The following is a 576,716-nucleotide window of genomic DNA, read 5'->3' on the forward strand; positions in this document are numbered from 1 at the left end:
GTTTTCTGTCGTTTCATTTCCCCTGAGCGTCTACGGTAGTGAGCGTCCAATGCGGAGTGTGTACGCCTGAGGGTGGATTTCCTACATTTACAAGATCAAAGTTTCTAAACCGATAAGAGCTTCTGAACAAACCACACACACACACACACACACACACACAGGCACACACACACACACACACACACACACACACACACACACAGAGTTCAGTGCAGTCTATAAAATCAAACACAAAATACAGAACTAAAAATCTGACTGAGCGTCCCCTGACGGAGCACTGCGGCCCTTAATGCATCAAAAAGAGAACTTTTTAAGAATAATATAATTATTTACTCGATTTATTTCATTGTCTGAATCAAATACTGTCAGGAGTGTCACTTTGGAAAGAGTCGACTCTTTGAATCTTTTGAACTACTCTTCAAATTGTACTTAAGTAAATTAAATGTGAACATAACGAATGAGATACTTAATAATTTTATTACAACACAAAGATGTAAGACTTATATACGCTGATATATAATTTTTTACATTCTGATTTTTTTCTTTCATCATGAAGCTTTTGATCTGCAAATGCATTATTTTATTTATGACATCATCAATACATAAATGAACATTTCAAAGGGTCAGAATCGTAATAAATGTTGCCTCCTCGGACCACCTTCATTTTTCCATTTCATTCCATTCCTGGTCAACGCTTCCTCCATACTTTCCCCTATGTATCCTGGCATGTTTAATGGCCGTAAGTGTCACACACACACACAAAACCCTGCATGTCACTGTCTCCGGGTTTCTGATGGCATTCACTGAAGCGGATATGAAACCGAACAGAAGCCACGTTTCACTGAGTGACTAAATAAATAAATAAATCAAGGAGATAAATACAGCGATCCGTCTCTTTAAGCATGTCGTTAAGTGGACTTCCGCCAGCCCACTAAACCTACCAAGTGTCCATGTGTTTGTGTGTGTGTGTGTGTGTGAGCGAGAGCGTTAGGCGAGGAGTTATTAGGCCCGCTCTTTGTGCAACACACACCGGCTTTTATTTCCTTCCCCGATTTTTCCCCTGAATTTCCTCGTCTAATTACACTTCCCTTCCTCAGCGGTGATTAATAGGTGCTGCTGCCTCATTTTACTCTCCATTACGCTGCCTGATGCATGCTCTCATCATACACACACACACACACAGCCTGGACCACCGCGGCGGCTATTGTTAGACACAGTAATTACCCACAATCCCCCCTGTATGGCCGTGTGTCCTCCCTTCCTCCACCTCTTTACTAGGTTCAGAAAAAAGGACGGGGAAAAAAGAACACGAGTCCATGTTTGTAGGAAGAAACGGATGATGAGAGACGATCTTCAGTGCACAGCCAGCCGTTATCGATAAAAGTTTATGACAGTATTTATTACGGTATAGAATTGATACATCGTAAAAGTTGATTAAAATCAAGAATGTGAAGACGAGTGTTTCTGTACTGCATTTAGTGCTATCTGACTGCAGGTTGAGCTTGCTAATTTTCTTTTTAACAGAAGTTTATACATTTATCATAAGTGGGCGGAGCTACAGCAAAAAGGTGACTGTGAACCTTTCAGGCCCTTAAACTAGACGTTGTTATTTAAGATGAACTAAACGGCTCAGCCGCAACAGCGTAAGAAGATGTTCAGTGAACACGACCGAACACTTGCGTTAATTTGGGGACAAAACACAACCATGTTACGCTAAATTACACTAAGTCAAATACACACTGGCTCCGTGCAACTGTTCAAATCAGATTAAACACACACTAATGAAACCGGGATGTAAAAAACGGTTATAGTCCGGTAAAAAAAAGTATAGGAAAAACATTTAAATTATATTTTTATATGATAATAGTAATATTATATTCCGAATAGCATTATGGAAAAATTACTTATGCACATTTATGCAAAGTGCAAAAAAATCACATGGTCACCTTCTTTCAATATTTCAAAGCGCTGTCCTACGCGAACTCTACCTTGATTACAAAATTACGGTGGCCGAGAATTGCAAAACAAAACAACAATTAAACCAAAAACAATAACAAATTTTTTAAAACTAAATAACAAAATAAAAACTAAATAACAACACTTAAACCAAACTAACATAACCAAAAACAAAACAACAAAACCTAAAACAAAATACCAAATAAGAAAACACAACAACAATTCAGTCAAACCGGAAAAGCTAGGTATAGTTTGCGGATGAAATTCTTACCACTGATTGGATGAGACATCTGTCACTCAAAATATACAGGAAGTACTGCAGCCACACGGATGTGTGATTGATGTATGATGTATGATTGTAAGATGTATTTTCATTTAAGGATTCATTTCAGTATTTTAGAATTATACAGCACTTTGGTCGACTAAGTTGTGTTAAATGTGTTTTAAAAATGATTCTGACTTCACTTGATAGTACTTCTTGTATGTCTTAAGTGACAGATATCTCATCTAATCAGCGATAAGAATTTAATTTGCAAACTATACCTACCTTTTCCAGTTTGAGTGAATTGTTGTTGTGTTTTTTCATTTGGTATTTTGTTTCTGGATATTTCTTTCTGTTTTCTGATTTGTTATATTGTATTCAGTTTTGTTGTTTTGTTTTTGAATTTGTTATTTTGTTTTTTTATTTGTTATTTTGTGTTCAGTTTAGTTGTTTTGTTTTCCTTTTGTTTTTGTTTTTTTATTTGTTATTTTGTGTTCAGTTTAGTTGTTTTGTTTTCCTTTTGTTATTTTGTTTTTGAATTTGTTATTTTGTGTTCAGTTTTGTTGTTTTGTTTTCCTTTTGTTATTTTGTTTTTAAATTTGTTATTTTATTTTGCACTTCTCAGCCACCGTACAAAATGTTCAATGCTTCTCTGCACATCCCTTATTGTTCATTTACATCTCCTAATTTTTAACTCTATATCAGCCAAAGTTTCCTCATCAAATAATAATATCTGAGCCTTTCAAAAACATTCATGAAAGTTTTGCATAGTGAAATAATCTTTTTTTTTTTTCTTTCTTAAAACACATCTATTTGGATGAATTTGTCATGATATTCAAATAAATATTCATTAATTGTTCAGACATTTCATCATTAAAATGATTCAACATTTAATGGGAATCTTTGAGGTGAAACATAAGCCAGTTACATCTTTAACCTTTAGACATGAAAGAAGGAAAGCTGGCACATGGCTGGTACATTGTTGTTTTTAACATATTTAATGCTTATTAGAATGGCATGGATCATGCATGTCATCAAATGTGAAGTTTATTTGTGCACAATTATTTATTATTATTAATGTTTAATTATAGTGATACAGTTTAAGAATAATTATCACACAAGAGGGAGTGCTGACATGAATTGGTGGCTCAGTGGAAGGTTTCTCGGCTGCCATGCGGGAGGCCTGGGTTCGATTCCCACCTCCCAGACGGAACCTCCTCAACAACTGCCAATCACTGAGACAATATTAACACCAATGATGTGAAATGTAACCCAAAATAGTTTTGGTATATCTAAGCTAGCTAAGTGGCATTTCCTTTATCAGCTAGGAGCTCAATACTGTTTTGACAATGCTAATTTTATAAAAGTCTTATGATGCTTATGCAGACGAGTGGAAAAGTTTTTTAACCCAACTTTCAGGGAAAATAAATGCTCTTTTTACGTGTTTTGGTACTGTGAAACTGTTCAGCTGTGTTTAAGTAAGTGAAGCTTTTTTTTTCTTTTTGTAGTAGAAAAATATTTTATATAAATATAATAATTATGTATATTTGATTTGTTTTGCAAATTCTATCGTAAACATTCTACAAATAATAGAAATATACTATAAATAACTTTTCTTATTTCAAAAACCATCAGCTTCACTCAACTCCTACTTCTACTTCATCATCAACTTCTCCTCCTCCTCCTCCTCCTCCTCCTACTACTACTACTAATAATAATAAACTTTATTCCAATGATAACATTGGCAGTTATTCAAAAGTGAATTGTAGCAGTTTGAAGGTAGTTTGTAGACTTAATAGAGTCTAACCTCACACAGGGGGTGGATCAAATCTGATATAAGGACAAACCTTGTGCACTAAACTACCAAATAGAATGCTCTTATAGATACTACAATACATCTATGGTGATCTATGGGCTATGACTAAAAGTTCATAGCAAGTCTTGACAAATAGTAGGAGGTCAGAGAGAAATCCTTGACAATTTATAGCAATTCACGAGGTGCAGTGCGTACGTTGTTACACTTACCGTAGTAGGTAAATCTTGACAATTCTTAGACGGTTCTTAGACGGTTCTTAGACAGTTCAACAGAGTTTGGCATGATTCATAGATGAGTCTTGGGTAACTCATGAGCACAACTTAACATCTTAGTCTATTCTAATGTGTATTCAGTCGATAGATGATTAGGACATGTGATGTCACAAAGTTGAGAAATGGTCAAGAATTTTAATTTATTACAATTTAGCGTGCTGACACCAAAACCAACATCTCTGTATGTTTGAAACAATTTTATTTTCATTTAAACGATCTCATCTCTGTCTACAGTATGTGTGTAATCATCAGCACTAGTTTGATAAACTTGAGAATACTGTACATGAATATTATTACATATATAATGCTATATTTATAAAACATATCAATGTGTACTTTTTCACTTAGCATGCATGAATGAATAAATGAATGAATGAATGAAATCCATATTTGAAACAATTGCATATGCTATAATGAAGATCCTCAGGTTGTGATATGAATACACACTAATGCTTACTGGACTTTCAGCTTTCATGCCAGAGTGTGTGAGGTCTTTTGGGTAGGTGTGTGTATTTGACTTTGTAGAGTGTGTGGGATTCAGTGCTCTCTGTGAGGTCCTTGTTTAACTGTATGAGGTTTGATTGTGTGTGTGTGTGTGTGTGTGTGTGTGTGTGTGTGTGTGTGTGTGTGTGTGTGTTTGCTTGGTGTGTGTGATGAGAGACCAACAGCACAGGACAGATAAACCACAGCTGGGTGATTTTCTTAAAGTTTCACAAACAAACACACAAACACACACACACACACACACACATACAGTGATGCACATAGACACACATGCACGTGCACAAGTAGAGATCAGAAGAATGTGGGTCAGTCAGTGGGACTTACTTGGCTTTCAGCTGTATTTCATTCACTAAGAAGATTATACTCCCTTTTCGTATGAAAACTATAGACCACACACACACACACACACACACACACACACACACACACACCAAAGAGCTCTGGGCTTCACATTCACTTATCCAGAGGTCATTATAGCTCACTTTTCAGTAAAGGCAGTCTTCCAAAGCAGATCTCTAACCAGGTCAAAGGAGTGTTTTGTTTTCCCAGTCCTCTCCATCGAGAAAGAGTAATATTTAAAAGTATAAGTTGATATCAGATTACAGAATAATCTATTTCTATTTTAATCTGTCCTTGTCAGCTACGTTAAAAAAAAAAAAAATTTCTTGGGACGCATTTGACTAAAGAAAATTCTAGAATTCATAGATGTGCAAATTAAACCAGTTCTGAGAGCAGTTCTAGAACAGGAACCAGCTTGACTAAAGCCGTTCTGTGATTCTAGAACTGTTCTCAGGACAGTTGTTTTGGGAGGGGTTAAATTTTAGTTTAAAAATTTCTCCAACCAAATATGCCCTTAGACTTAAACTCATCACTGCGTGTGTGTGTGTGTGTGTGTGTCCTCCCTTGGATATATCCATCCATATTTCACCTTAACCTTGGTGACCAAATGAAACTTATTTACTATTATTATTATTATTATTATTATTATTATTATTATTAATAATAATAATAATAATAATAATAATAATAATGTCAGTTTTTTGTGGAGATCAGACACAGGGTCAAAACTGTCATAATCCAGTCTAAACCAAGATATAAAAAACAAGCCCCCACACCATGCCACCACCCCCCAACACACACACTCCTCTTTTCAAGCATTGAGTGTGTTGTGCTGTGTGAGCAGTTTGACAGTGTAAATAAAGCACTGACAGCACAGATGCACAGGAGGATGCTATGATGACTCTGTGTGTGTGTGTGTGTGTGTGTGATATTGTAGCAGGTATATCGTGAGCACTGGGGTAAGAAGCAATGTGTGTGTGTGTGTGTGTGTGTGTGGTTAATGAACAATCACATCAGAAAGATTAGTGTACTGTTGAATTCTAAGTAGATCTAAGTACAGTTGGTGATGATTGGCACATTTTTCTGCATTTGACAAACTAAGATCATTACTGTGGTATAAGAGAAATAAATCACTGTTAATGGGAAGTGATGACGTTCTGGATGTTAAGAGTTCCGCCGCTTCACAACCATCATTCTTTCCCTAAAACAGCATGTTTTATTCTATACATAAATTCCTCAGTATTTAAGAACTAAAAGTTTGAGCCCTGATACTTCCAGGTCACTGAAATATATTTTAACTTTAATCTCGCCTTTCCTACAGTAGGACCATAGATTAGGGTGATTCCTCTTCTTGTTTTTCTTCCCAGATTCCTGTTATGAGCTCTGTGCATGCTTTCTGTTCTGGATCATTTCAGTTTGCTGTTTAAAAAAATATAAATAAATAAAAAAAATATTTTTTTGCTTTGATACTTTTTATGATTTTAAACCCTTCTTCCTTTCTTCCTCTCTAGACTCCTTCCTTCCTTTCTTATTTATTAGTTTGTTACTTTCCTTCTTCTTTCCTTTCCCATTTCTTTTTGGCTCTTTTCTTTCATTCTTTCCTTATTTATGTCTTCCTTCCTTAGTTGCTGTTCTAAAATCTCTAGATAGATAGATATCGATTTGTATTGTTTTTTTAGTGAATGTTATACTTTCAGGAAGAAACTGTTTCTTCCTTCTTGTCCTTTTGTTCATCCCTCCTTTCCCTCCATTCTGCATTCATTCCTTCTCATTTTACTGGTTTCTTATTATCGTTTTTCTTTTTATCCATTGCTGTTTAAAAAAATATGACTTTTGATTTGCGGTTTTGTTTTCATATTTTTATACTTTTAAACCATCCATCCTTCCTTCCTCCCTCTTTAGCACACTTCCTTCCTGTCTTTTCTGTGCTTTATCCTTCCTTTCTTTCCTTCCTTCCTTCCTATGTGGCCCCTTCCTTACTTTTGGAATTCCCTTCAGGATCAATAAAATACCTTTTTTTAGTATTTATGTTTGCTTCCCTCCTTCTCTCTTCCCTTCCGTCATCTCTAGCCTCCATCTATTCTTACTCTGTAGCCGCATACCGTTCCTGCCTTGCTTCGCTGTACCCTTCTAAGCCCCAACGTAGTCTCAGAGAGAGAGGATAAAAACATATCGAGGTTATGATATATTTTTACTATAGTGGGCGATGTAAATGCAGTGTAAATGCTATTACTGTATGTGTGCATGAGATGCAATTGGTTCTAATATTTTTGGTTAATTCATGCACACAACCATGCAAAACCATTTCCATATATTAGAATAGATGTCTGCGTAAATATGTTTTATTACCTTTGCAGGGCATGAAGTACTTGGCATCTCATATAAAACAGGACATGTGGCCTATATGCATCTGTACATTTAGGATCAAATAAGAATCAGGACTGCTGAGTAGGATGTGGAAATACACCCTGGATAAGGCTCGTTCACACATTGAGGCAATTTAGAGTTAACCTACAAGGATGGAAACAAGAGCTCAGGACCAAAACCAGGATCATGGAGCCATGAGACAGCAACGCAACCTGCTAATCACTGTACTGCCTGTCATTATATGATATATGAAGAATTTATGCAAATGATCCACCGTGAAACACTAAACACACACACCCACACGTAAAGATTAGAAGAAGTCACGAATGTGGCCCTCGATGCAGAAAAAAACAAGCTTCTTTACTTTCGTGTGTGTTTCTTCTCAGTGGACATGACAAGTGTGAGCATCACGCACACATCTGCGTCTCTCTGTCACAGTGGCATGAATGTGGCACCACACACACGCGCCTCCTGACAGGCCATGGGTCCGGGCCGCGTGTGCAGATCAAGCCCCCCTGCATGCAGATTGTGTTTAAATTATGCGCGCCATGTCAGGTTGTTGTGCTGGCCGTGACACGTGTCACCGAACCGCCGCGTCTCGGCTCGTGCTAACGATGCGCGTGAGCGTCCTGCAGCCAGCCACCCCACCCCCGCCCCATCAGGCCCAGCATGTGTATGTGTATATATATATATATATATGTGTGTGTGTGTTTGTGCGTGTCATAGACGGAGTGTATCCCGAGTGTCTTCTGCATGAGAAAAGAGACGGACAGCTCTGTCTGTACCTGCTGGATAGGGGGTGGTGCTCTCACAAAAGGATAAAAAAAAAAAAAAACCTACACACACATTTTTATGACACATATACATACATACATATACTGTACACACATCATATTCATGAAAATACACTGTGTGAGAAGTGTGTGTCCGTGTGTATAGAATTCACAGTAAAACTTTTGTTTTGTACTGACATCATTGTGGATGGAAATACACACACGTCTGTAACACAATGTTCTAACATGTCGTCAAAGGTTCTTCGGTAGTTCTTTAAGAACGACACTACACTTATAAAGCCAGTGCTGAGAAAACATCATGTGGCCATCCAGTGTTGCAGCACCATAGGTACAGTACAGGTACAGTAGATAGAACTCCTTCCTATATAAGGTGCACCATGTGTAACAACCAGCTTCATTAAGATACTATCACACTTGTACACACAACATTATTATTATATTTATTTTCACATTTTGTTCCTTGTGTGAGGCTCCAAATTTTTTTACTAAAATTAAAGACACAAACAAGCGAAATTGTATGTAAGAATTTGTATCCAATTCTTTTAAAAAATCTCAGTCTACGAATGTCGATCAAACATAACATGCATGAATTTCATTTTTATAAGGCGCGTTTAAGTCAAACTGGGACAGATAACCTGTGGAAGTGACGCATCTGTATATGGGAACTGTACACACAATCATTCCTGAACACCGCTTCCACATTACAGGGCATTTTTGCCACATGCTCCAAGCCATTTTCACATGTCTGAGCCATCAAAGGAGTTCCTGGGAGGCCAGCGTTTTAGACGTGAATCAGGCAGCCTAATCATGGCTCTGGCATTCTGAGAAAAAAAAAAAGTTTTTGGTGTTCCAGTTTAACTCAAACACCCCCTATTTAATAATAATAAAAAAAAAAAAACTTCTATTGAAACATTGCCCAAATTGTACTGTCATGACTTAAGTCGTCCTCCATCACATGCACCGATTAGACAAATAGAATATAAAGACATTTAACATGACTTAAAAAGCCAAACTTTTTTTGTAAGAGATACAAACGAATGGGGTACAGCAGTTTTAGTTACATTTCATTTCAGTCATGATGGCTTGGTTCAGGAAGTGCAAACTACAGTATTAGTGATGTATTAGTATTTGATCTTAGTGCCACTAGACAAAATGAGATGGTGGTTGTTGCGGTGGTGCAGTAAAATATGTCCAGGCAATAATTTGAATTGGTCCATTACTGCATCATAACAAATTTGCATAAAATTGAGAAAATATGAATTAAATATAGTCATGCAAGTGGTGATCTATTGCTTTGTCAGTTTCATTTTTTGTCTTTCTTCACCTCGGAGACATCTTGGACATTTCCTTGAGACTAAACCCTAGGTGAGACTCCAGATGCTTAACATAAGCTGAAGAAGTCCTGAATTTAGAATCACACTCCCCACAAAGAAACAATGGATTCCTAGAGTCCAGATTCTTCAAAAACTTGGTCCCTCCTGTTCTCCTGAGCTGGTACTTCACGTTAGCGAGCCAGTGTGAGACCGTGGTCATTAAGAGACCTGTGAACTTGCAGATTTTTACACGTTCACGAGGACAGAGGTCCGTTACGATGTAGCGACCTTCCGGCGTCTGTCGCAGGCTTGAAGCGAACTCGGCTTGAAGAATGAGAAGGTGCTGAGGGTTCCAGTTGGATTGGCGACCTTTTTGCTTCTGCGCGAAAGAAAAGTTCTCAGTCAGATCTTCAAATGAACTTCCTTCTGTGTCAGATTTTGCTAAAAGGCATGGTGGAGATGAGGACATGGAAGTATGCTGGCTACTGAGGCTTTTTACCATTTTTGAGATGTCCATGAGGGCATTCTCCTGTGGGTTTACAGAATCTGAGGGTGAGAAGTGATGAGGCCTGCTTCCGTTAGCTTTGTTGATGGTGTTGATAATGCTTTCTTTATCAATGCTGCTGGTAATGCTTTTGCATTTTCGCAGATCTATAGGCTGGTCAGTGTCCTTGTCTGTGTCAAGCATCTCGTCTCTCCTATCAGATGATGAATAGTGGCCCGTTTTGTCTATTACTCTGTTGCTGATCTTGTACAACACTGAGAGTGGATCAGAGGACGAGCTGACCAATTTGGAGGCTTTGGGAAGGTGCGTGTTCACAACTAACTGTAGTGAACAAAGAGGGCTGATAAAAGGTCTCTCAGTTGAATGATCATAAACCATCCCTAAACTGTGCCCGTTTTTGATGGGTGATTTGCCTAATTCTAGACTAACGTTCTTACTCTGGCTTTCTACCAGGATCTCCACTGGTTCCACTTTACACATATATCCATTTGCCTTTGTATCAACACTTACTAGGTTTTCTTTCAGTAATGGCGATGTTGATTTGGCTGCAGCTGCATCCTCCATTCTTTCTTCCCTTTCTTTCTTCATCAAGATGTTTTCTGAGACATCCATGGTAGATACACTGTTCCTATGGGACTGTCTGGAATGAGTGTAAATCAGTGATCTGGGATCAGGTTCAAGTGATTGAAGGTTGCTGTTGATGGCTGTCTGAACACTTTGAACCACTGGAGGGAGGACAAATGGCTTTGCAGTTCCCTGAAGCTGATAAGCAGCATGGATGCTGGAGTATCCTCCCCAGGTGGGCGTACCTGTCTGAGCTTTACTGATGGCACTGGACACTGTGTTCTCCAAAGACTTCAGAATGTCCAGTCCTCCTTTAGCAGCCTCTTCAAGGTCCTCCTCTTTAAGATAGTTGAATAATATGGGGTCCAAACTCACCTCATCCATCTCCTCTTTGATTTTTCTCTCTGCAATTTCACTAACCTCCCCCGTCTCCTTCTTGGCCTCTGAACCAAAAGACAGCGCAGGTGACACTGACTGGAGTTTAAGAATGGTGTTTGTAGGAGGCAAGGGAATTGACTGGATGTTTTCTTCCACATTTTGGTCAAACACTAGCTGCTTTCCCTTCTTCAGTGCAGTGTGTGTGACTTTCAGGAAGTGACCTGTAACCATCATGTGTGCTGTGAGTTGCTGCAGGGTGTCATGGGAGCTCCCACACTCCATACACTTTAGAATCTGTGCTTTGCGTTCCTCAAACTGCCAAGCGTAGCTTGCACCATTCTGGTATCCGTACCGATTGTTAGGAGTAACAAAAGGATTAATAGTGCCCTTCATCTGAACCATCGAAGCCACTCTAGAGGAACATGTGATTGACTTTGGGGAACAAGGGGGAATTAGGGAGTCATGAAATAATCTTTTTTTGGCTGATGGCACCAGTTTGGTGGCCAAAGCCGTCACAGGCTCTTTAAGAGGCACTTTCTGGTAATGCTTAGTCTTAATCATGTGGACGCTCAAGTCCTGTAAAGACTCAAAGGAGTGACCACAGAACATGCACTTTAGCACTTTCTGGGCATCTTCTTTGCCCTCCATCTCCAACAAGGATCGCTTGCGGGGCTTCAACCAATGTTTGCCATTATTCTCTTCCTCTTTTTCATGGTTGTCATCATGGTAATGACCAGTATCGTTCATGTGAACTGTAAGACCTACTAGTGTGTCGTATGCAGCATTGCAGTCCTTGCACTTGAACTTGCTCGCACCAGTCAAAACGGAGCCGTAGAGTTTGTGGTTTTGCCGGTAGAGCTGGACCGTACTGAACAGGTTTGGCTCTAGTGATAAATGGTGATGAGTTTGTTGGAGTGTTTTAGCTACAGCAGCCTGATGCCAGTCATAAACTTCGCTGGCACCATTAGAAGCCTTAACGTTGCAGTTATTACCCGTGCAGCCATTTGAACTGCTGTCTGCTTTTCCATTAAAGATATTTCGATTGGCATTGCTTGGTCTGTTAATTAGGTAATTCCCATCGGTATTCGTGCTAGCTGTGCTGGATGTAGCTGACCCGCTTTCCATGATATTCATCACAACGTTGGACCAGGAGGCATTAGAGATCAGGCCTGCACAAACGGCTTTTGTCTGAGCTAGGGCATCCGGGACGCTGTTGTCCGATCTGCCATGCACTTCTTCCTCTTCGTGTCCTTCTTCCTTCGAAGAAACGCTGGTAAAATCAGGGATCTGATCACTAGAGTCGCTACGTGGGGAAAGATAACCAGTATCAGGGTTGGTACCATCACTGGTAGGGGAGTCCTGGAATCTCTGAGACCCTTTTGCATCCTCTTCCTCTTCAAATATGTATTCATCATTGTTGTCTTGAAGTTGCTTGTCTTCAAAAGTGGCTGCTTTGATCTTGACCGTTGGAAGGTACGCTGAGAAACAAAGAGATAGAGACAAAGAAATCAGTCTCAATTAAGAAAACCTATTAAAGCTAGTCCTTTCTGTTTTGTGGTGTTTTGTTATATCTGTAGCTTTAAGCTATGTTTCATTAATTTTTTTTCTCGCTACATTCATTTTCTTGCCTATAAAATAACCTCATATATAACATCCTGAGACTTGACAAGCGCAATAAGCAGAAACACAATTAGCGCACACGCTTTCAGTACTAATATGCATGCATAATCAATGACCATTGCTTCTGGTGCTTACACAAACAAACAGAATATATGAAAGCGGGAGAAAACAGGCTGAAGGAGGTCATGCTTCATTCCCTGTACTACTTGTCTCTATGGGGATGTATAGTGTGTGTGTGTGTGTGTGTGTGTCCTAGCATCAGTCTCTCTTGATGAAACAGATGTGCTGATGAAACTGTTAAGTGCACCTGATATACTGTAGGTTTACTAGAAACACAACTGACTCAAGCGACTCGAGTTGATTCACTGCGAAATACTGACTTATGCTTGCGAACTACACATAATATTGTATGAGTGTTTTTTATTTATTTTTTTATTATCAAGTTATGTTTACCCAAGCAGATTATAAGGCTCAATTTCAGGTGTCTTTGTATATTGGATCTTCCGAAATCTGTTATTTTCCCTATATTTTATTTATTATAACACAATATAGTATGCAGTTTAAACGAGCACGTTGTGTAATAAATACATTTTAAGGTGACGGCTGAAGCCAACAGAGCCATCTGTTACGGTCCAACAGCGTCTGTCACGTCACACACTGCTTATGCTCTCTCTCTCTCGCTCTCTCTCTTTCTCTTACACACACACACAATCTCACTCGCTCGCTCTCTCGCTCCTTTTTCCACACACAATGCTGTCTAAGCAAAATGTAATGTCTTATATCAACAATTTATGTCATTTCTTTTATTACTTCTCACCATTAGAGAAAAAAAAAACAGTGACGAAGAAACAAGTAGAAGAGGATGAGTGAGCTATGCAGCAGGTCAGAGAAAGACAGGAAGATTATGGTTGTGAATATATAACATTAACCGGATTATGATGATGATGATGATGATGTAGATGATGATGATGAAAGTGTGGATGAAACTCCACTGAGATGCTGAATTATCTGAAAGGATGGCTTTCACAATATGTTGTGTGTTACATCACTGTGGAAAGAGATAGGTATTATTTCACCTCCAAACCCAGAGGAGACATACAGAGAGAGAGAGAGAGACACACACACACACAGAGATACACAATTACACTGTCCCTAGCAAGCTTCTTAACTACACAATGTCCTGTTTGGATCTTCTTTTACACATTCCAAATCGCATCTAAATATACCGAAACCCATCCAAATCGAGCCGAAACCAAACCAAAGGCTTCGCAGGACATCCTAACCCGAGCCTAGAGTCATCTAATACCAGGCACACCCGTCCAACCAGAGCTTAAAGCAAATGGAAATCCCAAATAAACTCATTCAAATCCGGTTTACGGAAAGTCAACAACGTCATGTAGATGTTTAATGTTTAATCCCTTCATCTCGCCATCAAGAAATCTTTTCATCTCTGGTTACACAGAAGAAAAGAAAAGGAAAAAAAAGAAAAACGCCAGCCACAAATGTAAAAACACACACACACGTGCGCGCAAGATATGGCATTATAAGCTGTTTTGCATGCAGGTATAATTTTCCCAATTAAAAAAAACTAACAAAAAAAAACACCAAAGGCACAGAAAGAGAAACAGCGGGACAGATAACACCAAAGAGACAAAGAGACAGAGTGGGACTGAGGAAAAGAGACAATAAACAAAGGCAGTTCACATGCAGCAACAGTATCTGAAACATGTAATGCAAAATGCATGAGTTCTTATTCACACATAGGCACACACGCACACACACACATACACAAAGGTCTTTCTTTCTTTCGTGTAATTGTGTCGAGCAAACATCAGGAGCAGCCACAGATGTTTCAGTTAACATACGGTTCTGCCTCAGTGCTTAATACTAAATGCTAATTTTCCCGATCATTTAATGTTTCACACACACACACACACACACACACACACACACACACATCAAAAATGTGTAATTAAAAATAAATAAATAAATAAATAACCAAATAAATAAATAAATACATTAATTATTTTTATAATTATTTTTACATTTCAGTCCTTGAAATTATCTACTTATTATAAAATTTTATTTATATAAAATAAGTCAAGCCAAAAAGTATATATAGCCTCTTCAGGAAAAGAAAAATAGTATGATGTATATTATATCAATTTAATATTAATAATATTATCATATTATTATCATAATTAAATATAATATATAATATATATGTTTATATAGCCTTTATTTAAGATGGTGTAGTGAAGAGATGTATATACTACTAGCACAAAAAAACGACTCATTTTTAATCATAACTACTTTCCTGGAAATGATCTACTTAACAATAAATAAAGAAATAAAAAATATTCAGATTAGTCTGTATCTAAGATGGTGTAATAAAGAGATGTGGTATATAAGTCTCTTCATCACGTACTTTAACTTTCCTCATCCGAACCATCCTATCCAACCTCAGCAAACCCAAGCAAACCCACTAGCACCTGCTCTTAAGTAATGAGGTTCTTTAACACAAACGTTCTCACTTTTTTTTTGTTGCAGAAATCCATTTCCCTGATATTTCAATTTCACAGTTTCTACCTACTGGCCTGAAGAGCAGATTATTTTTGCCCGATATTCAGAATTATTTAAATATTAAATACATTATGGGCAGCGGTGGCTCCAACATTTAAGGCTCTGGGTTACTGCATGGAAGGTTGATGGTTCAAGCCCCAGCCCAGCCTCAGCACCACCAAGCTGCACCCTTAACCCTATCTGCTCCGGGGGGATGTATCACGTCTGACCCTGGGCTCTGACCCCAGCTCCCTTACAGGGATGTGTGAAAAAAATCTTTGCATTATGCTGTAAGGTGATGAATGCTTAAATCTTACATTACTTATAAACTGCGAAGCATTTTATAGACTCAAGCCAAGACCTAAAAACAAAAAACTGTTGTAAAGGAGAAATTGTTGATGAATAAAAATCATAATATAGGTTAGAACATAATTTGAATTAGATTTCATCCAAACCTCATGTAAAATTAGGCTTAATCCAATCTAGATCTATTTGGATTATTGCAAGAATAATGTCATTATAAAAGTAATAACTATAAACAATCTATTTATACATAATAATAATAACAATAATAATAACACAGTGGATACACTTTTTGCCAAGCTTCTTTATGCTTGTCTGGATACAAGTATAAAAAATGATGTGCAGATTTATCTGTATTAATAAGCACATTAGCTCTAAAGTTGGCATGTTAGAGGTGTATCTGAGAGACCTTTATATTGTGGAACGTATCATGTGATTACTACTTATGTGAGGTGTGAAAGCAAGTAATGCTACAGTAAAATGAAAAGAATTCTATTCTTTTGGTTCAAATACATTTTTTGCATGTGTGTGTTTGTGTGTTTGTAGCTAATCGAGACTCATTTTCAAAAAAATGGCACATCTGGTGCTACAAAAATGTCATTATTATAATATTTTGCTGAGCTGGACAAAAAAATGATGAGTGAAGAGTGTGTTTGTTTGAAAAGTTTTTATGTTTAAAAAAAGGATTGTCATTCTACTGTGCATAACAGTTCCCAGTATGAGAAACAACTCCTAATGCATGTTTTTTTCCTGTGCAATTACGGAGAAGTTAATTAGGGTTATTACATAACAAAAATAATAATAGTGACTTATAAGTGTATAATAGTAATCAATAGTGACATCAATTTGTCTAAAAGGTTTTAATATTTTTCACCCTGGTAAAAAAAACAAAAACAAGTACTCTGTGCATGTCCTTCGAGTCGGAGAGAGGAGTGTCAGGTCTTCCCTTCCTTAGAAACCTTAGACAGTTTCTGCTCATCACTGTCACTTTTATGTCAAATTTGTGTCACTAATTTTAAACATAGTATTTAATAATGAAATTAATGCCAGTAGAATTGTATCCACCTGCAGTACAAGTAGATTTTTAAAACATGGATTAAATTTTTATTAAATATTAAATTTAATGTTACGGTAAAGCTTGTTTATTGCTCCTACTTTTTTTTCTTTACTTGTTTATTTATGTGTATAACAACCACATTACCCTCATTTGTACAAATCTGTAGATTTGTACACCGGTTAAATATTATTATTAAAACGATGTACCGATGTCACTCCATTACAGTTTTACAGGTGTATTTACAGAATCACAATCTTTTTTTCACAAGTGATCATGGTCTCTGTATGAGTTTCTCTCTATACATAATTTTTTGTTTTTTTAACATTACACTATATAGAAAGGACCAAGCCGTTGCTGTTGTTGATGGAGATGCAGCTGTTTTCTTCCCCATGCAAAAGTTTTACAGATCATTCAGAAAAGTGGGATACCATTAAGGCTGAAAAGCTGAATTGAATAGCTATCCTATTCACACCTTCACACAAAAATGGCTTAAATATTTAACATAATTTAAACAATAAATCTGTTAAATATTTTATGCTATATGTTGCTTTACATTTAAGCTAAAAAAACATGGATGCCATTAGTTAGGGGAGAACAAGGCCCTTGGGATGATATATAAGCATAAATTGAAGCGTGCATAGATGGATGGATGGATAGATAGATAGATAGATAGATAGATAGATAGATAGAACCTACACCAAAAATACATCACATGTCAGTGCAAACCACAAAATATGTCTTTTCAAGTTCATGGCCAAGTAGTTTATGATCTACTTACTGTATATCTGTGTCAATTGTGCTTATTTTTGTAAAATCTCTCCTACTGGAAAAGCTTGTCACCTTTCAATCTTTGCACACTGATTGACTTACACATATAGTTTTCTGATATACTGTAAATATTACATCACATTGCAATATATTGTTTAAAAAATGTAGAGGTGTTTAGGTTTATATATATATATATATATATATATATATATATTTTTTATTATTTTTTTTTTTTAAATGGAGATCCACCTATCCAATAATAATAAGTAGGCTAGTAGTAATTATATATATATATATATATATATAGAGAGAGAGAGAGAGAGAGCACGCGGTGTTCCTGTACCTGCAGATTTCCTGGGTTCTCTCTGTTTTCTCCTCGCCATCCTCTTCTTCTCCCTGTACTGATCTTCTTATGCCGAACTCACGACACACACACACACAAACAAAAAAAAACTAAGCAAACAAACACACACACTCTCTCTCTCTCTCTCTCTTTTAACTCCAGGAAAGTTCACTTCGCTGTGCGTAATGCGCGGAGCGCGCGCGCTTTGCGCGGGTTTTCCTACTTATCCAAACTCGATCGGCGGTTTAACACAGAAATCTCAACTAAGCACCATGACAGATAAAAAGGCATGATAAAGAATCGTCTTTCTCATTATGACCGTCCTTGTTCTCATCACCGTCGGAGAGACAAAAATGAGACAACTCCACCGCCAAATAGAAAAAGGGTGGATAAAAACTTTTGGAGGTTTCGTTTATCCGCTTGTCGTGTCTGTCAAAAGATGCTGGAAGTCGGTGCCGGTAAATCAATAGTCTAGATTTCTGAGTACAAACAGAAAGTGTTAAATAAGTTGTAGAAATCCGTGTATATGTGGAATCCGCGCTAATGGCACTGGTGCACACGTGCGCACTCATACACTCACACACACACACCTCGAGCCTTTCCTTCAGCTTTACACTCCTCCTACTGCTTGCATATTTATGCATACTGACTGAATATATTCCTATATTTATATCTGCAAATTAGCCACAGATGGATCATTTGTTTTAAATTTAGGTTGTTGATTAATAATTCAACCTGTTAGCTTTAAAACATTGTGGTTTGTTTTCTAAAATGGTTTTAATTCATGCATGGTTTTTTTTTTTCAGTCCTTGATACAGTATGGGTGCATTACCCATTAATCAGTGGTGAAACCATAATTGCAGATCCAGAACATTAACCAAATAATGACCATGTTAATGCCAGTCTTGTTGACAGACAATCTACATGCCAAAAAAAAAAGGGGGGGGGGGGGGTCTTGGGGGGGATGGCTTAAAGGTTAGCACTGTTGATTTGCACCTCCAGGGTTAGGAGTTCTCTTTTGTCCTCCACACAGTCCAAAGACATGCGCTGCAGGTTCATTGGCATTTCCAACCTTGCCCATAATGTATAAATAGGGTGTGCTTGTGCTGTGCAATGGATTGGCACCCCATCTGCGTTCTATCCAAGTTCCTTAGAATTCTAGGCATCAACCACCCCCATGATCTCACACATATGAAACAGTATAGATAATGGATGGATGAATATTTGAGTTAGTAAGCTAGATGTGTGTAACTGGGTATATGAACTTTAGGCAAAATACTGTAGTTGGTGAGGATACTGTAACATGTAATGCAGTTTATTGCGGATGAATCACAATCTTTTTTTTTTCATAAGTGTTTATCTGATCATGGTCTGTCTCCATAAGTGTTTATCTGATCATGGTCTTCTCTCTATGCATCATGTTTTACTTTTTTGCATGATGTTTTACTTTCTACATAGTGTAATGTAGTTATTATATTACACTATGTAGGAACTATTAAGCTTTTTGTTGTTGCACTTGTTTTTTTATTCCCCCATGCAAATGTTTTGCAAATCATTCACAATAGATAAGCAATTTCTATCTTGTGTGTGAGGCTGAAAAGCTGCATCGAATAGCTATCCATCCCTTCACACACCAAAATATAGGGTGTATCCAAGTTCCCTAGGATAGGCTCCAAACAACTCCATTATCCTAAACATGAGAAGCGATATATAGATAATGGATGGGTGGATGGATGGATGGATGGATAGATAGATATTTGGGTTAGAAAGCTAGTCATGTGTGTAACTGGTTATATGAACTCCAGGAAAAACTGTGGGAGGTGAAGATACCTAACTGCACATATTTGAACATATGTCAAGCCTGCACCTAAGTCAAAAGTGACATGTGATACAGTATTTATAATAACTCCCACTTTCTTACAGCCATCTCTTACCTTATTGGAAAGTCGAACCCATGTACTACAAAGAATTATATTAACTTATATATTAAGCATTACATTTTACCTTCATCCAACTGTCAGGCAGTGAGAATCACCTGGATAACTTCACAGTGCAGACTTCTTGAAGCAGCATGCCTTGAAATTATGTCCATCAGGAGACATGTCAAAGTAGGTACTTGGGCCACCAAGAGAGCTGCTCAGTGACAGATGAACAGTTGGTGTGAGAATCAGATGGCCACCATCCAGTTTAAATAGTACCATAGGGCACAACAAGGAATGCTTTGCATGCTGGTTTTCATAGAACACTGCAAGGTAAATCTGTTGATGTACAACACTGGGTGATATGACCTTGGGCAGAAATCCTGAGTCCAACCGCAATGTCACTTAAAATTATTCTGGCTACCCACACAAGGTGAGCTTAAATGTGCTGCTACTTTTTAAATAAAATAGTTAATATTAGTATATGTTATTATTGAACAACATGGGTGTTCAAGTCAAACCAGGACATGTGAGGAAATTTCTTGTAAATGAAGTTGTAAACCAATTGACATTTACAGAAGATTTCAAGCACAATACAGTGACAAGATGATTTAGAGCACTGCAGTGGTTCCTAAAAACATTAAGAAAGAAATGTCCTCACCTTATTTCAAGGTCAATTAAAGGGACATTTAAAGGAGTTCCTGGGAAGCCAGTGTTTCAGACGTGAAGCAGGCGGTCCAGTCATGGGTTTGGCATTAACGCATTAAATACTGTGGCAGTAACACATGCCACAGTATCTTTCCCTGTATTTGCCTGGTCTACTATGGAGCCTACCATTGCACTGGTTTGGTAAGATAATTGAGTTGCTCGAGCTTCAGTGGAAGTAACATCAATAGTCGCTATCGTTTGAGTGGATCAGATAATAGACAATACAATCAAATTGATTTTGATTGATCCAATCAAAAAAAGATTTTACCAGTTGAATAAAAAAAAAAAACATTCAAATGAGTCTTTGCACTAAAAACTGATTGGATCAGTTGAATGCTAGCTGTGACTTATTTAAGAAATTCACAGATGAACAAAATTATTTTTTTTTAAACGCATGGGCGGAGTTGCCTGCCAATGCATCGTTAGTCAAAATAATGGGTTCTGCAGCTGAAAATAGAGAATATTTACACAGTTGTTATCTATGCCCTTTTTTAAAAGTCAAAGTGAATTATGGCAGCAATGTGTAATATTATGTATGTATTAATTGTATGTTCAATTTCCGACTCAGGTCTGTGTGCATGGAGCTTGGATGTTCTAACTGCCTCATACCCAAAGTTTCCTGGGAAAAGCTCCAGGCTGTCCACGACCCTGTAACAGTTTATATGTTTGCACTTTTTTCAAATGTGAAGAGTATTTTAAATCAAATTGATAATTTATTTATTTACAGAAACGTAATTCACTTCAATATGTGAAATATATATGCAATAGTATATTTATATTTTTTATTATTACTCATATTTGTTAATTTTCATTTGTTCCTTGTCTCCAAATGGAAGCAAAATGACAGGAAGAGGAAGTTAGCTAGTCATCGTAGTCAAGTACAGCACATTAACCTGCTAAAAAATAAGACCAAAATACATTTTAAACTCGGTTTTAATGAGGAACATTCTAGTCACAACGCTAAATAGGAGCTATTTTGTGCTTCTGACTTGTTCTTGTGATGTAATTAATTAACTGAGCCCACTGACACTGATACGGGCTAGCAGAGCAGTTATAAGCTAGTCATGCTAACATAAGCTAATAAAGTTAGCGCAGTCCTGGGGCTCTGTCCTAAACCGGTCTTACTGTTGCAGGTATCAGGGGGTTGTGTACTGTATAAACTGTTATAATAACAGGTCGACTATTTAGTGAGCTAGAATTCGGTTTTGGACGTGATTTGGACATATTCAGGGATTGAGAAAACTTGTTTAGTTTGCTTTTTCTTGGTGTAAACATGTCTGTTTCACTGATAAGTAAATCTGTGCGCCGGGCTTTTCAGACATATCCGAAGCGCTGTATTATCGACATGTCGTATTCACATCAGTTTATGGATTATAAACGCTCCTCAATACCGAGCAGCATGAAGAAGATGATGGTAACAAAACGGAGCCCTAACTTCAGAGAAGCCGTTTCTATACAGACATTTCCGGTTCCGACACCGAGCGACCGCGAGCTTCTCATCCGGAACCGGTCAGTTCACTGGGCTTCACTCGCGTGCACATAGAAAATCACACACTCTCTCTCACACACACACACACGTCACAAAATCACTGGTGGCACTAATGCACAGGACCAGAACTCACTGCCCTTGTTTGATTTTTAAATCTTTTGTTTGGAATTTTATTTTAATACATTTAAACATCTAATAATAATTAATCTAATCATTTAAACATCTTAATCCTTAGCCACTTTATCCTGATTCCTGGTCAGGTGAGTCCAGGAGCACTGAGCTTGTAAGACCTTGATAAGAAAAAACATGCATGCACACACACTTTCCTAATGAGTTCCTAATGAAAAGAGGGGTTAAATCTTTTTGGCCCATTCGACCCGTAGATCCAAGAGCTTCAATTCAAACCTATCGCCTCCTTCATCTGAACTATTTCATGTCAGCAGTGAAGTAAATCCATCCGTACCATCGTATTTATAACAACAGTTGTAGGACCTCCAGTCAACATTCACATGCGCATTAACAGACTACGGTGTAATTTGGGAACACCAATTAGTCTAATCGGCATGTCTTTGGACCGTGAGAGGAAACCCACCAAGCGTGGGGAGAACATGAAAACTCCATGCACATACAGTAGACCCAAGGCAAAAATCAAGGCAACAGTGCTAACCACTACTTACCTTAAAACTGGCATCACAACAAAAGAGTTCACCCATGTGATAAATTATCATCACTTTCTTCAGAACTATTTTTATCTGTTTTTCATATCAGTATTGCAGACTTTTTTCTTTCTCTCATTTCAAACACATCTACAAAGGTGGATGGGCATTTTGATTTAAACCTATTTATTTACATTTACATTTGGGCATTTGGCAGATGCTCTTATCCAGAGCGACTTACATTTTTATCTCATTACACATCTGAGCAGTTGAGGGTTAAGGGTGCTCTTCCGAACCGTAGTCCAATGCCTTATCCACTGAGCTACCCCCGGTTGCTGTTTAGTACCCTGACAAGATCTGTATTGGACCAGTCGAATATGGACATTAAGTTGTCATAAAAAAGTTTTTCATTAAAAAATAAAAAAATTAATACATATAAATAATTAATAAACTACAGCAAATATTTCTGGGATGTGGGTGGAAACTGGGGAAATGAATACAGTAACTGGGAGAAATCTACTGCCAGTGACCTTAGCTCAGGATCGAACTAAGGATGGTTTCATGTTTAGTATGCTTGTTGTTGTTGGTCTTTCGGCTGCTCCCGACAAGGGGTTGCCACAGCGGAATATCCAGTCCGCACTACAACTTGGCACAGGTTTTACACCGAATGCCCTTCCTGACGCAACCCTCCCATTTTATCCCATTTTGAGACCGGCGCTGCATCCAGTGTCTGGGGTTTTGGGCACTGGCTGGGATTTGAATCCGGGCCTGCCGCATGGCAGGCGAAACACCTACCACTGAGCCACCAGTGCCCTAGTATGCTCAAATTTAATATTAGGGTTTTTTTGATTTGTTTGAGTTTGTATTTAGATTCATGTTTTAATTATTGGGCGGGACAGGGGTCCCGGGGTGGCATTGCCGCTTCACATCTGCAGGGTTCCCCAGTTTAATCCAGAGCTCAGGTTTTATCCTATGTGGAGTTTCCTGGAGTTTTTTTTAGATTTCCTACAGGTTCTCCATTTTCTCTCTTTAGGTGTAAATGCATATGTCTTCTCATCTAGCATCCCACTGAATGTGTCTGAAAAATATCTTTAGATCCTAACCTGAATGTTAACTAACCTCTAGAGACCCGATGAAGCTGAAGATAAATGCAAAAGTTTTTGCTTTGTGTATTATCAATAGATGACAGTGAAAAGAAGGAAAATGACAAAGTCAATATACTTAAAAGTTAAACTTAAACATTTGTTTGTATTTGTATACAGTGTGCAATTTTTTAACCCAGAACCACAGTTAGAATCTCTTCCTATCTAATATACAGTATATGGCATATATGCACTGGATATCCATAAGTATTTGGATACCTGACCATTACACCCATTCCACAAAGTTGGGAGAATACACTTGTATAGAATGTGTTTGTAAGTCCACACAGTGACATTCCGAAATCCGTTGCAAAGTCTTCCCAGAAAAATAGAGGGTCACAGAGGAACTAACTGGTGGATGTGATGCCCAGGTGTCCATGTTTATAGAGTGTATTTATTACACATTACAGCTAGCATTGTGGATACTATGTAGTGTGCGCTATATGCACAGTTATTAATAGTACTAGTCTTAACAATGCCTAGAAGGCACATTAGTGTTGCACCATATATCAGTTGTTAGAAAGAACTGGATTATAAAACTCATGATTGCTTCCTGTCCTCTCTTTCAGATATGTTGGCATAAACGCATCTGATATTAACTACTCAGCCGGACGTTACAATCCCTCAGTGACCCCTCCATTCCCGGTAGGGTTTGAAGGTGTGGGAGAAGTGGTGGCATTGGGTTTAAGTGCCAGTTCCCAGTTTGCAGTGGGCGACACAGTGGCATATTTAAACGATGGTGCATTTGCAGAATACACTCTCGTTTCTGCAAAAAAAGTTATTCCATTAAAGGAGCCGCAGCCAGAAGCTTTAGCGGTGCTAGTGAGTGGAGCAACCGCGTCCATCGCTCTGCAGCGTCTCGGGGAAATTAAAAAGGGGGAAACAGTACTGGTGACAGCTGCAGCCGGAGGAACCGGCCACTTTGCTGTCCAGTTCGCCAAGATGGCCGGGTGTCATGTAATAGGCACATGCTCTTCCCGCGAGAAGGTGGACTTTCTAAAAAGCATCGGCTGTGACCGGCCAATCAACCACAAGGAAGAGGACTTGGCCCCAACCCTACGCAAGGAGTATCCTAAAGGTGTGGATGTGGTGTACGAGTCAGTAGGGGGCGCTGTGTTTGACCTGGCGATAAATAATCTGTCTCAACACGGGCGTCTGCTGGTAATAGGCTTCATCTCGGGTTATCAGAGTGAGTCAGGTTTACAGCCTGTCAGAGGAGCCACACTTCCTGCCAAACTCTTGCAGAAATCAGCCAGTGTGAGGGGCTTCTTCCTGCCTCACTTCCTGTCAGAGTACAGCGAGTGTGTACAGAAAACAATGCAGATGCAGGAGCAGGGAAAGCTCCTGTGCGCCATTGATGATGGACAAATGGACGAGGAAGGCCGATTTGTGGGGCTGGAATCGGTGTACAGAGCAGTAGATTATATGTATGCTGGCAAGAACCAAGGCAAAGTGGTGGTGGAGGTTAGTCCTCCTGACGTCTGAGAAGATGATCAAATCATTAACATTCGTAAAGTGCCATTTTTTCAATTAGTTTATAATGTGCTCAGACTAAACCCGGTTAACCCAATGAACAGCAAATTCTAATCAATGTATATGAATAAAAAAGTTGTCATTAATAATCGTGTCGTCTGTATTTAACATTTGATAGAAGCGTGACGTTTCTCTCTTTTTCTCTCTCAAGTTCCCGTAATGTGCAAGTGGTGTTCCTGAATGATTGTGAATACTGTTTCCACTGACAGATGAGTCTTTTCCACAAGTTGGTGACAAGTTATCCATCAATTTTCAATGATCCGGCATTTCACTCAGTAAAAATTCACAGGAACAAGTGCATTGGGCTCCGAGCCACCTCGGCCGGGATCGACATTCACAAACATATGGCCTTCTTTAAAGGGTTTGCGTCGTTTAAGTGTTTTACTAATAATCTCATCACCATACTCTGCATACTCTTCATTCATGCCATCACAGGACCCATTTTGACTTTAACACCCCTTAAGTATATTAAAATGAGTGGAGTTATAAGAACAGTTTTAAAAAGAAAGTAGGCAAGTAGGCAAAGTGATTGTGAAATCAACATGCATAAATTATTATTTATAACTCAATTTTATTAACTTATAACAGACCACAAAGGTAAATATTTACACAAATCCTGCGCTATAGTGCAGAATTAGGACTGTAGTCTGTAGATTTTATTGCAGATACAGAAGTTGCATTATGTTGAAATAGTATTAACATGATTGAACATCATCATTGCATCATCATAAATAAATAATACACTCGCTTTTACAAATTGAAAAAATTAAATGTTGCAAATAAGTTTTTTTTTTAACTGTGTTACAGGCATCCTATATTTTAGTGACTTCTATTTTTAAAAATTTTTTCAGGTTTGAGCTTGCTTGTTTGTCTGGAAAGTGTGTGTGTGTGTGTGTGTGTGTGTTGTTCCTCGACATGTTGTCACCTGTTTCCTGCTGCAGGTGTCACACACTTTACTCAGGTGAGGGTTCTGCAGATAACACGCCTCACACTTAAACAAACACACGCTGAAGTGTAATAGTTCCAAGACACTGAAACTGTTTTCTCATTTAGAGTATGTGCACTGTAGTTTATATTAACATCATATTTCATATCCTGATAAGTAACGGTGAGGGACATTAACGCTAAATCTAAGCTTACACCAGGCTTCAGTAATAGGAAAGGTAATTACTAGGGCGCATGTGAGGCAGCTGTGTGAGCCCTCCGCCCTCCCGATGCTCCTGGCTACCCAGAGACCACACAGGCCATTATTACCTCTATTTAAACGCCTGCTGGGTTACAAATTGTAATTTGCTCCACATTAGCTTTAGTGCTGATCCTTGCATGAAATTCCAACCTTATTCAGTGGCTCTTTTCTTCTTCTTCTTTTTCTTCTTCTTTTTTTTTTTTTTGGTAAAAGGAAAATAATTAATAATAATTGATAATTGGGGGAAAATAGCCCTAAATATTTTTATTTTTAGGACTATATGTCTGATGTATGCAATGTAGTGCAGTCCGAGATGCTTTTCTGCTGACCACAGTTGTAAAGAGTGTTATTTTACAAGGGGTGTTCAAGTCAAAACATAATTCTACCATCAAGGTAAAGAATTTTTCTCAGTACACTGGAGCCATGATCGGATGTGGAAATGGCTCGGACGGGGTCAGATCTGTACAGGAGGATGTACAGGATGAATGCAATTATCTAATCAGGGGTGTGGTCCTGGTCAAGACAATCTCCTGAACTCCAAACTGAATGTCAGAATGGGAAAGAAAGGTGATTTAAGCAGTTTTGAGCGTGGCATGGTTGTTGGTGCCAGACGGGCCGGTCTGCGTATTTCACAATCTGCTCAGTTACTGGGGTTTTCACGCACGACCATTTCTAGGGTTTACAAAGAATGGTGTGAAAAGGGAAAAACATCCAGGATGCGGCAGTCCTGTGGGCGAAAATGCCTTGTTGATGCGGAGGAGAATGGGCCGGCTGATTCAAGCTGATAGAAGAGCAACTTTGACTGAAGTTACCACTCGTTACAACTGAGGTATGCAGCAAAGCATTTGTGAAGCCACAACATGCACAACCTTGAGGCGGATGGGCTACAATAGCAGGAGACCCCACTGGGTACCACTCATCTCCACTACAAATAGGTAAAAGAGGCTACAATTTGTAGAAGGTAAAAGGGGCTACGAGCTCACCAAAATTGGACAGTTGAGGACTGGAAAAATGTTGCCTGGTCTGATGAGTTTCGATTTCTGTTGAAACATTCAAATAGTAGAGTCAGAATTTGGCGTAAACAGAATAAGAACATGGATCCATCATGCCTTGTTACCCCTATGCAGGCTGGTGGTGGTGGTGTAATGGTGTGGGGGATGTTTTCTTGGCACACTTTAGGCCCCTTAGTGCCAATTGGGCATTGTTTAAATGCCACGGGCTACCTGAGCACTGTTTCTGACCATGTCCATCCCTTTATGACCACCATGTACCCATCCTCTGATGGCTACTTCCAGCAGGATAATGCACCAAGTCACAAAGCTCAAATCATTTCAAAATGGTTTCTTGAACATGACAGTGAGTTCACTGTACTAAAATGGCCCCCACAGTCATCAAATCTCAACCTAATAGAGCGTCTTTGGGATGTGGTGGAACGGGAGCTTCGTGCCCTGGATGTGCATCCCACAAATCTTCATCAACTGCAATATCCTATCAATATGGGCCAACATTTCTAAAGAATGCTTTCAGCACCTTGTTGAATCAATGGCACGTAGAATTAAGGCAGTTCTGAAGGCGAAAGGGGGTCAAACACTTGGTGTTCCTAATAATCCTTTAGGTGAGTGTATATAATCATATACTGTATATCGTAATATAGTCATCCATGAAAAGGTAAAAAAAAAATTATCTGTACAGGCTCCCTGTGTTTAAAATCTATAAGACACCACAGCGTGTTAATGACGTTGTTACTGTGTGTCTCTCTGCAATTAGCAACTGTGTGTGTGTCTCTGTGGGTTTCATAAGACTCTCACATTACCGCACCTTCACACACCAATTAATGTTCCAGCAGCTCCACACACTAAACAGCACACACCCACACACATTTAATTGGGCTTTAGTTTCAGAGCACAGTTGGGAGGGAGTTGGATCACAGAACATTTCCCATGATGCATTGTGGCAAGGAGGCACAGTTAAGTCAAGTATTTTAAGTGCACCTGTGCTGTTGGATTTCCTCGATATATAGTGATACAATATATCACTATATAGTGTTGGTGAAGTATCATGTTATATCTGACACATTTGAGGCAGATCTGTAAAGTAAACCAGTTTGCGTGACCTCAAAATCAGGGAAAAGATACTGTGGTTCAGAGGACTTCTTCATGCTAGTCTTCACCTTCCACCCTTGGTAGTTGACATGTAATAGGGGAGCGCTAGTTGCTGGGTGGGAATTAGCAAGAGACCAATTTGTGGGAGTCATTGAGACAGGCTGGCGTTCCATATCAGAAAATACAGAGTACAGCGGTACATAAGCATACAATTTTAATCTGTTTCCGAGGTTTTTAAGATGAAATTTTGTATTGCAAAATGCTTTTTCCTATAGGAAATAATGTAAATGCAGATAATCCGTTCCAACCATCCAAAAACTAATCTGAAAGTGTCTCCATTATCTTCTTCCTACCATCCATGATATCTTTTTTAAACCCCATGGTGCTATGTTTTTTACTAAATCTATGTAGGCTAAAAACTAAAAATATGTAAGCTAGCTTCGCTTAACTTTTGATCGGCTCACAACCGAAAGCAAGCACAAACGGCTCGGTTGCTCGTATGCCGAAAATGCTTTGCATGCCGAAGCAAATTTCATGCAAAATTTTTATGTTTAAGAAGAAATTTTGCAAGGCTTGTATACTGTAGGTTTGTATACCGAGGTACCACTATATTAACCTACTGTAATCTCAGCTTCAGATTCCAGCCACATACATGATGAGGCTACATTCAACATTCAAAATCAGATTTTCTCACTCTAATGTACAACCTATTTGTTTTACTTTTTGCCTCTGTGCATGTGTAACGTCATCAGTCAGAATCGACAGCACAGGGATTTTATAGCAGTGCTTGCAATAGCTGCTAAAACAGCTAAAGTGAGGTGTTTGGCTTTCTTCCTTTTTCTGGACCTCAACAAATAGTTAACTATAGCTTGCTGTAGTTAGAGCAAAATCCTGGGCATATGTTTTCCCAAAGTATAAAATGGTCGCACAAATATGACTTGTTTTAATTCAGATGGTGCTGTCTACATTAGAGTCAGATAAAAGTCACTTGAGATTATGAATGTGAACATGCAGATGTCATGACAAGCAAATCCAACCTGACGTAAGAAATCTGAATTGATCAATTTGTGTTGTAATGTGAACATAGCAAGAAAGTTGAATTTGCTTTATACACCTTTCTGACATCAGGATATTCCAGCCTGCAAAACGACACTTGGCAACACTTCTCCAGACGGCTCGTGAGATATCAGGCTGATACAGTGTGAACTTCGAAAAGAGCAAAGACTGCTAGGAACTGTAGGGTTCATCACAGATGAGAAGGAACTTTGTATGTCTGATGGTTGAAGGTGGACGGCAAGCAGAAGGAGACAAAGTGTGAAGTGTCTGATCTCAGAAGGGGGGAGCTCTCTCTCTTTTTCTCTCTCTCTAACACACACATTATAATGTAACCAGTCTTTAATTTCACCTTGCTGTCACAATTTCTCCTTTTTCCTGTTTTCCCTCCAATTCGAGAGTTTTTAAAGGTCATGTGACCGAACAAGGTCAACAAACAAACAAACAAAAAAATTTGGACATAAAAACGGTGAGAGCATGTGTGTTTGTGTGTGTGTGTCTGTAAGTGCACATCTCATTTTGTCTTGTCCTCTCCCCCCTACTGACAGAGACACCTCCTTCTGAGCCACACACAAATTAGTGCTTCCACTGAAAAGAAATGATTTACATAAAAACCCTGACTTGCTCTGCACCGTTAATTATTAGATTATTTTATTATTAACACGATGGTGTCATTGTTGAACTTTGACTTCTAAATAAAGTCAGCATTAAAAAAAAGTTTGAAGGAGAAATACTTATCATTGCTATTTATTTATTTTTTAAATATGACATTGGACACAAGCTGTGTTTGTCCTGTAGCTCTCACACACACCTTATAAAATCTCAAATTTTAATTAAAATAACAGAAGGACTTAAGTCAGAATATTTTTATTTAAATTTATATTATTTTAAATTCTTCCCCCAAATTCCCTTTGGGTAAAGAACTCAACCCCTGTACTAGAGTAAAAGTGGAGATTCTGGATAAGGGCATCTGCCAACTGCCAGGAATCTGGAAAATATTACTCAAGTAAAAGTAGGAGTCCTCCATTTACTTGTGTAACTGAGTAAAAGTGCAGACATACTTGCATTCAAGTTTATTTAAGTGTCAAAACACAGGGCTTGTATTAGCTTTCAGGAGCCTTTTTCATAACCAAAAATCTCTCTCTCTCTCTCTTTCTCTCTTTCTCTCTCTCTCTTTCTCGCTTCCTGATTGCAAATGTATTATTTTCATTGTTGTCTGCAAAAAGGTCCGCTTCTGATTTTACGTCATTAAGCGTGCCTTGAAGAAAAGGCCAGTCACACAAGTGTGTATAATAATCAGCAGATGGCGAAATTCCAAGTCAGGTAGAAGTACAGATATTTGCGTATATTGAGTGGAGCAAAAAGTATACTCTAATAAAACTACTCAAGTAAAGTACAGATATGTGAAATGTGTAGTTAAGTAAGTAATGAATGGGAGTGGTTAGCACTGGAACCCAGGGTCTGGGATCAATCGTTGCCTCAGGGACTGCGTGCATGTTCTGAGTTTGCATGCTCTTCCAGTGCTTGATGGATTTCCTCCAGGTACACCAGTTTCCTCCCACAGTCCAAAAATATGCAGATTTGACGTTCCCATATTGCCGGTAGTGTGTGAATGTTGACTATTGGTCTTACCACGGTCAAAAAAAAATGGGAATAATTGATATGGTCACCACTGGCCTCTATGGTCCCTAGTTACAATACAGAGGTTCCTAGATGGAGGAAATGAATGGGTTCTATACAGAATACATACTGTATACATGTACATCTATTCATGAATTTATCTGTACTGTTTACAAAGATACAGTGGGGCAAAAAGTATTTAGGTTTTATAAAAACCTTGTGAAGACTTAGAGAACACGTTTGACCACTATAATTTCCAACAAAGGGTATATAACAAAGTATTGAGATGAAATTTTGTTATTGACCAAATACTTATTTTTCACCATAATTTGCAAATCAATTATTTAAAAATCCTACAATGTGATTTTCTGGATTTTTTTTTATTATTATTATTTTGTCTCTCATAGTTGAGGTATACCTATGATAAACATTACAGGCCTCTCTCATCCTTTTAAGTGGGAGAACTTCCACAATTGCTGGCTGACTAAATACTTTTTTGCCCCACTGTATATGAGGGAAGGTTCAGCTCATTGGTGGGATTGGACTATTGATTGGAAGGTAAAAATTGATTGGTTAAATATTTCATGACAGAAAATAGATTTTTAGGGATGGAACAGTCCCAGGTTCAAACCCCACCACCACCAAGTTGCCACTGTTGGGCCCTTAACCCTCAACTGCTCAGATAAAAAATGTAAGACATTCTGGATAAGAGCACCTGCCAACTGCCATAAATGTAAATGTAATATAATGTAAATATAGGTTACCATATCCAAATGATGTAGGTTCACTGGTACAGAGAGTGAGACAGGTATATTCAGACAGTGAGTTAGCCTTGTAACTTCCTCTCATTAGTGAACATAGGAAGTGTTCACCTCGTTAAATTAACACACACCAGTGAAGACAGAACACACACTGTCTCCAGAGAGAGAGAGCATACTTACTGCATTAAGTGAACTGGGTTTTAGCTTTATCTGTTAAGATTTAGCGCTAAAATTCCAACTCTTACTGTACATCTGCAGTGAGTCAGACACACAGAGAGACACGAGAAAGACAGTCGGTAAGACAGAAAATACAAAGAGCAGGTGGAGAGGGTGTGTGTGAATGTAATGCTGCAGTAAAAGTGGTCTTCATTGGAAACATGAATATTCATGATTTATGCTAATGAGAAGCATGTAACTGCACCAGTTGGCTCTCACAGGAACATTACAGTAATGACTTCATTAATTAGAAATGTGTCTTTTAGGGGCTAATTGAGAAGGTGAAACTCTAAACACACACACACCTTTTTTTGGGGTGGTTGCATTTGAGGTTTGGGATGAAGAGGCTTTGATGTCTCTCTGGTCGTCATGGTGATTCTAAGCAGCGAAAGTAAAGGGTTAATGAGACCAGTGATTAGCGGACACACACATTCACAGTGTCTGTGTTAAAGTAGTGAGAGCTGTAATTAGTCCATAGAGAGTCAAATTAAACCATACAGGATGGCTGTCTCTTTCTCTCTCTCTCTCTCTCTCTGCTGTGTTTGGTGTGTGTGGTAATGCTGATGAATGTCTCAATTACTTGTATGATGTAACCTTTGCGCGGTATTGATGTGATCACTTTGAGGTTTGTGTGATGTAAATGCTAGTTGGAAGTTAAAACTGGGTTTTAAACGTGGAGTGATGTAAAGTGAAGTAAGACACGGGTAAAACTGCCGTAAGAAAATCTTACCTGTATCTTGGAGCTAAGTCTAACATACAGTATATTAATATATTTCATTTTGCATTAATGAACTCACAACATTTACCTTTTCAGAAAGTGACAGAGACACATCGATACATAAATCAAGCAGGAAAATCAAGTCAAGGCAAGATCACCAACCAAAAGTTTACTCATTTAAGATGGAGGACGGGGCGTGGCTTCTAGAGGCACAGTTATTTATATTGGGGAGGTCAAAACACCTGCACAGCTGTCAGTCATTCTATATATTTCTATAGTGATTTGTTCAAATTGCCCTTTAATTGGGAGGGAAAAAGAAACACTTTTTATTGGAAGTTTTTAGCTTTAATGCAATTTCTAAGCAAAATTTAAACTTTTTTAATGACTGTGGTTGTAGTTTTTCAAGCTTTCCTTTGATGGAAAAAAGAAAATGTCACATTAACCCCTAAGCCATTCATCTCTATGATCAGATAATGATCATCTTGTTAGTATGTGTGCAAACATACAGTATGTACAGTAGGCAGCTTTTGTAATTAAAGCTGCTGTTCAAATCTCCCAATATTTCATCACTGTGGTTCCGTGATGCATTTAAAAACCGAAGTAAAACCACACACAAACACTATTTTTTTTATCGTTTCAGCAACTTTGTTTTATTGAAATTCACTCGCAACAAATGTGCATTTGTTTTAACCACTGCTATCGCTATCATGAATTTCAAAAATCTACAAAGCATAGCAGAAAAAATTAAATCTGATCTACATTCACATGGCATACATTCCTTTCCTGATTTAAAGCTCCTTACAATGCTGACTGTAAAAAAAGAAATAAAAAAAAATTGGTTTGGTGTGTGTTTTGACATCCGACTCCACTCCCTTGGACCTACTGGACTCTCTGGTGCTTTCATTATGACCCCGCCCTCTGGATTGCTGGATCTCTGGAGGCATCTTCGGCCCCAATCTGCAGCTCTAGGTCTTGCCCTCAGCTCTCAAGTGCTTTTCAGTCAATCACACCCACTCAGCTATGGGGGTTTAAAATCTGACCTAACTCCCTCCACATATTCCCACTTAATCCATGAGTTTAATAAAAGTATTTCTTTAATGATGCCAAATTGTGAAGTAATATATACATGTGTTTTTTAATTGCTGTTGCAAATTTACAAATCATCTTGCAGAAGTTTAACCTGGAAAAGTCGCATTTATATGCTTGCGTTTGCATTTATAGATTCCTTATGCTCCAGAAAGGAAAACATCTATGTACAACTTCACTGGCCAAACATTCCTCCGAAGCGATAATCAATTTAATAATAATAATAATACTTAGAAATAATAAAATAATCCTTTTTATCACACAGCAAAATCAGTAGCTTTACCTCTGGCTACATAATTAACTGGGTGGAGCCAGTAGTATCATATATAGCAAAAGGGGAGGAGCTAAACTCGTCATCCCTGCCACAATCATTCATTCCTGAGCTTCTTTTTTAATGCTGTCTGATTCATATGTGACTGGAGCGTCACCGGTCTGGCTTCCTGCATCATCCACAAGCCCAACTTCCTGTCCAGGCTCCGCCCCTTCGCTCTGTGTATATACGCTGCTGTCGGCCACTTCGGTCACAATGTAATGAGTTCCCTCATCGTTCACGATCACTTGAGTCAACCCTTCCTTAATCATCAGCTGTCTGGCAGCGAACTGTAAGACCTCATCATGGTCGTGGCCCAACACTTGGACCACCTCTCCGTAAACTTGCACTGCCTCCTGTCCTTCCCCCTGGGCGTGTGCTTGTTGGGCGGTTGTGGTTCTGATGTCGCGCTGTGCCGCACCGGACTGCTGATCGATTTCTGACACTGCGCACAGCAGAGCGTCTAGCGCTGTGGATGGGCCCGCCCCTTCCTGATTGGTTTCGTGCGATGCTTGCTCGACCCTCTGCAACGTTTGCTCCGCTCCCGAGCCTGACGACTCGACCAGGACGTAGTTTTTGTGTGTGTAGGGGATAAGGCACCCATCTTGTGTAACCTGCAGTAGCTCAGTGTTGACGGAGGACATGGCCAGCGTCTGAAGAGTAGCGGCTGCCGATTCCTCCAGCTCCGCCTCTTCCATCTCGGGGGCCTGGAGCTCCGCCTCCTCTTCGTATCCCTGGATGATGATGACTTGCTGCAGTGTTTCGGCTCCTAAGCGGCCCTCTTCTGGTGTGAAGGCGGCGTCGGCCTCCACGTACGACGACCCCTGTCCTTTCAGCCGACACTCAAACGACTTCGACACGATTCCTGAATACACACACACACACACACACACACAGAACATTACATCCAGCATATGCAACTGTACTCATATAACTGTAAAGCTACATTTTACTATATTTTTTATTATAATTTGTTACAAAACAAATCTTCAGCCTGTGTCAGAAGTAATTTAGAGGAGTTCACACCAACACCTGGGTACATCTACAGAATTCCCTTCAATTCCTCTCTACCACTTTTTTCCCCCTCTGTCTTTCTGTCAACTTCTACTTTGTGTGCGAAGGCAAACTCAGTGTCGCACTGGCAGCTGTCAATCACTAAGAGTGACACGTAGTTTAAGATAACAGCATCAACACAGAATGACAAACACACACCCCGAGGATTCACAGCTGTCAATCAACCAGAGCGACAGCATACACACATACACAGGTGCGTCAAAAGCAACAGGGTTCTCTTTCACGCTAATTTTTCCTTCTGTGTTAGATTTACACATAGCGTGTGTGCTAAGAATTAAAGATAAAAAAAATACAAACACACACACACACACACCCTTTTCAGACAAAGATTGTTAGATAAATGAAAGTGAAGGTAAACAAGTGCAAATAAACATGTGGTATGAAGGAGAGTGTGCTACCTGCATGGAGGTAAGCCAGGTCAGGGTTCTCGATGTCATGGTGTTTGTCCTTAAGGTGGTTCCGGAACTCGGACGGTGAATTGGTGCAGAAATCACAGCGAGGACAGTTGTACATCATCACACCCTCATGTTTCCCTGTGTGCAGGATGTGCTTACGGATATTCTCTGCACAGTTTGATCTGAGAGACAAGAGACAGAAGGTTAGGGTCAAGGGTGTAGGGTCAAGGGTGTAGGGTGTAGGGTGTAGGGAGTAGGGTGTAGAATGTTACCTGTAGTCACACCAGGGGCAGCGGTATGGTTTCTCTCCCGTGTGAACACGTTTGTGTCGGGTTAAATGAGACTGAGTGGTCGAGGCGAAACTGCAGAGATCACAACGGAACGGACGCTCACCTACACACACACACACGAAAACAAAAGGAGTCACACAGTTGTACAGTATATGTAAAGTGCTGCGAAAAAAAATATTTGCTGTTTTATTTTTTGCAAATTTGTCACAGTTCAGATCATCAAACTAATTTTACTTAAAGATAACTTAAGTAAATACAAAATGCAGTAAATACAAAAAAAGCTGTCTGGCCCTATGTGAAAAAGTAATTGCCCCTAATCCTAATAACCAGTCTTTTACATCGCGGGAGGAATTTTGGCAGAATTTTGACAGTAGTTTTGATTCAGCCACATGGAAGGGTTTTCGAGCATAAACGGCCTGTTTAAGGATTTAAGTCCAGATTTAGTTTGATCATCTAATTCATTTAAGTGTGACAAATATGCAAATAAATTAATAAATCAGGTAGGGGCAAATACTTTTCACAGCACTTTGTGAAAGAACATGTTGAGATTTGTGCATGGGTGTGTTACCTGTGTGTTGGCGCCGGTGTTTAGTTAGTGCGTGTCGAGTTCCACCAGCAAAACCACAGAGATCGCACAAAAATGACTTTTCACCTAAGAGAAAGAATATTAGTAATAATTTTATATTATATTCTTTTACATAATAACTTTTCAATACTACTTTTCAATAATAAGCTAAGCATTTACTATTAACCACACCCCCTCACAGATTAACCAAAACTACATTTAAATATAAACCCCACCCCTAAGAGGAAAACAAACAAAAAAAAAACCCACTAGAGATTAACCACACCCACTATTAATTAAACATGTTCTATACAAAAAAAATAATTTTTTATTTAATAATAATTCACTGACTTTGCACTCACATCATAAAGATGAAAGAGGCAGGGTGTGTATGTGTGTGTCAGTGTGATTGTGTTTACCTGTGTGCGTCCTGTAGTGGTCCTTCATGGCTGAGTGTGTGAGGAAGGCGTAGTGACAAGATGGCCAAGGGCACTTGAAAGGTTTGTCTCCAGTGTGAAGCTTCATGTGGTTATTAAGGGCCCACTTCTCACTAAAACTCCGCTCACACAATTCACAATCATATTTCCTACACACACACACACATATATATAAAAATAAATGGTCAAAAATAACAATAACGTAGTAAAATTATAATAAGTGCCAGAGTGATACACACACACACACACACACACAAAGTAACCACTGTGAGAGCGAGAGAGAGCGAGAGCGAGAGAGAAAGTCCGAGAAAATGCTAATTGGGTCAACGGTACTGATATGGCTATATAATAAAACAACAGTGAGTTATGATCTTAATATTACACTCACAAACACGCACACACACACTGCTGAATATGCAGCAAAATAATGCTCACTATGTTTAATCTGAGCAATAATCGCAATGTAATAAACACACTATGTAAAAAAGGGTTATTAATGTAAAATCATTAGTGTGTGATAACTTCCCAGCTCCCATAATACCTTACATTAAGGGTCAGGAATATAACTAGGTCTCGGTTCTGTCATATTTCAAACTGTATATATGTTTCTGAGTCTCTGGAAAAACTGTCAAGGACACAAACATAGATTCTTAGAAGTATAAAAATATCCATTGGTTTGGGCCAGTGCATGAATACATCTTCCAGGGATGAAAGTATGCCGTGTCTAAGATCTAATGATCTCTGGCACATACAAACAAAAAGCAGAAATCCTTCTCCTACACTCTTCCTCCTGAGTCTGTAGTTAACATTGCCAGTGACAGAAAGGAAGTACCACTGTTCCAATTGCTATTTGTTGATAGCACTGTGTGGGACAGGACCAGGCTGCTGTGTAAAAGCCGGTCCAAAGTATTTGTAGACTTAGATAGAGCTGTCGTCTTAGCTCACTCTTTAACACTGACTTATTACGAACCAAATACACCTGCTCGGTCAAGGGAATTCATGGTGACACCCAAGCAGGAGGAGGATATCGTTCTAACCATTGACCTGGCAAGTACGTTTGGTTAAGGACAATGGAAAAGACATGGTTGATCTCTAACCTGAGAGAACAGAAACCAATAATCCTATATCTAATTTATTGTATAATAGATATAAGCTAAAGAGGTTTTTAGATGGGAATAGCAAGTTGATAACAGCCTCAAACAATGCAGGTTTAGTGGAAAAGGTCTCGTTCAAGCACAACAACTTCTCTAAAAGAAGGATTTCTTGTAAATCTTCTTGTGCATTGAATGGTGCCAACTAATATTCGATACCTAGCTCAAAGACAGACACGGCCGTACCTGGTGCATACAACACTGGTGTACACAGCAACTCTTTCAAGACCATGGGATAGGTTCCACTGTTCATGCAATGATGCACAAATTTAGGCACCTTTATGCTGCAATGTCTGACAGAGGACCATACCCTATAAGTCCCCCAAAGTTCCCCTTTGTAGTGCTACTACATCATCATGGCGCCCCTTGATTACCTCAGCAAGGATCTGCTAATGCAGAAGTCTGACAAAGCAGGGGCCAGTGTGACTTTGGAGCAGGCAATTGAACGAATCCTAGTGATCATCGTCTACTTCACTGAGGAACCCTGGAGTACTCACACTACCCTAGAACAGATCCCACAAGCCTGTGGTTCAACCCATGGCCATGGTGCCAAAACAAAATATTTCCACACCCCCAGAACTTTTGGGCATTGAACAAGGTCTTGTAGTGACCTTCCATTCCCAGCTCCTGGATTTCCCCAGTCCTGCAGTCTCTGGGCACTGATCAAGGACCTAGAGTCATCTCTCCATTCCCTCTTCCTGGATTTCTCCAGTCCAGCAACAACTCTCAAAAACTGAACACAGACTAAAAGTGATCCCTTCATTCCCTGCTCCTGGATCTCTAGAGTCATGCAACAACTTTCAGGCAGTAAACAAGGTCCTGGGGTGATCCCAGAGAGTGATTTTCTGCTCTCCAATCCAACAACAAAAAGGTTCTCAGAAGTAAGTGTACTGGCAGTTACCCTGGCCCCCCCCAAAAAACAACCAACATTTACATTTGGGCATTTGGCAGACGCTCTTATCCAGAGCGACTTACATTTTTATCTCATTACACATCTGAGCAGTTGAGGGTTAAGGGCCTTGCTCAAGGGCCTGACAGTGGCAACTTGGTGGTTGTGGGGTTTGAACCTGGGATCTTTCGAACCGTAGTCCAATGCCTTAACCACTGAGCTACCCATGGACCGAAGATCATCAGTTTATAGTGGTACCAATCTCTTCTCTTTGGCCTCCACAAAGGACTTTAACCCTGTCACTCTGATTATGCTCTGAATATTCATTCAGGGACCTGGACCAAAACCTGGTCTAGAGGTACTGGGAGGGGATTAGCCGCCAACCCAAAGACATGTGACCTGAGCCTACTCAATGGGCTGCCAGGTTGGCTTTGACGTCCTAAAATGACAGAAAAAGTGATAAACTAGGGTTAACCACTAAGAACCAGGTTTGTGTCTTTCCAAAGTTAGTGGGATGTTCTTGTTATATTTACCCAGATAACAAATAGGACTGCAATTCACACATAAACCTATTGTATATCAAGGTGTGTGTGTGTTACCTCTCTTTGGGCTGGCCTAGTCCATGTTTTCCCAGCAAGTGTGTGTTCAGGTGTTTCTTCATCACAAATGCCCACCTACAACAAGATTAGAGTGTGTGAGAGTCTGTCGGAATGTGGTAGAGTATTGGTCTGTGCTTGTGAGCAATTTTCAAATTCGGTGAGTTTGCATCCATTACATTTATCTCATTTTGAAAAAAATTAACTTAAAAAAAAAAAAGTTTTTCTTGTCCACTGAGGGCATTTAAAAAGACAGACCAATACCACACTCTGACACACACACACATACACACCATGATATCCCTAATGAACCTAGGTTAATTGAGCAGTAGGCTTTTATTAAAGCAATAATGTGTGTTAAGACAAGCTCAGCAGTGCTGTGAAATTAATGTAAATGTAGCTAAACAAACTTCAAACCGCTCTACAGAAATACCTCTTAGTGCCTCTTTGGCCTAAGCCAGTCAGATTTGTAAGGCCTGGATATTACTTTTGTACCTAATTCCGAAGTTAAATGATCTCTTTTGGTTAATGAATTAGTGGTTAATTAAGAAACTATGCTGACTCACCCACAGAGGTGGCATTTGTACTCTCTCATGCCAAGATGTCTCTTTACATGATTCCTGGCATCTCCGAGTTGCGCAGTTGCAAAATTACAGATTTTACACATGAATGGCTTTGAACCTAAATGAAAAATCAAAATAAATTAAATAAAATAAACAAATAATTGAATTTGCCATAATAATTTATTCATTCATCATCATTAAGCATTTTATCCTGGTCATGGTGACAATGGACGTGGAGCCAATCCTTGGATTATGGCGGGAATACACCCTCATTCCTGAAAGGGACACATATATTCACACCTATGGGACAATTTAGCACAGCGGTATGTATTTGGACAGTGGGAGGAAACCGAAGAACTTGGATAAAATGTAAACAAACCCTGGGAGAACGTCCAGAACCCCAGGCAGACAGCAACCCAAGCTCAGAATCGAACCGGGGACCTTGGACCTAGGGAGCGGCGATGCTACCTGCTACTTCACCGTGCTGTACATGACACATTATTATTACTATATACTACTGTATGTGCTCGTGCTCTTAATAGGCAGAAGAAGAAAGAGTGTTTACCTGTGTGCGTGCGGACGTGAGCGAGGAATGCCATGGAGTTGCTGCTCTTGCACACCTTGCCACAGTGTTTGCACACGTTCCCAGGGTTCTCCTCTCTTTCCCGGTTGATCTTCTCCGTGTCCTCCATTACGTACTTATTCACCTCACGCAGCAGCTCCTCGTGCTTCTCCTTGATGTGAACGAAAAGCTCTTCTTCTGAGTTGCAGGGCTCGTTACAGCGCACACAGCGGAAGGCGGCGCCACCATCGGGTCGCTCGTCTACGCTGCCCCGCTCCGTGCGCAAGTGTGCCGAGCTGCTTAAGTGCTGCTGCAGGCTGCTGTCCGAGTGGAAGGACTTCCCACACAACAGGCAGTGAAAGTTCTTCGCCTTCGATGAGTGTTTCATGGTGATGTGGACATTCAGGCCGCTTAGACCCTCAGCCAAGAACCCGCAGTCGTCACACCGGATCCGTGTGCTCCCTTCATTTCCCTCTGACATTTTTAGCATTTTTGCAGCCTGATCGAGGGATTTATACGACTCCCCATCATCCTCATTGTCTGTTGGCCCTTTCAATGAAAAGACGCATTCGTCGAACGCAGCTGCTCTGAACACGCGCCTCTCAGAAGAACTAATTTCCGCAGTCGTCTCACACATATTTTCCTCTTCTTCTTCTTCCTCATCATTATCATCATCATCAGCGCCGTTGTATTCCTCCTCAGCGTTTGATGCATCAGGTAAGTCCTGAGAGCTATTTGTATCTTCACCGGATTTCAGCTGCGAGTTAATATTCAGCTCTTCCTCACCTTCACTTCCTTTTCCCGCTGCTCCATCATTTCCTTCATCATTATTCAAACCATTGTTTTCACCAGTGTCTGGTTCTGGATCAGTTTTCTGGTGCGAGTTTTGCTCCTTGTCATCACAGACTTGGGCTTCAGACTCAGGATTTTGGTGTGGGTTTTCTGTCGTTCCGTCTGTGCTGTGCAATTGTTGGTTCGCGAGGTTTTCATCAACCTGGCTTGTGTTATCACTATGTTCATCCACGTTCTTGTCATGTTGGTGTGTGCTGTGCCGTTTTTGTAAGTATCTCTGCCGTTTAAGTTTGTGTTTCTCGGTCGCAGTGTGGCGAGACATCTCTCTGCGCGTCACTGCGTAATAACTGCATGCCAAACACACAAACTCGAAATCCTGTGTGTGTTTGCGGCGCACGTGCAAGGCCAGAGAGAAAGCTGAATGCGCAACAAAGTAACAGTGATTGCACGAGTAAGCCAGGTCGCATTTGACCTTTTTGCAGGGAACGTCGCTTTCCGTTCCCTCTGCCTCTTCTTCCTGCCTTACGTTTGACGTTTCTTGCTGTGTAGAATTCGGTGCGTCGTTTGTTGTTTTCTTGGCTAATCCCGCCTCGCCGCTCTGTGGTGACTGCTCAGCATTTAGTATGACGACTGCCTCGTGTCCGTTGCTGCCGCTCTCCACTCGTTTAATGTGCTTTTTGGTTTCGCAGTGCCGGTCCATGTCTCCTTTGGTCACGCAGGAGTAGTTACAGAGTTTGCAGTGGAAGCTGTAGAGGCGACTGTGTTTGCGGCGGATGTGCACACTAAGGTTTGTGGAATTGGAGGCCACGAGGCCGCAGTGACTGCAGGTCATCACTTGCGACGACTTGGGCCTTCCGCGTTTGCGTTTGTGAGAAGAGCTACCCTCGACCAACTCTTCTAAAGTGCGTTCGGCCGATTCCGTCTCGCGGACATCGTCTCCGCCACCCTCATGGTCGCCCTCTTCATGTTCGCTCTGCTCGTCTCTATGGTTTTGTTTGTCTGATAGAATGACAAGCAATTTTTCAACACACTGCTCAAACAGCGGACCAATGTTCTTCTCGATCGCCAAGGCTTTGTGGGATTCGTCACTCAGGTGTGCGTTCATCTCCTCTGGAGTGCAAGTGTAAATACTGCAGCACCTGCAGTACAGACGCTCAAAACGCTGTGCTCCAGCGCTGAGCTGGTCCATGGGAAGTAGCCTTGAAGTGAGCTGGTCGATAGGGGGTGCTGTGGAGATGAGTTGTTCTACAGAGTGCGTATCTATGCTGAGCTGCTCTATAGGGGATGTGGTATTGCTGAGCTGGTCTACAGGGGGTGCATCACTGCTCAGTTCTTCTGTATGGGGCACTGTAGATTTCGTTTGGTCTGCTGGAAGCATATCCTCTGCAACGTTTTCCGTCGTGTGTGCTTCCTCAGCACCTGTCGTAGCCATCACCTTGGCCTGCGAGATGTTGTGTTTCCTCTTAAAATGGATTTTGAGAGCCGTTGCTGTCTTAGCCACGAAATCACACTCACGACATGTTCTACTGTTAATCTCCTCTAAAGTAGTTACGGAGACTGCTTCAATACTTTCACCATTATTTATAGCACTGGCACCATCAGGGAGCGTTTGTCCGGCTTTATTCTCAGGCCACTCCTCGCTCGTCTCCTTCCCTGATCTTAACTTCCTCCTCGAACAATCCATTTCTCCAGCTTTATTTAACCATTTCACAAAAACAGCTGTAAAAAGATTAGAAATTATCAACTCAGTTTGGTACAAATATAAATCGGCAAACAGATGAGATGAAACATGACTGATGCTTGCGATGGTGGTTACGCGTTTGTTATTTTAGGTTTGCTGCTATCTAGTGGTAAATTACCAAGCTTGCATTGTTGTATATATTGCATGTATATATTTCTTAAATGTCTGAATAACTATCATTTATCCATCCAGAAATCTGTGCAGGAAAAAAAATAGTTTACGTTCAGATGTATACTGTACAGTACATTTGTGTTTTTCATAAAAAATTTCAAATGAAATTGCAATTTTTAACTCTATGAATTGTTTCTCCACCTGGCACACATTTTCTCAATTATAATATAAATAACTTGACACAATAATATTATTATTATTATTATTATTATTATTATTATTGCAAGTGGTAACATGAACTAACATTTACAAATGTTTCACAAGAAAACAGATCCAAAAATTGTTGGCAATTAAGAACAACTCACTTCAGGACATGCTGTTATTGAAATACAATCAACGCCTGAGTGTCAGCGACACTATCTTTATTTCTTTTAGGTCAGAAAGTGGTTTATTATTTTACATAAAACTGTTTATCGCTCTGTGTGATCAAGAACCATCTCAAAAACAACCCTAGACTGAACACTATCGTATGTCTCCTGTGTGGCTGCTGGTAGTGTTTAACTGTAAAATACTACCACTACTACTACTACTACTACTACTAGTAATAATAATAATAATAATAATAATAATAATTTAAAAATCTGGACACAGACAGTCCGATAAATCAGATCTACATAGCCCAGGGTTCCTGAATTAAAATTTACGAAGGTCCGGTCAGTTTTTTTTTTTTTTTTTTTTTTTTAAAGTTCGAAATTAATTTTATTTCATTTCATAAAAGCATTAAAAGGAAGAGAAAATGTATTTAAAAAAAAGGGATTTCTGTAAAATCAAATTATTTTAACCTAGTATTATTTATTTTATAAGTTAATTATATTTTCACTCATTCATCATTAATACTGCTTATTCGGGGGGAGTGGTAACTCCGAGTTACTGGGCACCAAGTTACTGATCGGAAAGTCGGTGGTTCGAGCCCCAGCTTCACCAGGTTGCCATAGTTGGGCCCTTGAGCAAGGCCCTATCTGCTCCAGGGGCACTGTATTATGGCTGACCCTGTGTACACTGGAATATGTGAAAAATTAATTTATATGAGACAAATGCTGTACAGGTTTAAAGGTGCCTGGAGCCTATACCAGAAGACTTTGGGCACAAGGCGGGGAACACATGGATGGGTGATGTGGTCATGCACGTGGGCAGAATAGCATCAGTTGCACACAGGACAATGTCTTTTGGTACACGTAGTTAGGAAGGTCGGTGCTCCCTGTAACTGTGTGTGTGTGTATGTATGTGTACAGTATGTGTATGTGTGTGTGTAGCCTTGTGCTGCCATCTGTTGACGTGTTTAAAAACTAGTCTTAAAACTATTTGATTTGAATAGTAAAGCATCCTGAGACCATTCATATGTTTCTTCTCAGCCACAATTTTGCCTAAGAGCACAGCCAGGAATAAAGAATGGTAGAAAGATATCCTTTGAGAGCAACTTCTCCCAACCACCCAAAGAACAGTTTGGTGATGAACAATGCCTTTTCCAGCAGGATGGCACAGCTTGCCATAAGGCAGAAGTGATAACTAAGTTGGTGAACAAAAACATCAAAATTTTGGATGGAAACTCCCCAGACTTTAATCCTATTAAGAACTTGTGGGCAATCCTCAAGAGGCAGGTGGACAAACACAAATCTACAAATTCTGTCAAACTCCAAGCATTGGATATTAAAGAATGGGCTCCCATCAGTCAGGGCGTGGCCCAGAAGTTGATTGACAGAACGAAATGCAGGGGTCTTGAAAAATGACGTCAACACTGCAAATACTGACTTTTTACAGAAACTTAATGTAATTGTCAGTAAAAAGCCTTTGACACTCATGAAATGCTTGTAATTATACTTCTGTATACCATAGTAACATATGATTAAATATTCTAAAAACACTGAGGCAGCAGAATCTGTGAAAATTAATATTTGTATCAACGTTTGTCTGCTGCTGTATATGGCTGTGACGTCAGGGGTGCACATACATTTGGCCATACAGTGTATATTAATGGACACACACACACAATACAACTCAACAGCCTGTACATTGTGTATCTGGTAAGATTTTATATAAATTATAAATAAAGTTATTACTCATGCACACACAAAGAATGAGGTAAGTGTGTTTACGAGGCACTCCTCCCGCGTAAAACTCCCACCATTAAACTAGATATCAACCTCCAGTTTTCAGTATTTTTTTTACTATGTATTATGTTATTATAAAGATTATAAGTCGTTGATCTGAACCCAACACTACAGCAAACCCCCGCACTGCTCAAGCGTTTATATAAACTGCAACGGAATTCAGTTTAACTACCGTAGATACACTTCCTAGTGATGCAAACGCATGAACGACGTGACACCTGACCAATAGAAACGCTTAAAGGAGTCTCGCTATCCAATAGGACGCGTCGGAGGCGGGGATTACAGCTTCTCGGGCTGAAAACGACGGCAGCACAGAGGCCCAAAAAGGCCACGATTTGCGAGCTCCAAAAACACGCTATAAAACAGCACGAATGTGTTTACTAACAACCACCAACCGTGCAGAAATATCTAACGCAGTTAGAACTACCACCAAAACAACAGTTTCGATTTATTTACCTCAAATAATTCCGGTTTCACGCAGTCCGCGCTTTCTGAGCTCAGTCACCAGCGGCGTTCCGTAGTGCGGTCGTGACGTCCCACGTTGGCGTCCAAGTATTAGGGGCCGGAAATAAAATGGCGGAAATGTTCTGAGAGGAGCAGTGTTGCTTGTAGTGTCAGCATTTAGTGCCTTATGTGAATAACATGATAATAATAATGGTGAATAACAGCTTTACCACTGGCTAAACAGCCTAATTTCTGAAATATGGATTAACCACACTTAAAGGATGCCTACCCAACCCTTATCAGGTTGAAACCAAATAAACTAGTAATGCAGTCATTTTTTGAGAACTGGCACACAACATTTTAATTTGGAAAAAATACTTTATTTCTTAAAAAATTAATACATGTTGTTGAACAGTGTAAAATGTGTAAAATCAAATGCCGTTTCAGTGCATTGCAGTGTTTTGTCAACACAGTCAGACATTAAAAGATGTATTTAAAGTAATATTTATTTTTTGTAAAAGTTAGGTATTGTCTAATGAACAAGTCTTTTTTTTGTGTGTGTGTACACCGGTCATAATTATTTCATAATTTAAAGCAGCACTTTTTAATAGCACTAAATTAGGATAAAAGGGGATCAGTCTGTGGGACTGCTGAGGTGTTATAGAAGCCCAGCTCTGATAGCTTTTTTGCATTGTTGGGTCTGCTGTCTCGCCTTTTCACAATACCCCATCGGGCAAGTTTGCTGGCCAATCAAGCACAGGGATACCATGGTCCTTAAACCAGGTATTAGTACTTTTGGCAATGTGGGCAGGTTCCCAGTTCTGCAAAAAAATTAAGTCAGCATCTCCATAAAACTGGTCAGCAGAGGAAAGCATAAAGTGCTATAAAACTTCCTGGTTTTGACCCCTGCGCTGACCTTGGACCTGGTAAAAACACAGTGGATCAACACCAGCAGAAGACTTGGCTCCCCAAACCACCAGTGACTGGGCAAACTTTACACCAGACCTCAAGCAACTTGGATTCTGTGGATTCTGGGACCTTGATTTCCAAATAAAATGCAAAATCTACTTTCATCTAAAAAGAGGACTTTGGCCCACTGAGCAACAGTCCAGTCCTTTTTGTCCTTGGGCCAGGTCTAATGTGTAGAGCTGCAGTCCAGTCCTTGTGAAGCGCTCCCAAATTTTTGAATAGGCTGCGGTTATCCCTGTTGTTTATGCACATTTTTCTACAACATTTTTTCCATGCATCCCACTTTCCATTAATGTGCTTGGATAAAGCACTCTGTGAAAAAATAGCTTCTTTAGCAATGACCTTTTGTGTCTTATCCTCCACATGCAGGGTGTCAGTGATTGTACTTTGGACAACTGTCAAGTCAGCAGTCTTCCCCATGATTGTGTAGCCTACTGAACCAGCCTGAGAGACCATTTAAATACCCTTACAGGTGTTTTGAGTTAAATAGCTGATTAGAGTGTGACACCACGAGTCTCCAAAATTAACCTTTTTTTCAATATTCAAATTTTCTTAGATACTGAATATTGGGTTTTCATTAGCTTTGCTTCATAATCATTAAAATTTATTAAAATTGACACTTGAAATATATCAGTCTATGTGTAATGAATCTATATAAACACATTGTATGAGTTTTACTTTTTTAATTGAATTACCAAAATAACTTTTCAAAGATATTCTAATTTATTGAGATGTATCTGTATAAAAAGAAATTATTTTAGTTTGTTTGGGCAGCGGTCGGCTGGTGGGCGGTGCTGTTTGCACAGGTTGTCACATGATATTATAAGCTTTTATGTTATGCTGTGTGCATACCGCAGGCAATTATCAGCGTTTGTGTCATACTATGGATGTGTCACAGGCGTACCTTACCACTTGTAATCGTAGGCAGCGTCATCATCAATTTTTACATCATACTATGATTGTGTCATAGGCATTCCTCAGCGAGTTGACCACACACTCCATTCGCTGGTAATGGTAGCAATGGTTAACTTGTGTTTATTTTACTCAGCATGCAATAAATAATTTTTATTCATAATTTTAGTGATTTGAACATGTGATCCGTTGCTCTGGACAATAATTTTTTCAGGCCTAGTGGGGACACTTTTCACTTATCAAATAAAATAAACTATTTTGTTATGCTGAATTGATTTAGCTTTTAAAATTAATCATAATCAAAATATGAATTATTTTTGAATTTTACAGAAAAAACATGGGGTTTGCATGTCCTCCACGGGCTGGTGGGTTTCCTCCATGTACTCCAGTTTCCTCCCACAGTACAAAGAAACCTATGTCTCCTGGGATAGGCTCCAGGCCCCCTGCGGCCCTCTATACGGGGTAAAGCAGTATAAATTATGAAAAAGTGAGTACGTATGAATTTACTGGCTACTAAACTGAAAAAGGAAACACAAGAAATTAGAGTTACTGTTTCGTCATTAGTGTCTATTTCGTCACAGCCCAGCCGCTCAGCTGACTTTTATTTTGACAGGCTGCGCAGAGTTAACGCACAGGAAATGGAAGCAGCTGGGTTGGATGTCTCGTCTGACTTTCAGGCGATCTTTATAATTTTATGAGTGTGGAAAGACCTCACTGACAGTGTTTTTCGTGTCCGGTAATTACAAGATGTTAACTTATGAATTCTAAGTGTGTTTGTGGTGTCGGTTAGTGTATTGTTGTATTACTGAACCTAGCAGCTAGGCTGTTTCCTTTCTCTGTAGCTAAGTGTTCGCTTTAAGGGAAACATAATGATGTCGTGTTTCTGATTACAAATAATAATGTTAGGTGATTATATAACTTACGGTTTTAACTATTACTAAGATAGTGATAATTGTTTGTTGTTGTCACGTTAATATTATTATTGGTATGTTAATTGTTCCGATTCTGGATTGTTCAGAAGCGGCTGTGTTACAAATTAAGTCTTTATTACCTAGGCACTTCAGCTCACGCCGTCTGTTTATAACGGATGCAGGCACCCTTTTTGGTGCACTACATTTCGAATATGGACTGTATGGATTACGGCCAATGTCAAGTCCATGTAAAAAATTATTCTTTTATAAATGACATTTTTTTTTTTACACTTTTTGCTTTTTGATGTCGTTTAATTTAACGGCCTTTAATAGTGAGAGAAACATTAAAATGTATTACTAAAAGATTTTTACACGTCTACTCACAACTTCATCAGTAATTTAAGCCCAAATCAGTTTTACAGAGTTAAATTGACTCTGAGTCATTGAATCGATTCCTGATCTGACTCTGTGAGTCAAATACTTTCATGAAAGCTTAAATCATTGTGATGAATTATCTGATGCTAACTGTTTGCCATTCAATTTTATTTGCTGATTTTGTGCAATATTTTCTTGTTTTTATTTCAATATGACGATAAGTAACCGTCATACTGGCAATACCTATGATAATTAATTTGATATGTGACATTCTTCTTGTCCAAGTGTACCAAAATCTTGTTTTACCTTACACAGGTGGACGAAGGAGAATGGATTCAGGAAGCGAACGTCGAGGAATCTACGTGGATCAGGCGGCCTTGCTTTGCACGAAAGGCTGTGGATTTTATGGCAATTCAGCCTGGGGAGGTCTTTGTTCTAAATGTTGGCGTGAGGATCACCATAAGTCACAAGCCAAGCAGATTGAGGATGACCATGCACTTGCAGCAAGGTGAGAGTGAAAATGGGTAGTTAAATGTGGCCTTGCACCTACCAGCAGATGTTTTAATATAGCCGGAGTGCGGATAATTTTTGACTGTTGATTTTACACTGCGTTTTTATTTTGTGTATGTGTTTATCGTTGCTGTTGTTTGCACTGTTTCTGTTTTCTCATCCAGACTGCAACGAGAAGAAGAAGAGGCAGCCTATGCAAGTAGGAACCAGGGGGCAGACTCAGGAACCTCGCCCGCCCAGCTGAGCAAACCGGAAGAGAAGAGAAACAGTCAAAAATCTCGCACTGTCCCCTCAGGAAAGAAATTTTTCACCACGCTTGCAAAGACGACGCTAGGCAGAGGTAAGTCTGGGGGGTTTTCCCGACAAGATGATACACTGTGTTTATGTTAGGGGATGTTGTGGTTAAATAAAGATAAAGTCGAAATGTCATGAAATGTAAGATGCTGCTTTCACTCTAAAGATCAAGGCTCTGAGTCAGCTCAGTTCATGAGTAATGTCTGTAAATGGCTCACAGTATTATCGTTACAGGTTGTGACATTTCGTCCACTTGTGGTCATGAGAGGCTTGGTCATGCCTTTGTGTCAGTTGGATTATTGTAATTCTGCCTTATCTGTGTGATTCAAGAGCTTTAAAACTTGTGTACAAAGCATTTAAATAGCTGATTCCAGAATCCTCGTACATACGAATGAAGGACGTTTTTACCATGGTTCTAATTCAAGTTACATTTTTATTTGTCACATACACAACCATACACAGTATGATATGAAGTGAAATCCCTATACGAAGGCCCATGATCTAAAATAGAAGAGTTACACTACAAATGAAAATTCCATCTTAAATGTTCATTTTTAAAATTTAATTTTATTTGTGTTTAACAAAAATATTTTGATTTTATTTTTTGTTTTTATTTATTATTTGTTTATTTAATAAATTTTTATTTTATTTTATTAAAAAATCTGTCTTCTTTAATTGTACTCTTTTGGTTTTAGTTGTACAAGCATTTCAGCGCATATCATACTGTGTGTGGTTGTGTACATGACAGTAAAATTGGAATTTAATTCAATTTAAGAAGAAATTGAAAAAACATTGCACTAGAAAATAAAAGTAAACTAACGATAGAACTTGATCTACTTTAGCTTAAAATTGAAGTTCCAAAATAAAATAGAATTCAAATAAAAATAAATGACACAGGAACAGAATTTACAGAATGAAAGTGTAAACTGTAAATAATAAAAAATATGAAAGTATAAAAAGTGTAAAAAAAAAAAAAAAAAAAGTAAAAAAAAATGGTGTGTGGATGTGACATGACATGATATGAGATGTGTGTCAGCAGCAGAATGATTGCCACTGGTACTAACATCACATCATTATCTATTTTTAGAAATATGTCTAAGAGTTTGTTATGATCACTGGGTGCCAGTTCATTGCAGGGCACACACTCTCACACACTTGCGCACTACAGACAACACTACAGGGCAATTAACCTCTACCTCGCAATGTCTTTGCACTGTGAAGAACATGACGTAAAGATTAAACTTGTTGATTCAACTCCACCATCTGTTGAAGCCTGACCCTGGGAGGTGTGTGGCCACAGTGTTAAGCACTTTACCACCAAAAACAGAACATCCCAAAATCTTTTGATTCTTTTCAGCATTTTGGCGGGATTATTTTTATGTAATAGAGAATGACTTGTTTTTGAATGATTCTGGCACTTAGACAAACTAATCTAAAAAACGAACACAAAACCAGTGAACACAGCTGGATAACAAATCAATGTCAGGACAGAGACAGGACAAGATTAGAACACAAGACAGTGCTTAAGCACATGCTGGATATGTTCATGTATATGAAAGAAGTGATAACACTAGAAGTCAGTAAGCTGCTGTTCCCATAACTACACTGAAACTGGAAAGATAAAGTTGGACACGTGTTTTGCTTTTAAGGAAAGGGTGTGTACACAAAAAGGTCATATCCTTACACTGGCACTTTGTTTTTAAAGAATAGAGACAGGTGGATTCATCGAACGTGAGTTAATGGCTGTTTTTGGTCCGTTTTAACTAACATGTGTAATGCATCAGACATCCAGAGATGATTATTTTGGTAACGTCCACTCGTGTGGTTTCAGAACAAAAAAAGAGCTTGTTTGTTAATGCATTGTTGCCTAGTATTAAGTGGTAAAGGAAAATACAATACGTGATTCTTTTCTTTTTTGTTTTTTTGTTTTTTTTGCCCCATCAGATGTCAACACTCCCAGCCAGCCGCCTCCCACCACGTCCATCAGTCAGCAGTTACAGGCTACAGAACCTGACCAGGCCACAAGACAGTTCATCGATTTCCTGAAGACCATGCAAAAGCCTGGACGGGACATTTTTAAACAATGCCATTCGTTCTGTCACAGTGTAGCTTACAAAAAGGTATTTAGTCATCGTTTGACTTTAAATATGCAAGTACTTACAATGTATGGTAATAAAATGTAGTCAGCTGACCTGTTTTGGTTCCGGGAGTGTGACGGATAATTGTCACACATGAAATAGCCTAACACTAAACTCATTGTGATTTTGATTTAAAGACTTAATGGAGTGGTTCAACTCCATCATTAGTGCGAGATTCCTGCCAAAATAAGTGCTACTCCCGATGGAAAAATTAAACGTTGTTATCAAAGCTAAAATTTGTTCAATAAAATATTAGTGCTTGATTTTTTTTCTTGCGTAGTTTACAATGCAACTAGCTGTACTGTATGTGTTTAGTAGTGTAGTGCTCCAAATGGGCAAAAACCTAAAATGGCCCAAACAGGACATTTTTACAAAAACAAATATTTTTTGTACCTGCCAGCTGTATTTTCTTCTGAATTTAGTTGGGTCTGTATAAAAATTTTTTTAAAAAAATAAAAAAACGAAGAAAATAAGTAATCAAATTATCTCAATTTGAACAAGCATTCATGGAATGCACTGGACAAACAAGACTAAGCCGTAGAGGCCCCACCCCGCAATCCACAGCATTCAAAAGCTGGCAGATGCTACAGCACGCCCTCAGAGATCTTGCAAAGTCATGGCGTGAGGGACCAGATCCACCCAAGTGACAAAAAGGGGAACTACTATATTAAGGTTAATATTTATGTCGTAATGTTGTGGCTAATTGAGGTATAAAAGAAGTGCCAGACCTATTTATACCAGATTTAAGGTTACTAAGTATACTAAGGAATACAGTACAGGTAGTCCCCGACTTAGGAATGAGTTCTGTTCCTGGAGCACGTTCATAAGTCAGATTTGTTCTTATGTCTGACAAAGTAAATCTTGTACATCTTTGATACATTTGAATATACAATGTAAAGCATACCAATCCACTTGAATAAATCTGTCCCTTTTCCCATACTGCCATCATATGGCTTAAAACTACACGTCTAAGGAAATTAATTTGTTGTTTGCACATAAAGTCAAATGTGCCTTTTAAATCGCGAAAAGAATCCCGGATTGCCAATTTGTTTCAGAGCTGTTTTCCACTGTTTGTTGACATTAACATTTTATACATTCACTTAAACGCTGAAAATATCATATTGGCTTAATTGTAAATATTGGCATCTGGTGAACCGGAACCGGAAGTAGAACGCCAGTCCATTCGTGTCCGTAGAAATTCGTAACTTGTATGTTCGTAAGTCGGGGACTACCTGTACATTTAATACTCAGTTTATTACTCTTTTAGTAGCTAATGTGTTATCATTGATGCTAAATGGTGTTTTCTGATCTTTTTTCAGGATCTTGGCGCAGACGATCTCTCGGAGGCTGTGCAGGACTTTTACCAGAGCATGTCTGACCGGCTGCACAATATCTACAAAGGTATTAAGAATATATGGTTCCTTAAAGGCAAATGTTATTACAGGTTTATAGATAATTTGATTGAGTTTTTTTTTTATTTTTTCTAAACGTTGTTGGTGTTTATGTCTGTGTGTATGTCAGGGAATCCAGAGCGGGTAGAAGCAATAATGGATGAAGTGGAGAAGTACATAACGCTGCAGTTGTATGAACAGGTTTTCTGTCCTGAATCTGCAGAGGACGAGGCCAAAGACTTGGCCATCCAGAAGAGAATCAGGTGCGACATCGGTGGCCAGGCACACCGTGTGTTGTTAACATGTGTATTATTTGACAACATTGTTAATTACAGAAAGGTCTGTGTGTTTTATTTTCAAGTCTGATTAAAGGTTTTGTGTATCTTTAGGGCTTTGCACTGGGTTACGGTTCAGATGCTGTGTGCGCCACTAAAAGAGGAGATCCCTGCAGTGGCAGACAGTCTGGACAGGGCGATCACTGGTAAGGTTTTTTTGCGGTTATAGAAAAAAAAAATCAACAATAGAGTGGTGTAATGCAGGCTGTTGCCAATCGAAGTTACCTTTACCACCAGGTTGTATTTCTCTTAAGTTACCGTGATTTACGATGCAAAACGTGTTTTTTTTATTTATTTATTTTTTATTAATTTAACACCATCACTTCCACAATGTTGTGGAACACTCAAAAGCTACGCACACATTTTTTTCTGTTTAGAGAAAATCCACCACAATGTTTTTTATGCAGAACTCAGCTGACCATCAAACAAAATTTTATCTGACTGTAACTCTTTTACTCCTTTAAGGAACTTATTTTATTCTGTTGACACTTTAAAAAAAAGTTTTTAAACAAGTAAATCCAAATGTAGTTTTAAAGTTCTTAGAAAAAATAAATTTTAAACTCATTCTGGTTTAATATTGGATAAGAAATCTGACTCTCGCCATGAATATAGTCATAGAAGCTGATATGGCGTTAAAAAAGAAAGGTTTAATGTTGTGGAACGTTTGCAAAGCATGTTAGTTCCTATTATCACATGCATCCCGGCATTAGAAATTGAGAATAGTTCCCTCACCAGTCTGTATTTTTATTCCAGCCTGTATTTTTGACATTAAATACTGCAAAAAAATTATTCATAATGAGATAAACCTCATACTGACTCACACTGGAGACTCCTTCCAAAAAATCTCTCTATACAGTATTGTACACTTTTTACATTGATATATGTGGAGCATCTGGTGTACAATTTCCTAGCTATTATATATTTAAACAAGTACATTTATATATTTATATAAATCTGAGGTTTGGCTTGTGTTTTCAGTGTTTTTCCACCACAAACTTATTAGTAATGGACATATGTACAGGTGTATGTTTAAATTTTTTTTCTGATTTAATGCAAAGACCCACTAAACCGGTCATTTAAATGCTTTGTGTTACAGATATAATCGAGATGGATTCCAAGCGAGTGCCCAAGGATAAACTGGGTTACGTCACCAGGTGCAGCAAGCACATCTTCAGCGCCATTAAGCGCAGCAAGAGAGAGGCCGCGTCGGCTGACGACTTCCTCCCCGTGCTCATCTTCGTGGTGCTAAAGGCCAACCCGCCTCGGCTGCAGTCCAACATCCAGTACATCACCCGCTTCTGCAACCCCAGGCGCCTGATGAGCGGCGAAGACGGGTATTACTTCACCAACCTGGTGCGTGTTTATCCTGAACACTGCTCACTTTTAAACCGGAGATCGGCATATGAACTTGTCCTTGTTGTATAAAGTGAATGTTGAACACGCGTTGCCTTTATTTTTCCCATGCTCTAATATAATATTTGGTGATTGTGTTAAAAGTTTCCTTTGTTGGGAAACATGTCAAGATTGAATCTCTCTCTCCGTTTTTTTTTCCTTCCTCATTCAGTGTTGTGCAATAGCGTTCATAGAGAAGCTGGATGCCCGGTCTCTAAACCTGACTACAGAGGAGTTTGAACTCTATATGTCTGACCAGGCGTCCCCTGAGAGGCCACAGGCCCGTGGAATCTCTCTTCCCCCACCCTCTTCATCACGAAGCGGCCCGAGAGCCGACAGGCCGGAGAACGATCTCATCAATTGGAACGATGAGGTCGGAGTGGAGGCTCCTGTTCAGAATGTCCTGGAAGGGCTTCACCTGGACTCCGGCGCTGCGTCCACCTCTGCGATCGACTCGGACAATCTAGACAGCGAGGGCTTACCCCCTCCTCTACAGCCTCAGGTGTTTGCTGGGTAGCTCTGTACCAGATCACCAGTTCCATCAACCAAGTTCCTCTGTAAAGTTACTGTTGATATTTAACACACTCCAGCGTGTGGGCCCTACTGACTGCAGGCCAATGTGAAGTGGGAGATGGTGCCCTCACTTAATCAGCAATCTTTCACCTTGTCTTTCCGTTATTCGGGGAAAAGGATTTGCACATATTTATTTGGTTTCAGCTGAGCTCGACACTCCGCGATTTTGTTTGTGATGGAGTTAGCCAACACTCTACAGTGACAGCACACGAGAGGTTTTCTAACCTTTTTATTTAACACATTTGACAAGCGTTACCCATGTGAAGCAAAATATTAGGGAGGAAGAAATGGTATGTGTACTAGGGATAGGAATCAACAAGGTCTAGCCGATACGATGTCCGTATACATGGGTGCTGATTCGGTTTGTATTGCGAATCTTTTACTATCACGATTTTATGAATATCCTGATTCCATATAATTTTTTAAAAAATAATTTTTTGTTGCAATTTTAAACAAAAATAAATAAATCTTAAATCATAATTTGCACCTGTAACACACAATGATGTTCTGTCTGCTTGTATGTGAATAGTTTGGATCATTTAGTGCTACAGAGGAACTGCAATATTTTTCCACGTCAAAAACGAACATGTACAAATAAATAAATAAAAATAATTAAATTCTGGAGTCAGTGTGGCAATAAATGAATTTCCACACTAAAGAATCACATATTTTGCGTCCAAAGAGGCAGAATTTCTTATATTTTTAATATAGTTTTACTGAATAGCACTCCCAAGTTTTTTTTTGTTTTGTTTTGTTTAGGGTTTTTTTTTTTTTTCTTCAGTCCAGCCCTGTACCTGAGCAGTTCCACAGGAATGTTTTTTGTTCGTTAAGCCACACAATGACCTATGAATCATTCAAGCATTAAGAAAGGAAAAAAAACCCTGAAATTAGCTCTGCCCTCTGAGGCCATTTATTTAATTTATTCTTTGCTGTTGCAGTTCCTCTGTCAGCCAGACTTGGAGGCTTCACGTGTAACAAATTGCCCCTGTGAAGGTAGCAAAGAAAGCTTCAGTGTAGTTTATGATCTCGGAGTATAGGTTTGTGTAGTTAAGGCAGATTTCAAAACAGCGCCTGGATGGTTCAGGTTGCGATCTGATCAGCTAGTTCCTCCTTTTATAAACTGTAATGATGAGCCAATGGGACGCGGCAGGATCCCTCAGAGTGTTTAACTTTGCCAGCTTCTTTGTTTAAACAAATGCTCGTTTAAAAAATTTTGCTTCTGTACATTTTTACATTAAAGATGTGACTAGACAAATAGAGAGAAATAAGCATATGTAACTACAAAAAATAAATATTTTTAAATGAGGAAATGGATGACATGATAACATGATCTGAGATTGACCAAGCTAGGATTGACTTAACCTAATGTCCTATAAGATAAACGAATGGATATATTCTGAACCGTTTAATTCTTTATGATGAATGTGACCTCTCTGTGCGTTCACAGCTCACTGAACGGGTGTTGGCCAACTTTCTCAATACTCCTTTCTGCCAAGAACTTTCACTCAGTCTTCGGGTAGCTATGTGTATGCACTTTTAACCTTTTTTTTTTCCTTTTTTTTTTTTTCTGTGACAGTTTTTAAAGAGACTGTGTATAAAGCACTCGAAGCATAGTCGAAATTCATTTATTGTTTATCAAGTATGTAGAAGTATTATTCAGGGATATTCCTTAATCCTCTGTACAGGTGATCAGATTTATTTAGGGTTTTATCTTATTTACAGATTTCTTGTTATTTATTAGATTATTTAATGATTTCTTTTTCCTGTTGAATTGATTTTGGTGGCCTTTTAGTCTTACACTCGACTTATTTGAAAGATTCTAAACATCGAAAAGCTGTGCGAATGTCGTTTTAATCTTACATATCTCGTTTTAATCCGACTTGTCTAAAATGCACCCAGCGCATTGTGTTGTATGACTTGTGACGTTGACGATGCACTGTGAACGGGTTTAATTCAGCACCAACACCAGCTCATCCCCGAAGCGCATGTCTTTCCTGTTTCAGTAGACACTACGGTTTAAATTATGCTGCGTTCAGGATCCTGTTAAATACAGATGTCCGCCGGCAGTGCGATGTTAAACAACAATTTAAAGGACCAGGATTTGCTGCCATGGCAGTAGCAATGGCTTGAGTTTTCAGCAGTTCCTGATTCGAGTTTAAAAAAGGAATGCCATTAAATCTAGCTTATTCTGCAGTATGGGATAAAAAGCATTAGTTTTTAATACAAGTTAAAAGTCTTAAGTTAACATCAGTTATTGCAGTGATATTTATATATTTTTTACCATTCTAGGAAGCCCCAAATGAATGCCTCCTTTTGTATGCTTGAGGTCTGTGAACCGAAATGCTTCATGATGTATGACTTCATTATAGTTAATGGTCATAGGACAGGGCATGGTTATATATAATTGGTCATTATAGAGTTCATCAGAATTATGTATGTATGTATTTATGTATGTATGTACTGTATGGACGTATCCTAAAAGCAGATGATGTCATTTGCAAGATGTTTTCTGCCACATGCATCTACTGCATATATTTCTGCAATATTATTAGGTTATGTCCAAATGCAGATGCCGCAGTCCTCTGTAAGTTTATGCAGTGAAAACCTAACTTAAACAAAAAAACTGAGAAGTAAAGCCTGAGAATTAATAAATAAATTAGTGAATTGTCTTTTGTTGTTTGTCTTAGTTTGCATCTACACTTTTTACGCAGGCATTTCCTGTTATTATTTCACCCTGGTTGTGCAAATGACACTTTTTTTTTTTTTTGCTGAAGCCAACATTTTTTTTGTTACGGGAAAGGATCCTCTTTTCCTGTTTTCCTGGAATTGAAGCATACATGAGGGGAGTTTCTGGGTTTCTTACTTTAAAAACACAGTTTTGCTTTGAAACATCACAGATCCCAAGGCAGCGCGATCACCATGCACTTCTTTTACACATTCATTGGTGAGTTTGTGCAAAGATTGAAGTACTGTATTTGTATCCTGGCATGAAAAATTTTGAGGTTTAAATTATTTTTTTTTCTTTTAGTTTTTTCAACTTTGCTTGCGAGTGTCAAGCTGGATGGTATGTATTTCTTATTGCATGTAAATACAATAAAATAGTTAAAACAAGTTATAGTTACAGTATAAACCATCATGGGACCTCCGGAAAGAAATCTTAAGTGCTTGATTTTTGTCAAAATGTGGAAATGATCCTTAATTCATTCATATGGTTTATTGATACTACTAACCAATTTCCTTGGGCAACCAACTATTCCAGCATCTGAATGTTTTTTTTCTTTCTTTTAATTCATGCATGCAGACATAGATCCCACACCACCCCCAGTGAAAGCCAAGGCTACAGTGAGTTTTGGTGAGCCGCGGCTCTTTTCAGGGGAAAACGTGCAGATGACTTGCAGTGTCCCGGATGACCCTTTATCCGACTGGACGTATGAGTGGTTCCATAATGATTTAAAACTCTTTAGCTCGTCAGGGGTGTACAATTTAGAGAAGGCACAAATCCGGCAAAGTGGAAACTATACCTGTCGAGCAGAGAAGGCCATAGAAGCTTGGCCGTATTCAGTAACATCAACTCCAAGCGACCCTCTAGAAATAGATGTTGATGGTAAATGTTTCAGTGCTACTTATTGTGTGATTTAATAATCAAAATATATTTATATGGACAAAAGTATTTGGCCAGACATCATATTAATTATTGAAATCAGATGTTTGAATCAGGCCCTTTATTCCCAGTGATACGACATTTTGGACAATGCTATGCTTCCAACCTTGCGGCAACAGTTTGGGGAAGGCCCTTTTCTATTCAAACATGACTCTTCCTCAGTGCACAAAGCAATGACTATAAAGACATGATTTGATATGGAACAACTTGACTGGCCTGCATAGAACCCCCCCAACCCACTTTTGGAATAAACTGGATAGAAGATTCATAAATGCTTTGAAGCAAGAATTCTTACAGGACACTCAAGTCTTGTGGACAGCCTTCCAAGAAGAGTGGAAGCTGTAATAGAAGGGGGACCGACTCCATATTGAAGTATATCCATTTGGATACAATGTCATTGCAGGTTTGGCCAAATATTTTGATCCATATAGTGTATGTGTGTGTGTAAAATGTTATTTATTTTCTCCGCTAGGTGGTTGGGTTCTTCTACGAACGCCATTTGAGCCATTAATTGTTGAGGAAACGATGACTCTGACCTGTCGAGTCCGTGATAACCCCCGTCTGTTAGATGTGATCTTCTACAAGAACGGGGTGGAGGTCTTTCAAGGGCCAGACAAACATCTTCTCTATCCCAACCTCACCCTTAAGGATAATGATGTGTACTCCTGCAGGGCTACATGGTTTAAGAACCAGGAATATCAGTCTGGCCAGTCTGTGCCTTCTTCTGTGATTGTATTGGGTAAGACATTTTAAAGTGATGGATTCCAAGCTTAACAAAACACCTCAATGAAATAACAGACTTAAACTGCCCCATAGAAAGGAGGTATGATGACGCTGGTCAAGTTGCTAAGATTAAGCTAGTAGTGATGCATGATCTTGTGAACGCATGATCATGCATGCTAACTCGCCCAGCGTTTATCCACTGTTAACATCCAGTCCTTAATGTTGAATCATCTTTATGTGACTCCAGATAAGTTGGAGACTCCAAGGATCGAGTTTTCCACAGGTCGAGGCTTGGCGAGGAGTGGGGACTCTGTGGAATTGAGATGCATCACCAAACTAAATACTCGAGAACAGGATGTAAGTCTAGAGTACTACTTCTTTAAAGATGGCAGTAGGATGGCACCTGCTACTGCCACAAACACACACACCATCTTAGGTGTGAGCCAAGAGGATGCCGGTTTCTACTCCTGCAAAGTCCGTGTAAGGGCTCTGAACGTGGAGAGGTGGAGTAGCCAGAAGGTGCAGCTAAGGGTTCTGCGTCCTGTGCAACTTTAGGTGACAGAATGTATGTTTCTAAAGTTTTCCTTTCTTTTTTTTTTTTAACTAGTAGCACGTTTACTTAACATCTGATAATCATACCTCATCATTCGAGTTCATGTCGTAAGGACGTTTAAATTACTCAGCTCATTAACCTTATATTTAACCTTAATGAGGGACTGTGTATTAATTTCCACATTTAATCCGGAATCTGCAGTTTAATCATCTTAAAACAATAAATAAATAAAAACTCTTTTTGCCACCAACAGATGCAAGTTCCTGACCTGGAATGCACAAGGACAATGGACAATGGACAGCACAAGGACAATGGACAATGGACAGCCATTCAACAATTATCCAAGTTCTTCAGTTTTAGAATACTCTCACATACTGTAGTTCACTGGTTACTACTGATTACGTAAGGTGTACACTAGATTATGATTATGTGAATTATCGTTTCAATCTGACAATTTTTTATTTATGCAAAAACACAGAAAGAGCCTTAAATATCTTTTTTTTCTATTTGATTTTAATACATATGCATGATTGGCTGAATTATTCTGGTAAAGCATGACCTTTTCTCTTTGGAAATTGTGTGTAATACATGATTTTATTCTTACAGACTATCAATAAAAACATAGAACTGCTTCTACGTTTTATAACATGGGCTGCTAAAGGGAAATGCAATTTTTATAATAAGATATATAGTGTTCATCAAAGTTGATTAAAGGTGATCACTGACTTTGGGTTGGTCAAACAAATGTATGCATTTGTAGGATAACACGTTTGTGATTTGTTTTAATTAACACAGATTGCTTAAACATCGACATATTGCTCATAGTGTATGGTGTTTGTTCCCTAGGCTTTGTTGCATGAGACAAAAATGTTAGAAATTTATAGAAAGGCAAATACATTTTCATTATAAAACACAAAAATTATTATGGGAATACAGTAGTCAGGGTAACATGATGTAGGAATCCCATCCGACTAAAAACAACAGGAAATGTCGACGGATGATGGATCAGACACCAGGTTAAGGTTAAGTGTTTCAGTGGGATGCATCAGGACTGGGATCCTGCCAGACCCAACAAAAGCATGTCATTGGAGTGGGTGGTTTTTACTATTATGAGGGTCAGGAGCAGGCGGTCAGATATAAAAAGAAGCTGTGGTTGTACAGTTTAATGGTCTACTCACTGCACGATTTATTTACAGCTTTTATTCTTTTATCATCATTAACTGCTTCATCCTGGTTAGTTTATATGCGGTTTAAAGTACACTTTCTTTTACATTTGGTGAACCAGAATCAATTATGATTTCAGGAAGTATCATTGGTATGTGGAAACAAAAATAATTGATCCAGAGAGTCTGCGCGGGCGGCATGGATTGATCAGAACTCCTTTAAAAGTGGGAGGGAATAGGATTTTAAAAACACTCCCACACGCCTCTTCAATCTGTATCTCAATCCCACAGATGACGGTTGAGTAGATTTCAGTGCAATACCTGACCCTGGTTTGTCTTTGATGTCAGTCAGGATAGAGCAAAAAACCTGAAAAGGTGCTGTCATCCTCACTGCTTGAATAAGCACCATTCCAATCCCTCAGGGTCTCCACCCAGACCTGGTCTCCAGCAGCAAGCTTCAGAAGCACCAAGCTGGAGGCCTGGTCAATGTCCTGGCCCTGAAGTGCGTCCCGTGAGCGCAACTTACGAACCCCATTTACAACCAAGGATGCACGCAGTGGCTTGTTTCTCACTGTTATCTGATAAGAGAAGACATAAACCCCAGGGTAAGTACAGTTGAACTTGCTGATGGCGACATCATAATGGTTTTCTCCATTGTAGAATATCTTGTCAAAGCGCACTGGGAAGCCTGAGGGTGGAAATGACTTGCTCGGGTATAGACCTACACTGAAGGCAGACCGCACTTGGCCCACAGTGTCACCTGATGTCCCTTTCATACCTTGAGGTCCACGATCTCCACGCTTCCCCGGAAGACCCCTTTCACCCTTTGGTCCCCTGAGACCTCTCGTACCTTGAGGTCCTTCAAGACCTCGTGGTCCGGGTTCCCCCTTGATTCCCGGGTTCCCAGGTTCACCACGTTCTCCAGGTAAGCCAGGGTTTCCATGAATTCCATGTTGCCCTGAAGAGCCAGGATCGCCCCTTATACCTGGAGGCCCAGGCTCACCTGGTTCTCCTTTTTGTCCTCTATCTCCCAGAAGTCCACATTCTCCCCTTTCACCCTTTTCACCCTTGTCTCCAATCAGGCCAGTTGGTCCAGGTGGTCCATCTTTACCAGGCTCACCTCTGTCACCTTTAGTTACATTTTGACTAGGCTCTCCTTTTTCACCTTTAGCACCTTTGAGTCCTGGCATACCACCTGCACCTTTCTCACCTTTGAGTCCGGTATCACCTGTATGAAGTTAAAAATGCAAGTAATACCAAATATTTCATAATAATAAGCATGTTGTACACATCTCATTGTTAGATATTTAATGTACTGTGTACACACACCTTTCTGTCCAGCCTTCCCTGTATTGCCTGGAGAGCCTGCAAATCCACTGCTACCTTTCTCACCTTTTTCTCCTAATTTTTTGGAAATGAGAACATGTTTTGTCATATTATGAACTATAATATTAGGGTCATCTGCATTTGCCACAATTTCAACATTTCAGCTGTTTTATTATTTTTTTTATTCTCACCTTTGTCACCCTTTAATCCTGGCATCCCAGTTGCACCTATTGGTCCTGGAGCCCCTTTGAGTCCTGGGTCTCCTTTTTGACCAGGTTGTCCTACACACCAAAAAAATCGTATCGTATCATATTATATCGTATCTCAGTAGCTTCAGATCTACCTTGTAAAATCCATAAATTGTCTAATAAACTGGAAACACTTTGCCAGATCTGTATCCACTAACCTGGAAGTCCCATGTCTCCACTTGGTCCAGCAGGTCCACGTTCTGGAGGGCAGCACTCGCAGAAGTTGAGGTAACATTCTGTATAGTCCAGCGTATAGTTATCCTGCACACTGTTGGATGCGACTGTGGTATCTGGGTGGTAACCCGCATATCCGTTAGCAGGGACAGTGGTACTCTCAGTGATAACAGAAGAAACACGACCTTTTGCCTTGGTATAGTCCACTATCTTTGGTGTGACTGTGGGTTTACCAGCATGTGTGGTAGTGTGGGTCAACTCTCGAGGAGGTTTCTTGGTGTATTGGTACTTGGGCCGTGGAGTTATCTTAATGGCATCGCTCATCAAGAGCAGTACAGACACTGCCAAGAAGACTGATCGGATAGACATTGTGAATCTGCAGATAAAGAAGAAAAGTCTAAAAATGTAACATTTTATATGCCTAAACACTTAATGCTGTTTCTGAGCTAAGAGATGAGCAACCCATATTAAAATTAGTGCCGAATGAATCTTTAGGTAAATAATAGTTCTTGGCTTACAAAAATTCTGATATAATAACTTTAACAAATGTCCCAAAATGTTAATGAAACTATATCAGGCTGCGTCAGGAGCTCTATAGTTGCAAAGTACATAACTTAGATGTTGTTCTGTCCCTGTAGTGCATATAGTTGGGTCCAAAACTTTTGGAACAAAGATAAGTTTCCTTGGCACTTCCCCTCTGTACACCAAGACATTGAATTTCAATATTAAACACTCAAAATGTAACCAGTTTTTATTCAAGGGGTTTAACCAGACCTATTGATTATGCAGAATAACAGAACAGAATAACACTAAAAAACTACCAGACAGACTTTGAGAAGCTGGAGACAAGTTTTCCGTCAATTTTCAAGGATCAGACGTTTTACTCGATGATGTTCATGGGAACAACTGCAGTATTCGTCATTCACGGACGTGCAGCCTTCTTTAAAATGTTTGCACCATTCAAATGTTTTACTGCAACTAAGAGTCTCATCACTGTACTGTGCTTGGAGTCTTCTCCATTCATCACAAGTCCCTGTTTGACACGAACGCTCCTGCAGTTACAAGTAAGGCTAGACCAGGATACACAGTTGTAGTACTCCATTACTTGATGATATACATTTAGTCCTAGACAGATTCTAAGATTATAGTGTTGATTAATGATATTGTATATCCACTAATAAGGAGGCGATAATAAGGCCTCTCTAATCCTAATGCTCCAAGACTGGGTGATGTAGGGCTAGAGTGGCCAAGTTTCTTTACCTCTCATGTGTATCATGCTTTTGTGACATGGGATACAGCGCCCTCATGAATCACTTCATCTAGTAGACAGCCAAAAAAGGAAAAGAGAGAAAAAAAAAAACAAGAAAAAAAGGGATAGGTTGCCAGCTGGACTTGGGGCAATGGGACTAGTCATTTAATATGGGAAGAATTTCTTCAGCACTTTTTCTAACCCGAGTGAATGGACTGGAGCCAAGCTTTAGGGTTAAAGCAGCAAACCTAGGGGCTTGGGCACACAATGAATATCAATGTCATGTTACCGAAGCTGGATAAAGGAATAATGCTGTTTCACTCTATAATTGAACTTTTAGTTTCATTGTCCATAAGGATAAGGGATCACTGAATGTTCAAATCATATGCAACGTAGTTAAATGCCCTGTATCGTTATTTGAATGAATGGTGTTCATCAATCAATTAAAAAAAAATGCACTAAAGATTTGGTGGCTCATGGTGGTCCAACATTTGGGTCCACTATAACAGCATCAAGTAGGTACATGGTTACCTCTGGCATAATAATGTACTGTATGATGCTCTGTACACATACAGTATACTGTATCAAATGGAGTGGTATAACTGAGATCTTACATCTCAATGCCATTGTTATTACATGAATGGTCCACGAAATGATATCTGCTCAGCAGTGGTTCTACGGTGGTGCCTTCGTACTGAAGCACTGGTCAGTAATTGTACACCTACAAAGTCACTTAAGGTCTAATTTTAACTCTTGGCCATTTCTCCTGTCTGTTTTGGATCTCACATGTGTTAGCTCAGGGAATCAGAGTTTTATTCCAAGCTATTTGGTGTTACTCCAAAAAAGCTTTTGCCCAAAAGAGCACTGATAATCTCACCATAGCCTAAACCTGAGCTTTTTTTTTTTTTTTTTTTTTTTTAACAGAGGAAAGAGCTTATCTCAACCCTTTCACTTAGCAAAGTGCCCCCTGGCCACCCCATACCTGTGCACTTTTTAAACCTTAAGAGAGATGAGGCTGAGACAGGGAAGAGCCTCTATCACAAAACAACTTCAACAACCCACAATCAATCCTATCTGTCTATTTGACTGCCTTTGACTAAGAAATTGAAACTCGCTCAAGAATCCGTGCCCTTGATATAGGCGCACTCAGCATATGCCTGCATGTTTGGCCCCTTTTCCCCTTTTGTGAAGCGAGGGCATGTCTGCCATCTGAGCTCAGGGTGTGTTTAGCCTCTGGTAGAGTAACAGCTCAGGCTTTGCTCGAGTGGTAAGCCCTTAATGGGGTTCACTATGACCCTGTAAAGAAAGGAGTGGCTGTTGAAGCATTTGCCTAAAAAGCCTCATTCTGCTTCTTTATCTTTTTGCATCTGGCTTGTTCTGTTTCTCAGGCTCTCCATCCTGTCTGATTTTCATCCTTTCGTGAGAAGTTGTAAAAACACAAACATATATACTACATGATAAATAGAAATGTTAAAAAATGCAACAACAAAAAAAAAGAAGGGAAAAAACCTATACAATATAAACACTTTATAACCAGGTTGCACTTTTCCAGAGCCATATAAAATGTATATTTTATCATTAATCTAAGGTGTGAAGAAGGATCTTGATTTCTCTTGCAAGGGCATCAGACAACATTGTGTGTGCATGATGTATGGAACTAAGGCACTCTTAAAACACCTGTCTGAACTAAATGTATAACTTTTAGCTATATCAACTTAAAACCGTGTGTAATTTATGACTATAAGCAGAATGCATATATATATATATATATATATATATATATATATATATATATATATATATATATATATATACCTAATATATATATACATATAATATTTTTGTTAAATCTAAAAACATTGCCAGCAAGATAAATGAGTCTTACTAATAAAGATGAGTATAATCTTAATAATGATGTTAATCGTAATAATAATGATAATAATGGGTATTAAATAGCATCATGCACTAGAATATTTAACTTCAATATAAAAGTCTAGCATAATTATAAAACATGACACACATTTGAATTTCAACACTGTGCTTCCAAAACAACTAGTAGAATCACTGGATTTAGAAGAAAAAAAAAAAACTATTTACCAGGTGTCACGACGTGCTGCGTCCAGCTATTTCCGTCTGATTAAACACCAGAACTGTGAGAGGAAATGTTCTAATCAGGATTCGTGCACTGGATTTAAAGTTATACCTGCCAAAGGAGGAGTGTCACCCACTTTTCCCCTCTTTTCTTATAACACACACACACGCACACACACTCTTCCCAGAAGTGGGTGGACTATGTTGGTTCTGGCCCAGTGCTCTTCAGTCACCCAGACTGAATCTGAACAAAGTGCTGTTGCCGAGAGTGACCCAGAAACCTGACCCGGGCCTACCGAGCACTGTGCGCTTTATTCACCTCTCTCTTTCTTTCCTTTTCTTTTTCTCATTCTGTCTCTCTTATACTGTATAATGTACTTAAAGGGAAATGTTTATACAAGCATTTGGGGATCACGCAGTTTTTGTTACGCAATTTATCACACACACTGAGTACTTGTGAGCCTGGTTGTTCATGAAATTATCTAATCAGCCAATCATGTGGCAACGGCGCAATGCTTAAAATCATGCAGATTCGGGCAAGCAGCTTGGGACAATGCTCATACTGAATTAGATTATTGGGGGGGGGGGGGGGGTGGGTGACCTCAGTCATGTGTATTCGGTGATAGACAGCCTGGGTTTGAGCGTTTCTACTGATTATTCTCCGAAAACATTCTAAGGTGTTGGCTTAGAATGATGCAATAAAGTAAAAAAAGCCCAAAAACAATGAGCATCATTTCAATGGATGAAAACACTTTGAAGTCACACACACTGGATGAAGTCACACACATGGTAGAGTCAGAATTTACCACCAACAGCAGGGTTTCATGACTCCCAACATGCTTTGCGGTAACAGTCCAGCCTGGTGGAGGTGGTGTAATGGTGTGGGGAATGTTTTCCTGGCACATTAATATTTGAATGCCACAGCCGGTTTGAATGTTTTGATGGTGAAGAAGGCACTAGTAGGCACAAAGCAGCCACACACGGTTCGCAAGATATAAGCATTTATACTAGCTGTGAGTCCAGCGAGTGAGTGTGAGTTTAGGGGGCGTGGCTTAGCCCCATCGTCATACAACAGGCCTCATTGCACAGCTCACTTGCACAAAGACCATGTTACAAGATCCTTGAATTGACTTAAATAAGGAATTCGGAGCCAGATATCTCAGAAACCGTCAGTGCTGAAACACTGAGAGCAGAGATCTGGCTGACTTATGGTTTTTAAAAAGTTATGCAGGGGTTTGTGCAAGACTGCGCAGTAATCAGCAGTTTAGAGATGGAGGTAGTTTTTTACTGACTTACTGTCTGTACATTGTAAAAAGGCCGATTTTGAAGAAATTATCAATTGTTTTAATTGAATTATTTATGATCAACATAATCTTTTTTACAAGAAGTTTTGTAAATTTCGATCCCAGAAGACTTAGGGCATGAGGCTGGGTACATCCTGGATGGGGTACCTATCCATCGGGCAATTTGGGAACGCCAATTAGCCTAACCTGCATGTCTTTGGACTGTGGGAGGAAACCGGAGTACCCGGAGGAAACCCACCAAGCACAGGGAGAACATGGGAAACCCAAACCCTGGAAGTGCAAGGCGACAGTGCTAACCATTAAGCCACCAAAAGACATGCAGATTAGGCTAATTGGTGTTCCCAAATAAGCGATGGATTGGCACCCCATAAATGGCGTACCCCACCAAAGTCCCCTAAGTCTCCTGGTATAGACTCCAGGAACGCCAATCTTGCGACCCTGTATACAGATTAAACTGGTGTGATTCTCAAGCTAAATTTCAGCAAAGTATTTCCTTCTTTTCCCACTAGAGGGGGCTATTGGTTAGACTTTTGCAATGCTTCCAAAAGTACCCAGTCCACTTTATGGTCTTAGTACCACTCACAAAAGAAGTGTTTGTCTTAGAGAATTTAAAACAATCTGTAACAAATATTTTTAAGCAATCCAGTGGTTATGCTGTTTAGTGTCAAAAATTGACAGCCGAAAGAGTTCAAAACATTAATTTGTACACCTGATACTGGTCAGGGTATCAGACAGCACTGGGTAGTGTTCCATGGGGGCAACACTACCCTCCATGCTGGCATGAAGCACAGCGGTATTTACAAAACAAACTAAAGATAAGAATAGGAACGCTTGCTTAACAACATGATAACATTAAATCTGAAATAACAAACCTAATAAAAACCTGTTAAAATAAAAAAATGCTTAATTTCTGAAAACATTTTGAAAGTTGCATGGTTTTTTTTTTACCACTGACAATACCCATAAATATGAAGAAGACATGATGTTTATATTATTCCCAGGAAATCAGCATGTCCATCATTTATCATCCTTTTGGTGCACATTCGGAGCTTTTTTGAAGCCATCAATCCTTAAATGCGGCCGCAGTTTGCATCATGTATGCAGGTTTTTTGTTTCTGTTTACCATATGGTAATGTGTTTTAGATCCATGTCCTGTCTTCTGCCTGGTTCCTCTTAATGTTCTCACATCCTTGTCTATTGTTTGTTTTGTAAACTACATTCCAGAGAGGCTATGGACTTACATTATGGGATCCATGGTAATGTATAGAACTCAAAAGACAACCAAATCCTATATGAGATTCCTTTACAGTACAAACTGTACCTTTAATTGTCCTGTTGTTCCAGCAACAATAGAATGTATTAGGTTGCTGGTTAAAGCAAAGAAGAGGTAGCAAGTGGCGTGCATAGGAGTAATGATTTCTGCACCAATGTGTATATCAAAAACAAGTTTACATTAACCCCACGACTGTGGTTTCCATATCCAGTGCTTACTTTCACCATAATGAGATCATTCTAACTGTTATTCTAATATCAAATTACTGTTTAACATGCAGTGCATCTCAGTATTATTGTGTAACGTTAGACTCATTAGAATGGTATTTAATTGGAATATATTGTAAATTGGGTAAAATTGCAGGAACTGTCGTTACATGTTGAAATAAATTATAGAGATCTCTGTTCAGTAAAATACTTTTCTTCTAAAAGTGCTAATTGGTGTTCCCAAAAATTGGCCGTAGTGTGTGTGTGTGTGTGTGTGTGTGTGTGTGCGCCTTGTGATGGATTGGCACTTTGTCAAGTCTTCTGTGCCTAAGTCTTCTGGGATAGGCTCCAGTTCCCTGTGACCTATACAAAGGATACGCGGTCTAGAGGATGAATAAATAATTGACATTAGGTTGTAAAACCTTTTAATTCAACTCTCCTGTTTTCACTGTTAAGCCTTGAAGGAATGAAGAAGTTGTAGGTATTACAGTTTAAAGTAAAACCCCAGTTGCCTGTTACCTCAATCCTGCCCACGAGGGCTATTTATAAACTGACCGGAACAGCAGCTACGCTGCCTGCTTTACCGCTCCTGGAATATTGATCCTTTCCAAAGGATTTCTGGCTCTCCACCTTTCTAAAATGTCTTCAAAAGATATCCTGAATGCATCATACTTAAATTCAATCCGATCATTTCATTCATGTGAGGATAGACATCCATGAAGGTTTAAGGCCGGACCGAACCTCAATAAGGTTACAATTACTGCTAGATTCTGTATAAACCGTCACTTTATCCTATTTGTACTGACATAGGATGCAATATTTTGAACAATAGAGCCATGCCAGGAGACTTAGGCACAAGCCATAAACTCAATCATGCACTACAGAGTATTTGAGTATTATGCATTATGGTTATCAGACAACGGCCTGTGGGAGGAAACCCACCAAGCACAGGGAGAAACTCCATGCTACTGCACTAACAGCGCTAAAACCACTGGTAATGTGTATTATATAGTTGTGGTTTCTTACTGAAGTTGATTGTATGATCAGTTTTAAATGTGGGTTGTGGCACACAGCTGTTCTCCTAGCTTTCCAGTACTGCACTAAATCTTTTAAAGGTACCAGACTAGCCTACTTTCGCATATAGTACGAAGCCAAAAAAGGATTTTATTCCAGGGATACAAAGTCACAGCCATAGACTCATCCAAATTTCTTTTCCATATTTTTGTCCTTTTTTTTATAGGTTCATTTATGCATTAATTTATTGCGATTAGTTAGTTATTATTTATCAGTTGAGATTTGTAAAATGATTTTAATATAAAATAATAAGTACTGAGGCGGCATAGTGGTTTAGTGGTTAGCATTGTTGCCTTACACCTCCAGGGTCCAGGTTTGATTCTTGGTCAGGTTTAATTCCCACCTCTGTATGCACGGAGTTTGCATGCTTTTTGGGTTTTCTCAGGGTACTCCGGTTTCCTTCCAAGTCCAAAGATAAACTGGCATTCCCATATTACCCCTAGTGTGTGTTGTGTGTTCTGCAATGGATTGAGACCCTGTCCAGGGTGTACCCCTTTCTTTTTCTCGTGCCCTAAATCTACCTGGAATAGGCTCAAGGTCCCCAGCAACCGTGTACTGGATAAAGTGGTATAAACAATGCGTGAGTGAGAATAACTTGCTTTTCATCATTTACTTATTTTAGGGTCAAAAACAAATGAATGATCTTAAATGACCAGGATATATCAAGACTAATATTGTTTAGCTAGTCGCAAGATGAGTGTACAGTAGATCAAAGATTGCTATTGATTGTATAGTTGGTTTCTAGACACACAGTAACTCGTTACTGTTGTTACTGTTCTTATGTTCTGTACATATTACGAGTATCTGTACTTTACTTGAGTAGTTTTATTAGTGAATACACCACCGCATCCTACAACAAATATCTGTACTTTCTACTTTACTACAATTGTGTATGGCATTACACTACATAACCAGACTGATGTGAGGAATTTAAAGCAGGAATATTGCCACCTGCTAACTATATTACGTGATTTGCCTTCCCTCCGTTAAACGCTCACTATGTAGCAGGTGTTTTAAATCAAAAGCAGTACCTTCTTGAGTAAATTTGATGCCAACTACTTTTCTACTTTATTATAAGTAGAAATGTAGCTCCCTAACTCTTTTTCTTGCCTCCTGGAACTGAAGTTTACATTCACAGTCCTTTTTATCACAAGATCCAACAGATTTGTCCTTTTTCAACAGAAATTGGCAGCTCAAAAAACGTTGACGGTGCTCTTTCATAGTGGATATGATGGAGATCCTGACAACATTTGCGACATGAGATTAAAAAAAAAAAAATCTTTAAAAATCTTTATCTTACTTATAAGTAAGCTGAGAAACTAACTTTTGGAAATAAAATCTTGGATGCTCCAACAGTGCAAAGGTTGAAGGCTGTACTCTGTGCTCATTTCATCCCCCCAGTCATGAGAAGAATGGTCTTCATGTACTGTAGCTTTCAGTTCAGAGCATTCAGAAGAGGTGTCAGGTTGTTTCTTATTTACTTCAGATCAGTTGCTATTTTATTGGCCAAAACCTGTAACTTGTTCTAACTGGTTGCATCTCTTGCCAGTGATCTTTGCACTCAAAAATATGAGAGCGAGCAGGAAAGCTGAGCTCAAAAAAAGGGCCGCAAGTGCATCCAATCTCCGATATGTGAGAGCAGGGTACATGGACATGCATTTAAGAACAAATACGAACAAAATAACTTGGCATGACAGAAGACGCAATTGAGCTTTTTTTCAACCCCCAAGGAACCACGTTTTACCAACAATCGCAGAACGCTGGTCTTCTGATGGTCTCCAAGAGGTTAAGCTTATTCCCCAGCCATTTCTGCACCACAGCTCCAGTCACAGGCTTAGCCACTGTACTAGTACATTTAGGTTATCTCAAGGTTCATCTGTTCCTATTCACTTCTGTTTTTCCTTCTTGCTTTTACACAAACCCTACTGTACTCTCTAAGCAGCTCTCAGTGTACTCTCCTGTAGTTTCTGTTATGGTGGACACAATTCTAAACCAAGGTGTATAATTAAAGTTGCTGTCTGGATAGACACTGTACAGTATACCAGAAAGTTGTGAAAGAAACCACCAGATACTTGGTTTAGCCTTATTACAACTTAAAGGGATAGTTCACGTTTTTTTAAGTCTGGCAAACTTCAGGTGTATATGAGCACATTATGTACGCCTTGGTCGTGGTTATAAATTTTCCTGCTCCGCACACTGACTGTGAAATGTCACAGAAAACAATTAAAAAAATTGGGGCCAAATTCCACAACCCTTGTTCCGTGAAAACATGCATTCTAAAGTTCAACTGCGATTTATACAAAGCTTCTACGGTCCAACTGAACTAAATCAAGTGGGGGTCTTTCAAAGGTAAAATGGATTCAGTACAAATTTATCTTTCATTTCTTGGAATTAGATGTATGGATAGTTCCAGTTAGCCATGCGGTTATCTCTTTTTGAATCTTAGCTAAACTTTGGGATGCATTTTTGCAGGAAATGAGGGTTGTAGAATTTGGAGCCGATTACTTATTAAATAAAAAAAAAAAATTGGTGATTCTAAAGTCTGTTTAAGGTCCTCTGCAAAAATTTGCAGGGGACCCTCTAAGCAGGATTTATCGGCATTAATTTAAAAATAATAAATATTGGGTCAGCCCTCAGCGCCCCTACTTGTCTGGGCGTCAAGCAGCTGCCCGCATGGCCAGGCAACATGTAGTGCCTCTCTGTTTGAAAAAAACACAACCTATCAATTTAATGGTTATAAACTATCCCAAGCTTCTTCTTTTATCATCAGGCTTGAATAAAATCAAATTTATTGGAGATCTTGTTCTGGATAGAGATCTCGTTCTGGTTGGAGATCTCGTTGCATGGATGCCCCGTGTGGTCTGCTTGGGATGCATGTGGTAACTGGGGACTGTTCCACTTTTCCACGAAAATGTTCCTGGGCCTTGGCTGTTGCTTACAGCTGTTCTTGTGACTGCAATCGCTCGATAGTTCAGGACTGGAATTTCCTACAGTCAACCTGAGCCTTCAATAACAAACTTGACTCCATTACCATCAAACTTAAAGACATCAACTCTTAAATTTCATTTCCAGCGTTATCACCCAAATGAGGATGGGTTCCCTGTTGAGTCTGGGTTCTCTCCAAGGTTTCTTCCTATTGCCCTCTCAGGGAGTTTGCCACCTTCTATCATTTCTTTTGATTGTGTAAAGCTGATTTGCAGCATTAACAATTGTTAAAAGCACTATACAAATAAAATTTAATTGAACATAGTTCCCTTCGGTCTCTGATTATACCCCTTACTCAACTTAGGTTTTTGTGTTGATCCTTCGTATTCAACTTCAATCAGTCTGGTTCAGTTCCAACATAGCACGACTCTTAGCCTGAGGTCAACAGACTGCCTCTGAACTGAGCTCGCCTTCTGAACTTCTGCTGTGTCATGTTTAATCTTGGCACACGAGCTTTCCCCAATGTCACTGATCCCGCCCCAGGCTTAATGTACACTATACCAATGATGTGGCTCTGCCCTCAGGTCCAGATTCAGTTCAGTGTTTCTATCTTGTCACTGTCTCTATCCCTATCATGTTTCAGTCAATGGCAAAAGAACTGTTGCTGATGTTCATGTCTATGTCATATCCCTGCATCTGTTTCATGCTCATGCTTCACCACAGGTGCTGGAGTTTCACTACGTTTCAGCCACTGGTTTCCTGTTTTTGTCATTATTGTCTATTGATATTCTATTTCGACTCTTATACTTTTCCATATTCTTCCTTTCATTGACGAATAAGAGCTAGAACTCTCATCTTGCAGTTCTAAGTGCCACAGTCCATTCAGACTGATTAAACATGGATAGCCTAAGCAAAAGAATTTTTCTATGGCAAATCATGGAATTTGATGAGGAAGAACTGTACACAATGAATAACATTATTTAACTTACCCTACCTTTAGCTAAAATTCAAACCACTGGTTAGAATGATTCCTGATAACATAATCAGAGTTGTTATATCACACACCACACTTCGCTAAGGGTGCATTCAGGTTGTTTAATAAGGCATGGCCGCAAATTAACATGCTGCAGTTATGGGTGCAGTTATCTCGTGATCACTGTGGCCACATTAAAAGGCTAAGGCTTTCAAATATTCGCCCTGAGGCTACAAAACCGTTCCCACAGCATAACGAACAATCGCAGAGACAGAACTACCTTGTGGGAACGACGTTCCTATTTATGCTGCAGCGCAAAAGTATTTAAACTTTCTGGAAATTGTTGTATTTGTCTATATATCAAGTGATAAATGAACATACACTTCGTCTCATGTTTACTTTAAACTTATTTAAAGTACGTCAACCTATTTCGAAAATAATTACTGTTCAGTATAAAAACCTAAGGAATCCATGCCTAAGCATTTAACATGGAGGTTTTAAAGGCTGCAGATAAAGATATAGTCCTTATGAGGACACAGTTGAGTTATTACTGGCTTTTATTTGTGAAATATTAAACAGCCCCCATAGACTGTCAGTATGAAGGAAATGCGAAAAACAAAAACACACAAATAAGTTCTAAGAATGTTATAGAGTAATAGATTTTAAAAAATCATTATACTTATGAGGACATCCTTGTACTACAAGGTACTTGTGAATAAGTGGTGAGAAAGTGTACACTTTACGACAATACCCAAGCATTATGTAGACAGGACCATTTCTCAAACCCCAGTGCAAATACAAGACAGAGACTGGAAAGGGAACCCACATTGAGGCCATTACTTATTTTGTGACACAGACTATGCCAACAGTGAAACATGGTGATGGCAGCATCATGCACTGGGGGTGGTTTTCATCCTCAGAACCTGTTTTTTTTTTTAAAGAAAATTTCGGATTTACAGAAGAGCAACCTACATTTTATGTTATTTTACTTATCACAAAGGCTCTGAGTATCTGAGTCAGTGAACTGCCACTGCATTTAAAATTGTGAGAATACCTTTCACTTTAGAAAGAAGGCCCCAGTGAGGATTGAACTCACGACCCCTGGTTTACAAGACCAGTGCTCTAACCACTGAGCTATGGAGCCTGTCTGAGAAACACGTTAAGTTGTTAAATGTTGTCATTTGTATTTGTATATTGAGTTATTTTCTTTATTCTTCTTTATTCTTGTCAATCTGAAGAAAATGTGAAAATTAAGACTAATGAGTTCTAAAAATGTTACAGATATAGTAATATGCCATAAAAATATACTGTATATACATATGAGGACATCCTTGTAGGTACTTTTGGGTAAGTAATGAGAAAGTGGACACTTTACAACAATACACAAGCATTACGTAGACAAGACCATTTCTCAAACCATAGTGCAAATACAAGACAGAGACTGAAAAGGGAACCCACACTGAGGCTATAATTCATTCTGCAAGGTCAAAGTTAAGTAATGCATCAGACAACAAGATGAAATATAACAGGATAAGTGTCTCAGCAAAAAAAAATACTTTGTGTGTGTGTGAGAGAGAGAGAGAGAGAGAGAGAGAGAGAGAGTTGAGAGTAATTTTTGAAGATTTGAAAAGCTATTTGGAGTGCCTACTTAATACAGACCGTAACTGAATTGACACTATCCCTACAGTGAAACATGGTGATGGCAGCATCATGCTCGAGGTTTTCATGCTCGGAATCTGGGTTTTGAAGGGAAAATGGGTGGAGTAAAACATAGTAAGGATATTTCCATCTACAGAAGAGCAACTTACATTTATGTTCCTTATTACAAAGGCCAGTAGTAATCATGACTCCAGTATCTTAGTCAGTGTGCTGCCACTACACTTAAAATCAGGAGAATTCCTTTTAGTTTCAGAAAGAAGGCTCCAGTGAGGATTGAACTCACGACCCCTGGTTTACAAGACCAGTGCTCTAACCACTGAGCTATGAAGCCTGCACGCTACCTTGCTGGAACCGACACCCATAGGTGGTGTCTCGAAAAGTGAAGTTCTGCTGAGAAATAAATTTAGTTGTTAAATGTTATTTTTATTTGTTTTTTTTTAATTATTATTATTTATTTTTCTCCCTTTTTCCCCACTGTTGTGGGGGACGGAGTCTGGAGGTTACAGCTCTGGGTTGGTGCCTATAAATAATAATTAATTTAAATTTAAGATAATTCTGAGCTAACTGCTTTAAAGGTAAAAAAAAAAAAAAAAAAAACCTAGCCAAAGCAGGTTTGGCCTGACCAAGTGGAATTCAGATTCATCCATAACCGTAAAACTGTCCCTACACATCAGACGAAAACAACTATTCTATTGGTGCGTATCTGTTGGATTTTAATATTATAATACAGTATTATAATATTAGGAAATAAGGTTTATTAACTATACAAAGAGGTTAATAGCAGGTGATAATGCTGCATGGGTTCGAGAAAACAAGAAGGAATAAAAGAAAAGATGTAGGATAAGGTAGTATAAATTAACTTTGGCAATTACAGTAGGTAGGCAGTATCTTGTATTTTTTTCTAGAACCACTAAAGCATATTGTAATAATAAAAAAATGTATGTATATGAGATGTATGTACACATCGCTTCAGACTGTATTTTTATTGTAAACTAATAGGCTTGTTAAGTAATTTTATATAAGGTTATATAATTCATTATCTGTCAGCAAAGATTTAAAAATAAGTTAAAGTAAAAATATTACTTGCATATGTAATTGACCTCTTCAGACTAGTACTGGGGATTATTTTCACCCATTCTTTCTATCAGCTTTGTTCCAGCTTGTTCAGGGTTGTTGGGTGATTAATTTTTTTAACAGTGGCACTGATTCAAAATTTTTGACTGAGATCTATATGTTCACATTACCAGCCTATAGTGAGTTAAATCTATCATTCTTTTTTTTTTTTCCACTGTGACACAGATTGGATTTTTAGGACTGTCTGAATGCACAAGTCATATGTTTTTTGGATCAGGTCTGAATCATTTTCATATTGATTTGATTTTTCAGATTTGATACATATCCAATAGGTGTTTGTGTGACTTGTATCAGAATGGGGAGATCGGAATTCATGCAAATTTTGCCTCTAAAAATACATAGACCGCTGACATGGTCAGTCAGCACCGGCAGCGCTCTGAATTTTTAGCAGTGCTAGCAATAGCTTCTAAAACAGCTAAAGCGAGGGACCTGGCTTTTTTTCTTCTTCTGGACCTCAACAAATACCTCAATCTAACAGCTGGCTTTCCTAGAGAGCAAAAAGCCAAGCATAGGTTTTGCTAAAATCTTTAAATGAAATTAATGGCTACTTACACAAATAAGATGTGTTTTAACCCCGATGGTGTGACCAAAGATGCATGAGTGCATGCGTGCCGTTTCAGAGAACGTTAGATAAAGGTCACTTGTAATTATGAATGTGAACCGTCATTACATGCAAATTCGTTCTAACCAACACATTATAATTAAACAATGTGGCTCGTAATATGAATGTAGCCTTTGATGCCATAGTAGAACTCTCATTGTTCATACCCTCCCGTTTTGCTTTGATATTGCGCTTGGGATCACTATCCTGCTGAAAGGTGAAGATCCTCCCAGTTTTTAGTTTGTTAGCAGACTGAAGCAAGTTGTCTTGTAATGTTTCCATCACAGGACACGCAGACTAGCCTTCAGGTCACCAGTAACACAGACTAGACCTCAGGTTACCTGTAGAAGGTATTTAAACCATATGACTCCTTCAAGATGTCTTTAGTATATGAGGACTGGGGTGCTAATATTTTATGGCTTTAATGGGTTCTGAACACGTCTCCAATGGGTATCTAGTACTGAAAATCTCCTGCGGTCCATTTTGCACCATCCATCTGTCCTTCAGTTTTAACAAGATACCTAGGGTCTGGTAAGAAAAAGCATCCCCACATGATTATAGCAGGCTTCCACTTCCATGTTTTTACAGTGGTAATGGTAATTTGTTGAGGTGGGTATATACGCAACACACACAAAAAAAGCAAAGATTTTTTATCCCACAAAGCCACAAAGCTTTATCCCACATCTTTTTATTCATTAATGTTGTTGTAAGCCTCTCAGCTGCTCGTGTCGAGGGGTCGCTAGAGCAGTTTTACGATGCCCTTTCTGACGCAACACTCCCATTTTATCCAGGCTTGGGACCAGCACTGTATCCAGTGGTTGGGAATCAAACCAAGGCCAACGGCATGGCAGACGAACGAGAAACCTACCACTGAGCAACCAATGCTTATGCGTATGCTTATGTCAATACCTGACTGAATTGTTGTGTGCTCACATATAGGTACAGTACACGTTCTTCAAACACTTTTCACAGAAAGCTGAACCTCTTGAACAATGAGGAGGCGAGCGTGTTCACCTGTTCAGTGTCACTGGAGACAGAGTGCAGTCGCGTGGGGATGCAGTCCGTCATCATAACACTGGGCTGTAAAAATGTGCTTCTGCAGTTTGCCTCCCCCACTTTAATTACCGTATGACTATAAAACTATAAAAAATACGTTCTACGTTTAAAATATTTTAAATTAATGTAAAAATATGAAATATATATTAAGGATTTTACACATATATTTATAAATATATGAATTATAGAAATAAGTAAAAGTAAAACTTTATTTATAGATGAATTAAATCAACCAAACTATTTTAAAATATTTTTTATCAGTTTATGCCTCGTGTTTCTTATCCCTCTTTTTCCTTACTTTTCATCCTGACAAACTAGTCTTTCTGAAAATTGTTGTAGCCGGTCAAAATAAATAACACAGACACAGACATAGGATATTTCCACTTGCGGTCAGAAGTTTACATACACATAAAGAGAACATCATGGCAATGTTGGCAGCTTTTTTTATTTCGGGTTTTCTGACTAAATTATACATTATATGTTATAATCCTACTTATGCAGTACTATTTCTTCAGTGTTGTTGAAAGTATGAAATAATAATAATAATAATAATAATAATGTAATAATGGACACGCGACACGCGTTATGGAAAAGTGTGACGTCAGATGAGGACGACGGCGTCGAGTGCAGCAAAGATGCAATAATAAAAATGCAACGCTATGCAAAAGAGAGAGAGAGAGAGTGTGAGAGAGAGAGAGAGAGAGACGCAGCGCGCTGGGCTTCGGGTTTAGCGCCTCGGGTCGCCGATGACGTCACGCGCCGTACTGCGGCGGCGGCAGCATCATGACCGGAGGAAGGGCAGAGACTCTGCACCAAACTGGAGCGCGCGGAGAGAGTGATGCGCGAGGAAACCCAACCTCTGCATTAGCGCGTTGCGGCTCGTCTGTCGACCCGCGCGCACAGTCACCCCGTACACACACAGGTGAGAGGGAAAGGGAAAGGGCTAGGGTGTGGTGTCCGATCCAAACTATAGACAGGTGCAGCGTGTGCGTGCATGCGCGCGCGCGTGTGTGTGTGCGTGCATGTGTGTGTGTGCGCGCGCGCGCGCACTGGGCACCTGACATTCCCAGACCGGTGGAGCAGCTTCGCGTTTGGATGAAATAGTGTCCCGCGTCAACTTTATCCATCAGAGCGTGTATGTGTGTGTGTGCATGTGTTTGTGCGTGAAGGACTCGCAGAGGTGAGTGTTCCTTGTTTCTCTATCTGTTTATTGTGAATCCAAACTTCTGAGGAATCTGAGGATGGGGTTGAAAAGAAAAAAAAAACAAATCAGATCAGATCAGACATGTGTTAGTAGAAATGATGTAGAGCTAGAGAGATGTTATATCATGTATGTGATGTGAGTATGTGTGTATCATTAACATATATAGAAACAAAACTAACAAAATATCGCGGAAAGCCCAACATTGACATGATGAAGGTTGTAAAGAAGAATATATATACATATATATACAGTTCTTCTTTAGAACCTTTATCATGGCAATGTTGGGCTCTCCGCGATATTTTGTTTCTTGTACAACATACATTAAAACATTTTTAAAACATTAAAGTTCAATTAAACAGTTTTTTAATTCTTGTTTTGTCATCTGACTACAGTTGAGCATGCTCTAGCTGTTATAGGTTCGTTTACACTGTCACCGGCGGTCTCCGTTGGCGCAGGTGAACCGTGACACCTGCCCTTGGCTATAAATGGGACTCTAAATCATTAACACAAAATTATAAATCGACTTGTTAAAACACGGCCGGATGAAGGTTTCAACGAGCCTAGACTATAATTTAGCTGTGCCGTTCCATAAAATTCCATATGTCGTTAGTTGACTGAAAGTTTTTTGTTTTTTTTTAAGTTCAAATGAACTGTGGTGTGATCAGTGCAAGAGATTTTGCACTATTGTGCACACGGTGCCAAAAGAAAAAAAAAGCTCTCTGGATAGATTTCCCTCATGTCTCGAGTGTTGGCAGTCAGCAAGTGGGGAGAGAGATCTGATAAGAGCCTTGAGTCAGGAGTCAGGAGGCTTTCAGGCTTGCAGCATGTTAGGATAATGACCTGGTTATCAGCCTGCTAATACAGTAGGATCGGTGTTGATTTAAAGACGCTGCTGGGAGAGGACGGGTATTTAACTACAATTTCACTAAAGATTGGCCATTTCAATTGTTAATTGCCCCACAGGGAGATGTTAAGTTACACCACTAATTGCCTTTGATGGTTTCATGTTTCTTCATCTTTCTCTCTCTTCCTCCCACTCCTCTCTCTTCTTCTTACTTTCTCTTTAATACATTGCACATACCTCCGTCCAGGACCATGTTAAAAATATTTACAGAGATAGTTGCACTTTGTAAAGATTAAGTGCCTTCTTTCCTTGTTTCAGAGCTGGAGCCTTTGTATATCTCCATGATTGTTCCTTCTCACCCCTTGGGAAATTATGCCAATAGTTACAGGTTCCAGCCTAGGAAATATGTAATAGAATGCCCTTATGGGAAAAGAACAGGGAGAATGTTCTAGACGAACAACTTTGCAGCACTTCTGTAACATGAAGCTTACTGGGTTTTTTTTCTCTCTCTCTTTTTGGGAATTATGTGGTCCAGTGCCAAGCAGCACCTGGGAAGGACCAGGCTAGAATCATGGATGTGAAGAATATGCGAGAATACATTGGCTGGCTGTATTACCAGTATCTCCTCATCACAGGCATCTACGTCCTGGAACCGTGGGAAAAGTCCATCTTCAATACGGTCCTCTTCACCATGGTGGCCATGGTGGTCTACACGTCGTATGTCTTCGTGCCTGTCCATGTGCGCCTGGCACTGGAGTTTTTCTCAGGACTGTGTGGGGAGCAACCAGAGAGTACTATAGCACTTATGAACTAAAATCTGAGCTGACATGGAACTTTGGGTGTTTTGTTTTTTTTTTTTGAGGGGGGGGGGGCGTGGGGGGGGCGTTGAGTTGTCTGTTTTCTCAGGAAGATTCAGGAGTGATAGAAGAAGAAAATGCAACATGAAAAAAATCCATTTTTAAACTGTCTCATCTAGCCCTTACAGTCACGTCGTACATGATGGTGCGGAATGGGACCCTGAATGAGTGCTTGTGCTTTGCATGACAGGATCAATCCGTCACTTATGATTGTTTGCTTGTGGCTGCTTCGCCAGTGGTTTTACCTATTATACCTCTGTCCAACCTGGCAATGAGAACAAAGTGTGCATTACCTGCTATAATTTTTTTTTTTCAACACACCAATCTTGTTTAAATCTGCATTTCTGTTCACTCTCCCTATGCAATGATGCTGCCCTAAGAGCAAAAGTAAAAAATATTAGCTGTTGGCTGTAATATCAATCATCTTGTAGGATTCCTGCAGAAATGCATCTACTTGAGCAATAGTTTAATTTCCTCCTCTGTTCAAGCACGAATCATATTTTATACACTATGCTTAAATGATCTGGTATGAAAAGAAAGATCAGCAAACTGTCTTCCATTCTGTCCTGAACAGTGCATGCGTTCACGTTTATACTGAAAAATTATCATTATTACCACTTCAATAATCCGTTAATTTTGTCTGTATTTATATATTATGTGTCCACTTTTCTTTGCTCTTTTGGTCCATCTCCATCATATCCAGGAATGGATATTCCCCAGCCTGGAGATATAACCATCGTTTCTATGGCAGTTACGATGCTCAATCGTCATTCTTACACTACTTACTGTATGCAAATTAAGAACACCATTTAACCTTACCTGCATGTCTTTGGGAGGAAACCGAGGAACCTGAAGAAAATCCACCAAACATGGGGAGAACCTGCAGACTCCACTCACACACTCCCGAGGTGGGAAACGAACCCCAGCCCTGGAGGTGCGAGGCCACAGTGGTAACCTCTAATCCACCGTGCTGCGCTACACACAATACTGGAATACTGAATATTTGGCTGGTTACAATGTCAGTTTTCAAAAGTTTTTGCACACTTTTTTATGTTCTTTATGCCATACACGTATTAATTGTATGAATGTTCAATTTGGAACTTACAAACTGATTACTACAGTATGTATCGCTTATAAAGTCACAGCTTGTCATGACATTTTATATCACATTTCATAAATTCTGATATGTATATGCACATAATACATTTACTCAGTGAATGTTTCTTTTTTTTACATGAGATCGATTTTTCACAAATAAAGTAATTTTACAAGATATATGTGTTTTTTTATATGATACTAAAATGCTTCAGAACAGCTACAAAACTACATACAATCAACATATACAGTACAAATCAAATAACCTTGATAGTGCTTTGTAGAAGCTTGGTTGCATTAATAAGTTGAATGCGTTGTGAAGGAGTTCAACTTGGAAGTTTTTCCTCCTAGAAGCCTGTGTAGTAGAAGTGTATGTAGGTAATTACTAGAAATTCTTCAGTTATCATCTGTCCTCAGATATTTTTAAGTGAGACCGTTATCATGCCAAAGTGAAGCTCTAGCTAATGTTGTATGTTGTTGGGTTTTTGTATTTATGTTTTACTGTATTTATGGTTTACTGAATTTCAGACCAAACTCAAGTTTCCACAACATTATCCTAACCCTACATACTCTCCATAAGCAAACACATGCTGGGGTTTTTGGCTATCATTTGCATCTTAAGGTTTATCCTGGAGCTATAACAGTTGACTTCGCCCGTTTCCTATAACGACGAACAGGTGACAAATTAAAGGAAAAAATAAACAGAGACTATGTTGTACTTTGGGAGACACCATGCTGCAACAGTTCCTCTTAGAGGTTGAGCTTAGGTTGAGGTGTCAATGCAAATCAATACGATATACCTCTGACTGATCACCTTGTAAACCCCTGAGGAAACATTTTGATTTTGATGGGAGTGGTTCCTTTCTGGTTGACCCCGCCCCCAACTAGGTATGAAGGCTTGCTAAAAGATTATTGAGGTCATATATACAGTACATTAAATTGCGAGCATAATTTGTTCCCGCAAAGTATGCTTGTATATTACAACACTCGTATATTAAAGCGATTTTCCCTATAGGAAGTAATGGACACTAGTCAAAAATATTTATATAAAAATAATTAATACAAAATATAAAGTAAAAATAAAACCAATTAACCTGCACTTTACCTTTTAAAATCATAGAGCCGACAGTTCTGTAACTTATGCCTTTATTGACAACAACAGAAAGGCATGAAATAGTTATTATTCTCCTCTCTGTGTCCAAACAGATAGCACATGCATGCCTGCCACATGATACTCGATGATACATTGGAACCTTGGATTACGAGCATAATTCGTTCCGGAAGCGGGCTCGTATTCCAAAACACTCATAAACCAAATTTAATTTTCCCAGAAGAAATAATAGAAACGTAAATTATTCGGTCCACAGAGCAAAAAAATTAATACATAAAGATAATTAACACAAAATATAAAGTAAAAATAAAACAAATTAACCTGCACTTTACCTTAAAAAAAAGTAAAAATAAATCCCGACAGATAAGTGTATCTGTTTGTGTATATATGTGTGTGTGTGAATCTAAACTAAGCTTCCCTCTCCCCCTTCTCATTTTACACAGTTACCCTTCCTTCACTCTTTTTACACACACGCGCGCACAAATACTGTTTTATCGGAAAAATAAACAAGAGATCTCTCTAATGACACTTGATTGAGTGACACACAAACGGAATCAGTGCTGTAAAGTAAAAATAAGACAAATCAACCTGCACTTCAAGTGTATGTTGTGCACTTCAATCAAGACCCAGCAGTGGAGACGGTTACCCACAATTCCGCATTGCAAGAGAGAGAAAAACCGTGATCACGTGACGCTCAGCGTCAAAACAAGAAGCGCATGCGTGATACTCGGTATCGTAAACCAAGACTTGTTTGTTTTCCAAATCAAAATTTATTAAAAATCTTTGCTCGTCTTGTGGAATGCTCGCAAACCGGGTTACTCGCAGTCCGAGGTTCCAATGTATAAATAATAGAGAATCATATAATATCGCCTTTACAGTCACCAGATCTTGGAGGAACACGTTATCCAGTTGTTAGACAGTTCTTTCAAATACAATAAACGATGATCGTAACTTGAAGTACCTGGGAAATTTTTGTTATCTAGGATTCACACTCTCACACACACAATAGTCCTTATTAACATATTTAGGTTTAACGTAGAACTGGATTGTTCAAAATGGATTGCCTCATACCATTATAACATTCAGCCATACTGTGAACTTTGCTCTTATTTATAGTCCATGTTACTGTAAGTTACACTGTGTTGTCAGCCATGAACTTCATGCTATCGGAGGTAGATATTTATGTACAGGCATGCACTTCAGGCTTTCATTAACTTCAGTGTTGTAAAGAGAAACATTGACTTATCAAATACATTTTCTGTAAAGAGTCATTTCTTGTGTACATGCAGTATGGTGTTCTGCCAAAACCTACTATAACAAGGAAATGAGGACTTGAGGATCCGGAACACTTCAAAACACAAGTGAAAAAAAAGTATGGCCTCCTGGATTAAGGTCCACATTAGTCTCACAACATACACTAATCAGTCAGCATGCAAAACAGTTCTGACGTAATAATATAAGTACTTTAAAAGAAACAACAAATAAAGAGGAGCAACCAAACCAGTTTCACCAGGTCAGTGTTAAACGTACCCTGAGGGCCTGTCTTATGAATCCATTGGTGTACCACTTTCTTTTCTATACAGTTTCCTGAAAACAAACATAACATTTTCTACTTTGAAGTGCATGCAAGGAGATAACAGTGGGCTACACAAAAGGGTAATGTTCAGTCATGGTATTCCTGATTTAAAAAAACAAGCTAAATTTACCATCAAAAGCACAAAACCATCAACAGCCATGAATACTGAGACGTAATACATATATATATATATATATACTGTGTATATAGATGGATAGATAGATAGATAGATAGATAGATAGCAATTATAAAAAAAATATATATATTGTATTTCATAACTTGATTTATTATTAAGTCATTACAAAAACATTTCACATTTTCAAACATCAGTATTCCACCAGAACAATTTAAAGTTACAGAATAATATTTTCATGCAAGAAATAAAGTATGTTATGTAAGCGACCGAAAGCAGTTCATATAAAACTGCCAAATTGTGCCTGACACTAAAGACTTTGTTTTATTAATTATTGTTTACTGGGTTTTATAGGTTTTTTGTTTGTTTGTTTTTGAAGGCATTCTTCTTCAACATTTATTTGCATGTGCCTAACATTCTACAATTTAAAATAATACTATAGAAAGCAGAAAACAATAATTAATGAAACAAGGTCATAAAAAAATATAGTCTCGGGTACAATTAAAAGAAATGTAAAAAGACATTAGCTTCTTAGTTTTACTTCTTTTTTCATGCATTCAAAACCTAGAAGCTCCCTTTAGTTTTTTATTTTTCTAAAAAGTGGTCTTTTACATAAAATGCTTTCTTTTCTGTCCTACAAATATTTTCCTGCTTATATATACACTACCAGTCAAAACCTGAGAAATGAATACTGAAGGAATACAAACTGTTAAAAAGTGTTACATTTATTTAAATTTACCAAAATAATAAAATAAAAAATAAAAATAAATAAATAACTAACTAATAATAATAATAATAATAATAAAACAAAATAAAAATATACAAATAACAGTAACAATTAAATAAAGATAATACTGTAAAGCACCACAGGGTTATATATATATATATATATATATATATAAAACAGGGTTATAACAGGGTTTTATATATATATAACAGGGTTAGTTATACTGATCGGAAGATCGGCAGTTCGATCCCCAGCTCCACCAGGTTGCCACTGTTGGGCCCTTGAGCAAGGTCCTTAACCCTTACTGCTCCAGGGCGCTGTATCATGGCTGACCCTGGGATATGCGAAGAAGGAATTTCACTGTGCTGTAATGTATATGTGACAAATAAAGGCTTAACTTAACAAAAAAAAATTAAGGGTAGACAGGATCACAGTGTAAACATAAAAAATTAAATTCTCAAATATATCAACTTCACTATGATCTCCAGTCTATTTTTCATATGATGCATTCTCAATCACAGTTTAAGTGTAGGACATTAAGTATCTTTCCATAACCACAGTATCATAAGTACTGCTGTAACTATACCAACAGTTATGAGGGAGAATTTCTTATTAGTAGTATCTCCTAAAAGACATATCCTGGGTGAAAATGGAATATTTAATCCCAGACGTCCACCTAGATTATCTTAACAAAGATTTCTAAAAGGGTTTAATCTTTGTACATTCCCATAAAGCATGAAAGTATGTGCCAATCTCTTGTTCATATTTCCAGCATTTATTGTCATTCAAACATCCCATTCTAAAAAGTCGAACTGAAGTGTAATAATACCTATGTAGTACCTTATCCTGGATAAATTTACCTCTTGCTTATTTTATATATCTTCCATTATGGGAAAGAATCCTGTTCTAAGTTTCTTTATCTATATGTCTCTTTCCCAAATCAATCTCAAGTTTTCACAAGTTTTCACAGTCTTTGAACAGAGCTGATAAAATGTACTGTAGATGCCTTTTAAAGGTCTGTACAAGTATTTTAGGAAATGAAGGTCAGTCAATCCAAAAGATCTTAAGAACTTTGAATGTACACTTAAGTTCAGTAGCCAAAAACCATCAATCCCCATGATGAAACTTGTGAAGACCAAGAAGACCAAAAGAAGACCAAGAGCTACCTCTGCTGCAGAGGATAAGTTTATTAGAATGGTCAGCGATGTTTAAACATACACTGCTTAGATGAGTCAAGCCTTCATGGTCGATTTTTTGTCAAAGAAACCATTACTGTTCTTTGGTCAAAATAGTCCAAATTTAAGATTTTTGTTTTGCTTTGCTGGTGATACTGTTGGTGACTAAGTCAAAATTAATATTCAATTATTCATACCTTACAGCACAGTGAAATTATTATTTTTTGCATATCCCAGTTAGGAAGCTGGGGTCAGAGCGCAACATCAGCCAGGATACAGCATCCCTGGTGCAAATGGGGTTAAGGACCTTGCTCAAGGACTCAACAGTTCTCTCCAACCCCCAACCTTCTGATCAGTAACACAGTAACTAACTGTTTTAGCCTAAAAATTGAAGGCATACATCACCAGCATGGCTCCCACAACATTTTGCAGAGACATGCCATCCCATCTGGTTTCCACTACATTTCTGTTCCAACAAGGATAATTATCCAAAACACACATCAAGGTTATGTATAGTAAGAGCTGTTTGTCCAAGAAGAAGCATCTAAATCCAGTTAAGGTGGTTTGGGAGGAGTTGGAAGTCTTTTTATGCCAACCGGATTCCCCAATGACAGTCAGTTTCAATGACAATGGTGTCCTGGGTCATGACCTTTGAGGTTAGTAATATATACCTAGAAATCGTGATTGAACTAATATTATTAAAACATATGTGTAATCAGAAACTACCAGTACTACTACCGTGGCACTACCAGGGTGATACCGGTAGCCACCAGTCACTAGTAGAAGTTTGAAATAAAAGGGAGTAGATTTATCTTATTCAGCTCTTTGTTTAAAAACTTTTGTATGATGATTTTTTTTGTGGCACAATCATGTCTGAGTCTGAGAAAAAAAACACTGCTCGAGGCGAAGTGCATGCTTTACATTTTTGCAGTAAGGTTAACTCTGGGTCAGATCATAATGGATTTTAACGGCTGCTATATATTGGGTTGTCCATGGCATTGCTTGTAACTAAACACCCACACTGTGCGCTTTTTTTTTTTTTTTCAGGAACACAATACAACCATTCTCTAACAGTTGTGGCCAGAATCATATTTCCTACCAAGCCTACTTTCTGCTCAACTAAATCAGACTCTAAAACACAGTAAAGACAGTTGTAAAAATGTCACAGTGACGCCCCATCGCTGTGACCCCGGCCGCTTTTAACTCTTTCTTATCATTCTTTAAGAAAATCTATACACATGGAAAAATACTGCAGTTCAAATGCTGACCAAACAAACACACCCAAAACAGTCACGCAACCGCCGACTGTGGCTTAAGTAGTTAGAATTACATCCTGTTTAGCCAAATATTGCAGCAACACCTGCACATGCTCTATCAATGCAGATACCTGACTGCGAGAAATTTATTCAGAAATTATGTTTATAATCTACAATAATTACCTACAAGTACACAATGCATGGGAATGGTTAGAAGTAGCCTCAGTGTTGTGTCATAATGCAAAGTTGACATATATATATATATATATATATATATATATATATATATATATATATATATATATATATATATATATATACAAGATGACTTACATAATTAACGCATAAAATTGCATAATATATTCTACGGAATTATCGTAAATTATAGTCACTGGCCACTTTGGTATGTACACCAGTACTGGCTTGGACTTATTGTAGTCCTGACTTATTTCTCCATAGCATTTTGGTCCATATTGATATGACACAGTTACTGCAGATTTTCTTGGTTGCACATCCATGATGAGAACCTCCCGTTCCACTACATCCCAAAGCCTCTCTCTTAAGTTGAGATTTGGTGACTGCATGCACATTAAACGCACTGTCATGTCCATGAAACCATTTGAGATGATTTTTAGTTTTGTGAAATGGCACATTGCTTTTCAGCATATCTCAGTTATAATGAGATGTTAATTGGATTACTATGAGCTGGAACCCATTTGCGCATTCTCCTCTGACCTCTAGCATCACCAAGGCATTGTCATCCGGAGAACTGCTGCTCACTGGATACTGTATATTCTCTTTTTCAGACCAGCCTGTGTGGCACCAACAACCATGCTACATTCAAAGTCACTTAAATGTTCAGTTAAAGGTCTACATGATGAAATGCATTGAGTTGCTGCCATTGGAAAGTTATTAAGTCGTGGAAAAGGCGTAACTGATTCAGTTCAATTTTGTCCATCACTATTTGAAGTGTTGGCTTCAGCCTTTTATCTTTGTATTTTTATTTTAAAAAATTGTATATATTATAAAAGGAGAAAAAAAATCATTGTTATAAATCTGGTATGGTGGCTTAGTGGTTGGAACTGTGGCTTTACATCTCCAGGATCGAGAGTTTAATTCCCATCTCAGGTCTTTGGATGGACTCCTGGTGAGTTTCCTTCATTTATTCCAGTTTCTGCTCATAGTCTAAAAGACTATGCATTTGTCAGTGAGGGTATGAGTGTCTGTACTTGTGCCCTGCAATGGATTGGCCCCTTGTCCAGGAAGGTACCCTGCCTCGTGCCCAAGTCCACTTGGATTGGCCCTAGGCCTCCCATGACCCTGTTCAGTATAAGTGATATCAAGCATGAGTGAGAATGAGTGTTCAAGTTCAATCTCAACTTTTTCCCTTCTCTCACTGTTCACTTTTTACACCACGTTTTATCATTTAATAGGCATGATGCTGAAAAGAGGGTGAGGCCAGTCATGTCCAAGAGGGTATTTTATTAATTGACATTAGAGTATAGAGCATATTTAACACTATTTGAAATGTATCTAGCGTAAACATATTCAGGAAAAATAAATGCTGGATTATCAGAGAGAGAGAGAACGTGCCTGACGAGCGGATCGTGTTTAAATCACAATGTGTTAATAGATAAAGTTTAAACACAATGACCCCCTGAATTGCCACCTGACACCTGGCTCCAGTAGCACTGTAATTTTCCAGGCATCCATCACGCCCTGGGTAAACTCCAGCACATTTAACAATAGAATCAAAGACACGGCGGTGCAAACATGGACCTGCCCAGATATTAACCTTTACCAACATGGTTGGTTGGTAAAATCTGGTTCTGCTGTAAACACGGAAAAAGGTTAAAACAGGTGAAAAATTATGAAATCTCTAAGTTAAATGTTAAAAACAGCCCAGGTTTATTAGAGAATATCTATATTTCTAATTTAACGTAGTACGTATATGTACTATAGTGAACTTAGTTCTAGTCATCACATGGCATAGCAAATATACTCAGCAAAAAACTTTTTCAGGACTGTGTATTTCAACAATAATGTTGTAAAAATCCAAATAACTTTACAGATCTTCATTGTAAAGGGTTTAAACAATGTTTTCCATGCATGTTCAATTAACCATAATCAATTAATTAACATGCACCTGTGGAATGGTCGTTAAGACCTTATCAGCTTACAGAAAGTAGGCATTTAAGGTCACAGTTCTAAAAACGCAGGACACTAAAGAGACTTGTCTACCGACTGTGAAAAACACCCAAAGAAAGACACCCAGGGTCCCTGCTCATCTGTGTGAACGTGCATTAGGCATGCTGCAGGGAGGCATGAGGACTGCTGATGTGGCTAGGGCAATAAATTGCCATGTCCGCACTGTGAGACGCCTGAGACGGCGCTACAGGGAGACAGGAAGGACAGCTGATCATCCTCGCAGTGGAAGAAAACGTGTAACAACACCTGCACAGGATCGGTACATCCGAATATCACACCTGCGTGACAGGTACAGGATGGCCACAACAACTGCCCGAGTCACACCAGGAACACACAATCCCTCCATCAGTGCTCAGACTGTCCGCAATAGGCAGTCCATGAGGAGGAGATGCACTGCAGTACTTCAAGCAGCTGGTGGCCACACCAGATACTGACTGGTACTTTTGATTTTGAGCCTCCCTTCATTCAGGGACACATTGGGAAACATTTTTAGTTTATGTCTTATGGTGTTGACTCTTTTAGTGTTCATACAAATATTTACACATTAAGTTTACTGAAAGTAAAAACAGTTGAACGTCAGAGGACGTTTCTTTTTTTGCTGAGTGTACATACAGTCCCGAATACAGTCCCAAATTCGCAAGCGACTCCTCCCAAGATGACTCGCAGTATAGGAAACATTCGATTTTTTAGACCCGACTATGAACGCTGTCATGTAGATACTCAAAAACTCGAGAAGAACGAGACACATCCTTTTAACCCCAAATGTACACATTGTTTAAGTTTTGAATTGTAACGTCAATGTTGTGAACCCTGAGAAGATCCACACAGACATGGAGAAACATGCATAGAGCCTCCAGACAGACAGAAACCAGAGTGACCAAGTACCCAAGCCACAGCCCTGACCTACAACCTACATGACCTACATCCTACATCCAGATGCCCTAATAAGTGTGAAATACTGATGCGTATCTCACTAACTCATTGTCTATACCGCTTTATCCCAAGTAAAGGTCACCGGGGCCTGGAGCCTATCCCAGGAGACTTAGGGCACGAGGCGGGGGGTACACCCTGGACAGGGTAGATTGTTTTTTAAAATTAGGTATCTGCTCTTCATAACAGGGTATTTTATACTTTTTATTAAAAAAAACCTAAACCTAAAATTGTTTAAACTGTCTGGTCCCAGCAGGCTTGGATCTGTGTGAGCTTGACACAACAGCTCTTTTGAGCTTTTGGTCTTATCTGAGGGTTCTTGCCTAAAATGAAGTGGGGGGGGAAGAAAAGAGGAGGAAAAGAAAAAAAGCATTAGATATGGAGAACAGAAAGAGAGAGAGAGAGAGAGAGAGAGAGAGAGAATTAGGGGTCATTGTTTCGTTGTGTTGCAGAGACCCTGTGGTCACTTTCCCAAGTGGGTTTGGTTTCCCATAAAGGGGGAGGGGATCAAGTTCCTAAAACACAATCCTCCTGCTTGAAGCAATGCAAGAGTATCACAATAATGCTCCACACCTCCCTATCGGCCCCCCTTTATTAATGCGAAGCTGACAAATTACTTGTAGTGCTAATGAGCATCTTGCCCTTGAATTATAGTCGACTAGCATAAGTAAAAGTCTTTGATAGGAAAAGAGTTTGTAGAAATAGTTAAAAGGTTGAAGCTGAAAATAAGTTGATCAGCTTTAATGTAATGAGTGATATTATTGTTTCAGGTTAAAGCCCACGTACATGTCTCCGTCTGTCTTTCTGTACGGCAGGACTCTCTGTCTAACTTCTTAATGCAAAGAAACAAAAGTTTGTAGGGTTAAATATCTTATGAGGCGACACGCTGGCGTAGTGGTTAGCACTGTCACCCTGTGCCTCCAGGGTCTGGGTTTTATTCCCACATCTGGTCTGTGTGTGTGGCGTTTGCATGTGTTCTGCATACTCGGTGGGTTTCCTCCAAAGACTCTGGTTTCCTCCCACAGGACAAAGACAAGCAGATTAGGCTAATTGGCGTTCCCAAATTGCCCATAATGAGTAAATAAGCGTGTTAGTGTGTTTATGTGTGAGTGCCCTGCAATAGATTGGCACTTCATCCAAGTTACTTTTCTTTCGTTGTCAGCCAAATACACTCCCTGTTCGGTAATCGGTGTGTGAATCAAGGATAAGAAATCGGAAAAATTGATTAAACAGATTAAATTTTGTCTTAGAACAACTTCAGCGCTTTTATTTCAGCGGTAAAAATGTGAACTAATTTCAGTAAAAATATTCAGTTTAGGGTTTTTTTTACATGTAAATTGATATCTATTGCTGCAGGTGTTTATTTACATTGAACAAGTAGGTTATTTTAAAGTAGATTATTCAATCCGGCACATAATTGTTCATAACATTGCTTTTACTCAACATTTTAAATTCATTGATGGTGCAGGTCAAACATCCGGCAGATATCTAAGTGCATATTTTGAAAGTTTCATTCAATTCTGTCCAGCAGTCGATTTAAGACGCGCCCACAGTTTGATGGAGGCGCAGTACGCTGTCGAAACTTGCGGTTTAGAATCTGGCACAGAACTGCTCATAACTTCACTTCTACTCAATATTTTGATTTAATTTATGACGTAGGTTTAAGTTCAGGCAAATACCGAAGGACTGGCAAAGTTTCATTCAATTCTGTCTAGCCAGTTTTGCGTGATGCTGTGACGAAATCTGGGCAGACATACAGATATACAGACAGACAAAAAATTTTCTGAGCCTTTGGTTTCCGGTCCTCCAATGTATGAAACGTGAAGATATCATTGTAGAGCAAGTTCTGATCAATGTACAGACAAAACATTTCTTCTATTCATATGAATGACAAGTTTTTTTCTTTCTTCGTTTGCATTTGTTAATTGTGCCAGAGAAACTCTGGCGGGACATGAGGGATTGAGGTGTCAAAGGCGTCTCATTCCAACCAAGCTCAACTTGTTTTCCTTTTTTTGCTTTTAGTGCACAATTTCTGAGTCTAAAGCCAAATCCTTATTCCTTGTGCTAATTTGTCTTGTACTGAACTTGTGCAAACATCTGTACATCAGGAAATCAGGATGTTCTCATTTTCATAAAATGACTTTACAATGTGTTAATAGACTGTTGTGTAAATCTGCTTGGCACAAAAGCACGTCCTAAAAGTCCTGTCTATTTTTTATTTTTGTTTTGTTTTCATTTTCTCTCTCTTTTTAGCAGGACTTCTCTCTGTCTGTCCTGAAAATGGTCTTCAAGCCTAATGTAAAGAGACAATCTGCTTTAAAAAAATCCACAGAAAGGTTTCCTGTAATCACTGCAGCATGATTAAAATGCAACTTATCTCGCAGTAAGATTAATAGCTGCCCTAAAGGAAACACATGTGAATGTTATTTATCATGCTCAGCTGTCAGGGGTAAATTATCTGTCATGCTTTTTGCTGCCACCTGTAGGGCAGACGTGGGCACATGGGCATTCTGACATTTGTAATTTACAAGCAGTATGGCAATTTCATTTACACGGAAATGTCCTATGTAATACGTTTGGACAATTAAAGGAGTTCCTGGGAGGCCAGGGTTTTACACATGAAGCATGGCTCCGGAATACTGAGGAAACTTTCTACCTTGATGGTATCCAAACACTATATAAGGAAGTTTTTTTTTTCCCCTCATGGCTGTGATTCTGCAACCAAAAGTCCCGGTTTGATTTGAACACCGCTTGTATTTAGCATGATAAAATAGTACGTAGTACACCATCTGGATAAACATTGGGGCCAGCATGTTAAATATTTACTCCATCGTCATGAGATAACTGATCCACAGTCTACTTAGGTGCTGAGGGCTCTCAGAAAAGTTTGATATTTTCTCAACTTACCTGATTACGAAAAATATAGGGTTGAGGCTCTAAACCACTAGTGAGCCTAACTGATATGCCTTTAAGTATAAAGAAAGAAAGAAAATGTAAAAGTAGCAAAAGGTTCTTTAAAAACATACAGTTAACTGCCTAACTTTATATATTGGATGGATAGATGGATGGATGGATGGACAGACAAATGAGGGGTTCATTAGCCAAGATTTTTTATTTATGGTGAAGACTTTACTCAGTCCTCTGCCAGAATACACAGGTACTCAATATAGTATTTCATTATTATTAGATTATTGTATTATTTGATTATTGTATTGTGAAAAAAAAAAATTAAGCATTCTCCATATAGCAAGCTGCGAATTCCACAGAAACACACCAGTAGCTCCCGCTATGGCAAATCTGGAGGGAACCCTGCACTACATCCTTTGAGAGTTCCCTTAAACAAATTATGCTAATTATTAAGGATCTCTTGGGGTGCACTGAAGCACACAGGAAAGCAAACGTGTGCAGGGTTCCCCCTGGACTGCCCAAGCCTTTCTGCCTCAGTGCTGGTGTTTTCGTTTCCCCTCTGCGTTTATTATGCAATTCTAATCCGTCATCATGTCCGCCCCTTCCCCTCCGGTGGCATCGTTAAGACTCAGGTCCTCCATCATCTCCGCCAGTGAGATCCTTGGTATGCCTTCGTCATCCGTGTCGCTCTCCACAGGAACTTTAGAGGCATCTGGAGGAAAAAAAAAAGAAGAAGAAAAAAAAAAAAAGATGTTACAATCGTAAAGTACGTATTAAACTTGTTGTTTCATGGACTGAATGTAGTATTGCATCCTCACCTCTGAAGATGTTGATGTTCTTACGCAGTGATTCGTCCTCTTCAAGATCCTCCAAGAAGTCTTGGTATTCCCTGAAATAATAATAATACAAACATCCTTTTTCGTTATTATTATTTTTATTTTGCACTGTAGACTGAAGTAGCTAATAAGGTTCTCACTTCCAAAAACAGTTCATATTATCCGTCCACAGGGTCGAAAATCTTATCTGTCAAAATAAGTGTGAATAAGAGCAAAACTGACTTGTAGTATGCTAAAGGGTACGCACAGATTCCCATAAACAGTTTCAGAGGATTTTCGGATAGAAAAAATATCTGACGGTGAAGGATAGTGATCCCTAGGTATCGCAAAAGAAATAATAAGAAACTCAGTCAAGCAGGAATAATTCTGCCTCCGATATAAGGGTGCGTTGATTAATCGACATTGTTGACAAAAATCTATACTCAAATTATGTGCCAACACACTCAAGTTTTGTTCTTGACATCATGGCACTTGGTTCAGGCAAAAGCTGTAAACGCTTTCATTTGTAGGTTAGAGGCCTTCAAACCTCACATCGCTTCACCACGCCCTCCACCACTTGGCCACACCCCTTCACCAAATTTTAACGCTAAATTTTCTTAACATTTTAACTTAACTTTCATAACCGCCCTCCTCCATCTTAAAACTTTAATTATATTTTATAACTGCTACTTTGCTTTTTCTTGGTTTCAGATTTTGTTTCATTAGAAAAGTTATTTAAAAAGACATTTTCTATGACGTTTTTATCCTTATTATTAGTTACCACATGCACAAAACAACTAAGTTGTTTAGCTGATTGCTAAATAAGAGATACCGAGGAACTGTGCCATTTGTAAATCAGTCAATTAATCACTTCAGTAATTAATAGATTAATCGATTATCAAAATATTCATCAGGTTGCAGCACTACTCCAGATTAAAGAATTATATATATTAAAAAAATTATTTAATATTTATCCCACATTTCTAAAAATACAGTAGACGGAATTTCCACAATATTTCATCTCAGTTCTTTGATGCAGTTTTCCTTTGGAATCAGGCCGAGACCAGTTTTTTGTGTGACTTAAGTAAAACTATGTTTATACAAGACTTTACTCCATAGATTCTGGAATTGTATTAAACAAGTCACTTAATTCTGGAAAGAAAAAAAAAAAAACAAACAGAAAAATCGTTTGACCCTTTTGGTCATACAGTACCTTTCATCATCCGTGTCCATGCCTTCTCGGTCCCTATGCAGCTCCTTCAGCTTCCAGTTCCTGCGCTTTATTCTCTTCGTCCTGTCGTAGCACTTCTTAATCAGAACCTGAATTAAACAAGCACAGAAATCACTCCTGTTATTTTTTTTTCTAAATTCTTTTCAGATCGTATTTGTGTAGTCTTCTCATCAGACTTTTATTTAAGTAAGAGAAGAGAAGCACTTTACTATTCTAAATTCCTGAGTATTCGAGTTTATCAGCAGGGGGCAGTATAGCTTAACGTTACAATCGCCAGATTCTTTCCTTCTCAGGTTCTTAGAAGAACATATGCTTACCACATCAGGCACGTGGTGAGGATTCATCTTGTTCAGGAACTCGTCGTTAAGGTTCGAGTTGGCAAAGTCATAGCTGCAAAGCAAGAACAAACAAATAAGATGTGTGTGTGTGTGTGTGTGAGGCAGACTTAAAAAAAAAACAAAAAAAAAAAAAAAAACACATTGCATGGAGAACTATAATTCTGAAAACCTGTTAAGGATGTACTTTAAAGATTTTATTCTGAATTGCTTAGGCTTAACAACAGCCTGACATTAACTGTGAGAACTTACATTTAAGTTTAGAAAAAATAAATGTTTTAGACATGATTAAGCATAGACAATTCTGTATCATTTTATTTGATGTAATATGAGCTTTTCCCAATGTTTTGGGAAATTCTTTGTCCTTCTTGGCTGTTCGACAGAATTCATTCACTATGACATCTGATATGGTTTCCTAGACCACCACACATTTAAAAAAGACCACTACTAGCACTGCACTACGCATACCATGATTGTGAGTTTAGATTTAAGGATTGCCTTTAAACCTCATTTGTTCAAAGCAAAGTGTTACCCAGAACCACAGCAATATGCCTGCACCACCAGGAAAGAAACTCTCCATCGGCATGATATCCTGGTTATTCAGTACATTCAGGTCGTCAGCTGACTTCGTTTTATTGCCACAAACGTTGTTGAGTCTAGACAAGACCACCAACTGAAGCAACTCCAGATCATAACACTGTCTCCAGAGGCTTGTACAGTGGACACTATGCATGATTGTTTCATGCGCATCCATCACTCTGAAATAAGGTCAATCCGGGGTCATCATCTATCACCATGTGACCTTTTTTCATTGCTTTAAAGTCGAACACTTTATGCTGCCGAGCTAAATGCAGCCTTTTTTCGCCTCTATTCGTTTTTAAGTGGTTTTCTTTAGGATACACAGCTGTTTAGTCCCAATCCCATGAGTTCTAGTTGCATCGTGCATGCTTATTTTCGCTTATTACAACCATATGATAGTTGTACTGTTAATTCTTTTACGATGCAACTTCAAACGCTTAAGTGATCTCGTGTTATGATTTTACTTGTAACAGTTGATAATTCAGTGTTTTGTTTGCTTGATGCAGGCGATTTTTTTTCTCTCCGTCACCGTGTCTTATCCAAATGTCTTTGGATGACCATGTTTACCAAATTAATGCATGGACAAGCAAAAATAAAACAACTGATTTGAGTGCAAGATCATTTTTCATAAATTTAGCCAGAACGAACATTAGGATATTGAGACCTGGATGGGGAATTTCCAGGAAAAAAAAAAAAAAAGTTAATCTCATCAACCAGACCCATGATAAAATTAGAAGCTTATCAGAGTTCGGCTCAGAATTCCTCTCTCACTAAACCACACATGGTTTCATTTTATGAATGCTGGTTTAAAAAAAAAGATAATAAAATAAAAGACATGATATACAGTGTGGTGTGTTGGAGCGGAATAACGACAGCACTGGTTCTCGTTTAGCAAAGCTTACACACCGGCTCCAGATCCCTAACACGTTCCAAATCGTTCACAGAGTAGGAGTGGAAAAGGAAACTAAATTGTATCTCGGACACACATTGATAAAAGTGGTGTTCCTACCCCATCACCAGGTCCCCGATGTTCAGGAGGTGGCCCAGGTGTGTGCGGCAGTGATACTGCTGACTGGTGTTCATCTCGCTGGTCTTTTGAACCCACACTTCAGCCAAGGTGTGCTGTTACAAAAAAAAACAAACAAACACACGGTTCATCACCCACCCACTCAAGACGTTTTACTGAGCGCAATACTGAACGCTTCATGACTTATTAAGAAACGGCAGTCGTGCCATTTGAAAAAAAAAAAAAATGTAAAGTGCACAAATGGAGACAAGCAGGCTGTGTTCTTTTTAATTAATATTCCAATTCATATTGATCTTTCGCCTAGTTTTGTCCGATAGCAGTTTTGACAAATACAGCACACAGCTTTTATCGATTCGCATTTCACACCCTTGTCAGCACAAATTCACGCCAAATTCCTCCTCTCTATTCACGTCTCGTTTCAGGGCATTTATTTATTTTTTTATTTTAAATCAATAAACTTTTACAAATATAGACTTAAACGTCTTACCCGGTTGGATCTAAGGCCAGCTCCTGCTCCTAATCGCTGCTCCCTGATGATGTCGAGGTCCATGACGATAAACTCCTCCAGCTGGCGCGGGTTGACGAGGCTGTTAAACGGGTGACGCCAGTACGTGTTCGCATCTATCTCTGCAACTGGAACACAGTAGCACAAAGTGATGAAGTATGTCATCAAACTTCAAAAACTTACCATGACCATAAAATTAAAATATTATATATGAAACCGGTCATAACATTTTCAAAAAATATAATGAACAAATAATAAAGGAGCAACTGTGCTCTTCCAAATGGTTTAAAAAAAGATAAAAAATATCCAGTTCTCTCTGCAAAAAATGCCTTGTTCATGCCAGAGATCAAAAGGGAATGAGCAGACTGGGTCAAGCTGATAATTCAAATCACATTTCATTACAATCGAGGATTGCTGAAGGGCATGTCAGAATGCACAACATGTCAAACTTTAAGGCAGATAGGTTACAGCAGCAGAAGAACACAACGGGTAGCACTTCTGTCAGCAAAGAACAGGAAACTAAGGCTACAATATGTTTGTGCTCTGCAAGATTGGACAAGAGAAGATTGGAAAAATGTTGCCTGGTCTGATGAGTCTTGATTTCTGCTGAGACATTTAGATGTTAAGGTCAGAACATGAACGCACAGATGCATTCTGCCTTGTATCAACGGTTCAGACTGGTGGTGGTTTAATGATGTGAAGAATATTTTCTTGGCACACTTTGGGGCCTTTAGTACCAATTAAGCATTAGTTAAATGCCACGCCTACCTGCGTATTGTGGATGATCATGTCCATCCTGTTATGACCATGGGATAACACGCCATGTCATAAAGCTATAGTCATCTTAAGCTGGTTTCTTAAACATGACAATGAGTTCACAGCACTCCACAGTCACCAGATCTCAATCCAATAAAGCACACCTTTGGGATGTGGAGGAATGCGAGAATCGCATCATGGACATTCGGCAGCATGTTCGTAAGTCGGATTTGTTCTCAAGTCCAACAAAGTGAGTCTTAATTAGGATTAAAAGGAGTTAAATTAGGATTATTCACCATCCAGACAGCTTTACAGGGCAGCAATTTTCTATCATCGTACTTCCGGACTGATTCATTGAAACCGGTAAGGCTGACTCATTTCTCCTGCACCCCCACACACACATACAATTACCGGACTTTTATATATTCACTTTCACACTGAAAATATAGTATATAATTGTAAGTATTGGTATCTGGTGCACTGCAGTGTCTATTTTTGTACAATACACATTAGCTACATCTGTGATTTGTTCTACGCATCTACAAATGTTTGTAGAAATGCAGTTCTCTCACATCTGCGGAAATTCGTAACTCGAAAATGTTCATAAGTCAGAGACTATACATACATACATACATACACATGTATATTATACATATACATATATATATTTATATATACATACAAGATACGGCACAAATCTATTAATGTCTAAAGATAATCAGAATGAGAGAAGGGAGGTGTTTAAGTAATTAAGATTCATATACTGACGCTGCAGTGTGTTTGGGTTGATGAGGTGCACGGTACTGGTCACTTGAATGCACACGCACACCTGGCCCAGGTTTCCCAAGCTCTGAGCCAGACGTGGAGACAGACACACCACGTTGTCCTGAGAGATTGAGAGAAAGAGAGAACACACAGATTCACAAATACATTCATTCTAATAACTTACCTAAACAATAAAATATTTAGGTGAATTTAATTCTTTGTATCCAAGATGAAAATAAATCAGAGTAATAAGACACACAGCTACAAATCACAAGCATGAGCGTCCAAGTGACATTAAGGATGGATGCGAGTGCTATAATTTCAGCCATAACGTGATGAAACCCTGGTTCACATTGGCTTGCCCCCCCCCCCTCTCTTTTCATTCCCGAGATAAGGTTGTGGTAATGAGAGTATTACCTTACAGATGGGCACGATCTCTACAGAGAAGGTGCTTTTATAGTTGTAGGTATTCGAGTGGACATCGTGAGAGATGAGACGCTGCGAGGACTTGGATCTTTGAAACAAAGGTGAAAAGTGATTTAGTGATATAATTAAAAGTTTTAAAGTGTGTTTCGTGTGTATACGCATGACATCCGGAGTAAAGTTCCACTGAGCCAGAGGAACCACCAGTCAAAATTTCGTACCTGCATGGAACTGTGCACTGTAGGAAATCCACCATCTTCTGAGCATGCTGCTTGGAGCTGTAGTAAAAATCAAGGCCCTCTACGAATATAAGAATCAAAAAAAATATTGCAAAGGAATGTTTTCAACAACAGAAAAAAAAAACCTAGATATAAATCACCACAGAATGTCCAGCAGTAAAAGCACACACACAGCATTCTCCAGTAAACCAGGCCAGATGGAGAAGTATCCAATATGGCCACCACATGTCGAGCCGAATCCATTTTTCGCAGGCTTGACCCGAGCTGTGGCGTCAGGCTCTCGATTAGTAACACTGATGAGATTTCAGAGCTCTCTCCAACATGTTAAAAATGCCATCCGGTCCAAGAGGCTGACTTTTAATCGCAGCCTGGTAAGATAGAGTTTCAGGCAGAACCATGTCCTGTACAGGAAGCTATGAAAAGTGTCCTGGGAGAAGAAAGATGAGGAAGAAGAGTGACATACCGTGGATTTCCTTGATGCGAAGTGTGTTCTGGTGCACCCTGTGCTTCAGAATCAGCTGTTCCAGGTAGTAAAAGGTCTTCTTGTGGACAGTCTACAATTATAAATGAATGAACAAAAGAAATATGTTTCAAAATGTCTAAAAAGACAAAAAAGCCAATATACAATGGTTAAACTTCCAAGGGAAATTTAAACCAGATTTATAAAAATAATGTGTGTGTCTGTACATTAAAGATATGAATAATATTGAATTTTTGTTTGTCTGTTTGTTTGCGCACGCATCACATAAAAACTACTGAACAAATTTTAATGGGGTTTTTACAGGCGTATTTGGCCGAGCTTGAGGTAACGTATAGGCTTTGTTTCCTCGTAATCGGCCGACAAGAAGAGAAGACACGCTAAATAGAAAATGCCCTTATATCATAAGGGCTTTTAAAAAAAAAAAAAAATCATTAGTTCATCTCAAAATTCAATAGATTTTCTCTTATTTTCTTAAAAAATCTTTTTATACGCCCTCATAAGTGTGCAATTGAAATCTACTGAGTAAACACAATCTCACACCTTCATTCCACACACTTCGCGGTAACAAAAAAACATTTTGTTTATTCCACAATTCAACAGATGCCGCTGTACGGTTGTTTAAAACGTGCAGATGAGTGTGCAATTAAATTTCAGGTAAACAAAATCGCAGGCACATTTAGTGTATAATAAAATCAGAGTTATATCAATGTTTAATCTGGCAATAATAAATTAAGCATATATTTATAAACTAAAATGCTTACATTTATTACAGCAAAAATACAATTACCGGTAATCATTCTTGTACAGTATAATGTTACATATTGCATACTTGTTGATATTACATTTTATAACTTAATATCCATATTTGCATACAAATCAACATTGAAACATTTCTAGAAAATCAGTTTTTTAATATGATCTATTAACAATAGATTTACATTTGGCTCCATTTTATTTTACTATTTGCATCCAATAGAACACAGTACATGTGTTAGGCTAAGACATGTTGTTAATAAAAACAGAAAACAACATGATGCAACACAAAACCTGATGTCATAATATTTACCCTGAGCGGACCATCACCCTAAAACTCTTCACAGATAACACGGATCAGGAACGAGTGTGTCATGTGTTAACTCTGGCCTCCAGCTATTAAAGTTTACTGACAGACTGCTGATTGGGGAGAAAAAAGCCTTTACTCAATTTTTCACTATTCCCAGTCATTTCACTCTCAAAATGACAAATAATGGAAAAAAAAAAAAACTATAGGAGAAGCCATTTGGATGAACACAGATTTTACTGACATGTGCTTTGTGCAGCCGGGGTTTTTGTAAGAGGATGCATCTTGCTTTATTAATGAGAAATGTGCAAGTAAGAAAAGTTGGTAAAGATTTTCCATTTTCAGTCTGTAGTATCATATTTGAGAAGCGCTCAAATGCGCAGATGTATAAAAAGTTTTATTAAGAATTATTGCTCAATCTGATCAAAATGAACTTTTAATATGAATAAAATGGGTGGGTGTAAAGCTTTGGTTTCAATAGGTGAAAATTATCCATTAGTATTAGCCACAGTTGATTCTATTGGTTCATTCCTTTTAAAAAAAAAATATTCTCGCCGTTCATTGGGCGGTAACATTAGGTAACGTGACTAGTTTCCAGGAAGTCAACGTTGTTCCCGTTCTCGTTTGTTAAACTCCATGAGAACAACTTTCTCCCGCCAGTCTTTACTTCAGACAATGGATCTACTGAATTCTTATAACCAACCATAACGCAGAACGTAGGATTTGTGGAAAGCCTCGCCTAACCTCAAAGTTGGAGGTAATAACACTTCTCTGTTTCCTTTAATTTTTCTTTGGCAGATTAAACAGCAAAAACAATCACTTTTACATTCTGATTAAAAGCTCTGTGTATAGAAACGCACATCGTATCGGATCAGTGTTCATGTAAACAGTTCAACTGAAATCTCGACTTTTCTCGATCTATCCAACTTCACACCCTTTTTCTGATCATTAAAAAAGTCAAACCAAATCAAACTAGAGTTTACCTTCTGTCTAACTTGCACGACGGCTTTCCAGTAATCCTTGGCTTCCACTCGATGACAGTCGTCACACATCTGTGACTGAACGATGAAATCCACCACGAACACCTGCTGCAGCACCGCACCGTTCATTACCTGCACACAGAGATCAGATCGTGACCGGACCGGACAAGGTTTGCAGAAGTGTTTTTTCTGAAGCAATTCGCCGCGTCACTTCACCTCTTTCTGAATGGTGAGCTTTAACTTGATCCTTTTAGAATGCGGCTCCGTCCACACGAAGCCCGCGTCGATAAGCCGCACCTGACCGAGACAGGGAACAGCAGGAAGTGAACGGAACATGCGTATATTAAAAAAACCTTTGAAGAAATCTTAGTTATGTTTTATTAAAGAAGCATTTAAAATGACTCAGAAAAACAAACCCTTACCTTTGACATCGTGCTTTTTATTTTCTTAAGGCAGAGAGCGAGCAGCTCGCGCGACTCTAGAGCACACTGAATCCATGTGCCCGGAGGCTGTAGGTACCTATTGGAACATGGGAATGAAAACTGTAAGTCACCTAAAAGAACTGATTCGATTATAACCTCTGAAAATACTCCAGGCTAAAATGGCTGAGGTCTAAGCAGCTATTAAATGTCAGGGTTTCAATAACAGACCTCCATCATAAATGGTTGTATACTCTAAAACCCCCGTCCTTAACTCTAAATGGCTAAATTTAATCAGATAAGATACTAAACATGTACGTCTCTTTTCCTAGGGAACGAATAAATAAACTTTAGGTTAAGTTTTGCGTTTCTTTCGTTTGCCTGGACATGCATTTTAAGTTTTTTATTTAAACATATTTGCATTGTGGTAGTAAAATGTTGCAGTTCCTCTAGAATCGAGCAAAGATTTTTAATACATTTCGACTTAGAAAAAGAACAAGTCTTGGTTTACGAGTTCCAAGTATCATGTATCACGTTTTGACGCCAAGCGTCATGTGATCACAACTGAACAGTTTTTTCTCTCTCTTGCGCTGCGTAATTGTGGGTATTCGTCTCCTTTGCTGGGTCTAAGTGCACGTTTTTACTGGTATAATCAACATCCGTGCAATCGTGTACTGTTTACTATAACACGGTGACCGTGTGTGTAAAACATCTTTTATTTTGTGTCTGTATGAGTGCGTGTCAGCACGCGTGTAAAGCAAAAGCAAGCCTCATTTGAGAGGTTAAAGATCCATTTCCTATCTCCATATCAGCCTGTGTCTGTGTGCTCGCGCGTCATTGGACACCGTGAATTGACAAATTTTTTGGCCCACTTTATTTTTTTTATTTTTATTTTTTATTTGTAACAAAATCTGAAAAAAAAAAGTTACATCAAATCAGGATATTTATTCACAAACTTGAATCGGCACCTTGGTATCGTGATATCAAATCAGGTGTTTCCCATCTGTAGGTGCATGTTATTCACAAGTTCTGACGCGTGTCTTTTGTTACACAGTTTCACTGACGACTTCAGACGTTTCGTTGATTTCTTTGTCTCTTGTTTATTTTCAACATCAAAAACAAGGGTTGTTACAGTTTCTTGCATAAATCCACTGTAGTCACGACAAGTCGCTTGCTGTGTTCTGTAGCTTCGATAGATTACAGTTACAACAACTTATTTTACTGTATTCCTTTTAGCTTACTGTCTCACGGTCAAAAGCTTGTGTGTTCCACACCTTTCTGTATCCTTCCGTGTCTTAACAACAACTAACAACTAACTTGCGTGATAGACATAAAACTGCATAACTGTGGGATGATGTCACAGAACAACTCATGAAATGATGTCACAATACAAATTATAAGTATGATACTTAATGCTTAATGCTTAACTAATAAACTGAAGTAAGATAAACATAACAAATCACAAGAATGAAATATGGCCCTTACACCATCCATAATTAACAGAGCTGCTGGGTAAGCATAATCACCAATGCAATGAATTCAGATTGACTAATTCAACTTTAACTGAACTGAATACTGAAATGTCAGGAAGAAGGGACGTCAGTACCGTTCACACTGCTTGCAGAAATGGACGGAGACCTGCTTCGGGATTCCATCGGAAATGTCCACCTGTTGCCGCAGGCAGGCCACGCACATGTTGGCTGGGTTCGGGGGAATCGGGATACCACATAAGCAACAAAGACTGCGGAAGGAGAAAATCAGTACATTACCCAAAATAGCCGAGATGAGACAGAATCTGGTCATTTAGCTTAATTGCTTGCTTTCATTTCAATAATACAGAACAACAATATTCAATGTGTATATCGAACAGAGATAGGGGATAAAAAACTATTCAGTTATGTATTGTGATTTTTTGTATGTTCATGTATCGCCACACTGACTCCACAATCAGATCAGATCACAGAGTTCATGCTGCTACATTCAGTAACTCTATAATACTATAAGACATAAAGCTGATATCACAAACATAAAATGCAACCCATCTACTACTTATGAAACACATGTTAGAATATTCAGTGACATGCTGATATATAATATTACAAATCACAATATCGCAATACTCACATGTTGCCCTGGCTGCTCGATGCTGGATCTTGCATGTACTCCATAGCTGTAACAAAGAGCAGAGGTTTTTTAGTTGAGGTACATCAACTGCCAAATAATGGTTAGCAACTCATAATAATGAAAGTTTAATTAAAGCTATTAACACTGAAACAACACTATGGAAAATCAAGCAGCCAGAACGCAGGAGAAATTTTAGAGACCTTTTTATTCCTTTTAACCAAATGTTTTTATTTCCATTGGACTGACAATCTTAAAGATGAGGATTACTGTACTTGCAGTCAATAACTGTCTAAAGTCTGGAAGCTATTGACATTTCCTTCTTTGGGATATTTCGCTGGGCTGCAGCCATCTTCAGTTAATGTTCGCTCAGTTGGGTTGAAGTCAGGTGACTGACTTGGCCATTTAGGAGCATTCCATTAGTTTCCTATAAGAAGTTTTTGCTGTACATCTTTGGTCATTATAATATTTATTATTTTACATATTTCACATTATTCCAGTAACTGGAATTGGCTGTTTTTCAACTTGATCTGCAATAACTGACAATCTCAGGTACAACAAATTCTGTACCAAACAGTGAACAGGAATGCAATTTTATGGCATTACATTATCAAAAGCTTGTGTTCAAAAGCCTGGGACCTGCCCTTATTCTCCAAACTCTGCAGGGAATTTAGTCTTAAAACACATTTATTACACATGCTTACACCAGTGTCGAAACACTACAAGTGCAAATTAATCTAAAAATTTTTTTTTTTAATCACATGTGATAGAAGCCACCTGTGCCTGCTTTAGAAGCTTTGTGCACACACACATGCCTGAAGTTGAGACTTGAGGCATTTGAGGTGGTAAAGAAGTAAAGATCTTTTTCTCTCTGCTCAGGGCTTAGCCTGCTCTTTGTGTCTGTGTGCGTGCGCTTCATTGGACACCGTGCCACCCACCCACACACCCCTCCTACTTTCGCCCTCACAGACACACACACTCTTTCTCTCTGCTCTACACAGAAACACTGCTCTGTCGCAATTCTTTTTAAAGGTAAAGTGCAGGTTAATTTGTTTTATTACTCTACAGCAGCGATTCCGTTAGTGTGTCGCTCAATCAAGTGTCAGATTTCTTGTTTATTTTTCCAATAAAACAATGTTTCCGTTGTGTGCGCGCGTGTGGAAAAAGAGTGGAGGAAAGGTGGCTATGTAGGACGAGATGGGGAGCTTACTTAATATTCTGTGTTCATTATTTTTATGTATCTATTTTTTTGGGCTGTGGAACAAATAATTTGAGTTTCCATTATTCCTTATGGGCAAATTAAATTTGGTTTACAAGTGTTTTGGAATGCGAGCCCGCTTCCGGAACAAATTATGCTCGTAATCCTAGGTTCAACTGTATATATAAATATTTAGATTTGATATTACATTTGCCCCAATTTTGTTCCAATTTTTAACCTTTACAAAAAAGCTTAATTAGTTAAATGTAGTCCATTCCTTATAATACATTATAACACAAGTTTTCTCAAATATTAACTGATCATTACTTATAAAGAAACTTAGCAAATAACTCACTCCTTTCACACAGGATGAAAATGTGTGAATAGTTTAGAGTGTACCACTTGTAGAATTATTAATAAATGGTGACATTTTCACTCCAAAGTCTAAAAATTCAACAGTGTGAGACTGTGTTTTGGGACTGGTGTAAGCGTGTGTAATGAGTGGGTTTAAGACTAATTCATTCACAGACTTTGGAGAAAAAAGGCGGTTCTGAGAGTTTTAATGCATGCAGTTCTTATTAATGTAACACAATTGAATTGAAGTCAGTGTGGTGACACATGAATCGCAGCACAAACTTATAACTGAATCTGATTTCCCCTATCTCTACATGATGGTGAGGCTCCAGTTTGCTAGGGAGCATAAAGATTGCACTTTGGTCTAATATTTAAAGGTCAGATGGTCTGATGAGTCCAGATTGATCCTAATCCTGGGTGATGGACGCGTCAGGGTGAAAAGGGAAGCACATAAAGCGGTCATCACCACATCTTATTTACTTACTTACATCTTTAATAGTGCTTCTGGTAGCATGTGGAAGTATTTATACACTAAACACCACATTATATAATCCAATATAAAGGGTGGAGCAAAATATTTGCTTCTGTTGCTGAAATATTTAAGTGTATGGATTAAAAAAAAAAACACGTTTGTACTCATAATTGTACTAAACTGTAACTTTATATTCCGTTACCGGTCACATCTCCGAGCTAACTGCTAACTGTAACAAGCTAGCTTTAGTTAGCTAAAGTCACTAATTAAGTCACTATCATTTCTACAAACCTGGCACGCGAGCGCACGCGAGCACACGCGAGAACACTAACAAAATAAATGTGTTTTTTTATTATTATTATTATTCCTACCTAACGATGATGTTTTATCCAGACACACACTTCAGCTCAGACCCCCGATGGTACTGCACATGTTTCTCCAAGAAGCGTGTCCAGGATCTTTTTTCCTACCCGTTTTGTAAAAATTCTCCTTCGTCAATCATTCTGATTGGCCGCGCCTGATAAACATCCGGTTTTAAGATTCGGTTCAGGTTTTATTGTCCAATCGGATGACTGGTTCTGACCCTGGTGGTGGGATTTGTCTAAATACGGGTAGGAGTTGGTGACGTTGACGTATAACGTCATTCCATGAGCTAGAGAGTAGACCAAATCGCGCCTGATTTATTTAATTTTTTTAAATGTATGTTTTCTCCTAATTTACTGTTTTCCCTTAGGTTTAGGCGGATTTATAAAGCTTGTCAGAAGTAGATATTTTCTAGAGGAGATAGGATTTACGTTCACTGCAATTAAGCTATGGCTATTGTAGCTATTTTAATGGCTATTTTAGCTTCAGCAGGAAGTCTGGTGTTATATGACGTTGTCATATACTACTGTAATAGATGTAATTAAGCTGTAACCTGAAAAGTTCTGCACGCAACCACATTATCTTTAAAAAAAATTCTTGTAATCAATCATAACAAAGACAGTGGGATTTGTCTGGGGAAAAAACACTAGTGAAACCTCTGATTGCGAGTAACAATCAAGGTTTGTAAGAGTTCCGCAAAATACTATAACACTGTGACCACGTGTGCGTGTAAAACGTATTTTATTTTGTGTTTTAAGCGCGTGTGAACTGTTTCTTATAACACACGTGTACGCGCATGTAAAGCAAAAGAAAGTCTCATTAGAGAGGTTAAAGATCCGTTTTCTCCCTCTCTGTTTCAGCCTCTACATATGTGTGCGCGCACGTAATTTGACACTGTGCCATACACACACACACTCTCATTAGCGATGTTCCTTGCAAATTTTTACAGACAAAACAGTCTTTCTGTTAATGTCTGTGTATGTGTGTGTGTGTGTTTTTGTGAAATTCAAATAAGAGAGGAGAAAGGTTTACTGTGTAAGATGAAAAGGGGGAGACGGGAGGGGCTAAAAGTAAGAGTCTCCTCTTACTTTAGCTTCACACACATACACAAACACACACATACACAGTGCCTGTGCGCATAAATGGAAACACTTATCTGTCTGAATTTATTTTTCCCTTTTTTTAAAGTAAAGTGCAGGTTAATTTGTTTGTTTTTTTACTTTATATTTTGTGTTAATTATTTTTATGTATTTATTGTTGGGGGGCTGTGGAACAAATAATTATAGTTTTCATTATTTCTTATGGGAAAATTTGCTTTGATTTATGAGTGTTTTGGAATACAAGCTTGCTTCTGGAACTAATTATGCTCGTAATCCAAGGTTTCACTGTATTTTACATCTTACTGTACCTTACTGTACTTAATGCTTGAACCAGCCCTTTGTTCTCCGATGTTCTTTGAAACTGTTTTCACGAATGCGAAAAGACTTGCACTGCAATAGTGGCAGCACAGCAGCATTGGGGCTCGAACCACGGACCTCCTGATCAGCAGTCCAATCTTATCTACTGTATACTGTATATGATATCAGTGTTTTCAGACAATTGATCTAAAAATCTCAACTGTACTCACAGGCTACAGTGAAAGAGTTTGGGAATTTACAAGAGGTTCTTAAAAAACACCTTCAGGTGGAATACTTAGACTTAGACTAAAATTACGTGCTACAGTCTGGAACTGATTTTTTTTTCTTTCTGATGTCTTCACACAGTCAGTCAGGGACGGTTGTGCCACATGATTACACAATAATACACCTGCTAAATTCAGTCTTCAATTGGACTGATATTTTCATCTCATTCATTCATCAGCAGTGATTGAGAATGTGCATGCAAAATACATTTTGGGCGGGCAAAAAAACATAAAAGATCTTTCTTACCTTTCTTCTTCATGTTAGTGTTTTTGATATGTAAATCAGGACGAATCAATGAAAATGCTAATTACTCTATGGCGACAGACATCTGGCGTCTTCTATTGGCTTTTTTGAGTGAGCGCCTTGATGGAACAGAATGTCAGTGGTTAAGACATTGGACTACGATTCAGAAGGTCCCAGGTTCAAATCCCATGCCCACCAAATTGTCCCTGTTGGGCCCTTGAGCAAGGCACTTAACCCTCAATGTATGATGAGATAAAAATGCAAGTCGCTCTGGATAAGGGTGCCTGGCAAGTGCCTAAATGTAAATGTGTTCCCTGTGATTTGGTGGGTTTTCTCTGGGTACTCTGGTGGTGGAGCTTAGCCTATCATCCAGAGGGTGCAAGTTTGAATCCTATGTAATGCTATAGCCTTTCACAGCTGGAAGGCCCTCTCTTGACTGTCAGTTGAAGCCTTGATGTGGGAGAGCCCTAAAAAAGGGTGGGAAAATTTAGAAAAATCTTCCCAAAAATAATAATAATAAATAATTATTCCCAGTAGTGTACTGCAATGAGTTGGCCTGTACCTAAAGTCCCCTGGGACAGGCTTCAGGGCCCCACAACTTCATCATGAATGAATGTTGTCAGAAAACAAAATGTTATTCAAAAATTTCCATGACAGTTTAACATTTTTAACTAAAATCCATTCCGTTTTAAGAAGGTTCTGCTAAAGTAAAAGCCGTGGAGTTACTTTCCTCTCAAACTGCACTAACATTCATGTACAGCAATGCGTGCTTGTATTTCGAGGGAACGGCTTTTGGTTAAAGCACATGTGTTTGGATCTTCAGAGGTAACATCTCATTTCCAGCCGTCACTGATAACACATTTACTTTTAGCAAGAAGGCTTGCTAAAAGCTGCATGCGTATGCTGTATGATAAGGATTGCGTGATTTCACACACAGTTTTTTTTAAACAGTATATATTCTTCAGTACTATGAAAGACTTCTGAATGATTGATGTGTTGCTCTAAAATAAGTTGCAGCTTATGCAGTGTTAAACCTGCTGTATTAAAAGCAGCACAGGTTCTGGTTGTGTGTTTAATTAGCAGAAATGTCATGCCCTTTCGTGGAACACCTTTCTGACTCTCATTGTCTCAATTACACTGTAAGTTAATGGACCTCAACAAGACTTAACATCTCTGAGGTCGTGTAGCTTTGCACTTACTGTATGTGTGGTAGATGTACAGTACATTGTGTATACTGCCCTATTTTTCCTACACGCAGGGTTTTTTTTAATACTCCATAACTTTGGAAACACCATGCAATGCGAAGTATGACATACAGTGTGCACAAGTTGTTACGGTGTTGTGTCCTGCGGGGTAGGCAGCTCTTTGGATATCCTTCACCCCATTACTCTGGAATGCTTTCCATAAATGGCCATTCCAGTTTCTATGGCTTAGGGCCAAATTTTCAAGGGTAAAACATCTTCTAGGCTTGGCCTTTCTTTTTCCTTTAGCTGAAGTGAAATACTTAAGTATACAGTATCAGACAGAACCTGTTTCAATTGTTTTTGTAGTCTTTAATCTTTGGCCAATAAATGCCATAAATAAGGGCGAATCTTTGGTAACTACGTAACAGAAAAGAAACGGATTTATATCTTCTTAATGATCATATCTTAACCCCACTAGACTGTAATTTAAGATAAAAAACTTAAATGTTGTTTTATTATAGACCTACGTACAGTATATGCAGGTAGGTTTCACAGAAAGACATCATTTTCTTTGCTGCAATCCGTAATCACGTTTCCATCAGTTTAATTTTAACTTTGAACCTGTTAAGTACCCAGGTGGAAAATTTTTGACAAATTTAAATCAGGACCACATTTCCTTTTTTTCCCAAGTGCTATTTCTGCTTTGTATTTCACAGTTACTTGTTTCACAGTTACTCCTCCTGAAGCTTGGTTTTCCTGAAAAAGTTTGTTGGGAGAAATCCTTGCACTTATTTTTTTTTTCTCCAATTCCCTCACAGTTTGTGCTTCTATGACGTCAAAACAATATTTTATATTTATTATATACAGCATATACACTCTGTCGCCACAATATTTGTTCCACCTATTATATTGAGGTCACTTTTAGACATAAAGGCTATAATCTGTTGCCATGTATAGTTGCTTCCTTTACCCTAAAGGCCAACGTCTATCCACCACTGATCAGATATTATTTGGGAAATAATATTAATATAGATGCTTATTATTTGGGAAATAATATTTGGATTGATGCTTTTGCACAGCAGTGACCGTGGTGTGCTGTTGTGTATGGTGCTTCCATCATGACAATACTAACTAACTACTGGGTCAGGATGATTAATGAGCTATAACAGCATTTCTGACGTTTCACAACATGAAACGCAGCTATAAAAGGGGTAAAGTATGCGGTTATTGGCAGAAAAGAAATAAAATGCTTCAGGATAAAATTAAAAGCTTTATGCTTTTATGCTTAGTGCTGCTTTGATTTGAACCCCTGACCTTCTGATCATTAACTCCAAGCCTTAACCACTGCCACAGCCATCTCTCGGCTAAAGTTGCAAAGTTGTCAATCTAATAATAATAATAATAATCATTATTATTATTTCCAGCATATTACTATGAAATGTACTAGCATTTTCTGTGTCTGTTACTGCTCTGAACACTATTGCACTGTTTCTTTCAGCCTATATTGCATCAGCTATGCATGTTTGCATCATTCAAAATCTTTGTATATAATTGCACTACTGTACATTCCACCCATATTATATTTTACATATACTCTATTATACAGAAATTTGAATATGTGCATGTGTATATCATGTTGAGCATGTTATGTTCTTGACATGTTTTATTTATTATGTATATACAGAGTCAGCCAAAAAAATGTAAACACACTTCAGGAAAATAAAAAAAAAGTATGATGGTTATTTTATCATATTATTATCATAATATTACCATATACTAAGACATGGAGATTAGGCTAACTGGCATTGCCAAATTGCCCATAATGTGCAAATGGATGTGTGAATGTTCATAGGCATAAAAATCAAAATATATATACTGTATATTAAAGGAACTTTGTATAAATATTTTATTACTAAATGTATTGTTATTACAATATTTTGCATATACTTATATTTTGCATTTACATATATTGATATACAGTATACAGTACAGTATAGCACTATATATACACTGTAAACCCTAATGCTCAAAGTAATTAAACATTAAGTACTGTTAAATAATTACAATTAGTTTAAATTAATAGACCTTAATGAGTATTTAAAACTTTTTGGTATTTATGGGTTTGTAGAAATGACACTTTTCAAGTTAGCTGAACAAATTTGATATTTTAAGTTCTTAAGCAACAGTAACTGTCACCTTAACGTTCCACCAACTTAAAATCTTTCAGACTAGTGACTTTGTGTCTGATGTCACCAGGGCAATAGGGCACTGGTGGCTCAGTGGTAGGTGTTTCGCCTGCCATGCGAAAGGCCCAGGATCAATTTCCAACAACTGGATGAACTGCCTATCCCAAGCCCAGATAAAATGTTAGGGTTGTGTCAGGAAGGGCATCTGGTGTAAAACCTGTGCCAAGCTTGTGTGTACGGACTGGATTGTCTGCTGTAGCAACCCATTGCCGGGAGCAGCCGAAAGACCAAGAACAATTTATTTAATTTGCAACAATTAAAAAAAAAGAAAATTGCTGTAAATAGTATGAGTTAGGCTACTTAGTAATGCAAGTAAAGAATGATTAATATGAATGAATACAAATAACAAAAAAACGTATATATATATATATATATATATATATATAATTATGGTAATTACATAACAACAAGAAAAACAACAGTTAGTTGTTATTTTAAGACACAGAGGTCAGCCTTTCTGTAATAGTTCTTGCAAGAACTGTATTGTCAAGTGCATTTGCAAAATCCGTCAAGCACCATAATGAAACTGGCTCTCATGAAGGCCGTCCCAGGAGGGCGAGACCAAAACCTACCTCTGCTGCAGACGACAAGTTCATTTAGAGTTATCAGCCTGAAAAATGACCAATTAACAGCACCTCAGATTAGAGGCGTTATGAAATCTTTACAGAGCAGAAGTAGCAGAAACATCTCACCATTAACTGTCCAAAAGAGATGAATGCCTTTTTTGGACGCCTTCAGCATTCCTTTACAATGTAGAAAGAAATAAAAATCAGGAACGATCATGGACTTAGAAAGTGACCCCAAACTTTTGAACGGTAGTGTACATACAATACACCAAGCACATAAAATGTAATAAAATCAGTCAAAAGATGTATACACACTTCAGGAAAAAGGAAATTTGTATAAATAATTTATAACTAAATGTGTTGCTGTATGTTATATATTGATATACAGTATACAGTAGAGTATAGCACTATATATATATACTGTATATGCACTTTGCACAATGACCAATGATTAGAATCTAATCTAATCAAAGGAGTTTGTACTGAATTCGAAATCATAAAAATTTCAAAAAATTTGAAAACATGTCAGCGTTTATTTATTTTTGTGTTTGTTAATTAATACATTCATTTATTCAGTAAGGTATTTAATAACTTGTAAGCAATCCCTGCCTATTTATTCCCAAACCCCGCCCTCTCTTTTGCGATTGGCTATCAACCAGATAGTCCCCGCCCCTTCACAGGGAGGTCTGACTCCACAGCGGTGCTTTTTTTTTTTTTTGTAATTCATATGACAGCGCGTCACAATCGCGTGTGTACTGTATTGGGGAAGTGAAGGTAGGTGTGTGTTTGTGTGTGTGTATATATATGTGTGTGTGTTCGCGTGTATGTGTGCAGGGTTTTCGGCTTGCTTGCCACCTGATTCTCTTTGACATCTGATGGAAACAGAGAGAGAGAGAGAGAGAGAGATAGACAGAGCACCGCTTCATTGCGGGTTTTAGTTAAATGAACGCGGCGCTTGACTGCGGCTGCACAGCGGCGGAACACCGGCGCCAATGCGCGCAGGACGCGCTCCCATTCCGAGCCAAACAACAACAACATCAACAACAACAACAACACTCACATTAACAACAACAGTAACTGCAACAAAGTGTCCGATGTTTCTCTTTCTCTGCACCTCCAGGATGGACGGATCAGCTCGACGCCGAGATTAGACGTGAACAGCGCGATCTGTGTTTTCGGCGCGCGCGCGCGTTTGGGTAGATGATAGGAGATACCATGACCCTGCTGTCTCTTTTGGGCCGGATCATGCGCTATTTCCTACTAAGACCTGAGACGTTGTTTCTGCTGTGCCTGAGCCTGGCTTTATGGAGCTACTTCTTTCACAACGACGAAGTCAAGACTATTGTCAAGTCGAGCCGCGACGCCGTGAAAATGGTCAAGGGCAAAGTGGCCGAGATCATGCAGCACGACCGGTTCGGCCTGGACCTGTCCGAAGCCGAGTTCTCCAAGAACTGGGAGCTGAAGAGCCCCGGCGCCGCCGTCTACGCCATCCAGGGACGCCGAGACCACATGGAGGACCGCTTCGCCGTGCTCACCGACCCGGTCAACCGGAGCCACCCGTCCATCTTCGGGATTTTTGATGGGCACGGTGGAGAGGTGCGTTCATCTATCCATGCACAAATACACTCATTCATACATGCATGCATGCAAATATTTAAGGAAACCTTTTGTGTACCATCGTACTGTACTACTAGATACTGTACATTCTTTTGTTCCTTCACTGTGGTATCAGTTAGATTGTAATGCAAATACGGGTGATCTCCAGAGCCGGGGGTTCGATTGCCACCTCGGGGTGTGTGTCAGTGGAGTTAGCGTTTTCTCCCTGGTGGGTTTCCTCCAGGTGCGCCGGTTTCCTCCAAGACATGCAGTTTGCTCATATTTGTGTGTGTCCTGCCATGGATTGGCACCTTAAATATAATAAACCACAAGAATATCATAGTCTTCACTAGTGTACTATACGATACGCTACATTCTTTTGTTCCTTCACTGTATTATCATTTACATTCCAATGTAAATACAGTGATCTCCAGGGTCTGGGTTCGATTCCCGCTTTTGGACCTGTATGGGTGGAGTTTGCATGTTCTCCCCGTGGTTGCTGGGCTTCCTCCGGGTATTCTGGTTTCCTCCCAAGGCATGCAGATGAGGTGAATTGGCGTTCCCAAGGTGCCTGTGTGAATGAGTGTGTGTGTGTGTGTCTTGGGATAGGCTCCTGTATCCACTATAAATTGGTGTAGATAGTGAGTGAGTGGGAGTGATTGTAATTACATTCTTTTCAATTACATATTTGGACTTTTTAACCATAATTAGCTCAGCTAAAGTATAAGATACACTTATGCACCTGATCATCACACCCACATGCGGTGCTTCCACAAAACCTGTTTATGCGCATGCAATATTACAATTTCTCTTCACTGGAGCCCTAACCTGTTCCAGCATGACAATGACCTGGTGCACAAAGCAAGCTCCATAAAGCCATGGTTGGAGTGGAAAACTTCAGCAGGTCTGTTTAGAGCCTGACCTCAACCCTCAAAGTAAATGTCTTTGGAATTTGCTGGAATTCCAATTGCAATGAAATCTCCTGCAACATCAGTGCCTGACCTCACTAATGATCTTGTGGCTGAGCGATCACAATAGCCCACAGCAGTGATCCAGAATCTAGCGGGACATCCTTCCTAGAATAGTGGAGGTTATTAGAGTGTGACAGGAAGACTAAATTTGGAAAGGGATGTTTTTATTGTAAGAACGTACAAACTAAAAATACTTCTTCACCAAGAATCGGTCCACCATGTTACCCTTTTCATGCATGTTAGAGACATCTGAGCAGGTGGAAGAGCTTGTCATTACGTGAGGAATTTAAGCGTGAGCCTGAATGTCCAGTAAATTAATTTCCAGTTAATTTACATTAAAAAAAAACACCTGAACAGAATTTTCATATATGAATTAAAGCTGGGGGGAAAGGATTTAGTTATGTATGATGATTCTTTTGCATGGCAATTCATATATCGCTGCACTGACTCCAAAATCATATATATATATATATATATATATATATATATATATATATATATATAAATATATATTTTTTTAAATAAAATTTAAATTGATAGATTTTTATAGTGTGTAATAAAGTAGTGTATTTAAATGTCGCTGTTTCTCTATATACTCAGTTTTTTATTTGTCAACCCTGCCAAATCTGACCTGCCGTTTTTTTTTTACTGAATTCACAAACATTACAAGCCCTACACTTTTGAATATAAAGGGTTTCTGAGAAGGTTTAGCTTTTCTTGAAGGTTCTCCTTTTACACCATGATTACACTGTTCCAAGGTTCTCCATAAAACCTTTAACAAGACGGGTTTCCTTTGGGTTCTTTGGTTTCCTCCCACTCCAAAACCAATCAGATGGGTGGACTGATGACTGTAAATTACCAGTAGATCTAGAAGAATCTGTGAGTGTGTGTGTGTGTGTGTGTGTGTGTGCATGGTGCCCTCCGATCAAGAGGATCCACCTGGATGAAATAATTCCCCTGAAGGGTCGAATCGAAGAGGACCGTTTTGTTTATTTAGTGTAGTCCCTGAGCACATGATAATGAAAATTAGAAAGGATCTTATATACCACTTTTAAGGTTTTTAATTAGGTGCACAAGATATGAATAAAATGCAGCACTGTAAATGCATTTCAGTTGTACTTTCATGCAATAATATAATAATAACAATCATTGTGGCTATCATTCTCCTTGCTCGTGTGGTGTCTAAGTGCATGAGATATGTGGCAATAACCATGTTGGTCTTGTTTGTGACTTTATGCTACTTCGAGAGCTGCTGCTGTTGCGCATGATGCACTAAGGAAGCTATTTCATAAGCGAGTGCTGTTACTTACTGTTCTCCAGTGTGTAATTTCACACTATAATACCCAGATATGTACATGTTGCACCATTCTTGTGGTGCAGAATTGACTTTCTTTAACTGAAATGCTTTATGTTTTGCTTTTTGCATCTGTCTCGAAGACAAGTAATGTTCAAGCCTTTTAATGGGACGTATTATGCAAAATAAAATTTTAGTCTAAAAAAATGACAGAACACTGGGTAATAGATTCACTTACCTATCAAGGTTGTTTTGTGTGTCATTTGATTTATCGTCACGCTGACTCCAAAATCGATTTCTAAAATTATCTAAAATTAATCTATGTTTGCATTTGAGGTGATAAAATGTTGCAGTTCCTTTATAATCCTACAGGTGGTGCACTCTAAACTATTCAAACATCGGTAGGCAGTACAGCGTCTCATGTGGTGGAAGCGAATTATTTGGGTATTTATAAAATCGTCCTGCTTATAAAATCGCTATTCAAATCGTATCAGCACCTAGGTATCGTGATAATATCGTACTGTATCGTAGTTTATGTTGTTGTTGTTGTTTATACTCCAAGTTGTGTGAAGATTTCGATTAACCGTCTAATCGCTATAAGAACTCGTTAATTAAGATTGCGGTAACTTAAAACACACCCAAAAGCTGAACCCCATAGCTGTGCTTCTCAGACCCCACTTTGACAACCTCTGACTTAGACTGCGTCATATACAGTAAAACAACATAAGACACAAACCTTTTCTATTTCTACCGACTTCATCTTTTCTCAAAGTGAATACTTAATTCCTTGGGATATGTGGCATAGATAAAAACACACATAACTCTCTCTCTCTCTCTCTCTCTCTCTCTGTCTCTGTCTGTGAGTGCATGTGTGTGATCGTACGCCTGACTTCTATCACTTAGTGTTTGTCCCTTGTGTTTCGCAGAATGTCTTTTTTTTTTTTTAAAAAACAACGCCATTTCTTTCTGATTAATTGGCAGAAACTTGCATCAGTGTCGGCGCTTTTTAATCCGAGCTCCGTGCCCGGCTTGGCTCGTCCCGCTAGTCGCTTTGCATAAAAGCGTCTGCCAGATGAATGAATGCAAATGTACAACTATTGTTGATTCCCTCGGAGGGATATCATGGCATCCATCTGTCCCCATCTTGTTTGTGCTTTCTTCCTGTTTTTTTTTTCTTCTTTTCATCTAAAAATAGGCTGGGGTTGTCACGTTGTCACACCCAGTCACGGTGTATAATTAAACGCTTTTTCCATCACTTTTTTCTTTTTTCTTTTTTCCAAAATACAAATTACAGTGCGTTTCCTTTTATCTCTTCTTTACCAATTCTTTTGGCTTTAAAATCTGTTGTCGTTGTAAACATGTTGCATCGCTTCCTCTGCTGCAACTTATTATGGCATTTTGGGGAACTTTATCATGCGCAACTGCTATCGGACATTCAGACGAACACGGCTTTACTAGCCCGAACTGAACAAAATTGCATCCGTGATTGTTTTACCTAGTGTGCCACTCTTCCTCTGAGCCAGTCTCTTTCCATTTATACCAACATGATAAATACTTACTTGAACATAGAACTGTTCTTTGCGAAAATATCTTTTTAATTAGGAAGATTTAATTTATTGATTTCCTTTCGGATTTTGTTTCAAATTAAAGGATTGCGTCCTTCGAAGACTGTGGCTGTGTGGTTTTTAAATAGTAATTTAATACTTTGATACCATGAAACAGTGGTATTTTTAGACAAGGTTATGATATCATGACGGAGGTGAAGGCTGCGCTTGGCAGCTGCTTCTGTAGGATATTAGCTGCGTGTGCTTTGGGTTGGATCCGAAAAAATTCTCGCTACAGAAGTAACTCCACGAACGTGCGAGAGTCTTAAGAGTTTCTTCTAACTCTCACACACACTAACGATATAGCCAGGGGCGACGGTTTGGGGTCTGTTTTGCCATTTCGCTTCAAAATATGCAAAGCATTTTTGCCGTAAAGGATCTTTTTAAATGGCCTTGCTGGCCCCGTGTGTGTGTGTGCTTGTGTATTTCTGCCGCATAAAAAATCAGTGGCGTGATGCATAACGGCCTGAGGCCAAAACAGAATTAGGCTCACTGGTTAGTTAGTATGTATATGAGCTTGAGTGTGGGTGTATGTGTGAAGCAAAGAGTGTGTGTATGTCCCCCCTGCTGTTGCTCATAATCCAAATTTTTGCTGGCATTCTGGTGAGTCAGGAATGCGTCTAGTAGAGCGAAACTCCTGGACCGTATGGAAAGCGTCCCGGTTTTTCTGACTGTTTGGTGACTCTTCCAAAACTTCAAATGTGACATGAACAGGAAAGAATATTGGATGGAAGATATGGTTGAAGCCGTTCGTGTGTTCAAGCCTTGATTGGCATGGGGAAGTTCACCATTTGCATATAAATAATGTAATTTGCACGGTGCTGATTATATCCGAGTTGAAATGGCATGGGATCAAATTGTAATTAGAGGCGCACGGTTTGCAATGCATCATGCGTGCACCTTGATTTCGAGAGGCCAAATGACACCAGTGTGTGAGCCAGTTGAATATAAGGACGCAGAGCGAGACGTAAGAAAGAACATTACACGATCACACGGACCGTCCAGACCTGCTTTCTCCAATGCTCATGACCTACAGTTAGCGTATTTAATGATTGTTAGAACACCTGTGGTGCGGCGTGATACAAATACAGTACTTAAACGTCCCAGTGCTGTTACGCCCTATATCAGCACTCGCGGAACTCCCCTCGTTCAATCTGATTACTTAAGGCGTCAACTAATTTGACACAATTTGTTATGATTTTAATATGACATTGATGATATCATGCTCCTACATTTTTATTTATATATACTTTTTTGAATGTCAAGCAATAAATAGGAAATAATTATAGGTATGAACCGAAGTTGTGAGCGGACAAGGAAAGAACTTTTTGGTTCTTCATTGCTTAATAATAGAATAGAATTGCATAGAATTACGACTTTTTTCTGCAGTAATATTGAAGCCATAGAGTTTTACAATTTATTTCGGCATGATATAATGTGATGTGATTTTAGAATATACAGTATTTGGCACAGACAAAACCCCTCTGAGCTGTTTATTTGTACAGACTGCTTTACTGGAGCTTGACTTCAAAAAGGGTCACAATGACTTGCCATTCACCTGAATTGGGACATGCACACACACACACACACACACACACACACACACACATACATACAGGCACACACACATTCGCTCAACATTCTGAGACCTTGTGTCATGAATCAATCTAAAACTTCAACCTCCCGCTGAACCTCCCGCTGATCACCTTTTTTTTGTTGGAACTTGTCCGAAATGTGCCTTTGAGCTAATTAAAAAAAATATATACATATATTTTACATGGGTCTGTTTCTTGTGCTAGCATGATTCCATGTAGAAACATTAAGCACAGGTCATGCATGTAATATCGCAGAGCGGATGATGAATGTGACAGATCATGACCAATTTGATTAGTTCCGCCAACTTGGCTCCAGAATGGGGAGGACAAGGTTGCTCTGACCTGCGGGCTAATGGAGCGTTACGCTGCCACTGAACTGTCAGTCCTCCTCCTAAATTCCTCTCGTAATGTTTTTCTCTCTGCGCTGTCCTTCGTTCCATTCTGTCATTTAGCCACTTCTTCCTTTGGAATAAATATTAAATTTTGTATCATGTAGACAAAGCAGCATGAAAGTACATTTACATTTAAATTTAGGCATTTGGCAGACGCTCTAATCCAGGGCGACTTACATTTTTATCTCATTATACATCTACGCCATATATTCATCCTTAATTGTGATTGTGACATGCCTTGCCATTATTTGCCTGTTTTTTTTCTTTCTGTTGGTTGAATTGTGGTGGTCAGCTCAGTAGCTTGTGACAAATAGATTATACAGTATTAATGTTATAGCAGCCAGAGTGTTTGTAAATGAGTTAATCTATTATTATTGTGTTATTAAAATTATTATTATTATTATTATTTTATCAGTCAGTTCATATAGTACATGTCTTGTTGGTGTGATGTTCTGACCACCATTCCCGTCAAAATCTTCAAATCAACTAATGCTCCACTAGATCATTTTGACAATTCTATTTTTTACTAACTAGTAACCAGAAAAATAACTTGTGATAAATTATATCAAATAATAAGTATATTATAGAAGTATATGATATATAATATTAAATGAACTACCCTTAACCCCTAACATTTGGTAGCTACAATTTTTTTACTATTAACTCTAGTTACCCAAGAAACGGGGACGTTCAGGGGACTTATGAAACATTTGCGCTTGGTCCCCATGTGAATATTTTCTGTGCAGCGTCATTAGGCACTTCGTTTATGGTCCTTGTTTGGTTCCACTGCAATGTTCCAAATCAAATATGAATTAAACCTTCAGGGAACTTTCCCTCGTGGTACCAGAGAAATGTTTCACTGTTAATTCTATAAAGTGGCGGGACATACCGAGAATGTCCCTTGCCAACTTTTACAGTATGTTTCCAGGACATTCCCCTAGTTACTGCTGCCTTGCATTATACATAAAAAGCATAAAAAAAAGGAAAAATGTATAATAAATTATATAAACAAAATGTTTCTCTCCATATCTTTGTATGTTTGTGTGTGTGTGTGTGTGTGTGTGTGCAGGGAGCTCCCTTTTTAGTTATTATAATTATTTTTTATTTTTTATTATTCTATATATACTGTATATCGATTCTAAATAAAATGTTGTCGAACATCCGCATTCACTCCCCAAAAGGACCTGGGGACATCTTCCAATAACATCCTGGGGACGTAATGGGAACCCTACTCAATAAATTTTGTTGAATGTTTGTGTGGGACCTTTTGAAGATGCCCTGGGGCCGTTTTTCATTTTATTTTATTCATATTTTTTTTTCTTTGTTGTTTGCTGGGTAGCTAGCTAGCATGTGAGCTACCATTTTGTCCCCCACATGAACTATCTTGCTAACCTGAAGCAAAGATTTCTGTCTTGTAAAGTGTCCTTGTGTCTGATCATTTTGCTTCACTGAACACAAACTCAACCCTCATGATGTTTGACTGGTTCCTCTTGTTATAACCACTAGGCGTGTAACATTGGAACTGTTACAGGAATTAATTGTATGCTATGTCACTTAGCTCTGACACAAGAGACTCTCTCTAGCAATGCTAAGGAAATATTTCTCTACAGAAAATATATTAATGATTTTTCATTTTCATTTTACAAGATTTTTTATTTTTAGTGACATTGTCAAGTGGTATACATGTACAGTACAGATTAAAAACAAGTGTACTGAGGTAAAGTAGCTAGCTAACGGTGCTCTTAGCCATGTATGAAGGATGATTCACAGACTAAGCAGTACAGTTGTACCTCAGCATCAGAACATGAATTTTTTCGCCTTAAGAACTGAAATTTTTCAAGAAATTTGTCTCGCATACGAAGTATTTTCGGCATACGAGCAAACATACCGAGCCAAACTGCCCATCGGTACGTTGCACGAATGTACAGCTGCTATTAAAAAATTTAAACCAAATTTGTGTTTTTTTCTTTCAGTTTAATTTTTAAGGCAGCTGGTGCCAAGAGGAATGATAAATCAAGGTTACGTGAGGTTTAACGTCTATTTATTTCCTATTTTACTTAATTTGCATGTCTTTTCGAAATGTTTTGATTGTTGAGATTTATAATGTAGGAAATTGGTGGTATTGTTAATATTTTTAGGGTGGCTAGAACGGATTATCTGCATTTACATTATTTCCTATGGGAAAATGCGTTCCACAATATGGATTTTCAACTTAAGAACTCGCTGAGGTACCACTGTATGCTGTAAATATATATATATATATATATATATATATATATATATATACAGTGGTGTGAAAAACTATTTGCCCCCTTCCTGATTCCTTATTCTTTTGCATGTTTGTCACACAAAATGTTTCTGATCATCAAACACATTTAACTATTAGTCAAAGATAACACAAGTAAACACAAAATGCAGTTTTTAACTGATGGTTTTTATTATTTAGGGAGAAAAAAAATCCAAACCTACATGGCCCTGTGTGAAAAAGGAATTGCCCCCTGAACCTAATAACTGGTTGGGCCACCCTTAGCAGCAATAACTGCAATCAAGCGTTTGCGATAACTTGCAACGAGTCTTTTACAGCGCTCTGGAGGAATTTTGGCCCACTCATCTTTGCAGAATTGTTGTAATTCAGCTTTATTTGAGGGTTTTCTAGCATAAACCGCCTTTTTAAGGTCATGCCACAACATCTCAATAGGATTCAGGTCAAGACTTTGACTAGGCCACTCCAAAGTCTTCATTTTGTTTTTCTTCAGCCATTCAGAGGTGGATTTGCTGGTGTGTTTTGGGTCATTGTCCTGCTGCAGCACCCAAGATAGCTTCAGCTTGAGTTGACAAACAGATGGCTGGACATTCTCCTTCAGGATTTTTTGGTAGACAGTAGAATTCATGGTTCCATCTATCACAGCAAGCCTTCCAGGACCTGAAGCAGCAAAACAACCCCAGACCATCACACTACCACCACCATATTTTACTGTTAATATGATGTTCTTTTTCTGAAATGCTGTGTTACTTTTACGCCAGATGTAACGGGACACGCACCTTCCAAAAAGTTAAACTTTTGTCCCGTCGGTCCACAAGGTATTTTCCCAAAACTCTTGGCAATCATTGAGATGTTTTTTAGCAAAATTGAGACGAGCCTTAATGTTCTTTTTGCTTAAAAGTGGTTTGCGCCTTGGAAATCTGCCATGCAGGCCGTTTTTGCCCAGTCTCTTTCTTATGGTGGAGTCGTGAACACTGACCTTAATTGAGGCAAGTGAGGCCTGCAGTTCTTTAGATGTTGTCCTGGGGTCTTTTGTGGCCTCTCGGATGAGTTGTCTCTGCGCTCTTGGGGTAATTTTGGTCGGCCGGCCACTCCTGGGAAGGTTCACCACTGTTCCATGTTTTTGCCATTTGTGGATAATGGCTCTCACTGTGGTTCGCTGGAGTCCCAAAGCTTTAGAAATGGCTTTATAACCTTTACCAGACTGATAGATCTCAATTACTTTTGTTCTCATTTGTTTCTGAATTTCTTTGGATCTTGGCATGATGTCTAGCTTTTGAGGTGCTTTTGGTCTACTTCTCTGTGTCAGGTAGCTCCTATTTAAGTGATTTCTTGATTGAAACAGGGGTGGCAGTAATCAGGCCTGGGGGTGACTACAGAAATTGAACTCAGGTGTAATAAACCACAGTTAAGTTATTTTTTAACAAGGGGGGCAATCACTTTTTCACACAGGGCCATGTAGGTTTGGAGTTTTTTTTCTCCCTTAATAATGTAAACTTTATTTAAAACTGCATTTTGTGTTCAATTATGTTATCTTTGACTAATAGTTAACGGTTTTTGATGATCAGAAACATTTAAGTGTGATAAACATGCAAAAGAATAAGAAATCAGGAAGGGGAAAAATAGTTTTTCACACCATTGTATATATATATATATTTTTTTTTTTCCCTCTATCTTTCTGTTGCTTACCATGGGGGAAATGAAATATGTGTTCCTTTCAAGCATATCAATCCACAAAGAGAAAAGTGTTAGAAAGATGAAGGATAATGTCAGGTAATTATGCCTGCTGTATCATGGATAAAAATGGAGTGTGCCAATCTGGCTATTAGGCTCTGTTCTTTTGTAGGACTGGGCACATAAAGAAATCAACAGTCATATTTTCTATTTCACTAATATGCTCTCGGTTTTAAATTTTCTAATATTTTTATACTTTCTTTCCTTTGGGTTTTGTTGTTGTTGTTGTTAAAGATCAGCTTATATCTGTCGAGTGGGGGAAAAATTACAGCATGCAGAAGCAAATGCTTCGTCATTTACGTGCTTTTCACCGCTTTTGGTTGTCTTTCATGATTTCTTTCCTCCTTTTTTCTCTAGGAGGCTTGTGTTTTTTTTTTTTTTTTTACCTGGGTTTTTCCTTTACTTAGGCTACACAAAGAGGGCTTTGATATGTAGGTAGGTAGGGGTGTGTGCGTGTGCGTGTGCGTGTGTGTGCGCGTGTGTGTGTGTGTGTGTGTGTGCTGTACCCAAAGCTCTAAAGCAGTAATTACAGTATAAGGCCATGATGTTTTTGCTTCACTTTCAGGCTACCAATTTCCTTTGAATGAGCTGTCACATGACTCCTACTCCAACTCATAGACACTTTTAGAATTCTTTGAACATCTCATTCACAGCATAAAAGTAAATATACAAACACATATGAATAATGCATTATTGTTCATTCAAACAAGGTGGGTAGATGTCTTGTAGTGTGTTTTTGGGGGGGGGGTGCGTGTGTGTGTGTGTGTGTGTGTGTGTGTGTGTGTGTGTGTAGGTGTTTGGGGAAGTGAGAGGAAAACTCTTGTGATATTGCACATATTTGAAATAGTGTACGAATCTGTAAAGGAAAAACAAGCATGTAAAAACAGATGATGCATAAATTCATATTTAGAAGACTAGTATGAGCGTTCAAGTCAAACCAGGACTTTTGATTGTGCAGAATAACAGAACACACGTATGAGAGTAAAAACTCTTTTTATTTCTCTATATAATCCCCTGCTACACTAATGCACTTATCCCAGTGTTTCACTAGTGCTTGGATACCAAAAAGATAGAAAGATTTCTCAGTAGCCCGGAGCCATGATCAGCCTGCCTGCTTTACGTATGAAACGCTGGCCTCCCAGGAACTCCTTTAATGGCTTGGAGCGAGGTCAGGACTGTACAGCGGATGTGGCAATAACTCCCAGTCAAGTTCCTATGATGTGAAAGTTGTTTTGGTGAAAAATTATGTGTAATATCCCCACATAACAAGTAAGCAGGAAGTTAGTAGTCAATTTTCAGGGATCATACTATACAATGGGCTTCGAGCCTCTTTCGCGCTGGATTAGTTACATCTTAAATGTCAGTGTTTTAAGTTTTATGACTACATTAACTACAAATCTCATCTCAAGTCCCGGTTTGACTTGAACGCCCTTTGTACTTCAGTGCATCTCACGCCAGTTGTTTTAAAAAGCCACATCACACACCACATTATTTCCAAAAAGGTTTTATGAATTTGCACAGGGTGTAGCACAATGCCTGTATCTACAGTACATCTATTCAGCGCTTCTAAAAAGCCAAGTCTGTATTTAGAGTTAACGCCCAAAGTGGGTGTGGCTTAAACACAGACTAACAACAGTATACAACTAAACAAAGGTGGAAAAGTCAACATGGTGTGCGATTTCTGACTTCTGTCTCATCTTCAGCCTCGGCTGCATAACTCATAACACATAAAGTCATAACTCTCTCAGTTAGTGATCTACACAGGAATGATGCTTTTCTAATTTTTCTTATGTAAAATAAAAACTTTAGGTTTTTTTAAAACATATTTTCCCTATATAATTTACATTCTAATAAGGAAAACAAAAAAGTTTTTTCATGTTGCATTCCTTTTTTCATTTGACTCACCCATATATAAACAACCCCCACACATGTTCATCGCTTTTCTTTGTCCAGAGAGCTTCATATATCAGCCCACGTGAAAGCAAAACCTCTCTTTTTTTCCTTTCATCCTGCAGGATCCCAGTCCTATATTGTTTTAACCGGATGAAGAGATTATTATAAATATTTTAAAGCCCAAACCCCCACCCCCCAAAAAAACAAAGTTCTTCTATCATTATGGTGCTGCTTAATTTTTTTCTGGTGTCTATACCTCCAGGAGATGGTATGTGAGCCAGAGACAGGTACAAGTTTATGACTTGAGTCTGAGTCACGTAACCACTTCAGACTTGACTTGGACTCGTTAGTATTCATTTGTTACCTGTATACAGTGGGTATAAAATTTAAAGGAATTAGGTTTTTTTTTTTTTTTTGGACATGTGTAGTTGCTTTAATTCGTTTACTTACTTTAGAGCACTAGACCCATAGCTTCTAAAGGAGCGCAGTAATGTAACTGAAGGATTGCATATCCTTAAAGAGTAAACTGACACACAGAGTAAATCCCATAGTGTTTCCACACTGAGTTCATATAAGGCAAACTGGACCTTCATAAACACTGTAGGGTTTTAATTTAACACTGGGGATTTTGCTAGGCAGAACTGGTACTACATCAAACACAAGAACACACCCAGACAGGTCTGATTAGTTCACAATAACGCCTGAGAGATGTTTTTATTATTAACGAGATGTGCCTCTGTTGACATCAACAAATGTCCTTTTTCTTTTCACAACATGCTATATGTATAGCCTTAATATTAATAATAGTTGACCTACAGTTTGTGCTTTATTAATTTTTTTTTAACACTGTAATTATACGCCTATGTTTGAATAATAATTATATATACAAGGGTAAGTAGGCAAATATTATTTATCCCTCTGGCTGTAGAATTATTATTTTTTATTAACTTTTAGGAACGCAGTTCCAAATGAACTGATGTAAGATGTTCACACCTGACTGGGGAGACAGCAGCTTTGGAGGAAGAGCACTGATAATGTATAATTTAATATAATATAATGAGTGTGCATCATTTTTGACTTACCATTGTACATAATGTTAGAAAGCACTTTATTAGGGAACACCTGTTCAATTATCGACTCAGCCAATCGTGTGACAGTTTAAAATAACGTAGATTCAAGTCAGTCAGTCGGTTTGAGACTACGGAATTGTCAGTTCTGCGATTTGGACCGTTACGTGATTGTTCCTGCCAGACAGACAGGTTTGAGACTGCTGATCTCATGGGATTTTCATGCTGCACAGTCTCTAGAGTTAACTCAAAAAACAAACGACCTCAAGCGAGCGACAGTTCTGTGGGTGGAAGTGCCTTCCTGTTGAGAGGTATCAGAGGAAATTGGATAGGAAGGATACAGTTAATTACATAATCACTTTTTTAAGTGCTGAGTAAAAAAGCAATTAATTCATAGCAGTAAACTATAAATTACTTGCTTTGAAGCATCACGGCGTCAAGCATCACTTGGAATACAAAAAATGTCAAACCATGAGGTGGATGGGCCACAACGGCAGATAACCACATCAGGTTTCATTTTTGTTCCTCTTACTTCAGCCAAAAACAGGAATCTGAGGCTGGAGTAGGCAGAAACCCACTAAAATGTTTTAGCTGAAGATTAGAAGGAAATCCCCTGGTCTGTCGTTTGGTGAAAAAAGAGGAACGGAAGTGGAATCGAATTTGGTCTTCCGATTTTACGTTATTAAAAAAAAAAAAAAATCCAAGAGAGTATTGTTGCAACTGTTGATCTAATTGGGTGTTTTTCTTATAATTTATTGCGAACTATAATATTGTTATGATTGCTAATACTATTGAAAATCCTATTTACTCTTCAAGTATGTTGACTTAGGATTTGACTTATATACAGACAACCTGAGCAACTTGTTCAACCGGTCTACTGTATGTAATTAAGCAAACACTCAGCTATTGTAATTATGTTGATTGGATGCACCGCACCTGGAACTGCCATTATAACAGGTTCTTGCATGTACAGTACACTGCAAAACAAGGTACAGTGAAATCTACACGTTACAACAGGGCTGTAGTGGGGGGAAAAAAACGCTGTGGGTAAATTATGAATCAACGTAGGCTGACCATGACAGTCTGGTTTAGTTCATCATGCTTTTCACTGAAAAAAAAGTTATAAGAATATTATAAATTATACTACCTTTTTAACCTTTTCAACTATAATAATAATATTAAATGATATTAACAATACAGGTTTATTTTGCTGCTTTATTTTCCACCTTGTGCTCGAGGTCTTTTGCCGGCATCGGCATGAGTAGGCTTGTCATTTCCACCCTTTTTATTCCACACCTTTTATACACATGTTGTCATACTCTACCTGTCTGGCACTAGAGACCATGTGTTTAGTCACAGTAGACAGTTGCGGTATCGTGAGTGCTGAATAATCAGCGCAGTCTAGTACACACTACGATTTTGTCTGGCAAGACGATATGAATAACCGGAGGTGTTGAGATGCCGTTCTAGGAATAACTTATGCAAATTGTAAAGCTGCATTAAGACTAGTCAGAGGTGGGTAAATGATATGTAAGGAGTTTAAGAGGTGCGTAAATGCCGTTTACTGTACATGCGTGTAGCCTCCACTACAACTCTGTAAAATCTCATTCAAAAAATAATAAATCAGTGCAAATATTAATACATTTATGACACCTTTCTATTGGAACCAGACGTAGCGCTTCTATTGGATCGGACTACACAGGCCAGCCTTGACTCCCCATATGAACCTGTCCTTGGATGCCCATGACCCTGTCGCCAGTTCACCAGTTTTCCTTCCTTGGATCACTTTAAGTGATGTCCTGATTACTATAGACCAGAAACAACCCACAAGAGCTGCACTTTTGCAGTTGCTCTGACCCAGACCTCTAGCCATCAAAATTTGGCCCTTGTTAAAGTCACTCAAATCCTTCTGCTTGCCCATTTTTTCTGCTTCCAACATATCAACTTCAGGAAAAAAGGTTCACCTGCTGCCTAATATATCCCACCCACTCTTACCCACCATTGTAAATGTAGCTGCGACAATGGCTCGACAGTTGGGCCTGAACTAGTGATGGGAAGTTTGAATCATTTTAGTGACTCGGTTCTTTGAATCTCGTTCATCAAAATGAACAAATCTTTTTCGAGTCGTTTACTTTATTTCGTTTTTTTGATAAGAAATAAAATAAAATGTTGCATTTTCAATAAAAAGACCCCCATTACATCGTCATACACAAATTTTGGCTATAGTTCCAGTAATGAAAATATTACTGAGTCGTTCGTTCTTTTAAATCTATTGCACCACTTAGCGTCTAGGGGAGTCACGTGACTAAAGAAAGAACGACTCGGAGTAGAAAAGTCACTGAAAACGATTTGCTCAATTCTGTTTCCTGGCCATAACCTACGGGGGTTTTGCGATGATTTACGCATGCGCGCTCAGTAGAAAATGAATGAATCACTTTCCAAGACTACTCGTTCTTCTGAGTCACATTAAAGATTTGTTCAAAAAGAACAAATCGTTTATGAACGACCCATCACTAGCCTGAACAACGCCAAAACTGCAGCTCATGTGGGAAGTTCCTGGAAGGAAAACCAATGAAACTGGCGACAGGGTCATCCAAGGGGATCGTCCAAGGCTTCCTGATTCATATTCACATGAGAATTGAGTACTAAAACCACGCCACCAAATCCTCCGGCAAACTAATGGTACATTTAGTCTAGTAAATCAAACATGGATATTTATAAGAACGTTTTTTTGCCGTGATCTTAAAGCATTAAAATCATTGTAAAAATCTGTGTTATTTGTAAAGTTGTTTTCCTGAACCACAACATATTTTTTGTGTCATAAAATAAAGCATTCAGATATCTACTGTATTATTAAAACTGTCATAAGACATGTTAACTACTAACAATGCATCTGTCTGGATGTTTCAAGGTTCCAGTGCACATTTCCCAATCCAGTAAGGGTGGACTTTCCTGCTTGTCCTGCTTGTCCTGCTTTTTTAGTTTATCCAGACAGCGTGAAATTGCTGTTTTCTTCAGGAAAAAAAACTAAACAGCACAACAAAACATGGCAGTGTTTCTCACCTTCAGGCGTTTTCTAACCTTATCCTTTATGCCCTATATACTAGTTTATAGATGCACCAGGCTTAATATATGGTAGCGTGTATGTGTATGTGTATGTGTGTGTGTGAGCGCGTGCTTATGGAGACCAAATCCCTTTCACCTGTTTTTGGGACCTGATGGATTACTTGGCTGCTCTCCCTGACTCCTGTGCATGTGCGTGTGTATTTGTTTGTGTGTTTGCCTTCAGATGTAACTGCCAGTTGGCACAGATCACGCAGAGCACCAGTTTAAATATTCAACACATGTGCTTTATTAAGACGCCATTCGCGCAGCAGATAAAAGGATCGTGCTGTTATTAATCACTGCTTGGGCAGAAGTTTATTTTTATTTCTGTGAACTTTTTTTTGGCACTTCATGGCCGGTTAACTTCTTGAGATGATGTCGTCTGTATTGATATGGCGGAACCCCACCGGTTCAGCTGTTCCAGATGACTGTTCGCACTCCATGACTGCAGGAAGCAAACTAAAGTACTGTTCAACTCAGTTTGCAAACGTGTGACTTGACAGGTTGCACAGTAAAAAGAAAATGGCTTTTTACCTATTTTAAAAGATAGAGCTGTGGATGGTAGGTAGGCTGCACAGTGGCTTAGCGGTTAGCACTGTCATCTTGCGCCTTCAGGGTTCGGGTTCGGTTCCCACCTTGACTTTTTGTGCATGGACCTGGATGTTCTCCCTGTACTTGGTGGGTGCGGGTTTCCTCCCACAGTCCAAAAACATGAAGATTAGGTGTTTCCAAATTCCCGCTGTGTGTGTGTGCGCGCACCCTATGATGGAGTTCCTGTAATAGTCTCCAGGCCCTCTTTGACCCTGTACAAGATTATAGATATAGAAGATCAATAAATTGTGGATAGACTGTGGATTCGGTTTGATACTTGTGCATTGTAATGTTTGATTTGATTCAGTAGCACTAATGTTTATTGTCTAATTTGTTATTTCTTACAGGTTTTTAAAGTATTAAATCAACTGAAAGGTGATATAAAAGTCCTTGAAATGCTGTAGAACTTGCTTGTCTAAATGTCATGACCCACATAAATCAATAAGCTGGCTTTCTACTAATCTTCTGCTCCACACTCCAGTCCAGTAGGTGGCGGTATTGCAATGACCCCCCCTTAAACTCAAAAGAAGAAGAAGCGATACTCTCACAAATTGCGAGTATTTGCAGAAGATGTAATTAGCTTATATTATGTAATTACCAATTAAAAGAGAAAACTTCTTCGGTAACATAACAAGCTGCTTTTTTTTCTTCTTTTTTTGCATTAATAAACTTACCAGCACGAAAAAAAGATATGCTTATGAGGAAGGGATTGTGTATATTTGTTATAATAAGTGATGACTTGTTTCGCAGGCGTTCCGCAACATTAAACACGTGAATAGAACATACGACGTGGTGTTTTTCTTTTACGGAATAAATCAATTGTTGGCACTGGACAGTTTCAGCGGTATAACAAGAACGAAACGCTTTAGGATATAACGTTACAGTAAAATAGCACTCAGTTTCAGGCGGCATCACAGAACCCTGTTGAAGATTTTTTTTTTTTTCTACAACAAGACGTCTCGTTACATGACATGCATTTCAAAACAATTTGCCATTCAGCGTTCATTTAACGTCTGTATTTCTCTTGAGGATTAGCCTGGTTTCATGACTTAATGTTTTCTATTCATCAAAAACACATTAAGTGTACCCCCCCACCCCCCATTTTTATATGGCAAATGCAAATTTTTGACATTTTCCCTCCCGGAATATGATGCTGTGCAGAAATCATTGATTCTCTCTTTGGTTAAAAAACCTCCAGTGGCTTCGAGGTAAGTTGTCTCTTTTCCTCGAGGTTTTTGACCTTTTCTGATATTTTTTCATCTGGTTTTACTTTTATTTGCCTGTCAGTAGAGCGTCTCTAAATTACAACATGGAATTTAGAAGCACAAACTGCCGTGTCCCTTTGCTTTGTGTTATATTTGGACCGTGTCACAGAGTCGCATACTTGCATAGTTTTTGATTACTATTATGGGTTTTATGGAAGCAATAAATCAATTTGATCCCAACTAATAAGATCCTGAGCACTGAATGCAAATATATGATGCGGTTTTGACTTTTGGTTCTGCCACGTGGTTTAAACGGCTGCTAAACTGAATTGAACTGTCTTTTCTGAGATAAAATAATCTTGTGCTTTATGAGGCTTAAAAATGTTAAGCTTATAGATTTGCATTTACATTTCAGCAGATGCTCTTATCCAGAACGACTTAAATTTTTTTTATCTCATTATTCATCTGAGCAATTAAGGGTTAAGGGCCTTGGTGGTGATGTGGGGGGGGGGGGGGGGGGGGGGGGGGCATTTGAACCAGGGACTTTTTGAACCGTAGCCCAATGCCTTAACCACTAAGCTACCTAAGAAAAAATATTCAGTTGTGTATCACAATTGTTTTGTAATAATTTATTTTTTATTAATTGAAATTGATAAATGTTTGCATTCGTGGTGGTAAAATGTTGTCGTGCTTCTATAATCCTGCAGATAATGTGATCTAGACTATTAACACAGGACAGTATCCTATTTGCTAATTTGTTTTGAATTGTAGCAAAATCTGGAAAAAAAATGTATATCGTATCAGGATATTTATAAAATCGTGATCCATAGAGAATTGGGCCAGGGGTAGCTCAGTGGTTAAGGCATTGGACCACAGTTCGGAAGATCCCAGGTTCAAACCTCACAACCACCAAATTGCCACCGTTGGGCCCTTGAGCAAGGCCCTTAACCCTCAACTGCTCAGATGTGTAATGAGATAAAAATGTAAGTTGCTCCGGATAAGAACGTCAGCCAAATGCCTAAATGTAATTGCAATAAAGATTGAATCAGCGCCTAGATATTGTGATAATATCGTATCGGGAGGTCCCCGGTGATTCCCATGTCCAATTTCTTCAACAGGTAAATCTGAAACAGTAAATCACAGCACTCCTTCTAATAAGTAATAATTTTTACATGTGCTGCAGACGCTCTATATAAACAAAGTCTCATTATAACTAATTAAAAATATGCTATTATTTACCAACAGCAGAGGAAGAAAAAAATTTTTCTTTCTTTCCATTTCTGACAGACCAACCAGGCAGCCTGCAACAGATTCATTCTAGTTCTATATGGAGTTTGATCTCTATCCTGCAGTCCCTTCCTTCCGCCCCCCCCCCCTTTTTTTTAGGACTTTGGCCAAATGGTTTTCAAAGGTAGTCAGTTCAAAGCAATTAGTGTATCGCATATTTTATTATACTGGACAGGCGACCACAAAACGTTGTTTAAAGCTAAATTTGCCTACAAGATTCTATGCGCTCGTACACCAATACACCCGAGACACACGTTTTGTCTTTGTGCTACAGATCAAACGTCTGATTCAGCTGGTTACAGATATAGCAGTGTAGGACGCTGCCTTGTTTTCTGCAACGTGAGTATGTTTCCTAACAGTTTGCGATGTCCCATATATACACACATACCTCCATAGAGTTCATTTAGATCGCTGAGTAGACTCTGGAGAGGTTTTTTTTTTAAGGTCTGTGTGTCCGAGGAAGTTTGTCTAAAAGGATTAGCGAATGCAACTAGAATATTTGGCCATTAAATAATTCACCCTTTGTCCTCCTGACGTTTTTTTAACTGAGAATTCTATCTGCAGTCCAAAATCCAGATACAACTTTATCTTCAAAGATTCCATCGTTTTAGTTTACATTCTCATTCCTGTGACGGTAAAATCACTCACTACAGTAGCTCGCATTTCTCTGCCAGTTAGCCTCCAGTGACCTTTACAAGAAGATACAGTCTGACCTGTCTGTAGGTCACGAAACCATAATCGGATGCTCGGGAATACATATCGAAAAGTTTCGCTACAGTACATATTAAAGGGTCGTTGGAGTCGTGTGGAGTTAAAGACTTGCCGCACAATCCGTTCTGCTAAAGCTTGTCGAATATCATCTAAGGACATAACCGAGGCGGCGAGGATTAGGTGCTTTGTTCAAGCACTGTGGTTCTCTGGGAGAGAGAAGTCATCGCTTACATATAGCCCTAACCACTGAGTCACTACTTCTCAATTCACAGTCATTAAAACTAACAAGAATAGGAAGTGAGTGAATTTACATGATGTGAGCTGAGTGAAGTTAGATATTATCACGATACCTAGGTGTCGATTTGATTTGTATTGCGATTTTGTTTTTTTTCAATGCCAACAACTTGGCATATAATTTACTCCTGCCACAAAGGATGCTGTACTGCATGACAATGTGTAAATAGTTTTAATTAATCATATTAATTAATTATATGACCCTAATGGCTTCCCATAATTATAGTGCAGGTACCAGACGGCGTGTTTGATAAGGGCACGTTTAACACGGATAAGATTACTGGGGAAACATCCCTGGAAACAGCAAGTTTCATTATTAAAAGCTTCTAGAAGGAAGTATGAATAAAACCAAAATTCTGTGCTCAAGCTACCTACAAGGGGAACTATTTTTACAAGAATACATTAAATGTAAGATGTGAGAGTGGTGGCTCAGGTGGCTAAGGCTATAGGTTGTTGATCTTCAGGTCTGAGGATCTGGGTCTGAGCCCCGCCCGCAGGGGGTTTACCACAACCCATATTACCCAGAGATTTACATCCAAAATTTGTTAAATGTTAATGTTTAAGATAATATAACACTGTATAATCTGCTTCCTCTAACTAGCTTGTCATGCAGTTCTTTGTTCTAACACTGAATGTGTATAATACAAGTAAAATCAAAGTATTTTAAAATTGTGATTAATTGATTAGATTAAAATTTTAAATCGATTGACAGCACCAGTAAATCTATTTATTTATAATTTTTTCTAAAATCAATTTTGAAGTCACTGTCTTGCGAAACATGTATTGCCACGCAAATATAATACAGTGAAACCATGGATTACGAGCAAAATTTGTTTATTGCGAGCCTAGAAATGGGCTCGCATTTCAAAACACTCGTAAATCAAATCAAATTTGTCCATAAGAAATAATAGAAACTCAAATTATTCATTCCACAGCCCCCCAAAATACATAAAAATTATAAATACAAAATATAAAGTCAAAAATAAATAAATAAACCTGCACATACATGTGTTATAATAAACAGTACATGTGCACTGTACACACATGGTCACACACATGGTCACAGTGTTATAGTAAACAGTTCACGCGTGCACGGATATTGATTATACCAGTAAGAGACGCGCACCAAGATCCAGCAGGGGAGACGATTACCCTCAATTTCACAGCGCACAAGAGAGAAAAAAAAGTTGTCTCAGTTGTGATCACTTGACGCTCGGCATCAAAAAAAGAAATGCGAGATACATGATACTCGGTACTCGTATACAAGACTTGCTCGTTTTTCAAGTCAAAATTTATTACAAATCTTTGCTCGTCTTGCGGAACACTCGCAAACCGTGTAACTTGTAATCCGAGGTTCCACTGATATGTAACTTAATAAAACAAATTTTTTTCTCCCTTCTTTATTAACAGCGCATCCTGAAATGTTCTACCCACTGTATATCACAGTCTTTCTTATTAACCATTTATGGTTACAAAACCAGTTAGACACTTTTCTTGCAGCCTCACCAGTCAGTAAATATTAAATAGAAAAAAAATCACAGCTTGTGACGTGAATGAGAACCCTGAACGTGAAAAATCCTCTGTCCTAAACGCTGTCCTGTAATGGAAAACCAACTTCCTGCTCCAAAGGGCTCACTGCGGAGACTCCTCCGGTGTAACACACTCGATAGAAAGCGCTATCTGGCCTCCTCCGCGTACGTAACCTCGCAGATGGCAATGATTCATTAGTGTTGTGCTTAATAGCAGGGGAGCGAGAAGAGTACGCTATCCCTCTCATAGCCAATTCTCCGCTCTTTACTCCTAGCCATGGATGGCGGCGGGATTGTTTCGATCTCCTGACGCAACACTTAGCTAAATAAAACATTGCTAAAGTATTTATTATTATTAGACTTGAATTATGATAACCGTCTGTTCTACAAGTCTCTTCGAATGAGGTGTTACTATAGAAACAATACAGTACAGTATGTAAACCTGTGACGTAGATTTCATCTGCGCTAAAATGCATCCAGTACACAACTCCTGACGAATCAGATCCAAGTATAAAAAAGCAATGTGATCTGAGAGATCATAAAGTGTGTCAAGGGAACGGTGATGTTTTAGGATTGGGTGGGTGAAGTGAGGGTCTACCAAGGGGTGTAACTCACCCCTAAATGTCTGTCAGAGCCTATTGTGTCAGCCCTGTCTGTTTAGTCTGTGCGTGTGTGTGTGTGTGTGTGTGTGTGTGTCTGGCTAGAATTTGCCATGTCTCCCAGGAGGCTTCTGTGACTCGAGCTGAAATGCCTTCACTAAGAAGAGGAGCTGCCAAGGCTGGCTCACTTTACTCTGTGTTTGTCTGTGTGTGTGTGTTTAGTTTACAGTGATATTTAGGATTATGTTAATTTGTCATTCCTGCATATCTAGGTGACACGGACATGGAAAAAATTCAGAAGACTATGAACTGTATTTTGACAAACTAAGCATTTCTGGCAGATGTGTTCACACATGTATTTATCTATCTTTTCTAATTGCTTATTTAAAGGATATCTCTATAGTATTCTCAACTTTAAAATTCTTTGTCCACACCCTTTACTATAAACATGTGACTACGAGTGCATTCAGCTCTAGTTTAGCCAGTACAGTTGCTTTTTATTGGACAGCGTGATTCACTCGAAAGAGGCCCTGAATATTCTGTAATACCTTTTGCTATGATGAAGCAATCTGAACCAAAATAGGCTACATACCTTGATTTGTGAGTAATCCGTTTTCTGGCAGACACATTGTGTCCGGGCGCTCGATGTTACTGATCATTACTGTACACAACAATTCTAATGAGAAGTCGAGTGACTGAGTGAAGCGGGTTGGCATTCATTGCCTGTCTGCCGCCTACTTTATTGGTCCGACTCAACAGCATCCCGACAAATATGTAAAACATCCAAATCATGCCAGTTTATATGGCCTTTATATGTAACTTAAAACAATACGGGGTGTGACATTTCATTGTGCAGAATAACAGAACACAGCTATGAGAGTAACAAAACCACTTGCTTTATTTCTCTATATAATCCCCTACTACACTAATGCATTTATACCCATGTAGAAAGTTTTTTCAGTACACCGGAGCCATGATCAGACTCGATTGAAACGCTGGCCTCCCAGGAACTCCTTTAATGGGTCAAACATGTCAGGGCTGTATGGGGGATGCGGCAGTAAATCCCAGCCGAGTTCCCGTAATGTGCAAGTGGTGTTGGTGAATAATTGCATGTACAGTTCCCACAGACAATACGTCTCTTCTGCAACAAGTTATCCATTGATTTTCAAGGATCTTAATATTCACAGGAACGACTGCAGTGATCACTACGGGATCATCATTCATGAACTTCTTTAAAATGTTTTAATGCACGGTTAAAATGTTTTACCGCGGCTGAAAGTCATCACCGTACTCCTGTCTCCTGTAAATGGTAATTGGTTTTAAGTTTTCTTTTACAAGTAATTTCATCATATGTCCCGGTTTGACTTGAACGGCCCTTGTATATTGTGTTAATTTTTTATACGGAAAATGAAAGCAGGAAAATAACCAACATAATACTCTGGCGTTTTATAAATGTGCCAGTCTAGCAACTGATCCCCGATAAGCTCATTAATGATTGCTTAAATCGCCAACCCTTTTATTTTAAGCAGCTTACAGCTTATAAGAATTTAGGCATAGAGCTAGGCTCAAGCAACAGCTCTCTGCTTAAATCTACTGGGAACTGAACTAACAACCTTCTGGTAATTAGCACAGAAACATAACCTGTGAGCTGCCTCTTTTTTTCTCCTAGAATTACATTAGTAGCATAATGTGTGCTCTCATTAGGTCTGATTATGTAGAGTGTCATGTTGATAATGAAATTATCTTCCTTTGAAAGCTTTATTAGAGACGAATGCCTTTTCCACGTTTGTGCACTTTAATACTCTGTGTATTTGGCCAAGTGTGAAGGGGTGTAAAACATGGCCTGGAGTTGAGCAATGCAATTACCTAAACTTGTTGGTTTACTTCCTATTTAAAGTGTTGTGATGGGGCAGAAAAAAAGGAACCATTCACATGGTCGTCCCTCTATATACCGTTTGGAACAATTAGTGACTTTCACAACCCTTTTGCATACAACCAATAATAAAGTAAAAAATATATATAAAATTCATATTTTAACTAACTCCGCCCCTCTTTGAAGTGAAATTTCATTTAAAGTTACATATTATACTTATATTTTTAAATAATCTTGAAGTTGGCGTGTCTTTACATCGAAGATATTTGTGAAAAAATAATTTGTAAAGACGTAAGATGAGTAATATAACACGTCAAGATGTTTTTTGGAATTTTTGTCTGTTTGTCTGATTGTTTATGCATGCATCACGTACAAAAAAATGAATACATTTTAATGTGTTTTTTATGGGTATATTTGGCCGAGCTTAAGGTAACATATAGGCTTTGTTTCATCAAAATTGGTCAACGGGAAAAGAAGATAGACTACTTTGAAATTTAAATAGAAAAAGCCATATATCTTATATAAAAAAAATCAACCTTGAAAAAATAATTATAAGTGTGCAGTTGAAATCTACTTAAGAAACACGATCTCACACCTTCATTCTGCGCACTTCATGGTAAGACGTAAAAATTTAAGTTTATTCCAAACTTTAAAGATGGCACTGTTTTTTTTTTTACGTGCTTATGAGTGTGCAATTAAACAACATGAAATGGAAACGTCCAAGTTCGAGACCTTGTCAAGCATTTCTTACCCATATTACCGCTTTTCTCAATACATTACTGATAAAAAAAATAAGTGGAAATATTCTCAAATGAAATCAAAGTTCATCCTGGGTCACTTGCACCCGGGCACTCGGAACTCCTTGAGGGGGAACAACGCTGACAAAAAGGATTTTATTGTTAGCAGTTCATCTGTATTTTATGATTGTTTAGAGACTCTGGATTCTTATGTGGTTTTTTTCCATGTGTGTGTGCTGTCAGAAATAATGTCTGTCGGACATATGTTTGGGCTCAGAGATTTTATGAAACACTCCAAAACCGAGCTTTATCTACGGCTGTTTTATGGTCGTATTATTGCAGAACGCGGACTCAGTTTCCACCAAGACTTCTGGATTAATGTTTGAAAGAACAAAGTCTTACAGTATATAGATAATTATTATAGATAATTGGATTGCATCTGTATCAGCCACCAGAACTCTGCTTACCATCACTTTGCTCAATAGCTGCAAAATCACCCAATTTTTATAAGGTTAAAGCAGTAAATTAAAGGTCCCGTATTTTACTATTTCTTTAACTAGTCACAGGTTTCGGGGGGGTCTCTGTTAACACTTGAGCTGAAACTTGAGCTGAGCAGAGCTGGGTGGAGATGAGCAAGCAAGCTCCTTCTATGATGTCACAGCTGAATGTCTAAAAATTAATTAAATCAAAGAGTTACATTTTGCATAATAGGTCTCCTTTAAGTAATAAATAAAGAACACCTGAAAAGCCCATGTAAACTGTTTCAGTATATAAACAGCATAATGCCGTTATAAATACCTTTCTGTGTTATTCCTACGTGAATAATATCACAGTACTTAATGTTGTAAGTAACCAAAATGCAAAAGGTATTTGATTTTGTCTCTTTTTCACTTACACACATGATACTTCCTTCACCTACTGTGCATGTGTCTGTGTGTGTGTGTGTGTGTGTGTGTGAGAGAGAGAGAGAGAGAGAGAGAGAGCTCTGCCTTTAAATGCCGTCACTGATTTGCACTATGTGAGATTTACACTACAGGGACTTTTCTTGTCTCCAGCATTCAATCTCCTCTCCAGCTTTTTCTCAATCAGAAAGACAGAAGTCTTCACACAGTATATAAGTCTGTCCTCAGGGAGCGATATGTATTTCTGTAGTAATACAACTCCCTTAGGGTACATTCTGTATGGGGATTTTATTTAATTTTATTTTATTTTTACCCACAGTGGCTTGAGTCTCATGGCCTGGCCTTAAACAGGTCCGCTTTCCGAATCATATCCAACATTCCTGCCTGTGGAAAGTTTCTGTAAAACAGATGTGCATCCGAGGACTGCTTAGATCTTGTCTATGAAACTGAAAGTAAAGCCAAAATGTCATATTTCAACTATATTGCTGCACGCCGCATTAGTTTGACCAAAATGATTTCAGTTTGTTGCATCATGCGAGTGCCAGGACTAATATGGTTTTGCGGAAACTTTTATCTGGAGCATTTGGGACTGCTCAGGATGCAATAATATGTGCATATTGCTGTACTTCAAAGCCCAGTAGTATTGCAATATGATTAGGACATAATGCGTGACACAGTTATAACTGCATTTATGATTGGTCAGTCTTCTTTCTTCTGTCTGAATGTGGTGATGACTATTACTTTCTTTTTCTTGGTTTAGAGCTATAACATGGTTCTGTAGACTTTTTGCATCGTTTTTTCCCTTTCTTATAATAATCATATAATAAGACCGTGATAATTCAGGTTTTGAAAAGGCTAATATCTACAGTACTTCCTCTAAGACATGCGAAGCAAACAAGTTACAGTACATCTTGGCATCTGTAAATGCTGCTCATGCTTTGTGACAATGCCACTTTAAGACTTCTGGAAGACAATGCTATCTGCAACATCAACTGTTACCTTTCAGTGCTTTTACTAGTATGAGGTAGAATTGTTGATGGTAGTGGAGTTGGTGTTTTCTCATTTAATCATTCAGTCATTTACTTAGTAAGTGCTTTATTTTTCTTAGGATCAAAGAAGATCTAAAGTCAATCCTGGAAATACTGTGTATGAATCAGAAATACACCCAGGATGTGATACTTATTCATTTAAGCCAAACTTATTATTTAAGCCAAACCAGAGAACCCAGTGGAAATCCACAATGGATAAAATGTAGAGCATGCATAAAAGCCACATAATGTATAGATAGTTTTTATGCACACCCAGGAATGTAGGTATTTTTGTCACACAAGCCTCAAATCTGATATCATGGCCCAAAGAACATGGGAAAAAACCCAACCAATTCTTGTTTTGGGCCCTGTGGGACTTCAGTCTTGTTGTACATCTTTCCCACAATCTTTTTCGTATCGTCAGAGCGGCTTTGGGATTTCATCAGTTGTCGTATTTGAACATACCTTCTTTATGTGTTTCCTTGCCGCAGATTAATAGCTTGTTCAATTCATCCTAAGGTATAATATTTAAAATAGGATTTAATTTTTGTCTGTTTTACTTAGGAACCTTAGGGGTGGGTAACACAAACTAAAAAAAAAAAAAAATCTAAATACAACGTTCTGTTGGATCTCCGATGTACAGTACAAGCAAGCCACACTTTGTGAATATCTCTGCGTATATGGGGATGAGTGTTTTGGCTCATTGATTCTTACACTCTCTTATGTGGGACCAAAGCGAAGAGAGGTGAGCTGAAGAGCATTTCTTCATGTCCTCTTTGCAGCCCTGTGAAACAGGAGGGAGTGAGGAAGCACATAAAAAGAACTTTGTTGAGCAGCCAGCTCGGGCTATGAAAAGCCGCCTTTAAAAAACAATTTAGGAAGTTGTTCCTGCTTGAAAAAAAAAAGGAAAAGGAAAAAAAAAACGGCGCTCTGCGTGTGGAACGGGATGTTCAGTAGTGGAGAGAGGTCAGGTGTCTCGCAGCTGCCTCGCTCTAATACAGATCTGCCTCATATGCTTCATATTTGAAATATTTTTTTTAATGCATTGCCTATTTGTTCACACAATCTCAGATGTCTAGGATTTGTATGCTGCGCTCAGACGCTGCGGTTCCTGCTGTGCTCATGTCTGATTCACACTGAGCTGTCCTCTAGATTATGCACTGATAGGGCTGAACGGAGGCGTTAGGGGAAATCTTTCAGCCACTCCACATTAATCCAACGCCTGAAGTGCGTTTTGCCACCCGCTAATCTCAGACGAGTGATTTTAGCGAGGCGGCAGAAATTCAAGCAGCTCGGCTGTCTCCGTGACTCCATACCTCTTTTAGTCCTTTTTTTGTCTCCTTTCCTGCCCCCTAACCATCTCTCAAACCTAGCACTTACCATGACGACTCTACTCATTACTTCCTTTGAAGAGTCAGAGAGTTCATTCTCAACAGAACAATCTGTTAAGGGCAAATCGAGGAATTTGGAAGGGTGAATATATTTTGAAGTGTTTTTCTCTTGAAGGGCAGGTTCGACAAAAAGATTGCAGGCATGCCAAAGAGGCATCGAAAGCGGCAAGTAGGAAAATGCCCCAGGGAATTCGCAATTCTGTGACAGTCCTTTTAATAAGGTATAATTTCTACAGTAACAGCGACATGGCAGGCGGTCAACCTAAACTGATTATTAGTGTGTATAATTGTTGAAATGGGAAAACATTTATTAGATGTATTTGTGAGGAGTCTGTAGTTTTAGCACAATGTCACAATCGGTAGTTTTTCCTCCACATGAAAGTATTCAGGACAGTGCTTTCATTTTTGTGTTTCCTCCTTGACATGAAAAACTGAAGAATTTGTCTTGTCACTGTAACTTCAAGCAAGACATGGCGATGTGGATGAGGGAACATCTAGTAAAGGAACTTATTTCACAGACATTCCATGGTGTTATATGGTGTACAACTGTATATAGCTTTAAATGCATCAGTAAAATATGTATTTGCATATTAGCCAAAATCACTATTAACAATTTTCAAGGCTTTATTTGCATTGTATTTGAACATGATAAATTACTTTATTGCCACAAAATAAATCTCACCCGTTTAATTGTCTGCAAAAAAATGACAAGTGGCAAAATTACCTTGCTATCTAAACCACTGTCTCTACAGAGAGACAACATTCCTGCTTTTACGCCTCGCAGCTAAAATTCAAATTTAATTTAATGCAAATTTGACCTCGTTTACAGCTCACCTTCCAAAGCTCTAACACTGACACAAACTGCTGCATGGGGGTGGTGTTCTGCGGCACTGCATCATTTATATTTATCATAAAGTATGTGCCTGAAAGTCTGGCATTTTTAAATAATTTGGTGGATACAGGCCTGTTTTGGTGATCAAGTTAGGTCCCAAAACTGGCAGAGTGCCAGATGAAGAAGGGTGTGGTCAAGGTTATTTTCAAGCCAAGTGAAAGGAGTATGGCCTGCATTCCTGTTTAGCCCAGAATTGGATCTTCATGTCCAGTTCAGTGAGTTGCGGGTATAAAAATAATCAATAAGTATGTAGGTGATTAGCGTAAGTACCCGTTGTTGATGGGGGACAAATTAGTAGAAATAGTTTAAAGTTTTAAAGCTAATAAACTGATTAGCTTTAATCTAATCAGTGCTATTATTATTTCAGGTTGAAACTTATTAATACAAAAAAATAATATATAAGAAATAAAAGGTTGAGTATCTCACGCATTGTTTATGCTAAGTTGTTCTTTTTTCGTCGTCACCCAAACACACTTCCTGTTCGGTTATCGAAGAGTGAATCACAGATGAGAAATAAAAAAAGTAAACTGGATCAAGATGAGGTTTTGTCTTAAAATAATGCCAACATGTTAAAATTCACTTATACCACTTCAGCGTTGTTATTTCAGCAGTGATTAAGTACTTCCAGTAAAAATATTCAGTTTAGCTTTTCTAATTAATATCTATTGGTGTAGGTGTTTGTTTACATTGAGCAAGTAGCCTATTAGTAGATCATTAAATCTGCCACATAACTGTTCATAAAATTGCTTTTACTAAACATCTTGATTTCACTTATGGTGCAGTTTAAACTTCAATCCATTCTATTTCCTTTAAAGAGGAAACCAAATCATTCCCCATGCAGGCTGACTCACTCGGTTAGTTCTCCATTCGTGGGCCTGTTTATGATGATTCACTGTGTGGAAAAAGGCTGAGAAAGGGGCAGACATTTCTATTTATAAATATCCATACGTACATTTTATTTATATAGAATGTTTCAGCAACTTGTTCACCTCCATTAGTGAGTCAGTGAGAATAACAACGTGCACACTGGAGCTTGGCTGCATCTCAGCACAGCCCTGTAGATGTGACCTCTTGTTTTTCTCTGCTTCTTTATTACTTGGTCTGTTTTTTTTTCCCCTCTTTCACTCATCTTCTTCCCACTGAAACCAAAGTCTTAGGTTGACCTTCATCTCTCGGAAGCAGCTTCTAGAAACAGAAGCCTCTGTCCTCATGTTTCAGTACGCTACAGCGTGCAATGCTAACTGTTGGACTGAAAAACAGATCACTTGCCAAATGGTTGTATTATGACTAAGACAGTATTACAATACTATCTATCTATCTATCTATCTATCTATCTATCTATCTATCTATCTATCTATCTACCTCCACACACACACCACAGTCTAAAAAAAAAAGTGAACTCAGTGCTAGCTTTGGACCTTTGTCTTATATTAGCTAACAATCTTTGTTTGGAAACAAACATTTAAATTTAGCTAGCTAGCTAATGTGTAGCAGCTTCTAGAAACAGAAGTCTCTGTCCTCATGTGTTAGTATGCTACAGTGTGCAATGCTAACTGTTGGACTGAAAAACAGATCACTTGCCAAATGGTTGTATTACAATACTATCTATCTATCTATCTATCTATCTATCTATCTATCCCTCTATCTATCCCTCTATCTATATATCTATCTATCTATCCCTCTATCTATCTATCTATCTATCTATCTCCCTCTTTACACACACACACACCACATTTCGATAAAAAAAAAAAGTGAACTCAGTGCTAGCTTTGGACCATTGTCTTATATTAGCTAACAATTTTAGTTTGGAAACAAACATTTAAATCTAGATAGCTAGCTAATTATTGGTGTGTAAGCTCCTACTAAATACAATTTTTGTGAATTTCACTCAAACTAGCTTTTTTTCTCACACAAAACAAAAATTACAATTGTGAATTGTGAGTAGAAAGGTTTTGAAAAGCTAACACTAGCATGAGGCTGCTTAGCAGGACAATGTGGAAGAATGAGGACACTGCTATGAATTTCGTCTAAACCACTGTCTCTAAAAAAAAAAAAAGAATAAACTGCCTATCAGAAATATTTAACACCCTCTAGAACAGGGGTAATATGGAGCTCCTGACAGGACATGAAAGAATAAATACATAAAAACAAATGAAATTTGCTTAAAAAATGTAGAAGAACTTTTTTTGGTGTGTGTGTAAAAATCCAGAGTGACTTGTATACATCTTTTAGGGTGTGTTCACACTTGACTTGGTTCAGTTAAAACTAATTGTGCGGTCAGATGAGAAGCCAGCATTTGGATGGACAGGAAGTGCTAAAAAGTCCTCGCTAGTCAGTCAAGCTACATCATGCACGTTAGTTTGCATGGCACTGGATGAGTCTCGAAAGCTCCCAAAATTAAAAAGGAAAAAAACAAACAAACCTGACATCTTTGATAAATTTAACACCGTCAAATTGAATGTTTAAAATTTAATTCATGAAATGTTAAAATTAAATTTAACAAGCACTCAAGGACATTCACTATGGACAGTGCACGAAAGCACAGGAGTGCTCGTGTTATCATGATGCCGCTGCGTTCAATAACAAGAGCACTTGCTCACAAATATTCTACAGTTGAACAGTCTGATGAAATGTCATATGTTTTTGAGTTCTCTCGTTATTGAACACAGCCCTGCTGTACTATCACACATGGTCCTGTGATCTCCTAGCAGGCAGACAGACACAGGAGAAGAGAGAATCTATCAAAGTATTAAGATCACTTCTTGCCATTTCACTTTTTGTTGTGGGGGACAGATAACTGTCTGGATAAAAGCTAGTCGCAAAATAACAACATTAGGTGCATTAGTGACAGTTTTATTTGCTTGTGTTAGGGTTAGGGTTTTATTCTGTTCGTCTTGCTTTCCTAACCATTTACATATAAGATGGAATTGCCTTTCAGAAGAAGGTGTGCTTTGTTAATCTTAAACAGAGGCCTGCTAACAATTTTATAATTGTTTTTTTTTTTGTTAATTATTGTGTTATTTATTTTTTTAAAAAATGAATAAAAACAAATAGTACTTGCTAGGAATGATTCTTATGATAACCCAGATATAGCGTACTCTCATCCAGCTTGCAAAAATACTTTTATGCATTTTTCCTGTTATGTTTCTTCTGTATATGTCCCTTAAGGGGCTCAGTAGGGTAGTGTCTGTAGTGTGAAATTTATTGTATTTTTTAGATGTTATATCTGTTATATCTTTGATATATAGAATTTTATTTAAATATAAATAACATCTGTCATTTCTGGATTTTGCTGGCACTTTATTTTAAAAAGCCTATATATTGTGACAGACAGAGTAGAAATGCCTACGTGCATAGTGCTATTTTAGTTATATTATCCATCGGTAGTTCAGCCAGCTTATTAAAATTCAACCCCTGCTCAATCTCAACAGCAAGATTTAGTGTAGAGCCACTAAATCTCGTGGAAACATGCTTAAGCCCTCAGGAAATCTCTAATGACACTTAATGTGCTTCAGATGTGACAAACATACAAATCTCACCTCTGCCCAGGTTCACGTCAGTTTATAACGAGCGCAAAGATGGCAGAGAAAAAGGAGCTCTCTCGCAGGAGAACAGAATGTTTATGTTTCATCCGAAAGGCAACAGATACCAAAAGATTTTCCCAGATAATTACATTTCCAATAGATGTAGTTGGCGAGATAATTCTGGATGGATGAATTCTGGGATCAGGCATTTCCCGAAGACTGAGAAGGGAAAGCCTTGCAGGATGATCTTGTCTTTTGAGAGCTGGAAATTCTCTGTAAGAGTGAAGCAGAGATACAAAGTTAATTTCCAAAAAAACAGCACATCCAATTTTTCATAAACAGTACATTAAAATTGTCTCGTGATTAAGGTAATGCATAAAAAAAACGGGGAAAAAACACACTATCCCATGTATAATAATCTCTACCGAATATAAAACATGTACTTCTTTCTCACTGAAACATAACAACATGTTTTTTCCTCTGCTCAGGTTCTCATGCTCTTACAACCTGCATCCAGACTGATTTATTTATTCAGCCTATAAAATATTAATGCGTCTGGGATGGGGGGTAGGGGTGTTTTAGGGGGAGTCCGCTTTCCTCCAGCATCCAAAAGTAATCTGCAAGGAGATAGACATGTAAACACTTTTCACTTATCCTTAATGATTTTGACAGCAATAATATCTGTGCCTTCTTCAAATAGGGTTGTTTTCATATCGGTCCCATTCACATTCCGGCAGCATTTCAAAAATACCTGCGCGCACACACACACACACACACACACACGAAGAAATCTTCAAACATACACATGCACAGTGCTGAAATTCCATTTATTTTCAACACATACGTTCAAACAATCTCGAATGTGTTGAAGGCCAGCCAGGGCATCATCCTGCAGAGAACAATCAATCCGCAGTAACACCTATGCACTCTCCGCAATCCATTTTCCATTTGTGAGTGGTCTCACACACACACACACACACATACACACACACAGCCTGAAATTTAATTCTGTTCTCTTCTTGTGCATCGTACAGTATATCGAATATTATTATTTCAGCTTGACATGTAAACATCCTTAACCAATCAATCTTTTATCAATCCAGTCAACCTCAGTATACACACACACAATATTTCATTCATGGCCAAACCAATATATTATGATATACATTGCTCACCAGAATTATTAGCACCCTACAACAAGCACATACCACAGTATTGAATAAATATTTACTCTCTGCCATCCCATGACATATTAATGGGAACATTTTTCCTTTATTGCTACAGTAAGTCTTCCTCTCACACATTTGTATCCTCTTCACACATTTTCATTTTCCACCACATAATTTTCGTGATAAAAATAGGCAGTCAGAGCAGCACTTGCAAGACTACATACGCTCACTTCTACCGGTCTCGGGTACCAAAGCGATGATCTGCACATCGTCAGCAGCAATGTGTGATGTGCACACAAGCCATGACTCCAAGCCCATCGATTCAGTCCATGTGTTTATCACTTAAGGCTCTCATACTGAAGATCGCATTGATTGCGCTGGCTCTTGTGCTGCACACTGAAGAACACTAATGTAGTGTGGGATCGATAAAAGAGTTAATGGGAATATGACCGAAAGCGGGTTTGAGTGAAATCTGGGTGAGGCTAATGGGAGTTATAATAGTACTATTAATAAAAATAATACCAAATGGGTGGTGGCTTAAAGTGGATGGAACTTTCTTTCTTTCTTTTTTTTTACTCAGGGGTATTACTCATTGCTATCTGTACTGTATTTGAATGTAATCTTTATTCAATTTTCCTTCCTTCCTTCATTTTGAACATACCTTTTTCCTTTTGAACACCCTTTCTTCCTTCCTTTCGAAATTTCTTACTTCTTTAGAGCTTCCTTACTTCCCTACTTACTCTTTTTTTTTCAACTTCCCTTTCTTCCAATTAATTTAGAATTTCCTTCCATTTGAACTTCCTTCCTTCTAAACTTTCCTTTTTCCTCTTAAGCTTCCTCCCTTAAAAAAAAAATTCAATCATCTTTCCTTTGAAAATTTCCCTTCTCCCTTCCTTACATTTAAACTTACTTTTTTCTTTTGAATTTCCTTCCTTTTGAACTTTTTTCCTTTGAAACGTTCTTCCTTAGAAAATTATTTTTTTTCCATTAGAACTTCTTTTCATTTGAACTTTCTTTCTTTTCAACTCCCTTTAAAAAAAAAAAAAAAAAAAACTTAGGCCTTCTTTGCCCTGAATGTTCTTCCTTCCTGCTTTCTGAACTTCTGAACTAAATATGAACTTCCGCCATGTTCATTATTTGTCTCATCCAGAGATCTGCACAGAACCGTTTTTTTTTTCCTTTTGGTTCATACACTTCTTCCATATTACTGTATATTATTCTGTATATAAACAATTTGTATCCTTTTCTCAGTCCTTTCATTGTGTAGAGGTGAAGAAGAAAAAATGGAAAAAAAGAGAAAAGCCGCTTATGCAGCCGCGTTGGCAGGTTGGATGCTGTCTATCGCAGGTTGCCCAAGGGATTTTCTGTGCTTTGAAGGATTAGCGGAGCAAGGACAGCAAGGTCTGACTCACGGGATCAAGAAGTGACTTAGAACAGAGCACAGGGAAAACACAGAAACAGGTGACTGTTTTGCCACTAGAATAGACAAACTGGAGGAGCGAACACACTTCCATGTCAAATGCAAGAATCCACCAGATATGCTGCTGAACAGTGAACACTAAAGAAAGGAATGGGCTGTCTTAATGGCGTGATATTTCTCTTTTAATGAATTTTTAGATCAGTCGAATTATCATTTGTGTTGGAACAGTTTCTCAAAAGTGTCTTGGATGAATCGTATTTAATAAAAGCCAAAAAATGACGTAAAAACAACAGAAGTAGACAAGTGACAAAGGTATTAGCTCGGTTACTGGTCAAGTAAAAGCTCCAGAGTGTAGCCTTGTTCTACCCACACACTATCTGAATGCCTTGTTTATTCTCTGCACTTAAGAAGGCATTTAGGAAAACACATTGCCGTATCGTTTGCATTTTTGCCAGATCAGAAGGGAAAGCTGGTCTCGCAAGTCTTGTTTCAAAGCTCTTTAGAGTTACACTGATGCTGTTTAGTTAACTATACTCATAAATCTTACAACAGGCATATTGCTAAAGCAAAAGCTACTCCTACTGCTGTAATAAATTTCACGGCCTTGGGTGTCTTACACGCAGTTTAGTTCTAAGGATGGTCTAATCAGTCTAATAATGTTTGTAATGTGATCTAGTGTTTATAGAACACTGCGCTTAAGGGCCTTGAGATGTCACTGATCGCCAAGGCTGCATGCCAGACTGCTTTCCCTGGATTAAAAAAAAAAGCATCATTAATTGCGCCGAGTGCAACGGAGGCCACGTCCACAGACGTCGTGAAATCTAAACACACAGGGTTCCAGTAAACACTTACACCCTGCAGACATTTAGGATCTTTGTATATAGCAGGCTGTTGATGGAAAAGATGTTGTTTGCATTACAACCACTCACAGGCTGCAATCGCATTACCAGCCTGAAGTGACTCAATTTGAGTCACTTTCGTATGCATTCCTAGGTCAGATATTTGTCCGATGCATGGTAATGCGACTTGAACAACAACGGGCAGACCGGAAATCATGCAACCTTTGGCCTATGCGCGTGCGTAGGCGCTCGGTGATGTCGTCAATCAGCACTAGTAACGTGGGGATTTCATAGCAGTGCTAGCAATAGCTGCTAAAACTGCTAAAGCAAAGCTAACACCTTGCCTTCCGCCAGAGCCAAATTCTAGGCATACATCACATCCATTGTTTGAATCGAACAAGTAGCCGCTCAGATATAATGTGATACTTGGTTGTGCAAGCAAAGACACATTAATGTGCACATGCATTGTAGTGATGAGTCCTAGTCATTCTTTCTTTTGTCACGTGACTCCCATAGACGCTATGCAGTGCAATAGATTTAAAAGAACGAACGACTCGGACTGGAAGACTCATGAGAAGAACCACTCAATTCTGTTTTTTTGTGTACTGCACTGCATAGCGTCTATGAGAGTCACATGACAAAAGAAAGAATGACTAGAACTGATTCAGACCAGAATATATGAGAGGTGAGCTGCACATTTTGTTTATCGTAATATGTCCTTAGCTGCATTATGAAATTTCCATTACTGGAACTATAGCCAGAATTTGTGTATGTAGACGTGTTGGGGGTCTGTAGAAAAAAAAATTCCAGCTCACTAAGGAAAGTACAAACTAACATACACTTCTTCTGAAATATTTTTTATTCTATATCCATTCTGAAATATTGCTCTTATTGAAAATATGATTTTTTTAAAAATAGCAATGTTTAAATAATTTTGTTATTAACTGTATATTTAATAATTAACTGTATATTTAACATACCCAAAGTGAAGCATGGTGGTGGGAGCTTTTTTATTATTATTTTTTTTTTTTTTTAGTATAGACTAAGAAATTAGTCAGGGTTCAGATATGTGGAGCCAAGTATAGTCCAGGCTACAAGAGACTTACAGTTCCTGTTGATACACAGTACAAAGTATACATTAAAGGTTGCTGCACAATAAACCAAAAATATCAGTTTATTTCCCAAATAATAGCTTTAGTATAGTAAGATGCTTTTTTAGTAGCTTGTAATGCAGCTAGCTACTTCATCAAAAGGGTGGGTAAATCTGTCAGGGTGTATTATACAGTAGATTCCTCCTAGCACTGGTAAGCACAATAGGACAGCTGACATTTAAAATCAAACAGAGCACCTCTGCTTTTGAGGCTGAAATCTTAGGCTTGCTGAATTTAACGTGTTCTTAAAGAGTGTGTGCCTTGCAAATTCGACAGATTAGCCCACTTTTAGATTAGCTGTGCACCCATCTGGGTTTCAAAATCTGATAAATGCTGCTGTCATCATCACCTTAGCGTGCGCTTGTTTTGAGTGCGAGTGTGGCTTTATTTTCTTGGCGTCAACTTGATGTGGAGATCCAAAGACAGCTTTATAATTAAAGTGATAAATGCATCGTGTAGTACGAGAAAAAGTGTTTAACCGTGATGGAAGAGACAGCTTTTGGTCCTTTTTTAAAAATCTGATTTCTTTTATTCTGCAACAATCAGCAAATTTTATTTTGAGTACTAACATTGGATTTATTGACAGTTAATGAAAATTGTTGTATGAAAGATTTGACATAACTTTTTTTTTACTAACATATATAAAAAATTGAAAATATAAAAAAAATATATATCTTCAAGAAGCATTATAGATGTGTTCATATTCATTGCTACACAGTTGCAGCCAAGCTCACTAGAAATTAATGAGAACTAACTACTGAAATTCCGCGTATTGTTTCATTAAAGGTCACTTATTATGCAAAATTTAATTTTTTAAACAAAAATCATGAGAGAGAAAAAAAAACTTCTTTTCCTTTTATTTATTTTTTTGTAGATTTTTTACCTTATTGTGATCTCATATAAGAAAATACCCCCTTATTTTTCACAGATTCTAAAACTCAAGGGAGCTTGTGGTATAAAAAAAAAAGAAAGGGAAACATATATATTTGAAAGGGATTTTTGAGACTTGTGTCAATTGTTATGTCTTTGCTTTGCTAGTGATAGAGTAAAATATAAGGCCTTTAAGATATTTAGAAATCTTCTAACTTATGAACTAATGCAAAGTTCTGACAATCTGAAGTGAAAAGAATGTCCTAGATATTACTGATGTGTTTTTTGAAGTCAAGGGCTCATTCCTTTGCAGGTTTCTGATATAAATGTGTCTTTCAGGCACAAAAAGTCTAGATAAGTCGATATCTTAAGTTTATCTAAAGGTTTGCTGCAATCAAGTAAATTTATCATATTTATACCTCAATACTATTGAATTCTTAATTCTAGAATATTAGACTCGTTGGACTTGGGATGGAAGATCATCAACAGAAACAAAGTTAGAAATATTGAATATGGAAATTTTGATGTAGTGGATTTTCCTTTAATGAGATAATTACTTAACATTTTTTGGAAGGAGTCTCCAGTATCAGCACTTAATGAGGGTTAAATATGTAACATTATGTTTTCTATCATGGAAAAGACTTCAGGACAGTTGGCTTTGTAATTTATTAGGAAGCTGATACACTGTGTTTTTCATATTATTAAATGAGACTTATTTTGCAAAATAATCTTTTTAGTCTTTTTAGTTGGTCAGATGGATCTCCAGTCTGCATAAACAAACAAATGGATGCACAGACAAAGCGTGGAGATCACCCACTTGTTTAGCAGACGCTAAAGCAAGAAGAAGTGCCGTCTTGTCGAGTGTTCCGCAAGACAAGCAAAGATTTTTAATAAATTTTGACTTGGAAAACGAACAAGTCTTGGTTTACGAGTACCGAGTATCATGTATCACGCATGCGCATGTTTTTGTTTTGACGCAGAGCGTCACGTGATCACAACTGAGCCAACGTTTTTTTTTTCTCTTGCACTGTGAAATTGTGGGTAATCGTCACCCCCGCTGTGTCTTAGTGCACGTCTCTCACTGGTATAATCAACTGGTATAATATAACATTGTGACCACGTGTGTGTACATAAAACATATTTTATTTTGTGTTTGTAAGCGCATATGTTCAGCGCGCGTGTACTGTTTCTTATAACACACGTGTGTGTGTGTGTGCGTGTAAAGCAAAAGAAAATCTCATTATAGGTTAAAATCTATTTTCTCCCTCTCTGTCGTTATGTGTGTGCGTTATGTGTGTGCACGCACGTAATTTGACAGCGCCTGCGCACATAAACAGAAACACTTATCTGGCGGGATTTATTTTTACTTTTTTTAAAGGTAAAGTGCAGGTTAATTTGTTTTATTTTTATGCATTCATTTTTTGAGCTGTGGAATGAATAATTTAAGTTTTTATTATTTCTTATGGTAAAAATATGATTTGATTTACGAGTGTTTTGGAATACAAGCCTGCTTCTGGAACTAATTATGCTCGTAATCCAAGGTTCCTTAATAGTAGAGAAGGAAAGGCCTTTTTTTAACAGTTCTTGTAGAAAAGACAAAACCTCCACCATGGACCACTGAAATGGAAGAACATTCTTGACACCATTGCTCAAAAGCTTGCCACTTGTAAGCATATAAACCTCTAGTAGACAAGGCCTGAGCACTTTGAATTGTCTCAATCTTATTCAGAGGAAGTCCTATAGCTATCAGATTGGACCTAGTGGGCCTTTGCGATCTGTTATGGAGAAGAATAGTGGGCAGAGGGCATTTTCTTTGGATGCAAAGAGATCCACTACTGCCCTGCTAAAACACTCCCAAATCTGAGCTACCATCCATGGTTGTAACCTCCATTCCCTCACAAGCGGGCCCCTACTGGAGAGAGCGAATCGTTCATGTAAGACCCATCACTAGCAGGTAGGACTAGGTTAGTTAATGGTTAGCAGCTATCCTAGTCTTCTTCAGCCCTTTGTATGTTTTTTATCTTTTCTATCGCTAAATATTGATGATATCATAAATTAATGCTTTTACATACAGTATATTACATATAGTATTCCCCATATTTTGTTCCTCAAAATTATGAATGACCTGAATATTTGTGGGAATTGCTTGATAAAGTCCTTACCATGGGCGGTTCTGGTCTTTGCATGCTGATTGACTTGGAAATCGCACTTCCACAAAGGGGTGTTGATTGGCACTACTGACACTGAAACAGCATTTTTGGTAAAGGAGTAAAAAGACAAGCAAGCCAAGATGCCAAAAAACTAACAGACACATTTTGAAGACCTCTAAGCTCTATATGTCTGTTAATTTTTTTACAATATAAATGTGATTAATGTAAAACCATTAAGATAAATGCTTTGATTCATTTCTAAAATATATATGATGACATAGGGACTTATTGTCCGAGTATGGAAGATAACATTGATCTGTATTATTATAGGATGATGATTTTTATTATCAATAATAATTTAATTAGACAACTTGTCTGTGTTTGTTTGTTTGTTTGTGTGTTTGTTTGTTTGTTTGTTTTTGGAAATGCAGTCAATCAAATCAGTCTCCAGGCCACATCTGTGGACATAGTTCCTCTCTATTCATGATTTGTCTCTCCTTTCTCCCTGTTTACGCCTCCGCTCCGGTTAGACCCGGTGCAGCTGCGTTGGCATGGCGAGTAGTGATGCATTAACAGCAGTAACGAGCTGCGGAAGGAAGCGGGGAGGGGAGAGCGGCTCCCCTGCCGTGATGTTGCTCGTACTTTCGAATGCTAAACACTCAATGTGAACCTCAGCGAGCACATCCACTGCTGAGAGTCAACAGGCAAGCGTCGCCAGACAGACAACTAATGTTGTCTCGTTAGCAAAGACAGTAGCAGCTTTGATTCAGTATGAGGAACCACACATCAATGTTTGGAATTTGAATGTCAGACAACATTAAAAAGAGAATCTGAACTGTATGAGAGACTACTTTGTTTGGGAAACAGTACAGTTTATAGAATCTTAACTGTATGTCTGCTTGGTTTTGAGTTGTTTTTCTGTTTTCTTTTTGTCTTGAATTGTGTAGTCATCTTGAATCCCATGCTGTGGAATCTAAAGCTGTAAATCATAAGCAGACTGTCAGTTCAATTCCATTAGATTTTCAAATCAATTGATTGTCACTAATGGTAACTGTCTGATTTGTCTAAAGCAGTGATATTTTACAATTTTTAAAGTATTAAATACTACTAAAAGTATTTTAAAAAACGTTCAAATGATGTGTAAATTATGTTGTTCATATTTTTTTTATCTCATGTCTCAAAATCTTTTTTTACTGCCAATTTTCTCCAGTCCGATAGGTGGCAGTATTGCACGAGTCACCCATAGTTTCAAAAGAAGAAGACATGATACTCTCGCTAACTGTAAGACTTTGCAGAAGATGGAAGCAATTTTATTTTCTGCAAAAACTGTGGTAGATTTTTTAGGGATTCTGGCAATTTAGACCATTTAACATAAATTTACCCAAATAGTTTAAAAAGAGTGAGTTCAGACTGAATCAAAGACTGACTTTTCGATTCAATTAATTGATTCAGAATATTGATTAAATTGCATGATCGATTAAATCGCACAGCTTTAGTGGAAACCTTTTAGAAATAAAAAATTGCTTACGCTGCACAAAGCATTAGGAACACTTTGCAAGCAAAATATTTGCATAATAATACAGATCCTTTCCAGTAGGAACTCTACCATTGGATGAGTTATAATATTGTTGTAACTGCATTGCAATGACGTCACCATCGGGACAAGGTTGTGTTTGAAAGTCAGGATGACTTTGATAAAATGACATTGAGATAAGGTTAAATGAACAAGCCAGACACAATATTGCAAATACAACCTTAAAACAATGGAATTGTAATCTTTATTTGAAGCATTTAGGCTAATTAACATCCATTCACACAAGGTCTGGCCTCAGCCTTGGTCCCTTATGTTTCTAACAGGGTTTAGGATTCTGATCGGGGATTGGGATGGACACAACGGCTCCCCCCACACACATTTTGGAAATATTACTGTGAGGTGCATCTTAGCTTCCAATTCACTCTCACTCACTCACTTATCTTCTATACCGCTTTATCCTGTATTCAAGGTCGCGGGGACCTGGAGCCTATCGCAGGAGACTTAAGGCACAAGGTGAAAGGAAACCCTGGATTGGGTTTCAATCCCTGATGCAGGAATCGAACCTGGACCCTTGAAGTGCAAGCCGACATTGCTAACTCCGAAGCGACTGTGCCACCGCCATGAGTTTTATATTAATATTATTTAAAAGTCAAATTTCAAGAATGAAGAAAACCTGTTGGACTGTATGCTACTTGTTTGAATTCTTGGAAAATTAGGAAATGTAGCTTTTTAAAAAAAAATTTATTCAATCATATAGGTTGACTTGACAGCAGCATGCATATAATTTAGACCATATTTTTAGTGGTTTTGGAACAAAATCTTTACTTCCTTTGAAATCCTTATATAATAAACACATCTTCCTTTTTTTTTTCTTTAGAGGAAAAAGACCTTTCACTTGGGATGTGTACATACAAGCATGTATTTGATCAGGGTTATCCCTTTCCTCATGCTGGAACACACATTTTCGAAATAAGCAGCAAATGTAGAATAGTTGTGTTTTTGCCCGTTATGTTAGTATGTGTGTGTATTAAGTGTAAGTGTGTATGTGTGTCCTATTTTAAAATTGAATTAGGGACGAGCTTTGAAACGAGGACCCTACAACAGTAGATAATCAGATCAGGGCCTTCAGCCAGATCTGATTAATCTAACTAGAAATGATTGATAGTAGACTTGAGGGAGTTATTTATAGTCAGATTCAGCCTGACTTGTGCCTTAGGATTACCATGCTTCTTAAAAGAAATCTCAAAGGAGATCGCAGAAAGAGAAAGGAGGAAAGGGTCTAGTGATGCAAAAAAAGAAAAAAGTTTTTTTTTCTTTTTTTTATTAATAAAGTTTATAAAATGTACCATCAAGTCTAGTATAGTCTATAATGGAATGGCTTGCGTTTTTACAAAGTATCGCAAAGTTATGCGTAATTAGTATACTGCTTGCACAGACACACCTGTAATTTTTGTAGAGTGTTAAACAACCTGCTAACATTTAGTGGAAGAAAGTGGATCATGCTTTTCATAGTTAAAAAGTAAACAGGCAAGTAATCAGCGTATGTAAGCTAGCAAACTGTTTTTAGTAGTGTTTAAAATTTACCATTTAATGAAATCACGATGAACTATTTAACAGTTGAGCATTAGTACCTTCAGGAGTCAGGAAAACTAGTCATTTCCACCTTTTCCGGTTTGAAAGGGTGTAATAGTATTACCAGATGTGTAGACAGGAACTGCTTGCTGGCAGGTTTGACGGTTAGCCGTAAACAGTAGCGTGAACACAACACTGCATCCATCTAAATAAAAAAAAGTTTTTTTCTGTACATTGTTCAGAACTCGCTCTTTCAATGATATCTTTACGTTTCATACATTGGAGGACCATAAACCAGTCTCAGAAAAATTTCTGTCTGTATGTCCGTATGTCCGTATGTCTGTCCAGTCAGATTTTGTCACAGCATCACGCAAAACTGGCTGGACAGAATTTAATGAAACGTTGGCAGGACTTCGCTATTTGCCTGAAGTTTAACCTGCACCATAAATAAAATGAAAATGTTTGAGTAGAAGTGAAGTTATGAGCATTAACATGTATGTACCTGATTAGAAACTGAAAGTTGTGACAGTGTGCTGCAAATGGACACTGTCTTTAATCGACCGCTGGACAGAATTTAATGAAACCTTTGCAGTACTTGGATACCTGTCTGAAGTTTAAGGTGTACCATAAGTGAAATTAAAGGGACTCTATCTTCGAGATATTTTTGTCTTGTATTGTCAGCTCTAGGATGCACCAGTTCTTATTAAAAATAAAACCAAAACAAGTATAACAGCCTGAATCCATTTGAATTGGCGATTCCGAGCCAGCATATGAATATGCAGTGAATATGCACGAAGAATATAAATATTTGTTCTCCTTCCTAGCACTGATTGGAAGGGAGAGTAGGGTATTGGACCCCCAGAATGCCAATGAGTCTCTCTATTCTTGTTTTTCCTGCAGTAGAAAGTCTAAGCCTGATATTTTTTTTCTGTCGCTCTCCCATCTGCTGTGGTCTTGGCTAAGCTAATATCTACTGTCATAACTCCTGCCATGTTCTCTTGGAGAAGATTTTGGGTTTTCTGGTGCACGTTATGGTGCGACTTGCAGAGCAGATGCGAATGTTTTGAGATCGAGATGTTACACCTCATTTGAAGAAGAATAGGTTTTGTGTTAAAGCTTTGCAAATGGACTAGTTTATCTTGAGTATCGATTCAAGCAGCCAAGATTTGACTCGCTGCTTCAAACTATGCTTGAGCTAAGATGGATTGGTTCCCAGGTTCTCCCCCCCCCCCCCCCTGAACAGCTTAGCAGTTTAGAAGTGCACACAGTTTAGAGCCCCAGCTGTTCAATTAATGATCAGGTTTTGCAAAGAATGCAGGTGGTCACATTTTCATCAGGAACTTGATGAATGAAAAGACGTCTCACTGTTGCTTTGAAAAAATCACTTAAAAATTAGATGGCTGACCTGGCATACCTAGGCACTCCGCAATCTCTGTGGATCACATTAAGTTTTCACAGCAGCAGTTTCACAAGACATATTGGCAAGCTGTGTATATATATATATATATATATATATATATATGAGATATACTCTTTGCCCTTCCAGGATGATGATGATGGGAAATAGATTTAGCTACAGTTAGTTGGTAGAAAAAGTAATAGTAAACATTTTGTGAAAGTTCAGACTGTACCCTCTGACTTTAATAGAGGAAGTTTTCTGTAGGAATCATTGAACGGTTTGGAGTGGACAAGTAGGGTGGTTGTAGTTACAGCGGCCAAAAAAGTGCACAAAAAACTAAACAAAACTGAAAACAAAATAACAAATTAAAAAACAAGATAACAAAAGCGAAAAACAAAATACAAATTCAAAAACAAAATAAAAGAACCCAAAAACAAAATAGCAAAAAACAAAAACAAAATAACAAATTCTGAAAACAAAATAACCAAACCAAAAACAAAATAACTAAAGTAAAAAACAAAACAACCAAAACGAAAACAAAATAATAAACATTTTCAGTATTGTTATTTAGTTTTTTGTTTTTGTTATTTTGTTTTTGTTTTTTCCTTTTTTATTTTTGTTTTTGTTACTTTATTTTGTTTTGCACTCCTTGGCCACCATAGGTAGTGTATTTAAAATAGTGTATTTATAATAATATTTGAAGAAATTTATACTGTTATTGTTTATCACTGCTTGATGTAAGCCTAGTGCTTGTTGTCAGATGACATAAAACAGGAAACACTCAGGAAGTGAAATTCTTTTTATTTATATATATATATATATATATATATATATATAATCCCTAGCTACACTAATGCACTTATCCTAGCATTTCCCTATTCTTTGGATACCATGAAAGTAAGAAAGTTTTTTCAGTACACTGGCTTCATGTCTAAAACAGTGGACTTCCAGGAACTCCTTTAATGACCCAAACACATGGAAATGGCTTGGAGCAAGGTCAGAACTGTTTGAACGGTTGGGGCAATAACGTGCAAGTGGTGTTCATGAATGATTGTGTCTACAGTTCCCATAGACAAGACATGCGTTTTATCTGCAAGTTGGTGACAAGTTATCCACCTATTTTCAAGGATCAGCCGTTGCACTCGCTGAATTTACATTGAAACGACTGCAGCAGGATCAGAGCCACCTCAGCTGGGATCGTCATTCACTAACTTACGGCTTTCTTTAAAATGTTTGCACCATTCTTATGTTTAACTGCTGTGCTTGTCTGTCAATGTCAGTCGGTTTTACACCTTCAAAAGCTATCAAAAAGCATCACCCGAACTTCCAACCTCCATCTGATAGGCCGAGCATGCCTCTGCGCCACTCGTGGGCCAAAGATACTATTTCAACATCGTAAACATAAAACTCTTTGATAGGATTGGGTACCTAACCCCGGTGCCAATTCGGGAACAGTACCTACTGTAGAACCGAATCAGAAAGCAAATTTCAGTGACTCACTTCAGTGCGTCATCTCAGTGCCACTTAAGGGTGGACGTTTTTGGCACGTCACTCGCTTTTGCTAATCAAGGCCATGAGTAATCACTATTACTTTTCTCCTTTTGCCTTCAGTGTGTGCCAAAGTACAGCAAATTGCCGGCATGAACCTTGAAGGACTCCACTTGAAATTTGTCCATGGAAGGGACATACTTAAATAAGCAGTGCAAAGCACCTTTACCTTTCTTTGTGCCAAGCTCAGAGGCTAACCAAGTCCTTTCCCTTGTGCATGCTGTTGTTCCTTTTTTAACCGTGTTTCCAGGTCAGTGAGTTAAGCCTTGTTGTTATCTGCATAAATCTCTAGGCGTGAGTGTGAGAATGCAGGTTAAAGCAATGGTCCATGACTATGTAAACCTGGTGATTTTTTTTTTTTTCGCTTCTGTATAGCACACTATCACTCTATACACACTGATACACATGTACAGAATGGGTAATACAACTCCCCGAACAAAAAGCTAGTGATATATTGTAAGTGGAGCTTCGAAGCTTGTGCAGTTACTCTGACCTCGTCGCATCGAATTGCTCTCCTGCTTGACCCTGATGATAATTTGAGCAAGAAAAAACATCTCATCAAGAAAAGAAAACACATGCGATATCAACAAATTTGTATCTGGGTGGAGGTTCGTGCTTTTCTGCAGCTTCTGTCTAACAAACAATGCTTGATGTTTACCAGAAACTTGATAAAAATGGTGGTTATGGTGGCTTCTGCTTGAGGCAGCAGGTATGAGTATGATCCAAAAGGACGGCATTTTTCACTGCTGTTCTTGTTCTTTTGGATATTGTTTTAATACTCGAAATGAAACGGTGCATGAGCTACTGATTGCGAACATGTGATCGAGAACTATTTGCGTTCACTCAGTTGTACGGATCATCAATTAGGTCACGTTTTATAAATATGTACATAGCCAAACCAACCCCGCCCAACCATGCCTGTATGGATCTCATTTTGCGCGTAAACAGACGTGTGCTTCTACCTTTGTGGCTGACGTTTAGGAAAGACCTACACCTTGGTCTAAAGGTCCGTGTCGTTTTGGCCATTCCGTGTATACCCAATATCTTTAAAGTTTGAACACGTATCTTTTTTTTTTTTTTTTAACAAAGTTTCTAATGTACAACCTTTTATTTCTGCCCTAGAAAATTTCCGCTATGAGCTGTAGTGATATGTTTTTAACAAAGTGATGCTATAGCACATAAAGAGTTACAGAACAGCTTTACTAGATAGCTACTAGTTTTTCCTAGATAGCAACTAATTGCTGTGTGCTTTAATCAATTATGCAGTTGAATCAATCTTTTGTTGGTTGATTCAATTATCCAATCGTTTTTGTATCAGAATCAATTAATCGTCAGTTGGTGCAACACTGCCACCTACAGGACTGGAGTGTGGAGCAGAAAAAAATGGCTGTTTATGAGACACTACATTTAAACAATCAAGAACACAATTTACACACCATTTCAATGCTTATTAAACACTTTGAGTCGTTTTTACGACAGCTGCTTAAGACAAGTCAGGAGGCAAAGCTCAGTATTGTTGAATCAAATTGAACTCAAAACTATTATTGCCAAATAATTGAATCAAGTCTTTATGCAGTACACTGCTTGGTTTTGTCATCCTCCTTCCATGAATGTTGATTAACCCACTTAGCACAAGTGTCCTTATGTTAGCCGGATCTGTTGTGTTTAGCGCAGCAGGTGGCAGGATTATAGAAAGCCATACAGTAGTTAATGCATTTAGTTTGGTCTCATCAGTACAAACGGCACGTACCGAATGAAAGGATTCGGGTTTTGGGCCACCAGACGGATATGCATAAAGTAAACAATAACATGAGCTACTGATTTGTCGACACCTGCAGCTATATTTATTAGGTTTTTAGGTTCAACCTTTATTCGTCACAAACACATTACACAGTGAAATTCTTTATTCTTTACATATTTTAGCTTTTTTTTTACAAATTAAAAAATAAGATAAAAAAACGAAAAACAAAATACAAATTCAAAAACAAAATAAAAGAACCAGAAAAAAACAGTAGGCTGAGGTCAGAGCACATGGTCTGCCATTATACAGCGCCCCTGGGGCTTGAACCGTTGATCTTCTGATCAGCAACTTAGAGCCCTAACACACTGAACCATCACCGCCTTTAATAGAGATAACATCAGTTATCTCTGAGAGACTTGATTTCCCAGTCACAAACAAATATATTCTGGGTTTATTATTTCAGTAATTGTTGCCATACATAAATTTAGGAATCATTGTCTTTAACCTTTCCTAGAATGCTAACCTGAGTTGTTTAAAAGCAGGCACAGGTGAGCATGATTCCGTAATTCGTTTTTAATAAAGGTCCAAGGACAAACCCATCTAAGGACAAGCATATCTCCATATCAGCACTGCTATTTTCTTCGCTCCATCCTACTGATTTTAATTGTTCTATCTGGCTGTTTTGATTCGTCTGGGGTATTTCTCAGATGTGCTTCGTGCTTCGGTTTAGGATTTATGGAGTCAGCGTTGCTACCCAGGTGCTGATGCATGTGTTTTGTTCTTCGCCCGTGTGAGCTGAGCTCCTGTAATAAAGCCAGGTTTCTACACAGCATCCTAATGCTCTTTTGTTACGAATACAAGGATCGTTTAAGCGCTTTTTCTTTTTTATTATCCAGTAACTCCTTATAAAATCTCTACTTCATTGAAATGAATGAGGTTACTCGTGCTAGTGTTTTCGCTGACACTATTTAAAGCAGCGTTTCGGTGCAAACCGTATTATATATCCCGTAACATAAAACAGGACTCATCCCTTTGGTCATCTTGTGCCATTTTGAGTGGCTGTTTAATGACATGCTGTTCGCTCACTTGACCCTCATTACTGTAGGTACAGTATTATTAGACTGTGTTATTAAAGCCATCCCTGGTGTCTCTGTCCCTGTCTACACTCGGAAATTATCCTGGCTTCAATCCAGCTTGTGTGAAATGTGTGTGTGTGGGTGTGGGTGGATTTGGGTGGGCGTGTGTGTGTGTGTGTGTGTGTGTGTGTGCATGTGTGGGCCTGTTTAATCTAATTGTGGCACATCCAACATGCACTTTTTGTGTCTATTCTTTTTAGATAGGATCGCCTTTTGTTCACAGCGATTTCAAATAATTGGTTTAAGGGTTTAACTGCAGCAGCGTGACACAGGAAATTGATTCCCATGCTATCTCAATCTAATCACAGATACATGTTTTATGTAATGGTGGGTTTTTATGTGACTATAGATCTTGAGTGCATCTCATGTTCCTGTCTCGAAAAACAGCTCTGAAGGCTATCCACATCATAAAAACCCTTATACCGTATAACGTAAATCTAATATCTAGTCCTTTTGCTTCTGTATCTATAATCCCTAGTCTTATCTCTGTTCCAAATGGAAGAACTTGTTTCCTTATGTACCCAAGGCTCTTAAATCCAGTACATGGATTACTTCTGTTTTTACACTGCTCATTGTAATAAGGTCCTCAGAAATGTATTCAAATAAATAAATAACATTAAATAAAACTTGTTTTTTGGCCAGGATGTGTATCCATAAAAATAAAAAAAGCAAAGAAAACAACTAAGGACATTTGAAATGATTGAAACTGGGTTCAACACATTATCGAAGTCGGAACCATAACCATAATCATAATCATAATCATGACATTGGTCTCGCACTCATTCTGGACACCCATGGACACTTATGGACACATTCATGCACACTTTATATTTGTTTCATTTTTGGATCCTGCACACAAGTCACTTTAATAATAAGTCACTTTCATGCATATTTGCACCCCCCCCCCCCCCAGTCATTTTTCTTTATTTACAAAAAAAATCATATTTTCTATATTTCTTCTATTGCACAGAATATTTTATTTGTACAGAAATATTTTTTACTTTATTTTACCTAGCTACATTTTATTTTTTATTGTATTTCTATTTTTATTCATATTTATTTCTTAGAAATAAGCTTTTAATTTTTTACTGGCGGTCGTGTAAGCATTTCACTGCCTATCGTACTGTGTATGACTGTGTATGTGACAAATAAAATTTGAATTTGAAAGGATAGTGCTGGGCCGTCAACTTTGTGAAAGAAACGAATGAATGGAGATCTCCGAAACACATTTGAGTATGCACACAATGTGATGAGAACGCACACAGGATTGAAACTAAACAACTGTGTCCATTAGAAAACCACTTGTTAGTAAGACTAATCAGAAAAAAAAATGCTACGAACATTAAGATTGGACTTTGGGGCAATGGTAAAAGGTCTGGTCTGATTGACCAGTGATGCACCCATCATGCATAGCGACCCACTGTACAAGCCTCTGTACAAGCCGGGTTCGATTCCCACCTCTGGGTCTGTGTGCATGGAGTTCGCATGTTCTCCCCATGCTTGGTGGGTTTCCCCCGGATACTCCGGTTTCCTCCCACTGTCTAAAGTCATGCACATTCAGTTAAATGGTGTTCCCAAATTGCCCAGAGTGTGTGTGAATGTGGACCCACCGTGGGTGTAAAAATGGGAATGAATACAATGGTCACTATTGGCCTACACAGCCCCTAGTTGTCCTTTTTAACGATCCTAAGCTACAATAAGCTGCACCTGTAAATATATACTGTGTAATATCAGGATAGCTAGAGAACACCTTTCTCTTACTCCAGCCATTTTTCCGTTCTTCAGCACAACTCTTGGCTTTCCCATATCTTTATCGGCTTTGAAGTAAGACACGGCTCATTTAATCGAGTTAATAGTCAACCTCATTTAGCCGGACCACTCCAGTGACTCTTAAATTGCCGGGAGCCAGCAGAACCATTTTGTGCTGAAGTGCAGAATACTCATCAGTGTCTCCTTTTTACCAAATGCACAAAATGTTAACTAGCTTTCATATTAATGGCATGAGAACATTTGGGACTTCACTTTTGTCGGCTTCTCTTTTTTCTTCTTTCTAGTAACATGTTTTGATGTGCAAAAGATCTCGACAATTCCACAAATATGCTAATGAGGATCTATTGTCATACGCCAGCTTCTACTGAAATGTATTTGCCACTTTCCTCCTAAACGATTTAGCCACACCGGATTCTCATCCTTTTAATTGACCTGGTTTTTCTTGCAGATTTGCATGGAATATATAATGTATGTGGGATTATCCTGAATGGTCGGCTCATACAGTATGTGGGCAGCGGTAGCTCGGTGCTACACGGCTGATTTGAAAAAGTCCTTGCTGTACTGTCTTGCAAATGAGTAAACTGTAAATGAACCAGAGGGGTTTTTTTTTTTTTCAACCCCTTGCTAAAGCGATGCATGAAAATTCAACCAAGTCACTGCATAAGATGCAGGATATGAAAGACATGCATTGATTTCTGGTAGTAAAAAAAAAAAAAAAAGATAAAAAGATAGGTTTTAAGACCAGATTTAAAATCATCAACAGTCTGTGGCTTCCTCAGATACTCTGGAAGAGCATTTCATAGTCTCGGTGCCGATCTCCCATAGTATGTAAGATGACCATCACCATATATGATATAAGGCATGACCATGTCTATAATTTATAATTTATTATTTTTGACTTCATGTCTGTTTTCTTGATGCTATTTGAAAATACGAGGGACTTTCAAGTCTTTTGATTTGCGCGGAATAACAGAAGACAGTAATGAGTGTTAAAAATGACCTTTATGTCTATTAAATTGCTGTTGTCTAGAAGTAATAAAATGTTTCAAGATGTGTTTTTATACTGTAAGGCCAGGACGTTTGATTGTGCAGAATAATAACACAGTTATCAGAAAACAAACGTAGAAAGTCTCAGTATCTCAGCGCGCCTGAGCCATGACCAGACGGCCTAATTCACGTCTGTAACGCTGGCCTCCCAGGAACTCCTTAAATTTGTCCAAATATGTAGAAATCGCTTGGAGAGAGGTCAGGATCGTAGAAGGCATGTGGAAGTAGCTCCCAGCCGAATTCCTGTCTTGTGCAAGTGGTGTTGGTGAAAGATTGTCTGTACAATCTACACGAACTGATGCATCTTTTCTGCAAGTTGGCAACATATTATTCATCGATTTTCAAGGTTCAGATTTCAAATGTTCTTGTAAGCGATGTCGGCAGCTCCGAACGAACAAAGTGTAAATGTACGTTAAAGAGTTTTTACTCTTGTAAGCGCTCATTTGATTTGTTGCCGTATGGCTTCAACATTTTAACTGTCCAGTAAATTTAGCAAATTAAAGGGATGACTATCCTTCACGTCCTCTATCTCCCTTTAGCTCCTTCACATTCACCGCCACCATTCTCCTCCTTTCCTGTCTGAGTTACTGCACACGATGAGCTTGATGTTATCACATCACCGCTCCTTCCCTTCGACATCCCCCACTCTTTCTTGCTTTCGCAGTGCAGCTTGTCGCACCAGCCATCCTCCTCCGCACACCGAATCGGCGAGCTCTCTCCAAAACAGTTACAGTTTAATAAGCCCGGGTCGTGAATAATATGCAGGCTGTCATTGTGTTTGCCGGTGTAGAAGTTAAGGTGTGTGCGTGGGTGTGTGTTATCAGCACCTGACAGATATACTTGAGGCAGAAACACTGCCTGCACCCTCCCTTAGGCTTGCACTCACACACGCTGGGTTGTTCTGCCAGGCTCAGATAGTGCCAGTAGCAGCATTAATTGACAGCGGCGCTAAAGAGATGTACTGTGCAGGAGTTCTGGGGAAGGAAGGCCCTTGGGACCATCAATCCCAAACTGTGGCATGTGCTGTCGGTGCACGTGTGCCAACATGAAGCCCCCTGTTGGATTGGTGCTTAAGAGTTTGAAAAAAGATTCTGTGTTTTGTCTCTAGTAGGAATGTGACGATTTTGAACACGGGAGATATTGTTGAGTTCACGCATATAGAGTCACTACCCCTATCCGGTTTTAAGCTTGTCACCATTGCGGCCTCCTAAAATTTGGATTTTTAAATAATTGTATGTATTTAACCAGAATTTTCGGCAACCGTACAAAATCGGAGCAAGGCCCAATTGACACTAGAACAATTAACAAGCAAGACAAGTTGATGGTGACGGGGTGATTGGGTGGTGGCCAATGGTTGCCATTGATTGTTGTCCCATTTTACCACCACGGTAAGACCTCCGGACCACATTCACACACGCATGCTCACTCTACGGGCAATTTGGGAACGCCAATTAGCCTAATCTGGCTGTCTTTTGACTGTGGGAGGAAACCGGAGTATCCGGAAGAATCAGTTTATCCCAGCGTACTACTGTATATTAGCTGTGAAATCGGACACACATCAAATTTGTGTTTTGGTAGCTTGACTAGCTGGCTAGATCATTGGTATGACGTTTTTTTTTTCCCCGGCCAACAATAGTGTACCATTGTGCTTTGGTAAATCCTATGGTGTGGCACTTCGGGTAGGTATCATCATAGTAGCATGGTGTATACAGTACCACAATACCATGGTGATCTGCGTGTGTCTAATATGGTAATATGGTTTGTACATTCTGGTAGACATTGTGGTACCCAATAGTTGTTAGCCTTTTTTAGCACCCAGACCATCTGATCCGCAACAACTTGGCACAGGTTTTCCCTTTCTGACGCAACTCTCCAGTTTCATCCGGGATGGCATTATATCCAGTGGTTGGAGTTTGGGCATTAAACCTGGGCCTTCCACATGGCGGGCAAGAAACCTACCACTGAGCCACCAACGCCCTGCCAGCGCTATACCATATTACTGTATATAATATTAAGAGTTTCAACATACACTATGGTATTTGATTAATGTTACCTACTGTACATGCAGTGGTACCATACTATATAAATTTTACTATTATGCTACATTAACTTGTATAACATATTTTTGACAGTATCCTGGTACGTGTCCCATAGTACCATACTATAGTACATGTATCGTTGCACCAAAGTATGTACCGTGATAGAACCTTGTTACTTGTTACAGGTAACATCGGACTACCAGGGGAAAATTTCCTACGGGATGCATTTTTGTTATGACCAGGACACATGTTCAAGAATTTAAGACCATTACCTCGGCTATGAGGATGCACGAAGACGCTGCATGGTGTGTGTTCAGCAGTTCCTCTGTTTTCTTAGCCTTTTCCTTGGTCAAGTGTATCCAGCTGCTCTTCTACAAACACTTACCGCAGGGTTTTTGCCTTTTTTCTTCGTTCGCTCTTCATCCTATCCCATGATTTTCGTGTTGTGTTTAACAGTCTGTGGGGAAACTCTTGATCCAGAATATGGCTTCGTTTGTTTTTCATGTGGTTCTCCAGAAACAAGCCTGTTTTTTCACTTTATCGCAAATGGGATTTTGTCCTTTTAAAGAAGTATTCCAGGCTTGGTGAGGACAATTCGCTACAGAATGTTACTGCGACCTTTTTTCAACATTGAAAAACACTGTTTTAAGGTCAAAGCCTTTTTAGAAAAACGCTGATCTAGGATCCCTCGAGGCCTTTCATGTCCTAATAAATGGGATTAAACAGAGCTGCAAAGAACTAACACTAGTAAAGATCATTTCAGATAACTGGTTTTATTTTTACATGCATGCCTTTTTCACACTTTTTTTTTTCCCTTGGCGTGTCAACACCAGGATAATTCTCTGCCGCTAATACCGTTTGCAGTGTGAACATGAAATCACAAATATCCCAATGCAATCTCGAAAAGCTCATAGCAATTCCAGTCTCGTTTGTGGAAAGCATTTTTATTTTTATTTTTTTGATTCTTAACGACCTGTGAAGTTGTTGAGTTCAGCGACAATGAGAGTGAATGTTAACATGTGAGATTGATCAAAGCACTAGTCTGAAAAGAAATATTTATGACAGAGAAATGAATTAATTGGTTTAAGCATTGTGTTTCAGAAAAGGGCTTGGCGTCCATTAAGTGATCAGAGACTAAAAATAAATAAGAAATGCAACACTTCCGGGTGTGCTGTTATTGTAATACTGTATGATCATCGACTCTGCGGTACGAGGCAGCTCCACATGAAGCCGAATCACAGTTAACGCCATGTCCCATTGAGTTTTGTTGTAGTAGAAAGGGAGAACTTTATATAGCATTTATGGAAGGAGTCTCCAGTGCCAGTTACTTTAAATCTTAAGACATGGCCCTTGTCATAGCTGATTTTTACAGTACAGCTGTTATGACTGTTAAAGTGTTTAATGTAACTATAAAAAGTATGATGTCATTCTTTAAGCTATTATCCATGTAATATTAATTGTAAGCAAATCGCTGGTGTGTGGAAGTAATGAAGTGTTTCAAGCTGCAAGGTGCTTTTATACTGTAACACAGAGACGTTTGATTTTGCAGATTAATAAGACCGTTATGAGAAAACAAATTCCCTTTATTTCTCTATATATTCCCATTCTATCGACATGCACTTATCCCAGTGTTTCACTAGTGCTTGGATACTATCATCGTAGAAAGTTTTTTCAGTACGCTGAAGCCACGTACGGACTGCCTGCTTCTCGTCTGAACCGCTGACCTCCCAGGAACTCCTTAAATGGCCCAAAGGTGTGGAAATGGCTTGGCGTGAGGTCTCCTGTAATATACAAGCAGTGTTGGTGAATGCTTGCGTGTGTACAGTTTCCACAGACAGGTGCGTCTCTTCTGCATAGTCGGCGACAAAGTCATCCATCGATTTTCAAGGATCTTTAAATGTCTTCTGTTTTATGACTTCCTTCACGAGAAATCTCATCACTAGTCCCGGTTTGACCCGAACGCTTCTGGTACTGGGGGCATACAAACATTAGGACTACATTTTTTTTTTTTTTTATAATATAATTTCAATTGAATCACAACAAATTTCAAGGACTTTACTCAGGTCAAAAGGTCAGATGGAGAAGTTTCAAGATGTGCCTTTGTACTGTAACACCGGGGTTTTTGATTGTGCACGTTTATGAGAAAACAAATTCCTGACCAAATGAACAGATCCCGAGGCTTAATATTTCTCCTCGCTTCAGTTTTTCTCGCCAACAAAACCGTGAGCCCAATGAAGGTCACTGGAGTGAAACTCGGATGGAGGGATCAAGTACCGAACCACTGCAGTGGCTACTCAGTGTCTATTTTTGGAAACACAGACCTTTCTCTTTTGCTTTCAGAGAGCCTGGTGCTTGTAGGTTCACAATGTTCGGCAGTGCGCAATTAGTTGCAGGCAGCAGGGAGGAGGATCTGTGACAAGCGACACGCCGTTGAGATGAGCGCAGCGGCTGTCTGCTTTAATGAAATTAGCCATTATACATACGCACACATATCCACAGACACGCGCACACACACACGACGGTTTTTAGTGTCTTTCTCAGGATATATATGACATCCTTTTACTCAACCTATCCTATTCAGTGGCCTCCAGCTGATCAGACTCCTTTGATTAGATTTCAAGGAGAGAATTTGCATAGCTGAACTACTTAGGAGGACCATTTCGGCGTGTCCTATCGAGCCGCCAGGCGCTAATATAGATTTCTTCTTTTAAACAGGAATCCCACTGGGAAAGGACAACAATTAAGCACCTTTGATGGACCTAGAAAGTTAATGTATGGAGTCTTTATTGCTCGCTCCAAGCTAAGAAAAGATTAAGACCCAATTTAAAGCCACTTTTTTATGTTCTGTTCGTTCGGCAGATGCTTTCGTCCCAAAGGACCTACAAGTCATTTGCATAGCCGAGCATTCGAGGCCTATGACCCTGCTCAAGGAGCAAACAGTTGCCAGAGATCCAATCTCATAAACTTTTGGTAACTACGAGAGGCGCTCAAGTCGAAACCAGAACTTGTAATGAAATTTGTGCTGAAAAATATGTTAATTGTGCAAACCTTTTAATAATATGATGATCCAGACAATCAAACCTTGTCTGCGACTTGCGGAAGAGATGTTTCTGTCTGAGGGAACGGTACACACCATCATTCACAAACACCACTTGCACATTTTTGCAGACGTTTTTGGCAGTCCTGAACGTCAACATGTTTGGGCCATTTAAAGGAGTTCCTGGGAGGCCAGCGTGAAGCAGGAAGTCCGATCAAGACTTCGGCATAATGAGAAAACTCTCTTTTTTTGAATGTATCCAAGCACTAATAAAACACTGAGATAAGTGCGTTAGTGTAGCAGGGGATTATATAGAAAATTAAAGGAAGTTTCTAATCTCATAACCGCGTTCTGTTATTCTGCACAATCAGAGGTTCCGGTCTCATGTATTACAGAACTTGACAATTCTGCCAATTCTCAATCTCCACATTCAATTCAAATCAGTTCTGTTTTTACAGTGCTGTTAACAGAAGGACCTTTAAATCCCCAGTTTGCACGCTGGAGTAGATTAGCCTGTTCTCAGTGATACCAGAGAGATTATAATCATTACTCTTTTACAACCGTACAATATACAGTATCAACCACGTTGAAAGTATGTATGATTCCTTGGAGTTCACTGAAGCAATGGTGAGACGTAAACCGAGACACGTTTTTTGAGGAGAACAAATCTTTCTTCATGCATGCTGCATGTGGCCTTACTGTATCTTTCACCCTGCACCTTAGCCTCCTTTTTTTCACCCCTTTTTTTCGTTTTACTCCTACACAGTTATGTTTCATGTGTTTCGCTTTCTCTCTCTCTCTCTCTCTCTCTTTGTCTCTCTCGCTCTGTGCCCTTGCCACTTCCTGAAGAGATCCATTTCAAATTTCAGTGTAGAAATTTTAAACAAAGGCTTGGACGTTGTTCAGACGCAGCTAGTCAGACCTACTGTGAATGAATTCTCCAGCTTTTTATATAACCTATTCCTTGTTCCTATACATGTGTGTGTGATTACAGCTGACAATCATTTCTCTGTTTAAAAAAAAAACAGAAGAAAAAAATCAATGGAAAATGTGTTCAAGTTAGACTGACTTATTATGCATGTCTAAAAGCAGCTGTTTAATTTCATCTGAACGGTATTTGAAAACTAAACAACAAATTTCCATAATTCTTCATTTCTCCGCATTAATTGTTGTAGTTAAAGCCTTAAAATCATAGTCAGCGTGGCTCCCTATGGTTACTGCTATCAAAATAATCTAAGTCTATAACCCTAAAGGCTTCTTTGATTTGTCCCTGTTTGTTCTTTTAGGTGGAAATATACTTGCTGCTAAGATATATACGTTCGCATTGTTAACCGGCAACGTTGTGAGCGTATTTGTTTGCATTTACAGATATGGCGACGCTCGACAAGCTATATGGACAAGAGTATTTGGCCAAACCTTTTAATTATTGAATTCGGGTGTTTCAATTAGGTCCCTTATCCCCAGTGAAGGTCAAACTTATAGCTTCAGCATACCAAGACATCTTGGACAATGCTATGCTTCCAACTTTGTGGCAACAGTTTGAGGAAGGCCGTCAACATAAATATAAAAACATGGTTTGATGAGTTCACTGTGGAAGAACTTGATCGGCCCTAACACAGAGCCCTGACCTCAACCCTATCGAGCACCTTCGGGATGAACTGGAATGTAGATTGTGAGTCAGGCCTTCCCGTCCAACTGACCTCATAGATGCTCTACAGAACAAATGGGCACGAATTCCCACAGAAACATTCCAATATCCTTCCAAGTGGAGTGGAAGCTGTAATAGCTACAAAAAAGAGACCAACTCTGTATTGAAGTGGACGTATTTGGATACAATATCATTGCAAGTTTGGCCAAAACTTTAGTCCACTTCTCGCACCAAATCTTTTGACATACGTATTTGTCACCGCATAACATTAAAGACACATCATCCATTTGGAGTAATTGCAGCCCTGATCTCACAACTTTTTTTTCTTTTTCTTAAAACCTTTTGCCATTGTGACTACACTGCCCCTAGTGTTTACATGTATATCGCATTTTTAAGGACGTGCACAAGCTACAGGTGAAACAAAAGCAAGATACGCGAGGCAGCCATCACACATGCATGTACTGTACACATAGTTAAAAGCGAGCATATTTCCATTCTAAGATGAGGTCACATGTAGGACCACGTTTGAAAAGTTGTCCTACATGTAACCTTCTCCTATTCATGAATCTAAACACAGCATTATTTTTGTTGTGATGTCCAAAACTAGTACTTTGCTTTTGCCCCACCACAGGCAGCAGCCGTGTTTCTGCTTATCCGTGAGTGTTTCAGACTCTTGTTAAGGTCAGACTGAGCAAACCTTACAGTGCTGAAAAGGCTGGAGGAGCCTCAGAGCACCTCAGCTGGGATGCCATCGTCCATATCTCTCTTAGCAAATGGATTCGTCTTGATATGATCAGCAGGCAGTAGGCGAGAGATAGTAGCGCATTCTGGCTTTGCCGGTTCCTGAAGCACCACCTAGATGAAGATCTCGAGGTGCTTTATACATTCCAGAGACATCCTCTGCTTCCTGCTCTGGCAGGGTATAAAGATGTCTCAGAGTCCTGGGTGCTTTTTACGAGTCTATCTGCACTCTAATCACTGCGCCACTGACAACTCTTTTACACACACACACACACACACATACTCACGCATACACGCTCCATGCAGCCTTATCTTTAACCTTGTCCCTCAGTTTCCTTTCTCTTGCCTCGCCTCTTCTCTCACCCACGCTGCCTTGTACCGATTCTTTTCTTTCTACTCAGTCCCTGCTATTTCCTGAGTGCCACACTTTCTGTGTACTTTACACCCCCGTGCTAGCAGGCAACCATAAAGTTAAAGGGCCTGTCTGTATATTTTCATGGTCCACTTTTGATCGTGGCACTGTTAAGCTGTATTTAGTTTAACTCGGTTGAAAGCAGGGAATTGCAGGTTCTGGCCAGTTTTAGCGTTTTCTCCATTCAGTACAAGACTGTAAGAGGTGTCGCGTCAAATACTCACACCTATCACACACCCTTAATTCAGATGGTGACGGTACAAAATAATTGTCATGTCCAGTGTAAAAACTACCGCCTGAAGGGCATTAATAAAAGTTAGACTTGATGTGTAGAAGGAGCGTCTGAAGACAAGAGTAGGCTCACAGCTCATGAATCGTCTGAGATCTTAGCTGTCCACTTAGCTCTCATCAGGTTTTCGACCCTTGTGGGTTGCAGTCTGATTGGTTATTTCCTTTCCCTTTCCAACTGTCTGTCAAGTGGGTTCTTCCTGTGCAAGCAGACATTGCTCGATTAAAAAGTACCAGCTAATTTAACGGAGGCTGGCAAATGCGAACTTTTTTTCCTCCCCCTGAAAAGCATGTAGGGTATTCTCAGTTTCTCAGATAGGTACGAGCAGTGTTCATGTCAAACCCGGACTAGTGGTGCACTTTCTCACCGATTAACTTTTACAGAAGACTTCAAGCACAGTACGGTTTTAAAGAAGGCTAGACTGCCCACTGCACCACTTGCACCTTACAGGGACTCGGCTGGGGGTTATTGAGTTCCATCCCCTGTACAGTCTTGTTCTCGTTCTAAGCCATTTCTTCTGTACATCTTTGGCCCATTAAAGCCCTTACGGGAAAAAAATGGCAATATATTGTCAAATATAATGCAATAAATTAAATATATTGCTTATATTTATTAATATATCGCAATATATGAATGGACCATGTATGAATATATATATTGCAATGATGACAAAAACCATTATATTTATACTTATAATTATTTTATTGAAACATTATTGAAACTTTATGCATGTTTAAGAATTATACACTCACTATACGCACACATTTTTTTCAATTTACCAGTAGATTAAAACACTAAATCATTTAATATATTGACAGTTAATATATAAAGAAAGACTCCTTTCATCTTGCTACTAAGGGAGGAGTTCCTGGGAGGCCAGCATTTTAGACTTGAAACAGGCAGTACGATCATGGCTCGGGCGTACTGAGAAAACTTTCTATCTTGATGGTATACAAGCACTAGTATAACACTAGGATAAGTGCATTAGTGTAGCAGTGCATTATATAGAGAAATAAAGGGAGTTTTTTTATCTGTTATTCTGTACAGGCAAATGTCCAGGTTTGACTTGAACGGCATTGTTAAAAATAAACACCGAGTTTTTTATCGGTATTTAAAAATATCTTTTAGCTCTTTCTCGAATACTACCCAGAAGTACTATTATATAATAATTATTGATTTATCTAAATGGTGCAGGTATTATGATGTGATATTTTTTTTCTGAGCAAAGGAAGGTATAAATGTTTTATGAGAATCTTGGACAGTTTATCCCGTAAAAAAAAGGCTGTACAGATTGTTATCTCTTTGGCCAAATGGTTTGCGACTTCAATTTCTCCAGCTCAGCTTGACGAGGGCCAGGAGAGCCGCGGCATTTGGCTGTCAGTGCACTTTTCTTCCTCCCATCACTGTCTGTTTGTCTGCTGATTTATCCATGTCAGCAGTGCAAAGAGTAACTGAGTGAATAGTTATTGGAGCTTCTTTGAAAGTGTTTGTCTGGGTGGTTATTAACTTTCATTCATTTTTTATGTGAATATGTAAGCCTTTTTGTGGACATCTTTTTGCTGGGGGCACTTTAGCGTTTTCTGTTGTCATGGAGCCTATCCCAGAAGACTTGGGGCACAAGGTGGGGTACACCCTGGACAGGGCGCCAATCCATTGCAGGGCACACACTCATATTCACACACTAATATCAATTTGGGAACGCAAATTAGCCTAATCTGCATGCCTTTGGACTGTGGGAGGAAACCGGAGTACCCGGAGGAAACCCACCAAATACTGGGAGAACACGCAAACTCCATACACACAGAGGTGTGATTCAAACCTAGTTGGGGATCGAACCGTCTGGTGTTGATTAGTTTTATCAAATTGGATTTAAAAATAGTGTTTTGAAATAGTGTATCATTTTGAGTTTTCACTCTTACAGTCACTTTCACGACACACTAGAGGTGCCGATTTGTTCCTAAATCTCTGGCACATGTTCTGTCTTTAATTAATAGGAACAATATAAAAGTCGTGTTCGGATTGAAATGAGTCCGCGCAAGGCTGATAGCTAAAATAGTAGAGGTAAAAAAAAAAAAAAAAAGCTAATAAAATTGCACTTTCCCTGTTAAACATTAGCAAATACGTACCTTTTTTTTTCTTTTTCCAGGCAGCAGCAGAATATGTGAAAACCCGCTTGCCCGAGGTCCTGAAGCAGCATCTACAGACTTATGAGAAAGAAAAGGAGAACAGTCTTTTGTCTTATCAATCCATCTTAGAGCAGCAGATCCTCAACGTAGACAAGGAGGTGCTGGAGAAGCTCTCTGCCACCTATGATGAAGCAGGTAAGATGTTATGCCAAGGATCACTGGGATTTTGTTTGGGATGGAAAACCGGGGTGCTCTGAGCGCACTTTAAATTAGCTGGAGTGGATTATCAAGTGAGGATTTAATAAAAAATGGATTTGTCTTCAGATCACGGAGAACACTTGTACGACAGTAGCTTGTTTGCATTTCCATTCTTGGCTATACAGTTCTTGAAACTTTGAAAAAGTGGTATTCGTGTATAGTAGGTAGCATGTTTTACTGCGGTAAAGAGTCACATCTTGCGTGGTGCAGTGGTAAAGTGCTCGCCCTATCATCCGGAGACCGCTGGTTCGGTTCCCGGGTGATGCTGTAACCTCTTGCAGCCGGAGGTCTAAAGAGAGCTGATTGGCCGAGCTCTCTCAGAGGGGAGGGATGAGAGGTACTTCGTGCTCCCACATTAATCGCGGCTCTACGGCCAATCAGGGGAGTCTGTGAGCTCACGAAAGCGAAAGGAGCGGATAGCACTGTCCTCCGAGTGTGTTTTGCCGCACCTAACGGTTTGTGAGCGAGCAGTTCAAGGAGATGCGGTCGCTGGCGTCACATGGCTCGGAGGAAACACGTGATAGTCTTCGGCCCGCCCGGCTGAGTGGTAGTAGTAGTAGCCTTAATGTGGGAGCCCCCTAGTGACGAGTGGGGGGGAATCGGACACGAAAAGAAAATCGGGGGTTTGTATTTAAATGATTTAAGTAATGATTGAAGGTGTTGTATCGAGAATAGGAATAGTCATGACCAAAGGAAACTGCCTGATTTAAGTGTTTGTGGGGGCAAAAAGAGCTACGACACCAGATGATCAGGTTCCAGCATTGATAGCCAAGATCAGGAAACTGGAACTGGACAAGTTTAGATATGGATTGCCTCCCCCTAAACCCTACGATCCTCTACTGTACAGTATGCTTTAGCAGCTGCTGATCTGACTGTTGTGTTTAAGAAAGAGAGTCTCATCTTTTGTCAATATATACTTCCTGTACTATTTAATTAAAGGTTTATTTTTATGACGCATGTCATAATGATCTAAAAATCCCTTTGTAGCAAGCAAGAGAGATAGAGAGAAAGTGAGAGAGAGAGAGATGTTCTTTTTTTCTCCTCCATTATACGCAATCACGTCACTGTGGTTGGATTACAGGACATACAGTATGCATGAATGCAGTATTTCCTGTTTGTCCGATCAGGTTTCTAATTGGCTGGTGATGTTGAAATACGTTCAGTTTTTAATCTGTGTTTTTGTTTTTACGCACTAGTTGTTAAATTTCACTAAATACTACACTGTGCTGGTTTTGAACTAACCCCTCTCGACATACAGTTTAGGACTTGATTTTACACCATCACTCCAGATCAACTGTAAAAGTATTCGTTATCATGGCTTCATTTATTTTTCTAGTACAAAATGAAAACCTTATGTCTGTAATGTCTTTTAAATTGACGTCCCCTGCTGTAAAAATACTGTACATACTGTATCCCACGTTTCATTCAAATTATTGAAATGTTACACATTTTAGGGATGAGGCGTTGGAGGCTGCCCTAGATATGCCCACAGACATGAAGTGTTTTATTCATCTGTGCCACTTTTCCCTAAAAAGGAGAACTGATGCTTTATTGATGATGGTATCGAGCAAGGAAGAGAGAGTTGAAAAATTCATAGGTCACTCCATCTTTTCTCATTCTGAAGTTCATAAGGCGAATTTTTGTATTGCGAAACATTTTCCCATAGGAAATAATGTTAGTGCTTATAATCTGTTCCAGCCACCCGAATAAAAAAAGAATTTTACCAATTTCCAACACAATAATCATATTTTTTTGCATATAAAAACATTTAAAATATTTAGAAAAGTAAAATATCCATATAATATATAATTTATATATAATTTAGCGGAGCCAAATATGAAATAAATAGACATTAAACCTCACTTAACCTTAATTTATAATTCCTCTTGGCACCGGCTGCTTTAAAAACAAAGCTGACCTCGTCTCCCTTTTCATCTTGCTACCATTCTTGCTAATATTCTTGAGACCCATGTTGCTATGTCTTCACTAAATCTTGCACAAAATGCAAAAAAAAAAAAAAAACACATTTACTTTGCTTGGCAATCCACTGACGCAAACAAGTTTTGAACGGCGCAACTTAGCCAGCGTTCAGCCTTCGTATGCCAAGGCAGATTTCTTGCAAAATTTTAGTTCTTTAGTATCTGATTTTTTTTATTTTTTTATTCCTTCAACAAGTTCCTTAGTTTCTTCAGCGGTTCTCATCCCTTTGTATCCGGATGCAATGTTCCCTAAAAGATGGTTGCATTTCGCAATTCTTTCGATTATTGGTGCCAGACAGGATAGTTTAAGTATTTATGGCCCTGCTGATATTCTGGGATGTTCCTGAAGACAAGACGTTTCTACCCACAATTATTTTTTTCTGCATCTGTATATACTCTAAGGAATGTTGTGAATAAAAATTAGCAGGTTCTTGAAAAATACAAATAAGAATGACTAGCACCTAGAACCCAAGTTGTATTGTTTTAAACCATACAAACATTAAATTACCCAAATGAATTTATTCTTTAAAAATATGCCACAGCTTTAATAAAAAAATGCAATTTTCTGCAAGTACTGCATGTGCTTATTGGAGGAATGTCACTTCTTCTTTGAGTTTATGGGTTGTTGGTGCCGATACTGCCACCTGCTGGACTGGAGTGTGAAGTAGAAGACTGACAGGAGAGATTTTCATCTTTCAAAAGATGAGGGAAAAAATATAGCTACTCACTAAACACGAATGTGCCATAAATAACTTGCATGAGTCCCATTTCACAAATTTCAGCTACATGTGATGGCCTCTGAAAAGCTTCTGGTTCCTTCTCAGTAGTGTAATAATTACCCACAGCCCGCTATCCTGCACATTTCTATCCATCATACCATGCAGTGCTGCTGTTAAATCAGGGCAATCAATTAAGTCTGGAAGACTCATAGCAAAACTTATTTTTTTACTTTTTGTTGTGTGTGTTTGGGATTGTTGTCTCGTCTTCTCCGCTTAATTTAATTTTGGAGTCTTGGTTTTAAAAATAAGCTTATATTAAATATATTGTTTTCAGCACTTTAAAAACCCAGGAGGGTGCAAACTTCAATTCCATTACTTCAATTGAAATTCACTTCCATCTAATCTCTATTTAAATGCTACACTTGTTTATTGATTTTGATTTAAACAGTATAAAATAAAGTGGATCTCACTAAGTTACTGTAGAATAAAAAAGTTTTTTTTTTGTAACTTAATTTAAAAAGTGAAACTCAATTAAGATTCATTATACATTTAGTCAAATATGTCAAACATTTTACTGTTTTCGAAGATAATGGCTTCAGATGAGTTGAGGCTATCAAAGCCTCAGCAGTCCCACAGGCTGATTGCCTCCATGCTATACCGCATTGATGCAGTAACTTGTGCTAAGTGTATCAGCAGTGAGCAAGTGTTGAGTGCATACTCAACACTTGGTCATACATGAGATCATACCTTTCTAAAGTTTGACATTTTCATTCTTAATCCTTTTTTTTTTTTACTGATCTTAGTAGATTTATTAAATATTTTGAGATTTTTGGATTTTTTATTTACATGAGCTGAAAGCTGTAATCAACAGAATAACAAAAAAAGCTTGAAATATTTCCCTTTCTGTATAATGAATCTAAAAAGTATAACGACTTCATTTTATATAATTAAATTATGGAAACAAAAACTGCACAATCTTTCTGCCTGATAATGGCACGTTTATCCCAAAATATAACTGATAATGAGATGACGTCATCAGGTGTGCTGAACGGCCAGTTCTGTTATGAAAAGCTGCTTCTAGCTGGAAGTTTGGATAAAACCAAAGTTGTGTGGTCAAGCTACCTTCAAGGGGAGAGCTATTTTTACACGGAAGTGGTGGCTCAGGCAGCTAAGGCTGTAAGAGGATCAGGGTTCGAGCTCCACCATCAGCGGGTTGCCACACCCTATACCACCCAGCCACTGCATGCAGTGCCGGTCCCATTTGAGAGATTTTAATGTAACATTTGTTAAATGTTAATGTTTAAGATATTAAAAAACTGCATAATCTGTTTCCTCTAACAACCGGTTTAAAATGTTTTAGTTCAAAAATTGTAATTAATCAGGGTGGCACGGTGACTTAGTGTGTAGGAACCTCCAGGTCCGGGGTTCGATTTACACGTCGGGTCTGTGTGCATGGAGTTTGTATGTTTGCATGATTGGTGGGTTTCATCCCACAGTCCACAGACATGTAGATTAGGCTAATTAGCGTTTCCAAATTACCCGTGGTTTGGGAATGTTGACTAGAGGTCCTGCCACCCTTATACAAGTGTGAATAAATACGACAGTCACCATATACAAAGTGGGTAGAAAAAGTATTTAGACCTCCTTCAAATTTTTCACTCTTTATTATATAGTTATATTATGTAGTTTTTTTGTAACCTTGGTCAGATCTGTGCCTTGCCCCAGTTCTCCAAGCTCTTCAGGCAGTTCTTTTGACCTCATGATTCTCATTTGCTCTGACATGTATTGTGAGCTGTAAGGTCTTACTGTTATAGACAGGTGTGTGGATTTCCTAATCGAGTCCAATCAGTATAATCAAACACAAATGGACTCAAATGAAGGTGTAGAATTATCTTAAGGATGATCAGAAGACATGGACAGCACCTTGGTTAAATATATGAGTGTCACAGCAAATGGTCTCAATACTTAGGCCCATGTGATATTTCAGTTTTTCTTTTTTAATAAATCTGCAAAAATGTATATATATATATATATATATATATATATATATATATATATATATATATATATATACTGTATATTGTATATAAGTAAGCTTAGAATTTTTGATATTCGATATTATAAGTAAGCTTTTGATAGAACATTGCAGTATGTAATAGAGGCTTGTCTTCTATCTGTTTCATAACATGGCCTCTTTATTCCTCAGTAAACACAGGAGCTGTTTCAACAAGATAGTGTTCAGCAAATAATGGCATAGCCATTCAATGCTATGTTTGGACCTGGCTTTGAATTACTGCAGGATTGTATTTTTTGCATTAGCGGGGCATGTTCCAGCGATGAGGATTTGACTGAATAGCAAAAATATGAGCTTTTATACTGCAGTTATACAGCTATGACGGAGCAGAATAATACTGCAGCTGAAATGAGGATGCGTGAGTGAGAGCATGGAGGACAGGCAGGTGTCATCATTACTGTCTGCTGTGTTTCAATCATCCCCGTGGATACAGCTTCCTGTAGTTGACATGCAAAAGAAACGAGACACAGGGAACTGTAGAAGGTAAAGGATTCGTAAGAAGTAAAGGGTATGTTACTGGAAGTGTACTGGAAGTGTGCAAGTTTAAGAATATATGAATGGCTATAAAGAAAGAAATATAGTACAAGACAGAGCAGTTTTTAGATGGAAACAGAAAACCTAACGTACGCTCCTGGGATTCTCCAGCACGCTCAGTAAAACCTAACAGCTGTTTTACTTATAGTACTGTGCAAAAGTCTTAGGCACATACAAAAATATGGCATCAGCAAAAGATGCTTTTGAAAACATTTTTGCATGAAAGAAATTTCTATAAAGTAAAATAAACAGGCAATATTTGGAGTGAAAACTCATTGCCTAAAATCAGGAGTTTTAGACTCAGATTTGTGCAGCTTTTTAGGAAACCAGCTGTTAGCTTGCTGGAGAATGAATTCTGCTGGTAACTTTGTCACATTTGCTCCTTTTTATTTTTATGCAAATCCCATGAGTGTACATTAGGTTTTTTGTTTCCATCTAAAAACTGGTCGGTCTTGTACTATATTTCTTTCTTCACAGCCATGCATATATTCTAATGTAATGTTATTTATTTATACATTTTTAAGTTATATATGGAGATACTGAATGATTTTGTTCATCATTATGCAGACATGATTAACATAGATAAGAAAAATGGTACAGCAAATAATATGGTGCCTAAGACCTTTGCATAGTAGTGTATATAATATATATAATCATTTTTTTTCTTACATCTATTCCTCTCGCTTTGGCCTCTATGGAACGGTGGCGTATCTAATTGGAGAGGGAGATGAGCAGACCAATACAACTCATTATCGTCTTCAACACTGGGAGGAGATAAAAATAATTAGGAACACAGGGGAAGATTACAAAGATGGATTAAACATAGAGTGACACAGAGTGAGATTTAAAATATGAACAAATATGAATATAATCAAAGTTTCTTTACAGAATTTAATCAACCAATACTACTACAAAAATTTGTTTTAAATCAGATTAATTAAATAACAGACAATATACTGTAAGTCTAATATAATGTTATTGCCAATTTGAATATACATAGAGGACCGTGCCATGATGTTTTACTGCATAAAACATAATGTCAAAGTTTTCTATAAACTATTGATTTTTGTTATCTTTTTACATTTTCTTAACAATGTGCTGTATATCAATCTGTCCGAAGGTCTCAATCACTGCCAGATGTTTTAATGGCCAGTATCTCGCTAACTGAACTATTCAGATTCTAGCATTCTCTTTGCTAGCTGTGTTTGTCTAGCGTAAATCCTGTTCGTTGTGTGGACTTGCCTTCAAATTCAAAGATTTTGGGTTGCCTCTTAGAGCAGTTTCGCATTAGATATTCAAGCTAATTGAACCTGACAACAGAAACAGTTTACCGTTTGACGTAATCAGTGCTGTCAGTCTCCTCGGAAATTTCGGTAAGGGATTAGCACGTGCCAATCTAATCCTCTGACCTACACAGCCATAGATGATAAATTAAGGAGACAGTTTTACATCTTGGACTAATAATTGATTCAAAACCGCTTCACTACCTACGGCACCAGAGCATGCCTTATTATACAGGCCATATAATCGATAATAAAATTAATAGGCAGTCATTATTAATACTGATTTCGCCAGTTACTTGATGTCTTTGCGTTGCTCGGTTTCCCCAGATGGACACGTGTTTTATTCCTTACATGACATATATGATATAATCTGTAAGATCTAATGGTATACTCTATAACTATTGTAGTCAGCTCTGTGTGGTTCCTTGTTGTCCTCAGGCTATGCAGCGGATTGAGCAGCCGTGAATACAGTGTGTCCCCTTCCTAAAACGATGTCTCTCGTTCTCTTCCGTTCTCCCTTGCTGATGTTCTCGCACACACCCACACACTCTCTTTCTCTCTCTCTCTCTCTGTCTTACATTCAACATTTTAGATTCAAATTCCATTCTGCCTCATTGAAATAGCAGAGGTAGGGCTGTTGTGGAAACTGTACACTTTATGAATTAAGTTGCTGTCGTTTGAAATGAATGCATTGATATAACCTGCGATTTGCCTCGTAATTACTGCTGCATTAAAGAAAATGAACCAAAACCTTTTGATCTCTTCTATAAAGTGGATTTGCATGCACACATATACTTGAAAATCATCTCTATACTGTAATACCTATAAATCCTAATACAGCGTACTGTAAACGTACTGGGATTGCTAGGGAGTGCCGACTTTCACGACTTAATTCACTCTATTTTAGGAGCCTCAGAAAATAAGGGTGCGAGCAACAAACATAATGAGTGAACGAGTCACAATGTGATCCCTGCTCAAACAGAGTGCTCGAGAAAGTCCGAGGGTCAGTGAAATGGTTCAGCAGGTTATGCGTATATGTCACTTCATTCACATGGATTCAGCGTAGCGCTTAGGGTGATGCAAATTCAAATGCTAAATTTTTGAAATAAAAATTTTCCCTGAATTTTTACGATCTACTGTTAGTCGATCCTGTTAACTACGTTCACCAACTAAACGGCGCATCTATGAGCACTCCTTGGCACATGCATTTGTCAGTTGCCAGAAGCGTTGCTCCTGAAATAGCATGCTGTGTCTGTGTGCCTGCTGTCCGGCTCCATCAAATGATGCTGGTGTAATGGACAAGTCATCAGCTGCGTGGCCCTGACCCCACTTTTTCGACAGTTCTAAGAGCGCAAGAGTGGAAAGTGGTCAAAAAGCAGCACTATTGACAACAAGCAATCAAATTCCCTTCACCCCACTGCCTGTGGCCTTTTCCTTGCCCTTTCTTTCAAGTGAACTGACACCAACACAAAGGCTGGGAGAAATTTTAAATGGCTGACAATTCATACATGCAATGAAAAACCACCTAATAGCCATGTAATGTAAATAAAATAAATGCCAAATTAAGCAATATCAAATGAAATATTGGGCGTGCTGTTATGCTGAATATCAGCACAGCTGTGATGCAGACGTAGGAACAAGGGCACAGCCTGAGTACTGATCACATTACGACCTCGGGTGTATTATTGCTTTTATACAATGGCTTCACAAACACCATTTATTATCAACAGATTATGATGGGTATTTTGCTTCTCCAACACGCAGTATTCAAAGGTGAAAAGAATAAACCATGGAGGTGATGGAAAGTCATGAGAAGCGTACGACATTTACTTTATATTTTCACTTATTCCGGTTTAGAATATCAGCTAACTTTCAGGTTCTGGGATTAAATCTCAAATAGCGTTAAATGGAAAGCTAGTGCGCTATGTAGGGTGTACAATCCCTTGGGCTTAGTCAGGGACTTGGGGTTTAGCCTTGTGTTAGAAGCTAGTTAGCTTTGTAGCTCGCGTTAGCTGTGAACAGAACAACACAGACAGTTCAGAGGCAATTTGGAATGATTTAGAAACAGTTACTAAGGAGGCGAATTGTTGTTTAAGATGACATAACGTTATTAGACTTGTTTCCGTGACTGCTTTTGAATGTGGGTTTTGGCAGGCAGCTGCTCTCTCCTCCTTCCGGTACTGCTTTCCATACAGACATACTTTACACATGATTTCAACTGACAGTTACGATTGTTAAAACACCTGTGATGCGGAGTGATGAATATGCATTGGAACCTTGGTTTACGAGCATAATTCATCCTGGAAGTGGGCTCGTATTCCAAAACACTCGTAAATCAAATTAAATTTTCCCATAAGAAATTATGGAAACTTATAATTATTCATTCCACAGCCAAAAAAAAAAAAACACATAAAAATAATAAACACATTAAACAAATTAACCTGCACTTTACCTTTAAAAAAAAAAGTAAAACAAAATATGTTTTACACACACACACACACATGGTCACAGTGTTATAGTAAACAGTACACGCGTGCACGGATGTTGATTATACCAGTAAGAGACGCACACTAAGACCCAGCAGGGGAGACGATTACCCTCAAAAGAGAGAAAAACTGTTGACTCAGTTGTGATCACGTGACGCTCTGTGCCAAAACAAGAAGCGCATGCGTGATATGTGATACTTGGTACTTGTAATCCAAGACATGTTCGTTTTTCAAGTCAAAATTTATTACAAATCTTTGCTCGTCTTGTGGAATATTTGAAACCGCGTTACTCTCAATCCAAGCTTTCACTGTATATAGTTAAACGTCCCAGTGCTGTTATGCTCTATTATCATAGCTTGTAAAAATCCTCTCAGCCAATCAGATTACTCGGTTGGAAAATGCTTTTGAATAATAAATGGCATGACACTGCATACACCACTACATAGATCTTTCCTCACATTATTAATTATTCTAATCTTTACATGCTTTATAACCCAACTACAAAATTCCCCTATTACAGTAACGTCAGTTTATTTAATAAAATATTTGCGTATTCTGCGTTTTCTTTTATTTCATTCATTTCATTGGTAAAATTGGATATTTTTTACCTTGGATTTTTTTTTTTTTTGCCTTCTGTAAACATTTTCTCCCCGCTTTCAACCTTCTCTGCGTCATTATTTCTCTCACACTGTCTTTTCTTCCCATCTTTTCTTCTCTGTCTTAGAGCAGTATTTTTTTTTCATTTGCCCTCTCCTTTATCCCTCTATACACCTTCCCATTTGTCTTCCTTTCATCTTCTTTTATACACTTTTATTCTCACTGTTATTGCATGTTTGGAGAAGAACAAGCTCAAGAGGAAATGTGGAGATGATCTTCTGCTGAAGGATTATGTAATCACAGATTATTAATAATAACAGTGGAGAATGAATGTGTGTGTGTGTGTGTGTGCGCGTGGGTGTAATTTGCTTGTGTATTTGCTCCTTTTTTTTTGGTACGTACTGACAATTTACATGTAAATGTACAGCCATTACAAATTATTAGTAACATTAGTAAAGATGTGTAAGAGGGAAAAAGAATGTCTGATTAATTAGCGTACTTTACCATTTGTAACACTCACTCATCATCTGTACCGCTTTATCCTGTATATTGGGTCGTGGGGGGTCTGGACCCTTTTCCCAGGAGACTTAGGGCACGAGGCAGGGTATATGGAGAACATGCAAACTCCATGCACCCAGACCCTAGGTGGGAATTGAACCTGGACCCTTGAGATACAAGGCAACAGTGCTAACCACTAAGCCACTGTGCCACCACATTCATAACATTTAACATGAAAATTTAAAACCCTCATATATTGTGTAGTTGTAGTTGTTAAGGAAGGCTGAAAATGTATTTTCCTCCCATGGTGGAAGATCATTTTTAGAGATAGCATTTTAGTGCAACCCTGTCTCCAAGTCTATAATTAAACACCATCTTCATGCCAACAAACTATTTGGAAAGCAAGCCACTTGAGCACAAAAATAAGCATCTGGAGTATACTACTCTACTGGAATCTTGACTTGAACCGAGCTCTTTGGTTAGATGGGACGAAAATAACCGTTTTTGGCAGTGAAGAGTTACCAAAAGTGTTGGTTTGGTGTAAAAAGATTGATGGTATGGTAAGAGGATTTGTAATGCTTGATGGAGATCTCTGGATGATGTAGGCCGTTTTTCCTCCCATGAGACTTGGGAGCTCTTGGGGATACTTGTCAACATGCACTTCCTGAAGAACAAGAGAGTTTAAATGTAAATTTCTGCATGCAACTGGGTTGCATTTACAGAATCAAGCCTGTAGCATGAGCTGAAGAGGCAGGGGTAGCTCAGTGGTTAAGGTGTTGGGCTATGGTCCAGAAGGACCCAGGTTCAGACTCTACCACCACTAAGATGCCCATGTTGGGCCCTTGAGCAAGGCAACTGCTCGGATGTCTAATGAGATAAAAATTGGCACCCCAATCAGTCCCAGTCTTCTGTGAATGGGCTTCAGACCCCCCAGGGGCCTTGTATACAGGATGACGCGGTATACACGAAGAGTTGAGAGAGGGCAAGTTTTTTACCAGGTGACCTATTGGATCCTTGGTTGATTTACCTGATTTATCGATTTTTACTTTTACTCAAAGGAATCGTTCTTATAATAGCAGTACTTTTACTTTGATCTCTGCTAATTAACAGCAAAAAATGTTTTTGACCCTTTTCACATTTATGTGCAAAAATAATATTAGCTGCTAATAATTGCAATGCTTAGTCAAGGTAATTAAAAACAAAAAAGGAAGGCCTAGCAGTAAGGCTTGGACAGGATATCGGGGTATTCAAAAGGAATTTTAAATCGATTTGAATGAACACGTTCAAAAGACTATAGGAACAATTCCAGCTGGATATGTCACGAATCCATGGTTTTGAGGTTACTCCTACACCCTGTTTGACATTAAAAGCTTGGAAGGGAATGAGAAAATGTACGAGAGAAAGATTATATGAGTGTGAGGGGGCACACTAGGGAGATTCCCTCATTTTCTCTACTCATCTCTCGTGTCTTTACTTCTCTCCTCTTCCTTTCTATAAATATCCACTCTTCGTCTCTCGCATTTTACATCTTTGTTCTTTTGGGTACGTCTCCTGTTCTGGGTTTTATTTTGCCTCATTGGGCTTGTGATCTGTTGTATCATTTTATAATTAATTAGTGAAAAAATAGTGAGTGTAATGAAACAAAGCTGTCTATAGGGTAATGCACTGTAGGGTAACTTACTGAAATCAACACCGCAGTGAATGGAACGGGTAAATTCTGGTAGGGAATTTTAGTAAAAACCAAAGATATTTGCATCTGTGTCAGATTATTTACTGTTAACAAATATTTTAGAGTGGATTATCTGGGGTTCAGACGGCACGGCGGCGCAGTGTTGCCTTGCACCTTCCGGTTCGAGGGTTCGGTTTCCTACCTCGGGTCTGTGTGCTTGGAGTTTGCATGTTCTCTCCGTGCTTGGTGGGTTTCCTCCCACAGTCCAAAGACATGCAGATTAGGGTAATAGGTGTTCCCAAAATCGCCTGCAGGGTGTGATTCAGTGGGTATGTGTGTGCCCTGTGGCATCCCGTCCAGGGTGTACCCTGGTATTGCATTTGGTAAAGCATCTAACCAATCATAGATGAGACTGAATTGTTGTAACCAATCATAACGCAGAAGGTGGGTTTTATTGGAAAAGAGGAGAAGCCAAACTTCAACCTCATGTAATCCGCCTCATTTTCTGCCAGATTAAATGCTTCACAGTGGGCAGAACCTTTTCTCGCTCACTCTTATACCGCTTTATCTTGTATACGGGGCCACAGGAGACTTAGGTCATGACCCTGAACAGTGTGCCAATCCATCGGCGGGCACACACACCTACACATGCTACGGGCAATTTGGGAACGCCAATTAGCCAAACCTGCATGTCTTTGGACTGTGGGAGGAAACCGGATTACCCTGTGGAAACCCACCAAGCACACGGAGAATATGCAAACTCCATCCACACAGAGACCCGAGGCGGGAATCGAACCTGGATCTTGGAGGTACAAGGTCCCAGTGCTAAGCACTAAGTCTGCGTGCTGCCAGAACCTCTTGTCTCTGTTCTAAAAAAAAGGTATATTTGGAATGGTTAAATGCTTTGTGAATGTTATATATCAGCATCCGTGTAAACAGTAACCGGAATGATTTAAATCGAATAGAAAAAATGCCGTCATTACACTGAGCGAGACATCTTCTGGATATGATCTTGCCTAAATGATTACATCTACAGCAACCTATAAATGGTAATGTGAATCAGGTGATGTTGAGCATGAAAATCACCAGACTTTCCCAGAGTCCTGGATCGTGTTCGTGCTATTGGGAATACAGTGTTCCGTACCTTCTTTGTAGCAAGTGATTCACTTTGTCCTGGTATGCACCCTTCTCCTTTCTTTATTACCATCGCTTTCTAAAGCAGTGTCATGCAACGGAAAAAAATAATCACTCAATCATCTGCACGCTTATAAAAAAAAAACCTCGATGCATGCATAAAAATCATGTTGTAATCCCCATGAATCAGGTAGAGTTGAGTTGTTTTTTTTCTGATCGATATGCTTTGTTTGGTCTTTAAAAGAGACGCTAAAAGCTCTGAGGGGGGAACAGATGGTTCGACAGGCGGTTTGCTCGGTGCCGATGGGATCTCGGTGAGCAAATCCTGGGCCTGGGAAAATTAAACAAAGAATGGAAAAGAGAGCGAAAAGAAAGGAAAAGCGGAGGGGGACAAAAAGCAGAGTTGAAGTCGCTGCTTCGGAGAGGCCGAGCTTTGTTTGAAGTTAGCAGGTGTTTAGATTGGCTGATTCCCAAGAGCAAGTGTATACTGCGTTTTGGGTCTGAAAGAAAGAAGGTATTTCATAAAGAAAGGTCGGACGGTGAAACACTGCTGGTTTTGTGGATTCACTTTCATTGTGGTCGTGTTCATTCTAACAGCTCTAACCATTCTTTCCTTTTTTTTTTTTCCTTTAGGAACAACATGCCTGGTGGCGATGTTGTCTGAAAAAGAGCTGACGGTGGGGAACGTCGGGGATTCCAGAGGAGTTTTGTGTGATAAAGACGGTAATGCCATCCCCCTGTCATACGACCACAAACCCTACCAACTCAAAGAGCGGAAGAGGATTAAGAAAGCAGGTGGGAGACACAGAAATGGAAAAATAAAAAAAATAATAAAAAAGCTTTTCAAAATCCAAGGATTTAATTTGTGTAATGTCGTGAAATGATGCTTTGTTGCCCCCTAATGGTGACAGCTTGCATTGCATGTGTATAATAAATGCAGATAAAGGTTGTTGCACAGGTTAGGTGACGAATTTGGCTTCTTTGAGTTTAAACTGCTTGGCTTGTACCATGGTGGCTTAGTGGTCAGCACTGCCGCCTTGCACCTCCAGGGTCTGGGTTTGATTCCCACATCGGGTCTGTGTGCATGGAGCTGGGTGGGTTTCCTTCATGTACATGCATGTGAGTGTGGCACCCTTTCCAGGGATGGATTGGCACCCTTTCTCGTCTCCTAAGATAGGCTCCGTGACCCTGTATACAGTATAAAGCAGTTTAGACGATAAGACCTATTTAGCAGAATGGTGTTGAATTCTAAAATCTGATTGTTGAATGATCTCCCATGCCCGCAGCCCCACCAATAGTCCTGGCTCCACCATAACACTTAACATAATTTAATATGTCGTTTTTTTATAAATGAAATCCAATTGCAAGGTGGGAAGGGAATAAAATTCTTCGCTCGTCCTGTTATTGAAAAATGATCTTAACTGCGTCGACTCTTCCTGTAACAGCGCTCCCCGTTGTTTGTTAGTCCTCACATAACCCTTCAAGGGAGTCGACCAAAATAGCCGAAACACGTAATACTATTAATAACAAACTGGAGTCACCATTGAGAACAGCTTGAGTGCTTATTAATGCTTTGCCGTCTTACTAGTCTTGAATTACTCGAGGTTGAGATCCGTCATGTGTATTTTTTTTTACATGGATGCACATAAGGATAGGGAAGATGCTTAACATTTTGTCCTGGTGTTGTTGTTTTTTTTTTTTGTTTTTTTTTTTAAAGCAACGGATAAGATGGCTGTGCTGATACACTAAGATCTTATCAGGAATTGGTAAATTAGTGTATTCACTCAGTGGTTAAGGTGTTAGCCTGCTGACCAGGAGGTCCCCGGCTCGAACCCTGATGCAGCTGGGTTGACACTTTTGGACAATCGAGCTAGCAACCCGGCCCTTTTAAATAACTGCCATAAAAAAAAAGGCTACATATATTTGTCCCGCGATGTGCTAGGCGGCACATAGACATACATCATACATACTTTATTAAAGGGCGTGCATTTGATTATAATCTCTTTATTCTACTTTTAAACCTTCTTTTCAGGCGATTTTACTTCACCATCGTCAGCGTTATTGATTTCCACCTATCAGTGTGAGAAAAGAAGCTTTTTGCTTTTCAGGATATCAGCAAATTCTGACTGCTATCCGTTATGTTTGAGATTGATTTTCCTCCTAGTAGCGATGTCGTCCAGATCAGCTTCTACCTTCTCCAAGAATAGTGTAGATACAGCACCCTGCAGATGTAACATGGTTCACTGTGGAGTTTTCCTTTACGCCAGTGTTATTCCAGTGTTACGTTCAGTGACTTAAATATTTCATTCTCTTCTTCTATCAGGTGGCTTCATTAGCTTCAACGGTTCGTGGCGCGTGCAAGGAATCCTGGCCATGTCTCGATCCCTGGGCGACTACCCCCTTAAGAAGCTAAACGTGGTCATCCCCGAGCCTGACATGGTGACCTTTGACCTGGACAAACTGCAACCCGAGTTCATGATCCTGGCGTCGGATGGCCTGTGGGACGCCTTCAGCAACGAAGAGGCCGTGCGTTTCATCCGCGAGCGCCTGGACGAGCCACATTTCGGCGCCAAGAGCATCGTGCTGCAGGCGTTTTACCGCGGCTGCCCAGACAACATCACGGTCATGGTGGTGAAGTTTAAAAAGCGTGGCGCCAAAGTAGCTGGCCAGTGAACCACGATTCATATGAACTGATAATATGTTCAGAATTATACAGTAAGTACGTATACCAATCGATTTGAATATATTGTTGCCTCATATTGATATAATGTAAGGATGAAAATGGGAAACCATTTCAAAACTATTTTTGGAGCAAGAACTGTTTATTACAATCACATCAAAATTGAAGTAACCTCGTATCAACCCGTTATGTCATTATTTTATTATATTTCTTTTCCAAAATGCTTTGTTTTATAATGCCACATGATAGAGAGGGAAAATGTATGAGAAGCCACGCCCTGCGTAATGGAGTAACAGATTCAAGGTCAATTCCTGTAACACATTAAAAACTATATTAATCTTAATATTAATTTATGTTAAGGAGCATTATTAAGTGAATATAATGAATGATAAAATAGTTACATAGATATAAAAGTAAGGAATGTAAGTTAGTGATCTGGGATATTATACAGTATAATTATATCACTATTACCAGAATGATATAATTAGGAATATTTTAGGAATTATAATGAAATAAATTGGTTCTTCTGATGTTGGTTCTAGATGAAGAATTCATACTTAAATTGGTAATTTCTTAACCTTGATATAATATTAAACTATTATTATATTAAAATATTACAAAATAAATTCCAATGCAAACAAAATACTACTGAAGGATTAATTGTAGTATCTGTTTCTACTGTTTTCCACTTGTAGTGTTTTGCTTTAATTCCATTTGGATCGAATTTACATACTGATATTGATTTTAACTAAGGTTGAGCTGAAATACCTATACTAACAAATTAACTATATAAAATACAAAGATCTTCCTAAACATCATTTAAATATACTATGGAGATTCTTTTTGTATTATGACTTTATCTATTATTTCCTTTAAGTCATGCAAAAAAGAAAAAAAGGCTACAGATTTTAAGGGATCACACACGTTCACTAACATCATTAGTTACTCAGCGGTTTTGAGATCTCAATTCTGATTGGCCAAAAGGTGTGAGTTAATTTTTTACAACATTAGCTCCATTTGTTCTTACAAATCACAGGTTTGTTCATATTAATGTGCTTGTTCTCTATTTATTTAATAACAGCTAAAATATAAGGACTTGTTTGGCATATATAGTACTAGAAATATAATTAAAGGCTAAATAATAATAAAAAAAACTGGCTTATAATAGGGATTGGTAAATAACAAGGAAAATAACGTAAGGTGGAGTTTTCTGTAACAAAATGAAATGTTTACTTAACATATATGGAAGGAGTCTCCAGTGCTAGTATCCATTATGGAACTGAGGAATTTCCTATTTTTTTATTATTTTTTTTTTTTTTCAGGTGTGTTAGACAAGATGTATTTAATTTCAGTCTAGTGGAAAAACTAAGAGGCATGTAATAAAAGAAGTTAAAATCAATGCCAAATTGTTGTGCGAATGGATTGTGTTAGGAGATTATCAAGTCTGCAGGCGGTAAGAGCATCATAGCACCTTTTTATTCCTTACATAGTGTGTATACTATACTGGTGTTTTAACAGGCGTTGCTTGCTTTGTTAAATTTGTCTGAAATGTTCTGTCTCTTATTGTGCTTCAGGCCACGTATCGTAATAAAACAATAAAGGAAAATCTGGTAGATAAATAAAAATCTGGTAGCTATTATATTCAGTTCTAGAGATGATGCATCTTTGGTTCATTTTTAGTCCCTTGATCCTGATTCAGCCTGAATTCTAATAACTGCAGTCGTGGAAGCAGATGACTCGTATACTGTAACTTTATATCCAGAAGCCATCAAACGAAACGTTCTTGTTGCCTTATTTTAAATTCGGTCGTATATATATTTTTTTTTTCATTTTTTTTGCTTTACCTAAATTTTAGACTTTCATAAGTTGTTAAGTATGCCATGCAACATCAAATGTAAATATGATATTTTGCATATTGACGTCTCATTGAGACAGACTAATAAAGCGAATGTACATATTCAATATTATTAACCACAGTTCCAATAATATAAATAAAAGGAAAAAAAAGGAAATGCATCAAATTCCGGTTTATTAATATCAGATGGGATTTAATTGCGAATAGCTTTTTAATGTGTGTGTGTGTGTGTGTGTGTGTGTGTGTGCGTGGGGTTTTTTGTTTGTGTATTCCTGTATTCCTACAGAATACAGTACTGTTCTGAAGTGTTTTTATGTTGGTTTAAAGAATCTGTTTAAAAAAAAAAACAATATGAATTTAAGAGAAAATGAAAATGATGAAAATGTAACAATAAAAAGTGCAAGAATAAAAGTCAAAAATTGTAAAGTGTGTATGTTGTTCTCTGATGTTACCTAGAATAGAAAGTGTCTCTTTTTGTGTTTGCTTCCTTTCAAGCCGTTTTCCTTTTCCTCATTTCCTTCTCATTGTGACCTTTGAGTTTCTACAGGGTCCTTCCTACATTCCTGAACTGTTTGTGAGAATGAACAGAATGAACTAAAAAGCGTGAGATTCTTGATTTGCTCAGCTTCATCCTTGACTGCGATATCTTCTTTTGTTACAAAAAAAAAATGTTTAAATCTATTTAACAATTCTAATCATTTTATAATATCACATATTTTTGAACAAATTAATATAAATCGGATTAAGAAAATATTGCAGTGACACATATCACATAGGGCTTTCTTTTAAACCTAAAATTTTCAGGGGAAGATGCCACGTTGCGCCTTTTAAAATGTGTTCCATGTGGTCTACTTGGTCTGTATAATAACCCCCCCCCCCCCCCCCGCCCCCCATAATAAATCCCTTATAGGAGAAATGGGTCTGCACTCTTATGGGTTAATATCCTATAAATTGCTAAGCATTATCCATAAAATGTTACAGCGCACTCACAAATAATTTATGACGCACTCTCGACTCCAGACGTGCCGAACAGTCATGAACCGGTCACGAATTTTCATGATACATCATACCTGTGAAGTACCTCCAACACCATATACTGCCAACACTTGTCAAGAACTGCTACTATTTCTTTCAAACCACCTACATTTTTTTTTTTATCAAGGACAATATAAAAGGCAACCCATTTTTAGAGTTTTTCTCTCAGCTGACCTGTTCACAGCGATACCTTCTTATGAACAACCTACTTAGTAACATTTAAATCATGATGGTGTTACATTTTGTGTCATTAATCTTAGCAAGCAGCCCAGACTATGATGTCCTACGGTCTTAACATTATACAAATTTAGGGGCAAATTCGGGAATGTGTGAGAGGTCTCCAATTGAGACACAAATCTATATCCAGATTAGTATAAGCCTACTTGCAGGAATGGTTGTTGTCAAAACTACTATGCAAATTGTTTGAAAGTGAATTGAATGCCATGGAAATGTATACCTGATTCAGGGTCAGTGGTGGCTCAAACAGGTAAGGCTATGGATTACTGATCTGAAGGTTGCTAACCCTTCCTGCACCAGGAGCACTGTATCCTGACTGACCCTGCACTTTGACCGCAGCGTCCTAACTGGAATATGCTAAAACAAGAAACTTTTCACTGTGACGTAAGGTACATGTGACAAAAACAGTAGCCTGGTCTGATGAAATTTCATTTCTACCGAACGGTATGGTCAGAATTACATGCTAACCACATCAATGAAAGCATGAACCCAGTGTGCTTTGTTTCAGGCTGGTGGAGGTGGTGTGATGGTGTAGGGAATGTTTTCTTGGCACACTTTGGGCTCGTTAAAAGAAATTATTCATTGCTTTAATACCACAGCGTATTTGAGTATTGTTCCTGAATTTCTGCATTACTGCATACCTACAATTTACACACTTTTTTATATCTACTTTTAGCATAATGATGCACCATTTATTCACAATGAGAAAGTTGTCTTAAGATGGGTTCATGAACACAAGGTCAGTGTTCTTCCAGTAGAACAGGAGCTTCATAACGTTAAAAGGATTCTGAAAATTATACTATTATACTATCTAGTCAACATAGACCAGGATCTCAAAGAAATGTTTCCAACATCTTTCCAACAATCATTTAAGCCATTAAAAGACCAACAGAAGGCTCTAACCAGTGTTCCTAATGAAGTGCTTAGTGAATGCATATATTTAAACCTGTACTAATATTCAGGAATGTTGTTTTAAATAGCTTGCATGAAATTCTGAAGCGTCACACTTCAAAATCAGTCGCTAAAATTATCCATGACATCAGCTTGGGCTCAGATGACTTTGTCACTCCAGCATGAATCCTTCTTTAAAATTGGGTTTCATGCCAACAGAAGCTTTGGCAGTAAAGGAAGTTCCATAAGTTCCTCAAATGCTTGCTGAAATATGAGTCACATGTTGCCTCAGAGTGACAGTGTTACTGTCGGGAAGGGGACAGCAGTTTACTCAAACTACGGTCACTGCTGGGGAATCTCAGTGTGAAAGAGTACAGCGACATTTCTCTTGGGATTTGAGCCCTTTCCTTATTCGTAAGATTGTGGATTGGCTGTGCTGTATAAGAGGAGCACAACAAGAACACACATCCATTCAGAAGAAACAGTTGAAGCCAGGTTTGGATTTGTAGCAACGATCACGCAACCAGGATATTGCTAAATCTATAAGGTGCATGGTTGAATCTTTCATCGTTCAGCAGATTTAAAAACAATGGGACAACATGTCACCAAAGTTCCCTCAGAAGCTCGGATTCTAATGCTTGGCCTTGATGGATCTGGAAAGTCCACCTTGCTCTACAAGCTGAAGTACAACGAAGCCGTGGTGACCGTTCCCACTGTGGGTTTCAACGTGGAGATGCTGGAGACCAAAGAAAAGGGTTTCGTGTTGACTGTGTGGGACGTCGGAGGCCAGCATCAGATGAGGGTTCACTGGGAGCACTACTATCAGGACACAGCCGGCCTGGTGTTCGTGGTGGACAGTAAGGACAAGATGAGGATGGCAGAGGCAAAGCAGGAACTGGAGAAGATCCTAGGAAATAAGAGTCTGAATGGCCTTCCGTTGATTGTGCTGGCCAACAAGCAAGACTTGCCGGGAGCCGCAAGTGCTGGAGATGTTGCGGAGATCTTGAAGTTGAGGGAGATTTGCGGAAACCGAAAATGGTTTCTTCAGACGTGTTCAGCGAAGACCGGTGCCGGTTTGGAGGAGTGTTTCCGGAGGATGGCCCACTTTCTTAAAACTGCAGTAGGTGAAGGAGGGGAATGTCTCCAGAAAGGAAGGAAATCATTTAAAGCGAAGACACAGCAGGATTATTGGTAAAAAAAAAAAATTAAAAAAAAAGGACTCCAGTCACGATGACCTTCCAGCAAAATACATCCACAGCACAGCAGAGTCACAATCTAATCTCCTTTAATGCACCACCTCTCTGTAAATGTGGTATGAAAAAAAAAACTTCTCTGCACTATGTCTTGCACGTTTTTAATGTGACTTTCCAAAAGGCTTCTACATTCTTATCTGTAAATTTACTTGTGCTTGTACTTTTATTTCTTTATTCTTCTTGTTCTATTTGGTAAAGTTTACTTTGCAATTTATTTATTTATTTCATTTATTACTTTACTTTGGTTATTTAAAGGGGGAAAAAATCTTTATTCATTTTTATATTTTTAAACACCATTATTTTAGGTGTTTATTAATTCTTTAATAATATTTCATATACAACCTGTGTCTATTTGCTTGTTTTGTAAATTAATTTAAGCAAAAGAATATGTATATAAATAAATACAGTTTATGATATGACAGTTACTAGAAGTTAACTAATAAATCTATAATTTCTTTATTGTTTTTAGTTGACGTATATTTTAAAGCCAAAACCAAGAGAGACACATTTATGGTTTAAGTTCAAAGCCTCTGCTATAAGAACTATTTCATCAACCTCTTTATCCTTATTCATGTTGAAACCCGGGGACTATCCAGGAAAAAACTGGTGAAAAGTGTGAATACAAGCTATCACAAGGCAACATACACACGTGTTTACACACTTCTTCACACCTGGAATAGTTGATGAATTATATTGATTATATTGATAAAATTATATTGATCTTAAGTTAAGATTATAAGATTATATATATTATAATGAATTTAATATATTAAATAATAATAAGCCCAGAAGGTGGTAACATTGGGCAGAATCACACCACCCTCCCAACCTTAAACTTCATGCTCATCATGTGTTATTGCTTACATAATACATAATCGCTATTACATTCTGGTGAACAAAATCTTCTTTTACAAATGAAGAATGTGAGGAATGATGCTGTGGGGGAAGCGAATGCTTTATTCAGCACACAGACATGTTACACTATAAAGATCTTGGCGCTCTGCATGGAGAGGATGCAGGAGTATTTATTTGCGCTTGACCTTGACTTAATCAATAGATGATTACACTGATGGGCTCTTGAGACGAGCTTGTAGCTCTCATCTGCTTGTGTCATCACAATTACGAGACGGTTTGGGTAAAAAAGTCTGCTGAACAAAGAATTTAAATTTTATGATGTAATATAAGAATTTTAACGACCAGGAACTGCAAATCTGGAAAGAATCACAGTATGTTCTAAGGAATGGCATACTTTTGAAACAGAGTGTTAAGTAATAAACAGGGTTGATTTGAACTGGTTAGGACAAATTGTAATACAAATCACCTTTTCCGTCAGCCTTTAAGCTTATATCATATAGATCTCTATTTAATTAACTTAAAGAAACAGAAAGGAGGGGATTATTTTCTTTTCATTTAGATATTTATCTAATTTTTGTCCATATTCAAAACAGAATACACTACTATATACATAATTAATAGTATACAAAATAATGTACTGTATGTAGGCTCCTGGGTTTTGATTAGAAAGGATGAAGTGTGATAAAATAACAGTACTGTATTTCTTAAACCCAATGTGAGTATGTAATTTTTTATATTTTTTTGTAAATTATTTAAAATACATTGTCTCTCCAAATGAATGATTATCATGTGATGAGGTCATATCATGTGATTATAACATGATCAGATAACATGGGACTTTGTATTTCAACATGTTATGCTCTTAAACTGCAAATGAAGTGAATAATCAATTGTGATCTTATGTTATACCATATAAGGTAAATCATATGATTACTTTTATGTAAAACTGTGGTTTTCTTCATTTTTTGAAAATAAAGAAACCCTTACTATTAGAAATAACAATGAAGTTGACGCAAACATATAGTATACACTGATCAGCCTGAACATTAAAACCACTTGGATTTGTGTTCCCCCTTATGCCACTGGGACAGCTCTGGCCCCTTGGGGTGTGGTTCCGTGGACCTATGGGGGTGTGCTGTGGTGCCTGGCACCAGAATGTTGGTAGCACACCCTTTGGGTGCTGTGTGTGTTGCAGGGTGGGGCCTCTGTGGATTGGACTTGTTTGTCCGGCGTGTCCCATGGATTGGTACTTAGGGAATTTGAAGGCTGGGATGGCGGCCTTGGGGTATTTGTCTGCAGTGCAGACTTTTTATTAATCATGTACATACTGCTATATACACTGACTTGCCGAAAAAACACACTCCAAGATTTTATTTATCACTTCTATCTTTTATTACAGAAACCGATGTGTTGCCCAGTTCATGTGTAAAAATCATTCCTTATGCTCCGAAAACCACTTTTTTACTATTTGAGTTCTGATATATACCCGTGCCATAAGGGAATAGGTGCAATAACCTGGTCATTTAGTACATAACAATGCTGAGCCTAGGCCTGAGCAGCTGAAGCAACTGATGTGTGTGTGGAAATGCTTACTTTCACTATTATACATAGTTATCTTTCCATGGTTCTCAACCCAGTAATTTAATCCAGCAAACTCATATCTTCTTAGTTGTTTTCTTTGTTTTTTTGCAGGCTAGTAATTTGACCCCTCTAAAATGGTGTCTGTTTTTGGCCAGGCAATGTAGTTTTTCTTATACTTTATTGCATTTTGTTTCTTACAGGATAATTCATTACACAAAAAAAACCTGACCACTGTTAAGCTCCTGAGCAAGGCTCTTAACTCTGTCTAACTCTTATTTTATATCAATAGATTTCACTTCTTTGATTTACATTGTTATCTTTTAATTTTATGTTAATTGAATTTTTCAATAAAAGTGATATAAGGATAAGAATTTCAAAAATTATTTAAATTTAGGCTAAAGATTTACAATATTTACAAAAGTTGTCAAAATAAAACAAATTTTAAATAGAATTGTATAAATTATACCTCAGGTGTGTATGCGTGGAGTTTCCATGTTCTCCCCATGCTTGGTGGGATTCCCTTCCAGAAATGAAAAATTGCTCGTAGTTTGTGCATGTGAATGTGGCCCAGTATGCAGGATTTACAGACTGTACAGAAAGAAATTGTCAAATTTAAGGTGTAAAACTGTAAGAACATATAAGTGTAAAAATATGTTATGTACGTATGACACTAGCATGAAGGATGAAATGGAACGGTAAAGATGTGTGTGTGTGTGTGTGTGTGTGAGCAGCAGTGTGGTTGTTTATGGAGAAGGGGAAAAAATTGATTTAGTGTCAATTCACGGATTGCCACACTGACCCCAAATCGATTTTGTAAAAGCTATTTTTGATCAGTCTCAGATACAGACAGTTCTGTACTGAGCGCCGGAGCTTCCGAGTGGCCCAACAGAAACGCATTTTTATGGCATGATATTATCAAAAATCAAGCATGTTAAAAGCCTCTGATCTGCCTTTTTTTCTACAAACTCTGTAAGTGAATTAGTCTCAAACCCCCTCGTAAACACATTTAAACAAGATTCAAAACACCACAATGCTAATTAATTAAGCCCAGTCTGCGTTAGAAGCTGAATGAGCCCACACTTCCCACAAGTCATTTAAGGAGATATACAGTATACGTCACCGTATATTTCTAATCCTACAGGTGGGGCACTCTGAACTATTTACACATTGTCATCTGTGTAGTAGGAGTGAATTATTTGCGAAATTTGTTTAAAAATAATATTTGTTGCGGATAACATAACAAATACGTTCTGCTCAGTAAAAATTTAGCTTTTTGTTTAATTTAAATTAGAGGTAAATGTTAAACTCTTGTATTGGAAGTTAGTTTGTATTGTGTGGTAAATGCTGGACTAAGTGATAAAATAATGTTATAAGGAACAGGGTACATTTAATTAATCATTAAACTGTTTTTAAATGTCACATTTGGATATTTATAAAAATCGCAATTTTTAATGGAATCTGCACCTGGGTATGGTGATAATATCATATCTTCTTTTCCATGTTCCAAAGTATAGTTAGAACTCATTACTTGTGAAACTTTTTTTCTTTTTTTTTTTGCACAAAGAAATTAGTTTTGGGTGCCAGCTAAACTACAAAGCTGTGACTTAATGTGCCTTGACTACAGAACATTTATAATTACAGGGAGTTTTTTTTTTTTGTGGTGAAGTTTTTCTAATTAGTTTTTCACGACCCTCTGAAGGCCCCCTGTTTTTCGCCTTTTGGGCGTCCTCACTTTAGATAAAGGCCGAACTCCAAACGACTCCGGACTCCTCGGTTATGTTCACTATCTGGGGTTGTGAAGGAATGCCTAGTGCGCCCTATGTAGGACATTTATTAGTCAATAAGGAGGCATTTGGGAGTCAGTCGAAGTAAAGTGAGCGGGACACAGCCCAAAGGCTTCGACTGCACCCATACCACCGGCATTCCCATCATGCACTGCGAGGCTGTTACTTGCTAGCAAGGGAAAAAAAAAAATAGTCCGGTGGTTAGCTGAGCCGAAGTGAACGGGCTGTGTGGACAGATCGATAGATAGTAGAAGAAGATTTTTTTTTTCCGTGTTTCATTTGAATCAGTAAATATATATATTCGCCAAGATGAATGATAACGAGAAGTTGGACAACCAGCGGCTGAAAAATTTCAAGAATAAAGGTCGCGATTTGGAAGTAAGTACACGCAGCTCGATTTTTTTTTCCGCGCTGTGTTTGCGCTGGTTTGTGGCTCCAGTTCCCGTTGTGACGTCGTTCGTAATTCATCAAGATTTTCGCCTTTAAAGCGTGTCTCCTTGAAATCTAGGTGCAATTTTTAAATAGACGGGTTTCACCGTGAAAATCTAATAACGCGCAATACACCCTGAAATCGTGCGATTCACGTGAAACGATTGCGCTAGCTAGCAACTCGCCCTTCCTTTCCCTTCTCCGCCCCGGCGCTAGCCGCAGCTTTGAACCCTCTCCGTCTGTGAATAAAATACCAAAAAACACACTAGGTTATTAAATATAACATACTAAAAGCTGTTTAATTTAATATAGCATTACTCTTGGTTTTGTATATTTGTATGGGATTTCGGCTTGGTTTAACATTTTGTTCTGATTAGCCAGATTTAGCATGCTAGCTCAGAACCTTGCCTAGTTACTCGTTTAGAATTTAACTCAAATAATTTTATTTTCTTATAATAATGACTTTTATCTCCTTTAAGCTATATCTGGTACAATCCGGAGTAATACTGTTGTTAAAAAAGTGTATAAAGTTTCCCGCTAGGTCCGTTTAGCATGTGACATTCTTTTGGCCTAGAATAATCACCTAGGAATAGCTAACGTTAGCTAGCTAACCGGCCCAGGCTAGCCATGTAGCTTAGTGACGCCTCTAAAGCGTTATGTAAAACATTATGTATGTACTAGAAAGAGCCACAACACATAGTTTGGGTTGAGTTTCAAAGTTTATCGTAAAAAATATAAAGTATTGTATTAACCTATATAAAATGAAGATATCAGCGTGTTACCGCGCTTCGAACACGACTGACTAGCTTACAGCTAGTTAGCACCTGGTTAGCAACTGGTTAACTAGATGCCGCATTGGTAATTGCTTTGTATCTTCGATAAATAGCCTTCCTGGCTAGCGTGTAAAAGGAAAAAAAAAACGTTATATTCTTATACTCAAGAAAGAAAAGTATTCACTTAAAGCTAAAACATTTCAAGTATTTTCTAGATAGTTCTACAATCTGTCTGTTTGGATTTAGCATTATTATCATCCCCTGAAGGAATAAATGACTAATGCGACTCTGTAGTTACTCCTAGTAGTGCTGTAAGAAATCCCTTAAATCTTCAGTAGTTTTCATTTATTTATTTATTTATTTATTTATTTATTGGAGAACAGGATGTCTGTCTGGGGGTGTGTGTGTGTGTGTGTGAGAGAGAGAGAGAGAGAGAGAGAGAAAGTACCCCAGAAACCTCAGGCCTTAGTGTTAAGCATCAAAGTAGTTTTTCCAGGGTTTTTGTGATGACTCATGCTGTTCTACTCTTCTTATCATCCAATGAAATACTCCAGAAAACACGGATGTCCCACCCCCTCCCAGAACTGTTAACCCTAAGGATGATGAGTTGGGATGGGAATCACCAGTCACCACTAGATACGATATTATCACGATACCTAGATGCCGATTTGCTTAAAATTGTATCACGATTGGTAAATATCCCAATTCAGTATTGCAGTTTCCCCCCTACTTTTGTTATAATTTCAAACATTTAAAAAGTTTAATCAATAATTAAATGTAACTTTAAATACAATAGTGTAACATTTTACTTAGCAGCACGTATCTCCGTCATTCACCATCATTATTTCTAGACAAATAAACACTCCTACCACACGGGATAAAAATGTGTAAACGGATCACTGTACCTCCTGTAGCTCAATTCTCAAAACTTGACAGTGAGCATGTTGGTTAAGTGGTTTGTAGCACACAGTCACATAAGGCTGCTCACTTAGTGATGTTTTGAGACTATTGTAAGCATGTGTAATGATTAGTTTTGAGGCAAATTCTTCTGCACTCCGAGTTATTTCTGAGGCTGATCATCGGTCACATCCAATCAAACTGAAAAACATGATTCTGTTCGCTGTTCGATCGACTGGTTCATCTCTATTATAAACATTGAAATTGTTGTTTCAAAAGTCGTCAGTGCGGCGATGCAAGAATTGCCACACTAAAGAATCATGATTCATAACAGAATTGGTCCCCCCACCATCTCTAGTGATGCGTAGCACTCTCTACAGTGTGGAATTAGACATGCATCAGTGTGTCGCATGGGCAGAAATGAAAGTACTTAAAGCACATACCATCTCAGGGCCAGATTTCACAGGACAAATTGTCCCACTTTTTTTGTATGTTTTTTTGTGACATCCAAGGATTTCTTTCCACAAGCACTTAACGTTTGGAAGCGAATAATGTTGTGCTTTTCGCCTTAGATCCCTGGGATCTTTTTCCAAAAACACTTGTCCGTTTCCTAAAGCAAGGAACACAAGTGCTCCGTGCTCGGGAACCGTCGCCTTAATTAGAAATGTCAGAGATAGGTGGATGTTCCAGTGTTCCTATGGTCTGTCCCACCTTATCAAACTGCCCAAGTGTCGCATGTTTATAGTTCTGTAAGAATTCTCACACAATTTTAAAGATATTAAGAAGCACAAGTTTTTCCAAACGCAAAATGTTTATGCAAAGAACCCCCTTAACAGGATGTTAAAAGAAAAGTGGGATTATAATTTGTCAGAAATCCAGCACGAAATTAGTCAAATGTTGCTCAGTAAACTCATTTTACTAATTTTAAAATCATTAACCTACTCTTGACATTTCCCCAAAAAATATCAATAATATTAGGCACAAAGATCCACCTTCTTCTGTTCTTCTGTGTTTAATGGTGGCTCACAATCAAACAGGTGCATACTGCCACCTTCTGTGTGGAGGGTGAAAAATATGCAAGTGTACCCGAGTACAGAGAAAAACAATGTGAGTGCTGGAAAGTGGGGAGGGGCAGCAATCGTGCCTTTACACTATCAAGGCTCATCATTTACCTATACCTCCCGTTCCCCACACCTGGTAATGAGCGTGAGGCTCCCTGTCCCTAAAACCACTTTTAAACATGTATAGCAAAATGTCATCTCTGATTACCCCTGGACAGGCATGGCTAAAAATAATGGTGAGAAATCAGCCAGGGGAACCAAGTCATGTTAAACTCTGCGTTTATCTGTCAGGTTTGTTTAAATCATTTAAACAGCCTAACGCACAATAACAGGGAGGTGAACAAGCTTTCCCACCCTACTTATTCAAGCAAACAAACTAGGACACAATGTACCCATATTCAGTTATATTTTTAGCTATATGTAAAAAAGAAATGCATATAAAAATGGAGGAGGAGTTTAGGATTCCTTACGTTCTTGTTCACGTTCTCAGACGTTGCTTGACATGTTTTTTATTTATTTATTATTTTATTAATTTTTTTGGGTCACCAAGTAAACAATGCCTGCTGCTCTTAATCTGCATGGGGTGGCAGTAAAACCTGCAGTCATCAATTCTGCACAGTCAGTCAATGAACCTTTTGTTTTCAAGAATAAAACAAGCAGTTTAGTAGGACTGCGAATGGGACATTCACTTCCTCCTCTGCCCGGAAACATGATCGTATCAAGGTGTTCCCATGATCATGTTCTACCTCGTTGAATTTTGTGCATGGAGCTGTCCCTTCAGTGACAACTATGATGAGGCAGACGTTTCTGAGACCTCTGGTGTTCTCACACATGAAGCTCACAGCTCGGCTAAGTGTGGCACGGGCATGCACATGGTCCGTCCCTGTCGCCTTCATGGTTATGCTGGGGGAAAAAAATTCTGCCATATTTATCGTTTGAATCAGACCTTTTTTTTCTTTATGGTCTGACATCAGTTGTTTATTTTCAAGTAGCAAGCTACGTAATGACTCAAAGCCCTTAACAATGTCTTACATCTATACACGCTATCAAGATCAACGTCATGTCTTAAAATATGCCTCAACTCACAGGTTGCTTTATCAGCAGGGTTATTTGGGACAGAGATAAACGAATAGAGGCTATGAATACTTGGTTAATAAATGCATCGCACAGATTTACCATCTGTCTTCCTAGGCTTATTCGAAGCCAAGGCTTGGCTCACAGTGATCTTCGGCGCACACATTGCGCATCATGCAGCGAGGGCAGAAATCAGGGTTTCGCACACCAGACTATGCTGCAAATGTCTCTGCACACTCATTACTGTTTTTAGAGTGCTCGCTTCTCGATATGTCTGGTAGACCTTGCGGGTGGACATAGTTTGTGTGTTTGAAATGATGTTTCTTTTTGATGAGTAACATTTTAGCATTTAAATAACTGACCTTTATTTCTTTTTGACAGACAATGAGAAGACAGCGCACAGAGGTGGTTGTCGAACTGAGAAAGGTAATCCTGAGTCATATAAGAGTCGTCTTTTTTTTTTCTTCATTTTCTTTGATGCTGGATGTGTTTCAGTAGGTCTGATGGCTTCTCTTAGGTGTTAACATGCTGTTTAAAGGGTGGGGGAAAATAAGCTTGCATGTGGTTTTGGGTAGAAAAGTAATCAACAACAGGATGTTGGGGTGCAACCAAAAAAAAAAATTCTGTATGTTACATGACCATAGAATCGCAAAGCCCTCCATCTTGAAGACTAACTAAGCTTTTTTACACTTTGCAGGCCTTCTGTAAATGAATCAACGTGTCCTTAGAAAAAGCACTTCAACATGCTGATGATTGATTACATGCATTTTTAATTGAATTACCTCTGATTTTTACCCTGCAGCTGACACAACTGTCAGAACAGATCAAATGAATGAAACTCCTCCTGACCAATCAGTAATAAGAATTCAGGGCTTGTTTTTTTGTTTTTGTACAGTATAGTGTTATTGAAATGATAAATTGACTGAAAGTCTAAGCTCATGGCTCATTCTTAACTGATGTACATTTTTATAAAAAATATTTATGTTGAGGAAAATGTCACTTCCTCAGCAAATGTAATAATGTGCACTTTGTTTTATTGTAGAATAAGAGGGATGAGCACCTTTTGAAAAGGAGGAACGTGCCTCATGAGGACATCTGCGACGACTCTGACGTGGATGGAGATTTCAGGACGGTAAAGGAGGTTTAAATGTTCTTTGTGTTAATTAGGGATTATTTTTGACACATTGCAATTGCGATTTGAACTATAATGTTTAGTTATTAAATGCACGGTGCAATATTCAAACTTATCTCTGTAGACTAGAAGCAAATAACAGCACTATAAATATTCTCACAAAGCCAGCTTGTATTTTCAGACACTGAGACCTTTGCTAAGTAATAATGAGACTGGTGATAAGAAATATATATATATATATATATATCCCTTCCCTTGTCTTTTTGACGTTTTCTGTTTTGACACGATGACTGATATTATTGCCATATTAATTATTAATGCAAATTTTTAAACCAAAGGCACCAGATTAGTGTTTCCTGGTCATTAAAGCCTCAAATAGCAGTAGTTTAAAACAAACAATGCACTGATAAATGGGCCTTTTGATCGAGTTTTTAAAGTCTGAGTCCATAGGTCATGTTCGGTACGCTTCAGGCAAAACAAAAGTTCACATGTATTACTGTGTGCGCGTACATTACCTGTGATTAATTGCACCTTTTTGCGATTAGATAACTGCATGGATCCTTACTGCGATTTCAGTTTGATTGGTTGTGGAGTGCTTGTCTTAATCCATACGAGTCCAGACATATTTCTCGTTTAAAGGGAGTAATTGGGGATATACACCATACCAAACAGAACACATTTTTAAAATGAATGATTTTGTTTTATATTAATCAATTTGTTCGTGAATGCCATCAGAACAGACTAAATATAAAATGAGATATTAAAGCTTTTATTTATTTATTATTTTTTTAATTTTTTTAAAATTAACTAGTTCTGTCACATGTGCTACCCAGCGCATAATCATCATTTTGGAAATAATGTCATGGCTACATGAATAAGTGCAACAGGGTGTTAATTATATGAGACTTGAAGCTTTCATGAATAAGTCATGGTTAAAGCTAAATAAGGAACTTTTAGAACATTTAAAGTTGTTTGTGTCACCTGTGTCCATATGGTCTACGCTACTGATGGTTTTATTTTTATTTGGTAAATTTATATTATTAATCAGTAAAGGATGGCTCCTGACTATTTTCTGTTTTTTTTTTCCTGTTTTTTTTTTTAGCAAAACACCTCATTGGAGGCAATCGTTCAAGTAAGTGCTTACTGTATAAGATTGCAATATTACAATATGTCATGTTTTCTAAAGCTAATTATCTACCATACTATTATAATTTAAGTGTGATAATTTGGGGCATTCCAGTATGTACAAGCACGTGCATTCTGGTAATGAAATCTTTCATTGTCTCTTAATGTGCCCTGTTATTGCATCCTGTTACATGTCCTCAATTGTCCATTCCAGAATGCCACCAGTGACAACCAGGGCATTCAGCTGAGTGCAGTGCAGGCTGCCAGGTAAGCTATCTGACGAGGCACCCGAGAGCCGTTTGTGTGCACATTTTCAAAGCACTCGTTGGAATGTCAGATCCTCCCCAGATACTGCTGCGTGCACCGTTGTTGTTGTTTTAGACGCAAAGTACAGCTGGGGCGGACACATTCATAAATTAGTTAGGAAAGTGAAAGCATCAGTGTGGGTTTATTTATCTGGCAGGTTTGTGCTGCCTGTTTTCACCTGAAACGGTTAAAAACTTTCTGTAACAATGTTCTTAGTCTGAGTAGCATCTAGATTTTCACTTTTTTTTATGATTCTCGATTAGGTATTTTTTTTTTTGTCTTTTGTTTTTTCCCCCCGATACCGGTGCCAAATCGGTACTTTTAAAACGATACCGGTGCCTGAACAGAAATGAGGCACCTAAATTTGCGTTCTGTTTCGGTTCGGTACATACCGGTTATATAGGTACCGTGCCGTATTGGCACTGGTTTTCAGGACCCAACCCTATTCTCGATTTAACACTTAACATTAATTAATATGGCAAATAGTAGCATAAGTCTCATATCTATATGAGAAGGTTAATAGAGTAGAAAGTTTTTCCTTTACGCGAAATAAAAATAAAAAAAAATCAGTAAACACTGGTGAGCCTGCTTAACTCCAAGGCAGCCTAATGAAAGACCGATAACCTGGATACATCTAATCTGCATGTGATTTTGTCAAAGCGTGATGCTGTAAACAGCACTAAAATTCCACTTGGAGCATGAACTCGCCAATCTGGTTTGTATTTATTTTGGCATCATCTTACATTGTTGGAGGTGCATTTAAGTAAAAAAGCCTAGTATGTGCATGCTTAATATTCAGTTCAATTTTATTTGTATAGCGCTTTTAACAATGGTCATTGTCGCAAAGCAGCTTTACACAATCGAAAGAATTAAAGTTTGTATGTAATGTGAATGTGTATGAATCAAATTGATCAGATGAGCGCAAGCCGAGGATGACGGTGGCAAGGAAAAACTCCCTGAGATGGCAATAGGAAAAACCTTGAGAGGAACCGGACTCAACTTAAAAAGTGCTCCTGTTTTCCCGATGTGTCTTTGCAGTTTCATAATACTTTGTTTCCTCCCTAGGAAACTGTTATCGAGTGACCGCAACCCTCCCATAGATGATTTGATAAAGTCTGGTATTCTGCCTATTCTTGTGCACTGCCTGGACAGAGATGACAAGTAAGCCCTTATCTAGTTTGGTTTTTATATATATATATATATTTACTTACCATTTTGGTGCGTCAGAAAGTTGACCTTTAGCCCTTTTGTTCTAAAGCCCGTCTCTGCAGTTCGAGGCAGCTTGGGCTTTGACCAACATCGCTTCAGGGACCTCGGAGCAAACGCAGGCAGTCGTGCAGTCCAGTAAGTGTTCCATTTAAGGGTGCTGTGCTTTTGATTTTAGTCATATTTTTGATAAATGTGTTTCTAATCCCTGTATTTGATTTAAGCGTGTATTTTGTAGTGCGTTATTAATAAACAGGGAAGAAGTTTATAATGAATTGGGATACAACTAACAAAAATGCCCAGAAAGTTACCCTGTAGTTGGGGTGCAATACATTTCAATGCGAGTACCAGTTGTGTCGAGAAGTCAAGGGAGCAAACGTGTTTGGGGAAACATGGCGTCCTCTGGTTCAGCTGTCAATCACAGTGACACAAGCCAATCATTTGCATCTTTGAGCTCATGGCTGTGGAAGACAAGAAACAGCAGTGGTTTTGACAAGATGATTTTTCCCAGCTTCATGCATCTCAGCGGAAGCATATGTTGGTAGACTGGTGCATGATTGAGGAGAGACAGCTGATCATTTACTAAACTGGACAGTAGGAGAGAAAAACTCATTCATAAAGGGTATTTATATGCCATGTTGAAGACCGACTGCATTTCAGTAATGGTCAAGCAGAAAACCAGTATTCACAAAATGACATGTGCCAGGGAATTTAGAGAGACTGCATGTTCATCACAGTGCTGGCCTGATACTGAGAGACGGCAGTCTGAGTCATTCTGTTGTTTTTTTGTATGTGAATGCACAGATGCAGTTCCCCTGTTCCTGAGGCTGCTTCACTCTCCCCATCAGAATGTGTGTGAGCAAGCTGTCTGGGCTTTAGGTAACATCATTGGTAAGTCACTGGTTCATCACCTGGGCCTGTGGGGCATCAATCTTTCTTTAGTTCTCAGTTTTGTTTAATGGTAGGGGGGTTGAAAAATGCTTCCAGAGTATATTATATGTGGTTTTGTTTCATCTAGTTAAACAAATTAGATGATAATATACTTCTTTGTAGAGATATAGAGATGTGAATCATAGGGGACCAACTGATACCATGTTATCATGATGCACAAGTGCTGATTTGATTTGTGGTGTGTGTGTGTATGTATGTGTGTGTGTGTGTGTGTGTGTATATATATATATATATATATATATATATATATATATATATATATATATATATATATTTTTTTTTTTTTATTTATTTTTTTTTTTAGTCTAGATGATCTTGGACAAACTTTTTATTTTTTCCGTCTGCAGTGTGTCATCACCACTTCTCCTTAAAATAAGACTTCAACATAGTGAACATTAACATTGCCTATTACAGGGTGTCCCACAATTTTTTTTTTTTTACTAAATTTCATAGTCTAACAACATAGCCAGTTCTCACTCAAATTTTAGCAAGATGTGTAAAAAGTTTCCTTTTTTACATTTAATTCTTATCCTTATTCTTTTTTTTTTCTTTTTTTTTTTTAATAACATTGATATCTGTTTAAATATGTTGTTTAAATATTCATGAATGCCTTCAGTATATTTTATGGCTGTTTAATATATATTAAGCACTTCTCGAATTATGACTCTGCACACATTAAGAGGAAATCTAAGAGGTCTGTTTGGTGAGCAGCAGCGAGTTATATATGAGGTGTGATGTTCCCCTAGGTGATGGTCCCCAGTGCAGGGATTATGTAATCAGCCTGGGTGTCGTCAAGCCCCTGCTGTCCTTCATCAGCCCCTCCATCCCCATCACCTTCCTGCGCAATGTCACCTGGGTTATGGTTAACCTGTGCCGTCACAAGGATCCGCCCCCACCCATGGAGACCATCCAGGAGGTAATTGTGGGGTGACCGTCGGGCATCACATTTAATGATAAAACAATTTATAATCAATGGGGAGATGTTTTAAAGGTTTCATACATTTTCTACGTATGTTGCCATATTTATTTGAATTATTATTATTGTTTTCCACAGATCCTGCCTGCCCTGTGTGTCCTGATTCATCACACAGATGTCAATGTAAGTTTTGCCACAGACTGTTTTTATTTTTTACGGTTTGTACGGCGGACCGTGTATCCCAGAATTTGGGAGGTGGTTCTGCACGCTGAGTGTAAGTGTAATGTTGCGATTCTGATCGATCAGATCCTCGTGGACACGGTCTGGGCTCTGTCTTATCTGACCGACGCTGGCAACGAGCAGATCCAGATGGTTATAGACTCTGGCATCGTTCCCCACCTGGTGCCCCTCCTTAGCCACCAGGAGGTCAAAGTTCAGGTGAGTTCAGTTGCATTGTCAAGTAACAATCCCTTACTTAAGGTTTATTTCAGTTTTACTGGAAAAAATGGAACACTGACTGGAAATCTAAAATGATCAAGGTTCAAAAAACAGCTTTTTGTTTTACTGAAGGTAAAATAATAAAGGAAAACTGACTGGAAATCACTGACCGGAATCTTGCTGGAAAATATGCAAGTGTTTACACGGGGTAGAATGTTTTCATAAGGCTGTTTCTTTGTTCTTAAGACCGCAGCTCTGCGTGCAGTGGGAAACATCGTGACTGGCACTGACGAACAAACACAGGTGGTGCTGAACTGCGACGCCCTGAGCCACTTCCCTGCCTTGCTCTCTCACCCCAAGGAAAAGATCAACAAGGTACACACACAGTCACTGATTATTGTTACATTGTATCTGAACACATTTTCCTATTCTTGTATGCGCAATGCAGATCTGGTATTGGAAGTGATGAAAACGGGAGACTCGGCACTCGTGTGTTTGACGTGCGCGTGGTTTTTTTTAGACTTTAATATGGGCCACAGGCGACGTTGACACCCTGGATGGAAGAAGATCTGCCAAAGGAACAAAGCTCCTAGATAGATATAGATATAGGTCTAGACTGTGACTAGGGTTAGGTTTAGTTTTATGGTTCACAACAGCGTGAAAGTAAGTGTTTAAAGGGATGGGAGGTGTTTTAAATGGTGTGCATGTGTGTGTGTATGGAATGTTCAGCTGTTGGACTGGGAGTGCCTGAGACCCTTGATTCATTGAAGAAAAGGGAGTGCATCTGAGGCTCATCACTCAAAACAGAGGCCCTCCCGTGATTGAGCCGATGATCAGAGCCTCAATACCGCTCCCATCCACAGCCCTCGCAGTGCCGCTGTCTTGCTCAGGGAGTTGTGGCTCCTCCCATATCTTCCTGCAGTCTGATCCAATACCGTCCCTGCGAATGTTTGCAGCTTACAGGAATTTACAGCAGGCGCTATGAAACGGGTGCAACTCTTTAACCGGAATTTAACATCTTTTTTGCAGGAAGCGGTGTGGTTCCTGTCTAACATCACAGCTGGGAACCAGCAGCAGGTTCAGGCAGTTATCGATGCCGGTCTGGTGCCCATGATCATCCTTCTGCTCGACAAGGTGCCTGCATCTGTCTGTTCATGATCTGTTAATTTCCGTTCTTTTACAACAGTTAACTCTGCTCTACTGTCCATAATTCCATCTTTTGTGCTAAAGATGTTAAATAAGCCTTTTTGTATATTGGGAATTGTAAATCCTGTAAGTTTGCATGTTCTCTTTGTGATTGTTGGGTTTCCTTCTGGTACTCCGGGTTTCCTCCCACAGTCCAAAGACATGCAGATTAGGCTAACTGGAGTTCCCAAGTTTTCCGAAGTGTGTCAGCGAGTGTGTGCGTGCATGCTGAGTTTGTGAATGAGTGAGAGTGAATCTTGTAACATTCAATAATTTTTGACCAGTAGTGACAAGTTTCGGTTTTGCTGTTGTTCATTACTTTAAGAGCGAAAAGTTTTGAAGGTCTAATTGGCAACGTGTTCTTGCAGGGAGATTTCGGCACTCAGAAAGAGGCAGCTTGGGCCATCAGTAACCTCACAATCAGCGGTAGAAAAGAACAGGTAAGCCACTGCCAGTTGTTTCTCCAAGTATTTTTGGCCATGGACACCTCACTGTCTTACTCAGTGTGTGTCTGTGTAAAAAAAGTAAGCTCCATATATACATGGAGTTGAAGTGCAGACTAGAGCCCTGATCTCTGAGCAGGCCTCATCATCCAACCTTGACTTGTGCCTGAATGTATGACGCATCTCAAAATTTACACCACAAGACCCTAGTGGAAAGCCTTCCCAAATGAGTAGAGGTTATAACAACAGCTGAGAGGGATAAATACAGAATGGTGTTCAGTCTGCAGTTATGGGTGTGATGGCCAGGTGTCCACAAACTTTTGGACATTGTGTGTGCTTGGTTTCTGATATCACTGTACTGTTACTGCTTTACCAGCATTATCTAAGAACATTCACTGGTCGATTGTGTCACAGTGACATCCGATGTACAGGCAGTGATGGGTGGGCGGGTCAACTCTTCCAGTACCTAGTTAGCAAGGTACTGGAAGAGTTTAGAAAAAAGAATTACCCAACACAATTAATAAACTAAACAACTGCCAAATTAAATCTTAATTTAAACTAGATACAAAAGTTTGTTTAGACAAACTTTAAGTTGGCTTGAGAAAGCCGGAGATAAAAGTTTAAAAGTGTGAAAAGTTTAAAATAGTTTAAGAAGTTAAAAAAGTTAAAACAGTTTAAGTTTAAAAGTTTTAAAAGACAGATAGATAGATAGTGTCAGACAGATAGACAGTTACAGATATATAGATTGATAGATAGATTCATGATTGAGTCTATAGATAGATAGAAATAGTCACATTACAGATAGATAGATAGATAGATTAGTTAGAAATAGTCAGATGATAGATAGATAGATAGATTAGTTAGAAATAGTCAGATGATAGATAGATAGATAGATAGAGAGATATATGAGTTTGAATGGGTTAGAAATAGTACATAGAAGAGAAGTTTGATTGAGTCTAATTGGCATTAGTGAGGTGGGGGTTGTGGGGGGTGGTGGTGTGGGGGATGGGTCGTGCATGCGCACGCACACTCTTCTGTGACAGACACAGAGAACCGCAAACTGTAATAATTAAGCGCTCAAACAAACGCTTCCCAACCGAGAACCGTGGGTCCGATCGCAAAAATTCTTTCACCGTGAGTGGCAGGAACTTCCTGACTACGACATATTGAATCCTCATGCCCGTAGAGTGTATTATACTGACGTGGTGACAGTGTAAAGACACCCTCCGATTCACACTCTGTGAATATGGCAGTTGACAGTGGCACGCGTGGTGAAAAATCTAAATTTTCATCAAACTTAAACTGCTCTCGTAAAGCAACCGTGAAAGTTATCAAAACATGGACCCAATCCGTAAAAGTCCAAAGTCTTGTGACCCGTTTAAACTTTGAATGATGTTTCTACGACAAATTATGGCCGAACGGTAAGCTTTCAAAGTGACCCATGTTTTCACCCTTTTTCGGGCCATTTCCCATTGAAATAAATAGGGGAAAATGGGGTGGTTATTTGGGAATTTCGGGAAAACCGTGCGACGGATCCCTACCAAAAGTCATAGCACACCATTCCCGAAAAAGGCGCACGGTTTGACACCTCACTCATGGCACTCGGGCAAAGTTAGTCTCAATGTTAAGTCTGTGGGGGGTTAATTGCCCCCTGCGGGGGCAATTAACCACCCACCCCTTAGAAGAGTCACGGCACCCCATTCCCGAATAGGGCGCACGGTTTGACACCTCACTCATGGGATTCGGTTAATGTTGGTCTCAATGTTGGGGCCCTGTGGGGGCAATTAACCGCCCACCCCTTAGGAAAGTCATAGAAAAATTCTTCCTGAATATTCTGCACGCTTTGACACCTCACTCATGGGTCTACGATAAATGGTGCGGGACTAGTTCATCGCCAAAATCCCCATTATATGTCAATGGGGCAAATTGGGGACCTCTCTTGCCCCGGGGGTAAAACTTATACCCTTGTGCATGGTATCTTTTGACAAAGGCTGCAAACATCTTCAAATAGGGTTAATTTAACGTTTCTACAAAATTCCCTCTCTGCGCAACAAACCGTCAAAATTCTCTCAATGTTAAGTCAATGGGATTTTTGGGGCGGTTAATTGCCCCTGCGGGGCAATTAGTAAGTCCGATCAGTTAGAAAAGATATAGCACACCCCGTGAGATCAGTCTGAAGGTCTGGGCCGAGTTTGGAGTTAGTGGAGTTAAAGCTCTAGGAGGAGAAGCGTTTGAAAAATTTAGTCTCGGAGTAATAATAAGTTTAAGTCGGATATCAGTAAGTTGGCTTTCTCAAGCCAACTTAATGAGCATTTAGGGACATGTCACTATGGGCAAGAGCGCTCATTAAAACCCGGCGGGGGCTGCGTTCAATGACAAAGCGCTCGCAAGGGTACAATAGTTAAACGGATGAATAAAAATATCTTGTGTTTTTGAGTGCTCTCGGGTATAGGGCGCAGCTCTGCTGTACTTTCATGGCATGCAGGCAGGAGTTGGGAAAGACATATCAAATGATTAAAGATCACTGCTTGTAGTTTTTAGTTTTTTCCCTTAATAAATGTATTTGTTATTTAATTGCACGCTCCATAAGCGCATATTAAAAATTAATTTTAAGATGAACTAATATTTTTTTAAGGTTTTAACATTAGATGCATTAGCGCCCTTTTTGGTGCGCATGCTGGTGTTTTCAGTGTATAACATATTTTTATAGACTGAGTTTTCAGCAGGTAAAGTTACCACCATGTATATAAATAATGTAAATGTATAAATAAGTGTATACACACTTCAGGGAAAGAAAGAAAAACTTGTTTTTGTAAATGTTTTAATTCTAAATTTATTGCTATACAATTTTTTAACTTGTATTAATATATTATACATTATACTATTTCTCTTTTCTTTAAGTGTGTACATTTTTGACTGATTTATTTTTATTTTGTGTTTTTTAAAATCCCCCCGTCTTCTGTTGTCTTTCGGTCTGATGTTGAAAATGTCAGCATGAATGCTAAGCGAACCAGGACTTTATACTAGCGAACCAAAAAGAATTCATCATCCTATGCTTGGTCTTAACAAAGAGAACCAAATAAAAATTGCTTCAGCGATGATGTAGTTGTCCATCTTGTTCTCTAGGTGGCATACCTGATCCAGCAGCAGGTCATTCCACCCTTCTGTAACCTGCTGACAGTCAAGGATGCTCAGGTGGTGCAGGTGGTTCTGGATGGACTAAGCAATATTCTAAAGATGGCTGACGAAGAGGCAGAAACCATTGCGAACCTGATTGAGGAGTGTGGAGGTGAGAGGGGTTGTCATCTTGATTAATTTTCTCTAACAGCAGCTTTGAGTGTAATTCTGGCTGCAGTGCTCGTTCTAATACACTGTTTCTGTAGTGAAACCACGGAAAGGGACTTCATATGATTTAAAACTAATAGTAATAGCCGAATAGAGATTTTATTTCACGGAAGAAGAAAAAAATAGTTTGTGATTTTGAAAATTTCTTTTTTAGGAAATAACCGTAGCAAAACAATGGTGTAAGTGGTAATGTAAACTAATTAGTTTTATAGGCTGTAATATGACACTAATCGGATAAAATATTAATTTACTGAATACAAATCTAATTGTTACTGATTTGCTGTGGTAATTGGGGTGGAAACACCAAGTTTTATTCTTTACGACACAACCAGTGGCATCCTCTTTGAAAAAAAAGAAGTCACGCCACATAAACGTCGTCTACCTGTAAAACAGTCAGATATTACTTTAAAAAGTAATATTTGATGTGGTAGCTTAAGTGTAAAATGCCCAACGCATAGCCCTAAAGCTTACTTCCCTGTTATGTTGCAATGCTACAAATTGTTTACTTCTTGTGCACAAGTTGCTGCTTTATTGCTGTGTTGGTGCAACGGATTCAACATTATTAATCCAATACTTTTGGAGGCACAATATTAGAAAAGTTTTAAATTTGTAGGTTTTTTTGTAGATTATTGTGTTTTTTGACTTTAAAGTAGTTTATAAATGTTTGTGAAAGCTTGACTGAAGAATTTACAGGATTTAAAACATTTTAACAAATTTGTTTTTGCTTAGGATTGGAGAAAATTGAGCAGCTGCAGAATCATGAGAATGAGGATATCTACAAACTTGCTTACGAAATCATCGATCAGTTCTTCTCGTCTGATGATGTAAGTTGTGTGTTTAGTGACCTGCTCATAATGCAGGGTTAAATATATGTTAAGGGCGCTCTGATCGATCGACATCAGTCGATAATCACTTAATTTTACAGATCGGTCATGTCTCAACTAGCTGATCACATCAACCGATATTATCGCCATGACATAAAATAACAAGTCAACAGATACATCAACATGCAGTCGCTAGTCTGTGAATATTCCCAGGTCTCTTTCAAAAGACACCAAATTTGCAATATGCAAAGTTTGTTCTAAAGCAGAAGAACTAACTAAAAGCTTTAATGCAACAAACCTCATTCACCACTTTAGAACAACGCAGCGCGAGTATGAAAAGTTATTCACAAAGGCAGCAGCTGGATATGTCGACCCTCGCTCTACCAACTATAGCAGAAGCGCTCAAAAAGCTCAAGCCTTCATCTACAGAGAGTAAAAACACCATTATCACAAAAATAATGTTGAAAAGAAGAATAAAAAGCCATTCCCAGCTCTTGCTTTACACATTTTGGATCAAAAAGTGGAATTCATTATGTTTAAAAATGCAGAAATTCTAATATTTATATAGAAACACCTACCATCACAGGTTACTGATGAGTAGCTATAATTGTATCCAAATACAAAGTGACGGTGTTTAATTAAAAAACATTTGGATTTATTTATTTATTGCTGCAGCATTGTTCCATATGCTGTATTCTACAACAAATGAGTAAAGCAGGACAGTCACATCTTGGATACACATTTCCGCGTGTATAAGAGACCCCTTGATAATTCTAGTTAAGGAACGAAACATTTTCGCTGTTTAGTCGAGCATGGGCGTTTGGGTACGTTTGCTGCTTTCTAAAAAAAGTTTTATATTTATATGTTCGCAGGTATTAATCATATTTAAGCACTGCTAAAGATTTACTATATATGAATAATACTATACAATAATAGAACACTTAAACTTAAAGCCCAGAGCAGTTTTAGTGGGTTTTTGCAACCCTGTTTTAATGATTGTATCAAGGCTAAGCGATTGCGCAATATAGTGTTTTATTTTTATTTTTTATTTTTATTTAAAGCACATGCACAAACATTTCTTCTTTAAAAAATACAATGAAAAAAATTATAACAAAAAAATCATATTTAAAAACACCTTATTTAAATAATTAATCTATTAGACTTTTCAACGGAATTGCTATAAAACACACTAAAGTAAACTGTCTAGGCAGATTTATAATTTATTAGACTTTTATGGATTATTCGCACGAGCGCATGCGCATACACACACAGGTTTAGCCGTATTTACACTAGTAATCCGTAAACTCTAATCCAAAAGCAAAAGTGGATTTGACATGATTTATGGTGCGCGCACACACAGAATGCATGTACGTACACACACACGTTTTACTGTATTTACCCTAGTAAAAGTTACCTTATACAACACAGCAGTAAAATGTAATCCAATCGCGTTTTGTTCCTGGAGTCTCCACGCTTTATAACACACTTCCGTGTTCGTGTGTTGGGCACAAACCACGCATTTTATGGTTGTTTGTTACCAGATGCCATAAATTAAATATTATTATATACAGATATTTAAGAAATAATCATAAGCTTTCCATGGTATTAGTGATGCCCAGTACTAACAACAGTCCGTTATTGCGCAATACACACCCTTTGACACACTCGTGTGAGAAATACGATAGGCACATGCGATCACATATTTTTATGGTCTTTTTAGTTGATTTTACGACTATAAAACACACAAAAAAAAGAGTACTTTAGTGATTTAAATGGTTTCTGTGATGCAAAAAAAAAAAAACGCATTTTACACACCGCCATTACACCCATATATGGTGTTGTTTTTCTTTAAAATCAGTCGTTAATTACTGTTGTGCTTTCGGCACGGAATTAAATGGCATCAGTCAATCCTGATTTCTGTGATCTGCCAAAAAAAAAAAAAGACCCTGATCAGAGCGCTTCCTAGTGTATGTACACAGAAGATTCAGGGCTGACTTCACCTGCTTTGAGTTACTACATTAGTCTAGGCTCATAAGAGAGATTTGATGTGTATCTATGTTGAATTTCTGCCTTTTAATGTCACTCCTTTAATAGAGGTAAGGGTTGGCTAATCGAGTTGTCGTTCATGTCTCCCGTCAGATTGATGAGGACTCGAGTCTGGTTCCAGAGGCCATCCAAGGTGGAACATACGGATTTAATTCATCAGCCAACGTGCCAGCCGAGGGATTCCAGTTCTAGAAGGGCGACGTGAAATCTGGAGATTTGTTTGCGATGCAGCATTCTAACATGTACAAAAAAAATTAATTAGGAGAGAAAGAGAGAAGCGCGCGCGAATGTGAGAAATTAGATCCATTGTGCTTGGCTCATGGGATCCATGGCTGCATCTAATCCAAGAGAAATTGTGTGGATTTCGTTTGGCATCCTGGCGTGAATCCAGTCCAAATGAAGTTTGACAGCGAGTGGGTGCGAGTGAGAATGAGTGGGCTACTAAATGTTGCAAAAACACAACCATCTACACCGAATGCGTTCAGAGGACATTTCGCGAAATGTCACACAAATATCAGGACGTGTCTACTAAACGACAAACAAAAGCAAATCGGCGCAAAAAAAAAAAAAACACGGGGAGAAACAAGATGTCACAACCAAGCAATTGGACGGAATGACACAATACGGATAAAACCTCTGAACAAGAATATACACAAAAACAAACTGAGCAGCGGGAGGTGTCGTAACGGCTGGCGTCTCCCCCCTCCCTCCCCACAATGGGCCCCGCTGTGGGAGGTGTGTGCGAGTGAGCCATTTCTGCGTATGAATGTATGGACTTGGGGCCGAGGACGCGGAGCTTACCTCCGAACTTTCAGCGCATGTCGTTCCCCCGACTGCGCAATGTGTGCAAAGTCAGCGAACGAATGGGTGTGCGTTTGTGTGTGCGCGCGAGCGAGAGAAAGGAAGGGTGCGTGTGTGTGAGACTGACTGGAATGTGTGTCAGGCAGGGCTGAATGCTGATGTGTGTGGAGAGTCATCATTTGAAATACTGAAAGGAGCGTTAATACAAAGTAGTCCGGAAAATCAAATAAAGGAAAAAAAGAAGTAACAGCAAGGAAGAAGCGGCTAAAAAAAACTTAAAGAATAATAATAAAAAAAAATTGTCAAGCAACAGCAATGATTTAAAATTGAAAAGAAAAAAAAAGACATCAGGTTTCTTTTCTTTCTTTTATTTTTTAACAACACTGGACTAGGCTCAAAAGTGGAGTAAAGTGACGAGAGGGTCGTCGTGTTTAAAAATGATGCACTCTGTAGCTTTCGGGATTTGCTTTTAGGCGCCAGTGTTTCTTCTTTTTTTTCATTTTTATTTTAGCTTCTAAATATATTTTCAATGCTTATGTAGAACTGCAGTTTAACCCGTACAATCCCTCAATAAGAGTACCACTGTAGTTTTGCCTTTCTGGGGGAAAAAAAAAACAAGTTGCAATCATCCATTCTTACATTTTCAATACTCTGTATTACTCTTCTGCATGGATTATTTGTTTTTTATTTTGCTTCTTGTAGGTTCTCAGTAGAGCCCTCACGCCTCCTTTGGTGGGAATAAATGGAGAATTAAGGCCATTTTATGTAAAGTCATGAATTTCCATCTTTGTGTACTTTTATGGGTTTTTACTTTTGTTAGCAAATTTTCTTTCCCCCCTTCCTTTTTATTTGTAAGCTGCTTTTTATATTACATCTTTTCCACCTCCCCATCCCTGTACTCAACTCTCAGTACCCACTTGATCTGCTTCAGTCTAACCTGTTTTTTATTTGTATTTTTTTTTTTTTTGCGTACACATTGAGGACAGAGTGTGACGAGTGCAAATTTAGGGCCGACATGCCTGTCCCCATCAAACTATATGCATAATACAAATACAATCTTGACTTCTTTTTTTTTTTTTTTATATATATATATATGTATATGTAGATAGTCCTAATTAATGTCAAGCCACATTAGAGGTGTAATTCTTCATGATAGTTTCAATGATTTGAAATAAATGACCTGCCTCTTATTTTGGGGTGTTCTTTTTGGGAAAAAAAAAATGTCATAGCGTTATGATGCTCCAGCTCTCTGAAGTTTCTGGTGTCTCGCAAAACGTTGTCTTGTGCCTTCTTTCTAGAGCACAAGTAAAAGGGAAAAAAATGCATGAACAAAACAGTGGTGTTCTCGCATACGCAATATTGTCCTTATTCCCTTCTAGGTCTTTTTTTTTAAATATATATATATATACAGTATATGTTAATTTCACAACACACTTTTACTTCTTTGTGGTCAAGAACCTTCTGTTGGACATAGGGTATACAGTACATTAACAGCATTCCTTAAAGATGCGATTTCATATTTGCAGCGTTAGCAGAGGCAGGTAAAACAACATGGAGCTTAGATAATATGCTTAACCTGTTGACCATACGACGACAGGCTAAGTTTCTTTCATGAAATAAATATTGAAACCATAATTTTTGTGTTTTTTCTTTCTCTAGTTACCTATTGTCTGGTTAATTTATTTTTAAGGTTCTATAATTTTTGATAGGTTTCTAGAAATCCAAATCTAGGACTAAGATTGGGTTCATAAGTATTGGAATGGTACGTTTTGCCGCTGTGCACCACCACATTGTTTGGAATAAAACACTCGAGATATGAGAGAAGTCAGGACCTTCAGCTTTAATTTAAGAGATTTTGACAAAAGCATGGCAATAATCAGGAAGTACAGATCATTACATCCCCATTTGGGTGGCTCATAAATAATGGAACAAATGTTTGACAAGTGGGTGTGGACTGTTTCTTCATTAAGTATGTACAAATCCTGAAGGTGGTCAGGTGTTACTTTTGCATTTGATAGATGTTCACGCACACTTGACATGAGGTCAAAAAAGGCACCTATGCAAGTAAGGGAGGCCATCATTAGACTGAAAAAACAAAATAAACCCGTTTAGACTGTTAGCAAAAATATTGAGAGTGGCAACAGCTTGGAGCAAGTTTTTTAAAAAGTTCAAACTGCAAGCTCAGACTATGGACAACTAAAGTGTGAATGACCATAAAATCTACAGTGTTGTGTCCATATTGAAGGAGGACCTTTTTTACAGCATCTAGCCAAGGAGTCAAACGCAGTCTTAGGGAGGAAGGCGTGGCATTGTTGAAGTCGAGGGTCAAGAGACAGCTATATGAAGTTAATACAGATGCTTCCCAACAAGGTGCAAATTACTGTTAATGCTTAAGGAACATAAAGGCCGGATAAGACTTGGCCAGAAAACATTTTAAAAGCCTGCAAAATTGAGACAGTGTTAAAAGTATATAAAGTTAAAAGTATATAAAGTGTATAAAAGTAAAGCGCTGCCAATGGTACCGGGTCACGTGTTTAATGATGACCTGACCACTGCTAGAAGTAGCAGGATTAACTCTAGGGTTATGCACTCAACTCAGAATCAGCCAAATGCTGCAAAACCGATCGGATGCTGCTTCATATTGTAAATAAATAATGACCCAAAACATACAGTAAAAGCTACTCAAGAGCTTCTTATTGCAAAGTACAGTGGAACCTTGGATTACGGGCATCATTTGCTCCGGAAGTGGGCTCGTATTCCAAGACACTCGTAAAACAAAGCAAATTTTCCCATAAGAAATTATTTGTTCCGCAGCCCAAACAAATAAATACATAAAAATAATTAATACAAAATATAAAGTAAAAATACAACAAATTAACCTAACTTTACCTTTAAAAAAAAAAGAACAAATAAGGGTGAGAGGGGCACGGAGTCATAACAGGCTGATACAAAAAGGGAGGAAATGGATCTTTAACCTCTCTAATGAGACTTGCTTTACATGCGCGCGCGTGTTATAATAAACAGTACACGCGCTTATAAACACAAGGTAAAATGTTTCATGCACACACAATTTATTCAAAATCTTTCTCGTGACTTGTCTTGCGGAACACTTGCAAAAGGCGTTACTCACTATCTGAGGTTCCAATGTAATAGGATATTCTTTACAGGCAAATTCAGACACTCAGCCCAATAGAGCATGCTTTTCATTTACAGAAAACAAAACCGTAGGCAGAAAGAGCCACAATCAGCAGGTGAAGGCAGCTGCAGTAAAGGCCTGGCAAAGCATCTTAAAGGAAGGAAAATCAGCATTTGCACATGTTCAATTCAATTTTATTTATATAGCGCTTTAAACAATGTTTATTGTCTCAAAGCAGCTACACAAAAATGAAAGAAATTAAAAAAAAAAAAAAAGAAGGAAATGTTCATGGGTTGTTTACTGCAATAAGATTTTCTTTCAAGTCTTAAAGGCAGTCTTTATGTTTGTAATTATGTTAGTTTATTCTATTATATAAAAGTTCCCAACATGTTTGTGTGAGAGAGAATAGCTATACCTATTGTCTTTTTAGTTACAGAAGCAATTTGATCACAACTCTACAGTGTTGCAATCAGTTTAGCCAGCTTTAGACACTAACAACCAGTTATTTCTTTATCACATTTAACAGAGATGAAAAGGCTCTTTTTGTGCATACACACTTTGCAAGGCACTGCTGGGATTCGAACCCAGGATCTCCTGTTTACTAGACAGGCGCTTTAACCAACTAAGCCACAGCGCCATGCTGTTAGGAGGTTTGCTCAAGTACTTTACACACATGCATACCCACCCAGGCCTGTTTGAACAGCAAGACCTACAGTATAGTGATATAAAGCACTGCTAAATATTGGTAATGTGCAAATTAGACACTTGTGGGGGGCTCAATCATTTAACGAAAGAGATTCTTTTCAAGGGCTTGCATACACAGTATAAATGAAAATTTTGTCATGTACACAACCATACCCAGTATGATTTGCAGTAAAATGCGTATACTTTCTTAACTCTTCGTGACCTGAAATGGAAAGATGGAATAGAATAAAAGAGTTCTACTACAATAATAAGTGACTAAATAAATAGGCATGGTAGCGTAATAGTTAGCACCATTGCCTTGCACCTTCGGGGTCCAGGTTTGATTCCTGTAGCTGGTTTGTGTGCATGGAGTTTGCAAGTTCTCCCCATGCTTGGTGGATTTCCTTCCTAGTTCAAAAACCATGCAGTTTAGGTTAATTGGCATTCCCAATGTATCTGCTACATGGTCCATATTGACGGAGAACCATTTCTTGAATAAGAGTCTTCCGACTAATGAAACCAAATTTAACTTAAACCACTTGTTTCTGTCACCACATTTATCCAGTGGGAAAAAGGCTCATTTTGAGCAGACACATTTTGCGAGGCACTGCTGGGATTCGAACCCAGGATCTCCTGTTTACTAGACAGGCGCTTTAACCAACTAAGCCACAGCGCCATGCTCTAAGAAAGTTTGCTTAAGCTCTTTACACACATACACACCCACCCTGTTGTACTTAACTCTCCGTGACCTAATATGTGAATATGAAATTGAATACAAAAAAAACCCTAGAGAACACAATTAAACTAAGGATAAAATTAACAATAAAAATAAAACAATAAAATAGAATTAAAATGAAATTTATAACAATATATGAATTACACAAGGGCTACAAAATGTGTGCAAAGTGTAATTGTGAACTGAAGTTATTAAAATATAAAAGGGTAAAAAGATGGTGGTTAGCACTGTCGCCTTGCACCTTCGGGTCCTGGGTTCGATTCCCGTCTGTATGCATGAAGTTTGCATGTTTTCCCCAAGCTTGGAGGGTTTCCTCCCACAGTCCAAAGACATGCAGATTAGGCTAATTGACGATTACAGAAGTGGCCATAGTGTGTGAATGTTGTGCAAATGGGAATGAATACAATAGTCACCGTTGGCCTCCACAGTCCCTAGTTGGACTACAGAGGTTCCTTTGTGGATAAATAGAAAAGGGTATAAACACTTCGACATCAGGTCATACTAGACATAACACTAGATACTGAGCACTTTCAAATTCCCAGTTCTTCCATAGAAAATCAACCTGTTTGGAGCTTCGAATTACAAGTAAAACCCTAGTGCAGTACCTGACAACACCATGAACTGGGATAACTGGTATTTTGTTCTGTTGCTGAACGTTTTCTGTTGGTTCTTTTTCTTGCAACATTAATAATGATAGCTTGCTCAAGTTAGATGGGGAAAGAGAAAACAGAATGATTGAACAGCATTCACACTGTGCATGGCAACAACTGGTCTTTTGTCACTAACTGAACATAGTGTTGAACTTCGTGTGAGCTTAATTTAGGGAGATTTACCATTGTGGATTAGACCTTGGAGACCACCTGTGGCCGTCCTCCAAGACAAAAGCAGCTTGGCTTCAGATGCACAGCTGTTATTAACTTCTAGGATCTCCTGTTTACTGAGTAAACATCACAGGAACAGTTCTTAGATGGTTATCATTCTATTCCACAGGACCTCTTATCAGATTAGCTCTGCATGTTGCCATGTGTATTATCTTTGTAGTGATAAGTTTAATTTGCCGAAGTAAGATAGAAATAGAAAAACTAGGACAACGGAATTAGCAATACCTGCAGTGACACTGCTCACTGGGTGCTTTGGAACAAACTGGTGTTTTGCCACATGGTGCAGTGGGTCTCAGCCCAGGCCATGAAGCAGCTGGAGGGTGGAGAAGCAGAGTCAGGCTTTGTAGAGATATAAAGATATAGAGATGTGTATTATTTCCATAACAATAGAATGTATACTGCATTTTTCTAAAGATGTGGCCAAGAGGGAGAAAATAGACGAGGAACAGAAGGGGGCCAAGCATTTTTTTTTTTTATTGCACAAACTGGGTCATAGAGATATGAAGTGAAGCGAGAGGGATTTCAGTGATGCCAGAAGTAGCTATGTGGTTTAGTAGAATAGTGTGTGAGATCTAGCAGGAAAAGGGTTGTTAATAGTCCAGCATCAGCAGCCAACATGAGGTCGTTGTTAACCAGAGCCAGAGCAGTTTCAGTACTATGACTGATATGATTTAAAGTCATTGAGGTGAGTATTCAAAAGGTTTGAAGAGTTCAAAGGCTTTAAAGCCATGGTGTCAAACTAGATCCGACAAGGGCTATATGGGTGCAGGCTTTCATTCTAACCAAGCAGAAGCCCCACCTATTGGTCTATTGAAACTTACATTGTCTTGTAAATTAAAACCTAGTCATTTTTAAATGCCAAGAGCTTTAGTGACAGGGAGCGTTGTGGCAACTGGTATTCCGCACATTTCCAGCAGATTTGCATGGCCTTCTGATATTTTGGACTAGTCTTGGTGTGCCAATTCATCTTAAAGAGGACCTTATATGGAAAATTCACCTTTTATGTGTATATTTGGGTATATGGAGTGCCTACCAGCCAACAAGGTGTACAATTGAACAACTTAGTCATTTGTTAGTAAGCAGCCTCAGTTAGAATTTCTCAGATTTTAAGCCTGTTTCTATGTAAGACACGTCTCTCGTTTGAATTACCTGCTCGAGTATTCAGAAACCTATGGAATAGCCGAACAGACCTGAACATTTCTGTAGATCCACCATTTTGTTTTAACTTGCTAACAGACTGGTTTAAGCACTGCGATCATATGGGAGTTTGGCATGGGAGCTTCTCTGTTCTTGGCTGCACGAACCAGCACAAAACATTGCATAGTCAACTTGGCTCAACTTGGACCTAAGAACTCCATGGGTTAAAATGAGTAAACCAACCACTTTGTGTCTGACTGCTTCACCAACCTGGGGCAGTACACCGTTGTATTGGCCACAAAACATTGCCTAATCTAAAAAAAAAAAAAGGGCTGGTATGAGTTGTTCTCACTTCAACAATGCCCATGGAAGAGAGGAGCAGGGTACCTCATTTGCTTTGAAATGGCCTACTTAAACACATTGCGAAAGAGGCTATGGTGATTGATCCTTGAAGTATTTTGACCAAAGCTAAACACAAAATTGTATTCATTTGTAAAAAAAGGGTATAAAATGTCTACTTTATTGAGAATTATTATAGTACCTGAACAGAAAGCCTTTTCAAAAACCTGATCTTTTTGTTTGATCTTGAGTGCAAAATCAACTAAATCACAGGACGCCATTTTTCGGGGGAAAAAAAATTTGTTTCCTTAATTGCTGTGGTTCATGGGAACCCAGTCTCCTGCACATTTTAAGTCTTTTCTCAGCTCTTAGCACACCTGATGTAAATAATCATCTCTGGGACCATGGGTAAGAACCTCTGCCCTATGGGGATAAAAACAAAATTGCTGACGATTGGAAAAGAAAATCTAGGCATTGAAGAAATTGAGCAACACTTGGGACACCTGGGAACACCCGGTGCTGCATCTTGAAGGAAGGGAGACTTAGCATTTGCTCATGTCAATGGGTTCAAGACTTCAAGCAGTCGTTGACAGCTAAGGATTTCCATCTAAGTATTAAAGGCAATCTTTATGTTTATGAGTCCCCAAAAACTACCTGTGCCAGAGAAACAGCTCCTTTTGTGCATACACACTTTACAAGGCACTGCTGGGATTCGAACCCAGGATCTCCTGTTTACTAGACAGGCGCTTTAACCAACTAAGCCACAGCGCCACATTGCTGTGGGGGCCTGCATTAGTACTCCACCCCCCAAGACATACCTCTGACGGGTGGTATTAAAGGTAAATGTAGTAACACAGAGCAATGCCCCCATGTCTTGGTGGGTGGAATAATAAAGCAGGCCTCCTCAACCTCATGGGGAAACAGAAACAGTATTTTCCACGTTGCTAAACACAGACAGTGAGGAGATTTGCATGGCTGTGAGCTATAATGCACTAGCCCGGGTGTGCCTATTCATTCACCCGTTCCACTGACTTGCAGAATTCGGAACTCAAGATCATCAGGTTACTTGACAAGCGTGTTAAATAACTAAACAAAAGCATCTTTTGTGGTTGTAACACTTTTTAAAACCATCTTTGTATCTAGATGTCTTAAGGCAGGGTGCGGTTTGTTAAGGACAGGAAGAATAGTAAGTGTTATAAAAGCTAATATATCTCTGCAGAAGTTAAATATCTCTGTGAACAGCTGGCTAGTAAAGGTTCTGAGTACCGTACCCGAAATGCAGAACATGCAGTCAACTGGATGTCTTCTAAAAAAAGGAAGTTCTGTTAACATGACTCAACTTCCAGATAACCTTACCTGACAATCTTCACAGTCATCCAAACTCCATGCACACAGAGGCAGGAATCGAACCTGGCCGGGAATTGAACCCAGGCCCTGGATGACTAAGGCGACAGTTCTAACTACAAAGCCACAGTGCCACCCATTTCTAATCATATTACTAAACAATAATAATAATAATATAATAAGGTGGGTTTTCTCCAGGTACTCCAGTTTCCTCTCACAGTCCATAGATATGCAGGTTAGGTTAATTGGCGTTCCCAAATTGTCTGTAGTGTGTGAATGAGTGTGTGTATATGTGTGTGCCCTGCGATGGATTGGCACCCTGTCCAGGGTGTACCCTGCTTTGTGCCCTAAGTCTCCTGGGAGATGCTCCAGGTCCCCGCAACCCTTAATGCAGGATAAAGCAGTATAGAAGATAAGTGAGTAATAATACGGTTCTGTGGACATAGAGTTCTTCCTGTGCTTGGTGAGTTTCCGCAAGGTACTCTGGTTTCCTCCCAGAGTGCAAAGACATGCATTAGGCTGATATTTTGTGTGTGTGTGTGTGTGTGTCACCCTGTCCAGGGTGTACCCCGCCAAGTACCCGATGTCTCCAGGGACAGGGCCCAGCCTCCAGACCCCCTCCGAACCCCCCAACCCCCCACCCCAAGACCCTGTACACAGGATTAGAAGATGAATGAATGGATAAATAATAATAATGATAATAATAAATAATAAAAATAACAATAATTATTTTTACCATTATTAATTATTATTATTATTTTAGGTAAACCTAAGTGTGACGTCACAAAGGATTTGTCCTGTTCCTTTTATACACAGTCTATTATGACCCTGCACTGTCACTGTTGCCGGGCATTATTAAGATAACGACAAGCTGATTCAAATCCATCCAAGTATTAAAGGCAATCTTTATGTTTATGAGTCCCCAAAAATGGGGTGCCAGAGAAACAACCCCTTTTGTGCATACACACTTTTCAAGGCACTGCTGGGATTCGAACCCAGGATCTCCTGTTTACTAGACAGGCGCTTTAACCAACAAAAGCCACAGCGCCATGCTAGTAGAAAATTTGCACAAGTACTTTACACCCCCCCTACCACCCTAACCAACTAAGCCACAGCACCACTTTCACATAGGAGGCTAGAGGTTGGCATGGTAGCTTTTCTGTTAATGGCTGCACAAACAGCACAAAACATTGAGCAATGAATAACTGTCTGTAAAGCTTACACTGACCCTATCACAAAACTGTAAAAACAGTATAGTTATAATGGGTTAACATTATTCAAAAGACTATGAGCATGAGCCAAAGCAAGTCACAAAAGTGTATCAATTTGTAAAAAAAAAAAAAAAAAAAAAGGTATAATATGTCTACTTTAATACGAATAAGGGTATCTGAACAGAAACCCTCTCCAAGACCTGTGAAGATTCGATCTGGAGTGCAAAACCAGCTAAATCACAGAAAGCTATTTTTTTGGAAACTTTTTTTGTTTCCTTAATTGCTGTGGTTCATGGGAACCCAGTCTCCTGCACATTTTAGTGTTTTCTCAGCTCTCAGCACACCTGATGTAAATAATCATTTCTGGGACCATGGGTAAGAACCCCTGCTCTATAGGGATCAAACCAAATTGCTGAAGATTGGGAAAGACAATCTATGTGTGGAAGAAATTGAGCAACGCTTGGGACAACTATTAAAGGCAATCTTTATGTTTATGAGTCCCCGAAATACATGTGTGTGTCTGTGTGTGTGAAAGTGGCTGTAATGCCTGAATGGTTAAGGCCATACTTTAGCACCATTCAGGAATTACATTTTGCTTACATCTTGTATAGTGATATAGAGCAATAACTGGTAATGCGCAAGTTGGACACATGTAAGAGGCTCGTCCTGATCTGCTCAAGGACTTGCTGAAATCTGAACTCAAAATCAGTGGTTAGCGGCTAGCACCTCCAGGTCCTGGGTTTGATTCACGCATCAGGTCTGTGTAAATGGAGTTTGTATCTTCTCCCCATGCTTGGTGGGTTTCCTCCCACAGTCCAAAGACATGCAGATTAGGCTAATTGGCAATTACAAAAGTGGCCATAGGGTGTGAATGTTGAGATCCTACCACAGTTGTGCAAATGGGAATGAACACAATGGTCACTGTTGGCCTCCACAGTCCCCAAGTGTTGAAGTTAGTGTGAGCTTAATGCATTGAGATTTGCCGTTGTGCATTAGACCTTGGAGACCACCTGTGGCCGTCCTTCAAGAGAACAGTAGCTTGGCTTCAGATGCACTGCTGTTACTAACTTCTAGGATCTCCTGTTTACTGAGTAAACATCACAGGAACAGTTCTTAGATGGTTATCATTCTATTCCACAGTGGAGTGGCCACAAACAAATTCCTAAAAAATTGGTATGAGTGTCATCTGTCTATGGTGAACCTGCAGATCCTGACTATGAGCGATGAATGACTGACTGTAAAGCTTACACTGACATTCTTCAAATGACTATGAGCATGGATGAAATTATCAGACTCCTAGTCTGACTCTGGTTCAAACATCTCTGCTCGAACTGCAGCTACTGTATATTTCTATCCACATTTTTTAGAGGGGGGCTGTTCTCACTTTGATAATGCCCATGTAAGAGAGGGGCAGGGTAAGAAGTGGCTCATTTGCGTTAAAGCAACAGCCACAAAATCATGTCATTCTGAAAACAGGGTTATAACAGGGTAAAGATCTAATGTTTCAATACAGATTTTATAACCCCCTTATAAACCCCTATAGCACCCACCCCACCCATCCCTGACTCCAAGCCAACTTTACATGTATAAGAAAGGCCCAACATATCCGCATGTGCTAAACAGTGTAAAAATTTAACTACTCTACTTTTAAATGAGTTCATAACAGACTCATTGCTGTTGTTAGAATGTAATCATAAACATTAGCTATTACTAATGTTCATCGGCTAACTTGTGTCTAAGCTACACCCTGCTATACCCTGTTGCACCTTACCTGTGCTGCGTTTTAAGTCCAAAGTGCTCTATAAATGTTTAAAGTGCAATATGGTAAAACAGCCACTCAAGGGGTGTCAAACTGGATCCAGACAGGGTCATGTGAGTACAGTCTTGCATTGCAACCAAGCAGAAGTTACACCTGATAGTCTTTTGAAAGCCAAGAACAACTAATTAAACAGCCGTTTCTCCTGCACCCTCATGACCCTTCTTAGATCCAGGTTGACGCACCTAATATAGGGTTTCAGAAACACTGTTGGTATTTGAACCCAAGAGTCTCTGTTTACTCATAGGCACTATGCCAGTAATCTCAGGTCTGTTGATCACCACATTCACTTAGATAAAAGACCCCTTTTCAAGCACACAAACCTGCTAAGGATCTCCTGTTTACTGGACAGGCGCTTGAACCAACTACGCCAACATGGAAGGTGTTTCCTTTAGAACTCCACCCCAAGACCTTTTTCTTGTTAAAAAACTGTTGTTTCCTGTTAAAACTCTGACATTAGTTTTTCTGGTGTACTGCTGCTCTGCCTCCTTCGTCACTTTGTGGAGACTTTTTGAGGTGGCTTTATATCTGGAGATGAGCCCAAAAATCTAGGCAGAGATACAAGATCTTGAGCATCACAAATGGTTTTGTCCACCCATGGCTTCTCATTAGGAAATATTGTTTTTTGGACAGTATCATCTGTTATTTTCCCTTTGTGGATGTTATGAGGGTGTTCTGCTTGGTTTGAATGAAAGCATGAACACAGATAGCCTTTTCTTGTCCTAATGTGACACCACTGATATATACATAGATACATAGCCCTTTCTGGTTCTAGTGCAACACCACTGATATGGTGTACTGTGTATAGACGCACTGTTGGGATTTGAACGCAGAACTTTGTTTACTCACATGCACGTTAGGTACAACAGTTGGGTGGTTGGTTATCACTCCTTCTATAATATCACTGACCAGATAATTCTAACCTTATTCTGTGTTTTTTTGCAGTTCCATCTGTCACCACATTCATCCAAATAAAACAGCTCTTTTTTGAGCATCCATATCTCCTAAGGCACTGCTGGGATTCGAACCCAGGATCTCCTGTTTACTAGACAGGCGCTTTAACCAACTAAGCCACAGCGCCATGAGGTCAAAGAGGCCTGCTTTGGTACTCCATCCCCAAGACATACGTCTTACAAGACAATTTTTTTTGGAGTTGCCAATTGTTTTTCCATTTCAATATTGGAGTTGCATACTAGATGTATACAAATAATGTCTTGAAAATTCAAATGTGGACGGGTGTTTCCGTCTACGTCCCGCCAGCACATCAGCTGTTTCTGTAGGCCTATTTAAATGTAGTCACACAGAGCAATTCCCTAATGTCTTGGGGATTATCCTGGTCCTGGAGGACCCCCCTGTCCTGGAGCATGCTGTCCAGATGTCTCAGGGCTGTGTGTACAAGGTTTGTGGTGTTGTCTTTGGTTGAGTGACTTGACAAACTTTATTGGGAACAGTAAGTCAGGCAGTAAAGGCACCATAAAGTAAAGACACAATGAAGTCTCTAACCAGCCTTCCAAAGCACTTCATCATACAAGGTCAGGTTGAGGTTTCTTTAGGACAAGAAGAAGAGTAGAATGTTTAAAGCATGTGGAGAACACTAGTTGTGCCATGGAGCGGTTACATATCTCTGTGAACAGCTGTTCAGTGTAGGTTCTAACTGACCTGAGATCCAATCTGGTCTCATGTCTTCCTCGCTCTCTTTAGAGCTACACATGGCACTCTAAACTGCCAGTGACCCAGACCTCCTCTGCCGTCTGCACCTGTCTGACATATCCTGGTGCCCCACTTCTGGTTGGACTTCTCAACGCATGGAGGCCCCATTTGGGCTGTTTGAGATGTGTGTGGTGACTACACGGTTACAGTCGACCATGAAGTTGGTCTTGGACTCAGGTGATGCAGACAGCTGTTCTTCGATGGCTTGTGACAAACAGTTTTGCCTCTGAGCCTTAAAATAACAAATGTGGACTTCATATTAATTGAAACTTCACACTCCTGTTATACTTTATAGATTGTCCAGCCTCCTATTACACAGTACGACTGCAGATCAATCGCTGCTATCTGATATCACCCTAATGAGGATGGGTCCAATGCCAACGTTGCCCTTAGCTTGCTCATCAGGGGCAATCGGTTAATTATGATTTATACATATTTCCTTGAACTTTTCAAACTTATTTTCCTTTTTTTTTTTTACTCTGTCAAGCTGCTTTGTGACAATGACCATTCTTAAGAGCACTATATAAACAAAACTAAATTTAAATGTAATTGAATTTTATTGGTAGTGTAATGGTTAGCACTGTCGCCTTGCACCTTCAGGGTCTGGGTTTGATTCCCGGCCAGGCTTGATTCCTGTCTCTGTGTGTATGGAGTGTATAAGTTTGCCTGTTCTCCCTTAGTGGGTTTCTGCTGGGTACTCTGGTTCCTTCACACAGTCCAGCCCCTGGTGGGATAGGTAAAGTTTTAGTCCTTGCGACTCAAGCCAGTTACAAATTTCCCTTTTTTTTTTGGAAAGCAACCTGCTTGATGATAAACTGGATCCAAACAGGGCCATATGGGTGTTCTGCTTGGTTAAAATGAAAGCCGGAACACACCGGGCCCGTTCTGGTTTTTGTTTAACACCACTAATAAAGTGTTTCAGAAGCACTATCAGGATTTCATTTTCTCATAGGCATGTTGGGTGACACAACTGGGAGATTGGTAATCTATTATTCTATTCACTAACCAGATAAATCAAGTCTTACTATGTGCTTCCTGCAGTTCCATCTATCACTACATTCATCCAGATAAAACAGTACTCTCTAACCACAGAAATCTTCTAAGGCACTGCTGGGATTTGAACCCAGGATCTCCTGTTTACTAGACAGGCGCTTTAACCAACTAAGCCACAGCGCGATGACGGCAAGAAGGCCTACCTTGGTACTCGCCCCTCTAAGACATACCTCTGACAAGCTCTCTCTCTCTCTCTCTATATATATATATATATATATATATGTATATATATGTACAGTTGTGTTCAAAATAATAGCAGTGTGTTAAAAAAAGTGAATAAAAAAGTGAATTATCGTCAGGCCACAACTTTTCTATTGGATTAAGGTCTGGGGATTGGGCTGGCCACTCCATAACGTCAATCTTGTTGGTCTGAAACCAAGATGCTGCTCGCTTACTGGTGTGTTCAGGGTTGTTGTCTTGTTGAAACACCCATCTCAAGGGCATTTCCTCTTCGGCATATGGCAACATGACCTCTTTAAGTATTCTGATGTACTCAAATTGATCTATGATCCCTGAAATGTGATAAATAGGCCCAACACCATAGTAATGTAAACCACATTATGTATGTTTGTTGCCCTTTAAAAATTGCTGCAGGGGTGTGTGCTGCGGAGGTGGCTCTGAGCTCTTCTTATTCTTTAAATTAACAGATCATGCCTTTGACGTGAGGGGAAATTACACATTACAGTCAGGGACAGCGAGTCTGGATCCAGCAGCCTCAAGGTCAGTGATGATGTTGACCAACACATCTTCCCTTCTACACCCGAGCCAAGTGAAAAGGATGGCAATCAAGTGAACAGGTAAGATGGTGTTGGTCATCATTACCAGGCACTGGTTCATCATCACTGACACTTCAGCACTAGCAGTTTACACTGATGAGTGGTATGTCTTAAACTGCATCAAGATGATACCCCCTGACCTGCTAAAATATTGTCTTTATAGTTTTATATGTTGTTTGTCTTAATGTTCTTTCCTTTGTTTCTTTGTTTTACAAGTATGACCCAATATACTGTATGTTCAGTGATACTTCAAATAATATGTTTAAAAAGCCTTTAGTTTTGATTGTGTTATATTTTTATACTAGTAAGTGATGTTAAAATAAATCAGAACAACAGCGTACCTTGATTCAAAAGTTGATTAGAGATGAAAAAAAAAAACATACAAAGAAGTGCAGAAAATGATAGGCTGCTCTGCTAAAATGATATCTGACTGATGAAAGCAAGATTGTTCTTTTTGGGTCTATAGGCCGCAGACAGTTTGTCAGGCCCCCAAACACTGAATTCAAGCCACAGTACATCGTGAAGTGTGAAGACATTGAAACATGGAGGCACAAGCATCATGATATGGGGATGTGTTGGGCCTATTTATCACATTTCAGGGATCATAGATCAATTTGAGTACATCAGAATACTTAAAGAGGTCATGTTGCCTTATGCTGAAGAGGAAATGCCCTTGAAATGGGTGCTTCAACAAGGCAACGACCCCGAACACACCAGTAAGCGAGCAGCATCTTGGTTTCAGACCAACAAGATTGATGTTATGGAGTGGCCAGCCCAATCCCCAGACCTTGATCCAATAGAAAAGTTGTGGCCTGACGATAAAAATGCTGTTTCTGAGGCAAAAGAAAGATTAAATTTCAAGAATTTTTGTTTAAACGGTAAATTCATCACTTTGTAAAAATAAATGATGACACTGCTATTTTTTTGAACAGCCTAATATTTGTTTTTCTTCACTTTCTGTAAACTAATAATCCATTCAGCACATTTTTCTTCATGTTGTGATTCAGAATAGAATGTGCAGGGTGCTCAATGCATTTATGTGATTTAAATTAAAAGGTATTACATGGATATCGAGCTTTACTCACTTTTTTCAACACACTGCTATTATTTTGAACACAACTGTACATTTGCGAAACTCATCAAGCACCATGATTTCTGGTTCTAGTTTGAGACCACTGATAAAGTGTTTAAGGAGCACTGTTGGGATTTCAACTGAGGATTTTGTTTACTCACTGAAACCTTAGGTGCAACGACTGGGTGGTTGGTTATCATTACTGTCATACTATCACAACCAGATAATTTTAGTCTTAGTATATGTTTTTTACAGATCTGTCAGCACATTCATCCAGTTAAAACAGGTCTTACTTGACCACAGAGACCTGCTCAGGCACTGCTGGGATTCGAACCCAGGATCTCCTGTTTACTAGACAGGCGCTTTAACCAACTAAGCCACAGCGCCACATTGCCGTGGGGGCCTGCATCAGTACTCCACCCCCCAAGACATACCTCTGACAAGTGGTATTAAATGTAAATGCAGTGACACAGAGCAATAACCCCATGTCTTGGTGGGTGGAATAATAAAGCAGGCCTCCTCAACCTCATGGGGAAACAGAAACAGTATTTTCCACGTTGCTAAACACAGACAGTGAGGAGATTTGCATGGCTGTGAGCTATAATGCACTAGCCCGGGTGTGCCTATTCATTCACCCGTTCCACTGACTTGCAGAATTCGGAACTCAAGATCATCAGGTTACTTGACAAGCGTGTTAAATAACTAAACAAAAGCATCTCAACTTTTGTGGTTGTAACACTTTTTAAAACCATCTTTGTATCCAGATGTCTCAAGGCAGGGTGTGGTTTGTTAAGGACAGGAAGAATAGTAAGTGTTATAAAAGCTAATATATCTCTGCAGAAGTTAAATATCTCTGTGAACAGCTGGCTAGTAAATGTTCTGAAATGCAGAACATGCAAACTCTCTGTTGAAGTTGAGTCATGTCAACTGGATGTCTTCTTAGGTTAGTAGAGGAAGTTCTGTTAACATGACTCAACTTCCAGATAACCTTACCTGACAATCTTCACAGTCATGCAAACTCCATGCACACAGAGGCAGGAATCGAACCTGGCCGGGAATTGAACCCAGGCCCTGGATGACTAAGGCGACAGTTCTAACTACAAAGCCACAGTGCCACCCATTTCTAATCATGCTACTAAACAACAACAACAACAATAATAATAATAATCATCATCATCTGTAGTGTGTGAATGAGTATGACAATAATTATTTTTATCCTTATTAATTATTATTATTTTAGGTAAACCCAAGTGTGACGTCACAAAGGATTTGTTCCTTTTATACACAGTCTATTATGACCCTGCACTGTCACTGTTGCCCGGGCATTATTAAGGTAACGACAAGCGGATTCAAAACCTTAAATAAAGAGTTATGATTGGTGGAAAGGGTTCGGCCCGCGCATGCGCACTATTTTCCAGCCGTCACTAGGAGACTGAAGGCAGCGCGCGCGGGGAGCTACAGTACTCAGGTGAGTGCTCCGACAGTTTATCGATTTTACACCGAAACGTTTATTTATTGATCACTAGCTTAGCACGGGTATTGTTTGTTTTCGCTCGTTTTTGTCCTATTCTACATAAATAGTATTCGCACAGGGCGTGGAATTGAACGTGACAGGTTTCGTTATCCGTTAATTTACAGGAGATAATCATTATGACGTAATGCATTTTAAAATAACGGACGCCACCTGTACGACAATCAAACTAACAAACAAAATGGGAAGAGAAACGTTACTGAGCGACGTCACGTCCGGTTAATGATTCGTTTGTTTTCATTTCCTGGGTATTTTATTATCATTAATTACAATGTTTTAGTCAGGTTCGGTGTACTATAATCCGTTCAGAGATTTTTGCGAATTTACTTTGTGATTTAAAACAAGTTAAATTAAGACTGAGGTGATGTTACTGAAACTTATCCGGTGAACGTGCAGTAAACAAACTTGCAAAGACACAGCAACCGCTCTTACACACCCTCCTACTTCTAATAGGACACACTCCTGACACACCTTTATACTGTAAAGCTGAATATTTTGTGAATTTAGTCAAAGAATTTGAAAACACCTTATAACTCCATGGTCTTTTCTGAGTTGTATGTCTTCCTACTTTATAAAACAATGCTGAAAGCATCTAAGCTCTGCAGTAATCACCCTCGAATAGCTGATATTGAGATGTGTCTGCTATTTATGCTTTGTAAAGCTGCACTCCAGTTATATTAAAACTTTTAGACCGATATTCTAAAGAAGATGAAAGTTTCCAGCAAACATTGGTTCGATGGCCAAAAACACGCTGTAGGACGTCATTAATTGATAAAAATATGTGACACAAAAAATTTCCTAAAAATGCATTCAAAGTGTTGTTCAATATATACCTTCCAAGCAAAAAATTGGACGATTTATGACAGCTGTTGTAAATCAGTTATTGTCAAACACGTCTGTTAACCTTTTATTTTGGAACTATTTTTCAACCATGATGGGACGTGTTGGAGGGACGTCATTTTAACGGATATCAAACGTCCAAATGTTTGCTGGGTTTCTTAAAGAGAATTAGTACATTTGTTGGGAACTTTTTCCTTCCTTTGTCGAAGCAGAGACCAGGAGAAGTTGGGATATCTTTCAAGCAAGAGTTACTCTCTATTGAGAACTCGCTATGGAAAGTTTATACTTTTCAAGAGGGAGGGATACAAAGAGGTGGAGACAATCTAAACAAAGCATAGTGTAGTACAGGAGTCAGCCTGGTAACGGAAGTTCCCCAGCCCTGATCTCATCAGCATTGGCTTTCAAATGTATAGGAGCTAATCTAATTAGCCTGACAGTATCACCCAAACCTTTACATTATCATAGAGACAAAGGCACAGCCTGGCCTTGCGATTAGCATTCCCTACCCAGTGGTCAGGAAGTACATAAAGACAAAAGGTTAATGTCCCTGACACCTGGGCTACCAGACTTGATCGTCTTAGAATGTCACCAACTTTACCTTAAAATGTAAAACCCAATGTACATAACTTGTTCAGTTTATATACTCTTACATTGGAAGCTGGAAATCCTACACTTGTGAAGCAACAACAGCAGAGTAAAAGAACTGAGCAAAAGTTCTCCAGAAAAAGCACTGAGCAAAAGTTTAACCATTAGCTAGAAAATTGATCTCACGGGCATGCAGCAGTGCATTCATGTCTTGCAACTCAGCCTTAAACATTTTTTGCATTTAAAGCAAGGACATTAAAATTATGCATTTATCTTTTCTAGAAGTTAATTTAATTAAATTATACAGCCATCTTTCACTGGTACCACATACAAATTAAATACTGAGAACAAAACAGAATTGACTTAAAAAATTATTTGGAGTCAGTGTGCTGATACATTTAATGCCACACAAAACAATCGCAATACATAACCGAAAAGATTTTCAAACGTTCACGGCGGTGTCTTGGTGTCAGTGGAGTCACCAGCAACGGTCGTCTGGCATTCAAGCCAAAGCGGTGGAGTCGGTTGCGAATGGTTTGTCCGGAAACCCTAGTACCCCTTTGCCTCTCGAAACGGACCTGCAGCTGTGTGGCAGTTGCATAACGATGTCTGAGTGCATAGGTCATTAGGTACTAATTATCGTTGCGGTCTGTCACTCCTGGGTCTTCCCTCCTGGGTCTGTCATGAACTCTGCCAATAGTTCTGTGTCTTGATGCAAGTTTGCTGATGACACTTTGAGACACACAAAGTTCACGAGCAACATCTGACTGTTGCTGCTCGTTCGTTAATTGACGTCGTGTGTTCATGGCCGTTTAAATGATAAACTTGGAATGACTTACTGACAATACCAGCTTTTTATACACACAGAATGTTGAAATTAATGCCACATTGAAAAAGGTTGTCTTTTGGGATTGGCCCCAATATAAGGCACACCTGTACACAATGAGACCATTACATGGAAAACACATAATAAGGTGTGTCTATCACCCCAATACAATTGCCTCCCTATCCCAAAAATGTCTAAAGTGAAACACACCGTATGTATGACATCCATTAAGTCTCTTATAATATCCATAACTTATTGTGAGTAGTGTGTGTGTATGTATGTGTGTATATATATATATATATATTAGGGATGCACCGAAATGAAAATTCTGGGCCGAAAACGAAACCGAAATTTTTGGATGCACTTGGCCGAAAACCGATACCGAAACCGAAAATGGCTTCATTAAAAAACATATTTAAAATATTTTATTTTTGTTTGTATTAAAAAAACTACAAATTAATTAAGCAATCAAACTTTTATTGATAATAAATAACAGTAATAAGGCTGTTTAACAATAACAAAACTTGCTTCCAAGCGCTTCCAAACCGCCGACATACTCCGTGTTTGATGCGTAATGACAGCGCGAACGAGACGGCAGGATGGGAGAGGCGTGGCGACAATTTCGGCTTTTATTTTCGGCGCTTTTTTACGTTTCGGCCGAAACCGATAATGCTATTTCGGCCGAAAATTTTCGGCGGCCGAAATTTCGGTGCATCCCTAATATATATATATATATATATATATATATATATATATATATACTACTCACGAATAACCAAAGTAAATAAAAATGTACTACATAAATGAAATCATTTAAAACCTACATTTTATGTTTATTTACTCAGGTATTTTTGTAAAATTTGTTTGAGTTTGTCAAATATGCAAAAAAAAAAAAAAAAAGAAATTCACTGCCATGACTTAACTAAAGCGATTACTTAAGATAATTAAAGAAATGAGAAACATATTTAAATATATGCAGATTTTGCCATTTGCTTTAGAAAAATAATCAGAATATCTGTCGTTCACTGACAACCAAATTTATGATTATTTTGTATTCCAAATGAAAATTTCCACAGTTCTTGAGAATGTTTTATGTCTACGTCCATTACATTGAATGTTATTAAAAAGGACAGCAAGTAGAATTACAGTACAATCTTACTAAGTGAGCAGACCTCTAAAAATCGAACACTGGACTGCAAAAACTTTTTTACGTAGGGAGACAACACCTCCCATTCCTCTTAAATAGTTTATCAGTATTGTGTTAACATTGACAGCGATATGATTTTAGAGCAGTAGTGTTGATCTCAAAGCCATTAATGAGTTTCCTGATTAATTCTTTTTGTTTTTTTTTCTGGGTTTCTCAGGACAGCACCAGTAGCCGACCCGTTATGGTGCCATGGACAATTTGGAGGAGGATTTGACTTGCTCCATTTGTTATTCCCTCTTTAACGATCCACGAGTACTACCCTGCTCCCACACCTTCTGCAAAGCATGTCTGGACAACGTACTTAAAGTCTCCACCAATTTCTCCGTCTGGCGTCCACTCCGCCTACCGCTTAAGTGTCCCAATTGCCGTAACTTGGTGGAACTTCCACCTACCGGCGTGGAAGCGCTACCGATTAACGTGTGTCTGCGAGCCATTATAGAAAAGTACCAGCATGACAATGAGCCTCGAGCTCCTTCCTGTCCCGACCACCATCGTCAGCCTCTGAACGTCTACTGTGTCCAGGATTGCAAGCTTATATGTGGCTTGTGCCTTACCATCGGACAGCATCAGGGCCACAAAATCGATGATATTCACATGGCGTACGTCAAAGAGCAAAACAGCCGAGCCGAACTAGTCGAACTGCTCACGAACAAACACTGGGAAGAGGTCTGTGACCTGATGGAGAAGCTAGAACAGGAGAAATTTCGACACGAAAGTGTTATAAGGCAGGAACACAAAGCTGTCACGCAGTTCTTTCAGGGCCTGGAGCTCCTCCTTGAGCAAAAGAAAGAGGCATTCATGAAAGTTCTGGACGAGGCCAGTGGGCAGCTGGCCTGCACATATAACCCACTCATTGAGAAGCTTAAGGAAATGAAGGAGGAACAGCTAGAGCTCATCTCCAGCATTTCAAGCATCAGCGAAGATGAGTCAGACATCATTTTCTTAGAGAGGATGCACCACTTCAGGAAGAGGGTCGATGCATTGACCCAGGCAGAGCTGCCTGAAGTCCCCACCCCCAACATCCCACCTTGCTTAGAGGAGTTCCTCAAGGAACGCTGGTCCAACGTGACGATCGGAAGCCTGGAAGATGGTCCAGTTCCAACGATTTCCTGTCAAGTACAGAAACATTCCATCAAAGAGCCACAGCCAGCAATATCTCACAAGCGGGCGTTTAAGTTCTTCTTGACTGTCGTGTCTTCATTAATAGCGGTGCTGTTTTTTCTGCTTTTCTGGTTAAATCCACTAAATGAAGCCTCACCTGTGTTCTCCAATCTCTCTCAAATTGGTCAAGCAGTACTAAGTTCAGTCCGTGAAATTTCTTTACCACTTCATGACTCCGGAACATTTCTGTACCGCCTCTTCAACAATATATATGATATATTTCAGCATTAGGGAGCGAGCACCCATTAACACGCGGCCTTTTTAAAAAACAAAAAACAAAAACATTACAGCTATGTTAAGTCACCGCGCTGTAGAGTTAACTTGGACATTTGTGTGCGCGTAAGGCATGGAGGGGTCGGTTATGCATGACTAGACCACTTAAGACTGCCAAGGCTTCAACGAGCCACAACAAGAAGGTAACATTCCTGTTTAGTGATAAAAAGGTAAACAGGAAGTTCAGATTCACCTGATTTGAGAATGTTCATGTTCTTGTTCTTTCAGAGACTAATATTTTAATAACAATGCTGCTGTTTTGTTTGTACTTTTAAACATTTTCTACTGAAATTTTAGTAACTTTTCCGTCAGCATTTGTGCCCATTTTTTTCTCTCATTAGGGCAATAATCATATCCATAAATATTTTGACAGTTTTACTGTGTCCAACTATTTTAGAAATTAAACTACAAGGTGGGTGAAAAATATGGAGACTTAAGGGACACCCTGGACAAGGTGCCAATCCACCACAGGACACACGCACACTTGCACTCTCCGGACAAATTGGGAACACCAGTTATCCAAATCCTAAAGTCTTTGGACTCTGACAGGACACCAGAGTACCTGGAGGAAACCCACCAAGCATGGGGAGAACAGGCAAAACCCATGCACACAGACCCAAACCAGGAATCGAACCCCAACCCTGGACATGCAAGGCAACAGTACTAACTTTAGTGGCTATAAAAATTTTGCTCCTACTGCGCATGCATGGTTAGACCGCCATTTTCTAGGACGCTGGTCTCATGAATGGCCTCCAAGAAGTCCAGATCTCACCCCAGGTTTTTTTTTCCCGGTACGGCTAAGGAGGAGGTGTACAGGACACTGAAGCTTCGCACACTGGAGGACTTCGGAGCCCTGGATTCAGGAAGTTCTCTCAGCAATATCCCAAACGACTTTTATATATTTGGCTAGTTACTGTTCACCCACTTTGTACCTTAATTAGGGATGCACTGGTCAAAAGGAACCGTACAGCACATGAGATAGTTCACCAGGTGCATGTCCAATGACTGTACAGAATCAAACATGTAGGACAGCCTTCTGGGAGTAAACTATCGTGTAGCATAAAGAAAAAAAAATTATCCAACTGTGAAGTTCGAGGATTTTTTTATTTTTTTTTTACCCCCCCTTATGAAGGGGATTAAAACACATTTTGTCAGACTCACCAGTCTCTTTAATAATGTTATTAAATAAAAAGCTGCTAATTAAGAGGTGATCTCACAGGACAACTGTTTAAAAATTTATATATAGTGCCTAGTTCTCTGGCTGCCTGGGATTTCTCCCTCCAAATGATAAGGTTGAAAAATGTTTAGATTAGTAACATATATTAAGTTGTACAATACTGTGAAAAAGTATTTGCCCCTTCTTTATTTTTTTTTTAACACAAAGATAACCGAAGTAAAAACAAATGTAAAAAAGAAGAAAAAAAAAACCCACCTGGCCCCCATATGAAAAAAAGGCTCTGCCAAAATGGCGTTCATGGGAGAGTTCAAAGGCGAAAGTCACTGCTAACCAAAAAGAACACAAACACTCATTTCATATTTGCCATTTACTTTTGGAACATGTGCATCCTGTTACATAAGGTATAAATCTAAATGTTATAAAAATATTAACAATCAAACATGGTCATGGTAGTGCAATAGTCTGCAGTTTGCTTTGCACCATCAGGATCTGGGTGAATTGTTTGATCTGGGCCATAATTGTTTAAACCATAAATTCTTCGATCCAGTAGAAAATCCAGAGGGAGAAATGTTCTGCCATCAGCTTGTGACTTAAAGCTCAAGCACACATGGGTAATGCAGGGAAAACTATGATCTGAAACACACCAGCAAGTCCACAGAAAGGCCCTAAAACAACAACAACAAAAAAAAAGTTCAAAACCCCCCTAATGTTGCTGAATTAGACCACATCTGATAAGATGTTTGCAAAAAAAAAAAAAAAGACAAAGACTTAATTTCAGTTGCCGCAAAAAAACGCTTGATTGCAATTGTTGCCGCCAAGGATGGCACGATGGTTAGGTTTAGGGGTAATTGCTTTTTCACAAAGGGCCAGGTCATTTTTTTCCCCCACTAAATAAATGAAATAATTTGAAAAACAGCATTCTATATTTATTTCTTAGGTTATCTTTGTGTAATACCAAAAGTGTTTAATGATCTGAATTATTTAAATTTGACAAATATGACCAAAATAAAATAAAAATCTTACAACACTGTCTGGTTTGTTTTCATATATGTAGCTGGTGTAATGGCAGTACTGTACTTCTGCAGCACTTAAGCATTCCAATTAAAATAATTAAATAATTTAAAGGTAATTCTAGTTGGTTTAGTTTTTTTTTTTTTTTTAGTGTGGTAGAAGCAACAGACTGAACAAGATCATGTGCATTTATATTCATGTTTTATATAAAGTTTTAATAGTATAAACAGCAGCATGTATAATAAGGTTAAAGAAATTTAACCAGCACAGGAGAAGATAAAAAGTATAGACATCTGGAAAGAGGTGCAAGAGAGATCAACAGACAGACAAAAAAAAGAAAAAAAGTCCAAGCACATATTTGTTGCTCTATCCTTAAGCAACTTCAACATCTTTAAGGACGATGGTCTTGGGGTTGATTCCCACGTTTTTAGTGGTGTTGTGCGTTTTGTAGATTCCGATCAGGCGGTCAGCCATCTCAAACATGTTGTTCCTCAGGGAGATGATGATGAACTGAGCATTCTTGGTTTGTTCCTGATAGGAATGATGAAATAAACATAAAATAAGAAAAAAACATTTTAGATTTGCTTTTGATGCAAAATATGAAGCATCAATCTTTCTTGCAGATCTTTAAATTTTTTTTATTCATGCCATCTTCGTAGTTTGATACATAAGATAAAACAATTACAGTTTTTTACTTTCTATTTGTAATTGTAATCAAGTTAAAGGCTTAAAATGTAACTTTTAAAAGTACTTTAATAGATCTTAAACACCAATTTAAAATGGTTAAAATGATAACACTCACATATATGTAGCAGGCCACAATGGACACGTTCTTGAAATCCAGAGCGGCATCTATCTCGTCCATGAAGTATAGAGGTGTTGGCTTAAAGTGGTGCAGCGCGAAGACCAAAGCTAAAGAGCTCAGGGTCTTCTCTCCTCCAGACAGGTTGTAGATTTTCTTCCAGCTCTTCTTAGGAGGACGCACACTTAAAAAAGAAAGAAAAAAAATAGAGGAATTTATTTAGCGAATTCACTTACTGCTTATTTAAAATGAAATATTTTAATTATGCCGACATGTATGTAAAAAATGTATAAAGATATAATTGAGATATAATTGAGCACTTCAAAAGTTTCTCAAGCAGCCAGCTAAACTCTGAACTCTCCATTCAGTAGCTGAAAGCCTTAAACTGAGCTACCACTGCGCTCCATCTGTAAAACATTCCGTCATCCAGGAAGTTAAGTTCCTGAGGCCCTCTGGTGTTCTCACCTAAACATGATGCCCTCAGAGAAAGGGTCTAGGCTGTCCACAAGCTCCAGCTCAGCATCGCCCCCCAGTGTCAACATCTGGTAGTTCTCCTTCAGCTTGTTGGTGATTATGTTAAATCCGGCCATGAACTCGTTCAGTCTCTGTTTCCGCAGGTCCTCACAGCTCCTCTTGAAGTTGTCTCTCTGGTTGGTAATCTCATCCAGCTCAGCTACTCTCTGTAAATAAAGCTCCTCCTGCATGTATACATACAAAAAACATGTTAAGAGACTGCAGCAACTCACTATGAATGACTGGAGTTTCATGTGTAAATTTAAAATTAGGCACTGATTTTGTCCACATACCTTCTTCTTGAACTCTGCTATAGCTCCCAGGTTGGGCTTCATCTGAGCACAACGGTCCTCTAAAAGTGCAATCTCGTTTTTGATGATGTCTGCGCTCTTAATAGCCTCCAATTGCTCAGTGTTCAGCCTGGGTAGTTCCTCTGCTGGTTTGTCATCAATCGTGTGCAGAGTAAGCTTTGTGGACTGAGGAAGGAGGACAGAATAAACTATTACAGTACTGTAATATTTAGAAAAAACCACAAGACTGAAAAGAGTTTATGTAATTGAATAAATACACTGCTGGCCAAAAAGTCTAATACATTTCTTCACAGCATCTTTTGCTTTGATTCTGGCACACATTCGTCATGGCATCTTTTTCGATAAGCTTATACAAAATACGTCACATTTACTTCTACCCAGAGTCACTTTAACTTCTACCCGAGATCTTCTATTGATGGTGGAGTCGAATTGGAGTCTTCTCCAGCACATCCCAAAGATTCTCAATGTGTGAAAATGACGTCCCATGCTTCTTGAACCACACCTTCACAATGTACATGGTCTTGTACAGTAGGACTAGGGATGAAGGGTGCATTACTTCATCCATCTCTCTTCTTACCCTGATGTACCCATCACTCTGGAATAGGGTAAAGGTTTATATAGGTTTTTTAAAATGCTCCCTAGCAAATTGAAGTCTTTTTTTTTCTTTCTTCCCGATTTGCCTCATTGATGTTTTTTTCTTAAGTCTACACAGCTGTTTAGTCATAATCCCTTGTGTTCTCTTTGCACCAAGTGTGATAAGTACTCTTACATTTTACTATGAAACATGGTTTCTCTGATCATGATCATACAATAATATATATATTTTTTATTAAAATCTCCTGACATTTCATCCTTGAAGATGATGGTGCAGCACCATCCTTCCAGGTTTAATAATGTATACAGTTCCTAACATAATTTTAGTAGTTTCAACAATCTCCATCGTTGTTTCCTTTTCTAGATGAAGCCTAATAATTTGACTACTGAAACAGAGCAACATTTTGATCCACAGGATATCTCTTCTAACGTTGTTGGGTTTAAAAAATGAGAAGCTACTCACTGAATCAGTTGTCAGCTGAACCATAATAAACACTGCAGTAAATTATACAGTGAAAGGCTCTTTAAAAGATCTGCTTATTTAAATCCAGGTTGTGACTTTTTGGCCACGCAGTGTAGAAAGCCGTGAAGATGTTTAGTCGAAACACTCACCTCTTTTTCCCAGTGTTTGATTTTATTCTGACACTCGGCGATGGCAGTGTCAATTTGCTCCACTTTCAGTCGAACATTCAGCGAATCTTTCTGCAAAGTGTGTTCTTGCTCCTGAAGGGCCTTGATCTCTTGCAACACCCCACGATGTTGTTCCTGCACCTCAGGCAGCGCCTCCTACAGGTGAGGTTGATACAGATATACATGGTAAACACTTAATGCATGTGTAAAAGCTCCAAATGTGCTGGCCGAATCCCATATTTGCTGCACACATGACACGTAAGCTGTGATGTTCTGTCTCTGCATCGCAAGTTGAAGATTAAATGCTGCCTAATTTTTTTTATGGGGAAGTGAATGAATGTTGTAAGAAGGGCAGTTATATGACTGCTTTTGTGTGGCATTGGTATTTTTATTGGCAGTTTCATTTGTATTTCCAAATACCCGTGTGTTCCTGGTTCTGAAAAGATTCTGTCATCCGTGCATGCTAATTAATCCGCTTAATTAAAGCTATTCAGTTTTTAAAAGCAGATTTCGACTCAGCCAGTGCATGCATTGTAGCAGGCTTTGGGTTTCAGGCATGTGTGTAGAAGTTTCAAAATCAAGGTGCATCGCATGACACGCCAGATAAAAACCCAGTAGTTCATGCTAGATGCCTGGGCTATGGATTTGTCAAAACAAATAAGGTGGCTTAACCTTGTTTTTGTCCCCAGGATTACAATTTAAAATGTTCCTTCTTTTGTTCACTGAAGGGCAGATTGAAGGGCTACATATCACAAAGTATTTCCTCAATACTTCAGACCCAAAAACTCTAATGCATGTATGTGAATACGAAGAGATGCATCATTACATGTACACCATTTACAAACCTCAGCCTCCTGGCAGGACTTCATGATCTCTCCTGCTTGATCCTCCAGTTTCTTCAGCTGCTCTGTAAGCTCCTCCATCAATTTCTCATTCTCTGCAATCTCGGTTTCCAGTCGTGTGACCGTCTCCTCTGCCTTTTTTAGATTACTGTCAAGAAAACAATGAAGTTTAGACGAAGTAACGGTCAGATTTACCTGTTTAACAAAGTCTGCTAAAGTACTGAAAGATTAAGTTTTTTTTTTGTTTTGTTTTCTTTAACCCCAGAAGCTTCTAAAGCCATGACAATTTTTCAAGCTGTTTAAAAAAAACACTCAACTGAATATATGTAAACTTTTGACCTACTGGAATTAGATTATTTCACTCATATCTGTAAACACTGCTGAAACTAGTGACACTAGAGATACAATAGTGTCATGTTACCCAAATGCTGATTCGATTTGTATTGCGATTCTGTAAGCATCACAAGCATATAAATATCGAGATTAGATCTTAAACAGTTTTGGATTTTGTAACAATTCTAAACAAACCTAGAAAATAATTTGCTCCTGCCGCCCTGGATGCTGTGTGAATAGTATAGCGTGCAGGATTACAGAGGAATGGCAACATTTTACCACTTCAAATGCAAATGTATATAATTTTAAAATATACAGGATGGGTAAAAGGTAACTAGGCATTAAAAATGGTAATAAAGTCCATATTTCTAATAGGAATGTATACGAATAAATTGTACATGTACTTTGTTACATAGGAATATGACACACACATAGTACAAGCAAAATTGTGTGGTGCACCATGTGATACAAGTTCTTATAGCCATTAAATAATGCCTAGTTAATTTTCACCCACCTTTTTTAAAAATTAGTTAATGTGGTAATGAAAAAATAAAATAAAATTATATATATATATATATATATATATATACATTTAGTCATTTGGCAGACGCTCTTATCCAGAGCGACTTACATTTTTATCTCATTACACATCTGAGCAGTTGAGGGTTAAGGGCCTTGCTCAAGGGCCCAACAGTAGCAACTTGGTGGTTGTGGGGTTTGAACCCGTGATCTTCCGAACCGTAGTCCAATGCCTTAACCACTGAGCTACCCCTGGCCCAATATATATATATATGAGAGAGAGATTTTGCGCCACACACAAAAAATAGATTCCCCCCACAACTCTATAAAGTACAAGCACTAACCGACTTACCAAATCTATAGATAGTACCATAAAAAAAATAATGACTTTAACCTAAATGTACATTCTGCTGCATAATCAAACACCTCAAAATTCCAAACATAAGGTAGCATACAAAATAATTTAAATATGTACAGTATGAGCTTGTAGCTGGAGCTTAAAGATTTTTCAAGAATTTTACTATAACAAAAAGTACATTACACTGGATTAATACACTTAAATTTTTATTATAGAAGCAACACGTTCAAAATCTGGCCAATTGCAGGTTGTATTCACAAACCCAGCGCATACCTACATTAATATTTGTCGAATAGGTGTCACGGAGCAGTTGTCTTTTCACTTGGGTGTAAGCATATTTACTGTGACACTGCTGTCTCGCTCAACTAAATAGACTCACCATATCAGGCTTTATCTTACAAACATGGGAAAACCATCATTAATCCATCGCCTTTTGTCCTCCAGTGATTCTGTTCATTATTTCTGCCTGTTAGTCCATTATCACTAGGTTTAAAACATGTTTATCCTCCAAGTTGACCTACTTTATAAAATAACATTTATTACATGTTTGGTGTGAGTACATGTACACTTGCCAGGAGAAAGCTTGTTTTTTTTTTTTGTATTAATGCTGTTTTTTTTTTTATTTTTAAAATAGTGGCAATAATGGTTATTCAATTTCTATGTGGCGACTTTAGATGTTAAATCATTTAAATGGCAGCGTATTTATGGACCTCGATTGCTTACAGTGTCTGTTCAATCCATCCATCAGCATTCATAGTATAAATTAGAAAAGTTTTCCACCAAAAAACAAAAAACTAAAAAACAAACAAAAACAAAAAACAGAACTTTCCAATCCAAACTCAGTTCTGTACATTTCCTTGCAAAGTTTTGGACCTGAGGCTTTAATAACAAAATTGGACTCCATATTAAGTTAAACACCTCTTTAAATGATGGGTTCAGGCATGTGTGTAGAAGTTCCAAAATCAAGGTGCATCGCATGATGCACCTTGAGGGGAAACCTTGGGTTCCCCTCAAGGTTTCTTCTTATTGGTTTTCCTCGTCACTGCCACCTTCAGCTTGCTTATCAGTGACAAACTGATCATTTTGATCTTACACATTTTCCTTATTTTCGTTTTGATTCTGTAAAGCTGCTTTTATTCCCTTCTACATTGTTAAGCAAAACTGAAGGCATCCAAAATATACAAAAGTTGATAATGAGATGCATTTACTACTTATGATAATGAATATGATTATGTAAAGCCTTTAAAACGGCTCTAATCTAAGGTGCTGTTTGTTAATTAGCGAGTTTTAAAGCCAGTAACTCTAAATGAACTGCTCCCCTGCAGCAGAGGTAAAGTTTTGATCTTTCCTTCTTGGTAAGGTCTTCATGAGAGCCAGTTCAATCATGGTGCTTGATGTGTTTTGCAAACGCACCTGACAATACTGTTTTGTGTCTTAAAATAAAAACTGATTGTTGTTACATAATTACCTTATTCCATAGTTTTTTAAATCTCCAGTATTGTTGTAGAATGTAGAAAAAAAATGACTAAACAAAAACAATGAAATTCGCGATCAAAGAACTTTCGAGCAGTAGTGTAGATATTGTCAGACTGCATCGTCATCAAAAGGGAAGATATACAAGATCAAGCTAAATAGTGACATTAAATTGGTGTTTAAAAACCCAAAATGTTGCCTCACTGTAGCTCTACATTCTCTTGGCTCACATGCTAACGTTGCCAAACAACAGCAACTGAATTCAGCACATGTATGGTTTGGTTAAAAGGACAACAACTTGGCAGATTCAAGATGCAGAGTCAAAATGTGATGTTCCTCCAAAAGTTAGAGCAGAGAGGAGAGAAATTTATTAATAATAAAAAAAGGAAAAAAAAAAGAAAAAAAAACCCACATACCGTCCTGATGTCTTGATGGCCACTTGGGCTTTGGTGATTGCTGATGAACATTCATCTAGCTCTTTGTTGATCTTATCCAGTTTGTCCTGTTGGGCCTTCAGCTTGTGGCTGTTGATGTCCAAAATGAGGTTGTGGAGTCGTTTCACCTCAGCCTCAACCTTTCCAGCCTTGTTGGACGCAGCCTCATAATCTTAAGAGATAAAAGTAGGGTTTGAAAAAAAAAAAAAAATCAATAAAAGTTGCTAGATAAATGTTGCAGTTCTAAAGCACAGCTGAGAAGCTGAAAGTCCTGAAGTTTTTACTTTATAATAACAATTCCGTTTTAACATTACCTAATTCTAAAAATTTAATCTGTACGGTATTATTTTAGTGGTGGTCCATGACTAAGTGTTAAAAGCACAGCTTTGAATTTGAGAATATAAGTTTTTATTAAAACTACATCCTTTTGTAAAAATGCATATCAAACAGTAATTTTACTTTTCTTGAAGGCTTCCAGGTTTTTTTCCATCTGTTTTTGCTTGGCTTTGTCCGGGGCAGCAGCAATAACATTTGCTTCCAGCTCCTTTATCTGGGACTTCAGGTGAACCTCTTGCTCCTCAAGACTCTATACAAAGAACAAGACAATTCTTAAAAAAGTGCCTTGGAAGTTTTTGTGCTCATCCTTCATGCGGCAGTGTGTTTTGATTAAAATGCACAGAGATGTTAAGATAACACTAGGAGGTGTTCTTTTCTGTCAAGCGTTCGGCGAGGCTTTCGGTGGTGTTTATTTTGGCTGACCTGAATGCTGGCGGTGTATTTCTCCAGCGTGTTCTTCATGTCTCTGAGCTCCTGCCTCCGTTTGTGCACACTCTCCTCGAGCTGCTGTTTCCTCTGCTGCCAGCCCTGCAGCTGTGCCACCTTCTCCTTTAATGCGCTCTCCATTTTGTCCAGCTACACACAAACAAAACATGAGAATGTGTAAAAAAAAAATAAAAAAAAAAGATCTAAAAATGTACAACAGATGAAATCAGGTTCATGATCTCACCTGTTCCTGCGTGACCTCAGTGCCAATAGAAGAGCCCATCCTGCCTTTCATTACACGGCCTCCTCCACCCGTCATAGTGCCTGAGGACGAGGGCACAAATTGTCAAAAGAGTCAAATAAAATCTAAATTTAAAAAAGTGCCACTTTTTTGGTTTGTTTTTAAATACAAGGAGGATTTAATTTTTTACCAGCCTGCTCGATGATCTGTCCCTGTAAAGTGACCACTCTCCAGCGCTTGTCTTTCTGGAAGGCCACTCTTGTTGCCTGCTCGAGGTCTTTAGCCACCAGTGTGTCTCTCAGGGCAAAGTAGAATGCAGGACGAACACATTCATCCTTTACTTTGACCATATCGAACAAACGAGGGATGTTTTCCGGTGTGGAGATCGCCTTCGTGTTTTTCTCCCAGACCTTCATCTACAAAAAACAAAGCCAAGTTAATAGAGATTAGCCAGTGTTTCCCCCACACAGAGTATATTTGCCAACCCTACTTAAAAATCTGTCCATCTGCCATCCGCAATCGATTAACTAGTAGAAGACTAGTCTCACGCTTGCAGAATAAACAAGCACAGGAGCAGTAACGCCAGAATGGTGTACTGAAAGGAAGTTACTACAGCGAATACCAGGTGCCATGCCGTACTGAGGGTCACGTATGCTCTCAAAAGTATCATTGTTTCGGAAAGTAAACGGGCTGCAAAAAAACCCCCCAAAACTAACAAAAAAAAAAAAAAAAAACAGGAGTTTTTTTTACTAACTCCTAAAAACACAGAACTAGAACGCTTATACTTAAACATACATACACAGTATATATACTGCATAGACACATACACAAAAAAACTAAACTTGGCTTCGGACATCACACTATGTATTTGGGTTTTCATCGGGACGTCGCACAAATGCAGTACATATATATATACACATACATACACACAGTACTGTGCAAAAGTCTTAGGCACCATATTATATGCTGTACCAATTTTGTTTTTTATATGTTCATCATGTCTGCATAATTATATACACAAAATCATTAAGTATTACCATATATAATTTAAGAATTAATAAATAACATTACAGGAGAATATATGCATTGCTGTAAAGAATAATAAATAAATAGTACAAGACTGACCAGTTTTCAGATGGAAACAAAAAACCTAATGTACGCTCCTGGGATTTGCATAAAAATAGAAAGGAGCAAAGTTACCAGATGAAGTAATTTTCCAGCAAGCTCAGTAAAAAATAACTGTTTTACTTATGGTACTGTGCCAAAGTCTTGGGCATAAGCAAAAGATGCTTTTAAAAACATTTCTGCATAAAAGAAACTTCTATAAAAAGCAATACAAAGTAATCAAATAAACAGTCAATATTTGGAGTGAAAACTCATTGCTTAAAATCAGGAGTTTGACACAGATTTGTGCAGCTTTATAAGAAAACAGCTGTTACATGAGAATATATGCATGGCTGTAAAGAAAGAAAAAAAAAAAAAAAAAATAGTACAAGACTGACCAGTTTTCAGATGGAAACAAAAAACCTAATGTACGCTCCTGGGATTTGCATAAAAATAGAAAGGAGCGAGTGTGACAAAGTTTCAGGTATTTCAAGTATATTTCAGACATGTGGAGACAACTGTCAGTATTTATATTTGCGTAGTGTACATTAAGGGAGAGGTTTTGTTTTAAAACAGGTAACATAGGAAAAAAATTTTGCCCACACTACTTGTATTTACTCTAGCAAAGAATTATTGAAAATAGATGCGTCAATTTACTCTGGCCAATTAAAGAAAAAAAAAAAAAAATGTTCTTCTTTCTTCTTACCTCTGTGAAACTAATCTGGTTTGTATATTTAAATCAATCAAAAGCACCTCATAATAGTGCGACAACCAATAACCAACTACCTATAGTGTTTGCTTTAAAAACCCACCACCAGATACATCACACTTACACCCTTACAAAAAGTATTAGTACCTTGTCGAGACCAATGAAGGTTGCTACACCAATACTCTGAGCCTTGAGGAAGGTGACGCATTTCTGAGCAGTGTCAATGGTGTCCACTACAATGTTATCGAGCGCACCACAGCATGAGGAGATAGCAATGTCGAACTTCTCATCGATGGCTCCCAGATCACCCTGTAATGAAACACCACAGAGAGCCCTTAAAACTCATTGCTTAAAAGACACATCAATGGGAGAAACACTTTGCAGTAACTGTGTAAAACTCACCAGACGTCCCAGGATGCCGGGAATTTTGCCACTGCGTTTCTGCTGCATGAGCGCATCGAGCACTTTGCCTCGGCTGCGGGTGGAGGACAGAGAGGACTTGGCCTCTTCAACCTTTTGTCTCATGTCCCTGACTGTAGCCTGGACCTGTCCATCTTGCTCAGAAATCTGTTTTAGCTCCTCCTCATCCTGCACATACACAAATATTGGATTACCAAAAAAAAAAAAAAAAAAAAAAAAACAATAACATTTACCATAATCAAGTTTTGCTGATCGCAGTATCACCATAGAAGCCCAGTCCAACATCAACCATTTACTTTTTTTAAGTCAGCTTTTATGTAACCTTTGGGGCATACACACCTTCTTAAGCTCTTGCTCACACTTGGGCACTTTGACCTTCAGCTCTTTGATGGCGGCTCTTCTGTCTCGGAGTGTGTCAGCGGTTCCCTGCAGGGCCTCTTTAGCCTGGTTAAGCTGTGAGACGGCTATGTTGTGCTGACTCAGGTAAATGTCCAGCTCTGACTGAGCTACGTCCATCTTCGAGCGGGTCTCGTTTACAGCCTTACTCAGCTCCAGAAGCTCCTTTTCATTTTGCTGTTAAAGAAGATGAGGCAATGTTTTACTTAAAAAAAATATATATATATATCCGATGTGGTTGTACGCACATCAAATATATTTAATGTCAAAGTTAATTATATTTGTAAAGTACATTTACACAACATTGTCAAAAATGCTGTACAATGGTGTGCAATGGCGCAAAAAAAAATAAAATAAACAAAAGTAATAAACAATGCAAAAACATTAAAACAACAATAAATAAAAATGATTGAACAAAGTAAAAAAAACTGGACATCTTGCTGCTAATTGGATAAAAAGACTAAAATTAAAACCTGATAAGATGAATCAATCTACATTAAAGATTGGAGTAATTTAGAAACCACAAGTAGTTTACAGGTAGTACGTCTACCTGAGTCTCCAGTAACTACCTGGACTCCATATTAACATCAACTGTTATAGCTGAACTGCCTGTCACCTAACACACATTATGACTGCAGATAAATTCCTGCTCTCTGTTTCACCCAAATGAGGATGGGTTCCCTGTTGAGTCTGGTTCCTCTCAAGGTTTCTTCCTATTGCCATCTCAGGGAGTTTTTCCTTGTCACTGTGGCCCTTGGCTTGCTCATCAGGGGACTATCTGATAATTTTGATTCATACACATTCCATACAAACTTAATTATTTTGATTGTGTAAAGCTGCTTTGCGACAATGACAATTATTAAAAGTGCTCTACAAATAAAATGGAATTGAATCGAATAGTTGCTGTTCAGAAAACCTATATGCCTATACTGGATTGTAAGTCTGTATAAGTTTTGAGAGGAGGCATGTTGTTCAATGCCTTGTACACAATCAGCAGGACTTTGAATTAGATTCTAAATGGCACAATGAAGTGAATCCGAGTCCTCATTAAAAGTCGTGCAGCAGCGTTTTGCACTGTGTACAATCGTGCAAGAGAACCGCCTTTGTGAAGCCTTTTTTTATTTTATTTTTAATTTCAACTGTTATCACCAATTACACACTTAAACACAGACTGATTCAGATCATCCTAAATGTAACGAAAGTGTAGCGAACCTCCTTCTCCTGCTGCAGACCACTGGTCTCCTCCTTCAGGCGCTCCATCACATGAGCCAGAGCCGCTTCCTCCTTAATCTTCTCTTTCTCCAGCACTTCTTTCTGGGCAGAAGCCTCAGTGATGATCTTTTCACTGCTCGAAGGAACATTTTTTACTTCCTCCAACTGACAGAAGGGAAAGGGAGAGAGAGGAGAAAATGTATATAAATGTTAAAAACTGATCAACCAGGCTTGACTTTCTGGTCAAAACATGTATAATGAGTTGTGTTTGCTTATCCGTTTACATATCAGAATTAAATAGCATTTTCAGTTTTTCTGTAATAGCTATTGAACTGTGGGAGACGTTTAATCAGAGGAAAGGAGAAGAAGGGGGAAAAAACAATCCCTCAAACGCTTACAGAGCACAGCCCTGAAGAGGGAAACTCGGCTGCAATTGTTACATAAAGCCATACTTCACAGGCATCCCACAGAACATGGCACCCCAGGGAGCTTAAACTGCCCTGCCTCCATGACCCCCTGAAAATATCACTCCTATTTATGACCAACGAATTGTTTTGGCCTTATGAAGACGCATGGGGGGGGAGGGGTGGAAATCAAGAACGATAATGCAAAACAATAATAAAACTGTCGCATCTTTTCAAACTTGCTAGAACAAGCAGCCGTTTTGGTTTGTGCACAAATTCACAAGCCATAAATCTGATAAACACAGACCGACAGTGAACACAGAAAATTTAGCCTTGGGTTATACAACCTACAAAGTACAATCTCAGGAGAAACATCACTATAAACAGTCAGGCATCTTACATATTATTTATAAGATGTAAATATTTGCAGGAAAAGTGGCCAATTAGCTTTAATTCACATGCTGACATTTTGCACTAAATTAATAACAGGAACAAAAGTAGCAATTTCAAACTCAAAGCGTTTGCATCTCCTGCATCTCATCTTGGCAGCTTTTCAGCAAAATAATAAACCACAACATGGTCTGGTGGCTCCGCCTCTTCCACTTCATAGTTCAGACTCAAGTACCACAAGTAGTAAATATATCTAAATTAGTATGTGTTGCTTCTTATGCTTTTATGATGGCCTGATCTCCTTAAAGTATAGCCTTCACTAATGCAACATAATATTCTTCATCAAGCTAGCTCCAACTTAGAGAAGTTGCAGTTGACAGATCAGCTTTGCAATACGGAGCCTTGCCAAAGACCAATTTTTCTCTTTCTCTCCATTTCCATCATAAATTCTCAATCTGGTTGATATCCGGACTATTTGCTGGTCACGTCACCGAGTTGATGAAATGGTTTAAGACTCTTTGCTCTCTACAAAGATGCATCACCATGCTGAAAAACGACTTTACTACCTCCAAAACCTGTTTCTAGTGATAGAACAAGTGGTTTAAACATGTTTAGAATTTCAGCTGTTGAGGTAAGGGTTGCCATGATGCTTGTACTTTTCCCCTGACACACACCTGGTCAAAAGATCCAGCACCATCACCTTGGCCAATACAGATTTCTGTTTTTCTTTATTCCACTGTAACATTTCTCTCTGTTCAAGTGTCAGTTTTTGTTTTCTGTACGTTAATAATAGTCCCACTTCATTCAGTCACAAACATTTACACGTTTAAGGCATATTGTTTTGAGTTTACTATCCTGACACTATGATGTCTTTTTCCCCCCTTTCTACCTGCATGTTGTCTTTCCTATTTTGTTCAACATAGCACTGGGAGGGAAAACATGTTTTGCCACATTTTGAATTGGACTTCCTTCTCGAAGGAGTTTTATAATCCTTTTCCAAGTCTAACAGCTAAGTTGAGGTCTGTAAGCACTTCCTTTTAACTGCAGAATAATTTACATATTTAGACTGCTGTTTGTTTTAGAAACGAAAATTACAAGCTTGTTTCTTTTCTTGAGTAAAATTTTTTCCCCTTTACCTAGACATTTATAAATAATAATATTTTTGTGGTTTGTTTCATGAAGCCACAAGGTGTCATGTTAGTGATTTGTTTATTTGCTTTGAAGTGACTGAACATCCACAGTGTTGTTATCCCATAATTTTTGCCAGAAGTTGTACTACACGTGTGAATTTCACCTCAGCATGTTTTCCAGTACGAGTGCATTACGTGTACAACTAGTATGCAAAACAGTAGCTGCAATTGGTGTGCTTTTTTTTTTTTTTTTTTTAATCTTTGGAAATCTGTTCTTTCTTTGGAAAACATAATTCTTATAATAAATCTAATCATAAAATGTGCTTGGGCCGACCTAGCCGATGCTGATTAATTATTTGTGTTAATGATCATTTTAAATCAGACAATTTCATAAATCAGACATTCATGATTCCAATCAGAGATTCCCTTAAGCTGCTTAAATATGTTCCTTGAATAAAAAAAATAAAAAAATAAACATTGTGCTGCTACATGTGGCTTCTTGAGACAAAAAAAAAAAGAAACAAAAAATTGTTGTGTGGCTTTTTACACTTATACAATCCTGTTCAAATTTTAGAGTTAGAGACAATGCACATTTACCATGCATGTACACACACTGCTTTGTCATACCTCCTAAAACCCCATAAAATTTTCTTTTCATAAAATACGCAATGCTCATACATTTCACGAACAAATATTAAATACATACCTTTTCTTTGTCCTTTTGTAGCTGTTTATGAAGTTTCTTGGTCTTGTTCTTTGTGTGCTTGAGCTTCTCGCGCACCTCCACGTCCTGTAGGTCCAACTGTGTGAACTTCTCTTTCTGGCCCTCAATGAACTTGGTCAACTTGCCAACTTTTCTGAAGAGAGACAACACAATGCTTAACTAAGCTCAGAAACATGAACCCTGAATATACCAATGTTACTATTTAAGGGAAAGCGGAATTCTTATATTCCCACAGCTTAAAAAAAAAAAGAAAAAAAAAAGTAACAATACATAGGTCCAACACCAGGAACCAACTGATAAACCAGCAAAAAAAATATTCCAGCAATTGTGCAATGCACCCATGATGCATCTCAAAACACACATGGAGGAAAAAACCCAGAGGTCAAATGAGTTGGGCCCTTTGCGATCTTACTTCTCCACATTCTTCAGGGCTTCATTCTTCCCCTTCATTTCCTCTGTAAGCTGGTTGCTTTTTTCTGTCAGGCCCTTGGTGTCCTCCTGGATCTCTTGTTTTTCTGCTTCCTTTTCAGTCACACGCTGCTGCAAATCATGTCTAATTTACACGAAGGAGTGACGGGAAGGAAAAATAAGGGGGTGGGGGAGAGAGAAAAAAGCTTGAAAATATTCATAAAACATTAAAAACAACCCTAAAAATAGTCAATTATTCCCAGTTATGGACATTCATGAACGTCTAAGTCAATAAAAGAACAATTAATATCAGGTCTTAATTAATACTAAAAGTCTTTCATGGGAAAAAAAATAGCCTGAAAGGTCAGCAAAAAAAAAAAAAAGTTTGTTAAGCATTGTCAAACATCTGGACCACTGCTTGTTGTAAATCTTGTACTTTTATTTTTCTTTTAAAGCCAAAAATTAACAAAATGTCTAAAAAAAAAAAAAAAAAAAAAAAAAAAAAACCCCACACACCATGGATTTGTTATTAAGAGTTTCCATGGAATTCACTAAGTGTCTGAGGCCTAAATTAACTAAACTTTTATTAAATGCCTTTGAAAATTTTCCTGCATCAATTTTTCATGATAATTAAGCTAAATTAAGCTTTTAATGAGGGGGCAGGGAAAAAAAAAAATATATATATATATATAGATGTCCATGAGCAGACAACAACTTTACCCAAAAAAAAAAAAAACAAGGCAGCGGAATTACACAAAATTACACAAAATTTACTTAAAAAATAAAAATAAATAACAGAAAAATAGACAAGCAAAGAAATATATTTTGTTTAAACTATGAGTTGATCCACACACATCAGAGAACCCAGAATTATTCAGTCACTGATGTAATATTTGATTATATTAGCCATTATCTTAGCCTTGTTGCTATTTTTTTTCTACACAAGACGTTAAAGCTCTTACTGTTCTTACTGAGCCGTCCCCTAACAAATAACTCCACATACTGAAGTTTTCGTTTGCCCTCTTACAACGGCAGTTTCACAGCAGTTGTGTAATCATTCTGAACGCAGTCATAAACTCTAAGGGATTATGGCATTTCTTGTCAGACACACTGATAAGAGTTTAGTTTCTAACTCATATTCGGTTGCAAAATGAAGCAAAATTAACAACATTTAAATCTTGGGGTTCTTGGGATACCTTTTGATCAGATCTAAGATTACTGAAAGTACATGTGGAACTTACACATAAAACTGGCAGAGTTGGCTCCTCTTCTTGAACATGTCGTTCTCCAGGGTGAGAAATTCCACCGCTTTATTCTTCTCACCCTCCAAGGCGTTCTTCTCTTTCTCCACCAATTTCACACGATTCAGCTGAAAATGCAGACACGGTGATCGAATAGTTGGTCAAAATAATTGACTAGTTCAAGCATTTCATTAGCAAGTTTTTGACTGATGGGTTTTTATACCTAGTTTCACAAAACATAATTGTTAATCATAATTAAAATAAAGTACATCATCTATTGTCACACAGTACTAGGATGTTAAATATAGAAAAAAAAGATGATTTATTAACACAGATTAAGATAACTGTAGAGAACTTTTATATTTTGAATTTTCTTGCATACCTACAGCTAAAAATTATGAGCTCTATTCAAACAGACGATGTCAACATTTCTCCCATTAGAGCAAATCAAATTACTAATGTTCAACGGCTAGTAAACCAGCAATAGTCAAAATAATCCCTGAACTATTTAAAAAATAATAATAAATACCAATGAACACCCTAGCATTATCGCAAACATTAGTTCCAAATACCAAGCATTCTACACATCTTCACAGATTTATACAGTCTTAATTCAAATCCCATACATTCCGCACAGAAAAACAGTAAGTGACAAAAGTAGCTATTATAAATAAAAAAATCCTTAATCTATGTAAGATTAAAACTGCTTGGACGATATATATAATCCAGTATTTCTCAAAAAGGTTGTACCTAGAAAAGAGAATAGTTTCAGAGTGTTTTCAAATTACTGATGGACCTCACAATTATTTTAGACCTGGTGGCTTTTTAGTCATAAGTTCACTGTCGATTCCTTTATTAATGGCTTCACACACACAGAAAGAAAGCTCCCCACAGTGACGGGTGCAGGTCATGCAACTGGCACCATTATTTATAAAGTTTTTACTACGCTGTTATGGGCTTTTAACTTCATTACCACTATAAGAGCTTTAGTGGTTAAAAATGATTAAGTAGGAAAGGAAACGATGCACACTGAATCTTAAGCACTGTTTTTTTTAAGGACAAAAAAAAAAAAAAAAAAAAAAAAACCTACAGTGGACACAGTCAGCTCCCACATGCTACATCACACCACATATGATTTCTCAATATTTTCTCTGTGGTCATTTGCAATAACACAATTACATACCTAAAAGCCTTGTAACAACTTGAAGACAATTTCTTTAGAGATCCAGTTACTGTGCGCGATTTATCAGTTAATCTTTTTGTGTTTTTGTTTTAAACTTGGGGCCATCTGTAACTTACAGTACTACAGTCTTTCTAGAACTAGGACATTTGGATTAAACTTTATTCACACAAATGCTTCGCACACTGTAAATTAAGTAATGCATATTAAATAGATGATCAAATAAATAATATAATTAACTATTGTAACTTGAAGTAAAGTCAACTAAACAACAATCGCTAAATTTTATTATGAATTCCCAAAACAGGGTACACTGGCAGTTAGCTAAACACTGCAATAATAATAATAATAATAATATTAATAAACACTGCTGCCTATTGTTTAAAAAATTTCAAGTATAATTCTCAACATGATTTCTCAACTTATTGCTAATGTGAGATGTAAAAGGAGTCAATCCACACAAAGAACTCGTACAGTGCAACGAGTGTCTATGGCCTGCTTTTCATCAACTTTCAGAAAAAAGGTTGTACTGAAAAATGTCTATGAGCTGGCAACTACCAAAAAACAGTGGAATTAAATAAAATCAATATTAAAAAAAAAGAGAAAAATGAACAAGCAAAGCAATATATCATGTTTAAAACATGAGTCGAGAACCCAGAATGATTTATACAGAATTACTAATGTAGAAAACATTACAGTCCAAAATGTACCTAATTTACCCAAATTGATGAGTACATTTGGCTTCCTGTAACAGCCCTTTCTACCACCTGGCTAACAAACGCAAAAACTAAATCAACACCTTCAAAAACATTCCCCATGTGATTTTTTTTACGTCAGACTGAAAGCATAAACACGAGTAGGGTAAGAATGAATGATAGAAGTGGTTCAGGCAGGTGTTTCCTCTCTTACCTTTTCCCCTCTCTGCTCATTCAGTAGCTCCACTCGTCTGCACAGCGTGTTGATAGGCTCTTTGAGTCGGCAGGAGCCGATGATGTCCTCCAGGTACTCCAGCATGCCTTCGTCATGCTCCGTCTGGCCTTTGGGTTTCATCATGGCAATCTGCTCCACTTCTCCCTGGGCGGGGGGGGTAAAGGCAGTCACACACACACAAATCTCAGACTAGGTCAGCTTACTCTCTTTCCAAACACATTCAATTAAACAAAAACAGGATTAAGTATATACAAAACCTGCAATAACAAATGGCTGTTGAAATATACAAGGGTTATTGATTGAAGAAATTTCTGACTCAAACTCATATCTTTTATGACTGTCAAAAGCAGAAATTCTGATTTTTAAAATTCTATACATGCCGTAAAAAAATATACATTTTTAAAATTCTATACATGCATGTAAAAAAAAAAATAAAAAAAAAAGGTGGGGGGTGGGGAAGAGATGTAACATACAAACAGGAAATCTGTGTAAAGTGTATATTTACACTTTTCACAAGCCAATTAAGCCAAATCTTATGTTAAAACAATTTTTGCAATAATTTAAAAGCATATAACATTTCTCGAAAGTGAGGCTCAATGTTTATTGACTATTAGTTTAGAAAAACTAATCTTATAAAGGAACAGGTGTGAACATATTTCAGTGTAGGAGAATAGAACAGATTAAAAGAGTAGAAGAAAAAATAAAATAAAACATACCACAGCAGGTCAACACATAGTGAAGTGAAAAACTGTATGATGTACAGGAAAAAAAGAACCATAGGATTTAACTTATCCACAACAATGCAATTAATCTACATTATTTACACAGATTAATGAATTAACTCAGGAACATACTGAACCCCACTAACACCAAAATATCCCCCCCCCCCCCCGCCAAAAAAAAAAAAAAAAAAAAAAAAAAACACACACAGACTCACAATAACAGCATATCAAAATCAATAGCTCACTGGCAAGATATAAAAATCAAAATGATCAGACATGTTGAACAAATGAAACAGATATACAAAAAAATAAATTTTTCATTATTTAATCATTATTATTTGGCAATAATAATGACCACAAGGTCATATTCAGTCACCAGTTAAAAGAAAAAGAAAGGAATAAAAAAAAAAGGGGGGGGGGGGTGTGGAGAAGAAGAAAAGGGTGAAGAAGAAGAGAAAAACACGCCAAAAAAAAAAAAAAAAAAAACCTAAAAACCGCCACCTTCATAAATGTGCATGACCCTGCCTCACTGAAGCAGCACAAGTAATATTGGGGTTAGGCTACATTTTCTCACACACCAATATTTACGTGCTGCTAAGGTGAGGAAGGCATAACTCAAAACTGTTGACCCCTGACCTCAATGGGATAGCTTGGATGAAATTCCTAATCTCTCCCCCCCCCTCTCGCAATGCAGGAATGCAGCAGCGGCTCCGATTTTGCAATCCCCTTAAAACTCTAAAGCAGCAAATTATGGTTTGCACCTTTTTGGCAATGTTGAAAACCATGATGCGCTGCTATAGCAGTCAAAGGTTTGGCGTCATGTTGGCTGCGGTCCTGCTTAATTTTCAAATTTTTTATGTAAAGATTGGCCTGATATAAAGAGGACAGGAAAGGTCAGCAGCAAGAGACGAGAAAGTAATAATGGCATGGGTTAAACACAACTTATGAATAAAAGAACAAAAAAAAAAAAAAAAAGGGGGGTTTTAGGGGGCAAAATTACTACCTGGAGAATGAGAAATCGGTTGTGGTCCAGGTCGATGCCATGGCTACGGAGCAAAGTTCCAACGTCTTTAAAGGTCGCCTTTTTGCCATTGATGTGATAGGATGAGGAATTATCTTTACCGGCCGTTCTTGAGACGTAAAACTTGCTGTCGGGGATGACATCGTAGTCGTCTCCTTCCTGAAATGGGGGAGCAGAAACAGCAGCAGAGCTCTTCAGCACATGCAGCAAACAGCTCAAATTATTGGGCCATATGCATTAAACATAGTAAAGTACAGAAATGCTGTCACCCAATCACACACAAACACACCCTGTGACTGCTTGTTTGCATCAACAAAACAAAACCTTGACAACATTTTAACTGAGAACAACAGGGGCGTGTACGTGTGGGTATTTTTATATATATATATATATATATATATATATATATATATATATATATATATATATACATATATATATATATATGAGAGAGAGAGAGACAGAAACACACATCATATCTACATAGACACAAAAAGAGAATCCGAGAAAGTGAGACACAGACAATCCTACTTGTGAATACAGTAATACAATATAAAATTTTTAATAAATGTTTAAACATCCATTTTTTTGTCTTATTGTCCTCATTTCTAATAAATTTCTTTTTCCGTTCAGTTCTGAGGACTGCAGTAGGCTTAAAACCAAGACAAATTCCTAAAAATCTACCCAATTCGCACTCTCACACACTAAATAAATAAACAAATAAATAGAAGAATCCAGAAAGACCATTTGGTTTAGGAAGAATCTATTTATAAGCTACCTTACAGTTGTGTGAATTAACCTACTTTTAGATTTGATTAAAAGCCGATTCAGCTGAGCCTCCTCCATTTAAAAAAACAAAAAACATTACATTTACAACAGCTCTCATGTTGAGAAAGAGGTCCCAGAATGAAACTAAAAATCTTTGCCTACCGCTATGCAAATACAATATGCACAACAAACAGTTTGATGTGTCATTAAAAAAAGCACAAGAATTGTTTTTTTTTTTTTTTTTTAAATACCTTGTCGATAATCTTCTGAAAGTGCACCTCTACAGTGCAGCTCTGGATCTCCTTGTGCCCGTCAGAGCTGTGAATGAGCACAGAAAGTTTTTTGGACCTGATTTTTTGCGCTCTGTATCCAAACACAAAAAGCATTGAGTCAATCACGTTGGATTTCCCACTGCCGTTTGGACCGATGATACAGGAAAAGCGCTGGAAAGTGAGAAAAGAAAGGGAATTTAAAACCATGTTCATTTTTGTTTTTTTTTAAAAACACAAGTGAACTTAAATAAAACAAATTAAACTATTGATATCTATGAAAATGCTTAATTTGTTTTGAGATGGAGTGCTCTTGGGCTGTGTAATAAATTATCCCTCAGTAGTGGTATGTTTATAAACATGTTAAAATATCAGGCTATTTAATTCTCTTTATTGAAACCAACTTGGAGCTTTTTGTATAAGACTAATTCTTTTTTATTAGTTGGATGAATTCATCATCTAATCAAACAGGTTAATAACAACTTAATAACAAATGTAATAACTTTGCAACTGCCAGGGTAAAATAAACAGCTAAATAAATAAATAAAAATTCAAACTTGTCCTTTGACTATGTTTCAGCCATGTTTGTAAACAACCAAAGATACATAGAAAAATATATAGACATAAAAATAATAATATAGATAACCCCCCTTGAGATGTATAAAGTGAGGTTATAAAATATCCTAGGTAGCTGTTCAGAACATTAGTGAATAGTGAATGCGGTCTAACAGTTTAAGACACATTACATTTGAATATCACACAAATAATTACCTGTAAACATTTAGTTCACTCTTTGAGTAAGTTAGTTGTGCTCACTGTACCTTATGGAAAGGCCCCAAAATTTGCTCTCCTGCGTATGATTTGAAGTTCCGATTGACGATATGCGTGATCATAAGGCGGGGAGCGCCTGGTTCGTTGGTCATGGCGGGGGGTGGGGGTGGGGGGATGCTACCGAGAATCTCTTCCAGGGCCCGGTTATCCACTGCTTCCTCGCCAGTGGCATCTGCATCAATTGGGAGGGGGGGGGGGGGAGTGGGTAAGAGAAAGAAGAGGGGGGCAACTTTTATTTCGCACCATTCAAAACCATCCGGTTTCGTATGTAAGGAGCATGAGCTGGGGGAGGGGAGAACAAAACAAAAACAAGCAAAACAGACAAAGTGGAAGGAAAAAAAAAAGTGGAGACTGGAGACATAAAATACAAGTGTTGATCAGTCAGTGCTTTAACATGTGAAAATCACTTCTGATTATTAGCATCAGCATGGAGATAGCAAAAAAAGTTTTCAAATAGTGTCAGGATTGTTTATGAAAAAGTTAATAATAATAGTGAGATCATCATTAGTAGTATTATATTGTTTAAGCCTGGTCACTTATCACGATAGACAAAAAACACAAACAAACAAACAAAAAAAACTGTCTGCAGCTTTAATCGCAGTAATAGACTAATGACACGCAACCTATTTTCTCACTTAAATGATCCGGACAGTAATGACACATCCATCAAATAAAAGTCAGACACAATCTATACGTAAAAAAAAAAAAAAAAAGTTGTCCTGCTTATAATAAACAACCCTTTGTTTCTTACCCTGAGTCTGCGGTGCGTCCTGATCATCTGCCTGCACTTCTCTGGGGGGCTTTATTTCCTTCATCTCATCCTCCGAATCATCCTGCGACCCCTTACCCCGGGGCTTCGCCACCGACGAGCTTTTCGTAGTTTTCGAAGGCATGATCCACTACAGAATCTGAAGAGGAGGGGTAAAAAAATAATAATAATAAAAAATGACTGACAATCAGGATAACGCGATCCGATATAACCAGAGTCGACCTTCGATGTAGCTGTTTCTCATCCATATTTTATCGGAATAATAATAAATAAATAAAAAGAAAACAAAAAGACAACAAGAAAGGAAAAAGGCGCACTCCGATAACAAAGCATCCTTGGACGTGCGTTGCATTTCACCATGCATGCGTCCATCCATCGAGTTGATTATTTCCTCGCGCACCGCAAACTTGCTTCTTTCTTTCTTTGTTGTCAGTGCACACAGAACCTACGATCGTGTAAGAAAAAAAATGCCACAAGTCCTCCTTCACGAATAGGCTTTAAAACACGAGTTATTGCTTGTAAAAAAACAAAACAAAACAAAAACCGCCTATCATAATAAATAATAATAAAAAAGCGCACCCGCACGCACTACAACTTCCTTATACAAAAGTAATCAAAGCAGACACGAGCCAAGTCTAATTCAAAAACTAGCGAGCTCTCCACCCCACCCCACAAAAATATGGTTTTGTGTTGCATGATGGCCAACTACTACTACTACTACAAAAACTACACACACATACACGCACGCACACACACACACACTTGAACGCTTAGACAAAGCGAGCTGCCACAAGGACGAAAACACACTTGGTGACGTTTCTCTGTCAACTCCATTCAGGACGCAGCAATGACTCTCCGGCCAAACACGCCGTTTACACCAGCGTTACACTCCTAATACATAATAAGTGTTTAGGTGGCAACATGTGTGTTTAAATCTGTGACAAATGAAATAAAGTGTAAAAAAAAAAAAACTTGTACAAACATAAAAACGTGTGTGAACTAAAAAAAACAACCTCATGGCGACGTTTTGAAAGTTTCGTTACACACCTTAAGCCAAAAATAAAATAAAACAATGAACTAAATGTTTGTAACCTAAGTACCTTCCTCATGTACTACGCTAGTCTACCTACCTACTTAGTTAACTAGCTAGGATTTAAGTGCATTTTTCACTTTACAGCTACAGTATACACGGAAAATGTAAAATTCTTAAAAAAATAAAAACAATAAAGAAAAAATATTTTCCTCAGGTGCATGTTAGATAACATTAACAAAACAAAAGCTTGTGAAATAAGAAACAACTGTCTACGTAGTTATGAAGGCGAGCAAGTCAGAAATAGCCTAACTAGCCTAGCTAGCTGACTTAACTAAAAGGGGGGGAAAAAACTAGCCAGAACTAGTTCCTCTATAAACACTATAACGTTCCGTTCCCATGAATACAGCTACTTGCTGAACTGTTCTATTACAAAACTGTATACAAACTCTGTTTAGCTCGAACTAAACGTCTAACACTACTATAACATCCTAGTGTGAATATGTATGTGTGTGTGTGTGTGTGTGTGTGTTTTGCCGCTAAGCAGAGTTAATGCCTCTGGGTGACGTTTATGTCTCAGCCCTGCTAACGTTAAACAAACAGTTAAAACACTCACCTTTACTTTTCCGTCAATTATTTTAAACGTTTTCTATATGCACCCCTCTTGAGGTAATCCACAAAAATGAAGTCAACCAGATCAATTAAAAATATACGAAAAATCTGGCTCTATGTGTGTATGTATGTGTGCGTGAGCTCCTCGGACTCGGCTCGGAAGAAAAAAAACCAGCTTGAAAATGGCGCCTAAATTCGTTACAATCTGCCGCAGAGCATCATGGGAACCTCGCGATGTCCCTAGAGTGCAAATTCAAAAAAATAATGTGCGTGTGTGCGCGCGCGCGCGCGCGCGCACGAGGATGTGTGTGAGTGCGCATGCGCCAAGTAACATTTCTCCAATGTTTTTTTTTTTTCTTTTTATTTATTTATTTTTCACAAAAAAGAAAGCATGCAATAAAAAAAATATAGCCAGGGTGGATAAAAGGAGCAGTAAACAAATAGCAAAATATTTAATAAATAATTAATATACAAAGGAACCACAAAACAATAATAAAATCACTCTAAAGGAGCACCAGAAGTAGAAACTAAACCTGAATCCCATATGACTAACGTAACATTTTTGGATTTTTTTTAAATCCAATACTTTTTACAATGTCATTTCTGAATACAAGAAATAGGGGTATACTATTATTAAGTATACATTTATTAATAAAAAACATGTCAAATGTAAAGATTACATTTATTGTTCAATTATTTATTTTCCTTCTCCATTTTATAATTAAAGAAATAAAAAAATCTTTAATAAAAACAAGAATGGAGCATTTCTCCCTCAACATGAACAATATTTTTTTGCTGGGTGTTTTTTTTTTTAAATAGATTACAAATACTGACATGTTGAAATGTTCTTATTTAGACTAAGCAGACTGTTACTCACTTACTCTTCGTCTATACCGCTTTATCCTGTACATATAGGATAAAAATAGAGGGTTCTGGAGCCTATCCCAGGAGACTTAGGGCACAAGACAGGGTACACTCAGGATGGGGTCTATCCTAGGAGACTTAAGTCACGGGCATGGTACACCCTGGACAGGGTGCCAATCCATTGCAGGGCACAGACTTACATACACACACTCACACTACGGCCATTTGTGAACACCAGCTAATCTAATCTAATCTAATCTAATCTAAATGTCTTCGGACTCTGGGATGAAACTGGAGTACAAGGAGGAGAACGAGGAGAACATGAAAACTCCACACACAGACACGAGGTGGAAATCGAACCCACAGTGGTTCGATGCAACAGTGACTAACCACCCTGCTGCCTTGTGAAATTCACTGCCCGTTAATTCAAACCTGTTTCTTTTAAATATTTCAATTTGTTAAGTTCATTACCGTCCAAAATTTCTTATCAAACTAACTATTTACCAGTTATTAATTTGCAATGTGTTTTTTTAAAAGCTGATATATTTCATATTTTTATGATGCCAATATGCCTTCATTCATTTTATCCCTTTTGCTTCTATTTAATATAAAATAAAGCGCGTGTTTTTGCCACATCATTTTACACTTTTATCGCGAGAAAAAAACTGAATCTCGCGAGATAAAGAGCAACGTAGAGCGGGGGAGGGAACGTCAAATCTCGCGCGATGAACGCCAAACCTAAGCGTGGACTTCCAGATCTCGCGAGACTTCACAATGGCGAAGTGCAGGGCCGTTTGTTTGAAGCTTGGTAGCTTAGCAGTGAGAAAACACAGGTAAGTGTGTCTCAGACTAACTCTACCATTTCACCCTGTGCTTTGGGTTTGAGCTCGGTGTATGTGCACCTCTTTTTCCGGTTGTTTTTCATGTCTGCACGTTTCTATATCTGCTACGTCTTTAGTTTTTCTAACGTTTCGCTAGGTCGCTAGGAGGATGCGTAACATCTAAGGAGAGGTCTAGTCAACGCGTTACCGTAGCAACGGGATCTGGCGTAAAGCTACAAGCAGGAAAACGAAATCATGCTAACCGCTTTCTCATTCTTTGCTTTATTTGATTGATTCTTCTGCAGATTTGTAGTTATTAATGTCACGATAATAAACGGTAAGATTAATAAGGTGAGTTTTTTTTCGTGAAATTAACATGTTAACATACAAGAGCTAAAGGAGTTAAAATCTCTTCTCTGAGCTAGCCATACATAGGCAGGACTCAGAGCAAGTGAATTATTTTTATTTTATTTTAAGATGTGTACATTATGATGCTTGTGGATACAATGTGGTATCAAAAAGTTTCACAGATCCGGTCGCTTCCACTGTACGTCCTCTCTCAGACGCTCCAAAATCTGGCAGTTTAATTGATGGTCTGTCCCCTGGGAACGAATTCTCGATGCACAATGTCAAAAAAGACGACGAGCATGCACTTGGTCGAGCTACTGACCACCCAAAACACTTCGAATGAGTCGTTTCCGCATCCCTGTCAACTTGCAGAGTCATATCAAACGTTTCTGTGGCAGATTTGCCCCGTTTCATGCAGAGTTTCATCTTCGCTCTTTGTTCTAATTTGTTGTCCATGATGAAATAGCAGACGTGGTAACGCACAAGGTCAGAATAGCACTAGTTGCACAGCTTTTGAAGTACACAAGACGATGTCTTTTGGCACGCTGACTAATGAAGGTCAGGTGTGGCATCAAAAACTAGTCTTGAAATGTTTATCACCTTGTATATACAGTATCAGCCGAAGAAATGTATACACACTGCAGGAAAAGAAAAATAATATGATGTAAATTATATATTTATATAATATTAATAATATTATCATATCATAATATCATTATAAATGACATATAGCAGTAAGTTTAGTATAATTTTTTTATACAAGTATACTTTTATACAAGTATATTTATATATAAAAGACACACAAACACATGTACACAACACAAAAATCGCAAAACACCAGACAAGAGTATAATCTGTGTAATGTTTTGTTTTGTCGAAAGTTGTCCTATTTTCAGTTAAATTATGTGCACGTCTGTCCACAGGAGCTGGATTTGTCTCACCAAGAAACTACAGAATGAGATTCAAAACATCTCTGCTGAAGGAGCCGAAGCATATCCTTTCATTATTAACTCTAAACCCAGATTAGAGCCGTTATGAAGGATTTACAGAGCATAAGTAGCAGATACATCTCAATATCAACTGTTATAAGGAGATCATTGAATATTTTGGACACCTTCAGCATTGTTTTTCAAAGTAAAAAAGAAAAAAAAATTGTAAAAAAGACCACGGAATTAGGAAGCTTTTAACTGGAAATGTTGTGTATGTGTCTTTTTATGGAGACAGTTTTGAGAGCTGCACACTGACAAAAAAAAATCTATAAAATTTAAACGGACCTTTTTAAAATTTACAAAGACAAATGTACAAGACAACGTAGGTATAATCATCAGTCGGTTTAACGGGAAACCTATTTTGTTGGTATACTGGATATTTATTTGTTAGTTCCCAAACATAACTGACCAGATTTCATGTAGATAAAATGACATTGAAGCAGTTATGTAGTGTGCCTGTGTGTGTGTGTCTGTGTGTGTGGTGAGTGAATAAAACACTTAGGGCATGCTGTTGGAATAAAATAATCAACAGTCAAGTAGTGTAATGCTACCTGACACAAAGTGGTTTTACTAATACGTCCAGAGGTTGATTCTTTTCCTTAGGTGATGTGTTTTTGCTCCTTTGATTCCACTGCAACACTGCTACAAGTCCTACAAATTATTTTAAATGTAGAAAATAAAATTAACTATAACTGTCGCTACAACGTTTATTATTATTATTATTTGACTTTTAAAAAATGATAGTTAATTTTTACATCAGATTGTCTGTATGGAAAACTTAAAAACCTTTGGATGTTCACCTTAACGCCTGTGCACATAAAGAACTGGTCAGTTGTGTGGGCTGGATAACAGCTGATGAAGTCTACTCCTGTAGTGAAGACCATCAGATTTTAAAATGGAACCTGCTCACGAACGAAACCAGTGTGGTAGTGAAGCTGCAGGAGGACATCTACCCCATCGATCTGCACTGGTTTCCCAAGACTGTAGCTGGGAAGAAGCAAGCTCTGGCAGAGATCTTCGCCCTCACCAGTACTGATGGTAATGTCTTGTTTGGATTTCTTCAGGCTAGGACACATTATCTCATATGCTTTTACACTTCTCTCTCTCTCTCTCTCTCTCTCTCTCTCTCTCTCTCTCTATATATATATATATATATATATATATATATATATATATATATATATATATATAAATAATTTTTTCCCCAAATAAGTTAAAGATCCCAAAGTAGATAAATGTAAGCTTTTTAGAAAATTGGCAAATGGTGTCGAGGATTGTTTTTCTCCCAATCGATCAGGTTGCAAGTTCAGAGGTGAAAAAAAAAACCCTTTTAAATTGCTAAAGTTCAGCTGTTGTACAATTTAGTTCTACGTTGTGTTGCCTTTGGTAAGTTAATTGAAGCTGAAGGTATTTTTACTAGACCATAAAAATTTTGGGTTCGTTTCTGTGCTTTAGCTTTTTTTTTACATGGGGAAAAAAAATTGCGATATTAAGGTGCGTTCCAATCAGCAAGGAGTTCCCCATGAAGTAAATAAATAAACAAACAAACAAACACTCCTGTAATTTTTTTCATTTATTTATATATTTTTTCAAATACAATTTAATTATTTAAAAGATTTAACTGTGATTTAGCATCAACAAAGTCTAATTGGGAAATCAAGTAGAAATGTTTTGGGGGAAAAAAAACTTTCAATAATCTAGTTGTAAAACTATGCAGCTGTGGGATGTGAGTGTGCTCAGAAATAATCAGTCGCATTCAAAAATATTCTCACTATTCTCACTCACGAAAATTTCTCACTAATGCCATAATGTCATCTGATTGCATCTAAAAAACCAAGCATTTCTGTAGAATTTATATTTTTCCCTTTTTAATTTCATCAAATTCCTGAAGCTGTGCTCTGCAAACAGTTGAAACGCATGTAGAGGATCTCAGTATTAAAAAGCATTGATCAGGGGAGTACAAAACAGTTTCCAAAAACATCTGTATCATGCAACAGTGTGAAGGCATTTATTTACAAAAGACCGATATTGGAACAGCATAGTAACATTACTAAGAACAGGACGTCTCTCGAAAAAGCAACAGACAAAAACAAGAGGAACTCTTATCAGAGATGCTGCCAAGAGACCTACAGCAACATTTAAGGAGCTGCAGGAATATCTGGCAAATACCGCCCACTCCCTGCATACAGTAACGATCCCTTGCCCATTGGAAACCAGTGGTATGACTTAAAGTATATTGTGCACAGAAGAAGTAGAGCCTGCACAGTTTAACAGATCTGGAAAATTTCTGCAAGGAAGAGTGGAAAAATTGCTAAATCAAGATGTGCTTTGTACCCAAAAATACTAAATGCTGTATTACAAGAAAAAAGACACATTCTCAAAGTGTTATTTTTAGAGTTGTGCACATTTATTCAATCAGGTCATTGTTATTTTATTTTATTTTTTTTCCATAAAAAATTTAAAATTTTTATTTTTTCGCTTTAATTTAATCGGTTGCTGTATCGCAGTTTTACATCTGGCCGTATGTACTCTACAATATTTTCATGTTGCTACTTTTCATTGGTGTAAAAATTAGGTGGGGAAGATTGTCCACTAATGTTCTTTCCAATAGAAAAAAAATAAACTTTATTCAGTATGCCCTGCTGTAAGATCTAGTGATACCTAGTGACGTTTAACAAGTTAAACATCACTGTCTAAGTTTAAAGATTATATCAGGTTATATCACCCGACCTGCCAACCTTGGCATAATTTGCAATGGGGAGCCACAGTTTTTACTTGAGCGCACTCTTACAAATGACTGATTCTGGAGTATTCTGATATTAACCGACACTGACCTCATCTCACATGCTCTGGACTTTCTGCGAAGGTAAATGGAGAATTTTAAGCTCATCAATTCGAAGTAAAATCTGGCAACGTCCAGCATGTTTGACTTGGCTAACTGTAGACAAGTATCTAGTTAGCATCAGTTTATTATATTTATTAGGTATGCTACCAAGGATTTTCAGCCAATAAAGCACTTTCAGTTTTCAGCCAAAAGAGGAAAATGTTGTTTTTGGTCTGCAATTATTCAATAGGCCTGCGCTGAAGTGCCAAATCTAACACTTTACATGTCAATTAGAATGTGATTAAACATGCTGTTTTTCATCTCAGCCTTAAGGCCTGAATTAGATGGCTCATTGTAACAGAAATTAATGCTGTATGTGCATGTGTTGCAATAGCGAAATAAATAGTTTGGTAGTATCCCAGCAGGAATTTCTGGCTGCCAAAACATTGTGGTAATGTTCATTTGGCAATGTAACTAACGTTGGGACAACGCTAGTAGTGGGTTGTTTTTAAAAGTTAGTTTGACTTTGATTAAATGACGTCGGAACCTCGTTGACTACACGATGACGGGATAACGGTGAGCGAATTCCCCTAACACAGTGTTCCAAAAACGACTTTAAAACAGCATTAATACCAAACTGATGACATGAGCTGGACTCGAGCTCGGATCACTGAAGTGAGAGAAGCAATGGGTTCCTTGTTGAGTCTGGTTCCTATCAAGGTTTCTTCCTAGTGCCGTCTCAGGGAGGTTTTCCTTAAGTTTTGATTCTGTGAAGCTTCTTTGAGACAATGACTATTGTTAAAAGGGCTATATAAATAAAATTAAATAAAATTGAATAGCACAGTGCGTTAACCAGCAGACCCCTAGGGAACATGCAGATGATGGTAGTAATAACGCTTACATAAAAAACAACGGCCACAAATACAGGACAAATCAAATATTAAAAATCAAATATTAAACTGGAAAGCAGGCAGTGGACGTAATTGGACACTGTGCACACATCATATTACATTACGATAATTTCTAAGCTGAGATGCACCTCGTGGTGGAAAATGAAACAGACATGTTTCTTTTTTTTTACGGAACGCTAAACCCTGTTCGAAATTTAAGGGACCATGAATGTGGTCGAACATTGTGTAAATGGATGTTAATCGGCATAAATGCTCTGAATGAATGACACACTACACAAACTCGAGCTGTGTGTCAAATTGCATACATATTTGCATTTGCATTTAAGCATTTGACAGACGCTCTTATGCAGAGCGATTTACAAAAGTGTTACATTTTTCGTTATTAGATAGATAGATCCTTACACTGGATTCCTAGGTTAGTTTTTGCATATTTAGTATTGTAGATCATTTCAAATACTAACACTAGCTGGATATTGTTAGTATTTGAACTTAAAAAACCTCATGTCTAGCCTACCTAACCTATCTACCTAAAGGTTTATTTGGTGTTCCAGTATTCCCCATTTTCTAGATTAGTAAAAGGTTTCGAATTGAGCTGTAGCTCATGACAACAGTCGCGATGACAGCAGAAAAAAAACAGAGTGCGTTCTCGTTGCTGTGTATCATTTACAGTTTGACATGGAAACCATACAAATAGAGAGATTCTGGCTCTGCAGTTCTAGTGGTGATCACTTTTAATCTTCGAGATATACACCACCAGTCAAAAGTTTCACAAAATCTTATTCTTTTAGTGTATTTTCTTTATTTTTACGTTTTCAACATCGTCCAAACTATAAAAGAACACTTATGGAATTATGTAGTGAACAAAAAAAAGTGTTGAACAACCCAGAATATGTTTTATATTTTAGATATATGTTCAAAGTAGCTACATTTAGCTTTGATGCCAGTTTAGCACAGTCATGGCTTTCTCTCATCAGATTTACCTGGAATGGTGACATTTCTTGTCTTCTTAATGTATTTAAGGCCAACAGTTGTCTTCTGCAGAGGAAGGGTGGATACAGAGTCAATAGCTCTATTAGTGCGCCTACAACCACTGTGCAAATCCATATTACGGCAAGAAACGCTCAGCTGAATAAAGAGCAAAGACGGTGCATCATTAGTTTAAGATAAAAAGGTCAGTCAGTCAGAAAAATCTCAAGAACTTTTAATGTATCCTCAAGTGCAGTTGACAAAACCATCAAATGCTATAATGAATCTGGCTCTCATGAGGACCATCAAAGAAAAGGAAGACCAAGAGCTACCTCTGCTGCAGAGGATAAGTTTATTAGACTGATCAGCCTAAGAAGCTACACCTCATAAATGCATTTCAGAGTTCAAGCAGCAGACTTATTTCAATATCCATTGTTCAGAGGAGACTGCAAGGTTTCCATGGTCGATTTGTTGCAAAGGAACCATTACTACGGAAGAACAACAAGTAGAAGAGACTTGCTTGGGCCAAGAAACATAAGGAATGGACATCACTGGAAAACTGTCCTTTGGTCTGATGAGTCAAAATTTGAGATTTTTGGTTCTAACTGCCATGTCTTTGTTAGACATATTGAGGGTGAACAGACGGTTCTTGAATAAGCAGTTTTCGCCGTGAAGCATGGAGGTGTGATGGTGTGAGGATGCCTTGCTGGTAACACTGTTGGTGACTAAGTCAAAATTGAAGGCACATGTAACCAGCATGGCTACCGCAGTATTTTTATAGCAACACGACATCCTATCTGGTTTCCACTTCGTTTGTTTTCCAACAGGACATAACCACAAGCACACCGCTATATTGTGTAAGAGCTCTTTGTCCAAGAAGGAGAGTAATGGAGTGCTAAATCAGATGATCAGGCCTCCACAATCATCCGATCTAAATCTAATTGTGATGGTTTGGAAAGGTGTTGGACCTAAAGAGTGAATAAAAAGCAGCAAACAAGTACTCAACTATAATATCAAACATATTATTGATTATTTCACACGTTTGTCGGCTACATAATTCCATATTTGTTCTGTTATAATTTAAACATCTTCAGTATTAATCTACAATTTTGACAACAATAAAAATAAGGAAAAAAATTGTTGAATAAGAAGGTGTGTCCAAGCTGTTGACTGGTACTGTACACAGACGATGTAGGTGACAATTCAATCAGTGCTGCTGAAATTGTCCCAGCTTGAACGCTAGAAACCTACTACAAACCCGATTTTGATGTTTCTTGCTTTGCCCGGTGCACGTTTCCCTGCTGTTGACCTCTGCGTCTCATGCGCTTATCACATGAAGACATGGAGTGGAGACACATGGCTGTGGCAAATGACGTGTGGTCACCACAGTAATGGCAGTGTAGAGTTGCATAAACACACCCACAAACTGAAGCGGTAATTTAGTCTGGCAGCTCGCTGTTGCGATGAAAACTTCGTTCAATCTGTGGACTTTCTCTCACCCCTTGACTTCAATATTCTTTAAAAAAAAAAAAAAAAAAAAAAAAAAGCACTTCAGTTTTCTCCCTCCATGTGAAACATCTTCTCAAGGCTGAGGAATGAATGATTTGCACGTTGCCTGTTTACCGCCATGTCTCAGAGTTCTGTTGCACTCGGGTGTCTCTCGATACCTCTAGTCGCACACGTGATTTTGCCATATTCTGAATTTTGACCCACTCTTTTTTTTTTTTTTTTTTTTTTTTGATGCTTTCAGCTACCTATCGCAGCGCACAAGTGTCTTGCGGTGGAAACTTGCACACCTACCTGAGTTCTCAAATGTCACAACTTCTTAGCTTTTGCTCTGAAAAGAATACAAAAAAACCCTCAGATGTTTAGCTTTGGTGGGTGGGGGGAAAAAGCCATACAGTAAGTTTAGCGGTTGGCTCCAGCCCCAGTCACCGCGTAGGCCTCCGGAGCTCTGTAGATACACAGATACACGTCAAACCTGGGCACGCCGCTCATAGCTGACGGACCGAGCTTTACTTCTTTGCGGAGGAGAAACTGAAATGCTTTGTATTTTAACTTATTTATTTATTTATTTATTATTTTTTTTAAAGAAAGTTTCGTAGTCGTTCATTCGTTACTACCTGCTTTTCTGGGTTCGCTTTTGTTTTGTCGAGATCCAAATATAGCATCGGGAGAGAGCAGCAGCATGCTGATTTGCAGTTTTAGGCAACCAGAAATTACATAGAGCATTCTGAATTTTTTAATATGCACCACCACAAAGTATATGGTTGGCTAGTGTCTTTGATAACTGTCTCCATGCCTGATCGCCCTCTGTCTCCAACACAAGGGAGACTGGTCTAATCTGAGCAGCAGACATTCTGTGCTTACTCTTCTGTTTCGTGTTAAGCGTTTTGAAGAATAAAATCTCTACGTTGTTTTAGCAGGATTTAAAGACCTGCTGTTTATGGAAGTAAACAGTAAAGATTATTGTTCTGCTTGGAAAAGTTCATGACATAAAATTTCTTGGTTCAAAATTCTGAATATTTTACATGTTTATATTAATATTGCTTCATTTCTGTGAGTGCTGACAGGTTATAGACAGGATTTCACCTGAATATGTCAGAATTTGTTTGTTATTACTTATGACCTTCAGCAGTATGTAAAAATAGGACATGTGGCTTCATTTTAAATATGCTAACACAGCACAAATTATTATTTTTATTTTAAATACGAGTGCACTGTTCATTTATTGAATTTAATTAGTCGTAGAATGTTTGTTTATTTTCCATAACAGCAGTCCTGACCAAAATCTTCTGAGCAAAGGCGAAGGATTATACGAGGCTCGTTCAAGTCAAACCGAGACTTGTGATTTGAAATTTCTGGTGAATGAAAGGTGTAAAAATTAATTAACATTTACAGAAGACTTCAAGCACAGTACAGCGATGAGACTCTAATCAGCAGTAAATCATTTGAACGATAAAAACGGTTTAAAGCATGACAGTCCAGGCCGAGGTGGTTTGAAGCCCACTGCGGTCGTTCCTGTAAACATTGGCATGTAAATTGAAGCGACTGGACAGAAACAACACACGATATTGCATTCTATCTCATGATGGCACCTCAGTCTTACACATGGTCTTTCTCCACTTTTCTGGTACTGGCTAAAACAACTGGATACCTCCGCCCACCACCACCCACAGGTTATCCACTGCTAATTGCGTTGCTTCACTCCTGTACTTCTATTTTTATGCAAAACAAAAATATTTCACCCACACCAGGTCTGTCTTATTTTTAACTGTGCTTTCAGTGCAAATAATGTAAACTATTTCTGCGAGGGGAGTCAAACCAGGACTGATTGTACAGAATAACAGAACACAGAGTAAAAACTTATTATTTCTCTTATCTGTATAATCCCATACTATACCAGTAGTCCCTGTTTGACCTGTTTGAACATTCCTTGTGCACAAGTCCCGATTTGACCTGGACAATCCTTGTGCACAAGTCCTGGTTCGACTTGAACGCTCCTTGTGCTTTCAGCTTGAGGATCCGGCACTTTTTTGCTTCTGTGTAAGCAACACAGCAGGATGTAAAGTTTATTACAGTACATGTTGCTGTTCAACTTTGAAAAGGTTTAAAATCCTAAAGGTGATTATTTTATTCAACTGCACTCTGTGTTTTTTTTTTTTTTTTTTTTTACTTTTGTGAGCATGGTTACATTCCAAAAAATGTGGACCAAATTTTTTGGACTGTAACCATTTACAGTCCCAATTTTCCATGACATGACCACAAATCATGTCATGCTCGCGTATAGGTTCCCCACCATGAAAATCGTCAGGGCATTGGATTGTAGTAACTAAGAACAAACTTACTTATTAGTAAAAAATTATGTTAAATCTTTTTCTTCATTTTTTTTTTTTTTTAAAGGTAAGTTCCACTTGCTGTCTAAGACGGGACGCATCGACAAGAGCGTGGAGGCCCATCGAGGAGCCGTGCTGGCGAGTCGCTGGAACTATGATGGAACTGCTCTTGTCACAGGTTGGTCGTTTATTTCAGCACTTAGCCCTAATGCACACAAGAGATCATGACGGTTCACGACCAACAAGATAAGTATAAATAGTCTTCATTCCAGTGTTCAAACACTGTATCATCCTATACATTTTAAACCCAAGTACAATACGCACAATAATAATTGTTTTAATAAAATAAAGAACGACATTTCACTTCATTCACCCTTCATGACCTAAACATGTTCTGCCTTAAGTGTGAGTAAACGTGACTGTGGGCTGATGAGTAGATGATTGATTGTGAGATAACACGCTTCAACAGCCTTTTGCTGTGTGTTCAAACAGAGACTAAAAACCACACACACTCTGTAGGTGTTCAGCATGCCATAGTGTTTACCTTTTTGCTTTTTTTTTCTTCTTTCTCTCATCTTATTTTTCTCCGAAGTGCATGCGTGTGTGAGTATTACTTGAAACGGACATGCACAAGCGCATATACAGAATATCATTTCTAAATATTATACAATCAAATATATATTTTTGTACCTAAGTTCAAATTTTATTTGTCTCATACACAGTACGATATGCAGTGAAATGCCTCAACGACCGCTCGTGACCTTAAAAATTAAAGATTATTAATAATAAATTAATATGAATAAAAAAATACAATAGAAAATAAATTTTGCTAAGATAAAAATAATATATATTTAGAAGACAAAATATACAGTATAAGAAAAATATAAGAAAACCTAGCTGTACAAATATGGAGAAGAAATGCTTCTGTACAAATATAGAAAAATATAGAAATTTTAGTGTGGAAATGAAGTGGGAATTTAAATAGAAATGTCCAAGGGTGTGCAAATATGCATGAAAGTGTCTTATTTTAAAGTCTCTTATGTGCAACGAGCCAATAAATGAGATAGAAAAAAGTAAATGTGTATAAATGCGCAGACGTCCAGTGTCCATAAGTGTCCATGACTGTCCGGAAAGAGTGCAAAGAGACAAATGTCCTATTGTTGACCTATTGTTCATAAATATGGAAACAACATGATCGAGTTAATAATTGTGTAATTGTGTTTAATTTCTCATTTTTTTTGCAGCTGGTGAGGATGGGCAAATCAAGATCTGGTCTAAAAGTGGGATGCTGAGATCCACTTTGGCTCAACAAGGTATGAAACCATCTACGGTAGTGTTCAGTCTTGAACCACCCAACATTTCTTCGTGTTTAATTAAATTTAATGTTGTAGATTAAGTTAAACAAAGATACAATCTCAGCAGCAGCCTCATTTCCCCTCTTGTCTGTTCCAACCACTCAGCATTTAGCATCACCTGCATACTAATCACCGGCCTGATCCTCTGTCATCATTTGCACCTGTTTCTGACTGGTTCTGACTAAAGTTAGATGTTTTTATGCTTGAATGAGTAACATTAACATAGAAGACTAGATTAGAAATATGAGAAAATGTGCAAATATTTGAAAGACCTTTTATCAAATTTGTATAGATAAATCTTTATGGCTGACATTATGCCTCTGGTGCATGTATGTAGCGGCTGATAGGTTTGCTGATTTGCTTTTAAAGTTCAACGCCTAGGGGGAAAAAAAAACAGTTACTCTCACTATCACAAGGCGGGGAACACCCTGGACGGGGTACATTGCAAAAGCACACAATCACACACATACATACACTGTTGGGAATTTGGAAACACCAATCAGCCTACGCTGCAAGTCTTTGGGCTGTGGGAGGAAAAGCACCTTCACCCCAATATGCACATAGACCCAAGGCAGGATCAATCAAACAATCAAACTCTGGACCCTGGAGGTATGAGGGTGAGTATTATACTATAGATGTAAAAAAAAAGTGTCAGTCCCTTTTGTGCAAAGTGGTAGGAGTCTGGTCTACACATAGACCTTATTTGGGAGAGGATGATAAATGTGGCTATGCAGAATATTGTATACAGATAATATAAAAGGCGAAAACAGGAAGTGCTTTATGTAACAAAGAACACAGAACACAAGAAACTATAAGGCTTGGATATACTATAACGAAGTCATAAGACACAAGGAGGAACAGAAACAAGAAGCAGAAATGACAATAACAAGTAATAAAGTTGAGACTGGACATGTGAACACACTGGGGTAGTCAACCAACGACATCATCAGGTAATATGCAGGGTCACTGACTGATCGGCACACAGCTTGGAATAGTTTTTTTTTTTTACGCCGTATGCCCTTCCTGGCACAGCCCTCCCATTTTTCTAACCCGGCTTGTGACCGGCATGGCATGTACCAGGTACTGTATACTCATAGCGTAGCCATAAACATCAAAACGCATTGCTCTTGGGGAAACAATCATTAACGAATTCCTTGCTCTTGTTCAAACTTTAAACTATTTACACTTCACTTCACACTATTTATTTGTGATTTCCGATCAGTCAACTGAGAGCTACATTCCTTCTGGAATGTGTCAGCTGATAAAGTAGGGGCAGTCCCGGTTAATCTCCTTTAAGTGGAAAACATACAGTATTACCCAGAACTTGCACATAAACGTTTAATATCAAGGTTAAGTTAAAATACTCTGAAGCCTTTGCACAGTGGTATTATTGCACTACACTCTATTGCAGCGGTCTCCAACCTTTTTTGCACCACAGACCAGTTTTATGCAAGACGGTTTTCCACGGACCGGCCATCACGCACTCGTAATAAAGCATAATATAGTGCATATTAAATGTAACACCATAATGCAGAATTAGTCCGAGCCACGAGCTTGTTCCCATCTACAGTAGGAGTGACAGGGGACAGTGACACACACCTGAAGTGTATCCCACACGTCCAGCATGCTCCATGATTTCATTTTCATTGCCGTCACTGCAGACAACCCCGTCTTACAAAAACAGGAAAGCCGTGGTAAGAAATGAAGTAGGATTTTTGTGCTTTTGTGGCGATTTTAGGATATTCTTCCTTGATTTCAATTCAGAACTTCAGTAGAGTTAAAAAATACACTTTTAAGGCTGCATCTATTATACAGTAGACTTGGAGCACGTGAATCACAGGTTGCAATGTGCAGACGGAAGCGACTGAGAGACGGTCTGATCATTTTTCTAAATAAGTCACTCTGCAGACTGATAGTCAATTAAATAAAAATAAAAACTTTTTCATTCTTTTTGTACAGCCGGGTACCAAATCATCGATGGCCTTGTACCGGTTTCGGCCCAGTGGTTGGGGACCACTGCTCTTATGGCTTTCATATAAAATCATGTGTATTGAGAGGACTTGTTCATATGTCTTTACTGACATAAAGAATGATTACATAATCAGAACTGGGGTATGTAATTGAAATCAATATATGTTGATAGTCTTTTACCGTCCAATCCCCATACAACTTTGGCACAGGCAACCTGGCAACTTTTTCTGACGCAGCCCATTCCATTTTTAGTCTGGGCTTGAGACCGGAACTGCTTCCGGTGGCTGGGGATTGAACCTCGGCCGTCAACATAGGTGGGAAACCTTCCACTGAGCCACGAATGACCCTGCAATCAATCCTGTGTATTAAAAGTAGTGTGTTTCTATGTAAACATACGTAGGTAGCTCGCATTAAATATGTGTGACAGTAAAAAACAAAAGGGCCTCACTTTTTTTCTTTCTGAGTTGCCTGTATGACCATAATGTCTTACTTAATTTTCATATACACTCCTGTGTAGAAGTTAGTATCCCCTCTTTTAATTTTTTTAATGTTTGTAAAGACATAATAAAAATAATCTGGTAGCAGTCATAACAATCTCAGATGAACACCAACATGTAACTTCTTTATAATAATATAGTAATTTATCTATTTAACAAAAATGATACCAAAATAGAAATAAACATGTGGGTAATACCCCCTCACTGCTTTCACAAAAATTAAGAAAGAAAGTTGGTTGGGAAACAACCAGCTGCTAATCATCAGCCCTTGATTAATTGATCGTCAGCAGGTGTGCAGACCTCTATAAAAGCTGAAGTTTAGGTATTTGGCTGGTCTGGAGCAATAAGGTGTGTGTTGCTTTAACACAATGCCAAGAGGGAAAGACATAAGCAATGGGCTTAGAGAATGCAACTGGTGCTAAACATCAAACTGGGAAGGGTCATAAAACAATTTCCAAACTATTTGGAGTTTAAAGAGAGAAAGACATTCAAGACAGTCGCCAGTCTTCCCAGGAGTGGATGGCTCAGTACGTTTATCCCAAGGTCAGATCATGCAGTGCCCAGGGAAATAAAAACAAATAAACAGAAATTAGACCCTACAGGCCTTACCAAGCATGTTAAAAGTTTATGATGGCACAATTAGAAGAAGACTGAACAAAGAAGCATGAAAACACGACTGAGGTTTGCGAAACTACATCTGAACAAACCACTGACTTCTGCAACAGTGTCGTATGTTTGACCTTAATGCCAAATGTTAAACAAGTAATTGCATGACGAAAGATTTTATAGGTTGTTTGTCTGATGTTGTATTTGTCTAATACTGAGAAGCCACTATGATCAACTGATTTATATTTATGTTTTTATTAGAGCTGTCAATATTAACGCGTTAATGCATGTTATTAATCTAGAATTTATTTATGCAAATGAATCATATTAACAAGTTTGACCCTAATGGCTTCCCATAATCGCAGCTCGGTTACCGGTGATAATGGCACGTTTAACACTGATAAGTTAAACAAGTTTCATTATTAAAAGCTTCTAGATGAAAGTTTGAATGAAACCAAAGTTGTGTGCTGAAGCTACCTTATAAGGGAACTATTTTTACAAGAATACATTAAATTTGCCTCAGGCGACTAAGGCTCTAGGTTGTTGACTTTTGGATTTGAGGATACGGGTTCGACCCAACCACTGCATGCAGTGCTGGTCCCAATGGAGATATTTGAATTTGTTTAAAACTGCATAATTAAATAAGATAAAACCGTATAATTTGTTTCCTCTAACCAGTTTATGATGATTTCTTTATTCCAACATTGCACATTTATAATACAAGTAAATCTAAGTATTTTAAAATAGTGATTGATGGTAATTAATACCAGACTATGACTGTGATTAAAATTAACTAGTTAAAAAAAATTATTAAACGTTTTCACACAAAAATACATAGAATTAAAAGAAAGTACTAACTTTTACACATAACTGTAAGGTGTATCCGCTAATAATGTGATTAAGCCTGTAGTTTTAACTAAGCCTGCCTTTTAAAGGAGCTACCGATGACGTGAAATCAAAGGTCATGGCTGCCAATTCTCATAGGTAATGAAGTCGTCACTAAAAACAAGTGTAAGTTGCCCTGAGTAGTGAGGATGGAGCTGTGAAGTGAACATGTTTAGGAACTTCAGTTGAGCCAGCACCGAGTCATGGACACTAGCTTTCCCCTTCTTACACTTTGCATCTGAGTCAAGACATGTAAGACGGCATTCAGAGTTCATTTTAATGACCTAATCCTGCTGTACACATCTGTTCTCATTCAGTTTCCCTACTAAAGATACTGTTTGAACTTCATAACATCTTAAATCTCATCTTAAAACGAGAACAAACATGAACAGCGGTGAATAAATAGAATGTGCACCACATTGCTTCAAAACTAAGCGGATTACTCATTTGGGTACTGGTATAGGGTGCTAACAAGTACCGAAAATCTCTTCTTTTTTTTTCTTTTTTTTTTTTATGTTTTGTTCTCCAAAATGACACGCAGACTCTGAGTTAACGTTGGATGTTGATGAGAAATCCATGACTGCACGAGATCCATTTTATTCTAAGCAACCGAAAGTTTCGGATCTGTAGTCTTTTATGCAGCACAACAAAAACGATGTTTAAAACAATGAGGCATTTTTCTATTCAGCACACAGCGTTCACTTAGTAATCGTCTCATCAGGGACGGGACATGAAGTCTTAAATGCACTTAAGATAATTGATGTCACTGGACGCTTCTGGAAAGCTCATGTGTTGTTCTGCTCTGTGTATCGACTGAGTGAGAAAGCTGATGGCTGAAGGACGCACACTGACGATGCACATTGAATCAGAGTCCAACTACACAACGGCACAAATACAGCCTCATGATTTGGTGATTTGGAGTTCATGGAGTCTGTCTCTGTGTCTCTTTTTTTCTTTTTTTTTTTTTTTGCCCCTCTCTCGCTCTCTCTTTCTCTTTCTCCCTCTCTCTCTCGTGTATATATATATATATATATATATATATATATATGTCACTGTGTATCTCTGTGTGTCTCTTTTTCTTTCTGTCGCACTTTCTGTATATCTTTTACTGTGTCTCTCCTTGTGTATCTCCATATGTTTGTCTTTTAGTTTGAATTTGAAGACTCCCTGTCTCACTCTCTCTGTCTCACTTTTTCCATGTTTGTGTATCTCTCTGTGTGTATGTGTATCTCTCTCTTTGTCTTTCGGTTTGTGCTTCTCTCTCTCTCTCTCTCTCTCTCTCTCTCTCTCTTTCTCTCTCTCTCTTAGTTTGTCTCTATATGTGTCCCTCTTTTTGTGTGCTCATGTCGCTCATATACCTTCCAGTCTGTCTTTCACTGTGTTACCTTCTGTGTGTTTGTCTCACTTTGTCTGTTTCCTTCTTTGTCTGTGTATGTTTTTCTGTCTCTGTGCTTCTCTCTTAGTTTGTGCTTCTCTCTCCTCTCTCCCTTTTACTCTGGTGCTCTGTCTTACTGTGTGTGTGTGTTTTTCCTCTCTTTCTGTTACACAAACACACACATTCACTGTCTCTTATTGCGTTTGAGTGTGTTTATCTATCTTATTTTTTCTCTTTTACTCTCTGTTTTCTCTGTCTTACTGTGTGTCTTTCTCATTGACTTTTTGTCATTCTGTTTTTGTCTTCCCTGTGTATGTCTTTGTATCTATCTATCTATCTATCTATCTATCTATCTATCTATCTATCTATCTATCTATCTATCTATCTATCTATCTATCTATCTATCTATCACTGTCTGTTTGTCTCTCTTTCACATACACACATACACTTTGTATCTGTATGTCTCACCCCGTCTCTCCCTCTGTGTCTTTTTCTGGGTGTCTCTCTCTCTCTCTCTCTCTCTCTTTGTTTTCTGTGTCTTTTTCTCCATTTTTCACTCTTATACCATGGTTGTGTGTGTAGTGTTCTCTCTCTCTCTCTCTCTCTCTCTCTCTCTCCATGTCTTTCTGTATGTGTCTAGGTGTGTGTTTGGCTGTCTTTTACTGCGTCTCATAAATTTGCACTTGTCTCATCTCATTTTCTTTCTCTTTCCTTCTTTCTCCCTTTCTCGTTCTCTGTGGGAGGAGTCACAGGTACAGCTGGGGGCCATTGTTGAGTTTGGAGGAGTGATGATGTAACCCTGACCCCTCTGGGAGTAAAGAGAAAGAGAGAGAGAGAGAAAAAGTGGGGGAAGGACGGGGGAGGTGTGCAGCGGGAGAGCAGCGGGAACTCATCACCCTCCGCTCCCGTTGCCTTCTGTCAACCCAAGACCATGTGACCTCTTGGCATTTGTGAGAAACCACAAGCACCTGGGGCAGGGTTAAATGTCAGTTTCTCTCTCTCTCTCTTTTTCTCTCCCTCTCGCTTTTTTTTTTTTTACACACACGTGCGCACGTCTTGTTCCAGCCAGGTTTCTCTTGCTTAGCTGCCTCTCTTCATGTGGTGTGCTCTGATGTGTGCAGTATTGCTTTGCTCTTTGCATTCCTTCGGGGTACAGCCTGTGCAGAGGCTCGAAACGACCCACGTTGTAGGGTTTTGTATAAGAGAGCTTGTCTTTTGTCAGTGCCTCCTCGCGTCTGGTGTAAAACCAAGTTAGATAAAAGAGCGCAAGAGCGCGAGTGCTCAGCCAACTTCTCCTTGTTTTTTTAGGAAAAGTTGCAATCATAAATCATAGCTACCACAAGCACGGTCCGTTCTTTAATTTTACATCAAATAACATTTGACAAAAAAAAAATACAACACACTTTTTTCCCAGTATGTATGAGGGTCGTTCAAGTTAAATCAAGACTCGTGATGAATTTTATCATCTATTCAGGCGATTGACTTTACAGAAGCGCAGTAAAGTGATTAGATTCTTAGCTGCGAATGGTGCAAACATTTTAAAGAAGGCCGTTTAAAGATAAATCAGAAAATTGACGGATAATTTGTCACCAATAGGTGCATCTGCCTGTGGCATCTGTACACACAATCATTTACCAAGACCACTTGCACGTTTAAAAAAAACTCACTTATGTGCCCTGTCCTGCCCTGATCTCGCTCTGAGTCATTTCCACAGGCTAGGGCCATTCAAGGAGTTCCTGGGAGGCCAGCGTTTCAGACATGAAGACATGCAGAGGGCAGGCTGGTCATGGCTCTGCCGTACCAAAAAATTATTCTACTGTGATGGGATCCAAGCCCTAGTGAATAGTATAGCAGGGATTATTTTAGAGAAATACAGCTAAACCTTGGATTGCCAGCATAATTCGTCATGCTTGTAATCAAAAGCACTCGTATATCAAAGTGAATTTCCTCATGAGAAATATTGGAAACTCAGATGATTTGTTTTTACAACCCAAAAATATTCATATAAAAATTATTATTTCAATTCAAGTTAAACAATTTTCAATGTCGCAAAGCAGCTTTACACAATCAAATGAATTATTTTAGTTTGTATGGAATGTGAATGTGTATAAATCAAAATGGTCAGATAGTCCCAGACGAGCAAGCCAAGGGTAACAGTGGCAAGGAAAAACTTCCTGAGATGACAGTAGGAAGAAACCTTGAGAGGAACCGGACTCACAGGGAACTCATCCTCATTTAGGTGAAACAGAAAGCAGGAATTGATCTGCAGTCATACTGTGTGTTATGTGGCAGGCAGTTCAGTATAACAGTTAATGTAAATATGGAGTCCAGGTAGTTATTGGAGGCTCAGGTAGACTTGTAGGAAATTCCAGTCCTGAACTATCGAGCAACTGAAGCCAAGTCAAGTCCTCAGAGAAACAGCTGTCAACATCAGTTGAGGCCAGAACTGTCTTCATGGTAGACTGAAACAGTCCCCAGACAACAGACGCATCCCAAAGAGACACACAGGGCATTCATGTGACAAGATCTCCAACCAGAAGCGGGGCACCAAGGGAGTCTGGATCACTGGCAGCTCAGGAACGACGTGTAAATCGGCAGAGAGAGGAAAAGAGAGAGAGAGGGAGAGAGAACAGGAGAGGGGAGAAGAGAAGAGATAACAGTTAGGTATGGTCGCAGTCACATAATGTATAATGTGAATGTATATTTAGTTTAAAGTGCAAGCAGGGACTCCGGCAGAACTAGCTATAACAGCATAACTAAAAGGGAGAGCCAGAAAGAAACGTAAACATGAGGGCTCCCTGCAATGTAAAGCAACCAATCACCTTACCGTCAACAAACCTGAGTGATCAATGAAAGTGAGAAATACTGCATCTAAACATACCAGTTCACCATAAAACTTTACGTCCATGAGTCCCCTAGATTTGACTCTTTACCTGTATTTGTGTGAAACAAATCTATTTACAAAAATGCTTGATTAAATGAATAGTTTTTAGCCTAGACGTAAACACTGAGACTGTGTCCAAGTCCCGAACACTATTTGGAAGGCTATTCCATAATTTTGGGCCTTTGTAAAAAAAAGCTCTGCCCCTTGCTGTAGTTTTTATAATATGCGGTACTGACAAGCAGCCTGCATCTGTTGATCTAAGTAGGTGTGGCGAATCGTAGGACACTAGCAGTTCACTTTATATGTCAAAAGTAGTATTTTAAAATCAATGCGGAATTTCACAGGAAGCCAATGAAGTGAATAAGATAGGAGTAATGTGCTTGTATCTTTTGAATCTAGGGAGGACTCTCGCTTCTGCATTCTGGACTAACTGAAGCCTGTTTATGCACCTAGTTAAACAACCAGACAGTAAGGCGTTACAATAGTCCAACCTAGAGGTGATAAAAGCATGAACTAGTTTTTCTGCATCGTTTAGTGACAATACATTCCTTAACTTGGCAATATTTCTGAGGTGAAAGAATGCTATCCTGGTAATATTTTATACATGAGCTTCAAATGAAAGACTGGAATCTATAATCACACCGAGGTCTCTTACTGTTGCACTAGATAGAACAGAAAGGTCAACTAAAGTTACGGTGTGATCTAAAATCTTGCTTCTAGTTGCATGCAGTCCTATGACTAGAACTCCTGTCTTATCAGGATTACGTAGAAGGAAGTTAATTAGCATCCAGTCTCTTATATCCTTTACGCATTGCTCAATGATTAAATGATTTATTTAAATCTAAATAACAAATTTACTCAACCCTGATTAGAGGCCAATAGGAGGCCATTTACTACTTTCACGAGTGCTGTCTCTGTGCAGTGATGAGGCCTAAATCCTGACAGATACAGTTCATGTAGGCCATTTCTATGTAGATATAAGCATAGTTGCTCCGCTACTATCTTTTTAAGAATATTGAAGATAAAGGAGAGATTTGATAATGGCCTGTAATTGGACAAGTGACAGGGGTCGAGGTCAGACTTTTTAATTATCGGTTTAAGAACTGCTAATTTAAAATATTTTGGAACATACTCAATGCTTAGTGAAGAATTAATTATTTTCAGCAGGGGTTCTGTTATTCCTGGCACTATCTGTTTGAGAAAATCCGCCGGTATAAAATCTTATATACAGGTTGATGAATTTGCTGAAGAGATGAGTGAAATTAGTTCATTCTCTTCAAGGGGAGTAAAGTATTCTAGGTTCCGATCCAACATGGTTAGTTTAACATCTGCATCGATTACACTGTCATATAAAAAAGATTAATACAAAATATATTAAAAAAAGGATAATACAAAATATTTGAAAAAAAAATAAAACAAATGAACCTGCACATTACCTTTGAAAAGAATTCTGGCTGGGATGAGAGAGAGGAGGAGGGGGGGGGCTACTGTGGAGGAGGATTTCTCTTTCTCTCTCTCTCACACACACACACACACACACGCACGCACACACTCTAACGAATCACTGCTCTCAGATTCTCTGTTAAAGCAGTGATTTAATTGTGTGTATGTGTGTGTGTGTGTGTGTGTATGTGTGTGTGTGCGTGCGTGTCTTTCTCGCCAACATGGAATCTTTAACAAGAAACCTCACTAATGACACCTGATTTTGCCTTCTTCTGAGAATTTCGTGCAAATGTAACATTGGATTGTTGTTAAACCTCTTAAATCTCTCACACTGCTACAGCCTTTTTAACCTTTTTCTTTATGAGAGGCCGCTGTTGCAGTACAGTTACTAAAAAAACAGTCACTACGGTACACGGATGTTGACTATATGAGTGACGCGCGCACGGAGACTGGGCATGAGAGACGATTACCCACAATCCCATAGCACTAGAGAAAGAAGAACCATTGGCTCAGTTGTGATCACATGACACGTCAAGATCTTGCTCGTTTATCAAGTTAAAATTTATTTAATCATTTTGCTTGTCTTGCACTTGTGAGCAAGTTACTCACAGTCTTACAAAATTACTCACAATTTTTTTTTCTTTGATAACTATATTCTGTTATTTTGCACAAATAAAAGTCCCAGTTTGGACTTGAACGCCCCTTCTATTTTCTAATAACACAATTTTATTTTTTTCGGGTTTAAAGGCCATGCTGTTATTTCTGAAAGTCCATCGCTGTCTCAGAAGGGCCAGTTTAAACACCTGCGTAACGCGACAATGAAAGGAACTTGCCCTGTGTAAATACTGACGTAACTTTACATAACTCTAAAAACAACCCGTTGTGTATCTTGCTGTTCGGGTTGTTATCTGATATGCAAACAGATGAATCTCCTTGTCTCTGCCTCATTCAGGATGTCCCGTGTACTCCGTGGCTTGGGGTCCAGACTCGGACCGGATACTTCACACCTTTGGCCGGCAGCTCATTATCAAACCTCTGCAGCCCAGCTCCAAATCTCTGCAGGTAACGCACCGAAGGGTGGCGATCAACTTTCTCCTCTGTCTCTTCCAACATCAGCAGAAATACATAAAGCCCTGCTCAGGCAATCTCACCTGGTGCGTCACTATAACTAAGAAGTTTAAGCTTTTATGAGTCAGCACAAAGCGTTATTTTGTATTTTTTTGGTTTTATTTATTATTTTTTGGGGTCTAAAAAGAATATCAAAATGTCTAGAGAATGCAGTCCATCACCTAATCCAAGTTTATTAAAATCATATCACTATTGTGGCAGTTAATTACTTTCCCCAAAAACACTTAAAAAAAAAACAGACTTTAAAATTCCCGTCAAACTTTGCTTTTGTGACCTGGATGGCTGAGAAATAAATAAAAAAAATTAACCTGGTAAATTTGCACATTTTAGTCTATATAAGGTCTGAACGAAACAACATTTGGATCAAGACTTACATGTGCATTTAGAAAAGTTGAACAAAAAAAAGAATGAATAAAAATGTTTATAACTGAGTAATGAGTTTTTTTTTTTTTTTTTTTTCGAGATTTACAACTGAAATGTAAATCACTTTGACCTGTCAGCACCCAAATATAGTCTCACATCATGTTTTAAACACGTAACCACGCGAGTCATTGTAAGAACTCCCTCACGCCGAGAGCAAGAGTTTACACAATTATATCCGCTGTTGCGGGAGAGAGGTTGATTTTACGGCAGCTGTTTACGGGAGTGTAGTCCAGTGCGGGCAATGCTTTGTGGGTAATGCAGTCCAATGTGCGTGAACGCGGAAATGTGAGATGAGCTGGAATGTAGAGCCTGAACCTGTTTTCTTTTAGTAGTTTTTGGTTTGATTTAAGTACGGAATCCACCCGGAAGTTTGTAATATCGCCTGACAACGCGGGAAATAAAAGAATGGACATGCATCTACTTGTTTGTCTTTTCCATCACTGCATGGGCATAAATTAACGGGCTGTTGCGCTGCCGTGAGAAACGACAAAATAAAGCGAAGAAGCTAACACCGCGTTCTAGCAACACACACTCAATCAGGAATTGGACCCAAAATCACATAAGATCCGGCGAAGCATCGGAAACGGCATGGGCAGACTCAATGACCGAGCGATGTGAAGCGCCATCTTGTCTCCTTTTATACTTCCTGAATCGCAACCGTACTACTTTAGGGTCCTAGTGCCGGTCGCGGAGCGAGTGCGCATGACAGCAACCAAACTAGCTTCGCGACCTCTGTTTTCTTCCGACAAAGAATAAAAACTATTGAACGTTTTATCGAACACATTTTTTATTGATATCAATCACGTGTCTATCGCGATACATATCGTTATCGTTTTATCGCCCAGCCCTACTGGTAACACAAAATGAACTTCTCCTCTGCAGCAGAGGTAAGTTTTGGTCTTACTTTCTTGGGAAGATCTTGATGAGCCAGTTTCATCATATTGCTCGATGGGTTTTGACAATAATGTTCTTGCAAGAATTGTTCCAGAACAGCTCACCTTTATGTCTTAAAAGAACGATTAACTGTTGTTGTTGTTAATTAATTACATAATGCAATATTATTTCATAGTTTTGAGGGAAAAAAAGATTTTCCCATTTGAAATAATGGAAACTCAAATTATTCGTTTCACAGGCCAAAAAAAAAAATACATAAAAATAATCAACACAAAATATAAAGTAAAAATTAAACAAATTAACCGGCACTTTAAGTGAAAATTTGGTAAAATTAAGTGTTTGTTAGTGCGCGCAGGCGCTGTGTGTGTGTGGAGCTAAAGTAAGGAGCCCCTCCCCCTTTCCCTCTTCTCATCTTACACAGTTACCTTTCCTCCACTCTTTTCACACACATGCGCGCGCGGACACAATGGAAACGCTGTTAAAAAAAATATCTCTCCAATGACACTTGATAGAGCGACACACTAACAGAATCACTGCTGTAAAGTAAAAATAAAACAAATTAACCTGCACTTTACCACTTCACAGCCTCTTACCTCACACCGCACCACTTGCACATTACAGGATCTCAGGCTGGGTGTTATTTTGCCATCCTTCATACAATCCAGCCATTTTCACATTCCTGGGAGGCTAGTGTTTCAGACATGTGCCAGGCAGCCCAATCATGGCTCCAGTGTATTGAGACATCAGACCAGTGCATCTTGATGGTATCCAAGCTCTAGTGAAACACTGGGATAAGTGCATTAGTGTATCGGGATTATACCGAGAAATAAAGCGAGAGTTTTTACTCTCACAGCAGTGTTCTGTTAATCTGCACAATCAAAACTTAAATTTATTTATTATGTGAAAAAGCTGATGCTAATTCAACCATGCAAATCTTTGTGTGTGTGTGTGTGAGGGAGAGATTTGGCATTACAACACAGTCACAGTGATGTGGGTTTCAAGTATGATGAAAAATGTTTCTTTTTTCTCCCTTCATTTACCAGCATAGCTGTTCCTAAACCCAATTTAATTAATGTGTGTGAGTGAGTGAGTGAGTGAGTGTGTATATGCACTATGTTGAGCATTTTAAAGACTTGGTGGTGCAACGTCTCTGTTTATTGTTGCACCGGGCGCTGAACTGCAGCAGGCACGTTGAGTAAACAGGCCGAGGGGCTCAGACGGATCTCTCAGTCCAGCCCTCCCCGAGCAACAGCTGTCAGTTTGTGGAGGCACGACCCCGTGACCCTTCCTGTGACCCTGTGACCCCTGCTCGCTGGCTCACCTCAGCCTGTGGAAAGCCATTAAACCGTAAAGGCCGCATAGATACACACTACTGTAATACACGCATCAACTCAAGATTATGAGCGTTTAGTGTCACGCTGGTCCATTTTAAGATTAAAGTGCACATAAGAGACGGGATACCAGACCAAGTTTGCTAATCCTAGCCTAGCCGGCTGGGCTAACCCGAGTACTGAACTTGATTCCTCGTTGCATAAAGATCTGTCTTAGGAGAGAGTACAGCTGATGATGAGGTCATGTGCTGGATAGGTTAGAGACTGACCCAGGTAGAGACGAACTGAGGACTAATTCGTATTAACGCCACCTTTGTAATGTCTCAAACTGTGAAACACGTCAATGAAAGAAATTTAAACTGATGCAAAATAAAATCCTGATGCTTTTCTTTGAATCGTACAAACGTATTAAACAAGAAAAAAACAAGAACACTCATTTACTCACTCATCTATACCGCTTTATCCTGTATTCAGGGTCACGGGGACCTGGAGCCTTAGGGGGCTTAGGGCACAAGGCGGGGTACATCCTGGACAGGGTGCCAATCCATCGCAGGGCACACACCCATTCACACACTACGGATAATTTGGGAACGCCAATCAGCCTAACCTGCATGTCTTTGGACTGGGGGAGAAACCGGAGTACCCGGAGAAAACCCACCAAGCACAGGGAGAACATGATCTCCATGCACACAAAGCCGGGAATCGAGCCTGGCCGGGAATCGAACCCGGACCGTGGAGGTGCAAGGTGACAGTGCTAACCACTACACCACCGTGCCGCCTCAAACAAGAACAACTTCTGCTTAATGAGTATTTAGCTGATCCTGGCTCCGACTGCTGACCAGACGGTCCACGGTTTGAGCACCAATGCCAGTAGGTTGCCGCTGTTGACCCCCAAGTGCTCGGATACAATTGCGCATCGAGCTGGCAACACAACCCTGTAAATAACTGCCACGGAAACAACTGATATATATATACGTTGCCCGATGTGCTGGGCGGCACGTAGACGGACCCACTCACACACAAACACATACCCTGCAGTCTAGATGGTTGGTACCTGCTTTGTTTTAGCGTGTGTGTGTGTTTGTCAAATCGCTTGGCTGCGGGGCTGTGAACCCCCGACCCATAAGTCAGCACTTGGACCCGAGTGCATTATTTAATACGAGTCTTTAACATGAGAGAAAATATGATCCTGGAGCATGAAGGTGGGGGTCGATTCCTGTTCCCCGTGGCCAACGAACCCACGGTGCTGTTTTCAATTACTCAAAGTTGAAGCAATTACCGTAACAGAGAACAGACAGGCTGGTGTATCAGCTGTTTCAGCACACGTCCTCAAAATTACTCCTCTCTCCGTACAACTTTCTTTTCTTCGTTTCGTCCTGCACTTGCCCATATGTCTCTTTTTTCCTACTGTGTAGCCTCTTTTTTTTTTTTTTTCTTTTTTTTTTAGAATTACAAATAAATACAATTTTGTACTTATTATTTTTGATGCAAGTTTGGAGATCACCTGGAGCTGGTTTATTATAAAAACTTCCAGTTGTATAGATTTTAGTACCAACAGGACTTAAAAGCACTGCTTTCAAGAAGTGTAGCAGCACGAGCTTTTTTTTTTTTTTTTTATACGTACTGTACTGTACAGGTGAAAAATTTCAACACCCTTTTGAATTCAGTGTTTTATTTTCTACATTCTAGAACAACACTGGAGATTTTAAAACTACAAACTAACACATATGGAATTACTTATTAAAATAACAGCCAGTTGTTATTTTAAGACATGATGGTCAGCTTTTCTGGAACAGCCCTTGCAAGAACAGTATTGTCAAGTGCATTGGAAAAAAAACCGATCGAGCATCATGATGATGAAACTGGCTCTTATGAAGACCATCCCAAGAAAGCAAGACCAAATAGGCATGAAGCAGTCATAAGGATGAGTGAATGAATGTGGAAGATGTGCAGTAGCTCGGCAGCATCTTGAGAACATGCGCTCTGAGGCATCACTCTGGGCATTGCAGCATGTGCTTCGAATCCTCGCCTCAACTGTGTCTGAGCTGCCATGTCGAAAACGATAGGAAATACTGGGTTTATAGGATTTAACAGTAACATTATTCGCATATGACTCAGCTTGTGGCTTTGCGGGCATATTAAAGCATATTACTCAGGTCGTATTTTAAAGCATGCTTCCTGACGACGTTTGCCGTCGTGACCTTTATCAGGTTATGGTTTTAGTAATTCCAGAGAGCGCCAGGTCGAGTATTATGTATCACGCATACGTTTCTTGTTTTGACGCCGAGCGTCACATGATCACAACTGTGCCAACGGTTCTTCTCTTTCTTGTGCGCTGCGAAATTGTGTGTAATCGTCTCACTTGCTCGATCTCAGTGCATGTGCGTCACTCGTATAGTGCGCGCATGTGTAATGTTTACTGTAACATTGTGACCACGTGTGCGTGTGTAGGTGAAACTGTGGCATACAATAGGAATTATCACAAATTTGTATGGAGTAACATCAACCTTTATAAACAAGCGTCTCTGTCTTTAATATCCGCAGTGGAAAGGTCACGAGGGCATCATTTTAAAGGTGGACTGGAATTCTGTGAACGATCTCATTCTGTCTGGAGGTGAAGACTGTAAATATAAGGTAAGACACTTTTTTTTTTTGCGATCATGTGAGAAATAGCAATCCACAGAGAATAAGAAAATCTGCATTCATATTACAAGGCGAAGTTGGACAAGTCAAGTCAAACAGAGACTTTTAATTAATTGTGAGAGTTAAAAACTCCCTTTATTTTTCTTTATAATCCCCCGCTACACTAATGCACTCATTCCACTAGTGCTTGGATACCATCAGGGTAGAACGTTTTCTTAGTAAGCTGAAGCCCTGATCGGACTACCTGCTTCACGACTGAAACACTGGCCTCCCAGGAACTCCCAAACATGTGGAAATGGCTTGGAGCGAGGTCAGGAATGTACAAGGAGATGTGGGAGCAACTCCCAGCCGATTTGTATATACAGTTCCCACAGACAGATCTGTCTCTTCCACAAATTGTTTTCAAATTATCCGTCGATTTTTCCAGGATCAGGTGTTTCACTCTCTGAATGTTTCTGAGTTCGTCATTCACAGACCTACTGTCTTCTTTAAAACATTTGCACCGTTCTAAAGCAATTTAAACTTTTTATTTTATTTTTTTTTCTTGTCATCACCAGTCCCAGTTTGACCTGAACGTCCCTATTTCTTTTATAATGTTTATTTATGCTGGCATGAACACAGTGCTGGTCATTATGATGCCGTAATCATGTATACAATTTACATTTTATTGCTTTATTAATACAATGTTTAATGAATTGTTGCCAAGGTTTAAAGCCATATGGTTTTTCAGCACTGGCAAGACTTTAGTGTCCTTAGATTTTTTTTTTTTTTTTTGGCTTAAAAGCAGGACTGGTAAGGGGACACTGTTTCTAGTTGCTGTAATATGTAATGTAATGAAACAGGAACTTATGTGAATTATTGAAGTTAGTTGGTGTGAGAGAAGAGGACGGGTCAAATGGAGGCAGATGATTCGACCCTTGAAAGATAAATATGATATACAGTATATTTAAAGTATCATGTATAGTTTAATAATGCATGGAAATGTGTGGCGTGGTGTAAGGGGGATAAAGGAATAAATCATGAAACTCTTAAAAAAAAAAAAAAAAAAAAAAAAAAAATGGATTATTTACCTGAAACAGCATAACTGTTGTTATTCTTTTCTAAGTTTACTAGACTTTCTCTCTCTTTCTCCTTAAATCAGGTGTGGGACAGTTACGGACGGCCCCTCTACTCGTCCTCCCCCCACGACTACCCTGTCACCTCTGTGGCCTGGGCTCCTGACGGCGAGGTGTTTGCTATGGGTTCCTTCAACACCCTCCGACTGTGTGACAGGACTGGGGTAGGAAAAACACACACAAACACACTCGCGCAATCTCTTGCACACACACACACACACACACACACACACACACACACACACACACAAAATCACACTCACATGTGCAATCAGAGAACCAAGAGGTCTCACAAGCATTGTTTTTATTTTTTTAATCATTCGTGAGACTAATCTTACACCCTAGTGTTGATGAAATCTCCATATTGATTGCTCAGATGGTGTTGATTTATTTTCTGGAACAGTAGCTCTGACAGTAGTGCCGGCTCTAATTTAAAGCACAGGTTGGGCTCCGAGTGCCGCAGCTGTAACAAGCTCGCCCTATCATCTAAAAATTGGCAAGTTCGAAACCCAGAGGTGGTGATGTAGACACTCGCAACATCACCAAGGCCTCTCTCAAGGCCAGGGAAGGAGGGAGCAAACATTTCGGGGGGAGAAAAAAAGTCCCAGAGGAAACACTTGATACCTTTGCTCATTCTCCCCTGGTTAATAGTTGTAGACTTGATAGAGGAGTGGCATAATGACGGGTAGGAATTGGCTACAACTGAATTAAGAAAAATTAAATAACTGAATTAGTCAAAAATTCCCATAAATGCTCTCCTGAACCTTGTGGAAAGCCGTGCCAGAAGAGTTGAAGCTGATATAGTTGCAAAGGGGGAGGGGCCAATATCATATTAAACCCTATGAATGAGGAATTAAATGGTACCCAACTGTATGTGATGGCAGATGATGCTTTTGGCAATATAGTGTGTGTATATATACACATACTGCACAAACAGAAAATAAAAGATGATTTACATGCACACGCATGGTCACATTACACGCGTGCACTATACGAGTGACGCATTCGCACTGAGACCAAGCATGGGAGACGATTACCCACAATTGCACAGTGGTTGAGAGAGAAGAACCCATGGCACAGTTGTGATCACGTGATGCTCGGCGTCAAAACAAGAAACGCACGCGTGCCACATGATACACGATGATACTCGGAACTCGTATATCAAAACTCGCTTGTTTAACAAGTTAAAATTAATTTAAAAGTTGTGTTCGTCAAACCGGGTTACTTGCATTGTGTGTATATATCTATGTATCTTTTAATATTAATGCATATTAATATAGAAATAGTAATGCATAATCTTTTTTTTTTATACTCAAAATCAATCATATGACTATGTTTGACCTTAATGGCCTCCCATGATCGCAGTGCAGTTATCCAGCTGTGTGTGATAATGGACGTTTAGCGTGGATAATAAGGAAACATTACCAGGTGTGAACGACACACCACAATATGCAGTGCCTGTCCCATTCGAGTGATTTGAATTTAACATTTGTTTTTAAGATATTATAAAACTACATAATCTGCTTCCTCTAACCAGTTTGTCATGCAATTCTTTATTCCAACATCGCACATTTATAATAGAAACAAATCGGATCTAAAAATTTTTTTGAACTAATCACGGACTCTGGATATATATATATATATATATATATATATATATATATATATATATATATATATAGTGGAGAATTCTGGAGGAGTAGGAACGGGGTTGTGTAAGGCTCTCTGGTACGGAAAAAAATTGTAATCATTTCATGTCCAAGAATCTTACCTGTCTTATATTCCAGCTGGAAATCTTTCATTTTCAAACATGCAGATAGTACAGTCTTTATTTTTACTAAATCTTGAACCCACTTATCTTATGAAAGTGCAAATAAAGTAATATTAAGTAAAAGTGGCTAAATTAAAGCAGGTACATATATGGAAAAATATGGCTTAAATACATTAAAAGAGCAGGTTATAACGTGTATATAAATATGAATAAATAAGGATGAGTATATGGAGCTCGATAGTGTCCTTGTGCACAGACATGCTGCTCATTGACCTGGATTAGTTTCTACAGCCACTAATACTGATCTTCAGTTAACTTGCGGGAAACAGCAGGAGGAAAGAGTCATGCAGCTCTGGGGTTTGCGTCTCGGACCAGATGTTGTCTTTATTCTCTCCAACCATTAATCAGCACTGAAACTTTTTGGCTCCTCCGGTGGCGTTGATATGTCATTGCTGTGTCAGTCATTTTATTATATGCCAATACGGAGTTTCTGTAGACTGCCAGGTTCTGGAAGATATCCGTAGTCTCATAGTGTGCGAGGTTAATCAGGACTACATGCATGTTCTTCAGGGAAGCTTCTGCATCAGATTCAAGCGTCAGGATGCTGGGATTCTGCGTTTTTGCATTTTGCCCTGCCAGAATTCTTCACGTACAGGCGTGGGAGTGTGTTTGAAGTTTGGTGGAGAGAGTAAGCAGTAGAGAGAGAAAGAGAGAGAAACAGAGAGAGAGAGAGAGAGAGAGAGACAGAGGAGGACAAAAACAATGGTTGGAGAGGATAAGAGAAACCAGCTTTTAAAAGTTTCCAGCTTAAAAAAAAAAAACTCTGTCTCTTGTCTCTTCCTCCTCTGTGTCTGCACCGCAGTCTTTCACCCTCAGCCTGCCGCTTTAAATCTCTCACCACTGAGCTAGTCTCCTCGGCTTCTCTCTCCCTCTCACACCTTTGGTATACATGTACACTGCACCTGTGAAGGAGAATTAAGGAAGTCAAACATATCTCTAAACCATATATTCAGGAAATCACATACAACACTTAGACAAAACAATATTTTGGAAATATTTCCTGTATATTTAGTTGAACTGATGCCAGTAATAAATAAGTGTTTAAAATATCCCCGTATGCAAACCCTCTCACATGGGCCTAATATTGAGTAGGTCTCAGTTTTTGCGCCCAAAACCTGCAATCCAATGTGTGTGTTACTGAAATCTGTCTATTGGACCATTTTTGATAGGTCCCAACCATTGCAAACTGGGAACATCTCATAAGAGCCACAGTTTTGGAGTTCCTCTGACCCAGTAGATGTGTTTGAAGCAAAAAAAGAAAAGAAAAGGCAAACGTAAGAATTTTTGTGACTTTGATTTCGCTGAATGGTTCATGATGGTTCCGATAGAAAGTTTTTCTATGGGATTTTCAGGTTTTGGAGGCAAAAGAGGGACCTACTCAGGTGGTCATAATGTTACTGCTGATGAATGTTTAAGTATACACTACTGTATATTACCAAAAGTATTCTATGCATATGATCTTGATTAACATCCAATTTTGAATCCATAGGGTATAATATGATGTTGGCCGACTTTTTGCAGCTATAACAGCTTCAACTCTTCTGGGAAGGATTTCCACAAGGTTTAGGAGAGTCCATGAGCACATTTGTGAGGTCCAAAACTCACCAAAACAAACACCAAACTCTCTCATCCATGTCTTTATAGACTCTTGCTTTGTGCACTGGTGCGAAGTCATGTTGGAACTGGTGTGGGGTTGTTTATAGATGAAGAATAGGATATTATTGGATGTCATATTGATTCCATTTTTTTTTTTTATTAATTAATTTATTTTTTGCTTGTTTTTTTAACAATCATGATCAACTGACTATAATTTCATCCAATATGCAAATGATTCAGATTTTCTAATGAGGTACTCTATACAATATGTGCCAAGCTAATTAGATAGCCGAGCGAGGGGGGTCTATCAAAGAATTAAATATCACCGCTTGTATTTTTAAAGAAATTTATTTACCTTATTTATTATTTGTGTGGGATGGTCACTGTCGGTAGCTGTCTGGATAAAAGCTAGTTGCAAAATGAAAATATCAGCCAAGGTTTTATTCTAATCGTTTAGAGCCCTGCTTGTGTTTTTTCCAATGTACAACTTGACATTTTATAATTTCTTCTTTTAAGATACCAAAGATAGCTCCATATATATAATCCACATTCCTTCTGTTGGGTCTTTTGGTCCGAAGTTGAAAATGCCAGTGTGAATGCTAAGCGAACCAGGACTATATTCTAGCGAACCAAATCTAATATAACTTTCTTCGCTTAGGTCCGAACAAAGAAACCCGAACTACAAGTGTGAACACACCTTTAAAGTGCAGCATTTTGCCAATTTATTATTTATTAAAGCCTAATTTTTTAGTCTGTTTATGGCTGTAATGCTTCAGCTAGACAATTCTACCCGTTATCAATTGCGTTATAGTCACTATAAGTTGTTAATCCTTTACTACTATTTATTTATTTATGACATTAAATTATCCTACTTGCTGCCTTTTTCCCCATTTTTTTTTCTTTTGTAATTTACAGCGTTTGTTTAGTGTTTAGACATGTCAAGTTGCTGCAGTGAACGTACGCGTGTGTTTTTTTTTTTTTTTTTTTTTTTTTTTTTTTTTTTACGGTCGCGGTGGTGAAACGGTTAACAACCCACGAGGAGCCTCAGCATTTACTTCCATGACTAATGCGCAGGAGTTTTATTCTGTATCTACTACAATGAAACCTTGCACTTGGGAGAGTGCTGGCTCAGCAGGAAAGCGCAACTCGTTTAACCCTTCACCTCCAGCAGGACTCCAGCAGGACTAGACGAGCTCATATATGTTCCCCAACACGGTGACACTGCACAGATAAGCTTGTAGACATGTGATACAGCGTCTCTGTGTGTGCCTACACACTTGGACTGACACTGCCCTGATCCTAACCCCCTTAAGGGCAAGAACTGGCAACCTTAACCGCAAACACGGGGACCCACTGATGAGGGTTACTGAAGTCAAGTTCAAGTTGCACATTAAACTCAGGAGTTAAACTTAAATTAAATTCACTCCCCAAGGCTTGAATTTGAACCACGTTGTTATGCTCTGTGTGTGTGTGCGTGTGTGTGAGAGAGAGAATGACCCTGCCAAAAAAAAAAAGCTGTCTGCACGAATGTGTTTCGGATGAAGTGTGTCCTGATGTCTTTCGTGCCAATTTGAGATTGAGAGCGTCTCTCAGTGTACGTGTGCATGTATATATATATGTGTGTGTGTGTAAGTAAAAGAGTGTTGGGGCGCGCACACATGTGCCCTCTAGACAACAGCCTATTTACGAGTGGCTGCAGCTGGTGTCTAGTGTCTGGGCTCTGTCACAATCCATGACACTGTGTCACCCCTACTTAACAAGTGTGACTCATACCGCAAGCTCTTCTCTCTCTCTCTCTCTCTCTCTCTCTCTCTCTCTCTCTCTCTCCCCCTCTTTCATACACACACGCACACACATAGCATAAGTGAGTCTCCTTTTAATGCACAGTACTGAAATTCTTTAATTCTTGATTCTGTTTGGTCAGAAGGTGTTGATTAATTTTCCGTAACTATAAAGCGTACGAGTAACGCGGTTTGCGAGTGTTCCACAAGACGAGCAAAGATTTTTAATACATTTTGACTTGAAAAACGAACAAGTCTTGGTTTACGAGTACCAAGTATCAGGTATCACACATGCGCTTCTTGTTTTGACGCCGAGCATCACGTGATCACAACTGAGACAATGGTTTTTCTCTCTCCTGCACTGCAGAATTGTGAGTAATCATCTCCCCTACTGTGTCTTCGTGCCCGCCTCTCACTGGTATAATTAACATCCGTGCACGCGCGTACTGTTAACTACAACACTGTGACCACATGTGTGTGTAATCCATATTTTATTTTGTCTGTATGCACGTGTGTATAGCGCGCGTATAAAGCAAAAGCAAGTCTCATTATAGAGGTTAAAAATCCATTTTCTTTCTCTGCCCAAGGCTCAGCCTGCTCTTTGTGTTTGTGTGCGCGTGCATCATTGGACACCGTGCCACACACACACACACACACACACACACACAGGCCCCTCCTACTTTCGCCTTCACACACACACGCACACACTCTTTCTCTTCGCTCTACACAGAAACACTGCTCTGTCGCGATTCTTTTTAAAGGTAAAGTGCAGGTTAATTTGTTTTATTTTTACTTTGCAGCAGTGATTCCGTTAGTGTGTCGCTCAATTGAGTGTCATTAGAGAGATCTCTTGTTTATTTTTCCGATAAAACAGTGTTTATCTTGTATGCACGTGTGTGTGAAAAGAGTGGAGAAGGGTAAGGCTCCTTACTTTAGCTTCACACACACACAAACACACACACACATACACACACATACACAGCACCTGCGCACACAAACGGAAACACTTATCTTTCAGGATTTATTTTTACTTTTTTTTAAGGTAAAGTGCAGATTAATTTGTTTTATTTTTATTTAATTTTGTACTTGTTTTATTGTTAATTAATTTTTGTATTAATTTTTTTGGGCTGTGAAACGATTAATTTGAGTTTCCATTATTTCTTATGGGAAAATTCAATTTGGTTTACGAGTGTTTTGGAATACGAGCCCGCTTCAGGTTCCACTGTAATGTGCTTGTTGTATAGTATGATATAGGACAGTTTAAAGAAATGTATTGTATGTGCAAATGTATTGGTTCTGTGAATAAAGGATTAAAACCTATAAGGTGTGCAGTTACGGGAAACTAATCGATGCTGAGAATAGTTCTAAATCTCACCAAGAAGTTCCCAATTTTAAATTACGTAAAGAATGCACGTCAAACGGCCTGTCCTTTTATTTTTATGAAACCTCCATGGATTTGGATATGATATTTTAATAGATTGTGATGCGTATAAATCACAATCTATTAGGCTGTTTTAGGAATTGATAATTCTGTGTATGGTACTTAATAGCCATGTTGCTCCTGTAGCATGAAGTAAAGCTGTTCCATATGTGTGCAGATTTTCCTCTTTCTCTCTCTCTCTCTCTCTCTCTCTCTCTCTCTCTCTCTCTCTCTTTCTGTGTATATGTGTGCGTGTGCATCCTCAGTTTTCCTTTCGCTTTAATTCCACTCTCGCAACCCAAACTGAGCTCAAAAACGAAGCGCGTCTCTCGTCCAATGACAACAAAGCCAGAGTTCAGCATCTCGCATGCTGACCCCCGGCCCTCGGCCACATTGTTTGCTGTGTGTCAGGGGCTAAACAGGAACGTCGTGATGGATGATCCCGCTTCGACTCTTTCTCCCGGGCTGGAAATGTGGCCTGGTGTCCACTAATTAGCCAGAACAAATGTTACAGCGAGGTTATATGTACCTTAATAGAGGTCATTTTAAGACTTGAAAAGTGTGAGCCTGTACTAGTCGCCAACAGGACAGTCTGACCTGTATCTCCGTCCCGCTCTACACCCTCACCCAATCTATTGCAGCCTCGGCAATCTCGAAGAGATAAGTCCTCATACTACCCGCGTTGGCAAATTTATAGCTTGTGTGGTGCCAAGCAAGAACGAGACCAGTAGTATCAGTTATAATTTAGATGTTATTTGCTGCTAGACACGGAAAGCACAGAAATTGGGCCACAAAACAGTGATTTAACGTCTCATGCTGTGATTTTCGTGCGAGAAGTGCAGCCTTGGCGTGTACCAACCCCCATGCTCCACCCCTTCTTTTTTTTAATCCTCCTTTTTTTTGTAGATTATAGATATCTGCTCGTGTAAGCCTAAAAAAAAAAAACGCAGGAGAAGATAAACCTGTGGTTGTCTGGCGGCTTTAGAGCGGTTGTGAGGATCTCGATGCCGTGTGCCGTGACATCACGGAGATCCAATCGAGTTTTGATCCGACCACTTGAAAGTTTTTAGAAGTCTTCGAATCTAGTGGTGCCAGCACATGGAGGGCATTTGGAAAGCTGGCCAACATCGAGCACCATCTGAACTGTGGCTCCCGTCAATGAGAGGTTGGGGGTGTGCGAGAGAGAGAGAGAGAGAGAAAAAGAGAAAGAAAAAGAGAGTGAAAGACGAGTGCAGATATGAGTTTTTTTCTGTGGGACTTATCTGTTTTTCATCACACCAGATCTCTGAACCCGGCCCTGCAGATGGAGAGAGCGTCGCTATTAAATCGACATGAGAAGGGGGGCAGTGTGTGAGTGTGTCAGAGAGAGAGAGATAGAGAAAGAGGGAGCACAACTGTGTGGAAAAACAGCAGATGTGGAGGGGTTGGACAGTGTAGATGGGGAGAGAGAGAGCGCAGCGAAACAAAGAGAGTCCTGAGTCAGCAGCAGTTTTCTCTCTAGGAAACTGGGTTGGGCTTCCCCTTATGCTCTCTCTCTTTCTCTCTCTCTCTCTCTCTCTCTTTCTCTCTCTATTAAGCATTAAGTAGCAAAAGAGATGGAATAGTAAAAAAAAAAAAAAAGCCCAAAAAAGACAAAACTCAAGGGAAGTTTTTATTGTATTTTTTATTTCATTTATTTGACAGACGCACATTGATCACATTTACACTTTTTACATGATTATCTCTCTTGGATGATCTCAGTCAGTTAAATTAGTGTGCATTTATTTCACACCGTATTTCAGTTTCTACTATCATGATTTGCAAACTGGACGAGTATGTCAAAGCTCATATAAATCATATATGATTCGGATCGACAGCTTTAGAGGAACCTTGCCATTAACTCTGCTCCCAAGAAAGCACTTTTTTTTTTTTTTGTTTCGTTTTTTTTGCTTAGTCAATTTCTTGTCTTCCTGATGAGTAAGACATCTTTTTCTGCTCGGTAAATACGTCATACCCTGCAGCCATCGCGCATCCCAAAACGCCCCCACGCTCCTAATGAATGTTCTCATTTATAGCCGTTATGCCGATTAGATATTTTCTAACGCAGCACTTTTACACATCTCTCGAGCTCGGCTTTTATATGCGCCGTGCTGCTTTCTAAAATACAGCCGAGCAGTGGAAGTGGAGAAGGGAGCACGCCGAGCAGAACTGGCAAGCAGGCGGACTGGAGTTATCCGTTATAGTTGGCAGAGCAGATGTTGGACTGGGTGGACTGGTCCTATAAAATGTTTAAATGTGGCAGCTCTTTCTCTGACTGTGTCTCTTTACTTTTTCTTACTCCATTTTTTTTCTTGCAAGGGTGAAAGAGGGAGGTTGGGGAGGGAGAGAGAGAAAAAGAGGGAGAGAAAAAGAGAGAGAGAGAGATAAATGACAGCCTCAGACACTGGTCTACCAGCCCCTCTGGCAGAGTCATTACTCCCAGGGCCATTAAATCAGTACCCTCACAGACAAGGCAAACATGTCGGAGAGAGCACGAGGGAGCAGTAGGGAAAGGTTTTTTCAGGGTAAGACAGAAATTAAAAGAAAGGGTTAAGGTGAGAGAAAGCGAAGCAGTATGATTTGATCACATCATGGGCATGATTTCGTGCACATAATAATTATGGATCGTATACCCGACAGTTGTGTTGTTTGATGAAGATTACAGTCTATAAGTAAATGTCTGTCAAGAAAAGTGAGTTCAAGAACGGATTTTCTAAAATCTTACATACGTCCAAATACGGCGCACATATTTTAAACATATTTATCTGGCATCCAGCAAAGTTTAGTCGCATCAGCCTCCGGAGTTAAAATCTTTTGTCTTACTGCATTATTAAACTTGCTCAAGTAAGGAATGAACCATTTTAAGGTGTACTGTTACAGGAAAACAATCAGTGAGGGATGGTGTAGTGAGTCCCCAGGGTAGGATGAAATACTGCAAGGCAGATGTGGCACGAGTACACAAACTCAATACTCAAGTACAAATACAAGTACTACTTTCATTTTTTATTTCTTTTTTTATTCAAGTTAAATAAAACTGGAACAATCTGACAATTTACTGTAGATTTATATACATTTCATACACTTTTTCTCTTGATTCTGCGACCATGATTACTGTTAAAAGTGCTATATAAATAAAAATGAATTAAATTGAAGTATTAAATATTTGCACTAAAATGTGACTTTAAGTTCAAAAGTAAAAGTACTCCACAAAGTAATAGATTTTTCTGGATATCTATCCGAGTATCTAACTGAGTTTCTCATAAACAGTAATTTATAGCGTTTTAAACCAAAATAAACTTGATGCAGTTGAAAACTAGAATGTCCAAAGGATAGCTTTGGTATTACTTTATTTTGGTATGTTAACTAGATAGTTGTAAACATACAGAACAGACAAAGCACTCTATGCGCGTGCAATATCTCCACTGCCCGCTCAACAGCTCGATTCTGCGCGTGCAGTTTATCCACTGCTCGCTCAACGTGTTCTTCGCACATGCGTGGCTTCTCGATTCTGTACACGCTAACCTCTGTCTGCGTGGGCCACATTTCTTTTATACGACGTGTCTTCTGTGATTATTTAATTACTTGTTTATGCATTTTATTTAATTAAGTATTAGAAATACCTAATTGATTAGAAATTCTTAATTGGAAAGTTTATTGGAAACGAACCTAATTGAATAAAATTTTTTGGATCTGATGTAGTTGTTCCTCTACTACAACTGACGTTCATAATAATAACAGAAAAAAAAAACACATGCCATAGTTTTGTCCTTTGTGGCAGTAGCCAGTTTTGGTATAACAAGTTTTACATTTTGCTGCCAATTATAAAATGTAATCTGTGTATTAAGAGGCTACATCCCATTAAGATGATCTGATGTGTGTTGATCTGTCTAACCCCCCTTTTTTTGGAATAATTTTAAGTTACTCTGCCTTATTTGGGAAAAATGGTCTACAGTAGCTTAAGGTTCCATTTTTCTAAAATAAACACTTGGTGGTTCTTCAAGATCTTGACTGTAGCCTATTTCTACAGTTTTCTTTTTTCAATATAATTATAGTTAATTTAGAGTTAATTTCATTTCTACAAATGGTGCAAACTCTGCTAAATTATAGATAAGATTCCCATTCCCCTGCCATTCTGTGATCGGCAATCGGCATATCATGATCTTGGTGATCGGTGATCGGTGATCGGCCCATTAGAATGCTGATCGGAGCATCTCTACCCGTTACAGTTGCATTAACAAAGGCACTCGCTCTCTGATAACCTAGCAACGTAGGGAGTGATACTGTTACATGATTGGCAGTAGCGTATCATGTTTGGTTGCGCCATATTGTTGTCTCGTGCTGTCTGCTGGATTCCTCTTCATAAGCAGAAAATGCACTTTGCACTATTTTATTACACTTTATTAAGCATTTCTTACATTTTCTTTTATTTTGCACCTTAAATGTTAAGAGATAATTGTTAACATTGTGATAATTGTTAACATTGTGACTTTAGACTTATGTTAACATTTTAATTATTAGAGTTTTCTGTGGTTATTGACATTTCTGTCTTAATAACTGAGGGGACTATGATCAGAGGAAGGTTAAGTTTAAAATAAAAATGTTTAAATGTAATATATTTTTCTGCTGCTCCTTATTTTAAATGGGTCATAGAAAATATCAAGAATTATTGATATCGACCGATATAAAACACTGATATCGTGATACAGTTTTCAGCCATATCGCCCAGCCCTACGCCTACGCCATAAGCTCGTACTGGTGGAGTTGTTTTGTCCCCCTGTCCTTCCCGAGGTAGGTGTAGCTCAACCGTGATATGGTGTGATTTGCTAATTTAAAACTAAGGAAGTCAAAATACAGGTAGTGAGTAGCAGTAAAAAGTATAACGTACAAAAAATATTTAAAACAAACAAAACTTAAGTACAGTAACAGAGTAGTTGTACAGTATTTCAGTACTTGCCACCTCTGTTGCCAACATTGAAATTATAGTATAAAGTGTTTTATTCTTTTTATACCAAGGCAATTAGTCAGTGCTATATATTTTTATCCATTTATAGTTGCATTTAATTTTGTTGGATGCTTGGAGAATTATTTTTTATTACATTCATTAAAAAAAGAAAACATTTATTTGTTTGTAGTTACATTTAAGGTTGTGTATTGTTTCTCATTATTTGATACAACTTCTCCCATGAGAGAATGTTACAACAAATCCAGATAAAAAAAATTAATAAATAAACTTCATCATATTAACAATTACACTTTTGTAAAAGCAAAATCTTTACCTCACAAATTTCAATGTAGCTTGTTGCCGTAGAAACAATGTTCACGATTCAATATTGTGCATTTTATATATGCAAGTATTATCGATATACAGTAGTAAAAGCGGTTAGTCGTATACTGTCTCGTGTGGATGCGACTGAAGCAGAGACGCTTGCAGCTTTCCTATATTAGTCTCAACTGTAAAGTCTGTTTAATTGCTTGGACCTCTTGTGGGGACGTGCTGCTGAAAACCTGCTAGTTATCAACGTGGCAGCGACAGACAGTGTTATCTTTGATGTTTTTTAGTCTGATAAGCGGATTGTTAATTCAGACTTGAGTGACTTCGTTTAATCTCAGATGCAGTTGTTCAGACAAGTTTCCGTTGCCACAGAGCAAACGCGTGAGAAATGTTCTGCGGCTGCTGTTTGATTGCGGTAAAGTTACCTTTTAACGCTATTGAATGCGTTTCATCCTGCTCCGTGTTTTGATTGAACTTTCGGCTCCTTATCCATCGACTCCCAGACTACTCCGTTCCTCACTTAACCCCTGCGTCAACTCCCGGATACGGAACGCTGCCAGCCGCGTAATTATCAAGGGGAAAAGAAACGAGACGGGGTCTACGTGTCGGCGCTTAACTTCTCCCTCAGGCCCAGGCCACTATTTCTTAACACCACACGGTCAGTACCAGCTCCGATGTTTGACGCTGATTAATTTATTAGTCGCCGTCCCAAAGGCCGTAATTTGCTTGTCGTGTTTGCGCTCACCGCTGACTAATGAGCTGCTCATATAGCTTGTCTCTCGGGATGGGAGTGGCCGTCTGTCTTTCTTTTAACAAACGGCATAGCAGCTTAAATAGAAAGCCATCTTAATTTATTTACTTAATATTAATCTCATGCTTAATTTAACTTAATCAAATGGCTTTACCAAGCACCCGGAGGATTTCTGCTCTGTTGCCATTAGGCTAGCTTGAAAGATTGCACACTCGAGACGAACGACGCATGTTTGCATAGAATTATGGAGAGATTCGTTTGAGCAGAACAGATATGTTCCGTATGGGAATTTCAATAAGAGCTAATTTTTAAATAATTTCTAAGTGAATAATGCAATATTTACTGTATAACAATTTCCCCAGGAAGAAAGCTGTATAATAATTAAAAAATAATGTGCACACATATACCGGCCTAATTTTTTTTTTATCCAAGGTGCTAAGAGATGTGTACTTAAAGCTCTAGAATCAACTTTGAATTGTCGCAGAATTTACCATACTGGTCACATGACTCAACTTTTATCGCTACACAAGTAGCCTGTATTCACAAAGCTTCTTAGAATTCTCTGAGGGAGCTCCTATTTTAGCTTAAAAAGTCCCAACTGGGAGTCCTTGACTAAAAGTGATTTAGGAAACTTCTCAGAGCAACTCTGAGTAAGGAAAATACAAAAACCTTTATCTTAGTGAGGAGGTGTGGTCGACCCCGTTGCTAGGAATGATGCAGCAATTCAAGGACCCGTGATTAGTTGATAAAAAAATAAATAAACTCTGACCTCTGTAAAGGTCTTAAAATGCTCTCTTTGTGATAATAGAATATATGAAAATACTACAGGCTACTTTATGCAAAGTTTCTGTTATAGACTAAATATCTTAAAGAAAATGAAACAGCCAAATGTTGAAAATGTGTCTACTTTTGAAGCAATCAATTACCCCACAGTAGTTATTATATTTAAATTATTACATTTATTTACCAAACTGATTTTATTATTTGTAATACATGTTAGATTGATGGGAGCAAAATGGCTCAGCTTTTACCAGTTTACATTTTTTTACAGGACTGTTTATTTAAGTTGCACTTTTGGATGATGTGTAGCCAACAATCCATGGGAGATGGATGGAAGTAAAACAACAAGAAAACCAAATTGGACAGAAGAGCAGTGTTTACTTTTAGCTTTACGTTTAGGGTTTGGAGAATATTTCTTCTTTCTGCCATTTTGTCCTCTGCTATAGAAACTCTTAAGCCTCTTAAGTCCTTCTCTTTACTCTTTTTTTTTTTCTACTCAAGTTTTACCTTCGGAGCTGTTTTTTAGAGCTAAGATGTTTCGGGAATCATTTTTACCTTTACTAAGATTTAGTCCTAAATTTAAGGGGAAATTCTAAGACTTTTCTTAGAATTTTGTTACTAGGAGCAACTTTTAGGCCTAAGAAGCTTTGTGAATATGGGCCCTGACCCCAAATCCAGCTGTACAGTATATCATGTCTGTGTGCACTCTTTAATACGGAAACAAGAACAACAACAACAAAAAAAGGGATACTAAAAGAAAACTGAGAAAGATGGATTGTCTGTTCTGCAAAGAGAACTGTCTAAAGAATTGTGGCTAGGTTTTATACTGTACCTTGAATCATGTTTATTTATTTTTTTCTTTCTTTTTCCTTTTCTTTCGCAGATTTTGCAAATACAGTAACAATTTTTTTCTTGCGCTTATATACTTTTTCTCCTTCTTCCTCCCACTCAAACAGCTGAATGATGAACTGGAATCAGGGATGCGCCGGGCGTTAACCTTGAATCAAATCGATTTCCTCCAAGTCTGTCACTGCTTAGTAACATCACAGCCAAAACCTAATACACGGTTATGATGAACCATTCTCGGATTTTTGGGCTCATACAACAACAATGAGAGATTTACTTTTTTCTTTTTTTCATGTTTTGTTTTGTTTTCTTTCCAAAAGCTCCACCGAGTTAAGCTTAACGTCACTTAAACCTCCCTAACCTCCCCTCCGCCCCCAACTCGGTGCTGACCTTTGCTCTTTGACCCACCCAGGGTTTAATTTTTCACCCCTTTGGCAGACCTCCAGGGGCCTCCCTTAATTTAGCCTTCACCCTTGACAGAGAGGAGAGCAAGAGGCCAGGCTGCACTCATATTGTTTTTGGAGCGAGGACCTGTTTAGTATTACACATGCTTAATAAAGGTCTTTTAGTTCATATTTAATAGTGTAGTTATTAGACGAGAGCTCTGTTTCTCGTTGACTTTATTGAAATCTGTGCTGTTTTCCACCGTCCTGTCATCCATTCTTGTTTTATACTTTTACGCTGCATCGTACATCGGCCCGTTCCTCTAAAAAGACCCTCGATGTGATAGAAATTTTGCGAGAAGAACAGCGCAACAAGTTGAGGTGAGGGTTGGAGCAAGTGCGAGTATCGAGGCAGGAAAGACTAATTGAATTCTGCTGGCCAGCACACAGCTGGGCATAGCTGATGACTCCCAGAGGAGCGGCCATGTGTGGATGGTTACAGTGTTCAGGCTGAAGCAGCGCGTAAAGTCATTTACCCTTCATTACCCTTCTCTCTCTCCCTCTCTCTGTCTCTCGAGCTCTCGTTTTTCTCTCTGTCTTTCTCCTTCTCAACTCACGTATTAGATTAGAGACGATTGAAAATTTTACCACGGCACTAGCAGATTCTAAAAATAGGTTTTTTTTTTTAGAAGGTGTTAATTGTTTTTTTTTTTATGCTACAGCTCTGACAGTGAATTTGGCTCCAAAACTAATCACATGTTATATTGAATAGGTCATTTGAATATGTAAGCTTTGTATTAAATGCATACATAATAACATGATGAACATGGAAACATTCTGTGCATACTGTACGCGACATACACGATAGTAGCATAAGAACACAGCATCGATCTCTTAAGTTGTGCACAATGATTACTGTATGTATGTGCACACCTCAAATCTATTGAACATGCATGAAAGGATGCATTTTAGTGTTTTTGTTGGAAACAACTATTCACGCACAAGTGTAGGAAAAGAAACAGCATCTCAGGAACATGCTGAAGGATTGTTCTTATTGTAAAAAGGATCTTATTATGAAAATCTAAATATGAAAAAAAGAATATATCAATACCAGAGAAAAACTGTAAGAGGAATTATTTTCCTGTAAAAGCATGTTTTTTGTACTTTTAAATATTAAATATATAATTAAATGTTAATTATTAAATGTATAAACTGAATCTCTCAGTACATATCATGCTAATAGAAGCAATGGAATACAGACTACACCTTAACAGTGTAGAGAATGCACCGAAATATAATTCATAATGAAGAAATAATGATGTGTGCCACAAATCAGTCGAACTTTAGTGCAGCACAGCATAACGTTCTTGCTGTCACGCATAAAAACAAAAATAAAAGGTAAATCACTACAAAACGATTCCACATGACCGAGGATGCACCCTGTTTCCTAATCATCTCTTTATCTGCATGTGGATTTAATACGACCACAACGGCTCGGTTTTATCGCGTGGTCGTTAAACACATTCGTTACACGTTCGGCACAAATAATATTCCGGCACAAATGATATTCTTAAGGGGTTGTCATCCGACCCGAACGATGCAGCGAGCACGCTGCATACATAAGCGCTTTTTCTGGACTCAAGTTCTGGACTCGAACGTATCCGGTTATGGACGAGGTTTTGCATTCGAGCTACGCGAAAGGCGCACCCTAACACGTACCAGCTTCTGAGTTATTGTAGCACCGTACGTGAACTTCAGAATGCCATTGCCGGAGTGGACGTGCTGCCAAAACAAAAAAGCGAGTGGGAGTGAGAGGAGGGGTTAATCGCTAAGATTTCGGATGAAGACAATGAACTGCGACTCCACTTCTTACAGGCCCGATCTGTTTTATGACACAGTTGCTTTGGCAGTCATGTAATAATCGCTCTTGTGTTCCGTTGCAGAGCCAAGAGTCTTTTGAGAAGGGAAAAACTTATTTACTGAGAAGGCCTTAAAGAGGCACGACATTCCTGATGGAGCCTGAATAGCACACGCATCACCTAGGAATGTTTAGACATGACTCCGATGTATCTTATCGTCCGAGGATGGATATTTGATGTCTGCGGTTTTTGCTGCTTTTTACGAGGCTTACCGCTCGTGTGTCTGCGGGGCTCCTCTCTCTCTTTCTCTCTCTCTCTCAGATATTGGATAGAGTGAGATAGATGGATAAAGTATGGCAGTGAATCTCGCTGAGATTAGGCAAGCTCAGACACGGTGGTGCCATGGGACGTTTCGGAGCAGGTCTTTTTTATGGGCTGGAGCCCTCGTTGTGTTTGATAGTGTGTAATTTAACGCAGTAGGTCAGGCTTTATTATAAAGCTCAGTACATTAGATGCACGTCGTCTGGGCCCTCACAGCAGTTGACATGCAGTCTGCCAACGCTCCCCTCCCCTTTAGCTGTGTTTTTGTTTTTCATATTAGTTCAGGTTAGGGTGAGGTTTTATTTCTTTTAGGTCAACAACTTGCACGCGCACACACACACACACACACACACACACACACACACACACACTTTTGCACTTTATTCCAAGCCTGCTTTGGAATCTGGAATTATCGAAGAATAAAAAAATAAATAAACAGCTTAAAGAGCCATTACTGGTTCCTCAGGATATGCTTTTAAAACCTCTCTTGCCAGCTTTAAATCTTTAAACATGCACATGTCCTGTATTTTCCATACTGTATTATAGAAAAAAAAAAAATTTGTTAGTTTTTTTGACTAAAACACTAGAACTCGCAGGAATTAATACGAGAAAAAAAAAATTCCAACAAACAAAGAAAACCGTACACTTTAATACTGTACTTGTACAACAAAGCGTTGTTACTGATGATGTATGACTTCCTGCTTCGGTAATGATCCTCTGTGAAATGTGAACTGTGAACTATGAAACCTAGGTTGCATGCTTGTAACATATGGTTCATAAACCGTCACTGATCACTTGATCCTGCAAAGGAGATTCCAAAAATAACAGCTTATATAATGGCTTAAGCACCACATTATAACCATATGCTAAAGAAAAACAAAAACAGTACAATAAAAGAAACCCATTAAAACATTAGCATGAAGTACATTTTTTTTCCCTCCAAACTGTACAAATTAGATTTGTAATATGGCAGCTAATACTAATAGCTACGCTGTCAGTAAAATAAAATGAAGTTATATAAACAATGTCAGGTCCATTTTTGTAATTTATTGCACAGCAATCAGTCTGAAAGTGTGAGTTATTTACATATACAGTGAAACCTTGGATTACGAGCATAATTCGTTCCGGAAGTGGGCTCGTATTTCAAAATACAGTGGAACCTCGGATTACGAGTAACATGGTTTACGAGTGTTTTGCAAGACGAGCAACAATTTTTAATAAATTTTTACTTGAAAAACGAGCATTGTCTTAGTTAACAAGCACCAAGTATCATGTTTCACGCATGCGCTTCTTGTTTTAACAACGAGCGTTACGTAATCACAAGTGAGCCAACGGTTTTTCTCTCTCTTGCAGCAGAATTGTAAGTAATCGTCTATCCTGCTGGGTGAATACACACACGCGCTGTGTGTGTGTGTGTGTGTGTGTGTGTGTGTGAGAGATGTGCACACACACACACACACATTAACGGAGAGACCGTTTTTAAAACCGTTTAAAAATTAGCAAGGAACATCGCTAGTCACACTCGCGTGAGTGCATACTAACGGGATTACTACTGTAAAGTAAAACAACAACAACAACAACAAAAATTAAACAGCTCCTCACCTTTGAAAACAGTCGCGACAGAGAAGAGTTTGTGTGTTTATTTGGCAACCTGAGAGAAGGGGAGCTGTAAAGCCGAGACCCATTGTCTCCCCTGCTGGGTCTTAGTGCCTGCAGTGTTTTTAAGTGTGCGTGTTTGTGTCTGTGTAAGGCAGAGAGTTTGTGTGTTTGTTTGGCAACCTGAGAGAAGGGGCCCGTAAACGCGAGCGAGCCCCCCTTCATCCCCCTCCTCTCAGGTTGCCAAATAAACACACAAACGTCTCTCTGTCGCGATTGTTTTCAAAGGTGAGGAGCTGTTTAATTAGTTTTTTGTTGTTGTTGTTGTTTTACTTACAGCAGTGATTCTGTTAGTATGCGCTCACGTGAGTGTGACTAGGAATGTTCCTTGCTAATTTTTAAATGGTTTTAAAAACGGTCTATCCGTTAATGTGTGTGTGTGTGTGTGTGTGTGCGCGTGCGCGCACATTTTACACACATACACTCTGCATGCACAAACGAAAACCCTTATCTGTCGGGGTTTAATTTTAAAATTTTTTAAGGTAAAGTACAGGTTAATTTGTTTTATTTTTACTTTATATTTTGTATTAATTATATTTATGTATTTATTTTTTTGGGCTGTAGAACGAATAATTTAAGTTTCCATTATTTCCTATGGGAAAATTAAATTTGGTTTACGAGTGTTTTTGGAATACGAGCCCACTTCCGGAACGAATTAAGTTGTAATCCGAGGTTCCACTGTACTCGTAAACCAAATTTTATTTTCCCATGAGAAATAATGGACACTCAAATTATTCGTTCCACAGTTGAAAAAATAAATACATAAAAATAATTAATACAAAATATGAAGTAAAAATAAAACAAATTAACCTGCACTTTACCTTAAAAAAAAAAAAGTAAAAATAAATCCAGACAGATGTGTATCTGTTTATGCGCGCTGTGTGTGTGTGTGTGTGTGTGTGTGTGTGTGTGTGTGTGTGTGTGTGTGTGTGTGTGTGTGTTTGGGTCTGTTGTTGTGTGTGTGCGCGCGCGTAATTTGACACCGTGCCAGTTTACACACACACACACTAAAGACAAGAGAGAAAGAGAGAGAGGCAAATTACACGCGCACACACATATAACGACAGGCTGAGGGAGAAAATGCGTGCACGGATGTTGATTATACCAGTGAGAGACCCAGCAGGGGAGACGATTACCCACAATTCCGCAGTGCAAAAGAGAGAAAAACAATTGGCTTAGTTGTGATGCTCGGCGTCAAAACAAGAAGCGCATGCGTGATACATGATACTTGCTCGTAAACCAAGACTTTCCTGTTTTCAAGTCAAAATTTATAAAAAATCTTTGCTTGTCACTCACAAGCAAAGGAAGCAGAACACTTGCAGACCGTGTTACTCGCAATCCAAGGTTTCACTGTACAAGTCAATACGCCTCATGCAGCACCATAGTCTTAAATTTCTCTTAAACTTTCTATAAATTTTTACGTAAGGAAAGAAAAAAGGTCAACAGACGATGCACTAAGCGTTCATAACCATCTTAATATGCTTTCAGTCAGGTGAGCTGAATGATGAATTCCACTTGATCTTACATTACAGATGCATAGGATTAGCATTTAATTAGCCTAGGTAACGTCCACTGCGTTCACTACGGTAACGTCCACATTGCACTGAATACAAGTAAAAATAAAAGAGAATTTATTTGTAAGGTGCATGAGGTGCAGTGTTTCTATAGTAACATACTGTATAATATAATAATAGTGATAATATAATTAATATGCATTAATATGCACTTAACCTTTATAGCCATCTTAATATGCAATAAGCTCATCTCAGTATTCATAACCACCTCAATATGCTCATAAATATGCCTAGGATTAGCATTTAATTAGCCTAGGTATTGTCCTGGTGAACGGTGCACCGTGTGCAAATTGCACACGAGAATTGGTGAGAAGTCAACAAAGAAAAGTATAAAGAAGTAGTAGTTAGTAGAATGAAGTCACATGAAGTCAATGAAGTACATTTGCACACATGATGTGAACATGTGATCCTCCAGAACGTGAAAGATGACGTTACATGTAAACATACATTTGTGTGATATTTAAAAACATGCTCTCTCTGTAAACTTTGGATGGCCAAAGCATCTAAGAGCAATCTTTTAACCATTCTTTCAGAAGCAGAACAGATGCACAGGTTTTATAGTCACAAATGTCACTGATTGAGAAATCGTATGTCTTTAGCTTACAAATTAAACTCATCTAAAAACATATAATAACCAATATTTGATTATTTAAAATATTTTACTGACACACACACACACTCTCTGCTCTACACAGAAACACAGCTCTGTCGCAATTCTTCTCAAAGGTAAAGTGCAGGTTAATTTGTTTTATTTTAGTGATGCCTTTAGTGAGTCGCTCCATCAAGTGTCATTAGAGAGATTTCTTGTTTATTTTTCCAATAACCCAGTGTTTCCGTTGTGTGCACATCTGTGAAAAGAGTGGAGGATGAGTAACTGTGTAAGATGAGAAAGGGGAAAGGGGAGCTTACTTTAGATTCACATACAGTACACACAGACACATACACACACACACAAATGGAAACACTTATCTTATTTTTACCCCTTTTTAAAAGTAAAGTGCAGGTTATTTTATTTTTTTTACTTAATATTTTGTGTTAATTATTTTTATGTATAAATTTTTTTGGTCTGCTGGAACAAATAATTTGAGTTTTTTAAAATTATTTCTTATGGGGAAATTTTTATTTGGTTTACGTCCTGCTTCCGGGCCCGTTCCCGGAACGAATTATCAATTTTTTTTCTATATTTAGCCTATTCAATAATTATATTTTTTTGTTATTTTTATTTACATAAGTTATGTAAGAAGTTTGGTTGTGACGGGAAAGTTTCTCACAGTTATAGAAGTTAATCAGAACAAGGAATTCTTTAGAACTGTAGAGTTTATGCTTTCTGGCTTGTCTTTAAAACAAGGATAATACCAGGTTATTTTTATATATATATATATATATATATATATATATATATATATATATATATATATATATATATATATATATATATATTACACTCACCTAAAGGAATATTAGGAACATCTGTTCAATTTTTATTAATGCAATTATCTAATCAACCAATCACATGGCAGTTGCTTCAATGCATTTAGAGGTGTGGTCCTGGTCAAGACAATCTCCTGAACTCCAAACTGAATGTCAGAATGGGAAAGAAAGATGATTTAAGCAATTTTGAGCGTGGCATGGTTGTTGGTGCCAGACGGGCCGGTCTGAGTATTTCACAATCTGCTCAGTTACTGGGATTTTCACGCACGACCATTCCTAGAGTTTACAAAGAATGGTGTGAAAAAGGAAAAACATCCAGTATGCGGCAGTCCTGTGGGAGAAAATGCCTTGTTGATGCTAGAGGTCAGAGGAGAATGGGCCGACTGATTCAAGCTGATAGACGAGCAACTTTGACTGAAGTTACCACTCGTTACAACTGAGGTATGCAGCAAAGCATTTGTGAAGCCACAACACGCACAACCTTAAGGCGGATGGGCTACAACAGCAGGAGACCCCACCAAGTACCACTCATCTCCACTACAAATAGGTAAAAGAGGCTACAATTTGCACGAGGTCACCAAAATTGGACAGTTGAGGACTGGAAAAATGTTGCCTGGTCTGATGAGTCTCGATTTCTGTTGAGACATTTAAATGGTAGAGTCAGAATTTGGCGTAAACAGAATGAGAACATGGATCCATCATGCCTTGTTACCACTGTGCAGGATGGTGGTGGTGGTGTAATGGTGTGGGGGATGTTTTCTTGGCACACTTTAGGCCCCTTAGTGCCAATTGGGCATCGCTTAAATGCCACGGGCTACCTGAGCATTGTTTCTGACCATGTCCATCCCTTTATGACCACCATGTACCCATCCTCTGATGGCTACTTCCAGCAGGATAATGCACCAAGTCACAAAGCTCAAATCATTTCAAATTGGTTTCTTGAACATGACAATAAGTTCACTGTACTAAAATGGCCCCCACAGTCACCAGATCTTAACCCAATAGAGCATCTTTGGGATGTGGTGGAACGGGAGCTTCGTGCCCTGGATGTGCATCCCACAAATCTCCATCAACTGCAAGATGCTGTCCTATCAATATGGGCCAACATTTCTAAAGAATGCTTTCAGCACCTTGTTGAATCAATGGCACGTAGAATTAAGGCAGTTCTGAAGGCGAAAGGGGGTCAAACACCGTATTGGTATGGTGTTCCTAATAATCCTTTATGTTGGCTCATATTTGATTTCAGTGGTAATTAGGAACGTTTGCTAAAAATATTTGGGGTGTTCAAGTCAAACCGGGACTCAACAATCCCGACCAAGGTGGCTTGGGGCAATAATTCCCGCAAGCTTTCACCGAGTGGAACGCCTGGTTCTTGAAAATCAGCCAATTTGCAGAGCAGACAAATCTGTCCGTAAAACTGTACACACAATCGTTCACAAAACAGCACATTACAGGAACTCGACCACAACCTCCGTACAGTCCTGACCTCAGTCCAATCTATTTCCAAATGTCTGGGCCATTAAAGTGCCTGAGAGTTCCTGGCAAGCCCGTGGACAGGTAGACTAATCATGGCTCTGGTGTACTGAGAAAACTTTCTACCTTGGTTGGTATCCAAGCAGTAGTGAGACACTGGGATATACATTTAGGCATTTGGTTGACACCCTTATCCAGAGTGACTTACTATACTTTTTTATCTCATTATACTCCTAAGAAGTTGAGGGTTTAGGGCCTTGCTCTAGGGCCAAACAGTGGCAAATTGGTGGTCGTGGGGTCTGAACCTGGGACCTTCGAAACCGTAGGCTAATGCCTTAACCACTGAGCTACTCCTGACCTTTTTACTCTTATAACTGGGTTGTTTTTATTTTGCACAAGTTTCAGTATGACTTCAACGCCCCTTGGATAAGAACTATATAACTTTTAATAATAGTATGATGAAATTTTCACTAAATAAAAAATGACAGACCCCATGGTACTGGATCACAGACCCCGCCATCAACTAACGTAAAAGTGTATACAGTGTATTGCACTTTTGTTTGCCAAGCTGTCTGTTGTATGCGCTGTGTAACATTTTCAACACAGCAGCCACAAATCCCACAAATACAATGATTTTTATGAAACGAGACGTAACTGTGAACTCAGAAGTCTGGTTTATATTTAAGGGCCAGTTGTTATTACGGCGCAGCAGTTAATATGATCAAAGCATTTCGCCATGGGCTGACAGGAGTGTGAAATTTTCTGTTGGTAAGACTGTAAAGCGAATATACTGCAAGAATACGACAACAAGTAGGAACATGTCGAACTGTACCATTAACCCAGCGATTGAAAAGACACACAGCCCACATGCTGATTTTTCTTTTAAAACTACATTGAATTGTACGTATATCTTTAGATTAAGCCGACTCCATCAAGCCAAAATCGTCGCCCCTACACACACACACACACACACACACACAACCCACCCGAGCTCTCAGGGGTCAGCGCAAAGTGACATTTACAAGCTCCTCTAATTTACTGAGAGATTGATGAGGAGACTCCCTCCTCTTGACACTCTTACCCCCGCCCCCAACCATCCTCCAACTCCCTCCTCCTCCTCCTTTTACTCACACTTTACTCTCACTATCTTTTTCTGTCTGTGAATCTGTAGTGCGATAAGGGAGACTTGAACAGGACTGCTGAGATAAGAAGCGATGAGGGGACCATGCTATGAAAAACAGGCCTAAGAAACATAAACCATGCTGCTCTGTTACTAAAGCTGAGTGATAATCACCTCCTGTTGCTTTGCATCTTGCTCAAGGCTAACGCACGCAAAACACTGAAACTCGAAAAGGCATGTAGAACTCCTCAGACTGTGGAGAGTTAGCACCAGAAAGGGTTTTAGAAAGATTTATCCAGAATTAATTTGAAACGATTCATATAGATGAATACAGTTATATTAATCTGATCAGCGCTTTCCGTTCAAGGCTACTGTGTCCCCAGTTACTGTTGAGCAGGTGTAAAAGTGTTACATAAGTTCTGCGGTGCGAGAAAAAATGGCCCACTTGCAGTGTTGGGTGTAACGTTGGGTGTAAGTTAGAGTACTTGGATTTTTTGAAGGTTTGATGTAACGAGTAATCTAACGCGTTAGGTCCGCCATTTAAGTACTCAGTTATTAAGTTATATTTTCAAAAATGTAATCCGTTATTCAGACAATTTATGTAATCCGTGAGTCATTACGTTAGTTTGTGTGTGTGAAAGTTATCCTAAAGCACCGCCCCCTGCTTATTTCTGCTTTTATACCCCTATCTCACCTACAGTATATGGTTTGACTGTGCGAGGATCGACGCGCGAAGAGATGGAAACCTAATCACGTCACTAAAACTCGTGGTGAACCATGATGAACCGTACTCACCGCCACCGCGCGAAACCGCGTAGGTTAGATAGGGGTATTAGTTTATGGGCTGAAAGTTTCTTAAAGCGAAGTCAACCGTCGGCTGGAAAATTGATGCTTACATCAATTTGCTGGGATTCTCAAGGACTAGTATTGGAACATTATCAGGCAAAAGGTTCAACAATCAACAGTGCTTTTTATAGTGAGACGCTTATTGAAGAGCTGCAGCGGGTTAAACACATGCGACTGCCGTTCATGATGGTTCTGATTTTGCATGACGATGCACGTCCGCACACTTCTGCCCTTAGGCTTTATCATGAAAAGGGTCACATCTGTAAAGCTGAAACTGCCACAAGCGCAGTTAACCAAGACAAGCACAAGCCAGCATTATTGACATAGAAGTTTCTGTAATGTACGAGAGACGTTCATGTCAAACTGGGATTTTTAATAACGAAACACAGTTATGAGAATAAAAACTAGCTTTATTGGTTTCTCTCTCTCTCTCTCTCTCTCCCTCTCAAAAGTTTTCTTCCCTTAGTAAGGCCTTACCAGTGAGAACCAGTGCAGCCCTGTGGTACATATTCCCATAAAACCGTCCTGAAGAATATGTCTAGTAAAAGACATTAAAAAAAAAAACCTCTTACCTAAAAACAACATGAGTTTTAATGACTTAAGCTTGCTTACTGTAAGACCCTAATTTTGACTGTCACTACGTGTGTTTACAGTGTATTTACAGTGGCCGCACGTTTCAGTCTACGTAAAAATTACAAGGCCGCTTTTGTGTTCTCTGAGTGGCTAGGACAGGAATGGTTTTTTTTTTTCTTCTAAAACTGCACACTGTTGCGCGTCAAGAGCCCGAGTTTGATTTATTCCTCAGTCACACCATTCCACTGTGCAGACCGTAAAAAAAAAAAGCACTAGGTCAGTTTTTCAGCGATGCTTTGTGCACGTGTACTCTTGCTGCTTTGCACAGAGACACCAGTGTATTTGAAGTGGTGTGTGCTATATAGGAAGGTTTGACCGAAGATGGCAAGAGAAGCTTTATAAAATTGTGTAGCTGTGCGTTGTTCGAGTTGTTGCGAGTTCGGTGTGCGCACACATGTAAGCATTGTGTTGCCAAATGTGTGCGCGCCAGCTGGGCTTCTCCAGCCAAGCTCTCCTAATTTATACCACTAGACGAGCACAAGCCTCCCCTCCGCCTGACAGTATGTGTAAACACTACCCGTGTATGTGTGTGTGTGTATGTGTGTGTGTGTGTGTGTGTGTGTGTGTGTGTGTGTGTGTGTGTGTGTGTGTGTGTGTGTGTCACATGCCACCCCGCCGATTAGCCTCTCGTGAGGAGAAGCAGGGCAGGCTTCTCTCGGTCAGCACAGACATATTTAACGTGGCTGATGTAATGGGGCTGAATCAGCAGATAGTTCTACAGGGAGCCATTAGACTCCAGCATGTGTCATTAACCCCTTCTGCTCCCCCCTTTCTTACACACACGCACACACGGTCCAGGTGCAGAGAAAGGGAAGGACTGGGTTTAACTTTAAATATAGTTCTGTGCTCTCTTCTTTGTTCTGAATATATTCATGCTCTATTTTATTTTCTCCTTATTCCTTCTGTTTAATATTACTTATTATTTATAGGGAAAAAAAAACAGATTGCCGGTACAAATATATGATGTGTCGGTGTTTCGTATTTGAAAGATGTACATATCATACACAGCACAAAGTTTGGACACACCATCTAATTTAATGTTTTTTTTTGTGATTTATTTTCTACATGCTAGAACAATACTGGAAATTATTTGATTGTAGTGGGTCTCAGTATTGGGCAAGTAGAACTAAAATGAAAAAAATAAAAAATAAACATGTGGGGAACACTAAGTACCCCCTTGCTGCTTTCACTGTATTTAAAAAGGGTATGTTGCAGCCAGGTGCTGCTGATCATCACCTCCTGATTAATCGATCATCAGCAGGTGTTCAGACTCCTATAACAGCTAAGGTTTTGCCAGTTTTCTTGGTCTGGAGCATTCAGGTGTGTGCTACCACAATGCAGAGAGGGAAAGACATAAGCAATTGGTCCTGCACATTACTCTGAAATGATATGGTTTTAACACCATTTCCAAACAATTTCGAGTTCAACATTGTACAGTGAGAAAGATCATTCACAAGTGGAAAGCGTTCTAGACAGTTGCCTAGAATGATGAACCAGGGAGTAAACGTCCCAACACGTTCACCTCGAGGTCAGAGCTCGCGCAAGCGGAAAGAGCGAATAGCACTGTCCTCTGAGTGTGTTACGCCGCCCCCAACGGTGCGTGAGCAAACAGTTTCGAAAAATTGCGTCGACTGGCGTCACGTGGTTCGGAGGAAACGTGATGGTCTTCGGCCTTCCAGACTTAGTGGTAGTAGTAGTCTTAATGTGGGAGCCTCCTAGTGACGGGGAGGAATTAGACACGACTAAAAAACCCAAGAGCTACATCTCAGACCCTACAGGCCTCATTAAGCATATTAAATGTTAAAGTCTATGACGGCACAATTAGAAGAAGCCTGAACAGTTACCATTTGCTTGGAAGGGTTGTCAGGAGAAAGCCTCTGTTGTGAAAAAAAAACAAACATGAAGCATGGAATGGAGGTTCACAAAACCGCATCTGTGGACAGATGAGGCCAAAGTGGAGTTGTTTGGTCTTAGTTTCTCGCTGTGGTTTGTTTTTTTGGAACATGTCAAAGTGACTGTGCCTTATCCTCAATCTGTGGTCACACTAGCAAGTTATTTTTTAATAGTGTATGTTTTCATCAACAGCAAGGCGTAACAAGTGACATGTGACTTGGGATTCTCTCAACTTTAAGCAAATTTAATAATGCCACAGAAAAGCAATAAATACCTATTGTTAGCTCAGTGTCACATTTATTATTCCCCTTTCATCTCATTTAAATCTTTTCCGTTATAAAAAGTAACTTTTTTTTAAAAAGCACTTTTAAGGGAAATAATTCATATACTAGTAAATCATGTGCAACAGGCTACATTTTGGAGCTTTTCCCATCTAAGCTAAAATGAAAGAGCTGCTACCATGGAAACGCTAATGAATTACACGGAGCACATTAATATAAACCCTACATACTGTCAAAGTCGCCGTAATAGGAAATTAATCATTACCTTCTGGCTAATCAAGCTGCAGCAAGCTAAGATTTAAGAATGCTTTTGTGTTTTTCAACTTCATCTCTACTTACCACAGTTGCAGCATGTATGATTAGCCTGAACGATTTCCTGTACCAAGGGGTGAAAAAAAAACACCAACAAAAAAACTCTCTTGTAATGGACGTCTATGAGCAGATGTTGCATCTTGATAATAAACATTTCTATTGTGTAATTATAAAGCAGTATAAAACTCTTAAGCTCCATGCACTTTTGGGGAGGAGCTGTAAAAGCAGGCGGATTTGAAATAGGATTTATCAAGGTCCAGGATGAATCATTCTTTGAGGGAAAAAAGGAGAGATAGAGAAAGGGAGAGAGAGAATGAAAGAAAGAAAGAATAAGAGAATGCCTTTTGAGCTGGAGTTTACAGCCTTTTCCTCTCTTGCTCTAATAAGGCTACAACGTGGAGAAGCAGCACCTGCCAATCCTAATGACAAACGTATGTGCAGCAAGCGAGGGAGAAAGAAAAAAAAAACTGAAAGAAAAACAACGCAAAGGATGGAGGCTCCTCCAAAAGAGGGCAGTATCGCTGACAAAGTGAGACAAAGTTGTGCATGTACAGTATGTTTGTGCACACGCATAAATTGTGTGCATGTTATTTGTGCATTTGGCATTTACGACCCTGGAATGTACCATATACATGGCATTGGAAGAAGACGCCGATTCAGATCCAGATAATAAAGGTCTAAGTAGCTGCATATATCCATGTGGTTAAAGTGAGGCTCAGTCCCGAAGTTTGCGAAGCTCTGAGCTTTAAACTCATTTCCAGACATCTGATTTGTGCTTCAAATTGCACTTTAAGTATAATCAGTCAATGTCCGCGACACATACGTCTCCGCGTATTATCAACATCTAACTCATATATTAACGCACGCGAAGGAGATTAGGGATTACAGCCTCATTAGATGGGGACGAAGAAGTTAATTACTGGGGGAAAAAACGTCATATTACGATGCAATGATTTAGATTTTGAACAGGGAGCATTACTAGAAGCATTGTGATCATCTGGGAAAATAAAGTAATATGATATTACAATGAAGTAAAGAAAAAGAGGAAACTTCCTTTTTTCCTTCATCTTTTTTTTAAAGCTTCATCTGTTTTTTTAGGAATAGTATAATGCCGCTGTGTAAGGACCTTGTAGGAATTACTTCTCACTTGCTCCTGTCGTTACAGATTTTAATATTGAGCTCTATATTACTAAGATCAGGGCTTCGTGATGGCCAAACAGTACAGAAGAGCATTCACATCCTGTCTCTTCCCTGTCAATCATAGAAACACCAGCCAATCACAAGGATCTGTTAGCTTGTGTATGTGAAATAGGGCAGGTAGTGCTATCTTCCAAGTGTTCTGTATCACGATGATTGTTGACATGGTTTGGCTGGTTTTACATGACTTATGGTTGATTGTTTTTTTTTGTGATTCAGAGAACACACACCCTAGCTTTTAGTAAACGGGTGGTTGCTGTCATATTATAGCTGCTTAAATTATGGGAACTGATCATAACCAAATTACGGAAAGCGTGCAGTTCTCTATTCAGGGCACTGGTGGCTCAGGGGTAGGTGTCTCGCCTGCCATGCGGAAGACCCAGGTTCGATTCCCAGCCAGTGCCCAAACCCCAGCCACTGAATGCAGTAAATGTGAGTGTTGCGTCAGGAAGGGCATCCAACATGCTGGTCCGCTGTAGTGACCCCTTGTCGGGAGCAGCCAAAAGACCAACAACAACAAGCTTTTTTCTATTAACATATTAATATGAAATTAATGTTTCTCCAACATAGGTGAATCTGCCAACTGCAACTTTTTGAACTCCGTTAGAGTGGCATAAAACGCTCAGAGGAGAGCACTATCCATCCCCCCACTAGTGTGAGTTCACAGAAGCCCATGATCCCTATCTAATAATAGCCTCTTGAGAATTGACCACAAGTTTATCAAAGAAATTAGGTTTTGGGGAGTTTCCTGGCCATGGAAACTTAGTTATCATCTTTGGCTTATGGCAAGGTGCTTCGTCATGCTGGAAAAGGCATTGTTCTTCACCAGACTGTTCTTGGGTGGTTGAGAGAGGTTGCTCTCAGATGAAATTCTTGTACCATTCTTTATTCATGGATGTGTTCTTAGGCAAAGTTGTGAGTGAGTGAGCTGCCTTGGCTAAGAAACAAATCCACACATGAATGGTTTTAGGATGTTTTACTGTTGGCATGACACAGGACTCCAAGCTTTGATTTTGCAAGAATTGGGCTGCCAGGATGTGGCCGAGAAGTTGATCAACTACATGCCAAGGCGGATTGTAGGGGTTTGGAAAAAGAAGGGTCAACCCTGCAAATATTGACTCTTTGCATAAACGAATCACTCTCCGAGACTACTTAGACACATTAAAAATTGTTTAAAAAGAACGAATCGTTCATGAACAACCCATCACTATGGCGTTGGTACAATAACACCATCTTCTGGACTGGAGTAAGGAACAGAAGCTTGGCAGAAATAAAAGCTGACATTTATTATTTTATTTATGGACATCTGATTGTTATGGCATCCTTGTGTTTGTCTGGTGTTGGGGGGGCTGGGAGGGTTTGGTTTTGTGTTCTCTTTTGTTGTGTTTTGTTGTTTTTTTTCTGTAAAGTTTAAAAATAAATAAAAAAACTTTGATAAAAAAAAAGAAATAAAAGCTGACATTCAAACAATGTTGCTTTTATTAGTTTTTTAAATATAGTGGCTTAAAACTAATTTACAGCAAGTAAACATTAGTGAAATTTAAATGAATCTAATTGAAGTGTATTAAATCAAATCACATCTAAGCAAATCCAACCTAGTGTTTTTTCTGTTTATTTGTTCATTTTTGTTTTTCGGTTTTGACTGCACTTGAACCACACTAGAATTATGGCACTTCAGACCGAGACCACTTTTCTAACCCGAGTGTAATCGCTATATCCTCAACCGCTCAAAAGTACCACTTTAACAGTGCCTTAAACCTTTGATACTCACGGTCCTGGATCCCAATGACATTTAAGTTTTCAGATTATGGGATTTAAGCGATGATAAAGCAGGTGGGTGGAGATGATGTCATATGACCTCACCTTTTTTCCCAATCACAAAGTTGCGGTTCATAAAACACCCTAAATCGTAAAGCTTTCCACCTGACATGTTGACACACTTGACCTGCTATAGCTATAGCCGCCATGACTTATAGCGGTTCACTGTCAACATTTTTCAGGTTAAGCACAGTAGTAGCACTGTTTATAAATTTATATTTGCGAAATAGAAATGATGGAATATCTCTTCTCACAACAGTCGCCTTACTCGTAAAACCTGCCAGTGAGTTAGGATGTGTGTACTCCGTGAGCCAAGTTCAATTCGGAGTCGTCCTAATAAGGGAGTTTTCCTCTGTTCGTCACGTATGAACAGCCGTTTAATAACCACCCATGGTCGCGGTGAGCATGTGAGCAAATATGACAAGATTATTCATTACTGCTCAAATTCCCTTCATGGAGATATTTAGGAGTTGGGGTTGGGGGGGGGGGGGGGGGGCTTTGTGGGGGTTGTGGAATGGAAGGAAAAAATTATCTGATGGATGTGAGCGCAAATTTATCTCGAACGCTAATGTGGTGGAACATGGCCCTGGAGTAACACGCAGACACACACTTATGAAATATATTCAAATAACCATGACATAGTATAGGACTGCAGACAGAACGAGTGAAAGGAGTGTAAGCGAGAAGGAAAGGCTGATCTGAGGTCGTGTAGGGGACATCAGGACAGAAGGTTAGAAGCGCTTTTGTCCAGGCTTCAACGTGGAAAATGCACACACACACAAACTAAACAAAAAGTGTGGCACAGGATTATCTAGTTGCACTGAAGGCCATTATTATTGTACATCTGAGTGATTTAAACACTCGCCTTAGGCAATGCACGGATTTTATGCACATGTACCGTCCTCTTGGACTTCTCAGACACACGCATGCATGCACACACACACACACACATACACACGCACGCTTCTTTCTTGTGCAGCAGGAGTCTAATGGCACAATGTGTTAGAAGCATTAAGCGAGCATGAAGCCAAAAAGCGCTTCTCAGTCCGCTATCATGTGTCTTGGCAGACTGCAGTCTGGAGTATACATTGCGCTCCATCTGTGAGTCACCCGTCTTCTCCAGAGAGCTCTAAAACCCGGCCACGCCGCCGTGTTTGTAGAAGAATAGATGAAGCACTATTATTTTTAAATGCTTTCGTTTAGTGGCCAGCGGAGCAGGTCCAAGCTTAGCGCGGCCCTTGTTTTGAAACCGGTATATAAGAGTAAACTTCAAACGTGCAGACCTTGAAGCAGCCAAGGCTGTTTCTCTTTGCTTCCCAACCCCCAATCCACCTCCAAAAAAAAAAAATAATAAATTTTTAGCAGATGATTTACAAAAATAGGAGTATAAGTAGCGGTAGGAGTAAGTAAGTGAAAGAATCCGCCACCTTTAATACGAGCACTTGTACAGATTGAATAAAAGTGAACTTTTTACCCAAGGAAGGGAGTTGACTTAAGGTAAGCTTCTATTTTCGACACTGTCACGCTTTAAATAGAGGCCCGCGTGATCAAACGACTCCATTTCTGGCTGTCAAACGCAACCTTTCGCTGTGATCGAGCAACGGAAATAACGCCTCACCTCACCTCAGGACCGGGAATTTAAACAGACTCCTTCTTGTGCGCTAATAGTTTCTGTGAAGCTGGCGGTTTTATTTTTTGTTTATACGCATAATGTTTTTCATATCTTCTCCGTCTGCGTTGCAGGTCCAGCCACCTGCACACACTGAAAAAAACAAGAAACGCTGACTGGGTAAGGTCAGGGGTCACGGGTTGGATGTCAGGAGCGTTTTGCAGCCGAGCAGCGTGTTGGGAAATGCCAGAGTGCCGGTTACAGAGAGGGGGTTTGTTCCAGGGAGAGAGGGCGGGAGGAAAAAGCGAGAGAAAGCAATGAGAGTATCTAAATGCTAAGGAGAGATAAATAGAAGTTGAAAAGTTGCTGTAGAGAGCGCATTTGTCTCCACTGTATGCTTTTGTTCATTAATTAATTACACGGTGTATATGGAAGTAGAAGGCCTATATATATCACCACTCTGTTTGAACATCAAGTTCTTACTAAAAAAAAAAGAAATGAAATGCCTGCTTTATCTTTTTCAGTGGACTGAATTTTGGCATCTTTTTTTTTCCCCTCATGAAATGAAACTATTCTTTCCTTCGCCGTAAAATGTCTAATGTAGGCTCGAACGTGGACTAAATATAACCCGTAAACACCGCAAATACACCAGTGTCTGCAATACGCCTCCAAAGCTGGCTCTCAAATCCAGCCTAACAAAAGAAGGGGGGAAAAAAATCAGACCTGAGAGGGACTCTCTTTCTCTCTCGCTCTCTCTCTCAGCTGCGTTTTATTGCACCTGAAACCAGAGGCTGGCTAACAGAGCAGAGCCTGTTCTGCAGTACCCCACAGCCGAGACGCAGATGAGCGGGGTGCGAAAGGGGTTGGATCTATCTATTTATCGGTTTCAGTTTGTAGGCTTTTGCAGTCTGCTCTGTGTGTGTTTGTGATAGAGATTTAAAAGAAAACTCGTAATTAGACAGTAAAATGGAGTTACACAGATCAGATGTACTAATGTTTATCCAACTAAAATTACATTTGCTCACACCAAAAGAGTTGGAAATAAGTCTAAGAAATAAGTTATGTGGAATCTTATGTTGTAGTTTATCACTACCACTGGCTCCCTGTTTAGGCCAGCCTTCTTAAAACTTGAAACATTTTGTAATGCTTTATTTAAAATATTTAAAATATGTCAATTTGACTATTTTGAGCATCAGATTCACATCGCAAGTCGCCCTTGGCTGGATTTGCTGGTTGTATAACAGCAGATGTCTTTGCATTCAGCCTAGTGAGCTGTTAATCATTCAACAGACAGGGCAGAACGTATAAATACGGAATAAAACATGAGTGTGTAAGCTGTTAGCGGAAAGTAATCAACAATGTTACTACCCCAGAGATTCTACTGTATAACAGCACACGTGTTTTATTCCTTTTTGTCGCACTTTTATTATTTGTCACGTATTTATAAAGGGGAAACAAGGGGAAACACACTATGTAAAAAAGGAAGTGCCTTCTAAACCTGATAAGTGGTTGTGCCACCCTTGGCGGCAACAAATGCAATGAAGTGACTTTCACATCGCTGTGGAGGAATTTTGGCCCACTCTTCTTTGCAGAATTTTTTAATTTAACCACATTGGAAGGTTTATTCTGTTTGAGGTCATGCCACAGCATCTCAATCTGATTTAAGTCTATACAAAACCTTAATTAGTTAAATTATTTAATTATTTATTTATTACAATACTCAGAGGTGGACGTGCTCAGATCATTGTCCTGCTGCATAACCCAAGTGTGCTTAAGCTAGAGGTAATGAACTGATTAACAGTGTCTGTTTAAGTGAAGTCTGTTTAAGTGATTTCTTGATTCAACAGGCCTGGGAGTAATCAGTCCAAGGCGTGGCAAGTGAAATTTAACTTAGCTTTCCAAAACAAAAACAAAAAAATCATAGTACATTCATAATTTAGCAAGGGGATAATTACTTTTTCATATAGGGCCAGGTAAATTGGGACAGCCTTTTCCCCCTTAATAAATGAAATCCTTATTTCAAAACTGCATTTACTATTTACTCTGAATCAAATAAGTGAAATTCAGGAAGGGTGCAAAAACTTTTTTCACGGCACTGTATAACACAGCAATGTGATTATTGCATTTATTGCAATAATCTGTCAATATCTCATGTTCCTCTTATAATCTGTAGTAGTGTTCTCACTGAAAACACAAAAAACATAATTCGACATTACCCAGAATCCCCGAAACTCAAAGCTCTCTGAAAATTAAATCTAACTGTAACAAATCTCTCATAACAAATCTTCCCTAGATTCCTTGTGCTGGAACAAGTGGATTAATACGAACATACTGTACGAGTTGTTGTATATATGAGAACAGCTGTTATAGAATATTAGTCAATATTTTCTCACTAATCACAGTCGTGAATTTGGCACTATTGTGGGATAATATTCAACAATTCAATTCAATTCAATTTTATTTGTATAGCGCTTTTAGCAATTTTCATTGCCGCAAAGCAGCTTTACATAGTCAAAAGAATTATTTAGGTTTGTATGAAATGTGAATTTGTATGAATCAAAATGGTCAGTTTGTCCCTGGTGAGCAAGCCGAGGGCGACAGTGGCAAGGAAAAACTCCCTGAGATGGTAAGAGGAAGAAACCTTGAGAGGAACCAGACTCAACAGGGAACCCATCCTCATTTGGGTGAAACAAAAGCAGTAAATGATCTGCATTTATACAGTGTGTAGGGTGGGAGGCAGTTCAGCTATAATAGCTGATGTTAATTGATGTTAATATGGAGTCCAGGTAGTTATTGAAGACCCAGGTAGACTTGTAAGAAGTTCCAGTCATGAACTATCGAACTGTCAAGTCCCCAGAGAAACAGTTGCCAACACCAGTCAAGGCCAGAACCATTTTCTAGGTAGAGAGAATCATTCCCAGACACCAGACGCATCCCAGAGAGACACACGGGGCATCCATGTGACGAGATCTTCAGCCAGAAGCGGGGCACCAGGATGGGTCAGACAGGTCCGGAGGGCAGAGGGAGTCTGGATCACTGGCAGCTCAGGAACGACATGTGTAGCTCGACAGAGAGAGAGAGAAAAAGTGAAAGGGGGGGACAGGAGGAGAGAGGAAAAAGAAAGAGGGGGGGAAAGAGAAGAAGAGGAGAGATGGCAGTTAGGTATGGTGAGTGAGGAAGACAGCATCCAAACATACCAGTTTACCATAATACTCTACGTCCATGAGTCCCCCAGATCTGCTCCTTTACCTATGGCAAATCTATTTATAAAAATGCTCGGCTAAATAAATAGGTTTTTAGCCTGGACTTAAACACTGAGACTGTGTCTGAGTCCCGAACACTATTTGGAAGACTATTCCATAACTTTGGGGCTTTGTAAGAAAAAGCTCTGCCCCCAGCTGTATTTTTCATAATACGCGGTACTGACAAGCAGCCTGCATCCTTTGATCGAAGTAGGCGTGGCGGATCGTAAGACACTAGCAGTTCGCTCAGGTACTGCGGCGCGAGACCATTTAATGCTTTATATGTCAAGAGTAGTATTTTAAAATCAATGCGAAATTTCACAGGGAGCCAATGGAGTGAAGATAAGATAGGGGTGATGTGCTCATATCTTCTGGTTCTGGTGAGGACTCTCGCTGCTGCATTTTGGACTAGCTGAAGCTTATTTATGCATCTAGCTGAACAACCAGACAGTAAGGCATTACAATAGTCCAACCTAGAGGTGATAAAAGCATGAACTAGTTTTTCTGCGTCGTTTAGCGACAATAAATTTCTTATTCTGGCAATATTTCTGAGGTGAAAGAATGCTATCCTGGTAATATTATCTACATGTGCTTCAAATGAAAGGCTGGAATCAATAATCACACCAAGGTCTTTCACTGTTGCATTTGATGGAACAGAAAGGCCATCTAAAGTTACGGTATGATCTAAAATTTTACTCCTAGCTGTATGCGGTCCTATGACTAGAACTTCTGTCTTATCCGGATTTAGCAGAAGGAAGTTAGTTAGCATCCAATTTCTTATGTCCTGCACACATTGCTCAATTTTAGTAAGCTGTTTTTTCTCATCAGGTTTTGCTGAGACATATAACTGTGTATCATCAGCATAACAATGAAAACTAATACCATGCTTACGGATTATGTTGCCCAGAGGAAGCATGTAAAGGGAAAAAAGCAGTGGACCTAAAACTGAACCCTGCGGAACGCCAAACTCCACTAGAGAACATGCAGAATAATCACCATTTAAGTCTACATACTGATAACGATGGGTCAGATAGGATCTGAGCCAGGAGAGGGCTGTACCCTTAATTCCCACTACATTTTCTAATCTGTGAAGAAGAATAGCGTGATCAACAGTGTCAAAAGCTGCACTGAGGTCAAGTAATACAAGCATAGTTACACAACCCTGATCAGAGGCCAATAGAATGTCATTTACTACTTTAACGAGCGCCGTCTCTGTACTGTGATGAGGCCTAAATCCTGACTGATACAGTTCATGTATGCCATTCCTATGTATATATGAGCATAGCTGCTCCGCTACTATCTTTTCCAGGATCTTAGAGATAAAGGGGAGGTTTGATATTGGTCTGTAACTGGACAGCTGACAGGGGTCGAGGTCAGGTTTCTTAATTATTGGTTTGATAACTGCTAATTTAAAAGATTTTGGAACATATCCAATGCTGAGTGAAGAATTAATTATTCTCAACAGGGGTTCTATTATTGCTGGTACTATCTGTTTAAGAAAATGTGTCGGTACAGGATCTAATATACAGGTTGATGAATTTGAAGAAGAGATGAGTGAAATTAGTTCATTCTCTTCAAGGGGAGTAAAGTATTCTAGGTTCTGGTCTGACATGGCTAGATTAACATCTGCATCAATTACATTGTTCGGTTTCAAAACCTCAATTTTATGCCTAATATTTACAATTTTATTATTAAAAAAAGTTCATGAAGTCCTCACTATTGCATGATGTTGTTGTGGAGATTTCTGCAGTGGTCTTATTTCTGGTTAATTTGGCTACAGCATTAAATAAGAATCTAGGATTATTTTTATTTTCTTCTATAAGAGTGGAGAGATATGTTGATCTAGCTACACTAAGAGCTTTTCTATAGTTCAGGATGCTCTCCTTCCATGCTATTTGAAATACTAGTAATTTAGTTTGACGCCATTTACGTTCTAATTTCCGAGCGGTCTGTTTTAAAGTGCGCGTGTGATCGTTATACCAGGGAGCAAGTTTTTTATCTCTAATAATTTTTCTTTTGACTGGAGCTACATTATCTAGGGTATAGCGAAATGTCGACTCTAAATATTCACTCTATAATATTCAACATACTCACACACACTCGCACACCACTGTGTACTGGAATAGGCTACTGCGGACAAGTTGAGCTAAATTTCTTAGACAAGATCATGGATAATCTATTTATTTATCAGTTAAATAGAAAACTGATACCGTTCATTTGGAGTGTGTGTTTTTTGTATAATATGGTTCTTGCAAAACCCTTCTTGAGAAAACACCACTTAGTCTAATCTCGCAAATGTTTATTGTATAAGAATGTTTTTTCTCCTCTTTCTTTTCCCTTTTTTTTCTTCTTTTGTATATTTGAAAGTGTGTTTTGTTGAAATTGACATCATTTAACAGTCACGGGAATAACCAAGGAAATAAATTTTCCCCTCTTCAAATTATGTACTTTTAGTGCAGGACTAGCATTCCTGGCCAGTTTCCCAGGTGTAGGACTTGGACACTCCTCATTGTAATACCCTGCTGTTATCAGATGGACATCCTCACTGGTTTCTAAAAAGTGTGCGAGATGCTTTACCATATTATACTGAGACAACGCACACTAAAATCTGGGAATTTTCTGAGCTGAACTGTGTCGGCTGACCTCCTTTCCTCATTTGAGTTCTATTGCTTGTTTCCATCCATGAGCGCATTCGCATTAACACCAATTATGTCATCACGCCTTATTAGCAGGAGCAGTTTTGTCAGGTAACAAGCTTTCTATTGGACTGAGGTCCGTTAAAGGTAAAACTCCTCGAAGTCTCACAGATTTGAGATTTTGAGTCCAAAGGCATACATTGGTGTTTCCAAATTCCCCAGAGTGTATCTGTTTGGATGTCCTGTAATGGATTGGCACATCGTCCAGGGGGTACCCCGCCTCCTGTGGGCCCTGTACAGGATAAGCGGTGTAGAGAATGAATCAGTGAGAGCGAGATTGGGTAAATTCAAGCCTAGGGATTGTCTGATTGTTTCTATATTCTCAATATTATTGCTTTGTACCCTTCTATACCCTTCTATTTAATCTCTTTGACCCCCCTTCTCTGTGCGCAGTGGTCGTATGCACTGGAGAAGCCAAACACAGGCAGTGTGTTCAGCCTGGCCTGGTCTGCTGATGGCACTCAGTTGGCAGGAGCATGCGGGAACGGCCAGGTCATCTTCGCTCACATCGTGGAGCAGCGTTGGGAATGGAAGAACTTCGAGATCACTGTCACTAAAAGACGCGCCATGCAGGTATGTGTTGTACACATGCCAACACATCCAGGGTGAGTTCTTCCACATTTCCTCAGCGTCAATGAGATAAACCCTGGACCCACTTGTAACCCTGACAATGATGACACAATTACTGCATATTTTATTTATACAAACAGGATTTTTGTCTCTTTGGAGGTCATGATCTGACGGAATTTGTGCCATTATAAGCTGTAAAAGTTCAAAAGTGACCACATTTTTGAGGAACTAATTCATGTCCATGACCTTAGCCCAGCACAAGCATTTTATCTTATGGATCTTTTGAAAGCTCATATGTAGAAAGGGGGCTTGTGGATTGTTCTTGTCAGTAGAAAGCATAGTGACTTGGATCCGGTCCCAGCTTTTAGTGCAGGACCAGCATTCTTGGCCAGTTTCCCATGTGTAGGACTTGGACACTCCTCATTGTAATACCCTGCTGTTATCAGATGGACATCCTCACTGGTTTCTAAAAAGTGTGCGAGATGCTTTACCATATTATACTGAGACAACGCACACCAGAATCAGTACCGGGCATTTTCTGAGCTGAACTGTGTCGGCTGACCTCCTTCCCTTATTTGTGTTCTATCGCTTGTTTCCATCCATGAGCGCATTCGCATTAACACCAATAACTTTGCAGTGAACTGGACAGCAGCTCTCGGTAGCGCTAACTGACCCGTTCTGGAGCTCCCTGTGAAAAACAAACTCTCTGTCATTATTCCTGGCGTGGCTTTGATCGAGGCCTGCACAGTGTCAAAGCCCCAAAACCCAGCAGCAGCATCCTTCAAAATCCTCCCAGCTGTTCCTAGCTCTCACAGACCTGCTGAAAGCTGAAGGAGGGAGGGCTGCACTTTGTTCCAATGTTTATATATGAAGCATTGTGAGCCAGATTAAATCCCAGCAGTGAAACATACCAAGTGCTCTCACAGCCCATGAGGAGCACAGTTGGCCACTTTATTTCCAGGTGTGGGGATTGGACAGTGCCCGTCCTCGGATGATATACGAGCCACATTAAAGTGGTATAATTCATTGTTAAAATGTTATGGTGGAGGGTATGTAAAACCCTTCACATGGTTTAGTTTCAACATTTTTTTACTTTATATAGTTACTAGAAGCTTTCCTGAAGTGAAGGGCATTTCGCTGGTTTTAACATCCTGAAAAATCTTCAACAAGATTCAAAGATATCACTCCGCCTGCATTTTTTATCTGATTACGATTTAAATTAATTAGAAATATGTTCATTTCATTATCTACACTCTGGCTGTTTGAATGTATTTTAATTAACTTTTAGAAATAACAGATGCATTCTGTTAGACATAATCTTATAAGCTTTTCAATACACTTTGTCCATCTGTCAACAAGCTTTCGTATTCCATCATTAAAAATGTTTTGGGCCGCACCGCGAGCCACGAATGCACCGCTGTCTTCATCAGAAGTGTATATTCGTCCTCGCAGAACTGCTTTCAGGAATGAAACAGATGAAAGTCTGATGGAGCGAGGTCAGGATTACAGGTAGGATGCCGTAACACCTTAAAACAAAGTTTTTGTAGCGTGTCGAGAGTGTGGGGAGAAGGACGCGGACGTGCACGGTTATTCAGCTCCTTCTTGATGCCTTGTGAGACCATCCTTGAACTTTCTACGTGAAAACACTTTTTCCATCCTGCGCAGAAAGTCGTGCTGTCTCGAACGGCACCAGGTACACTCTCAAACCACATAAAAACAAATCCCTTTTTTCATGCAAATCACAAGTGGGGCGTCCATGTTTGCTTGCACCGCTGTTACTAATGAACTCGTGTAAACGTGAACATTCACAAGTGGACAGCAGTGACTGGGGAGACAGTAGCCCTGAACAGAAAGCGCTGATAAGACGGTGCGCCCAACAGAAGTTTTATTTTAACTGGAGTGCGGATCATTTTTTACTCTTATATCCGGGTACTTGATCAAATCATGACATTCAGAGTCCGTTAACAAAAATCTCACTTGATTTTATACAGTATGACTTTAGCTACACTGTTAACTGTTGTAACATGCATTATAGTTTGTTGAGGTGTCAGTATATGCCAATCAGCCCTAACTATTGACAGGATCATGTGCAGCCAAGGATCACCCATGCCTTGGTGACCAAATGCCAGACCGAATGAGCAAAACGGTCATTGACCATGACCAAATTAAAGGCTCTCTGCTCTGATCCTTCAGAAAACCCAGTGCCACTCAATAATCGCTGAAAAAAGTCAATGCTAGCCATGACAGAAAGCCACCAGAACACCCAATGCACCACAGCCTGCCACGTAAAGGTCCCAGGAGGCAAAGAGCTCAAGACTGCCGACCCGTCCTCCAAACTCCTGAGATCCCAATTCAAGCCAATGCCCATGGGATGTGCCAGCCGCACCTCGCAACCCACAGTACCCAAGGATCCGTTGTGCCAAAACTTTGTGGCAATAATTTTTTGGATTGTTGCCTCCACCCACTTTAAATTTGTCACATCTTTTGCTTACCAACACTAAATTTATAGTTATAGCTCCTAATGTAATGATAATTTTTGGGAAGGAGTCTGTAGTCCCAGCATGTGTAGACAGCATTAAAACAAAAGTTGTTAGGTTAGACTTTGCTGCCTCTATAAAGTAATAACTCTTTGTTAAAACCGTTTGGTGATGACTGTTTCAACTAAAAATTATTAGTACTTGTGATCATTTTTATAGTTGCTTATTTTAAACTTTATTGACAGAATTGATAGATGTGAGGTTTACGGGTAACTCAACACGTTTTCTGTATTTGTCAGTACAGGGTACTTGTAGAATCCTTATTAGTGGTACTCTCACATACACTACACTGTCAGATTAGTTAACATTCCTACGTCATATGTAGTTATTTTTCTAAAATTTAATGTTGAATAATTTATAGACTTTCTAAAGAAGAAATAATTTCCTGAGTGCATGCACTGCAAAAATAAATGAGTTGCCCTAAGCAGAGAGGTGTGAGGTGTAGTTGATTTGTAGCATGCTGCTGACATTTCATGGGCTTCAGTAAGGAAACGTGCTGCGTGTGAATGGGTGTATAAAAGAGAGAGAGTGTACGTGTATGTGTGTGTGGGTGTGTACCATTATGCCATAAGCCTCTGAGTGTAGGCAGTGACAATGGCCAGTTTGTCCAGGAGCAACCACCACGGGAGTCTGTTTAAACTCACGCAAACCACAAGATATTTTTCGCGTCTTTCGTGTTTTACTCCCCCGTGCATGTACGCACACAAATACACACCCTTGTTATAGATAGCCCTTGCTGAGTGGAGTTTGCAAAAACCAAACAAGCCTGTGTCTTCAGCTGTTTATTTTCTTCACCACTTTTTTTTTTTTTTTTTTATTATTTATTTTTTTTATCATTTATCTTGCTAAAAACAGGCACATAATGTCCTTTCCTTTCCCCCGTTTTACTATTTATACGTATATTTTGAGGCTATTTTTATGCCTCCTTGCTATCTTGGTTCTTGGTTTACCGCTATGCGGTGTCTGGTCTGTGTTTTATGACGAACTAGTTTAATTGAAGAAAGAAGCAGAAATAATTCTGTCATTTATCAGTGGTAACTCGGATGACTCAGGAGTTTACAAACAGCTGAAAATAATGTGCATGAGTATTTCGATAACTGAAGATTTAGCAAATATTTTATATGATAACCAAGTGTGGGATTAATAATTTATAATAATAAAAATAATAATAATAATATAAAAAGGGCAAAAAGTAAAGAAAAATAATAAAAATCTAAGCAAAGGAAAAAATGTTTTTATATATAATAAATACCCTTGGCGTGTGTTTTAGGTGAGGAACGTGCTGAACGATGCAGTGGACACCTTGGAGTTCAGAGATCGGGTAATCAAAGCATCACTATCTCACGGTCACCTGGTTGTGGCCACCGCTCTGCAGTGTTTAGTCTACAGGTATTTCACCAGTCACTGACATTTATTATTTCATTTGTTTTTATTGCTCCTTCTCATTTTATTTAATTTTTTAGATGACATGTTCATATAATACAGTGACTCACCCGATGATCTCATGCTGCGCTCCGGTCTGAGCGTTATTGTTTTTATGATTTTTGTATCCTGACCTTTTTGCTTATGTCAGTTTTATTTAGTCTCCGTCATGTTATTCTAACAGTTCTAATAATAATTATTTAAAAAATATTATTGCTTTAAGAATACCAACAGCGTTCTGAACTTTCTTTGACAGCGCTAAAAACTGGAACACGCCGCTGATATTTGACCTGAAGGAGGGCACAGTGAGCCTGATCCTCCAGGCAGAGAGGTGAGACTCCTCTGTGTGTCTCGTTTTTCATTTTCAAAGTGGGACACCATGAGTAAGTAAGCAGTACTACTACTAACATGACATGGTGTGCTGTTATGACAGAATGACGGGATGAAGTGTTTTAAGCTGTATATATTTTACAGACAGACATGACTGTTGTTTAGTTATGAAAAATGGCATGTTTTATCAGTTGCGAGCTATACAGTAGCTGCATTTAAAATTATGGAAAGTGTAAAACTTGGATTATAGCAGCTATAAACAATCTTTCCCTAACTAGCTTCCTATTTTCTCTCGCTTAAAATTAAAAACACTGATAAAGCAGTTGGATTTTTTTTTTTTTACATCAAAATATGTTGAATGTTGATATCTTAAATTAACAAGTTACCAAATCAAAATAATTAAATCCTGTCAAACTATATAAATAAGTTAATATAATGAGAATGTCAAAACAATTAAATATAAGTCAGACAAAAATTAGATCAAATTCAAATTTTATTTGTCACATACACAGTCATACACAGTACGATATGCAGTGAAATGCTTATTCATGTCTGTTAAATGCTTAGATCATGTCTGTTAATAATTAGTTAGTAAGTGAAAATGACTAAAATGACATAATACCTGGAAATAATGAGTCTTATAATAAGATAATAAAAATAAAATAAAATAATATCTGGAAACATTAACTTGTGATTTAGTAACAATCAGATAATATCAGTGATATGTAAATAGGACATGATGCTGAAATATGTGCAAATAATGAGATATTAAGTCAGAATAAAATTATATTTTAAAATAATGAGTTAGTAAGTAAGAATAATGAGATACATGGAAATAAAGAGTATGTAGGTCAATATGACTAAATGCTATCTGAAAACAATAAGTAAATCAAAATGACTTTAATATCTGGAAAAAACAATAATGAGTTAGTTAAAAAATATATATATATTTTCTGTACATAATGAGATAATAATTATGAATGCCAAAATAATATCTGGACATAATTAATTTAGGAAGTCAGAAAAACGAGACAATATCTGGAAATGAGTCAGAAAGATAATGAGATAATACCTGGAAATAATTAAATAATATGTAGAAATAATTCCAGGAAAAGGCCAGGAAAAAAAAGATAATACTGTATCTGGAAATAAAAAAATAAGTAAGTAAGAAAAATGAGATAATATCTGGAAATGAATTTTTTGCAAGTCAGAGAAACAATGAGAAAGTTTCTGGAAATGATGAGTTAGTAAATCCGAACAATGAGATATTATCTAGAAACAGTGAGTAATTAGGTCAGTACAAGATAATCTGGAAATACAGAGTAAGTAGGTCAGTACAAGTAGGTGAAAAGGTTACTTAATTTATGGGTTAATAGGTCAGAATATTGAGACAACTTCATGAAAAATCATTAAAACCTTTTGAATTTATCAGCAGTGTGGTATGAAACATGCTGAATTCAAATGATCACAGTACTCTATAAAAAAATCTATTAAATAATACTAATAAAAGTAGAAACTTAGTTTATATACTTATTGTGCACTCAGCATTACAATATAAATTACAGTATACTGTAGCTTCTCCTGCGGTAAAAATACTGGACAAAAATATCGTCTTCTATCTACTTCTGGAAGGTTAATGAATCGATTGGCTTCTACTCCTGACTCTAGACGGCCCTTTCTTGCCCCTACCCTCTGTATCCAGTGCTCCTCTATCACACACCTGCCAAAGCAGTGTACAGTGTTGGCCAACAGTGAAGCACACTTGAACCAAGACTTGCTCATGTGGAAAAGCGATCTCCATTAGTCATTGGCTATAATGGTTGCACTTCTCCAAGGTTATTGTTCATCAGCTCAGTGGAACGAAAACTCTTGGATCACTTCGAGCTTTTCGTCCTTTCGTCTCTTATGAAACCTTGTTTGGTGGGGAAGCAATTGCTGCCTTGGTTTCATTGTTCTCATCCATTCGGGGGAAAAAACACATCGCAAAGGTCGAGAAGTTTTTAAAGCAATGCTACAAATTATAGGCTCTCTTCCCCTTTTGTTTGTTTAGTAAGTTGTTTTCTGAAAGGTTCAATTATGGCCATGCTATATACCGAACTCATCCATCTTTTTCTTATTCAACCCTTGTTTTGTCTGTTGATTTTTTGTTTTGTTTTGTTTTTTTGCGCCTTGTCTTCCATTTAGGCATTTCCTATTGGTGGATGGAGGAGGCATCTACGTGTACTCGTATGAAGGGCGTCTGGTCTCTGCTCCAAAGTTCCCAGGCATGAGGACGGATATTCTGAACACACAGACCGTCTCACTGAGCAATGATACCATCGCTGTACGAGACAAGACTGATGAGAAAGGTGTTACATGCATTGACATTACTAACTACATTTTATTTAATCTTCGAAATGCATTGCTAGAAAATCATGACACTAAGACCAGTTTATGTGTCTTGAAAGTGAATATTGAGTGAATATTTTTGTATGTTTGAGGAAGTTACAGTGCTTCTATTGTCATGAATTACCCATAAATCAGTGTTAGTCAAGGGCCAAGAACCAAGAGGAACCAATCTTACAACATCTTGAAGGGATCCAGTGTCTGAATGAGTACCAAAGCTAATATAAATGTTCAGCTATTGTTAAACAAAAATACTGTAAGCAAAGCAAATCTTAAGTTGATGTTGCATCTGCCTCCTTTATTAAAAAAGTCTTTAGGATGTAGTCATTCACTCATTTTTAGCTTAACTTCAAAACTACTTAAGCTTTTGGTCAGATGAGAACTTACAAAACAATGACTAAACCCTTTTTTTTCACTTGCACCCAGATTTATTCATTTACAAGCGGAATCCTGGCCAAGTGCTGCGAAACTGAGCTTTTACTTACTGACCAGAAACAAGTGCAAGCTAGGTCTGGAAAAACAGACTTCTGACACACTGATCACAGAGGCACTACAAACACTAGTCAAAACCAAACAAAGAATGATACAGCTGAAATGATATAGAAGGAAAACAGTAATAAAAAATATATTAATAACCATGAGCAATAGATTGTCCATACCGCAATATCCTTTAATACAGGGGCGCAAGGGGGCCTGGAGCCTATCCCAGGAGACCTAGGCCATGAGGCGAGTACACCCTGGACAGGGTTCCAATCAATCGCAGGGCACAGAGATACACACTCGCACACTACGGACAATTTGGGAATGCCAGTTAGCCTAATCTGCATGTCTTTGGACTGTGGGTGGAAACCGGAGTACCCGGAGGAAACCCACCTAGCACGGGGAGAACATGCAAACCCCATGCACACAGAGACGGGAATCGAGCCTTGCAGGAAATTGAACCCGGACCCTGGAAGTGCAAGGCAACAGTGCTAACAACTACACCACCGTGCCGTTTATACAATTATCAGTACAATTTAAAATTAAAACGTAACATTTTGTGCAAGATAAATGAATAGTAAGAGTAGTAAAGTAGTCAATTTACTGTATTCACAGCCCTTCACTTTTTCCACATTTTATGTAATAGCCCTATTCCAAAATGGATTAAATTAATTATTTTACTCAGAATTCTACAAACAATACCCTATAATCACAATGTGAAAGAAGTTTGTTTAAAATCTTTGCAAAATTATAAAAAATAAAAAATGAAAAAATCACATGTATATAAGCACTCAAAGCCTTTGCCATGACACTTAAAGGGGTCATACGGGCCTACATGCACTTTTTCAAGCTGTTTGGACTGAAATGTGTGTTAGGAGAGTGTGTACACAACCACTCTACAATGATAAAGAGCTGCCCAGTGATTTTCTTTTTATTTATTAAAATAACATGCCCATCAGGCCAATCTCAAATGCCTTGCAATGTGATGCCACACCGCATGAGGCCGTTCATACTATAGTTGAAGTTGACGGAAGCTGTCGGCCATTGTTTTTTGCTGCTGGAGCAAAATGTCGCCTAAGCGAGTGTGGTGTACAGTTGTTGGGTGTAATAGCGGACACAGCAGTCATCATTCACTACCGACATCTGAGCCGCTGAGGACGCAGTGGCTGAATTTTGTTTTTGAAGCTAACGTCCCCGCCGATCTACCTAAATGCGTTCATCTTTGCGCTAATAATTTTTCACTAGACTGCTTTATAAACGCGGGTCAATATAAAACAGGTTTTGCTAGGATATGCTTTGTGGGTAATGCAGTCCAAAGCATTGCCCGCACTGGACTACACTCCCGTGGCTATACCCTACGTGTGTTGAGAAGACACGCCCCCTAGAACTGGGGGGCGGGCTCAGCAGAGATCATAAGCATTTAAAGGAGCATGTACTGAAACAGGTTGCTGAGAACAGAGCTAGTTTTTACCAGGTAAAAGTAGTGTTTTTTTTACACAACCATTGAGAATTTTTTAAGTATATTGCAAACTTTTCATTAGGACCTTAAAGAATCATATTAACATTTAAAAATGGGGCTGGATGACCCCTTTAAAAGTGAGCTCAGGTGCATCTTGTTTTCACTGATCATCCTTGAGATGTTTCTACATGAGTCCACCGTGTGGTAAGTTAGGTTAATTGGACATGACCTGGAAATGCACACACCTGTCTATATAAGGCCCTACAGTTAACAGTACATGTCTCCCTTTGTGTACAAACCAAGCCAAGAAGACCAAGGAATTGTCTATAGACCCCAAGACACAGGTTTGTATTGAGGGACAGATTTGCGGAAGGGTACAGAGAAGTTTGTGAAGGTCCCAGTCTGAGGCAAGTTTTCTTTAAAAGGTCCCTGTACAGTGCTGCATTCATCTTTCCCCATTATCCTGACTAGTCTTCCAGTTCCTGCCGCTAAAAAACATCCCTACAGCATGATGCTGCCACCACCATGCTTCACTGTAGGGATGGTATTGGGCAGGTGATGAGCAGTGCTTGGTTTCCTCCAGACGCTTGGTAGTCAGGACAAAGTATTTAATCTTAGTTTCATCTGGCCAGAGAATTTTGTTTCTCATATTCGCAGAGTCCTTTAGGTGCCTTTTGGCAAACTCTAGACAGGCTGTTTACTTAGGAGTGGCTTCCATCTGGCCGCTCTACCATACAGACCTGATTGATGGAGTGCTGCAGAGATAGTTGTTCTTCTGGAAGGTTCTCCTCTCTCCACAGAGAAACACCAGCGCTCTTTGAGTGACCATCTGTTTCTTGGTCAACTCCCTGACTAAGGCCCTTCTCCCCTTATCGCTCGTTTGGCTGGGCAGCCCACTCTAGGTTTCAAAATACTTCAATTCTTCCAAAGCTGCAGAAACTTTTCTGTACCCTTCCCCAGATCCGTGCCTCAATACAATCCTGTCTCTTGAGGTCTATGGACAATTTCTTGAAGTTCATGGCTTGGTTTGTGGTCTGACATAGCTGCTTTGTTAACTGTGGGATCTTGTATAGACAGGTGTGTGCCTTTCCAAGTCATGTCCAATCAAGTTGTAGACACATCTCAAGGATAATCAGTGGAAACAGGGTGCACCAGAGCTCATGAGTGTCATGGCAAAGAATTGGAAATACTTATTGCACATTATTTCATTTTTTAATTTTGAATAAATTTGCAAAGATTTTAAACAAACGTCTTTCATGTTGTAATCATTTGGTATCGTTTGTAGAATTTTGAGTAAAATAATGAATTTAATTCATTTTGGGATAAGGCTGTAACATAACAAAATGTGGGAAAAGGGAAGCGCTGTGAATACTTTTTGGATGCACTGTATATGTTAATAAAAGAAATTGACAATGATAATGCAAATTATACAATTATTCAGCAATTATGTGACAATTCTCGAAGGAACAGTTTAAAAAAAAAGCTTCTTCACTCGTAAAGACACAAGAGTACGTCTCTTTGCTCCCAAGGTGGCACACATGTTTTTGAACGTCTAATAAGGAATGTGGATATAAAGAACCTTTAAGAAAGAATCAAGATATACATTTGAAACATACTCGCCTTTAAGAGTACTACTTTAATAGTATGTTTTTCTATTACAGGTACACTTTAGCATCCTTTCATTCAGGACACAGTCATTTTATTAGCTTACAGTAAAGGGCTTGAGTAAGAGTTCATTAGTGTTACTACACTTTAAGCAAGACTTGTGTACTTAAACAAATAGCAATATACATAACCTAGGTTGTTTGTAACTGAGTAATTCACAAGAGTAAAATTATTTTATATAAAAAAAAAAATTATTAGGAATATTTCTTCTATTATGATATTTTTCCAAGCAAAACAGGCTCAGAGTTTTGGCTTGATAATAGCTGGCACAGAGGCAAGTGTCAGGGAAATTTGACATGACATTACGTTTTAATATTATTTCCCCCCTCCGTCTATGGCTGAGAACATTCATACGCGGTCAAAAGTCATTGCAAGATTATGTAATCTTCCAAGTAAGTAATACTGAAGACTTGCACACACACTGACCTGAGCTAACAAAGCAAACATGTACTGTACATGTAACTGAATAAAGCTTATGTTCTGCCTATGTTCTCTGTGTTTTAGTCATCTATTTGTTTGACGCTCAAACTGGAAAGCCAATTGGTGATGGCAAGCCTTTAACCCACAAGGTAAATCGATGTTTAATTTTATCCAGCATAAAATACACGCATTAACATTAAAGCCTGTTTAAAAGAGTTGATATACTTAATTCATCATCACTTATCTACGCATTAGCTAACAGAACATGAATACACTTGTTATGCAGTAAATACCGATGCACAAATTATAGACACGAGGGCGAGTGAAACATTATCCGCACTCCGGTTATATTAAAGCTTCCGTTGGCCGCACTTTCCATTCAAGCCTACTGGCTCCCCAGTCACTGCTGTGCAGGTATGAACGTGTTACAGTACATCAGTTCATGTGTAACAGCGGTCCATGCAATAATGGACGCCTCACTTGTGATTTACATGAAGTAAAACCGCCGTGCAGGGATTCGTTTTTATGTTACAAGACACGGAAGAGCATAAACAGAAGCGTTTGGATTTCTGCAAACAAAATTTAAAACGATACTCAAAGGAAAGTGAATATTTCTTGGATTCATCACTACGAGCCTGAGAGTAAACCGCAGAGTATGGAACGGAAACATCCTCAATCGCCAACCAAGAAAAAGTTCAAAAGTCGAAGATCAGCTGGAAAATTGATGCTTACAGTTTTCTGGGATTCTCAAGGACCAGTATTGGAACATTTTCAGGAAAAAGGTTCAATAATCAACAGTGCTTGTTTACAGTGAGACGCTTCTTGAAAAGATGAAGCCTAAACTTTGTATTAAATGCAGAGGACTGCTATCCAAGGGCATTGTAATGTTGCATGACCATACACGCCCGCACACCGACACTCGTTTTGAGGTGTTAGAGCATCCTATAGTCCTGATCTCTTTCCATCGGACTTTCACCTGTTTGGTCCCCTGAAAGCAGGCCTACGTGGACGAAGATTCACTTCTGATGAAGAAATGAAGACAGTGGTGCATTCGTGGCTTGTTGCTCAGCCAGAAACTTTTTCTTTTCTTTTTTTTTTTATGAGGGAATATAAAAGCTTGTTAACAGATGGACAAAGTGTATTGAAAAGCAAGGAGATTTTGTCAAATTTATGTACCTGTCTTTTTTAAAAGTTCAATTTCAAATGAATTCTACAACCAGAATGCGGATAATTTTGGACTCACCCATGTACAGAGGGGCAAAAAAAAGTATTTAGTCAGCCATCAATTGTGCAGGTTCTCCCACTTAAAAAGATGAGAGAGGCCTGTAATTTTTATCTTGGGTATACCTTAACTATGAGAGACAAAATAAGAAATAAAATCCAGAAAACCACACTGTAGGATTTTTAATGAATTAATTGGTAAATTCCTCTGTAAAATAAGTATTCGGTCACCTACAAACAAGCAAGATTTCTGGCTCTCACAGACCTGTAACTTCTTCTTTAAAGAGCCACTATTATGCTTTTTCAAATATTTTTTTCCATGCAGTGTGTCATGAAGCTGTATGTGAATATAAACTATCTGCACTATTTGTGACACTAAGGCCTTGTTCACACGGGCGTTAAAATAGAGCGTTTTTTTGCGTTCGTAGTGTCCGGTGAGCACGGATCAAGCGGCGAGTGTTTTCTACACATAGGAGTCAAGGAGAGTGTTCACACAGGCTTTGGTGATGTGCGTTTGTCCGGCTGCGCGTTTATACGGCATTAAAAAACCGTTGCATGCAGCTTTTTCTTGGTGTTCAAAACCCAACGAACGCAAGGAAACCGCTTCTCGTTCGTTTTCTTCGCGTTCATTTTACGCTTCGGAGGACCGGATATATCCCATGATCCTACATGCTATACATAGGGAAGTGCGGAAACGGGCAAAATAAAAAAAATAATTGTTAAAAAACCTACAGGAAAATTATTGCATTTCTTCATATACCACAAAAAAAACTTCCTTTAATCCGACGTTGTGCAGTCGGAGAGTGAACCCGGTAGCGGCGGGCTTTCATATCCAGTTCCCGACACTGCCCCCACAGGTTAACACACAAACTACAATTTGGGCTGCAGGCTGACATTAGACAGAGACAAACGAGCGCCGGTGTAGAAGTCAATCGATCGTCACTACAAAACGCAGCATAAACGTCTAGGATGTTCAAAGCACATATCCAACAATTTAACGCCTGTGTGAACAAGACCTAACAGTGCACGATAAATTAAGTTTTTGTCTATTAAAAAAAAGAGTCGGCTCACATTCGCCTAAACGAGTCATTAGCAAATCTATTTCAACTCTGTAGCCCACGTTCTACTTCGCGAACAACTTGTTTGCCGCCCACGTTCTACATCGCAGACAACTCGTCCGCCATTTTACAATTAACGTTACCACACTCTTGTTAATGTGACCGAAAAAAATGTGTCCTTTTTAACTGTTTATTCTCCACTATTCACCAAAACTGAACTCTAACACTCGCGAAGTGCGCATGCCTATCTACGGCAAGCCCCGAGGGGAAAAATGGCGAAGAGTAAGGGCACGGAGCATGCGCACTTCGCGCATCACACACACACACACACACACACACACACACACACACACACACGAAGTGTAAGGGCACGTTGAAAATGCATAAGTAGTAATGGTGGACCAGCGTTATTTGTTTGGACGAGAGAAGGAGAATTGCTGTGGATCATTTTCTTTCAAAGATTTTTTAACCGGATTATCTTTGACTGGACATATTCCCCGGACTTCTCACCCCCCGTCATCGGCCTCTCTGACTTCATTAACCCCGATGCGACTGAACCATACTCAGTATACTCGGATAACACACATACAATAAACACGGACTTCGGACATTTTCCATTCACTCGCGTTCACATATATGTAGTTTGTAAATATTGTTTATATCTTTGTTTGGTTGTTGTGCACCTTTTTCATTTACTTTATTTAGTTTTGTATAATACACGTTTGCTTTATCTTCTTGTTTGTGTTTGTCTTTTTTGCTCACCGGCCTTTTAACGCAACATTAACACAATGATAAAAGACCTCCCAATTTTTGTAGCCACAGTTAATATAAAATTAGCTGGCCATTACACGGTAAAACCGACGCCATCTTTTCTATGTATTGACGGGTCTCCAGGGCCGTCGTTCAGTTACGGTCATGGGTGTTTCGTTTTCCGACACAATCATAAAGGACCAATCACAGCAGTGAGGACTCACAGAAAGGTTTAGACAGACTGAATCTTCGAACTGCTTCACACGAGTCGTTTACGCATCATTTAGAAACTAAAAAACTAAAGTGTTTTTTGACCTTGCATACATGTAAACCTGTTTTAAGAGACTCGTTAAGCAATATTAGCAACCTTAAAAATGGCATAATTAAGGCACTTTAACAGGCTCTTCTGTCCTCCACTCGTTACCTGTATTAATGGCATCTGTTATCTGTATAAAAGACACCTGTGCACAACCTCAGTCGCACTCCAAACTCCACTATGGCCAAGACCAAAGATCCCAGAACCACACGGGGGGACCTAGTAAATGAGAATGTCTTATGGTCAGATGAAACCAAGATAGAACTTCGTGTTTGGAGGAGAAAGAATGCCAAGTTGCATTCAAAGAACACCATACCTACAATGAAGCATGGGGGTGGAAACATCATGCTTTGGGGCTGTTTTTCTGCAACGGGACCAGGACGACTGATCTGTGTAAGGGAAAGAATAAATAGGGCCATGTATCGTGAGATTTTAAGTGAAAACATACTTCCATCAGCAAGGGCATTGAAGATGAAACGTGGCTGGGTCTTTCAGCATGACAATGATCCCAAACACACCGCCCGGGCAACGAAGGAGTGACTTCTTAAGAAGCATTTCAAGGTCCTGGAGTGGCCTAGCCAATCTCCAGATCTCAACCCCATAGAAAATCTTTGGAGGGAGTCGAAAGTCCATGTTGACCAGCGACAGCCCCAAAACATCACTGCTCTAGAGGAGATCTGCATGGAGGAAGGGGGCAAAATACCAGCAACAGTGTGTGAAAACCTTGTGAAGACTTACAGAAAACGTTTGCCAACAAAGGTTATATAACAAAGTATTGAGATGAAATTTAGTTATTGACCAAATACTTATTTTCCACCATAATTTGCAAATAAATTCTTTAAAAATCCTGCAATGTGAGTTTCTGATAAAAATGACAGGCCTCTCTTATCTTTTTAAATTGGAGAACTTGCACAATTAGTGGCTGACTAAATACTTTTTTGTCCCACTATATATGGTGGGCCATTAAAAAAAAAAATTTTTTTCATTTTTTTTTAAGGACAGCTGTCTTAGTTTATATTTTGGAAACCAATGAAATATAACATTGGTCAATTAACCTAACCTACATGTCTTTGGACTGTGGGAGGAAACCAGAGTACCTGGATGAAACCCACCAAGCACATGCAAACTCCATGCACACAGAGATGGGAATCGAACCTGGACGGGAATCGAACCGAGCTACAGAGTAGAAACGAAACATGGACACCATCACGTTGAGGTCCCGTTAGCGACAATCTATCCAGATAACATTAATAACAAGAGAAGTTTTTATCTTCTCAAAACAGCGAAGTGTGTCATCAGTGTTATAGATTTATATTGGTTCATGTTAACCAAATACTTGTACAGTATAGCTGATGTAAAAGTAAAGAAGTGCTCTTGTGCAACCTGATCAATTTATTATGTGGCGTCAAATGCTGATAATTAAACTCTGAATTAAGAAGACATTCTTTCAAACCTTCAGTCAAACCCAACATTAGTAAAATGAAGAACGATTTAAACTTATAATGCGCAAAGAACATTTACGACACTAAGTATAGATAAGTAGACACCACTGTTTGTTTAACAGATTAGCTGGATCTTAATGCTGTTTTGCGAGGAGATGGAGTACTGTAATATGTAAACTTTTCTCACACTTGAGTGATCGCTGCAGATTTTAGCGCCACCCAGAGGACATTCAGTGCACACAAAGTCTTGGATGTGTTAGAAGGGATGAAAAAAAATAATAATATACAGAAAGTGAGAGAGAAAAGAGTATTGGTGGGGGGAGGGGGTTATGGATCGACTGGGACGAGAGTTGATGGGAGTAGCAAGGATCAGCAGTTACTGTTTGTCAGCATGTGTGTGTGTGTGCCAGCACTCCTCAAGTGCAGCTTTAAAACCCAGGAGTGTTAAAGCTAGAGCCAGCTGGATTTGTCTTCCACACACACACACAGTCATCCAAACTCCCTATCCAAGCTCAGACACACACACACACACACGTTTATCTCGACATTACAAGGTCCCAGTGAGGTCTGTGAGTGTGTGCTCTGTCTGCCTTCGCAGTGCGTGTGTGAATGAGTGAGTGAGAGAGATAGAGCGATAGGGGCCCAAGACAGCCTGCTCTTCTCCCAGTCGACTGACTTATTTACTGTTTAATGCTCCTTGCTGCCAGATCGCTAATAACAGAGTGTTTCAAAGCAATGCCAGTGGTCTCACATACACACACACACACACACACACACACACACACACACACACACACACACACACACACACACACAAAGCCTTTCCCCACGCAAAACCCCAGCAGGTCACTGCAAGTAATCTCCAGTACAAGTGTGATGGATGTACATTTTTCTTCCTAATCTCCCATTACTATTTCCCTGTCGGAGTGAGCTCATAATTCTCCGTCGTATTCCTCGCACAGCACCCCGTAGATGTTCTGCTCTCTCCATTAGCAAATGACGTGCAACAAAATCCACGAATCTGGCTACCCGAGCACATAGGCGGCTATCAGAAGCCGTATGAGGATGACAGAGTTTAACTCGAAGCGAACCCCCTTCTCCGCTGTCGTCCTCGCCCTCTCCTCTCTCCTCAGGAATCTCTCGCATTCGCTACGCGTCGAGCTCCGTCCCTGAACTAATTCTCGGATTAGGCGTCGAGCAGAGCGTCCGCCGGGCGCGTAAAATCGTTCTGCGTGCATTTCATGACAGCCCAGTGTTGCGCGCTGCGTGCATTTCACACCCTCTCACTCTGTCACCAGCATATCGTACGCACCACAGCTGCACGGGCACGTTTCACAACGCGCATTCGTAAGCCAAGGATCGGTTCCAAATTATATCATGCCTAAAGACGCAATAAATTCAACAAGCTGTCATTGCTGCAATACAGGCATGCTTCATCTTCATCTTGCAGCCATATTCTGTGTATTCAGCACCTGTTATGATCCGAACACTCAGTTTAAAGTGTAATTACTCTTTGTTATTGACAGGGACAGTCTCTTTCTCAGCCTGGAATTGGTGGAAAACAGTTAAGTTTTGAATGGAGTCCATCTTTCTCTCTCGCTCTCTCCCCATACCATCTGTACAGTATGTGTCTCTCTTTCAGATGGAGGTCATGGAAATCGCCCTTGACCAGTGCGGAGCCTCTAACGACAGGAAGATCGCCTTGATTGACAAGAACAACGACCTTTATCTGACCTCCGTGCGCAGACTGGGCAGAGAGCAGAGCATCCACAAGATAGGTGAGAAGACAGGGACAAATTGTAGGCTACTGTATGTTCTAGTATGAGCCAGTGGTTTCCCTGCAAAGTGGACCGAACAGCAGGTTTAGCCATGTTAAATAAAATTTAGAAAAGTGAAAGTGTAGCTGCTCTGTTCAAAGGCAACCGTGAACAGTGCAGGGAACAAATCATCAACGGTTCATCACTTCTCTGGAACTGGGCAAGCAAAATGACCCATCAGGCTTTGCACCTCGCTGGAATAAAAAAAAGAAGTTTAGACTCGGCATTCATTTTGTGCATCATTCATTAGTATCAAGGAGAAAATAATACTGCAGGGAGCAGAGATTAGGGAGTACTGCTTAAGTACACTAGAACAGAATACAGCACATGATGTTGATCATACGCTGTGATGGTGATCATTTTCACAAACAATTTTCCTTGTCTTTGGTGGGTTGGCTACATTACGTAATCCATTGAATTACCTCACAGGATGGATACCCATCTCATCCATAGTGATGGATACTGGTATTTAAGTTTACATCGAATTTATCTTACACTTCCCAACACTTAAAAGTCCAGTGCTGTCTTGACCTCAATGATTAGGCCAAATCTTAAGGAGCTTACTTTTCACTATGTATGCTTACTACACACCTATCAGCCATAACGTTAGCACATTAACATTGATTGTCAAATATATACCAGTAAACTGGATCATGGGCACCCAAGGCTAACCCATGGCCACAGAGAATAAAAGCCAATCTGTCCAGTCTGAACCCATAGAAAAGCCGATGCAACACAGATTTAAAAAAAAAAAAAAAAGGCAATTCTGGTCATGATAGAAAGCAAACAGACAGAGGTGACAAAGCCTCCCCGGTGGCACAAGAGGAACTCAGAACATAAGTATATATATGGTAAATGTTGTAAATGTTATGGCTTATCAGTGTATGTGGTGTATTATAATGGACTCGTACATTTACATTATGGCATTTGGCAGACACCCTGATCCACAACAATTTGCATTTTTATCTTATTATACTGTACATCTAAGCAGTTGAAGGTCCTTGATCAAGGATCCAACAGGGGTAACTTGGGCTGGGACCTTCCAAACTGTAGAGCAATGCCTAAACCAGTGATCTACCCCTGCCCTCATAGATGCCAACTGAACATTAACTAACCATTCACAGCATTACGATTCCTCCACATGCATGGCCAAAATAATATCATTTAAATAAAGAGTTATAATTTAAAATAATACCTTTCACTGGCACCTTAACATTTTTTATTATTTTATTTTATTATAATTTTTTTTTTTTTACAATTTATGGTTCAGGTTGTTTGTAGTTAATAGGCTGATACTGTTCTCAAACTATTCATTCATATGTAAATCTTATTTGTTATATTTGTAGAACTGTTCTTAACAACATGCAGCAAATACAGCTCCGGAGCCAGGAAGTGCTGCTTTTAAATGCAATTCAGTGTGACTGCTTTTATGTGATTTTTTTTTTTTTATATTGTACTTAGTAAAACCTTTCAGTTATTATACACACCACAAGTCAAATATACTGCAGTTGTATTTCAACATCCCTAATGCAGTGAAAGACTATTATTATTAATGATCTCTCTCTCGCTTGCTTGCTTGCTCTCTCGCTCTTTTTTTTTTTCTTTCCCCAGGCTCTATGGTTCACACCATGGCCTGGAATGATTCAGCCAACATCCTGTGTGGAATCCAAGACAACCAGTTCACTGTGTGGTACTACCCTAGTGCTGTGTTTGTAGACAAGGACCTGCTACCCAACACACTCTTCACCAAAGATGCCAGGTGAGACACACTTACACATTAGTGTGGGATTTTACACTTGGTCTAATCTTACATTTACATTTACATTTAGGCATTTGGCAGACGCTCTTATCCAGAGCGATAATCTTATGAGTAAATAGAACAATGTGTGTACTATAGCTGGCTGATACTGAGCTGGATTAAAGGGGAAAAAAAAATATATATATATATATATATATATATATATATATATATATATATATATATATATATATATATATATATATATATTTTTTTTTTTTTAGTTAGCTAAAAGTTTTAACTCAGATTGAATTACAGTCATTTCAATTACAGGAGTAAAACAATATCCTATGTGGATATAGGAAAATAATCAACATCATTGTGTTGTGATCTGTTTAGTTGTACGTTTGGACACACCTTCTAACTCCATGGACGTTCCTGATTTTATTTTCTCTCTAAACTATACTGAAGGCGTTTTCAAAATATGCAATAATCTCCTTTGAATAGTTAATATTCAGATATATCTGCTACTTATGATCTGTAAAGCCCTAAATCAAAGGTGCTGTTTGTGAATTGGTGATTTCTGAGGCTGGTGACTCTAAATGAACTTCTCCTCTGCACCAGAGGTAACTTTTGTTCTTGCTTTCCTGGGAAGGTCTTCATAAGAGCCAGTTTCATCATTATGGTGCTCGATGGGTTTTCGCAAATGCACTCGACAATACTGTTCTTGCAAGATCTGTTTCATTAAAAAGCTGACCATCATGTCATAAATTAACAACTGACTGTTGTTGTTGATGTTATTTAACTGCAAATGATGTGTTATTTCATAGTTTAGAAATCTCCAGTATTGTTTTACAATGTAAAATAAATGATTGAACAGAAAACATTGAATTAGAAACCAGTTCCAAATTTGCATTCAGGCACTCATTCATGCAGCTTAAGTATAAAGATCATCTTGTCAGTTACGTTAGTCACCCCGTCACCAACTTCTTCTCTCTCTCTCTCTCTCTCTCTCTCTCTCTCTCTCTTTCTCTCTCTTTTTTTATAGTTAATAAAACAAATGCTGATTTTAGACTTTTAGTGTTGCAGAAAATATACATTATTTACAAAAAAGCTGATCCCGGATACTCAATCCATTATAATGGTTTACACCTTTCAGTTTCTAGGCAACATGCAAACCGTTTTTTTTTTTTTTTGTCTAATTAACTTTAAAAGGGAGGCAAAAAAATGTTAATTACTGCTATAACATGAACAGGTATGTGATAACAGGAACGAACTTGTTTTTCAAAAGTGTGCAGCAACCTTAAACATAACTAAAAATGGTTAAAATGGTTAAAATGTTAATTATTGGCAAATTGCTGAAATATAATGTTTGGAAATAGTCAATAATGTTGCAAGGAGGGAACCTTAATGTTGTCATCTAGATGTAATTAGATTTCAATGCTGTCCACTCAAAACACAACTTAGAAGTTGTAAAGACTTTGATAAAATGTCTGGATAGCCTTGAATGACTGAATGATTTGAAAAAACAACGCTGCAAATTCAAGCTCAAAACAACAGAAGCGTGTTTCTTATGTTTCCTGAAAAAGAGACAAGAGACCTGGGAGCCTTCTTATTAATAGAGGCTCCCTGACACGCGTAAAACCTATACAATATCTTGGAAATGGAACTCACCCCCTAAAAAAATGGTTAGGTTCATTTAGCACAAGACAAATTGGTGCGTGCGTGTACTCTCTCACTCGCTCTCAAAATCGATTTGGGGATAATTTATTCAGAAATTATTGTTTTAGTGTAAACGAGTGAGAGAGTGTTAAAAAAAAATGGGTTAACACCAACAGTATCCAAGTGTCCGTAACATTCCAAAACGAATGTTCTCCTTCATAAAGTGACCATGTGCCCTATTTTTTTTTCTCCTGCAGCGAGTTCAGCAGAGCTCCACATATCCAGAACTACACCGGTACTCAGGTGACAGTGAGGCGAGCTGATGGCTCGTTGGTGTACAGCGGCGTACCACCCTACCCCACCATGCTGCACGAGTACGCGAGCTCCGCGCGCTGGGAGGAGGCTATCCATCTGTGCCGCTTCGCAAAGGTACACCTCTCTCTGTTCAAATTTTTAAACTTCTCTCCAAATTTCCAATGGGATACAAGGCTAGGTCAAGCCAGTTATTCTGGCTGTACAATTGATATCGTTGTCTTGTTGAAACACTTATCTTCTTCCCTCTTTCGAGGCCGAAGAGAGTAAATTCTCCTCTAATTTGTAACGGCACATTACTTCATTCACGCTTCCTTTGACGATGTGTAATGCAGTTTAAACAAAATGATCTCATATCACACTGTTCCCACTGTGCGTATGGTGTTCTGGGGATCGTACTCACAACACTCCTTCTTCCAAACAACGATCATCTGAACTATCGTCAGACTTCTATTTTTATTTTGTCTGACCAGAGAATCTAGTTCCGTGAGAGTTCTGATATCTTTAGCATCTCTGTCCTTTTTTTTTTTTCTTTTTTTCCCAAAACATAAAAGATTTGCGGGTTTGCGTAGGCTGTAGAAACAGAGACGATTGTGGTGCAGTTCATTGTACACTGTGGAATTGTTGTTCCTCCTGCTTTCAGGTGGTCCTGCAGCTCTTTTCCAGATGAGAGCACGTTGTGAAAGCTTATGTATTACACATGTCCAGAGCGAGTAGGTGTGGTTCCACCTGCGTATTATTAAACCATTTATAATCACACTGAAGTGTAAGGTCATTGCTATGGCTTCATAGCGTTTCTATTTGAGTGTTCAATTATGTTGGCCACAAGACCTTTAGGAAGCTTTTTCACCTTCATTATGACTTCTTCCCATTCAGTGGCCATGTTTGCCATAATGACACCAGGTGTAGATTCATTTCTTTCTTTCTTTCTTTCATTCATTCTTTTTTGTCATTTTCTCTCCCTTTCTCTTGTTTTTCTTTCTGTTGCCTGTATTTTTCTTTTTCCATTCTTTTCTTTCTTCTTTCACTTTAATTTCTTTCTTTCTTTTTTTCCCCTCTTATTTATCTTTCTTTTTCCTTGTTTCTTTTTTTCTATTTTCCTACACTTTCCCATCCATATACACTGTGGTGTAGTGGTTAGCACTGTCGCCTTGCACCTCTAAGATTTGATTCCTGTCTCTGTGTGCATGGAGTTTGCATGTCCCGTGTTTGGTGGGTTTCCTCCGGGTAGTCCGGTTTCCTCCCACAGTCCAAAGACATTTAGGTTAGGTTAATTAGCGTGCCCAAATTGCCGTAGTGTGTGAATGAATGTATGTGTGTGTGCCCTGCGATAAATTGGCACCCTGTTCAGGGTGGTGCTTTGTAAATTATTCACATGTTGACCGGCGACACTTCATGCTGTGGTTGGAGCAAATTATTTGTTAAGTTTGTTTAGAATTTAAAAAAATGAAAATGATTGTAGATATTAAAGTATATTTATATAAAAAAGTAATACTAACAGAATTGCAATACAAATCGAATCAGCACCAAGCTGTCATGATAATATCATATCGTCTGCTGTCACATCGATGTGTATTTGTCTGTCTGTCTTAATTAATTTATTTTTTTATTTTATTTTTCCTTCTGTTGTCTGCTTTTCTGTCTTTTTTTATTGTCCTTATTTTCTACTTTTCCTTATCGCCTTCCTTCCTTTCTTTCTTTTTCTTTCTTTCTTTTTATCATTTTTATTTTCCTTCCTTGTTTTCCTTCTTTTCATCTAAGGAAATCTTTTCCTCTCCTATCCATCTATTTATCTATTAGAGATGAAAGAAAAAGAAAACATTTCAGTTACAGATCGTGATTCTTTTGTGTGGCAATTCTTTAATCGCCAAACTGATTCTAAAACCTTTTTTTTTTATTATTATTATTATAATTTATAAGTGTTTGCATTCGAGGTGTTAAAATGCTGCAGTTCCTTTATAATCCTACAGGTGGATCCTACACTTGGCTGTAAAGTATTCACTCATTGACAAGAGGCACAGCATTGTATTTGCTTGAAGCGAATTATTCGCTGAGTTTGTTTAGAATGGCAACAAAATGAAAATGTTATAGTTATTGAATCGGTATATTTATAAAAATCGTGATACTAACAGAATTGCAATGCAACACAGGTATCATGATTATATCGTATCGTCTGGTCCCTAGTAATTCCCATTATCTGTCTATCAATCTTTCTGTCTGTCTTTTCCTTCTTTTCTTCCCCTCTCCTTTCTTTCTTTTTTCTTTCTTTTCTTCTGGTAATTTTTTTTTCACTGGTCAGTAAAGAATGGTGATTAAATGACTTAAATGATGTAATTTGATGGAATGGCATTAGTATGTTTTGTATATATAACACTTTGTTTGCACATGAGTGTAACGTCCCTCCTGGGTCCTGTTTAAATCGCTACACTACATAGTTCCTTCACTGAAAGTTTGACACAACACAGTATTGCTTAACAAAAAAAAAAAAAGATAATGAGAAGACAAAACATTACAGGCTGCGGCATGGAGATAGGCCGTCCATCTTGCGGTGGGAAAACGGAGAGCGGTCGGCTCTCATCTCGCTTTATATACAGTAGTTATGCTGAGAGTGTTCTGACCCGGAGTGGACTACACGGGCTGAGGGGAGCTGTTTTAACATGGCCTGGGGCTAATGATTTTCAATTAATTGTTCCATTAGCAGAGCCTTAAATTGCTTGCACATTGTGGAGCTGTAAAGGGAGACAAGCCGGACACTGGACACATGGCTGAGCATTCCCGAGCCTGGGAAAGTCCCATGTAAATTAGACCTTAGAATGGGATTCTCACACACACACACACACACACAGATCTATGCATGCACAGAGAACGTGATTGGGTCTGTGTAAGTGTGAGTGTGTGTGCATGTGTGTGGGAGTTCAGTTAAGGGTGTGCAAATAAGCTGCCTTATATTAGCCGTTTATTTTTTCAGACATTGCAGTATGTTTCTGGGATTTAAGTCCCATCTAATTTCATCCTGTCAGTACTCCATGTTTTTTTACACCCTATAATATGGCCAGTAGAAATAACCCCAGGTAAGATATAATATATAACTATGTATATCCGATATTATATCCTGTGGGAGAAGTTGTTTCTGCACTTTTTCTTCAATAGAAAGACTCTCCAGGAAGTGGCTATCATCACCTGCCAAAACTAAAACAAAACCAAGTGTTGGCTGAGTTTAAACCGAAAAAAACAATACAATATAGAAAATGTTGAAATAGCCGTGTCAGAGAATCAACACTTCTGAAGGTTTCTCACTTAGGTTAAGCTTACATACAAGCCATAATCACGTGAATACTCCATAATAGGTTGTAATATACAGTATGATACATTTGCTTTATTACAAATGGTGTGTGTGTCTGACATACAGTATGCGTTGCACACCATGAAGACACTACTGTCTGTGATTTATCCTGTGAAACTGTGTCACAGACATGACAGGTTTACTGACCGGAAATCTCCCGCCTATTTTGAAGAGCTGCTCTCTGCCACATTCCTTTATGGAGAGAGAGAATGAAGGAAAACCTCCTCTCACTTCCCAACACTGTACTCGCCATGGTTTAATGGCACCGTTTTAGACAGATCAGTATGTATAAAGTCTGAATAAAGGATTTAACAGATAAAACTCATATCCTAACTGTTCAGTGATCAGTTGTTATTTGATAAATAAATAAAAAATAACAAACTAGGCTGTGACTGGGTCTTATCTCACTTTGCCTCTTGTGTGCTTGTTTTGAAAAGGTGCTGATGGAATGGTTTTATGTTTAATTAATGTATGTGTCTCTTCCTCTTCTGGCTTTTTTTATACTAAGTGTCTCTTTTTTTCCCCATTGTTCTTTTCATGCCTCTATCATTATGGCTTATGTGCTTACATCCTTTTCTTTCCTTCTCTTTCTCTTGTGTGTTTTTTTTCCTTTCCTTCTTGTTTTTCCTTTTTTTTCTTCCTTTCTTTCTATCTGTCCTACTTTTTATCCGTCATTGTTTTTTTTCTTTTGCTCTCATCTCATCACTGCTGCTCATCATTTCATTTCACACTCCATGACCATTCGTACTGCTGCTGCTTACACACTGCACATTCCATATACTGTACTTTATACAGTTTTCTTATACAGTTTGTACAGTATATAAATAAACCATATATATATTTTTTATATATATTTCTATTTTATACTTTATTTGATTGTAACAAAATTACTACATACTGTAGATTTTATATTTTAAATTCTTTTCTATTGGCATTTGCCTCTTATTTTCTTTTTTAAGGTCACAAACAGTCATGTAAGCATTTGAAAATGTTAACTGATACAATATACTGAACCAACCGATACAATATTATCACGAGACCTCGGTGCCAAAGTATTGCGATTTTATAAACGGCCTATTTCGATATTACAATCCTGTGGCAAATTTTAAACCTTGAACATTCCATTAAATAAATCATATTGTGAAAGCTTTATTTAAATTAGAATCATGCTTTATCCAAACTGCTGTAAACTTTGTTTAAACTCGTGTCCGGCGTTCGTTGTTTGCCGCTACAGCAAGGCAGTGCAAATGCCTTAGCTTTACCTGTAGGATTGTAGAGAAACGATGACATTTCACCACATCAAAAACAAGCTATTTATATATTTAAAAAAAAGATTTTTGGGGTCAGTGTGGTGATGCCTGAACTGCTTCACAAAGAACTAAGATACATAACTGAATCTGTTTTTTTTATTATTATTATTTACACCACCATCTCTACTGGTTAAACATTAATTCAGTAGTTCCATGACAATACTGAGACTATGAAAAGAAAAATAACCCATGACCCGTCTGTCTTCCCTTATATCCTGACTCTTCTCGCTCTCTTCCCCTCTCTTTATTGTTTACCTATAATTCATGCCTTTTTATTTTCCTCCTGTATCTTCTCACTTCTGCTCTGTTCTTCTTGCTAACAGTGTGTCTGTGGTAAATGTCAGACCACAAGGTTGTTTGCACTAAATCAAATTGTGATTGTTTGAGATTTTGTTCCCTCTGCCAGTCCACTGGATTCGCACTACATAATAACTGTATGCTGTATATAATGCTTTTTTTTTCTTCTTTCCTGTTGGCTGGTGTTTGTGCAGTTTTAATTGCGTGTCTGTATGCGCTCTGGGCAGATGGAGCGTCCACGCTGGCTTGCCTGGCGCTACAGTGGGTTTGTGAGGTAGTGCCAGAGTGGTTTGAATTTGTTTCTAATTAGTTTGTGTGTCACCATTTACCGTATACAACCAACCCTCCACCCAGCAATTAATGCACACAGCGTGCAGCTGTGCGCTCGCTTTTCACCCTCCCAGCATCATGACGCTTTAACCACAGACTCCGAAGGGAGTCCCAGTATGGCATTACGCAACTGTTAGTACTCACACTATCTTTTATGTTAAAACACATTTTTTTGTGCTGTTGCTATAGTTTTTACATAAAGTAATCTGTTCCATCCTCTGGAATCAGGATCATCAGTAGCAACGCCACGGCGCCGGTAGATCCACGTTATTTTTAATAAATATTACTGTACATAAACAGAAATTTCAAAATAAAGATTTGTTCTATGTTTTCAGATTTAATCTCTACAAGTCTTGTGTATAAAATAGTAAAACGTTTAAAAGTTTTTTTGCTCTAGCACACAGTTCCCAGGCAAAAAAAAAAAAAATCTGATCTATCTAATTTTCTGATGAGATTTTGATTAAACCAATAAACAATTAATCAAGACATGTTTAACTCTCTGTGATTAACATTGTCGTCGTGCTCCTCCAAGGCTGGGCGTTTACAGTAAATCCTGTCTCCAGTCTGAGTGTGTGAGATATTGCGCATATTCTCCCAGTCCTTGGTTGATTTCCTCCAGGCGCTCCGGTTTCCACCCACAGTCTAAAGACATGCGGCGTAGGCTGATCGGCCTTTCTAAATCTCCTGTCGTCTGTGATTGTTTGTTTGTCTTTTCTATTGATTGAGATGTAACGTTGCTTCTTTATAAAAATGTTGGATTAAAACACATGATCCTTGAAAAACAACTAACTTGCAGCCAACTTGCAGAAGAGTCCTGTCCTCACTTTAAGCCACGTTTCCACATGCTTGGGCCCTTAAAGGGGTTCCTGGAGGGCCAGTGTTTCAGAAGCGAAGCAGGCAGTCCGATCATGGCTCCGGTGTACTGAAACTTTAGTGTACTAAGTGGGTTAGTGAAGCAAGGGATTATATACAGAAATAAATGGAACTTCTACTTTCATAACAGGGTTTCTGCACAGCTATTCTGCAGTCAAAAGTCCCAGTTTGATTTGAACACCTGTCGTGTTCCCAAAAAAAAAAAAAAAAAAAAAAGATAGACTTAATAAAGTTATATTTCTATATATAAAGCATGGGTTCTGCATGGTTTGGTTACTGGCTTACTTGATCTCACTTGCTTGCTTGTTTATCTATTTGTGTGTGCCGAGTTACTTATTCACCTGTTTACTTACAGAATTACTAAATTGAATCAAATCTAATCTTACTTGCTTAAGGCCAAAACATTGTATTTGTGCTAAAACTGTTTCACCTAATTAAAAAAGTAAATTTACATACAGTATAGGATCATATGACACCATTTTCCATAATATTTAATGCAGCTTCTTTCTCAATCCAAAGCCATAAACATGAAAAATGTATTATCCTAAAATGCAAAAAGATTGAAAATTTTTCGATCAGCTTTTTTTTTGCTATTACAGAAAAAAAAAGAATTTTTTTGCAAGTCATATGCTTTTAGAAGCTTACACAGATTTTAATATCAGTTTTCATAAAGAAATATAAATCATTTGCATTTTTTATTATTATTCTTAGAAATTGCAATTTTTGGCCCATGTATAAAATTATTTCTTAAAAATGGCTGAAATTAGCAACTTGAAATTTTTAGGGAAGTACGATTGGTCACTTTAATTTCGCGTAAACTTCAGAAGTAGCTCCTTGGGTACACATTTATTGTATTATATGTATAACATTAAAAAAATAACAAAATCAGCACTAATGCTGTTTCGGCCGAAACCTATTTGCTCACATATTCGCTTGCTCACTTGCTTGCTTTCCTACCCCGCATGCGACCTTATTTATTTATTTATAGCCTACAGTTGGTTAGAAGCAGTTGATCTTGTAAGTTTATTTCCGGGTATAATAGCTTTTGTGAGAAGAAGAAAAAAAGAAAGTTAAAAAAAAAAAAAGTATTTATATAACAGATGTGTTGTGTAACTTTTCGTTTTGAGACGAATAAAATAGCACGATACGTATTGTCTACTGATAAAGTGTCTCAAGAGGTGCGTTCAGCGTGTTCCTCTGATTGAGTGTCTGGTTAAGCAGGTGGCGTTTTTGGGGTGGTCGGTGGGGATGTGATAAACACAGCGATGTGGGGGATCTGTATTTCTGGTAAACGCTGCGGTGGCGTAGCTCTTCCCGGAGAAGGAGTAAATGAGGAGGAGTTGGAGGAGGAGGAGGAGGGTGGCCTGGTCAGGGGGGAAGCTGGGTAAAAGTTTGTCCGAACAGTGTCAGGACAGTGGTCTGAGGTTTACAGAGGGACACACACCACAGGGCGGTGACTCAGTTTGACTTACAGCCCCAGTGCCAGAGATCCTGGATCACCGAATGAAAAATGCATTAAGCAGCTACTACTCGCCTCGGATACAGTGGAAGAGTACTGCAGGAACGTTCCGCTTGATGAATGTGTACGCTTACAACATACTTTTTTGTTTGTAAGTTGTTAATCGCTTTGCGTTTGAGTGCCCTCTCTATCCAAGGACCTTCGTCCGGCACTGATCTCTCCTGTCTGTTCTCCCTCCGCAGTTAATTAATCGATCTGCCCCGCAGCACCACAGTAATGAGTCTCATACAGAGAAAGAAGCCATGCCTATTAACATCCCTGTCCTAGCAGAGACGCCAGTCTCATGACCTTCCTGTTTTTATTGCTATTATTATTATATTATTATTATTACAATTATTCCTCAGGTTCATGATATCATCTGAGCATCATCGCCATCTTGCACATCCCTTACATTTTCATACACAGCCACAAGCACTACAGTGCTTTGGATTTTGAGATTTGACCTGATCTAATCCATCTCGACCATTTTTTGTTTCTTTTATAACATAACATGAAATTCATTTCCAGTTTTAAACAATATTTTCATTGAAACAGTTGACCTGCAAGTTTATTCCACATAATGCTCCCAATACACTGATGGCGTAATTATTTTAAATATGAAAATCTGAGCAAGGCCTTAGTGGTTAGCACTGTGGCCTTGCACCTTCAGGGTCCAGGTTCGGATCCCGCATTGGGTTCTACCCAAGCTTGGTGGGTTTCCGCACACATTCCAAAGGCTAAATACCGTTCCTAAATTGCCCGTAGTGTGTACATGAGTGTGTTTACATGTGTGGTGGGTTAGCACCCCGTCAAAGATGAACCCCGCTTCGTGCCTTAAGTTTCCATCCCACTGTATACAGGATAAAGCGCTGCAGCTGATGAGTGAGAGTGACCTGAGCTAATAAACGCGCACAAACTAAATTGTACAAATTTTCTACAGGATTACAGGAGATTTAGTCTTAACTGTGGTGCAGGAGCATGACACATTTTAACAGCCCGTATCTGATCTTAATTATTTAGCCTTATGTCATTTTTTTTTATTTATTATTTTTTTTATGACATTTTACTTAAAGCGGGTTTTAGAGCTCCTTAGAGACTGGCTGTTTTAACCTTTGTGTATGCTCAACTGGCCTCTTGTGCAACAGGAAGCCTAGTAAATTAAAGCATCAAAAACAACTTTTATTTGTTTTTCATTAAACCACGCACAGTTAGACATCTCCATCTGTTAGTTGCATGCGTGGTAACTGCGCTGGGAAAACTTAGGACGAAACAAAGAAGAGGACGCATCAGAATAAGCAAAGTGTGTGTGTGTGTGTGTTTTTCAGGATCAGGCCCTGTGGGCGTGTCTGGCTGGAATGGCAATGGCCAACAGAGAGCTTAACGCAGCTGAGACAGCTTACGCAGCCATCCGAGAGGTGAGCGCACCGTGATTTATCATGTAGCGCTCAGAAAGCTGAGCATTCATAATTTAATGCCCTCCTCCGATCTCCATTCCATTTAAAAAAAATAAATAAATAAAAAAAACGAAAGCGTCCTCCGTTTCTGTGTCCGTGTGTGCTGTCTCCGATCTCTATAGGTGGATAAAGTGCAGTATATAAAATTCATAAAGGATTTGCCCTCTAAGGAATCATCTCTAGCTCATATACTACTCTTCAGCGGACAAGTGCAAGAAGCCGAAGCTACATTACTACAAGCAGGTCTCGTATACCAGGCCATTCAGATCCATATTGACCTCTTCAACTGGGACAGGTTAGCTGCTGTGTGCAAATGTTTGTCTTTGAGTTTAAGCGTGAGTGTGTGTGTCTCTGTCTCTGTGGGTGTGTGTGTGTCTAACACAGCTGTTTCTTCAGAGCCCTAGAACTGGCAGTGAAGCACAAAACACATGTGGACACCGTCCTCGCTCACAGACAGAAGTTCCTGCAAGACTTTGGCAAAGAAGAAACCAACAAACGTTTCCTGCAGTACTCTGAAGGGGTGATCTGATTTCTCCTTGTATTTGTTTTTCCTCTCCCTAAATTCGTAATAATGGATTTTAATTTGTAGAAATAGTTTGCACTGGTCGTCCTTATCACCGAGGAATGCGGCGTATTGCTGGACTGAAATAGCCCTATCCGTCGAGTTACACAAGACGGATACTTTGAGCTAATTCGGGTTATTAAGCGGAAAAACTAAACATCAGATATATTAGAAATGTGACGTAACATACCCCTCCTGACAGGAAGTCAGACGGAACAGTGAAACTCGACACGCTGATAATTTGACTCGGCCTCCGGTTAGGAGGATTTTCATCAGATGGAAATCCAGCCAACGCTTTTTTTTTTCTGTTGCAGTATATCACTTTAAAACCGAGCAGAATTCAAATGAATAATGTAGCTATAAGACTACACCAGTTAGTTTGGGTGATCATCCACGCTGCCGCTGATTTAATCGGGTAATCAGTAGCCCAGAACGAATACACAAATTATCCTTCCCAACCCTGCTATTATTGCCCAGCGTGTGCTCAGACATGACATGTGTTTGTGTGTGTGTGTGTGTGTGTAGGTGGAGGTGGATTGGGAGAAGATCCAGTCCAAGATTGAGATGGAGCTAGCCAAAGAGAGAGAGCGGTCAGCCAACTCTTCAGTCAGAAGCAGCGTGGCCTCTCACCGCTGAAAAACAGACATTACCCAGCATGCCCTGCAGAACCGATGTTCTCACTGCTGACTTGAGATTAGAATCCTGGAGTAGGACTATTTTGAATAAGTAACTTCTTGGTCATTCAGAGTAATGCAACAGATATCTATTTTTGCTTCCATCATGTAAATAAGGGTGTAATAATTAAGCCCTAATTTGTTTTTAAGTATATTTTGTATGCAATCATTCATACAGATGAAACAAAAGGCCTTATTTAATGATGTGTAAAAGCTGTTTAATAAATATACACATCGAATCAAGTGTATCTTGGCTTCTGGAATAAGTAGAAATATGAATAGAAACTTATGAGACTCACAAGACTGTCCATCACCTCCATGATTCATTCTCCTTAAACCTTTCGCTCGTTTCACCCCTGTTGTTGTTAAGCCTTCATTTGTCACATATAAATTACTGCACGGTTTTGGGGTCAGAGCCCAGTTAAGGGCCCTGCTTAATGGCCCAACAATGGAAACCTGGTGGAGCTGGCACTTGAACCGCGGACTTTTCAATCAGTAACTTACCATAGTGCCTTAGCCCTTTGAGCTACCACTGTCCTGGTGATTACACTAAATGTTGGTCGCCAGCTCTGCCAAGTGCGGTTTGTTAGTTCCACATAGTTCGCTATGACTACATCACAGCCACAACAGCACTCCTTTTCTTGTGATATTGTTTAACTGCGCATGGGGTTCTCAGAAGCAAGATAATAATTTGTTATTTAATGCAATAAACCTTTGAGTCAGAATCTGTGAGTATGTCAGTCGCTCAATCCATGCCTGCTTAGTTGCTTCCTGAAGATCATGTTGCATGTTTCTGGACTGTTCCACATTCTTCACCAGAAGAATTCGTCCAACAGTTTTCTATTGAAGTCTGAAGATGCCATGGCCGTGGCTCCACAAGTCGAACACAATGGCCTAAACACAACCAGTTTTTCATTGTTTTTTCAGTTAATTAGTGCACCTCTTCAGACTAGAGCTAATCAATGGAATCACCTGCTTAGAGCACAGCGAGAACTATAATACGTGGCATATCTTGTCTTAATACTTTTTAGCCAATTACTATAGTGATTGCGTACAAAAACTCAGCAGGTCATTGGTCACTGTGCCGCTATAAGCTGTAGTGTTCCTTGCTCACATACATCACGCATAAAGGCTATTCAAGTCTGTCTTCAATTGTTTCATTCAGTTCTACTTGTTAAGTTTGGCTGGTCACCCCAGAGTAAAAAAAAATATATTTATAGACTTACAAATGATGCAGGAAAGAAGCATGCGCACTAGCGTCCATAGTTTGAACCCCAATAAAATTGGCCGTACTCTCTGGATGGGATGGTGAGAAGAGGGCGGATAGTGTGTTACACTGCTTTCGGATGTAGCAATGCTAAGCAGCAGCATTCACGTCTTTACCAGGAAGGGTTGGAAAAAGAGCAGGGAGGGAATTGGCTAAGACTATAAAAATTTTGGAGGCGGGGGACATGGCCTCGATATGGACTTTTCCACCCAGGAATATAGCGCTATAATATAACGATTTTGTGTTAGGATATCTTCCAGGTCTGTCAGGAAGATCCAGGACTGCACTAAACTACAGCAACTCTACTTTCAACCTCAGACACTTTGTCTCCTGTGCGTCTGATAGGTTTTTGTACTCCTTCCCGACTTCAGGATCTTAATGGTTGCAGTCTGATTGGCTTTCAGGTGGCATGTTTTTGCGGTGTCAGCCTTTTAAGTCTATGATACAAAAAGCTTTTCAGAGGATCGTATAGTAAAAAAAAAAAAAAAGACGTCATTTGAGATTTTTGCCCGAAGAAACTAAATGAGATTTGCTTGCGAGTGGCGGCTGCTGTGGTCAGATTATCATAACAAATTGGTCCAGACGGACTGTAAAACTATAGCAACACTGACAAGATGATTTTAGAAATACAGTGGAACCTTGGATTACAAGCATAATTCGTTCCTATTTAAAAACACTCATTCAAATTCAAATTTTATTTGTCACATACACAGTCATACACAGTACGAAATGTAGTGAAATGCTTACACGACCGCCAGTGACCTTAAAAAGAGAATTAAAACTTATAAGTAATAAATATCAATAGAAGAAATATGATAAATTTAAATAAAAATTTAACTAGAAAAAATAGAACCTGAAAATAGAAATATATTGTATACATAGAACTATAATTTTGTGCAAGTATGCATAGAAAAAGTGACTTTGTGCAATGGTTATTAAAGTGACTTTGTGTAATGGTCCAGAATGTAAACGTGGACATGTAGTGTAGATGTGATGTGCGTGGAGTTGTCCATATTGTCCATTGATGTATAAAGATTGATTGATTGATTTTGAGAACTGTGAAAATAGTGTTAGTTTTGCCTAGTGGTGTGGTTGAGAGACCTTATCGCCTGCGGGAAGAAGCTCCTCCTCAGTCTCTCTGTGTTGGCCCTCAGGGAGCGAAATCGCTTCCCAGACCGCAACAGAGTAAACAGTCCATTGTTGGGATGGCTGAGGTCCTTCACGACCTTCCTGGCCTTGGTCCAGCACCGCTTGGTGTAGATTGAGTGCAGGTCAGGGAGCTCGATGTGGATGATGCGCTCAGCTGATCGCACCACCCTCTGTAGAGCTCGTCTGTCCTGCATGGTGCTGTTCCCGAACCAGGTCGTGATGTTTCCCGTCAGGATGCTCTCTATGGTGCAGGAGTAGAAATTCCTGAGCACCTTGGAGGGCAGTCTAAAGTCTCTCAAGCGTCTGAGGTGGTACAGACGCTGCCGGGCCTTTTTTTACCATGGTGTTGATGTGACAGGACCATGTCAGGTCCTGCGTGATGTGAACACCGAGGTATCTGAAGCTGTCCACTCTCTCCACTGGGCTCCTGTTGATGATGGGGGTCTGGTAGTTCCTCTCCTGCTTTGTACTGAAGTCCACTATCAGCTCCTTTGTCTTGCTGACGTTCAGGAGGAGATTGTTTCTCTGGCACCAGTTCTCCAGATTTCCAACCTCCTCCAGGTAGGCCGTCTCATCGTTGTTGGTGATCAGGCCCACCACGACAGTGTCGTCAGCAAACTTGATGACGGTGGTGGAGTTGGTAGTGGCCACGCAGTCAGAGGTGTACAGAGAGTACAGCAGGGGGCTCAGAACACAACCCTGGGGGGCTCCAGTACTGAGAGTGATGGAGGCTGAGACATGGCCGCCCATCCTTACTGCCTGTGGTCTGCCAGTCAGAAAATTGGAGATCCACTGACACATGGATGAGCTGAGTCCCAGGTGCTCCAACTTGGTGGTGAGTGTGGAGGGAATTATGGTATTAAATGCAGAGCTGTAGTCGATGAAGAGCATTTTCACATAATTCCCCCTCCGAGTGTCCAGGTGAGTGAGAGATGTGTGGAGGAGATGTGAGATTGCATCGTCCGTGGAACGGTTTGGACGGTATGCAAACTGTAGTGGGTCCAGTGTGTCTGGTAGTGAAGAAATGATGAAGTCTCTGACCATGCGTTCAAAGCACTTCATCACTACTGAAGTGAGGGCTACAGGGCGATAATCATTGAGGGAAGCAGGATGAGGTTTCTTTGGGACTGGAACAATAATGGACTCTTTGAAGCATGTGGGGATCACCGACTGAGATAAAGAGATGTTGAATATCTCTGTGAACACAGGTGCTAGCTGGTCTGCGCAGGCTCTGAGAATGCGGCCTGAGATGCCACCTGGCCCTGCTGCTTTCCTGGTGTTCACTCTCTTGAAGGCTCTCCTCACGTCGTGCTCGGTGATGATGAACGCGCTTCCGGTGCTGGCAGTGACTTCCTGTCTGCAGCCATTAGCGCCGCTAGCATTAGCATCGCTAGCGTCTTTAGCTGCAGCCTCGAAGCGAGCATAGAAAGTGTTCAGCTCATCTGCCAGAGTCACGTCTGCGTTTATCATACCGGATGTTGGTGCTTTATAATCCGTTATTGTCCTTAATCCCTGCCACAGGCTCCTAGAGTCACTCTGTTGGAGTTTTGATTCTAGTTTCCTCCCGTAGCGCTGCTTTGCCTCTTTCACCGCCTTCCGGACGCTGTATGACGCAGCCTTGTATGGTTCCATGTCCCCCGAAGTGAGTCCCGTGTTGTAGGCAGCGGTGCGAGATTTCAGAGCGTCGCGGATGGTTTTATCCACCCACGGCTTCTGGTTGGGAAACGTTTTAATAGTCTTTTTCTCCACGGTATCATCCGCTAGTTTCCCGATGAATCCCACAACCGCTTCCGTAAACACGCTGACGTCACCATCGGAGCTGTTTCTGAACATGTCCCAGTCTGCGTCATCGAGTGCGTCCTGTAACGCGGCCACCGATTGGTCCGTCCAGCGCGCGACCTCCCTCTGAACCGGAACTTCCTGTTTCAGCCTTTGTTTGTATTTTGGCATGAGGAAGATGGCGGCGTGGTCGGATTTACCAAACGGAGGGCGAGATTGTGCCTTGTAACCGTCCTTGACTGTGGTGTAGCAATGATCCAGTGTCCTTTCGCCCCTGGTGGGGCAGGTGATATGCTGATAAAAGTTTGGCGCTGCACGTTTGAGATTGGCACTGTTAAAGTCCCCCGCCACAATAAGCGCAGCGTCCCGGTGTTGTGTTTGTTGCTGTGTGAGTGCCTCATGCAGCTCGCATAAGGCAGTGTCCGTGTCCGCTTGTGGTGGAATATAAACGGCGCTGATTATGACCGATGTAAACTCCCGAGGAAGGTAAAAAGGACGACACATGATGGACAGTAGCTCCAGATTTGGTGTGCAGGAGCGTGTGAGAGGAACAACACTCGCGCTGTTGCACCAGCTGCTGTTCACCATTAAACACACGCCGCCTCCCCTTGACTTCCCCGAGTCCCGCGTCCTGTCCATGCGGTGAACCGAGAAGAACTCGGCCGGCTGGATGGCGTGGTCCGGCACCGCTGGGTTCAGCCATGTCTCGGTGAAGCAGAGGAGGTTGCAGTCCCGAATGTCTCTCTGGAACTTTATCCTGGCCCTGAGGTCATCGAGCTTGTTTTCCAAATTGTTTTCGTAAATGGAATTTTCCCATAAGAGAAAATGGAAACTCAAATTATTCGTTCCACAGCCCCAAAAAATAAATACATAAAAATAATTAACATAAAATCTAAAGTAAAAATAAAACAAATTAACCTGCCCTTTACCTTAAAAAAAAAGTACAAATAAATCCCGACAGATAAGTGTTTCTGTTTGTGCGCACAAGCGCTGTGTGTGCAGCTAAAGTAAGGAGCCCTCACCTCTCCCACTTCTCGTTTTACACAGGCACCCTTCCTCCGCTCTTTTCACACTACTGATGGGAAGTTTGAATCATTTTAGTGACTCAGTTCTTTGAATCTTGTTCATTAAAATGAACTAAAAATAACGAGAAGTGGGAGAGGTGAGGGCTCCTTACTTTAGCTGCACACACGCGCACACACACAGCGCCTGTGCACACAAACAGAAACACTTATCTGTCGGGATTTATTTGTACTTTAAAGTGTAAAGTGCAGGTTAATTTGTTTTATTTTTTTATCCTCCAATCTGAGTCATTCGCTCTATTGCACTGCATATCGTCTATGGTAGTCACGTAACAACGGAACGAACGACTAGGGACTTACAGACTTGAAGACGTTAAAGATTCGTTCAAAAAGAACAAATCGTTTATGAACGACCCATCACTATTTCACACACACACTAACGGAATCACTGCTGTATAGTAAAAATAAAACAAATTAACCTGCACTTTACCTTTGAAAAGAGTCGCGACAGAGCAGTGTTTCTGTGTAGAGCAGAGAGAGTGTGATTTGCGGAACGATCGCAAACCACGTTACTCGCAATCCGAGGCTTTACTGTATAGATTTTAGCTGCTGCACATTATACTGTTTAAATCAGGTTTTCAAATCGTTTTCTCAAGTTGTTATTTCTCAATAATTATTTTTTTACTCTCTTGACCGTCATGGTCAATAAACAGCCTCTCTGTTCCTAATGTCGGGTTCTCTTATACCTCTTTATCTTTTTTAAATATCTTCACCCATCCCCTGGTCCATAACTGTTTGCTTCGCTCATTCCATGTGAAGAGGTCTCTGCATTGACATGTACTTAGCCGATCCATGACGTATCATAAAACTAATGGCTTCCATCAGGTTCGTCATTTTAAGTGAGTTACAGCCAAGCATTTGCGGTCAGTCTTGTACTCCAGACTCTATGTCATCAAGCTCTATCGCTTCTGCGCCAATCGTTAGATATTAATCTCCCTTCAAGGGACGGTCGAGGTTTTAGATTTTAATAAGTGACGGATTCCAAGCATGTTAAATAGAGACAACTGAGAAAGATTCATTTCCTGAAGAAATTTCTTCCTGTCACTTTTATTATGCATCAACTTGGCAGTGGAAAAGAAAAAGTTGGTACGTCAGGATATTTACTCGACTTGCCAATCTTGCAAATGTTCAATTATATGCCTGAGGTAACGGTTGTTGTAGATTATTCCCTGTCAAAATACAAATACATGATTGACCCATAAAAATTATGCCTGAATTATACAGGATGGCCCAGAAGTCTGGTTGCAAAGGCATTTTTTCCGATATATAATTTTATTTAAAGGGTGTTCAAGTCAAACTGGGACTTTCGAACACAATTATGAAAGTAGAAACTACCTTTATTTCTTTATATAATCCCCTGCTACAATAATGCACTTATCTCAGTGTTGCACTAGTGCTTGGATACCATCATGGTAGAAAGTTTTCTTAATGCCTTAATCAGACTGCCTGCTTCGTGTCTCCCAATAACTCCTTTAATGGTCCGAACATGTGGAAATGGCTTGGAGTGAGGTCACCATTGTACACGGGATGTGGCAGTAACTCGCAGATGAGTTGCTGTAATGTGCAAGTGCTGGTTCCTAAATTATTGTGTGTACAGTTCCCACATCTTTTGTGCAAGTTGGTGACAAGTTATCTGCTGATTTTTTAAAGATCAGGTGTTCTACTCAGTGGGATGTTTACTGGGAACGACTGCAGTGGGCTCTGAGTCACCTCAGCCAGGATTGTCATTCACACATGTATGACATGTGTATGACATGTTACCTAAGTGTTAGGTAAATTTGTATGAGTAAATTTAAAGATCTTAATAAGTACACTTTCATTCACAAGAAATTTACAACTTCCTAAAATGGCTTTAAACATAAAAATAAAAGATTGAATAGAACTAGAGCAAACATCACTTTTATTTGGGTTCATCTAAAGAAGCTAGTTTATCAGGATCATCCCAGAACACTAAAGAAGAAAATCACCTCTGGTTGTAAGATTACACCTGATACATTGAGAAACCGTGTGAAATTCATGTGCTCAGCATCTACACAAATGCCACAACGTCAGAGGCAATCAATTTTACTATTTGCTCTAATTTATACTTTTAAATACACCTTTGTGTATTAATCCAGACTTTTTAGCCACTCTGTAATAGTGTGCATGATAACATGATAACATGTCAGATTATATAGTGAGGTTTCTCCAGCGATAGACATGCATTATATAAAAACAAACTACCAACTACATTTTGCTTTTGTCATTAAATTAAAATCATGTAGACAATGGTTGTTTAAAAGGACAAAAATCTGCAATGTTTTGTGCCGTTTACATTTGTGTATTTTTTAGCTAAGGTGTTTGCAGCTGTTTTTGTATGCAGATAATCGTGCTTAATTCTACACACACTGCTACAACTTTGTCGTTGGTGAGCATGTCACGTTCTGACCTCCAATCTTTATTCTACGCCTAAAAAAATATTTGACTGTACGTTTTTTTTGTCCACAACAGCAAAATGGAAACTGCTAGTCTTCACCACGTACCTGGATGCTTTTTTCCCCTTTTATTTATGTTATCTATTTCTAGTAACATTAAGAACCCCTTTCTTCTGCTTTAGATCAATGCTTTTACAGTAAATCCCCCCCCCCCATCCAAATCCAGATGTTGATTTTTTTTTCTCCACGCATCTGGTCTGAATCATGTGTAAATTGTCCGGTGTTGATCTACACAATTTAGATGTATATCAGTAAAAAATAGACTTACTGTGAATACAAAGAGATCAGCTCCTGAAAGTATAAACACCATGAAAACTGCGGTGCTTATGCCAACGTTAAATATTTAGCATGTGATCGTTCAAACGCAGCCAATTTTCCAACTGTGCATATGTTTTGATTATGTGGTTTGTATGTCCTGCCAGCAAAACAATTAGTTCGAATTTTTGCCATTTACTTGCGAAGACAGAGGAAGCACAAACTAAGCAAAGACAAACTGTGTACCTACCTAACTGAAGGGGAGAAAGAAATGAAAAAACAATATTCATTAAAGTTATGTGCAATGTTTAACTAAACTAATAGGTTTGGATAGTGAGGATGAAATACGTACAACGATGCAATACAATAAAGTGTGACAAATTAAAGGGGGGAAAAACATGCACAGCTTAAATGCTCCTTGTTGGAACTCTACTGGAGTTTCGTATACTGTTCTTGTAAAAGGTGTTCCCTCAGTGGGTGCTTTGATGAGGGTGGTTCAGACGGTCCTCACCTTTTTTATATTCTCAACAAATAATTCCGTGGGCCTTTGAGTTTTGTAGAAGTGTGTCGAGTCGTTCTGGACAAAAGTGTTTCATCATATGACAAAGGTGATCAGTCAAAAGATTTACAGCTACTGTAGAACAGAATCAAACCATGTAAGCAAAAGTAAATGCCTCCAAGTGCGTAACAATTATAAAACAATCAGAACTGAAAAGTTAATAATAATTATACTTATAATTAATATTATTATTTTAAGCACAGAGTCAACTTCATTGTTACTTTCATGCTGCTTGGGTATTAGCACAATTAACACTATTCGCACTGTTGTCACTTTGCCACATATAAAGTTCACCATAACCCATCATACTGTAGCTGCACTTTTTTTTTAAACCTTTAATTTTTACATGCTTTATTTATATGCTACTTATATATCTTGCAGTTGTTGTTTTTTTTTTTTTTGTTCTACGCAATGTACTTGTAACTTCTGGTCAGTTCTCACCTTACCCTGTGTATACTGACTATACGTAAGATATACACTGCGCAATCTACAAGCTGTCTTTGTGTTACTGTCTTTATTGCTGGAATTTCCTTCGGGATTAATAAAGTATCTATCTATCTAATAATTATTATAATAATAATAATAATAGACAGGAATGTAGATAACTGTGGAAACCTTTATTAAACTTTATTAAATGATGCAATGTTCACCAGTTGATAGTTGTTTACATGGCATGGCATTTCTGATATTCCTGACATTCTGAAAAATCAGGGCAGGACTCTAGATATATTCTGAACATATCAAAGAAATTTGATGATGCTTATGTTCATAATAAGATTATTGCCTTGTAGATGCTGAATTTAAAATGTGCAGAGAATTTATGAAACTTAAAAAAAAACATATTTTAACAATTTCTATCTGATCTCTATATTCTGCATTCTCTGACCAATGAAATGCATGATGTGCAATCTTTTAGTAACTACAGTATCAGTGTGGACAAGCTACACAGTGTGTTCTAACCAGATGAGCCGTGCGAATGAAGGTTAAATAGGATGAAAATTAAAGGAATTAGAATTACGAGAATTATCATTAATGAGAGAATTAATCATTATTATTATTATTATTTATGCTCAGGTAAGATAAAAGTTAGTAGAGCCTGTTATTATACAAATAAAACCATGCCAACTGATTCATGCACTGTCCACTCCTTTAGCGTTTCTGCAGTGATCAGCATTAGGAGCCTTGGACAAGCTTATTGTGGAAGCCACTTCTCCTCTGTGCTCAGCGAAAACTTTTTAAGAGGGCAGTCTTAACAAGAAATCCACTTCTGGGAACTCTTGAATGTCAGAAAAGAGAGTCTTAATGCATGAGTGATGGAATGGCGATTGAAAAGCCAGACCATGACTCAACAAGGAACGCCTCACTTTCTGTAAAACCCTGTCCTAAGTGCACACGTCCCGGTGGGGCACTAGCACTTTCCGTCGAGGTCAAAGACGCTGAACTTGGTTTTGGTGGTCAGTTCAAGTGTGGAAATCTATAGCAAGGTGTGTGCAAGGATAGCTCTGATGTATAATTTATAATTAAAACTCTTTTCAAAGCACGTGTTTAGGTGGGGGGTGATTTTATCGAAAAGCAGCTCGAAACACCAAAGTCTTGCTCTTCTTAATGCTCCATTATGCCCATTGATCTGGGCTCAATTTTTTCCTCTATTTGACCAGCTAGAGCCATATTGAATAACTGCACTGCTGGCACAAATTGTCTGTTTACAGAGGAAGTTTGATATGGATTGCAACGTTTAATTGCCAAGACCATTTTTATGCATCAGATCTGGTAACCTAACGACCATGTATCTGAGTAATGTGTTTATGTTAAAGCCTTGTGCATTACTGGCCTGTCGTAGTGCATACAAGCAAATTTTGCAAAATGCTACATGATACAGGGCACAGGAAGTTGAAATAATGATCTGCACCAAACTATAGGCCTCGATCAGAACCATCCAACTGCGCCCTACCTACCCCTCCCCCCCCAAACTAAAACTTGCTTTATTGTACTTGGGATGTAAGTGTTTTGAAATGGTTTCGTGTTTAAAGAGTGTAGTCTTACACTATTTACTACACCTTATTAAACACTGATGCTGGAAATATAATATTAAAAAGTCTTGGCCTGCACATTTGCACAAACCAAAGATACACTGTTTGTCTAATTAGCATGGTTTCCTGTGCCAATTTAAGGTCAGCTGAATTGAGTTTTTATTTATATATATATATATATAATATGCCTCAGTTTTTTCTTTCCGGACATTACATTTTTGCCACCTGCACAGCTGTAGAGTGTTCGCTACTTCTCTACTGTGCTACTGCTACACCCTGAGTCCGTCTCAAAAGTATTTTTTGATTATTGGCCTGTTGATTATTGGCCTCTCGCCTCAGTTATTGCAATTAAAAAAAACAACAAAAAAAATGAAAAATATTAGGCATTTGGCAGTTTCACAGTCTCCGGCCAAACAGATAAGACTGCACAAATATTTTTGCTTTACATCGTATATCACTGATTAATCCATCCATCCATCCAGCTGTGGCAACCAATCGTGACGGAGGTATTTATTCCCTTTTTTTACTTGTCTGGTATGACCTCTGGTCAACATTCACACACACACACACACACACACTACAGGCAATTTGGAAACGCCAATTAGCTTCTAAAATTTGCATGTCTTTCGACTTCGGGAAGAAACCAAAAACCATGGTAGGACCTCCAGTCACCATTCACACACGCACACACTGGGAGCAGCTGTTAGTTTCTGAAAACTGTATGTCTTTGGACTGTTGGAAGAAACCCACCAAGCAAAGGGAGAACATGCAAACTCCATGCACACAGACCCAAGGCAGGCATCAAACCCGGACCCTAAAGGTGCAAGGCGACAGTGCTAAAGACTAATCCACCATCACTGATTAATGTTTGTGGTAAATATATCTTACATGTTTTTTTTTCTTGTTGTTTTGTTTTTTTATACACTTGCTGAAAATATTCCACAAGTCTCAGTATTCCTTCAGCAGCTCAGATCCACAGAAAACACCCAGTCTCAGAGTGTGTATAGTCTGTCTTATAAATAGCATAGAAAACACAACACTAGAAAAGTTCTGGGTCAGGGACGACTCACCTACATTACAAACACACCTCCATCACTTAACTATAGTTATAATAATAATATTAATAATTGCACTTGAATTCAGGAAGAAAAAAAAAAAAAAGTTGTAATGTTTGAGAATAAGAAAAAAAAAGCCAGTCAGACAGAGTTTCTGAAAATTCTGGCTGCTTCTGGTCTCTCGCGCCCCGCTCCCGTTCCCGCTCCCACCGGCCTGACGGTTCCCGCGGCCGCGCGCACACTCTCCTCGTACGTAGGCAGGTCTTTGACCTCTTCGTAGGCCGGCGGCTGCATCACGGGAGACGCGAAGCCGTCCACTCCGTCCAGTCCTCCTCCTCCGCCGCCGTCCTCGAAGCGCTCGAGCAGCGTGTCCTGCGACGCGGTGGCGCGCGCCCCCAGCAGCGACGACTCGGGCTCCGGCGGCGCGCGGCCGCCGCCGCGGCGTCGGTGACGCGGGCACACGAGCCGCTGCACGAAGTAGCCCACGGCGAAGAGCGCGAGCAGGATGAGCAGCCCGGAGAGCTTCCGCGCGAGCCAGCTCGCGTGCTCGGCGAAGGTGCGCAGCGGCAGATCGCAGCACGACGTGGCGCTGCCGTTGGCTCGCGCGCCGCACTGGATTTCCCCGCAGCCGCGCGACGCATCGCACGCGCACACGCACACGCACGCAGCCACGAACGCTCCCACGTCCAGCGCGAACCGGCGCATATTTCGGGTCCTCACGGAGAGATCACGGCGATGCGAGCATCAACGCGTTTAATCCCGTCACCGAATCGTCGCTGTGGGATTGTCGCTTCTCCGAGCTGTGTCTGCAAAGTGCACCCGTCCGTCTCACATCATAAACGTGCTACAGAGAATCGATCGCTGACGTCGCCGGCTGTCCCGTTCAATGCATCATCCTCATCATCCTCATCAGATTAGCGTTTTTGGTTCGAGCGGAGCACCGAGCGTGCGGTCCGGTCCGGTCCACAGCGCGCCGAGCAATACGTCAGACCCGCCGTGATGATCAAAATGCGCTGCGCCGCGTCCCACATGAGTTTAATTCTAACAAGTAGCCGCGGCGCTCTCGCGCTGAATTCAGGTGAACATGTGATGCACGGATGCGATTTAGAATTCCTAAAATGTCTGATGCTCAGTGAGAGCACATGAATTCGGGAGACTCTCACTTACCAGTAAGTATCCAAGACCGAGGCTGCTTATTATTATTATTATAATGATTAGTGGTGCAATTAGCCGAGCTCATCACCCCCGAGAGCCTGCATTAAGGACAGCACTTAATAGACCACCAGTTATTCCCCATGGATCAGTCACTCCTACAATACAGAGCCGACTGTACTGCATAATAAATTCATTATAGGTCACCTTGTAACCTTAAATCTACTTCATATGTATTAACACTGTTCCCTCCTGCTGATATTTTAAGGGCTATAAAAACCTCAATGACCTAGAATACACTGAGCAATCCATATAAATTAAAGAGAGGTATTATCTGGTCAAAACTCGCTCTTTCAAGAATATCTTTACATTTCGTACTGTACTGTATATTGGAGGACCTGAACCCAGTATGAGAAAAAAAATCCTGTCTGTCCGTCTACCTGTCTGTACAGTATGTCTGTATCAAGAAAGCATCAAGAAATGGAACCTTTGTAGTATTTACTTTATTTATCTGGCTGAAAACCACCTGCACCATAAGTGTTGAGTAAAAGCAATGTTATGAACAAATTATGTGCCGGATTTAATAATCTACTTTAAAATAACTCACTTGCTCAATATAAACAAAAACCTGCAGCAATAGATATTACAGCATTCTTTACAGCTGAAATAACAGCGCTGAAGTGGTGTGAGTGAATCTTAGCGCACAAGTCGTTTTAAGACAAAACTTCATCTTTATCCGGTCTGCGTTTTCGATTTCTCATCTGTGATTATCTCTCCAAAACTCAGATACTCAACCTTATAAAATTTTATTTTTTTGCATTAACAAAAAAAGAAAGGCAGACATGTACTGTACGTGGGCTTCAATCTGAAATAATAATAATACCGCTGATTACATTACATTAATGAGCTGATCAGCTTATTTTTAGCTTTAACCTTTTAACTCTTTCTACAAACTCTTTTCCTGTCAATGACGGGTACGTCAGCTAGTATCTAATGAAATGCCATAGTACTTTAGTGCATGTGAGATTTTGGATTTGCAAAATATGGACAAATGAGCATCACAGCTGCTACAAAGTTGGGAGCACATAATCACCCAAAACTCACTTTTTATGCTCTAGTATTCCATTTTCTGGCATTAAAAAAGGCATCAAAGCTGTTCCAGCAAGACAATGCTCCTGTGCACAAAGCGACCTCAGTGTAGACCTGGTGTGTGTGTGTAAAGGCTGGAGTAGAGCGCAAACTGGAGTCTGATTTCACAACTGTCATAGGAGCTGAATAATCACAAATCCCCACAGCAAAGCTCCAAAAACAGTGGAAAGCATTTTCAGAAAAAAAAAATTATATAAAAAAATCTGGAGATTATTATGAGTTCAAAGTAGACCTAAGTCTGGAATAGCACAAACATTATGCATGTACGGTTTGCTTGTAATGTAGAGGTGTACTATTTATCTTTTTGTCTGGAAAAATAAATGATTACAGCTTAAAAGCCTTTAAAAGTGTTTATTGTACAGTGAATTATCCATTAAAAAATGTAAAACAAATGTATAATAGTTTATATTTTTTCGCATGAAAATTTGTAATCTTTTATTAAGCATTTATATAAGGAACCTCAGTTGTCAGTGTTTTGTAATAGTACTGTTTTAACAGGAATATTCTCAGAATTTTGTTGCCTTTCCCCTCTTATTAACATTAAAAGAAAAGAATGAGACTGGTCAGGGAACAGTTATTTATAGAAGCTGTTGTAATGCATGTTCTAACAGAAAGTCTCCACTGCATTAAATGTTATTAGGAATGGTTAAAATGCACAATGCGCTGTTTACTAATGTGTTTAAATCGTAATCATGGGCATAATACTATACTGTAGTATAAGAAGTAAAAGAAACTCATACTGTTATTGTTTACTGTTATAATCGGTTTCGGAAAATAATTACTGTAGCACTTCATCACACTGTGGTAAGTTTTGTGCCCTTGACCAAATCGAGAGATTGCCTACGCTTTGATGTGCCTCATGGGCTGCTTTCCCTCTCGTTTTGCTTTTCAAAGAGCCAGTCGATATTTGCTTCTCCTAAACAGAGCTGATGTCCAATACGATTCGATTACCAGAGCATTACGCTGAGAAATACAGTGGAACTGATGCAGGATCTAATTTATGGGGCATCACATTTCCCAATTACTGCCATGCGATACGTGCAGCATTATCACGAGAAATAAAACAACACAACAAGTCCATATTTGGCAATTTGACAAACTCTATGACTTAGGATAATGTCAGACAAGGTGTGTCAAATGATAGACGGTCGGAAGTCAGAACTTGTTTCGCTCCAGATCGCTTTTTGCAAACAAGAGAAAACGTTTTCATCCCAAAATAGTACACACTTCTCAAAATGTCCTTTGATTCCTTCTTAGTTCCTGATCAGGCTTATCTGTTCTCCATTTGTTTTTCTTCTTTTCCCGTAAACGATGAAATTGTTGCATCAGTGTTAATGGTACTGTAGAAACCACAGTTGATGCTTGTGGCTTTTGTCAGGAACTCAAGCTTAGCTAAATGTATCTACACCACAGGAAATCAAGTAAATGGATAAACCTCTAAAAGTGAGGATTAAAGCAAATATTCAGTGTGATGCAGTCTACAGTAGTACAGTATTGGGTTCAGTCCCTTTCACAGTTTCAGCTATTCCCAGTAAAAGCATAGATTATTACAAAATAAATATTGAATATGTCAATTTTTTTACAATCTTATTTATCAGCATGTTATTTTGGGAGGTGCAAGGAAACCGGAGAACTCGAAAGGAACCCACATGGACACAGAAAGTACATGTGAAACTCCACTTGGGAGGTAACTTGAGCTCAGGATCGAACCGTAGACGAGGGGGCGGCGCTCCCTACCGCATCACTGCTATGTCACAGATTAATTTTTCGCCATATTCCAAAGACATCCAATGTCGTTTTTGACTGTAGAAGAAATGGAGATGTTGGTGCAAATTCTGAACTCAAACTCCCAGAATGCACTGCTGGCTAGATCTAGATAAGCTTAGATAGTTAGCAATCTATGAGATGATAAGTGTACAGTATTAGCGTGAGGAGGTGAGGGAACTGCTCAGACTACTAAAGGACTACTTATCATCACTTTCCCCTTGAATGGCATTGTGGGTAATTTAGGAAGCTGTTAGCCAAAGTGAAAATAGACTAACATGTCAATGCAAGAAGTTTAAACTAAGTCATTACATAATAAACCTTAAATCGCATAAAAGGTTGAGCTTGTTCAGGATGGATTTATTTTCACACTGATCACGATATACCTTCCGTCTGAAAAGCATCTGGATTGTACCTTTAAGTCCATGTTTATTATCTTTTAATACTCTCCATCCTGTCCTGTGGTGCTAATCTGTCATCTGCCTGATGAACCACATCTTACATTATTAACAGATAGGCCTTTGATTGATTTTTTTTTCTTTTTTCTTACAGTGGAAGTCATTTTCTTTCATGACTCGGTCTCTCTTAGTGCGTGCATTAACGGTCGAGTGCACGCGTCTTTTGAGCCGCATGGATGCAATAACTGCCTTGTGTTAAATGAAGAACAGCAGGATGTCCGTGTGGGAGTGATCACTCCATCATTGTAAATGCTAATAAAGCACAGGACCTACATTGTCTTAAAATCAAGCTGGAGTTTGTGTCGGGAATTATAAAAAAAAAAGAAAAGAAAAGAAAAAGAACTTTACTCCCACAGATTTCCTGCTCTCCAATGAGCCAAAGCCGTGTGTGAGTGTTTGTCAGAGATATACGAGTCTTGGCAGGGGAACGGGACAGCGACCGGGCCTGCTTTGAAAAGAAAATCTTTCTTTCTGATCCCGCCCTTCAAAGTTTTTGCTGTCTAATGGCTTTTTAGAGGCGAGTTAAATAAATTGTATCAGAGTGCTCAAGTCAACACCTTTCATACATGGAAATGGAGAAATGATGAAATAAAGGAAGTGGGAGAAATAAGCAAAAATCCATTAAGCCTTTATACAATCTGTATGATCCCTGGATTACAAAAAAGTCCCAAATTACAGTAGGCCTTTCCGAGGAACGTTTTTGTGAAGGTATGCTGCTCATCTTCACTGCAGTTGTCTGATGAGTGTGATGTGTCTGCGTCACACCACTCTGTGGAACCACATTCACATTCCCATGTGGCTTCTGCTGTCATGGCTGCTCCCAATGTTTTTTTTTTGTTTTTTTGTTTTTCCATTCAGCTTGCGCCAAATTACTACATGTGCCTGTCTCGGCAAGAGATATGTGACAGGAAAGAATATAAAACAAGAGATAAGATCTTCCTCTTCTTCTTCTTTGTCTTTCGGCTAATCCCTTTCAATCTGTATTAATCCCAGGGGAAATTGCCGACATATACAGCAATTCAATCATGTAGTTCTGAATGTAGTTTTATCTGCCTCTTATTGTTCAGTAGACTATTAGAAAGCATGCTTCTTCGGATAGATAGCAGTTCATAGCTTCCAAAAAGGGGTCCATTAACTTTTTAAGGTCAAACTGTAAAGTCCCATGAGGTTGCTGAACATTTCTTAAGGTTATACTTAGCAATGTGTTGACACTTTGATTATACTTAGTCAAAGTGCTGACGCTTTTATACTACAGCACTTTTAATTTCCGTCAGGAAATCTGCAGAAGAAAAGCTTAGAGGTAGAGGAGTTTATGTTTCCTGGTTTCTCTGTTACATGACAAGCTGCATGCTTTTGTTTTATTAGCAGAAAGAGAGAGAATAAAGGCGTGGCAGGTGAAAGAACAACTGTTAATAGCTCCTAAAATGGACTGTATGTCTACAATTTTGCATATATGTTCCAGAATATTAAATGTAACTGTAAATGTGTTTTAAAAAATTATATGTTGTTGAATAAATTTAAATGATAAGTGTTGATGAATTACTGTGTAATAATAAGAATAAATACATAAATACAAAACTTTATTCTTATTTTTTTCCTCTTACACAAATCCTTATGTGTTTTTATTTTACACTGTAGCTCTTAAAATAAAAGTGAACCATGTTTTATCAAAAAAGCTTTATTTATATAAAAGCCTAAAGGCAACTACAAAAAAGAAAAAAAATCTAAACCTAAAACTTCATGCTTATTAAAGAGAAAAAAATATCAAAGATCAATGGGTCAAACGTACTTCCTGTCTTCTGTGTCATTAAGAAGCATTCCTGGGATCATATCCTGCCCCCAGCTGTGTCTCCAGTGAGAAAATCATCTGTGGAAACTCATCTGGCTCTTAAATCCATCTCATGTGTACAATCGAGCACAAAAGGGGTAGATTCCTGGGGTAGGACTGAGGGACTGCGTGGGATTTCTGGAGTTTTGGTAAAAGGGCCGGGAAGATGTGATTAGATGTAAGGAAGAAGAGAGATTGTTTACTTCTTCCCAGCTTACCTGATCTACATAGCTAACGGAAATTGTATATATATATATATTTTTTTTTTAATACAGATATATATATATATACACACACACACACACACACACACACACACATTCTGCCTGGACAAAAAAAAAATAAACAAACAAAAACAGTCACACTCCCTAAGAGCTCACATTTAGTTTTGATCATAGCACACAATGTGGTGGCCAGTTCATGTGTGAAAATGATTCCTCATGCTCCCAGAACCACTTTTTCACAATTTCACAATTAAAAAAAAATAAAAAAACAATTGCCACATAACATGGCATTTTAATGCCAACTGAAGCAACACCAGATCATAACATTGCCCCCAGAGGCTTGTGCAGTGGGTACTATGCATGCGCTTTCCTTCTTATCCTGACACGCACATCACTTTGGTACAGGGTCAATCTGGACTCATCAGACCACATGACCTTTGTCCATTGCTCAAAAATCCAATCTTTATACCATCTAGGAAATTCAGTTATCAACACACAGCTGTTTAGTTCCAATTCTATGAGCTCTCATCACATTGTGTGTATGGAAATACTTATATTTTTTTTTACTATTGAACATAGCTATGATTTTTATTGTACTGCTGATTTTTCACCCCATTCTTTTTTAAAAATTAATTTTTTTTTTTTTTTAAGCTAAGACATTGTACTGTATGTTTCACACATGACAAAACTTCAGTAGAGTTTAAGGGGAAAATTTTGGAAAAATATAAAATTCAATATACAACATAAAGTACGCTGTAAAATGAAATCTCTGATACATTTAGCATTTTATTGATTATTTAATATTAAGTAAAACATGATATGTATCATATTTCTATTCTTCTTCTTTTTTTTTTACTGTAGCAACCATAGCGTACATGTACCTGTACGGTATTTCTACATGTACTCTATGGTTTATCACTTATGTTAAATAAGCAGGAAAATGCACATTTGGATATGCTCAGGCAGAGCTGCTGGTATTGTTTTAGAAAACGACAAATGACCAACTCCAAAAAGAAAAAGAAAAAAGACATCTAAACGCCATAAAAAAAATAAAATAATATTTTTTAATTTTCAGGCTTGTCCCTGAGATCTGTGAAAGATAATGTGGCTGAGGCTGGATAGTATTGATCTCGCTACTCTTCCCCCCTTCTATCTGACCATCCATCTATCTATCTTATATGCACAGCAAAGATGATATGGAGATGACACATACATTATAGCAGTGCAGTATTGTATACAGCCAACATAGGGCATTATTAATGAATTAATAAATAATAATAATAATAATAATAATAATAGGGTCTCAGATTTTCCAAATCAAAGACGGCCTTGAGCGTGAGTGTTATAAAGTTTGCCATAAACCTCCTGCCTGGACACAAACCGTATACTCCCTGAGAGATCGAGATAAAGAGTTGATTCACTCATCCATTCCTGGGCAAGTGTGTGATCGATAGGAAAGCCCTTGATCCTCTCCTTAGCTTAGCTCTCACGCTGACTCTCATGAGGATGCCTGTTAAATGTTTACTCCAGGTTGCTGTTTAGGGGCAACTAGACACCATGTCTGGGATGACGATGACCTGGATGTCAGGGAAGCTCTAAGTTTTTGGCATTTTTCACCGACACCGTCATCAACAGCATCTGTAAGGAAGTGGTTATGAGTACTGTACACACAGTTGCACATTAACATGACCTGGTGTGACCCCTGTGACTAAAATTTCACTTTCCGTTTGACAAATAAAGGACATAACATTGTCTTAATCTCTATTCTGTTGCTTAAGTTTGTGTGAGCTCTTATATTGCAATAGTAAATGAAACTGTATATTTTATTTACATATAAAAGCAATTCAATTCAGATGCTTGTGGTTAACGTTATGGTACAACACATACTGTGGGAACCCGGAAATTCTACTAGACAGTGTGAGAGTTTGGTTCAGACCTACAGCTTGTAGTGTGCTGACACCTAGTGTTCAGGATGAAGAAATGCACCACATGGTTAAAAACGACAACATGGCTTCAAAAGGTTCAAATCGACCCTTAAAATGATAAATAAAACATGTTTCATTTAATGTGGGATTACTCAGCGTGCTTCAAATGCTTTTACTCGAGTCAAGCTTTAAATTTTAAACTTAATTATTTAACATAACAGTAGAAAAGGTGAAGGCTAACTATGGACCAGTAAGACATTTTTACTTTTGCTAATACATGTAGTGTATTGTCAGGTTTTTTTGTTATGCTGTTTTTCTTTGATTCATTTTTTTTTGTAGTAGTATAATTTAAAAATAGTAGATACAGTGCATTAAACGGTATTTAAGATATTATAGGTGGAACAGTGATATGCCTATAATAGTCACCGTGCACCTCCATGGTCCTGGGTTCGATTCCCGCCTGGAGTTTGCATGTTCTCTCCGTTATTGGTGGGTTTCCTCTGTGAGCTCCGGTTTTCCCCCACAGTTCAAAAGCATGCAAATTAGACTAATTGCACTTCCCAAATTGCCCAGAGTGTGTGAATCAGTGTGTAAATGTTAACCGGTCCTTCCACAGTTGTAAAAATGGAAATAATACAGGGGTAATCACCATTGGTCTTTACGGTCCCTGCTTGGACTATACAGAAGTTCCTAGATGGATAGATGGAAGATGATATAACTTTCAAGTACAGTATATGATTTTTTTGGTATTTGTTTAAAATTTAATGTTTACTAGAGGCAAAAAAAAGAACCCTTACTAGATTTGGAAAGATTCAGTCAAGATGTTGAGCAAGATGATGAGAACCTGCCCTAGAGTACGACTACTTTTTGATGAACAACAGTTTATTATAATACTTTTTTTTTTTAAACTTAAATTGAATTAATTATTGCATCATTTTTATTTGTACCCAAGTGAACATCTTTAGATGGTCTTGTGGTTGTCCAAAGGTTAATGGTTAGTTTTTTTTTATTAAATTTGAAAAAATCTAACAAGCCCCAAAAGCACAATATCTGTTGCATTTCCCTAATAAATCTGCACAGTTTGTGTAAACTCTCACAGTAGCCGATTGACACTAATTTGACAGAGGAACAAACTGTCAAATTAGTGTCAATTGGCTCCATCTATATGGTATGTACTATATGGTATGTAGAATAGTATGTACTATAGTTTACCATGGTAAAAAAGTTTATAGGCACCTTATACTGTATGTCACATATGCCTATAAAAATTCTACCATGGTAAACTATGGTGCATACCATTATATGCATAATATTCTATGGCATTCACCAAAGTATTGTATTACACACCGTAGTAATACCATGGGTCTCAATGAAGTGCCATGATATGCTATAAAGTCCTACGGTGCCTACCATGTTGAACTAAAGTACATATCATTTTACCACATCGTGTTACAGTACTGTGGTTCCTCCGACACTACCATGGTAGGCACCATAGGACTTAATAGCATATTACGGCACTTCATTGGGTGCAATGGTAGTACTACGGTGTGTACCACATTACTTTGATAATTGTATAATAATAGTTTAAGTATTGAAAAAACAGATACCTCTTGAGTCGTCATTTAAAGGTTGTCAAAGATTCACCTGTAAATACTGTACCATATTAGATATGTGAGTACATACTGTAATACAGGTATGTTCTGATACAGGTAGTACAATAGTATTATAAGTAATATTATTAGTTTTAAGATACACTATGGTATGTAATTAATGTTACATACATACATACAATGCCACCATGCTGTATTAATATTACAATTATGGTCACATTTATTGTCATCCTATGTTACTTAAGACAAGAGAATACGAAAGCCACCATACTTAAAATGAATTTTACAGATGGGATGGAAGGCAGCACTTTGAATAGTGGACATTATAAACATTTTTAATCATAAATCAACACTGCTTACACTGCATCATTAGAAAAAACAACACACATGCTAACTACATAATCAATACAACATTTACTCACTTAGTCAAAGAACAAAACAATCAATTTGCTTGGAAATTGCAAACAGAAGAAATTACAAAAAAGAAAAAAAAAGTATTTTTGGCAGATGTCACAGCAGAAGGAAATTCTGAATACGTGGCCGTTGCAAGTGTACTTTCCACACTTGTGTTAGTTTTGCAGTCTATTTAGTTGGATAAAATTGCACCCTGTTCCTTTTTTGGCCCTTTCTGCAATCGATCAGGACCAGCTTCAGATCACTGCACTGTCCTAACAAGTGCTGCTGGGGCTGGTCAGATTTTGGTCAACTTTATGAAGTGTTCCAATGGCCTTCCAAAGTACTTGTAATTGCAGGGGGATGTTGATGATGGTATGAAATACAGGCTGTTCTTTTCTTACAACTGTGAGTGCCTGTGAGTTAAAATTATACGCCTTGATGGTGCCCTAATCAATGATGGTGTTTTTTTTTTCTTCCTTTTCCAGGCACTTACGTTTGCATTCTTGTGAAATGTGGAAATTAGAGAAAATGGCAGCTCAGAATTGTTCCTTCTCACAGTACCAACTCTGGTGAGGTTGCTCTTCAAAATGTTATCATACATATGTATTCACCAAACTGTTTCCACAATGTTAAGAACATGACATTGTCCCAAATGTCTTGGCATGCTGAAACATTAAGAATTCCTTTCACTGGAAGTAAGTGGCCGAGCCAAAGTCCTGGAAAACAACCTCACAGCAGTTCCAACATGTCTGTGCACAAGTGCACAAAGCAAGAGTCCATAAAGACTTAGGCGAATATGGTGTGAAAGAACTTGACTGGCCTGCACAGAGTTTTTGTTTTCAGTATTGCTTTTGGCAATATAGTGTAAATCAAGGGTTATTACAGTAAATAAAAGATTTTGCAAAATTTATACAAAAAAAACATGCACTTAAAAAAATGCCATACAGCATGGATTTCTATCAGTGTGGAATTTCACTTAAACAGTTTGACAATAAATTGAGATAAACAATATTTTAGGAGCTCAAAAGATCACAGCCATATATGTGCTTGGTTGATGATCGGCTGGATGTGATACTGCGAATCCTGTTAAAACATGCAAAGTGAAACTTAAACTTGTATGGGAACAGGGCTGATGATGCTCTAAATGGCAGTATTTTTGGAATAAAAAATGTATGTGTGATGTCCTGCGATGACCTGTATAGGTCATTGGTTTTTAACCCTGGTCCTGGTGGGCCACATCCATAATAATATAATATTTTAGTATTTTTCTCACCTCACTATTACTACTGTAATAAGCTATTTAACAGCTTTTAAGGAAAAAGCTAATTTAAAAAAGATAGTGGTTTTGATAAAGGAAAGTATAATACTAAACCGTGCGGAGCAGGTGGTTCTCCAGGACCAGGGTTCAGAACCGCTGGTTTAAGCCATAGCATAGTTTGCATGTTTTGTTGAGGCCTGGTTTATAGCATTAATAAGTGTTTGGTTTTAAATTGTCAATAACCATTTTAAACCCGGAGAAAACTCACTAAGTTTGGGGAGAACACATAAATGCCACATACACAGACTAAACTTGAGATTTTAACCTCACATACCAAAAGGAAATATTTTAGCTCTTACATTTGGCAGACACCCTTATTCAGAGCAACTTACATTTTTATCTCATTATACATCTGAGGGTTAAGTCCCTTGCTCAAGGGCCCAACAGACAACTTGGTGTTTGTAGGATTTGCACCAGTGGCTTTACCCCTGACCTACCCCCTGAGCTCTTAGCTTTATGACAAAAGCAAAATCAAACTAAAATTTTTTTTCTAGCAGGGACTATCTCCACAGTATTAAAACTAGCAGATGTTTACAAACTTGTGGGGACCAAATGTAGATCAAATTTCGTATTCATTCATCTCCTATACTGCTTTTCCTGTACAGAGTGTGTGGACCTGGAGCCTGTCCCAGGAGACTTTGGACATTAATTGGGGTACCTAATCTGCATGTCTTTGGACTTTGGAAGGAAACCAGAGTAACGGGAGGAAATCCACCAAGCACAGGGAGAACATGCAAACTCCAGACACACAGATCCGTGGCCCATTATATTCTATAATTATACACATGTACATGCCTAATACTATTAATGGATATGAAATAGCACTATTTAGTAACTAATGAAGGCCCTTGACGTTGTGGGGTTAATAGTGATTGTAGACTTGCATTTTCTGTAGTATAAAAATACCAAAGAAAAAAAAACCCTGCATGTGTCTTATTCTTCATTAACACTTTTTTTTTTAAGTAGAGATAATGAATTAATTGAGTACTGCTTTCAGGTAGTGATGGGAAGTTTGAATCATTTTAGTGACACGATTCTTTGAATCTTGTTCATTAAAATGAACAAATCTTTTTAAAATCATTTAGTTAATTTCATCCTTTTGATCAGAAACAAAAAAATAGTTACATCTTCAATAAACAAAACCCCCAACACATTTACATACAAAGATTTTAGCTATAGTTCCAGTAATAAAAACTATATAACCTCTCATATCTTCTAGTCCTAGTCGTTTGTTCTTTTGAATCTATTGCACTGCATAGCCTATGGGTTTCACGTGACAAAAGAACTAACGATTCGTACCAAAAGACTCAAGGGTAACTACTCATTTCTGATTCCTGTACATAACCTATAGTAAAAAAATAAGAATGATTTTACAAGAAGGCTCCACTGCTGGCATTGTTGCAAAATGTGTCAGAGAGTGAGAACATGAGAGACAGTAAGACAGGGTGAGACACAGCGTGAGACACACCTTGAACATCCTTAACCCTACAGTAACTAAGTAGCATTTAACATCACTATTGTGCGGACAGTTACTGATAGTATTTGTTGTTGTTCATATTAAATAGTTTATAATGTTTCTATATGTCTATAAACGCAGATTCATGTCCTTTTTGTTAACATTCATGTCAGTAACCCTTCTGAACTGAGAGCGAGAGAAAAAGAAAGAGAGAAAGTGAGAAACAGAGAAAGGTTCCTCATTGGCTCAAATCAGAGAGCGGGCTTTTTGTAGCTCCGCCCCTCTCTGCCGGGCTACTTTGTGTCCGTTGAGCTCTGCTGTTGAGTCGCCTGATCTGTATAGCATGTGCACCTCTTTTCAAGCCAACAACATCCATCCGCACATACTGGAGATCGGTGTTTATTCTCTACGTCGTTGTTGTGATGAAAACATTTCTGCGTTCAATCGGATTAATTCATGTGCACGAGACGGAGTCGTTGTTTCACGCACGACAAAAGGGAAAATAATAATAATAATAATAATAATAAGCATCCGCAGATCGGACTTATATACGTGGATCAGTCTTGAGGTGTATGTGGAGGAGTGTGTGTGTGTGTTTGTTGCGCGTGTGCAGGTGAGAAGAGGACAGCGCGCGCTGTCCCTCGCGCATTCTTCCTAGTTTACACAACAAGCTCACCGCACGCGCAGGTGGCTCGAATTAAAACCTGTGTATGCATGCGTGTGTGTGTGTGTGTGTGTGTGAGACTGAGCGATGGTGTTGAGGATGGCGAATTTCGGCGACACTAAAGAAAAAGACGACGGGTAAGTGATGCTAATTTGTTGCAACATGGCATTGTTTTTAGATGCTGCTCAGAGACATGGTGTCTTAGCCTCACTGCATGCGCCATAACACTGTTATAACGCCGCTTTAAAGCGCTGGGGGTCAATAGAAAGTCCTGACGATGAGCCATGATGCTTTTGCTTACAATAAATCATATTTCATCCTCGCATCTGTTCATCCTGTGTCCCAATTTTATCTGTGTAAGTCCACTACATAGGCTGTGTGACTTAATAACAGCGTCATAAGACACACTTCAGGAAGGAGCTGTTCAATCCTGCTACTGTGGCTGAATATGAATATGGTGTATCTAACAAATCCATGAACATTTATCTATTACAGAATCGCATTGCATTCACCAAAGAGAAATCATAATCACAATCAGGACTTATTATCTCATAATTCAGGGCTACTGGAATTAAATTGTACAATTGTTTTTTTTTTCAAGCCAAGGTCTGAATTTCATGTTTGTGTTAGAGTTCAGCTCTTTATTTACTTTTGGATGGAAAACCTCCCGATACGATACCATCACGACACCACGGTGCTGATTCGATTAAAATTGTTTTATTAATATCCCAATTCGATATTACATTAAAAAAATCTTGAATGAGTATTTAAATGAAGCCCGTTCTTTATAACATTATTTTTTTCACAAACGCCATTTAAACATGACAAACTACTAAAGTTTAACATTTTAACTGAGCCACATGTATCTCTGTTATCCGCCATAATTATTATTTCTAATAATTCACTCCTACTACATGGGGTGAAAATGTCTAAATAGTTCAGAGTGCACCACCTGTAGAATTATGAAGAAATGGTAATGGTAATCATTGGCAGTGATCGCGCAGGGTTTAGTGGCTGTAAACACACTGTTGCTTGGGGCTCCCAACGTTGGCACACAGGCCTGCTACCGCTAATTAGCGTTCGCGGTGTGAGACTGGTGTAAGAGGTGTGTAATAAGTGAGTTTGGAGGAAAAGGCAGATCGAAGGGTTTTACCACGCATGATTTTTGACAATGTAACGCCATAAAAATGCGTTTCCGTTGAGCCACTTGTAAGCTTCTGCGCTTGGTACAGAATCGTTTATATCTGAGACTGATCGATCAATCATCTGGCCTGGCCATTCAAACCAGCCAATTGTGTTCACTGAAACATAAAAGACAAACTGTTTTTAAACATCCCTCAGAAAGTATAAACATATATCGATGTGTCCATTTATCTTTTACTTTACTTTTCTTGGAGTAAGCCATGTTCTGCTTGGAGTTGCGCCTTCGTTCCTGTTTCTTCTGCACTCTCTGTCTATATACGTTAAACTATTGCTTGATTGACTCTGTTGAGTGATACGTATAGACACTCCCCTTTGATGGAAAAAGCGGCAGATTATTGGTATATTAATTACCGTATTATTGTTATTTTTTTCACTTTTTATATATTTTTCTTCTCAGGGTTCTCCCGATTTTCTCCCTAATTTAGCAGTAGCTAATACTTCCCCTTATTATGGCACTCCCCTATCATGGCTACAACAACCAACCAGGGAGGGCGAAGGCATGCTTCTTTCAAGACACATGACGCTAGGCAACCGCATCTTTTCGAACTGCTTTCGAACTGTCACACGGTCGGGAGTTGTGTAACACATTTGAAAGATAGCGCCATCCACTCCTTCTGCTTGTGTGACCTCACAGATGCCTATTATCGATGCCCTAGTGCCACGTTCGATGTGAGAGCACTAGAGTGCCTCCCATCCTAAAGTATCACCCTGAATTCAAAGTTGCCGTCTTTGGGTGATTGGGCGAGCTCAGTACTGCTGCTCACTCTGGGACATCATATGCAACATATGCAACAGTGTAACGTGCTAGATTTATGCAAGACTGAAAAACAGTACAAGAGAAATAAGCTTCATGACCAGATCTATGTATACAGATTTGTACCTATATCTGTATGAGATATTTATCTAATGCCTAGTGGGTATGCACACTCATGCTAGGATGTACACCAAACTACTTCTGCACTCTCTCTTCAAACTTGGTACCCCAGTGGGTGAACAAGATCAGGTTTAAACTTGTGAACAAACCTCCCCTCTATTTGGATTTTAAACACTTGGCATGACCTCCCGCTTTCTCTGTTTGATAACTTGATTTTATTTTTTGACATCTTCGATGTAGTGAAAGCAACATGAGTAAAAAGTGAAGCAATGAACCAACAATTCAGTGGAGGAACTGATGTAGTTATTATTGCATTTAGTGGTCAAAAATGGGAACTGCAGAAATTGATATCAGAGGCCCATTGGGGCATGAGTCATGCTGCCCCATGTTCAACAGGGTTGTAGGGGTTGAGAACTTTATGCCAAATTGGGTTAGTTTAAAAACATCTCGTTGTATAACCAAATAATCTGATTGTAAGTAAATTCATTTCCACAAACAAAGGAAAAGTGTGAGTGCAAACAGTCAATCTGATATATCCATAAGCGGTTCAGCTATATTTCCAAGATTTTGCAGAGAAAAAGAAGGATTATGGAGTTTTCTTATGTAATGCATTGACAGAAATGTGTGCACACCGTACAAGGATGAGGGGAAAAAAAGGAAAGTGTGTCTTATAATATCATTCTGCTTCCCCAAAATTTTTGGTCACAACTTTAATACGGACATGTTGACATTTGTTGCCGAATGTCTCAAGAGAGGATTGCACGAGTGTGTGTGTGTATGTGTATATTTCTAAATCTTGTTTCACTCTTGTCACCCTATTTGTACTTTACATCCCCTTGTTTACACTACACAGGTTAGGTTTTGCGCCCGACTTGACTTTGACTCATCAGTACCAACAATTAAACACGGCAGCCCTCGAATTCCAAATGAAGAACGTGCACCGAAAAAAAACCTCAAATGGTGAAGGATACTATAGTCAGGTCAAAAGGATTTGTGACTTTTGAATGCCTATTTTATGGCATAGTTATAGAAATGGACTAAGTATTGGATATTTCACAAAAAAACAAAAACAAGAATGGGAGTGGATGAAACTTTAGCTAAATAAAAATCCTAAAGCAGGAAACAAGAGCGTGAACAAGCACCTACGTCGGATATGCTGACGGTGTTTTGCATAATTCCATCTGCTATCTGACACCATCGCCATCGTGTCGCGTGTCAGGGCGGGAAGCTTTTCCCAAGCTTGTTTTTTTTTTTTGCTTGTCTGTTTAAAAGGATCAAAACCTATACTAGCCGGCCACAAATAAATAAATAAATAAACAAACCTCACACTCTAAGACCTCATTAAGCCTTCTTTAGCTTTAATTACAATTCTACAATTCACAACTTGGAATATGGCCGTGCAATCAGAAAAAAACCTGGTCATTTAGTACCTTCAGGTCGTCAGCCGACTTTGTTTTATTGCCTCATAACGTTGCTGAGTCTAGACCAGACCAACTGAATTAACCCCAGATGATAACCCCGCCTCCAGAGGCTTGTACCGTGGACACTATGCATGGTGGGTGCATCGCTTCATGTGCTTCCCTTCTTACCCTGACGCGCACAACGCTTTTGAATTGGCTCAATTTGAACTCATCAGGTTACATGACCTTTTCCCATCGCTCTAAAGTGCAATCTTTATGCTCCGTAGCAAATTGAAGGGATTTTATTGTGATTAGTTTCACTAACAAGTGGTTTTCTCATGTACAAACAGCAGTTTATTCCAAGCTTGGTAAATTCTCATCACTTGTGTGCGATACTCTTGCAAAATGCGAGTATTTGCAGAAGATGCAAGCAGGTTTTATTTTCTACTGAGGCTGTGATATATTCTGCAGCAAATTCATCATGTTTAAAGTTTATCCATGATGGGAATCATTTCTGAATCGGAAAAAAAAATGGTGGATTCAGTTTATTGTTTTAACCAACAAAAGATCGAGTCATTTGTGGAATCAATTAAATCGCACAGCTTTAGTGCTAATCATGCTGTGTTTTAGGCCTTAAATATAATAAGTATAACCAGTCGCCTGCTGATACCATATAATCATGATACCTAGTTTTCGATTTGATTAAAAATGCGATTCTGTAAGTATCACAATATTAGAAATATTTGATTCTATGATCGTTTTTCCCCCCACATTTATTACAACATTTAAAGAAGTTTAATGAGTTATTAAATGTACACCATTTCTAATAAAATATGTTTTCTTATTTAAAAACCAAGTACAGCGTTTAAACAATACAAAGTAACTTACAAAGGCTTTTAACACACAGTTTTTGATCATGTACCATTTGGAAGCCTTTGCACTCGGTACAGATGGACAGGTCAATTTCTATAATAAATCGAGTTTGGAGTCGGTCACAGTCACCACACAAAGGAATCGCGATTCATAACAGAATTGTTTTTTTTTCAATCTCTAATAAGAATATTAAGTAAAATCAAAGCCAATATAAAGGTCAAAAATGTGTCCAGCACATCCATCTGTGTGATGCCTAGACATTTTTGTTTCCTTTTAGAAGAAAGTTGTCACCTTGCACCACCAGGGTCTGGGTTCGATTTCCGCCACGCGTATAAACTGTGTGTATGGAGTTCACATGTTCTCCCAGTGCTTGGTTGGTTTTCTCCAGTTTTCCTCCCACAGTCCAAAGACATGCAGGTTAGGATAATTGGCGTTCCTAAATTGTGTGTATGTGTGTGGCTTGTGATGGATTGGGTGTGTATGTGTGTGCCTTGTGCCCTACTGTAAATCTCCTGGGATAGGCTCCAGGCCCCCCGCGACTCCGTGTACAGAATAAAGCGGTATAGACGATGAGTGAGAGTAAGACTGCAGTCCTTACTGTAGATACAGTACCTTGACTAACAAACACTTAGATAAAGCAAACAGAACAACTGGTACGTCTGCATTCTTTGAGCGTAGCCTAACGCCCTGTATTTGAGTTTGGATATTCCCTACAGGTCATCTTAATTGTCCTTTTAAAAACCAAACCTCTGTGACTCATCCCTATCGTCGTTATCCCATCTGTAACGGAAGCCTGAAAACACTTCTTGACCCCCTTTTAATTATCACGGCTGAAATTGGACACCAATGTGTTTCTAGGCACAATGCTTCGCCTGCTTAATACCTCTTCCTGTTTTTCAGTAGAAATCCCCTATTTGTAGAATAGGGTGCAGTGTGTGCAATTGATATCACCTCCTTCTCGTCTTCATCAAAAGCTCTGTATCGAAGAGAAACCTCACGCAGATGCCTGGCTCGTTTTCTGTGATGACCTCAAGAGCCTGGCCTGACTCCAGCAAGCCGTCATCCTGCATCCCTTTCTCATTGTGCAAACACAACCCTCGCACTCACTGAACAGGCTAGACCTGATAAGATATCAGGGAAACGTGTAAAACACTATATAATAGGAAGCACAAAGGTGCCGATGGTTAAGTCAGGACCTTTATGGTACCGCAAAACACGAATGAATGCCCTAGTTTTTTGCCCAGCATTGAATTTGCAAAAATATTTTGTGAGCCAACATTAAACAAGAAAAAACGCATTTTCCCATTGTTCCAGTCACCCAAAAATGATTACCAATATTACCAATTTTCAACGCTATTATCATATTTTTGTATATGAAAACAATCAAAACGTTTAGAAAAGACGTGTGAATGCAGTAAAATATGAAATTAATTAGACATTAAACTTCACTTACCCTTAATTTATGATTCCTCTTGGCATCGGCATTTTGCACATTATACAAAAAATATGTAAACTCACTTTCCTTGGCTTCCCACGAACGCTAATAAGTTTTGAACGAGCGCATGGACATTTTATCCATCATTAAAGCACTCCCACATCAAGGCTTACACCTGCCAATCAAGAGGTTTCCTCTAAGCCAACCGCATTTTTTTGAACTGCATGCTCACTCACCGCTTGGATAGCGCTATCCATTCCTTCCTCTTGCGTGAGGTCACAGATGCCCATTGGCTAGGTGGGCTAGAGCCGCGATTGATATGTACCTCCCATGCCTACCCTGTAAGAGAGCTCGGCCAATCAGCTCTCTCTAACTGTGGCTCCCAGCTGTGGGAGACTACAGCATCACGCAGATTCGAACTTGTGTTCTCCAGATTATAGGGCGAGCTTGTTGCCGCTGCACCACTCGGGGGCCCTAAATTATTTCTTTATGTACTGTATATACGATTTCATTTCAGGTCGTGAAATGTTGCAGTTTCTAAATAATCCTACAGGTGGCGTATTTTAAATTGATCTTTAAAAGTTCCCTCCCACTAGCCATTTTTTCTCATTATTATCACAGGGTGGTGCAGCATGCTTGTAGGAAAGTCATTGTTGGGCTCTATTTTTTATTTTTTATACTTGTGTTATATCTTTATGTCCCCATTGAGGTTTTACCACACCATCCGGATTGTGACCTCATGACTTCTGGATGATACGACTGAGCTCATTTCTGTTGTGCCACAAATGAGACAGTCATTTACTTAAACTTTTCTGAGATATATTCTGCGATTCTAATGATTTTTATCCCTAAAAATCAGTTTTATCTAGATTGTCTTCAGTGCATTTTAAGATTTTCTTGCTAGCAATGTTGGCACCTCCGTGACCTGAACTCTACATCGCCGTCTCACCTCAAAGTGCACACTTTTTTACATGAAAGGAAAAAACTATGCAAACGAGGAAGCGTGGCCGATTTCTGCCAGGAGCCGAACAGGTCTTGTGGTTTTTAATCTCAGGGCCTTTCTCTTTCCTGCGCTGACATGTACAAACACGTTCAAAAAATGTTTTTCAGAGCTGCATTCGAAGCCCAGGCGGTTGCTTATTTTACAATTTTTCATGTTTTTGCATAGTTGGTTTTAGGCAAACTTGGTTTTCGGATCCTGGTGACGTATGCTGTATGTGTAATGGTTATTTCTAATAAGGAAAAAAAACAAAAACAAACCTAGTGTCAATTTTTTATTATGCATGGAGCAAATTTTACAACTCTGAAAGTGTAAAGTAGATAAGGATAAGATACACCGCCACAGTAGATTTAAAATGAAGCAATCAAGCCGTGATTAAAGTGTAAGACTGTAAGCTTTAATTTAAAATACAGGCACTTTGTAAAAATAAATATATACATATACATAATTCTATATACATATACTTATCGTGTAATGCACATTTTTTTAAGCTGTAAAGCTACAGTTGATTGGTTTATTTCAAATCTAGTGTGGTGGTGTATTTTATCCTTATCTACTAGACTTTATTTATTTATAGATACACATTCTCCTTTCATTTTCAGAATTCATATGTACAGTATACTGTATATATAAAGGTCATTGTTGAAATACATACAAACACCAGGATTCATAAAATCTCTATGAAATGCAAAGAGGCAGTCTGGAACAGTGAGCCGTCTGTCTCTTAACACAGTAAGGTTAAAGCCAGCCAGGCTGCAGCTGCGTACGGGGTGGAAGTGGGTCACACAGGGTGAATGGTGCGAGATAGTGGACACGCCTCCATTTCCTGTTATTCTGTCTCTGCTGATAGTGAGAATGAAAGAGTGAGAATGAAAAAGCTGTGTTGTGTCGCTTAGCATTTCCTCCTGCTGCATGCGACGGTTGATTTGATCAAACTGAACACATAAAAAAAAAAAAAAAAACATTTCCTGCTTTCCACCTTTACTTCACACTAATGTTTTTTTTTTTGTTCTTTTCATTAAGTTTATCAAAAGAAAAAAGACGAATCTGGTTCAGGAAGTTGACAATGAGGCACATTTACATTAGAAACAAGCCTGGGGAAGGAAGAACAGACCAACATGTACACACGCGCGCGCACACACACACAGACACACTGTGGCACGAACCACAATGGGGAGCTGTTGAGTGTGTGTGTGTGTGTGTGTGTGTGTGTCTGTGTGAAACAAACAACGAGGCTGATAATAAAGAGAGCATTGCATTTTAAGATTTATTGAGTTTATTAAGCAACCCATAACACACACACACACACACACACACACACACACAGTGTGGGTCCAGATGCCGACCCAGTAAAGCCTTTCAGAGGGCCGAACCAAGCACTTAAAAACATTGAAGCAGAGCAGATGTCATGTTACGTACAGACAATAAAAGTATCCAAAATTCAGACCTCAAATTCCATTTTTTTTAAACATGCACACGTCCTCCGAGATCTGTAGCAGATCCTCTTTTGTGGCCAGTCACATGAACTGCATGAAACATGACTTGATTATTTACCTGAAGAGATGAGCTATAGAGGGAGCTAAAGAGGTCAGACCGGAAATGGGACTTTGATATGATGTGCATCTCAGATTTAACCCAGATTTTCCACTATGGGTCTATAAACAAACAAGGAAAATGCAACGCAAAATTATTACTTAGACAGAAAATCAGGAAGGTTTTATTCGAACCCAAGCGTTGAATCAACATGGTTGCTCAGAGCATCAGGAGTAAACAAAGTAGGAGTTTTTAAAGGGGTATAACGAGACATTAAATAAATTACACAAGTCGCCTCCACTTATTCACAGTGAAAAAAACATACTTGTTAAAAAAAAGTTTTGTATTCATGTGTAAGTATACATTTTTATTGCAATTATATAAATATCACATTTTTATAAATATCCTGATTGCTATTTTTTAGGCAAAATTTACATGAACTTACCAAATATGCTGTGCTTTCTGTCAATGTGAATAGATTCGATAAAAAAAAAATAATAATTTTTAAACAAATTCATAAATTCTATTTTTTCTATAGTGTACAGCTGGTTTTCTTATTTTCTTATATTTTTCATATATTTCTTATATATATATATATCTTTTTCATATTTATTTCCTATTAAGTCATCAGAGCATTTCACTGCATATCGTACTGTGTATGACTGTGTATGGGACAAATACAATTTGAATTTGATTGCACCACCTGAAGGATTATAGAGGAACTGCAGCCTTTTACCATCTCAAATGCATTAAAGTGCCCCTATTATGCGTTTTCAAATATGATCTTTCATGCAGTGTGACATGTAGCTGTATGTGAACATAAAATATCTGCAAAGTTGTGACGCTAACAGCGCACAATGAAATGAAGTTTTTGTCTATAAAAAAAAAGAGGTGGCTCACATTCGCCTAAACGAGTCGTTAGCAATTAGAATCTTTTTCTGTTACGGATCCACGTCACTAAGTAACATATTTGCATAATGTCCGCCCACGTTCTACATCGCGAACAACTTGCCACACACAGTATTAACATATGACACTTACCACTGGGAAATGTCCTGCTCCAGTCGCGCTTGCGAAACAGTTTCTTGTCGATGTGCCACTTCCACCGTTTCACTGTCAGACTCCGGCTCAAATTGATACGGTAAAATCGAGGCCATCTTTTCTATGTATTGACGGGTCTCCAGAGCTGTCGTTCAGTTATGATTATGGACGTTTCGTTTTCTGACACACGCTGTAGCGGTAGACCAATTATAAAGGACCGTGCCATCTGACCAATCACAGCAGTGAGGGCTCACGGAAAGAAGGAGTTTAGACAGACTGAATCTTTGAACTGCTTCACACGGGTTGTTTACGAATCATTTAGACATGGGTAAAAAAATGAAATCAATTTTTAGAGAAATTTTTTTTTTGACCTTGCGTACATGTAAACCTGTTTTAAGAGACTCATAAAGCAATATTAGCAACCTTAAAAATGGCATAATAGGGGCACTTTAAGAAAGTGATACAATGGGTATAGAATCACCGCCTTGAAAATAATCACATTTAGTTGCTTTGTATTTGATTTGATTTTTGTTTTATCCAGCTGTATTAACCTAGTGCAACTTTTGACATCCAAATGAAAGATACAACACCGATGTATCAGAAAAACAAAACAAAAAACAAAATCACTGATTTGGAAAAGGATTACCCCCTCCGAAAAAATTACTTGTAAACCCCATTAAGTGAAGCTAGGAACCTTTTCCAGGCCACACACAGCCATTTGACTTTGAACTGTGATTAGCTGTGATTAGGTCCAAAGACCTCGGAATAAAGTTGTGCAAAAGTCAGCAGATGGATAAACAACAGCACGGCAAAGTCTATTGCTAAGAAGTTAATGTTATTTGGTACAACACCCACGCTGGATCAGAATGTCGCTCCAAACTGAATGAAGGAATGTGTGACAGACTGGTCATTGCGTGCATGCATGTGAGAACAATATTACGAATTTTCCACAAATGTGGCTTGTCTGGGACGATTGCAAGAAAAAAGCGGATGGTGGTCAGATAAGAGAATTATTTGACCACATCTCCCGAAATATTTCTGGCGGGAATCCAATATAGTTTCTTACAGGAAAGAATGGTGGTGGTCATATCCTGTCATGGGCTGTTTTTGGAGCACACATCAGAATAGAAGGAAAGTGGGTTGGGTAAAACACCACCAAATTCTTGAGAAAAATCTGCAGCCCTCCAGCAGAAAGTCGATAATTCTTTTCTATACCCACCGTATGGGAGTAACTCTAACACTAGGTGTTTCCTGAGGCAGATCATTCCTTCACCCGTACAAGTCTGTACCAGTGCAGTGCTCGCATTGGCTTTTACACACAGACTGTAGTATCGGAAAGACATTGTACATTATAATATGTATTAAACTGTTTTTGTTTTTAAATTATACATTCACAGCACTCCTCATTATTCAGCGTATTCCTTTATCGATACCCAAACGGAAAGAAAAAATATTCCAGCACATGCTTGCATATGGATTTTGCCTGGGAAAAAAAAAGAACAGCTGTGTTTTTGCACGTGCCGCCTGACTCTGACACAAACACGAGACTGTGAATCGGGAACTGCGTTTTTTATTGAGGTGATATTGAAGAAATTTAAGAACTGAAAATTGACACACACACATACACACACACAGCACGTGCACAAACGGAAATGTGTGTGAAATCTGTGGGGATTTATTTTATCTTTTTTTTAAAGGTGAAGCGCAGGTTAATTAGTTTTATTTTACTTTATATTTTGTATTAATTATTCTTATGTATTTATTTTTTTGGGGCTGTGGAACGAATAATTTGAGTTTCTATTATTTCTTATGGGAAAATTTAATTTGGTTTACGAGTGTTTTGTAATATGAGCCCGTTCCGGAACGAATTATGTAACGAATAAATGTCTACAAAATATAAATCATAAAAAAATCTAGAAAAATAGATGAATCCGAGGTTCCACTGTAGATTTTTGATGATTTTTATTTTAAGTGATTCCGTGGTCGCATGAACTCATTACGCGTTTTTTAATGCAGATGGTGTAAATAAATATCTACATGCATGTTGTTTCAGATAAGATACATGTCCACATTAAAGTCACATAAAACAATCTGAATGTGAATATAACCCAACACATATTATAAATTCTAACACAAGAGGTCGACTGATATGGCCGATCTTTAGAGATCAGGGCACGCGATGGCTAACATATGATGCCACTGTTTTGTTCATCTCCATCTAATAAAATGTAACCGTTTAATAATGACAAATAATTCACAAATTTGCTTAACTTGAATAAAGATTTATTTAAGACTGAAGTTATCTAAAATTAAGTTTGTATTTTTACAATATATGCATTTTTTTCATACACATTACCATCTAGTACTACTCTGTCCTTGTGTGTAAGTGTGGTCGGCTGATCCTAATCTAACAGATAACGAACAGCTCTCTTCAGTGACCACCCAGGAAGTGGCTTTCTTAGTTTCGGTATTTACTAAAGAAAGCGGCGTAAAACTGAAACGGAAACATTTTACCAATTGTTCCCCTTTTTTGTATTAAGATAGATGTTTTACGTTTAGCACAGTTACCCTTGAACAGTATTATGTTCCTTACGTGACACAAACTGAGCAGCTTTTAAATAAACATAGCCTATATGTTCATTACCGCCACCTGCTGGTGGTGGATGCACATGTCTATTAATAAATCTAATATATTTAAAAAGGTGTTAATGGCGGATGGCGCTGTGGGTTTAGTGGTTAGCACTGTCACCTTGCACCGCCAGGGTTGAGGGTTCAGTTCCCGCCTCGGTGTGTGTGTATGGGGTTGCATGTTCTCCATGAACTCCCACAGTTCATTGGGATAAGAATTTGATTTGAATTGGATACTGTGTATTTATACTGCTTTCCGACACATTGTAACTTAAAAAAAAAAACATTCTAAATATTTTCATTTGCCAATAGTTTATAGTAACTTCATGTTTTTTTCGTTGCTCTCAACAGAAATGCAGATATTCCTGCTTCAGATCTAAAAGGTAAGACCTGCATTTCTTCAACACTCCACTAGAGAGCACTACAGCCTTTTCTTATTTCAGTCAAAAGCCCTTCTTTCTGTTAAGCCGTATCACTTCCACTCGTCTGTTTATGTCTTTCTGTTATCACTTCCACTCGTATCAGCTGTGTGAAAACCACTGCGCTCTGTAGCTCTCCTTTGATCTCGCTAATCATCTCTCAGGAGTAAAGCGCTGAAGCGAGATAATCACTTCCCTCCCATCACAGCTGTGTATATCCAGCTGTTTTCCAGACCCGGACGTTTTTTAAAGGCAAACAGAAATCTACAGAATTTGGACACCATCAGTGATGGCTGATCATGAAATTAATGAGGACAAATATTTTTAGACACTGATAAAACTATTAGTGATGAGAACGATCTGTAGCTCTGTGCGTTACTGATACTTGGGCATCATCACCGGGGATTTAAGTAAATTATAATTATTCTATTATACCATGTTTTTAGCATTTATCATTTTGATATAATTATTATGACTGCAGCATATCGTATTGAGATATATGAAGTTTGACAGCAAAATGAGACAGATCCATTTTTGCAGTTTTGAGATTTTATTTTTTTCAAATGAAGCAAATCATTTATGATTTTTAAATGATAAAAAGATTTTGAAAATGCAGAAATATCAAAATCAAAATTGTTTTTGTTATAAAAGTGTGCATTTCATGTGATTTCTTTTTTTTCTTCTTCTCAGAAAGCTATAATTTCATCTCCTACAGTTTTGGCATAATAGATCAATCTTATTATTATTTAGTATCAATAATATGTTTGATTTAATACTACTACTACTAATAATAATAATATTAATAAAAAAGTGCAATCCCATGCTACCCATGAATGTGATTTCATAGTGATGCAAACAGAAAGTAGTAAATGCAAATTAGATGAAGAAAAAAAGTACAAAACTTTTTGGATAACAAGGATTGAGGAAGCTCATGAGAAACATTTGCAGCAATACAAAAACACAATCTTTTGTTTCACTTCAGTAGAAAATTTAATTTTCATTGTTTTTTTTACTTTAGGGGACGCCTGTTGGCATCAACAGATGTGCGGCAGTCGTCCCCTAAGGCTTAGAACATTACAGTCATAGTAGACAGAATGTGCTAGATTAGATTGATACACAGCGCATACATCAGCTTTAAATGCATGCATTAAATAATTCTTTGGATTGTGTAAAGCTGCTTTGTGACAATGGCAATTGTTAAAAGCGCTACACAAATAAAACTGAATTGAATTGAATTGAATCAGCTTCGACACACGCTCACAGCACATGCATTTCCACAAACACACACCACATGCATTTCCACAAACACACAGCACATGCATTTCCACAAACACACAGCACATGCATTTCCACAAACACACAGCACATGCATTTTCACAAACACACAGCACATGCATTTTCACAAACACACAGCACATGCATTTCCACAAACACACAGCACATGCATTTCCACACATAACTTGTAAATCCTTGATGCATATTTGCATTTTTTGCACATTTAAAATTTTGTAACGTTATTTCTCTGCTTTAACACGTGCGTTCCCTACAGTTTTGTTAAGTATGTCACATGGTGTTCGAACAACAAGCAGATTGCTTAAGGTTCAACATTACAGAATGTGTAGCCGATGTTAAGAGACGCATTCCAGTTATATATTGTTGCTGGAGTGACTTAACTAGATTATGTACACATTCTCCAAAAATCCTATGAACACATTCAAAGCACTCTTGGTTATATATATATATATATATATATATATATATATTATACATGGGTATTATCGCTTCACTATATGCTGACATGACAGAAACAAGCAATGCGATTGGCTCATTATACTGTAGCTTAAATCATGGAATGTTAAAGTTTCAAATAGAACACAAATCTTTTTCACTAAAACAGAAATGACAAATCAGCACAAATACAGGCAGAGACAGATGGATAAAAGCCTAACTTGAAAGTTAAGGTCGTTTAATGCAATTAAATACAGTTGTTTCTCTGACTTCTCTCTTATGAACATCTGTAACATCATTATAAACATCACCTCTTATCGTACCTACTCATACAGATGCAAATATATATTAATCAAATGCACTGAAAACTGAAGTTATTCGACTGTATTGTCATTTTCACCTATTCTGTAGTCATACTGATGTAGTCCTGTATACGTCTTTAGTTTAACAATAACTTATGCATAGATTTTTTGCATATGTTCCCTAAATTTCTTTTATTTTGCAGACAATCAGACTGACGATGAGTACAACAGCTCAGGTAAAATATGTCACTATGTGCGTTCACTATGTGTGTTCTGATTCGGATTTCAGTTTAAATTAAATTCCAGAAATTTATTGTCCATTCTAAAATAATGTAAACTCACTCTGTATTTATTGCGTCAACAATCCATGCATTATTTTTCATGTTAAATGAATAAATATAAATAGTTAATGGATAATATCTGTAATGCATCAATACCTGTCTGTGGTAATGTTTTAGACAGAACTAGGACCAGTAATGACTCATCCATAGGAACATGTGGAACAGAACCCCTGTTATACTTATAAGTCGCTTGCATTACTTGTACTATATTCCGGATGGCTGTATGTTTTCAATGTACGACTGCATATTATGGAACTGACTTTTTATTTCATTTCTGGAAATAAGAGTGTTTAAATTGAGCTTCATGCTTGTGTTCTTCTTGCATTCAGGAAGTGAAGAATCATCATCAGAAGAAAGTCCGGATGAAGAAGAGGAAGAAGAGAACGAGGAAAATAAGGGGGATTCAGGTCCGATACTTTCTCAGTATTGTAGCTTGTTCCCTGACTTTCTCTTGAAGTTAATAAAATAGAAACTAAGATGAGAAGCTACAGCTTCTAAGATGAGAAGCTACAGCAGTCCCGAAGTCCCGAAGACTTTGCTGTGCTGAAAAGCATAAAGTTACAGTTTTACTTCTGACCTTTAAAAAAAGAAAGCACTGACTCAGGAGGCTTTTTGGAAAAGAAAAAAAAGTTCTGAATAAACATCTTTTTACAGAAAATGTCATGAAGAAAAAAGAAAATATATATATATCCTTGGTGGCATGGTGGAGTAGTGGTTAGAACCTCCAGGGTTTGGGTTTTATTCCCGCCTCGGGGTCTTTGTGTATAGAGTTTGCATGTTCTCCCTGTGCTTGATGGGTTTCCTCCGCATACTCCGGTTTCCTCCCACAGTCCAAAAACATGCAGATTAGGTTAACTGGCATTCCCAGATTGCTCATAGTGTGTGAATGTTGACCGGAGGTTCTACCACGGTTGTGAAAATGGGGATAAATAAACTGGTCCTTATTGGTACCAGGTGACAGGGTATTAGATCTCTATTTTCTGGAAATGCTGTCACAGTTAATAAATCATGTGCCCTGTTTTCTAATGATACACTGATTCATCTCAGTGACAGATCACTGTGCTTTTTATTTCAGACTCCCACACAGAGAGCAGAGCTGACACGCGAAACGGTAATTTCTCTTTCAATTTAATTTGACTGCATGTCCTTCTGAAAAACGGATGTCCATAAACTAATGGACTAGTGAGAGGGAATCCTGTTTGTTGTGACTCAATCTGAAAGTGAAACGCTGCTTTTGTATAAGAGATGAGTTTTTTTTTTATTGTAAATTATGATTTTCAAATGAAGCTCTCGGGGACAGCATGTACCAGAAAACAGCAGGAAGTAAAATGTTGAACTCTGCTGTATATTAAACACCATGTCTTAAATTAAACACGTCTAATCACTTAAAAACTTCCAGCTCCAGGTTCTTGGTTCCAGGTTTTTGTTATGCCTGGCGTCTAGCCTTTCCTTATACTTATAAAGCTGGCTTGGAGTTAGGGTGGGGTGGGGTGGGTGCTACAGGGATTTATAAGGAGGTTTTAAAATTCTGTATTGAAACATTTCATGTTTACCCTGTAATATCCCTGTTTTAAAATCAATAAAAATATTGTTAATGTCATGAGTCTGGGACTATGGGCTGATGGTATAGCCGTGGGCTTAAAAAGGCAAGCAAAAACGCAGAGGTCCTTTTCAAAAGGAAGAGTCTTTTATTAACAAAACATAACTAAACACAGTGGAACTAAACAAACAAAAATACTGGCTCGGTAAACATAACACACAGTTTAGGAAAATAAACACACACAGGAATACAGGGAATAGACATACTGGGGTTCTGGGAACCCGTAACGGTTAGCTGACGCTTAGTGATGGAACCTCGGCTCTCTAACACAGGCAGACATTTAGGCTCTAATACCTGGGACAAATGACAAGCCTGCTCTGTGTTAAACGCACGGCTGTAGCTAGGTGCCGTGACTAGGGCTCCACTTAAACAAACCACATGAACACAAACTTGGACAAACTCCACAAGACTCACACAAGACCAAAGCCTCTAGACGTAAACTTACCCCTAATATGCACCTACGAGCGACTCCCATACACCCGGCGCTCCTAAGAGCGACACTCATACACACGGGCTCCTAAGAGCGACACTCGTACACCCGACGCTCCTATAAGCAACACTTGTACACACGCGCTCCTATGAGCAACCCTCACACATCCACATTCCTATGAACGGCTTACACGCACGCTCCTCACACATAAATAGTTTAACTCAGGATTAACTTAAGTCCTTAAACATATAAAACAAACCCACAGAGCCAGTACTAACAAATATATTATATCTATATCAGTTTCATTGCAAGCAGTTATCCAATTTATGTTTTTTTAAAAATAAAGTTTCATTTTACAAGCAGACGCAATATCAGCCATGAATGTAGATGTTATTCAACATGTGGAAGAATAAAAGCTTTGATTTGTGTTCTTAGGAGACCATGTGAAGCCGTTCTGTGAAAAATGTAACGTTCTTCAGGTGAGTGTGTGTGCCGCCTAATGTCGAGGCATGATGTTCGTTTCTTTCAAATGATTTTTTATGCATCTTTGAGTTTTTGTATTAGACAAATGGCAAAACACAAGATCACATAATACCGGCCCTAACATGCACATACAAAACAAATTATAGTGCTTTGTACATCCTACTGTATGTCATGCACTATATTAGATCAGGGTTTAACGAATTCTTAAACTTGTCAACTCAACCCCCTTATGTGCCCGCCACTCTTTTTTACAGTTTAAGGTTGTACACAGGGCTCATTTCTCCAAACTTAAACTTTCCCGTTTCTGCTTGCTCTTTTTTGGTCAGTGTTTGATCTCTTTTGTGACACCGCTGGCCAGGCATTTATTCATATAGAAAGTGCCAAGTCACTCTCTCTTACCCTTTGTCCCTGGAAAAGATTCAGTACTCAGTCCGTTATTCAGACTTAAAATTAGAAACAGATGTGGGGGCTCTTCCTTCACTTTTTTCATATACATTTATAGTTTGATTCCCTTTTATTTAATCGTTTGTTTGTTTGTTTTCTTTTCCCTTTTTGTTGTTCTTGTATGCAAAACTAAAAAACTTCCAGCTCCAGGTTCTTTTTTCTTTTTTTGTTTCTCTCCTTTTTTTGTTATGCCTGGCGTCTAGCCTTTCCTTGTACTTATAAAGCTGGATTGGAGTTAGGGAGGGGTGGGGTGGGTGCTATAGGGATTTATAAGGGATATACATTTCTGACATTCAAAAACAAAACAAAAACAAATCAGTGACCAATATAGCCACCTTTCTTTGCAAGGACACTCAAAAGCCTGCCATCCATGGATTCTGTCAGTGTCTTCATCTGTTCACCATCAACACTGCGTGCAGCAGCAACCACAGCCTCCCACACACTGTTCAGAGAGGTGTACCGTTTTCCCTCCTTGTAAATCTCACATTCGATTTTGGACGACAGGTTCTCAATGGGGTTCAGATCAGGTTACCTCCTTATAAAGCTGGATTGGAGTTAGGGAGGGGTGGGGTGGGTGCTATAGGGATTTATAAGGAGGTTTAAAAATTCTGTATTGAAACATTTCATGTTTACCCTGTAATATCCCTGTTTTAAAATCAATAAAAATATTGTCGAAGACATACATACAGTACAGACAGAGATTTTTCTAAACGTTGGGTCTTTCTGAGGTTCCGGGTCCTTCAATGTATAAAACGTAAAGATATCATTGAAAGAGCGATGTACAGACAAAACCTTCGTTTTATTTATGTAGATTAATAGCTGATTTTATGACATTATCAGACTAGTTGGTCTGTTGTTGGAGAACAAAAGGTTAGTGTTTTCATGCACAGTATTTCATTAGAGCCAGTGTTGTTTTTGGCAACATTTGGTGTGAGAAAGATTGTGCTGGAAAGAGGTTGTCTGTGAAATGAAAAGAACGAATGCAACTCATTCTGCAGCACTCTCTTCTGACTCATCAGTATGAAGAGAAACAACCAGCCAATATGGAAGTAAATGCTATATCAGGATGCAGAGCTATATCAGTTTCATTGCAAGCAGTTATCCAATTTATGTTTTTTTAAAAATAAAGTTTCATTTTACAAGCAGACGCAATATCAGCCATGAATGTAGATGTTATTCAACATGTGGAAGAATAAAAGCTTTGATTTGTGTTCTTAGGAGACCATGTGAAGCCGTTCTGTGAAAAATGTAACATTCTTCAGATGAGTGTGTGTGCCGACTAATGTTGAGGCATGATGTTCGTTTCTTTCAAATGATTTTTTATGCATCTTTGAGTTTTTGTATTAGACAAATGGCAAAACACAAGATCACATAATACCGGCTCTAACATGCACATACAAAACAAATTATAGTGCTGTGTACATCCTACTGTATGTCATGCACTATATTAGATCAGGGTTTAACGAATTATGTATTTTTTTTTTGCATTATGTCTTGTTAATTTATAAAAAGTCAATACAATAATAGGCAACAATCAAAAGTATGCGGACATCTAGCACACTAGTTTTGCCAGAAAGTTAGAAGCACACTTTTGAACTCGATACCTTTTTCGTGGCCCATATTTGTTCCAGCATCACAGTGCACCCTGTGTGCAAAGCGTGCCCCAGGAATACATTCTGTGCCAAGTAAAAAAAATAAAAATAAATCTTGGTTATGTACGCAACCATACACAGTATGATATGCAGCGAAATGCTTATATGACTTAAAATGGAAAGATTGGATAGAATGAGATGATTTTACTGCAATGAAAGAAAAATTGCACTGAGAAAAATGTAAAATTTTAACATTTGGGATAAAATGTATAAATCTACAAATTTGCAGATTTACAAAAAGTACAATAAAAAATAATTTAAATAGAAATATACAGTATAAAATTTATAAATTTTACAGAATGTGCAATTATACTAATATTATTAGACTAATATGCCCCTTTACATGCATATGAACTTGAGTAACATCTAATTCTTAATATATAGGGTTAAATATTATATTGGCCCCGCCCCCTTTGCAGCTATAACAGCTTCAACTCTTCTGTGAAGGCTTTCCACAATGTTCAGGAGTGTGTTTATGGGAATCTTTGATCAGATAGTGGCATGGAATGTTCATCGTGCACATGTGCGTGTTGTCCGTCGACTTCATGGCTGTATAGAGCCTGATCCTGGATAACAAAGCTACCATTTATTACATTAATTTTGGGGTTCTGGTTTAGAGATAAAACAAAGATAGAAAACTTCACATCCTTTCAAATTATATATATTTTTTGCATATTCTGGAAATTTATTTTTGCTTTTTAAAGTAGTATTTCTTTTACAAACAGAGACCAGTCTATGAACTTGTCAAACCAACAAAAATCTGTGAAAATCGATGGCAGTAAGTAAAAGAACATCTTGTTTTTCTCTTGTTCTGCTTCATTGTCGTAATGTCGTAATTAGGTTAAAATCAACCATTACCATTAAGGGCTATTAGAAAAATATATATTATATATTGTAGGTATGCTTTATTTCTGCTTTATAAAGCTGTTGGTATTTTATGCTCCAGGTTGACACTAGAGGAGGAGGGAGTGTATGAGTGCTCAGAGACCGGGCTGGTGTTCGAGGTGTCCGAGAAGGTCCGGATCCGCTACCGTGTCCTTTCGTGGAGCAAATTCGGCGCTTTCCTGAGTGACTCGTGGAAGTTTGCCGGACCTATTTTTGATGTGGACTGTGATCCTACCATGCTCAAGTCTATCCAGTTTCCTCATTCACTCTGTCTAGCAGGTACAGTGACATTATTAGCAGTAATCAACAATTCAGTTCAAAACAAGTGAGTAAACATTTATCACTAGTCTTATCATTAGGTCATGTGAAGCGTCTGCCTTAAAGGTCTGTGTGTAACAGATACGATAAGGTATTAAAACTAGTGTAGTAATGTTAACCGATAACTTGCGCTGTTATACAGAATTAATGCACACCAGCAGCAGATTAGAGCATTCACTATGCTGTGGTTAAGAGAAGAAAAAAATAATGACATACTTTTTAATCATTTTTTTTAATCATTTAACATTACTACAGAGTCGATGGAAAGCAATAAAAACTTTTCGTGGGCAATGCAGATGTGGCACATCCTCAAATCAAGTTTCTGCTTTCCATTATGTTATAGCAACTATAATAGTTTGACCTCAACAGTTTACATTCTTTTCAAGAATGCAAAAAAATTAAAAATGTTAAATGTTAATGCATGTTATTAGATCACATCTACATTATATATATATATATTTATTTATATAATATAATATAATATAATGATTATATGATATGATATGATATGATATGATATGATATAATACCTGCAATAATATACACCATGGAAAAGTAGTCATATACAGTACAGTCAATTTTTCCTATGAATTCGGATTGCTAATGTATGTAAAAATAGCTTTTTAGTTCTGTATTCAGATTTTCTGTCTGCGTAAGCTTGTAACTTTTTTGTTCTGTGCACATCAATCAGATCAAGACAATGAAGTAAAGTTCAGCGTCCTGCACGTGAAGGACGAGCGAGGCCTCATCGAGCCGTCCGTCGATCACTCGCGCAGTCACATAAAGTGGAACGTGTCGTCTCTGTCTCCAGTGGGCCCGGTCGTGCAGACGTCGAAGCCAGCCGAGCACCACGGGGTGGTCCAGGTCTATAAGGAAGTGGGCCAGCAGGACTCGTACTCGTTCAGGGTCTACCTCGCTACCAACAACGACTCCGACATCGCTGTGAGAGCCTTTTTTTTTTTTTTTTTTAAATGTAAGAAATAGTCCTTAACGTCCTTAACGCTGGAAAAATGTCCTGTATTGTGAATACAGTCATGTGTAAAACCAAGTGCACCCTTTTCCTATTTTTTTTGGTGTAAAAATATAATAAAAATAGTCTGATCATAGAGGAACTTAGTATTTGGTTAATACAACCTCAGATGAACAACAAGTTACTTTTTTCATCTTGCTATAATTTATTTACAAGGGAAACCAAAAAGAAAAAAAAAGGATCCTAGTCACTTGAAGTAATCATTTCCTCTATGACTTTATCAGTCTCTTATATCGTTTTAATCCCACATTGCTTTAGGTCATTGAGGGTTTTTTTAATCAAATAAAAAAAAATGTTTGGAATTTCCTGTGACATCATACAAGAGAAATACAAAATTAAGGAAACTTAAGGAAAGCATGCCACGTCACATTATATTTTATTATTTATGTGATATCCTGGTGGCTTAGTGGCTTTACTGTATCTGTCGCCTCGCGCCTCCAGGGTCTGGGTTTGATTGTGAGAGTGCATGTTCTCTCCGTCCTTGGCTACATTCCAAGGACATAAAGTACAGATTTGGCTACTGCAATGGATTCTCACACTGTCCAGGACGTACCCTGCCTCATGCTCTAAGTCTCTTGGGATAGGCTCTGGGCCGTCGGGATAGAATATGAGCAAGTAATGAGTGTGATGTAATTTATAAAATGTTATTCTTACGAGCATGTATTCAGGCTCATTTCAAGCATTTTAAGGTATTATATATTATTGTGTAATGCTATATATTTATTTATAAGGCATCTTTATAGAATAGAAGAATGGAAGTGTATATGTAGAATATAAATCCTTATATGGATGAGATGCATATTTTTGGTGAAAGTCAGTTTATAGTCTTTTTTTTTTCCTACTTTTCTATTTACGTTTATGGTAAATGTGACATAATCCTGAAGCAATGATGCAATGGTGTGAGTAGGAACTAACTGTAATGGAATGGAAGCTTCTGTGGACGTTGATGTGAAATCTATAAGTTGTGTGATTAATGCATTGTCAGTATTAGATCAATTTTTAGAGCTGATGCGCGTGTGTGTGTGTGTTTGTCTGTATGTGGGAGAGGTGTTACTATGCATGCTTTCCTCAAATGTGACATTTTACAGGAAGTGTTTGTGCGTACGTGTGTGTAAGTTTACGGTTAGAACATGGTTTACAGGTAGAAGCAATTACCGTATATATATATATATATATATATATATATATAAAGAAGCTTGATCAATTACAATAGTAGCTTAAGCAGGTAGTGTAGATTAAAGACAAAGCTCCAAAATAATTAAAATGTACAACATATTTTGTTTACCAGATTTTATGCAGATTGCATGTTTTTTTTATTTTTTTTTTAGATTTTTGTCTTTATTTGAGTAAATAAAATTCCAGACTTCCAAAAGCACTCTCTCTCTTTTGGGCTGAGTCAGAATTTCACCCTGGAATCCAGCCAACTACTGAGATGATGCTGTCAGCTTCTTGTTAAATATCATACATTCATTCATTCTCCCAGTATGACGCATCTCACTTCACGAATAAATATGTAAAAATTATTGTCCTGCTTGCGGGTAAAGTCACAAGATTATCATAAGCCCATTAAAGCCATATACCGAGTTCAACCCGGTGTGAAACCCGCCTGTGTGTGGTTTCCTTTACATCTTCATTAGCCTGGAGTGATGCAGACAACCTGCGGTCACTGTGTCACTCTCTACTGTCATACTTCAAAACATTGTTAGTAAGAACAAAAAGAATCTCTGTAGATTTATTGCCATTATGAATTACAGCTCGATTTCCCCAAGGTCCTGTCATGATGGAAATAAGGCAGATTTATGCCTCACTGATTTTAAAAGCGGTGTTTATACATTATAGCTAGTAATGGCTTTACCTCTGACGGTTACTCATTAATTCAATTCAATTCTATTTATATAGCACTTTTAACAATGGCCATTGTCTCAAAGCAGCTTCACAAAAATGAAAAGAAAATTTATGGAAGTGTGTATGTGTGGGATTGTCTCTGATGGTCAAGCCAAGGGTGAAGGCGACAGTGGCAAGGAAAACCTCCCTGAGATGGCAATAGGAAGAAACCTTAAGAGGAACCGGACTCAACAGGGAACCCATCCTCATTTGGGTGATAACGGATAGAAATTATATAACATCATGAGTTCTTTAAATTAACGTGAAGTCCAGTTCAGCACAGAGAGGAGTCAGTAGGTGCAGAGGGCAGATGGGGTCTGTATCACTGGGAGCACAGGAGCAGGATGTGTAGCTCCAGCCATCATAAAGCAGAATCCAGCTGGAGTTGGTCCTTCTCTGGATGCCTCAGGATCCTCGCAGGGTTGGCCTTTGTCTACTGAAGCTGGCACAGATGCCTCAGGATGGGTAGCAAAATAAAGAACAGGTGGAAAGAATTAGCGTAGATGCCATTCAGGATAGGTGAACTGGAGTATGAGGTTATGGGATGAGTTACGCGTTAAAGAGATGCGTCTTGAGTCTACTTTTGAATTGGGAAACTGTGTCTGAGCCCTGAACACTGGAAGGCTATTCCAAAGCTTTGGAGCTAAATATGAAAAAGCCCTGCTCCCTGTTGTAGATTTTGATATTCTGGGAAATACCTGAAGTCTGGAGTTTTGTGATCTTAAGGAGCGTGGTGGATTGTAGCGTATCAGAAGACTGGTTAGGTATGTTGGAGCTAAACCATTTAAAGCCTTGTATGTAAGTAATACTATTTTGAATAAATTCTAAACTGAACAGGTAGCCAGTGCAGGGACGATAATATTGGGGTTATATGATCATATTTTCTGGATCTAGTGAGAACCCTGGCGGCTGCATTTTGGACTAACTGTAGCTTGTTTATTAAAGATGCAGGAAAACCATCTAGTAACCACCTTACTATATCAGTGTGCTATAGCATAAAAGCAATTAACTTGTGGCATTGCTGAAGACCAGGTTGCTTTAATAGCAGCCTTCAGCTCGTCTTTGGATTACCTACAAGGCTCAGGTCAGGTGAGTTGCCTAGCCAGTCAAGCATGATAATATCTTTTCAGGAAGCCAGTTAGTGGTAGTTTTGGCACTGTGGGCAGGTGCTAATTCCTGCTGGAAAAAGAAATCGACCCTTTCATAAAGCTTGTCTGCACATGGAAGTGTGAAGTGCTTTAAAATCACCTGCCTGCGTTAACTTTGAATTTGATAAAACACAGTGGATTAACACCATCAGAACACGTGGCACCTTAAATCATCACTAACTATGGAAACTTCACACTGGACTTTAAAACAGCTTGGATTCTGTGCGTTTACACTCTACTCCAGACTTCAAAACCTTTTTAAGTTCAAAATTTAAATTCATTTAAAAAGAGTACTTTGGATCACTGGGCAACAGTTAAGTTCTTTTTGTTTTATTCCCAAGTAAGACACTTCTGATGTTGTCTCTGGTTCAGGAGTGGCTCAATACTAAAAATGCAACATTTGTAATCCATTTCCTGAAGATATCTGTGCATGGTGGCTCTTGATGCACCGACTCCAGCCTCACTACACTTCTGTAAAGCTTTTCCAAGTTCTTAAAATACCTTTGCTTGACATTTTATTAGGACTGCAAACATATCTGTCACTTGTGCACCTTTTCCTGCTACATTTATTCCCTTGAGGTCAACTTTCTATAAGTATTTTTTGATATAGTCAGCAGTCTTTCCCATGCGTGAAAGACTGAGAGATTTACAGTATTTATACTGTATGCACAAAGTAAACATATATAATGACTTAAATTTGAAATAACATATTGTAGAATTTTCATAAGGTGTTGACTGTAATCATCAAAATGAAAAACAAAAAATTGCTTGAAATATTTTGCCTTTAAATCTAGAATATTAACTTTTAAAATTAAATTACAAAAGAAAACCTTTTTCACGATATTTCTAAAATTTTTTCAGATGCACTGTTTGTGTGTGTTTATATAGTATAAACCATACACGATATATTTATTGTTCTCATTTTAGATCTAAGCTTTAAAGTCTCTTACTGTTTCTCCTCCCAGGACATTAGAAAGGAGGTAAGAACCGCAAAGAAAAAGTACATGAAGATCGAAAAGCCGCCTCAGTGCCAGAAGCTGCTGGAGGAGAACAGGAAGTACCGTCTGATCAGCGAGCCCCAGGGGGACATCACGCCCGAGGTGCGTTTGAATGCAAAAAGCAGTGTAGTGCTTATTTCGTCTGACACTAACTTCAGTGCTTTTTTGTAACTTATATTTTTTCTGTTTCTGTAGGACATCCAGTTCACACTGGCTGTGGTGAAGATGAAGGGTTACTTCGAGGCATTCTTCGAGCAGCGACCTCCGTTCAAGCTCTCCCTAATCGAATCAGAGTCCGAGCAAACCGTGTGGTCGGCTACCATTCGAGAAGGTACAGTGCAACACAAATTCTTCACTTTGCAACTGCTGTGCGCATTCAAACTCGTGATGTCCCCCTGGGGCTCGCCGGGCAGACGGTGCTGTACTGTCTGTTCTCCTTCAGCAGCTTCTGGCACTGAGGTGGCTTCTCGATCTTATTCTTTTGAGATACTTTTTTCTTTGCAGTCCTTACCTTCTTTTGTGAGATACTTTTAAGCTTAGATCTAAATTTAAGACAAAGTAAACATATATACAGAGTGAGGCAAAAAATGTATACACACTTCAGGAAGAGAAAATTAAGATGATGTATATTATATAAACATAATATATATATATATATATATATATATATAACTGCCACATTTTGATTTGAAGTTTTTATGTATTTTTGTTTTATGTGCTTTGTTTGGCTTGTAAAGTTTATTTTATTACATGTAATTTTGTACAACACCATCGGAGGGCGCTGTTATGAGGTAGATGTTATAATGATTAGAAGAAGGAGAAGAAAACACAACGCATGCTGTAGGCTAATAATGAAGAGTCAAAGGAAGCTAAAACTCTAATTCCTTTTTGTTTTGCACACAGCCAACAAGGTATGTCATGTTTCTGTTTGCATTTTGTTGTGAATGCACTTTTATATCAAGATTTGTCTTTTATTTTACACGAAGTTTAATTGTTGTTTGTCTTTAATTTATTTTAGTTTTCACGGTGTCTATTCATTAAAGTCATCTGTTGAAAGAAAACCACTTGTGCCTGGACGTGCATTAAGGGAATTATAATATATATATATATATATATCAATAAATTCAGTATTAAAATATTTATACAACTTTTTCTTTACTTGAATTATGTGTACATTTTTGGCTGACTCGCTCTCTCTCTCACTCTGTAAAATTGTGTGTGTGTGTACAGTATGTGTGTAGATGTACATTTTTATTTCAAAATATGCGCAACAAGAACTACTGCTAAAAATTAATTTAGGTATTAAATCATTTGATTTCCGCCTTATTCGTTTCTATTTGTGAACTTTGCTTTGATCAAAAAGTGTTTGGTGCCACTTTATTTTTATCTGTGTAGAATCTGGTATTATTGAATTGCATCCCTTTTTTTTACTTTGAATCGGTTATGTTTCTTCCTCAAATATTATAATGATGCTTAGTCACATGACTAAGTACATTTAGGCATTTGGCAGACGCCCTTATCCAGAGCGACTTACATTTGTATTTCATTATACATCTGAGCAGTTGAGGGGTAAAGGGCCTTGCTCAAGGGCCCAACAGGGACATCTTGGCAGTTGTGGGATTTAAACCTGGGACCTTCGGAACTGTAGTTCAATGCCTAGATCCCAGTCCCAGAGTACACCTTTTGCAAACATTTTTAAACGTTTGTGAAAAAATTACGTTTTGGGAATAGTTTGCAAATTACAGATGTTTTTATAAAACCATTTCATGCATCTAATTCCATTCTGAATACCGTCCTATATGAGTGTACTGATAATTTGCTCAAAGCGGGTCTGGTAGCATAATATTCACATTGTGGATAGAAACATTACCAGTGCAGTGCTGGACCTAACACGGGATAAAACATTATTTATTTATTTTTTCCAGACTAGTGAGTGTGTGTCGTTTCCTTTTTTCTGACTTAGTTATTTGTTCTGTTGTAGGGGACTGTATAGAGAATGCTGTTGAAAAACCCCGAAGTCGATCATGCAGTAAGTACAGATGGTGTTTTGCTTATTTGTCACACTTGCAGTCAGAGATGATATTTAACAGCTGAAATCATGTACGAAGTAGCTGCTCTATTAGGTGTATGTTTAGTATACACGTGATCAACTAATACTGTAGCTGTCTAAGTGAGAATGAATTTATGTCTTGTTGGGATTTTTACGAAAGGTCGGAAGCGAAACTCCAGCATGTCGGACACGGAGCCGATCTGTAAGAAATCTCGCTGGTGTGATGAGTCAGGTGATGCTTTAATGCTTGGTTGATTGTAATTGCTTATTAACATTTTTTTGTATTTATAGCATGAAACCTGAATTAAACGCTTCACTTGTGTGTGTGTGTGTGTTTTTTAATTTATTTATCCAGACGGTGTGAGTAGTAAAGACAATAATAAATACATGAGCGATCAGGAGCTGATGCAGCTGGCCAAATGCTTGGGGAAGGAGTGGAAAGTCGTGGCTATTGCCTACCTGAATCTAACCAAACAAGATTTGGAGGAGATCGAAATGACGAACGAGCTATCGGTCATGATGAATTTCAACATGCTGTATCGTTGGAGGAGTCGGCAGCCGAAGGGGGAGGCCGGAGTCACGCAGCTGTACGAGGCACTTAACCAGGAAGACGTGCCCAGAGAGGTCATTAACAAACTGGAAGGTCAGTGTGTACATGTACATGACCGTCCCCCTCGAGTGATAGATCCGAACCTCTCACATACACACCGTCTGTCCATGATAACCGTAAAACTCAGTATCAGTTTGAAGTAGGAAGCCATTTTTGAATTTCAGTAATGTTTGAATAGACAAACTTTCTTTTTTCTAAAATCATTATTACATGATTTTTTACATATCTAGATATTCTAAATTGATAAATACTATAAAATATGAGGATATCGGATTAAGATGCACATCATAATAACAATCAAAACAATGCTGGAAACGTTTTTTCAAGTTTTTTTATATGAATTGCTATGGTTCATGTTTTGACATGAATAAGAATTTTATAATTATTATTATTTAATAATAATAATAATAATAATAAATAATAATAATAAAACATGAAAGTTTTGACAGCAAAATGAGAGAACTCCATCTTTGCACTTCTGAGAAAACAGTTTTATCCGAAGTATTGCAAACCAATAGGGAGTATTTTGTGAGTCACAGAAGTTTTTACAAGCACAAATGGTAAAATATTTAGCGAAAATTGTTTGGATTGGCTCAGTGTACATTTTGTGTGACATGTGACTTTACAAATCACTAGATCAACCCCCCCAAAAAAGGGAAACTCTTCATGCCTTGATTCTGATTTTTTATTAAGGAAATTAGAACAATAAAGATAAGGTTGCATCTAGTGCACAATAGGGCTGTGCGATTAATTGAATTCGTAACGAAATCGCGATGTGAATATGCGCGATTTCTAAAATGCCTTACAGCACGATTTTTTGCGAACTCCCTACTTGCCCCTACTTGCCGGTATGCTAGAACAAAATCTTTTGCCTCGAAGCTTCTTTTAATAAATTTTTTAAAAAAAAGTTATAAAAATATCAAGAGAAGAAGAAACCAGTAAGAGAAAATGACAGAAATTGTCAGTAAAGGTTTATGTTATGCCTGAGCTATAAATTTTCGAAACTTTTAGTTCTGAAAGTTAAGTTGCACAACGTAGTGTTTTTGTATAATTATTTATTTTAATGTGTGTGTTTTGCGCTAAAATGCCCCCCCCACACACACATAATGTCTATCAAATATATTAGGACACTACAATCAAAAAATTATATTATTATCAAATATATTATATTGTTATCAAATATATTATTACTATTATAATTAACCCTAGGGATGTGACAAATTAATAGAAAATTAATAAATAATTAAGACATGTACTACAAATTTTCATATAATGTTTATTTTTGTGGCACATTTATTTTGCAGGTGTTTGTCATGTAATACATAAATGTTTACACTAAATAAATATTGTGTATAATGAAAAATTACACGAAATGATTTTTATCATAAAATAAGCAATATAAAAAAATATGAATATTTTTTCATGATATGAAAAAATATATATAATTTATATATTTTTTTCCTATACAACATGTCTTTTTTATATTGCTTATTTTATAATTAAGTTCATCTGGTGCAGTTTTTAATTTGTAAATCATAAACCGGATTACGAGCTTAATTCGTTCCGGAAGTGGGCTCGTATTCCAAAACACTCGTAAACCAAATTTAATTTTCCCATAGGAAATAAGGTTCTACAGCCCAAAAAAATAAATACATAAATATAATTAATACAAAATATAAAGTAAAAATAAAACAAATTAACCTGTACTTTACCTTAAAAACATGTACAAATAAATCCCGACAGATAAGGGTTTTCGTTTGTGCACGCAGGGTGTATGTGTAAAATGTAAAATGTACGCGCGCACACACACACACACACACACACACACACATTAACGGATAGACCGTTTTTAAAACCGTTTAAAAATTAGCAAGGAACATTCCTAGTCACTACTTTACAGTAGTGATCCCGTTAGTATTCGCTCATGCAAGTGTGACTAGCGATGTTCCTTGCTAATTTTTAAACGGTTTTAAAAACGGTCTCTCCGTTAATGTGTGTGTGTGCGTGCACGCACATCACACACACAGCGTGTGTGTGTGTATTCACCCAGCAGGAGAGACGATTACCTATAATTCTGCTGCAAGAGAGAGAAAAACCGTTGGCTCACTTGTGATGCCGTAACGCTCGGTGTTAAAACAAGAAGCGCATGCGTGAAACCTGATACTTGGTGCTCGTAAACTAAAACAATGCTCGTTTTCAAGTAAAAAAATATTTTAAAATTGTTGCTCGTCCCGCAGAACACTCGTAAACCGTGTTACTCGTAATCCGAGGTTCCACTGTTTAACTAGTTTTTAAAGTAAAATAAGTAGCCATAAAGAGTAAAAGTCGGGAAAATGGCATTTTCACTCGTTTTGCTGTCAAACTGTTTATTTATTTTTTGAAATACATGCAAGTTTACAAAGTGTAGGTGAAGTGGTCTGGAAATCGATGCCTTGTGCTTGTGTACTATACTGCTTTGTTCTCTCTTCCCTCAGATATGCAGCGCAGTGATTCCCCCAAATAAGTCCAGGACTTTCTTGGATGGTTGTTTTTTTTTATTTTCTAGATCATCTCAGCCATGCATTCTGGAGCCTTCAGCTTTAAAGACTGTATATCTCTCAGGGTCTGTCCTATTTCAGAATCTTTTTTTGTTTGTTTGTTTGTTTTTTTTGGAAGTATTCTGTCTAAAATTTTCAGCTTCTTTTAGACAGATTTGTGGGAAGCCATTGTTCATAAATGGGAAAATGCAGGCCATTTATATTAATTCTCTTATTATGAAGCAAGGACGAAGCCGAAGTACACAATAATGATGTCGATAATAATGGTGCTGCAAATTAGATCACGAGAGCTCAGCTCTGTAATTACTTGAGTGTATAGGTTCTGTAGGTCCTGTGTATTTTTGTTGTTGTTGTTCGTGTGTCAATCTTTTTTATCATGTTTTTGTCATGGCTTTACCACTCCAAACTTTGTGTTGACTCAGAGGAGCGCCCAATCATGTGCACGCTTTTGGAGCATTTGGACCAGTTTGTGTTAACTCTAAAATATTCCTTTTTTTTCTTTCAATTGTGGCAGCAAAAAAGCACTGGTAGCTTTTTAAATTCAGTAACACTTTCTGTGAAGGCTAAATGTCATTATACAAATTGCTATATATACTGTATTTACAACAGAAGAGCATTACAGTTATGCTTTTATAATGCGTTCATGCATTTGCTGATAAAATTGAGTGGCCTTGTATTATCATTGCTACACCTTCCTATAATGCAAAGTTGGCCTTGATAATATGATGAATTATTAACTAATGCATCATGCACAATAACAATAGATAGCGCATAATAAGTATAACTGCGTTCAATGTTTATCATTGACACGACCTTCACAGATTACAGTTTTACTGAATTTTTTCTTTTAAAAAAAAAAAAAAATGTTGTAATGTAATGTAAATAGTCTGTGTATTTTTAGGTTTTTGTATATATATATTTGATAGCGTATATTTCTTTTTCTCATATGTAAAATAGATTCCGTAGAGAGTGGTAACTGCTATGCAGTCTTGATGCCATCTGATCTCTGATGCAGCTCAGATTCCATCACACTTAATACATGTTTTTTGCAACATGTGATCTAAAGGTGGAAGAATGTATGTCTCTATATTAGGGCTTACAATTTGATTCATTCATTCATTGCAAGGGAGCGCTTTGTCCTGGTCAGGGTCATTGTGAATCCAGAGTCTATGCTGGGAAGACTGAGTGTGAAGCGGGAATACGGAGCAAACGGGACAATAATCCATCGCAGGGCATCACGCACACTTGACACATGCACTAGGGGCATTTTAGCAAAGTTAGTCCACCTTAAAAAACACCTGGTTTGTGTTTTTGGGTGGTGGAAGGAAAACAAAGAACTTGTAGGGAACCCATACAGATATTGGGAAAAAAATGTGAAACTTCACACAAAGCTCAGGATTGAACAGGGAGCTATAAAGAAACAATGCTGAAGGCTTGAATAATACAGTATGTCAACCTCAAAGTGACCATTTAAAGGTTTGTGGTCCAAGTATGCAAATCTATTCTCAGCATCCTCACACTTAAGATAAATTGGAAAATAAAGGAACCATAAGCCAATTTAAAAGCCATTGCTGTGTTCAAAATTGTATAATTGTACTGTAAAGTAGCATGTCCTGATGTATTTATTATACAGTACATACTATCCCTCATGTTTTTTGTTTTTTGTATATCAATGATATAGCTACCTGCTTGTCCAGTTCCCTAGTACCCAAGCAAGCTAGCCACAACGTACTAATATTAGTTATAGGACTAACTAGCCATTTAGTCTTTGTTGACAGATGTTAGTTACAGTAGCAGTAGAATTCAGTTTTTATGTCATTTCAGTTATATGGAGGGGTTAAAAAAACATCATAACATAACATGTTACATGTATAGTTGCTGCTGCCTTCTTCATCATAGATTTAAGTTTATTTTTTAGCTTATTTCCATCTAGGCATTTTTGGTACTGAGAATATAAATGAATTACTGTAGTTAGATACTGCATTCATAAATAATAGTAGGTTCAGTAAATACATGCCATTACAAACATAGTCCATGGCTTAAGAGATGTCTTTAATGTAAATTTAAGATGAATTTAATAGAAAGGCGTTACTGTAGGATGCATCATAGGGAGAATTCTGGGTGTTTACATTTGAGCTAATGGGAAAATACAAAGCACTCAGATTTTTTTTTTTTTCATTGTATCTAGAAAACCTTCAAATGAATATTCACATAAAAAGCAGTCACGCAACATTAGTGCATTCGGTTTAAATGCCAGGAACAGAAATATTACCATACTGTATCATGCATCCAGCAGACCGCTTTAAACCCATGACCTTCTGATCATTAGGTCAACATTTTAACCACTGAACTGCTCCGATAGATGTGATGTCAAAGGAAACTACTGAACAACGTGGTGGTGTGAATTAGTTTTACCACACCAGTATCGATTATGTTCCTTTGACAGCATGCGTTATTCTTTATATACCATAGCATTCTCTTGAAATGGTTTAAAAATAGTTAGTTGCCACTACAGCTTTATTTCTAACTGTTTCACTGACATTAAAGAAAAACATGTGCCCATTAGAACTTTGCTCTTATTATTTGCCTGTTAAGCTGATAAGTGGTTCGAAAATGAGGATTTGCATACAGGAAATCCTTTGTCTGTCATCTTTTGAGACCATGGAACGATTGTGTTTTGTTTTTTATATTGCTGTATCTACCATAAAAACATGACTGAATAAACATGACTGTTAAACCTTGAGTGGCTCTCCCATTTTCATGTACTTTTTTAATTTTGTTGTGACAATAAATATTATTAATGATGATTATTTGCATTTAGCTGCAGCATACTGTACATACACACGCACACAAAGATTGCGGATGTTAAATTATCTCAAGACTTTAATAAATAGTTAATAAATACAAGGGCATCGCATGGACAAATACAAATAAATAGTTTCGTATGAAAATAAATATAAATTAACTATAAAACAACTATATAAAAACACCACAAGGTCTCAGTTGACAACTACACAGATGTAGCTAGCTTATACATTATTCTTACACAGTTGAAATAAATATGGGTTGTGGAGATTTTTTTGCAAAGTAGTAGTGCGGAGTTTTACACAGTCAATGTTGGTGATTGAGATTTTAAAAGATGTTGATGATGATTGTAGTGGAAGTGCAGAATTATTTCTTATGATCTCCGGCGCAGATGTATCCGAGTGCTCGGTTGATGGTGATGATGCGCACTTCGAAGCCCTTCAGCTGTTTGCACAGATCCTTCCGATCTTCGAAAGAATTTGTGGGGCTCCACTTCTATTACACAAAGTGAAATTAATGAAAGTTAAAGATTATGTCTGAAATATGATGGTAATGAGTTCTATACAAAGAAGTAAGAAGGGAAGAAAAATTACCTTTTGTGAAGACTCTGATGTGGGCAGCAGCTTGCAACTCTGGTGTGGAAAAGATATTATAGATACATTTAAATATAAATGATAGATAGATAGATAGATAGATAGATAGATAGATAACCATGCATAAGTATTAACCGCTGTTAAATAGTTTGTAGTGTTTCTTAGTAGTGTTACAACCTTCTATATTTTTTTTCTTATTTGTAAATACTTTTGTAAATCACTTCAGATTTATGAAAAAAATTTATGTCAGGTTAAATTCCAGGTTTTAACACTACAAAATGTGGAAAAGCGCAATGGGTGTGAATAATTATGCAAGTCAGCATAAAAGATTAAATTTAATAACCATCATGCATATAAAAGACAAAAATTTTACCATCCTTTCCCTATTTTTTAAATTTTGTATATAGTTTAGTTTTGGCAGAGGAAATAAAAAAATATTCAAAATAAATACATATAAATAAATACATTTCTCAGCTTAATGGAATTTGATTTGTGATTTTCAAACTAAACCACTAAAACTTCAATAAGCCTTATCCTTCATCAAATTATAAGCATATAGATAATTCTGTTTCTATGATAAAAGCAATGAACTGCACACGTTTTCTGTACCTGCTTAAGTTCAAGTATAGCGTCTCTAATTTTGTTGAGCTCCTTGATAGACTCAGAGTTCGCCTTCTGGTCCAGATTTTTCACATAATCATCAAGCATGGATCGATGATATTTCAAATCATTGTCAATGTTCTGCAAACATTCAGTCTAAAGGGGGACAAGATAGTGAGGATGATTTAAAAAAAACATCTATTTATCTAAGAAAACTCTTCAACTTGCATTCAAACTAATTTATTGTTTAATTCTACCATGAAGAAAAGTTCTTAGTATTATGCAAGCTCTTGGTTTGACCCTTACCTCATTGAAAGGAGTAGTTCTTTGATCAGAGCATTTCACAACCTGTAAGAAAGTAAACAAACATTAAAGTACATAGAAACTTTGTGATTGTAGAAGAAGAAGAAAAAAGATGCTAACTTAGACCTGTAGGAATATGATCCTTATTCATCAGGTTGTCAATGGGTTTTCTTACCTGACTGGGCTGACACACACTCGCCGTCTGTGTGTTTGGGTTCACCACTGCTTCCAGCTCTGTGCAGTTAAATCCATGAAACAGTGTATTGGATCTGTTTTCTGGCTGTGTCAGATTACAAAAAAACAACAACATGAAAATCAGCTTTGATTTTATAAATGTAGTACTTCATTATTTTCTCTTTAATTACACTTAATTGACAAATCCACCCTGAATGGATTGCATTTAAATCTTTAGGATTAACTCTTTAGTGGGGTCTGAGATTTATGTTGATAAAGTCTCTTTTGTAACTCACACAAATATGTCTTATACCTACACTTCTCTCCACTACTTGTTACATTTTTTATTATAATGAACTTCCTTGGGATTTATGGACTGCAAAAAGAAACTTTTGATTTAGGAGCTTCATTATCCCCTGAGTTTTAGATATTTTTATTTTTTTCCTATTTTACACAATTTTGATGTCTGTCTAACTTAGAGATGGTCTGTCTCACGGGAAAATTAAATATTAAAAACACTATCAATATTTGATATTTAAAGTGTTTCATTCTAGAGTTTTTTTTTCTTAATTTAAATATTTACCCTAGTTAAATTATTACAAAAAAAAGAAACCATTAGTAAAAATAAAATAATCTATCAAATAGGCTCTACAACCTTTTAATTGTTTAATAAATTCCACATATTACTTTAGATAAATTAATTACATTATGTTGTGTATAGTGACGTTTAGGGGTGCGTTTTCCAAAAGCATCCAAAAGTTCCGTTGTTACCAACATAGTTCAACAATTCAGTGTTTCTCGAAACCATAGTTCAAACAGACATTCGTAAACAGCGTCGCAAATTTACGTGGTTGGAACTACAGCCTTCGACCTGTGGTTAGAAGCATAGTTCCCTGCCACGGCTGGGTGTGTTCTATTCACAGTTAACGACCCTACGCTCTATTAGTTTTATTAGTTCTATTACTGAGCAATTTGGAAAACTTAATGTTTTGGTGCTCGGATATTAGGCTATTAATTTTTACGAAAGCATTATTTATGCCGGTTGGAACACAGCCTTGGTTTCGTTTGTGCGTGAGTATCTTTGTTGTGCTCTCAGAAGTAGAAGTAGAATATGGACTATTTATTCTAGACTATTCATAGGTTTAAAAAAAAAAAAAATTATATATATATATATATATATATATATATATATATATATATATATATATATCATCATCAGAAGTGTCATCTTCCTCATTCACAGCAGAACCAGTAAGACCCCCTTTACTTGAAAAAGCGGGAAATTTTCCTTGACTGCAATGTTGTGGACAATTGCAGTAACTACAATTACATAGCAGCTTTTGGAGGGGTTCAGTTTCAAGCCACCACTGGACTTGCTTGCTTGGTCACACTTGCAAAGTCCCTCCACTTGTTTCTGATTTCCTCTGGGCTTCTCTCATACCCATTTCCAGAAGCATTAATTTTTTGTGCGATTTCATTCCATGTTTTTTTTCCAGAATTTGTAACTGTTTTTTAATTTGGAGAAAAGCTAGATTTGATTGTTTCCCACCTCCTCCAAATAAACTGCAAGCTCTTTTGTAGTAAATTGGGGTTTCCGTGTCATTTTTTCCCCATCAACTCTCATTAAGACATGGCTTTATGTAAAGGGACTTATATAGGAAATGATCTTGAGCAAAATAGGTAACAGGTGTTCACAACACAATCCCAGCATTTTCAAAACCCATAATTTCTTTTTATTTTAATTGTACTTATGTATCAATACCAAATAAAAATGAGTTCAAATGAAATATAACTAAAAATTATAGACTTTGTTATTTAAAAAGAGCACATTTAAACGGTGTATGCCTATATATGTTTTATTGTACAAATAATGAATGTTGCGTTCGTGACATTATTACACCACTTCTACGTAACGTCACTGCGAAAGCGCATTGAATGCGAGCTGAAGAGAGAGAAAAAACACTTAACAGTAGGGGGCGATATGTGCCTATGGCACTACTCCGCCATTGTATCGAAGAAGAAGAAGAAGAAGAAGAACGAAAAATTAAACCAACATCTTTTTAACGATGGAAGTGCGACACAGGTACTATGGTGTTGGGAAACAGTCGTGACTAGTTAGTTATTTTCTTCAACGTTGCATTATTTTCTTCAACGTTGCAAATATTTTGATTATTCAAAAAACAAACAAACATATGTGATCGCTGTGGTGTGAAACACAGGTGAAAACAATCTGAATGATCTGCTGCGATTGGTTTATGGTTCTATAACAGGCGACACCTGGTGTTGTGTAGACGTACACAACACCTATTATATGGATTCGCTATTCAGTGTGCTATTGTGTAATTTATGTTCACCACAGCTTTTTTTTTCTTTTTTTTTTCTTTCGAGAGTGAACTTGAGACTGAAACACCCAAGCCCAATGAAACATAGCATTGTTTTCTGTGGAAGCGATAAATAAACGCTTGAAATAGGTTTAAAAAGCCAAAACGTTTTTTATATCCGGACTTGTACAGATGTTTTTACAGTATCATTAGTCAGCATAATTCATTCAATTATGCTGACTAATGATACTGTGAAAACATCTGTACAAGTCCGGATATAAAAAACATCTTAAAGAGAGAGAGAGAGTGAAATAGAGGGGGAGAGAAAGAGAGAGAGGGAGAGATATCTGATATCTGAATTATGCTGAATAATGATACTGTGAAAACATCTGTACAAGTCCGGATATAAAAAACGTCTTAAAGAGAGAGAGAGAGAAATAGAGGGAGAGAGAGAGAGAGAGAGAGAGAGAGATATCTGATATCTGAATTATGCTGACTAATGATACTGTGAAAACATCTGTACAAGTCCGGATATAAAAAACATCTTAAAGAGAGAGAGAGAGTGAAATAGAGGGAGAGAGAAAGAGAGAGAGGGAGAGATATCTGATATCTGAATTATGCTGAATAATGATACTGTGAAAACATCTGTACAAGTCCGGATATAAAAAACGTCTTAAAGAGAGAGAGAAATAGAGGGAGAGAGAGAGAGAGAAAGAGAGAGAGAGATATCTGATATCTGAATTATGCTGATTAATGATACTGTGAAAACATCTGTACAAGTCCGGATATAAAAAACGTTTTGGCTTTTTAAACCTATTTCAAGCGTATATACGTGTATATAGGGCATACACACACATATATGTATATGCTGTATATGCTCTAAAATAATATGCTATATGTGTATAGTAAAAAGAATGTGAAACATGCAAGTTTCCTCAAAAATAATAATATAAAAAATGCTTAACACTTCAAAAGTTGTTATATATATGCCCTTTTGTAAAACTCGAATTGTATTATGCCAACAATATGTAGTATCTATCTATCTATCTACACATGTTTAATAATTACTTCTTCCTGTTTACATCCTAACGCTAAATACCTCAGATTGATGGCTTTGTAACTTTGTTACTTACTTTCTCGAGCGCGCCCCTGAGTTTGGTGAGCAGGTCTCTGGCGCTCGTGGTGCACTGCGCGTGGTCGCTTTGGACGCTCTTAGGTACGCGCACTGGAGTCGCCACGGTCGCGCGGCTCATGAGCGCAAGAATCAGCACATAAATAAGAGAACCTGAATAAGGCAAATACAGGTGAAGTATTATTGCAGTGCAATGCAGAGAGAGATAGAAAGAGAGAGAGTGAGAGTGATACAGTCAATTTTTTGGAAACAGACAAAAAAAATCCTAGGGGCTTCTCTCAGTGACGTCTCATGATGCGCGTGTTATTTACACTATTATCATGATATACAGTAGACCTTGTGCAGACATTGCGGTGTTTGCTTTTAGTTATATATATATATAAACTAGTTATCTGTAGCTGTAAAGCCTTCGATTATGTTTACTTTACATTTGTTAAATAAATACAAAATTAAGAATTTTGATTTTGTATTTATTTAATAAATACAGATCAAAGAAAGTTACATTGGTAGGAATTTCTGCGGTGAGATAAAACACAAGTTTGAAATACATTATCTTACAGTCTAAATAATCATAATGCCAGCTGTTGAAGAAAACAAAGGGAGAGAGAGAAAGAGAGAGAGATCCTTTAAATGTATGGAAAATGTTCGGATGATTGCAGGTGCGCGTGCGTGCACGTGTGGATGTAAAAGAAGAGGAGGGACTTTAAAGTTTAAAACAACAACAAAAAAGTGCTTACATATCTGGACAATTTCAAATCATTTGTAACTACTTTGATCCATTATAAACATGATTACGAAAGATTGATTATACTCATAAGACACCGATATCTAAAATAAAAAATGGGCTAAGTGGTATTGAAGCTGATGGCTGCTGAGTGGAACAGAGGAGAACTTACTCACCCGACATTATGATCAGCAGTGTGAAGTTGGAGTAGTACAGAGTGGAGCTGTAACACGTCGCAGGAGTTTGATGAAATGAAGTGTCCGCGGTGTTTTATAGCCATCTGGCTTTGGAGTTGGCGGGATTTCCCCCTTTCATATGCATGTCCACGGCAGTTTCACTCACTCTATCAGAACCCCAAGCGCACACACTTATGCCAAAATGCTTGGGTTATATGTAATAAGCTTTTCTTTTATAATAATAATAATAATAATAATAATTATTATTATTATTATTATTATTATAGTGATTTCTAGTTAAGTAACGAGTTAAGCAATTCTGTCACTGTTCCTCGTGCACATAAAGCACAAAAACCACAAAAGCTAGTTTGGAAGAAATGCTCAGTCCATGAAGCGCAGTAACAGCTGTAAAACACTGTAAAAGTGACAACTATTAGTTACATGTTTACATGCAAAATATGTCGCGTGTATTTCATATATAGTAGTACAATGTGGAAAATAACAGTTACAGGCTAAATCATGAAGCATAATTTTTAAAAACTCTAATTTAAATTAATTCTGAAATATTTAGCTAATCATCAAATAACCTAATTAAATAAATAACGCTATTTATTACAGTTTTTTTTTTAAATTTGTCTCAGAATGCAAATATTCAGGATTTCAAAATATTGGAAATGGTAATATTAATAGGCTATAAATCGTTTCGTGTAAGAAATATTTAATACTTTTTAAATAAGTAATAAACATAAAATAACAACAACAATAATAAAAATAATAAAATAATAAAAATAATAATAATGATAATAAAATAATAATACTAATAACTCCCACTACACATTGCCAGCTTGTAAAATGAACAAATGCTGCAATGGTATTTAAAAATAGTATATTTAAAAATAACACACAAAAAACTTGCCATGTAAGCCTTTTTTTTTTCTTGAAATAAATCTAACCATACTGGATTGAAACTGTAGTTTCATTTCATGTTTAAGTTCATGCCAAGTGGCCACAAGCACAAAAGTCTTCAATAAAACTGGATTTATATGTTTATCAGTTATCAGTTTAAAATTTTTAGTACTTTTTCCAGAAACTAATTTTTTAGGAACATTTTGGCACTACAATCCTCAACAATGATGTGTCACATTGTTCAACTCCAATCAATCTACTTTTACTTTGACCAAAATCACGCATGGAATTGTAAGAATTATTCTCATAATAAAAACTATGATTAACTAATTATTTGCTACACCTTGGCACATTGATGTATTTTTTTAATATAAGAAATATTTTACTAGTTCATGAAATAATGGTTTGCACAGGATATCAAACAACTGTTATCACTCATTCGTCAGTACGCTTCTTTGCTATGTGGACATCCTTATTAAAAACATGGCTAAGTATAATTATTTATGTAAGAAACAAAACAAGCCTGGGCATGTGCTCCGATAGGGTGCAGATGCAGTTTAGTGAGAATCAGTTTACTGTTATGTCATGATGCTGAATAATTACCAGGGAACAGACCTTACAGTGTCATTTTCACCAAAGCAAATTTTTCCAAGAGTTTATTTCATAATTTATAAAAAGAATAACATCTCACCATATATGGTCACAATAGATGTTGCATACTTGCCAGACAAGTTAGTTTCTGTTCTCATTTTCTATAGCAGCCAATTGTTAGAGCTGTATATATATATATATATATATATATATATATATATATATATATATATATATACAGTACACATTTACAATGCAGAGTTATGAGGCACAAGACAGATTCAAGTAAGAAGGTCCCATTACTTCCCACCTTGTTGTAAAATATTGCAAATTGGAGATCATGGCACACAGCATAAGAATTTTTTTCTTTCACATTTTTTCACTAATTTGTTTTTTAAAACACACAAAACCACTAGAAGATCAAATTAGAAATGTATAGAATTTAAGATTCCTTTTGTTAAATTCACAAGGTTTCTTTTTTGTCTTAATCTTATAATAATAATTATTATTATTTTATTTTTATTGTTTTATAAAAAAAAAATAATTCTTAATTATTATTATTATTACATTTATTGTAATTTCATTCATTGTTATTAGCCTATTATTATTATTATTATTATTATTAAGAATAATAATAAGAATTAACTTTTTTAAGTACGATATGCAGTAAAAGGCTTATTTGACCGCTCGGACCTTTAAAATCTAAATTATTGATAAATTAGGGAATGGAAATAAAGAATGAAATGAAATGAAATAAAATGAAATGAAAGAGAGAAACAAAAAAGTGGCTGCTCTTATGAAACATCAACAGAAACTCTACTTTATCCCAAAAATGATCCCAAAACTCATCCTTGTACATTTCATGTTCTATGTGTTTTTCCCATTATGCAACACAGGGAACTTTTAGGAACAATTGCATCACACACGGATGATTTTATCCAGGTGTGGGAGAAGGAAGTTTCTGAATAATTCTGAAAGTGACATTTCTATTTGAAAGTTGTGCAACAGAATAGACAGGGACATATAGCAATCAAATAATTTCAGTGCAAAATAATTCCAGGCTGTGAAGATTCACATGACTGGGAATTTGAACAGAGTTTCAGACACTTTATGCAGATTTTCTCCAGTTGCCTAAGCGTAGATTGTTTAGATAAATTCTCTTATTAATTTAACACTGGAAGCACAGCGAGCTCAAAGCCCCTCGACTACCAGAGAACTGTAGTGGGACTCTGCAAATAAATACAGTTCACATAATGGGGTGAAAACAAGGTACTTTTACTACACATTTTATGTAAATCTTGAACACTTCCATGATACACAGACAACATAATTCAGGGCAGATCAACTCATTTCAGTATGGTCATGGTACTGTCACTTTCACCACTGTAAAGACCCTGAGCTCATCTCTTATTTCTTAACTGCTCGTAAATGTTGACATTCAGAGAGTAGTGACAATTCATCCAAATGTCAGTTTCAGATTGCATGCTTTGAGTGTATGCTTGTGGTTAGAAGTTCCTCAAATCCAGACATGACTCAGTTCTCTAAACCACAATTAATTTTACTCTCGGCTCTTTAACAACTCGACCACTCTGTAGTTGTGTACTCGACTGAAGATTTTCACATGGTGAGGTAAATCTCTCATTGTGGTTGATGAGGTTAGAAATACCGAAAATCAAGTACAGGGGAATTACTATACTGAAGGGCCAAATATAGATCCAAAGAATGAATAGGATAGTGGAATTTCCAGTTCAGAAACTTCATTTGAATAAACACATTATTAAAAAGAAAAGATTTTATTCAAATGAATTGTTTTCCACCAGGTCATTCCTGCTCAATAATAATTGTTATTCCGTAACACATTACAGTGGAACCTCAGATTACGAGTAACACGGTTTACGAGTGTTCCGGAAGACGAGCAAAGATTTTTTAATAAATTTTGACTTAAAAAACGAGCATTGGCGTGGTTTACGAGCTCCGAGTATCATGTATAACACATGCGCTTCTTGTTTGACACCGAGCGTCGCGTCACCACAACTGAGCAACGGTTTTTCTTTCTCTGGCGCTGCGGGTGTTCATCTCCCCTGCTGGGTCCTAGTGCTCGTCTCTTACTGGTATAATCAATCCGTGTGTGTGTGTGTGTGTTTCTTTATCTTGCGCTGCAAAGTGTGTGTGTTATGTATGTGCGTGCATAATTTGACACCGTCGGTTCACACACACACACACACACTCTCATTCTCTCTCGCCTTTACTGTGTGTCAGTGTTTGAGTGTGTGTGTTATGTGTGTGTTTTTCTTTCTCTTGGGAGAAAGCGCTGCAGAGTGTGTGTGTATGTTATGTGTGTGCGCATAATTTGACACCGCGCCTGTTTAAACACAAACACACGCTCTCTTTCTCTCTCACCTTTACTGTGTTTGAGTGTGTGTGTTATGTGTGTGTGTGTTATGTGTGTTTTTCTTTCTCTTGCGCTGCAGAGTGTGTGTTATGTTACGGTGTCAAATTACACGTGCGGACACACATAACACACACTCAAAAACTGACACACAGTAACGACGAGAAAGTGTGTGTGCGAACCTGCGTGGTGTCAAATTACGCGCACACACTTTCTCGTCGTTAGTGTGTGTCAGTTTTTGAGTGTGTGTTATGTGTGTTCGCACGTGTAATTTGACACCGTGCCGGTTCACACACTCTCTCTCTCTCTCTCCTTTAATGTGTGTGTGTGTGTGTGTGTGTGTGAGAGAGAGAGAGGGGGTGCTTCACTCACACACAACCGGCACAGTGTCAAATTACGCTCACGCACACACATAACACACACTAAGCAGTGCAGGAGGGAGAAAAACACACACACACACAGCGCCTGTGCGAAAAAATAGAAACACTTATTGGTCGGGATTTATTTTTACTTTTTTTAAGGTAACATGCAGGTTAATTTGTTTTATTTTTACTTTATATTTTGTGTAAATTATTTTTATGTATTTGGCTGTGGAACGAATAATTTTAATTTCCATTATTTCTTATGGGAAAATATGCTTTGAATTATGAGTGTTTTGGAATATGTGCCCGCTTCCGGAACGAATTATGCTCGTAATCCGAGGTTCCACTGTACCTACTATAAATATTTAAATGATAACTTCTTCTCCAACTTTTCTTTTTAATCCTTTATGTTCTCCCATCACTATTGTTACTCCACCTCCACCTTCTACGTCCTCCCAGTAATGCTTCTGAGGCCTAGGGGCCCTAAACAACTTTTTCTTTGCTTGCTATGACACCTATAGGCTACAATCCACTCCAAAAAAAAAACTTGTGTTATATGTTACATCCTTTTTTTTAAGTAAAAAAGTAGCACAGTATTATTATTGAGCCTCCAACTGTCTTATTCGAAATTGACAAACATCTGTCTCCTCAAATCAGTGATTTTTTCCATATTCGATCATTTTCACACTTGCTCAGTGCTCAGGTTAAATCATAGAAAATCCAGATTTTATCTTCTGTGACTTTCTGTAATGGTCTTTATGTGCTGCAATGTGCTGTGCTTTTCTCTAAAAACACGTCCTTTGCATCAAGGTGTAAACCAAGCCTCTTATGGAGCAATTGTTCCTTTGTCATCATTTCTATCTCCAATTCATTTACTGTTTCTCCTTCTGGCACATTTTTTTTCGTTCCTAATTGTATACAGCAGTGATATACTTACTCTGTTTACTTGATAGACATTATTTCATCATATGATGATACACAGAAGGAAACACCATGACATAAGTTCTTTTTAGAGGCTTTTTGTTTCCTGTTTCTCTATTGAAGCATTAAAGCGGTGATAAGCCTAGACAAGTTAATGTGTGAATATTTCAGTCACTTTGCATCTTACAGGTTTGGCACTCTGAACCCATACTTTAGCCAAAAATTGCTAAACAATAAAAGTGATCATTGAGAGCTTAAATGCATCTAATTAAAAAATTTTTTTTTACATGGACTTCTGTAATTATACGATTGGCCTGAGCACTCTGCCATGCATAGGATGAATGCTCCACTTTTTCAAATGCCCCAACAATCTTTAAAACAGCCCTGGGCCCAAAAATGGAAACTCCATCTAATGTCTTATAGGTCACTGACTGTAAAACAACAAATTTGTTTACTGTGACTAATGTCAGGTACTATACAAGTCATTCACAGCAAAATACTTGGGTTTTTGTTTTTAGTTTTGGACAATTGCATTACAAATTTTCTCACTAACCAGTGCAATTATTTCATTTGGACGACTTGCTTAAATAATGTGCTTTGTTTGCAAGTTTTTGATTCTTTTTACAAATTTTGCATGAAGTTCCACATTGCCCAATTGTGCGTTCACAAGATTGTCCTTATTACCAAATACAGTGCAATTTTTGTTTATAAATTGTGCTTTGCGAATAAACAAGCAATAAACAATGCACACTTTCTCAATTTTTCATTGTTATAAAGATTGTTGATCCTGTGACAGTTCTGGTGAGGTAAGGGAGGATGTTCTCCCCACCAGAGGTTCTACATAATCAGAAATTGACAACAAGTTTGTTACTCACTTGCACATCATGAATATCAGAATAATTTCTTCAGCCATGAAGAAATATGCTCACATTACATTTTAATTAACTCTGTTAGACAGGGGGACTTGGTTTGATTGGCTGCTAACTCCACCTCCCTGATTTACTCCTCCTCATCCTCATCTTCCTCTTCCTACTTCTTCTCTTTCTCCTGCTTCTACTCATCTGCTTTATTTCTTCTGCTACTAGTTCATTTTCTCTGCTGTCACTGTCTCCTCCCTAAATTGTTATCCTTTTTTTCTTCTTCATCTTCTCCTTCTTTCCCATTTTTTTTATTCTTTTCCTTCTCTGCCTCTTTTTATACAGTAATTACTTTTTCCTTTTCTTACTTTTACTCATTCTGCTCATCCTCCTTATGATGAGCAAAAGTTTTTTTTTCTTTTGCTTCTCTTTGTTTTTCCACTTCTCTTTATTCTGCTTATTTGGTTAGATAATTCAGGCAACTATAATAATAATAATAATAATAATAATTATTATTATTATTATTGTTGTTGTTGTTTGTATACTGCCATAGAAAACTCTATATTTTCTGAGCAAAACTTATCAATTGCAGTTCTGGTTGTCCACCATGCTCAAACACACTGAAAAACCTATTTGTTCTATATTTTATCCTTATTTATTTATTTATTTAATTACTTACTTACTTTAAATATGTGCAATATTTTTACTGATTATTTACAGTATTTATCTCCTTATTTAGTTGCATCCAATTCTTAGCCATCGTATGGCCAGATATTAACTGCCTTTACTGGGATTTTAATTTAGTGAGCTGGTCTGACTGTCCAAAGTGGGATTAGTGTTCCTTTAGGATTTTAAGTTAATCTTTTATCACTGTTTAAACATGATCTAAAGTGTTATTTCCCTGTGCTTGTGCTTTTAATGCTTTTTATGTTTTTAGAATCTGGGAAGAGCATTCCTAGGATTGCTTGGTTGAAATCCCCAGGAATGGGGAAAAATTCCATCAGGGCTTACAGTATGTGTTCTTTTGTTCCATTTAAACACACAAAGTCGCCCACTTGATTTTTTTCCAAGAATCAGATGTTCTGTCAACACGGTATCCGGGATCTAAGATTGGTGATTAGTAAGTGATCTTGCTGCTGTAAGAACCCTTGGCCCAGGTCTATATACTGTATGAAGCAAACCAGCTCACTTTCATTTTAGTATTACATTTAATTATGATGATAATCTGTCTTTCAATGTCTTGTCTGTGATTTCTGTTCTCTTGTTTTTATAGCACTTGTTAGTATCTATGTTCCCATTGTCTTTTTGTAATTTAAGTTTTCTTTGATTTAAAATTCAAAAACATAACATAATAAGCAGAATGTTTTACATTTTAATATCTCTCTGTCCTGTCTCCTAGGAGACATAATTTTGGCAATGTTGGAAGTTCACACCCAAACCACTTCTCTAAATATCTTAACACGGTTATCCAGAATGACAGCACCTAAGGACACTTCTACAATTATTGAAACCCATTTCGTGTTTACATTTCCAACACTAATGTTTACACTTCCAACACAAATGTTTACATTTCTAAGACAAAATCACATAAGAGAATCTATGTAATATTATATTCTGTGTGAGTTTGCCTTTGGCTTCTCTTACTTATATACACTCCTTAATCAGCCAGAATTCTTTGCATTTTTTATTGTTTATAAGTACAGTAGGTGTATTGACTCTCGTCTCCTAAGGATTCACTTTCAAAAAAACTTTTTCAGCTTATATTTATAATTTAAAGAATTATAAAATGTTATAATTATTTTAATGATTATTTAAATGGTTAAACAAAAATTGAAACATGTACTGTATTTCATTAAATACTAAATACAATTTGTATGCCATGACAAATCAGAAAATCACTGAAACATTTCTTATTAATGCTAATGTGTGAAAATTTTTGAAAGGCATGCTTAGTCACATTACAAGGTGAAAAAGCTAATGTTAATATTTGAAGAAACATGGCTAAAACAGAGATGAAATAAAAGATTTTAATTAAAGTGGAGTTAATATAGGACAGCAGTTGTGATCAGGATTGTGATCGTGTGATTTTTATGCAGTTTCCATAAATTTGCAAACTTTCAGTTTCTTGAAATACTGCATGTTATGCACATTTCCAAAAGGGATATTTTTATACACTGCCTGGGAAAAAAGTTGCACACTCTAAGATTCCATTCAATCGTCTTTAACTTTGCTTACAATGTGTTGGCCAGATCTTGTGTGAAAATGATTTCTCATGCTCCCAGAACCACTCTTTCACAATTTGTGCCCTGGAATATGCCTGTGCAATCAGGAAACAAAAACTCCATAGATGTGATAAACCTGGCCATTCGGTACATTCAGGTTGTCAGCTGACTTTATTTTATTGATACATAACGTTGCTAAGCCTAGACCTGACCAACTGATGCAATTCCAGAAGATAACACCAACTAAATAAGCTTGTACAGTGATTCCCTTCTAACTAATAGAAAGGCAACAGTAACTTAAATAATGTATCGAGGCATGGCAAAGACAATCTCTGAACGCACACAACATTAAACCTTGAAGCAGATGGAGTACAGCAACAGAAGATCACACCGGGTGCCACCCCTGCCAGCTAAGAACAAGAAACTGAGTCCTCTACAATTAGCATGGCTTCACCAAAACAATTTGAGGACTGAACATACTTTCTCTGGTCTCTCAATTTCTTCTGCGACATTGTGATGGTAGGGTCAGAATTAGACAAATTTAACCAAACGAAAGCATTATTCTATTCTGCTTTGTATGAAAATGGTAGGCTGGTGGGGATTGTGTAGTGGGGGTGGTGTGGGGGATAAAATTTTGACAAACTTTAAGTATCAACTGAGCAAATGTCACAACCTACAGTACCTATTGTGGGAGTATTGTTAATGAACATGGCCATCCCTTTATGACCACAGTCTAAGACACCATGTCACAAATCTAAAATCATTTCAAACTGGTTTCTTGAACATGACAATAAGTTCACTGTACTCAAATGGCCTCTATAGTCAACAGATTTCAAGTAGAGCACCTTTGAGATGCATTATAGACATACAACTAACAAATCTGCACCAACGTTGTAAGGCTGTAATGTCAATATGGACCAAAATCTCTAAAAGATGTTTTCAGTACCTTGTTGAATTTATGCCATAAAGAATAAAGGCAAGTTGTCCATAATGAAATGGCTGGTGAGTGTATTAGCAAAAGTGTTAGAGGCTCAAAAAAAAAAAGGCTATAAATACACGATCATACTTGTATGTCCCTATTGACGACGAGCCAACTCTTGGTAACAGTAAACATTTATGTCAGTGTCATATGACCATTGTAGAAGTCGCACAATGCATAACATCATCTGTGAAATGTTCAAACAGAAACATATGGAGAAAAAGCCAAGTGTGCCAAAAATCTCATGTAAACATCAAAACAACCAATAAACTTCTCAGCTGAGAAAAGCGGAAAGTTTTGGACTTGCCAAGTCAGTCTCCCGGTGCTTATTCAATGAAAAATGCATTCGACTAGCTGAAAAACAGACAAGAGAATGTAAAGGGAACTGAAAATGCAGTGCAAAGGCATTCTTTAGTGCAGGGACATTAGTTATTTAAACTGGACAGGACATTAGTGATTAAAAGGAGTCGCACGTGCTCAGGGAAGCTAAATTTCCCCTTACCCTAAAAAAAAAAGAAGGGAAAAAAAATAGATATAAAATATTTGACTGTGAACATGATGTTATATGAACAAATTCCCCCTGTGAATGATATTACTAAATAGTTTTTCATTTATATAGAAAATCATTTATTTAGGTGACAGTGGCAAATAATATGAAGAAGATGGAAATGATTATTTATTCAGTGTAACTATAACTATAGAACAATCTATTTCTATAAAAGTAATCAAACATGATGTGTTGTGTCCTTATAGGAAATTAATCAGCATTGGGTTGGTTTACTGTGACATAAGGTAAAGTTACTATCACCACCCTAGTTGATTATTTTCTTATAACAGCACATCCTGCTGTTTTATTTCTTATATTCTGATGGTTTTCAATATTTAGGCTTTTAATAGGTTTAAAAAAAATTATTTATCAAATAATGAAACATATTTATATAAATATATATAAATGGATAAAAAGAATGAAGTTAAATAGAAAAGTTAAAAAGTTAAATAATTAAAGATGTTAAGATGAATAGATAAATAAATGCATTGTGTAGCACCACACAAGCTCCAAACGTAATAAATGCATCGTTTCTATTTGGCCTGCTCACTCCTACTGTACTCTACAGTACTGTATATCCATGAAAACAAAAACCACCAGCTACTATGACTTGTTCGTTGGGTTCCAATGCATCACTGTCCTGATGCACACCCTTTGTGCAGACTTGTGTGTGTCTTATCTATAAAGTGAGATCGCAATGAATGTGTTCAATGAAAACAACTAATAGTTATTATTCAATAAATTAATCTAAAAAAATGTGTAATGTTTAACCATATGCTCATATTAATGTAAAACTTTGTTGTTGTTGTTGTTGTTGTTGTTTTAAAATAGCAATTACTTAATAGTCTTCTAAGATATTTTCTGACAACCAAATGCAGTGAATTTTGGGCAACTCAACTCTTTGCTTTTGCTTTTGAAACTGTGTGAGCGTGGGTGGGGAAATTGTTAATATCTCTGTTGCCCCAAAACAGCAGCTTTAATTAAGCGAAAAGAATGAGTCACCTTCACTTAGAAGTATATCGTAACAAAGGAAAAAAAAGTTAATTTCTGTTTCAGCTCTTTAAGGTCACCTGAACTCTGAAAAGATTAGCAGGAGACACATTATTGTCTTTATTGTCTTTTTTCTGAATGTCATGTAGTGTCATGTGACTGTTGCAGCTATTCCTGGAAAAAATGTTAAAGCCTGGAATACTTTTTAAAAGGATAGTTAACATTCAGAAACAAGATCTGCACTGATTTTATGCTCGCATGATTTTTGTAAAATGTGAAAGAATGGACACCTTGAAAAATGTTTTGTACGATTTCCTGTACCATAATCTGTATAAATCCAAACATTCAACAGTATATTCTACAAAAGGCATGGACGCCACAAGTCCTTAGAAGGTGTTCTGTGGTACCTGGCACCGAGGTGTCAGCAGCAGATCCTGGGGAATTTGAAGGCCAAGCCAACACTTTAAACACTTTACCATGTTCATCAAACCATTCCTAAATGATTTTACGTTAAGAGCATTATCCTGTTGATCGTCGGTATCAAGTCTCCAAGATCCTTATGTTTGCCTATTTTTCCTGCTTCTACCACAATGACTTTGGGAACTGACTGCTCACTTGCTGCCTAACATGTTTCACCCTTTGACGGAGATAATCAATGTTATTCACATCCTTTTTCTGTGGTTTTAATGTTACGGCTGAAGTGTGATTGGTTTATAGTCAGACAACACTGTAGTACTGATATAGGTGCAATGAATTTGCACAGAACTGTATGCATATATCAAAGTGTCCGCAGTCTGGATGGCAAAAGACATCAAGACACAGTATATAAAAAAAGTTTTTATTTCTTTTTTATTTTATATATTTGTATATAAACATTTCTTCCGCATGGTGGCTTAGTGGTTTGCACTGTCCCTTTGCACCTCCAGTTCGATTCCAGCCTCGGGGTCTGCATGTGTGCATGGAGTTTGCATGTTTTCCCCGTGCTTTATGGGTTTCCTCTGGATATTCCGGTTTCCTTCCACAGTATAAAGATATGCAGATTAGACTAATTAGCCGCAGTATCTACTGTATCTGAGAGTGTAAGCATATATATATATGTGTGTGTGCCCTGTGATAGATTGACACCCAGTCCAGGTTATACTCAGCCTCGGGCCTCCGAGATAGGCTCCAGGTCCCCCGCGACACTGTGTACATAATAAAACGGTATAGACGATGAGTAGGTAAGTTACTTAGAGTAATGACTACTATTAAAGCTATTAAAAAGCAAGGCCAATCACTGGAACAGTATCTGGGACACACTTGAGGTTTTCTGCAGTTCGGAAGTGCTCCGTCATTTGTATAAGTGGCTCCAGTGTTTATCAAAGCCACGATGGTGGAAGGTTTTGGGTGATGACAGCAAAGCTTATTTTGAAAGTGTCTTATCGGCCATGCACTTTTGCTGGCTCTCAGAGCACCTGTGGCCTCACAAATACGCACACCTTTTAATGCTTAATAATTACTGATTAGGCTGATTATGGCTAAAAGTAGGGATTCAGTTTGGATCAAATGTCTTTTATATAAACTTACTTTAAATGGCCACTTTGGCCAAGTGCTACAGACTTTGACCAAATGAGACACTGTGGTTTTGAATTCGACACAGGGCGCATAAACATTATTCTCTGACCTTTCTTCAACAACCATGACGTTATAAAAGTCATGTTATCATCTGTTCCCTAATCTGACCAGATAAATGAAAACAGCAAAAGCACCAGGATAAATACCATAAAGCCTTACCTACAGTAGTCAGGTCTTCAATGTCCACTAGCAGAGCATTATGCTATGTATGAGGCTCATCTCTATTAGCAGCACCTACAAGCTCAGTCAGACCTGCTCCGAGACACGGCACATACACAAGCATAGAGACCAAACCAAACATATAAGGCTCTGTGATATAGAAGCCTTCTTTTTATACACCATACTGTATATACATCATATTATTACAGTTAGTAGTCATGCTGTACCACTACAAAAGACTTAAAGGAACTAAAAACCAAAATGAATAAAGTATTGAAAGTAACAATCATCAAACCTTTTTTGTTTTTTGTACTTTAATGATACCTTAAAGATAAAGACACAAACATGTGAAAGATGACTCGAGTGTACCTGTAATGGTGATTTTAATCTACAGCAAGTAACAAGGAAATTCCAAAAAAAATCAGGGAACCCCTCCCCACCCACACACACACACACACACATACTTTATGTCACTGCACACTCAATAGGGCAACTACAGTACAGTTATTAACTTGAACCTCATCTTCTTTTCTTAACATATTTCATAACTTTTTTTTTGGAATGTTTCAACAGAATCACAAAAATCTTATGCGACCTGTTAAACTGCTTGAGTGTAAAATTTCCCGGCTTATAGGTATTTTTTAATTCATCAATTGGAGTGCATGCTTTCAGAAACGTCTGACACGAAACCCCCTCTACACATACTTGTATATGCATGTGCGTAGGAAGTGGTCAATGAACCGTGTTACTCGAGATTGCACGCATGATTCTATTATTATTGATGTGTTTCACTGTCACTGGCTGCTGTGTTCAACTCAATCATTCATCGTAGACACTTGAATTGCAGCACGTACACTGTGCATGCTCCTTTTTCTCAAACTCGTACTTCAGACTTACAGTATTTGTAGCAGTGCAGAGGCTTTAAAGGCGATCTAATATTCATAATTCACTTTTCAATTATTTTTGGGTATAAATACAGTATGTAGTGCATGCAAAGAAATATGGAAAAAAAATCCTCCCTTTTTATTCAGATTTGTATATTTTTCTTTATAAACACACTTTTCAGATTCTTCTGTTGTTCATTATGTTTTTGTTTTTGCTGACAGTAAAGGTGGTCTTTTGCAACAGGATGCAGTATGAGTTGTGCAGAATGACTTTTATCCGTTTATTCAGCACAAAATAAAAAATATCATCTCTTACTCATTTATCGTCTATACCTCTTTATCCTGTACTCAGGGACGCAGGGGGCCTGGAGCCTATCCCAGGAGGCTTGGGGCACAAGGCGGGGTTCACCCTGGACAAGGTGCCAATCCATCGCAGGGCACACACACATACACTCACTCACACACAGACTACGGGCAATTTGTGAATGGCAATTAGCCTAATCGGCAGGTCTTTAGGCTGTGGGAGGAAACCGGAGTACCCGGAGGAAACCCACCCAACACAGGGAGAACACGCAAACTTCATGCACACAGAGATGAGAATCGAGCCTGGCTGGAAATCAAACCTGGACCCTGGAGGTGCAAGGTTACAGTGCTAACCACTACACCACCGTGCCGAAAATAGGCAATATAATGAACTAAATATTATTTTATTTTAACCAACATGTACAACATATACATATACAAACATGACTGAACAAATAATGTAAAAAAATGGGTCACATAGGTGAAGAAGTAGCACAGATACATACATGACATGTTTTTGCTTCTTTCTGTGACCATAATAATAATAATAATAACAATAATAATAATAATAATAAGATAAATAAAAAAAATAATTGTAAAAATATAATAGATAATATCGTAGATCAGTGTGATTATGTATATTAGTCCAAAAAGTATGTATTTGAACGGAAGTACTATTTTACCAGTCTGGTAGACTTTATATTAACAGTCACACTTGTACTTACTTGTATACTATTGTTCCTTTTTAGGTGCCAGCATTATGGGATGGCGGTGTAAACTGTGTGCATTTGGTTGACTTTGGCTGGTTAACTTATTATTTTTTTTACTTAAAATTTTGTGTTAATTATTTTTATGTATTAATTTTTTGGGGCTGTGAACAGAATAATTTGAGTTTCCATTATTTCTTATGGGAAAATTAAATTTGGGTTACGAGTGTTTTGGAATACGAGCCCGCTTCCGGAACAAATTATGCGCGTAATCCAAGGTTCCACTGTATATTAATTATTATTATTATTATTATAAAAATATAAATGAAAATTTCAAAATATATAAAAGTAATAATATTAATAAGAATAACAATAATAAAAATAATAAAATAATATTACAATTAAATACTACTAAAAATGCTCATTTAAAAAAAATTCTACATTTTTGTCATACCTTCCATAAAAGTAACGATAAGTTCCGTTCTACCTGACATATCCGAAAACACAAATGCATTATTTGAACCCTGAAGCCTTCCACTGTCAAGACTTTCATATAAGCACATATATTTCTTTTAAATTCTTATTGACCTATGTTGAGTTGCCAGCACAGATCTGTGCCACTGGCTTTTAAGGGTGAACTCCCTTCTTCTAAGGAAGTAAACAAACAGTCATCTCTCAATCGTTATCATTTTCAAATGATTTTTTATTCTGACTGTCTGTGACTTGTGACTTTAGATCCTGAAGTTTGCTTTTTACAAAGTGTTGTTATTATTAGTTATTAGTTATTATCAGTAGCTGGTACTGCATGCTAAAGTATGGTAAATCGTCAGGATATTAATTCTTAGAAATTAATCAGAAAGTAATAAAGAAACACCCTGAAATCTTTTAAGCATGATTATCATGATAATGTAGCACAGTGAAACCTCGGATTGCGAGTAAAGTGGTTTGCGAGTGTTCCGCAAGACAAGAAATTTATTTAAATTCATTTTGACTTGAAAAACGAGAAAGTCTTGGTTTATAAGTACCGAGTATCATTTATCACGCATGCGCTTCTTGTTTTGACGCCGAGCGTCACGTGATCACAAGTGAGCCGATGGTTTTTCTCTCTCTTGTGCTGGGGAATTGTGGGTATTCGTCTCCCCTGTTGGGTCTTAGTGCGCGTCTCTTACCTGTATAATCAACATCCGTGCACGCGTGTACTGTTTACTGTTTACTGACACCGTGCTGGTTTACACTCTCTCTCTCTCCCCTCTTTGCTTTACACACACATACATACACACACACACACACACTGTTCTACACAGAAACACTGCTCTGTCGCGATTCTTTTCAAAGGTAAAGTGCAGGTTCATTTTTTTGTTTGTTTTACTTTACAGCAGTAATTCCATTAGTACAGTATGTGTTTACACGAGTGTCATTACACTCTAAAAAATGATTCTGTGGCCTTGTAAATTTCACAGTTATAAAAAGGTTATGTTACCTTAATAAAATCTCTAAAAGTCACATACATGATTGTTTGAGTTAGACAAATCAAAATAAATGCCTAAAAAAACAACTATTAATTTTGTCTTAAATTTACACTTTCATTTAAGTTTACTTCACTAGTAAAAATCAGCATTTGACATTATTTTTAACATGCACTTAATATTTTTTATACATTTCAATCAAAATATCTGGTAATGAAGTAATTGTACTGATTAGTTTCAAGAACTACAATTATCACTCATTCCAACTCAATATTCTTTATGTTTAACAACAAAAACTTAAATAATTGAGTAAATTGCCCTGTGCAAGTGCTCATGGGAAATCTGGTGTTACATCAGAGACAAGAAGGCTGTGAAGATGTGAGAATGGACATGAAGCACCTGGAACATTCCTTATAAATCCTGGTGAGTAAACAGCTGACACAAGTTACTGTAATAATGACTCTGTCTGCCTGCACACACAACTTTATAGTGTGTGAGTTACTGTTCTGAATCCTGTCACAGCCGAGCTCCAGAGCTAACGATAGCTAGCAACAGGCCAGTCCTGGGGTTCATTGTGAAGCGCGTTTAATACAGACACTTAAAATCTGGTGTAAAAGGAGAGATTTAACACCGAGCAGCAGCACGTGCATGTCCGGGTTTCTCGGTGTAAACGGCGGCGGTTGTGCCGCAATATTTGAATTTCTCCCGCCAAATGCGGTGATTTTGCGCAGCCTACAGCCATTGTGGCGAGGATATAAAACTAGCATGTTCAAATAATTACTGCATGTGTACCGGTCCACCTTACACACTGAACCGCGAGTCTGCTCGGTCACTCCGACACTTTAAGGAGGAAACGCGGACCAAAGCAGGTTTAAACAGCAGAAATGAGGTGCAGTGTCCAGGTTCTGGCAGTGTTTTATCCGTTACTGTATATGAGTATTTTTAACATGATTAAACACTGAGCACGCAGCGGCAGATGTTATAAAATTAATGTGCTAAGTACTGTACTAGTAACTAAAGCCATGAAATATAAAGATTTAGTGAAAATACAACATTTCTCTCAGACTTATAATTGAGAAAAAGTAATGTATGTTGTGATATGTAAGTAAAAGAAACTGATTGATTTTGTGTGTATTTTCTATATCTCTTTCACAGCACCAACACCACTAATGAAGAGAAGTTGAATGGAGATAAAACAGAAGGTAAATGTCAACTTTTTAAATGTTACAGTAGTATTAAATGTGTAACCATTGAATTAAAGATAGAAATTAAAACAAGGCTTGAAATATTTTACTTTACCTATAATAAGTCTAGACTATACAAGTTTTCCACTCAAGTTTACTAGATTTTCCATTAACCAAAGTAAAAAAAAAATATAGTTGATAGTCATGCATAAATAAAGTTGGGTATCATTTTTATACAAGGGACAAAAACATGTACAAGGGACGTTCAAGTCAAAGCGGGACCATTGATTGTGCAGAATAACAGAACACCCCCTTTATTTCTCTCTTTCTCTCTCTATATTTTTTTTCTCTATGTATGAGGTTGTGCATTGTTCTGTAAGAGCAAAATGCCTTTGGTGATCAAAGCAGTCCATTTTGTGTGAAAGCATTCCACTGGAATGTTCACCGGAATTTTACCACCAATGGGCTACGTAAAATTAAATCAGTTTTACGTCTTCGTTTTAGAGAATTTTCATCACAAGTCCCGCTTTGACTTAAACACCACTCGTAGATCAGTGTGATTATGTATATTAGTCCAAAAAGTATGTATTTGAACGGAAGTACTATTTTACCAGTCTGGTAGACTTTATATTAACAGTCACACTTGTACTTACTTGTATACTATTGTTCCTTTTTAGGTGCCAGCATTATGGGATGGCGGTGTAAACTGTGTGCATTTGGTTGACTTTGGCTGGTTAACTTATTATTTTTTTTACTTAAAATTTTGTGTTAATTATTTTTATGTATTAATTTTTTGGGGCTGTGAACAGAATAATTTGAGTTTCCATTATTTCTTATGGGAAAATTAAATTTGGGTTACGAGTGTTTTGGAATACGAGCCCGCTTCCGGAACAAATTATGCGCGTAATCCAAGGTTCCACTGTATATTAAAACTTCTTAAGGGCAACAATGTGTGAATATAAAAGTGTTATTTTGTCATAGATATCCTTATTCTAACATTTTTAGCAATGGAAAAGTTGAAATGTATGATATGGCGCTAAATCGTTCTTCTGTCTCTTAATTTTTTTTTAAAAAGGACCAAAACAAAAGGGAATTCAGGAGGGCTGGAATAAGTATTTCATCGAGTAACATCTGTACTGAGTTTCATCTGTAACATTAACAGATTGATAAGATTATACAGATTACTTCTGTAAACTTGTTAACAGCACAATATAGCTATAATAAAGATAGAAGCTGAGCTAAGACTCAGTTGGACTGTATTCAGCTTTATTGTTTGACAAATGAACAACTGTAAAATCAAAAGCAGTGTACAGAATGGTTCTAAGGGATTTATTTTAATTTTTTTCTTCATTTCACAGAATCATTAAAAAAAATCCACTGGGGTGTACTGATTTAAAATGATATTTTTTTAATTCCCAAAATGAGTTTTACTTCCACAAATATAAGTCTGTTTAAAAAAGAAAGTGTGCACTTACTCTCAATATGTACAGTAAGTGGAAGTCAATGATGATGACCTGCAACTGACCTAGGGTCACGTTTAGCAGATCTGTGGGCTTTGTGGGCTTTACCGGTCAAAAGTTTGGGATCACTTTCAAACTATATGGTCGTTCCTGATTTCTATTTATGTTGTAAAGCAATGCTGAAGACGTCCAAAATATTGTCATTTGAACAATTAATATTGAGATCTATCTGCTACTCATGATCTGAAAATCCTTCATAACGGCTCTAATCTGAGGTTCTGTTTGTTAATTGGTAATTTCTGAGGCTGGTGACTATAAATGAACTTCACCTCTGCAGCAGAGGTAACTTTTGGTCTTGCTTTCCTGTGATGGTCTTCATTAGAGCCAGTTTCATCATGGTGCTTGATGGGTTTTTGAAAATGCACTTGACAATTTGCAAGTGCAATTTGCAATATGTATATTACATTAGTACATTTCGGAGAAGACAGTCCCACATTTCTGTTAATGGAATTGTTTATAAAATGCTTTACAAAGAAATGTTTAAGCACTGCTCCCATGCTTTTAGCAGGAAGTCATTTATTTCACAATATCCAAGGAGCGTGTGAGTAAGTGTACACGCAAGCTAAAACTATCCCAGCCGCAAACATATGACATAATCGAGGCTCAAATGTAAACATAAACATGTGTACAGAATCTTAGCTTTTGTGTAAGCATGAAATATTGTTGCTTAAACAGAAAACAGGTAATACTCTGTACGATTGGAGCAAATGTCTAAACAGTGTATTGCACCATTGTGCAAATCTGTTCTACCTCGCAAGCCCCTTCTTAGCTTGTGTATGTGGAAGAGAGCAGATAGCATTTGCCTGCGATTGGGTTATCCTGTTCAGTGATGTAATTTACAAGGCAAGCTTCAAGTGTCTCACTCACTCACTGTCTACAGTATACCGCTTTATCCTGCATACAGGGTCGTGGGGGGCCTGAAGCCTATCCAGGGAGACTTAGGGCATGAGGCAGGGTAAATCCTGGACTGGATGCCAATCCATATACAGTACGGGCAATTTGGGAATGGCAATTAGCCTAATCTATATGCAATTGGACTGTGGGAGGAAACCGGAGTACCCAAAGAAAACCCACTAAGCACAGGGAGAACATGCAAACTCCATGCATGCAGAGGTGGGAATCGAGCCTGACCAGGAATTAAACCAGCACCCTTGAGTTTCCATGCCGCTTGGCCCTAACACAATGTAACAAAAGCCACTACAAAACAACATTAATACTAAACTAATGGATTAAGCAGGTTGATATCGATACATGTAAATGCACATGACAAAGTGTGCCACAAAAAACAGGAATTTACTGAAAAAAACAGTTCTACATTGAGTTACAGTGAGAAGAGCTAACAAAACTACTTATGAGAAAAAAGTTATAGTAATACAAGTAAAAGTCAAGATCAACTCATTAGTTGAATATGGAATGTTTCCGACAGTCCAAGGGAGCAGGATTAAAGAGACGAAAAAAAAAGGCAGAAACTGTTTTGTTTATCCCTGTGTGGTTTCCCATGATCAGTCTGCTTCTTAGGTAGACAGGCATGAGGGCAATGGTCACTGGGACCAGAGGAGTTTTGCTTTCGGAACATTGTTCATTTGACCTTTACTGAGTCACACTAGATGCTCCTACAGCTTACTAGCAGAGAACACTAAAAACAAACCGTGTACATGAGAAGGCATTGGGATGTGGCTTATTCTGATGATTTGGCTCTGTGGAAGTTTGTGACACAATGTTCATATTTACACCATGACAAAAAAATCTACCTTGTTTTTCCCCAGAACAAAGTAAGCATCCCACACACAGGTCAGCCATTATGGCTGTAGATTTTATTGATATACACATTTTCAAGTGCCATGGTGATATCAGTGAACATCACACCGAAGAATCCCAAATGGGTCTGTTGTGTTTGTCATGTTTGGTGCTTTCCCTGCTTTAACACGTACTGTAGCCATTGGGTGTGTGACAAATCATGACTAATGAGATGGTAGCAAGCCATGAAATTTAAAGAATTCATGATGCACCATGTAGAATTTCTTTTAAAATATATATATTAAAACCAGATAAAATCTGACTTGGGAAAACCTAAAACTAAATTTATATTGTGTTTTATATTACAGCACTGTTGAACTTTCAGTTCAGCGTTGAAACAGGATCTTCCACTGCATTAAATATTGCTATAAATAGTTAAGCATGTTGTCGATCATTAATGTTTTGAAAAGGTGTAAAGGTTGGTGAATTATTGATGTATAAAAGGAATAAAATCAGTAAATACCACTTTGGGACAGTGACTGAAAGTGACTTTGTTTTCCTCTAACAGGGCAAACTGTCATGTTTTTTGGCTTCTCCTTACATTCTTATTCTACGTATGCTGGAATAATAATTCCCATCACCATCAAAAATCATATCTGTATAATTATATGATGCACATATTATTTTATATGGATGATGTAAAAGTGAATGTACAGTACATGATGTAAACGTATTACATTTTAATGACGTAAACAGGTGGTGCTGGGAAAAGTTCATACCCACACTTGAGGTAATTGGTGTTGGTAAATCTGCTGTACATTACTGACCTCATAAGGTTCCTAATCCACAAATGACTGTCATATTAATGGTGACAAGTGACTGTAACAAAGTGCTTCTAAACCGCTTCGCTTCCTGTCTAAGTTTTTCTTTCTTCCTCTCGCGCTCCTAAGGTTTTGGAGTGCAGTGCCAGTGAGCCGTTAGTCATATTGCAGGCTGGAGTTTCTCCCATTCCCCCCATTTACCAAACATTCTTTCTTTCTCATTTTCCTCCCACACTACTGCGAACTTGTACACAACTTCCTCTCTTCTTTTTTTTCTCTCTTGTTCTGTCTGTCTGGCTCTATATCTCCACCTGTCTATCACTCCCTCATAATGTTGCACTTTTATTTATCTCTGCCTCCACCTTAACAATGGACAGTATTAGAACGTATCTGTGCGTGTGTGTGTAATGTAGGCAAGCGCTATTTTTGCTTCCTCAGCCGTGTTTTGTTTCGACCGCGGCTTGCTGCCAAGATGGTGTCATCAGCTGCTTCCTGATTTGCAGTGACGTCGTGTGATCTTTCTGTCTGAGTTCAGACCAGCAGAAAGTGGTGTTGGTATCTGACGGAAATGACGAAAACGAAAACTGAAAGCTGAAGAGTATCTACTGCTGGGGGGAGGGAGCAAGTCGGCGCTAGGTGACTCGAACATGGACTTTCCTTAAGAGCACTTGTTACATCTTACGTTATGCTTTTTAATTGGCAGAAGAGTTAAACGCACCAGGAAGAGGAGAATTACTAGACTTAATGTACAGTATATATATATATATATATATATATATATATATATATATACGCAGTTAATATATATTTTTTTACATTTTTTACACTTTTCACTCTTTGTTATATTGCAGCCATTTGCTAAAATCATTTAAGTTAATTTTTTTCCTCATTAATGTACACACAGCACCCCATATTGACAGAAAAACACAGAATTGTTGACATTTTTGCAGATCCTTTGCATTTTTAGGTCTCTCCAGAGATGCTCAATTGTAGGGCTCTGGCTGGGCCATTCAAGAACAGTCTCAGATTTGTTGTGAAGACACTCCATTGTTATTTTAGTTGTGTTCTTAGGGTCATTGTCTTATTGGAAGGTAAACCTTCGGCCCAGTCTGAGGTCCTGAGGTCCTGGGTACAGGCAGGTTGGAATAGGTTGAGAAAAGTGTCAGGTGTGTTATGTGACAAAAGAGTATCAACAAGAGTGAAAGGAAAGGTGTTCAAGACAGTGGTGAGACCGGCGATGCTCTACAGATTAGAGAAGGTTTTTCATCCATGATATCCCTGTACTTGGCCGCATTCATCTTCCCCTCGATTGCAACCAGTTGTCCTGTCCCTGCAGCTGAAAAACATCCCCACAGTATGATGCTGCCACCACCATGCTTCACTGTTGGGATTGTATTGGACAGGTGATGAGCAGTGCCTGGTTTTCTCCACACATACCCCCTAGAATTAAAGCCAAAAAGTTCTATCTTGGTCTCATCAGACCAGAGAATTTTATTTCTTACCATCTTGGAGTCCGTCAGGTGTTTTTTAATGTGTCTTGCACTGAGAAATGGCTTGCATCAGGCCACTATGCCATAAAGCCCTGACTGGTGGAGGGCTGCAGTGATGGTTGACTTTCTATAATTTTTTCCCATCCCCTGACACGTGTCTCTTGAGCTCAGCCACAGTGATCTTTCGGGTTCTTCTTTATCTCTATTACCAAGGCTGTTCTTCCCTGATAGCTCAGGTTGGCTGGATGGCCAGCTCTAGGAAGAGTTCTGGTCATCCCAAACGTCTTTCATTTAAGGAGTATGGAGGCCACTGTGCTCTTAGAAACCTTAAGTGCGGCAGAAATGCCAAAAAAAATTTGGTAACCATGGCAAAATCTGTGCCTTGCCACAATCTGTCTCTGAGCTCTTCAGGCAGTTTCTTTGACCTCATTATTCTCATTTGCTCTGACATGCATTGTGAGCTGTAAGGTCTTATATAGACAGGTGTGTGGCTTTCCTTATCAAGTCCAATCGGTATAATTAAACACAGCTGGACTCATATGAAGGTGTAGAACCATCTCAAGGATGATCAGAAGAAATGGACAGCACCTGAGTTAAATTTATGAGTGTCACAGCAAAGAGTCTGATATTATATGCAGCATGGTAGAGTGATTAAAGATAGGGATGGAAATGTACTGACAGGTGCCATGAGGGTAATGGGAAGATGGAAGAAGTACTTTGAAGAGTTGATGAATGAGGAAAATGAAAGACAACGAAGAGTAGAAAACGTGACTGTTGTGGAGCAGGAAGTAGCAAAAATCAGTAAGAGTGAGGTGAGGAGGGGGTTGAGTGGAAAAGCACTGGGTCCTGATGACATACAGTACCTATGTAGGTATAAAAGTGCTTAGGAGAGGTTGCAGTAGAGTTTCTGACTAGTCTGTTTAAGATTTTGGAGAGTGAGAGAATCCCAGAGGAATGGAGGAGAAGTGTATTAGTGCCGATCTTCAAGAACAAGAAGGATGTGCAGAGCTGGGGAATAAATCTGATGAGCCATACAATGAAGCTTTGAAGCTAGGTTAAGGGCAGAGGTGAGCATTTGTGAGCAGCAATATGGTTTCATGTCTGGAAAGAGTGCAACGGATGCAGTATTTGCTTTAAGGATGCTGATGGAGAAGTACCAAGAAGGTACTGTAACAGAGAATTCCATTTTGTCTTTGTAGATTTAGAGAAAACGTATAACAGGGGGCTTAGGAGAAGAGTCAGAGGGTCTGGAGTTGCAGAGAAGTATGTTAGAGTGGTGCAGGACATGTATGAGAGCTGTAAGACAGTTGTGAGATGTGCTGTAGGTGTGACAGAAGAGTTCAAGTTGGAGGGGGGTATGCATCAAGGATGGGCTCTGAGCCCCTTTTTGTTTGCCATGGTGATGGACAGGATGACAGATGAGGTTAGACAAAAATCTCCATGGACAATGATGTTTGCAGATGACATTGTGCTTTGTAGCAAAAGCAGGGAACAAGTGGAGAAAAATCTAGAGAGATGAAAGTATGTTCTGGAAAGCTGAGGAATGAAGGTTAGCTGTAGCAAGACAGAATACATGTGTGTGAATGAGAGAAACCTAAGTGGAACGGTGAGTCTACAGGGAGCAGAGGTAAAAAGGGTGCAGGACTTTAAGTACTTAGGGTCAACGGTCCAGAGCAAGAGAGAGTGTGGAAAGGAGGTGAATAGATGGGCACTGACAGGTTGGAAAGGGTAGAGAAAAGTGTCAGGTGTGTTATGTGACAAAAGAGTATCAGCGAGAGTGAAAGGAAAGGTGTTCAAGACAGTGGCGAGACCAGCGATGCTCTACGGCTTAGAGACATTGGCACTGAAGAAAAGACAGGAGGCAGAGTTGGAGGTAGCAGAGCTGAAGATGTTGAGGTTCTCCTTGGGAGTGACAAGGATGGATAGGATCAAGAATGAGTTCATCAGAGGGACAACCCATGTTAGATGTTTTGGAGATAAAGTCAGAGAGGCAAGATTGAGGTGGTTTGGACATGTTCAGAGGAGCATATTGGTAGAAGGATGCTGAGGTTGGCCAGGCAGTAGATCTAAAGGAAGATCAAAGAGGAGATTTATGGATGCAGTGAAAGAGGACATGAAGTTAGTTGGAATGAGAGAAAAGGAAGCAGAGGATAGGGTTAGGTGGAGGCAGATGATTCGCTGTGGCGACTCCTGAAAGGGATTAGCCGAAAGAAGAAGAATTGGAGATTGACTCTATCTATCTATCTATCTATATATATATATATACATATAAAACCTCCAGATTTGATTACCGCCTCAGGGTCTGCATGCATAAATTTGCACGCTCTGCCCATGCTTTTCTCTGTCATGCTTTTTTTGTCTGGCTTTCTCCCACAGTCTAAAGACATGCAGATTAGGGTAATTAGCACTCACAGATTGTAATGTGTATGAATAAGTGTGTGAGTGTGTGTGCCCTGTGATGTATTCGCAATCCCCTATGGTACAGTGGCCCTTAAGTGCAAAACAAATGAACAAAACTGAAAACAATAAAACTAAACTCAAAACAAAATAACAAAACTCAAAACAAAATAAATTCCAAACCAAATTAACAAAATGGAAAACAAAGTAACTAATTCAAAAACAAAATAACAAAACCCAAAAATTAATTCATTAAAAAATAAATGAATAAATAAAAAAAACCAAAACAAAATAACAAAAACAAAACAACAAAACCCAAAACAAAATAACAAATTAGTTTTGGGTTTTGTTATTTTGTTCCGTTTTGGTAATTTGGTTCTAAATTTGTTATCTCGTTTTGGGTTTTGTTATATCGTTTTTTAAATTTATTTTGTTTTAAGTTTTGTTGATTTGTTTTGCACTTTACCTATAGGCTCCATGTCCCCCGCCAACATGAGTATGAGTGAGTGAGTAAAACGTTAAATATGCCCAACTCATTTTTTTTTTTTTTTTGCATTTAAATAGTTTTTTGCTGAATCATATTTAAATTACTCTTAGGTTAATTAAACATTAATTATAACACATGACTAGGGGTTCTATATGTTCAAAGCAAAAATTGAAACCTATTCAACCCATTAAATTTGTATATATTTATTTTTATTTCAACAAGGCTTTTGTGTAATTGTTGGTTTTAACTGCAAATACTAAAATAAATGTAGGACTCCTCCAGTTCCTCATTTACTCATTTAAGTATTCTGGAGATCTGCTGCCTGGAAGGCAGAGGCGGTGTGAGAATGTAAATACCGAAGAAGTGGCCCATCATCATCATCATTGATGTCATTAAATTCATCATCATCATAGTCATAATCTATTTATCTATCTATTAGAACTTGATCTAATCACAATTCAAATCTGGGCTTTTTAGTTTATTCAGGATAACATGACAAAATCATGATGAAATTATCATGCCAAGACTATGCTAAAAAGTATAATCCTAATACTTTTGTTGTGTATAGATCTTCTATTAATATTTTACTTTTGTTCAACACCTTCATTCAGATTTTTCCCAACCTGTTGACATCATACACCTCGTTCCTGGGTAGCTGATGAGCTGTTTTTCCCCCTGCTTAGCTCAACTGCACTACCTTTCTCCTGTTTAGTTTCATCAGAAACTTCCAGAGGTGCTCATTTCATTAAAACTCTCTAGGTATTTAGGTGTTCAGCACTTTATAAATAACACTGATCTTTCACTGAGGCCATGACACAGAGGAAGCGATACAACCAAAAAAAAAAAAAAAAAAAAGCAGAACTGCACAGTACACAGATAAGATGAGCTCAACAAAGTTCAGGTCTTTTCCCTCAAATCACCACTTAACTCCCTGCAGCTCTTTGGGTTAGAGAGTGAAGGGACACGTACACCATGCACCATACACGTTCCCATCAAAACACATGAAAGTGAAAGACAGACAAGACAGAAACTGACACTTGATGATGGGACACAAATGGGAAAGAGGAAGAAATTTTAACTCTCTAACCAAACCAGGGAAATTAAACCTGATTAGATCTGTTATTTCATGCATACGTAATGATGAGAAGGCAGAACACTATATGGACAAAAGTATTTTTATTCCAAATCTGCAATGACATTGTATCCAAATATCCAAATTGTATACCTGAAAAAGCGTATTATTTTAAAATGCAAAAAGATATTGCAACATGAATTTGACATGATTACGGACACAACAGATTTGTAGTTTTTTAAGCTTTTAACAAAAACCATCTTTCATGCAAATTATTTAGAGGTACCCATTAAATTTTAATGGTATATGTGTTAACAATATTTATTAGCTGAATAAATGATAGTTTTCTGTGTTTTATGGCCACATAAAATAAGGTGCGTGTCTAAGTTGGAGCATTTAAACAAAACTACTGTTGTTAGTACTTTGGGGGGAAAAAAAATCCAGAAATCTTTAATTAAAGCAACATTTTTTTTTACAGGTTATATAGTTCTGGAAACTTAGACCAATGTTAGTATCAATACTCATAAGGACATGAATAATTTGCATTTAAAATTAGTATTGGTTTTAGGGAAGTAAGATTGGTCACTTCCATTTTGCTTAAACTTTAGCAGTAGCTTCTTTGGCACACATATTTTTTTATATTACAGTATATGCATAGCATAAAAATGCTGTGTTTTAGCAGATACTTACAGCTTCCACTCGTCTTGGAAGGCTGTCCACACAATTTTTGGAGTGCTTCTGTGGAAATTCGTGCACATTTATTTTGTAGATCATTTATGAGGTCAGGCATTGATGACCATTGATGAGAAGGCCTGGCTCGCAATCTTTGTTCCAGTTCATTCCAAAGGTGCTCGATGGGGTTGAGGTCAGGGCTCTGTGCTTGGGCCGGTCAAGTTCTTCCACAACGAACTCATCAAAACATGTCTTTATAGACCCATAGTGCTTTGTGCCATGGGGCACAGTCATGTTAGAATAAAAAAGTGTCTTCCCCAATCTGTTGCTCAAGATTTCTTGGTGTGAATAAGTGGCCCGATTGAAACATCTCAATTCTATAATTAACAGGTTTGTCCAAATACTTTTGTCCGTATAGTTTAAATCTCTGTCACATCTCAGTCACACCCCAGCTGACTAACCTATGCTTAAAGGATATTTTTAACTTCTCAGTTGCTTGAAGTTTTCTCCATGCATGTGCAGAAAATGCATGTGTTTTGTGTGGGACTGCTGGTAAAAAAGTTACTCAACAGTTTCTGAAAACTGAAAAAAACAAGAAGAAAATTATAATTATGCTGATTATTATTATTATTATTATTATTATTATTATTATTATATAGACTCACTCACAAGGTTGGCCACTGACAACTGCTTGTGGTTCTGTTTCTCCACCTCCTTGTTATAGCACTATAAACCACAGTAAAAAAGGAATGTTATATCTTTGTCCTCTGACTTTGATGTCCCTGACATTTTAGAATGTTGTGCATGTAAATGTTTATATCTGCACTTATCTATAAATGAATTAAGATTTGGTGCAAGGCTGTATGGTGGTGTAGTGGTTAGCGCTGTTGCCTGGCACCTCCAGGGTTTGATTCCTGGCCAGGCTCGATTCCCACGTGCATGGAGTTTGCATGTTCTCACTGTGCTTGGTGGGTTTCCTCTGGGTGCTCCGGTTTCCTCCCACAGTCCAATGACATGCAGATTAGGTAAATTGGCAATTCCAAATTGCCCGTAGTGAGTGCGTGTACAGTATGTGTGTGTGCCCTGTGATGGATTGGCACTCTGTCCAGGGTGTACCCCGCCTCCTGAGATAGGCTCCAGGCCTCCCGCAACCCTGAATACAAGATAAAGTGGTATAGACGTTGAGTGAGTGAGTGCAAGGCGATAAGCTGCTTTTCCCAACTAGCAACTTGGTGTCTGAAGAGACTTTTTTTTAGTATTTACTAAAGCTAATGTAAAAACAGACTAAACAGGAGAAACTTTTTACTGCTGGTGCATTCACAAAGCATTCTAGATCGAGGCCCAGAGATCCCTCTTTCTAAGATATTAACAGTTTTCATTCACACTTGTTTTCAAATGTAGCCATGATCATGTGTGTAGTTCATTCCCAGATATATCCTGATACAACATGCTTGGAGCAAGTACAGCTGTTAGAAAGAAGTCCCTTTATATTTTCTCTGTATTGCATACACACAGTTTGTAGATGAGGCCTTTGGCCCTGACACTTAAAGCTCTAAACACTTTCACCTAATTTACAAGTGCATGTGTATTGCGACATACCCATACTGTATGCATGACACATTTGTGTAACATTATTCATGAGATCTGGCATATGAGGATCTTCTGAAGCCCATCTGACTTCCGGGAACTGACAGATGGCCTTAAACATATTTTTTTCCTCTCTCTTGTTCCTGTGGTTCAGTGATCCATATCTATCACAGACTACATTTAATATTCACATCTCCGTTGCTTTGCTTGTTAAGCTCAACCACCCTTACAATGGTCAAGAAGAATGTGATTGTCTTTAATAGCAAATCATATTCTTCATTGTGTGTGTGCTGCAATGTGTCATCAGAGATTGAGATGTACATCACATATTGCGACTCATCAGACCAGGAAATGTTTTTACAATCTTTTAGTGTGTAATTTTGGTGAATCATACCTCGGATGCAACGAGATGTTATTTGATCTCTGACATCATTAAGGCCTTTTCATCAAGAGACTATTCTCTTTTAAACCTACAGATGGTTGTGCATGAAATTCCTAATAGATCAGTCTCAGACCATCCCGTCTGGTACCATCAACCATGACACGCACAAAACCACCTAATTCACATTACTTCCCTTTTCTGATGCTCAACTTCAGCAGATCGTCTTGACCAAGTCTACCTGCCTAAATGCATTAAGGCATCGCCATGTGATTGGCTGATTAGATTTTTCCAATATAACCCTAATCACCTGCAGAATGATGATTCGCACACATCTTCTAGAAATATCATATATATTCCATTCTATTTTAAAGATTTGACACTCTTAAGACTCTTAAGACCAAATTTACATCTATTAATATGATCTCCAAAATTTGACGCTGTCATTATAAGATAACGTGCGTAAAAAATCCATTTATTCTCCATCACCATGGGGGAAAACCAAAAAAAAAAAAAACAATGCTTTTTGACTCTAGATAAACAAGATACAAGATACACAAACTGTTTAATACTGTATAGCAAGAAGAACAATATGACTGATAAAAAATGCTGAAAACTCTGGCCTTATTAATTAATAATAAGCATTACCAGGTCTTTTAAACACCATTACTTCATTGCATCCTCAGCATTTGAGCAGCGATGCTCTGGCATACTTTTCCTGGTGAACGTTCGCATTAATCTTTCTTTTTATATGTAAAAAACATATATTTACTAATACAATACAATTTATGAAAATTTACTGTATTCACCCATTAAAATAATATATTTAACAAAGATCTAATAAAAAAAATCATTATACAATTTTAACGATCAAATAAAACACTTAAAGACATTAGATCAGCTGGTTCCAACTGGATTGTAATTACCGTAATTTCCGGACTATAACCCGGGCTATAAGCCGCACCTAGTACATATTTTAAAGGAAAAAACATTTTGTACATACATAAACCGCACCTGACTATAAGCCGCATGTGCCCACATTGAAACATGGGATATTTACAAAGAAAGACGGTACACAAAAAGAGTTTTCAATGTTTTAATAACATAACTTAGCTTTTCTTTTTTTTTTCTCGACTTTTTACATTGCTCCAGTTCCTCCCGCTGCCGTTTCCAGCGTCTCACCATCGACTCATCTATGCGAAATTTACGTGCTGCAGCTCTGTTTCCTTCTTTATCGGCCAGCTCGATTACTTTTAACTTGAAAGCTGCGTCATATGATGAGGGTAGGCTTATGCTAATTTTATTCATGTACAAAGCGCGCGAAGTTACCGTACGTTAAATTTCTTCTTCTATGGTGTTTATTAGCGGTTGTGACTTGCGTCTCCCTCGACAACACATGTCTCACTCTTACCTTTTCTGCTCGAGCGCCCCTGGCGGCCGTTAGAAAAAATGCATACATTAGCCGCATCTCTGCATAAGCCGCAGGGTTGAAATTGTGTAACAAAAGTCGCGGCTTATAGTCCGGAAAGTACGGTATATGAATTATATAATTGACAAGTCCGACAATTTCCTAGAAAAGGTTATTGTGACGTATTTATGAATTAATTTATAAAAGTTAAATATCTACTGTATATACCATCATGATTTCATACATCCATTATCCCTACCTAATTCCTACCTGTTCATTGAAAGATATTTTTTAAAAACCTTTTTTTTTCATGTAGACTGAATGCTCTGAATCACTTATTGACCTGAAGTGCCCTATGGTGTGATCATCGTAACTCTGAATAAGAATGGGGGGAAGAAAGAGTTTGTGTTGGGGAGGGTGTGTGGTCGGGTGCCACTCTCTGAGCAAGAGTATTAGTGTCGAGGTTTTATGTCCAAGTCTCAGTTTTTATGTGACTCACACACACACACACACAAATTAGTCACATTCTCTCCAATATGTCATTTTTTTCTACTTTTTTCCCCCTGAATCTCGCTCTTTTTACAGAGCGACACTTAACAACGCCCCTGCCACCACACATTTTCCTATTATTTTTACGGTCATAATTGCCATCAGACATCTATCTTTGCTTCCCAAGTAAAGTAGAAGTACATTTTTCCTGCCGCTGATTTGCTTATACTTGGTTTTAGATTTTGACGCAATCTAAATATAAGAATTATTTATTTATTTATCTTTTGTTTCAGCAGTAAAGTTCATTTTTGAATAATGTATTCACCTTCATTGTCTTTAGCGCATACCTGAAACATGATGTAATTTTATAATTCATGATCTGAAAAACTTCTGATAATCTGATTATACTACTAGTGACCGTACTAGTGACCCGTCTAAATATCTCAAGTGAATTTTTTATAGTAGTTCGCCCACTTCTTTTCCAACCTTTAAAGCAAGGTTTCTCTTTGAAAATTGAAAGGTTGCCAAAAATTTGGAAATATTTTTTAAAACAAAACAAAATAGCCAATTACCTTGATTTTCATTAAAGGTATCGATAATTTACATTTTTTTTTGCTTCATTTCATAAAAGTGGGTGATTATTCTGTAGTACGCAGTATAGTCTAGTAAATAAAACCTTGTGTGTGCATGCGTATGTTTAATTTATATGATTAAAATAATTTTCAAATTGTTCAATAAATATATATTTTTAGGATGTTGGGAAAATCCAGCAAGTTTTTTTTTTAAGTGAATGAAGCTCTGATTAGGTGAAGTACGAATCCTTCTCTACCGCAGGCTGTTGCATATCTTATGGTAAATTAAACCAAAATGGCTGCTGGGAAGGTTTGCTTTTATGACCACATGACAGTGGGGACGTTTGCACTCTATGTGTGAGCACCTTTTTGACTATGAGAATTAAAGCAGGTTTGAGCAATTGAGTCAGTTTTATACTGGACAGCTTAGTGATTTAGGTCATAGCAGTTCTGAGTCATTGTGTGTATATGTGTAAGTGTGTGTGTGTGTGTGTGTGCGCCAATAGGGACAGAGATGTTTCTAGTCCGCTCTCTGTTTTGCTATCTTCTGCATCACTGTCATTGTTACTCCCACTGTCATTAACAAAGCAGATGTGCAGGCACACACACACACACACACACACATGGTTTTTGGTGATGTCATCACATTTTTTCCTGCTGACATGTAGGCATTATCAGTTACTGAACTGAAGTGAACTACGGTGTGATTGCAACACCGAAAGAGAAGGAGGAGGAGAAAGAGTTTGTGGTGGCAGGGTTGAGGTCGGGTGGCACTCGTGTGTGTTGCTGTGAATCAAGAATGTTTTATTTCCAGTTTTATCTTCTCAGTGAACCTTTTTAAGTGAATCATACAACATGCATGAACACACACACACACACACACACACGCACACACGCACACTAATTAGTCAAATAGTCCTCAAAATCAATCTATTTATAGAGCAACCATGCCCCTGCCACCACACACAAACACACACACACACACACTTCATCTCAGTTTTCTTAATATTTAAACTGCTATAATTGCCATTTTTGAACAATATATTTATCTTAATTGTCCATATTGTTATTCAGCGCATGCCTATATCATGATTGTACTTTCATGATTCATAAACTGATTATTCATTTTACCAATTGGTAGATTATTTGTCTCTATACAAATTTGTCAGCTGCAAGTGCATTGGACACCTGGCTTAATATCAGCAGTAAATTTTACATAATAGGTCCCGTTAAATGGTGACTAGGGCGATCACAATAAAAAAAATTAAAAAAAACGAACTGATGAATATTCTGTAAATTTACAGTTTTTGCCCGTTGCTTGAACACATTTTGCAAAACTTTGCTCATTGTGCCAAAACTCTAAACACAGTAAACATGACACAACACTGGGAAATATACCATTCACATCTGTGCCAAATTGAAACTCTACTCTCAAAACCTAACATTCCTTTGTTAAAATGTAACTCTGTTGACAAAATGACACATACGTGCATCATATGCAAACACTTTCAGATCAGGGGAAACACACGTGTCTACTTTATATAAAACACTGCAGTCTTTGATTTTCATTGTTTATTCAGAAGACATATTTTCAGGAGACACATTTTCAAACAACCAAATAAGCAAATAGGCCTACTCAATATTGTACATTGCAGCACTGTACATTGCAGTACCATGAATTAAGATGAAAGAAAAAAAAAAACATAATACAGTAATAGAAAAAACACTATACTGTAAACACAAAAAATCATGACAATTGTGCATACGTGGGCTCCTGGATCCCGCCGTCTGTTGGGGTCTGGCCACAGGACCTCATCAACAGTCTTCTAGGCATCGGGGAAAATATCCTCTTGCATGTCGAAACCATCCATGGATTGCTGTCACCTGAATGTCGTCGCAGGGCCTGTTCCATTGCCTGCAGAGGAGGCATGCGGGCATGTGGTTGGCGGTCATATACACGCCATCTCCAAGCCAAAAAAAATTCCTCTATAGGGTTTAAAAATGGTGAGTAAGGGGGCAAGTACACCACTTTAAATTGGTTGTGGTTGGAGAACCAGGCCTGGACCAGAGCAGCCCGATGGAAACTGACATTATGGTCTGTTCTGTACAACTATATTATGGAGAGCATCTAGAAATGTGATTATATGTTGGCTATTGTATGGACCTAGTTTTGCATGATGATGCAGAAGCCCTCGAAGGCGGCACACAATGTGATATTTCCCCCGCGATGCCCTGGGACGTGCACAATTGCCCTTTGGCCAATTACATTACGACCCCGTGGTCTTGTTTTGCACAGGTCGAATTCAGCTTCATCAATGAAAATGAATTCATGAGGCTGTGCAGCTCCATCCATGGCCAAGATTCACTGTACTACAGTGACCCTCACCCCATTACACAGGTACCTGTGTAGCTCTCAGAATGGATCCATGTGGTACTGATATGATACATATTCAGCTGCTACTGGATTTCTCCAATACTGTATTGTAAATGAAAAGGACAGTTACACTTACCCGTACATATTCAGCTCGAAGTCCTTTGACCCTGTCACTGTTCCTCTCAAATGGGACTCTGTAGAGCTGCTTCATGGTGATGCTGTGTTTTCCCAAGATGCGTCTTATGGTGGTGATGCTCACATGGTTTATGTTGTTGAACACTTGCCTGTCTGCAGGTATTTTCTTCTTTTTTGTAATTGGATAATTGGTGTTCAGTTTTGCAAGTAAGTGCCTTCAGGTGTGTATTTGAGTGGTTGCAACTACCCGATGTGTTTTGTATTTTGGATACATGTGTTTTTCAAATGGCACCCTGAGATTAAATTTTTGAACGAAGTGTTTTATGTATGAAATAGAGTGTATTATGCAAGACCATGTGTGTTGCATAAAGGAGTAAGTGTGTTGCATAAGTTTTTTTTTTTTGTTTAAGGTATGGGTACATGTGTTTGAGGTATGGTAACAAAAGCTTCAAGTTGTGTTACTTTAGTCTAAGCATGGGTTTATAGTGTTCAAGCAATGGGCAAAAACTGTAAATGAGTTTCATGAATATATAATGGAATTATAACTAATATTACTACTGTATGCTATTAAAGCAGCAAAATCTGTACAATAAAAAAAAAAAAAACTAAGCAAAAGGAACTATTTGTTCATTTTTGTACTTTAAAGACAAATTAAGTTTTCCAGAAGTGAAACTTGCATGTCCTTGCATGGTGAAAAATAAAAGAATTACATCATATCCTAACCTCCCTTCATGATGAGTGACATACATTTTCTTCCTCAAAACAGTCAGCCATATACAGTATGTATATATTGTATGTTGTAGATTTAACAAGTAAATATGTCTGTATGAGTGGCTTAGTGGTTAGCACTGTCACCCTGCACCTCCGGGGGTCCGGGTTCAATTCCCACCATAGGGTCTGTGTGTATGAAGTTTGCAAGTTCTCCCCCGATCTTGGTGGGATTTTTCCGGGTACTCCGGTTTCCTCCCACAGTCCAATGACATGCAGATAAGGCTAACTGGTGGTCCCAGGTTGCCCGGAGTGTGTGTGCCCTCTGATGGATTGGGACTCCATCCAGGGTGTACCCCGCCTCGTGTCCTAAGTCTCCTGGGACAGGATCCAGGACCCCTGTGACCCTGTGTACAGGATAAAGCGATATAGACAATGAGTGATTGTCTGTTTGTTGATTGATCTTAATTGAGCTGTTTGTTTATATACAGTATAGACAATGTAACTCCTTTGAAGCGCTACTATGTTTCCTTTTGATGCTCTTGGCATTCCTGCTGATTTGACCTCACTTGCTGACTTATGAAGGCTGAGTTTCCATTCCGGAATTCTGAAATCATTAGGTTCATACCTTAGCCTCGCTTTTTACATTTTTTTTTTACAAACTTCATAATTTTTGAAAAAAGTAAAAATGTTCTAATGCAGTGATAAAATGAGTCAACTGACCAGAAGTGTGGAAACTTTACATGTGCAGGGATGACGTACAGGTCATCTGTGCTAATGCATTTTTCATCATGTGTGGCCATGATGATGATGACTGACCTGACAGGAATCTGAAGGTGTGTGTATGTGGTGTAGATGATCTACATCGCATGTGACTTGTCCAGACACTTGGACTACTCAACCAAGGAGTGTATGCGTAATTGTGTGTGTGTGTGTGAGACATTGCAAGCTTCTTCTCTTTTGGGAAGCACGTCTATGCCGGGATCTGCACATAGATGGGGAAGTCCTCCCCTTCATTGTTCTTCGAGAGTGAACGCTTGACTCTGAAAGTACTTCCTGTTTTAAAGTGCTGTCTCACACACACACACACACACACACACACACCCACAGATTGACTATGATCGGAGCACAAAGTTTCAGATGTACATAGTGGAATAACTGGAAGTTTGCTTGAGGTCTCTTCCCTGCGTTGCTCTGCCTCATGTGATGCTACTGTGAGGTAAAGTTTGAAATGCGAGATGATTTAAAAGTTCTTGAGGAGAAAGCCACAAAAACCCCGATAAGTGTGCATCATTTAACCTTCCTGCAGCTGAAGTCCCCAAAACACACTTCACATCTACTATGTGACTTACAGGAAATTTCGCCTTGTGATTTGATGGTAAAATCAAAAGAAGCGACACTAGAAAGTGACCTTCACTTGTTTGACTCATTAGAAGAATATTGCGGCGGATTCGTAACAGTGTAATTAGTGACAGTCATTTCACCTCTGTGGAACGTAATTTGTAAAACCAATTTAGAAAATTCCTCAGTGCTCTCAGGCACATACTGTACACACTCACCGTGAGGACAGGCTGGGTTTGCCACTCTTGCTGCAGCTAATACTGTAAAGATTCCAGGTCCATCACTCTCTCATTTTTTTGGGCCTAAAAAAAAAGATGCAGAGAATGATTACCCTATTTGTAGCTTTACCCTGTTGTCCTGTTTGGATGATGTTTGTGCGCACACAGTTGCTAAGTGCACAACGTTTCCCAATGATGTTGCAAATTTTATTACACTGAAACCTCAGACTAACGCGGTTCGCAAGACGAGTTTCGCAAGACGAGCAAAGATTTTTTAAATACATTTTTATTTGAAAAACGAGCAAGTCTTGGTTTATGAGCACCGAGTATTATGCGCTTCTTGTTTTGACGCCGAGCGTCACGTGATCACAACTGAGCCAATGGTTTTTCTTTGTCTTGCGCTGTGAAATTATGGGTAATTGTCTCCCCTGCTGGGTCTTAGTGCGCGTCTCTTACTGGTAAAATCAACATTCGTGCACACTTTTACTGTTTACTATAACACTGTGACCATGTGTGTGTGCGTAAAACATATTTTATTTTGTGTTTGTAAGCGCATGTGTACAGGAAGCGTGTACTGTTTATTATAACCCATGTGCGTGTGCGTGTGTGAAGCAAAAGAAAATCTCATTACAGAGGTAAAAAATATATTTTTTCATTCAGCCTGATGTTATGTGTGTGCGCACGTAATTTGACATCGTGCCGGTTCACACACTCGCTCTCTCTCTATATATATCTATCGCCTTTAGTGCGTGTGTGTGAAGCAGAAAGGAGGTGCTTCACACACACAAACACGCACACACACTAAAGGCAAGAGAGAGAGAGAGAGAGAGAGAGAGAGAGAGTGAACCAGCACGGTGTCAAATTACGCAAGCACACACACTTTGCCCTACCCAGAAACTCTGCTCTGTCGCGATTCTTTTCAGAGGTAAAGTGCAGGTTCATTTGTTTGTTTATTTTACTTTACAGCAGTGATCCCATTAGTATGTGCTCACACGAGCGTCATTAGCGATTTTCCTTGCAAATTTTTCCGACAAAACAGTCTTTACGTTAATTTCTGTGTGTGTTTGTCCGAAATTCAAATAAGAAAGAAGGCAGAGGAGTCTCCTCTTACATTACCTTCACACACATACACAAACACACACTCAGTGCCTGTGTGCATAAATGGAAACACTTATCAGTCGGGTCAACACTTATCAACCTTAACATTTTTTAAAGGTAAAGTGCAGATTAATTTGTTTTATTTTTACTTTATATTTCATATTGGTTATTTTTATTCATTTTGGGCGGGGGGGGGCGGTGCTGCGGAACGAATAATTTGAGTTTATATTAATTCTTATGGGAAAATTAATTTGACATTTTTCAAAAAAAATTATTTGGTTTACGAGTGTTTTGGAATACGAGCCCGCTTCTGGAACGAATTATGCTCGTAATCCGAGGTTCGACTGTACGTACTTTTATAAGAAACTTGTCAACTTGAGTTGATATGACTTGAGGACTTGAACATGAAGGTTAAAAGTTTAAAGCAGAACAAAATTAATAACACCAAACAGGCAGCAGAGGGCGCAGCTGGAGGCCTGCATTACCCACAACATCAGGGGTTTGTTTTTCCTTACATGTTGAATTAAACTAAATCTAATAGCATAAGTGATTAAAACACACACACACGTGAGTAAATTTAATTACTGCCATAATGTATATATTGTGTTTAAAGGTTTATATGATTATTTGTATGTGTAAAGTGATCTAGCAGAAAGAAGAATGTAAGAGTAAGGTAAGAGAGAAGGTGAGAAACAAAAGACTGCTGGTTTTAATTCATAATTAGATGTATGAAAGCTAATCCTCTATGTTGCCTTTACTCATCATATTTCCTTCTATGAAAAGGAATACTTCCTTTTTAATGATAGAAAAATGTAAGTTTGATCTCTATTTGTATTATCAATCAATGCATGTTTTGTGATACAGTATCTTCCCATCATTGAACTAGTTTGTGCAGTGCATCCTATTTGTATGGAACATACAAAATCTGTTTTGGAGCTGAGAAAATGACAAACTGTGACATCTTGGCACAGACGTACTTCTTACTTTAAAACATTTGCACCATTTAAATGATATGCCGGATTTAAAGAGTTTTTGATGGGTTGAATCGAGAGGTCCCAGTGAAAACTATTTCACAAATGAAGAAAAAAAACTATGTGGAAATAAGAGAATATGTTGGTTTGGTGCCTTGTGTTTATATATATATATATATAGCAGCACCTAAAACAAAAACAAAAAAACTTTTAAAAATTTATTTGTTTTTGTTCTAAGCACCAAATCAAACTCTTAGAGATTCTGTGATTGATGTGCTCTGGGACAGAGGAGAATGTAGGTTGGTTGAGGTTTCACAGCCCATAAAATCCCAGAGGACAGGCAGTGTGGGAATGAACAGGTGGCATTATTTTATGTTTATTTAAATACATTTTACTCCTTTGAATCAATTAAAATTTGTTGTTTAAACTATAAACAGAGCAGTGTTTATGTGGTTTTAAGTTGTACTTAAAATTATTATTTTTCCTGTATTCACCTGGCTTTTTTTTAGTTCTGGTAGTTCTGGCCCAGTACTCCTGATTTCAGCTGGATTAAAATAGACACTTTTTCTACTTTTAAAGGATGAGAATGCTATACAATATATATATTATTATTATTATTATTATTATTATTATTATTTCAATTGCATGCAACCGCCAGACACTCTGAAAATTGTGTAAGTGTGAAGTTTTACTGTAACAGAGTTTTAACACTTCCTGGCTTTTACTTTTTAACCAGGAGAGAGTGATCCAGTTTTTGATTCCAGTTTTTGTATGATCATGTGGATTTTTTTTTGTGCCATTATTGTACTGGATCCCTGCACATACAGCTTTCCAGTAAATGTAGAAGGGTTTTCTTTTACTGACACTGGCACAGACATATGGGACTTAACCTTAATATTATAAAAGCAATGTGCAGTTTGAAGAAATGAGATTTTCATTTGCTCAGTTCTTGTTCCGTGCAGATTGACAGCGACATTATTGGGCTCATGGATGATGCAACTCTGGCAAATTACCTCCCCTGCTTTGGAGACCAAATCGCCATCTTTACTTTCTAAAGTAAAAAGCCCCTAGTACAAGGGTTTTTAGAAAAACTTTGTATCAAAATGAAACTAAAAAAGGAAGTCACCAAGGAAACGGATCTTATTTTCCCATGGATCCCATTTTGCAGACACAAAATCAACACAGACAAAATGGAATAAAAAAACACCAAGGTAGACAGGGGATAAATTTAGGAAAAGTTTGGTGGGACTTAAAACAAAATATTTGATGACAATTGCCAGTGCAGTGGTGCTACTGTATGCACAAGACTAACTGTGAGGCTGACAATGGTACAATTTTACATTGCGACTAAGCCACTACAGGAAAACTTAAAAATTTTTTTAATGGAGTCCAGCCTGCTTTTTATTTATTTATTTATTTTTATTTAATTCTACAACAAATTTCTACTGTTCAGAATAAAATATACTGTATTTAAACTTATTAATTTTAAATAGAACTGGTTAATGACAAAAAAAAATTATCATTATTATTATTATTATTATTATTATAAATAGAAATGTTAAATGGTAACTGGATTTTCCCATAAGAAATAATGGAAACTCAAATTATTCGTTCCACAGCCCAAACAAATAAATAAATAAAAATAATTATTACAAAATATAAAGTAAAAATAAAACAAATTAACCTGCACTTAACATTAAAACAAAGTAAAAATAAATCAGATAAGTGTTGCCTTTTATGTGCGCAGGCACTGTGTGTGTATGTGTGAAGCTAATTTAAGAGGAGAGGAATCAGCCCCTCCCCTCTTCTTGTCTTAGACAGTACCACTTCCTCCTCACTTATTTGAGTTTCACACACACACAGGGGGAAGGAGGTGTGTGAAGGCGAGAGGAGGAGGGTGTGTGTGTGTAAAGGCGAGAGGAGGGGTGGGTGTGTGTGCAGGGGCAGGGTGTCAAATTAGGTATATGCATATTGTATATGTATTTGTCATATACATAACGGCATGCTGACCCCGGGAAAGAAAGAGAAAGGATATTTAACCTTTTAAATGTACGTTATTTACATTTATGTATATTTATAATAAACAGTACACGTTCGCTGTACACACACGCAGTTAACATTACACGCGTGCACGTTTCTTACTGGTTGATTATACCAGTAAGAGACATGCACTAAGACCAAGCAGGGAAGACGATTACCCAAAATTCCGCAGGGCAAGAGAGAGAGAAACCATTGGCTCAGTTGTGATCACGTGACGCTCGGCGTTAAAACAAGAAGCGCATGTGTGATACATGATACTCTGTACTCATGAACCAAGACCAGTAATTAATATGGTTCAACTGGCAACATGTTATTTAACTGCATAACTCATGCAGTGCCAGCTTCTCATTTTTTAAACAACCATGTCAGAAGACATATCTCGCTGCAAGTGAGGTGTATCTGCTGAGTCTAGGTTCAGCAATGTCAGTCGGGTGTAGGTGCAATGTTATGCACCCGAATAAACTTTTCGTTCTTACATCAATGGATTTTTTTCTTATCTTTATTCCAGTATGGTGCTAGAGTAGGATCCAAGGGTTTATCAGGCTCAAATTGTGTAAAGTACTGTACTTTAGAGATCTTGATACATCATTTTTACAGTATACATGGATTGGCCTCCACAGATTCCAAACCTTAGCCCCATTGAGCGTCTTTGCGTTGTTCTGGTGAAGGCTTTACAAAGCAATCTGACTCTCACATCATCAATACAAATCTCGAAGAGAAATGAATGCAGCACTGGACGAAATAAATGTGACATTGCATAAACTTATGGAAATAATGCCATTTGTTGGTGATGGATTTTACTGTATTTTATACTGCTTGCTGCACTGTCATTATACTGTAAGCAGCCAGGTGTAAAGAAATCAACTGTGAGAGCAATTATTAGAAAATGGAAGAGATACAAGACCAGTAAGGAGGATTTTGGTAATTTGCAGCTGAAAAGATATCTATCTGTAACTGTGAAATAATAATAATTGAAAAAAAATTACATTTAAAAGGCTTACTTAAAAGAGTTGTGTTACTTTATTTCAATGCATGTAAATTTAAACATAGTCACTAAAAATGCTGTCAGAATGCACTAAGACTATGTTTATGTGGCAGGGGGCCTCTCCAAGCAGCATACATCACTATTATCTTACAAATAATAAATACGCTTGTCAGTCCTCTGGGCCCCCTACTGGCCTGAGTAACCAAGCAGTTGCCTACCTTACCTATTGACAAGCAGAGTCTCTGAATACGGGAGTAATGCATGGTTAATATTTCAGTGCAGGCGAACTGGTTGCCAACTTGCTGGCTGCCTTAACCTGAGCCAAAGACTAGTCATTTACTATATATTAGTAAGGTTACTTATGGGACAGGATGGTTACTTAAAGAGAACAACACCGCTTGGGAAAATGTGGGCAAGGTTGAGATGGTCAGACATGTCCATCATCCAGCAACAAAAGGCAAGATTGGGGTTGAAAGACGCTTAATATGTGGTGGAAAGAATTTTCCAAGATAGGTTTATGAGACTGAACTTGATAACTATGGAAGATGTGGTTATGAAGTTCACAAAAATGGTATATAAGAATTTAACCAAAACATGGAGATAAACAAACTCTTAGATTAAATCCCATTGTGGATCTAACAATATAGACCAAACAATATAAAGTTAATGCAAACCAAACTCAAATTCAAGTTAAAAAAGACATGATTAGGCTTACAGGCTCACTAAGAGATTATTTGTTGGTGTTGCACAACATGTGATTGTTTAGGATGAAAAATAAGACAGCATTAATAAAAATAAAAAAACAAGAAAAAACAATATCCTAAATGGGGATAAGCTATGAAAGAAAAAAAAAACATTTTCATAGAATTTTATGGCTTTCATGAGCTTTAATTATAGAAATCATTTAACTCTTGACAGGCCTCCAGATTGAAATGGAAGAAAAAAGAGCTGTATGGTACAAATATACCCAAGATATCAAAATGGGTTTTTCTGTTTAGGCAAAGGGGGGAGCAGCATGTGGTGGGATGGACACATACACAGAAGACGGAGAAGGAGATGGCCAGGGTTTGAAAGTACAGTCTTATCTGATATTGGGCTTTTTTTTTGTGGAAAGTATCATGATATATTTTCCTTATAAAAATGTTCAGATTGTTGATTCAAAGATGATTATTTATCCTATACTTCCCCTCAGCAGGTCATTAGTAAGTGCCTTAACTGGAGCACCCAAAGAACTGGAGAAAGATTCTTTATGTTTAACTCAACAATACTGTACGACCCTCCCTTTAGTACTCTTCTCCAACCCTAAAATTCATAGACATGCAGTGACGCACACTGGGCTAGCAGGTCGATAATATTACACTCTAAAAAATGATTCTGTGGCCTTGTAAATTTCACAGTTATAAAAAAGTTATGTTACCTTAATAAAATCTCTAAAAGTCACATACATGATTGTTTGAGTTAGACAAATCAAAATAAATGCCTAAAAAAACAATTATTCATTTTGTCTTAAATTTACACTATAATTTAAGTTTACTTCACTAGTAAAAATCAGTATTTGACTAACTGAATTATATTTTTAACATGCACTTAATATTTTTTTGATACATTTAAATCAAAATATCTGTTAATGGAGTAATTGTACTGATTAGTTTCAAGAACTACATAATATAAATTATTCCAACTCAATATTCTTTATTTTTAACAACAAAAACTTAAATAATTGAGTAAATTGCCCTGTGCAAGTGTTCATGGGAAGTCTGGTGTAACATCAGATACCAGAAGGCTGTGAGGATGTGAGAATGGACAAGAAGCACCTGGAACATTCCTTACAAATCCTGGTGAGTAAACAGCTAACACAAGTTACTGTAATAATGACTCTGTCTGCCTGCACACACAACTTTATAGGGTGTGAGTTACTGTTCTGAATCCTGTCACAGCTGAGCTCCAGAGCTAACGATAGCTAGCAACAGGCCAGTCCTGGGGTTCAGTGTGATTTAGCTTGTTTGTTCCAACCACCGAACAGCTCAGCTAAAGCGGCGTTAATACAGACACTTAAAATCTGGTGTAAAAGGAGAGATTTAAGCAGCGGCGCGTGCATGTCCGGGTTTCTCGGTGTAACCGGCGGCGGTTGTGCCGCAATATTTGAATTTCTCCCGCCAAATGCGGTGATTTTGCGCAGCCTACCGCCATTGTGGAGAGGATATAAAACTAGCGTGTTCAAATAATTACCGCATGTGTACCGGTCCACCTCACACACTGAACCGCGAGTCTGCTCGGTCATTCCCACACTTTAAGGAGGAAACGCGGACCAAATCCGGTTTAAACAGCAGAAATGAGGTGCAGTGTCCGGGTTCTGGCAGTGTTTTATCCGTTACTGTATATGAGTATTTTTAACATGATTAAACACTGAGCAAGCAGCGGCAGATGTTATAAATAAATGTGCTAAGTACTGTACTAGTAACTAAAGCTATGAAATATAAAGATTTAGTGAAAATACAACATTTCTCTCAGAATTACAATTGGGAGAAAGTAATATGAAATTAAAATATTGAAGTGAAACATTATGTATGTTCTGATATGTAAGTAAAAGAACCTAAAACTGATTGATTTTGTGTGTGTGTGTTTGTGTGAAACATGTTATATATTTTCTATATCTCTTTCACAGCACCAACACCACTAATGAAGAGAAGTTGAATGGAGATAAAACAGGAGGTAAATGTCAACTTTTTAAACTTGTTACAGAAGTATTAAATGTGTAACCATTGAATCAAAGATAGAAATAGACTATTAGTCCAAAAAGTATGTATTTAAACAGAAGTACTATTTTACCAGTCTGGTAGACTTTATAGTAACAGTCACACTTGTACTTACTTGTATACTATTGTTCCTTTTTCAGGTGCCAGCATTATGGGATGGCGGTGTAAGCTCTGCACATTTGTCGAATCATCAAAAGGAATTTCGATCATTACTGAGTGAAGCATGGTACTGTTGGTCATGGATATTTAGTTTCCTGTCTTCATTTAGACTGTCATTGCTTCTTTAAGACCTGAGAAGGTCTGCACACACATTTGTATGGATCCCACAGTTTGCAGGAAACTGAAGTGTGAAGGTGTGCAATCTTTCAGATGTAAAATGTGACTCATTAGATTCTAATACAAAAGTCTACTTTCCATGTGTTAACTGTATAATACTTGTGGCAGGAGTATTGTTTCTACAACTGTTTACTAATAAGATAAATTCAGCTCTTTGTTTATGATCTTGTTACATGTCATTTGCAAAGTAAACCAGGTTGAGTTTAGACTTCATGTCTTGTCATATTTGGCAAATAAATGTTTAATTAAAATGAAAATGCGTGTATTGTTTTTCATTCAGTTAAAATATTTAGTAAATGTAGCACATTTGTTTATTAAATAATAGTATAATTTTAAGTATCTTCTACCTTCCATTTCAATTATATCTACTCAATTATTTTACTCATTTTCACTTTTCATTAACTTCTAATTTTCATTACATTTACTCAATTTTGTACATCATTGTACTAAATATAGTTATTCAGGTCTACATAATTTTTTTACTGACATGTACTCAATTCATGAAGTATATTTTACATGATTTTTATATTTTTTTATATTTACTCAATATTTTTAAGTGTAAAAATGTTTCACCAAAAAAATTGAGTACAGCACAGTTTTATTTTTTAGAGTGTATTATGAAAGGTCAAGCACAAACACCCCCCTGTTGCTGATTGGTTGTTGGTAGCTTTCATGTGGGTCCCGTTTTGTTTGTTTCCTATTTACAGAAACTATATTGAAGTATAATCGATATTTCTTACTTTAATATTTTGTTTTAAAGAATATCTTCTTTTCATTTGTAAACAAATGAGCATACTGTTTCCAAAAAAAGCAGTTCGAAGGAACCTTGAATTTCCAACGTCTCCAACACTGAATGCCGTGCTGTGATTGGCTTATGGCTCTAATTAACATTGAAGCGCGTGACAGTCGCACACCTGCGTCCCAAACTGTTCTAAACACCGTAGCACCCAAACCCGGGAAAACGTAGCGTTTCTTTAACTAATAATTAATATATGTTAGTTTGGACAAAACTTTTCATGGAGAAAGTTCGTTTTTGAACTTAACTGCTGTCCTAAAATGTTTCTACCCGGACTTTTACAGCTGTTTTCTGGCATCACAACAGTGTTTAAAAATAAATTGAAGCCAGGGCTTGTGGGTGAGTGAGCATATTTCTGCTCGAGTTTGACACACACATAAACTTAGTAAAATTATATTCTCACTATAATGTACCTTTCACGTATTTTATTCACTCTGCACTTATTTAATAATTACTATTACTAACTGTTCATACTTTACTGTTACACACTTGATAAGATTAATGGCTTTGTTACTTACTTTCTCTATAGAGAGAGAGAGAGAGAGAATGGCACAGCCATTTTTTCTTGTAAGCAGACAAAGTTTCCAGGGGGTTCTGATACTTGATGCGCGTGTTAGTAACTCGCACGTTGACGCGCATCAGGATGCGCTTATTATTTAAACTCGTATATGCACGCGCATCATAATATGACGATAGTAAATTTTTAAATAAATAAAAAATATATAAGAATATATAAAATAAAAGAATCACAAAGGTTCAAATGAATGTTACATTTTCAGCATGGGATCTAAAACACAGGTTTGAAAACTATTTTTGAATTCTAAATAATCATAATTCAGGCTTAAAAAATAGAAAGAAAATGGCACGAGAAAAAATTTCTTTACATTTTATTTACACTCCTCTGTGAACGCACATGCAGTAATTTTATATAATTAGTAATCAGTAGTTGTACAGTTTTCGATTATTTTTTAAAATTATTTTTCATTTTAGGTTTTATTTTATCACACACATGTTCAATTGAATACTACTGTACATTTTGGGCAATTATGATAGGAATTGAACCACAAGTTTGAAAATAATTTTTTGCACACGGAATAATTATAATTCAAGAAAAAAAATGGGAGAGGAAGAAAATATTTTAAATGTTTTTTACACTGCTACGTGCACGCGCATCATGAAAAGCATTAATTGTAGATGACTTGTTATCTGTAAATGTACAATCTTGGTTATTTTCATAATATATATATATATATATATATATATATATATATATATATATATATATATATATATATTAAAATCATCAAACGTTCAAAGGAATGTTACATTTAAAGCATCATTTGTTTTGGAAGCTAAAACAGGTTTAAAATCCATTAATTTGCACTTTAAATAATCATAATTCTAGCTGAAAGAAATAGAAAGAAAACCGAGAGAGAGAGAGAAAATCCGTTAAATGCTTCGGTGCTTTGATGATTGCAGGTGCGCGTGCACGTGTGACTGTAAAGAAAAAGGGAAGAGAGGGAGTGAAATATAAGTTTAAGATTTATTATACTTATACCACAATGATGTGTAAAAGGATAAATGTTTAAACTGATGGCTGCTGAGTGGAACAGAGAAGACCTTACTCACCCGACATGATGTTCAGCAGTGTGAAGTTGAAGCAGTACAGGGTCGAATTGTAACACATGAAGTAAAGTGTCTGCGGTGTTTTATAGCCATCCGTAATTTTCCACATTTATATGCATGTGTACCGCAGTTTCGCTCACATGATAGCGAACCGATAGCGGCCGCACTGATGCCAACATGCCTGAGTCATGTGTAATTCTTATTATTTTCTTCTTTAAATAATGATGACTAGGTCAGTAAAGCACTGACGTCACATATGTACATAAACATATGCACAACCCACGGAAAAAAACAGCACAAATTAAGCCCAACATTTCTAAGTAACAGCTTTTACGTGGAACGTGTAAAACAGGTATCATAAAGCAGACTTCTTTAAAAATTCATCGTTGATCCCAAAATTTTGTAATTGTTCTACAATAATTATGAAATGATAACCTAACCATTATATCATTGAATGATCAAATCATGCTGTATATATTACTGTCAATGTAAAATTACAGCATTTTAATAAATGGCTCATTTGGATCTCTATTGACAGTATATAGTACATTTCAGTGTAGAATTACCTGGTTGTACTACCTTTTGCGATGCATGAGAGAATAAAGGATTTGCTAAGAACACAAAACTGATCTGCAGTAATGATTTTACCTGACCTGGCATTAATGGTAATAATTATTGTAAAACCATTGTTTAAAAATACTAAAAGAGAAAGTCATGGATATTTACAATGTCACAAAAAAAAAAGCAAATGTCAACTCTAAGTTTCCTACACCTGAAATCTAGGTGATCTTTGTCCACAATTCTGAACTTTTCTGTATTGAAAGATTTAAACAGCACCCTGTGGTGGGTGAGATTTGATTAATGTGACAACCAATCCTGTTTTTTCCTAGTGATGTAGATGGAAATCAGAAAATTATTTGCACTAGGCAGAGACAGTAGGAAGAGAATAGTAAGCAGGGAAAGATGGGAATTGGTTAGACAAGCTAGCTAGCTAATTTAACAAACTTGCAGGTTTGGTAAATGCACACTATTGCACAGGTCTCACAGCAGGCAATATGCTTAAATGATTAAATTATAAATTATGGAAACAGTACCTGAAAAGATTTCATTTTAGTTGAGGATAAATGAACTTGTCTAAGTTGTTTCTAAGCTAACCCAACTGACCACTTTGCCATAATAAAAAAAAACAAACAAAAAAGAAAAAACAGTTTAAGTCTAGAGGTTGATGCTCAAGAATATGAACCAACTCAATAAAGATAATGAGGGACCCATTTAAACTGGGAACACTCTCAAACTGCTGTGGGATGCAATTATATTTACACTCATAACCTTTAATAAGAACACCTGCTCATTTACTGTATGCATTCATCCAATCAGCCAATCATGTGGCAGCACAATGCATAAAATCCTTCAGATACAGGTCAAGCGCTTTAGTTAATGTTTATATCAAACATATGAATGAGGAAAAGTATGATCCTTATGCCTTTAATGATGGCATGGTTGCCAGTGTCAGATTGAGTTGGTTTGAGTATTTTAGAAACTTCTGATTTCCTGGGGTTTTCACTCACAGTAGTCTCTAAAGTTTGAGAGAGTAAGTGCATGTTTTATTTTAAACTGCTGACTCAATTTAATCATATATTGTTTTATTTTTTCTTTACAAATAAATTTTTATAATTGTGCAAGGAAAAATGCAATAGCACAGCGGTTTCAACAGCAGCAGTAATAGCGTGCAAAGAAAGGGACCTTAGTATAGCATTAGCATGTTTTATACATGCAACAGATATTCAAGAAAAAAATATATGAGTGCATTATTACTAAATTTCAGTAGTGTGAAATTTCTACAGTAGCATCAATGGGTATCCAGGTTAACATATTGCAGCTAGTGTAAAAATTTCACACTTCAAACATAATAAATTAAGTATATTTTTAAATAAAAACTAGATGATTCTTGTCATTACCTAAGAGATTATTATTATGCATATTAATAGCCTATGTAATATGAAAAAATATTAATTATACATGTACATTCTTAATTATTATTATTACTATTATTATTATTATTATTAGGTAAAATATTATATAATATTATGCTGTCCTTGATAACAATAAATAATGCATGAAATGAATGTCAGGTCTCATATACTGTATAAACGGTATATATAAAACAGCACATGAATTCCCTTCCTTCATGTTCTTTTACTAATTTATTCTTTTTAAGGCATAGAAACTACAGCAAAAACCCAGATTAATTCTGAGTTATTCTAGATTCTTTTTGTAAAATTTACAAATGTTCTGCTTCTTCTCCTTTTTCTTCTTACTGTAGCATCATCATCATCATCATCATCATCTATAATAAGGATAGGAATTAACATTTAAACAAGTGAATAAAACAAGAAAGTGGCTGGAGTGGCTGCTATTATGAAACGTGAACAGAAACTTTATTTAAAAAATTATCCCAAAACTCATCCTTGTACATTTCTTGTTCTATGTGTTTTTCCCATTATGCAACACAAAGAATTTTTAGGAACAATTGTATCACACACGGATGATTTTCTTCAGGTGTGGGAGGTAGAAGTTTCCTGAATAATTGTGAAAGTAACATTTCTGGAAGTTGTGCAACAGAATAGACAGGGACATATACTGTAGCAATCAAATAATTTCAGGGCAAAATAATTCCAGGCTGTGAAGCTTCACATGACTGGGAATTTGAACAGAGTTTCAGACACTTTATGCAGATTTTCTCCAGTTGCCTAAGTTTAGATTGTTTAGATAAATTATTTTATTAATTTAACACTGAAAGCACAGCGAGCTCAAAGCCCCTCGACTATCAGAGAACTGTAGTGGGACTCTGAAAATAAATACAGTTCACATAATGGGGTGAAAACAAGACACTTTTACTACTTTTTTATTTAAATCTTGATAAACATAAAACATGATTCAGGGAAGATCAACTCATTTCAGTATGTTCATGCTACCATCACTTTCACTACTGTAAAGACCCTGAGCTCATCTCTTTTTTCTTAACTGCTCGTAAAAGTTGTCAGAGAGTAGTGACAATTCATCCAAATGTCAGTTTTTAATCATACGCTTTTTGAGTGCATGCTTGTGGTTAGAAGTTCCTTAAATCCAGACATGACTCAGTTATTTAAACCACAAATAATTTTTTGGCTCTGGTCTATAACAACTCAACTACTTTGTAGTTGTGCTCAAGATTTTCATATGGTGATATAAATCTCTCATTGTGGTTGATGGGATTAGAAATACCAAAAATCAAATAGAGGGGAATTACTACACAGAAGGGCCAAATATAGATTCTATGAAGCATTTAAACAGAATAGTGGAATTTCCAGTTTAGAAACCTCACTTAATAAATGTACTATTATTAAATAATATATATATATATATATATATATATATATAAATTCCTCCTGCTGAAGAATGCACTATAAAAATAGATATGTTCTACTCCTCCTCTTTGTCCACTAGGTAGTGCTTTTGAGAATTGTGAGGCTGTAGGCAAGCCTTTCATTCCATTTCATCTAATTACTAAGGCACAAGAAAACACACACCCACAAGAAAAATGTTTATGCAAACGAATATTTCATCCATATTCAATGATATTTGCAAATCATACTTTACTGCACTGCTTCAAAGGCGTGGAGTTCTTCAACACCCTCATAGATAAGCCTTCTTTCTTTTTCTTTGTCTTGTACAGTATGTGTGAACATCATTTCTATATGCAGTTCCTCTGCTGTTTCTTATTTCCTGGAAACTCTAACCAATATCTCACAGTCCACCAGTCATAAAACAGCAGAAAGTTTTGTGTGACTTCCAGGTGTAAAGAACAATTAATCTGCAGCAAGACACTTGGATTTTTCTTTTTACTTTTTGGACATCTGCATCGTTTATTTTTCCCCCTTCAACCATTGCAATTATTTAATTTTGAATGCTGTTGCTAAATTAGCCTGTTCTGTCTGCATGTTTTTGCATTCTTCTTAAATGCTCACTCAAGTGTTGAGTCAAATTTGGCATGAAGGTCCACATTGCCTGTCTGTGTATTTGTGCAGTGTTTAGTTCAGTTTTGCTAGGTGATCCAACAGTGGGTTTTTCAGCTTTTTAGGATGTCTCCCTTTGAGTGCTCATGATAGGTCAGATTTTACACTGCACAAAATCCCTGTTTAGTCAGAATGTTGTCCCACTTACAACGTGAGTACAGAGATTGTTCAGGCTGTGACAGGTTAAGGGGAAGTAGGGGAGGGAGATCTCGCCACCAGAGTTTCAACATAAATTAGAAACTGACACTAGACATGGTTTACCTTTCTTGAAAAAGGAATTAATGTAAGACTTTTTTTCATGGCTTCACCCTCTTCACGATCTATTGGACGATCACTTTATCTACCCTCATTGTTCCCGCTTCCTGCTTTGTGCAATCACACAGAGACAGAGGACCAAGCAAGACTACATGAACCCCGTCCGTCCCCCCTGCCCCTGACCAGACCATAGTGTATATGTAATGCACAGATCTGTGGCCAACCTCTCTCGTTGTCGCCAAGGGAAACTGCTGTAGAGGCAATTAAATGCGCAACAACTGGGAACACGCTAATATTGGCATTTAGTGTGCGGATATTAGTTCCACACCCAGAATGAGATCTGTTGCTCCAGTATAGGAGAAAAGAAATGATAAAAGAAATGTAAAGAAAAAGACAAAGATCAGAAAAGAGAAGTGTTGAAACTATGAGTATGATTAAAAAATAGAAAATCCAAACGAAAAAACATGTTGAAAAAAAAGGACAAAAAGTTTATATATATAAAAATTCTCAATGAATTTGCCATATTATTTGCCAACAAAACTAATTTGCCAAACAACTAAATTTACAGACCACTTCCAGATTTCAATTATAGTGGACAAGAAGGGGTAGCTCAGTGGTTAAGGCATTGGTTCGGAAGATCCCAGGTTCAGACCCCACAACCACCAAGTTGCCACTGTTGGGCCCTTGAGCAAGGCCCTTAACCCTCAATTGCTCAGATGTATAATGAGATAAAAAAAAATGTAAGTCGCTCTGGATAAGGGCGTCTGCCAAATGCTTAGATGTAGATGTAAGAAATATTTGCAGGGAAATCTAAGAGATGTGATGCATTTATACTGCAGCGTTCACTGATCTTTGAAATGCAACATTCTCAATTCCCCAGAGAAAGAGAGAGAGAGAGAGAGCAATGATCACATGCTTTTTCATGCGCTAGATAATATAATAAAAATATAAATATATAATCTCAGATCACTCTACATTAGACATCGTTGTGAAAGCATTTAAAGCCACTTCCCATCACCCACATATGGCAGGTGGTGTGACCTCCTCCATGCTCCAGATTAGTCAGGGTGATCACTTGTTAACGCTCGAGTATGCTATCAAATTCCGGACTCTGGTAGCCACTGCTGGCTAGAACACTCCAGCTCTCATGGCAATGTATAGGCAGGGCTCTTCGAACAGCTTAAGGATAAATTAGCCACCCTCAAGCGCCCTGGAGGAGTTGTACAAGCTGTCGACTCGAATCCATAATCATTTATGTGACTGGTCAGTTCAGTGGTTATAGGCGTAAATTTGCACCTTGCCTTCAGGGTATAGAGCCTGAAGGGGGCTTAGAACAACACATACAGCTGGAAGTCACCAGGCTCGTCTCATAGAGCAGTGACACACGCAGTTGCAAAAGTGCATCTTTTCACCATCTTTCCCCATAGACCTTTTAATAGCACAATTAACCTGGTCCCAGGGGTCTTCCCACCCAGAGGCATGTTGTTCTGCTTATCCCCTCTGGAACAGCTGGTCATGTACAAGTATGTTAAAGGTCATAATGTCTCATTCGTTAAGATTCATCCATACTTCTATGTCATCTGCAGGGATACCCTTGTATTAATTATCTCAGGTTTTTGCTATAACCCAAATAACGATATTCACTGCTTTTGATGAACTCTGAATGTCTGTAGAAAGCCAAGGTTTTTTTATTAAGTTAGATTTACTTAACACGTTGTAATTTGCCTACACGGTAATTTGCATCAAGGCAGAGGATGAAAACTGTGTTCACTCAGGCTATTATGAGTACTGTATCTGGTCATGCCCTTCAGACTGATCAAAGGGTCATCTGCCATATTCCAGTGGTCTATAAATGAAGTCCTCATGGAGACGCTCAAGCGCTTTACGTTCATCCATCTGGACGATATTCAGTACAGTAGCTCCTTGGAGGAATACATCATCTATATGTGGCAGGTTTCTTTTCTTACGTTTGTCAAGCTGAAGAAATTACAATTCCATGTACCACTACATCGTTCTTGGGCTTTTTGGTTTCCTAGATGCACTTCAGCATGGACTCAGCCAAGAAAAAGGCTGTAGTAGATTGGCCACAGCGCACATCACTCCATGCTGCCCAACGCTTTCTTGGTTTCACAAATTTCTTTACGGTAGAAATTTCATTAAAGGACTCAACACCACAACCCCTTCCCGGAAGTGTTCATGGGTCCCAGCCCGGCACATACTGGACCCTGAGCTTATCAGAGGAGTGTCATCATCATTTTGTGATGTATTTAAAATGGAAAATGAGAAGCCGGTGAGACAGAGAGTGGCATGCGATCCATCAAGCGTGCAGTGTCAGTTTAAGTGCAAAGTGCAAAGCACATATAAAATCACACATAAACCCTAAGGGTCAACCTGTTTAGAGAGGGCGAGAAAGTTTAATTTTAGTTATCAGAGCCCCATTCGGGCTTTGGGAGGAGGTTTTCTTTAGTTCCTCTTTAGTTCCTAATTAATAATCCACTTTATCTCCGAAAGGGAAGGTCTTCCCGTGCATGTCTCATACTATAAGTACTTTCACACACTCCTATTTTGTTGACCCCCTCAGAAGCCATGCATAAGGACCCTTATAAATTATTAAATCCTGTGTTGCAGCTCTCTAACTGCACCATATGACAAATGATATTATCACATGCACTTAAACAAAGTAGGGTCATAACCCACTCAAGGTGAGATGCTACACTGCTGATATATTCTTAGCTATCCACAATGAGTGCTTGTCCTGTGCTGCTTTTACAACACATTTGAAAGCTCTTTTGATTAGCTTTTGTGCAGAAGCTGTAACAAGCTATCATACAGTGTTGGGATGCTCTCTGTGGGGCATTTGTAAAAGTTACCCTGCAGCCTTTGGGTGAGGTTTACTCTGTTTAGCCCCCTTAGACTATAAAGAAATGGTTGTGCTTTTATAACCACTGCAGCCCAGGAGAACTTTTCCAGTTGAACAGATCTTTGATGGGTTTGAGTCACTTAAAGATTTTTTTTTTTTTAATGAGAGGCATAAGAGAGTTATTGGGACAGGTTACCTTAGGGTTTTGGGGATGGTCAATTGTGGTGGATTCGAAGAACAGGAAATTGAGGCTACAATTTGCATTGGCTCACCAAAATTGGACAACAGAAGATAGGAAAAGTGTTGTCTGGTCTGAGTACTTCTACATTTCTGCTACAACATTTGAACAGTAGGATAGGAATCTGGCATAAACACCAGGAAAGCATGGGGCCATCCTGCCCTGTATAAACAGTTCAGGCTGGTGGTGGGGTTTCGTTGCTGACCCAAAAGGGTCCAACCAAGTACCTACCCAATAAATGAATAAATTTGAACCATGAGTATACGCACAAAATGTTAGCGGGTGAAAAAATTTAAGATGGATACACATATAAAATTACTAGTCACTCAAAAGCTGTAATGAATATTTCTATGTTATATTTACTAATATTTCTAATATTTCTATAATTCGATATTCTATTTCTAATATTAATGTAATTCTAAATGTATTAATTTTATGAAGATTAATATTTGTTTCTAAATGACGTTTTTCTGCCCATATTGTTGTGCCACCCCTGGTAACTAAATCTTTTGGTGTCATACGTAGTAACTGTAGAAGCTGTATAGAGCATTACATCATCCGTCAAATGTTCAAACAGAGCCATGTGGAGAACTAGCCAAGTGTGCAAAAAAAAAAAAAAAAACTCATCAAAACAACTTGTCAGCAGAGAAAAGTGGAAAGTTTTGGACCTCCCAAGTCTCCTTGTGCTTATTCAATGAAAAATGCATTTAAAGAGCTGAAAAACAGATGCATACAGGCATTACATGCATTCTGTGGTACAGGACATTAACGATTAAAAGAAGACGTAAATTAGATTTAAATTATTTTTTAAATATAAAATATTTGTCTTCTCTGTAAATTCGTTGTTATACATGCACAAATTCCCCTGTGACTGATTACTAACTGGTTTCTCATTTATATAGAAAATCATTTATTTAGGTGACAGCAGTGACTAAAATAGACTAGATATATAATGATTATTATTTACAATTAACCATCACTATACAACTATCCCAGAATTGGTCACTATTCTATTAATATGTAAGGAATCAAACACCTGATGTTACAGGAAATGAATTAACCAAACAAATAGGTTGATTTTTTGTGGGATGACATATAGTATACAGTAACATCAATCTCTTATACAGTAACAGCACATCCTGGAGTGTTGTATTTGTTTTATATTACTATTTATCAATGATTTCAACTTTCATTTATTTATTAAAGAATAACCTGCCATGCTTTTTATTTGGTTATAGGCTAGAAACATTCTTGGATTTCTATAAAAAATATGTAATAAGTTAAAATTTCAATCACTAATAGTCAGTTTTTTTTTTCTGTCAACAAAACGCAATGGATTTCAGAAACATTTCTGCATTTTACTATAAGACTGTACATGCATGGGTGGGGAAAAATATTAATGTCACTGTCGCCACACAACACTGGCTTTAATCATGCAAGAGTGTGTCAATTTAACTGAGAATTACACTGTAAATTTTTTTTTTATCATTTTCATTTCAGCTCTTTAATGTTATCTGACCTCTAAGTAGATTCCCAGTGGGCAGAATTTCATCATCATACACATTATTATCTCGAATGTGCAATTTCTGCTGTGACCTTATCTACCAACACTGCCACTTTCTCTGACTGAACGTCATTGAACATCATGTGATAGACTGCCGCAGCTATTACTTCGTTTTTAAAAGGGTAGTTAACAATAGAAATTAAAATTGCACTAATTTTGTAGAACATCACAGAATGACCACCGTGAAATCTTTTTTTGTACAACATGTACCATTATAGGCCCAAATTTTCACAGCACTGTAAGCACATGTCGAAGTGTCTGCAGTCTGGGTGTCAAAAGACATCAAGTCACAGTATATGAAACAAAGTTTTTATTTTTTTATTTTACATATTTGTACATAAACATTTCTTCCCTCAAATAAAGAATCTGAATACAATAGGATGAAAATGATATTAACACACTCATTTAAAATGACTCGTGTCAGAGGATCAACATTCACAAAATGTTGAATACCAATCAGTGTGAACATATTACCAAAAGCTACGACTCGACTACAAGGCAGGCATGTTTCCTTTTAGACGTTTAGCACCTTCAAATCAAAGGTTTCAGTTCAAGACTACCATTTGTGCGGAATAAAACAGGCCAAAATACTGTCCAACTTAAAATTGTCAGCAGTTAATTTTTGTTTTCTTTATACAGTGAGGTCTTTTTAGCTTTTTAAGTCTGACTTTCTACTAATTTTCTGACTATATCTTTAACTTTTATACTGTTGTTTTCTTTTTTCTTTTTTTTTTTTGGTGATTTGACAGATATAATTTGCTGGCAAATATAAAAATTAAGGACTATTAAGAAGCAAGGCCGATCACTGCACAGAAAGCCGGGAACAGTATCTGAGACACACTTGAGTTTTTCTGCAGTCAGGAAGTGCTCCGTCATTTGTATTTGTACATCCATAGAAGCAAAAAAAAAAGTGGCTCTTGTCTTTATTGAAGCCATGATGGTGGAAGGTTTTGGGTGATGACAGCAGGGCTTATTTTGAAAGTGTCTTCTCGGCCATGTGCTTTTGCTGGCTCTCAGCATGCCTGTACACAAAAACAAACACACACTCACACACTTTATATCGATACAGAACAAGCTACAGAAGATAACAGTTACCTTTTAAGGCTTAAAATGACAGATTAGACTTATCGTGGCTAAACTAGAGATTGAGTTTAAATCATATCTCTTTTATATTAAGGTTTTGTTTTGTAGCACCGTTTCACGTGGCCTCTTTGGCCGAATGCTACAGACTCTGACCAGATGAGATGCATCGCACTATACATTATTAAACATTAATAAACATTATTCTCTGTCCTTTCTTTAACAAAACATGATGTTATAAAAGCCATGACCTCATCAGTTATAACTAAAAGATAAACGGAAGCAGCAAAAGCACCAGGATAAATACCAAAAGCCTCACCTAGTCAGGTCTTCAATGTCCACTAGCATAGCGTCCTGCTCCATGTGAAGCTCATCTCTAATCAGCAGCAGCTGCACAAGCTCCTCATTCAGACCTGCTCCGAGACACGGCACACACACAAGTTAACAAAATAGTCCAAAACCCGAACATACAGTATACAGACTCGCGCTTTATTTTTATATACCATAATGCAATTAAGATTGACTAAATTGTACAAATGAGCAACAATTATCAATCTCCCACCCACTCTTTATGTCATACTTTAATGATATGTAATTGCACAGACAAATGAAAGATGGTACGAGATTAGCAGCAACAGTGTTTTCAATCATCTTAAAGCAGCAGGGAAAATTCGAAAAAATGAGGAACCCCTCCCCACCCACTCACACATACTGTACACATACTGTATGATGACACTGCACATTGAGAAGGGCCCCTATAGTGACTCAACTCGATCCTCATCTTCTGCATAACATATTCCTTTGCTTTATTTTTTTGCATGAGACTCTCATGGGAATTTGCACGAGAAAGTTCAACTGTTAAAAATCTTATGGGACCTGTTATACTGCTCGGGTGTACTAATTTCGTTTGGAGGTTTGGAGGTACTTTCTCAATCAGGTGGAGTGCATGGTTTCAGAAACGCCTGCACGAAATCCCCTCTACACATACTGTACGGATGTGTGTAGGACGTGATCAATGAACCTTGTTACTCGAGATTGCACGCATGATTCTGTTATTATTGGTGCATTTCACTGCGGTCACTGGCTGCTGTGTAAAACTGAATCATTAATTTTGAACGCCTGAATAGCAGCACATACAGTGCACTGTGCGTACTCCTTAAACTCATTGATCCCGCACTTCAGCCTTACAGTATTTGTAGCAGGTCCCAGCCTTTTAAACGTAACCAAATTTAGTCAAATTTGCATTTTTTTCTTTATAAACGCACCCTTCAGATTCTACTTCCTTATGTTATTTTTTTTGCTAAAAGCAAAAGTGGTTATTTATTAAAGGCCCTAATTTGTCACACGGTGATGTTAAACATTCCAGAACGGGAGTAGCTGGAATCGCATGCTGAAGCAGAATAAAACTTCAAGATAGTAATTCATCAGAATGTACCGGAGAATCACAGAAGCGGTTAATAAAACGAAAGGGAAATCAGGAAGACACCAGTAACAGTTTTACCAGTAACATTAACAGATTGTGAAATCCTTTTAAGACTAAAGTAAAACTTGTTTTAAAAAAAGCACAAGATTTCAATGTTATCAGCTCAGTGGGATTGATTTTTTTTTTTTTCATTTCCCAAACAGAATCATTAAAAAAAAAAAACAGGGTTGGACATTTCCAAAATCGTTTTTTTACTTCCACAAATATACATCTGCTTAAAAAAAGAAAGTGTGCACTTACTTTCAATCTGTGAGTGGAGGTCATTGACGATGACCTGCAGCTGACCCAGTGTCATGTCTCGCAGATCTGTGGGCTTTAGGCTTCTTTTCATCAGACACTCACTGATGTGGGGCATGTGGGGAAGCTACACACACACACACGAAATTAGTTATACAGTTATTATGCTCCAGGATATGTTTATATATATATATATATATATATACTATACATATCGGAGAGTACAATAACTATAGATTTCTGTTATTGGAGGTTGTATAAAATGTTTTGTATAAAACCCCATGCTTTAAACAGGAAGTCATTTATTGCACAATATCCACAATCACATGAATAAGTGAGCACGCAAGCTGCAATCATACTAGCCACACAGCTATGACATAACCTATGCTCAGTTGTAAACATAAACATGTGTACAGAATCTTTTTTTGTGTGTCAGAATGTACAGTATGAGTTAATACTCTGTCATACCTACTGTACAGTAATATCCTCCATAAAGCTTTGCCATTCTGCAATTCAGTTTTACCAGATAAAAGTCTCTCATTGGGACACCATTGGTATTAGGTTGTTTCTTAAAGTTAGAATGACTTGTAATGATAAAATGATGTTGGAGCAGCGGTGACTACTGTACATGATGATGGAATAAGAAAGAATGGGGTGTTGCATGCTTTCCATTGGACCACTAGGGAGCGTGCCTTAATCCTTGTAAACGCACATACATGACAAAGAGCATCACAAAAAGAGTGGTGAGAAGAGCTAACAAAAAAACTTATAGGGGAAAGAATAAATATGGAGTATGATGCAGATACAGTATGTTAATTTCAATGAAAGAAACAAGAAACAACGTCATGTTGACAGAATGGAGTATTTCTACACAAACAAGGTTGGTTAATTGTAATCACCAGTGATAGTCAGGTTCATCTCATTAATTAAATATGGAATGTTTGTGACAGTTCCAGTAGAGAGTAGAGAGATTTTTTTTTATTCGTGTGGTTTCCCATGATCAGTCTGCTTCTTAGGCATAAGAGCAATGGTCACTCGGACCAGAGGAGTTTTGCTTTTGAAACATTGTTCATTTGACCTTTACTGAGTCACACTTGATGGTTTTTAGCTGCTTTTACTGGCTAAAAACACTGAAAAAAAACAAACCGTGAAGGCATTGGGATGTGGATTCTTTTATTCTAAAGATTTGGTTCTATGGAAGTTTAATGTTTGGTGATTTCCACGGTTTAACACATAACAATTTGGTGCATGACAAATCATGACTAATCGGATGGGTGCAAGCCGTGAAAGTTAAAGAAATCATGACGCCCCATGTAGAAATTCTCAAACAAGATTTAAAGCCTATAAAATCTGACTCGGTGAAACCGAGTTAAAGACAGTTGCATCTCAATAAATTAGAATATCATTGAAAAGTTGATTTATATCAGTAATTAAATTTAAAAAGTGAAACTCGGATGTTATATAGTAGGGCTGAAACGATTCCTAGAGTAACTCGAGTAATTCGATTGCAAAAAGTGATCGAGGCAAAATCTTCTGCCTCGAAGCTTCTTTTAATCAATTTTAAAAGCTTGCCTTATGTTATTGCACAATTGTTTGTTCAGCGTGACACAGTGCGCTTCCGGATGCAAGCCGCCAGTAAACACAGACGAAGAAGCAGCGTTAAAATAAGATTATATGGCACTGTAATGCATTTAATTAATCTTAGTCAACTTTAAGCTATTTCTTGTATTCTGTATTGTGAATAATGATGTATACATTTAAAAAATAAAAGTTGATTTTTCTAAAAAGAAAACCAATTATTTAACCAATTAAACCATCTTTGTTTCTCTTATATATTTTACATTGCTGTTTAATTAAGCAAAAGTAAATTTTATCCGATTACTTTTTTGGTAGAATACTCGATTACTAAAATATTTGATAGCTACAGCCCTGTTATACACTGTGGATTCATTATACACTGATAGATTTTAAAGGGTGTTATTTTTCTTTAAATTTTAATAATAATATTACTGCTTACACTTAATGAAGACTCTTAAAAAAACATGGACTGGACTGTTGCTCAGTGGGCCAAAGTCCTCTTTTCAGATAAAAGTTAATTTTGCATTTAATTTGAAAATCAAGGTGCCTGTTCCTGGAGGAACTGAGGAGAGGCACAGAATCCAAGTTGCTTGAGGTCAAGTGTAAAGTTTGCCCAGTCACTGGTGGTTTGCGGAGCCATGTCATCTGCTGGTGTGGGTCGACTGTGTTTTATCAGGTCCAAAGTCAGCGCAGGTAGTTTTCGAGCACTTCATGCTTCCCTCTGCTGACCAGCTTTATGAAATGCTGATTTTATTTTTACAGCAGGACTTGGCACCTGTCCACCCTACTAAAAGTACTAATACCTGGCTTTAGGACCATGGTATCCCTGTGCTTCTATGGGGTATTGTGAAGAGGATGATGACATCAGACCCAACAACGTAGAGAAGCTGAAGGGCGCTATGAGAAAAACCTGGGCTTCCATAACACCTCAGCAATGCCACAACCCGACCGCCTCCATGCTACGCCGCATTGCTGCAGTAATTCATGCATAGGGAGCCCCAACAAAGTATTATGTGCTGTACATGTTAAAAACTTTTAACTTTTTAAAAAAAAATTCTTATTTATCTTAGGTAATATTAAAATTTTCTGAGGTGCTGAATTTTTTTTTTTTTTCATTTGTGGTAATAAACACTTATTATGAAATTCATCAGTCTGTGTGTAACGAATCTATATGAATTTCACTTTTTGACTTGAATAACTAAAATAAATCAACTTTTCGATGATATTCTAATTTGTTGAGAAGAACCAGTAATTTAATATTGTGTTTTCTACTACAGAGTTTAACTTTCAATTAGGTGTTAATACTTTTTATAGTAACTTTAGAAACAGGATCGTAAATATTTCTGTAATGAGTTAAACATGTTGTCAATCATTAATGTGTCGAAAAGTGATAACTGTTGGTGAAGGAATAAAATTTTTTTTAGACATAATACCTTGGGAACTTTACAGCAATTGTTTTTTTTTTCTCCAACAGGGCAAACTGTCACTACTTAGACTCTTTTATTCTAGGTATGTCAGAAAATTTCCACCAACATCATCTCTTTTAGTGATGCATTTTAGTGATGCAAACAGGTGGTGTTGGGAAAAGTTCATAGCCACACTTGAGGTAATTGGTGTTGGTAAACCTGCTGTACATTACTGACCTCATTAGGTAACTGATCTACAAATGAGTGTCATTAATGTGGACAAGTGACCGTCACAAACTGCTTCCTGTCTTTAGAGTCAGAAGGGTCGCATGATTGGTTTCCTTTGTTGGTCTCTCTCTCTCTCTCTCTCTCTCTCTCTCTTTCTCTCCTAGGATTAGCAGTGCCGTGCCAGCGAGTGGTTAGTCATAGTGCACGCTGGGATTTCTCCTCCTGCAGTGAGATACAGAAATCCCCCCCTCCGTTTACCAAACGTTCTTTCTCACACATTTTTTCTCCCCCACTACTGCGAACACGAACCCAGCTTCCTCTCTTCCTCTTTTTTCTCTCTCTCTCTCTCTCTCTTGTCGTGTCCCTCTGGCTCTATAGATCCACCTCTCCATTCCTCCATCATAACGTTACAGCTTTTTGTCTGCTTCCACCTTAAAAAAAAAAAAAAAGGAGTTTCATAGTTTCAGAATGTGTGTGTGCGCTATTTCTGCTTCCTCAGCCGTGCTTTGTTTCAACAACGGCAGGCTGTCAGGGTGGTGTCATCAGCTGCTTCCTGATTTGTGGTGACGCCGTGTGATGAGTTCAGACCAGCAGAGAGTGGTGTTAGTATCTGACAGAAGTGATGAAAACGAAAACTGAAAGCTGAAGTCTGCTGGTGGGGAAACAAGTCAGCGTTAGGTGACTCGAACATGGACTTTCCTTAGGAGTACTTGTTGCATCTTACGTTATGCCTTTTAATGAGAAGAGGAGGTAAACACACCAGGAAGACGACACAAGGTCCGAGAAAAAAACGACTGAATTAAATGCTATACGTGTTTTACAATAAATTCTGATTTTACATTATTTTCTGTTAGGTAAAAATAAAATTTTTAATATTTTATTAACTATTTAATGTTAGCATAGAATTGACTGATTTTATGCATTTTTTTTTTGTATGAAACATTGTATTTTGTTGAATTATATTCAAATTATACTTAGATGAAGCTTAGATTGTATAAAATTATTTGATCAAGGTCACATGCCCTCCATTTCAACTCTTCTCAAGACTGGAAGGACTTTTTATGTTATTGTTATATGTACTGCACATACTGGGATAAATATAGGGCTCGTCCAGTTCCTCATTTATTTATTTAAGTATTTTGGAGATCTGCTGTCTGAAAGGCAGAGGCGGTGTGAGAAAGTAAATACAGAGGAAGAGGCTGCAGTGTTTCCCACACGAAGAGTATACTTTACATTTACATTTTACATTACGTTTACATTTTACATTTCATTTACGGCATTTAGTAGTCTCCCTTATCCAGAGTTACTTTTTTTTTATCATCTCATTTTACATCTGAGAAGTTGAAGGTTGAGGCCCTTGCTCAAGGGCCCAACAGTGGCAATTTGGCAGTGGTGGGGTTTACACCTGCAACCTTTCGGTCAATAGTCCAACGTCTTAACCACTGTTATATAGGATATTTATTTATTAGTAATGCAAAAAAATAAGTAACATACTGTACAGGTATGTGTGAAATGAGAGATATCAAATAAATTTAAATATTATAAATCTGTGCTAAAAGTTTAAACTGTATACTGTATGTTTTCTGCGTAGAAAATTTAGAAAATGTAAATATGATTGACAACGTTATCATCTCCAAGAATTCATTTCTCTGAACCACGTGACGTCAGCCGACCGCATCTTTTCGAACTGCTTGCTCATGCACCGTTAGGAGCGGAGTAACACACTCGGAGGAAAGCGCTAGCCGCTCCTTCCGCGTGCGCGAGCTCACAGACGCCCCTGATTGGCTGTAGAGCCGTGATTAATGTGGGAGCGCGAGTACCTCTCATCCCTCCCCCCTGAGAGAGCTCGGCCAATCAGCATCACCCGGGGTTCGAACCAGCGATCACCGGATGATAGGGCGAGCGCTTTACCACTGCGCCACTCGGCGGCGTCATCTCCAAGTATTCTACCTATTGATTAATTAATTAATTAATTTAAAATTCATCTGAGCAAAATGCAAAGTTTTTTAGTTTACTTAGGATGATGTGACAAAATTATGATGAAATTATGATTAAGAATTTCAATTGATATTTCATTTTTGTTCGTTCAAATTTTCCCCCAACATGTCGACATCATACACTTTTGTTCTGGATAGCCGATATGCTGTTTTTCCCCCTGCTCAGCTGCACTACCTTTCTCCAGTTAAGTTTCATCAGAAACTCCCAGAGGTGCTCATTTAAACTCTCTAGGTATTTAGGTGTCCAGCACTTTATAAATAACACTGATCTTTCACTGAGGCCCTGACACAGAGGAAGCGATACAACCAAAAAGAACAGAAAGCAGAACTGTACAGTACTGATACGGAATCAGGTCTTTTTTATCTCAAATCTCCACTTGACTCCCTGCAGCTCTGTGGGTTAGAAGGTGAGGGGACACATACTGCATGCCAAACAATGAAAGTAAAAGACAGGGGAGACAGGAAATTTGGACACAAATGGGATAGATGAAGAAACTGTCATTCTTGAATCGAAGCAGGGAAATGAAACCTGATCAAATCTGTTATTTGATGCATACGTAATGATGAGTTCATCATTGGTGTTCATCAAGTTGGTGTCTATGGGGCAGCAGATTGTACTTGACAATTGTTCTTGGGGGTGCTCTTGCACCTATTTGAGACTTCTATAGTCATAACCACTGACCCCAGCCGTTACTCTCACACGCCAGACATCTACCAGAGCATCCCAAACTCACTAACTTACAGCAAGCCCAAACCAATCTCATTCTGGGGTCTGACCGCCACATCCTGGACCTTCAATTTCTCTGTAATTGCTCTCCTGTGTCTCCTTTCAAGACCCAATGAAAAGACATTTCTCAGTATCTAGAAGCTTTATTTATAAAAATGTAAAGTGACAAATTGTGGAACGTGTGTTTGAGGAAAGAAGAACAAATCAGGAAGTTCTGCTAGAAAGAAAATAATCAATGACAGGAAATGGAGTCCCTTTTATCACCCTGAATTTGATTATCATCAACAAATAAATAAAAAATTCAAGAAAAAAAAGATGAAATAAAAGTCATCAACAGTTTCTGACTTATCATGACGATGGTGGGATGATTAAGATTATATTTTTCGTCTCACTCACCAGGTCTGCCACTGGCGACTTCTTGCGGTTCTGTTTCTCCACCTCCACCTGCATCTTGGCCATGGGTTTGGCCATTGCCAGTGCCAGTTTGGCCTCGGCCTGCAGCTTCTTTTGTCTACTCAGGAAGTCCATATCCTCCAGAGACTCAGAGTCATCTTCTGTGGTGTCCCGGTCTGAGTACGATGAACTCTGCTTGCTCTACAGGTGAAGATGGTGAGGAAAAAGGTATTTAATAAATTTAAATAGATTTAAAGGAATATTAGGATGGCGCCTTGGTATAGCACTTGGAATACATTAGAGAATGAATGTTATACCTCTACTAGCTGACTACAAAAAACAAAACATTTGAAATAGTTGTGCACAAAAATGTGGATTTAAATTAAATTCAGCTTAAGATTTGGTCCATTGCTATAAGCTGCTTTTCCAAACTAGCTAATTCCTGTCTGAATACAGTGACATGTTCTTCATCAGTATTCATTTCAAAGGAAATCTTACTAAATAATATAATAGAACATTTTTACTACTGGTGCATTCACAAAACATCCCCGGTCCAGGTCTTATAGTCTGTTTATAGTCTTATAGTCTCTTGATAAGATTTTACAGTCTGCATTCACTCTTGTTCTCACATGTAGCCATGATCATGTGTGCCATTCGTACCCAGATATATCCTGATACAACATGCTTAAAGCAAGTACAGCTGTTGGAAAGAAATCCCTCTGGTTTTTTTCCACTCTGTATTGCATACACACAGTTTGTAGATGAGGTTCTTGGCCCAGACATTTGAAGCTCTTAACACTTTCATCTAATTCACAAGTGCATGTGTATTGCGACATACCCATACTGTACGCATGACACATTTGTGTAAAATTATTCATGAAATCTGGCATATGAGGATCTTCTGAAGCCCATCTGACTTCCTGAACTGACAGGAAATGAAAAGAGACAGATGGCCCTGAACATGATTCTTCTCTCGTTCTTTTTCTTGGGGTTCAGTGATCCGTGTCTAGCACACATTTAATATTCACGTCTCATTTGCTTCGCTTGTTAAGCGCAACCATCCTTAAAATGGTCAAGGAATGTGATCCGCTTTAATAGCAAATTATATTCTTTATTGTGCATGAGGTGGGAGGCTCGTGTTAGTTGCACGGCTACTCTTTAGGACGTGTCATCAGAGTTGGAAACGTGTCATCATATACAGTATATTGTATGTGGTTTTGCAGTACTGTGCAAAAGGCTTAGGCACCATAGTCTCTTTAGTACAAATTTTGTTATTTGTGGTTGATCATGTTTGCATTATTATGTACAAAGCCATTCAGTCCAAACATACGAAAAAAAAAAAAACCTAATGTACAGTACGCTTCTGGGTTTTGCATGAAAAAAGAAAGGAGCAAGTGTGACCCAGTAACTAGAACTCATTCTCCAGCACGCTCAGTAAAACCTACAACAGCTGTTTAACCAACCTCACAAGGTTGCAGCAGATTTATCGGCTGCGCATCCATTGGATCGCAATTCAATAGAGCACCGTTGTGACGTTCTAAAGTGGGAGATTTGTGCATCATCCTGTGGTTATAAAGGGATGGACATGGTGTGCAGCATTACTCAGGTAGGCAGTGGCATTTAAATGATGCCTTTATGTTGTTTAGATCAAATTCTGACCGGACCATCCGGATGTTGCAGCAAAAATTGGTCTTAAGACCTTTCATTCTTCAATTGGCAACATTTGCTAAGGCCATGCGGATTGTTGCCTTCTGTTTGTAGCTGACGAGAGGCATCCCTTGTGGTCTTCTGCTCCTGTAGCCCATCTCCATCAAGGTTCGATGTGTTGTGTGTTTAAAGATTGTAAGCCTCAATTGTAATGAGTTATTTGAGTCACTGTTGCCTTTCCATCAGCTTTATACAGTCTACCCATTCTCTCACATTAACATGTTCATCCAATAAACTGCTCACTGTATATTTTCCATTCCATTATATATACACTACCGTTCAAAAGTTTGGGGTCACTTTCTAACTCCATGATCGTTCCTGATTTTTATTTCTTTCTACATTGTAAAGGAATGCTGAAGGTGTCCAAAAATGCACTAATCTCCTTTGAACAGTTAATGGTGAGATGTTTCTGCTACTTCTGCTCTGTAAAGACTTCATAACGCCTCTAATCTGAGGTGCTGTTAATCGGTCATTCTTCAGGCTTCAGGCTGATAACTCTAAATGAACTTCTCGTCTGCAGCAGAGGTAGGTTTTGGTCTCGCCCTCCTGGGACGGCTTTCATGAGAGCCAGTTTCATTATGGTGCTTGACGGATTTTGCAAATGCACTTGACAATACTGTTCTTGCAAGAACTATTACAGAAAGGCTGACCTCTGTGTCTTAAAATAACAACTAACTGTTGTTGTTGTTGTTATGTAATTACCTAATTCAATGTGTGAGTTTTTAAATCCCCAGTATTGTTGTAGAATGTTGAAAATAAATCACTAAACATAAGAAAAAAATTTGTAAGTGACCCCAAACTTTTGAACGGTAGTGTACCCATTCTCTGTAAACCCCGCCCATAGACTACTGAGGGTAAAAAATTCCAGTAGATCAGCAGACCAGCCTGTCTGGAACCAACAACCATGTTATGTTCACTTAAATGAGATTTCTACCCCATTCTGGTGCATCATCTACAGGCCTAAATGCACTCGGCTGCTGCCATGTGATTGGCTCATTAGATATGTGACTTAATGAGCAGTTGAACAGCTGTACCTAATAAAGTGGCTTATGAGTATACAGTACTGTATATCCATACTCTCATCGCATAAAAAATATTCCCATTAGATTATCATATATAGTTTTAAACATCTGACACTATAAAGACTAACCTAAAATAATTTGGGCCAAATATTTATCCCTGAACAAATCTAAAGTTAAATCTATTAATACGAACACCTTAATTTAAAATTTCGCCTCTGTCATTATGAGATTACATGCATGTAAAATCCCTTTATTGTCCATCACCATGGGGAAAAACCAAAAGACATGATGCTTGTTGACTTGAAGAAGTCAAATACAGTGAAACCTTGGATTACGAGCATAATTTGTTCCGGAAGCGGAATAGGAGCGGGCTCGTATTCCAAAACACTCGTAAACCAAATTAAATTTTCTGATAAGAAATAATGGAAACTCAAATTACTTGTTCCACAGCCCAAAAAAATAAATACATAAAAATAATTAACACAAAATATAAAGTAAAAATAAAACAAATTAACCTGCACTTTACCTTAAAAAAAAGTAAAAAGAAATCCCGACAGATAAGTGTTTCCATTAAAGTGTGTGTGTGTATGTATGTGTGTGTGTGTGTGTGTGTGTGTCATCCCAAGAGAGAGTGTAACCGGCACGGTGTCAAATTACGTGCGCGCGCACACACATAAGAGAGGCTGAGGAAGAAAATGGACTGTTTTTTATTTAAATTTATAACATTTATTTGGCAATAATTTTTTTGGATGGAAAGCTGTCTACTGTTTGCGTACATATTTTTTTTCTGGGTGCTACATTTACAAAATCACTTGCAAAGAAAAAAGGATTAGATTAGCTGCTTCCAGTAAGTTTATAATCATATATAATGTATATTAAAAAGGTCACAAAATAATATCACTTAATAACTCTCACTCACTGTAAGGATTAACCCCTAGAGGGCGCCAAAGCTCCCAAAGACTGTTCTTTATGTTATGTTTGTAGTTTTGTTGGTTTGAGTAGGAACTGCGTGTCCCAGGTTGCACCTCGGTCAGGTGACGTAGGCATTCACCTGAACCGAGGGAAGTAATTAGGTTTAGTATAAATAGTCAGGCGTCTAGCTTTTCTTATAGTTATATGATTTATGTCATTTATGGGGCCAGGGGTAGCTCAGTGGTAGCTCAGTGGTTAAGGCATTGGACTACGGTTCGGAAGATCCCAGGTTCAAACCCCACAACCACCAAGTTGCCACTGTTGGGCCCTTGAGCAATGCCCTTAACCCTCAACTGCTCAGATGTATAATGAGAAAAAAAAATGTAAGTCGCTCTGGATAAGAGAGTCTGCCAAATGCCCAAATGTAAATGTCGGTGTGATTTTGTGTTGTTCAATAAAAGTCGATATTGAACAGCCAGCTTGCCTCCGCCATTATGCCCACACGCCGATTAAGGAATCGTGACACTCACCTTCTATAACGCTTTATCCTGTATTCAGGGTCACGGAGACCTGGAGCCTATCCCAGGAGGCTTAGGGCATGAGACAGGGTACACCTCAGATAGGGTGCCAAACCATCACAGGGCACACACTCACACACCCATTCACACACTACGAGCAACTTGGGAACGCCAATTAGCCCAATCTGCATATCTTTGGACTGTGGGAGGAAACCGGAATACCCGGAGGAAACCCACCAAGCACGGAGAGAACATGCAAACACCATGCACACAGAGACAGGGATCGAGCCTCACCGGGAATCGAACCTGGACCCTGGAGGCGCAAGGCGACAGTGCTAACCACTACACCATCGTGCCGCGAAAATAATATCAAGTAACTTCAAATTAAACGGCAGCCAATAGTTTGGAAATATTTTCATTTATAAATATTATGATTGACCTGATTTTTGTGCTTCATTTCACAAAGGTTGGTGATCGTTCTGGAGTTGTCCACACACACATGTCTACAGTAGTTAGATCCATGAAACGCTGTGGTGATAAAAGCTCCGTCACCACTGTGTGTGTGCGTGTTTGTGCTTTATATGCATCAAATAGTTTCAAACTGTTTAATAACCGCACCATGTTAAACCAATTAACAACCAGCACCTCAGATTAAAGCCGTTATAAAGGCTTTACAAATCGTCCGTTTAAAGGAGATTATTGCATATTTTGGACGCCTTCAGCATTGCTTTACAGTGTAGAAAGGAATAAAACTAAGAAATGACCATGGGGTTAGAAAGTGATCCCAAACTTTTGAGCGGTGGTGTACATTTTCAGGATGTTGGGAAAATCCAGCAAGTTTTTTTTTTTTTAAAGTGAATTGTGAATGAAGCTCTGATTAGGTGAAGTACGAATCCTTCTCTACCGCAGGCTGTTGCATATCTTATGGTAAATTAAAGCGAAATGGCTGCTGGGAAGGTTTGCTTTTATGACCACATGACAGTGGGGACGTTTGCACTCAGGCCGTGTGTGAGCACCTTTTTGACTATGAGAATTAAAGCAGGTTTGAGCAGTTGAGCAAAGTTGAGTCATTTTTTACTGGCAGTTTAGTGATTTAGGTTAAAGCAGTTCTGACTCTGTGTGTGTGTGTGTGTGTGTGTGTGTGTGTGCGAGAGAGAGTGTTATATATACCATCGGGGACAGTGGTGTGTCCAGACTGGTCTCTGTCTTGCTGTCATCTGCATCGCTGTCTTTGTCACTTCCACTGTCATTAACGAAGCAGATCTGCAGGTTCATGCCACTCTGTAGCCTGTAACACACACACACACACACACACACACACACACAAGAAGAATTAATCTCTATAGATTTCTATGACATGCCTTTGGTGACAATATGCGACACGTAAAGGTTCCTTTTGTTTCGCAGCCAGCTGTGCTGTGATTTCCTGTGCAGGGAGGAAGAAAAGGTGTTCTTGTGTCTGTTATCATGGAACAGGTTTCTAATCCTGATATGACAAAGCTGTGAGTAATGTTATCTTTACAGAAATCAGAAAAAAAGTGACACAATATCAATAAAAGTGTTTTATATAGAGCGCAATGAGAAAGGAGAGTCAATGCTTTAAGGACAAGAGACTAAGATCAATTCAGATTAGGACTTAATCTGTCCATCTGCACTCTCTTCCCGGATGATTTTTACCAATTAATGATCAATAGTGTCAGCCCAGCCCTCCTGATTTTTACACAGTCCTGTGTGTCTGGGATCAATACTGGACTTATCCTGTGCTGCAGGCAGTCCCAAAATAACAACAAACACACCCTCGATCTCCTCAAAGCAAATAAAAGCTGATGGCAGCAATTAATTTGGAGAAAACAGACTCGAATAACACAGACAGTAGTGAAGTTCTGATCGATAAATGAGCGGAAATACGGGAATAATATGCACATTCATGGCATCAGAACAGACATGCATTATACTGTAGTCTCATTATCTCATTACAGCACAAGCTCGGTTATTTGTTGGTTGGATTTGCTACCATGGATCATTTTTAGATCGTTCTTTTCCAAGCTTTTTTTTCAAGATTGTTGGCGCCCCAAAGTGTATGTTAATGCTCAGTCGAATCTTTAATCATAACTTAAACTCCCTTTTTACCTTCATCTAAATGCACCGTTCCATTCTCTCTCAACAAGCCAGGGGAGGGGATCTCCATATATGAGGTCACAACAGGGGAAAATCGTTTAAGCCCGGGCAAGTACAGAAATGGGGAAAAATAAAAAAAAGCAGGATTTTTTTTCTCATTTTTTTTGTTCGCACTCCTATGAGAATGAAAAATCAAGATTGTTGACTAACCTGATGAGCAAATTAGTTGGGAACAAATGCAATTGTTGAATAGTTGGCAGCACCATTGCGTTTTCATGCTGTCACAGAATGCTCTGACGTGCGTCGTTTAGTAATCTATCTTCGCTTCCCTCACAGAGCAACACTTAATCACGCCCCAGCCACCACACACACTTCAATTCATTTTGTTTATTATTTTTAGCTTAATAATGTAATAGCCATTTAATGGCGGCACGGTGGCGTAGTGATTAGCACTGTCGCCTTGCACCTCCAGGTTCTGGCTTCGAGTCCCGCCTCCGATCTGTGTGCATGGGGTTTGCATGTTCTCCCCATGTTTGGTGGGTTTCCTGCGTGACTGAGTGTGTGTACAGTATGTGTGCCCTAAAATGGATTGGCACCCTGTCCAGGGTGTACCCCGCCATGTGCCTTACTGTAAGTCCCCTAGCATAGGCTCCAGGCCTCACGCGACCCTGAATACAGCATAAAGCGGTATAGACGATGAGATTCTTTTTGACAACCTCTCCTTTATTTTTTTATTTATCTTTTGTTTCAGCAGGAAAATTAGTTAAAAGACATCTTTTTAAATGACGTATTCATCTTCATTGTCTTTATTGTTATTTATCACTTAAATGACTAAAACGTTATGAGATTCAGGATCCAAATAATTATTTATTCATTTCAGTAATCGATAGATTATTTGTCTGTATAAAAACGTGTCCGTTGCAGTCGTACTGGAGACCGGTCTAAGTCGCTCCAGTGAATTTTGCATAATTTGTCCCTTTAATTAGTGAAAAGAGAAAATTGTTTACTATTCTGTCAATTAAACACAGTTCAATTTTAGCCAATTAAAATGTATAATGTCATTATAACTAACATAACTGTGCTATTAAAGCTGCAAAATCTGTATGAATGAAAAAAGGCCAGTAAAAGTTCATGCTGTTTGTATCTTAAAGACAATTTGTCTGAAATTTTAAAGGCATAGAATGACGAGGAGGGTGGAAACCTTATGTGTACAGATCATCTGTGCTAATGTGTTTTTCTATGTTGATGATGACCGACAGGAATATGAAGGTGTGTGTGTGTGTGTGTGTGTGTGTGTGGATGACCTACATCTCATATGACTTGTCCAGAATCCTTTCAAGGAAGTGTACATTGTCCCTCCACACACTTAGACAACCCAACCGATGTGTGTGAGTGTGTGTGTGTGTGAGTGTGTGAGACATTGCAAGCTTCTTCTCTTTTGGGAAGCACGTCTATGCCGGGATCTGCACATAGTTGGGGAAGTCCTCCCCTTCATCGTTCTTCGAGAGTGAACGCTTGACTCTGAAAGTACTTCCTGTTTTCCAGTGCTGCCTCACACACACACACACACGCACACACAGATTAACACAAAGTTTCAGATGTACATAGTGGAATAACTGGAAGTTTGCTTGAGGTCTCTTCCCTGCGTTGCTCTGCCTCATGTGATGCTACTGTGAGGTAAAGTTTGGAATGCGAGATGATTTAAAAGTTCTTGAGGAGAAAGCCACAAAAACCCCGATAAGTGTGCATCATTTAACCTTCCTGCAGCTGAAGTCCCCAAAACACACTTCACATCTACTATGTGACTTACAGGAAATTTCGCCTTGTGATTTGATGGTAAAATCAAAAGAAGCGACACTAGAAAGTGACCTTCACTCGTTTGACTCATTAGAAGAATATTGCGGCGGATTCGTAACAGTGAAATCAGTGACAGTCATTTCACCTCCGTGGAACGTAATTTATAAAACCAATTTAGAAAAAATCCTCAGTGCTCTCAGGCACATACTGTACACACTCACCGTGAGGACAGGCTGGGTTTGCCACTTTTGCTGCAGCTGGTATAGATTCCAGGTCCATCGTCGAAGAAACTCCCCAGTGCCAGCTTCTGTCTGATGGACTCACGCTCATTTTTTTGGGCCTGAAAAAAAAAAAAAAAAAGTGCAACGAATGTTTACCCATTGTCCTGTTTGGATTCTTTTTATGAAAACTCAAATTACTATTAAAAGAAACTCAAGTTTATATATATGACTGGTACAAAACGAATTAATGACACCCAACGAGCAGCAGAGGGCGCAGTCGGACTGGGTACATAACCTAGATCGCATCTTAACATGATTTAAGCAAAACATCTGGGTTTGGTCGTGGGGGGAAAAAAACCTTTCATGTTAAATTAAAAAGAATATAAAGTGCTTGTCAGAATTGTTCGTCTGCATTTCCAATCTTACCGCAAATACATGACTTACCAGAATAAACGCACACACACAGACACACACACACACACAGAGCCGTAGGAGCTAATTTAATTACGGGTACAGTGTATCAATGCAGAAAGCAGCACCGGAAATGATTATCTCTGTGTGTAAAGTGATTCAGCGAGAGAAAGAGAGAGGAGGTGAGAAACAGAAGGCCTCGGGTTTTATCACAAGTTAATGTACAAAAGCTGATCCTCGCTGTTGGCTCTACCCATCATATCATCCGTCTGAGAAATACCGCTGTTTAAATGAATCAAGGCTTATCAATAATAAAAATCTGATAGCATCGAGTTTCCATTTGATCTGGATGATTCATTGATAGACAGACAGATAGACAGACAGACAGACAGATAGATATATGGATAGACAGACAGACAGATAGATATATGGATAGATATATGGATAGATAGATAGATAGATAGATAGATAGATAGATAGATAGATAGATAGATAGATAGATAGATAGAAAGGAATCTGCTCTTGACTGTGATTTAAATCTTGGAACTGGATTGTTTACTAAATGTACGAAATCTGAAGCTGAGAAAATACCAAACTGAAAGAAAACACCAAACCGTTCTTGGAAAATCTTGGAAAGTACACGCCTGTGGATCCTCCTTCTCATGTCTACACTGATACAATTTACAACAGTTCCTCAAAAGGTTTCCTCCTCGTGTCATTTCACGGTGTTTTACCTTAAACACTGTCATATCTGGCTTGCATATTGCGGATCTAAATCTATATCTGGATTTCTGTAAAGTCACTTGTGACTGGTAAAAGTCCCATCCGCTGTGCGGCAGAAAGCTTCATTAGACTTGTGGTGCAGGAGAAATCCTAGCCACTCAAAAAACAATTCTGACTACATTTTTAAAAAGAATCTCTAAAGTCTTCGTAGACTTTATAGAAGTCTTTATGCCTCTTTATAATGCATTGTGTATTGCAAAATTAGCAGAACTCCTTGATGTGGATAGCCTCGAGCTGTCACTTCTCTAGTGTTCATAAAACCCCTTTCATACGTACAGAGGGCGGGGCAAATCCAATAAAATGGTTAAATCCAACTCTGAACTAAAAACTTAACTACTAATCAGTACTCACTCTGACAGATACAATAGAAGCCAGAAAGCCAGACCTAACCGCAAATTTGGGGAAAAATATGTCAAAAAAGTTAAGAACTGATAAGTTGGAATCTCCAATCAGAGTAATATAAATTCGATTGAAGAAATATTGTCCATGTAAACATAGCTACTAGTAACGGTTAAGAAATCATTACACTTGTCCTGACAATTCATAGCAAATCTTTAAGTTTAGGATGGATTGTATTAGGGCCGTACTGTAGGTTGTACTCAGAAGTACCATTTCATAGGTAAAGAGTAGCCAGGCCATATATTACAGAATCTTTCACATGTTTATGTACTATTACATGTTTTACGTAAGGCAAGTAACATAATAGTCGTCCACAGTCGCCCAGCAATAACTGTTGAGAATTTCAATTAGCGCACTAACAAAAATGATGGAAAGGCCCACAAGACACCCTGCACTTCAGCACTAAAATGTCTAATTCAATTCCACATTATCATTGTTTTTGCTCTCTGATTTCTCTTCATATCATCTCACTGATGCTGCCACGCTTTATACTTTTACATTTAGTATCTCTTTTAAACTCATGTTTGTGCTCAAAGCAGTTTCATCTCATGAATTAATTAAATAACATCAGTGCATTGTGGGATTTGTGGAAAATCTTTCGAGGAATGGCTTACATGAGCAAAAGAGTGCAACTCTTATACGCATCACACGCAAACACACTTCACGTGTTTTCATCAGACCACACAAAACATGTGCATACACAGCAGCTACACAAAAAAAAAAAAAAAAAAACAGGAATGGTAAAAGCAGCATGCAGTTGCATTGGTTCTCCAGCAGGGTGCAGTGTTTGGCTGCAGTGAGAGTTTGCTTTTAAAACCTGCACAAGATTAAACTTAAAAAAAAAGTTACATCAGAGCTATTATAATGTTCATAAACAAATCATAGATTAAACTTAAATCAAGAACTATGAGACAATTCAGAAGTGTAGTTACACACACACACACTCCCACCAACACACACACAAACACCTGATGGTGTCATTTGGCTCACCAGTGTGATGTTTTTATGCTGAGGGCTGTAATGGTTTTGTCATGCTGTGTGTGTGTTTGTGTGTGTGTGTGCAAACAACAAATGTAGAAGTGTCAGTGACCCAGCTGCCACGCAATAAAACGCTTCTAACAACTGTCCTTCCTTTGGCCCATTAACACCGTTATACAGTATGTGTGTGTCCTCATGTACACTGCTTGTGCTTATTCTCTCTCATTGTGTACTGTATTTTGATATCTTGACTTTTTCAATTCAAAAGCTACATTTCACACACAATGAGGCTCAGACTTACAGAAATATGATATTTAAATGTCACAATTTTTTTTTAGTTTTCATTCAAAAATAAAAACATCAAACTGTCGAGGCCTACAATTCCCAGGGACGATCCACGTTCTTCAGTTATGTTAAGACTTTGAATTCGCGGATATACCCTGATGCTAACCCTGCACACGGAGGAATTCTTTCCAAAGCAAATCATCTAAATGTTTACAGATTTAATTGAATCCACTTTAAAGCTCAGAGAACAGATTCGTTCCGAGAGCATGGGGGTATAATCTGTGTACGTATGTGTGTGTTCAGGGCCTCTCGAACCTCTCGGTCTAATCCCCGACACGGCCAGACTGCGAAAAGGTCCATTTGATTTAAGTGGCTTTTGCTAAACGCCAGACAACCCTGCGTCGTCGTCCGTCCCCCTGCATGGTTCTCTCTTGTCTTCCTTTTTTTTTTTTTTGTCACATTCATTTTTTTTTGTTGGTTTTTTTCAGAGAAAGGCTGACTCGCTGAGGACAATAAAGGCCTTTGAGTGTGGAGTGTATGTGTGTGTGAGTATGAGGTTGAACTGTGTGTTTCTACCGCTGCCATCGGAGATCTCCCCGCCTGTTCATTCTCTCTCTTTCTGGACGCTCCTGTTCGTCTCAGTCATCCGCTTAGGTATCGTGTCCTGTCTTTACTCTTTTACTGAATGCACTTCTGTACACTTGACCAAGTACAGTAGAATTTACTTAAATTATGAAAGTACCAGAAAGACAAATCCATCCACTTTAAAACTTTTCCTTTCCTATAATTCCTTATAATAAATTAGACATTACGTAATGCTAACTGATCTCTCATGTAATAGCCAGCATGATCACACTGACGATGCAAACCAGTGTACAGCACTGTATATACCTTAAGAGGGGCTTAGATTGAAGTGGATGATGTTAGTGAAATCAGCGTATGACTACAAATACTGTACACTACCAGTCAAAAGTTTGGACACACCTTCTAACTCCATGGGCTTTCCTGATTTTTATTTCTTTCCAGACCGTAAAACAAATACTAAAGGCATCAAAAATATACACTTATTTTCTCCACAGTTCATATTGAGATGTATATCTGCTACTTATGATCTGTAAATCCTTCATGACGGCTCTAATCCGCGGTACGGTTTGTTAATTGGTGGTTTCTGAGGCTGGTGACTCTAAATGAAGGTCAGTTTTGGTCTCGCTTTCCTGGGATGGTCTTCATGAGAGCCAGTTTCATCATGGGGTTTGATGGCTTTTATAAATGCACTCAACAAGACTGTTCCTACAGCAACTGTTCCAGAACAGCCAACCTTTTTGTCTTAAAATAACAACTGACTGTTACTTAATTATCTTATGCAATATGTGTTATTTTATGCTTTTGAAATCTCCAGTATTGATCGAGAATGTAAAAAAAAAAAAAAAATCATCCAAATTGTGTCCAAACTTTTAACTGGTACTGAACATTAGCTAACTCATATTATCCAGCATGATGACTTGAACATGGATGTAAGAAATCGATACGAATAACAAACACGATCCGGAAAGATACTAATCGCCGAGAGTGGTGAGGAAAGGTAAGTGAAGCGTTTCTGTATTTTTGCGTAAATTGGTCATGAAATGTGATCTGATTTTCAGCAACATCACAAATACTGACAAAAACAATATTTCCAAGCTGAACACGTGAAGGATTCAATGGAGCTGGTGAACTGATATAGTTTCCATGGCAGGACAGCACAGAGGAAGCCCACGCTGTCCAAAAGCATCTGAAGTTCGCATCCTCGACACTCGGCTATCTTTAGACAGCAAAGATCCACAGATAGTCTTTCGTTGATTAGTTTGCTGTAAGTCGACTGTGAGGAAGAACTCATCAGTCGTTACATATAAGAGATGGGAATCACCAGGGACGTCCCGATACAATATTATCACGATTACCCATGTGGCGATTAAATTTGTATTGCAATTCAATTAAGTATCACGATTTTTTAAACATCCTGCAATATTAATTTTTTTATTTTATTTTTTTTATTTTGTTATAATTCTAAACAAACAGCAAATATTTTGTCCAGGATGTTGAGCTGCCTGCCAGTGTGTGAATAGTTTAGAGTGCACCCCCTGTAGGATTATAGAGGAACTGCAACATATTGCCACCTTAAATGCAAACATATTTTAATTAAAAATGTATTTGTTTGAAATTATTTTAAACTCAGTGTGACAATACATCAATTTCCACACAATTGAAGAATGGCGATGTGTAATTGAAACGATTTTCCCCCTATTATTATTGACCTATTTGTCTCTGTTACATAAAGGTAAGGCATCAGCATGACATGAGGCTTCAGTCATGATGTACGTGACATGACGGGTTAGTGAACGACGTTGTGCGGAACACACAGCTTTCAGTCAGTAGCACTTCCTGGACGTGTAATAAATCAAACGTGACCAAATGACAAAAACGTTTAATAACTGCTTTGATGGTAAGCGTATATATTTTGGGGCTTTACTGTATCTGTGTTTAATTGATGTGTTCATTAAGGCTCCAAGGAAAGTGAATATAGTGTATAAACTATCTCTTGCAGTGTGTGTGTGTGTGTGTGTGTGTATTGTAACACTACACAGGCCAGGCTTGATACACTCAGATCATCATTACACACCTAAATCAGTATCAGGTTTTCCACACACTGAACTCACACACTGCATGCAGTTGTTGCTGAAACGTTCTGATCTTTAAGCCGAGCGTTCTCGCTCGAGCTCTTTCACTCGTCCCTCGGCAACTGTTACTATGTTGGACAAGTGTTTGAGCAACTATCGAGTTTTAAGAGACAACTTCATAGACCAAACAAAGAGAAAAAGATGTAACTGGGGGTTGGAGTATGTGTCCGTACACACCCCTACTCTTGGTGCCTTTTACCTCCTTCACCTTTTATAGCTTTCCTGATAAAGCTGTAACCTTTGACCTTAGTGGAAGTGATGGGAAAAACGTATGTTGTTGGTGTGTGTGTGTGTGTGTGTTGGGCAGGTCTGGACTTGACTAGTGCATGAAGATCTTTAAAAAGCAACTCAGCTCTTGTGTGTATTTACTCTGCATGAGTGTGTATGTGTGTGTGTGTGTGTGTGTGTTGTGGAGTCTCTTTATATTTATATTGTTATTCATTCTGCCTTCCTGTGTCACAATGAATACAATGAAGTCAGCTGTACACACACACACACACACACACACTGTACACACACACTCCAGATTGCTATTCTCATGTAAATATACAAAAAACTACTATAATAATAATAATAACAGCACTAAGGTCTCATATGTGCGCACAGCACATACAGTACACACCCCCAAACCCAAACTCACACACACACACCACTAAACAATACAATATGTTTTCCAGCTGCGAGTGAGAGGAAACGTTTACTCATAGTAAGTCGGGAAAGACTCACGGCTGAGCGTGATTAACCCGAGCCGGCTGTGATCCAAACCCTGCTGTTTAAAACCGAAGCAGCTAAACTTTCCTACTTAAATGTCAAAACTGTAAAACAAACAACCTAAAAAAAAAAAAAAAAAACTAACCTGACGCAGCACTTCGACTTGAGGAGTACGCTACACAAAATACACGTGTACAAAATACAGTAAAACACGTTGTTTTTATTGAAGTGTGCCACGTGACACATCATGCTGGGTCTTTACTCATAGTCAGATCCATTTCACTTCATTGCTTTGTGAGAGTAAAGTGATGACGATGACATCACACACACACACACACACACACACACACACACACACACTCAGAATACAGAATTCTACTTTTTCTTTACCTCTTTGTATCCATCCATAATATAGAGATCTGAAGCTTTGCAGGTGACATCATCAATTCCCAGATAATCCATGTTGTCAATCTCTCTCTCTCTCTCTCTCTCTCTCTCTCTCCTTTACACCTGTGCAATGTTCAATACCAGTGTAGCCCCATGAATCCTAGACCTGTTGTAAGCTCACACTGAGGACTACCCCAAGGAGCTCCATGACGTCCTGTGCTCCTGTACACCACACACACACACACACACACACACACACACACAGAGCGAGGGACAGGGACAGAGACCGAGACAGAGAGAGACGGAGGTGCTTATTTCCAAACAAGCTGTGAGGGGCAGCTGTCCTCACGTTAGGGTGTGAAAACGGAAAAACTCACACACAGGCAAACAACCTCTCCACCCCTCTCTCTCTCTCTCTCTCTCTCTCTCTCTGTGTTTCTGACAATTTGTCTCACTCTCCCGGTCTAAACTTTCCTGCCTTGTGTTCTCCTTATATAGGCATCTCTCTACGGCTCTATAATCTGTCCCTCTCAGTGCTTAGTCAATGGCTCTTTTTAAAACAACCTGAGTGTGTGTGTGTGTGTGTGTGTGTGCATGCATTTCTGTATGACGGTGTGTGTGCTGAATGAAAATAGTTCTATTGTCATCTTGTCATCAGCAAGAGCAGCCTAGTGTCAGGACCGGAGTGAAGAACACTAATATATTGTGTCACTAGTGAGCCTGTGATACCCGCTGTAGTGTTAACATGTGCATGCTGAGTGTGTGTGTGTGTGGGTGAATGTTTTAAAAATGGCATCTCAAAATCTGTCATCTTACATCAAATATTTTATCTAGCTATTGATCTTTACTGTTTTTTTTTTTTTATTTCTTTCTACATTGTAAAACAAAATATTCAATAATCTCCTTTGAACAGTTGATATCGAGATGCACCTGCTGCTTCTGCTCTTCTCTAAATGAACGTCTCCTCTGCAGCAGAGCTAAGGTTTGGTCTTGCCTTCATTAGAGACAGTTTCATCATGGTGATTGATGGGTTTTTGAAAATGCACTCGACAATGCTGTTCTTGCAAGAAGCGTTCCAGAACAGCTGACCTCCGTGTCTTAAAATTACAGTTGGCTGTTATTGTTGTTAGTAAATTACTTAATGCCATAAATGTTATTTCATAGTTTAAAAAAAAATCTGTTATTGATTCTAGAACGTGGAAAATCGATCAGTAAACACGAACCAGTAAAGACGCTCACACACCGTTAGGGGCGGCGTAACACACTTGGAGGACAGCGCTATCCGCTCCTTCCGCTTGCGTAAGCTCACAGACGCCATCAGCTCTCTCTGAGGTTACTAAAAAAAAAAAAAATTATTGCAAATGAAAGCATAAACCTGCCCTTTTTTCCCCCAGAAGACTTCAAGCAAAGTACGATGATGTACTGTGTATTCAGATTTTACAGAATGTCCATGACTGGCGATCCCACGAGCCCAGTGCAGTTGTTTCTGTTAACATTCAGCAGAAGTGGGGCCTCCGAGTGGCGCAGTGGTAAAATGCTCACCCTAACATCCGGACATCGTGAGTTCGATGCCGTAACCTCTCGCAGCCGGAGGTCTAGAGAGAGCTGATTGGCTGAGCTCTCTAAGGGGGGGGGGGGAGTGAGAGGTACTTGGTGCTCCCACATTAATCACAGCTCCACAGCCAACCAGGGGCGTCTGTGAGCTCACGCAAGCGGAAGGAGCGGATAGCGCTGTCCTCCGAGTGTGTTACGCCGCCCCTAACGGTGTGTGAGCGAGCAGTTCAAAAAAATGGATGAACCCGTGTGATAATCTTCTGACTAGTACAGTAGTATTGCCCTAATGTGGGAGCCCCCTAGTGACGCGGAGGAACTGGACATGACTAAATTAAAGATAAAATCAGGACAAAAAAACAGCAAAAACCATTTAGCGGGGGGGGGGGGGGGGGGGGACATCTGATCCTGAAAATCAACGGATAACTTGTTGCCAGATCGCAGAAGAGACATGGGAACTGTACACACAATCGTGGACAAGTACCACTTGCACGTTACATGAACTTGGCTGGGAGTTATTGCCACATCCCCGTACAGTCCTGGAAACATTCTACGTTGATGATGTCCAAGCTCTGGTAAAAATACACCAGGACAACTGCATAAGTGTAGCAGTGGATTATATAGAGAAATAAAGGTAGTTTTTATTCTCACAACTCTGTCCTATTATTCTGCACAATAAAAGTCCCGGTTTGACTTGAACACTCCTCAGATCCAAAAGGAAAAAAAAAAACAACAGTCAGGTTGTTTAGGAAGTCTGTTCTAGTGATGGTTACAAATAAATCCTGCGTTTGTTGCAGATTCAAAATGCCTCTCAAAAAAGCAGACGTTAAACAACAGCATAGTCAGAAACACACACACCTGCATGACTAGTGTAGTGCGACCTAACAAAGAGTTCAAAGAACCTGTCTGTGCATGATTGGACACACACACACACACACACACACTGACCTGACCTTGAGGGGGAGGGTCTTATACTGACAGCCACACAGACCGTCATGTCATCCGTAGGTCTGACAGAACAAAAGAGGAGAACTGAAGGTCATATGTGTGTGTGTGTGTGTGTGTCTCGATTAAGGGTGTAACAGTACAAAAGATTCAGATCTGACTTGAACAAATACAAACTATAGCAAAATACGTTCTTTAGGTTTAGACTTATAATTGCGTGAAATATTTAACGTGAGAACAGAAGAACGATGGCGTATAATAACGTCAGAGTGTTTAGTGTGTGAACCACTTGTAATAAAACAAAGGTTACTGTAGGTCAGGACTCTACATGGCTAAGTAATCTCGGTGCTGTAGCCAAGCTTTTGGGTTGTGCGGCGGGTTGCCAGGTCTCGGTGTATGTTGAAGCTCAGGTACATCTCAGAAATGAATCAATGGAAAAGCAATTCCTTTTTCTCTCGCTTTTTCCGCAAACTTAAGACAAATAACTCCGATCACAGCATCGCTTATGATGTGATGCAGCTTTCTATAACTTAGACATGTTAAGTCCTGGAATTTCCTTTAGTATGTATGTATTAGTGACGAGTTGGTCATGAACGATTCGTTCTTTTTGAACAAATCTTTAACGTGACTCAAATGAATAAGTAGTCTCTGGGAGTGATTCGTTCATTTTCTACTGGGCGTGCATGCGCGAATCACCGCAAAACCCCCGTAGGTTATGGCCAGGAAACAGAATTGAGCAATTCTTTCTTAATGAATCTTCTAGTCTGAGTCGTTCGTTCTTTTGTCACGTGACTCACATAGACGCTATGCAGTGAAATAGATTCAAAAGAATGAACGACTCAGACTAGAAGATATAAGAGGTGAGCCGCTCATTCTGTTTATTATAATATGTCCTTAACTGCACTGTAATATTTTCATTACTGGAACTATAGGCAGAATTTGTGTATGTAGACGTGTCAGGGGTTTGTTTATTGAAAATGTAACATTTTATTTTATTTATGATCAAAAGAACAAAATGACTCAAAAAAGATTAGTTCATTTTGATGAACGAGATTCAAAGAACCGAGTCACTAAAATGATTTAAACTTCCCATCACTACTATGTATGTATGTATCTATTTACAGTGGCAAGAAAAAGTATGTGAACCTTTTGGAATTTCATGATTTTCTACATTAATTAGTCATAAAATGTGATCTGATCTTTATACAGTCAAGTTTATTGACAAATATAATGTGCCTAAAATAATAACACAGTTTTTTTTTTATCTTTCATGTCTGTATTAAACCCACTCGTTCAACATTTAAAATGGTAGTGGAAAAAGTAAGTAAACCCTTGGAATAAATAACTGGTCGACGCCGCCTTGACCGCAATAACCTCAACCAGGCACTTCCTGTAGCTGTGGATCAGACCTACACATCATTCAGGAGGAATTTTAGCCCATTCTTCCAGGCAGAACTGCTGTAGCCGTGCCATATTCTTTGGACGTCTTATCAGTACGACTCTATTTGGACGTCATTCCATCGCACCTCGCATTGGATTGAGGTTTGGGCTCTGACTTGGCCACTCTAGAAGGTGGATTTTATTCTGCTGAAGCCAGCCATATTCTGTTGTGGACTTGCTCTGGTGTTTTGGGTGAACTTGCCAGGCCGTGATACAGCAAAGCAGGCCCAAATCATGATATTTCGTTCACCATACATACTTAATGGTTGTGATGATGTGCCGCTTTTATGCCAGATGTTGTGCTGCCTGTTCTTTTTAAATAGTTCAATCTTAGTTACGTTAATGCACAATGCAGAAACATTTTCCAATATCGCTGTGGAGTGTCAATGTGCTCTTTCACAAACTTCAGGCGTGCAGCAATGTCCCTTTTAGTAAGCAGCAGCTTCATTCATGGTGTCCTGCCATGAACGCAATATACTTTATCAATGTTTTACAGATGTTAGGCTGGTCAAATAATGACTTCAAATCCTTGGCCGTCACTCAGGGTTGTTTCTTGACCTCATTGAAGAGTCTTCCTTGTGATCTTCGGGTCATTTTTTTTACTGGGTGCTAGTCCGTCTGTCTGTTCGTCTGTCTGTCTGTCTGTCTGACTGTCTGTCCGTCCGTCTGTCTGTCTGTCTGTCTGTTGATGTTTTTGACTTCTGCGATCCTCAAATGACATCGTCATGCAGTCTGGAGGATATGCAGCTGTGTCATACTATATACTGACAAATTCTCACACTCCTAATATTTAGAAATACACAAATAAATATGGATTAAAAATGCCGAAAAAAATAAACACCCCCCCCTACTTACACAGCCGCGCAATGTGTTTCTTTCATGTACGGAATTAGTGATTCAGTCTCGCAACATGAAACAGCATGAGATCTTTTTGAAGTGTGCAAGGACGTAACTCACATCAAACACACACATATGCTTGCTAAACCAGCTTCGATGTGTGTGTGTGTGTTTTTTCTGTTTATAAATGTGAGAGGCAAGGTGTGTGTGTGTGTGTGTGGGTTGACTCCGGTCTGGTTGCTTCTTAAACACGCATGTCGTTATTTCATCCAGAGAGACGTGAGTTATTGGTTAACGTCCATGACGTCATTCATTATCATTTAAATCACCCACGGGAACTCATGGAGCGTGTGAGGCTGAGCACTCGAAACACACACACACACACACACACACACACACTAGGGATTGGTTAAAGGGCTCATTTGCATATCGCACATCTGGCCTTGCACACACACCGCATATTAATCTCATTTACATGTTTATATATTATGGATGCCATTTAATGTGAAATCACTATGACTATTCCCAGACACACACACACACACACACACACACACACACACACACACACACACACACACTTGGCGAGACCACATGGCGAGAGAGAGAGAGAGAGACGGTCCACTTGCCTCCCCCCCCCTACCTCCATAATTCAGGCTGACTTCATACTGCAACCTTTATGAGTCAGTGTGTGATCAAGGACCGATCGTTACCGGAATAACACACACACACACACACACACACACACACACACATCGGCGAAGGTGAATGTCAGTCTGAGGGATGATGATATATTCCTCATTATATTTATAAAGTATTACACACGCTTGTGCATTCCGGCAGGTACAGTACACACACACCCACACACACACACACACACACACCCACACACACACTACCGCTCCAGCTATACACACCCTGAAAGGACGACAGGAAATCGTTTCCATTTTATATAATTTCACACACAATGCTGCATCTCGCGTACAGCCGAAACACCGGGTTTAATATTTCTGTCGTCATGGCGACGAGATGAAACACACACACACACAAACAGATACACACACAAATCACTTTTATCCATTTATGTGTTTTTATGTTTCGAACTAAAGAGAGACGGTTCCAGCTGCCATGGCAACATTGATGAAAACTGTGATCTGTTTTTTTTTTTTTTTTCATTTCAAACTAATTGGGCAGCGTGCGCCCGGTGGGATATCAGCCACAACACACACACACACACACACACACACACACACATGGTGCGACTTGTAGAGGGTTACCGTGCCCTCACAGGAGCGACAAATCTTTAAACTAGACAGAAGACATAAATCATCGCCTGTGTGTGTGTGTGTGTGTGTGTGTGTGTGACCAGAATTTACATATCAGTAAGCAAGCTTGAGAAACTGTGACTCGATGATGATGATTATTATGATGTATATGTATATTGTGTCTTTTCTTTCTTTCTTTCACACACACACACACACACACACACACACACCACACCCTTGTGCTAGAACAAGCATGATTGTGGGAATCGATCAAAGTGCTCTTTGGTCTCCTTTAATTTTGCTCCCTCCCTCACACTCTCACACTCTCACTCGCTTCCTCGCAGCCAGAGGTTGTTGCTGATGCCGGGGACGTGACAGCAGAAATATGGTCCTCCGGATCTGCTCGCACACACACACACACACACACACGCACACTCGCGCACATATTCGCACACATAAACACACACACAGCTGGAGACACAGTAGGAGATTATCCAACACTGCACTCGGGTAAATAATTTAGGCCAAGAGGATAATTATTATTTTGCATTTCTGTGCGACTCGGAGGGACGGAAGGAGGGAGAGAGAGAGAGAGAGAGAGGGAGAGAGGGGGAGAGAGAGAGAGGGAGAGAGAGGGAGAGAAGGCTATTATAAAAGATGAGTGTCTGACAGCAGCAGAATGTTTTCAGGATGAGTCCCCTGTTACCGGCCCCTCCTCAGTGAAGCGAGAAATTTTGTGTGTGTGTGTGTGTGTGTGTGGCGGCAGGAGCAGGCCTGCACCAGTCGACCACAAACAGTGTCTGCGTGCTGCTGGTTGCCTGGATACGGGTCTAATCACGCGGCCCCAAGAGAGCACAAGACATCTCTCTCTCTCGCGCTCTCTCTCGCTCTCTCTATTTCTCTCTTATCCCTCTGTGAAAATTCTCTCCATCACTGTCTGGCTCAACCCACGCCCAATAAAACCAGCATACTACTGGTATTCTGGGCCGGACCTTCATCTCAATGTGACAACAGCAAATATAACCCGTATTACGGCAGGGTGTGTTTCTTCATACAATAAGTACTGTAGAATTAGTCTAAATGGATCATCTGAAAAATGATTATTTCTGCTCAAACAAACAGAAAAAGGATCGCTTGAGTTTGTTGACAATAACACTCGTTATGCAATTTGATTTTCTTGAACTGTATCGCTTCGTCATTTACAGTAAGGTTTTGGTGTTTTTTTCGTTATAAAGAATCATCTTTCTAATGTAAAAACAGGAAATTAAAAAACTTGCAACTTTTTAAAACTTCTTCGTTTTTTTTTCTGTGTATAAATTACGGGCTTGAAGGCGGGGGGGGTTTGAACTCCTCTGTTGCTATGACAACGACTCGGACAATCGTAATTATTTATGACCCTCACAAAGAAAAGGAAACTGTGAGGGAGGTTGTGAAATTATTATCGAAACAAACGAATGGAGTGGAAACCAACCCGAGTGGTAAAAAGAATTTCGGCCAGATGTAACATATATTACTGAACATCAGCCACACACGTGCTGTGTCGTCTTGCAGGTAATCACTATGTTAGATGGGTTAAAAATGCACTTTTTTTTCCTGTTAGGAAAAGAAATTCAAATCAAATTGTATTTGTCACATACACAGTCATACACAGTACAATATGCAGTGTAATGCTTGTACGACCGCCGGTGACCTTAAAAAGGAAATAAAAACTATATATAAGGAAAAAATATTAAGAAAAGGAAATGAAATACAAAAGAAAATAAATGTAACTAGTAAAATAAACAAACTGTACAAATAAGGGCATAATAAAAATATTACAAAATATAGAAATATAGGAGGGAATATATATAAAAATTTTGAAATGTTTTAAAGTGGCAAAGTGTCATGTGCAATGGCAGATATATAAAATTGGTGAGAGTACAGTAGATCTCTTTGTTTTGTTTGTAAATGAAATCATTAAAACAAAACAAAAAAATAAACAAACAAAAACGGCAAAACTGCTAGCAAGTCTTTGTGTAAGGTTAAGAAATCCAGCCTTATGATTGGTTAAAAGAATTCAGTCTTTTCTATGATTGATTAGAAACCTAGAGCATGAAGGCGGGACTTAAATTGTGTTGTTGTTTGTTTTTGGCACAGTTTAGCACAAACACTTTTTTGTTACTTATTAAATCTCAGTATCAGTCTAAACCACATTTCTGTAAAATTAAGTGATGTGCAATTATTGATGATTATTAGTGGAATTATAAAAACTTTTACAAAAAATTGCAAAACTCTGTTTGTGAGGTTAAGAAATCCCGCCTTCTGCGTACTGACTGAATACAAAAATTCACTCCCATCTATGCCTGGTTAGGGCGTTCTCACGTGTGTACCATGCCCGGGAAGGATTGCGCCCCCCTCCACACTCCCCCACTGGCCAGCGCTCACATTGTTTTTGCACACAGTTCTCGGGTACACTTGCGCGTTTACACTCACCGATCCAGCATGAAGCTCTTGGTTTGTGAGCCGATATTAAACACACCATAAAGACCATAACAAGGACATTAACCTTCACGCTATGCCTAATATTATTGATATTATGGAAAAATCTGTCAACATTAACGCTCTCATCCTACTGTATCAGCCACGGCTTTGTAGGTACGGAGGATGAGATTGGCGCATGCTTCACACACACAAAGGTTTTAGGGGAAACTTGAATATAAACAGTGATTTACTTCTCATCGTTCTCATGCGCGACTGGCGGCCATTTCTGATTCGATCTGTGCCCGAGTACGCTGCATCGTCCTCGAGACCACCTCCTCTTGGAGCAGATTCAGGTCAATCAGGTGTCCCTTTTCAGCGGACTCGGGTGCGGAACGAACGTGTTCTCACTGATCAAAATGAACCAGACTGAAAAGGTCTAGTCGAAAACAATCCCGGGGCTGTAATGTGAAAATGTCCATAGAAATTACATTACAGTATGAAGGTGTTTTTAAATGGAGTTTAAAAGACCAAGAAGTATATAAACGCCTCCAAGCTTAAACTTTTTAAAAACTTTACAGGCTCGGTAAGAATGAGCTTCCATGTTACGGCTCTAAAACTGGTAGAAGAACATAAAAAACCCCAAGTGAATAAGGGGTATAATCTCTGTCTGTGTGTGTATCCTCTTTTATCTTCCCTTTCATTTCTCTCTCTCTCTCTCTCTCTCTCTCTTTCTCTCTTTATACACACACACACACACACACACCTTTGAACTCAGCCGCTCATCCTTCCGAGTTGGGGGGATTTTTAATCTTCTCTCACTTTATCTCTCCATCTGTATCTGTCTCTTCATCCTGTCTCTCCCGTCCTGACTCTAAACACTCGTTTAATCCTTCCTGTCCCACAGTCATCCTGCTTTCACGTTCCGACTGTCCACGGCTCGTCACCGCTATATAGTGAGCTCTGTGTAATCACTGCGTAAGATCATATTACACAACCCCGCAACTCTCGCTCACGTGAACATGTCGAGGGATTACGGTGAGCTACCAGGCCAGAAATAAATGAAACATCACTGATGTGGGTGTGTGGGACGGAGCGTCGGGCGCCGTCCAAGATTTCTACCCAAAAGTAGAATTTTAACCACTCTCTTGTTTTATTTCTGATTTTTTATATAGGACTACTGTAACACTTGTGATGAACATGTGATGCTGGGAATATATGAATGTGTGACATGAGTGACTAAAATCCAAAGGAATGTTTAGAGCACAGATTTGCCAGGATAGTGTTACTGAATAAAGGAGAAGAATCCATGCCAGGGTGGGGTGATAATGCCACGGTGTGATGCAGCCTGGTTTATACTCGAGGCCTAATTTTGCACACAAGCAGAAGCAGCAGTAATGCGATCTACATTATTATTAGAGATGCGTAAAAATCGATTCAGTTATGTTTTGTGATTCGTTCAGAATCGATTTATTTTAGATAAAATGCTAATTTTTTTGTTTGCATTTAAGGTGGCAAACTATCACTGTTCCACTATAAACCTACAGGTGGCGCCCTCTAAAATATTCTGTAGTTTATATACTTTGATATTATCACGATACCCGGCACCCAATACGATAAAAATTAAGATTCTGTAAGTATCATTTTTTAAAATAAATATTCAGATTTGATTGTACATTTATCCGCGATTTTGTTTTTGTGTTTAATAATTGACTAAATGTAGCCTGTTAAATTCAGCAAAAAAGCTACATCATTACTGAGCAGCATGTATCTCTGTCACCAGCCGTAAGTATTATTTTTAAACAAACATAGCAAATAATTCACTCCTAGCACACGGGATGACAATGTGTAAATAGTTCAGAGTGCGCCACCTACAGGATTATAGGGAAACGGAGACGTTTAACCTTCTTAAACGCCTCTGTAAACTCAACTTGAGAGTGATTGCGACAGGTTGAGCGGCCGCGAGCACGCGGGGACATGAGGATTCTGACGCACGCGAGCTTTTAACAAGCACGATTTTTGATAATGTAAAAAATGTATTTCTGTTGTACTACTCGGAAGCTTTTGCACTCGTTTATATCACGGCCAAGCAAATGGATAACCAGCCAATTCTGGTCACTAGCCGATCGACCGGTTAATCTTTGTTATAAATGTAAAAATATATATATTTTTAAGAATCGATTAGATTGGAATCAGGGTGGCAATACATGAATCGATTGAACTAACTCTTAAAAAAATCGATTCACACATTAACCGAGTTTCTTCTTAAAGGTGTAGAAGCAACACGCACTGGATGACAAAAACATCAGAGACCAAAAGTCCCTGTCTATCAGGATTCAAAATCAATCTGTAAAAGTTTTGTGATTTACAGCGATGTTAATCACCCTGACGAGCTCCAAATCTCTGACCTTACTGTACACTCGATAGTATTTACACAAGACAGGAATAATCGTTTTTTTTTTAGTTGTTGTTGTTGTTGTAATTCACACACTAAGTGGAAAACCGGTTAAAATCAATACTCGGTAACAATATAGTACATATATAACTAAAATAGTACATATGATGCGGTTTGAGGCTCAGTACTAGTTTGTTTAGAGAAGGTTCATTACACTAGATGATGAAGAACACTAAAATAGCACGTGAGGTAAATAAGGCTCAACTACATGTGAGTTCGAGTAACATTTGAAAATATTATCACACAAAATGAATCTGTCTTTAATATGAGTAAAGCCAAGCAGAGATCGTGACTGTCTTTCAACCTCATTTGTATATTAAGCGACCACACCGTGTGAGGTATGGGATTGAATCCCAAATGATTTCCTCTTCACTATATAATCGGGAGCTGTTGTACATGTTTTTTCTTACACTATGCTGAAAATGTTAATTGTATGTAATATCATAATGCATTTACATTTCACACTTAAAGAATACCTATTTAAACTTAAAAAAAAATGTATATGAAAAGTCTATATGAAATATGCATACAGAAATTGTTCTGACGCCCCCAGACAGAGAAATATAGAGCGGTGGAGTGTGTGTGAGCGCGCAAGAGAGACTCTTGATTAAATAACACCTGTTTTTTTTTGGGTTGAGTAAAGTGGGACACTTCTGGTGCTGTTCAGAGACGCAATTCCTCGCCCACACGCACCAATCTGTGCTGTGTACTCATGAAAAGTACACTCATTACCCACGCGCGCGCACACACTCATGCACAAACACACCAGCCCTTACGGCAGTCAAGTACATCATTGCATGATGAAAGAACATCCACACGGTAATGACTAAAAACCGTCCTACTGTACATTCCACACAGTCTTATTCCTTAGCAACCAAGCCCACTCTTACAAATACTCTACACAACTGACTGACACATTTAAAACTGAAAGTCTCACTGCAGTGCACTCGGCTTTAATAAAAAAAAAAAAAATCCCATAAGCCTTCATGCCAATATGCTGTACTCGGCTCTAACACAAACACACGGCGGACCGTCCTCATCTCTCCCACACCAGATGATCTGTCCCTCGAAGCGTCAACATTATTACCCATTAACACTATAACCTGAGACACGGACTGTTTACATCCCCATCAGAACTTTGTCATAATCTGTATTATCAATAATAATAATAATAATAACATGACATGTCAGACCTGATAGGCGCAGTTTTCCTGGTGCACCATCCTGCTCTCTCAGTGCATCCTAGAGACGAGTGGAGATCACGGAGGAGGGGGAACGTGGAACCGATCTTCTGAAAAGAGGAGGTGGAAACCGGAGAGAGGGAGAGAGCGACGCGCTATCAGATGTTCAAAGTAAATCTGCCGGCGCTGGTATGCAGAGAATGCTCTTAATACGAGACACTGGCTACCTCTCGCTCTCACACTCTCTCTATCTGAAGGAGGGATCAGATCTGAGCTTGGGAGGGGAAGGAAAGGGAATGATTAAGGGAGGGGTGCTGGGAAAAGAGAGAGAGAGAGAGAGAGAGAGAGAGAGCTAGTGGAGGGGGAGGGGTTACAGCGCTCGTCTCTCTCTCTCTCCCGCTATGACAGGCGAAAGGAAGGAAGGAAAGAGTCCAATCTACTTCTCACTGACCCTCTGCACCAATAGCGGAGCAGCACAGGCGTAGAGGGAGGGCAGAATAAAGGACAGGGCAGGGCATGAGGGGGGAAATAAAGGCAAAGGAGTGACCTTGTGCCACTGAAAAGGGATGTAAATGTCCCACAGAGGGGGGATAAGAAGACAGGATAAAAGGAAAGAAAGTGTGGGAGGAGAGAGAGCTAAATGAAAAGGACTTGCGGGACAAAAGTGCAGCAAAAGAATTTGGCCGTCCCAGAGCTGGGGTGCGTCGGAATTTAAATACCCCCCCCCACACCATCCCCGCGCTCAAAGTTTCCCGACTGAGACTCTTGAGATTCGAACGGAAATGACAAACATGTTCACAACGTCCATACCGTAAACATCAGTCACAAAGCGAAAGGATTAGAACCAGAGCGGTACTGCGCTGCATCCTTCATTTCATTTGGATTAAATGATAAGTGTCCATGTAAACAGGTTGAAAAAGTTGGAATCTCTTACTAAGATTTCAATCAAATTGAACAATTATCGTCCATGTAAATGTGTCTAATGGTACAATTTCAGCTTTGTTACTGTCAGTAAGTTTTCCACCATCAGAGAGTTTTATCCTGTACACAGTGTTGCACAGGGCCTGGAGCCTGCACTCCATCGCAGGACGCACACACATACACACACACACACACACACACACACACACACACACTCATTCATGCACTGTGGACAGTCGAACCCGGGCCCTGGAGGAGCAAGGTCACAGTGTTAGCCCTGTGTACTTTTATTATTATTATTTTTTATATTAACATGAAGTTACCCACAATGTATTTTACATGTTTCTTACAAACATTTCTTCCAATATATATATATATATATATATTTTTTTTTTAATGAATTTCTTTCATTTTTGTGAAGCTACCAATTTTAACCTTTTTGTTAAAAGCGCTATATAAATAAAATTGAATTGAATTGAATAATGCTTTATTAGTATTGCACAACAGTGAACCTTCAAGTCAGTAAGCTTTAAAGTTCTTGAGTAACCGCACAATTTTTTTTTTTAATGATTAATATTAAGCTATTAATTCAACTGTATTATTTAAGTCACAACAAAACAATTGTTCCTGCTGTTATATTTTAATTTTGGACTGCACAATTTGATAAAAAAAAAAATCTGTCTTTACACTGCTGTGCACTTGTGAGATCGTGTTACATCAGTTCATTTGTAACTGCGGTCGAGCGAAAAAATGGACTTGTTATTTGCACCAAAGAAGAGCAGCGTGCAGTAAAGTGTTTTTTTTTTTTTTTGTTGGTCTGAGCATGTACCTGGTGGAGAAACAACTCAACTCATAAAAGAGCATTAATAGAAGAGTTAGGATATCTGCAAACACAAGAAAAGTGAACGTTTATTAAAGAGAATCATTATTGGTGACAAGATACGGATTTATCGCTACAAGTCTGAGAATATGGAACGGAAACGTCTGCAGAAAAAGAAAAAGTTCAAAAGTCAAAGATCAGCTGGAAAATTGATGCATCAGCTTTCTGGGATTCTCAAGGACCGGTATTGGAACATTATCAGGGAAAAAGGTTTCACCAATAAACAGTGTTTGTTATAGTGAGGTGCTTATTGAAAAACTGAAGCCTAAACTTCGGATTAAACGCAGCAGACTGCTATCGAAGGGCGTTGTGATCTCGCATGCCCATGCACATCCGCACACTTCTGCCCACACTCTGCAAGCTGTTAAAGCATCCTCCCTATAGTCCTGATCTCGCTCCATCAGACTTTCACCTGTTTGGTCCCCTGAAAGCAGGCCTACAAGGACGAAGATTCACTTCTGGTGAAGAAGTGAAGACAGCAGTGCATTCCTGGCTCGCAGCTCAGCATAAAACATTTTTAACGAGGGATTACAAAGGCTTGTTGACAGATCGACAAAACGTTTTGAAAAGCAAGGGGGAAAAAATATTTCATTTTTCTTTTCAGTTAATTAAAATAAATTCCACAGCCAGAATGCGGATCATTTTTGACTCATCCTCGTAATCGTGCAGATTTGTATAAGAGTAATTGTGCAAAAGAAAACAGAAACTGACTTGTAAAATGTATAAAGAATGATGTAGGAAACTGCTGTGGTTATAATGAAATGTCAAAAATAATTTCCAATGTGTGTGCATCAGGGCTTTGTGTCAAATGATATATATTTTAGATTGAATAAATTTTCATTACACCCCAAATCATGTGTGTGCAAGAGCGTTAATCCCTTTCTCTTTCTGAAGCCCAGTACAGACAGGAGGGAGTCTAATCCTTTTATGCCATCTGGCCTTCACTAAAGCAACCTGAAGCCAAGCTAACCAGATTAACCCTCTTCTCTCTCCCTCTCTCACACAACTTAGCAGCACATGGCACAAGAATTTTTCTTTTTCTTTCATAAAACTTGCAATTTCCAATTTTTTCATGCATAATCAATCAAGAAGGACGAAGCCCACACGTGCCATACCACATTTATCATCATTATTTAGAGCCAGTGTGCTTGGGGAACAGAGAGCACTTGACAGTGCCATGTGACGCCGCATATGTCTCACTGGCACACGGCGTAGAGGACAGCGCCTACTGTTCTTCCCTGCTCATGAGCACTCATTAATCACTCTGGGTACAGAAACAACACGGCACTGCTGGGGTTCAAGACCTGGATTACGCCTGTTTATTTCGTTGTCTTAAGTTGGATGATAATTTAAGTCAAGACACGTGTCGAGCAAAGTAGTAATACGGTGTAGATGCATCAGTCGCACAGGCATGTTTCGATTCTGGTGTAAAAAGAAAAACGAAAGAATTATATATTTATTGTCACTTTGAAATCACTGCCATTAAATGACTATAGAAAATGAATCTATTCATGGCATAGTAGCCCGCCCACAATACCGCTGCCACGCTCTTTGACATACTATCGCTATAATAATTGTATTATATTATAATAATCATTTAAAATAAAATAATATTGATTATGTAATTATATACAAATAAACTTTTCTGTGGCTCACCCTGTATAAAAGTAAAATGGTAGATCAGGCACAAAAGGATGTATAGAAGTGGTGTAACTATGACATGATGCCCGTGAAGTAACCAAAAGTCAGAATGCACTGAATCACAATACCAGTGTTACAGGTTATAAGTTTACCCAACCATGGAATTTTAAATGACACCAGCCCCCTGTGATCTACAGTACCAGAGGAAGAGGCCGTGGACTTCTGGCATTTTAGCTGCATGTGGATTTCTATTTCTGGTTAATAATGTGCCTTTGGTCTATGAGCTCATTATGTCTCAACTGATTTTTTTTCCACAGGTCAGATTTATTCGGTAAGCCTGTAATATGTTGTGCATTGTTTATACCTAAGTAATAAAAAGAAGTGTTTTAGTCATAACGCTTTATTGTCCTTCATTAATATTTTGTTCCAAACAAAGTCACTATGATGACCCATGACCCTAGTTAACCCTCCTGTAACAATAATTAAAATTGTTACCCAAGTATATGTATAAAAGTGACTGAATATAATAAAGAAAAAAATTATAAATTATTTTATTAAAATAATTTTTTTTAACACACACACACACACACACACACACACTCACTATGGGCAAAGTCACTAATCTGCATGTCTTTGACTGTGGGAGGAAACTGGGAAGCACGGGGGGGGAACACACATCTTACGCATTACAAGTAGTAACAATAATAATAACAATAATAATAATAAATGTGAAATATTATCTGCTGTAAAATAAGATGTTAAATTTGCCTATCACTCATTAAACTATTTCAACAGCAGTATAAAAACTCACTGGTGAATTATTGTGTGTTATATCGTGTTAGAGGTTCGGCTCCTGAAATATAACCCATGAGGCAGACAGCAGCGAGTGTCATTAATCCCTGTTACACAAGCCTTCAGTTTCTCCACCAGCAGCCGGTGCAGATTTAAATGAACTGGAAGGAGAGGGATCACGCTTCGGTTCTCCTGCCTCCGTCAAAATCCTGGTCGACTCACATGCGGTACGCTTCTGATTCTGTACACGGTAATATTATTATTCTCTCCACAGTATTATTCTCCCTCTATTCGCCTGTGTAATGTGTTTTATACATTTAACATTTTCATTTAGCAATAAACATGATTTGTTACAGTACTGGCATTCTACCAAAGAACAGTCTGTGTGTGTGTGTGTGTGTGTGTGTGTGTAAGTACCAAAGCCCTTACTCACCAACATCAAAACTGCTGAGTAACTCAGAAAGCTCTATAAGCATTAGAGTGATATTATATAGACAACAGCATAACAACAAACTCTATGAACTCTATATGATCTCCATAATTCCATATACGATGACATTTATGGCTGTCTGAAGGGCCACACACGTTGTTGTGGTTTAATTCATGCAAACAAACAAACAAACAAACAATCCAATCAATCAATCAATCAATCAATCAACCAATCAAAAAACAGGAGCAAACACACACACACATGGGGATGGCCATGATAAAGACTCCATCAAGAACCAAATAAAATACCTGAACACAATCCACCTGCGCCTAAAATATCCACCTGTACCTGAACAGGGATACGTTTTGGTCTGGGCGCTGGGATTAAACCTGGGATAAGCTCACGTGCCCGGACAGATGTAAAGCTCACAAACATTAATTTTGTTTCGCACTGGGTGAAAGCTATTTTTGGCGGATGTGTTGTGAAAATTGCCTCCGTCCCAGAGCGCTGCGCTGAAAGTCTTCAGTCTCTCGCGCTCGTTCTCATTCAGGGCTACAGCATGTTAATGTGGCTCGAACCCACGGGACGCCTTTGATGTTAGAATCTGGGGGCTTTGATTCTCTTTCTCTTCAACGAAAACCACCCTCTCTTCTTATCTATCTATCTATCTATCTATCTATCTATCTATCTATCTATCTATCTATTATCTGTTTTGTATTTAAACTTCAATCTTTCTATTCCTACAGAAAAATCACAGTTTGAGCAATAACTAATATGATTTCTTTCATTAGAACGAGCTGTACCCCCTATAGCCTGATCACCTGTCACTCTTACAAGCTCGTCCTTTTTTTAGCTAAGATCCGAACTCTTCCTTAACTCTGGAACAGATTTACAGCTATCGGTTTCATGTTCATGGTTGATAAGTAATTCATGTATTTTTTATGTACTGTAATTCAACTTGCCTTGCCTTGGCATTTTCAGTCCAGTCCCTAAACTTGGCCAGTTTCAGAGAAATTGTTTTGTTTGTAAATCCACACAGTAACCTATGAATCATTCGAATATATATATAAAAAAAAAAAAACCCTAACCTAAGGCATGAACCAGTGAGAAACAGGTGCAGATGATGACAGATTATCAGACAGATGGTTAGTGTTTGGAACAGACGAGAGGGGAGATGAGGTCGCTGCTGAGGTTCAAGACTTTTGCACAGTACTGTACATAAATAAATATCATACATCCCCTAAACAATTAAAAAAAACCGCAAAGCTCAAGCTCAACCCTGCAGCATCACCTCTTTCCCTTTTCCAACAGTCTGTGATTATAAGCTGAAATCCTTTTTTTTATTTGTTGATATTATGCAGTGACGTTAAGCATCATAAAAGCATTCTGTACATTTTTTACATTTTAAGATTGTGATTTATTCACCTTTTTGCTGCATTATTCACCATCTTTATGTATTTTTTTAATCTCAGAGGGAATGATGTAAATCTGATGCTTGCTCTGTGCAATGTGATAGCGGTGATGTCATCACTGTGTACTGAGAGAATCCCCACTTTGTACCACCGACTTTGCTTTATTAACTAAATAACACAAAGACGAAAAAATTTTTTTTTTTATTAACTGAATCCACGTGCTGTTTTTTATGTGTGGCAGAATCCTAATAAAGCCAGTGATCCTGAGAAACACACAAGACATCCCGAAGCTGTTCTCTACAACAACTTTATAAAAACAATCGAATCATTTAAACAGCAGCTTGAGACGTGGGAATATTGCTTTCTAATAATTTAGCACAGAGTACACACAAACACGCTCGTGTATACAGAGGGTTTTCCAATGTCTTGGATATTAAAATGCGCCTTTTTTGTTTTGTTTTTTTCTTACTAAAAATTCGTTTAAAGCTTTTGAAACAAAGTAGAAAAGAAAAAAGAAGGAAGAATATTAGAAAGACTTTATCAACCTGTGATGTGGTGATAGCGCACACACACACACACACACACACACACACACACAAAATTATTTTAGTGTGGATATAACAGTCCTGATTGCTTAATAATGTCTCTCCTTTTTATTCTCTCTTTCAACGAATAAGTAGCGAGAAAGAGGACAAGAGAGGAGACGAGAAATAGAAGAAAGAAAAGAATCAGATATTCCACATTAGACTGGTTTTGCATGTGTGAGGGCATGAAAAAAAAGTGACAGACATACACACTCACACGTACACCCACATACTCACAGCATGCACACACACACACATACACACACACACACACACACACACACACATTAATTAAGGGTTACATGTTCTTTTCTCAGGTCAGTAAACATTGTGAAGGAGACAGATGAAGATCTCGGCTGGAGCTGGACCTCTGCCGAGAGAATGCAAGAGAGAGAGAGAGAGAGAGAGAGAGAGAGCGCAAAGTAAAGACAAGCTTTGTACTGTACTTGTATAACAGCAGGATCTCGTTCTCACTGTCTTTGTCTCTCCCCCACACTCTCTCTCACTTCTTCTGTCTTTCTCTCTCCTTGACATTCCTGTCCTCTCTCTCTCTCTCTCTCTCTCTCTCTCTCTCTTTCTCTCTCTCAGGTCAGAGTTGTATATTTTAAGAACGGCATCACGGCTGTAGCAGACGCCCTCCTGCGTTCTCCGTCTCTCCTGTACACCCACACACACTCGCACACCACATTTACATTCCTCATTTCAATGAGACAAATCCTTCCATTCATACACACACACACACACACACACACACACACACACACACACACACACACACACACACACACACAGTCCAGTGCTTTAAATCACTCTGGTACACTGATTGCTTTTCCTCTCTCGAATGGAAACGTCTTGAATTGTACTTCATTCAGCTTCTCTACAGCTGCATGAGCGGTAGTGTAATGACGAGAACACGCTCACACACACATACACACCTTGTCTCTGTCTCTCTCTTATACATACACACACACACATTTATACTCTTTGGTTTGTTGAAGGGGTCTCCAGCACAAACCCGGCTATTCAGCCCGGTGGATCCACCCACTGGGTGCCCCCTCCCACACACACACACACACACACACACACACACACACACACACACACACAGAATACCTCAGCGCCAAACCGGCTCAATTTGTTCTGGCAGGACAAGATAATGCATTATTCGAATGATTTCCTTTCCGTCCCTGGTTCTCTCTTCCCCATGACAGTGGGCTTTGACATGCTTTATAACTCTCACATCAAACCTAATTTCCTTCTCTCTCTCTCTCTCTCTCTCTCTATTCTTCATCCTCTCTAAACGCAGAGTGTTTATTTAAAGGGGGGGTAGAAACAAGTCTCCTGCCGATTGCTAGCCACACTGGGACTGGAGGAGCCTAACACATTGTGACAACTGCAGGAACTCCCGAATTAGGCTCTGAGGGGGTTTTCAAACCCGACACTGGAAACCAATCAAAAGACTTAGTGCAAGGGTCAAAGGTCAGACAGCTTAAGGCTGGGGTAATTGGTGAGACTAGTGAATGGCTATGAATATAAAATCAACACGGGCTGCACAGGCAACGTCTCAGACCAGGAAAACTGGAAATGGGCTTTTCTCCCCAGTACATACAGTAATGTTTCATCTGTATATAACAAGTACAACACGACTATAGTGTGACGGCGCTACAGAAGTGAGGTGAACCCGATCGTAGGCTTTTATTAAAACAGAGGCAGAATAAACACTCCTAAGCAGCGAGAAGCGAAGCATGTCTATGTGTAGTGGTTGCTCCGGGATGAACAGGGAATGACCCACGACATCGTGGTGATGATGCGGGAGGAATCCTCGGGATCCCAAAGCGAGTCCTTAATCAGAAGCAGTGAGCGATCTCACAAACCCAATGTTCAATATTTTTTTTTCAGCTGAAGGACAATCGAATGAGCAGGACTTTCCGTTTCAGATTGAAGGGTGGGTCATACACGACAAAATCCAAAAGAGCAACGAGAATCCAAAGGGCAACAACGAGAGTCCAAAGAACGTCCGAATCAACAAACAGAGATCACTGGAAATTCGCACGTACAACTGCGAGCTACAGTACAAAGCTAACTAGCTTCTAACTCAAGGCTGAATCCCAAATCTCTCTCTAACTCCTGATTAACAACACTACATGGTGTGTGGAACAAAGGAAATCCCCACCCGACATAGCACACTACTGCAGTTTTACTATTTATGCTTATCGGGATCTATCCTCGGAACAGTTAGTTAGCTATTAATTAGAAAGCGTAAAGCACAGCATATCCCATAGCATCGTCTCATTTGTAACAGAAACACTGCACACATATTTGCACACCGTCTAAGATTATGATAACAAATAAAACATCAGGGAATTAGGACCTTCTATTGTTACCTACTTCATCTATATCTCTGTTGATATGGGTTACTCTTTTATCTGTGTGTTATTTTTTTGTCTCTGAAATACACCTCGAACGTACAGTCATTATCAACGGAAAAAACTTAGTCACGTGACTGCAAAAAGTCTACAGCTATAGCGGCAATTTAAACAGTAATTCGATAGAAATTATTTCAATATAAGCGCAGCACCTGATGCCCGAGTAAGTCCTATCACCTCTAAGTAGCGGATTCAGACTTGTGGACATGGCGTCACCGAATGCGTTACTTTTCCGTAAAAAGAGGACTTGTGGTTTTATAACGAGCTCAGTATAAAACGTAATCAAAGGTGAGTCTTTATGTTATGTCTATATGTTATGTTATGTCTTTATGCTCCTGGAGTCACAGATGCTATTCTGGGCTCCGTTCAACACTCTTAAGACTGTGCTGTGATGATTTCTAATCCCTTGCTTTAAAGTCTCAAGGTGTGTGGCTTGCACCATCTTGTGTGTTTTTCTGACCACTGTCAACTCTGGCTCGATTATTAGAGATCTACATACAGAATTATGTAAATATCACTTTATTTTAAATAAATACAATTTAATTAAATAATTATTTGAAAACGTGGGTAAATGTCCAGAAATGGATTTAAACACCTATGGTGTTGTGTGTGTACGTGTGTAATTATGCTAATAATTCAGAATGAAGCTTATCACTGGGTGAGGCAATATGCTTTCTGGTTGAGGCGTGTGTGTGTGTGTGTGAGTGTTTGATGACTCATTTCGACAGTGAGTCGAGGTGATTCAAGGTTTGCACACCACATGAAACACGTTGCTGCAGGGTGTGTGTTTCTAAAGCATTTCTAAGGGCTGGTTTATAGCTCTGCGTGCCTGTCTCTAACACACACAGCTCACCTCGACGGCAACACCTTCACGGGATGTGCTGTTTCTCTCAAGGCCGACTGTGACACTGGCTGTCCTGATGAAGGACATTTTTTAAGGTTAATTACCGAGAAATTGCAGGCTGTGCTACAGTACATCTGGACTTTCTAATATGAACCATCGGTGCACCATAGTGTTCTGTAAAGCGTTAGCAGCTAACACACTGATATCTTATACAGAGCAAACAAGTAGTAAAGTAGATCAGACAAGAACAATATACTCAAAGATCAGCCGAGATTGAAAATGATCAGCAAGGCTTTTCTTTTTTTCGTCTGAGCACAACAGAGAGCACTGGGTTCATTCTAGCATTGCCAGGACTTTAAGGCAGTTGAGTGAGAAACGGCACTGCATTTAGTGAGTAATGTGAATGTGCACGGATAGCACCTTAACACTCAGTTCACAGTCCTCGTTGTTTTGACAGCAATGTCATGCACTGTGTTCTGCGAATTCTGTATGAAATACCAAACATAAGTGAAAGCACATTTCCTGATTTAAAGAAATACTTCAACTTGTTTTTAAGAGACTCTCTTTCTCCAGTGGTCTCCGTCATGTACAGTACAGTAAGCACCAAACCAACCGAATCCTGAGAAGGTCCTTTGTGAAAATACGAGCACTATAGATTACCAGAAAATAGATCACTGAGCAATTATCTGAAAGATTATATGCATGTCAATAAGTTGTAATGAGATCTTCCAGTTTACGTCCAATCAGCAAAGTCTTGGTTCTGGAATGTTACTCTGCTGAGAAACAATACACTTTAAATTTTGCTTTATTATATTAACACAGTGAAACGTTTAGGATAGTATTGATGAGTGCAACAACAGATTGTTTTAAGTGTGTGTGATCCAGAGATCGCACCATATAACACATCAGGTGTACTTTGATATCATAGCCAGCCCATATTTTCCGCATTTGTCACACACACACTCACACACATACACACACACCGGATGTAACTCCATGAAGCCTTAAAAAATCCCCCACCGTCTGAACACAAACAGAGTCTGTTAACTCTGAATACACATCTATGCTCTACTCTGTTATTAAGATTCCCTTTAAATTGCAGGGTGTGAACATATAAACCAGAACGTGGAAAATCTAAAATACAAGTAGAATCTACTACTGTCTTTAGTAGATGCGATTAACAAAGAGAATAAAAATGTTTGAACTTAAAAAAAAAAAAAAAAAAAAAGTTTCCTCTATCAAATAATCAGATACTTGTTATGGGGTGCATTTGTAATACCGCCCACCCCAACTTCGAAATATTCCCTCCAGGTGCTTCTTGAAAGGTAACACATGGTTAGAATCTTCCACATTTATGAACAAGCACCTGGACTTTGTTTAAAATAATAAATAAATAAAGGAAAAAAAAAAGTCTGTTTTACAGTTGAAGCAAAAAAAAAAAATGGTACAAAGTTTACAAAAGTACAACTTGATAGTTATTTCACACACTTGTATGTAGATTTTTGACGAAGCTGCAAGGTATTATTTATTAGATAAGTGTGTACAACTGTCCGCACAAGTCAATGACTGATTTTTTTTTTTTTTGTCGCATAATCTCATTGCATAAATCTTTTTTATTTTCAGTACATGTTTTAAGAAAGTAACTACCTGAACAGCTACTTAATAAACAATGAGAATATGTGAGGAATGTGTGACTGCATGATAAATCAAAACACCAGAATCAACAGCTGTAAAAAGAACTCGCTGTAATCTACAGTACACGTGAAGCAGTGCTGCTAGTCTCTAAGGATGTGTGTTGTGTGTTTCCTAGATGACCTCATTCCAGTACCTGGGTTAGGTTCCCCACTTGCTGCGTGGAGTCCAGCGCTGGTTGGTCTGACATGAGTACTCATTCAGACTGAAATGTCCAAATCCTGATCCCACTCATGAACTGCTTAAAGAACCCAAGTCCAGATTCCACACACTCGCGAGCCCATAAGTCTCCTAAACTACAGGTGAGACTCTGAGGAGTTGAATGCTGTGTTCACATGCCTCTGTGTGTGTGTGTGTGTGTGTGTGTGTGTGTGTGTGTGTGTGCGCGTGATGTGGTGTGAAGCGTGCGAGGGCATGCTCTTTCCCTCTTTTTCTCTCTCTCTCTCTCTCCTTCTGACACACACACACACACACACACACACACGTGTTGAGAAGGAGGGCAGTCATCTCAGAGGCTTTCAGGGCTGAACCACACTGCATTGCCTTATGTATCGACATTGCTGTAAATAGCTGCAATCTCAATAACACTGATCCTGGATCAGCCACGAGTGTGCCTAAACTGGGCTTTTGTTTTTATGACCCTAGGAAAGAGTTCCACCCTGTACCATTTCCCCGATACCACCTCAGCATACCTCTCTCTCTCTCTCTCTCTCTCTCTGTCTGCCATGCCAGCATTCCCTCACAAAGTACTTTCTATTCTAGCTCCTACTCTTTTTCTTCTGTTTTCTTCATGCATGCCCAAAAAAGGTGGCAAACCGCAGAAGCAGAAGTATTGACTTACTTGATGAACGATTCTACGATTCTACTATTTACATTTTAGCCTCATGATTTAGCAGGATACAGTTATATTTTGTCTGTTAATTATATATATATATTTCAGACCGATCTAGGAACAGAAACTAAATAGACCGAGTTCAAGCTTTATTTGTTAGTGAACTTTAGTATATAAGTCAAATAGGCTAATAAGTATATACACTGATCACACACATAATACCTATCAGGTTTCACCTTTTGCCACCAAACAGTGATGTGCTGTGGGTTCTGACTGCTTTCTATAGCAACCAGCATTAACCCAGTAACCTTCTTCTATTAGATGGGACTACATGATCCCGCCTTCGCTCCCGACGTGTCAATAAGCCTTGGCTGCCCATGACCCTGTCACTGGTTCACTGGTTTTTCTTTCTTGGTATGTCCTGACCACTGCAACCTGGAAACATCCCAGAAGAGCTTTAGTTTTGGAGTTGCTTTGAGCCATCACATCACCCACCCAATTTGGCTCTTCTGACAGTACAGTAGGTACAGTTACAATATCTCGTTACCTGAAGGGTAGGTCAGGGTTAAGGCATTGGACTACGGTTCGAAAGATCCCAGGTTCAAACCCCACAATCACCAAGTTGCCACTGTTGGGCCCTTGAGCAAGGCCCTTAACCCTTAAATGGATAAGAGTGTCTGCCAAATGACTAAATGTAAATGAAGGTGTGCGGGATATCTTGAACCTACACACTTCCAGTGAAGTGTGATATCTTGATCCCACACACTTCTTGAACCTCTTTTCCTGAAGTTGCTGTGTTGGATGCAGAGAAAATAAGCAAGCATAAGGATTTGAGTGACTTTGACGTGAGCCAGATTGTGATGGCTAGAGGACTAAATCAGAGCCCGACACTGCAGCTCTTGTGAGATGTTCCTGCATTGATCAGGACCCACCAAATGGTCAAAAAAGGAAAAACCTGTGAACTGGTGACAGGGTCATATGCGACTAAGGCTTACGGATGTGTGTGGATCCAATAGAATGAGCTCCTGTAGCTTAATTTGCTAAAAAGGTTAATATAAAGCGCAGTCAGAACACACAGTCCCTCACTGTTATGGTGGCAAAGCCAGAACCTACTCAGTATTAGGTGGATGATCATAATGTTGTGGATGATCAGTGTAAGTATGAGTTTGTAGCAAATTTACTAAACTTGTGGCCACGCCTCAAAGACCATACTTTATAAACCACTGTGCTGAGTTTATACATTAAACGTTTCTAAATACGAAACACTCGCTGTATTATTCCTAAAGACGCACGTTAAAGTAAATGACTCACTTTGACATGTACTCGTTGTTCTCTGTTAACCAACAGGATCTGCTGAGCTATGTGAAATTTGATCTGTTTCATTTTGAATGTACATTGTGTTTAAAAGCATTCTTAGACCTCTGGGAATCTGAGAAAGCATCCTTAGCATCCTTAGAAAACACCACGACGCGCAATATTGCCATGCAACAGATCAGAGAGAATGTTTTATACTTCTGTATAATTTTTCAAATATAAAAGTATTTTATATACAGCCATAACTTTAAAACCTTTGACAGGTGAAGTCAATGACAATGACATCGGGTGACTGGGCAAACGGGCATCCATTGCTCACTGATGTTGGCCTGTCTGGTCCGATCCCACAGAAGAGCTCCTGCCAAGCTAATGCTGTGGTTAAGGCGTTCAGGGGTCGGAAGTTGCCACTGAGCTTGAGCACCTTGAGTACCTTGAGCAAGGCCCTTGACCCTCAACTGCTCAGATGTATTAATAGACAAAATGTAAGTCCCTTTGGATAAGGGCGTCTGTTCAATGCCATTAAATGTAAAAAAAAAAAAAAAAAAAAAAGTACAAATGTGGCTTCAGTAATTGTCTTAGTGACAAAGAGTTCAAGGGGTCCATACTGGACAACAGGGACCTTTCCAATATTAGTGCGGCGGTTTTAATGTCATGACTGACAGGTGTAGTTTCTGACAGGTAAGGTGAAGGGTTGAAAGGTGAAGACTTGGCGTTCTTGTAAAGTTTAGAAGCCTGATTTGTTTCCACACTGTTCTGTGTCTCTGCTAAACATCGCTCCACATTTAATTCATATGTTCCACAGATACACTCTGTTCATTTCACTCTTTTACTGTACGTTCATTCATGCTTTTCAGAATACAACAGACAGTTTAAGACGTTTGTGGATTGCGATGTGTATTGTCTTAAACATTGTAGGCATTAATCCTGGTATTCACCCAGCCTCGAGGCATCGCTCTTTGCAACCTCCATCCATGTCCTTTACTCATTTTCCATTTCTGCCGCTTTCCTTCTAGTCCATGCGGTTTAAAAACAGGTTGGTGTTTAGTCTCTTTAACCCCTCTCTATGATAGAATCTGCTGCTTCGTGTTTGTTTTGTCTGCAGTTCCACTATGTGATTTTTTTTTTCTTTCTCTGACCTCTTTCCATTTCACATCCCTCCTTGTCTATTCCTCCCTCTCATCTTCACTCACTTACCCTGACGTGGCATTCTGGTGTCTGAGTGGGATCTGCAGAGCTTTACATATCCCAGAGTACTTTACACTCTCTCTCTTACACACACACACACACACACTCTTCATCTCTCTCTCTGCGCCTTAACCCCTTCTATTTATCTTTTCATCTCCTTGCTTTTTTACATGTTTGCCTCTTTCCTTGTCAATGATACAAGACATAAGTGGGTCCCAAAAAAAAGTAAGGTCTGTAGCATGTGTACAGATCAAGGTAAGAGTTTCATGTAGCTAAAACACACATACACACGCCTAGTGTCTTAAACTTCATTAAGCTTCATAGTACACATGCACAGAAGTGTGACTGATGTTATTAATTAGAAATGTTATTAATTACATCCATTTTACGTCACGTCTGTATTTGTATCTTGTCTTGGTGGCGCTACACTGCAATACACACATTATGCCAGGACAATCGTTGAAAAAACACAGTTCACACACAACATCCTATAACACAATGCCACTATACATGTCTCCAACAGCGGCAGATCCTCAATGCTCCCTTTCAGAACAGACACGTGGGCGTATCAGTGACCTGTGCAGCTTCCTGGCTCCTCAGGACAGCCTGGTGAACAGGGTCACCTTGGTGGGAACTTAGTGCCAGTTCTCTGACCTTTAGAGCTTTAAAACGTAAAGCTTGTGACTCACTTATTAATTCTGACTAGATTTTTCAGTATCTCTAATTCATTTTGTTTAATCTGAATTTAAGGGGATAAAGAAACCATCTGGATAAGATAAATTTTTTTAAACAACACTCAGTTACATTTAGTCATTGGATAGACGCCCTTATCCAGAGCAACTTTTTTTTTTTTTTTTTTACATTTTTATCTCATTACACATCTGAGCAGTAGAGGGTTAAGGGCCTTGCTCAAGGGCCCAACAGGGACAACTTGGTGGTCGTGGAATTTGAACCTGGGACCTTCTGAATCGTAGTCCAATGCTTTAACCACTGAGCTACTCCTGACCAAACGTCTGAACAGAACATTTTGGCATTTGGCTGACGCCCTTATCCAAAGCGACTTACTCATTATACATCTGAGCAGTTAAGAGTTAAGGGCCTTGCTCAACGGCCCAACTGTGGCAATTTGTTGGTTGTGGGGTTTAAACCAGGGCCTTTCTGAACCGTAGTCCAATGGCTTAACGACCCACGTTTAAAATCAGTCATGGTAGCACATCTTATAAGATGTTATGTCATCTTAAACAACATGCTGTCTCCTTAGTAGCTGCTTTTAAAATCATTCTCAATTGCCTCTGTGTTGTGTTGTTTTATTTAGAAAAGATAACTTGCTGCTAACACAAGGCTGAATCCCAAATCCCTCTCTAACCCTTGATTAAGGGCACAACTTGGTGTGTGGAACAAGGGACTATACATCCTACATAGTGCACTAGCTTTCCATGTAATGCTGTTTAGAATTTAAACCCTGAACTTGGAAGTTAACATAGGTGATATTTTAAAGTGAAATAAGTGGAAATATAAAGAGAAAAATATGAAATTTACAGAACTATCCACCACCTCCATGGTCGCCTACAAGAATTTAAAACCAGTGAACCAGACAGTTTTGGAAGGATATGTGCTGGCGGAGCAAAATAATTAGTAAAATAAACAAAACAAATCAGAATTTGTTTATTAGAAATGGTGTGAAACTGTTATATGAAAGCAATATCACCTGCAAGAGCATGCTGTTGTGCTGGATATCATCACATCATCACAATATCACCTGCGAGAACATGCTGTTGTGCTGGATATCATCACATCATCACATCATCACAATATCACCTGCGAGAGCATGCTGTTGTGCTGGATATCATCACATCATCACAAAATCACCCTTGAGAGCATGCTGTTGTGCTGGATATCATCACATCATCACAATATCACCTGCGAGAGCATGCTGTTGTGCTGGATATCATCACATTATCACAATATCACCTGCGAGAGCATGCTGTTGTGCTGGATATCATCACATTATCACAATATCACCCTCGAGAGCATGCTGTTGTGCTGGATATCATCACATTATCACAATATCACCCTTGAGAGCATGCTGTTTTGCTGGATATCATCACATTATCACAATATCACCCTCGAGAGCATGGTGTTATGCTGGATGTCATTACATCATCATAAAATCACCTTCGAGATCATGCTGTTATGCTAGATATCATCACATTATCACAATATCACCTTCGACATTATGCTGTTGTGCTGGATATCATCACATTATCACAATATCATCTTTAACATCATGCTATTGTGCTGGTTATCATCACATCATCATAAAATCACCCTCGATATCATGCTGTTATGCTGGATATTATCACATTATCACCCTCGAGAACATGCTGTTGTGCTGGTTATCATCACATCATCATAAAATCACCCTCGATATCACGCTGTTGTGCTGGCCGCATCACAGCCATGCTAATATCCAGCACAACATCACTCCCTACCATGTGATATTGCTTAAATATGGCCCCTTTACAGTTCTGTCAGTGAGGCTGTTATTGCTTATGCAAGGTCAAAGATGCTTTACTAAGTTTGATGTTTCATATGTTTTCCATTTCAGTTTTGCATCTTCACCGTTATGTCTAACAAATCTAAAAAAAACAAACACACACCACACACTTCTCCACACTTCCAACCTTGATCTGCCGGCTCGGGAGCAGGTGGTTCAGCAGGTGGTTTTCTGCGACTGCCAGTCCTAATGAGAACCTTCCAGGAGCGCGTGGGATATTTCACGCTTGCTGGAGCTGCTAATGGGCTCAATGTGGCCGTGGGAGTGTTACTGCTCCAACCTTGAAGTCTGGAGATGCAGCACAGCACTGACCAGCAACTATCGATCTCGCGCAAACATCGATACTCTCTTGTGGTAAAGACTGCAGAGTTCAGAGGGACGGGAGGAGCGTGTGCGTGTCTGCTTACCGTTTATACGCCCCACTTACTGAATACAATACAAAGAACAATGTGCTCGTCGTCTAATCAGAATCAGTATGACAATAATGGGAGAATAAATGTTGAGCAAATGAACAGACCGAGTAATAATTAAAATATCCGTTCCTTTGTTGCAGCATAAATATAATTTGTGCTATGTGCAGGATATATTACAGCATCAGTTAAGTATTGTAAATACATTACGTGTAAATGTACATGGCATTCTGAAGTCTAAGAGAAATTTAAGGCAGATTGACTGAGCAAGTTCTCGGCCATCTAGATGGATTTGCGTTTTAAACTAAAAAAAAACACGTCTGCAGGTTTTATGAGCATTTGAAGGCTGGAAAGCAACAGAAAACACAGTGACTCATTACACACAGTCTGTTACCTGCCACTGAGTGCTAACACCCTGCCACAGTTGACATTTCAGCATTAGGATGTCAATGTCACAACATCTTCAAGAACCCGTGCTGTCCAGTGCCAGTGTTATCACTACTACCATTTCAAAGCAAGCAAGGAAAGTTTGTGACGTCCTAACTCCTAGTAAGTCAGTCCTGAAAAGTGTACATGTACTACAGAGAGACTAACTCACATATTCATGGTGTGAAGCGCTTTATCCTGTATAAAGAGAGGGCCAGGGGGCCCTGGAGCCTGTCCCAGGAGACTTAGGGCACGAAGACAGTTTAAACATGGGACGATCCCAGGTTCAAACCCCAAAACCTCCAAGTTGCCACTGTTGGGCCCTTGAGCAAGGCCCTTAACCCTCAACTGCTCAAATGTGTAATGAGATAAAAATGTAAGTCGCTCTGGATAAGAGCGTCTGCCAAATGCCTAAATGTAAATGTAAGACAGGGTATTTACGGGAAATTTGGGAACGCCAATTAACCTAATCTGCATGTCTTTGGACTGTGAGCACCCGGATGAAACCCTAACCCACCAAGCACGGGGAGAACATGCAAACTCCACGTGGGAATCGAACCTGGAGGTTCAAGGCGACAATGCTAACCCCTACGCCACTGTGCCGCCCCCATGGAGAGACTATTGAAGACAATTTCTCTCGCTCTATTCATAGCTGTATCTTATAGGACTGACAAATTGGTCACAAGATGAATATTAGTTAATTAAATTCTCATGTGGGATGTAATACAATTTTGGTTTACCCTAGCGCTCCCATTCTAGTCTGACACTTTGGATCAAATCTCCCTCATCCATCAAATCTATTCAGACAGCATTCCCAGTGTATCTCTGGAGGAGGCTGTAATATTCATCACAACATGAAGGCTGTCTCTACTGGCCTACGGAGATTGATCAGACCTCACATCAGACTTCTCCATATTTACTAGAGGCTCAGTTTGAGTTTACTCTCTCACGTCTTACTACATTTATAAAGAGATAAGTCATTCCCCAAAAGCTGTAGGCGGTGATTTTCAAGAACAGAATCTGGTACGAATAATCAGGCCGAGATGTTGATTTGATTACAATAACATTAGAACATTAGAACATTACCCTTCTTTATATTAAGGAAATATTTTTACTTTCTGAATGATTTTGCAACCATAATCATAATAAATAACCATAAACATAATATGGTTTTATTTGAGAACAAGATCTTTATGCTGTGTGTATTAGAACCACAGGAATCAAAGAACCTGAAAAATCATCCAAAACATCAGAGCACACCCAGTAGTCATGCCCTGAGGAGGCAGAGCTGCCCCGGGAGTTCGAGGGGAACCTGCATCTTACTGGGCTTCATGTTTTGCATTTTTATGTTATGGCTGATGGGTGTATATTTCATCTATATGAGTTATGGAGTTTGGGACCTCCTGTGTTCAAACAGTGCAACTGCACATGCATAATTAATGGAATGCTGAAGCTTCATGATGCACATCGTCACATTTATGCAACACAATGCATCTTTACCCCCATGTTACATAATCGACTCTTACAAGATGCAAATCTCATTTCCCCCAAGGGTGTAATGGAGACTTCTATGTACTGTTAGGAAAAGGGTTTCTAGCTTTCCTTTCCAATGTGGTTCTTTAAAATGTGGATAGATAGATAGAACTTTTTGTCATTGCATAGTACTCAGCAATAAAATGTTGTTAAGCATTTACCAGAAGTGCAAATACAGTAGTAGTGAATACAGTATACATCGGTGCAAATATTGGCATCGTGCAACTTATAAGGTGCAGGTTAAATAAATAGATTTTGCAGCAAAAACAACCTCAGACGAACAACAATATCACTGTGATATTATTCATTTAACAAAAATGAAACCAAAATAAAAAAAACCCGAAACATTTGGGTTTCATCTGAAGACACAGTAGTACATTGTTCCAGAAGTTTGGAGTAAGAGTAAGGGCAACCGTACCTGTTCAGTCTTCTTCCAATTGTGCTGTCATGAATTTTATCAATAACAAGCTCGGCGAGGCCTGTAGTGTCTGCGACATAGCCCTTGGGGTTTTTCTCATATTCTTCTGACTATTACACACTCTGACCTTGGAGTGAGTGTGCTTAAATGCTTTTAACTTGTGAATAATCTTTCTCACTGTAGAACACTGGACTAAAAAATGCTTGGAATTTTTTTATTGTTTTTATAACACTTTCCAGACTGATGTGCAGCAACAATGGCTTCTCCAAGACCATTGGTTATGTCTTTCCCTAGGGGGCACTAACTTTTGAACATGACTGTATAAGGTATATATACATTGAATATACAAATAAACAGTGCCAGATTACCTACAATCATACATATGTATAAGAGGGGAAAAAAGAAGTAAGAAGGAAAGAATGTATACCCATGAAAACTTCTTCATCTGATGTTTTGGGGAAGCCCTCTGCAATGAGGTCATAGAACACAGAACCCTTAAGGCTTCCCCAGATTATATAAAAAAAAGGTTTACACTGAGAGCCAGATGCAGCCTGTTCCTCCCAGCGCAGTGGTGTAGTGGTTAGCACTCTCGCCTTGCACCTCCAGGGTACGGGTTCGATTCCCGGCTCTGTGTGCATGGAGTTTGCATGTTCTCTCCGTGCTTGGTGGGTTTCTTCCGGGTACTGTCTTGTTATTTTTCTCTCAGCAGGTCTATTATATAAGAAAGACCACTGTGTGAGCATCACCTTCTTTATCCTGGGTCCCTGCGTCCTCTTATGGAGAATTTACTTTTTGGGTTCGCTGCACTGTATACTTCATTTTGTCTAACTTAGACCTGTTGTCCTCATTAGTAGCCACTTTATAGCATCATTTAATGGTAGCAAAAGCACAAAATACTAATCAGTAGAAACTCAATAGGACAATACTTAGATTTTATGCCTACTAGGTCCTAATAATCCCAAATATATAGGAATCTATTCCTTAATTAGTGCTTGGGTGTTGGGATTAAGGGAAAGTGCAATGTCAGAAGGGGTTCCCGGAGTGCGCCAGCTTCCTCATACTGTCCAAAAACATGCAAGGTAGGCTGACTGGCTTTCCCAAAATGGCCTGTAAGTGTGTGATTGGGTTGCCCTGTGATGGGTTGGCACTCAGTCCAGGGTGGACCCTTACTCTGTGCCCTAAGGCTCACCTCCTGGACCCTACACAGGATAAACAGTATAGAAAATGGACGGATCAATTTATGATTGTGTGCTCATTCATTTACAGTACACGTGGACACTCGCCATAAACAAATGCAAAAGTGTGTGTGATTGTTTAAATGGTAACGTTTGCATGGAATGATGGGATATTCATTTCTTCCCCAAGGTCAGCTCTTTGCAACAGTGAGAGATACAGCTGTCTTTCCAACGCAGGATGGCTGGATTAGTAGTTTCCCGGTATTAAGACAATCTGTGTTTTTGTCTTATCTGTGTAAATACCTGTCAAGTGTGTGAGAGAGCAACATCTGCCCAGTTTACACAGATCCTCTTTTAACTACGCAGACATAATGAAGGACAGCACCTTTCCTCCTCTGCATACTTCACATTCTCTCAGGCAGATAATGACACACACACACACACACACACACACACACACACACACACACACACACAATGCTGAAGCTCATGGCTATTGTCCTTCGGCTCAGCATGTTTGCATGCCCAAGGTACACACACACCCACTCACACACACTCACACACACACACCCCCACACACACACTAACCATCTCCTGCCCCCCAGTGCCTGGCAGTTTTATTTACCTTCCTCAGCATTGCTTTACACATCTGGCAGGTTTAAATAGCCTAAAATGTAAATGAAGCTTGTAAATGTTCACGCACAGTGATGCGTCCATCTTTACTGTCCTTATCTCATCATTTTACTGCATTCAGAATAAAGTGGAGAGCATGGCCCGGCACTTATCACTCACTCACTCATCGTCTATACCACTTTATCCTGTATACAAGGCTGCGGGAGGGGCTGAAGCATAACCCAGGAGACTATAGGACTATAACGAGACAGGGTGCCAATCCATCACAGCGCACACACACATACATAAACACTCATTCACACACTACATGCGATTTTGAGAAAGCCAGTTAGCCTAATCTGCATGTCTTTGGACTGTGGGAGGAAACCGGAGCACCCGGAGGAAACCCAAAAGCACAGGGAGAACATGCAAACTCCAGGCATTCAGATCCCGAGGTGGGAATCGAACCCAGACCCTGGTGGGGTAAGGTGACAGCGCTAACTATATAGAGCATTATACAGGAAATAACTCAAAGATGAATGTCTGACGACAAACCAGTGAATGTTTGCAACGTTACAAAGTAAAGAATTTAAATAAACCCCATCTGAAATCATGTTATCGCTCGCTTTTAACCTCATACAGTCCCTGGATATTATTCAGTTATTCATTTGAAGGTGGATTATTTAGCAAGGACCATAAATTATTCAGCAACTGCAGCCAGACTAATAGAAAAAAAAAAAAGCTTTAAGACGGAGGACGTCTCGACACACTGAGGGGTCCAGCTGAGATCAAAATGACTTATTATATATCTCCAGCCAAAAGTGTTGATGAAAGATATTGGTTAAAATTGTTTGTCACACTCTCTGTGTTTCTCCAGCACACACACACACACACACACACTTCTATCAGGAGCGAGCTATTAGAAATAACATTTTAATCTTAACATATGAAAACAGAAGGTGAAACAACAGACTCATTACGATTGGTCATCTCGAAAAAACAACAAACAAACAAACAAAAACAGTCATGACTCCAGAATCGCCAAACTATAACAGCATGTGCTTTTCCTCCACATCAGTATCAGCACAGAAGCCTCTTTATCACTACAACAGCGCCCTCTACTGAGTCGTCTGTGGCATGACCTGCTCAACCTCAGCACTCAATTTTCATGCTATCACATGGGCGGTTGTCGAGAAACCCCCTGCTGCTCCCGGGGTTAGAAAGCAGGGAGTCATGTCACCGAAGACTGCCAGGTTCTGACAGCGACAAAACAACCGTTTTCTATACATCACTCACTCACTCACTCACTCACTCTCTCTTTCTCTCTCTCCTTATCTCCTCCTCTTTGGCCTGTCTTTCATAGCTCATAAGCACACGTGCTAATCATCTGGCTTTTACAACGTGCCCTCTGAGTGTTTCAAGAGCGACTCTATGCTTAGCAAATGAGATATGACAAAGTATAGGCATAACTATAGTACGAGCTAGCAACACACACACACACACACACACACACACACACACAAACACTCAGCTTTGGAGCAGTGTATGTGGAGACAGCTGAAAGTTCACACTCCGATGACAGCACCATCTGTACCTGGCTAGTCCTTCACATCATATTGCTTTGAACTGCTCTGCTGCTAGGCGTATGTGTGTGTGTGGGTGTGTTTGTGTGTGTGTGGGTGTGTTTGTGTGTTTTTGTGTGTGGGGGTGTTCATTTCTCCCTCTAACAGCTACCAAATGGACACAAATATTCCAATTTGCCATGTTTGGAACTAATACCTCAGGAGAATTTCCAAAGCTCATCTGATGAAAACATCTGTTTCCTGAAAGGTCTGCAACTGAAACTGGCAATGGCTTCCACCACTGACCTGCCCACATATACTGAACCATCTATCATAGAAACCATTCTAGCGGGTTAGTCTTGTTGGTCTGCACACCCCTAGTATGAATGACAAGACAAAGCCCTGGACTCACGTTCATGGAGTTGGTCCTTTCCAGGTTCCTGTTGTGGTTCTTTTGCTGCTCCCTGAACTGCAATCCAGCCAGGTGCCTCTCGAGCGCTGCCCAGTCCATGGTAGGAAGCTGGCTCTCCTCCACCACACTGTCCTCTTTGTAACCCCCGAGGTGATAACACCCCTCAAGCCTCATACTTCCAACTCCCAGTCCCACTCCACCACAACCACCACCACCACTACCGCCACTGCCATCTCCGCCTATGCCAGGGCTCTTGGAAACAGCTTTGGCCTGGGGTTTCCCCGGCACCGTCAAGTTGCCATTCTGCTTGAGTTCCTCAGACGCAGTGGTCGGCAAGCTCTTGACTTCTTGGAGCTCCTCGGCCAAGCTGCGGGCATTTACCGCCTTCCGCAAGGTTTTGTCCTGGCCATTGTCAGTGTCAGCATCGTACTCGCTCTCCCAGTCCTCGATAACGCGCCTCTTGTACCGCTGGAACTCCTCGTCTTCCTCGTCATAATCATCCAGTCCGGCCAGCTCCAGGCTCGGTGAAGACTTGCATTCTGAGCACGGGGTCACCTTGTTGGAGTTCGAGTTGGACTCGGAGCCCGAGCGGCTTGAAGCGTCGCTCGCCAAGTCCATACCGTCCTCCCGGTAATCCTGAGAAAGACACAGGACACAAACAGAGTAAGTTTTAAAAGTTTATCCTTCATTTTCAAACCAGGAAAGAAAGAAATCACTCAAATAGTTGTTGCCATATCTTTATCAAGTTTTTTTTAAAGCAACAATACAAATGTCAGAACTCTGGGTTAAATAATATGACAAACTGTTTGGATCACATTAAAAAATATAATACTTCTGCTTTGATCTCAATCCACCATTTAAGTCAGCACTGACCAGAGTATAACTTTTTTAATCAAGCCCCTCATCCAAAGAGAAAGGCGAAAGGTCTTAATGGTTCAGCATTCTAAGACGTCTATCTTGGACAATGCTATGCTTCAAACTTTGTGGCAACAGTTTGGGGAAGACCCTTTTCTATTCTGGCATGACTAGAAGCAAAGACTGTAAAGACATGGTTTGATGAGTCGGTGTGAAAGAACGAGACTGGCCCGCGCGCAGACCCCTGATCTCAACCCCCATCAAGCACCTTTGGGATGAACTGGAACGGAGATCGCAAGACAGGCCTTCTCGTCCAACATCGGTGCCTGACCTCATAAAAACCACAGAAACACTTCAAAATCTTGTGGACAGCCTTTCAAGAAGATTGGAAGCTGTAATAGCTGCGACAGGGGGACCAACTCCATATTAACGTATATTGGATACAACATCATCGCAAGCTTGGCCAAATACTTTTGTTTATATAGTATACATTTAGTCCGCTGACTTAAGACACAAATGATATTGTCTAAGATATAGGAGGAAACGCAGTGGAGAAGAGGGGGATTTGAGGAAACATGCACACACTTAAATTAGTGACTTCAATGCTGTAGTTTAAACACAATGAGAAGCTTCCTGCCACAGAGATCCTTCCTTCCTGTAAGTGCTCTTGGCAAGATGACGTGCCATGGCCTCTGTGACTCCGTTCTCTCCCTCTCTCTCCCTCCGCTTTGTGTATTCGCCGATGTCTTCGTGCACAGACAGACCATAACTCCTAATGGACGACACACTGACTCTGACATCCCCTTCTATTGTGTAGGACAAATAACTTTCATTCTGCTTGCTCAATTAGACTTCAATTCAACCAATTAGGGCTTGAAATTCCGGAAATCTTCCCAGTCGGTAGGTTTTTAATTCCTCCATACAGCTACGTGAGCAAAGATAAATTGCAAATAGGATTACTCGTCGGAATTATCATAACGTCGCCGTTTGACCCGAGCTGACTGCTTGTGTGGTTTATTTATAAGCTGCCGTTACTGGGCGTTTTTGTGGAGACATCCTTTTCACCAGCGCCGGTTTATATTCAGAGTTCGAAATTGCAGTGTACAGGCATATAATTACATGTTTTAGTACAACGAAGTGTGGAAAAAGATACAGTACTATACAAAGAACCCTTATGGTTTCAAGCGGTGGCGGTTCTGGTGTCTATGGCACCCTGGGAAAAAATTTCCTTACCAAAAAGAAAGGGAAAAAAATATTTTGCTGTTATATTAAATTTAGATATTTGGAAGCTAGCAACATACTGTAGCAGCGTGCATAAGTGTAATACTAGCCTATTTTAATACAAACACAATGTTGTATCCATAAAGTGACGACGTTGCTCCGTATCTTTAAATTTTTGCATTTTTATTCTTTACTTTCTTGGTTTTTTTTTTCCCCCTAAACTGTGCATCTAATGGCTTTATCCTTATTAATTTTTTTTTGTAATTGGATGATCATCGTGATTAAATGTACATTTAATTGTACACTGGTTATATATAATTCTAAATGATTTCCCACTTTATATATAAATATATATTTCCATGCTTCCGCTGCACTCTGGCTTCTACTGCGGAGTGTCCATTAGCCGGCTCACTCCCTCGAACTCGAGCTTCTGTGTGGGAGACCTTTCCAGTCAATCCCCTGCCTCGCCCACAAACTAGACTTCAGGTGCCAAGAAGGTTAATTGAACCACACAGTAACATGAAAAATGCAATGTGCAAATGAGAGATAGAGAACCAATCGAGCAAATGTTATCATCACTCTGATCACTTTTCTTTCTTCTTTCCTGTGTAATTTATTTGGTTTGGTGCCATCCTTGGCAAGATGCCGCCCTGAGAGGCTGCCCATATATCGCCCGTTTCTAAATCTGCCACTGGTTTCGATACAACATGGTACAACAAGTGCTGCATTTTTTATGTATTATTTTTCAAGATAAGAGCAGGATAGCACCTGAACATCCTTGCTCAGATTGTCTCACATGTACAATGCTTGAATCAAACGGACTAAACACTTTATGTGAGACATTCTAATGGGACACTGTCTCACATATGTAAGACATTTTGATGAGGTGCTATTTTGGATAGCTCTTGCACATCCTCACTCAGGGTGTCTCGAATTGTCTCACATATAATGTGTTTAGTCTCAGTCGTTTGAACCGAACCTTTTGCTCTGGGCAGGTGAGAACACGGCAATGGCAGATCGAAACAACCTGTCTGAGAAGAGTGGTCAGATTCTAAGTGCTTCTTGAGCGCACTTTAGAAAAAGACGTGTCCTTGAATGGAGCAGATTGCAGGAAGCAAACCAATCATGCTTTCGCACACGAGGACGGGTGCGACATTTAATGCCATGACTATGACAAGCTTGTCAGCTGACATTAGTTCATGTCATTAGCCAATCATTTTAATTAAGTTTTAAATGATGTTCGTCTCATCTTGTAACCGGCCTTCTTATTCAACAGGAATGAACTGCTTCAAAACAATAATTTTTACTCTACCATACTGTATACTGTAGCCTCACTGTTATTTCACATAAAATGTGTAACACTGTAAACAACCATGATGCTGATTGACGTTAATAATTTATAAAGCGCTTAATTTACCTCTTCCCATCAGAAAGAAATCTCATTTTCTTTGGCGTACAGGTCTCACTCCTGATTAAAGAGTATGCATGCAGAATTGAGTTATCAGTCAAATTATTAACAGGATATATCATGCTCTAAGTAAAATAGCTACTGATTAAGAAAACAAAACAGCACCTCAACCTTGACTAACCTTGACACTTTGATGTAGTTTGTTGTTTATTACACTGTGATTGATTACAAAGCTAATGAGAATGTCTGTCAAGTTCGCACGCTTCGACCAAACTTGCTGTGACCTCGACGGCCTCGTTCGCTTCGACGCACGTAATCCCGGAAAACCTCCCACACCCGCTGACCACTGAAGACTTTAAGCCTTAAATACTAATTAAACATGCATGGGGTAAAGCTACACCCTTCTAACGTGCACTGTATTTTACATTGTTTATTTTACATCATTTTCGTCTTCTGTTCGAACGCCGCTCTGTATGCCTTGTGTCAGCAAATGGTGAATCCAGTTCAGCATCTGCAGCACTAATGTAATTTCCCACTCAGGCATAAGGAATGTCTGAAAGGCACACAGTGCATCCATTAAAATGTATGTTTTAATGGAAAATGTAAAAAAATTGGCACATGTACAGAGTTAACATTAGTCAGTCTTGGGGGGGGGTGATCGAGCAATGCATAGATTAATACGTTTATAATTGGGTATTGGTGCATGTATAGCATTAATCAATCCTGACTCCATGACACTTGTGCTGTCAATCAAGAAATTTAAGCCACACCCACCAGGAATTTTTTTCACATCAATCAAATTCGGACAAGTACAAATAAACAGCTGGGACCAAATCTGCATGTGTGTGTGTGTGTGTGTGTGTGTGTGACAAGTTTAAAGGCGTGTCTAAAAAAGAAAAAAACACACATATCACATAGCATATATATGTCATGCACGCGCTCCATAATGAGTGACGTGTGATACCCAACACTCTGAGCCACTGCTGTATTTATAGTACGTCGCACTGCTGTGTCGCTACTTCTGTGTTTGCGAGCGTCAACAGTTCAAAGGTCACCACCCACTGATACAAACCGGAAAAGCATTTCACATCAAATTCTGGTGGAATGCTTATGCTGTAAATAGAGTGTTATCCATGATATGACTCTGAAATGTCAATTTATAATTTTTGAAAAATCACTCTCTCACACACATTTATCCTGTATACAGTGTCGCAGGGGCCTGTAGCCTATTATAGGAGATTCGAGGCACGAGGTGGGGTACACCCTGGAAAAGGTGCCAATCCAACACAGGGTACACACACACATACACACATCCATTCACACACTACAGGCCATTTATAAATGCCAATTAGCCTAATCTGCATGTCTTTGGACTGTGGGAGGAAACCCACCAAGCATGGGGGAAACATACAAACTCCATTCACACAGACTCGAGGTGAAAATCGAACCCAACCCCCAGAGGTGTAAGATAACTATGCTATCCATTAAGCCACCGTGCCACCCCTTTGGAATATGAATTAAATAATAACTTGTGAGAAAAAAAAAAAAAGAACACGCTAACCTTTTGAATGTTTAATTTTTGGTTAATCTACACGTTATTTTTACACTCCACTGTCTGGAACTATTTTCAACACAGTAAAAGTTAATCAAACACTCCAGGTGTTAATTAGACTGTGATTATCAGGTTTGTGCAGTTATTTTGGTAGACAGGGGTGCAAGATATAAAACCTTATTTCTCCTCATTCTAGATGCTACCAGACTTTTTTCAAGACATACCAAGCATTATACCATATCTCTTACAAACAATACAGATTAAACGCCTATTTTTAGACCAAGATTCAAAGTAATAGCATTCAGAGCTTGTACCTTTGATGTATGTACACTTCTTTATTCTGATCTATTGATCTCTTCAAGCTCTATTGATTATGCACCTCTGCTTCAGTCCTGATTCACACTGACATCACATTAGTCTCCATCTGCAACTCACGTTTCTGGAATGAGAAAAACTACCCGAGTTTGATACCCATGGCTCTTTTTATCTTTTAGTTTTAAATATAAATTGCCATAACCTCCTAGACAGGCAATCCTAATCTGAAGGTCTTGCTGTATAAACCCCTTAATTAGAGGTTCCAAAAACAGGTTTTACATTTAAGAAATATGGTACAACAGCTGTATGATTTTAGCAGCATGGTTTTAGGAATCACACTGAGTTGAAAAGAAACCACACAGTAGGCCATTATACAAACAGAGTTCCAGAGTCATCTATTAAATTCAAGCACATAGTTGAAAAGCTGATCCAATGAGACAAGATGTGGTCTTGTACTGTAGAATTGCGTTTTTCATTTCACTTGAGCCACATTTCTTCCCCAATGACAGATTAATTCGACTAATGCTTTATTAAATTATAAAAGTTTTTTTCTTATGAATTATCAACTCAACTACATCCCTTTAAACATTGCATTAGGACTAAACTTTGTTTTTTTTCTGTATGATGTAGAACATGACCTAACCTTTATGTTTACCCTTAATGATATTGTAGTTAGGTATTGCAGGTAGGTTTTTATTACTGTTCTGATTAATTGTTTATTGCAGAATAATCAAAGCATTCTAATGTCTGGGCGAGGCTAATCCATTGTACAGTATCTTAAATGAGCAAGGCCACCCAGCAGTAATGTGACTGGGCTGATTTAACGTGAAGCTAAAAGGCAGGGCTGAAATTTGGTAACATGAGTGAAGGCTGCAATCCTGCTGTAGTGTAAATTGGCATGGTTAACCTGCTGTCCGGTGAACAGACTGAGGATAACCTGCTGTAGAGTGGATAAATTAGAAATATCCTGCTGTAAAGTAATTAGATTGGTGATATGCTGCTGTGTAGTGAATAAATTGGGGATAATCTGGTGTAGAGTAAATAGATTGGGGAAAACCTAGTGTAGAGTGAATAGATTGGTAATAATCTGCTGTAGAGTGAATAAATTAGGGATAACCTGGTGTAGAGTAAATAGGTTGGTAATAACCTGCTGTAGAGTTAATAGATAGGGGATAATCTGGTCTAGAGTGAATGGGTTGGGGAAAATCGGATGTGAGGGGAACAGATTGGGAATAACCTGCTATAAAATTAATAGCTTGGGGTTAGCTTGCTGTACAATGGACAGATTGGGGATAAAACTGCCATAGAGAGAACAGATTGGGAATAACCTGCTCTAGAGTAAATTGATTGGGGAGAACCTAGTGTAAAATGAATAGATTGGATAAAACCTGGTGTAGAGTAAATAGATTGGGTAAAACCCTGTGTAGGGGTGGGGGCAAATTGGGGAAAACCTGCTGTAAGGGAACAAATTGGGGGAAAACCTGCTGTAGAATGAATAGATTGGGGTTAACATGCTATACCATGAACAGATAGGAATAACCTGCTGTAGAGTGAATGGATTGGGCATAATCTGCCGCAGAGTAAATGGATTGGGGATAAGATGCTGTAGAGTGAATAGATTGGGGATAACCAGGTGTAGAGGGAATAGATTGGGGATAACCTGCTGTAGAGTAAATAGACTGGGGATAACCTGCTGTAGAGTGAATAGATTGGGAATAACCTGCTGTAGAGTGAATAGATTGGGAATAACCTGCTGTAGAGTGAATAGATTGGGAATAACCTGCTGTAGAGTAAATAGACTGGGGATAACCTGCTGTAGAGTGAATAGATTGGGAATAACCTGCTGTAGAGTAAATAGACTGGGGATAACCTGCTGTAGAGTGAATAGATTGGGAATAGCATGCTGTAGAGTGAATAGATTGGGGATAACCAGGTGTAGAGTAAATAGATTGAGGATAACCCCCTATAGCGTGAATAGATTGGATATAACCTGCTGTAGAGTGAATAAATTGGGAATAACCTTTTGTAAAGTAAAACAATATTGGTAAATATATTATATATAATAAATGGGTGGGGCTATGCAAGGTTAGCATTTATTGTTGCATACATCCAAATCTTATAACAAGCTATCTCAAAAAAGCACAATCGATTCCAGGGTAATGCATGACATACCACTCAGCACTGTCATTTACAAACTAGCTATATGAGTAGGACACTCATTATAACTACTAACTGAAATTACGCTTGTTTAAGACAAACATGTGACCAACAAAAACAAATGTATTGTTCTGTACTTCAAAAGAAAAATAAATGCTGCCCCACAGACTAAAACATCTTTATGGCCGAAAAACAAAACATCCAGCCAACAAAACACTTAAGAGAAAGAAATACAATGCTTTGCGCCTTGGTTAGTAGTTCATGAATTATGCATGATGTTGCAATGGTGTATCTAATCTTGTAGTGTTTTAGATTACATACATTATAATCACCTGAATATAATACAATGTAATTATCAAAGAATAACCATGAATATACTGAACCATTCAAAAAAACGACTTGTGCATGGGTCAAACCGAGCTACTCTTTGGTTAATTAAAGCAACCTCTGCTATATATTGACCCAGCACTGGGTTACAGAAATAACTCCCTTTAATGGCTTCCATTTTGCCCTGATTTATTAGCGCGCATGAGGTGAGCGTGCATCGCATTGCATTGTATTGAGTATTGCCGTGCGATGCATCTCGATAAATCTATGCTACACCCGTGTCCATTGAGAAATCATCCAAAATGATCGAGGGTTCGAGGTGGAGAGAGAGAGAGCAACAAAAAAACCGCGGGAATCCTCGTTAACTGTGCGCTCGCGCTGCCTCTTAAAAGGGCAACAGCGGCCTGCGCGCGTGATCCATGGAGATAAGAACGCCGGCGCTCGCGAATGAATGTTTTTTTTTTTGTTGTTTTTTTTTGCGGTATGCATTGCCGTATGCAATGTTATGTTAAGCACTAACTTGCTTCACTTTATACGATAAATGTGTGGCTTAACGCATGCGCCTTAATATTTGAACCGATTTACAGGAAAACAGGCGTATGGAGAAACTTGGGCGGGGATCCGGTGGGACCCACTCTGATTTCAGAATAAGCCGGTGCGTTCATTTAGCACGCGCACACACACACACACACACACATGCGCGCGCGCGCATTTATGCATGCACGCCCGTACGCGTCAGATCCGGCGAATCTCTCTCACTCTCCCCTCTCTCGCGAACGAACAGCTGATCGAGACTCCTTCAAACTCTCGCCTGTTTATCATGTTTCCAAAACTGCACTTCAGATGCACAACACAGATATTAATAGAACACACATAGATACATACACGCAGCAACGCGGAGGGAAGCTCGCGCATGCATTACACAAACCCAATGCGTTCCTTCTGGAAATGTCATCGCTGATGATTGCATGCGTACAATGTGCGATATTACACTGATTAATGAATGCATTACTGGAATTATTAAGCGATCTCTTGCTTCCTCTCTCATGCACACACACACACACACACACTCCCAAATGATGTCATATTCCATAAAAAGTACTGCGAGCAACCGAGAGATCCTGGTGACAGCGAAAGAACTTCAACACACATGTCCACAGAGAAGAAGATAAAATCACACGCACCTAATCACTATACTGTAGTAATACACTGTAGTATTTCGTGCATTCGTACGGTGTGCGCGTTGACAGCACGCGCAGTGTAAACCCGTCCACGCCTGGTATTATTAGAGCTCACGAGCTCGGCTGGTTAACCGATAAAGCCGCCTCGCTGTTCATGTCCTCCTCCCGAACAGCCGAACAGCCCAAAGTCGCGTCTACAGAGCTCACATCCACTAACACGGAGCCGTCTTACTTACTGTCATCTTCACCGCCTCGCCTTCCCTCAAGACATGGTCTGTGAGCCCGGCGCCGTGGGTGTTGCTCCGATACTGCTCAAAGTTAAAGAGACGACAGGAGAAGGACGAGGAGGAAGAGGAGGAGGAGGAAGGAGTGGAAGGAGGCTTGGAGCGGGAGAGGCAGAAAATATCCGAGATGGAAACGCTCCAGCTTTCACCGAGCCACGTCTCTCTCTCTCTCTCTCTCTCTCTCTCTCACACACACATACACCTTCTCTCTGTCTGCTTCCTTCTCTCTCTCTCACTCCTTTAATCTTAGTCTCTCTCTTTATCTCCCTGTGTTTCCTTCTCTCTCACTCCTCCACTTTTCCTTCTCTCTGTCACTGCACTCTCTCTCACTCCTCCACTCCTAGTCCTTCTCTCTCTCTCTCTCTCTCTCTCTCTCTCTTTCACTCTTCCACTCTCAGTGTTTCCTTCCTTCCCTCTCTCTCTCACATACACCTTCTCTGTCTGTTTTCTACTCTTTTATCTCTCACTTCACTGTGCTTCTCTCTCTCCCTCTTTTACTCTTAGTATTTCTTTTCCTTCCTTCCTTCCTTCCTTCCTTCCTTCCTTCTCTCTCTTTCAGTTTAGTAATGCTTTACTGACATCTCTCTCTCTCTCTTCTTGTCCTTCATCCTAGTCTCTCTGCTCCCCCTCTTCCTTAAATAAATAGCCACATGTAATATGATAAACATAATTACAATAAATAAATAAATAAATAAATAAGTACACATACATCTACAGTAGTCTGTAAGCCTATTCACTTCACAGAAGTAGTAGATATCTCAGCAATATGATGTGATAACTGAGTTGGCAGCTGCCACCCTGTGCCACCCATGTGGTCTCAACCGTGTCTGCTGTCGGCAGAACATCTGGTATTGGGAGTAGTCAATTTTTTCAAAGTAATATTCAAATGGTATTAGTTTTCCAGACATTTTGTGTGTCTGTTAATTAATATTTCTGTAGTAACCAGAAGTTATGACTGATTTACATGTAATAGATGATATCTGTATAAATCCATGAATACATAGTTGTCACTTGAAAAATTACAAAAAAATCATTGCCTCCTACAGTACATGCGCCTCATTTTCATATAAAACTGATTGCTTTGACCTTTACTTAGCGCACTTGTAGCCACACCAACTTGCACTTGATGATTAGAAGGCTAGGTCACATAACCATACATCATTCTCCAGAAGTGTGGTCTTCTGCATTTCAAGCTTGGCCTTCTATATACATTGGTAGAGGTTTGGGAGTTAGTTATAGACAGACACTGCTAGACATGGCTTTACGCTTCTTGAAAAACCTAATTTCACACAGAATATATTGGAATCTGTAACAACATGTCACTTCAGTAAGGATATATGGTCATTTTCATAAGTGTCTGGACAGGTTTTCATATTGTAGCCCCAATACACCACCACCATGAATGCTTTTTCAGAGGTAACTTTCTAGGTTTGTCAAATGTATTGCAACTGTTAGGGAATTACGTACATTTTTAAAAAGTCCCATCATTTTCTCAAGGTCAAACATAATTGGACAACTGACTGTTCAGTTTTTAGCTGATGACAAGTTATGGTCTGTTTCGTATAACAGCTTAAGACAATACAAGGTGAGTCCAAGTATTGAATTTAATTTGAGAACATGCAATACCAAAAAGCACAAAAGCAAGTTTTTTTTTATTAGGCATAATACATTTTATGAGTAGCCAAATCAACAATTTTATAAAATGTTAACAAGAAAAATTAACTGGTGAACTCAGCAACACCAAGTCTTTAAAGGCTATAGTAAATGGCTATTGTTGATTATAACAGGATTCTTTCCTTGATAATGAAAGAATCACACAAGAACAGAAGGTCAAAATAGGCTTCCTATACCAATAGGTATAGGTAAACTTGAAGATTTAAAATTTAACTTGTACCCAAGGGGCTCATGTTTCAAAGCAAAAATGGCTAGTTTTCATAAAAGGTGGTTTACCTTTCGTGCGGAAGGCCCAGGCTCAATTCCCAGCCAGTGCCCAAACCCCAGCCACTAGCAGCAGTGCCACGCCCGGATAAAACGGGAGGGTTGCGTCATACGGTGTAAAACCTGTGCCAAGCTTGTATGTGCGGACCGGATGGTCCGCTACTGCAACCCAGCAGCCAACAACAATATATAATCTTTGGACGATGTGGACATTGATGTTGAATAAAATGTTTGTTTTGCTGCTTTTTATGACCCTCTTTAAAGTTTTTCTGCATAAAACAACTTTTATAGAACAGGAAACTTGATACAGTATTTAGAGATACATGATTTGATGTAATTAGAACTTAAAATTTTGTTCACAGTTTGTGTCAAGTGGTTGTTAGGCTAATCATTACAACTGTCATCTCTACTTTTAGTAATTTGACTTACACCCCAGTGGCTGGGATTTGCACATAACATCTGTTTTTTTTGTTTCTTTACCCTCAAAATACCGTACCCAAGTAATCATCTAGGTATCAAGCTTTTTAAAAGCAAGATAATATATGTGTTAGGAATGGGGACTTAAGTGTTAACATGGATGCTGATTTATTAAAATGAGAAGTTATATGCAAAAAGCATTTAATTCTCACTAAATAGTTCAAAAGTGGAATTTCCTACAGTCTACCTGAGCCTCCAATAACAAATTGGACCTCATATTAACTTCAATACAGAAAGTGTTATATTGAAGTTCCAGAAGCCTAACACACAGTATGACTGCAAAAAAAATAAAAAAATAAAATAAAATAAATCCCTGCTATCCATTATCACTGAAATAAGGATGGGTTCCCTGTTAAGTCTGGTTCCTCTCAAGGTTTTTTTCCTATTGCCATCTCAGGGTTTTTTTTCCTTGACACCATCACCCTCAGCTTGCTCGTCAGGGACGATCTGATCATTTTGATTCATACAAATTTTTCACGTCATACAAATTTCCGTAATTTCCTTTTGATTTTGTAAAGCTGATTTGCAACAATGAATTTGATAATAAAAAAAGTGGTTCTGCTCACTGTAAAAAAAAAAAGAAAAACAAGATTAAAAAGTATATTTCTACAACATAAAGGTTAGGTTAGACTTCTTATCTTTTCTGCCATTTGTATTTTTAATTACAAGACATTTGTCTAATCTATAGTATGATTGTGGATGAAATGGCGAGTGAGCCAATCAGGGCTTCTTCCTTATATAGAGACCTAGTGGATAAAAGTCTGAAATAAAAACAGTTTGGAGAGAGTTGTTTTAATGGAGATTTATGATCAGGAAGAGAAGCAAGATTTTCCTCATGGGAACTCATCAAGTCACCAAATGTTATCTCCACATGGGACAAACACTCGCAGAAGAGAACAAGGGAGAATCTATCAGATTGAGTGTTTATATAGTTGATATTTACCTACTAAATGGATTGATTATCAATAGTCTTATTCCATTTGCAAATTCATTCCTATCTGGTCAGACTAATCTGATTTACATTTAGTCATTTTGACCGATGCCCTTATCCAGAGTGACTTACATTTTTATCTCGTTATACATCTGAGCAGTTGAGGGTTAAGGGCCTTGCTCAAGTGCCCAACAGGGACAATTTGGTGATCGTGGAATTTGAACCTAGGCCCTCCCAGACCGATCCATGTAAATGCACCTATCGTCTTGAATAAGTTTTAATGCTATATACAGTACCATTCACTGCCCGCTGTAATATATTAAGAAAGAGGGTAAGCCAATAAGAATGACTCTTTCTCTCTCTCTCTCTCTCTAAATCTCAGACTCGCTTCCTCTTCCACTCCCTATTAGTTTTCTCCTCTCAATGCAATCCAGCTCACTTGGCTTAATTCAATTTAAAAGATTTACTCACATGACTATATCAAGCACAATATTATATTATATAATATTTTATAATACCCAAGAACAGACGAGAGATGGTTTACAGTCCATTTGTACCTGGATCTGCTATCTAAAGTAATTTTAGTAGTCTTGTATGCTGCGAAGGGATAGCTGTCCGGAAAAAACCTCGGCACTCAGTACTCACTGACACTGTGAGTCATAAGGAGAGCAAAGACACTAAAAGGTAGAGGATCAGGAATAGAGGGCTTGAGTGTTCAGAGCCAGGTGTTACCTAGCAATGGCACATCATGACACATTTCTTTTCTCAATGCACACTAGAGTGCCGTATCACACCTTTAAGAGCTGTATTGCTGCACCAGGACTATAATCAGTACTAGATCCTATTATTTCGGGAAACCTTGTAATTTTTCCTACACTTCCCTTTTCCACCATTTTCGCAACACAAGATCTACAGAATGCACTTATAGTAAGAACAGCTCTTTGGGACGAGCGCTCTGCAGGAAGCAGCTGGTAACATTTCAATCATTTAGAGCAAATATGAATACTTAAGTGCACTTACTTTACTGCATTTATGTTCACAATGGTGGGCAGGAGAGCAGGACTCTCTACTCTGGAGCACTGGTCTACATCAATAATCAATAATCCATATGATGTAGTCTACTACAGAATCTATTGGTAAAGCTAAAGGTAAATAAATCAACAACAACGGATTGCACTATTATGATTAGCCACTGTTGGAGATGGCTTTTGTGAAAAAGAGATGGGTAAAGAACAGAGGCCAGATGTTTTAGATTTTCAATGCTTCAGCTCAAGGATGCTGCATTGTGTTTATGTGTACACAAAGAAGAGTATACATAATGTTTTTTTTTTTAAGGTAGAAGAATAAAAAATATATAATGCAACCGAGACAAGGTATTTCCTTTGGATCTCTTCAAATATAGGTTACAGTAAAATAGAAGCTCTTACAGTTTTTTAATATAAAAATGTTGAAAAATGTCAATGGTCTAATAACACATGTGGAGGGTAACTACGTACATCAGTTTTGATACTGTACATTTTTCATGTGCTAGTACTTTACTTGAGGAGTTTTATCACTTTTACTCCACTACATCATACCGCAAATATCTGTACTTTTTACTGCACTACATTTCTGCGTGATGCTGTCACATATCCACAGTGGTGGTCATTTAGCCATTTGCTGACTAGCAGGCATAATTGCATGACTTGCGTTTCCTTTGATACACACCTAATAACGTAACAGGTCTAGGACCTCAGAAGCGGAGCTGGTTGCAGACAGCAATGAAAACAGCATGTTCACAATCGGGAAGCAGAAAGAGAGAGAGAGAAAGACAGAGATTTTTATCATGGAAAGGCTACTGTGAGCTAATACAGTACAAGTTTAGTATTTTTTGATACCTGCATTAAGTAAGTACTTTTATTCAAGTAGGCATGAACAGTATATGAAGGACTTCTACTTTAGTACCATTTGCCCTAGGGAATCTCAAGAAGAAGAGGATTTGTGCCTAAATAATAGGCATCTGTTATCATCAGACTTTTCTTCTATCTGCTCCTCCTAAACCATCCATGGGAATTCGACCAAACCATCACAGAACTTTTATTAGAAAAATGTTACATATCCTATAATTCTTGGGGGGGCACTGGTGACTTAATGGTAGGTGGTTTACCTGCCATGCTAGTGTACAGTAGCTATTTCATTTTCTGATAACCTCACTTTTTCTCTGTACAGCGATACTTTTTACTTTACGGAGTAAAAGTGTCTCCCTTTTCTTCTTGCTACCATCCTTGCCAACATTCTTGCGACCCATGGTGCCATGTCTTCACTAAATCTTGCACAAAATGCAAAAATAACCAGATAGAAAATATGTAAACTCGCGTCGCTTGGCTTTCAACTGACGCCAACAAGTTTTAAGGGGCTCCTGGATGTACATGCTACTTAGCTGGCGTTTGGTTCTGCTCGGATCGTTTACTCATATGCCGGAAATGCTTCATAGGCCGAGACAAATTTTTTTGCAATATTTCAGTTCCTAAGGCAAAAATTCATGAGGCGGGGTGTTCGTATACTGAGGTACCTCTGTACATGATTAATAAATGTAGCATGTTCAGTGGGCAGGTCCTCCTTGGAAGACTCATTATTATTAGTCTTATTATACTACTGTATATAAGTCAGTTATAGACCTTGAAGTACACTACCGTTCAAAAGTTTTAGAAGGCGTGCAAATTTCTTTGTTTTTGTTTAGTGATTTATTTTCTACATTCTACAACAATACTGGGGATTTCAGAACCATAAAATAACACATATGGAATTAGTTAATTACGTAACAACAAGAAAAACAACAGTAAGTTGTTATTTTAAGATACAGAGGTCAGCCTTTCTGTAATAGTTCTCGCAAGAACAGTATTGTCAAGTGCAAAATCCATCAAGCACCATAATGAACCTGGCTCTCATGAAGGCCGTCCCAGGAGGGCGAGACCAAAACCTACCTCTGCCGCAGACGAGAAGTTCATTTAGAGTTATCAGCCTGAAAAATGACCAATTAACAGCACCTCAGATTAGAGGCGTTATGAAGTCTTTACAGGGCATAAGTAGCAGAAACATCTCACCATTAACTGTTCAAAGGAGATTAATGCATTTTTTGGACGCCTTCAGCACCTTTACAATGTAGAAAGAAATAACAATCAGGAACCATTATGATGTTAGAAAGTGTTCTAAAACTTTTGAACGGTAGTGTATGTTTGTTCTGCTTGGATTAATCGAAACAACACTTGGTAGCTTTGGCAGCGCTGTGAAAAAAACTGTCATCACTTTAAATCCGAGATGGTGTACCCCATCTGATGTGTGTAAACACGCCAAAAATAGGCATAGAAGCTCATTGCAGTAAATTTGCTCAGGGACGTAAAGCTCCTGTGGGACTGGCCTTTCTGGGGCGAGATCTCATTTAAGAATACACACTGCCATTCAGGCAATTAGCTTGTCAACAGGAGGCTAATACATGCCAACTATTCAATTTTACACCATATAGGCACAGAATACTGAGAAGCGCTTAGACGGAGTTGTGGTCATTAAATGACTCATTTAGTTCGGTACATGGAAGTACTTTTCCTTAAATGTATTGAGTTATTACACAGTTGCCAAAAAAAGGAGAATAAGATGTACTGCATCAAAAAAAAAGTTCAATTGCAACACCAAAGGTCAAAGGGTGCTTATACAGCTATTGCATCAAAAAAAAGACTACTGTTGTCAGACATATAGAAGCCAGAGGCTATGAAAAGTCCATCGCCTCATGCTGAGCCCTGTCAACTCCAGTCAATTTCTGATTCTTCCTTTATTTTTTTCCACCACTAGAAGTGGGGTTGAGAGGACGGAAAACGCTAAATGCCAATCATTAAGGTTCACCTGTCTCAACAGAGCTCATGGTGACTGCAATCAGGAAGGATCCACCTGATCTGGCACCGCTACCAATCACTGTCCAAATGAAGCCTCCAGAACGAGGTAGTGATATCAGAAAGAGAGCAACGATAAAGGAAGGGAAACATCGTTTGTAGCTTATTTTCATCACTGATATAGGGGATTGGGGATGGGGCATCGTGAGAGAAAGAAAAACTGAACCTTACTTAAAGGTTTTACTGCAAAAAGCCAAGCAGAAACTACAGTGCATCCTTTAAATAAAGTCTATATACAGTATATACATCACTGAATATATCATTACACGAGTAATCATTTACTATATTGTAATGGGTTATGGGTATGGATTCAATATTTAATATATTTGGTATGGATTCAAACTAGATTATAAACTTCGGTCTGTCTTATAAGGCCTAATCATTCTCTATCAGGATCAAAGTCCAGCACTGACCTGATTAGATCAAACCAGAAGCCAATGTTTATTAACAGGACTTCAGAAGATGTTAATCAGTTAGCTTGCTGATCATGATCAGGTTAAAAAGGAGGAGGGAAAACATTCAAGATCCTATATTTTGCCCTTGGGAATAGAGGTCTGGCTATGGGTCACAGCCTACAGAACGCTGCTTAATGGATTTATGGAATTTCAGTTCCCATAAAGATCAGACAGCTTAAGTAATGCAACTGTGTGGACACTAGATAAGCATCTCCATTTGTTTGGGTTTTGATTAAAACATTACCTTACAAACCAGATGTATGACTCCAGCTTTGTTGTTTGGCCTAAGAGAAATTCAACTAGTTCTACTACAGTATACCGTCCAGATACCCTGATTGGCCATAACGTTAAAACCCACCTAGGTTTTGGAGTCTGTCTGTGTCACCAGGGTGGTTCTGTCCCACACAGTGCCTTTAGTGGTGTGCTGTGTAATCTGGCACCATGATGTTGGCTTCAGATCTTATGGGGGCTGTGTGTTGCGAGGTTGGGGCCTCCGTGGATCATATTTGTTTGACCGGCGCATCTCATTGGTGCTCAATCAGATTGGTCTATTTGCCTCCGGTGCCATATAGACGTGGTGTACTGGGTGTTCTGGCACCTTTCTATCGTGACCAGCATTGACTTTTTTCAGAAATTTGTGCTGCATTGGGTTTCTTTGGGATTGGACCAGACAGGCTGGGCTTTGGTGCTCGTGGTCATAGCTCGTGGTCCTTGTGTGCCCATGATCCTGTCACGAGTTTACTGGCATATGGTTGGTGATTCATATTGTTCAGTTTAAATTGCGGTGGTTTTGATGTTATGGCTGAATCAACCATAACATCAAGATCATGCTTAAACTTATGTTTATCTATAACCCTGTAGCAACTACGTTCCTGTAATGAAAACAGTTTGTAATAGTAAGAAGAAGAAAACATGAATCAGACCAAAACTCCATAATCATACTGTATTAATACTCATATTAGTAAATGGTGTATCCCTTATGGATGTAGGGAAAAACTAAATTTTATAATTTTTTTCCCTCATACTCGATGTCAACCAGGAAGACTGAAGGACACTTATTGTCCAGATCCTAGCCCCTCTCAGCTCAGCTCCTCTGCTTCTTTCTGCTTCTGAGGTAGTAGACAGATTTGGGAAAATTTACAGCGGCGACAAAATTGGATCACGTCCCTGGTGTAGGAAATGCACCTGCTGTTTTTCTTGTCGCCAGTAAGAAGGCTTAAACGAGCGACTGGCACACCTTGCTCTTTTGATTTAAGGGAAGCCAAACGGGCTTAGTTAAAAAGTGCCCGGCTCCAAGGGACCTGCTGGAGAAGGCGATGTCGAAGGCATTTTGAGTGACATCATCGAAAGAGGACAAGAAGAAGAATAAGAAAAAAAAAAAAACTTCCTCGGAGACTCCAGAGTGTGCCCGAAAAACATCCAAACCAATTACTCCCCCCAACCCTGAACTGCCAAATGACTTTTCACACGCTTACACAGTCAATCATCCTCTTTTACACTCTACCTGCAAATCTGATGGAGAGAAAAAAGGAGAAGACAGAAAGTGAGTCAGAGTGATGAGATGTAGATTGTCACTTTTCAATAAGAGACTTGCTCAGTGCACAGAAATAGAGGGATTGCTGGAGGTAAAGACTGCATCAGATGACAGCAGTGGAGCCTGAATGATGTTCAGTTCTAGCGTTTAATAAGTTAGATGTAATGAAACTAGGGGTGGAATGGTATGAAATATTCATGGTATAACAAATGTACAACCCAATATCATGCCATCTGCTTAAGACTTCACATTTTTAAAAAGGACGACATCAAATGGCATATAACATTGGGTATGAAACTGGTTACGGAAGATGCTAGGAAATGTTAAAATGCGAACGTTTATCTGGCATGTGTTTTTTCATGGTATTTTCATGGGAGCATTGATGGGTCCAAGCATCTTGTTTTTAGTCCCCTCTGAATTGACTCAGCTGCAGGAACTGAACTAAACATACAGTACAGTGCATTTTTAAAAGCAGGCAGCTTTTTTTGGTATTGTTTCATACATGCAAACTAAGCTATTTAGTACGAACCGAAACAAAGGCACCGTTAGTGCTGCGGCAAGTGATTCTGAATATTTGGAACAAGAAATCATAAAAGAAAATTAACAATACACAAAATCTTTTTTGTCTGGCTAAAAGGTCTAATTATTGGGCTGCATCAACAAAAACAACTAAAGAGATTTGAAATAACTGGAATTTTGCGAAGAACTATCCAACCTATTATTAAGGTCTAGACTCAGCAACATTATGCAGCAAAAAATAAGGTCAGCTGAATGTACTGAATGACCAGGCTATTGCATCTATGGAATTTTATTCCCTGATGTCTCAGGCGTATTCCAGGACTCAAATTGTGAAAGAGTGCTTCCGTGAGCATGATGAGTCATTTTCATACATAAACTGGCCACCACATTGGATGTCATAATCTAAGCTAATGCCTTTTTATTGACCAGGTGATTCATAGACTTACTTACTGTCTCTCATTCATTGTCTTTACTGTCTTATCCAATCGTAGGGGGTCTGGAGCCAATCCCAGGAAATTTAGGCCATGAGGGAAGGGGGACACCCACGACAGTGTGCCAAGCCATCGCAGGGCACCCTACAGGCAATTTCATGGACATCAATCAACCTTATCTATATGCATGTATTTGGACCGTGGGAGGAAACTAGAGTACCTGGAGGAATTTCACCAAGCACGGGGAGAACATGCAAACTCCATGAACACACAGGCGGGAATCTAACCCGGACCCTGGAGGTGAAAGGCAACAGTGCCAACCACTAAGCCACCGTGCCACCTCGGTGCATACACTGTAGTTATTTAACCATTTCCCAAGCCAACACTGTGTTCTTCATGCCTGGGTGATTTCTATTCAAAGGCTTGTTTACATTTTTTTTCCTGAATAAAAGAATTTTCCTGTATGACTATAAATATCAATGCAGTATCAATTTCTCACTGATTTCCTCACAGGATTTTGGTAAATAGACTGACTCTGTAGGTCTGAAGACAATTTCAGACAGTTATTGAGTTCCTTTGTTCCACTGGAATCATCACAGTCCTAAACAAAAAATTTATCTCTTTAGTTAGTTGGACACTTGTCACTTTTATTGCCACTTTTTATATGCAAACAATCCCATGAGGACAGAAAAGTGCAGGATAAACCACTTTCTTGAACAGTGCGAATTTATATGAGATGCGGCCAGGACAAAGTGCAATTAAAGCACATGGGCTTGTACCCACAGTCTCCGGGAAAGATGCATGATGCACCTAGGAACTTGCTGAGCTTAGGCCTCTTCTCCCATTCAATAACTTACATGATAGAGGAAGAGAGGTAACAAAATGTATACTACTTTCTGTATATTCCCATAAGGTCCCTACCAAAAGTCACGATTCAGCCCAGACGAAAGGGGAAAAATAAATATGCTGCTGCTTCATATCTGCACTTAAATATTTCACTTTTGTTCAGCCAACCCACGGAAAATAATTTCAACATAATTATGCTGTTTGGCACAAGACTCTCGAGGACACAGCATGAACATGCAGCACAGCTGTGAAAATAAAAAGAACTATCACCGCGCTTCATCCTTTTACAAATCTCGCCAGCTATTATTTTCTCAAGAAAATGTTCATAACTACATCTGTATAATTGCTCCGTTTTCAGAATGACACTGAATTAACATCGCACCATATAATGCAGTAAATAGGCTTCCTGTATGAAATGTTCAAAGCTGCACTGGCTTATTTGCTGGAGTGTAAGCAAAGGTAGACCAAGCCTCTAAACCTCTACGAATCACTTAACAGGATACTGTGTAAAAGTATTCGCCCTCCAAAGTGCTTCCTTGGGCGGATAAACTTTTGTACCAACAAGTGATGGAGAAAGCGTAATCTCTAGACCGTTTCTCCTGATGAGCCTGAGAATGACGTTGGAGCTGCACGCGACTGATCCGGAGCTGTAATGGAGACCGATGGATCCAGACCCTGCGCTTAATCGTCACCGTCTGTTCTTTATTTAGCAGTGGATGTACTTTTGACCCACAGCATCTGTTCTGATTTGATATCAATACAAGCGTAACATTTACAACTGGGTGCAAGTTCCATCCCTGATACTGTATAAAAGTGTAGCTGCCTGGGAAAACCAAGCTGCATTTTTGACATTGTTTTCTACAAGAAGACTTTCTACAGGTTTATCTGAAGAGAAACTCATACCACAATCTTTTAACATCGTCTATATATACTGTGTATAGGGAAGCCTGAAGACTATCCGGGCATGAGGCGGGGTACACCCTGGACAGGGTGCCAATCCATCGAAGGGCACACACTCGTTATGTGCGAATTGGAAACGCCAATCAGACTAACCTACATGTCTTTGGACTGAGGGAGGAAACCAGAGTACCCTGAGGAAACCCACCAAGCACGGAGAGAACATCCAAACTCCATGCACACAGACCCGATGCGAGATTCGAACCTCGGACCTTGAGGTGAAAGGTGACAGTGCTAACCGCTAAGCCATTGTGCCGTCCCATATGACACATCCCAATCTCTTTATTAGGTGTTACAATTACCATGAAAAAACATATCTACTGTATGTACATATGTTTCTAACAGCTTTCTGTGACTGATAGACTTCCAGTAGACCTTTCATGTTTAATCATTTATTTTAATTGCAGAAGCAAATATAATTAACCTTTAATTATACATCATTCTACGTATAGTACAGTACAAGTCAAATGCTTGGACACAGCTAATTAGATTGCGTTTTAAAATAGACCAGAGGAAACGATGGAAGGAAACAAAGCCAACTTTGTGGTCACAGGAATTCCTTCCTGACTTCATGGGAAATGCAGCTTATAAAGCTAAATGCGAAAATTTTAAGTGTGTGCAAAAGCAAATCTAGTGATTGCATTATTACTCTAAAAGCAATGTTTCTTTGTGTAGTTTAATCTACAGTAAAATGAACCATCTGTTTAAATGTAGCTACTGTACTGTATATGCGTCTCACCTCCTGTCCCTGTGTGTGTAACGTTTGCATGTTCTCCATGTGCTTGATGGGTTTCCTCCAGGTGCTCAGGTTTCTCCCCACAGTTCGAAGACATGCACTGGAGGTTGATTTGCAATTCTCAATTGCCCGTAGTTTATGAGTTGAAGTAGGTGTGTACAAAATTCGAGGTCCTTATGCAATACCCTTAATGCAATGATGTTCAACCGCTGGTATAAAGTTACAGTATGCTATCAATCGTTGGGTCAACATAAAATAGCATACTGTAGCTACATGTCTATTGCATGGCTACATTAAAAAAAAAAAAACAATTTTAAGGATGTTGGTCAGCTTTACTGAGCTTGGTTCAGTTTTTGTAAATATATTAAATTCAATTTAGTTTCATTTGTATAGTGTTTTAAACAATAGGGATTGTTACAAAGCAGCGCAAAGAATAAATAAATTATATAAATAAGTTAG

General features: G+C 38.6%; 19 protein-coding genes and 7 non-coding genes across 37 annotated transcripts in view; 11 read left to right on the top strand and 15 right to left on the bottom strand.

Moving 5' to 3' along the window:
* Positions 1-9,298: 9,298 nt before the first annotated feature.
* LOC128513186 (teashirt homolog 1-like) lies at positions 9,299-17,763 on the bottom strand. Of its 2 annotated transcripts, XM_053486861.1 has the most exons (3): positions 17,724-17,763; positions 10,239-12,548; positions 9,299-10,175 (listed from the first exon to the last, which is right to left on the bottom strand). In XM_053486861.1, the coding sequence occupies exons 1-3, from the start codon at positions 17,761-17,763 to the stop codon at positions 9,631-9,633; spliced, it is 2,895 nt and encodes a 964-aa protein (XP_053342836.1). In that variant the 3' UTR covers positions 9,299-9,630. The 2 variants fall into 2 exon arrangements, with proteins under 2 accessions (XP_053342836.1, XP_053342835.1); XM_053486860.1 differs by having other exon boundaries at positions 9,299-12,548.
* Positions 17,764-21,218: 3,455 nt separating this feature from the next.
* On the top strand, positions 21,219-25,247 carry LOC128513158 (prostaglandin reductase-3-like). The gene is made up of 2 exons (XM_053486820.1): positions 21,219-21,859; positions 24,207-25,247. The coding sequence occupies exons 1-2, from the start codon at positions 21,624-21,626 to the stop codon at positions 25,120-25,122; spliced, it is 1,152 nt and encodes a 383-aa protein (XP_053342795.1). The 5' UTR covers positions 21,219-21,623; the 3' UTR covers positions 25,123-25,247.
* Positions 25,248-33,470: 8,223 nt separating this feature from the next.
* Positions 33,471-46,089, bottom strand: znf407 (zinc finger protein 407). Its single transcript, XM_053486901.1, has 9 exons — positions 46,013-46,089; positions 40,748-43,255; positions 40,186-40,300; positions 39,623-39,697; positions 36,966-37,132; positions 36,550-36,633; positions 35,964-36,084; positions 35,695-35,873; positions 33,471-35,087 (listed from the first exon to the last, which is right to left on the bottom strand). Exons 2-9 carry the CDS (start codon positions 43,218-43,220, stop codon positions 34,285-34,287), a joined length of 4,017 nt encoding a protein of 1,338 aa, XP_053342876.1. The 5' UTR covers positions 43,221-43,255; positions 46,013-46,089; the 3' UTR covers positions 33,471-34,284.
* Positions 46,090-48,510: 2,421 nt separating this feature from the next.
* On the top strand, positions 48,511-56,550 carry rabgef1l (RAB guanine nucleotide exchange factor (GEF) 1, like). The gene is made up of 9 exons (XM_053487049.1): positions 48,511-48,617; positions 49,483-49,675; positions 49,842-50,017; positions 51,916-52,091; positions 53,429-53,510; positions 53,631-53,763; positions 53,890-53,981; positions 54,932-55,188; positions 55,400-56,550. The coding sequence occupies exons 2-9, from the start codon at positions 49,497-49,499 to the stop codon at positions 55,742-55,744; spliced, it is 1,440 nt and encodes a 479-aa protein (XP_053343024.1). The 5' UTR covers positions 48,511-48,617; positions 49,483-49,496; the 3' UTR covers positions 55,745-56,550.
* Positions 56,551-58,621: 2,071 nt separating this feature from the next.
* On the top strand, positions 58,622-61,369 carry LOC128512757 (high affinity immunoglobulin gamma Fc receptor I-like). The gene is made up of 6 exons (XM_053486162.1): positions 58,622-58,744; positions 58,829-58,864; positions 59,102-59,404; positions 59,934-60,200; positions 60,432-60,749; positions 60,991-61,369. The coding sequence occupies exons 1-5, from the start codon at positions 58,720-58,722 to the stop codon at positions 60,737-60,739; spliced, it is 939 nt and encodes a 312-aa protein (XP_053342137.1). The 5' UTR covers positions 58,622-58,719; the 3' UTR covers positions 60,740-60,749; positions 60,991-61,369.
* Positions 61,370-61,500: 131 nt separating this feature from the next.
* On the bottom strand, positions 61,501-64,017 carry otol1b (otolin 1b). The gene is made up of 4 exons (XM_053487179.1): positions 63,633-64,017; positions 63,418-63,507; positions 63,230-63,301; positions 61,501-63,128 (listed from the first exon to the last, which is right to left on the bottom strand). Exons 1-4 carry the CDS (start codon positions 64,015-64,017, stop codon positions 62,245-62,247), a joined length of 1,431 nt encoding a protein of 476 aa, XP_053343154.1. The 3' UTR covers positions 61,501-62,244.
* Positions 64,018-75,814: 11,797 nt separating this feature from the next.
* trnat-ugu (transfer RNA threonine (anticodon UGU)) lies at positions 75,815-75,887 on the bottom strand. The gene has a single exon. It is a non-coding gene; the product is annotated as a tRNA-Thr (tRNA).
* A 773-nt stretch (positions 75,888-76,660) lies between these two features.
* trnat-ugu (transfer RNA threonine (anticodon UGU)) lies at positions 76,661-76,733 on the bottom strand. Its single transcript has one exon. It is a non-coding gene; the product is annotated as a tRNA-Thr (tRNA).
* Positions 76,734-79,984: 3,251 nt separating this feature from the next.
* Positions 79,985-82,087, top strand: sptssb (serine palmitoyltransferase, small subunit B). 5 transcript variants are annotated; one of them, XM_053486491.1, is made up of 3 exons: positions 80,225-80,373; positions 80,790-80,852; positions 81,777-82,087. In XM_053486491.1, the coding sequence occupies exon 3, from the start codon at positions 81,813-81,815 to the stop codon at positions 82,053-82,055; it is 243 nt and encodes an 80-aa protein (XP_053342466.1). In that variant the 5' UTR covers positions 80,225-80,373; positions 80,790-80,852; positions 81,777-81,812; the 3' UTR covers positions 82,056-82,087. The 5 variants fall into 5 exon arrangements, with proteins under 5 accessions (XP_053342465.1, XP_053342466.1, XP_053342464.1 ...); XM_053486490.1 differs by lacking the exons at positions 80,225-80,373; positions 80,790-80,852 and adding an exon at positions 79,985-80,115; XM_053486489.1 differs by lacking the exon at positions 80,790-80,852 and having other exon boundaries at positions 81,560-82,087.
* A 13,315-nt stretch (positions 82,088-95,402) lies between these two features.
* Positions 95,403-114,157, bottom strand: nmd3 (NMD3 ribosome export adaptor). Its single transcript, XM_053486484.1, has 17 exons — positions 114,153-114,157; positions 109,348-109,377; positions 106,956-107,001; positions 106,438-106,572; positions 104,835-104,931; positions 104,629-104,709; positions 104,416-104,544; positions 102,355-102,445; positions 101,874-101,952; positions 101,647-101,743; positions 101,233-101,350; positions 99,691-99,836; positions 99,186-99,298; positions 97,580-97,652; positions 97,245-97,351; positions 96,035-96,105; positions 95,403-95,928 (listed from the first exon to the last, which is right to left on the bottom strand). Exons 3-17 carry the CDS (start codon positions 106,997-106,999, stop codon positions 95,795-95,797), a joined length of 1,515 nt encoding a protein of 504 aa, XP_053342459.1. The 5' UTR covers positions 107,000-107,001; positions 109,348-109,377; positions 114,153-114,157; the 3' UTR covers positions 95,403-95,794.
* Positions 114,158-115,971: 1,814 nt separating this feature from the next.
* On the top strand, positions 115,972-197,157 carry ppm1lb (protein phosphatase, Mg2+/Mn2+ dependent, 1Lb). 2 transcript variants are annotated; one of them, XM_053486486.1, is made up of 5 exons: positions 115,972-116,034; positions 116,381-116,856; positions 178,996-179,170; positions 192,840-193,001; positions 194,530-197,157. In XM_053486486.1, the coding sequence occupies exons 2-5, from the start codon at positions 116,461-116,463 to the stop codon at positions 194,877-194,879; spliced, it is 1,083 nt and encodes a 360-aa protein (XP_053342461.1). In that variant the 5' UTR covers positions 115,972-116,034; positions 116,381-116,460; the 3' UTR covers positions 194,880-197,157. The 2 variants fall into 2 exon arrangements, with proteins under 2 accessions (XP_053342461.1, XP_053342460.1); XM_053486485.1 differs by lacking the exon at positions 115,972-116,034 and having other exon boundaries at positions 116,043-116,856.
* Positions 197,158-199,242: 2,085 nt separating this feature from the next.
* On the top strand, positions 199,243-200,438 carry LOC128513042 (ADP-ribosylation factor-like protein 14). Its single transcript, XM_053486653.1, has one exon. It carries the CDS (start codon positions 199,494-199,496, stop codon positions 200,097-200,099), a length of 606 nt encoding a protein of 201 aa, XP_053342628.1. The 5' UTR covers positions 199,243-199,493; the 3' UTR covers positions 200,100-200,438.
* A 4,081-nt stretch (positions 200,439-204,519) lies between these two features.
* kpna4 (karyopherin alpha 4 (importin alpha 3)) lies at positions 204,520-224,519 on the top strand. The gene is made up of 17 exons (XM_053486496.1): positions 204,520-204,755; positions 208,993-209,037; positions 209,654-209,743; positions 210,846-210,875; positions 211,083-211,135; positions 212,240-212,335; positions 212,433-212,518; positions 213,185-213,271; positions 214,078-214,247; positions 214,386-214,430; positions 214,554-214,685; positions 214,932-215,060; positions 215,715-215,819; positions 216,239-216,310; positions 219,440-219,602; positions 220,388-220,482; positions 222,622-224,519. Exons 1-17 carry the CDS (start codon positions 204,687-204,689, stop codon positions 222,718-222,720), a joined length of 1,566 nt encoding a protein of 521 aa, XP_053342471.1. The 5' UTR covers positions 204,520-204,686; the 3' UTR covers positions 222,721-224,519.
* A 2,509-nt stretch (positions 224,520-227,028) lies between these two features.
* trnat-agu (transfer RNA threonine (anticodon AGU)) lies at positions 227,029-227,102 on the bottom strand. Its single transcript has one exon. It is a non-coding gene; the product is annotated as a tRNA-Thr (tRNA).
* Positions 227,103-227,751: 649 nt separating this feature from the next.
* Positions 227,752-227,825, bottom strand: trnat-agu (transfer RNA threonine (anticodon AGU)). The gene has a single exon. It is a non-coding gene; the product is annotated as a tRNA-Thr (tRNA).
* A 3,114-nt stretch (positions 227,826-230,939) lies between these two features.
* trnat-agu (transfer RNA threonine (anticodon AGU)) lies at positions 230,940-231,013 on the bottom strand. Its single transcript has one exon. It is a non-coding gene; the product is annotated as a tRNA-Thr (tRNA).
* Positions 231,014-235,620: 4,607 nt separating this feature from the next.
* Positions 235,621-235,694, bottom strand: trnat-agu (transfer RNA threonine (anticodon AGU)). Its single transcript has one exon. It is a non-coding gene; the product is annotated as a tRNA-Thr (tRNA).
* A 3,843-nt stretch (positions 235,695-239,537) lies between these two features.
* On the bottom strand, positions 239,538-239,611 carry trnat-agu (transfer RNA threonine (anticodon AGU)). Its single transcript has one exon. It is a non-coding gene; the product is annotated as a tRNA-Thr (tRNA).
* A 1,027-nt stretch (positions 239,612-240,638) lies between these two features.
* trim59 (tripartite motif containing 59) lies at positions 240,639-246,259 on the top strand. The gene is made up of 2 exons (XM_053486590.1): positions 240,639-240,692; positions 244,371-246,259. The coding sequence occupies exon 2, from the start codon at positions 244,403-244,405 to the stop codon at positions 245,603-245,605; it is 1,203 nt and encodes a 400-aa protein (XP_053342565.1). The 5' UTR covers positions 240,639-240,692; positions 244,371-244,402; the 3' UTR covers positions 245,606-246,259.
* A 1,414-nt stretch (positions 246,260-247,673) lies between these two features.
* On the bottom strand, positions 247,674-272,094 carry smc4 (structural maintenance of chromosomes 4). The gene is made up of 24 exons (XM_053486589.1): positions 271,922-272,094; positions 270,258-270,414; positions 269,497-269,678; positions 268,658-268,849; positions 267,621-267,797; positions 265,875-266,039; positions 263,786-263,913; positions 262,549-262,689; positions 262,119-262,269; positions 259,489-259,653; positions 258,220-258,453; positions 257,863-258,048; positions 257,608-257,769; positions 255,838-256,063; positions 255,651-255,730; positions 255,404-255,556; positions 255,104-255,230; positions 254,627-254,816; positions 251,531-251,675; positions 250,668-250,841; positions 249,444-249,626; positions 249,103-249,335; positions 248,638-248,821; positions 247,674-248,366 (listed from the first exon to the last, which is right to left on the bottom strand). The coding sequence occupies exons 2-24, from the start codon at positions 270,397-270,399 to the stop codon at positions 248,208-248,210; spliced, it is 3,879 nt and encodes a 1,292-aa protein (XP_053342564.1). The 5' UTR covers positions 270,400-270,414; positions 271,922-272,094; the 3' UTR covers positions 247,674-248,207.
* A 1,441-nt stretch (positions 272,095-273,535) lies between these two features.
* ift80 (intraflagellar transport 80 homolog (Chlamydomonas)) lies at positions 273,536-373,315 on the top strand. Of its 2 annotated transcripts, none has more exons than XM_053487083.1 (20): positions 273,536-273,614; positions 274,874-274,941; positions 275,755-275,977; positions 283,544-283,654; positions 284,721-284,789; positions 295,445-295,554; positions 300,813-300,902; positions 302,053-302,190; positions 341,059-341,238; positions 345,043-345,161; positions 345,451-345,525; positions 347,709-347,872; positions 352,018-352,082; positions 358,363-358,498; positions 360,149-360,296; positions 362,195-362,366; positions 371,226-371,315; positions 371,477-371,649; positions 371,751-371,874; positions 372,442-373,315. In XM_053487083.1, exons 2-20 carry the CDS (start codon positions 274,906-274,908, stop codon positions 372,550-372,552), a joined length of 2,334 nt encoding a protein of 777 aa, XP_053343058.1. In that variant the 5' UTR covers positions 273,536-273,614; positions 274,874-274,905; the 3' UTR covers positions 372,553-373,315. The 2 variants fall into 2 exon arrangements, with proteins under 2 accessions (XP_053343058.1, XP_053343059.1); XM_053487084.1 differs by lacking the exon at positions 273,536-273,614 and adding an exon at positions 273,744-273,939.
* Positions 373,316-383,351: 10,036 nt separating this feature from the next.
* On the bottom strand, positions 383,352-386,443 carry LOC128513171 (uncharacterized membrane protein C3orf80). The gene has a single exon (XM_053486841.1). It carries the CDS (start codon positions 384,943-384,945, stop codon positions 384,382-384,384), a length of 564 nt encoding a protein of 187 aa, XP_053342816.1. The 5' UTR covers positions 384,946-386,443; the 3' UTR covers positions 383,352-384,381.
* An 11,445-nt stretch (positions 386,444-397,888) lies between these two features.
* si:dkeyp-97b10.3 (gem-associated protein 2) lies at positions 397,889-413,567 on the top strand. Its single transcript, XM_053487107.1, has 4 exons — positions 397,889-398,321; positions 410,523-410,554; positions 412,824-412,856; positions 413,291-413,567. The coding sequence occupies exons 1-4, from the start codon at positions 398,272-398,274 to the stop codon at positions 413,428-413,430; spliced, it is 255 nt and encodes an 84-aa protein (XP_053343082.1). The 5' UTR covers positions 397,889-398,271; the 3' UTR covers positions 413,431-413,567.
* A 446-nt stretch (positions 413,568-414,013) lies between these two features.
* LOC128513398 (uncharacterized) lies at positions 414,014-431,773 on the top strand. The gene is made up of 11 exons (XM_053487149.1): positions 414,014-414,072; positions 415,427-415,470; positions 418,296-418,348; positions 418,517-418,734; positions 419,465-419,715; positions 423,801-423,935; positions 424,029-424,164; positions 425,815-425,862; positions 426,044-426,115; positions 426,239-426,526; positions 428,968-431,773. The coding sequence occupies exons 4-11, from the start codon at positions 418,692-418,694 to the stop codon at positions 428,994-428,996; spliced, it is 1,002 nt and encodes a 333-aa protein (XP_053343124.1). The 5' UTR covers positions 414,014-414,072; positions 415,427-415,470; positions 418,296-418,348; positions 418,517-418,691; the 3' UTR covers positions 428,997-431,773.
* Positions 431,774-432,037: 264 nt separating this feature from the next.
* il12a (interleukin 12a) lies at positions 432,038-437,902 on the bottom strand. Its single transcript, XM_053487181.1, has 7 exons — positions 437,859-437,902; positions 436,960-437,111; positions 433,507-433,611; positions 433,335-433,376; positions 433,038-433,184; positions 432,429-432,521; positions 432,038-432,330 (listed from the first exon to the last, which is right to left on the bottom strand). Exons 1-7 carry the CDS (start codon positions 437,863-437,865, stop codon positions 432,202-432,204), a joined length of 675 nt encoding a protein of 224 aa, XP_053343156.1. The 5' UTR covers positions 437,866-437,902; the 3' UTR covers positions 432,038-432,201.
* Positions 437,903-494,635: 56,733 nt separating this feature from the next.
* Positions 494,636-576,716, bottom strand: part of schip1 (schwannomin interacting protein 1) — a 372,471-nt gene continuing 290,390 nt past the window's right edge. Inside the window, exons 1-8 of one of the 5 annotated variants that reach the window (XM_053486599.1) lie at positions 563,463-563,683; positions 554,211-554,846; positions 511,351-511,469; positions 508,385-508,502; positions 503,059-503,256; positions 496,730-496,853; positions 495,326-495,419; positions 494,636-494,948 (exon numbers count right to left, since the gene is read on the bottom strand). In XM_053486599.1, coding sequence (XP_053342574.1) covers positions 494,897-494,948; positions 495,326-495,419; positions 496,730-496,853; positions 503,059-503,256; positions 508,385-508,502; positions 511,351-511,469; positions 554,211-554,846; positions 563,463-563,468 — 1,347 coding nt within the window. In that variant the 5' untranslated portion in view covers positions 563,469-563,683 and the 3' untranslated portion in view covers positions 494,636-494,896. Of the gene's footprint in view, positions 494,949-495,325; positions 495,420-496,729; positions 496,854-503,058; positions 503,257-508,384; positions 508,503-511,350; positions 511,470-518,024; positions 518,394-530,164; positions 530,463-541,910; positions 542,121-554,210; positions 554,847-563,462; positions 563,684-576,716 lie in introns of those variants that run through there. The other 4 variants (XM_053486598.1, XM_053486601.1, XM_053486602.1 and 1 more) reach the window with 4 other exon arrangements.

This window comes from Clarias gariepinus, chromosome 25, assembly GCF_024256425.1.
Source record: "Clarias gariepinus isolate MV-2021 ecotype Netherlands chromosome 25, CGAR_prim_01v2, whole genome shotgun sequence".
In the NCBI taxonomy this organism is placed as follows: domain Eukaryota; kingdom Metazoa; phylum Chordata; class Actinopteri; order Siluriformes; family Clariidae; genus Clarias; species Clarias gariepinus.

Bases quoted from the DNA above. Each gene is read 5' to 3' on its own strand.
- LOC128513158 (XM_053486820.1), top strand. From the start codon at position 21,624: ATGTCTGTTTCACTGATAAGTAAATCTGTGCGCCGGGCTTTTCAGACA. The intron at 21,860-24,206 runs GTCAGTTCACTG...CCTCTCTTTCAG, and splicing joins GAGCTTCTCATCCGGAACCG to ATATGTTGGCATAAACGCAT.
- il12a (XM_053487181.1), bottom strand. The intron at 433,612-436,959 runs GTAAGTAACAAA...AATCTGACACAG, and splicing joins TCAGGGGCGCGCTCGAGAAA to CCAGAAAACAGATCCAATAC. The intron at 433,185-433,334 runs GTAAGGGTCAAA...GTCCCCCTTTAG, and splicing joins GAACTACTCCTTTCAATGAG to ACTGAATGTTTGCAGAACAT.
- kpna4 (XM_053486496.1), top strand. From the start codon at position 204,687: ATGAATGATAACGAGAAGTTGGACAACCAGCGGCTGAAAAATTTCAAG. The intron at 209,744-210,845 runs GTAAAGGAGGTT...TTTTTTTTTTAG, and splicing joins TGGATGGAGATTTCAGGACG to CAAAACACCTCATTGGAGGC. The intron at 214,248-214,385 runs GTAATTGTGGGG...TGTTTTCCACAG, and splicing joins CCATGGAGACCATCCAGGAG to ATCCTGCCTGCCCTGTGTGT.
- nmd3 (XM_053486484.1), bottom strand. From the start codon at position 106,999: ATGGAGTACATGCAAGATCCAGCATCGAGCAGCCAGGGCAACAT. The intron at 102,446-104,415 runs GTAAACTCTAGT...TTATAATTGTAG, and splicing joins TCGTGCAAGTTAGACAGAAG to ACTGTCCACAAGAAGACCTT. The intron at 101,351-101,646 runs GTAATACTCTCA...TCAATCTCTCAG, and splicing joins AGATCGTGCCCATCTGTAAG to GACAACGTGGTGTGTCTGTC.
- LOC128513171 (XM_053486841.1), bottom strand. From the start codon at position 384,945: ATGCGCCGGTTCGCGCTGGACGTGGGAGCGTTCGTGGCTGCGTGCGTG.
- znf407 (XM_053486901.1), bottom strand. From the start codon at position 43,220: ATGGATTGTTCGAGGAGGAAGTTAAGATCAGGGAAGGAGACGAGCGAG. The intron at 40,301-40,747 runs GTAAACACTCTT...TTTTTCATTTAG, and splicing joins TCACGTCCGCACGCACACAG to GTTCAAAGCCATTCATGTGT. The intron at 36,634-36,965 runs GTAAACACAATC...TCTTTCTCTTAG, and splicing joins CCACTACAGGACGCACACAG to GTGAAAAGTCATTTTTGTGC.
- otol1b (XM_053487179.1), bottom strand. From the start codon at position 64,017: ATGTCTATCCGATCAGTCTTCTTGGCAGTGTCTGTACTGCTCTTGATG. The intron at 63,508-63,632 runs GTTAGTGGATAC...TTTGGTGTGTAG, and splicing joins TGGAGACATGGGACTTCCAG to GACAACCTGGTCAAAAAGGA. The intron at 63,129-63,229 runs GTGTGTGTACAC...AACTTCATACAG, and splicing joins AGGGAAGGCTGGACAGAAAG to GTGATACCGGACTCAAAGGT.
- rabgef1l (XM_053487049.1), top strand. From the start codon at position 49,497: ATGGATTCAGGAAGCGAACGTCGAGGAATCTACGTGGATCAGGCGGCC. The intron at 49,676-49,841 runs GTGAGAGTGAAA...TTTCTCATCCAG, and splicing joins GACCATGCACTTGCAGCAAG to ACTGCAACGAGAAGAAGAAG. The intron at 53,764-53,889 runs GTGCGACATCGG...GTGTATCTTTAG, and splicing joins GCCATCCAGAAGAGAATCAG to GGCTTTGCACTGGGTTACGG.
- LOC128513398 (XM_053487149.1), top strand. From the start codon at position 418,692: ATGCTCAAGTCTATCCAGTTTCCTCATTCACTCTGTCTAGCAG. The intron at 425,863-426,043 runs GTAAGTACAGAT...TTTTTACGAAAG, and splicing joins ACCCCGAAGTCGATCATGCA to GTCGGAAGCGAAACTCCAGC. The intron at 426,116-426,238 runs GTGATGCTTTAA...TTATTTATCCAG, and splicing joins TCGCTGGTGTGATGAGTCAG to ACGGTGTGAGTAGTAAAGAC.
- ift80 (XM_053487083.1), top strand. From the start codon at position 274,906: ATGAGATTCAAAACATCTCTGCTGAAGGAGCCGAAG. The intron at 295,555-300,812 runs GTAACGCACCGA...TAATATCCGCAG, and splicing joins CCAGCTCCAAATCTCTGCAG to TGGAAAGGTCACGAGGGCAT. The intron at 302,191-341,058 runs GTAGGAAAAACA...CTCTGTGCGCAG, and splicing joins GACTGTGTGACAGGACTGGG to TGGTCGTATGCACTGGAGAA.
- LOC128512757 (XM_053486162.1), top strand. From the start codon at position 58,720: ATGCACTTCTTTTACACATTCATTG. The intron at 58,745-58,828 runs GTGAGTTTGTGC...TTTTTCTTTTAG, and splicing joins CTTCTTTTACACATTCATTG to TTTTTTCAACTTTGCTTGCG. The intron at 58,865-59,101 runs GTATGTATTTCT...TCATGCATGCAG, and splicing joins TGCGAGTGTCAAGCTGGATG to ACATAGATCCCACACCACCC.
- smc4 (XM_053486589.1), bottom strand. From the start codon at position 270,399: ATGCCTTCGAAAACTACGAAAAGCTCGTCGGTGGCGAAGCCCCGGGGT. The intron at 249,627-250,667 runs GTGAGTGTTTCG...CTCCTTCCTCAG, and splicing joins TCAAACACTGGGAAAAAGAG to TCCACAAAGCTTACTCTGCA. The intron at 248,367-248,637 runs GTGAGTGTTATC...CATTCCTATCAG, and splicing joins TTGTGGCCTGCTACATATAT to GAACAAACCAAGAATGCTCA.
- trim59 (XM_053486590.1), top strand. From the start codon at position 244,403: ATGGACAATTTGGAGGAGGATTTGACTTGCTCCATTTGTTATTCCCTC.
- LOC128513186 (XM_053486860.1), bottom strand. From the start codon at position 17,763: ATGGCGAGGAGAAAACAGAGAGAACCCAGGAAATCTGCAG. The intron at 12,549-17,723 runs GTACAGGAACAC...TTTGTTTCTCAG, and splicing joins AGAACCCAGGAAATCTGCAG to CGTACCTTCCAACGGTCAAG.
- ppm1lb (XM_053486486.1), top strand. From the start codon at position 116,461: ATGATAGGAGATACCATGACCCTGCTGTCTCTTTTGGGCCGGATCATG. The intron at 179,171-192,839 runs GTAAGATGTTAT...TTTTTCCTTTAG, and splicing joins TGCCACCTATGATGAAGCAG to GAACAACATGCCTGGTGGCG. The intron at 193,002-194,529 runs GTGGGAGACACA...TTCTTCTATCAG, and splicing joins GAAGAGGATTAAGAAAGCAG to GTGGCTTCATTAGCTTCAAC.
- LOC128513042 (XM_053486653.1), top strand. From the start codon at position 199,494: ATGGGACAACATGTCACCAAAGTTCCCTCAGAAGCTCGGATTCTAATG.
- si:dkeyp-97b10.3 (XM_053487107.1), top strand. From the start codon at position 398,272: ATGGTGTTGAGGATGGCGAATTTCGGCGACACTAAAGAAAAAGACGAC. The intron at 398,322-410,522 runs GTAAGTGATGCT...TGCTCTCAACAG, and splicing joins ACTAAAGAAAAAGACGACGG to AAATGCAGATATTCCTGCTT. The intron at 410,555-412,823 runs GTAAGACCTGCA...TTTATTTTGCAG, and splicing joins TCCTGCTTCAGATCTAAAAG to ACAATCAGACTGACGATGAG.
- sptssb (XM_053486490.1), top strand. From the start codon at position 81,813: ATGGATGTGAAGAATATGCGAGAATACATTGGCTGGCTGTATTACCAG.